Here is a 548995-nt window from a genome sequence, read left to right as displayed (position 1 = left end):
TGTATGACCAGTATCTTTTTTAGATAACAGGATATGGTAGAAGAGCTAATTGACCATTTGGAAAAATGTTAATACCAGCAGTGTAGCTGGTATGCTGAACTTTCTGTCACCATGTATGTAAAAAAATTCTCTGGCACTTTTTTATGAATCTTTTTACAAAATGTCATCACTTCGAGCATTCATGAGTCATTCATATTTTCTGCTTATGTTATTTTTGTGTGTTTTAAATTCGAATAATTGTGTAGTACATCTTATTTGCAATACTAATACAAAAGTAAAAACAAATCGTGATTTTAAGCTTACATGTTCTCTTGTACTAATACAAGCCAACACGTATGCCTTCTTTTATCAGTGACAAATAACAAGTGTCGTTGCATTTCATAAAGATTATATAGGGAATTCGTGTACTAATACAAGCCGTATGCCTTCTTTTATCAATTGCAGTTTTAATTTTAACAGGCAAAATATGCAAGACAATCGTTGGTTGTTTTTCTGTTTGTTATTGGTTAAAATTACACCGCATCTGTATGCTTCAATGCAAAATTGGAGAGTTTCAAACATCCCGTTAAAAACCGGAACCCTTAAATATACAGTTTGCTGCTAGTTGAAATGACGAATAGCAAGTGTCGTTGCATTTCATAAAGATTCTATAGGGACTTCGTGTCATCCATAAATCACATAGTATTACAATCTTTTCAGTCAGTGGGCAAACTGGTGACAAAATATTACCTCCCTGTAAACAGTGCGCTCTTCTGACTAGAGGTAATCGGTGAAAAAAACGCATGATGCTGTAATTATTTAGCTTGTTTAAAATGAGATAGCATAAACGAACTTAGACGTGTCAACATAATGTGAATATGATAACGAATCAGGTAAATTATTTCTTGTTAAGTTTATCACCTCATCGTATCATCATATGATAGGTAAATGCGTGAATTTTCGATTTTCAGTGTCGTCAGGGATCAAACATGTAATCATGCCATCCTTTCATTATTTTTTTTAAATACTATCCAATGGTCGGAACACCTTGATTTTCTCCCAATTTGTAAAGTTGATTATGTTGCATGATATATATTTTTATCGGGGAAAAAAATTGATATGCAGCAAAGATTGGCAGTTTTTAATTTGTGTTGCTATGTGAAATAATGGGAGGTAAATTCAAGTATAAGAAGGCGCGCTTTTTCAAAGAGTAAACAATTTAATTCAGATGCATAGTATTTTGTCAAATGATAAAGAATATCGTAGAAACTTACTAGAAATTCATCTAATTTATAAAATATATACAACATGACATACTGAAATCTGAAAAGGGGTAAAACCCCTATACCTTGAACAAACTCAGTTAAAAAAAAGGGGGTGGTGAAAATGCTACGAAATTTAGATTATATTTATCTGGGTTCTACAACCAAAGGATCATGGGACAAGCAACTTACTACTTTTTCAATTTGATTGTAAAGTAAAATGGCTGGTTTTTTTTTTGTTGGGATTTTTTTTAGCATCTCTGGTCAAACGTACGTTGGTCTAATATTTTCAGGTTCTCTTTGGATTGCCAAATAATATTATAATCACCTAATTGAATGTTCAAATTATTTTGCAGTGATATTCTGTATGGAAGAAAGACTGTCATAAAATCTAACAGTTCCGGATGGCCCGTTAAACTAATTGCTTAACATCAATAACGATGTAAGATTCAAGTGTCTGATCCAGCACAAGTTTAGCCAGATTTTCCACACTATGTATATACAGTGTCTGGCATTGAAAGGATATCAAACGGATGTTTTATGGAATGATTCTCACGTACATATGACAATCATATGCATATGAATGTGGAGCTAGACTCTTTCATGCAACAATTTAATTTCCAATATAAACTCCGAAAAGACAAGAGCATAGAAATGTACATCAATGAGAAACATTCTTTGTGAATAAAATCCTTCCAAAACTAAAATGTGTCATTAGTGTTGCATTATTTATCAGTAGAGATAATTAGATTCCAGTCGGATTGCCCAACTGAAGGTTTTTGTTGAAAATGTTTTGTAAATCTTGGCTGTTTTGCAAGACAAGCTTGGCTGTGCAGGTTGCTTTCAGTATGAGACAATATTTTGTTTATTACTAGTATATACTAAATCACTGATGCAAGACTGAAGCGGCCCCCCTTTTAGGCAGTTAGTGTGAATCACCTTAGGTTTAAACCATTACATGCCAAACCGGGGAGGGGGAAGGTTTTTTCATAATAATAATACATTGAGATTTAACATATACTTTCCTATATGTAGTGTTTCTTTAAAAGTATTGCCAACAAAATTCCTCAAATTTGGGATCATTATATTGTTTAAGAAAAACATCTTACCCCCTGTACTTCATAAAAGTGCAACGTTTTCTTCAATACACGTGCATGGTTAATTCGGATCACATATTTTCTATTCCGATATTATAAGAATTCGAAGGTTCATATCATTTACAATATCAATCAACATTGTTCTGGGATTTTTTTTCACTACCAACGTTTAACCTCGAGGTTACATTGTAGTAAAAAAAAATCCAATAAAAACGTTGAATGTAAATGATATGAACCTTTAAAGTCTTATGTTATAGGACTCATGTTTTGCAAATATAATGTGTTGATCAATTATGTTATGATGATTTTAATAAACTTCACATTAGGTTATTTGTCACGTATATTGATCACATTATATCGAGTTGTCCCAACGATACACTTGTCGGTGTGCTCGATCATACGAATTTACCGACATTCATATAGACAAAATGACCCAACTTTGAAAAATTCTTGTGACGAAACTACATTTCGGAACACGTTAAAATTTGGATACTCAGAAAGCTGCATTATTAAGGTTTGATATATATTTTTTTTCAAAAAAAAAGAAAAATATGCAGTCAAATCTGGCAGTTTTTTACACACCCCTATGTTGAACAATAGATTGTTCAATTAACAGCATGTTTGGCAATTAAAAATTCATATATTAACAAATTTAGCTTTAGCATATACTTTATTTATAGTGGTTGTATAAAAGTTATATAATGGTTTTGTGTTTTAAGAGATATTCATCCCTATGCATATCGGTTTTTATGCGTAAATTGTCTCTCCTTTTTTTTCCTACCTTTTCTATCTCTTTCATAAGAAGAGTGATTTTTCTATTGTTCTAGTGTCACTGGAAATCCCACTGTTCAGTTAAACTAATTTCTTCTTTCTTTAAATTTACAGATGAAGCCGATTATGTCAAATTTGTTATCAAAATAATAACAAGATATGTTGCATCGCTCATTCGCCGATCGTTGCATGACTTTCATTTAAAGTTAAAGAGCCATATTATTATATGAATTGTATTCATCCAATTACCATTGATTTATAATTTATAATTAAAGAGATAGGCAAAATTACACTGAATACTATCAAGTCTGTTCAATTTTACTTACAGCCTTTTCCATTGTAGTTTAAACAATTAGGCAAATACCAAATAACTGATGTACGGAGAGTCCTTGAGAGTAAACAAAGACACCCACATTTGATAAATCCTTTGTTTTTGAATAAGACTTTCTGATATGATTGTGGTCTGTTGTCTTTTTTCCGCACGAAGAGATATTACTCGTATCACACTAAAAGGAGTGAGGTATAAAAAAATATGTTAACTTTGTTGGTCTTTCCTGCGTATTAAAGTATTACGAAATTGCGACATTTCCTTTAGATATTCATTAATTAGGTCCATGATATCTTTCAATGTCACGTTTTCTTCTTTGCAACTGACATTTGTAATTTCTTTGATAATATCATGTCCAATTTAGTTCCATTCCAGCAGTGGCATTGATCAAGTGGTTGTAAATAAACTCATTATTGATACCAGGAATGCAATTTTGAATTTGCGTCAGATGCGCGTTTCGTCTTCAAAATAGACTCATCAGTGATGTTCTATTAAAAAAAAGTTAAAAAGGCAAAATAAAATACGAAGTTGAAGACCATTAAAATACAAATGTTTAGAATACAAATACATGTATGTATCATTGTTTGACATAGCGGTTTTTAGACAGAAAACCTTAAAACTGGCACAGTGAAACACTTAGTCTTGTGAGATTTAGTGATCACAAATAAAGTTAAAGTAACATGATTAGAAAACCAAAAGCGATTTGTGAAAGCAAACATACACGTTAAAATTTTATGCAATGTATCAACATTTCAAAAGAAATCTAAAGAAAATATGACGAAGGTTTATCCTCAAGAGTACCATCAGATCAGTAGGCTGAAATAATGTAAAGCATACTTTTGTTTAAAATTTATCGTTGATAACTGTATACATAATGAAGAGACTATGATTCTAACTCCCTCAGGCAAAAAGGATTGTAGATTAATTTGATAGGTTTGTAGGTCCGTTTTTGTTATATAGCTCCTCACGTATTTATGTATTTTGACAACCTTGGCTTCAAATGATTCAATCTTAGCGTACTAGTGGAGGCAACTCAAGAAAAAGCGTTCACAAGCACCTTTTTATAAAGTGTTATTTAGTTTTCATTGCCTGAATATATGTCCTTTGCTTTGTGTTTATATGCTAGTGTATCGTCTATGCCATGATATAGTGGTTTGTGACATAACAAGAATATGATTTGTCGTGCTGTAAATAGAAGAAAACGAACAAATCATGCAACACAAAACTTGATTTCATAATTCATGTTATGGGAGAACATAAAAATAAAGACAATCAATCAACCTATAAATATGACATTTTATGCAATGTAATTTATGCGACTTTTATGTTCGTATGCAAAAATAAATGATGTTTTTTTTTCATATAAAAATGCTAAATGATTAAAAAGAATCTTCGATTACATAAGTTATACCTCATGATGATAAATAGCGCGTTTCATGTAACGTTCTAGAACAGAAACATTAACTTCTATATTTTGTTATAAACAGTCATCGTGGGAGTTTAACGATCCTTAAGAACATAGCATTCAAACATTTACGTGCTTTAAATCTACATTGAATCCAGCATAGTTCATCATGACCATTTAACTGATGTTTGTAGATCTTAAGACTACACCCTATAAATGTTTAGATATTTATCAGACTTTGCCCTCAATACATGGTTTGATATTTACTAGAATATACCATCTATAAATATTTAGAAATTGACCAGACTATACCTTATAAATAGATAGATATTTACAAACTTCAAAAACAATAAACAAAACCACTCGAATCCTTAGGCTTAAGTAGACTTATTGAAAGTTTTCTTTCTTTAACCCCTGTCTGTTTCAATTTGACATTAGCCATAGTACCTTTGATTTGCGGGTTTAATTGATTTCTGACCAAAAATATTACCAAGCCATAAAATATTGTTCTGGTGTCATTTGACGAAAGGAACTGAATAGTTAAAAACTAAAAGATGGGAAAAAAATGGAACGTCATTGTATATATGCTACCTAAATAATAACGTGGAAAAGCATAAAATATGAAAGGTTTCATTGCAAATGATCCTTTATGTGTTTTATCATTTGATTTTGCAATTTGATTAGGAACATTACGTTTTGAATTTTCCTTGGAATTCAATATTTTTGTGATTTTAATTTTTACTCGTTAAAATATTAGAACAAATTGATGACTAGTAATGCCAGCGTCACACATTGGCATATAGACTGGCGTGCACCAAACGTAGAGGGAAAATCGACAAAGTCGATATACGTTAGTTGCTCGCCAGAGGAACGCTACGCAATCGTTCAACGCGTATTGTATAAGTTTGAAGTACGTCGGAATACAAAGGTAAACGCTTGGTGAACGCTACAACTCGAGGAAATTTTCATGCAGCTTAATACCGGCGTCACACATCTGCGTATAACTCCGACGTACGTCGGGCGTGTTGAAAAATCACGTACGCTGCCAATACGCTAGTAATTTTAGATGCATTCAACCTGTCAATCATATCGTGTAACGTATGCACAACGAGCTTTAAGCGTGTATTTGGCGTACGAGAAGGGTACACAAGCGTTTATCGGGCGTTCAAGAATCGTATGTTTGCGTATGCCTGCGTTTGTCTAACGTAGCACGAATGCACTCTACGAAGGAAAAAAGTTTCGAGGACGTATTTGAGACGCGTTCCGGTCGTATCTTGGACGTTCTATGACAGGTCGAATGCATTCAAATTTACTAGCGTATTGGCAGCGTACATGATTTTTTAACATGCCCGGCATACGTCGGAGCTATACGCTGATTTGTGACGCCGGTATAAGCAAAAAGTATAATTTGGATAATAGTTATCAAAGGTACCAGGAAAAATCTTAATAAATAAATAAGGCAGCCATTTTAAATTAACTTAAGATTTCTGTTAAGTTTAAAATATATACTTAAGAGTGGGTAGTAGCACTCTTAAAGTTACGATAATTTTTACTCTTAAGATTTACTTAAGATTTTTTGTGAAAAACCTAAAAATCTTAAGATTACTCTTAAGAGTAAAATTTATCTTAAGATTTTTTGTGAAAAGGGCTGCTGGCTTCAAGTTTGATACGCCAAACGCGCGTTTCGTCTACATAAGTTTCATCGGTGACACTCACATCAAAACAGTTAGAAAGCCAAAACAAATACAAAGTTGAAGTGCATTGAGGACAAAAAGTTCCAAATAAGTTGTTCCAAATACGGCTTAGGTGATCTATGAACGTGATAAGAAAATCCTTAGTATTTCGAATATTTCATACTTTTTGCAAACAGTAAATTTATAAAAATTACCAATTGATATTCATGTCAACACCGAAGTTATGACTACTGAGCTGGTGATACCATGGAGGGAAAACGTCCACTATCAGTGGTATCGACTCAGTGGTGTACATAATTATCAAAGGTAACAGGCTTATAATTTGATACGTCAGACGCGCGTATAGTCTACATAAGACAAATCAGTAAAGCTCAGATCAAAACAGTTAAAAAGCCAAAAACAAGAACAAAGTTGAAAAGCATTGAGGACTAAAAATTCCAAAAAGTGGTGTCAAATACGGATAAGGTAATTTATGACTAGGATAAAAAAAAATCCTTAGTATTTCATACTTTTGCAATATTAGTAATGTTGCTGACTATCACAGTTTTGCCATGTTTCAAAAAAACAAACTCTTATTTTTTATCGTGGGTCAACTCTGTTCGGCAGAAGTATTTTCCGTTGTGGAATTTATACATCTCCGAATTTAAAGTGGCATTAAAGAGTAATTTCTATATCAGCTTGTTAAATATTTTGAGCCTGCTTCAGTAAATACTAGCATTCTTTGTTACTGTATGCAAAGGTGAAGTGAAGAAGGGAAATATTATGTAGATAATAAAACTCATTTTCTATAATACTGTATAACGTTAATTCCTGTCAACGGTCTACAGTATTACGTTGTTTATTTTATTATGCTTAAACAAATGTATATAATTCGTCTACAAAACAGCCCAAAAATGTTAGATCTATAAATTTCCATAAATTTTGTTCTTTTCTGGCCTAGATTCGAACTCATGCTACAGAGTTATCGTGGCACCAAATCGCCTTGCTCTATGTCCGGCTTGCTAGACCAATCGACTTTCTAGGATCGACAAAACCAAGCTTTCGTTGGTCGGATGTCACCTTTCATCGTCAGTTTTTACACAGCACATGATATATAAGACATGAAGATGGAATATTACAGATCTGCTAAATTATCTATCATAGAGGATCTTACAAATCAATGTAGGATTCAGACACAGAAATAATTATATTATAAGTACGTCTGAACCAGTGACAACTCTACGATAGACTTTATCCATCGGATCGCCAGCGATGGCGATACAAGACTAAAACACATTCTGCTTATGTAATACGTCTACAAAACAGCACAATAATGTTAGATCTGGCCGGGATTCGAACTCATGCTACTAAGATATGGTGGCGCCCTGCACTAAACCGGCTGGCTAGACCATTCCTGTACCTATAAGTATATGATCTTTTATATCCTATTTGATAGCCAACTATTTGACTAGTTAACCAACTCACACGTTTATGTGCCTGTTTAAAGCCCTTTTGAAAAACTTGATGATGGAGAGAGATCTTTCATAGTATCTGTTGAATTCATTTTCGACATTTTAGACTTTCCGTGTTTAGAAGATAGTGTAAAGATACCAAGAGGATATTCAAACTCATGAATCGAAAACAAAATGGCAAAACCATGGCAAAATACGACGATAATACACACAACAGTACACGAAAAAAAGAAAACTAAAGACTGAGCAACATGAACCTTAAAAAAAACGGGGATTATCTCAGGTGCTATGGAAGGGTAAGTAAATGATGCTTCACATGTGGAACATATGTCTTTTGTCGGAGATATTAAGTTGATTTCTTTATGTTTTTAATGTTGGTGGGTTGCTGTCGCATTTACCGTATATCAATACCTCTCCGTTTATTCACCAATCCATATATAAAGATGTTACGTTATTACAAAAAGCTACAGTTTTTAAGACCGACAAGAAAAACATTGAGATTATTGTTATAGTACATTAAGACAACAGGTTTTAAAGCACTCAAACAACGAACCAATTATTTGTCTATTGTTCGTTTTTATTTGTAATAGATTGCTTATATATCGTTTGTTGTGTGTTAATTGAATTCCTTTTTATCTTTGACGTGTTTGTGAGCAATTATAGACGACTTTTAATGACATAGTTATAAATAATGACTGGAAAAGATGTACGTTATTTTAGAAAACGAAATTCAGTATCTACATAATATTACCCTCACCCACATGCATATTAAGTATTTTCTAAACTATATATCTCGTTGCTATTGATGTTGACGTAAACTGTTTTGATGTCTGTTACATATACCCATTTACTGATCTTTAAAATTTACAGTATTCGTCATCAGATATATAATTAACTACATTGTGTGGTATAGATTTCAATCAGAAAGACAATCAACACAGACGATTTTGACGCCGTATCTTATCATAATTGGCTTTAACAATTTCTTTCAGCACGTTTTCAAACCATTATGGTAATTTGGGTCTGACTTGTGTTGACCAATTCATAAATGTAAATCTGTAACTTTGTTCCCTTTTGTATTGATAAAAAATGTTTGTTCAAAAATGCAGACACAAAAACTGTCAACACTTATTTGGTTTTTTTTTAAAGTGAATGGTGATACCATTACCATCTTGTTGGTAAACAATTTTCTACAAAAAGTCGTCCATTTAAAGTAAACACTTGATTTTATCGAATTTACTGGTATGAAATTAAAATATTAAGTACCAGTTTCCCGAAACAAAGTGTATTCTAATCGTCGAACATCGTAATTGAAATGATTTGTTATCACAACCTTCTTCCGCTTCCGTGTTGTTCTTCAATTATTTTAACATTATGCGATGACTTTGCATTACTGTAATCATTTATTTTTTTCTTAACCGATAACAAATTAATAATAAACTAATCATTAGGTTCTGTAACGTGGAGGATCGACCAGGATAAAGGGTCATATAAGGCTACGCTGCCAGTGGAAAAGAAAATTGGTAAAAATTAGTAGAAATGTTCCTGCATCAGTCAACATAGGGACTCATTTAAGAGCTGGTGCAAGGGATTGGTTAATTCGCAAAATTTTAACACTCTCCTAAATGATTGAACATCAAAGTTCCGACCAAACGTTGATTTGTATTAAAAAGCCCATATACCCTATCACCGACCTTCTGTAGCATAGGATATACTGTCATATATAAGGTTTAACTGCCACATAGTTTTAACATGATTGTCTTAATTATGTATGAAATGACTATGTTGGGCATATATTGCATCTCTATCAATATTGTAAAAAGAGTTATAGAACTCTCAATCAAGTTTGTCTCATTTTTATTTCTGATGTTTAATATTGTTAATATTGGACAATAATTGATAATTTATTTAAGTAAAACGTATATAATTTGCTCCAATAGTATGCATTTTCTGTGATAAAGCATAAATCGTTTGTCATTAAAAGTCTTCAATTTCTATACCTCATTTTGTCGAATTTGTTTGTATGAAATAAATAAGTAAGCATCAAGTTTCAAAAACCACGTTTATTAAGATTGTCGAAAATAATTGATATATATTATTTGTTATTGCAGATGTCTTCCGCTTGCTTTTACGTGTTTTTCCACAATCATTTTACTTTACAGCTCAGTCATTATTTTTGTTTTAACCCGTTATAGCAATGTATAATTGAATGAAATCAATTTGGTTTAATGTTAAATATATTGAGTTAAGGGATTGATAATGGCCTATCATTAAAAAGGGTAAAAAATTGCAAAATATTTTGACGGAAGATTTGATTGATCGTCAAGAGACAATTTATTTTGAATATTTAGACCGAGAACAAATTATCAATAAATCCATTAGAAAGGTTATTCAACGCTTGCCGACTAGGATGAGTGTAGGAAGCTTTGACTACCATTGGAAAAATGGTTTGTTGAATAGGATAGAAATATTGCCTGGAATCAGGCAACCTACAGACCCTTCAATTAATTGGTGCATTGGTTCTTTACACCAAAAATGAAGGCGTCATACTCTCCCAGCACGGGCTACATATTTCCCCCTATTACGCCTAGATACGGCTGCGTATATTTATACATCTCACTTAGCAGAATAAACCCCTTTTAATGGTATGGGTTTAACTGCCGATTGGAAGGATTGTTCAAATCCAAGTTTTTACAGATTTTGGTCTCAAAATGTATCTTTTGATTAATATTGTAATAATGGGTGTCTCGTTTTGAGTTTGATACTCAAGATATGTTGATTTAAAACATAAACATTTGGTAAAGGTTTTCATTTTACTTTAAAATTACTTATTCTCTGTGATTGTGTAATAGGTTATTAAAAATAAGAAGTCATCAAGTTTTTTTAAATTAAATATTCTGGTTTGAAATTAGAAATATGCAATAATCAGTTTTCCATGATCACGTTTTACATCATTAATATAAATGTCTAAAGTAATAGACTTCCCGTGTCGGAGTTTTCAGTAAATTTAATCTTGTTTAGGTTAAGATTTTTTTTACCGGTTCGACTGATCACTTATAAACACGAATATAAAAAAAGGCGGACGAAAGCACGGGAACATTCAAACCCAAATCGAGAGAAACTTACAACGAAGAGAAAAACAGGTACTAGTACTAGTACACAAAATTTGGAAAATTATTTCCAATTAAGGAAAATATATCATTCAAGCAAAGCTCTGATTCCTTCCCCGGCTTTTGGTTATCCTTATTTGTTTGATCAGCTCCTTATTTATTTTTTGATAAATAAGTTGCTAGCCTCTACGTCATTTGGTTATTGGTTGAAAGTTATCTCATTGCAAATCAACCAACATCGTCTTATTTTTATATTTCAATCCGTATGAATTATCATAAAATTGAGAATGGAAATGGGGAATGTGTCAAAGAGTTCATTTACCAGTGTACACATATAAGAAGATGTTATTATGAGTGCAAATGAGACAACTCTCCATCCAAGTAAACAATTATATGTCAAAGTACGGTCTTCTATGCATGCATTTATGATTACAGTTAATAACTACAGCCTATAACAGTAAAGCGGTTGCAGCCAAAAGACTCTCACCTGATTTTGGCTACTTTTCACGTTTTCCGATTTTGAACCCTAAAAAGGTCCAACATATCAGTTTTCATGTTTTCATAATCTCACACCAGAGAAGAGTTTATGGACCGTTAATTGCATTATTGAAGTTCCTGTTGTTACAACAGATCAGCTGCGGCAGTTCTAAAATCTTATTGAGGGTCATACGGGAAATCAAAGAATGATGTCGCCAACACTACAGACGGGAGAGACGAAGGGGTTAAGGATATTGGTCCGTTTCGTAATGAATTGAAGCACTGATAGGAAGGTAATGAGACACCTATTTTTATATTTCGATAAATTTATAGAGCTATAGTTTAGCTGTGAGGATGGAAAATTCCGAACGGTTTCGCAAAAACTAGATAACGCAATCAACTCCTGTGGTAGAAAATTCGTAGAAAAATTCGAAGTTTTGTAAACAGATAATTTATAACTTTGAACAAACCAATCATAAAACACTCTCACAAATTAAACAAACGATTCTATCTATACACGTATCAAAAGACTACTCTATTCAGTAGTGAATATGTGGTATGAATAGTCTATAGAAAAGTTGATACTATGTCTATGAAATAAATACTTGCAAAATTCCCATGCACTTAATTTCATAATATTTATCTTTCAATTGACAAACTGTAACTTAGTTTCGCTAAATTTGATAACTAGAACTTTCAAGGGAAATTTATTTATACGCGAAACGTATTTCAAGTACTTCTGCGTTTGTTTTATGTTTGAAATGTGTACGCTTTATCGTTCGGTACGGAGTTGTTTGTTATTGAAAGTCTTCTTTTTTTCATCAATATTCGTTTAATCAAATTTTCTAGTATGAAATTTGAATTTTATAAAAGTTTTCCAAAACACATTTATTCTAATCGTTGAACACCATTAATTTGAATGATTTGTTGTTACAGTTTCCTTTCCACTGCTATAACGCGTTTTTCCTCTATTATTTTAACATTTATGCACTGATTTATACAATTCAGTCAATATTTTATTCTTAAAACCGTTAAATGCCTTTATAAAAGTTGCAAATTTAGGTTAGGAATTTCTTATGCCAAATATTGACAATGAAGATCTATAGATTTTCCTGAAAGACATTCGCAAGGTCAATTTAATATACAATTGCTACAACGTTTAGGGTAACCCGATACGTTTGAAATTGACAATTTCGTGTGTGTCATTATCTAAATAGAAGTACATTAAAGAGATACTGGATTTCCGAGATTTATTAAAGGATGTCTTTTTATAAATTTTTTGGGTTGCTCTCTAAACAGCCCCATACAAATAAAAAGAAAGACAATATACGATAAAATCTGCAAATCTCTGGTCTATATAAGATCAGAAGAAATAAAAGAGACTTTAAAAGTACACATCTCGTGACGACGTAAAATTACCATAATGTCGAGATGAAAGATGAAGTTTAATGTCGTCAGTTCGGACTACTGAAAAGTATTAACAAAACCAATTTTCAGAAGCAATCACTTTGATGTTGCACATGGGAAAGATAAATGACATCAAAAAGACAAAACAGGTAAATGTAAAAAACGGACAAAACGGGTAACACGCTTATTATGTATTTTTTTAATTTTGTACAAATGGACCAAACCGTTTACCTGGGTGAACGTTATGGAATATCCGTACCACAGATGATAGCGAATATGTTCCTAATGTCATAACTAAAATCATGTCCCCTTTTCTCGAATGTGACCCAGTGAATTAGACTTACTACGGGTTTCGAACTATTATGAGCAAAACGACGGTTGCCACATGTAGATGGGATATTCATACCCATCCAGATCATTGATTGCACATCCACTTTTGTATGAGGTTCGTGTCACTCATTCTTTATAATTAGTTTTCTATGTTGCATTTTGTGTACTATAGTTTGTTTGTTTGATTTTTTTCTTTTTTAGCCCTGGTGTTGTCAGTTTATTTTCGACTCATTACAATTGAGAATGGATATGTGTAATATGTCAAAGAGACAACAACCCGATCAAAGAGCAGAAGATGTGAACCGTGGTGTAGTGGTTAGCGCATCAGATTACAAACACAAAAGGTTCAATCCCCGTTGCAAGGAGAAATTGTTAGGGACTGAATTTTCGGCTCTCCCTTGACACATTTGCGGATATGGTCTTGAGAAACGTTGATAGTCCATCGGAAGGGAAACCGTATTAAGAGAGAGCATAACTCTTGCACAAAAAATACAACCTTGTAGATTTCCAAAAAAAGCAGGCAAATGCCGCTACAAGGTAGCACTCATACCGGCAAAGTTGTAAGGGATTAGTATAAGTTGTAACAAATTATTTTCGATTCCACTATAAAATAAATAAAATATGTTTAAATTAGAGAGCAGAAAACATATGAAAGGAAGGCCACCAATTGGTCTTCAACATAGCGAGAAAACATATTAATGAATTAAAATTGAAAACAATACAAGACTCCTGGCTTCGGACAAGCGCCAACTTGTGGCGAGATTAACCATGATTTGTGAGATCTCAACTCCCTGTACCTCTAGCCAATGTAGAATAAACAAACATAGCAATGCACACATCAAAACTCAGTTTTAAAGAAATCTGAGTCCGATATCAGATAGCTAACAAAATAAACTAAGCAAATTGACTTATAGCAGTTACTGACATGCCAGTTCTGGACCTCAATCAAACTGATTGAAAGGTTGTCTTCGTCATATGAAAATCAAACACAACCCCTCCCGTTAGTATCATATCATCATACAATTTATGAAAGTATTAGTTCAAATGTCCCTCTGGTATCTTTCTTCTCTCTTTTAAGAGTAAGCAAAAATAACCCAACCCATCCCCTTACAATGTGTTAAGTATTATTTTCGTAGACTGAAGTAGAAATACTAGCGTTAACGAAAATATAAACCAGGAGTTTTCTATTATATTTGCAACTGCCAAAACTTTCAACAACATGCCTGGAAAAACTGAAATAGAATTCTAGGCTTTTTTTCAATTTGCAAGGTAGGGTGGGAACCCTGACTATCAAAAATACACATGTTCGGTGTGCAATTTTGTGTGGTGTGGCATTTGTAAGGTTTACAAGAAGTAGCGAACAACTTTTTCTAAAAATTTCTTTTTTTTCATTTTGTATGGCACAGTACATGCATCTTCATGCCTTATATATCATGTACTGTAGTACGCCGCTAGATTAATACTGACGAGGAAAGGTAACACACGGCCAGCGAAAGCTCTTTTTTTGAGAGCCCAGGTGGTCGTGTGGTCTAGCGGGACGGCTGCAGTGCATGCGATTTGGTGTCACGATATCACAGTATCATGGGTTCGAATCCCGGCGAGGGAAGAACCAAAAATTTGCGAAAGCAAATTTACAGAGCTAACATTGTTGGGTTGATGTTTAGACGAGTTGTATATATATATATATATAAGTTGTATATACGTTATGTACACAGCCATGTATCACCATCATCGATGGCGATCCGATGGATACATCTGTTGTAGAGTTGTCACTGACTCAGACGTACTTCTTATGTATATAGTTCTTTATATATATATTATGGTGATCTCGTTTTCCCTGTAGCTTTTTGGAAAACACCTACCACCAAAATAATGCAGTAAACTCAAACTTAATTGGACAAATCGAAAACAGCAACAACAACAAAATACCCATGAGGAAATTCATAGACAGAATCGATTTGAAATTAAAAGAGATTAATAGATATTTTTACCTATTAGGCCACACCAATTTAATTTCTTGTTCTACTGATTTTTGGACTCCAAAATTTGGGGCGAGCGATTTGAAAATTTTAATAAAAAAATATTTAATTTGCAAATTTTTGAGGCGAAGCTTGAAAAGTAAAGGCGAGCGATTATAATTTTTTTTTGTAAACATAAAATAGTAGGTTTTGACAATATATCACTTGTACTTTGACATTTCTTTAATTTCTGAAGTATTTTTTCCCTGTTCACCAAGAAATAATTAAATCTGGTCTATGTATGTGTGACTGACAATGAGACAATTCTCCATCCAAGTCATAATCAGTTTGGGGACTGTTATAAATATCCCTTTTACATATTTTATGAGGGATCAATATAAGTTATAATAGATTTGTTTGTACAAAAGGGCTCATATTTTCTCAAAGAACTATATATCTATCTGGTATTAAATGGTCAAAAAATGTCCAAGAATTTTGTAATATTTCTGGACTTTAACCATGTTAACACATTTACTTTAACAGTTTAATATTATTCAAAATAAGTGGACCCCTCTTTTAGAAAAAGTTGTTTAAAATATGATGTAACTCTTCTCTTTTTGAGTAAAAAATTCTAAGTTTTCAAAGGTTTTGTATAGAAGAACTATACAAATTCTTGGTATTTCTATTTTCTTTTCTACATCAGTTAATTGATCCCTTGTCTGAGGGAGGGTTGTTCTCAACTTGATAATAACAAACACAAAGTACGGCCTTTTACACAGGGCTTTGATACAGACCAAACAGCAGGCTATAAAGGATCCCAAAATTATTAGCGTACACAATTCGAACAGGAAAACCAACGATCTAATTTATATATCATGTATATCCAACGGGACAATACCAATGAACAACATCAACAAACGATAACTGCTGAACGACAGGCCCCCCAATCAATCAGGACAGGTGCATACACATGCAGCGGCTATGGATAGTTTTGTTTCGCCAGCATACAATATAACTGCAGTTGAAGGGAAATCCTTCAGAAGTTCTTTGTACTTTATTCAACAACGAACATTTTTTGATAGGGAATATAAGTAAGGGGGAAAGTAACCAATATTTTGTTCTTTACAGATTTTCGCTGTTATAAATTTATTTCGGAGCACTCCCGCTTTGGATACTTAGGTTTTATGCTGAAACAAATATTCTCACAGATATTTACAAAATGTGGTGGGGTGCTTTTATGTTTAAAATCGTTATATACAGGTTAGACTGTGACTTTAAAAACAAATGTTGATATCTTTTTATAATATTTACAAAAAAAAAAACGGTGCGGGAAATGGACATGATTACATTTCCGGATGCGGGAAGCGGGAATATAAAAAAAATAAAAAAATTCTGTTTTGAAAAAAATAGGTGCGGGCGGGTCCGTCGAACAAGGAATCAAATTGGTGTGGCCTTATATCTGTTTGTTTTGTTCACACATAATTGTCAACATAAAGGTATTTGATGCTACTGTCATACAAGTGAGAGGTTTAGCTAGCTATAAAACCAGGTTTAATCCACCGTTTTCTATAGATGAGAATGCCTGTACCAAGTCAAGAATATGGCAGTTGTTATCCACCCGGTTGATGTGATTCTTTTGATTTTTCCATTTGACTATGGACTTTCCCTTTTGAATTTTCCTCGGAGTTTAGTATTTTTGTGATTTTACTTTCTACATAGTTTAGAAAAGAACTAGAAAAAAAAACACACTACATGAATAGATTTGACTAATCCACTGTGTCTAAACCACACCGGCAAAATTTGCTCGGACTCGATGGTGTCTAACATCCGGCACAATGACGGAACACCAATAGACAAAAGAAAGGTAGGTTTCTCCTTATTTTATTATTTTTTTTATGATATCGAAGAATATATATACATATACAACAATTTTCTATTGTGAGATGCAATATTTTCTACAACCGTTCTATATTAACGGAGAAATAAGTCAAAATGCATGTCAAAATCACGAATTGAGTGAACCTTGCCTCGAAATTGTTTAATTTCTCGTTAAATTGTTCACATTGTACGGAAAGAAAGGTACGGGAAGATAGATATTGACACGGAGATTGCAAATTTAGTTATTATGAGCAACTCCATAATTGTATCTCTGTGTATGGAACGAAAGAAATGGGTCATGTCAAAATGGAACTGGTCGGTTTCGTCAATGTATACAACCCGGTTTCGTCATAGATTTCAAAATGCATAACCCGGTTTGGTCAAATAAAAAAAATCATAACGCATTACATTATAATTGATTATTTAACTTCAGCGTTCAAAAGGAGTTTTGTGGATCGTTGGAAAACAAGTTCGTTCACCGGACACCGGCTTATTATTTTTATGAGTCTCAGATTCAAATAAATAATAAGCAAAACTTGAATTCCTACTCTTATAGAACACAAATATTTTAATTTACTTTGCATTCCGAAATTTTTTAACAGCATATTGAGACTAAAGCTCTCTAAATATGCGTTTTCTATATGAATTATGGGAAAATATGTTGAACATGTTTAAACTTGAAATTAAAGTTTACGGTCTTAAAAATCGAAACACACAATTGATATGTGATTTTCTCGCACAAAAGGATGGACACCTTTATATTAAGTAATCTAATCATGTATGTAATCTTTTCTATAATCGTTAAAAATAAATCTTCTTAAGGATAAACGTTGATAATAATACAACTGTATATGCATGTATAATCGACATAGAAAATGAATGTAGGATTACAACTACCATGCATTAAAATAATTTTTTTATCCCTTATTGTAACTATACTGCTATGTACAAATTAGTATAATAGTCTCAGGTCATCGACAAAATTCAATAATAATTATTTTGTTAACATTACTAAAAAAAAAAGTCTGTACTGTCGCCGTTGTGTTATGATGATCGTACACTGACGTTGGTCAATATATTTTGACAATAAATACGGACAGACGGATTCATTTTATTTCAAAGTGGACGTAATTCGAACAACTTTTACATACCGCCGAGCGTAGCGAGTCGAACAATATTTTGATTATTTTTTGCTTTACAAAATCGTTAAATACAGGAATAAATATAGTTTTGGCAACCAAAGGTGGGGTCGGGGCGTGCAACCTATACGTCATCTAGATTCGCCACTTATCTTATAAAGTGTATACTGAATTAAAATATTGTAAGAAATGAGAAAACAGGGACACCCGGGAAATCGGATTATGACTCAGTCATTTTTTATTATTTGTACTTGTGTTGTACTGTTTGTGTCAGCGACAACACTTTGACTCAGTCCATTCCCGAATCACACGTTTGTAATTCCATGGTTGTCTTTGGTTGCTTTATACCATATGCGTTTTGAACATAAAACAGGCAGGTAGTTTTCTTGTTTGAATTGTTTTACATTTATAATTTAGGGCCCTGTTATAGCTTGCTTTCATGCAGTTTGTGTGTTTTTCTCATTGTTTAAGGCATACGCTGAACTAAACTTGATTAATTCAACATAATTGTTGTGTCTAAAAGAAAGTTGTCTCATTGTCAATGTTTATGGGATAAGTGGTTACCGTCACTTCTTCTTAATAAGACCTAGAGATAAATGACGGTCATGTTTTGCAAACCAACTTTTATTCACATTGAAAATACAAAACTGTCAGATATTATATCGAAAGTTATCTTGGAGTTTCAATTGAATTTGAACTGTACAAAAAATGAATTTGAACTGTAAAACTAATGTGAAAAATATGCCTATGAAAACAAATGTGCCTACCAGAAACGGGGAGAAAGTTACAAATCTCACTGCTATGTTATGGATGCTTAAGTGTGAAAACTCGCTTTAGTGCGCAAGTAACACAGTATATATAGTACCAGAGAATCTGGCAGGACTGCATGCATGATTAATTTGTGCAGAACAGTATAGACTATAGTCGGTTTGGGACTGTTCGTCAATGATTGATTGCATAAATGTATTAATAATTGATGGTAAATATTGTAAACTAAGTGTATATAATATAGTATAGTAAATTAAAATTATGGCACAATCAAAACAAATCCTTTTATTTTTCATCTTTACATACTACTATTATAAACAAAGGAAATATAATAATGTTACAAAATAATTAGATACCAGTGTTTGCTATTCAATATTTATATTCCATTTAAAATTAGTTTGAAGTTAAGAGAAATAAGGGATACGCCTTTCATTGGGAAAATGTGTATTATCATAATTAACTATGTCCAAAAGTGCCCGTTTATAGATTTTAACACGCCAAGTTTACTTTACAATAAATACATATTTAAATTCTCGAAAGACAATGTACAGATCCGTGCCAAAGTTTCTTTTCATAAATTGTTTGTTAAAAAAAAACAAAAAAAAAACGGGTGATATATATAGACGAAACCGGGTGATTGTGTAGTAACAACATTGACGAAACCGGTTTATTTTAATTTGACATGACCCTTTTCTTTCGTTCCATACACAGAAATAAATTTATTGAGATGCTCATAATAACTAAATTTGCAATCTCCGTGTCAATATCTATCTTCCCGTACCTTTCTTTCCGTACAATGTGAACAATTTAACGAGAAATTAAGAAATTTCGAGGCAAGGTTCACTCAATTCGCTATTTTGACATGCATTTTGACTTATTTCTCCGTTAATATAGAACGGTTGTAGAAAGTATTGCGTCTCACAATAGAAAATAGTTGTATATGTATATATATTCTTCGATATCATAAAAAAAATTAAAAAATAAGGAGAAACCTACCTTTCTTTTGTCTATTGGTGTTCCGTCATTGTGCCGGATGTTAGATACCATCGAGTCCGAGCAAATTTTGCCGGTGTGGTTTAGACACAGTGTAATCAATGTAAAGGAAACTATACGTATACACTGGAGACAGATTTATGATTATGAATAATTCACCAAAATCTGACCAATTACTATAAGATTAATATTTTCTTTTTCAGTATTGATACTCTAGTTAACATAACACATACGGAAATATAGAAATAATTCTAAGGTGGTTTTTTTTCTGTTGTAGACTACCGAGTTGAATGCATCGTTTAAATTTAAGGTGGCACGGTAGTATTTGCATTCCAGAATTTAGGTTGCTCTTTTGTGTACCCTACTTAGGTAAATCTATACAATTAAACGAGAAGACCTCATTTTTGGTGTCGCTTCTCTTCTTTTCACAATAAATTAATCAACATGCCTCTGTTTCCTATAGGTACAGTGCATAGTCGCATTTGTCATCCATTTATATGATTATTCAGATTGATTTATTTTGGGAGAAAAACGAGAAAAAAGGCATCCGGATATTGTCCCGTCTTTGGACGAAATTTTAAGTCAGATTAGACTTCCGATTTGCGTTTTTCTGTATACTTTGAACACACATATACTACGAACAAAGTGTATTTTAATTCTATCTGCTATCATTTTCAAGTTTACTATCCACGGCGGTCACAGAGTTTATTAAATAGAGAGGGTCTGTATACTATATATCAATTGACCACCATGGATCGATTAGTAAACTTGGAATTGAAAGTAAATACACTTAATTTATTTATATAGCAATGAATGTTCATAATATACAATTAAGCGCTAAAATTATTCATGTGAACTTTTGATACCTTTTCTGAAATTCTCCAGTCATTAAATATTTTACAAAATTCATTTATTACAACAACAAAAAAAGATGTGGTATGATTGCCATGTTGAGACAACTCTCTACAAGAGACCAAAATGACACAGAAATTAATAACTATAGGTCACCGAACGGCCTTCAACAACGAGCAAAGCCCATACCGAATACTCAGCTTTTAAAGGCCCCGAAATGACGATGTAAAACAATTCAAACGAGAAAACTAGCGGCCATATTTATGTACAAAAAATGAACGAAAAACAAATATGTAACACATAAACAGAGACATATAATACTTTTATATGTCTCTGACATAAACAAACGACAACCACTGAATTACAGGTTCCTTACTTAAATGTTCATAACATACTAAATGTATGTTAATACTGAAATTGATAGAAAACCAAAAATTGGGAATTTTGGAAATGAAGAAGGAGGGATAAAAAAAACATTTTCCTGTCCCCAATAACCTATGACTTATGATACATTTGCTGAAATTCTCCAGTCATTCAATATTTTACAAAATTCTTCCAACAACACTTTACATACTTTAAACTACGGTCTGAATGCCCGCGATTTCGCGGGTGTGTTCTAGTGTATCTAAACAGTGTGATTGGACAAAAAATACAGTATCAACTGAACATACTTTCCCAAACTGAGGGATGAATCAGGTGTAGAAAAAAATGAGATAATTTTACATACAGATGAAAATGATTTTTTTTTAATTTTCTTTAATTTTGTATTCACTGCACCATAAAATACCTAAAAGTACTAGTGGCCTTAGGTTTTTAAAAATAGCAAAAAAAGTAAACGGTCATGATACATATTCAAATTCATTTCTGAATAGTAAAATGAAAGTACTTCAGTTAACTGTGAATGTAGAATTTTTTGCAGTGTTAGAAAGTGGTGAAAATTCTAAAAAGGCTATCATTATCCCTTATGGGCCAAATGTATAAAATGAAAAACATAATTCAATATTTAGAATGAAATTTATATGCGTAATGACAATATATATATATATACAGATAGAAATATGATAAGTAATAACATGCGATTGGAATATTACAGATTGAAAATCTAGTATTAGATTGTATACTTGTCAGATGGTAAAAATAATAATGTTTGATCGTAAAAGAAATCTTAAAATATCTACAAACGCAAAGAATGTCATCAGACATCAAATCAAGTTTCTAGGAAATGGACTATAAAAGAAGAATGAGACGTGTCTAGTACATGTACTATCGTATTTTTTCTCTCAACTTAATAAAGAAATACCTTTTTCGAAAACTTAATACATGAATATTTTTGTCATTTGGTCTTTGCTTTGGTTCTGTGAAATATTCTGTCTTTTTTTTGGTTTTGTTTGACAAATTTATTTCTCACAGATTTTCGTTTGAAAATACGTTTTTGTTTGTTTTTATGTTTGTAAAATTTTATGCGTTTCAAACTATTTGTTTATGTTTCTTTGTTTGCACAGTTTTAATCATATATTTCAATATTATGACGCTTTTTTGTCCCGTTTGTGTAGTTAATATAAATCAGTCTTCTGTTTTCGTCTAACTATTATGGATACGGTGTTAAGGGCATACGATACAGTTTTGAACCTGTATTTACAAGTTGATGAAAATTTGCATATAGGCTATTTTTCACCTGATTAAATCAAATATGTAATAAAAAATATACCTTCATGTGCTACTTTTTGAGTAAAATGAGGTCGAAATTTTCTATATTCGCTCAAAATTCAGATTTGTGGCCGTATTTTCTTTTTCGAAAGAAAGACATAACTTTTTTGTTTTAAAAGATAAACACAAATTGTTTTTTGTTAAATAATCGGTAATTTCTGTATTATATAAGAATCATTGAAAATTATGCAATTTTTATTCAGAAATAACTCATATTTATCAAATGTTCATAAATAGAGGAAAAAAACGTCATTTTTTACTGCATGTTTATCAAAATTAAAAAAATTGCGCTATTTACAGTTTTATAAAATTTGGGTCACATAATCTCCTTGCAAAATGAAACAAATTGCCGTTTTAAAAAATAGGGGTCCATGCACTTGTTTTCAAATTAAATCAGTTTGAATGATAAAAATCAGTCGAAAAATGCATCTTTTCCCGATATGTCACAGTTTGACGTCGCGAAAATAACATTTTACGTTAGCAACGTCATTACCTCCCCTGTAACTGTATCGTATGCCCTTAATCCACCAACAAGGTTTTTTTTTTCTGGCAGGAAAGTCCGAAACGATAAATATTACAGCTCATATGGTGAGTTTTTATATGTATTTGTGACAACGGTACAAAGTGTGATCTTGAAAGAAACATGCTCTTACTGTAACGGAGGCATATTTTGTTAAACTTTGGTTTTAGTCGTGAGCGCTCATATACACATTTGACTCCGCCATATTCTTTATGGGCCTGTAGTTCAGTGGTTGTCCTTGACTCACGTCTATAAAGATATTTTTCAGATGCTATTTTTTTTAAGATGCTATCAATGCTATCAACAGACAAGACAGACGTCTTGTCAATTTCTCTATTGTATTTTTTGCATTTATTGTTTTCAGCTGCTTACTGTACAGATTGGTATTGCTCAATTAGAAATGCCTTATAATATATAGATATAGAATAGAGTTGTTTTATACACTTCTTCTTTGGTGAATATTTTTGTCGGGTAAACATACCACATCCCCTTATTTTCATATTGTCAAATCACATATAATACGAAAATACAGAAACAATGAGTCTTGGAAATAAAAATAAACCTCAATTTTAACATCAAATTTTATATGATCTGTCTTTAAACTGGGGTTAAACAAACCAATACATATTTGTTGTCTAATAATACACAATTGCAGATGGGAGAAGTTCCACAGCCCTATTCTAATCAATTGAAAGATTATCTATTGAACCAATTTTCAGTGGTAAGTTAAAATGTCAGAATAAATTAATTGGACTAAATAAATTAGTTAAATCTAAAAAAAAAATGAAAAGGGACCTTAGCCGTATTTAGTACAACTTTTTTTGGAATTTTGGATCATCAATGCTCTTCATCTTTATACTTGCTTGGCTTTTTAACTTTTGATCGGAGCATCACTGGTGAGTCTTATGTGAACGAAATGCGCGTCTGGCGTATTCAAATTATAATCCTGGTACCTTTGATATATTTGTTTTATGCTTTTTAAAAATTGTTTATAATATTTTATTTGTGATATAGAGGTTCCTACTGGAGTGAAGAAGAAAATCGTTATGAGCAAATGGAACACATGTACACACAATACCACATGACAAGTTTCTTCTTAATGATGATTGTCAAAACAGTTTTATATAGTTAACATTTATAGGAATTAAAAGACATGAATATCACATGCTTGCAGAAGTTTCTTTGTTGAGTGGATTATAATCGCAAATTTCATACATGTTAAATCTAAACTAGGGGATAATGTATAATGTGTGTTTACTGTCGGATAACATCAAAAAAGTGTTTGGCAACGATGTTATTTATTTATTTAAAATTGATGTATAATTTAAATCATTTTTATTTCGTGCAATATTTAATTGAAAATAATAGCCTTGTTTCTGTTAAGTATACATTATTTTATTCGAGGTAATTACTTTGCTAACAATGATGTCGTGTACAATAATTATAAAAACACCATTTATTCAAACAGACTTTTCGTGAGATAATTTTTATGGAAAGGAATGATTATCAATTATGCATCAAAGTTGCAGTTACTTTACTTTCAGGTTTAATTTATTCTTTGCGGATTGAATAAAACACAAACGTCATTTTGTGATTAATTCCTTTTCTTTTTGGAAATTGATTTATGTAAATAGAATACGGTCAAACGTAATTTGTACATATATGATAATCGAGGACTTGATTTGATCAATTTACAGGATATTATTTTCAATGAAGTCATTCGGCTACAGACTATTTTCTGAAAACTCTGAAGTACGTGTTATATTTTACACTTCAAAAGCTTACAGGAAAATGAATATATACTTTTTCCCTATAAAATATTAAGTCGGGTTTAAATGTCTGCGCAAACCACGTTGGTTCTTTCAATGAAAAAAGTAGTCTAGGAGTCGCGCTCGAATGATTTACTATTACATATACATATGGTACACCAAACAAGTATTTTTTTCCCATTCGGCTGTTTAAAAATGCTGTCTCTGTGCAAGATGTATAGATATATAACCACATTCGAAAGTTCCGTGGACGTTTAACTCGATTACTCGTGTAGAAAGAGTGCTACGTGTCCTACATGTTGATTAAATACTGCAACACATATTAGTGTGGTCTGTCGGATACCTGTTTCAGGGCAAACTTACTGCTCCTTTCTTTTATGTTCTTAATTCCCAGTGGTAGAAAATATTCACGCCATATGTCCTGGTTCACCCACTTCACAGAACTTACATATTGACGCCCTGACTATGCATGAAATAATCGCCACTGGATGCTCATCAAACAAAAATCAATAAATCAATGCGTGCATCGCTACTGGAGAGGGTTCAATAATAATATATTGATACATTTGTATGGACAAATAAATGCATTTGTATTAATCAGTATTCAAGTTTAAGCATGACCCGATCAGGACACACCACTGATTTAATTGAGTTCAATTTTTAAGATTCTGATAATAAAATTGTGAGTGTAATAAATGATAAGTACAACCACGAATTATCATCTAAGACTGTTAGGTTATAAATTCCTAGTGTACAGCATCTTTATGTCAATTAACTTTGAAGAGAGTCGTTAAGTTAGCATCGTCCCTCGCTATCTTGGAATTCGTGATACAGAAAAGTGAAAGTAGATAAAAAATATCTTTGGATTCATTCAATTAAAAATATATGATTGTCTTTGATAATCATATCCGACATTTTTATCGGAAAATCGTTTTCAGTAATTGCCACCAAGACTTAAAGAAAAACAGTCAATGCTCCCCAAGTGCGTTTTATTGTTTTCATTTTGTTGACTGTTGTTCGTGTGTTTCTTTGTCAATTGTGTTCTCCAATTTATTTATATTGTAGTCCTGTGGTGTTGAGTTGTCATTTTAATGTTATATTTCACATGGCTATAAAAGAGAGAGGTTTGGCATACCACAAAACCAGGTTCAACACACAATTTTTTCCTTTAAAAATGTCCTGTACCAAGTCAGGAATATGGCAATTGTTATATTATAGTTCGTTTCTGTGTGTGTTACATTTTAACGTTGCGTCTTTTGTTTTCTCATTCACATTGCGATAAGACGTGTCTATCCCAAATTCATGTATTTGGTTTAGATGTTATATTTGTTATTCTCGTGGGATTTTGTCTGATGCTTGATCCGTTTCTGTGTGTGTTACATTGTAGTGTTGTGTCGTTGTCTCCTCTTATATTTAATGCGTTTCCCTCAGTTTTAGTTTGTTACCCCGATTTTGTTTTTTGTCCATGGATTGATGAGTTTGAACAGCGGTATACTACTGTTGCGTTTATTTATATTGGAACCATCTGCTAAAAAAACCAACAATGATTATTTTTTTGTAATTTGGTGTCAATACAGCATCAGATAATTTTCATAGAGAAAGTACAATGTAGGAGCAAAGTACTGTAATATGTTAATTCTTTCCGGAGTACCCTGATGCTAGAAACAAACTGAAAAAATAGAAATACACGATGATAAACTAATAGTAAGCAGCACAAAATGCTTGAAACATTTGCGAGCAAAGGTGAAAAGCCAAGACGAATGTTGATGACAATAATTTTATTCATTACCAATGTCAACAGATTTACTTTTAATTTATTCAGCACATGCTACGTGTTGAACAGTGTTTAACTAGTTAATTCAAGTATTATATCTCTGCACATTTAGCCTTAAGTGAGTATACTCGATGAGTTATGGTCGTTCACGTTAACACATCTACAACTATCTGTGTTATCTTTTAACAGATATAGATCGACATAAAGTCTATCTCCGTCATACAATGTTGTTTTTTTACCATGTTACCGAAATAAATGAACAAGAATGTGATGGAAAAATAAATGGAAGATAAAATAACCCACTGCATAAAATTTAGCGGTTAAAATCGAAAACAAATTGGTTGAGATCTCATAAACATGTTTAGCCCCGCCGCATTTTTGCGCCTGTCCTAAGTCAGGAGCCTCTGGTCTTGTATTATTTTAATTTTAGTTTCTTGTGTAAAATTTGGAAATAAGTATGGCGTTCATTATCACTGAACTAGTATATATTTGTTTAAGGGCCAGCTGAAGAACGCCTCCGGGTGCGGGAATTTCTCGCTACATTGAATACCTGTTGTTGACCTTCTGCTGTTGTTTTTTCTATTTTCGGGTTGTTGTCTCTTTGACACATTCCCCATTTCCATTCTCAATTTTATTGTTTACTCTTTATTCGGGATAATCACCGATGAAGTTAAATGCTCAATAAGAAAATAATAATGAGTCTGTAAATTTCTTAAATAGTAACTTATATGCCCGCTGAGAACTCTTACATTAAGAAAGTACATTGTAAATTAGAATTAAGTGGTAGATTAAGCAGTCATAAATTTTATTTCACGTTTTAAAAGTAGATTTAACGTTTAGTAGGATTGAGAGAAGTCTGTTGTACGCTGATAAAATTTAATAGCAAAGTGTTTTTGCATGATTTCAGGAAGAAATAGAATAGAATATTCACAATATCTTATATTTACTTTGAGTCGAAGTATTATAGCTAAATTGATCTAGTACTCGTATTGAAATAATGTTGTTTAATATTGCGTAAAACGTCTTTATTCAAAAGCTGACAATTTCAAATCAGCAATTACCTCACACACAGCAATAAATGGCTAATACGCGTAGTCAAGGTCAAAGTTTGTATACATTGACATTTTTTTGTAAAACATATATCGTATGCCTAACTTGTTTGCTCAGTCAACAGAGTACATGAGTTTGTTGCTTATTGAAACTGTTAGATAGATATTCTGTCGCAGCCTTACCTCGTTCGTTACGATGATTTCCGTCTCGATAGATACAATAGATTTTTTATTTGAATTTAACATGTTTAAATATCATGAGTGTAGAAATATTGATGCTATTCACGATATTGAATATCAATCGTTCGATATTGAATATCATTCGTTGTTTATGATGTACCTGTTACTTTAGTTATTATTTATACTTTGAATCCGCTGCTAATGCTATCTATAACCACCATATCTCTTTCAGCGAGGATTTCGATAGGATCCTCATTTTTACCAGCTAATGATATGCGTTTACCACCATTGAAAAGCATTTTGTTGTATACTTGAAATCGAACATTTCCATGTGAAAAGCCGTAATTAGATATTGGACATTATTTGTAAGATATTTAATACATGATAAGCGCATGAATTGCTGTTGTAAATAAATTCAAATGCTTTATATCTTTTTCTTGTGGATTTTATGAAGAGGGTATCAACTAAAACTCATAGACAGCATATTTAAACGCATGCTGTGGTTCAATTAAAGAACAACTGCAATTAATTAAAGAAAAGATTTTAATAATTTGAAGTGTTACGGAATGCCAAGACATAAAGTTTAATCCTAATGTTGCTAGAAATGGACATTAATCCACGTGTTTGCATGTATCAACTGATTACCACTCGGAAAGTTTATTTCTATATTGCATACGTCTTTGATATTGTGCACAGCACTCATTTCTAAATAAACATTTGTCTTTGTACAATTTCAGCAAATGTCTTTGTCTAGATTGTTTCTTACAGAATGAGAATGAAGTTACTTACTGTCACGTAAAATAGCACATATTTGTAGGCGTTCGAAAGGTTAAAGTATAAATATTAGGTGTTATTTATTTGTACTTATCTCAAAGTTGATCACACTGACTTTTGTAATTTGAGATAACAGAGATTTTGAGATATTAGGAATTACTGTTATGCAGATCTATCAGTTAAGACTGACAATCTTACTTTGGGATCAAAGAAATTTAGATAGCCTGAGTCATCTGTATATCACTTTTTATCGTTGACAAACGCTACATATATGTTGCTTCATTTTTGCTGATGGTACAGATGTATCTTTCAAATAAAGGTAGCAATATGTTTGTATTCTATGTAAGTAACTAATAAGTGAAAATTCAAGTCAATGCTCGTGCTTCAAAGAATTTTTATATAAGAACTCTATTCAAATGAAAATTCAACACGGAATTTGGGATACAAATTCATTTCTTACATCCCCAATATACATTTTTGTACTTGAACTTTCTGTTTATTTTAATTTTGGCGAATAGCAAGCTAAATGTAAAAACATATAACGTTTTTTTATTATTCAATGTATATAGTTAAACTACGTATGAGCTCTCTAAATCATTAAACATGACGAGTTATTATAGTTGTTGAATATTGTCAAAACTTAGAATTAGAAAAAAACACGTAAAATGTCCTTTGGGGAATAGGAAAAAATGTATGTTTTCCTCGATTGGCGACAATGCTGACGTGTTCAAAATTTGTTATGTATTAAAGTTACACGTGCATCCAATTACAGCGCTCCAAAGTTGACTTTCTTCACCAGCCTTGGGTACACAAAAGGCAAGTATAATGCCAGTAGAATGAAATATTACTTTTCTCTCTATCTATGGAATCACTTTAAAACGTTAATTTTCTTTTTTTTTTATCTTGTATTGTAAATTTTTATCTAGAAAAAATGCCTTTTCCATTGTTCTTATTGATTGATGTCTGCTTGCAAGCTATTTCAAATGGTTTGTGCCATTTTGATAAGAATTGTCTGAGACTAATCTACTTAATTATTAGAAACAACCGATTTACATCTTAAACGAGAATACAGTTTCTAAGATCCAACAATTCAGCGTATACAATAATTGATTTTCATGACATAATACAGATATAACTTTATTGTTTTAATACCTAGACATCATTTGCATTTCACGCCTGACTTGGAGATGACAAATCCAAATATTGGATTGTCATTCAGGCCACAAACATACGTTGACGAAATGCATGACTGTCAAAGAGGTTTGGAAAATTATTGGTTTCATCTTATCTGAAGCATTGCCTGTCGTCTTTGATAGGAAAGTGACATCATGTTTGGTCTCGGTGTAATCAGTGTTAATAACTGCAAGCTTGATATATCTAGGGAGGTTTCTAGATAATGACTTTCATTTCCTTTTTATTCCGTTGCCTGTACTATTCATACTATTTATTTCATTGGTTTTGAGTTTTATGAAAAGCTATTTTTTTTCTCTCTGGAGGAGTGGAAGTGATGTCAACTATTATTTATGAAGAAGATATAAGAAATCATTATTTCACGGAGTTGTTGAAGGTTTATTTAATATATCAAGCCATATAAAAAACTAAAGATTTGTTTTTTGAAAGATGTCTCCTTGAAAATGCTTTTTTTGTAGAGAAACTTAATCTTTAGCAAATCCTTCGGCAAAAAATAATCTTATCACCTTTTAATACTGAAAAGAACTTGGTCGGCTGAAACCTAACATTTCCTTTTGTCTGTACTATTCATACTTTTTATCATTTTAGTAGGAATTGAATCTTCCATGATTTTTAATACTTTTGTTTTGAAATGATCTTAAAGTTCATCCATTGTAAGTTTTCTAGGTTTGTAATATCGTTACGGTTTATGTTATTTAGCTTTTCTTTAATTGGTTCAATATTTGCTTTGTTGTAAAGAAGTTTTCTAGGCAATTTTTGTGTTGCTAGATTTTAAGTTTGATTCAATATAAACAATTTCATAATCAGAAATTCCAGGAATTACTTCAGTTTTATTTTCTAGGGATTTGTTATTAGTAAAAAAAAAAAAAAAGAGGTCAAGTATGGACCGATGTTTCTGTGTAATGTGTTGGTTTTGTTACGAATTGATCTAAATAGATGTCTTGGCATATTTCTATTAGTTGTTGACATTGTTTTGAGTTGTATGCTTTTGTTTTATAGAGTAATTATTCCAATCAGATTTTCCTACGTGTGTTATATAGTCCCCTCAGTTTAATTTGGATATTTATAAATAAAGGCAACAGTAGTATACCGCTGATCAAAATTCATAAATCGATTGAGAAAAAAAAACATATCCGGGTTACAAACTAAAACTGAGGGAAACGAATCAAATATAAGAGGAGAACTACGACGCAATAAGATTTATTCTTATGAAGAATAAATCCGGTTATCAGAGGAAAGTGGGCTTACGTTGTAGGAGTTGTCCCGCTTTGCACACGTGGTGGAATTAATTTATTATCATGAGTGAAGTTGATTATTTTGACCTTGATAAATGTGACGTCATTTTTTCTTTACCACGACACAGCAGAGACAAGACGTAGAAAATTGGGTTCCGTATGAATTCACAAATGTTGTTTCAAAAGATATTCAAATTAAGTTGAATATTTTATTTTATTTCTTTGATTTGGTATATTAAATGGATGTCTTTCAAAAAATTGTAATTTTATTGGAAAGAGTTGGAAAGTTTGAAAGATAGAAAAAGCACATGGTCTTGATCCAGATAATTAGTGTTAAAGATTTTATATATTTTGTTGTTTCTTCTGTTAAGAATTACTTAAATATTTCATTGTAAAATTTTGAGTTGTTGGTTTAATTCAGTGGAAATCATGAATTTCGTTTCCAGAAAATAGAAATTTAACACACTCATGATTTTAGATAAAAAATGCGCACATGGTTTTAAAGACACGTATCACATGGACGTCTGCGATTTTAAAACTATCGTTGTATGAAATGTTTTAGTACGGCGGCTTTGTGAAAATTTGTGCACATCCTGCTTTAAGCATGAAATTTGGCATAGACCTTCCTCAACTATTTCTCTTTTATTTCAGATAGGGAGGCATTTGAAAAAAATAACTCATTTCCGGTAAAATCCAAAATGGCGGACATCATACTTAAATTAGCCCAATATCGAAGGCTAGTATGTGAAAAGGTGTTATTAACATGCTTCTATCATAATATTTGGTACAAACCTTTGTTTTGTACTATTTTTGGATAATTGATATAGATTAGATGTCTTCAAAAACCCTGCTTCCGGTAAAATCCAACATGGCGGACATTGTACTAAAATAAGCTTATTTTTAGGAAGGGTAATTGAAATGTGTTTTAAAGTATTGCTACTATCATTATATTGTGCAGGAACCTTTCTTTGGTGCTTTTCATGGATACAATGTATAAAACATATGTCTTTAAAACCCTTACTTCCGGTGATATTCAATATGGCGGACATAGAAATATTGATAATTTTTCATTTTAATGTTCAACTTTTTTCTAAATATAAAGAAAATGTTTTTTTTTTTTTTTTTAGCTGGTCATTAAACTTTTGGGTTTAAGTCATCCTCAAAACTACTAATTATATTCAGCTTTGTATGTTTAAATACAAAGTTAACACTTCCGGTAAAAAAAACAATTTGCCGTAAATTACAAAGATGAGTCCTCAATCCATATCTTCGATGTGGAGTTTTTGGATAGATTGATTAAAACAAAATAAAATCACCAAAGTTCTTAAACATCTTCGTTAAGAATGACTAATGTATGGCCCCAAATACAGGTTTATTCACAATCGGAGAGCTTATTTTCCAAATTTACAAAGATCGTGGTAACTAGTGTTTCTTACATCTATAATGTACAAGCTCCTGATCAGATGAAGAGGCCTCACAAAGAGTTGTCCAAAAGGGTTCCCATGGATCATATTTTTCCCTTCGCCATTCATAAGCGTCTAGACTAGTTAGTATAGGAACCAATACCAAGCTTGTTACTCATTCGCCCCCGCCATGGTATATTGCACGTTTTACTTGCTGAAAAAGACTAGACCGAGTCGTGGGAATAGCCTCAATAAGTATTCCTCTTCTAAAAAAACACATGTTGTCTGGCTTCGTTAACCCCATCTGATAAGTTTGTTCGACCTTACAACAAAACCACGTATCGTTTTATCAATGACATTGTCAAATCCATATCTGGTGATGGTGGCTGATCAATCATTATTCTGAATGATAGAGTCACATCTTCAAACACCATCCATGTCACCAACGCAGTTCCTTTCCAAGCAAACGTGTAATTTCTCAATGCCTAGTGTATTTAAAAGGTCATGGATAGATATATATCTGAAGCTTTTTCCACTTCCAAATTCAAGCCAAAGATTGTCTTCCCCTATGTCACTGAATAGCGAAACAGCAATGACAGCAATATCAGTATCGACTGTTCGAGTCATGACTCAGTTAAGTCTGTGTTTCACTGCATCAGGCACATGCATCTTGATTCAAGTGTCAGCCTCTTCATATGAACATGGTGTTAAGCTTAAAACATAATCATGTGGTGGATAACACATAACATCCTGAGCAACTGTTATTACAACTACCTCTTCCTCAAAATCTATTGAGCAAGCTGTTGCGAATGAAAACTTAAAAGTTCTTTCTTATTGTCGTCATTTCTCAGAAAACTTTGCCAATTTTGAGGATTTTGTTTTGACTCTGGATTCGTCTGTGTATTCCCTTTTTCCTAAATGTAGATCTTGCTTCTTATAACAAATGTTCAGGATATTCTATCTTATCAACCTCGTGATGTATTTCACCATGTTCACATTAAGAGGCTGACAATAGAATCATGGTTCATGTGTCTGATGCAATGAAACACGAACTTGCACGAGTCATGATTCGAATAGTCGTTACTGATGATGCTGTTATAACTGTTTCGCTATTCCGTGACAGGGGTAGACGAACTATGGATTGTGTTTGGGAGGGCCAAAAGCTTTGGATAAATATATATCAAGGACCGTTCAATACACCTGGTAATGAGTGATTACACACACTTATTGTGATCCATGTCTTTACCGGTTGTGATATGGTTCTCTGATTGCTTGAAAAGGAAAAAAAAAAGACTGCGTGGGAAACATTGATGGCAATTGAAGATGTGACTTTAACATAAAGAATGATGATTGATCAGCCCAAATTACCGAGGTTTAACTGTAAGATCACACAAACTTATCAGATGGGGTTAACATGGTTAAAGAATCAAGAAAAAAACTATTTGCGCAAAAGGAAAGACTAATTGAGAGTATTCCCTCACCTTGGTTTCGTCTTTTCCAGCATGTAAAACGTGCAATATACTAAGGCAAGTGTTTAGGGGGACGAGCTTGGAATTGGCTCTTATGCTACCCGGTTTAGGCGCTAATGGATGGCAAAGGAACAAAGTGGATCACTTTTAAATAACTCTTTCTAAGGCCTCATCATTTTCTCAGAAGTTTGTACATTATGGATGTACTGGGGAATGCGGTTCAATGCCAAAAAATGCTACATCCTAAGCATCAGAAACAAAAGCCATAAAATCTACAGTTTTAATGGACACATACTACAACAAGTCAAGCATAACCCGTACCTAGGCCTACAAATTTCGGAAGACCCCAAATGGACCATACACATATTAAACGTGGCAAAGAAAGCAAATTCAACACTAGGCTTTCAAAGAAGAAACTTGAAATACTGCCCACAAGATTGCAAAAAACAGCTTACATCTAGCCCGTCAGATCAACGATGGAATATGGAGCCATAGTACGGGACCCCTACACGGTAACAAACATGAATAAGCTACAAAGGATACAACGTCAAGGGGCAAGATTTATCACCATAGATTATAAGTCAAAAGAGGACGGATGTGTCTCCAATATGCTTGCCCAACTGGAACTGCAAGACCTCAAGATAATTGCAAGACGAACAAGCTAGAAGTTGATATTTATGTACAAAGTGGTTTAGGGGTTGATTTCCACTATTGAACCATACGAATTTCTCAAAAAAAAGCACGTCCTAAGAAAAAAATAACTGCCTAGAAGTTCGAAGAATAGAGAGGGTCAAATCTGCTCTTACGCCTCGTCAATAAATCGGCGGCGCTCTCTCAAACCGTCATATTAAAGCTAGAATTGGTTTTCTTAAAGTATTCATACAGATACAGATACAGATGTCGCGGTCGTTTTAAATGTTGAAAATCGGGTCTCCCGTGCACTGCTTTGTATGCACGTGGTGGTGACTGTGAATAAACATGTATTTTAAGCCAAATAGTAGTAATGTTTAAGTACTTTAGTAATTTTGTTTTGTTTTAATCAATCTATATAAAACTTTTAATCAAAGATATGGATGGAGGACTCATTTCTTGAAATTTACGCCATTTTGGGTTGTTTTTTTTTACCGGAAGTGTTATTTAAAAATTTACTACAGAATAAAATTAGTGGTTTTGAGGATAACTAGAAGCCAACAGTTTAATGACAAGCAAAAAAAAACAACAACAAAAACACTTTCTTTACATTTTGAAAAAAGTTGAATATTGAAATAGAAAATTGATATTTCTATGTCCGCCATTTTGGATATAACCGGAAGTAAGGTTTTTAAAGAGATATGTCTTATACATTGTATCCATGAGAAGCACAAAAGAAAGGTTCCTGCACAATGTAATGATAGTAGCAATACAATAAAACACATTTCAACTACCCTCCCTAAAAATAAGTTTATTCTAGTACTATGTCCGCCATGTTGGATTTTACCGAAAGTAGGGTTTTTGAAGACATCTTATCTATATCATCTATCCAAAAGTAGTATATTAAAAAGGTTTGTACCAAATATTATGTTTGTAGCATGATATTAACACCTTTTCACATACTAGCCTTCGATATTGGGCTGATTTAAGTATGATGTCCGCTATTTAATATAAAATGTCTGAAAAATCGACACAAGTTATGCAGTTGGTCCGACTGCTTGTATTGCAAACAATGGTGTATAATATTCATTTTTAAGCATGCTTTATCGAAGGACGGCTAAACTCGATACTGTCAAAGTACTTTAATTCGTGGGTATCAATTTTCGTGGTTTGAATAGTCTGGATTGAAGAAAATTGCAAAGTAAACATTGACCGGTGTACATCGTAGTGACAACACTAATTAACTCAAGATTAAAGACCATCAAAGGTGTTAATTAGGCCATAAACATGTCACCTAAAGAAATCAGTAACATAAACAAATGCTATAGACGTATCTTGAATTGTCAAATAATTCTTATCAAAATCAAGCCCAGCATGAAATTATTACTTCCCATATGTACGAGAACTATGAGGATATAAAATGAACACTTTATCATACTAGCATATTTATACCGGAAATCTGGCTTTCATCGATAAAAAATATTTTTTATGAGAATTAAAAGATCAAGAGTTGTGCAGTTTAGGTTATTAAAGATTAAATGGGTATAATCCTGCATGCAGTTGTCGTTCTGTGACTGCTATTAGAGTATTCTCAGATTTGGGGTTATTCAATATATTCTGTAGATCATATCAGTAGTTGAACCTACATGGAGATCTTCCCATGTCCTGATTTGGACAATGGTTGTTTTATTTCGTTGGACACTTAAATTCGTGGATAACGTCATCCACGAAAACCACGAAAATTGGTACCCCACGAATAAAAGTACTTTCACAGTACAATCTTTCGTAAACAGTAGAAAAGATTCAAAAGCATAGATCCAGCGGCAGATTCAGAAGCATAGATCCAGCGGCAGATTCATTACCAACACCAAATATCACGAGATTTTCTGAGCCTGATATCGATGTTGAAATTAACAAACTAGTAGATTCTTCAGTATCAGTGAATACAAAAGAGACATATCGTACAGGTTTAATGGCTTTCGAAGCGTTCCGTAAATTGGACAATTATGATATCCTTTATAGCCACCACTTAAGGCACTTTCATTGCATGTCACTATTTTTATTGCTTATATGTCAATCAACAAATTAAAAGGGTTTATAGGACAGCCAATTGTTATCCGTAAAGAAGAATCACGTTGCAATTGCTAGTATTTTTATCCCATTCTCAAAAACGGTTCAATATGGTCATGATGCATGTATAGAAATAACAGAAACTAAACTAAAAGATTGTCCAATTTATTGATTAAAATTATTTAATGCGAAGACCAAAGGTAAAAGGCCCCTTATTCAGTGCCTTTGATGGAAGTCCAGTGACAAGTACCAGTTTTTATGTGTTCTAAGTAAGGTTTTGATACATGTAGGAATAACGGATTCAGTTTCATTTCGAATCGGAAATATTGTAAAAACCAACATGCAATGAATATAGCAGCCACAAGAATGAAAAACTTTGCCGCCTGGCCATGTATACAATTGGGAAGGTGTTACATAAAATAGCCTGAAATATCATATAATAATCCCGGAATGTTCACATCTTACGGCGTTACATTTATCTGATTTGGGCAATTGTTTTTCTTATTTCATTCCAGGGTAATTTTTAAATAAATACATGTATGGTCATTTAAAAGTACGGTCACGGTGGGTGTGTTGTGTCGCTACCGCATTTGTGGCGGTGGTCGAACTCAGTGTCCAATAACTCTTGGCATAGCCACTAAATTCGACCATGTGGCGAAAATAGCGACACAACATCTACAAATATATTATGCTTCTTATAATGGAATCATGTATCCGCTGAGCTTCTGTTTCCCAAGGCCAGCATCCGATATATTTTGGAAGCAATAATGTTAAAAAGAATATATGATTGATATATAAGGAAATGACATTATAAGGAATAACAATAAGGTGGAAATAAGGAATAAGAATAATGTGGATATAAGGAATAAGGAATGGACAATAATGTGGAAATAAGGAATAAGGAATGGACTATAAGGTTTAATTATATATACTAGGGACTTGCCAATTATGTTATTCGGCATTCCCATTCTTTGTCAAGCCGTGGCCGTACAATTTTGTACTTTTGCCAAATAAAATATTTCTTACTTTATATTTGTATTTCATTTTGCCCCACGTTGTCTCAGATAATAAGATCTATTCCTATGAAGAATAAATCCGGTTATCGGAGGAAAATGGGCTTACGTTGTACGAGTTGTCCCGCTTTGCACACGTGGTGGAATTGATGTATTATCATGAGTGACGTTGATTAGATTAACCTTGACAAATATGATGTCATTCTTTCTTTACCACCGTACAACTCTGTACTTTTGCCAAATAAAATATTTTTAAATTTATATTTGTATGTCATTTGGCCCCACGTTGTCTCAAATAACAGAAACACAGCATTAAAATGTAACACACACAGAAACAAACTATAATATAACAAGGGTCATTTTCCTGACTTGGTACAGGACATTTTAAGAAAAAAATGGTGGGTTGAACCTGGTTGTGTGGCATGCCAAACCTCCCGCGTTAATGGCACTGTTAAATATAACATAAAATTACAACATAACATATAAAAACTACCAATGTATTAATCAGGTGGCCATTTAATTTGAACCTTTATCCACAGTTGTTCACTATTGTCATCGGATTTTAAATCAGGTGGTTCTGAGCTGAGATATTTGTCGGATAAAAGTATGAATACCCCGCCATTAGCGTCTGTTTACGGTCTTTTCTGTGTGCAATGTGCCCTTGTGGGAAAACCTCAGTAGAACTTTAGTTATATCTTTGTGCAACCATGATTAGTTACCAATTATAATGTCGGGTTTAGTTGTCTCAATGAGATTATCAATGTCACATTTGTTATTCCTAATGGACTGACAATTTACCACTATGATACGTAGGGGTAAGTCTGACCTTTTATTTCTTGTATAATGGTATGACTGCTTAGCTGTTATTTTAATAGGGGAACATGCTGCAGATGGGCTCCATATATTGCCATCACAAAAGGATGAATTGGTAGATGAATCAAAATTACATGTGTTTGTATTCATTACTTTAGATGTATCAAATAGACATGTGGAGAAGTTTGGTAAGCCACATTGGTCACATTCCCATAGTGCATTATTTAAACCCTGATAATCAAAAAGTGCTCATACTTGTGCATCCTTTATGATACCATTTCTCAATGCTGAGCTAGAGAATCGATTCAGTTTGGCTCAGTGGGTTAACGCACTGACTGTCACGCAGACGACCGAGGTTCGAATCCCGGTGGCGACGATATGAATTTGTAGAGTAGATACATGCTCTCCGGTTACACAACAATCACTTTTCCATTGTGGCGTCAGATATTTTGTTTTATGACGTCAAAATGTTACGGGAACCTGTGTGATATCCAGTAATGGCGGACAAATAGCGATAAGGTGTATATGAAAGTTGCAGTTAAGATGGTAAAATCACAAATTAGCCGTTACTGTAAATGGACTAAAAGTATGACTTTTGAGCAAATTTAAAGGGAAATGACAGGGAAGGGGCCAAATAGTGTTCAAGGGGAGCAAATGCCCTTTAATTTGGTATGCAGGTTTCAAACATAGATGGAGAATTAGAGGGAAAGTTGAGTCATCTTTTTATACTTCAGTTAAATAATGACTTATGAAATTATGTAGACTTACCTTCTAATTCTAAAAAAAACCGAAACTACTCAGAACTATGTCTAATTCACTTTGACTACTGATATGCAAACCTAAAAACAGAAAAATATATCATAAAATAGTATTTGAAAGATTCATAACACTTTGAAAGGATAATTCAGACACGTGTTACACGAACCCTTGTTTGTTTACAAATAATAATGTCACGTGATCGCGCAGACCTCACAAGTTGCATCGCCCTTACAATCCACTAATACATAACCCATTATCATGCAAACTTGCAACGTGAATGTGATTGGTTATCAAATAATACAGAAATAATGCATGTACAGTTTATGAAGAAATTAGTTCATCAAATAGATCGATTTTCACTTTTGACACGAATAGGTCGGGTTGACATTTCTGTCATCGGAGATAATATTGAGATAAATGGGATAACACTGTCACTGACCGTCAAAAAAGTCTAGAGAAGCACATCAGTAGAACATTAACAATTAATAAGTAATATTTACCAAAATTTCTCTAATTAATAAACTATATAATTGAAATTTCACAAAGATAACGGTAAATAATTTTGATGATGGTGATGATGCTGGTTAAATTGGCGCGAAATAATATTCTTACTCCTATTGCTTTACGTAAAAAAAATCATTTTAAATGTATAGAATTGAATTTGACTAAAGTTGAACATAAAAAAACGTGAATATGCAAAAGCCTGATAAAATATTAATAATAAAGTGTGTATAAACTTCCGTAAACGAATTTACCCGTATACTTCACTAAGAATTACATTTGAGCGCAAGGAGATCTTTATTTGTGAATCGGTTTTATTAACCCCGATTGAACTCAGGGTCGAAGTTCAACATGTTTATATTAACGGATTTTTTTGCGTTGCTTTTAAATCATTGAGGCCATCTATTTTTATTACGAGTTTCAACATCTTTAAATCAGAATTATAGAAAAAATGGAATGTTGTTAGCAGAATCAAAACAGAAATGATGAACACTGCAACATGTTCAGCAAAACATAACTAGGATGGAGGATCTGTGTATTCACATTATTTGTAAAACTCTCCTTATTCCTGTGACGCGTGTGCTTTATATCGAGGCTTGTTATGCTTATCATCGACGCCACAGTACTTCAATCAATCAGAAATTTATTTGGGGCATTCGACCTATTTCAACTCAGATTTTGGAATTTTCAATCGAAATTATAGAAAAATGGAATGTTGTTAGTACATATAAAATAGAAAATGATGAATACTTTTAGCTAAAGAAAATTTGGATGGGGTTCTGTGTATTTACATTATTTGCATGACTCTCCTTACTGATGCCATATTTTGGAATTTCTGTGACCTAAATGGTTCGCGAAAATTAATATTTTTATATATAGTATAGTAATTAAATCATTGTACATTCACTTCGTTAAGTAATAACTTTAGTTTAAATGTAAATTGTTTTAATTGTCTAACTTGGATAATTAGAACAATTGTTAATTTCCTGTCAATTAAATACACTTAATTGATCACTAATTAATAAATCGGTCATGGATCTGAAATCACCCAGGAATTTCCGTACTTGACAACGGTTCCAACACATTATCTCATCAGCCAAAATAACAACATAAGAATTATATTATAATCATGACTCCGCGAATTTCCTGAAACTGAAAAGACATTTTCTCTGCATTGCCGTTTGAAAGAACTCTTTCTACACATGAAAAAGTTATGTTGTCAGGATGGTGAATACAGTGTCCTCAACATCAATGAGGACATGTTGAAAAGGACAGAAAGTCACAAATTATGTGGTTTATAATATTTTTAATACATTGAAAAAGTAAAATCACAAAAATACTGAGCTCCAAGGAAAATTCAAAACAGAAAGTCCCTTATTAAATGGCAAAATCAAATGATAAAAGACATCAAACGAATGGACAACAAATGTAGATAATGGTGGATTGAACCTGGTGTTATAGCGCTAAACCTCTCACAAAAAGATATTTCTTAAAAGCAAATAGTTATCAAAGGTACCAGGATTTTAATTTAATACGCCAGACGCGCGTTTCGTCTACACAAGACTCACCAGTGACAAACATTGAAATAGTTATAAAGCCAAATTAAGATTAAAGTTGAAGAGCACTGAGAACCCAAAATTCTAAAAAGTTGTGCCAAATACGGCAAAGGTAATCTATGCCTGGGATAAGAAAATTCTTAGTTTTCGAAAAATTCATAGTTTTGTAAACAGGAAATTTATAAAAATGACCATATAACTGATATTCATTTCAACACCGAAATGCTGAATACTGGGCTGGTGATACCCTCGGGGACGAAACGTTGAAAATTGATGTACAGTTTTAGTTTTCTTTACTTAGTATTTTTAGATAAGAATCTATCAATTGTTATCAAACATATGATGTTTTTCTTGGCAAAATGCAGCAAGCAAACTAACTAGATATGTTAACTTGTGGAATCTTCAACTTATACCTCAATTACTTGAAAGAAAATGGTTGTATTCATTTTTTACATAAGGAAATGCCTGTACCAAGCCGGGAATGTGACAGTTTTTTTCTTTAATAGTTTGAAGTGTTTGAGCTTTTGATTTTGCCATTTTATAAGCCTTTGGGACTTTCCGTTTTAAATTTTCCTTGGAGTTCGGTAATTTTTCTAATTCTGTGTGTTTTTTTTTAAATTTACTTCTCCTTTCAACACCTTTAATTTTTGGCATTTAGAAAATAAAATGTATTATCTGGTAGCTTTATCACTCGTTTGTGATATCTTTATTTTAGCTATTATGTTTTAAAAAAAAAATCATTATCTGTCTATCGTTTATGGTTTAACATGTTTAAGAAATTGCAAAAATATATCTTTTTTTTTTAAAATAAGAGATACGAAGACAAAAAAAATAAAAAAATAAAAAAGAGTAGTGATTATTGTCCTTTCTGTTAAACGGATTAAAATGCAACAGTTCGATTAGATATGGACCTGATTTAATTATCCAGTTTTACTAGTATCGATATCTGTCGGTGAACTGAAATAGTGACATCATAGGTTGAATGTATACATACAGCAACGCCTACTAATCCCTTGTTTTTGAAACTCAAACTACAACAAAAAGCCAACAAGAATGGATGCAAGTGCATGCTCAAGTATGAAGATAAAATATGTGATATAATTGCTAATGAGGTAACTATTAACCACATATCAACTTAAGGCCTTCCAATATTGAGCAAACCCCATAAGATACGGTAACCTTCAAACGACCCGACAAAGATATGAAAATATGTAAAACAAATTAAACGAGATAACCAATGGCTTGATTTATAATAAAAACAATAAACGAAAAACAAATATGGCAGACGTCACCATTAAAACATAGGAAAACAAAGTCAATAATAATTATGGCAGTCAATCTTCTCTTTGCTCGCGTGAATAACGTTTGGATCAAATTGAATCTATCCAAACTGAGCCTTTGTATAATAACTCACACATGTTTATACATACATTCAGTTTGGATATTTTTCGCTGATCTTTCATTTCATTGATTGTGATATTTGATGGTCGATTTTAAGTAATTAATGTTTTTTCTCCTCTTTTACAACTTCTAGTATAACCAATGACCCATCCATGGTTTGACTGTGGTAAAGTTGTTGGTTAAGTATAAGAAAAGTTACTGGTTTATAAAATCAACAGTAATCAATGAATCAATCATGATATCAAAAGTTATACAATGTTCAAGATTACACAAACAAATATCTATCGTTTTGCCGTCCCTTGTTCTAATTGTATGAAACTTGTTATTTCTAACAAGGAAACGTCTATTTATACTGATAAAGAATATTTGATATCCAACATAATTGTTACTCGTGATAACTTAATGTGTGTATTCATTATACTACTTTTTATATAAAGGAAGCAAGAAATTTCAACGAAAAAAGATAACACCTAGATGATGTAAAGCATGACTAAATTTTAATTTAAGATGCATATCACTTTTTTATTTTCGAAAAAAAGCCGTCTATTTCAGAATATTCAAATCATGTACACAACTCGTTCGTTTTGCCCATCCATACGTTTTTTCGTTCGTCCGTCTTTCCAGCTTCAGGTTTATTATTTTCTTCAAGATAGATTTAAATCAAGTTGAAGTCCAATCAATTTGAAACACATATACCCTATTATGTTACAAATCAAATTTAAGAATTTGAATCAAATCAGTGAACATGAATTTGACAAAGCACCTTTAACCTGCGTATCACATATTACCAAGGATGTATATGATAGTTATACGTCCTTGATATTACACACTGCCTATTCAAAGAATTTCTTCAGTATCACTTTACCTGTTTATAACTAACTATCAAGTGGGTTTTTTTGTGGGTTGATAATTTATTTTTTATATTTTGCTACTCATGTTTATTCATTTTGAAAAGTCTTATCCCCCTTAAAATAACATGGTCGGTCCCTTACCTAGGACCATTATCCCTATCCAATATACCCTCATTTTTAATGGAGCCAACAATTTCCCTTAAATCATTCTGGAGGACCCCCAATGGTAAGATATTGTTAATTAGTTCTCACCATTTACACCCAGGAAAAATTTGCCACTAGACGTTAACCAAAGACGAAGACGTCGTTTTTTCGATGATACTTTACCCTAGTATTATGTAAGGCTTGCTACTAGTTATGAAAGGTACCAGGATTATAATTTTATACGCCAGACGTGCGTTTCGACTACATAAGACTCATCAGTGACGCTCAGATCAAAATAGTTTTAAAGCCAGACAAATACGAAGTTGAAGAGCATTGAGGACCTAAAATTCCCAAAAGTTGTTCCAAATACGGCTAAAGTAATCTATTCCTGGGATAAGAAAATTCTTAGTTGTTCGAAAAAAAAACAAAGTTTAATACATTTGACCAGAACATACTAGCATTGAAAGGTCAACTTTGCATGAAGAGTAGTTTTTTATTTTTGATCAGGTAATTTTAAATAATTATATTAGTGTATTATAAATAATGTCAGTACCTACTTACTGACTTCCTGATTTGAAGTAATACTGGTATTCATGATGTGTGTATTTACCGAACTGATGATGGTCACCCTTGGATACTAACAGGCCACCAGTGTTAACAACCAGCGCCATAAAATGAAATAACACTAAATTTCATGCATCCGACGTGTTTATTTTGATTTACTTTCAACCTCGTACTTTATTTTACTTTTTTATTATTATTATTTGACCGTGACTGAGTCATACGTATTCGAAACTGACGCCTGGCGTACACATTTTTAACTTTGTATCTATTTTTTATTCAGGTTATTCAGCGTAACTTAGGGGAAAAGATACACATTTTATAGCAAATTATTTATAACATAAAATATATCTGGATTTAATAAAATATGAAAAAATAAGAAAATAAATTTCAATGACTCGCCATTCACCTCTTTACCATCCACCACAGAGGCTTCCTCTTTTTCGCCATTTAAATCGTGTCTCTGCTGAGATTAATTATCAAACTTTTTTTGGTTTTTTTTTTCAGCGACCCTTTTTAAATAATATATGTCATACAGCTCCTAAAGTTGCTACTTATTTATACCGTTTAGATTTGAGCGTTCATAATGAAGGGTATTCTAGAAAGGCACACGAAATTCATAAAGTGCTATCTTTTTATTGTTAGAACTGATATTCATAAAGTAAAGATATCTGTGGAAATAAATACTTTTGTCGTTAATTTTACCGTAAGTATTTTTTCTTCATCTTTGACCACACTAAAATGAGGTTCGGCATAATCTGTCATTTCCCAAGGACAATTTTCAGCAATAATCAAAGATAGCAAGCATGCTAAATCTACTACATTGATGTAAGTGGCAAAAATAAATAATTGTTTGTTTGCATATCCAGTCATTTATGTTTATTCAAGGTTGTTCGTGTTAATGAAAAGAGATGAAAAGGAAATCAAATAGGAGGAAAAGAGTCTTACTAATATATTGAATAGACCAAAATTGTCAATGAAAGATAGAGAAAAACCTATTATTTGTAAAATTTATTGTAGTAATAAACAAATGTAATCAATAGAAATGGCATCTCTGAAGATATATATGGTACAAATGTGTTCTTGGAAGAAAACAGTATTTAAAAGGATCAAGTTTATTACCATTATTTTGCTCCAAATAGTAAACAAGAGTCAAATGACTATTTAAACAAATAAAAGTTGTTTTATAAATTGTCAAATTAATAAGACTGAATAATCTGGTCTCTAAGAAGACAGAGAAATCACAAAAATATGTCATATTAGAATATTTAGTAGAATATTAACACTTATCAAAGAATTATACCTAAAATCCATATGAAACTTTAAATTAAAAAAAAATATGCATAAGTTTTTTGTAACTAAATAGCTAAATTTTTGTTATAAAACTTATGTACAAATACTTTTTCATGAAAAAAAATCTTTAATTTGTCCTAATTTAGAAGATTTTTTTTTCTATAATTGAGAGCTTCCAGACAACAACTGGCCGACATGTTTTCCGTTTGCAGAACCTCATCATATCCTTTCTCATAAAAATCCGTTGATAGCAATACGCAAATGTGAAGAGGAACGCAAACATCGCTCTGTCATCGAAATAAACTACTTAGTGTATCGTATTGTACATGTTGTACACGTGCTTATCTCACTATCCATGTTTTTTTGTTAATTGCTTACAATGGTGACAGTCGGTAAAAGTTGGCATCAAAACACGACTGGTTGAGTGAAATATTTTTTTGATGATTATACGATATGGATGCGTAAAAAAATATAACAGTGTACACAGAAGACTCAATTTATGATATATGCATGCATTGTTTCAACAATTGGATTAACTAATATAATCACCGGTCAATCGTTTCTTAGGACTTTAAAAAAAAAAATCGCTTTAACATCAACACCACGGTTAAAGTTGATATCCTTTTTTGCTAAGGTGTCCTGATCATTTTCATGACCCATTTAGCTGGAATAAGTATAAAAGAATACAATTGAGAATGGAAATTTTGAAGGAGTCAAAGAAACAACAACCCGACCTAGATCAATAAATATAGTCGTCAGACTAAACTCCTAATCATATAAATGATATTAAAAGCTTGTAAATATACGGAAAATTCTTCATTTTCCCATTTATAAAATGACAAAGCTTAAGAACCGTGAAAGTGAAGAAAAAAATGTGTGAATAATTCGTAACATTTGGTTGAAGCTAAGTAAAAATAGAGTGCGGAAATGGCAAATTTAGCAATTGAACAATTAATAAACGTGTACAACTCGAGAACGGTGAAAGTGACGTTAACCAAATTCAAACTTGATTTGTTTTTGGTTAGTAATAAGCATAGTGTACATACGTTTCATAACATTTGGCAGAGGCAAAGTAAAATTAAGAGTACAGAAACCGCAAATTTTACCATTTAGAACGGGACAATACCCAAGAACCTTGTAATTGACACCATCTAGATTTAAACCTTTATCTTTTTTTGGCGGAAACAAGCAATGTCTATAAGTTTCATCAAATTTGGTACAGGCATAGACAAGTAATAGTGTCGAAATGCCAAATTCTTCAATTTTTCCATTTACAAATGACATAGCTCAAAAACAGTGAAAGTTACGCCACCAAAATGCGAGTTCTGTCTGTGTTGAATGATAATAACCATTATGAATGATTTCTATAACATTTTGTTATTGCAAAATAAAGTTAGAGAATGCAAACCAATCTCGGGACGTACACACAGACGTACGTTCGTATGGACAATGGTAAACTTTAAGGGTATACGATACCATGATTATTTTTCTTATATAAGCTATTATTTTTCACCTGGTCTTCTCAAGTATGTTATAAAAAAATATTCCTCTGTGTGCTAAATTTAGAGATACATGTAAATGGTATCGAAATTTTATACATTTACATGAACCTAAAACTTTAGTTTCTTGGACATTTCAATCGTTTGTGTTGACAAGAATTATCGTTTATATGGTCATAATTATAAATTAACTGATTACAAAACTTTAAATTATTGAAATACTAAGGCTTTTCTACCTCAGGAATAGATAACCTTAGATGTGTTTGGCAAAACTTAAAGGCATTTTTGGTTTTAAATATTCTTCAACTTCATACTTTTTTTGGCCTTTTAAAATTATCCTTGCTTACATACAGCTTCGTCTTAATGACTGTCGTACTTCTATTTATCTTAGTAATAAGTGCAGTCGTCATTTTTTAGTTATTCTATTTCCTGTACATATTCGTTTGTAAGATTTTGAGAGCCTCTTTCTCGGCCTTAATCTATTTACCATGACATTTAATCGTACTTTGTATATATGTGATGACGTAATGACAGAAAGTAGTAATGCACAAAATCAAATCATATTAGCAAAATTTGAATGTTAACTTTATCGTCTCAACAAGACGACAAAGGGCAGTGAATCTAGTGCATATAACTTCTCCCGCTAAATGTAATTTAGGACGATCTGAGAATCGAATGAAAACTCTACATAACATGTGACTTCCCCAGTCGGAAATAAAACGGGGTTGTTAGTTTTACAAGGTTAAGACATATTTCACAGAAAAAAATATTAATCTTAGCTATAGCAACACACACGTATTGAAAAAACATCCTCGTGGATAGTTGGTAAGATTAATTCATAACGATCTGTGATGTGACACGGTATATAAGGGGGTCTGTTTCTTTCATATGGTACTCGAGCTTTGCTCGCCCTTGATTTAGAGGAGTGTCAAACCACCGTGAAAAAAATCGTAATGAGACGGATGAAATATTCAATTGACATCAAAACATGTTGTGCGACGAGTTCCAGAAAAAAAACCAAGACTTATAATTTTAGATTGTCTTTGAGAGCAACTGAAGGAATCGGGTAATTATCTTCCTAGAAAGTTCAATGAAGGTCCTCATTGTATAAAACATATCTTCTGATATTTCTTCCATTTTTAAGACGATTGCGTAATTTTCTATTTTTTATAGAAAATTAAAATAGAAATATAATCAGTGAGATAACTACAGAAAACATACGGGTTGTTGTCGCTTTGACACATTTCCCATTTCCTTTCTCAATTTTATTACATACTAAAAATACATTTGACCGACGATTTACCACTTTCGATTTACGTGTAAAATGGGAGTAAAATCGAAATATAAAACCTCAAACTAATTGCAACAGAAAATGTTTTAGTTGTAATCGATAGCATTAAGCCCCAAATATACACAGAAAAAAAGTCCCATAAAATCAAACTTGAGGGAAACTCAAAATCAGCATTTTTAATTTCTTATGGGAATTAACATTGGAAAAGGAGATAACTCCGCAAAAATTGGTCTTGTTTGTCAGTTTTTGGTTGATTTTCTTTAAAAATTCATGTAAAGTGTGATACCTTGATGAAATGTACAGAGCCGAAGTGTTATGGGTATTTGTACTTTTTTGAAAAATTTTCATTAAAGAAATTGCAAATAAAATTGAGAATGAAAATGGGGAATGTGTCAAAGAGACAACAACCCGACCAAATAAAAAACAACAGCAGAGGGTCACCAACAGGTCTTTAATGTAGCGAGAAATTCCCGCACCCGGAGGCGTCCCTCAGCTGGCCCCTAAACAAATATATACTAGTCCAGTGATAATGAACGCCATACTAATTTCCAAATGTATGGCTTTGTTATCATTTTGAAAAAATAATGTGAATATTCGGTATTGTTTATATCGGTAAATTATATTTGTTCAGCATCTACCTTGTTAAAGGAAACTTTACTTGTTAAAAGAAACTTTAAACCACAAAAAGAAGAATATATGCTTAATTAACTTTATTCAATTTGAGATTCTTTGCCTAGACATGATGAAAACCTAGTAAATGGTTAACTAATGAAATGATTATGAAATCGGTTGTAGCTTGACAAAAGATATGAAAACACCTTTAGAGTTGTGTGTTGTACTCTAAATACGGTTAATATATCAAGAATCAATACCTTCTGTTGAGTAGAAGCGGTAAAGTTATAATTTTGTATCAATTTTAATTGGTATTTCTGCCTTTTTTGCAGAGTTATCACCCATATCAATGCAAATCTCCATGGGCATTTTAAAATCGTGAATTTTTTATTTTTCTCTAGTTATATTTTATGGGACTTTTTCTGTGTAAATTAGGAATATACTGCTACAGATAAAAACTTAAAAATCTTCTGTTTCAATTACTTCAAGGTAAGGCTAAAATTTATGCTAGGTTGACTGGACTATAAAATAACAACGAGTCCAGTTAAATGTTAAAAGAATACAATTTTCACGATCAAAGTAACGCTGTAAAGGACCAAACAAACACAACTTTGAAAAAAAGAAAAGTAAATATTTAAGAACCATTATATATTAAAAGTGTATCCGAGTACTTTCGGAAGAGAAACGGATAATAAATAAGAATCGGAAATAGGTCAATTAATGACAAGAGCTGTACTTAATATAAGTTGACAAGGAGTGCTCAAAATATCCTTCAAGCCCATTATTTAAGCCCCGCCTCCACTCTAAAAGTTAAAAAAAAAAACATATGAAAATTACACCTTACGATGTTGTGTACATGAGCAAGTAGCTGTGTCATAATATGTTTAGTTGGCATATTTAGGACGAGAACAAATTTACATTTCATGTAATCGGTTGACTCTTCAAAGTGGATCGACCGGAATGGAAAGCGGAAAAGTTTTTAACAACTAGTGGTAAATGTCGGATAGGGGTAAAACTTTTGCCATTAACAGACCACATACAGACCCTTCAAGGAATCGTTGACATGGTCTAAAATGCAGAGAGTGCGATACTTTTCCTGCACAATAAATCAAATTAAAATTATGAAGTAGAAAAGTTGAACTCATTTTTAAAAATGTATTCGTTGAAAATATAATAAAATTTGATGCAACTGTCATACAAGGGAAAGGTTTAGCGCTACAAAACCAGGTTCAATCCACCAGTTTCTACATTTGAAATTGCCTATACCAAGTCAGGAATATTGTTATCCAATCGTTTGATGTGTGTTATCATTTGATTTTGCCATTTGATTGGGAACTTTCCGTTTTGAATTTTCCTCGGAGTTCAGTATTTTTGTGATTTTACTTTTTAGTATTAAATTTCAAAGTTTTGTAAACAGTTAAATTATAATTACATTGCATGACCATATAAATGATAATTCATGTCAACACAGAAGTGCTTACTACTGGGCTGGTGATACACTCGGAGAATAAAAATTCCACCAGCAAACGACCGAGCGTCTTGGCTCTAGACGGCTTTAAATATCCAACCCTGACCACGATCATTTACGGTAAAAAATAGTATCTTATTTAAAAACTTTTGAGCGAAAAATGAACATGTGCATTATCAAGAAAAAATGTGAACGTTTATAAAAATTTAACAAGTCTCCAAATGCATTCAATATGATTTATGATCACAAGTATTATAATTACAAATGCACGTCAAGAATTGTTGATGTTTAAATCAGGCCTTTTGTTTTGTAAACTATCACCATAGCATGGAAGTATCATATTGTCAATATAATACTTCTATGATCAAAACAACACTAGCGAAATTCTTTAGTAATCGCAATATTCTAAACTTATATGCTGTAATATTCTATTTTATTAATTAACAGCCAATATTCGATGGACGTTATATTTTACGATAATTAAAATAGAGTTATACAAACTGTCATTGTATCATCTTGAAAATGATGTACGATTTAAAATATTTCTGCAGCATAAACAAAAAAGTCATTAATTTCCTGGTATCTCCAATCTAATTGAAATGTTCATTGTCTGTTCACAGTACGCCATATCTTGAAGGGCCTGATCACATCGTCACATATCCGTTTGTCTAAGTTTCTCCTTCTACAGGAGGTGTATTGATCTCAGTCTGGTAAACGTTTTGTATATAGACCAGGTGTTACACTGTAGAGCAACATTTTGATATCTTACTATCACATGTCAGTATCGTAACTTTTTATTATTTTCATAGTTTTCATAAATTGTTTGAAGACAGTTGGAAGTAATTAAATACGTAGGAGAATGAAATGACGTCATTAATTTAATTTGGAAGACTAATAGTTATAACTATAGGAAACTTATTTTATTTCTACCTTTAATTGCTTTTCTTTATTGATAGGAGAAAGTTCTAAGAAGAAAACGGATTTTTATTATTCGCTGAACCCTGCTATAAAGTAGAAAATAAACTTAAATAACAGTTCTAACAATTGTGTAGATTATTGGAAAATGACGACGGAAAGCAGTTTGAGTCTAGATTTAACAACACGAAATACAACAAATAATGAGACATATTTTGATGTTCTCTCTCATCCCGTGTATAGGACCGTCATATACTCATTGACATTTGCCTACTCTTTGGTATTTCTATGTGCACTATTTGGAAACTTAATGGTAGTTTTGGTAGTATATAGGAATGCCTCAATGCACAATGCTACAAACTACTTCATAGTTAACCTGGCCATAGCGGACATTCTGGTGGCATTGTTTTGTGTCCCTTTAACTCTTCTGGACAACTTATATCCAGGTAAGAACTTTTTCATTATATAAACCTTAGTTTTTATTAGATACACCTTATCTGCGTTAGCCCAAAGGTAAACCAGGATAATTATATCAATGCAGAATGATAGTTTTCAATAATTTCGGATGGGGTCTTTCGTCGATTTATATATGTATTACTGGAATGCGTGCAGGATATTCAACTTTATTTATCAACATCTTGATGCGAGTATAGATATAAAGAATTGATTAATTGATTGTTGGTTGCTTAACGTCTAATTTTACATTACTAAATCAAGAAGTATAAGACGAAACCAAATAACCTCAAAAAATAAAAGCTTTATGACATATAAAAGAAAGTAAATTTTAAAACTATCATAATATTCAAAAGAACATAAAATTAAGTTAAAAAACTTGTGTGCGCGTGATACGGATTGACTTTCACCTAATATAGTTCTTTAATTTATTCTATTCTGTACCTCTCTTCAGGTGGCACGGCAGTATTTGCATTCCAGAATTTAGGTTGCTCTTTTGTGTACCCTACCTAATTCAATGTATCTGAACAGTGTGATTGGACAAAAAATACAGTATCAACTGAAATACTTGCACAAACTGACGGATGAATCAGGTGTAGAAAAATATGAAATAATTTTACATACAGATGAAAATTAATTTTTGGGAAATTTTTTAAATTTTGTATTCACTGCACGATAAAAGACCTTAAAGCACTAGTGGCCATAGCAAAAAAGTAAACGATCATGATACACATTCAAATTCATTTCTGAATAGTAAAATGAAAGCACTTCAGTTTACTGTGACTGTAGAATTTTTTGCAGTGTTAGAAATGGGCAAAAATTCTAAAAAGGCTATCATTATCCCCTATGGGCCAGGAAATACTACCGTGCCATCTCTACCTATCCACTGTATATAGATTATTCAGAAATAAATATATATCTATATGCAAAACTTAAAAAAAACAAAAAAAAAACAACAAAAGGAGACGTGATATGATTGCCACAGAAATCACAATTCACCAGGGCCCGTATGCCTAAAACCACTTATCATAAAGTTAAGATATCCAATCGTAGTACTGATTTATCGAAGGTCATGTAGAGAATTCTGTACAAATTTTTACGCAAGTAGCTTAATTTTTTATGCATACAGTCCCAGAGACTAAAGGACGAGGAATTAAACAACAATATACCTCACGGAACATGCAGTCGTGTAGCATAGTAAGCTGTTTAAAAAAAGGGGGAACAAAATGTTGAATAAAGCATATAAATCAGTTGTAAGCATAAACACATAAGAAAAGAGAAAGGACACAAAGTGCCGATCTACGAGCACTCACAGTTATTCAAGACCTTACTATAACTAATAAATACATTGTAATAAAAGTTTACATTAAAAGAGACATTTGTACATATCTATGTATCTTGCTGACCCGACTATACTTTTTCGTTCTTTTACTTCTTTCAAATGGAGATAAGATTTACAATCTTACTTAAATATAACGTTAAACTTACAATTCATACATGAAGATTGAAAGGAATGTATATTCAACGGAATACGAATTAATATGATTTTTTAAAGTTCTCTAAATTGATGTAAAGTTGTGCTGGTATGATTCCAAACTAAATACTTCATAGCCGCAAATGTAAATTTACACCATAATGAATATAAAGTTCGGGGTGAAGTGAAATAAATCTCAACAGCATTAGGTAACAGTGGCAAAATAGACACGTGTGATGACTTAGATAAAATTATCATAGATATCAGGCTTACATTTAGTACACCAGACGTGGGTTTCGTCCACAGAAAACTCATTGGTGACTCTTAGAATGAAAAAAGAGAAAAAGAAGTCAAAATAATGAACAAATCCATTATTTTCCAAGTTCTTGTGAATGAAGACATGCCAAGATTATTCGGCAACTTATATAGTAGCTAGCATTAACACTAAGGTTTGAACACAAACAAACACACAGAAGAATATAATACAAAACCTTAAGTAATACGGTATCAAAGACGATTTAATGTTTATGATAGCAATCTCAAAGAGCTGAACGTGTTGAAAGTCAAACCTGCTCATATGTACTTTACCTTAATTTTTGTGTGGCTCAAATGTTTTTAACATGATATACCATGAAGGTCCAGAACACTACGATGATCACAATTTGAGAGCTGTAACAATTAAAATTTTCACACGAAGTAAAATTTGAAATATATTTTCATGTGTATAATTACAAAGAAAAACCACTTGACCTTTGTTAAAGTCTAGTATGTATTATGTTATTCGATCTTTAGCTTTATCACGTTCGTGGTTGAGATCTTGACATATTGTTTTTCGTGTAGTTGAGTTGCTGTCTCATTGGTGTTTATATTGCATCTTCTTTTTATTTTAAACATAAATTAAAAAACTCCAGATTACACAGATTTTTTTCAGTTTTTATTTACGATGCACAAATTCAGTCTTTAGTCTACAGACAAGTATTTAGATACACCCCTTGTCACTCATAGAACTATTCGAAATCAAATAAATAATGGTGTAGACAGTTTACTGTTAACTAACGACCAATGCATAATCTATATTTGCATTTTTCAAGACTTTTTAATGGTAGATGACAATGGTAATTTTGTTTCTACGTGGGGATAAATATTTCACCACTGAAATCCCCACAAGTAGAATTCTTTCTCATTCTATTTGTGATATTCTGTGATTATTAATGTTATTCATTGTCGTTATGAAAAGATTAGTACGGGAATTTTTGTAAGTTTTCAAAATTTACGATAGAGATACATTTTGCATTATAAGCTGTCAACAGATTGACATACTGATATTATTAAAGAATTCGTGTGATAGAGTTCGAGTTTGTTGCAAGTGGTATTTTCATTTGACGAACCGTCTCATTGGCATTCATACCACATCTTCTTTTCGTCGAGCCTGCAAATGTTTTCGCAAAAGCAACACAGCGGTCCTATATTCCGTCGTCGTTGGCTCCGGCTGCGACGTCCACAAATATTCACTCTGTGGTTGAAGTTTTTGAAATTTAAATAACTTTCTTAAACTGTCCTGAATTTCTACCAAACTTGGACAGAAACTTGTTTATGTTCAAATTAGGATAGTATCCTGAAGTAACTTTTATGAAAAAATAAATCATGTTTATTCGTAAAAAAAGGTCTGTCTTCAACTATCCTAGATTTGAACCAAACTTGAATAGAAGCTTCTTTATGATTTAAAGCTAGTACAAAAGGTATATTTGTAGTCAGTTTTTTAATCTTACAATCACAAAGAGTTTAGGTTGCAGTCTGGCAATTAAAATGTAACTACTCCATAGGCGTACATGCAAAATAGGTCATCTTTGAACTTTTTTAAAATAAGATTATCATTAGAAAAAAAAATCAAAAATGAAGTAATGTGAAATTGTGATTTAATCGATAAAAGTTGGTCATGTCACGAACAATAACAAAATGGAACTCTATCTTCAATTTTTCGATTTCAGACACATTATTATATGTACAACTCTATCTACAAACACAAAGCGTACATGTTCTGTAAAACCATTAGTCATTAACCGAGTTCCTTTATTTAACAAATAAATGCTGATTCATATGATAATACATCGCAGTGAGTTATTTTGGATCTTTTGGGTTGACTGAGATTGAACTTTAATTCACATCAATACAAACTTAATCAACCATTTTCTACATAAGGAAATGCTTTATGTGACAGTTGTTTCTCGTTCGTTTGGTGTGTTTGACCTTTTCATTTGACCATTCAATAAGAGACTTTCAGTTTTGAAGTTTCCATGGAGTTCGGTATTTTTGCCACAATCCGGTTCTTTTTTCCTCCATCGTGACATAAGCGAATGAGATTTCTCCCCGACTTTTATGACTTGGGCCACTAGTGTCCCTTTCCAGAATACCTGAGTTTTGTGATGTGTTTTATGTTACTTAAAATTCTGTGTATGTAAAGTGTTGAGGTCTTTGCTTTGCTTAGCTTTGCTTTGGTTACGTATGTCATGGTTAGTACTATTAATAGTAATGTTTGTTTCTTTGATTATCGTATGTCTTGGTTATTAATAGTATTGTATGTTTGTTTCTTTGATTATCGTATGTCTTGGTTATTAATAGTATTGTATGTTTGTTTCTTTGGTTATCTTATGTCTTGGTTATTAATAGTATTGTATGTTTGTTTCGTTGGTTATCTTATGTCATGGTTAGTAATAGTATTGTATGTTTGTTTCGTTGGTTATCTTATGTCATGGTTAGTAAAAGTATTGTATGTTTGTTTCTTGGATTATCGTATGTCATGGTTATTAATAGTATTGTATGTTTGTTTCGTTGGTTATCTTATGTCTTGGTTATTAATAGTATTGTATGTTTGTTTCGTTGGTTATCTTATGTCATGGTTAGTAAAAGTATTGTATGTTTGTTTCTTGGATTATCGTATGTCATGGTTAGTAATAGTATTGTATGTTTGTTTCTTTGGTTATCTTATGTCTTGGTTAGTAATAGAATTGTATGTTTGTTTCTTTGGTTATCGTATGTCATGGTTAGTAATATTATTGTATGTTTGTTTCTTTGATTATCTTATGTCATGGTTAGTAATAGTATTGTATGTTTGTTTCTTTGGTTATCTTATGTCATGGTTAGTAATAGTATTGTATGTTTGTTTCGTTGGTTATCTTATGTCATGGTTAGTAAAAGTATTGTATGTTTGTTTCTTGGATTATCGTATGTCATGGTTATTAATAGTATTGTATGTTTGTTTCGTTGGTTATCTTATGTCTTGGTTATTAATAGTATTGTATGTTTGTTTCGTTGGTTATCTTATGTCATGGTTAGTAAAAGTATTGTATGTTTGTTTCTTGGATTATCGTATGTCATGGTTAGTAATAGTATTGTATGTTTGTTTCTTTGGTTATCTTATGTCTTGGTTAGTAATAGAATTGTATGTTTGTTTCTTTGGTTATCGTATGTCATGGTTAGTAATAGTATTGTATGTTTGTTTCTTTGGTTATCTTATGTCATGGTTAGTAATAGAATTGTATGTTTGTTTCTTTGGTTATCTTATGTCATGGTTAGTAATAGTATTGTATGTTTGTTTCTTTGGTTATCTTATGTCTTGGTTAGTAATAGAATTGTATGTTTGTTTCTTTGGTTATCGTATGTCATGGTTAGTAATAGTATTGTATGTTTGTTTCTTTGGTTATCGTATGTCATGGTTAGTAATAGAATTGTATGTTTGTTTCTTTGGTTATCGTATGTCATGGTTAGTAATAGTATTGTATGTTTGTTTCTTTGGTTATCTTATGTCATGGTTATTAATAGTATTGTATGTTTGTTTCTTTGATTATCTTATGTCATGGTTAGTAATAGTATTGTATGTTTGTTTCTTTGGTTATCTTATGTCATGGTTAGTAATAGTATTGTGTGTTTGTTTCTTTGGTTATCGTATGCCATGGTTAGTAATAGTATTGTATGTTTGTTTCTTTGGTTATCTTATGTCATGGTTACTAATAGTATTGTATGTTTGTTTCTTTGGTTATCTTATGTCTTGGTTAGTAAAAGTATTGTATGTTTGTTTCTTGGATTATCGTATGTCTTGGTTTATTAATAGTATTGTATGTTTGTTTCTTTGGTTATCTTATGTCATGGTTAGTAATAGTATTGTATGTTTGTTTCTTGGATTATCGTATGTCATGGTTAGTAATAGTATTGTATGTTTGTTTCTTTGGTTATCTTATGTCATGGTTAGTAAAAGTATTGTACGTTTGTTTCTTTGGTTATCTTATGTCATGGTTAGTAAAAGTATTGTACGTTTTTTTCTTTGGTTATCTTATGTCATGGTTAGTAAAAGTATTGTACGTTTGTTTTTTTTGTTATCTTATGTCATGGTTAGTAATAGTATTGTATGTTTGTTTCTTTGATTATCTTATGTCATGGTTAGTAATAGTATTGTATGTTTGTTTCTTTGGTTATCGTATGTCATGGTTAGTAATAGTATTGTATGTTTGTTTCTTTGATTATCTTATGTCATGGTTAGTAATAGTATTGTATGTTTGTTTCTTTGGTTATCGTATGTCATGGTTAGTAAAAGTATTGTACGATTGTTTCTTTGGTTATCTTATGTCATGGTTAGTAAACGTATTGTACGTTTGTTTCTTTGGTTATCTTATTTCATATGGTAAGTAAAAGTATTGTACGTTTGTTTTTTTGGTTATCTTATGTCATGGTTAGTAATATTATTGTATGTTTGTTTCTTTGATTATCTTATGTCATGGTTAGTAATAGTATTGTATGTTTGTTTCTTTGGTTATCTTATGTCATGGTTAGTAATAGTATTGTATGTTTGTTTCTTTGGTTATCGTATGTCATGGTTAGTAAAAGTATTGTATGTTTGTTTCTTTGGTTATCTTATGTCTTGGTTAGTAATAGTATTGTATGTTTGTTTCTTTGGTTATCTTATGTCATGGTTAGTAATAGAATTGTATGTTTGTTTCTTTGGTTATCTAATGTCATAGTTAGTAAAAGTATTGTATGTTTGTTTCTTTGATTATCGTATGTCATGGTTAGTAATAGTATTGTATGTTTGTTTCTTTGGTTATCTTATGTTATGGTTAGTAATAGAATTGTATGTTTGTTTCTTTTGTTATCTAATGTCATGGTTAGTAATAGTATTGTATGTTTGTTTCTTTGATTATCTTATGTCATGGTTAGTAATAGTATTGTATGTTTGTTTCTTTGGTTATCTTATGTCATGATTAGTAAAAGTATTGTATGTTTGTTTCTTTGGTTATCTTATGTCTTGGTTATTAATAGTATTGTATGTTTGTTTCGTTGGTTATCTTATGTCATGGTTAGTAATAGTATTGTATGTTTGTTTCGTTGGTTATCTTATGTCATGGTTAGTAAAAGTATTGTATGTTTGTTTCTTGGATTATCGTATGTCATGGTTATTAATAGTATTGTATGTTTGTTTCGTTGGTTATCTTATGTCTTGGTTATTAATAGTATTGTATGTTTGTTTCGTTGGTTATCTTATGTCATGGTTAGTAAAAGTATTGTATGTTTGTTTCTTGGATTATCGTATGTCATGGTTAGTAATAGTATTGTATGTTTGTTTCTTTGGTTATCTTATGTCTTGGTTAGTAATAGAATTGTATGTTTGTTTCTTTGGTTATCGTATGTCATGGTTAGTAATATTATTGTATGTTTGTTTCTTTGATTATCTTATGTCATGGTTAGTAATAGTATTGTATGTTTGTTTCTTTGGTTATCTTATGTCATGGTTAGTAATAGTATTGTATGTTTGTTTCGTTGGTTATCTTATGTCATGGTTAGTAAAAGTATTGTATGTTTGTTTCTTGGATTATCGTATGTCATGGTTATTAATAGTATTGTATGTTTGTTTCGTTGGTTATCTTATGTCTTGGTTATTAATAGTATTGTATGTTTGTTTCGTTGGTTATCTTATGTCATGGTTAGTAAAAGTATTGTATGTTTGTTTCTTGGATTATCGTATGTCATGGTTAGTAATAGTATTGTATGTTTGTTTCTTTGGTTATCTTATGTCTTGGTTAGTAATAGAATTGTATGTTTGTTTCTTTGGTTATCGTATGTCATGGTTAGTAATAGTATTGTATGTTTGTTTCTTTGGTTATCTTATGTCATGGTTAGTAATAGAATTGTATGTTTGTTTCTTTGGTTATCTTATGTCATGGTTAGTAATAGTATTGTATGTTTGTTTCTTTGGTTATCTTATGTCTTGGTTAGTAATAGAATTGTATGTTTGTTTCTTTGGTTATCGTATGTCATGGTTAGTAATAGTATTGTATGTTTGTTTCTTTGGTTATCGTATGTCATGGTTAGTAATAGAATTGTATGTTTGTTTCTTTGGTTATCGTATGTCATGGTTAGTAATAGTATTGTATGTTTGTTTCTTTGGTTATCTTATGTCATGGTTATTAATAGTATTGTATGTTTGTTTCTTTGATTATCTTATGTCATGGTTAGTAATAGTATTGTATGTTTGTTTCTTTGGTTATCTTATGTCATGGTTAGTAATAGTATTGTGTGTTTGTTTCTTTGGTTATCGTATGCCATGGTTAGTAATAGTATTGTATGTTTGTTTCTTTGGTTATCTTATGTCATGGTTACTAATAGTATTGTATGTTTGTTTCTTTGGTTATCTTATGTCTTGGTTAGTAAAAGTATTGTATGTTTGTTTCTTGGATTATCGTATGTCTTGGTTTATTAATAGTATTGTATGTTTGTTTCTTTGGTTATCTTATGTCATGGTTAGTAATAGTATTGTATGTTTGTTTCTTGGATTATCGTATGTCATGGTTAGTAATAGTATTGTATGTTTGTTTCTTTGGTTATCTTATGTCATGGTTAGTAAAAGTATTGTACGTTTGTTTCTTTGGTTATCTTATGTCATGGTTAGTAAAAGTATTGTACGTTTTTTTCTTTGGTTATCTTATGTCATGGTTAGTAAAAGTATTGTACGTTTGTTTTTTTTGTTATCTTATGTCATGGTTAGTAATAGTATTGTATGTTTGTTTCTTTGATTATCTTATGTCATGGTTAGTAATAGTATTGTATGTTTGTTTCTTTGGTTATCGTATGTCATGGTTAGTAATAGTATTGTATGTTTGTTTCTTTGATTATCTTATGTCATGGTTAGTAATAGTATTGTATGTTTGTTTCTTTGGTTATCGTATGTCATGGTTAGTAAAAGTATTGTACGATTGTTTCTTTGGTTATCTTATGTCATGGTTAGTAAACGTATTGTACGTTTGTTTCTTTGGTTATCTTATTTCATATGGTAAGTAAAAGTATTGTACGTTTGTTTTTTTGGTTATCTTATGTCATGGTTAGTAATATTATTGTATGTTTGTTTCTTTGATTATCTTATGTCATGGTTAGTAATAGTATTGTATGTTTGTTTCTTTGGTTATCTTATGTCATGGTTAGTAATAGTATTGTATGTTTGTTTCTTTGGTTATCGTATGTCATGGTTAGTAAAAGTATTGTATGTTTGTTTCTTTGGTTATCTTATGTCTTGGTTAGTAATAGTATTGTATGTTTGTTTCTTTGGTTATCTTATGTCATGGTTAGTAATAGAATTGTATGTTTGTTTCTTTGGTTATCTAATGTCATAGTTAGTAAAAGTATTGTATGTTTGTTTCTTTGATTATCGTATGTCATGGTTAGTAATAGTATTGTATGTTTGTTTCTTTGGTTATCTTATGTTATGGTTAGTAATAGAATTGTATGTTTGTTTCTTTTGTTATCTAATGTCATGGTTAGTAATAGTATTGTATGTTTGTTTCTTTGATTATCTTATGTCATGGTTAGTAATAGTATTGTATGTTTGTTTCTTTGGTTATCTTATGTCATGATTAGTAAAAGTATTGTATGTTTGTTTCTTTGATTATCGTATGTCATGGTTAGTAATAGTATTGTATGTTTGTTTCTTTGGTTATCTTATGTCATGGCTAGTAAAAGTATTGTATGTTTGTTTCTTTGGTTATCGTATGTCATGGTTATTAATAGTATTGTGTGTTTGTTTCTTTTGTTATCTTATGTCATGGTTAGTAATAGTATTGTATGTTTGTTTCTTTGATTATCTTATGTCATGGTTAGTAATAGTATTGTATGTTTGTTTCTTAGGTAATATAATGTCATGGTTAGTAAAAGTATTGTATGTTTGTTTCTTTGGTTATCGTATGTCATGGTTATTAATAGTATTGTATGTTTGTTTCTTTTGTTATCTTATATCATGGTTAGTAATAGTATTGTATGTTTGTTTCTTTGGTTATCTTATGTCATGGTTAGTAATAGTATTGTATGTTTGTTTCTTTGGTTATCGTATGTCATGGTTATTAATAGTATTGTATGTTTGTTTCTTTTGTTATCTTATGTCATGGTTAGTAATAGTATTGTATGTTTGTTTCTTTGATTATCTTATGTCATGGTTAGTAATAGTATTGTATGTTTGTTTCTTTGGTTATCGTATGTCATGGTTAGTAAAAGTATTGTATGTTTGTTTCTTTGGTTATTTTATGTCATGGTTAGTAATAGTATTGTATGTTTGTTTAATTCCTCCTTTTGTTTCTTCGTCCTTTTTAATATAATAATTCGATGTTTAGGTGGAAACTTGATGAACAAAGCGTTTCAAATGTAATCAGAAGTAGGTTCTGTTTAAAAGGTTTGTAGAGCTTAAAATAGATTTAATTATTTCAGTTTCATGATAATAATGACGTGTTAACAGATCGATTCCGTCTTACTTCACGTGCACATATTATCTGAAGTATTCCCTTTGGCATGTGTTACGTGTGGTATGCTAAGTGACGGGACACAAAACTTCCTTGTATGGAAATTTTTATGACATTCGAGACAAGAATATTTTGTGACCAAGACACGATACTTGCTGTTTAGGAAAATATACTACATATAGCATGACCTGTTCCAGACTCCAAATAATTGACCACATAAAACATCAATTACACAGGACAACTAACGCCAATTATCAAAAGTTGGCCAACGTATTGACACTAGCGTAGGTTGACTGACAGAGTCACAATTTATCATACAATGCTCTTAGATCCCAATAGATCTTATAGAATTCATTATTGGTTGTGATTAATGTATGCATTTATTAGCTTTGGTATATGACAGCCTTGTTATTTGTCCTAACATTTTTGTACAGTGCGCTTTGAATAACTTACAATGCCGTCACTAAAAGTCTTTGTACATGCAAATTTACCATAAATGTCTACCAAGTGCAAGCTGTTCTTCAAATACATTACTCTGATAACATATTCGGTATGGTGAATTCAAGTTCTATAGCATAAGAAATATTTAAGGTAGTTTTCTTTTTAAAAATAGTGTAAAAATCCAATTGTCTAATTATTTTATTAGTTGCCTTTTTTTGAATGCGAAACGCATATTCATAAAAGAGATATTCAGCTGGTTTGAAAAATCAGTTCACAACTGGACCATTTTCATGGGTCGGATCCCGTTTTTTTTAAATGTCCTCATTCAAATACATTGATTGCTTGAAAAAAGCATCGTTATATCGTGTTTTCGAAATAGTACCAAATGATGAATTCCTGATCGTGGTTTAAAACTATAAATTTGTAGAACTTGAAAAAATATATAAATGTAAATAATTCATAAGAAGGATATTCCAAACAAGAAGTTTCTAAATCATGTGCAGTCTTTTAATTTCTTTGTTCATGATAGCTAAACTGTGGTAAAGTTTTTTGTACCTTTACGACATATGTTCTAGAAAGGTAAAGGATGAGAGATGTGCGCACGTAAAACTGATTTGACCTCACCAAAAATGGTATGCATGTACAAAATGTACCATGTCAGGCCAATAGAACATGCATTGTTCGTATATGTGTCATGTCGTGCTGTCCAATATGTTTGGTAATTTTCTTTTCACATATAATAACATATTATGTAATATGTTGGGTTTTTTTTCTCTTTTTCTTCCTTTATCCTTATACGTAATGATAGTTTAATCCCAATTCGAAATAAGCTAAATTAGCGTAGGTTGAATATCTTGACTTTCTCATCTCGCTTTTAGGCTACCACAGGGACTGCAATTTCTTTAGATTCGATTGTTGAACAATGCTGTTTTCTTTGTTTATGATGGCATTTCCGATAACATCTCAGCCTATATCAGTATTAGTGTCATTGAGTATTAGGAAAAACAAATATTGTGGTCCCAGGTGAAGAAGTTGATTGATATGGTAAAGTTCCTTTCCATGTTTACAGGCTTCTTACGTCGTCCACCATTCAAACGTTTTACCGGTTTTTATTCAGAATTTCATATTTGCTTTTATTACATCAAAAAGCTTCTGTCTCTTTGAATTTAAGAATGTGAAACTTACCAGAGTTAATCTGGTCCTCAATGTCAGGGGTTTGTGACTTTATATTTTAAAAGTACATAATAATGTACTTTCAAAATATAAAGTCAATAAACTTCAACCTTTCCTAAAATCCGATATAGGATTAATTTATAAATGCGTACCCTCCTCTCCCAAAAAACTATCATACGAAGATACATATTCCAATCTCAAGTAATCATTCCATGACGGAGAAATATAATTCCTGAAGATAATTTTAAATAATTTTAGAAAGTTAGTGACAGAAAATTATAATAACAACATGCCCGTATTTTCATATCAGTACGACTGGGCTGGTGATACCCTCGGGGACTAACAGTTTACTGGTATCAACCCAGTGAAAGTAATAAAATAAAGGGTACTAATATATTACACAAGATGAGAATTTCGACAATAAATCTCCCTTGAGTGAAAATGGCCAAAACTATGGTGAGATGACATTTATTATATGTTAGCGGATATTTTAGCCCATATTTAAAAGTAAAAAAAGCTTTGTTAAGATACAGTTTAGTAATTTACTTCAGTCGTTTCAAATGTATTCGACATTATGAAATACATTATCCGTCCCTATTCTTTATTTTCTAGCATTAAACTTAGGTCCTTGTTGGTAGAACTTAAAAAAGAAGCAAAATATATAATCAGGCTAAAAAAAAAACCACAGAGGACATAAATGTATGAACATAACAATACCTTTGGAGGAGGATGTTTTTGTGGATTATCAAATAAAGAAACAAATATTATGCGAATTACAATACATTATTATATCTTAAAACAAGAAGTTTAAAAAAAATGAAAGAATACAAACATTTTATATTCTAAAACTATTAGCTAGATTGTGTTTGTGACGGCTTTGCCGTCACATGCGCTCCAAGGCATCAATTGTCGCCGCTGCAATTACATTTGTAAGTGCATATAAAAAGTACAAAACAACACGGTACTAACATTGATTATGATATTGAAAAGTTAAAAAGTAACTTAATATGTCTTCCTCTATTGTTATGTCATTTATTATCAGCCAATTTGGGCCGTAAGTTTTCTCGTTTGAATTGCTTTACATTTTTTCATGCCGGGGCCTGTTATAGCCGATAATACGGTATTTTTTTTTTATTGTTGAAAGCCGTACGGTGACCTATAATAGTTGCTTTTAACCACTTATTTGAACTCTGCTAGATAGTACACAATATTTCCTTACTTTTATATTTAATATATGCCGAAAGTATATCGTCTTTCATATAAATTCAATCCAGTTTTACAATAGCATCGATGCAAACAATAGAGAAAAACTTCAAATCCAGGTCACATTGGAATGAACAATTTATTTGTCAATGGATGATTTAAATGTCAGCTATTCATACTTACCCAATACTTCTTCTTTCAAGCAAAATAGTACGTTAATTAATTACAGGCAGATTTACGTCTTCACATTTTAATTTCAATCATTAAAGACAAGTGTTTGACTCAGCAGTTGAACTCAAGTCTCTATGGAGCGCACCAGAATTAACAACTGATTATAGATTTAGATTTTGACGGATACTTGTTTTCAAATGTCAACATGTCAGTATTGGTGCATGAATTTGAAGGATAAGTTGCGATACAAAGTTGAGGACGAAAAGCTAAGAGAAAAACTACGGCATTTATAGCTTAAATCGAAACCTTTTTTTTTTGTCAGATATAATTTTTCTTTATTCAAAATTCTTCTACTATAGTCTTTTTATTGGTATGGAATTAAAACAAGGTAAACAGTGATTCGAACATATACTTAAAACTTTATTTTACAAATAGAATTATTAAAAATGCGCAAATTATAACAAAACTGTATTATGTTCTTTATATTATATGACCTGCATTTATCGTTTTCTTTCGAAACAAAACTTGATTATTCAGCGTCTACGACAACAACGACTGTACCAGATAGCTTCGTTCTGTACGGCTATTACAGTAGCAATACTTACAAAGTGATACAATTATCATCGAAATACAATACACAACACCAAACCCTGTCACCTGCTCCTACAAATACAATACACCACACCAAAACCCGTCATTTGCTCCTACAAATACAATACACCACACCAAAACCCGTCATTTGCTCCCACAAATACAATACACCACACCAAACCCCGTCATTTGTTCCTACAAATACAATACACCACACAAAACTCCGTCATTTGCTCCTACAAATACAATACACCACACCAAACCCCGTCATTTGCTCCTACAAATACAATACACCACACCAAACCCCGTCATTTGCTCCTACAAATACAATACACAACACCAAACCCTGTCACCTGCTCCTACAAATACAATACACCACACCAAAACCCGTCATTTGCTCCTACAAATACAATACACCACACCGAACCCCGTCATTTGTTCCTACAAATACAAGACACCATACCAAACCCCGTCATTTGTTCCTACAAATACAATACACCACACAAAACTCCGTCATTTGCTCCTACAAATACAATACACCACACCAAACCCCGTCATTTGCTCCTACAAATACAATACACCACACCAAACCCCGTCATTTGCTCCTACAAATACAATACACCACACCAAACCCCGTCATTTGCTCCTACAAATACAATACACCACACCAAACCCCGTCATTTGCTCCTACAAATACAATACACCACACCAAACCCCGTCATTTGCTCCTACAAATACAATACACCACACCAAACCCCGTCATTTGCTCCTACAAATACAATACACCACACCAAACCCCGTCATTTGCTCCTACAAATACAATACACCACACCAAACCCCGTCATTTGCTCCTACAAAGCAAAAGCAATATGCCTTAAAACAACAATAAGCATTGTCAACAATTTTCTAGATAGCCACCTAACTTATTGAAAAATATAACAAAATAAAAATGAACTGTAAGCTTAGTCAGTTTACATTTATTAAAAGTAGTGGTATACATTTAAAAAATAGTTCCCTTCTCAAAATATTTTATTGTCCTGATGTGAACAAAATTTTGTTTATGCCCCACCTACGATGGTAAAGGGGCATTATGGTTTCTGGTCTGTGCGTCCGTTCGTCCGTCCGTTCGTCTTTCCGTTCGTCCGTCCGTCCGTTCGTTCGTACGTTCGTTCGTTCGTCCGACCGTCCGTCTGTACCGCTTCAGGTTAAAGTTTTTGGTCAAGGTAGTTTTTGATGAAGCTGAAGTCCTATCAACTTGAAACTTAATACAGATGTTCCTTATGATATGATCTTTCTAATTTTAAAACCAAATTAGACCTTTGATCCCAATTATACGGTCCACTGAACATAGAAAATGAAAGTGCGAGTTTCAGGTTAAAGTCTTTGGTCAAGTAGTTTTTGATGAAGTTGAAGTATGATAATCAACTTTAAACTTAGTACACATGTTTCCTATGGTACGATCTTTCTAATTGTAATGCCAAATTAGATTGTTTACCCAATTTCACGTTCCATTGAACATGATATTGCGAGTGGTGCATCCGTGTACCTTGGACACATTCTTGTTTTTAATCAGATAGACACTTTAATTTCTCTTTTCAGAAAAAAAATAGCTATCCACTGTCTCTACCTTAGGGTAGGGTTTTGGCAAATCAAAATATTTTGAAGTGTAGCCAGCTAGATTAACAATTATCATTTTGTATACATCAAGTAATAGGTATATCCTCCAACAGGAAAACATTTCCTCTACAGGATGACACCTTCGATAACCTAGTTAAATCCAAGAGAATATATCTGACTAGTACCAAGCAATCTTTATACAATGCGACCATCGATTGCTTTACAAATTGTTATATATTTACCCTAAAACCGAATTAAAAATTGTTCAGTAGAGATATGGAAAATTACATCTTACTGAAATTCAAATAGATCTTTCATTGAAATACCTTTTTTAAGCAAGATTCCTATTGCTGCGGCATACATATCTTCAGGAAACTCGTGATTTCTCTAGGGTATCATGACATTGAATAAAGTATCGTAAGTCATAGTATGCTCAAAATAAAATTTGCAACAAAATCTGTACACAAAAGATTGTTTGTTAACTTTAGTGAGTGAGAAAAGTCGATAACATAGGAACCTAACAACACGAGTTTGAAATGGCTAGGTGAAAAAGCGCATTACATTAGTTCTGGATCCGCCACTGGACCGTGTTAACATCTTTTTACAGGGTGTACTTTTGACAGCGTTTATTTATCAGTACATCTATCATAGCTTATTGTAAAAGATCTAAATTGCTGGTGATCATTTGATAAATTTTCATAAAATTAAAAATGGGAATGGAGAATGTGTCAAAGAGACAACAGCTCAACCAAAGAGCAGAAAACAGTATAAAGTCAACACTGCTGTCACAGTGAGTGACAGCTTATATCTATTCTTGCGATTTACAGTTTTCTGCATGCTTAAAGGACTTATCAAATCTGTTTCTTATCTATATATCAAAAAGAAGATGTGGTATGATTGCAAATGAGACAACTTTCCACAAGAGACCAACATGACACAGAAATTAACGACTATAGTTCATCGTACGGCCTTCAACAATGAGCAAAGCCCACTCCGCATATAAAGTCAGCTATAAAAGGCCCCAAAATGACAAATGTAAAACAATTCAAACGACAAAACTAACGGCCTAATTTATGTACAAAAAATTAACGAAAAACAAATATGTAACACATCAACAAACGACAACCACTGAATTATAGGCGACTCGAGACAGGCACATACATACAGAATGTGGCGGGGTTAAACATGTTAGTGGGATCCCAACCCGCCCCTAGAAGTAAAATATCTAAAAGTGTAAGCTTTAAATATGATATCAGCGGAAAAAAAAACAGAGTGGAAAATAACACTTTTTTTTTAATCAATGCCGGCAGAAAAAATATACGAACACATTGGGATCAATATCACTAAGAAAAGCATATACAATAATTAATTACAATTATATAAAAAAAACTAACACATCACACAACTCTTGCAAGACTATTTAAGCTCAGCTGTTTCTGTAAACAGGTACAAAATCATAAAATATGGTTTTATAGATCGTTAATTACAGTTAATAACAAATATTGTAACATTGCACTTATTATCATTGTATGATAGGAAATTGAAATACGTACTGCATTTATGGAAACAAATCATATAGTCACGTTTTTTTTTTATATAATTTGTAAAGTGTGTAGATAACTACCAACAAACAAAAATATTTTTTAATTGAAATGGGAGGGTATGGTTAATAAAAAAACAATTAACATGCTTCTCATGGTCATAAGACATTAATTATGCTGCGAGACACATGTATCAAATATTCATTTAGTTACTTATATAATATAATTTGTGTAGGGATAAAAGCTTTTTGCATTTATTAAATAAATACAAACTGTTTTTCTTTCTTAAAATGATGTTTTGCTATAGGATGTATTTTGCGAAGATGTTTGAAAAAGTATAACTTTTAGGGTTAGGTCTTGACTTTGCGTTTTGAATTTTCTTTGGAGTTAATTATGTTAGTTATTTTAATTTTAGAATAGCTACCAAGTTGTTGCTTGCTTGCTTATTATCCAGGTGCATTCGTGAATATATACTTGGCTAAAACTCTAAACGTGTGCGTAATTCATTTAATAAGACATTCAGGTTTTTCTAGGTTGTTCGTCCGGGAATGAGGTTAGGAAAATTGAACTGCCACTAGAAAATGGGGGTTTGTTGGAAATGGGAACAGAAGTTTATCTCTCAACAGACAAACTGTAAACCCTTTAAAATTCGTTGCTATGGTTTTTTTTATGTTCAGAGAGCGTGGCAATATCAATAACTATATTAAAACTACATGTAACGTCCCATTTCCGACCGGACGTGATTGCTTATATTTATATACCCCTTATAGCAAAACAGAAACCCGATCGTAGCGAGAATATTACTGCTGAATAGGAAAGTTATAGAGTGATTATCGTATTTATATAACCCGGTAAACCATTGTGATGACAACTTATCATGACCAGGGCCGTAACTACCTATGAGGCAGGGGAGCAATCTGTTGCCCTGAATTTTCTACACTACATTTTTTTTTGGAAGTACTAAAATGAAATTTTGACAATATGTACACCAAGAACTTGAATTTATATAATAAACAACACAAGTTTACAGTTGTAACATTGTTATATACGTCATTTTCCGGATTTTTTATCGAAAGTGAACCGTTTCAGTATTTGTATTTTGGCTTTTTTTTTCGTGTGGCCGTCCGTCTGTTATTCAGTATTCGTACGAGAACACATATGAAACTTTGCTTTCGACAATTGTGAATAAAACGTAACTATTCACATTTATTTAGGGGCTCAATTAAGCAGCAGAAGTTCCCTTTGAATTGTGAATCTTATGATATCGGGAATTCGTTTCCGGCTGAATCAGCTGTTTTAACCGCTTCTCCCGATCGTACGAGAATATTATGGTCAATGCCTTAGTAGTTAAACACCCCCATTCGTTGTAGCAGGGACTTTCTATACTAAGTATATACTTGACTGTATTTAAAGCCCCTGTTTTTAGTTATATACATATCTGTTCAGCTTTAAACAATATTGAAATTCAAGGTCCTCGATAAAAACATTATTGTGCGTTCCATGATCTTAGTTGCTTTATATGTAAGTAAGGAAATCGAAGAAAAACGAGTCATTTTAGCCATATTGAGAAAAAAAATCCATTGTCACACTGTATTTTATGTTAATAATTATAGGCCAAATTACAGCCTTTAAGACGAAACCTTGGCTCACTCACCCTAAACAGCAATATCAGCTTGTTTTTGCATAAAATTTGTTTCCAGGTTCAAGCAATACTGGTGCCTCTTAGGAAATCGAAGGAAAACGGGTCATCTTTAGCCATTTTACTGAGAGAAAAAAAATCGGCAGGGGCTGTGCCCCTAACCCCCTCTCTTTGGTGCCTCAGTCGGTCGCCCCAACCCCTGTCTCCCCTGAATTAGAACCCTAGTTAAGGCCCTGATAACTTGTTTTTTTCAATTAAAACAAAAAAAGTGGTGAAATACTTTCAAATTGTTATTGGAATTTCTTTATACGAATGTTTTCAAATAATATCAAGCGTCTAGTTCTGTAAAAATGTTTTACATAAATAAAAAGCCAGATCTCATCATTTCTGCTTCATAAATTACTAGATGTCAATTTTGTGCTAAAATTACCAGTTGTTTATGAAATAATGATTCTTTAAAACGATTTACCACCATAATCCTACAACAGAGAAGACACGATAAAAGTACATTGTTTCTTTCAGTATTGACGATTGCCTGAATCTACTCTTCAAATCTGATTATAGCGTTATGCTGCTAGTTTTACGATTTCTAGAGATGGAATAATTTAATAAAATGTAATTTCAGAACCACGATATCACTCCCTTTCCGTTTTCCGCTTGATTTACCTAATTGCAGCAGCTGATTTGCTTTTTTCGTATTTTATTGTTTCCGGCGGAAGTCGATTATTGACGTACAGTCATTCTTATTTACGTTTCCTGTCCAGTAACCGTATTGGAAAGTCATTTAGTATGGTAAAAACAATATCATTTATATCATATTTTTATAAATATCTAAAATTGACCAATTGAACTATGTGTTCATAAAAAAACTTGCGTGTATTTATGGTTCACAAATACGGCATATTTCGTTTCAATGATTGGAGATGTAAGTTGAATGCAATTTAGACAGCAACCAATTTTTAAATATGAAGATTTCCCTATAGAGTATGGCAAGCACTAAGTAGAACCGTTATGATTTTTGAATTAATCTAAGAATCAAAAATTTCTTGCAGAAACATAAGAGTATATATACAAAGAGATTCTATTACGAGGTTCCTGACTTAAACCAGAACAAAACTTTACAATCAGTGGCGGATCCAGAGGGGGGTTCCGTGGTTTGGAACCCCTGTCGTGGGCCTCGATCCTTTTTGTTGTCTGGGGGGACTATGGGATTGAAGTCACGCTTTTCGTTATCCAAATTTTATTTTACTGTCATTTAACAAACACATGTATGACAGACGACACTAATTGTTCGACGCCGACAAGCATAAAAAAAAGTATACAGTCCCGTAAAATACAAAAACAGACTAAATTATGTCCTACATTTCCGGTAACCAGAAATACCAAATAGAGGTATATAACATCCCCCGCCCAAATATAAAATTTTGGTCTGGTCACTGGAAATGCAGACAGCAATATAACATATTACAATAATAATAATAATAAAAAATACATTTCAAATTTGTATACACCCTTCTCACTCTGGCATTACTAACTCCGTACATGGACACAGTTTTGTTTGTACTTGCATATATACTATATCATATATAAGATGAATATAACTTTTCATAAAGTTGACTCAACTCTTAAGTTTGCTATTATTGGTGACAATTTGTGCTCTAATCACAGTGATGCTAGTAGAGACCCGAAACTCTTAATACAATTATTTTAAATAACACAATCTAGTATAACACTATCACACACTCTTATATAACTAGCCAAAAGTTCACGTGAAATAATTTTGATATACATGTATACATACACTCTCAGTCTCAATAAACAATGTTATATAAAATGTACAGGTTTTCACTCTAGCAGTCACTAACACTCTGTACACCGTTATAAATTCAACTGAGAAAAACTTTCGCAAGTATTTGAAAAACTTTTCAATTCTGTTGCATGTAACACATCTAGTTCATAATAATGCCTTATCTAGCTTCATGATATATATACTTTTTGAATGTAACATATGATAGAAATGAATACCTTTAAGAAAATATAACAACCATCAATCGTAATATCATACGAAAAAAACAGTAAATAAAAGTACATTTGACATTAGTACAATGCAATAACAGCGATGCTATCATCACCAAAAACGAGTATGTCCTTCTGCATAGTCCATAGCTGAAAATCAGGGTATAACTGCAACTGCTCACATCTCGCGATCTAAGGTATGTAAGTTTAGCGATGCAATCATCACCAAAAACGTCACAAATCAAGAAGATTATGTCCTTCTGCATAGTTTATATAAACTGTCTAAATCCCGCAATCAAATGTTATGTTAGTTTAGCGATGCAATCATCACCAAAACAGAAGAACAAAAGTCAAACCATGGGTATTGCTTAACGGAGTGTAAATAATTTGAGCGATGCAATCATCACTTTATAAAGCTCGAAACTAAATGTTGTAAGAAATCCAATCCATGCTATTGTTAAACGACGTGTAATTTCGGTTTAGCGATGCAATCATCACTTTATAAAGCACGCAACCTTTGCTACTTTTAAACGGAGTGTAATTTCTGTTTAGCGAATTGCAATCATCACCAAAACAAGGAAAACTATGTGAAGACAAATTAACATAAAAAAAAATGAAATGGCTTAATGTGAGAAGAATTTAAGAAACAACACTGTACATGTAGGTAGTTCTGGCGATACAATTAACATAGAATTATATTTTCTGAAGTTCCCAATAATTCATGCTTAAATGCAGTCCTTTTGTGACAATTCACAAATTCCGAGTAGCCACAGTCTGGCAAGAGCTGGACAAGGATGTATTCCGTCAATAAAAAAGTTATAAAATTTGTATGTGTATCTGGGGTTACTGCCCGAGCTTTTCCTACAATTCTGGATGTCACAATTAAATTTTGGTGAATATTTTCGTAGTAACATGTTTGTTTCACGGATAAAACTGTTGACTGCATCAATTTGTTCACTCAGCAAGTGATCGTCATTTTTGAACGGTCCAGGATTAGCATGGTTTTTATAGGCATTCCATAGAAAAATTGAATAGTACGGTAATTCCAGAAAGGCAAGTTTTACCGTCGGAAAATCTGATATAAAAGCATGAATGTTTTTGAAAATTTGTGTCAATTGATTAACATTTGAATTTATTTTATCTCTTGATTTCAAAGAAATAAATTTACCATTTTTTTTTGTCGTGAGATCACACGTTCCTAGCCAAACATAAAGTAATATTTTAGGATGTATCTGTAAATTAAGCTCCAAATTGTCTTTAAGGTACTGTAATTGGTCGTTCGCGGATGCACCACTTTTAAACCACCACTGAATTTTCCTTTCTGTCCTCGAATTAACTTCATTCTGTAAAAATCTTGCTTTACTATCACTCAAAATTAACGGAATATAGTCAAAAGAAAAACTTGTCTGTGAGGACTCCAGCTTATGGATCTGCTTGTTTAGTTGATTTTGGCTCATTGCCGTGCATTTTGTCCACTACCACGTGTTCGCAAAAAAAAATAATGTTCACCAAAAATTATATCACAAATAAAAGCAATATTTACGCTAAAAGCCTTTTTAAGTCCTCCACCATGTCGTGGGCCTCAATCCTTTTTGTTGTCTGGGGGGACTATGGGATTGAAGTCACGCTTTTCGTTATCCAAATTTTATTTTACTGCCATTTAACAAACACATGTATGGCAGACGACACTAATTGTTCGACGCCGACAAGCATAAAAAAAGTATACAGTCCCGTAAAATACAAAAACAGACTAAATTTTGTCCTACATTTCCGGTAACCAGAAATACCAAATAGAAGTATATAACACCCCCTTTTTTGGACGATCAATGCATTTGAATGGATACATATAGTTGGAACCCCAGCTTTTATCCTGGGTTAGGAAACCCCCTTTTGAAATGGCTGGATCCGCTCCTGACATTGAACAGATACATAAGATGTTTAGGGCTGATTTTGACCCAACAATACCAATTACAAAGAAGTAAAAAGGATTATGGCGAGTCCTTCTCAAGTCTGATATTTATCAATAGAAATGTTTCAGATAAAAATTTGAAATAATATAAAGAAAAATTATGTGAATTGATTGCCAATTAAAAAAATATTCTCAAGAGACACAGACCTTTATTCTTTCTCTATCCAGACGCTTAATGTACCACAATCCAGCTTATCGATGAATTTGGATTTAAAAATGTTTTGATATGAGCGTCACTGATGAGTCCTATGTAGACGAAACGCGTGTCTGACGTACTAAATTATAATCCTGGTACCTTTGATTCTATTCTTAGATAGCAAAAAAGATGTACCTGCAAAATCAGAATGTTAAGTCGGGACAATAATAATTTCTCTGATATTGTCATAATAATCGCGAAAATATTGTCCAACGAATAACTTGTATATATAATAGCTTTGTATGCTTTACTATACACCGTACCACATATACCTTTGATCTTCATTATTTCTGATTTTTAAAGGGGGGATACCCGATATGTCTCGTAGCCAAACTGAATATTGCTATGGTAAGTTGTTTTTCCACTTGGCCATTGTAAAAGTTGTAGAGATATAAAGAGTCTCTAATCTGTTACGTACATGTACCAGAACGTCGACAAGTTGGCCGAATAATACGGTGTGGTGTACCAATTATGTCGCAAATCAATATAAACTTGACTGTTACCGGCAATAACCAACAATATCTCCACTTTTTCAAATAACCAGCCAGTTGTAGAGGTAGTAACAACCTCTTCTCTGTATCACATATACGCTGGACGCCCAATAGTCTAAATGCATATAAGGTTTTGTTGAATAGGGATTGTTGGATCATACGAAAGATTCGAATCCTGGGCATAACGCAATAGGTAGAGCTAGAAATTGTCTCTATTTTCTGTCTGGCCTTCTAAAATTATAAGCCTGGTTTCTGTAATGAAATTTACATATGTACTAGATCTTCATGATTCTTGCAGCGCTTAGGTCCTAACTTGTTTATGTATTTGTCATTCCTGGGTTTCTTCACTGTTTGCATTTAAGCGTTTCGATGACTGTAAATTCAAGAAAAAATGCTTCAGAAGCACACAATTTATGTTTTTTTTTCAGCAAGGATTAAGGGTTTGGTACGGATATAATACAGCTCAATTCAACATTTACCAACTAGCTTATACTCATATTATTAATCAGGGTATTAGATCCAGGGGTAATGCCAGATATTGTCTTTACATGACATCGCACCATATATACCAATGACTTATAAGAGTCTTAACTGCATCGGTTGAGGTATCGTGTATACACCTTAACTATTCCCGGCTACCTGTACTAAGGGGTTTTCCGACTTGGTAACAGTACTAGAGGTAGAGCTACAGTATGCTTTGCACCGTATAACATATAACCTAGACTTGTACTATTTTTTCTAGCAAAGGTTGGGTTGTCTTACTAATATTTTCTCAGCTGTCTAGACTACATACATGTTACTGTTTACCCATAGTACCAAAGGTAGAGGCAAATATTAACTTTTATGCAAAGTATCACGTATAACTTTACCTTACCGATTTTGCAACATAGTGTGGAACCGTGATACCCGGTCACATCAGGGGCGGATCCAGCCATTTTAAAAAGGGGGGGGGGGGGTTGGGGGTTTCCAATTACATGTCCCCATTCAAATGCATTGATCGTCCAAAAAAAAAGGGGGTTCAAACCCCCGGAACCCCCCCCCCCCCCCCCCTCTGGATCCGCGCCTGCACATTATGTTAAATGTTAATGTTTTGAAAAATATTCTGTTAGTGTACATCAATGAACAAACAGTCCTCTATGTAACGAAATTACAGAAGCCTGTACGCTAAACATGTAGAAGTTATGTGTTTTAATCTTAATTTAACAAATTAACCCTTGGACCGATTCACAAATGCCTTTAAAAGATGAACGACGACTTAACACATATACACCTAATCTTTTACATTACGACAAATATATCATGTCATTCTAAGTATCAGAGTATACAGTTTGAGATCACTTCGAATACTTTTCAAACAAAATTTCTAAACTTTTAACCTTAAAAACGAAATGATTTTTTCACCATTTCATCCTAGCTTATTTTTTTATAAAACCAATGAAACACAATAAGATTATATAAACCAATTCTTTCAATTTAATCTTGTCGTGAACATGTGTAATGTTGTTTTCGCAGCAGGGGTACTTGTCGTATAAAGTTATTTTTCAATATTTAAGTTTTCGTTATTTCCTGTAAAACAATGCGTATTGTGAAGTATGTAGTCTTTTAATAATATTGCATGACGATAATCAATACGTCAATAGAAGAAAAAGAGTTGATTAATACAAAATGGAAGATTGAGTGCTGACCTTGTTACCCAGTAAAAATACAAAGTAAACATCGGATTCTCAGCACTGTCATTTACAGCGATAGTAGTTGACAGATACAAAAATAACTATATATACAATAATTATCATAATTATTACAAAATACCGATATCTAAAGCAGGATGTCGCGGGCTCGATCCTGACCAGGTCAAACTAAAAACCTTAAAATTAGTATATGTTGCTTCTCAGCTTAACTTCATGCGATAAAGTGTAAGAGCAAACTTTAAGACTGGTGGGGAAAATGTGGGCAGGTAGGCAGACGTTCTGAACTAGCGCGTTTAACATTCACGGTGAGCGTGGCGGTCAAGTACAAAGCAGTATTTACTTTCATACACGTATTACTTGCCACTCAACATTTAACGCCAATGCACAAATCCATTTATATTTTATAGTAATCATATAGACGTGTTTAACTTTAGTTTAATAATATATGGCAATTTATACCAGCTCTTTGAAAATGTTATTGCAATATACTGAAAAAGAGGAACGAAAGATACCAAAGGGACAGTCAACCTAACAATGGAATATCAGAAAGGATAAAATGAACAACTTAATGTCGACCCCAACACATCAAAAGAGTATCAGAGCAAAAAATGCGTTACACGCATTAATAATTGTAATCGGAACGATAATGTGTCAATTATCCTTGTAACTATGATCTATATTTTGTCATTTGTAATTCTCGGAACAAATTGATTAATGTTTTTGTAATTTGATTGCAGGTTGGCCTTTCGGACCAGTGCTGTGTAAAGTGACACCGTATTTACAGGGTGTTTCAGTGTGTGCCTCTGTGAATACTTTGGCAGCAATAGCTGTTGACAGGTACGAAAACTTGCAATAACAATAAATATATACAAAATATCAATCTCTAAAATGTAACAGCGTGAATAATGTGTAAGCTTATTTAAAAATAGTCGATATCTAACGGGAAAGATATGAAGTTTATTTCCGTGTTTGGCCAAATGACTATAGGATAAGACTTGTTATAGTGTTTTAGGGAACTATGCATGAAACGTCATATTATTGTCTCAGTTTCAACCGCTCCAAGGCTATTTATGATTATTCATATTCATTCGAAGATAAAAAGAAAAATCCCTTATCTTTCATATCATTTAATTTTTGTTGGGTTCATAATTTGTGTTGTTTTGCAAGGAGTCAAACAAGTATACCAGAAGTTTAATAATATGTATTTAAGTTAAATTTATGTATTTATACTCGAATACGAAGTGTTTACGGCTTTACAAATACCATCATTATAAAATTTTATTGCAAAAGATTTTTTTCCATACATACAGATACAGAGTGTAGATAATTTATAAGTTTCACAATATGCATGTAGTTGTGTTTGATAGTTTAGTTTTTAGTAAATCACACCAATTGTTTGTGTAAACTCTTTAATTCATTTATTTTAGATACCTTGCAATTTGTCGTTCATTTGAGTTCAAACTGACTGCCCGGAAGATAAAACACATAATAATTATCATCTGGATACTATCAATGAGTATAATGACACCGTGGGCAGTGTTCTACACAACGCTGGACTACAAGGATTCAAGTGGACAAATTATTCCAATGTGTTATCCGATGTGGCCTAGTCCGAAAGCTATGAAAGCTTATTTTATAGGAGCGACGCTTTTGTCTTGCTACATTATACCTCTTATTTTGATAATCGTTTGTTATCTGTTTATTGGAGTAAAAGTTTGGCGCCGTGACCAACCTGGGGCAAAAAACGCAAGCGCTTGTGTGATTTATAAATCAAAAGTGAAAGTCGTTAAAATGCTCGCTGTTGTTGTTATTATGTTTGCATTTTCGTGGATGCCTTTGTATGTAGTAAATTTTGTGAAAATAATTTCTCCGCAGGACAGCTCAAAAGCATCAAGTTACCCGGACTATCTAGAAAATATTATTATTCCAATAGCTCAATGGCTCGGATCATCCAACAGTGGAATGAACCCTATTATATACTGTTTCTTCAGCAAAAAATTTCGATATGGTTTCCGCGATCTTCTGACATGTTTTAAGCATAGACATGTACTCCACGACAGTTCAAAACGAACATATATGTGCGTGAAATCTCACATTGATGATATATCATCCTCTCCTATTTCAAAACGAAGTGCCTCTCCTAGACCTGGCAGTACTAGTCCTAGACCACTTGGTCATAGAATTGTGTACAACTCACGAGTCTAAGATAATAAAACACCTGCCAGCAATTGTATTATATCAAGGTTTAAACTGATATATTTATGAGATACCGTGTAGTGATAGATTTATTTTTAAGCCTATATTTATAATAGTACTGAATAATTGCAACGGACGTCGAACTAAACGTCAAACATCCTAGACAACAATATAAGTTTATCAAATGATATTAATGTTATGTTTTGTACAAACCTATAGGGTTTGTGGTACCTTTTTGTATTGTAAAATCACATATGTATAAATGATCGAGAATAGAGTCTCGTTTTCGAGCGAATTAAAGCATGAAATTCAATATAGTTGAAAAAGTGAGTCTTGTTTTGTACATACCTATCTATAAAGTTTGTGGTACCTTTTGTGTTGTAAAATCACATATGTATTAAAGATCAAGAATATAGTCTTGTTTTCAAATTATAGCATATAATTCAATAGAGTTGCAAGAGCGAGTATTATTTTACCAGCGGATTCTTAACACCTAAAAGGCCATGCGAGTTTTATTTGCAATCACTTCGCTTCTTCTCCAGTGAAACTAAATCTTCATTGGGGTATTTAGTTTGAAAAATATATCCATGTTTTTGACCCATAAACAAATATGTCAGCTGTTGTTAAATTTAGAACAAAGGAGTAAAATACTGTTTTAGCTGACATAATGTAATAGTATATCTAAAATTAAAAAAAAAAGCCGATAGAGCAGATCTGATTCTTGTAAAAATGATATGCAGGTTAATGTCAACTCCTGAGAAATTTTAAAAAGATAAGACATTTCAGGATTATTATTTTTATATATGTTTGTCAGTGTTGCTTTATTTTTTGTCGTGCAGTTTAAAACTTTCAGATCTCAGCAGATTTTTTACTTTTATATGTATTTTTAATTTCACCTTCTGAAATGTATTTAATTCTTCTATGAAAGGTAAATTCATAAACTCATCATAGATACCAGGATTAAAATGGTGTACGCAAAACGCACTTTTTTTCTTCAAAAGTGTCATCAGTGACGCTCAAAACATTAAATTGTAGTTTGTCATTTAATATACATGTAGGTTGAAATAATTTATTTTTATTCACTAGATATGGTTGTGCACAAATGTCATTAATAAACGACTAGTTTTATTTAGCATGCAATCAGTGAGTTATGAGGATCATAGTTTATTACATGAATACATTCCTTTAACATATCAGACTTCCAGCGTACATGCTTATTTGCCTTTTGATTCGAAATGACCTTCTGCCATTGATTGTGTTCAATTTTCAAAGTAGGATGAAATCTAAAACGTACATAAAAAAAAACATGGTATCAAATTATTATTTCGAATTCTGAAATTATCCTTAAACTGAAAAAGGAACACAAAGTTGACCATGCTAGCTTCTTTTGTTAAACTGTTGGTTTACAAATGTAGAAATTATAAACTCATTTTTCTATTTTAATCAAATATCCGTCAGAAAAATATTTTGAAGAACTCCGTTGGAAAATAGGTTCAACCAAACAGAAGACTTTGGGAGATAAATCTTTCAAAATATCAATCTAATGGAGAAACTCGGAATCAAATTTTAAAACCATTGAAATCAACCACCTTCAAGTTGGCTGCATTTCTGTCAAAACAATTAGGTTTTATTGAACACCATTCGTACGTTAAGAGGCATCGTTACGTCCATCCCATGTCGGGAGTTGCAAAATATTATGTTAAATTGAACGAGTAGTTGAGGCAAATTAAATTCTTATAATTGATAATCGGCACTTCTGTCATTATGGAATTGGTGATTAGGTACCTACGGAACAAACATTATTTCTATTTTATTCGGTATAATGACGATCACGAAGACGATTGATGAACTTTAATATTGCTGGAAAACAGCGATTCCCTTTATCTGGTAAAATAGCGTCATAAATGCATGCATAATTGACGAACTTTTCGAGCGAAGGACATAAATCGAAAGGGTTCTATTGTTTTAACTTTGCTTAAAGTTACAAGTCTGCACACATTCAGTGTGCATAGTAATTATTGATATGTTTGACAGTGTTTTCACCGGAGTTTGTGTATAGGTTGTGCCACCACAAGATGTTTTTTTAGTTAATTTCTTTTGTGTTTCACATAGTGATCTATGTATTCATGTGTTCCAGGTTGATGGTAATCTTGCCTTTTCACATATGAAGAAAAAACTCAAATTTAGCATTATGCAAGGTTGAACATAAGGTTTGTTTAACACAGTTTGACCTTTGACATTGGCAGTGAGCATCCTATAGTACTTGATAAGTTAAAAGGATACAATTTGATTTGCTCCTAAATTGTCTTGTGTTTTTTTTTTGCAAAATAATCATATTTTTCTTTTTTCTTTCTGAAAACAACAACATTTCACGGTTTTGAAATCAGAGTTCAGCAATTTTGACCGTAAACATCAAGATGAGTTATTTTCAGTTTATTAATGCACCAAGTAAATAATTCCAATGCGTTGCAAATAAACTCAAATAAACCGTCATCAGAGCTACAAGGATTGAAATTTTGTATTTGCACCAGACACGCATTATGATCTCATTGATTGGTAATTACTCTACCATGGTTATCGTCATTTATTTGGTCTTTTCGGGCTTGTACAATTGACAATGGATACATAGTTTTATCTAATTTATTTTTCTTGTTACGGCATCGTTTCCAGTAAATCTTTTATAATTTTAATTTCCTATGTTTAGTCATCCTCCATCTTGTCGATATCAAGTTTATTTGAGTTGTATTTTTCTATCACAGATAAAACTACATAATTCCTTCAAACAATATCAATTCATTAAAGTATCTTAATGTATTTCAGCCATTTGTCTTAGGTTTGTTTCATACATTGGAAAACCGCAAAAAACGGATATTTACATCAACATTATTTTACGATCTCTGTTTCGATTTTTGCTTTCCTGTGATTTGTGAAAGTAAAGTATTTAAAATATCATTCAACACCTCCCACTATTGGGCTTCCAACAATACAGGTAGCACTTTATGACATTTTTGTCAAGGCAATTACGTTCAGAAACGATACTCAGCTTTTCGAAATTCTCTAATTTGCAGTATGAATTTACTGTTCGATTAAACTATTTAAGAAATATGTATAATTACTCAATAGGAATCCTTTTGGACAATTTTCTGTTTCCAACTTGAACATAAAACACCATTCGCATTTTTACAAGAGCTAAAAAAAAACCAGCGACTGTCCACAGCAATGTAAATCCAGGATCAGTTCATTCCGTTGTGATATGTATGACATATTGAGTAACGTCTGGAAATCTCATTTCATTTTCATCAGTTTTCAATCTGACATTCTATTATTAAATAAACTCAAATTCATTTTAAGATGAATTAATTTTCTAGATGTCACTCATAAATAAGCATTACGTTGTATAGTTGTCTGCAGTACATTTTGACGACATTTATAATCTGATTATATAACTCGCAATGTAATGTCTCATGCGGAAATAAAGACGTCGTCAGGATGTAAGATTTTACCCATGTAATGAATTGCATAATTGGATATAAATTGTTCATCTACAAGAAAACATTATCTTCGTATTCTAATTACTTTGAATACGAGTAGTACTTGAGAATCGCAGAAAAAAACGTCCTTCGAATGAAAATTGTCTCGAGGCTTGACGGATTTATTAATTTACCGTAAATAAAAAAAATATATGGTCAACAAACTAGTTATGTTCTCAAAAATAAAATAAGCTTGCAAATTCTACATTTTCAGTGGTTTATTTTTCTTTTAATGCATCTGAAAATTGCTAAAAATATTGATTTAGGTATAAATACTAAAAGTAAAGGTATTATCACACCAAAACAAAACCCAAACAGTGTGATGAATAGGAACATGACATGAAATCGAAATTGCAAGATATGGTATTTGGTGAATTACACTGTTCAAACTGCTGTTCCGTAAAAAGTTTAATCGGCAGCTAAGAATCGAAAAACAGTAAACTGAAGGTTTTATTTATACATGCAATTGTACTGAAACATTGAACATGTTTATATTTACAATAAGCCAAAGTCTAACGAACGAACAAATAAAAAAAAACATTTAAGAATTGAATGCTTCTTTTTGTAACTTAATTGGGGTGTAAAAGCGTTAACCGAAGTACATTTTGTATGAAGCGCAGAAGCGCTTCATTCTAAAAATGTGCGCACGGTCAACGCTTTTACAACCCTATGAAGTTACAAAAGAGGCATTCAATACTTATAATTACATTTTATTTAAGCTAGGATCATGAAAACACGAATTTTATCATTTTTTTAAAATTTAATTCACATATGCACTTTATTGTGGGACCTCGTGTTATCATGAATGATAAGTTTTATTGTGTAATGCAATTGCTGAAGGAATAACACGTGATGTGCAGTTAGCCAATCAGAATAACGTATTGTAATGAAACATACATCTAATGTAACTATTTGAAAAATACAAATTCTGAGAAGGCAACACAAAAAAAAGCTAAAAAAATTACCATAGTTATAATCTAAAAATAAATCAATCAAATATGTGAAAAAAATAAAAATAAACGATTAAAGACTGGTGCACAACAAGTTTCTTTCGCAATCAATAATGGTCTTATAATGAACATTTTATTATGTTTAAACTGGGAAAACCCTTTTCAACGATCACATAATTGCAGGTACAAAGCTTCAATATGTGTGCGATATTTCTATGAGGTTTAATTACCTTAATTAAAACCCTTTAAGAGAAGTGGATAACTTTTTTAAGTATTCAAAAATGGGAATAAAATGTTATAAAAGCAGGTGCTCAACTTCAACATGTATGCAAGATTGCTGTTAAGTTTAGTGAACTGGTTTGAACTGTAGGGGGAATTGGTTTAAACAATTAGACTGTTCCCCGTCATTTCTCTCCTGTGATCACCAAACTATAAATTAGATGCAAAAGCAGTTTACCATTGTTCTCAACTCAAAAATCCATTATGAAGATATAAATCAATTTGAAAAAGACAAAAACTGCGTAAATCATACGATTTCGAATTTTGTGCAACCTGTCAAAAACATTGGCATTCGATGCTACCTTTATTTTTTCATTACAAATTTTATTTATTACACTATTATATTATTACTTTATGATATGGTACAATTTTCAACCCAAAAAAACGATTCGGTTTGGCCCCAGATGACTTTTAAAATATTTATATCATTGAAAAAGCTCCAAATTATCTCCCTTTGGTGCAAAAATGCCATTTTTTTGGCATTAAATTTGAAATATCTTTTTTAACTCATCGGTGACCTATATTTTTTATTATTGTTTTCAAAAAAGCTGTACATAAACTAAATAATTGTAAAATTTAAGCCATTTCTGTAATTAGGTTATTTTTTTATTTCGATATTACCTCTATTTCTCCTATTAGCTCAACAGAAAAAAAAGACATAAAGAAAAATGTATGCTTCTTCCGGCGGCAGATTGTTAGCTTAAATGGACGGTGACACCATTTTTTTATTTCATTTTTCTTTTAAGTATATGATAAAGTTCATTTATAAAAAAATATAGCGAAATCCTATATTAGAAAAAAAATTGATTTATACCCAGGAGCCCCCTTAAGTACAAAGTGTATGAATTACAAACAATCATGTCTATTGATTGTTTCGAGAAATTGCATGTTTTCTTTGTTGTTGTTTTTTTTAAATTGGAGAGTACCGTCATGTAACTGAAATGTAGCATGTTTCCTTAGAATATATTATTCGTGATTATATGTTCCTATTTCATTTGCCGTCATTGAATACAAGTAGGGGTATCCCCTCGAAGAAGAATCCAATTGGAGTTTTACCAAACAATACTTGAGAAATATTTATCAATGGGAACTCAATTACACGAGTAAGAAAAGAGTCCTATGAAATATTACAATAACTAATAGTTCATTACCGTCATTGAATTCAAGTAGGGAAGTCCCATCGAAGAAGAATCTAGTTGGAGTTTTACCAAGCAATACTTCAGAAATATTTATCAATTGGAACTCAATTACACGAGTAAGAAAAGAGTCCTATGACTTATTACAATAACTAATAGTTCATTACCGTCATTGAATTCAAGTAGGGAAGTCCAATCGAAGAAGAATCTATATGGAGTTTTACAAAGAAATACTTCAGAAATATTTATCAATTGGAACTCAATAACACGAGTAAGAAAAAAGTAATAGGAATTGAAACAATAACTAATAGCTCATTTACGTTATGTGCTAGTTATTTAAGTAAATATTAAGCTCATCAATAGTTTATTGAATACCTATCATATATAAATCAAACCAGACCAAACCAAAAAACCGTTATATGTTTTTATCTTAAAGAGAAACATTAACAAAAGTGTGATTTTTAGAAGTGAGTAATGCATTAAACCCATTATCAAAGATCACCACAAGGTAAGACAAATTGGTTTTTGAAAAGTGATATTATTTCTTTGGAGACTTAAGTTCGTAATATTGTTTACAAACAAACGTGCAAGAAAAGCTATTTGCTTGGCGGTACCTATTTTTGCTAAGGTACGTCACGGTGCTACATGATTCTGTTTTCCCAAATATATGTCGGTTTAACTACACAGATTGAAATTTAAAGATTACTTTCCGTATTCCGTTTTAAGTATTTCAAAATGGAAGGGTTTTTTAGGCATTTGAAACGACAATTAAGAACAATCATACGAAACACATTTCAACTATCGTAATTTATCTGTCATTACTCCTAGATATTAAGTTTCCAAGAACCTTAATTTAATGAAAAGAACGATAAAACGAAATTGTCGGTCGTCATTTATTCGAGTATCACTTTGATATTCAACACTTGGCACAACCTATTGTCTTTGCAACAATTCCATCCTCTTTTGCTTGATTTAAAGGGAAAATTCACGATTTTTTACTTATGGTTTAAATATGTTCATTATGACATAATATATATATTCACAAAGTTTTATCGCTATATGTGCAGTAATAAAGGAGAAATTCAATAATTAATGAAAAAATATCAACTACTTCCTGTAGGTCGTGACGTTTTCTCCTGATTTTTGCATGCCGGGATTTAAAATACAATCATTAAAAGTCTTGGTTTTTAATCATATTTTAACGTAATCGTAAGCGCGCCGATGACTTATGCTTTATCTAATAACCATCCGATAATAAGAAGATAAAACGCACAGACGTTCAATTGTACTCATTCGTGAGATAAATTATCTATGTTAAACGTATATATTCGAATTATTTTTGTAGACAACACAAAAAGTTATAAATTTAGTTTTAATAAATGCATTTTCGGACTGATAAGGTGTACAAATTAAAGTACAATAATCTGTCAAGACAATATGTTGGTGTACTATTATTGACTTTTTACTATCTCTGCTATGACTAGGTTTATACGATGTGTGTATTCACGGTTCTGTGGCAAAACTCGTAGATGGCTTGTTGAAAGGTAAATTGTTATTTGCACTTCGGTATTTAACCACGCCTCTAGGGCACACCTTGCCAGGTGTGACTGTCTATTCGGATCAGTGGGAGCATTTAATACACACATTAAAAATACATATTCAAGTTGGTGACAAATAAAAATTGGTCGCCGTGGAATTATTTAATTATATTTGGTGCTATTATTTATTTGAATACACAATTTTCGGTTAAAGACGGGAAACTTAATTCATATGTCAGAATGAAATGATATACAAGTCTTGTCCTTGATTTATGTCTCATAAAAAAGGGGGACTTAGAAATTAGAAATAGCTTTACTAAATCATTTTTATTTGTCTTTATTAGGCGAAAAAATGTACGAGAACACTTACATTTAGACTTTTGAAAGCCATGTATTAATTAATATATGAAACTATCTGAAGATAACTCTACCGAAGCGGAATATAATATGTACGAATAAAGAAAAAATACTTTTGTATTGGAATGGAATCGAAAAATTACGAATAGATATTCTTTTCAAGTGTGAAAAACGTCGACCAAATTTATTCATAATCGGGAACGTCCTTATTAAAATCTGAGACTACTATAATAATCGTCGTCTCCCAACGTATATATATACTTAAATAACTATTTGACCAACGATGTTTAAAATTAAAGACAACGAATTTAATGTTATCTTTCCCTATTTTTGAATGTTATTATAAGTCTGTTCAACTTGCAAGAATACCCCTAAAGCGGACAAATATCCGACAAGCAGTTTATTCTTTAACTTGCTGTCATTGAATATCAAGAAAGAAAATAAATCCCGAAATTGATACTCAATAGTTTTCCTAGAAAATATTCACATCCCTTGAGGATTATTAGTGTACGTCCAGTTGCATATATTTTACATGAATGTTGGAACAATTGTGATGATGACGAATTTCGTCCTTTATTCGAGAACAATCTAATTGATATATAAATCTGTGAGTTTACTATGTTCTTAACTTCGAATCACGATGAACCAAAGCAAGTTATAAATTGACCTGTATTTAAATCAAATTGTTTCTTTTTTTTCTTCTTCTTCTTTTGGTATACAATAGTCTATCGAATTCGTTGATTACATACTGTTGGCATACGTGGACTAGTCTATTTACAAAACTTTTACCACAATTAACACAAAATGTATGTTTCTTTCTTATGTTCAATGTATACATGTATACATATTTTAAATTGCGCTACTGACTATAGTTCCGTAACTTTCTACCCAGGCGTATGTATACACGAATCGTCGACAAGTGCGCACATTTTTTTAAATCAATAATTCTGGTATGTTCCAATCTGTCCTAAACTATTGACAACGAGTATATATTACATTTTCCCAAATTAACCCTTGGAAAAATATGTAAATAGATTTGTATTTCTTCAATTTCTTTTTTGTATTATTTTTTTTTTATAAATAATATTATTTACACCAGAAATGTTATTTATAAACAAGCGTATGAGTTCAGTAATGACTAGTATATTATATCACTTTCGGACACGCAAGACAAAAATGTATATTATACATGCACCTGATAGTTCAAAATGGAAAGTTATAAGTAACGGTCGTGTACACTGATCAATACCTACAGAAGTGAAACGATGCATGAACTTGCAAGCCCGCCGGACAGGAAATCGATTGAATACCTGGACGTGTCACCTTACACCCCTTCCAATACCTTTGGGAGTAATACCTTTAGCCATGCTGGTGATCCGATGAGGGAAGATCCGATTTTTTTTAAATAAAGTTTATTACTTGAAAGAATTATGAACGAATTAGATTTTCGAAAACAATTTCCACGGAACACTTATTTATGATTTGAACTTTGACTTTTTAACTAATTACAATATTAACAGTTTAAAAATAACAGACTATATGGTTATTTAAAAATATAAGACCATTTTCCGTATCAAGTTAGTCAGTCAGATAAAACAACCGTACGATTGACAAGATATCGACACGCAATTACGACTACATCGTTTACTGTAGTTTTGTTCCTTTGTGGTTTATAGACATATCGGGATTTTTCATCGGAGAAGGTGACAAGATGGCGGAGAGCAGAGAACTGATACTCAAAATTTAAAATCGATGGTGATCTCTTATTTAGCGGAATAAAACTTTAATATCTATAAATTTGAGCATTTTTATACAGAATGGACATAATATCAATTTTTGAATTTTTTGCGAAGTTTCCCTTTAATATCATCACTACCAAATTTGTACTTGCCATTTTTAAAATGGACATCTATGAAAAAACCATGTAGATACCCGCTCCATGCAAGGTTGTTTGATTTTGATAAAACACTGCTTGAATGTTCAAGTTGACCGCATATGAAAGTTATGCAAGTTTGAAGCCCTTACATCAATGGTAATCATGGCAACGATAGGAACTTTAGTGTTTTCTGGAGTTCATTTGTAGATTTTATAGGATTCTCAAATAGAAATAAAGACTATACTATAATGTCCGTCGCCATTTATTCAAGTATCACTTTAATATTCAATACATGGCACAACCTATTGTCTTTGCCACAATTCCATCCTCTTTTGCTTGATTTAATATCACCACTACCAAATTTGTACTTGTCTTTTTAAAATGAACATAAAGACTATACTATATTGCCTTTTTAAAATGGAAAATAAAGGCTTCTAGTATACTTTAATGTCGGTCGCCATTCTCAAATAGAAATAAAAACTATACTATAACGCCTTTTTAAAATGGAAAATAAAGACTTCTAGTATATTATAATGTCAGTCGCTTTTTATTCGAGTATCACATTGATATTCAATACTTGGCACAACCTATAGTCTTTGCCACAAAGACTATAAAAATATAATGGAAATTGCTGCGACTGTTGTACAAGTGAGAGTTTAAGAGCTATAAAACCAGGTTCAATCCACCATTTTTTACATTTGAAAATGACTGTACCAAGTTAGGAATATGACAGTTGTTGCCCATTCGTTTGATGTGTTTTGGCATTTGATTTTGCCATTTGATTTTGGACTTTCCGTTTTGAATTTTTCTCGGAGTTCAGTATTTTTGTGATTTTACTTTTTAATACTTTAGTAACACATATAGTATGTGTATGAAGTATAAATCACATAATTACATTTAACATAAGGATATAAATAGGAAATAAAATGAAGACGTATAATTCATATTTCAGCAATCTTAATTGTGTTTGTCTGTTTGTCGCTTTTATTTTGTCATGGTCTTCTATGACTCTTTGTATTAAATGTTTCACTTTCCTGTTTTTGTAAATTCGAGTGATTCCTAAAAACGAATTAAAATATTTAAAAGAAATTTTAAGTTTTCACCACTTATACAATAACTGTCCATGTATGAATAATACAGCGTGGAAATGGTTTTGAAAAGCATTCACATTGTCAGGTGTTGTTCAGATTTGAAATAAAAAGAATTTCAGTATGTATGAAAAAAATAAAATGCATTGGAAATGTGTACTTTTCCTATTTAAGTGACAGTTACAGACGCTTGTTAACCTTAAGGGGATATTGTAAGCTTCTGATTGGACATATTCTCACAAGAGTTACAACGATAAAATCACAAAACCTGCCAGATTGACAGAAACAAATTAATATATACAAACAATGTCTACGTTTGGGATGGTGATTAAACAAACGCCTAAACTTTATGATAGTGAACAAGTTAATCAATTATTCATTCACTACTGCATCTATAAATAATATTTTTAAAGAAGACATTAAGCATACTAATCACAGATATATATTGTTACTTTACTTATTCTGATTGATTAATTTGGTCAAGGATTAAAGGCTTTCGTACTTTTAAAGACAAATTTATCAAATGTATGATAATGAATAACTTCTTTAGATTAACTACAATTAAATTCTTTCATTTTTTTTATCTCTTCGTTACAGGCTACATACCACCAATAATAAATTGTAAACAAAATTCAACCAAGGTATTTATCACAGTTATTAAAAATGAATCACAATCGTCATAAAAAGTATATGTGTAATGAAAATCGTTTAAAAATGAAATGAAACAAAAAACGAAAATGTTTGGGTAAACGTCCAGAAATATAATTTAAAAAAAGACATCGTGTCGAAGAGGAAAAAAGAGTCAACATTGATAAAACCATATGACAAGCTCTAGAGAATTCCAAGTTCGAGAAATTAACAAATGCAAAAAAGTCATAAAGTACATAGGAAACTGAACCAAGCACTAACGTTCAAGATATTCATTTGTTGTTACACGTCAATTAGACCTTCTATATTAGATCAGTAGAATTAGAAACAAATCTTGAAAAGTCACACAATATTTAGTTTAATCAGTAAAATCATGGAACATTAAACACAGTTAAAATTCAAACGATACCAAGTGACGCTGCACAAACGAATATTTACAATTTGGAACCTCATAGAGAATCGTACACGGCATTCTCTTGTTTACCTTTGATTGCGTTTAAATTGTAATGTTGTTCGTTATATTTGTTCATGAAATTCGTTATCAGCGCAGTGTATTTTAAATTATATTCTGAATCAGTTTAACGTTTGTATGTTATAACTTAAAGTAATGAATCAATATGTTTAACGACGGCACAGTTAGTCCTTATCGGAATCCAACCAATTCGACGATAAATACAGAATGAAGAGAAATAATCACTTTTAAAGTACATGGTCAAGACTTGGGAATATTTTGAAATTCATAAAAAGGTGACCATGCTATCACAGTAAATATCGTCCTAAAAGGCACAAATAAATGAAATACAAATATTGTTCGTGAATCATGTATAATATAAAGATACGAAATGCTGCTGCGATTGTATTGCCATATTTACTGCCTAAAAATATATTCTTGGAATTTTAAAATTTGTACCAAAGCGCAAAGGAATTTCTGTACTTCTAATAATTTATATTATCAATATGTCTTACGTAAATACAAAATGTATATGTTGTGTTATCAATACGATGTATTCAGAATAACAAATAAGTGATTATAATCATATATAATTAGCGTTTGTAAACAGTTATCAAAGGTACCAGGACTACAATTTGTAAACGTGCAATCAAATATTCGATAAAGAATACTATTTTGACATTTATTACAGAAGAAGAACATAAACGACTGTTTGTCTTATAAAAATGAGCCGTTTGTCTAAAAATTTCCATCACTGCCGTAAACGAACATCTAGGGCTATTCGATTAATATTGTAATTTCCATATTCTCAGAATATATATGCATAATTTTTGGAATCAATCGAACATAAAGTACTAGGAACGTAACCCTATTAGCACATTTTTAAGATAAAGAAGGAAATAAAGACATAACAATGATAAAAAGATGGTTTAATAAAGAAAACACTGTGGTTTGATAACGTTTGTGTAACTTTGTTTGTACAGATTGTCTTGTAGTCTGAAATAAAATCGACGAGCTAGCTGAGTTTATGTTATCATTTTATTTCGATATTCCAATGATGCCACACATCTAATCTGCTTTTTGATAGCAATTTAAAATATGTAAGTGAGGGCAATGCTGATAGATGTTTTTAATATACATGTACTAGTATCATATAACTAACATCATTTGATTTAAGCCATAAAATAAAAGTAAAGTAAACATTCTCATTTACACCATCTTGGTATTTTTTGTTTCAAAGAACACCTAACCTGGTTAAACCAAGGACTTGAATAAATAAAGGCAACAGTAGTATACCGCTGTTCAAAACTCATAAATCCATGGACAAAAAACAAAATCGGGATAACAAACTAAAACTGAGGTAAACGCATTAAATATAAGAGGAGAACAACGACACAACATTAAAATGTAACACACACAGAAACGGACTAAGCATTAGACAAAATCCTATGAGAATAACAAATATAACATCAAAACCAAATACATGAATTTGGGATAGATAAGTACCGTGACACGTCTTATATTAATGGGAATTCACACTCAAAAATAACAGAAAACAAACGACACAACGTTAAAATGTAACACACACAGAAACGAACTATAGTATAACAATGGTCATATTCCTGACTTGGTAGAGGACATTTTTAAAGGAAAAATGGTGGGTTGAACCTTGTTTTGTGGTATGCCAAACCTCTCTCTTTTATGGCCATGTGAAATATAACATTAAAATGACAACACAACATTACAGGACTACAATATAAATAAAAAGGAGAACATAATTGACAAAGAAAGTTTAAACCTTAACGCCAAGTGACGTCATATTTCAAATTAAAAATGTCAAAAAAATTACGTCACATTTGAATTTGTAAAACAGATAATCAAAAAATGAAAAATGACGTAACATTTGAATGAATAAGATAGAATAAGGATTGGTTTAAGATTATATTTGAACTAAATACTGATATTACATTTAATAACAATGCACATTTCAAGACTTATAAATTGCAAACTAAGGTAGCAATTAACTATATTATATGTCCGGTTTGTTTTGAATCTAACTTCAAACGTAAACCATCGTACAGATTACGTTTAACAAAATGAAATCTAAATAATGAAGGCGGTGATTAATTTTCTTTACCATAACCCATGAATATAATAGAAAAGACGTGAACACATTTGACAAAATCCGATGAGAATTACAAATATAACATTTAACATTTAAACTAAAAACATGATTTTTGGATAGATAAGTACCGTAACACGTCTTATAGTAATGCGAATTCACACTCAGCAAAACAGTCACAATCGGTAATAAGTCACGTTTCTTAATTAAAAGATTAGACGACTTAATGACAAACCACAATCTATCATGTGGTAAAAATGTCCTTAGCTAGTTTGGTCAAAGACACATCGTATGGATCCACCAATTCGTGGTGGTGTCCATAAAATTTACGGAGTATCAATTTTAATCTGTCCTCCTCATAACTTTGTTGGAGCAGTTTCTGCGTAAGGAGCACACTCCTGTACATGAAGTCCGTATTGTGTGAACAAGCACGAGAATAACGTATCAATTGTGATATGTAAACACCATACGAAGGGGCAGAGGATATGTTACTGCTGAGAAATGGGAAATTGATAATTGGGAAGTTGAAATCGTCTCGTTTATCATAGATTTTTGTGTGAAGTCGTCCATCTGCGTCAATATTGAGGAAAAGATCAAGGTATGAAGCAGTCCTTCTAGTATCAGTAGTATCCTTCATTTCAAGTTCACCGGGATATATGAGATGAAAGAATTGGCTAAAATATGGGTTATTCACTGATAGAACATCTTCAATATATCGGAAAGTAAAATTAAAGAATTTCACAAGGTGCTTTTTCTTTTTGTCTTTTAGAAGGTTCTGAATGAATTCTGCTTCATACGAGTACAAAAACAAATCGGCCATAGGGGTGCACAATTAGTACCCATTGGAATACCGACTGTCTGTTAAAATATAAATCCTCCAAACTCAACAAATATATTGATCAAAAGTCCAGCATTTTGATCATTTCATCTTCAGTATATTTTCTGGAAGATTCAGTGTGATTCTTCACAATATCTGAATTATTGTAACCCAAAAGAAGAAATTTGTATCTACGATTCCCATTTTTATAAAAAAAAAAAAAAAAAGATATCTTATATAAAAATTGTTTATAAGATATCTCATATACTTTATAAGATATCTTATAAATTTTAGAAGATATTTTATAAACTTTAGAAGATATCTTATAAAGTATATTAGATATTTTATAAACTTTAGAAGATATCTTATAAAGTATTATATTAGATATCTTATAAAGTATTATATTAGATATCTTATAAATTTTAGAAGATATCTTATATAACATTAAAGATATCTTATATAAGATATATCATATAACATTAAAGATATCTTATATAATATATGATATATCCTATAAAAATGAAATTATAAAAGATATCTTATATATTAAAGGAGATATCTTATATATTATATAAGATATCTTATATATTATAGGAGATATCTTGAAATTCGAATAAATAGTAAAACGGCGTGCCATACTAAATACTTAAAACTAAATATGTAATCAGTAAAATCACTTTATGCATTGAGTGAGCTGAATTAAAAGTGTCATGGTTTCATACTAAAAAGTTTAAATTAAGGCAAATCTCGTGCATCTTTCATATAAATTTAATAAATACTGAGTACATCAACTATTTTATTACGTGTGTCTTTGTGCAAGAAACTAAATTCGAATTTACGGATGCAAAACTACAGACTCTCTAGGACGACGTGGTAAAAGAGTAAATCTTTGCTTTTTTTATAAATCGTCAAATGTTGCAACCGATGGTGATAAAAATAGGGATTGGGATCTAATATGAATCATGTTAAGGAACTACCATTTGATTTTTTTTGGGGGAGGGCTAGGATGAAATTTGAAAAAAGGCAGGATAGGAGTTTGAAATAAAAAAAAAAAACAACAGGAAGAGCAACTTTGAAAAAAAAAATAGGCGGATGACAATTTATGTAAAAACAGTGAGGATAAACTAATAAAAAAGGCAGGACCAAATAGGATGAAAAATTAAAAGAAAGACAACTATAACAACCAAAACAAAGCATGGCAATATGTTTTATCCTAGCCCCCACCCCACCGGCCATCAATATGAAATGGAACTTATACTTGCCATATTTGTTTATAAAAATTCTAAATATAGAACCATCCTAAGACCATCTTAAGACACCTAAATTGGTATCCTAAAGTTAGGACAATTCTTAGGATTTTCATAAGTTGCGTCATGTTTGATAAACCCACTTAGGACTACGATAGGTCCTAAGTTGGTCTAAGGACACGCCCTAATCCTAAGAGAGCTTCGATAAACAGGCCCCAGCACTTCAACAATCGAATCAGCGTGTCAGTCTAGTACAAAGCAGGGTTTATATTCATATCACATTATCATGTTCTCGTACTGTAATTATTTGGTACTGAAAGTAGAACAGCCATACATCTTCTCATCACAGCTGAGCGCAATCGTTCCACAATTTTGTGCTTTTTTCACGAATAAAGATATTGCTATTTGAGCTTAATGGAAAATTCTCAGAGAAAGTCTATCGCTACAGCGTTATATAATACACGTAACAAAGATGTGCACAAACAATTTCGAAGCTTGTGCTTTAAATTTCGAAGAGCCTCATAAACAAATAAAGTTTGATAGCCAAAAATCGAGATTTTTACTCTTACATTATGTATTGTCACATTCAGCATGTTCAGCGTCTTAAACTTTTAAAATTGAATCACCTGTAACTACATGTAATATATGTTAACAAAATTCTCTCATAGTAATATGTAATATCGACATAATAGGATTGCAGTTACATATGCATCATTCTTTAAACTATATCTATATCTTTTGAAAATTGCACAGGAACACAATTTCATTAGCATAAGGAAATGTCTCGTACCGTCACTGTTTAGTTTCTTTATCAAATACAAAGCAGTCTTGAAAATATCTTTTCGGTGAAATACAATTTGCATAGATGATAGGGTTTGAGTTGACAAGTGCACACCACAACACAGTTAAGAACAAAGCAGTTGAAATATTTTGCTTTACATACTTGTTAGATTAAACTTAAATTGTGTTATCCATTGATGTGAAGGATAGAACTTGTGCTTTCCCTTTATAAGTTTAAGTGTAAATTAAATTTCAGAAGCATTCGTACATTTCTTATGAAGTGAGTCCGATAATTCAGTTTATGTGTGACAAATATTCGAATGTTTGACATTTTCAAAAAATGGGAACAATTTATGACATTAAAAAGTTCGTTTGATAACCTTATAGCAGTGCATCTTTTCTCAGATCTAAAGCTTTTGAAACTCTCAGTAAGAAAAAAATAACTTCTTTGATTCGTTCGTCTGTCAATCCGTCTTCCTGCTAGAGGTTTCCTGAGTTGTTACATATCAGGTACGGTTGGTACGTTACTCAACCGTTAGTGCTGTTTGGGGGGGGGGTATCATTTAATTCATCAGATTATTTTAATCATCATGATAAAATTGAAAGAATTGAAATGCACATATGAAAAAAACTAGCTTAACATTTTGTTTGATTAGGATTACAACGTTTCCAGAGCACTTTGTTTATGATCTTTATGAGATAAATTAGTTTATGCAAGTGCATGAATTATAGAGATCTAAATGAACTGAGTTGACCGGCCTTTAAATTCTAAATATAGGTTCGCATTGCTGCTTGTTATGTGTATTGTTTTTGTTTCGTTAATTTAGATAAAAACAAAGAACTTGTTCTTATGTGTAAACAGAATTTGGAATAATTGAAATATTATCTATGAACGTGTCTTTCTTATACACTGTTACTTATGTTAGTTATATTCGTTCACGTGTTAAATGATGTAAATATTTTGTTCCTGCATGATTTTGACATTTTTCGTATTACAACAGAAGAGTTTCCCTTGTACATAACCTAGGGACATTTATTTTTGGAGTAGACTGAAGTGTTTAGTAATGCTTCGGTGATTGAAACTAACTTTGACCAAACATTCAAACAAACTTATTCAGAATTGAAATAGTTACTATACTGTTGTCAGGCCATTACAATGGTATATTTTGGTAATAATATTGATTTGCTCATGATATTATTAGGGTCTTTGCATCCGGTACGTCTAAACACTACTAAGGATTGCTTAGTGCACTAAGGACTATACAATGCCACTAAGGACTAGAAGGCGTGGTGTAATATGTATTATTTTTACATATTATGTTAGAGATTGATATTTAGTGCATAAATTTCAAATTTTATAGAAAAATAATCATAAACAAACAAGATAGTCAACATTATGTAGGCACGTGCCCGTTTTTCTTTGATATGCCGAAAATCCACGAACCGTTTGACACGTGCCAAATAACAAAACAACTGATTAAACAATCATAATCTTTTTATTTTAAGAAATAAACAATTGTATCGAAAAGAATTATGATTAATATTTATAATTAAATGTGTTGTTCTTATAAAAATGATTAAAAGGACAAATAATTTTGTTTTTGTTTTATTTATTTCCCGACAAAGTTATTGGCCATAGGTGCACGACTTCGATGTGCGCCAACTAAATGACTAATAAGTTAGAGTGTGGTCAGCTTGTTAAAATGTTTTTGTAAGAGACACGAAGACAAAAGGAATAGATATATTTAGAAGTGTTTTGTTTTTATTTAAATTTCGACAAAGATGTGTGTATAAATAATAATAAAATAATAAAAATTGTTTATTATAGTGTCACATATTGATTGAAACAAGTCATTCACACAATAATCATATACATACAATCAATATCCAGCCAAAAAATGACTTATGAGACACCAGAGACATATAATACAAGAGATTGGCAACTCTAGTAGAGTCTATATAACGGCCAATGAAATCACTTGGCCACCGGAAGTGCTTGGGATTATGATGTGACCTGGGATGAAGGAGGATCGAGATGAGAAAATTCCGCCATTGTTGTTAAAAGAGACGATACGCTTACAGATTTGTTTTCTCGTTTATGTCGATTGCTTTCACAGCTTAAGCATGTAAGTATATTCAAACGATACATTTTACTAGTTGTATTATATGTCTCTGGAGACACTAAATCCTTAAAACCAAAATATATACAAAAATATACTATTTAAACTTGTAAATAATCTCATAAAAGTTATATCAAAATGGAACAAGTAGCTTAAAATATAAATAATTCTTAGTTTAAAAAAGATATGTATTAACTATGAAACATGAAATATGAAATACTATAAAATTGGGTAAAAATTTTATAAATAAATGCATTAAAAATTGATTAATCGAAGATATTACTGTAAAAATAATTTTCTACGCAAATAAAATGTATGTAAACATTTGCAAAAATAATACTGGATATTGGTACAATTTATAATTTCAATGAATTTTTTGTTTGTATTAAAATCTTGAAAGTCTTCAATAAGTTTTGAGCATTCATTAAAAAGATTGTATCGAATATCGTCATATAATGAGCATTCCATTAGAAAGTGTTTTTCTTTTTCTATGCTGTTAGTTTCGCATAGCACACATATTCTGTCTTCAATGGGTGTAGGCGGCCTGAAGTATCTTCCCGTCTCACACGCAAGTGGAAGTGAACCGGAGCGAAACAGAGCCATTGTACGTCGCTCAGTTTTGAAAATGTTCAGACGGACATATTGTTCGGTTTTCACACTTTGTTTGTATTGCCTATAAGTTCGTAATTTGTTGCCGTTCTGTGAGTTATGTCTATCATTAAAAACTTCCTCGTGCCATTCCGTGTTATCTGATACAGTTAATTTTTCGCTTATTGTACGCACTACAGTTTTTGTAGTTACAGATAAATTATACACAAGATCCAGAGGCGGATCCAGGGGGTGGTCACCCGGTGCCGGTGACCACCCCCTGGGTTTGCAAAAATGGTGCACCATGTACCAAAAAATGGTGCACCTTGAATATTTTGAAAAATAAACTCGTCGATCAAATCAATTTGTCTATCGTAATCACCAGTCATAAAGTTGTCATTACTTACCTTAAGGCTAAATACATGTACCTTGACAGGTATGTTTATATAATGAACATGTAATCAACAATCGCTAATTACTTGGTCGATTTCTTTGATGTTAAGGTGTAAAAATGAAGAGACAGTCCTCAATCTTAGATGTTTTTAGCAGGTAATTTATACTTTTTTCACATTACGTTTATCTAAATTTTTAAAGTTTGTATAATAACTTTTCTCGACCAATAATATTTTTTTACTGTGATGCCAAAATTCAAAAATAAATTTAAAATTTTAAAGTCACATAAATATTCTATATTGAATGAATACCCCCGTTCCATCATCTGTTTGTCTTAAAGTTTCGTGCATTCCAATTTATTAGTAACTTATACGCTCTTTCCTTCAGGAAACGCCACAAATCAGCCCCCTCTGAAGTACCAACGACTTGTAATGGACCTAGCATTGATACGAATAAAAGTGATCAGATTAAAGAAACAACCCCGACTTGCATATAAGTACAAACGACATTGGTTTTGTAAAACAATCAACACGTAAATTAACAAACGAAGAGAAATTTAATTTGATAAGAAATCATTTCCAACCTGGAATAAACTATAACTTTCCTATAAAAAAAAATATGCAGGAAAGAACAGACTGTTTCAGCTGAATTGGCTAAATCGCTATGATGGGCTAGTGTACTCACCTTCACAAGAAGGAGCTTACTGCATATACTGTGCTCTGTTTGAGGTTGACAGTTTGGGAACATTATCATGCAAACCACTAACTGATATGGCACATGCAAGTACAAGACTTAACGATCATTTCGGCCGTGATGAGAAATCATGTAAAAAAAGTCATACTGAAGCTAGAGCAAAAGCTCAACTTTTTCTTGGCAACATTGAGCAAAGGACTACTGATATTCAAACATTTATTGATAAAGCAATGAATGAACGTATAAAAGCAAACAGAACTGTTTTGAAATCTATATGCAAGTGTGTTTTGCTTTGTGGCAAACAGAATCTTCCTATGAGGGGCCATAGGGATGATTCAAAACATATTTCGGACAGAAGTTTCAATTCCGGGAATTTTCAAGCACTGATTGATTGATCGGAAGTAGATAAGTGGTTGCATTTCTGGAAGCATACCACAGATACATTGCCAAAGTCAGCTGCTGAAACCATTAAAAAATGCAACAAACTTGATTATCCCAATATATATGCAATTCTCAAAATTGTTTGCACAATGAGTGTAACAAGTTGTGAATGTGTGAGCGTTCGAATAGTGAGCTCGGGTTACTGAAAACATTTTTACGTGCAACAATGGGCCAGGACCGACTAAATGGACTTGCACTGATGCACGTGCATTACAATTTAGAGTTAGAACTTGATGTTATAGTTGACATGTTTGCACGCAGGCATCCAAGAAAAATGAAATTGGAATCAATTTTATAAGCAATGTGTAACTTTTGTCTTCTATAGTTGTAACTATTTTCATGATACCAATAAAAAAAATTGAATTTTGATTTAAGATTTCAAAAGGTGACCACCCCCTAATAAATTTCTGGATCCGCCCCTGAGATCTCTCACATTTAGCAAATCAACAGTTTTGTGCACTTGGAAAGCCCAGCCCTTTCTATACCTTGAAGTCCATTTTAGCATTTTATAACAGTTTCTATGTTGATCAGAGCGTAAAAGTCTACACAAAAGCCTAGAGTAGTTAATTCGCTGTTTTGTAAAGCACTACGTCCAGCCCATATCGCCGCGTGACGCTAAATTAGACGTTCGTTTTCCGACGGACATAAAGAATTTACAGGCCCGGTTTTGAATTGTCGATATGACACTAAACGCTTTGTGCCCCAAATACCACTACCATAGAGAAGAACTGGCTCTACCATTGATGTATACAGTTTAGTATAAACCTTATATGTCATTCCACCTAACATAGACGCCTTTGTCATTAACGCTCCGAGGGCACGACTAGCCGCTTTTGATAACTCCGTTACATGTTTTTTAAATGTCAAGTACGCGTCCATCCAGACACCTAAGTATTTGTAGGATTCACAGCAATCAAGGTTATTGCCTGAACAATTGAAAATCCGATCTGACCTTGCAATTGATTGATTTCGGAAATGTGCGATTTTAGTTTTGTTAATGTTAATTGAAAGTTTCCATGTAGCGCACCAGTCCGATACGACATCTAGCATTCGTTGTAAACTATTTTCGTCGGGTGCGATTAAGGCAATATCGTCCGCATATAATAAAATAATCAAATGAAAATCATGTATATACAGTGGGCAAACTGGTGACAAAATATTACCTCCCCTGTAAACGGTGCGCTTAAACGAACTAAGACGTGTCAACATAATGTGAATATGATAACGAATCAGGTAAATTATTTCTTGTTAAGTTTATCACCTCATCGTATCATCATATGATAGGTAAATGCGTGAATTTTCGATTTTCAGTGTCGTCAGGGATCAAACTTGTAATCATGCCATCTAATCCTTTCATTTTTTTTTTAAATACTATCCATAGTCGGAACACCTTGATTTTCTCCCAATTTGTAAAGTTGATTATGTTGCATGATATATATTTTTATCGGGGGAAAAATTTGATATGCAGCAAAGATTGGCAGTTTTTAATTTGTGTTGCTATGTGAAATAATGGGAGGTAAATTAAAGTATAAGAAGGCGCGCTTTTTCAAAAAGTAAACAATTTAATTCAGATGTATAGTATTTTGTCAAATGATAAAGAATATCGTAGAAACTTACAAGAAATTCATCTAATTTATAAAATATATACAACATGACATACTGAAATCTGAAAAGGGGTAAAACCACTATACCTTGAACAAATTCAGTTTAAAAAAAGGGGGGGTGGTAAAAATGCTACGAAATTTAGATTATATTTATCTGGGGTCTACAACCAAAGGATGATGGGACATGCAACTAACTACTTTTTTAATTTGATTGTTAAGTAAAATGGCTGGGGGTTTTTTTTTTTTTTGGGGGGGGGATTTCTTTTTAGCATCTCTGTTCAAACGTACGTTGGTCTAATATTTTCAGGTTCTGTTTGGATTGCCAAATAATATTATAATCACCTAATTGAATGTTCAAATTATTTTGCAGTGCTGTTCTGTATGGAAGGAAGACTGTCATAAAATCTAACAGTTCCGGATGGCCCGTTAAACTAATTGCTTAACATCAATAACGATGTAAGATTCAAGTGTCTGATCCAGCACAAGTTTAGCCAGATTTTCCACACTAGACAGTGTCTGGCATTGAAAGGATATCAAACGGATGTTTTATGGAATGATTCTCACGTACATATGACAATCATATGCATAGGAATGTGGAGCTAGACTCTTTCATGCAACAATTTAGTTTCCAATATAAACTCCGAAAAGACAAGAGCATATAAATGTACATCAATGAGAAACATTCTTTGTGAATAAAATCCTTCCAAAACTTAAATGTGTCATTAGTGTTGCATTATTTATCAGTAGAGATAATTAGATTCCATTCAGATTGCCCAACTGAAGGTTTTTATTTGAAATGTTTTGTAAATCTTGGCTGTTTTGCAAGACAAGCTTGGCTGTGCAGGTTGCTCGGCCGCCCCTTTCAGTATGAGACAATATTTTGTTTATTACTAGTATATACTAAATCACTGACGCAAGACTGAAGCGGGTCCCCTTTTATGCAGTTAGAGCGAATCGAATCACCTTAGGTTTCAACCATTACATGCCAAATCGGGGGGAGGGGGAATGTTTTTTCATAATAATAATACATTGAGATTTAACATATACTTTCCTATATGTAGTGTTTCTTTAAAAGTATTGCTAACAAAATTTGGGATCATAATATTGTTTACGAAAACACCTTACCCCCTGTACTTCATAAAAGTGCAAATTCTTCTTCAATACACGTGCATGGTTAATTCGGATCACATATTTTCTATTCCGATATTATAAGAATTCGAAGGTTTATATCATTTACAATATCAATCAACATTTTTCTGGGATTTATTTTTATTACCAACGTTTAACCTCGAGGTTACATTGTAGTAAAAAAAAATCCAATAAAAACGTTGAATGTAAATGATATGAACCTTTAAAGTCTTATATTATAGGACTCATGTTTTTCAAATATAATGTGTTAATCAATTATGTTATGATGATTTAATAAACTTCACATTAGGTTATTTGTCACGTATATTGATTACATTATATCGAGTTGTCCCAACGATACACTTGTCGGTGTGCTCGATCATGCGAATTTACCGACATTCATATAGACAAAAGGACCCAACTTTGAAAAATTCTTGTGACGAAACTACATTTCGGAACACGTTAAAAATTGGATACTCAGAAAGCTGCATTATTAAGGTTTGATATATAATTTTTTTCAAAAAAAATGAAAAATATGCAGTCAAATCTGGCAGTTTTTTACACACCCCTATGTTGAACAATAGATTGTTCAATTAACAGCATGTTTGGCAATTAAAAATTCATATATTAACAAATTTAGCTTGAGCATATACTTTATTTATAGTGGTTGTATAAATGTTATATAATGGTTTTGTGTTTTAAGAGATATTCATCCCTATGCATATCGGTTTTTATGCGTAAATTGTCTCTCCTTTTTCTCTACCTTTTCTATCTCTTTCATAAGAAGAGTGATTTTTCTATTGTTCTAGTGTCACTGGAAATCCCACTGACTTGCAATACATACAATACAATCATCATGATATATACATTGAATAAAACAGTAATTTTATAAATTAAAATACAAGTGCCATTCTATAAAGAATTATGAGATACTATAGAAATCAATATAAATTATAACTAGATATAGGAAGATGTGGTGTGAGTGACAATGAGACAACTCTTCATCTATATTTATCATGTATATAAAACATTTCCGTTTATCGGTAAACGGACACAAAGTCATAGGACAAACAGTATCAGGACATAACGTCACAAATTTGATGGGACAAAAATTCACAAATAATTTGTTGACAATTGTTTGAATAAATAAGAAAAAGATCTTGAAATATTTTCTTTTTATTGCATATATTCATTTTTAACTTTAGGAAATTTTTCATAAGCCTAGATAAATGAACATTTATCAAATTTTAATCATGCAAAGGATGTATTTCTTGGCACCATGAAGCCATTTAAGTACCAAGCCATTTTGACACTTTGTTTTCATAACAATTGTTCGATAACTATTGATATTTATTGAATTAGTTTTAAAATTACAAAGTTGCTTTATATAAACAGTTCAAGAAATAACTAAAATTTTATTTTATATACCTGTCTATTTGCAAACGTATGTCCGTCGCCTGTCTTCACATTAAAGCACGCTTGCAAGAAATAAAAAAACAGTATAGAGATACGTGTATAAAAAACATTATAGATAATGTGTCCGACCACTTGAAAACGACAAAGAACGCTACGAAATATTATTAGATTCAATTTTCGGTTCTACCAGACTTAGCTTAATATCACAGCCAAAGACCAAGATGAGTTTAATGTAAAAGCAACAAACATCTCTGTAGTTTATCCAAACTTCAACACGTACTTTCAAAAATATATAAATGTGAATTAAAATATTTAATATATATATATATTTCAGTCATTTATTAAAATGAACATCAAATAAAAAACCAACATTAGATATATTGCTATGGTGACATTTATTAAATTACAAGCAATCATTACAAAATACACTTGAGAAAATACTTCTTCGTTCTGAAAAAAAATAATATTAATAAAATTTCAACAACAATTCATTTATTAGTATTCAACTTTACCAAACGTGTCGATTAAACGCAACAGATAGAGGATTCCCGTGTAATCAGTTATGTAATTTGACACCTGTCAAACGGTTCATTGATTTTCTGCATATCAAAGAAAAACAGGCACGTGTCAAAATAATGTTGAATATCTCGTTTATTTATGATTATTTTCCTATAAAATTGGAAATTTATGCATTTAATATCAATTTCTACCATAATATGAAAGGAATTCTCAGAGAAGAAATTACATGTAACAGCACCCCATCTAGTTCTTAGTGGCATGTTATAAGTCATTAGTGCACTAAGGACTCCTTAGCAGTGTTTAGACGTACCCTTTGCATCAGAAATAACGTGAATTTTTATCTTTACTTTTTATTTTATTTTTGCTGTTAAGACAAATTTGTAGCTATCAGTTTTCACATAAAAACTTTATCTTCCAACTCAAATAATACCAGGAAGATTATTAACCCAATATGCACTTATTTTAACTTGGGGAAAAGTTACTATTGTAGATCTAGAGAATATATTGAATAATGCTAAGTCTGAGAATACTTGAATAGCAGTCTGACACAGAACTAAAACTGCATGCAGAATTTATATACCCATTTAATCTTTAATAACCTAAACTGTACAACTTTTGATCTTTAAATTCTCATAAAAAATATTTTTGATCGATGAATTCAAAGTCTGATTTCCGGTATTGATATTCTAGTATGTTAAAGTGTTTATCTTATATCCTCATAGTTCTCGTACATATGATCACATATGGGAAATAATAATTTCATGGTGGGCTTCATTTTGATCAGAATTATTTGACAATTCAAGATTCGTTTAAATTTATTGCATTTGTTTATGTTACTTTTTTCTTTAGATGACATGTTTCTGGCCTAATTAACACCTTTGATGGTCTTTAATCTGTTGATCACTTTATCTTGGGTTAATTAGTGTTGTCACTACGATTAACTCGGGTCAATGTTTACTTTGCAATTTCCTACAATCCAGACTATTTGAAACCTTCGTTTCAAAAGGCTTTAATTTTTCAATTTTTTTTAGAAACTAAAATCCTCTAATTTAAAAACCAACGAATATGTAAATATTGCGCCAACCACAAAAATTGATACCCACGAATTAAAGTCCTTTCACAGTATTGTAGAACTGAAAGATATATTAATAATTTTGGTCTAAATCTAACGTACAGAACATACCCTGATTACACTTATTTTCAAGTACAACGGAATTAATGAATAATGACGAAAAAACATTTGTTAAAAAAGTCAAATTGTATCCCATAATTCAGAGATCTTTGACTTTAATGTCATATGCTCATGAGGTCAAACGAAACAAAAATAACAAACCTTCTCTACACTGTCGAAATGAACAAATATGAAAAAAAAATCATGTTATATACAGCAAAAAGAAGAATAAACGATTAAAACTAGAAACACTGGACACTTTTAATTTGCAAAACACTCATTTGCAAATCCGCCGCCGCCTCAAACAAAAGCTACAATATCATGTATATGACCAAAATGTGCGGAATTACATGGGATTCAATAATTTCATTGGTTTTCTACTGTTTCTTTCATATTTATTTTGCAATTTGAATTATAAAAACATGGGATTTTCAATATCCCATGGGACAGGGCAAAATCCCATGGGATTGACCATTATCCCATGGGATTTTGGTTAAATCCCATGGGATTTTTTTTGGTCCCATGGGATAATTGTAGTCCCATGGGATATTTGTTGTCCCATGGGACAAAAAAAATCCCATGGGATTTTTATTATCCCATGGGATTTTTAATATCCCATGGGACAAATTAAAATCCTATGGGATTCTAATTGTAAATATATAGATATAAACATACAGTAATGTGTATGTTACAATGTATTCTATTTGGTAGTAAATTATTATAATATGAATCTTTTTAATTGAATATCTTTTTTTCTTGGGAAATGTTAATTTAGCATATTGTTCTATAACTGTTCAAAACTAAACTTTTAAACAACAAAGCAGATAATGTAAGTATTAATATATGTTTATTCATGAATTATAGAATACTTTCTTGAAACACAATTATTTCCCATTTGAAATAAAAAAAAACTCTATTGTTAGGCTTAAAATACTACATGTACTAGTAGCTATTTAAGTAAATCTAATTTTTTTTCACAATATCCCTCAACACAAAACATTAATAGTTTCTTATCATCCAGCATTGTTTGATGGTATAGTCCACTTTTTGGTCATTCAGCGCAGAACTTTGACATTATTGTGGTTTCAATATTTTTTTGTATTTAATAGAACTTCAAATCATTGACTGAGTGATGAAAATAATAACTGATCCAACTTTTGTCTTTATATTTATTCTGGTCTTGTTTTTATGTTTTCTCCATTTATTCTAGGTGGTGAATTTCAATCCTTCTGAAAAAGAACCAATAAAATCTAAAGTAATGTATTATACTGTTAAAATCATATTATTGCTACATGTATGCAAACAATTTTGTATTATTATAATACAAAATTGTTTGCATACATGTAGCAATAATATGATTTTCAATAAAAATAGCTATGCGGTATGGATTTTACTGATTGTTAAAGGTTGTCCAGCGTCATCAGTTGCTAACAGCCTACATCCTTTGGTCTCTGATGGAGGGTTGTCAAATTAGCAATATACCACATCTTCCTATTCTAATACCATGTAACAATCAATTAATTTGTTCTTCTTTATAACATTTGGGTATTTTCCCAAGTTATATACATAATATATATACTGTAAATTCAGAATTAATGCGAGTTTTTTTTTATTGCGAAAAATGCAACGGAGTTGTAAACGCAATAATTTAAACTCGCATTATGAAATATTTTATATGGATTAAACAAGATTTTTCTCAAAATCGTAAAATTTAAAATCGCATTTAAGTCTAAAATGACAGAATCGCAATAATAAATGCATGCAATAATTTATGAATATACAGTATAAAGATCAATGTTAAAACTGACAACTATAATAACATTCCATTATTCATAATATTCACAAGAATTTGCTATATATTATACAAAATGTAGACAACAGAAACAATATTTCTTTAAGCTTTTGAAGTTCTGACAGATTACAATTTGTGTTTTATTTCAATGAAAAAATACCTTGAACTCTTTGAACATATTGGAAATTATAACATTGATACAAAAAATTTTGTATGTTTCATCCTTATTTTTTGTGTTGTTGGCTTGCTGTTTCATTTTAATATACATTTATACATACATCAATAATCTTCTTCTTTATTAAAAGTTAAAATGGGATATTTTTGATTTTGATATCCCAAAACATTATAGTTCTATCAAATAACGTATTACCAAGTTCAAAAACACCAATGTGTTTGATATTTATTTTAAGACATGTATCAATGTTCCAGACAATATCAGTATTTGGATCTTACGTTTACAGTCCAGAACTTACAGTCCCACCATATGTGTACAGTCAGACCATTTAAGTATACTTGTACTGTCTGGTACCAGCTGGACCAAACATGTGTTTTTATTTTAATTGCAATTAAACTTTTTGTATTAATCTATTAAAGTCAAAGATTTCAGTTATGTTGATCTGTACTGTACATTTGTTTCTAATAAACTTGACCAACTTCTTAAAATTGGGCAGACTGTATGCGTACAGTCCAAATACTTGTATGTTCTGGAACATAAACATGATTAACAAGCATTTGGCAGGATGTCATGCTAAAATCCCATTAATATTAGTACTAAATTTTGAGTATATATACATGTAAATCCACAAGTTACTTACTGAAATTCATGGCGAACACTCACCAAAAACTTAAAGAGGATACAATTTAGAGGAAAGACTGGACAGATGAATGCGCTAACACTATCAAAACAGAGCATAAAACTTACCGAAAAACAAGATGTTTTACATTTATCCAGGAGCAGGATAATTGAAAAGTTGGTTTTTTCTTTCTCTGCCATCCATCATATAACCTTTGAATTCATTCATGCAAAATATGAAAATCTGCAAAGGTAAGACCTTGAACCTCAGCTTATCCACATTTTGAATTTTGAACTGCATACTTGTCCTTTTCATCTTGCTGACAACCTAAACATAAAAAAATGATAAAAACATAATTCTAGATTGACTTTGTGTTTTTATTTTTGTTGGTACAAACAATTTTCTCAACTTTAAAACGAAAATATCATCACTAAAAAGTAGGTCATTCTAACCTCCAAAATATTTAAACAAACCGAAATTATTAGTTGATTGAAAATCTTGTCGTAAATTAATGGCATAGATACTCTTATTTTTGAAAACTTGATGTCTATTGCATACTTATATTCCTTTGTACGAGAGTATGCATATTTAGATGGACTCCATGGACTTTTAATGTTAAATAAGCATGATTAATTTTACAGTTTTTCAGCTCTATGTGTACATTTTGAGAGAATCTTGCAATACTGTATATTCTGATATTCAGAACTTATTGTGAGGTTTTTATTAATACAACTGAAAGCTGTATCTCATTTTCATTTCTGATACATATTTATGAGCTGAAGACCAGTGCCGAAATCTTCTCACTGCATTGAAGACCCATAGCTGACCTTCGGCCGTTGTCTGCTCTTTGATTGGGTTGTTGTCTCTTTGTCAAATTCCCAGTTTCCACTTCCCATTTTATAACATGTATGCTGATTTTTCTTAAATTACAATATTCAATCATGCAATTTTGTCCATTATTGAAAATACGGTAAGCAAAAATAAATGCACAAAAAATTTAACATTGTTATATATGTAAAAGGCTTTTTTTTAAATTCAAAACAGTTACCTACACTGTTAATTTCCTTGTTTGATTTCATATTTTTAAAGCCTTTATAGCTAGCTAGATGGTATGCCGGGGCGGATCCATCCATTTTAAAAAGGGGGGGTTCCCAACCCAAGACAAAGGGGATGGTCCTATATTCATTTGATTTGTTTTATTGTCTCATACAAGAATATATATGGTTTGAGGGTGGGGAACAGGGATCCGGAAATTTTTTCACCTAACCACTGGGGATCTCAACCATTTAAAAGTTTCTCAAACATGTAGGGGTGGGGGTGACCCCAATGGAGTCACTCTCCCTATATTTCATTTGATTTGTTTTATTGTTCTATACAAGAATATATATATATGGTTTAGGGGTGGGGATCTTGACCGTTTACAATTTTTCAAACTAGAGGGGGTGGGACTTCCCTTTTATTTTATTTCATTAATTTTATTGTCCCCGACAAGAATATATATGGTTTAGGGGTGGGGATCTGGATCGTTCACAAGATAAGAGCACATTCTCAAATTGAACAGGGTGGGGTAACCATTTTGACCCCCAAAGACCTCCTTTTAATTTCATTTCATTTGTTTTATCGACCCATTCAAGAATTTATATGATTATGGGGTGGGGATCTGTACCGTTTACAAGATAATAGCATATTCTCAAATTGAAGGGGTGGGGATTACCTCCCATGGACTCACCCTCCCTGCTTTCTCCCCCCCCCCCCCCAAAAAAAAACCTTTTAATAGGTCCCAATGCACAGATAGTTTACATTATTTTCCCTTGATTTACACTTTAGATATATACACTACACAGGTGTAATTTTTTTTTTAAAAAGATAATACAACTATAAAAGACCACAGTAGTGGATCCAGAATATTCATAAGTGGGGGCCCACCGACTGCCTACGAGGGGCCTGCTCCTACCATGCCACAGTGATTCCATATTTAATCAACCAATTTTTTTTCCAAACAGGGGGCCCTGAACTCCTGATCCCCCCTTTTTTCCCCTCATTTAAATCACCCTGATATAAATTTAGTTTTTATAATCACTTACAATAGGAATGGTTTGAATTCCCCAATAATTCTTATACATGTATACCATTAATATCAACATATTTCATTTTTGATAAATGAAAGGCAAAAGTTTTGGTAGAAATGGATAGTGGGAAGCTTTCAGATTCACACCATGCCGGTGGCTGTGTTCAAAGTGCTGGGTTTTTATGACCCTCGTTGTTTGCGGACTAGCTATTTAGGCCAGTGGTGGATAATAGTGTGCGTGCATTAATCTTCTATACCTTCTTAATCAATATATTCAAATACTGACGGCAAGTGTTGTAATGTATCAATGTCTTATTTGAAATCACCGTGCTATTTACATGTGGGATCGAAAGTGCAGGGGAAGGAAACTTGTCAATTATGATTATTTCTAAGCCAAAATAAAATGAGCCGCCGTAAAACTTCACGTGGTAAAATTAACCTTGGATAATCCTCAAATTGGTGCAAGAGGCTTTACGGGCTGACTACTTATACATGTCTTAATCTTAAAATAACTCGGCGGCGTCAAATAACAGTTGCATGTAAGGCTCGTCTCGGCGGGGGTGTCTTTTTTTCTGTCTTTTTTTTTAGTTATATTTTTAATAACTTACACTTTTTTCCATTATTCTCTTTCTTTTACTATTCTTTATTCCTTTTTTCTTTTGTCCTTTGTTCTCTATTCTGTTAATTCACATCCATACCCTCTTATGTGGACTTACGGTAGTTAATTTTTTATATACAATATATGTCTCTGGTTCTGGTATTATGCGATAAGTCAATTTCTTTTTCATGCAGTCAGTGTCATGAAATATAATGGTTTTATGCATATCAGCCAAGATTGTGCGTCACATTTTAATAAACAATTCAACACTATATACACGTTATGTGAATTTTATTAAAATCGATGAAGAACATGAATTTGGCAGCTAGTGCCCCTTTTAAATAAATTCTGATCTACTGGCATTCAACACCAAATTACTTACTTGCTGTATATTGATAAATTTGATTGTATATTGTCAATACCTCAACATCGAGAATACGTCATGTGAGGTGTTGGTCGCTATGTTTGATACGGGGTCACCGGTTGCGGCTTCGAGACAGAGAAAAAAATCTAGGTAAAAAGTGTAGAATTTTGTTTTTGAAAATTTGAGTTATAAATTTTCCTAAAAAAGTACTTAATTCCGTTCATCTAGTTGTAAATTTTCCTAAAAAAAAATACTTCATCTATTAGGGGTATAAACAAAAACTGAACAAGAAAAGTATAAGTAAACAGACAGAAAGTCGTTGAATTAATTATTTTACAATTGTTTAAATATATGAGAGAATGTTTTAGGCGAAATTTCTTTAATTACAGTAAATGTATTTTAGGTTCAGGAAATTTTTTATTCTTCGGGTACGTCTTAACAACCGCTCAGGACCTACTGAGTGCACTCAGGACCTACTGAGTGCACTCAGGACATACAAAGTGCACTCAGGACATACAAAGTGCACTCATGACCCATTACCGTCATCGTATCTGCACAAATGATGGATGTTTATATTCGTTATACGCTTCTTATTTTAGAGTTAAATTTTGGTAGAATTTGAAATCGCAGGGGCGGATCCAGCCATTTTAAAAAGGAGGGTCCTAACCCAGGACAAAATGGGGGGGGGGGGGGGGGGGGGGGGGGTGGTCAACTACATGTCCCCATTCAAATGCATTGATCGGCCAAAAAAAATGGGGGTTCCAACCCCCGGACCCCCCCCCCCCCCCCCTTCTGGATCCCCGCCTGAATCGAACTTAGATAGATATGTTAATTCTTATAAAATAATGAGGGCACGTGTCACTGATTACACAACTACTGTCTGAGCCATGATTTTTTTTAGGAATTGTATTGTTAGTTCAGTTTTACCTTTAACATGAATTTGCATATATAGAAAAAATAAAATATCTCATTCGATGTACTTTTTCAGTTTATTTTTCATAATGACGGGTAAATTAATTTGTTGTGTTTTGCAGTTCACGAATAAAGAAAATTATTTTATAGTTTTTTTCTGTAACAAGTTCGATTTTTGTTTTTCAGTGTGATTCTTTTCTCTCTCTCTCTCTAAATCAAGTTTTTAAACAAACACAATGTTGACTGAATATCAAATTTTATTGAATTTGTATATCTTTATTCTCAACAAACCATTATACAAGAGAAGACAATTATGTACAATATTCAGTTTAACCTTAACGGAAATCTGTGCACGAAGACTTAGTAGTGGTTTGAACGGATTTCGTGTCAATAGACTGTCTTTGAAAAAGTCTTTCTCGCTGTAACAAAAATCATGTTTTTAAATTAAGTTTAGAATCTTACTACAATCTAACTTACATATTGTTTAGAAATAATTATACCCAAAATATCATAATTTTCAAAAAAGGAGACGAAAACGGAGACAAGTTCATTTTCAGAATTTATGTTCACATTGAAATTCGTTTCAGGCTTGTGAAACTGGACAAAACGACTTTAATTAGAGAAAAAAACCTTAATAAATGCGGATTTCTTAAAACATTCGTATAACTCAAAAATAAAATTCCTGGACAAATTCGATAAAAATGAGAAATAACATCTAACTACATGTATATTAGTTTGATTGTTTGAAAAGTACGGCTTTTACTGTTAAGAACGGATTCCATATACAAACTTTAATTAATACAAATTCTTTAAAACTATGAACATTTATTTCCCTTTTCAAAATCGTACAAAGAATTAATTACTGGTCCAGGACAGGATAATTAAATTAAGAATAAAACTTAAAAATTTATGGAACGAAATTTTAATAAAATACGAAAATCTTAAAACATCGTGATATTCATTTTAAACGTCACAATATTACTTCCCGCATGGTCACACTGTACTAACAACACAATCTATAAACAACAATAAAGATAATCAAATCAATTTTGTTGATTTGATAGTTCATGGCTCAGTAGTTGTGTAATCAGTGACACGTGCCCTCATTATTTTATAAGAATTAACATATCTATCTAAGTTCGATTTCAAATTCTACCAAATTTAACTCTAAAATAAGAAGCGTATAACCAGAGACATATCTATATATATATATATGCATCCATCCTGTGTGCGATGACTATAAAGGGTCCTGAGTGCACTTCGTATATATGTCATTAGTGCAATCAGGAGGTCCTTCAAGCGGTGTTTAGGCGTACCGTTATTCTTCTGGCGGCTTCAAAACAAATTTTCTTATCAATAACTTATACACAAGGAGACATTTTTGTTTTTTGACAGCACGAACCCCAGTTAATGAGCAAACACAAATTAAGAAAGAAAATCGTTTACAATTAAATTTTATAAAAGAAAAAAGGGGGGGGGGGATAATAAACAAATTATATTTACGCTCACATACTTCTAAAAAGATTTGCATATGTAAGCTCTCTATAGATAATGTTAAATTATTTCAGGAGTTTTGAAAAAAAGAATATATATACAATTTAATTTCGACTAAAATAGTGATTCTTTTTATAGATTTGGTACCTTAGTTTCGACTCAACATTTCTTTTTGAATTGTTAGATGGCAAACTCTTTAGGACAATATTGTATCGGTTCTTTATGTAATTATGGTGATATTGGCGATGAGATTCATTATATTATAATAAGGCCTTGTACAAATCCTTGATAATAGAATGTTTGGCAATATAAAAAGACGAAAGTAGACAAACCCTAATTAAGCAGGGTTTCACAAGTTGATATCCAAGCGGCCCACATTTTTGTACATCGAATAAGATCTATATTTTCAACGTTTTCAAAATGAAATAACTTGAATTGAAAATTTCCCAACTGTGAAATTTTTTAATTTCTAAACGTCTTTAATTATTACTTCGGAAAGTTAAAAATATTTAGCATATTCATATATTTTCATATTTTTTTCCAAGGAAACCTTTTTTTGGCAAAGTTTACTTCTACATGATTTTAACCATCACCAGCGACATATTCTCTGCCATCACCAATTAGTCCTAATTATTAAAGATCAATTGACCAAATTCAAATGATGATTGGTATATCGTATTGAATATGACCATAGGTCATCCGTGACGTATCCCAAATAACGGCGCATGCCGATAGATAGATAGTTTATTAATTATATAGCGTCTCGCAATTTAAATTTCATCAAAAATTAATTAAACCAGTTACTATACAAATCTGGGAAAAACGATGTACATGTACTTTTTAATATTTTTAAAACAAATTACGAAAACGTTTAGTGTAAAAATCACCGAATATAAATGTTTCTTTCTGCCTAAAATATATTTGCAGGTTTTGGCATTTGTAAATAACATTAACGTTTTGGAATCCTAATGCAGAAGACAGTCGATTCAAACTGAAATAACTTCTTTAAAGATGGTTTGATTTTTTCAGAGACACATGTTTTATATGTACGTGTATTATATATGTCTCAATACATGTATTATATGTCTCTGATTTTACCAAAACAAAAATTACAAAATTATAAAATAAGTTTATATCAATCGAATGTATACCCTGAACTCTCACTATTATATATACATGTCCTAAGTTACTTAATGTCCTGTGTGCAACCAAGAGATCCTGAACGGTTTTTAGACGTACCATTATTTTATATGCATATATTTAAAGCTGTTCTTAATCATATGCATACTAGGTATCAGTGGCGGATCCAGGGGGAGGGTTTCGGGGGTTGGAACCACTCCTTTTTTTGAACGATCAATGCATTTGAATTGGAACCACCCCTCCCCCTTTTGTCCTGGGTTGGGACCCCCCTTTTTCACATGGCTGGATCCGCCACAGAGGTATATTTATATATATGTGTGTATCAGACCAAATGACTTCCCAATTAGCAGAGGCGGATTTCGTTTTTTTCCAGCCCCCCCCCCCCCTAAATCTTGGGAAACAAATGGTAGATTATATAGGGAATCACGGAAGCATGACTGGACGTGACCCCTCTAAGGCAGTCAATGAGTCCCCACTCAATCATCAAACATTGCTTAGTTCTAGTTATCTTAGGTCCTAGTGTGAAATAAAGCCAATGGGTCTTTTTAAACACATCTTAATTCATACATGTATACGTTTGCTCACGGATTTGTTCATGCAATAGTGAAATTATGTTTACTCAATGCGTAATTACTGAAGTTTATATATATTTGCTACTTTTCTTCTTAATTTCATATAAATTATTTTTTTATTTTTTCTCGTCGAAAAATTAGTGGTGTTGAAATAGGGAATGGACACAGATACCTTATCACATTTAACAAAAGAAATGTTGTATAATGTCATCAATCTGTATTACACGTAGACAGGATGTTCTCTTGAAAACTATACGTTATACACACCCGAGAATACACGCACTGTCGTAATGGAAAGTTACTGTATGTTAGTTACCTGTAATCAGCTTTGCAACACCATGTTATAACAGTTCAAAAAGATTTTCTTCAAATCAAAATGGAATATTCATTTTTTCTTTAAAATTTAAAACTTTCAAAAGTAGACTTTGACAAAATTATGAAATAGAAAGAATTGAACAATTTAAAATCGTATTTTAACAAAGATTTAGATAAAACTGCGTAGGTTCATATCGTTTGATTCAACGTTTGTTTGGTTATTTTTTAAGGATCGTTGTAAAATTATATATCAAAATACTGACACACACCACTTTGTCATCTCAGTATGCAAGGCAAGGGTGCTTGGTGAGGTGCTGGAACTTGATGTACATGTATCATTAAGTTACAGTTCTGTTAGGATTTGACTGCCTTTTTACAGAGACTTTCTATTCTTACTGTTATCAGTTAGTATAGACTGTTCCTGGCTTAGAATGATTCTCTGCTCAGCAAATGGTGCGTAATTAGCATTTGAATCAAATTTCTTGTAGAAGTAAAAAAACACAAATTAATGTATTTGACAACTTTATTCAGGAGCACAGTCTATATTATCCGGCATAAATAACTTCGAGATTTATGTGGAAGTTTACTCTTCTGCTCGATCTATGCTAATCGATGTTCCAGTATATTTCATATTTATATTTATTCGTGAGGCCCTCGTCATCATTTATATTCACTAAAAGCACAGTCGCATAAAGATTTAATATTTATAGCGAAAAAATTGCGAAAATTGGGGGAAATAATAAATTTTTAGTAGCATTATTATTTTAAAATCTGAAGAGGTTCTCCGGCCGTTACTTGCAAATTTAACTCTAAAATGAGAAGTGTATAACGATCTATAACGAATATGTCCATCCATCATGTGTGCAGATACGGCGACTATATAGGGTCTGTCATGAGTGCACTTTGTATGCCCTGCATGTGTGCACTCAGGAGGTCCTCCTGAGCGGTGTTTAGACGTACCGGGAAAATCTTATCTGATTCTAAATCAATTCATCGGTTACACTCCCCTGTCACCAGTGATTCTTTTTTGCTGACATTCTGAAAAAGTATTGTGTAGTCCCTGTGTAAGTGTTGACTCTTAATTCATTGTAGGTTTTTGCACATGTGATTTTTTAAGATCTTTTAACATTCCCCGGACTTCTGCAAAAAACAAATATTCAGTTCACTGATTAAGATGGAAGGTAAACGAACAGAAAGTCACAGGACATTCCGACAAAAAGTCACAGGACAAAAAGTCAGACACATGTCAGACTCAGACATAAAGTAACAAAGTTGATAGGACAAAAAGTCACAAACAGTTTGTTGACAATTGTTTGAATGTAAATGAAAACAGATTTTGAAATATCTTCTTTTTATCATGTTTATTACATATATTCATTTTTAATTTAAGGAAATTGTTCATATTATAAAAAAGAAGATGTGGTATGATTGCCAATGAGAAAACTGTCCACAAGAGACCAAAATACACAGACATTAACAACTATAGGTCTTTACGGCCTTCAACAATGAGCCAGTATAAAAAAGATGTGGTATGATTGCCAATGAGACAACTGTCCACAAGAGACCAAAATGACACAGACATTAACAACCATAGGTCACCATACAGCCTTCAATAATGAGCAAAGCCGAGGTAAAGCCCATACCGCATAGTCAGCTGTAAAAGGCAATCATACCATATCTTTTTTTTATATTTACATGTCAAAAAATGCGTGCAAATGTAATCAAAAGCTGCACACATTGTACATAATGATTTTTGTGTGCAAATGTAATGGTAATGTGCGCAAACCTAAAGCACTGATTTATTTGTTTTTAATAAATTTTAATTACAAAGTTGCTACATCATGTTCATGTATAAAACTTCAAGAAAAATACAAAAAGAGTGTTTTCTTGTTCAAAGAAAAATAATCTCAAAACTAAATTGTGACTTTTGTCCTGTGACAGTGTGTGACTTTTTAAATGCGACTTTCTGTCCTACATTCAGATTGAATAGGGGAGTTTGGTTGACCCCGTCTCCCTCTATCTGAGACTACTATCTCATTGAAGAGCTTATGTTTCATGTACAAATGTATTGTGCTTGTCATGTACATGATGTATGTATGTCGGATTAAAGCTCTACAGAGCTTATGTTGTATTGTTATATGTATAACCGACAATAAATAAATAGCCCCTAACAAGTAAGAATTAGGTTACTTCTTTTTGTTTTGACATCTTACAAGGGTTTTTATACCCCCGTATTAAAATTATACCCTCACTTTAAAAAAGGGGGGTATACTGTTTTACCCCTGTCTGTCCATCCATCCTTGTGTCAGTAAATGAATATTTTTCGTCCCATTTTCCGCAGGAACTACAATAGAAGGATTTCTGAAATTTGGTTTCAGGGTTTAATAAATAAGTCAGCTATACCGTGTGATGCATTTTCAGATTCATCACTCCACAACTTCCTGTTTTCCGAACACTTGTATGAATTTACACATGATAGCCAAGTTGAAAGTTGAAAACTAACAACCTAATTTATGTACAAAAAAAATAAAAAACATGAAAAACAGATATGTTTCACATAAACAAACGACAATCAAGTGCTGAATTATAGGATCCTGACTTGGAACAGGCACATCCATAACAAAATGGCAGGGTATAAGGAACTTTGAAAATGTTTAGTTTTTGTGCTTTGGTCTTTTTTCCGGATACCATGGATACTGTAAGCAATAAGGCCCCTTGTGCATGTCTGAATGGCAGATTCATATATAAACCATGACCGCATTTTATTGTTCTTTGGTCAATGATAAGTTTTCTTGGTTTTGTCATTTTATCAGTTTTTCTAAGCATAGGTCTTCTTGTTGTTGTATGGAATGAATACAAGGTATCATATAAAAAAAAGATGTCTGCCTGCCAAGGTTAATTTTACTGTGACCCCTGATTCATAGAATAATGATAATATTCATGATATTGAACAGCAAGAATGATGAGTAAGTTGATGTTATATACAAATAAGGCAAAATTTTCAGTTGCCTACTAATTATGATATAGTAGTTATTTTTGTCATTAAATGATGTTTACCCTTTTATGTGTAGGGCAAGAACATTAAAGATAAAGGGGAAACTATAAACAGAAGAAATTATCAACAAAATAAGATTTACAGATGGTCAACAAAGCCTAAATGGTAAGTCCACTGTTATAAAAGTTTTTGTCCGTGAATAATGATTAAATATTTATTAAAATAAGATGTGGTATGATGAATGAGAAAACTATCCATCAGAGTCCAATTTAGTGGATGTAACCATTGTAATTACTTATTAGAGGCCATTGATGACCTGTAACATGTGTAAATAATGAGAAAACCCATACCCTATACATGTTATAGTAATCTATAAAAGACAACACTAACCAAATTTGAAACAGAGCATCAATTCAAACGTCAAATATACATGATATACCAGACTAATTTATAAAAACAAAAAATTATGAAAAATAAAAATGACGGATATGAACCAACATCAACCACTGAACTATGTACAAGCTCCTGATATTGGACAGGTATAATATGGCTGGGTTGATATAAAAATAAGAAACACTTAGCAGTCTGATTTCCAATGAGACATTTCTCCAATAGAGATCAAATGACATTTAAGGAGGCTCTAGGGTATAACAATTTCAGAAAAATATTAAATAATTTTTTTTCATGACTCATTTTATTTATAACTTTATCATATGGTACACCAAATCATTCAAAACAATCAATTCGGTTTGGCCCCAGATGACTTTTAAAATGTATATATCATTGAAAAAGCTCTAAATTATCTCCCTTTGGTGCAAAAACACCATTTTTTGGCATTTGAAATGAACTCATCAGTGGCCTTTATTTTTATGCCGCACCTACAGTAGTAGAGGGGCATTATGTTTTCTGGTCTGTGCGTTCGTTCGTCCGTCTGTTCGTTCGTCTGTCTGTTCGTCCATCTGTCCCACTTCAGGTTAAAGTTTTTGGTCAAGGTAGTTTTTGATGAAGTTGAAGTCCAATAAACTTGAAACTTAGTACACATGTTCCTTATGATATGATCTTTCTAATTTTTAAACCAAATTAAACTTGACCCCAATTTCACGGTCCACTGAATATAGAAAATGAAAGTGCATGTTTCAGGTTAAAGTTTTTGGTCAAGGTAGTTTTTGATGAAATTGAAGTCCAATCAACTTGAAACTTAGTACACATGTTCCTTATGATATTATCTTTCTAATTTTAATGCCTTATTATATTTTTTATCCAATTTCATGGTCCATTGAACATGGAAAATGATAGTGCGAGTGGGGCATTTGTGTACTTTGGAAGAATTCTTGTTTATTATAATTTTTAATTAAGCTGTACTTTAACTAAACTTTTATAAAAGTTAAGCGATTTCTGTAATTTAGTTCTTGAATATTCAAATGAAAGTTTATCATAATAATCATAAACATGATAAAATAGCCATTTTATTGATCTCTTCACTGATAATTTTTGAGTTTGTGTATTTGTAGATCAGACATCTTGATTTTCATGGTCATCATTCACAGATCAATACTGAACAGAAAACTTAAAGCTGATATTTTTCTCCATAGTGCGACTTTTTTATTAATTTGAAATGGAACGTGTTTTTTCCTACATTTATTTGAAAGAGGAAATTTCAACATGATGACTATAAACAAAAAGGAGTCATATCATCACGATCATTGGTGCACAAGAACTTGATCATATATATACAACAATGTAATTATCAATTGAAAGATGGAACGAATGAACAAAATATTAGAATGTTGTTGTCCAAATAAACTTGCTTTGTTTTCTCATTTGAATCTCTCCATTCAATAAAGATGTACAGAGGAAGATCTTTGAAGAACAGATTGAAAAAATGTTTTGTCTAAGAATTGCATGAATATTCTAGTGAATGAAATTATTTATTGACTTCACTCTTATATAGTGGACTGAATAATTGTACATAGCAAGTTGTGAATAAAGAAAACAAAAACTTTAACAAAAAGTGTTTATATTATTTTGCAAATATAAGCATACTATTATGTACACCACAAAAGTATATTAATTCAAATTGTTTGCATATACAAGTATTGCAATGATACTATAACAAAGAAAATCTTACCTCATGAAAAGAGTAAACTATTCAGTCAGAATATAAAATATTTTTTCAGTTCTATTTTTCATAATAGAATAAACAAGACAAAGATTTCAAAACAATATTTTTTCATTTATTTAGACATTTCATCATTTTGTTTCAGTGAAAGGACTTTATTCTTTGACTGTAAATATTATTATACATTCCAAAATAAGAATAATCTTTATTGTCATATAAACAAATAAAAAACATGTATGTGACAAAATTAAAAAAAGATATATATATATGTATATATAAAAAATATATTAAAAAAAACTTGTATACATTTAAAACATTTTACTACCAAACAGCATTCATTGTAACATACACATAACTTTATATTTATATATATATATTTATAATTTTAATCCCATAGGATTTTATTTTGTCCCATGGGATATTGAAAATCCCATGGGATAATAAAAATCCCATGGGATTTTTTTTGTCCCATGGGACAACAAATATCCCATGGGACTACAATTATCCCATGGGACCAAAAAAAATCCCATGGGATTTAACCAAAATCCCATGGGATAATGGTCAATCCCATGGGATTTTGCCCCGTCCCATGGGATATTGAAAATCCCATGTTTTTATAATTCAAATTGCAAAATAAATATGAAAGAAACAGTAGAAAACCAATGAAATTATTGAATCCCATGTAATTCCGCACATTTTGGTTATATACATGATATTGTAGCTTTTGTTTGAGGCGGCGGCGGATTTGCAAATGAGTGTTTTGCAAATTAAAAGTGTCCAGTGTTTAGATACAAAATCTAGATTGTTAATGAAGTTTACGAGTTATAAAGATCACTTTACGTGATTTTACTGCCACGTATTTTTACGTTTTGTTTACGATTTTGGAAACTGAAAGATATATTAATAACTTTGGTCTAAGTCTAACGTACAGAACATACCCTGATTACACTTATTTTCAAGTACAACGGAATTAATGAATAATGACGAAAAAACATTTGTTAAAAAAGTCAAATTGTATCCCATAATTCAGAGATCTTTGACTTTAATGTCATATGCTCATGAGGTCAAACGAAACAAAAATAACAAACCTTCTCTACACTGTCGAAATGAACAAATATGAAAAAAAAAATCATGTTATATATAGCAAAAAGAAGAATAAACGATTAAAACTAGATACAAAATCTAGATTGTTAATGAAGTTTACGAGTTATAAAGATCACTTTACGTGATTTTACTGCCACGTATTTTTACGTTTTGTTTACGATTTTGGAAAGTTATAAAAGCTACAAAAAAGCGTTTTCGTATCAACACGTAAAAATGTCTACACTAACACGTTAAAGGCTCAATGAAAAGAAACGTTTCATTTCCTAATTACTCACAACTCATAAATCGCTCGTAAAAATACCCAAATCGTAAGGTATTCGTGAATTTGTGCAAATCGTTTAGACCCGTAAGAATAATTCGGGTAAATGTCCAAAATATAAGCCATAATAGAATTGCGAAAAACCAAAATATTTTATTCTGTAAATAAGCTATCTATTGCAACACTTCGGAACCTAGTTTTAGTAGCATAAACGAATGTTTCTTCTCGTCACATTTATTTTGTTTGATTCAATTGTATCAAGTCTTGAAACTTCTTTTCAATTTAAAATGAAATTATCATACAAGACACATACTATATTGATACGTACCAAAACACCGCAACCCAATTAAGAACAAAGACGCTGAAATATATAAGTATTGACTAACCTTTATATACTGTCACATTAAAATTAAATATCGAATTTTATTATCTGTTGATAGGTACGATTAATACATTTTTTTCGTCCTATTCAGTAAAGGCGTAAATTGAATTTAGAAACAACATTCTCCTACATTTCATATCAAGTGTGACGGATAATGACATTTATTTCCTCTTTGAAAGTGTAACGTTTTAAATAGGTTGTTGGTTTTCTAAAAAAAAAAAAAAAGAAGTAAAATCACAAAAATACTGAACTCCGAGGAAAATTCAAAACGATTATCCAAATGAACTCCGAGGAAAATTCAAAACGATTATCCAAATGAACTCCGAGGAAAATTCAAAACGATTATCCAAATTAAAAACACATCACGAATCTACCATCACTGATCATGATTCCTACCTCTTTTGTAAGACATATCTATACTACTCAAATAACGAAGTTTAATTTGTTAGCAAATTTGACGTAAAAACGACGAACCGAATAATTAAACTTTATATATATAACATTTATTTTATTTATTTCTTATTAATTTATACGTTTATTGAAAACTGTCAATGTACTGATTTCCTGTCAATTAAATAATATCTCTGAGTTAAACAGTAAAATAGTTACAGGGGTAAATTTTTTTAGGAAGGATATGTAGATGGTATAAAACACATATGAACTTCGCCATTATAAAGGAAATGATGCTCATACATTCAATTATTGACCCAAAAAAACCTTCTTCAAGTAGTTCCCAGTTGCAGTAAGATATTAAAAACCAAGCCGGATTAATAGACAGAAAGATTTTGAAAGCTTAGAAAACTTATTATCTGCACGACTTTATCAAATGACATTACTATAAATCCAGGCTGACAGAAAGTAATTTAATTCAGACTCGGTTGTGTTCTAAATCTTTAGCAAATTCCCAGCTAGCATAGTGTTATTATTTACGTTCTTTCATTTATTTATTCGTCCAGTCGTCAGCACCAGATATCAGGAGCTCCGCCTAACACACTGGCTGGAATTTTCTTATAATAAAAAATCGTTCAGTACCAAGTTTCTTATCCGGGGTTAGGGGTTCCAACGGAAAAATAAGGATTATTACGATCAACATGACATTGATGTGATTTGTTTTTCAATACTGTAGCTCCTTTTTATGCTGGTTAAGCAAAATTTAATGTAATATGGAAAGTAGCTTTTATCACAAAACGCCATTGTGTACCTTTTTTTCGATTTAATAAGATTTAAAATCTAAATTTTAAATCAGTTATCGATAGTGCTCATACCACTGTCCGTCGTTATACTACTTCGTCAAGTAATAGTATTTGGTTTCTAGTTGGATTATCGATCTTTACAAGGGATTGATTTACCCATAATCCTCCTTTTGACGTCGACATTTAGGAAAAGCAGACGCATTTTTAGCCATAGATTTATCTTCTAAAAAATCGACACCAATCTAACACATAAGTTGTTAAAAACCTCAATTTTTTTAAAACTGTTTCAAATAATATTTATCAAGGATTTAATTGTCGTTTATTTGACTCGATGGATACAATTGTCGAAGGGTCATGGCAAAATAATGATTCTTAGCAGACGGCATGGTCAGGTTTTGTCGTCATTCCGAGAAGAAAATAGATTACTTCTACATCGAATTATTTCTAAATTCTATTTCCGATATGCAATTTTGACAATTTGAATTTAGTTTAAATTTAGAGCAAACTTTTAAATCTTAATTTAGCATTATTTTGGTTGATTAGAGACGCACGTAAAAATGTCAAGATGGCTGGATTATTGAATACTAAGTAAAAAACAGTGTATGTTTTACGATGGATGGGGCATTGGCAAATCTTATATTCATTTTTTTCCCTCGTGCTTTGAGACACGATCGGCCACAGCAGAATCAGCAGATGTGTTGTGTTTTTGGTTTTTTTTAACGTTTTTTTTTGTTGTTTTTGTTTGTTTCGTTTGCATTGTTTTAATTCTTACATATTTACATGATTTATCATAGCATGTCTTTTTCAGTTTAAAATGCTTAGGGTATCTGGTAGGAAGAGGCGACAATGTGGTCTACATCGGCTAAGAAAACTTTTTTGCGTTCAAACATTGATGGAGATTCTGGTGTTAACAGATCTATAGAGGGTCCAGTAGCAACAACTTTACACAGTTCAGAGGCAAAACCCATCTCCGTGTAGTAAGGACAATGATGAGCTTGAAAGAAATGTCGATAAGTTAAAACATTTCAGAAGATTATGATGATCTGGCCTTACCACTAGATTATTCACAGGCCTCTTCTGGGGATAATTAGAAAGTAGTTATTTCACAGGAACTTTTGATACCCCGGAAAAGGGGGGGAAAGGTTCTTCCTATATTTTTATATGTACGATTGTGACGCAAAAACAGGGACCCTTCTTTTCATGTCTTGCTGATTAGAACAGGGTTGCTTTTTCATGCCCTGCTGTCGGGAACAGGTTTATTTTAAACAATCGATTTAAAAAGGACAGATTGGATACTGGGTACTGACACAAGTATGTTTTTGCTTACTTAATAAACTGTTTGGTGACGGGTTTTATATTTCTGAACTAGTCTAGAAAATAAAGGTCTCTATCCAGAACAAGGTATACATTTTCTGAGCGTGTCTAATACAGGGTATACATTTTCGAATTCTAAGCATGTCTAGGACAGGTAATTTTTTCAATATTTCTGTTTAGAACAGGGTATGTTTTGCAATGTTTTCTGGTTAGAACAGGGTATGATTTGGAAGGTGCTGTCGGCACAGTTATACCCGAAAAGATAGTCAGTTACTTCTCCTCCCCCGGAATATACACAAATAGGTACATTGTGTAACTAGACAGATGCGTTTTTAGTCTATATTAGTATATTTTGTACTACTGCTCACTCGATTGTTTTTCAAGATTTACTCAAGTACATGCATATAGTATACGGTTAGGCGCTAAGCGGTGCGCACTAGGATGGAAGTCATACGATGAACAATTTCGTCTCAGACTGTCACAGGATCCAGCTGGTTCTTGGGCTTTCGTTGACCCTGACTTATGGCTGCTCAATATGTATCCTCCGTCTAGTATAGGTATTGGCAATAAGCATGGGGCGCTTAAAATGTTACGCATTCAATTACCAAGGTTCATGCGTGAATCAATCATGTGTTTATACTCATTCTTGTTTTAGATGCTTTGACCAGCATTTGATTCAGTGCTCCAGACAAGACTGTTTTCCTGAAAGCAGGCAAAATGTAAGATTGACGCAAACTAGGCCTCAGTTTAGACCTCAGTTTAGACCGAGATTTAAGGCACGTGTAAGCAACTCGTTGCAGTATCCAATCAATACGAACTCGTATACTGGGCAGAATATGAAGTGAATTTTTAGCAAATGCAAAATTATTACAATTGATCTTAAAGAGATATCAAATTGAGAATTTCTGTAACATTTATCTTAATATGTTTAATTTGTATAGAATTTGGATTGTATTGATTTCGAATACAAACTGATGTATCATTTATTGGATAAAGGGTGGACTACATTAAACACAACTGAATTAAAAGAATGTAACTTGGGGGTTATACAAAAGTGTCGATTCCTAGCTCCGGCTGAGGGGTTTACTTTTGGCTTAAAGTTATCATATGAACTACCGCAAATAAATTTAATGTCTTAAGCACGGAAATTCGTATTATCATGTGAAAATCAATCAAGAGCTGGCATCGGATACTTTTAATCTTATTAAATTGTTAAATGTTAATTTGAACCTTTCAATTTAGCAACAATTTTTTTATTTATTAAGAATATATTAAAATCAAGCACTATATTTGATAGTTAACAAGAATATTAAAATCAAGCACTATATTTGATAATTAACAAGAATATTAAAATCAAAGTTAGTAAGGATGTTGATTCGTCCTCTAGTATTGTTAATAATGAGTAAATATTTTCAGACTCAAGTAATGCAGGTGCAGATTCTCTGTTTCGTTTTCGGTTGATCCGTTCCCGTCCATTGGGACCGGAAGCATTTATTATACCAGATATTCCTAATATGAACTTTCATATGGTCATTTCGAAACTGGAATAGACTTTCAAATAAACAATTCGGTAGTTGATAGTACAGAAAAGTTTACCCGGGCTTTAAATTTGTTAAACAATTTCAGGAAAGATTTCGGTCTTGCCAAAGTATGGCTTTCGTCCTTCCTGGACATTGTTGCTCCTTCTGCATATATGTTAAATTAGGATTTGCTCATTTAACCATACGTACACATTGATCAGGCTTAGCATTTACAATTTAAGCTAAATGATTATGAAGACTTTACTAAAAATTAATAGTAAGCGATGGTTTTGAGCGTTCAAGGTTGCTTCAGATGGACACTAGGCTGACTTTTTAAGAGAGATATTGCATCGTATTTTGTCAATATTATCAGGTATATGAAGTTCTGCATACAAAGCTAGGCTATTCCAGGCGGTTTTTTCCTTGGGTTGACGTGGTCTTTTTATGCATGGTTGGGGAGTTAACAGTTCAAAATATGAGCAATGCATGTTCTACTAATCATGCTTTAAAACAAGAATGATGTCAAAATTTACAAGAAATATGTAGAAATTCATTTGGTTTCATCTAATACCGATCAGTTTGGTAGAGGGTTAATATAGTACACATTCCTGCGCAATTAGACAAATGTATTTGTCCAGTGGCTTTTATTGCTTTACTATTTGCCAGATATTAAAACTTGTAGTAGGTGGACCGCTATTTTGTCTTTTGATGGTTAGCTAGTTTGACTAAATACCAATTTTCTGCAATACTCAAAATATCTATACATGCTTTAGGTATTAAATATTCTCGTTGTTTGTCGAACTCATTCAATATAGGTATGGACCTATAATGGTTCACTTCTATAAATTGTGACTTGGATGGAGATTTGTCTCATTGGCACTCATACCACATCTTCCTATATATGGAGATAGCATGTGTCGTTGATGGATTATCCAATAAAAATATTTAGGTCGCTTGAAAGCGGTGCATATTTGCGTTACATATACGAATTCCCATTTAATTGTGTGTATGTTTTCTGATTCTCCTATAAGGGTTTGGATTGTTAGATCGACAATTATTAAGAATGTGATTTTGGAAGCAAGACAACGACCGGGAGGAACGAAAATTTGATGGTAGGCTTGTTTTTACCGATGGATTAACTATCTCTAAGGTGAAGAATCGCATTAATATAATACGAAGATTTGAAGATCCTCACAGCTATATTATAGTGCACAGTGGGTAATGACATATATAAAATATCAAACTAGGTTACTTTCATTATCAGCTTGTTCAATTTATGTCAAGGTTATATATTGATTTGCCTGATACAACTTGATTTGGTCTCAAGTTTTATTGCCAAGACTGCAATGACGGTCTTCAAACAATGGGAATTGTAATGTGTGGACAAGTGAGGCGTCGGTTAAACAGCTCCATTTTTGTCCGTGTGACAAAGCATGGATGATACATTCGATATCCCTACATAAAAGCTAAACACGAGTCTCTAGCAGAAGATGGGATGTATTTAACAAAGAGAATAACATTTTTTTTCTGAACTTGATACAGGGAGCCCTAGAAACAATAATTTCTAGTAAGACGGTTAGCATTACTTTTCGAGACGACTATTCCATGCTTTGAATTTTTATAGTTGACTCGTTGTCTGACAGTAACACATGCCTATATTTGATCTTAGTGAGTAGTTAAACGAAACATTGGCGTTATTGGGCTGTTTTATAAATAATACAAATAGTTGCTTGTTAATTTACAAGTTATACCATATAATGGCATATTCATTTATCAGAAATTATTTTAATCAAATTTTGCTTGAAATGGCACAGCTATGCGCAGCTCCCCCCAATTTTATTGGCGGTTGACGGTTCTGTGAAAATTTTAACTGTAGGCTAAAATTGTCGCAGCACCGCCAATTTGGCAGATTTCGCTGCGCTTAGATAACATATTTGCAGTTTACAGACTTATTGTAATCGTATGATAGCATTAGCCTCTGATTTCCAGGGTTAATAGCTTATCCTGAACTTCCCCTTTTTCATATATGGTCTGCCACCTCAAACATATTCGGCGATCATCATATAACATTTTCAAAGACACATATGCATTTTTATCAGTTAATTTTAGTTCATAGATCTACATGTATTACAAATTGCATTTCATATAATAGTACATATATCATATCACAAATTGCATTTCATATAATAGTACATATATCATATCACAAATTGCATTTCATATAATAGTACATATATCATATCTGTTAATAAATGCTGTGGCCATTTCCTGCCAATAACAATCTTGTTATTTTTTATGGTGAGCATCCAAGATAATCGGATTTATTTATTTGGTTTTGCATTTGATAATATGGGCGTAACCATAGTTGTAAAAATGAGACTTACAACTTTCAATTTTTTCCTAGATTTTTTTCTTTTGTAGGTAGTTTGAAATCTCGATCTTTTTCTGAAATAAGTTCTATCTAAACTTTAGACTTTTCAATCATGTATATTACCAATGTTATTTCAACTGATCGAGCTTACGTTTTAGTTTGCATAAGGACAATCTATTTGAAGATATGTGTGATAAGGATGATGGCCGTTATAATTTTGTTATTGATTTCTAATCACCTATCAGTGGCACCAAACGGATATACAATTGAACTGAGTGTATGGTATTCGACGAATGACTGGACACTTCATTGATGAGTTTATCCCGAAACACCTGTATATAGATGGATTGGTCTTTATTATGCGAACCAGTTAAACCCCTCCCAGTCAAGTGAATAAATCAAGTAATACCACCATATCGCGGGTTTAATTGAAAAATTGTCTAGAAGGAATAATCCACAGTTCTTTCATTATAAATATGGTAGCATACGCCATGATTTTGTTATTTCACAATACCACACGGTATATTTTGTTAATAGTTTAACCAAAAGGTAAAACATGCTAAACAGAGGAACAAGTAAACAGTATGCCGGAGTTTCTTATTTGTTGGATTTGGAGGGTAGACTGTTTCAACAAATTGTCGGCATTCCTATGGAAATCAACTATACGCCTCTGCTTTTCGACATCTTCTTATTGTCATATGAGTTGGAGCTTCTTCATGCACTTGTCTAAAACAAGCCAGATTATTTAATTTCACATTCAGATATATTGATGGTGTTCTTTTCCATCAACAATTCAAAGTTTTCTGATTCGATTCCATTAATAAAACCATAGAATGAGAAGTTACAGAAACAACAGACACGATTTCCTCATTATTTGTTTGACATACGAACTCATCTCAGAACCAGAATATATGACAAAAGAGACGTTTTAATTTTTAGATTAATTATTTCCTCAACGTCAGTAAAAATATACCAACTTCACCTGCAAATGGGTTTTATTTCCCAACTTTTTCGGTATTCGTGAGCTTGCAGCTGTTACTTAGAGTTTGTAAAACGTCATTAGTATATGAGTAGAAAGTTGATGAATCAGGGGTATGTCTTATAATGTCTCATCCTTTTTCTTAAAAAAGTTTATCGGAAGGTACCAAGACCTTGTTGATGAATATTCTGTATAAACTTCTCAAACAATACATGATGGTCTTAAACAATAGATTCTGATTACAGATGTTAACTTGTTCTACTATTCTTTTATTTGTCTTTTTGAATAATACTTTTGCTGTTTATAATTTGTCTTTTTGAGTAATAGTTTCCCGGTTTATTTTTTTAAGTGATATCTATTTGACGTCATAGTGTTAATGTTCTATGATAAACAAATATTCTTGTCTTTCATTTATGCTAATGTTCTGTGTCTATATGCCTTGATGTGTTTCTTTTTTTACATATGCCGTGACTCTTTGCTTATACATCCCGTTATTGTGCTATAGTGAACTTTTGTATATATTCGCTTTTTTGTGTTTTTTTTGTTTGTTACATAATTGATTATTTTTATGGTGATTAAGATAAAAACACAATCTTGACTGCCTTAATCCTATGGGTTTTTTACATTTTTACCTATTTTGTCTGTTTGGTTTGTTCACATATCGTTGTCAATATAATGAAATTTTATGCGATTGTCATACAACTGAGAGGTTTAGCTAGCTATAAAACCAGGTTCATTTCACCATTTTCTACGTAAGAAAATGTCAGCACAAAGTTAGGAATATGACAGTTGTTATTCATTCGTTTGATGTGTTTCAGCTCTTGATTTTGTCTTTTGATTACGGATTTTCTCGGAGTTTGGAATTTTTGTTATTTATCATTTTTTTAAACATTTTTTTTTCTGGTGCTGATTAAAATTTAAAAAAAATCTTGGTCTTTGAAAAAATCAAAAGAATGTGTGAAGGGAGTCGTCATTTGGCCCACTAAAATTGCAAAAAATAGAAAAAATATTCTATCCGTTCAACAAAATTAATTAGATCAACAAATTTACCTAGTTAGATAGAATCTGATTTGAATAGAATAGAAATGTGCTTGTGATATTTCTAAAACGTGTCAACATTGACTTGTTAGGTCTCTATTATATGCAGCTTATTGGCAGAATTATATATACGTTGTCCTATTTTTCTAAGATACAACACGTCTTTTTCCTTGGTGTGCACTATTTAATAACCATATAATAAAAAAAACTTAAATTCCTTTATAAAGAAGATTTTCTTCTGAGTAAGAAAATGGCTGTACCAAGTAAGGAATATGACAGTTGTTGTTAAGGCTATATAATATCAATGGAAACAATACTTGCAAAACCAATCAATTTCCATTCCAAATATTACTGACTTAAACAATTATTAGGTCATCTAAAATGATCTTATCACAACTAAACATGTACACTAAGCAGAAGTTTCAAAATTGATAGACCATGACGAGATGGCAAGGCCAAATATTCTCCATGAAAATAAGATGTGCTAATATTTTAACAAACAATCACATGAAAGATAAGAATTTGTTATTTCTAGCCTTCAATGGAAATTTCCTGGCTAAATTGGGTGTCAAAGTTGAGAGCAAAATTCCCTCTAAAATTCAAACCAAAAAAATGGCTTCAGCGTTATGACGTCGCTGTAAGGCGTCGAAACAAAAAAATGTAATAGCATATCAAGACGTAAAAAATATTTGGACTAGTTATTTTGTCAGCATAAACCTGTAATAGTATAATTATGTGTTTTATCTAATTGCTTCTTGAAAATAATCTTTATAGCCAGACTAAGTCTCCCATTGAAAGTTGTATTATCGGCAATAATATAAATCTTCTTTATACTTTTATATTGAATTATTTTAAATCTTTATTAAAATTCATATTTAAAGAAAATTAAATTTTCAGATTTCTTTAATAATGCTATTTTATAAATTGATAGATACAACAAAAAATTACAAATCTGTCAAAGAGGGATGAAAGATACCAGAGTCACACTAATAAATCGAAAATAAACTGACAACGCCATGGCTAAAAAGGAAAAAGACAAACAGACAAACAATAGTACATATGACACAACACAGAAAAATAAAGAATAATCAACACGAACCCCACCAAAAACTAAGGGTGATCTCAGGTGCTCCGGAATGGTAAGCAGAATCTGCTCCACATGTGGCACCCGTCGTGTTACTTTTGTAATAACAAATCCGGTAAATAGTCTAATTTGGTATGTCACATTCATCAAACGTACAGTGTTCATGTTTCAATGGTCTAACATGACAACAAGACAGGTGTCAGTTGTGAAGCAGAATCTAATTTCCATTTCGGAGCACAAGTCTTAAGTTATTTGTGTTTTGTTTTGTAGACCATGGTATGTCTTTTGGTAGTTTTTCATTTATTGTCAGTGTTCAACTTGCGAGTTTGATATTCACTTTGCTCTCTTTCTCTCTCTCTCTCTATGTCAGTGTGTTCTTAGTTTGGACACATGTTCGAAAATAAGGGAAACCTTTTAAACCTCAAGATGCACATATGAATCTATGGTACTGCGAATTTTATTGAAGGACATTAAGAAAATGGCACAAATGTGAAAAAAAGATTGATAGGAAATAAGTTCTACTTCTTTGGTTTTTCGTATTCATTTTGTTCATAATTTCAAACAAACTTGTAAAAACGACAAAATATTGGATAATGTGTTCGTTAATATCATCTCCTGGTATAGGTATGAAATAAGTTGATCTGTAACAAAATGAAAATACCCAGATTTATAAACTTATGTAAACTGTTACTAGTATCTAATCCTAATAAAGGATTAAGGAGATGAATAAAAAAACGAATGTAGCTTGATGTATTACATAAATTATAACTAACAAATCAATTATGTTGTCTCAGATTGAACATTTATATCAGAAAACACACAATGAATTGGGTGTAAGACCTGATTAACTGTGATGGCCTTATTGCAATGCCAACAGATACGTTCCGACGACAAGATCACTACACTACATACACGTATAGGTTCTTTTGTGTATTACTAGACAAAAAAACTAAAAACGCATACAATTTGCAAGGGTTTTCTTTTGATTTTTATAGGGGATATTTAGTTAAATTCTAGAAGTTATTCATTTGCTGGCCTTATTAAGAAATATGAAGAGCATAGTATCGATTGAGCATTTCATTTGCTTTTCAAATTACGGTACACACGGTATCGATTACCGGGTTATGCGTGATATATACAATGTATATAGTACTAGTTGCTTGCAATTATCCCCAACACTAACAAAAACTGTCTTAAAGCAATTTACTATTCTCGATTGTGTACTTATTTAGTTACAGGAGATACTGCTTGTTCACGTCTTTGCCAAATTCACTAACAACAACACAACGGCATCTTTGTAATATTTATTTAAAAAGATAGGAAGATGACATATGATTGCAAATGAGGCAATTATCCACCAAAATTCAAGATTAGCAGATGTAAGCAATTATTGGCAACCGTACGGTCTTCAACAATGAGAAATCCTATATCGTTAAGTCGGCTATAATGAAAATAAAGATATGAATATTGAATAAAACTAACGGCCTAATTTATTACAAAAACGTATAATCACAAAAATAGCGAACTCTCAGGAAAATTCGAAATGAAAAGTCAAAAGCTCAAACACATCATACAAATGGATAACAACTGTCATATTCCTGACTTTGTAAAGGCATTTTTTATGTATAAAATGGGGGAATAAACCTGGTTTTACAGCTACCTTTACCCCTAACGTGTATGACAGTCGCATAAAGTTCCACTACATTGATAACGATGTTTGAACAAATCAAACAGACAGTATAGGTAACAATGTCAAAATAAAGGTAAAACAGTCAGCATTGGGTTATAATCCTGATCACTATTAAGAGAAACAAATATGAAGCGAAGAAACACAAAAGAGCATATTGACAAAGCACATATGCAAAAATGAAAGACTAAATTACGAAAGTTTACTAAAGCACAATAACATAATGACGGGATGTACAAGTATGGATATTACACAAAATACACTAAACAGTAAACGTAGTATTCAAAATGGCAAATAAAAGAACAATATAACACGTTATTACGATGATAAACATTGCAAGTACCCATAGTCTATATATATATATACTTAAATACAAGCGTGTATTATTTATGAAGTTGATACGGTATATTTATCAACAAGGTCTATCGATGATTTTGTTTAGAAAAAGGACGTTCTTTGACAACCCCTGGTTCACCAACTTCTGCTCAGACACTGGTAACGGTATACAAAGTCTGCGTAGTAGCTGCAAGCTCTTGAATACCGCATTAGTTGGAAAATGTATATCCTATACGCAGATGAAGTTGGTATATTGCTACTAAGGTGAGGGAAATTGATAATGTCAAAATAAAAATTGTCGTTTCTTTTGCTATATATTCTGGTACTGAGATGACCATGTATGTCAAATTCGAGGTATTAGTCTAAAAATGAAGCGTAGGGAGCCGTTTCTGTTGTTTCTTTGATTTCTTGATCTGGGGGGTGTATTAATGAAACCTTATCAGAAAAGTCTCGATGGTCAATTGAAAGAACATCATAGATTTATCCGAATGGGAAATTAAATGACCTTGCTACTTTGATGTTCTTTATTTTGACAAGTGTCTGAAGGAACCCCGACTCATATGAAAATTAAAAAAAAGGTCGACAAGGATGGGCGCACAGTTCGTTCCAATAGGAATGCCGGCAATTTGTGAAAAAGTATACCTCCAAATTCAACAAAATATGTTGGCAATAAGAAACTTATTGTGATTTAAGAAATTTACGTCAAGATTCAATTTATTCAAAGTAACATCCTTTGGGTAAATTTCGACAGAATATCAAGAAAATTCTTCATCAGTTAACGAATTCATATCTTTATGATAACGGTTAGCGTTGTCGAATTCATCAATTTAAATGAATTTCATATTTTTACTTTGTTTGATGGTTTACCCCGTTGTGTTGAATTTCTGTGATGTATGTTTACTGAAGAGACATGTATTGTCGAAATGCGCATCTGGTTCAGGAAAATTGGTACCGTTAATGTTTTTACTAAGTTTTAGCTGCTGGGTTCATACATTGACACCTACAGGTGCGGGAATTCTCGCTACATTGAAGACCCATTGGTGGCGGCCTTCGGCTGTTGTCTGCTCTATGGTCGGGTTGATGTCGCTTTGACACATTCTCCATTTCCTTTCTCAATTTTATTGTCACATTAACCTATTATATCTGTTTTCTGTTGCTGTCCCAAAATTTTGTAAATAGAACGGACTATAAACAACTGCCAAACATGATGGAGACTAAAAAAGCTATAATCCAAAATCAGGAAAATACATATACCAGTTCACCAGTTCAAGAATATGACAGTTGTTTTCGATTCTTTAATTTCGTTAGTATCGTCTTAATATGAATGTTAGTGTCAGTTCTGATGGACTTCCCCTTTTAGGAATTTACCGTGAGGTTTCACATTTTTGTTAATGTTTTTTTACAAATCCACCTTATGATAGATTATTAGTACATATATATAAGCTTCGTTATTACTAAGAGCATTGGCAGAGATTATATAGTAAGATTATGTTATTTCTGTTGTATTTCAAAGATCAACTCCCTTACGTTTTATACTAATATTAACTTATCTGGATTATTTATATTATAGAACAAGTGGGGATTTACTTTACCTGCAACACATTTAAATCTACTCTTAAACCTTTTATAAATAATAACTAAGTTATAACAATTATGAATTATTTGACCGAATAAGCAATATAATGGGAAGTGTAACAAAATGACGAAATGCATGGTTCGAATTATAATTATTTAAGTCCATTTCTAAAAAGAAAATCCTAAATAATAGGATCAGTAATTTCGGGTTTTCTTTGTCAAAGATCTAAAGATTAATCCTATTACATTTAGTAATTATGACACTGGTTACGAATACTTGACCTTAAATGCATAAACCAATTATGTTGTTTGTAATACGGTTTATGATATATAAGTACTTTTTATGCATGTTTAATTAACAATATCGAAATAAATATTATCTTTTCAACTAGTATTTGGATAATGCTTAACACCTGCCAGCTATCAAATGAACAGTGAAACAAATACCACATCTCTCCATATATTGCTTTAGACAACGAATATTTCATGAAAATATAGTAACAATGTTAATGTATTTATCATAGATGGTGTATATTAGTTTTACATAATATATATCTATGCACATACTCTAGTAGTTGGTTGATTTTTGTGTTTGTTAATTTGTCCGGAATTACAACAATCATGTATGCATTAGATCTACAATTTGAGAAGCTACAATAATCAGACAGATGATATTATCGAAACCATAAGGTTGTCTAATGACTAGCGAAAAAGGGTCAGAAGTTCTTTAACAGGAGTTGCTACCTAAGATGATATACCATTACAAAATCAAAATACAAAAAATCTTGTTTTAGAGGCGGATTTAGGGGGAACAGGCCCCACCCCCCTTTTCTGGGAAAAAGTTGCTTATATAGGAAATCACTGAAGCATGACCGAAGCGGGTCCCCTCTTAAGCAGTCAGTGGGCCCCAATATCTGGATCCGCCATTGCGTTTATCTAAATGATATATTTCTACGGTTTCTTTGTAGTCCAAATATAATGTAAGTGTACAACATTTTAAAATCAATGCAACAACTTAACTAACAGAGTTGTTGTAATAACTGACAAACTTGTGATTGCTTGATTCTGCAAGGAAACCAATCTCGAAAAAAGAACGTTAAAATGTACAAATAATATTCAATAAAACTTAAATAGCCTAATGAACAGTAAAGCCGTTTTCATGGCTGATCATCTCTTATTAGTCTTTTATCCTATTTCTTTAAACCGTTACGTTTGTGTTTTAGAAATGACAATAAGATCAACTCAATATATCCTTCTTCAGTTTATGTTTATAGTATCGTGAAATTGTGCAAAATCGATTCGTTTTGTTTAAATTGAAAATATCTGTCAAAAGTTCATTTGGTATTTGACATTTATCAATGATTGAAGTTTTCACTTCATGTTTTATTATAGTACGAATCGCTTCTTGATACAATACATATACATTAGGGTCTGTATTTTGGTTTGGAGAGTTTAGAAGAATGGACAACATACCCCCCCCCCCCCCCCCCCCCCCCGTCCCCAAAAAAATAATGATGAACAGATTAAGTATAAATAGACAAAACAATTAAAGATTACATTCCCCATAAATCAATATGATTATTATCCGTTAACCATACACTAAATCAATTCAAACAAATTCACTGTAGACTTTGTTTATTCAGAATATACAAAGACACTATGAAAATAAATTGCCAACCACACTTATAAACGCTTAAAAACGAATAATGATAAAACGAATATAACAACATGAACAGCAGGAATCAAATAACAAACGAAATGATGTTTTTGTTATGGAATTATGATGGAATTGATAACGTTTATATACAACAATGATGGCTTGCATTTGCGCTGTGTATGACTGGTCAGTTGACCAACTGTCTATATTTAAATCTTCAACACACACCATGCCGTAACAATTGAAACAACAGTTAGCAGCAGAGTCGTCAACGGGAAAGATGCGGTCACTGAAATAAAAGTTAAAATAAATAATTATATTGCTAGATCTATATTAAATCCGCATATTTGTCCTTTCAATATTTAACTTTTTGGAAGACTATATTTTCTAATGAACAAAGGATACATTTTCTTGTACATGTACAATATTATTTATACTGGGATGTTTTGATTAGCAACTTGTTCTATATTCTAACTTATTTTTGGTGTTATACACAATTCAACTATTGAATACCATGAAGTTTTTTTTCCGAAATGTTCTACGAGAACTATTTACTGTTGGTTTGTTGGTTTATTTTTTTGTTCTTGAAACAACACTTTGACAACTTATTTTTGTCAAAACATGGTCACAGTTGAGACTGTCAAAAACTTACTGATGCCAAAAACGTTGACACTATTTTTTTCCAGTGATTGAAAATGTTAAGTTCATCGTTGTTCACCTCTTATTCAAATTGAAGTCTCTTAACTAAAACAATTGAGTTTTTCAAATTGGGGCCTTTCAAAATGCTATTTAATTGATTACAATTAAAAACGGAATACAGTGTGTTAGAACCAGAGCTCATCGTAGAATAACCTTACTGATTGGCACTTTGACGGTGTCTCACTTCTACTGTGGCAAGAGCTTGAACACTAAAGTACAACTAATAATCACATAAATGAGGACAGTGAACAAAATGTGACATGCGTATTTCTTTTAGAACTCAAACACTCAATTGAAGAAAAAAATAAAAAAAACGTATTTGTAGAGCATACAAATTGTCGGAAGACTGTATAAGATTTAAGTGAGTGAAAATAAAATAACAAAACATTTAATTCCTCTTCTAATCAGTTCGTGGAAGTTGAAAGCTGTAGCACCATTCATTGTAAATGATATGTAACAACACTTCGATAATAGTATCATACTACACTTACTATGTGCAGAACTTGGACACGTTGCCAACACATTAGCATCACAGGTAGCATATGTTGTAGTCTCATCACTTCCATCGTCACAATCTTTTTCACAATCACAAACAAACGCTTCATCAATACACGATACACTACCTCCAGAGCAGGTAAACCAACCACTTGGACATAGCTGAATATAGGCAAAAGGGATATTACACATTGTGGTTTTTTTTATTTGTTATGTCGAGTCGATTATATCATGGATATACTATTCTTAAATAAAAAAAATCATTGCTGAGACACTTTATCTATCGTCAACGTGTGTCTTAATCAGACAATAAAATATTATTTTTGTGTCTAAATCAACTAATATTTTTATTTCATATAAACTTTATTGTAATATTAGAGAATGTATAGAAGGTAATTGATGCAATTTAATAAGTTTCATGCATATATAAACAGTTAATTTAGAATTAAATAATAAGGGTTGTTTTCACATTGTGCGCATAAAATGTATATGCTATATTTTTGACGCCGTGTTGTGCTTTTCAGTCTATTTTCTGACCCAATGTTTAATTGACACTGCTTTTTAATATTTCTGATTACCTGAACGTATTGTCCAGAAGACGCAACTGGACACGCATTAGTATTACAATCACCAAATTCACTTGAATCACCACTGCAAGCTAATCCACCATTCTGTGGCCGAGGGTCAGAGCAGGTCCTTGCTCTCGAGTATTTACCACCACCACAGGTTGTTGAGCAGCCTCCCCAGGATCCCCAAGTTGACCAAGCTCCATCAACTACGAGAAAAGATGTAGAATTTATTCAAATGTAAAAAGTGTTGCAACATCACAGTAGCGTCTACTTATAGAGTACTAGTATATATTTCCTAGTTGATATAATATTCCAGGGCTTGCGTTTCCTATGATGATTTTCTTTTTTTAGATGAACATCTGACAAGGAAGCTATTAAACAAAGTTTTAAAAATTTACAGAGGTAATGAGTACAATCTGCACGTGACAGGTATGTTCATGTCAACATCTTAGTGCACTAGTTTTCCTGTCTAGTATTTGTGGTTCTCTCCAGGCACTCCGGCATTATCCATCAATAAATTCTGGCCGTCACAAAAAGTCAATAGTGCTAAAATTTGCGGTTTAATACTGAAAAAACTCACTTGACCCTTGCCAAACAACCAATCTAACCCATGCGGGACAAGGAAGAATCTCTATATTCTTATTTCAAAAAACGTAGTTTTATACTTCAGTGTATTTGCGAATGAATGTTTTATTTGACTTTTTTGTGACAGTGCAAAAAGCAGCTTCGTTTATTATGTTGGACTTTAATTTAAAATTCTCAATTTTTATATTTAAGACTTTAATTCTCTGTGTTTTATAATTCATTTTATTTTATAATTTCGTTTCTATTTACTTTACATATCCAGGACTTAAAATCAACATGCTTTGATATGCAATTTAATTCTAAGTTTGGACATTGAGTGCCATGTTTCAATCTGTTAGCTAATTAGTGACATTTTACCTTATTCATAATGTATGTTCTTAATTGTCTTAATCAGATAATCATTTAATATTTATTCTTCAAGTTCTAAAAATAGTTTAATCTTTGTCAGTGAACAATATTACTCAAATTAATTGTTATTTGTTATGTCTATACTTGTCATTTCAATTGTGTATAAATACTTGTTTATAATTTTTATAAGCAAGATTTGGACTCAGGACTTTACACTGAACACAGTCCATCTGTAATAAAAGTATTAGTATTCCATGCTGAATTATTGGTTTATTCATCGCTAGTTCCAGAGTCTCAAAAGTTAGGTTTCACCAGAGTTTTAGAGTTCAAAGTTCTCATTGCTATTCACAGCAATCGTTCGTTGTGTGATCAGGTGCATCACACAGTTTCAGTAACAAGAGGCCATTCAGTCAGGCTCTTGTTACACGCCCTACAAGTCACCCAGTTCCCCGGTGACACTTTAACAAACTATACACATATATTTCAACAAATCATATTATACATTTGCAACTTAAACTTTCCAAGGATAAGCATAGAACTGAAATAATTACAGGATTTCATTTAAAGTTAACGTGATTTGACGTTAGCGTAAAGTGCTTTTCAATTTTCTTCTCTTACTCTGCAAGTTAGATGCGTATAAATGTAATAAGAAGAAAGTATAACTTTAAACTTTACCTTGAAAGAATAACTTACTTATGCATAATTGTGAATTACAGCCCTGTGTTTCTGACGTGACACCAACACAGTCAGCACCACCATACTGGGGAGCTGGATTTGTGCAAGACCTAGTCCTGTCTTGACTTCCACCACCACATGATACGGTACAAGTTCCCCAACCACTCCAACTGGTCCATACACCGTCAACTGAAAAATAGCCCTTGTTATTTCGCAGATAAACCCATTTTCTTCACTTTAATCAACAAATTTTCGAGTTTTACGAAAAAATAAAAAATAGAGTTCACTGCATTGGGATTCTGATGTATTGTCAAAAACTGATTTAAAATTAATCGATGTGTTGTTGTCAGATTTGATGAAAGAATAACTTTAAAGGATGTCAAAAATGAAACTGTTACTGAGGTTTGAGAATCAGAACAAGTATATTAATCTAATATCAGAAAAAGCATCAATCTCATCTCAAGAATGTTTACAAGTCATTTGTTTTAATTGATTTTCATTAAAATTTATACCTGCATGCATGCGATTTGGCCAATGACACACTCGCAAATAATAATACTAATTGATGAAAACACACAATTTAAAAACAAATATACAACAATTCAAACCATTTCGAAAAAGTTTTAACATTACTGATCATAGTTTGTGTATAAAGATACATTTGTTATTTCAATAAGATTTTCTCAATGCGTATCACAATGGATCCTAAAGAGATCCGTTGTTGCATTTTACCCTCACTAAAATTGGTTTTACACAACCACATATAAACACATATTTATACGTCTTAATATGTGACGTTTTCTATACATGCATGAATATGTAGATATATGTGATATAAAATAACCATCAATGAGGCAGCAATCAAACTGTTCACAATTTAAACATCGGAAAGGCCATCATAACATCTTAAAATTAAATGACAACAAAATGAGTTTCGAATTACTTGGACAATGATGTGTGTTGCAGGACTGTTGACTAGATGCAGCTCCTGAACATTGTAATCCACCATATTGTGGTGCAGGATTGGTACAGGATCTGGTTCGGTCCTGAGTGCCGCCACCACATGTAACAGTACAAGTGTCCCAGCTGGACCATGATGTGTATCCACCATTAACTATGCGAAAAGAAAATATCATCCTTAAACAAAATAATCATTTAAAAGTGCAAAGGCATTGATCTGAAATCTACAATAACGGGCAAAGGAATTCTCGCTTTATCATTCAAAATCATTTATGTTTATTTGATTATATATTTATTATATCATGTGATAGACGCTGCTCATGAAATTACTTTTTCTTTAAAAAATGTTTGATTTACTTCTTGATTCATTCCTACAAAAATTGTTTAAACATACTTGGGCAATTGTGAGTGTTACAGCTTTGTGAGTCTGAGGCTGATCCAGAACACGATAGACCATTATATTGTGGTGCAGGATTTGTACAACTTCTGGTTCTTCCTTGGGTTCCACCACCACACGTTACACTACACGTAGCCCATGATGTCCAGGAGGTATATCCACCATTTACTGAAATCATTTCACACAAAAATATTAAAAAGTTATTTCGACACGTTAATGATTCATGTTTTCATTAAACCTGTTTAATCAAATACATAATATGACTAAATTTGTAGACCACTCCCGAAAATTCAGTAGATTGTATGAACATTTTGCTAATATCTGATATGGGTAAAAATGCGCAATTCATTTTAGGTAGGCGGTAATGTTAGCCTTTTCCTCAAATTCTCTGCCCATATCGTAAACTTAGATGTGTATGAAGATTTGTTTTGAAGCTGAGACATTTTCACATACGTGGTTAAATATAGGGGATACAAAGTGAGATTCATTTTTCCGTCATTTTGTTTTCTCTTATTTTTTGGTGTAAATTCACATTGCGGTAAGACGTGTCACGGTACTTGTCTATCCCAAATTCACGTATTTGGTTTTGATGTTATATTTGTTATTCTCGGGGGATTTTTTCTGATGCTTGGTCCGTTTCTGTGTGTGTTACATTGTAGTGTTGTGTCGTTGTTCTCCTCTTATATTTAATACGTTTTCCTCAGTTTTAGTTTGTTACCCCGATTTTGTTTTTTGTCCATTGATTTATGAGTTTGAACAGCGGTATACTACTGTTACCTTTATTTAGCCGACCCAGAAAAGCCTTTGGGGATGCGGATCCTCGAGGTCAAAAATCTTTTTCACAAAATAACTTCTTGAAAAGTAAGTTATTAGTATACACTTGATAACTCTGTTGTTTTTATACGTTTATTCTAGGCAGTAGCTATTCTTTCGGCTAGCCGGACAAATAGTCTAAATAAAGGCAACAGTAGTATACCGCTGTTCAAAACTCATAAATCTATGGACAAAAAACAAAATCGGGGTAACAAACTAAAACTGAGGGAAACGCATTAAATATTAGAGGAGAACAACGACACAACATTAAAATGTAACACACACATCCCAGGCATAGATTACCTTAGCCGTATTTGGCACAACCTTTTGGAATTTTGGATCCTCAATGCTCTTCAACTTTGTACTTGTTTGGCTTTATAAATATTTTGATATGAGCGTCACTGATGAGTCTTATGTAGACGAAACGCGCGTCTGGCGTACTAAATTATAATCCTGGTACCTTTGATAACTATACAGCAACGGACTAAGCATTAGACAAAATCCGATAAGAATAACCAATATAACATCAAAACCAAATACATGAATTTGGGATAGAAAAGTACCGTGACACGTCTTATAGTAATGTGAATTCACAGTCAAGCCGGAGAAATAGCATTTTTACGGTTTTTCGCTATTTGTCCAGCCAAAAATATAATGATGAAGTTATAACCTCGTGTTTTGAAGGAGATAGATCAAGCATGGGTAGTTTTAACATAGTTTGTCTATCATCGTTTTATGAAAAAGAACTCATTCTAATAAAAAAAAAACTAAACTTAACATTTGATTCAGATTTTTTTTAAAGGAATTTGGGGAGGTGGTTTAGGGGGGGGACAAACATTATTCTCTCTTTTGTTGTTCTGCCTATGAATTTCTTGTAAGGTAAATAGTCGGGCAAATGATTATTGGCTTCATTGGACATCTATGATTCTAAAAGATCCTAAATATATTATTGTTGTGAAGTTTGGTTAAAGTAAGGTCCTCAAATGATTATGCACGATTCTTCATTTAAATTGTCCTGCGATTTTTAATTTATAGGAAATCAGAGAAAAGGGTAGGCACGTGTAACCTGTCCCCAAAAGTAGTATTGAGTTTTCGCTAGATTTTTCTTAGAAAAAAAATGTATATATGATACAACAGAAAGAAGGGGGAATACCCAAACCCTGGTGTCATATTCCCAGTCCAGGCATGTCAGTGCATGTTGATAGATCTTCGTTGTAGTATAACTTTAAAAATAATGCATCCAAGCAAGTTTAATATAGTATTTTTTCCGAATTCGTTTTGCTTCCATAAGGTAAATTGGGGATCATGAAATCATCAATTTCACCAGAGACATATAATACCATTGTTTTATATGTCTCTGATTTCACTTTGATTTCACGCTTATTCCTAATAGTTAACATGTATACGCTATTGTTCTTCAATCACTCCTATAGAAATTCGTTAAAAGCAATACACATTCTCTCTTGCTTTCGTAATGACATCTTTAAATATAAATCACGCTCTCCGATCCATTGCATACGCGCGCTTGTTATCCGACACCTCATCCGGAACACTTTCCGCGTCACATGACAATTTGATTGATATTAAAGATTTACGCATGCGCAGACGGATGGCCGGACGAATAGAGATTTTTAACTATTCGTCCGGCTAGCCGGACGAATAGACACTCCGTTTATTCTATGGTTCTCTTCTCTACAAATCAGCACAAATGGTAAAGTTCAACCATTTGTTAAAAATGGCACGTGCAATATTTATGATGTTTTGTCAACGCACTACTTTTGAGTTAAATTTTGGATATTGACCCATATGAGAAGTTAGAACGAATAAAAAAAAATTGAAAAAAACACAGGAGTATTTCATTTTACAATTCCAAAATATAGCATCAATCGTTATGTTAAAAAATTGAATAAAAAGGGGAATGTCACTACAGTTGTATTCAAGCTACATGTTGTATAATACAATAGTTGACGGGATTGTTAAGGGTAAAACAAATTGCTAAAGGAAACATGGAGAATAACTCAAATATTGTGGTATAGTTTAATAAAAATCTTTAGTTCAATACTTTCCTCAAATAAAATGTAAAATGAGAGTATATTTTGTGTTGCTCATAAGTAAATTGAACAGCAAATTGTATCTGACAAAATACCTAATGTTCTGAAAACCCCATCATACAGTCTATTTTTAAACAAATTAAGAAGGTTTTATGGATTAAAAAAGACGATTATACTAAGGAGTTTAATAGAGAGTTATAAGCGGATTCAATCACTACATTGATTAGAGTTAGATTTTATATTTTCAAAAGCCTTGCGTTTTGAACATGAAAATTTTAGAAGAGAAATATGGTCAAATATGAGATCCGAAATCAAACGAACCACACGTAGAATACAAAACACACAAACTTGATTCGATGTTGTGCGTCTGATGGGTAACTACAAAATTGATTAATCCATACTTGGACAGTTAAGAGTGTTGCAGCTTTGTGTGTCTGATGATGCTCCAGAACATGATAGACCATTGTATTGTGGAGCAGGATTTGTACAACTTCTGGTTCTTCCTTGAGTTCCTCCTGCACATGTTACACTACACGTACCCCATGATGTCCACGATGTATACCCACCATTAACTGATAAAATAATAACACAATTATCACATTAAAGTATAATATATCATTTAAACCTTTAAACTTTTTAACCAGTAATTGAACGATGTTTATAAGAAAAAATAACACATGTTGTGTTATAATAAACATTTTAGCTTTGACATTTTTCAATGTAAAAAGAAAATGGTTTTGTTTTTCTTATCAGAATTGATTCAACTTATGTTAACATTTCAAAATAAAATCAAAAATGAAATAAAAATAGTGGAATATGTCTTTTTTTTTTAAAGATTATTCCCTATGACTACTTTTAATGTACAATAAAGAAATCATCGTATCCCTTAATATTGTAATGAGTAAAAATTCACTTGGTTATGGATTGTACAAAGATTTTCTAGTAGATTAGTTTCAACATACTTGGACAATTATGAGTGTTGCAGCTTTGTGAGTCTGATGCTGATCCTGAACATGTTGCACCACCATGTTGAGGAGAAGGATTCGAACAACTTCTAGTTCTACCCTGAGTTCCGCCGCCGCATGTATTACTGCACGTGCCCCATGATGTCCATGAAGTATATCCTCCATTAACTGATAGCAAAATATTACCAATATATATTTTTTCGGTAAGATAACTCCAAGGACCACACGATAAGTAAAAGCTGACTGTTAACGTTAGATTTGCGCACTTTTAATTTGGGAAATAGGTACGTTTATTTTGAACGAATTGTAATAACATGAATAAGAAAAATGATTTGATAAAAGTTTTTATTTCAAATACACACATAAGCACAAAGGCATATAAACTCAAAAGCATCTAAGTAACAAAGGCATAAACAATAGTATGCATGTAAAAACAGGATTATAGATTTAATGTCGATTCCACGCTCTCGTTTGGTTCTTTTGCAATACTGCATATTTTGTATCAAGTACTTTCAGAATATATGGGAATAAGATTAAATGATAAAGCAAATATGTATATAGTAGCTCAAAGGGTTAGTTTTGAAGAGCAAAGGGTTATGTATATATATTGGGGTTGGGGTTGAAACATTTATGAATTTATTTTTATAAAATTACATTTTTTTTTTAATTGGGTTCGTACTGCTTAAAATTAGTTTTTGATGTATTGTCTTGTGAACTGTTATTTTGTCTTCATTCTTTCGTGACCTTAGATTGTCCACTTTGTATCTTAGATTTCGTCTCATGCTTCTTTTATTTTCAGCTAGGCACATTTGATTAAAATTGTCATTACAATATAATAATAGAATGCTTTTACATACTAAGATGTTATATGAGTGCCAACGGGAAAACTCTTCATCCAATTCATAATTTGTAATTTGTAAAAGAAAACTATTACAGGTCAAACTATGGTCTTCTACATGGGCCTTGGCTCACGCTGAACAACAAGCTATAAAGGGCCCCAAAATGACTAGTGCAAAACAATAAAAACAGGAAAACCAATAGTCTAGTCTATAAAAGAACGAGAAACACTTATGAACCACATCAACAAATAACAATCACCGAGCATCCGGAAATAAGATTTTTGTACTAGCTATACATGATACAATAGTTTATTTGCCAATAAAGCAAATAAAATATTTACAGATATAATACCAGTAATAGGTTAATCATTATACTTACTTGGACAAGCGCTCAGTGTGCAGGCTTGACTCGCCGTTGTACCACCGCTACAATCAGCACCACCGTGAGCTGCAGATGGGTTGTTACAGGCCCTTGACTTTGTCTGTGTTCCACTTGCACATGTCACAGAACAAGATCCCCATGATCCCCAGTTGTTCCATCCTCCATTTACTGACAACATAATATAGATTTTAAAAACAATGGTACATACTCTATGTACTAGTATTGTATAACTATCAAACCGTGGTAAAAAAAAATTCCACAATCACTGATTACTTTGATATTTTAACATAATTAAGAAACTGATTGCCATATAAAGGGACACCCACATCAGCTGTACTATAGCTTTGATATTAAAGTCATATGAAACGAGTGAATGGTGGAAAATAATGTTAATCCAATTCTTGAACCAATGCATGTATTTATCATAATATTATTCTTCTGTGCACGACTTTATCATTTTCAAGCATTGTTTTGTTTCACGCGATCCTTTTTAATGTTAAAATATGGCTGCTAATTAATTGTCGTGTTTTGAAGTCGAGGTTGACCGATTGTCACCTAAAAACCAACAAAGATGCATGGAAATTGAGGAAAGCAAGTATATAACATGTAAAATAACATATAATTTTTTCGACGACGTAGTAATGCGTATTGAGATCACTTGAATTTTACGAGAAAGGTCACGCTGAGGTCATTGCATACGGAAAACATGGCGGTGAATTATTGTCTGGGATGCCAATAATTCAAATAAACAAAATTTCTTTTGAATTCAGACAAATTAAAGAATGTTCTTAAGAAAGCAGTATATGTACATAAGTTTTATAATAAAACTAGCCGTGTATGTAACAATGTTTTAGATTTTGACGAGAGAAATGTATGTATTTCTGACAAATTATTACACCAGGGTTTTCGATATCACAGACTAGTCAAAACATTTACTAAATTTTATCATCTGTATAAGGACATCATTCGTAAATATAGCTCAACATGCAGACTTCTTGTACGTTCAGGTATTTCACATCCAATTTTTTATGGAAATATTCTTTATAAAGCACAAAAATGTCAGTATTCACCTCAGAAACTAACAAAACCTTTAAATAGACTTATTAAGAAGGGATATAGTTACGATACTGTTGTCAGGTCATTAAAGATTGCATATTTTGCCGTAAATATCGATTCACTTATAGGGTCTTTGCATCGGCACTAAACACATTTATTCAAAAACCAGTTGTTGGTATGACGTAGGTTATGTTCTTCTCATATATGTTATGATGGTATGATACTAAACCCCTCACGGGAAGGATTGTGTCTGATATTCATATGATGAAATCATAATCTTTCAATCAGTTAAATTAAAGTCTGGAGCTTGCATGTCAGTTAACTGCTAGTAGTCTGTTGTTATTTATGTATTATTGTCATTTTGTTTTTTTTGGGGTTTTTTTTTGTTACATCTTCTGACATCAGACTCGGACTTCTCTTGAACTGAATTTTAAATGTGTGTATTGTTATGCGTGTACTTTTCTACACTGGCGAGAGGTATAGGGGGGGGGGGGGGTTGAGATCTCATAAACATGTTTAACCCTGCCGCATTTTTGCGCCTGTCCCAAGCCAGGAGCCTCTGGTCTTTGTTAGTCTTGTATTATTTTAATTTTAGTTTCTTTTGTACAATTTGGAAATTAGTATGGCGTTCATTATCACTGATTAGTATATATTTGTTTAGGGGCCAGCTGAATGACGCCTCCGGGTGCGGGAATTTCTCGCTACATTGAAGACCTGTTGGTGACCTTCTGCTGTTGTTTTTTCTATGGTCGGGTTGTTGTCTCTTTGACACATACCCATTTCCATTCTCAATTGTATTTAGTCATAAAAATAACATATGCATCAATTTTTTGTTATTAGAAGTTTCACATGACTTTAATGATTGTTCGGTACTATGAAAAACTGCAGTATAGTATACAAATTGTTTAATACCAACGCATATAAAACTTGTCTTCATTGATCAACCAGTTCACGTTCAGACAGTTACAACTTAAACTCCGTTGTGTCTGATATGATTTAGTTTTTGTGAACCGATGCAGAAGTTTGTATTATTAACTAACATACTTGTATCTCAGATGAACATTAAAAAGTATTCACAGTGAAAACCAGTGATATATTTTTATGGAAACATGTATTTAGGATGACTATTAATGATAACTTACTTGGACAGTAGGTTGAGCTGGTACAAGAAGCACTCTGACTACTATCACCAGTGCATTGAGTTCCATCATATTTTGGAGTTGGATCTGAACATGTTCTTACTCTGGTTTTCGTTCCAGATGCAGACGAACCAGACGCAGTACACGAGATTGAGCAGGTGCCATATGAAGCCCAGGTTGCCCAGTTTCCATTAACTAAAATACAAGATTAGCAGCTCATAATCTAAATATTTGATATCCTCTTCAAATCTATATCAAAATCTTTGCGGAATTTATGCTAAAACAACCAATTATAGACTACCTTTGTTATAAGTTGTATGGAAACATTAAGGATTTGTGACCCTTCAAGATTTATTATCAGTATAACAAAGACTGTTTGAAAAATTCCAGGATTTATAATTTTTAATCAAACACAATCATTTCCTTTTTACTCGACTTGAACTGTAATTTGCGAATTTCTTTTCGGCAGTACTTCCTTTTATTGGACGACTATTGTAAGACATGATTATAGACATAAAAACGACAAGACATGCGGGGATACTAGAAGAGCATACATATATAAGAAGATCCGATATTATTAGCTCTACGATTAATACTTTCCAATAATATGTGTCACAAATAATTAACCTTTGTTCAAAATGAAAATATCATGATCAAGACATACTGATTTTTTATTGATTCTTGTCCGAAATTGTAACATAGTTGTTACTTTTTTTTTTAAATGTGATGCACAACTTTATATCATTGACCTCAATGTTACCCCCTTCATGTTGTCAACATAGTGAAGGGTGTTTGAATTCATTATCATTGCCCCTTTGATTTCAGTTTTAAACAAATTTGAAAAGAAGCAGTAAAATTTGAAATAAAATATACCATGATGGTATTAGTGTTTACTACTGTAAGATAAAACAAAGGACTAGCTGATAATTTTTTGTTTAATATGAATGTGGTGGAATATCTTACTTAATGATGGTGAAATATCTTACTTTGTGATGGTGAAATATCTTACTTGGTGATGGTGTTGCACAATCTTCTTCAGCTACTCCATCCCCATCATCATCTGGAAAGAAAGTTTACAATCGGTAAGTGCTGTTTTATGCATTCTATAATTGAAAGAAAGTTTACAATCGGTAAGTGCAGTCTGATGCATTATATAATTGAAAGAAATTTTACAATCGTTCAGTGCAATCTTATGCATTCGATAATTGAAAGAAATTTTACAATCTGTAAGTGCAGTCTTATGCATTTTTGATTGAAATAAATTTGACAGTCTGTAAGTGCAGTCTTATGCATTTTATAATTGAAAGGAAATCGACATCATATTCAGTTTTACAATTGAATATCTCGTCTAAATATGGACTAATGCAATATATACTTTCTATATCCGAAGTTTTTTTAACAAGAACAAAGTTACATGAACAAATGGTAAATTCGTGCATTCTACCTATGATTTCATCTTTATGCCAGAATAGTACCATATTTAGGCAGAGTAAATACAGAAAACGATCAGATTATATATTAAAAAAGCGAGGAAAAAAATCAACTTGCAAGTTAACTATTCATTTCTAGTGTTAAGGTTTCTCTACCCTTCAAGCATTAATGGATTGTTTTAACATAATAATTCAAAATAGAGGACGAATACGGAGCAATGTCTGAACATAGATAGGAACACAATAAAATAAGACAGTCTCTTTTGGAAATTGTTGCATACTGAGATTGAAATAAACGTGAGGCTACTATTCAAGATGTTTTACCTTGGAAATTTCCAACACTGATAAAGATATATTTACCTTGACCTTGATTCTCAGTTGTACACAACTCTTCATCAATCAATCCGTCACAATCGTTATCTATACCATCCCCAACAACTGTTGCACTTGGTACACAAATCTATGAAAGTATTTAATATTCATATACATCATCTGTTTTTTGGTTAGTGTTTTAATCGGGAACATAAGGTTATGTATGTAAAAAAAAACCTAGTACAAGGATATATATAGTACGTATTTCAAATACTGATCTTATAATTTAAACATGTCTCATAATGCCACTTCAGTGTACGGTTGAAACTTTCTATCTTTTTTTTTGTTTTTTTGGCTTCTTTTTTTTTGGATTGATAAAAGTCAAAAATGATAATTCTCTTAGCATAACAGATCAGTTTAGCAAACAATTTTAACATCTAGAATTGATCCGACTATTGAGTCACAATTATCATAATTTATATCTTGAAGTTGTTAAAAACATTCCGAGTCGGGCCGTTCTAGTTTTAAATGGCTGAAAGGTCCCAAATTACGCCCGAAAAGGACCGTCAGACATCAAAGTCGGACAATTCATAAATGGACAATGTTTTATTAAATACAGTGGATTATTATGGATATTCTTCAGACCACAATGGATAAAAAATTGGTCACCGTATTTTATTAATCTAGGAAGAAGGGAATTCATCATAATGTGAGGAAATTGTGGAAAAAAATCATAAACACCATCAAAACGTGCGAGCTGCAGGAAATTCAAATTGCTTCTTATACCAAAAAGAAAATAGGACATTATGCTTGGCAGTCAGTGTACACTCTTGTAAACTGAGTTAAAATTTATAAGTGTGAACTTCAAACTGTGTCAATTTCTACACAAATAGAAAATTTTAACAATACAAATCAATCAAGAATAAAGAAATGGATTTAAAAAAAAACCTTAAGATTGTTTAGATCGAAAACGGACACTTTCCATTCAGAAAAGCCGGGAATACTGTCTTCATTTCAACTATCAGTAAATAAATTCTAACGGACCAAATTGAAAGTGTAAGAACAAAATTGGAGGACGAAAGTTTTAACCATACATTTAAATTCATGGAATAACCAGAAGAACAATAATCTGTACGTGAAACAATCAAAATCAAGACGCTAGAATGATCACACAGGAAAACACTATCAAAGAAAATGAGAAAGCATTCGACAAAAAAGCATACAAAATCACTTAGGTAATTGCAAAAACAAGACAATTGGAACTTACGAATATAAGCATTGATATATCAAATAAGACAATGATAATTAAACTTGATTTTAAGGACATTTGCAAGAACTACAAAGTATGAACTCGAATAACTCAGAAATAACAATCACAAAAGTTCGGGCAATAACAAACACAACAATAACTATTCACATCGTGAATGACAATGTCATGCATTTAAATTTAAATCACGTGATTCTGGACAAATGGCGCAATTATGATCGGACAAAACGCATGCCATTTTTCATCTTTCGGACTTTAATAATTCTATCTTTTAGTTTTATATTCCCATATATTTATCGTTTGGTTTAAAATGTATGTTTTTTAATCCAATAAGAGACTTTGTATTTACGTGTCAAAGAGAGTTTTTGTCATATAAAAACGTAATAATGGTTAATGAATTAATCCAAGAGTTACATGTATTTCTTTATCATCATGTTTGTGTACTTTGGTAAAGGTATTCTAACCGTAAACACCGAACTCAATATTGTAACATAGTTTATATTCTTGTTGAGTCATCAATTTGTTAACCTGTATACAGACTCGAATCTTCATCTGATAGCCAGCAAGCAGTCTGGTTATACAATTCTAATAAGATTAGATTATATCCTTTATCGTGATAACACTTACGTCACATTGAATATGATCTTACTAAGAAAAATTATTCATTCGAGCGTGATATACAGATTAATAGTTTACTTACTTCGTTGATTGGTGCCATCCTCATACCAGTTGGAAAGCCGTAGGTTTCATACTTGGCCTGGCCATAAAGGTAGCCACCAAAAATAGAAATAGGTGAACTATGTCTTACAACATGAGAACCTTCTGGAATGGCGATGTAGCCGGCTACATAATCTGTTCCTGCTATACTGTGATATGAAGTTGAGCCGGGAAATGCAACACCATTGTGCAGTAAACCAGCTTTTTCACTCTCTTTGACGATAAACATAAATTTGCTGCTGTATGACCCGTATGAATATTTGGGTGTGCTGAAGGTGTAATCTGCTCCATACTGTTCCATTGGAGGTATCAACATCAACATTGGGTCAGATTCTTCGTTGCTCGATTGTTCACTCAAGCAGAATTGATATACAGTGATTGGTTTATTTGCAACGACCTTGGTGTATACTCCAGATGGGATTGTCCTTTGTACAAATTTTCCACTATTTGCGATGGTAAATGTAGAACTGTAACCTCCGGAAATTTTCACTTGTGTATTATCTTCACTAGCAATGAATTTGAAATAGTCTCCAGTTGTTCTTAAAGGAATTGGACAAGTGACGAATGTTTTGCCCCATGTACCTACATGTGGTAACATTTCTACAATGTGATCAGAGGACCCTCCAGAACCAATATTTGTTCTCTGATTTCCACCTAGCACTCCAACCGGTTTATTAGACTGAATTCTACTTCCAGTCAAATCGCCGCTTGATTGTAACTGAAGAACTTCATATTTCTGCAGACTTGTTGTTAGTGTATCACCGCTGTAATACGACTGACCATTGAATGTTACTTTGTCGCTAGCAATGTGGGATGAAATCTTCACGTTAACTGTGGTACTATCTTCAACACCAATGATGTCAATCTGGCACTTATATGATGATGGGTACCACGAAACCGTGTAGTAATCGTCACCAAGTACGTCAATCGGGAGTGCCAGATAAGCATCGCAAGAATAGTATTCCTTGTTTACTCCGTAAACAATAACATCATCATCCGCTGATATTTGAATACCTAGAACAAAATTATGATTAAAGCAATGATATCATCATATGACCTCCATTTCATTCAGACAGCAAGGATACACAGTGGATATACATTTTCCAACCATTTTGCTGTGTTTAATTTGATTCTAGTTTAACCATCAGTATGAAAGGATTATAGGAAAAGAATTTTATGGTAATGAAAATGATATGGATCAATCATAATTATTTTTCATTCCATTATTATTATTATTAGTTTTATTAATAATTTATTTGAAATAATACTGGATACTATAATTCATCTTCTACATGTACATGTAGGTATTACTGAAAAGATTATTGATGTTAATATACCTTTAAAACTTTTTGTTGTTCCAAACATTCTTAAATCATTGTCCAAAGCCAGCTGTTTAACGATTCCAGAAGTGACAGTAAATTGCTCATTAATGGATTGTGCGGTATAAAGCGGTGCTGTCACGTGTACATTTACCGTTGTGGTACGAGAAGTGGTCACAAAAAGTTCTGTGTCCAAATTTTTGTTACTGTTTTCTCCAAAGGCAACAATAAACAACGTTCCTCTGTTGTCAGGAGCTGAAAGCACGACACAAATTATAAATTATCTAACAATATAGTACGTTCATGACACGCATACTTTAATACACAGATTTCACCAGTAGTTGTCACATCATACATTGTATAATCTGATATCACTACTAAATATAACTATACATTTAAAATGACAGCGGTAAAGACAATTTTGAATGGCACAATCGATTTTCTAATTTTGATATTTCAACATAAGTTTCATGATCTTTCAGCATTGACGCTACCGAATTCAAACTTTCATTCTTTATCCCTTCGTATATAATGATCTTAACCTAAACATTATAACATGATTTCCGAATGAAAAAAAAAGGTTTGTTATATCAACGTTGTATTGAAGTTTTCGGGGGGAAAGCATGAATATCTGTGGATAATTTTCTGAATTCATAACGTATACCTAGTTTCAAAGATTAATAGATTGAGATGCATCATCAGTTATGTTGCCTCATTGATAGACCAAGCAAGGATTGTTTATTGATAGAGTAGTGAGGTATTAACATAGCTGATAACGTTAAAATTTAATATAAAATTGAGAATGAAAACGGTGAATGTGTCAAAGACGCAACAACCCGACCAAAGTGCAGACAACATTCGAAGGCCGCCAATGCAGCGAGAAACTCTCGTATCCAGAGGTGCATAGATTATAGGGGTTTCTACACATTGATATCGTAAAATATCAGCTAAAAGCCTCAAACTAAAACTTTTAGGATAGTGAGCATTGCAAACTTTACGAGCATAAAGTCTTCACAAGAGCTGAGAAGGGTAATAAAGAGAGTAGGACGACAGAAGGGTGAAAAAGAGCGTAGGACGACAGAAGGGGGATAAAGAGAGTGGGACGACCGATAAGGTTAGAGATTATTATCTTCAACATAGGGTTGATATGGATAATATATGAAGGCATTTATTGTGTACTTTTTTCCTATTTAGAAGAATGTTTTTGACAGTATTTTACGGAGATTATTGTTTTCAAGTAAACACATAGAGCAGCAATAACAGTACTTTTCCTTTCTTATTTGGATTTGATCAAATACTTTTACGGAATTGTGTTAATTAAAGTCATATGAAACGAGTGATTGGTGAAAAATAATGTTTATCTAATTATTGAACTAATGCATGTATATGTTGTGTACAAGTTATCATTTTGTACAAATTATAATTTGTACAAACAAATTGTGCAAATTATAATTTGTATTTTGACTTTGTACACATTATTATTTGTACAAAAAGTGCCTGTACAAATTACAAATTGTACAATATTTGACGAAAATTCACTTATAACTTGTACAACAATTTATAATATTGATTTTCGAGGGAAAAGCATTGATACACATGTTATTTAATGACCAACCAGTACATCTTATGTATATAGTTCTTTATCATTCATTTAAGCTGGTGAGTGAATGAAAGCATCAGGAATTTCATCTTTTGACTTTCACATTTATCTCTTCTTCGACACTTTGCAATGGCCAATTACCTTTGGTCAATTGCTCTAATAACTTTCCAATGCTAAATATCCGATGTATTATTATTTACATTTTTTCTAGTCATTTACTCAATTGATGTAATTGTGTAAACATGGTTGGCATTGTTGGTCAGAGGATGAAATTTGAAACTTTTATATCTTGATAAGAAAACGAGACAATAACTTATAATAAGAACTTGTTGTTTTGGGTTAATGTCATTATACATATTCCTCAGTGTTATCGTGTCCAAAAAAGTTCTCAAAATATCTAAGGCGTTATATTGTTGAATCTTGAAATTTGGGTACCACATGTACGAAAAGCAGTGTGAATTTTCACAGGTTATTTATGTCTTATAGTTAAACTGAAGCTCTTAAAGACGCATGTTAATTTACATCATCGGTTCTTGTGCTTCAACTTTTGCAAGGTAAAGAAGTTAAACAGCTTTAAAAAAAAAACAGTTTGTCCTGGGTATAAGCTATAAGTGAATTTTCATCAAATTTTGAACAAATTGTAATTTGTACAGGCACTTGTCAAAATACAAATTATAATTTGTACAATTTTTTTGTACAAATTGTAATTTGTACAAAATGATAACTTATACACAACATATATATATAATTAACTTAGTCTTCTGTGCACGATTTTATCATTTTTTATGTAAGCATATCGTATAATCTTTTTTTTTCTCTCTGTCTGTTATGATGTGAAAATATGACAGCTCAATAATTATCGTGTTTTGAAGCCGTAGTTTACCGATTGTCACCTTATAGTCTTTCTACATGATAGCCGGTAAATAAACTCATCATAAACACAATTCTTTAAAGTCATGATAGCCGGTTGATAAACTCATCATAGACACAAGGCTTTAAAGTCATGATATCCGGAAAATAAACTCATCATAGACTCAAGGCTTTAAAGTCATGATATCCGGAAAATAAACTCATCATAGACTCAAGGCTTTAAAGTCATGATAACCGGTAAATAACTCATCATAAACACAAGGCTTTAAAGTCATGATAACTGGTAAATAAACTCATCATAGACACAAGGCTTTAAAGTTTAAAGTCATGTATGTGTGTCTATCAAAGACTATTCATTGATGCTCGAATTAAAAAAATGGAAATGTCAAAAAAAGCATTGTAAAGTAGGAAGTTGAAGAGTGCTATTGACTCTTGATATATGATGTTTTCTTATAAAAATATAATTTACAAACTAAGTTTTCAAACTACTGCTATTATTAACTAACCTCCTGATTGAGAGACATCCATCATCAGTGCTATACACACAAGAAGCAGAGTCGCTGCAGACCCAACACCTGTGAAAATTAATATAATTTAACAGTACATGTATTGAAACGGAAACTACAATACATATAATGTATTAGTTGATAAATAGACATTTTTTTTTAATTCACAAGTACACATATGTGTTCTTGCATATATAATGTTAAAATGTTTTGATTATGGTCTAAATCTTATACACAAAGTTTTATCCACAAAATTAGCTTCCGTTGGATTTAAACTGAAGTTCAAGTGAATCATGACACACTAAAAAGATGAGAAAAGAAAAACTTCGGTAATGTATAGATATGTGTAGCACATATATATATATATATATATTATCATTTCCGATTCTTAGTATATTGTTTTATAAAGTTGATCATGTCTGGTGGTTTAAATATCGTTTAAATAAAAATATGCCAGAGGGTCTCTTTAAGAAAGAATATACTCTGTAAATATTAAAACCGATTTAAAATAAATAAAGCAAGTATCTCCCAAAAATGTGTTTTCCATAATTTAATTTAACTCATGATTAAAATGAAAAATGTTACACAAATTGCATAGCCGTTTGAATATTATGTCCAACTGACAGGAACTACTCAGCTGGTATAAATGTTTTTTGGAATTTATGTTATTTCGAGTGCTCCTTTTCATTTACCGGGAACTAATAATGCCTACATGACATAAAACTGATTAGTTTATTTATTTACATTAAGATATTACAAAAGTTTATTAATTTCAGTTGTGGATATCATTATAAAAAGTTTAATGCGGGGTTCACACATTGCCGATTATTGCTCCCGTTTGAGATCAGACAGCGATACGACACGAAAATTGAAAAAGTCGGATTAGTATCCTCAATTATCTGGAATGTCCTATTATTGTCTGAACGCAGTCGTTTTAGTTCGTAACAGATTCCTACTTGTCGGGAAGGGTCCGAATAGTTCGGCAAAGCACCCCGACAGTTAGGTGCGTCCCGTAACATTCGGGGAAACTCAGCCGATTTTGTCTAGTCGGATTACAATCGTGCCTATGTCGTGACGGATTCTGCTGTATCGGATCGAATTCCTAACAATGTTCTGTGTATTCGGGACGGTGTCCTATGGAACGGGAATGATCTGGAGAAGTCCCGACAATAACAGAATACAATACGACTGAGACCAGACAAAGCCGTTTGCAATGCGATAGAGCGGACCGTGATAGGATTACGTTCCGACATTACCTGATCATCCCGATTATGCCGACAGTATTCGAACGGATAACTTCCGTCAGCGTCGGTTCACTGTCTTGTCACTATCTGATCTCTGTCGGATTACATTCGGTAGAATCGGGACGCAGTCGTGACAGACTCGGTCGAATTTTACCTGGCGAAAGATACAAATCGAATTTCCATCCACGATTCACAGGATCTTGATCAGACTTTTGACAAATTTTAATCGGGAATGGTCCTGTCAAGGACGGCAGTAAAAATCGTGAATGTGTGACCCCAGCTTAAAACAACACGTTTATTAATTTCCTGCGTCCGACCACGCGCTTTTCTGAATTCACCTTCATTATAAGTGTTCGCTAGACTATCCATTGAAATAGAATTTGTTACTATAAATAAAGGCAACAGTAGTATACCGCTGCTCAAAATTCATAAATCGATAGAGAAAAAACAAATCGAGGTTACATTTAACCAATTTGCCTTTTTTTTTCTTTTTATTTCTTTACTTTTCTCAACACTAATAGAATGAATTACCTGTACCCATAATGAGCATGGTGGCGTTACAGACGATAAATTTTTCTTGTTTGGAGAAAAAAAGAAGTTTAGCACATTTTTATACAAAGATTAACTGTAATTATGTCAGATTAAAATTTGATGCCATACTTTAATTAATCGTCTTAATGCATTGTGTTAAATTAAAAGGCCTACTTTGTTTCTCATAAAATAAATTTTAATTTCTACCCTAAAGTTTTGGCACGATTAAAAACTTCAATAATAACATTCGATATGAAATACCTTCCAAACCGGGTTAGCATTGGATTAATGACTATTCATTATATGTGAACACACGTCAGTCTAGTTGCACCACACTTATTATTGGATATTCTCCAGATTTTCATCGAAGAATGCTTCAAAATATGTGTTTTGCAAATAACGTATTGCCACTAGGGTAGACATTTCCAAGTAATGGTTACTAAGGTATTTACTTGATTTTAACAGCAAATTCAAAGTTTTATTACTAGATGATTCATATTAGTGGGTTATATCGATCTCTTAGGTTTCATAAGACTGATCTAAAGACTTATTTTTTTTTTATTGTTTTCACTTTTTTATGTTTCTATAAAACACATGTTTACATCCAACCTACAACAATATGGCTTCTTCTTGGGAACAATTGATAATACACTAAAATTGTTGTAGGTCAGATATAAAAAAAAAGTGGCGTTTATAGGGATCCTCAATGCTCTTCAACTTTGTACTTGTTTGGCTAAAAATATAACTATTTAGACCTGAGCGTCACTGATGAGTCTTATGTAGACGACACGCACGTCTGGCGTATTAAATTATAATCCTGGTACCTCTGATAACTATTACAGGGCCAAAAGTACTCATGAACTTAAATATGCATTTTTCTATTGGGATAGCCGAGCCAACGGCTATACATGGCGGTAACATTATTTGTAATGGAACATAATTTTGTTTATGATATATTGTTGAATTTATTCATTGTACACATTCAAAACACCATCTATACTATAGGTTGGAACAGTCAACATGTGTTGCAATGCATACATATACAATTCTTATAAAAAAAAATTGCAGCTTTTTATAATACTGTTATTTATAAAATGTAATAAAACAAGTTTCAAATAGACAAACATGGGATAATTTTGTTTTATCTGTGGTCTGGAAAGTTGAATACAATGCGAAAGCAACAAACCAAAACGGTACACATAAAGTCAAACATGCATCCGTTGGAACACACGCACGAAATGATGATTAAAATAGTGTGACCTACATTGTATACGAACTTCTAAAACCAGTTGTCGAAAATCAGATTAATATTAATAATCCTTTTAATCTTCTTTTAATAAACTTCATATTTATATAAATATTTTTAAACGTTTAAAACACAGCATTTGTTTGCACCTGTTCTTAGTCAGGACCTGATGTTCAGTTTTTGCTTGTAGTTTGTTGCTGTAGTTCATTATTGTTTATCGTTTCTCATTTTTTTTATATATTAGACCGTTGGTTTTCCCGTTTGAATGGTTTTACACTGTCATTTTTGGGAACTTTATAGCTTGCAGTTCGATGTGATCCAAGGATGCGTGTTAAAGACCGTGTTGTGAACTATAATTTACTTTTACAAATTGTGACTTGGATGGAGAGTTGTCTCATTGGCACTCATACCACATTTTCTTATAGCTACCAGTTTTAAATGCAGTGTGGTGGTATCAATTATGTACTCTATGTCATATATATTTTTTTTTACTGACAATGAATATTGTTATTCTACTATTACATTACTTTGGTGTCGTCATTTATAATCACTGTTAATTTTTTCTGTAGAATAATTAATTAGTTACATCAATAAATAATTCAATTCAATCAATCAATCAATCAGCTCTTTGTTTTGTCCTTTTAACCGCCGTTACTCTGTCAACGTATATGTGTCCCGCCTAACAGAAGTTCCACTGGAAACTTTGTTATAAACAATGTCATAAATAAATTCATCATAGATACCAGACGCGCTTTTCGTCTATAAAAGACTCAATCAATAGTGACGCTCGAATGCAAACAAGTTAAAAAGGTCAAACAAAGAACGAAGTTAAAGAGCATTGAGGTTCATATATAATTACTAAATGTTTTGCCACATACAGTTGAGGTAATTTATTCCTGACATTACATATGTTTCTATTAGAACAAATATTGTCGTCTGCTCTATGGTCGGGTTGTTGTCTCTTTGACACATTCCCCATTTCCATTCTCAATTCTATTCTATACCATTTATTCCATTGGGGACATATCATGTAAATTTAATATTTATTCCATTGGGAACATATTATGTAAATTTAATATTTATTCCATTGGGAACATATCAAGTAAATTTGATATTTATTCCATTGGGAACATATCATGTAAATTTGATATTTATTCAATTGGGAACATTTCATGTACATTTAATATTTATTCCATTGGAAACATATCATGTAAATTTAATATTTATTCCAGTGGAAATAATATTTTTTTTTTATTTTGAACTTATATTATGAAGGAACTTCTATTTTATGACAACTCTCACGTTTCATATCGAATTGACTTGTATTACGATTCTATTACGTCTATATCCGCAAAAACATTTTTTTGGAAATTAAAGAATATGCCAAAAATATGTTTTTAGTGTGGAAAGTTCAGGAGGGAAGACAGCAACATACTGAAAAGATACACACAAAGAAATCATAAAGACATTCGGATAGATTATTTTGGTATGTCGTTGACAAAAGTTTGGAACACGTGTCCTTGCCATAAATGTCTCGAAATGTTGTTCAAAATCCAGAATTTGAACTTCTGAACCCTGTGTGTTCGAACTGCATATAACCAGTTTGTTAAATCAAAATATAAACAATCCTGATTTACCTTTTTCCTATACAAAACAAATTCATTACTCGTTTTAACTTCTGAGTTTGCGTACAGTGCTACACTTTAACTTTAAGTTTATTTTTTTACGCAAGTTTTATTTTTTGAACATCATCCTGATTATTCCTCTTTCGATAAGTAAAAGAAATCCAATGAGACTGTCATTTAGAAATTCCTTCACTTTATAAGTTCCAGTTAAAAACTACTACGAAATAATATTCCAACTGGAACAAATATTACAGTATTTATGTTCCACCAGGAACACATTTAATGGCATTATTTATAACAAAGTTTTCAGGGTGCCTCCTAGTACGCGGGACAAGTATACGCTACAGACAATTAAACAGTACATCCAGAAAAAGATTTCATGGTGCCTTCTGGTATGCAGGACAAGTATACGCTACAGACATTTATACAGTACATCAAGAAAAGTTTTCAGGGGCCTTCTGGTATGCGGGACAAGTATACGATATACAGACAATTAAAAAGTACATCCAGAAAAGTTTTCAGGGGCCTTCTGGTATCCGGGACAAGTATACGTGACAGACAATTATACAGTACATCCAGAATCGTTTTCAGGGTCCTTCTGGTATGCGGGACAAGTATACGCTACCGACAATAAATTATTATACAGTATATCCAGAAAAGTTTTCAGGGAGCCTTCTGGTATGCGGGACAAGTATACGCTACCGACAATAAATTATTATACAGTACATCCAGAAAAGTTTTCAGGGGGCCTTCTGGTATGCGGGACAAGTATACAGTACAGACAATTAAACAGTACATCCAGAAAAGATTTCAGGGGGCCTTCTGGTATGCGGGACAAGTATACGCTATGCAGACAATTAAAAAGTACATCCAGAAAAGTTTTCAGGGGCCTTCTGGTATCCGGGACAAGTATACGTGACAGACAATTATACAGTACATCCACAAACGTTTTCAGGGGCCTTCTGGTATGCGGGACAAGTATACACTACCGACAATAAATTATTATACAGAAAAGATTTCAAGGGGGCTTCTGGTATGTGGGATATGCTACAGACAATTAAACAGTACATCCAGAAAAGTTTTCATGGGGGCTTCTGGTATGCGGGATATGCTACAGACAATTAAACAGTCCATCCAGAAAAGATTTCAGGGGGACTTCTGGTATGCGGGATATGCTACAGACAATTAAACAGTACATCCAGAAAAGATTTCAAGGGGGCTTCTGGTATGCGGGATATGCTACAGACAATTAAACAGTCCATCCAGAAAAGATTTCAGGGGGGCTTCTGGTATGCGGGATATGCTACAGACAATTAAACAGTCCATCCAGAAAAGATTTCAGGGGGGCTTCTGGTATGCGGGATATTCTACAGACAATTAAACAGTACATCCAGAAAAGATTTCAGGGGGGCTTCTGGTATGCGGGATATGCTACAGACAATTAAACAGTACATCCAGAAAAGATTTCTAGGGGGCTTCTGGTATGCGGGATATGCTACAGACAATTAAACAGTCCATCCAGAAAAGATTTCAAGGGGGCTTCTGGTATACGGGATATGCTACAGACAATTAAACAGTCCTTTCAGAAAAGATTTCTAGGGGGCTTCTGGTATGCGGGATATGCTACAGACAATTAAACAGTACATCCAGAAAAGATTTCAGGGGGGCTTCTGGTATGCGGGATATGCTACAGACAATTAAACAGTCCATCCAGAAAAGATTTCAAGGGGGCTTCTGGTATACGGGATATGCTACAGACAATTAAACAGTCCTTTCAGAAAAGATTGCAAGGGGGCTTCTGGTATGCGGGATATGCTACAGACAATTAAACAGTCCTTTCAGAAAAGATTGCAAGGGGGCTTCTGGTATGCGGGATATGCTACAGACAATTAAACAGTCCTTTCAGAAAAGATTTCAAGGGGGCTTCTGGTATGCGGGATATGCTACAGACAATTAAACAGTACATCCAGAAAAGTTTTCAGGGGGGCTTCTGGTATGCGGGAAAAGTAAACGCTATGTACACGCAATTATATAGAGTACATCCATAAAGTTTTCAGGGGCCTTCTAGTATGCGGGACAAATATACGCTACAGACATTTATACAGTACATCAGAACATATTCAGGGGGCCTTCTCCTGTGTGGGACAAGTATTTGCTACAGACAATTATACAGTACATCCAGATAAGTTTTAAGGGGCCTTCTGGTATGCGGGACAAGTATACGTGACAGACAATTATACAGTACATCCAGAAAAAAAATTCATGGGACATTTGTATGCGGGCAAGTATACGCTACAGACAATTATATAGTACATCCAGAAAAGTTTTTAGAAGGCCTTCTGGTATGCGGGACAAGTCTTTTTTTGTCTTAATGCCATCATGGTAATAAAAAAAAATGGAAAATGATAGAATAATCGGTTAAAAATGTGTTTTCGGGAAACAAATCCTGTTGAAGCTAAGACAAACATTTATGTTTGTTAAATTTTAAATTTTGGGTGCAAGTAGTAAACAAACTGAGGCATTATAAGCACTACTAGTGTATTTATTTGTGCATGTGGTGTCCACTATAGTACAAGTAGGTTTGTTTTGAATTTGTATATGTTGAATTCAAGAATACCAACATAGAAGCATGTGTGTGAACAGACATTTTAACTCATTTCAAAATATAAATATGCAACAAATATATGTCATACGGAATGACATGTTTAATAGGAATCGACTTGAAAGAAATAAAAAAAAATCTAAGTTTTAGTCCTCTAGTTTATGTTAATGACTATATTCACAATATTGATTAAACATTTATTATATAATTTAAATCAATAATACTTAACATTATTATGTATTACTTATGAATTTAAATTTGTTCATTTGCTACATATCTGTAAAATATTTTGTGCATAGAAAAACATTCAAAATACTCATATTCATAAAATAGAAATGATCTTTAGTCATCTTTAAAAATTGTGCATTTGACATGGATGCACGGCATTGTGTGATATGAGGACCTTTTTTTATTTGACTATACGGCATGGATTTTGCTCATTATTAAAGGCCATACGATGACTTATATTTTATTCAATTCAATTCAACATAAGAACAAACTATAAAAATCAGTTGAAAAAGTATTAACTCATCAAATGCCGATACAAATAGAATACATCTAACAAAAGCACAGAGTGGGCATGGATAGGTACTGGTATATTCCAACAACAAAAAGACACTAAATGCAGATCTGAAAGGACTCGCAGTTACTAACAGCTAGTTCAAAGCCAATAACAACTAATGAAAAAATCGCCTAAGACTAAGATATCAATCAGTACAAATCCTATTTCCAATGGATTTTGTATAGAGACCTCATAAACCACCACAGTCAGAGCAAGTTTTAGAAGACACGAGATTGCTGTTAGCCAATCAAAATAACGTAATATAATGAAACATACATGCTAATTATTTGAATTTGACCGGTTGTCTATGTAACTACATTTTCTGTATTTACTCACTCAAAAAGTCTCGCTCGATCAATAGAGTTGTATTTTGTTTTATAAGATCTTCGTGAGTTTCATCTGGTTATTCGTGTATTTAAACTATCACTCGAGCTTTATTATGCATTCCTATCTAATTCTGCTTCTCGACGTCGTTTCTGTCATGAAACACCTTCGTTGGAGTCTTACCTGATAGGTTTGAATGTCTAAATAAATAAATAAATAATGTCTACGTTTTTCTTTTAGTTTATTCGTTCCTTCCTTTGAGTAACCGATTTTTAGCATCAATTTCTTCACGTATAGTGTTATTCGTCTATTTATAATGTGTTTGATACCTTTCGAAATAAGATTCAGAATTTCGTTTACTGATTCCAGATTCGGAGAATGTTTCTCATCAGTAGAGGATTTGCTGCTCAAAGTTTAAATGAATTCTAAACCTGGTTATACTAATCAGCGACAACTTTACAAGCTTAAAATTATGTATTATTCAAACTTCTGTTAAAAGCTGGTGCTTTATGAAGCAATCTTTAGAGTTGCAAAAACGAGGTCCACCAAAAATTTCATTATCATAACTATTTTTGAGTTCAGTGCGCATTCTTACAATTCTTGACTTGTGTAAATAACATGTTATAATTTTTGTTTTGCTTGACCCATATGGGCGTAGTTTGCAAATTCAATTATTTATAGTTATTACGGACTTATAAACTAAACAATTTAATACTTTGTATTGGCAAACTGAAACACGAGTTGTGGTCAGTAATATAAATATAATGTAAATACGCTGACTAATGTCAATTTTAAATAACTCATATAAATAGTAAATCCATTAAGCACATTATCCAATAATGATAGTGTCTTACACATAACCAGGTCATTGTTCTACATTCCTATGATACCCCCTTGAAAAATAACTAAAACTAAAACAAAAACAAAAACAAACAAAATAGTGTTTACATTTACGTTTTTTATTGAGTTAAGCCAGCCAATTGATATTTTATCGTGTGTTTTTCTATGTTGTGATGTTATGCTTTTGTTTCGGCCGTACATTGACCTATAATGGTTTACTTTTATAAATTGTTATTTGGATGGAGTGTTGTCTCATTGGCACTCACACCACATCTTCCTATATCTAAAAACAAAGAAAAAGAAAAACATAAACATAAACGTTAGTTATTTACATTATGAATGTGTTCTTGTTGTGTAATATGCTTATAATTTGATATCTGATTTTTGTATTAAATATCAAGTCAGTTGAACTTGAGAGAGCTACAGAGCTCATATTTACGTTGTTGAAACATACATGTCATGCCCGACCCTAAATTTTCTGACTTATGCAAATAGAGTTAATATAGTTTTACAAGCAAATATAGTTATACACGCAAAGCTGAGTTGATATTTTCAACCTCAACTTATGATCTGCAGGCTTGTAGCAAGGAATTTTCAAAAGGGGGGGGGGGGGGGGGGGGTTGGACTCATGAACGCGACCTTAACAGTCACAATTTGAACAGAACGTGGACTTTAACGGTGCTTTTTTGGTTTCAAAAGGGGGGGGGGTCGTCCGAACCCCCTGGCTACGGGTATGATCTGTTATTACCTCAGGTTATTACTATTGGTAAAGGTTATTCAGATAGCTCACTAAAGCTCATGACCAGGACTATTAGTTTACCAACAACTCAACTTGGAGCAAATAAGGGAATTATGTGCACTTTTGACAAAATTATCAAATTACTTTATAAACTCACGAAGCAGCAGACAGAGCATGATACACAATATCCTCTTTACTTTGAAGTGCGATAATGTTATTGTATATATACATGTATTGTTTATAATATTTTTGATTGTCATCATCATCTAACACGGATATGTGAATACTAAGGATACCTTTGTATTTTACCATCACATTTTTTTTTACATGTATCACATGTCAGCAAGAACTATGGGCTTTCCCACAACTATTTTTAGAAACAAAACAAATATGTGGTATGTACTTTTAAGGACTTTTACAGACAAACACGTATACTGTCCAGATGGGAGACTCCATGAATTTATAAATTAATTTCAATTACTCTTAATCTATCTCCTTCTATTAAAAGGAACATTTAGCATTCTTATCTATATGCAGAGCTGATTGACACAATCTTTTTAATTCTAGTCGGAATTAATCAACGAGGGGGGGCAAGGGGGTCCCAATAACAGCAAAACAGCAAATTGATCTGGCTCATAACAGATAACAAGGAATTAAAATGGACAAAAACAGATAACAGTAAATGAAATATTATAATAATATGGTCTTTGACAAATCAGTACTTCTTATTACGGATATAATCCTTTGTAATGCATTCCATTTTCTATGACTATGTTTTTAGTATTAATTTATGTATCTAGAATGTGTTTAAATTACAACTCAATATATTATAATATTTTTTATACGCTCGTTAACGGAACGTATTATGGTATACTGTTGTCCGTCTGTTCTCAACATGTCGGACATTAACTCAAAAACTCTTTAACCAATTTGCATTAAACTTTGGGAAATTGTTTATATCTATTGACGTAAGCTCCTTTTTTGCTTTTTTTTTTTTTTATAAATTTTAGATTTTAAGTTTCTGGGTAATGGGTTTTTATTCAATAAAATTGGTGTTTTTTTTTTCAGTTTTCTGATAATATTTCAAAAATGCTTTCACAAAGCAAGGAATTTTGGTGAATTGTTTATATCTATTAACATGAGGTCACTTTCAATTTTTATAAATTTTAGATTTTACTTTTCCGAGTTAACAGGTTTTATTAATTAAAAAGGGGGGATTTTCCAGTTTTCAGACATTAACACAAAAATGTTTTCAGCAGTTCTCATAAAACTTTGCTGAAATGTTTATATCTATTGTTGTAAACTCCCTTTCGATTTTTATTAATTTTAGATTTTATGTTATTGAGTTAAGGGATTTTATTCATTAGAAAAAGGTGGTATTTTCTAGTTTTCAAAAATAACTCAAAAATGCTTTCAGCAGTTCTCATGAAACGTTGCTGTATTGTTTATATATATTGACTGAAGCTCCCTTTGTTGCTAATAAAAAAAAATGACCTAAAAGAGTTTGAATATTCTGAGTTTTTCTAAATGACCATCTAATGAGGTGTGTGAATTTTTCTTAATAAGACTATGAGGCAAAGTGGTATATAGGGTAGAAAAATCAAAAGCACCAATTATAAGCATGCAATTTATCAAGTACTACGAACGAATTTTGACACTCCAAAAGCAATTTATTCCACTTTTCAAAGGCCTTATTTGAACAATTTTTTATCAGGTTTTTGATTGTACATGTACCAAGTGTACTAGTAAATATAATACATAGTTTAGTAGGGAAACAATGGCTTGAAACGAAATAAATCTTTGTTTGTAATGAGTTATGTGCAGCTTATGACGCAAGTACATGGTTGGAACTTTCATTGTACAATGCATTTGGTTCTGCTTTGAAAAGAATCACAGAGCTGAGTCTATGTACCATATTATATAAAAGGTTAAGTGGTTGTTAGGACCTAGTCCTTAATTGAGATCCTTGTCAGATATTCCTGGCCATATGTTTTCCTTTTTGTCATATTAAGAATTGTTTTAATTTAATATGTTCGTAGGGGAAACAAGGAACATTATTCTCATACAATAAATTAAGATAATTCTAAATTCATAAAGAAATGGAATTTATTACAAAGGATAATCATAAGATATACTTGAATTGTCCTGGATCTCACTTCTGTGATGGGTATATGTCGATGGAATCCGTCTCTGAATACGGGACAAACATATTAGTAGTGGTAGACCCCAATGTCCAATGATCTTCAATTTATACCGAATATTGACTATAAAAAAAAAATGCTAACATTCCAATTTTCAATAACAGTTAACAGAAAATACATTATCACAATAACAGATAACAAAAAAAAATAAAAGCCCAATAACAGCTAACAAAGAATAAGACAATAACAGCTAACAGCAAATATATTTTCAAAATAACAGATAACAAAGAATTAAATTGCCCCATAACAGCATAACAGTTAAACCCCTTGCCCCCCCTCATCAACTATGCATCTATATACACCCACATGGAATTTCACTCTAGCACCTAGTTCTTTTAGGTCACAAAATATATTCGAGGTAAAACTATTCAAGTTTGAACTTTCCAAAAAGCTGCACAGACTGCTTAGCTGTATCCGAATTTTAAGTTTTACTAGGAATGCATGTGGCAGGTTGCCGACTTAGTACAGGAAGTGTGGTACGTTATATATGTATTGATTGATACGAATAAATTATTGTTTAAAAGTGTACGTTATACACCCTTGTTTTTAAAATATTTTTCACGTTACTTGTTAAAAATAAAAATATATACAAATGTACTCGACTTCGAAGGGGTGCCTAGAATAGCATAATTATATATACAGGTAATGTATTTTCGTAAACTTTGTAGAGGATAATAAAAATTGAGAATGGAAAACTAATATTAGTCAATAGTGCTTATTACAGATTAACAAAGCAATTAGGTAGATTCATGGTTTACCACTATCTAGCTTGCATTGTACTTTTGCAGTGACCAAACAGTCTAGTTGTTACCCAAATCTCCGAATTTGTACACACATGTTCAATTTTATTGATAAGAATGTTTATTTCTGAAGAAAACTTCCGGATTTATCGCATTATAAATATAAAAAATAGGTATATATACTAAATTTAGTCCTGGTATCTATGATGAGTTTATTTAGAACCACTGGGTCGATGCCACTGCTGGTGGAGATTTATTTCCCCGAGGGTATCACAAGCCCAGTAGTCAGCACTGTTTGTGCTGACATGAATTGTCATTGATATGATTATATTTATAAATCTACTGTTTACAAATTTTTGAATTTTTTGAAATACTAAGGCTTTTCTACCTCAGGCATAGATTACCTTAGCTGTATTTGGCAAAACTTTTAGGAATTTTGGTTCTCAATGCTCTTCAACTTCGTACTTTATTTGGCCTTTTTAACTTTTTTTGATTCGAGCGTCACTGATGAGTCTTTTGTAGACGAAACGCGCGTCTGGCGTATATGCTAAATTTAGTCCTGGTATCTATGATGAGTTTATTTATTAACAAGTACCAAATATGTGCTTTAAAAAAAAAAAAAAAAAAAAAATCATTCGGATCCGGTTCTCGTTTCCCGCCAATCAACGTCACATGACTCGTCAGCATTACATTGCACTAGCCACTCTTGTAGCCAGATATGTAAAAGTATCAAAAACCCACCCACCTCCCAATTTAATAACAATTCTTGTGTCTGCTGCTGTTTTATTTATTTTTTCAGAATGATCAGAACAGGCCGGATCTATATTTTTTTGGACAAAAAAGAGGAAACAAACAAGCCGATGGATTTGCTACATTTATCTGAATCATACGTTCGAGAACTATAAATGTCAATGCTAATTTTTATGAATGGCTACCACCTTTATATAAATATTCAGACACCAGTAGTGTCAGAATGGAATTATCAATTGAATACCTGCTATTAGTTCTTCGCCTGGAATGCATTTAACTTTTGACTTTATTTGGATAAAGATCATGCAACATTTATCTTGATTACTTGATTGTAATTGTTCATTTATATTTAATGAATGGCTATTATCTATTTTGAATTTATTGAACCATAAAACTAATTTTTGACTCTTCACATTGAATAATCCGCGAAGCGGATTATGTAAAATGTGAAGAGTCAAAAATTAGTTTTATGGTTCAATAAGATCAAAATAAATTATTGCCATTCATTATAAATAAATTTCTATCAAAAATAAAGCTCAAAGAACTTTTTATATTATATATATTAACAATAACAACGTACACACATGCTGGCGTATAAATACATGCACAACGTTAGAGTGGGCGTGTCGCCTTCAAAATTGACAACATTGAAAATAAAACTAATAAGTTTAACCAATCAGAAGACAGTAAATACACCAAATTTATTTATTTTGTAATAAAATCATTCGTCACAGTCAAAAAGGATGTCGGGATCTGGCAAGATTAAGGGGTTATGATCGTTTCCCGTAATTGTGCGTCGGATCATATTAGGTTTTTACTTTCCTGCGGTACCGCAGGAAGTTCTGAGCTTGACTGTTTTACACAAAAATCAACAAATAACAAAAGAAAATACAAAAAAAAAAAAAAAAACACGCTGAAATGCATTGCCTGCTTCATTCATTGTTTACTGAATACTATGGTGAACATCCATTCAGATATTTCACTTAACACAAAACAAGAGGCTCCCAAGAACCAGAATCGCTCACCTGTAGTTTTTTATTCAAACTTCTCTTCAAACTTTTTCTTTGCTTTTAAGTATTTTAATGTATTATTAATAAGTGTGGATAGTATCCAGCATTCTGAAAGTATTGCATGGCAAATTGGAAAGATGAGATAACAAAAAAATAAATAAATGAAAAGCCAAAAATAACACAGCAACAAATGACAACCACTAAAATCATTGGATTTTGAATTGTGCACGGACGGATATATCTTTTTAATAGAATTCCTTTGCGTATCAGAGTGTTTATTAGATCTAACTATCTATGTTTTATCTGTAAGAGAAAAATAAATTCTAAACTTGAACTATAATAGCCAATTTCAAACTGCATATACTGCCATTGACAAGAATATTGAATAGTTTTACAATATGTGAAGTTTTTAGTCTTGAAACAGAGTTTGATTTAAAAATTTTATTAGCTGTTTGAATTGTGTCCACACTTGTATATATTTAAGTCTAAATTGAAAACAACGTTGAAACCTATGATTGCGCTATTTTTATACGAGTGCATGCAAAACAAATGTCTTGGTAGAGGGGTATAACTACATCACAAACAACATTTTCCAAAAGACCACTTATCCTATAACATTAAATAGAAAATACACTTCCTGATGAATACATGAATACTGTCAGTGTGAACAAAAGTATACTTCAAATCTCAAGATATTGTTCTCATTTTGAAAAAAAAAGTATTAGTATAGAGGAACTTGCAGGTGTCAAAAAGATTAAAAAGGTGCTCACACATTTCAACTCAGCACAGATATAATGCGAAAATAAAATCGTTCTATTTTGTGGTTTCTGAGAAAATTGTGAAGAAAATATTCTTCAGAAGCACAATAATTAAACCGATGAATAAAAGGGACATGTTTGAATGCCTTATAGAATCAACAGTTTTGGATTAGGGGTATCAGATACATGTAGATTTGGTTGAAATTGATTCAGTAGTTTCAGAGGAGAAGATCTTTGAAATAATTAACACAGGACGGGCAAAGTGATGGCAAATGCTCACCTTTCCTAAAAGAATTCAATGAACATGAGATCAAGATGAGGCGATCATTGTAAAATATTTTAAAACATTAAATCCGACGGTCTAAATACCGATGGCCTGAAGAGTCTGACATACATAATCATTGGCGTAATGTAATGATAAGGTGTACCGATGTTCAAAGTCATAAATAGATTGAGAGAAAACAAATCCGGGGTACAAACTAAAACACATCGACCGTGGGAAACACATCAACCATAAGAGGAAAACAAAGGAACAACAGGAAGACTGAAGTGCAACAAATACAAACGAACAACATACATTACTAGAGACTCTCAAGTTCACCTGTATCTACTGTTGTTTTGGAAATCATGTAAAAAAGATTAAATCCTAACTAATAAAGTTACATACCCTAATAATGATTGATATTTAATTTGGACCATTCGTTAAATGAAAAGCAGGTCGTCCCATTGTAGTCTAACAATAGTTACTAAACACCCAATTTTATTTAAATTTCCAAGTTGTGACCATTTGAAATTGTTTTGTTTTACAATTTTCCATAGACTTCTATAGTAATTCCTTAAGTTATATTTTTAGCCATGGCGGCCAAGTTGGTTGGATGACAGGGTCATCGGATATATTTTTCAATCAAGATACCCTATTGAAAATTGTGGCTATTTAAATATAACGCCGAAGGCCGCATCCGTGTTCACCCTCAACCTTTATATATGTCATGTATCATCATCAAATACAACTTACATTTCAATATTAAGAATGGACACAAATGCGGCCACTTTCCTTTAAGACGGAAACTGTCTAAAATTTAACAAAAATGCTAAAATTGTGAAGATTTCAGTAATTTAGCATGACTTAATGATGCTAGTACCCGTTATATGTGCATGTTATCGTCAAAAACAGCCCATATGTATGGAACAGAAGCTTAAAAAAGGCTTTCTACTTTCGAACTAATAGCTTAAAGTTTAAATTTTAACAATTTTGTAAAATTGCTATATTTTGGGGCCAAAAAGGTGTCTTACTGGACCTACTCCTTTACGAAAAAATTTCAATAACTTCTTAAAAGATCAATTTCCAATTTTTTGTCATATCAACTTATTTGTAGATCGTACTTTGCTGAACATTATTGCTGTTTACAGTTTATCTCTCATTTATAACATTATTTAAGATATTAACCCTAAACTGCAAAATTTCCTTAAAATTACAAATTAAGGGACAGTAACCCAAACAACGTGTTGTTTAATTTGTCTGAAAATTTCAGGGCAGATAGATCTCAACCTGATAAACACTTTTACTCCTGTTAAATTGCTCTGAATGCTTTAGTTTCAGAGATATAAGCCAAAAACTGCATTTGATCCCTATGTTCTATTTTTAGCCTTGTCGCCCATGTTGGTTGGCAAGTGGGGTCAGCGTACATTAAAAAAAAAAAAACCCAACTAAATACCCTAAGGATGATTATGGCCAAGTTTGTTTAAATTTGTCTCACTAGTTTCAAAGAAGATTTTTGCAAAACATTACAAAAAATAATGATAAATTGTAAAACATTTACCGTAAAGAGCAATCACTCCTTAAGGAGTCGATTGACAACTTTGGTCATGCTAACTTATTTGTAGATCTTAGTTTGCAGAACAATATTGCTGTTTTACAGTTTACTTCTATGTATAATAATATAAAAGTTAAAAACTGCAAAAATTCCTTAAAATTACCAATTCAGGGGCATCAAACCAACAACAGGTTGTCTTAATTTGTGTGAAAATTTCAGGGCAGATAGATCTCAACCTGATAAACATTTTACACCATCAGATTTCCCCGAAATGCTTTAGTTGCAGAGATATAAACCAAAAACTGCATGTTACGTTTTTATGTTCTATTTTTAGCTATGTAGTCCATCTTGTTTGGCTGGTGGGATCATCCTACTGATTTTTAAAGTGTGCAATCAACAATTTTTTTTTCTACAACGTCATATTTTGTGGGACCATGCATAAGTGACCCTTAGGGGTGGAATGGTTAATGAAGATACTTGCATAAAACTAGATATCACTGCCATCATAAATTACCTGGCCTTTAAAAAATATCTCGCTTCAAGGTAGTCTCCTGCTCCAAAAGAGCTTCAGATCAGTTTTCAATTTACACTGCCAAAAAAATAAAGGATGTTGACAGGGTGTCTCCTCAAAACATGTATATTTAATCTAATTTTTAAAATTATTTTAATAATTCCACCTGTTTTAAATGAAAGCTTATTAACTAATTTTTACAATAAAATGCAAAAAACATACTTTTCACCAATCAAGTAAATAAGAAGGGATTTCCCTCCATGGCTATTTTTCTTTTGGGAATAACCCCAATTTTTTTTTACTTATTTTATTTAGTAATTTAATAAAACTGTTTATAGCACCCTAAACTAGATACCTAGATGATGAATGTAGCCAAGTTTGGTTAAATTTGGCCCAATAGTTTCAGAGGAGAAGATTTTTGTAAAAGTTATCTATGACAACGAAGCAGGCCGATGGACGCCATGTGATGAAAAAAACAAACTTGGTCCTTTGGGCCATGTGAGCTTAAAACGAAGTATTTTATACAAAATATTCTTTTTTTTTATTTGAAAAACTGCCACCTTGACCTGTTACAAGACATTTTAAGAAAAAATGGTGGGATAAATCTGGGTTTATGGCTAGATAAACCTCCCGTTTATATGACAACACTACTGGTATGTGTCACAAGTACAGCACAAACACAAGCAAGAACACTCATCACAGAGAAATGTGCGTCTATGAAAGTGTTCCAGATAATAGCCAAAAATTTCTTTTAAAATTGACAATTCAGGAGTAATAACACAATATTGGTTTGTCTGATTTTCTGATTGTTCAAAATGCTTTAGCTTTTGAGATATAAGCCAAAAACTGCAGTTTTATTTTACAAACACCAGTCAAGTTTCTTTACAAATCATAATCTCAGACACACCTTATAAACATTCCCACAAAGTTTGGTTCAGAACTGCTCAAATTTTCAAATTAAAGGACGAGATTTTTTGAAACTTTTATACAGACAACAGACAATCAATGAAAACTGATGGCAATAGGTTTTTGTTCAGGCAAGATAAAAATAAACAAACAATAAGAGCAATGATAATTTTATTAATTGCTTCAATGTTCTATTAATACTAAAATTGAAAATAAATATACTAATAAAAAATACATTAGATCTTACCAGTAAAAAAATCTAATAAGATCATTTAACATTAAAAATCTGAAGGAAATAATAAATGACAGGAAGAACCTATATATAGTATATAAAGTATTGTCTACATTAAACAGTTCTTTTATTTCCACTAAAACAAGAAAGAAAACTCATATTAGAAATGTAAAATGAAATAATATGTTTTACAGAAAATGAGCAAGTGTTTAATAAATAATTATTATAATACAATAGTGTTACTAAACAAAGAATGTTCAATTACGGTTTTTTATTTATAAATTGCTTGCATGATTTTAAATATTAGTTCAATTTGTGTCTAACTGTCATATGAAAACAATGTGCAGATTTTGACAAGAATAGTAACATTCTTTTTGATTCATTCATTGTCTTTTGAAATCATTTGTATAAAAATTGTCATAAGTTGCACAACATGGAAAATAAACAGCTGCACCATGAGAGCATGATACGCCTGTGGAGTCTTCAAAGAATAAAGTTCAAAAACTTCTTAATGTCATATCAGAAATTTACAAAAAAACTAAAGGAAGGTTTAAAATCTTAATAGATATAAATTAGTCACCAAAGTTTTTATGAAAATTGCTAAAAGCAATTTAGGGATATTGTCTGAAACTTGAAAATCACCCTTTTTTATGAATAAAATCCCATATCTCATGGGATCTCAGGAAAGGTAAAATCTAAAATTTATAAAAATTAAATTCTTGGATTAGTGATTCTTTATATAAATTTACTTCATAATGGAAATAAAGTAAAAATGAAAGCAAATATAATCTCTTTCTATGCATTCTCAAATGAATTGATACAATGTCATTCACAACTCCTTGACAATTCATGACATTATCAATTGATGGGTTTTTATTTCACTGAGAAATCATGTTTATTCAATGCAAATATAGATTCCATAACTGCAACAAGCGTTTTATGATATTTTTCTACTCCAGACAGTGAAATTTTAATATTTAAAGCATGAGGCTTGCTGAACTTTTAAATAATTAAAATTTAACTGTCTAGAGTGAAGAAATTTCGTAATACATGCATAAGTTGTAGTGGTGGAATCTGTTTCTCTTATGATTTTTATCTTTCCTGTTCAAACATATGCAGAACACTGTGTACTTTATATGTGACGTCATCAGGAATGATTGCCTTTAGCATGACTACACAATAGGAAATTCAGAAGAAATCAAGAAAATTAAACGTAAATTTCTACCAATCTTTTGCTGAGATTAGACATTTTGCTCAGGAAATGTGAAAAAGCAAAAAAATTAGAGAATAAAGAATAAAATTAGTTAATTTAATTTCACAATTTGTTTCTTAATTTAAATAAACAAAGCCTTAGAAACTTTGAAAAAGTTGATCAGCCCGATTTTTCAAACTTGTCTGATATATTTCTGATCTGGCAAGAATTTTACATGTGAGAGCGCTTACAAGATCAGATAGATGCAGACAGATGGATGCCCAGTATTTTTGTTACCCTCAGCACTTTGCATAGTATTGACAAATTGCAATATTTTAGCCATTTTAGGTGTAATACCACCATTGATTTTCCCCTATTAGTCTTTGTTAAATTTGCACTTTTCTAAAAAAATGTGCAGAATTTATCTTTGTTTCAAATAAAAAAAGACTTGGCATGAGTAAAGTTTTATCCTGTCCAGTACTATAGAAAAAATTTCACATAACATTTCATATAAGAAATTAACCATCATTGGAAGTTAACCAATCAAATGTATCCCCTTATTTTATCTGTGTACAAAGTTTAGTCACCATGTAACCTCAAGATTACAAAATTTTCTGTAGAAATCCCAAAGAAAAAATAATGGTGTTTTGAAATACACAAGACATATGTTTATGACACAGAAATGTTTTTACTGCAATAAGATGTAGGATTAATAACCTACAACTGTTAAATTCAAGGGAATATTTTTTTCAACCTACTTTCGTATACAACCGGATGTGACGTACCATGATTTGGTGGTATTAAACCTTTATTGGACAATATACTCTGTAACCATTCAGGTGTTACTATACGCATAATTTTAGAAATACAGTACACATCTGATCTAAAAACTTATTCTTTTCTAACATCTGAATATTTTTTAATGTAAGATGTAATAAGAAATATATATACAGATTGAACTCTTCATAATAAATTTACAAGACAGTGTAAAATATGTATGTCTTGTATATGACTTTTGGATTTGGTTAAACTTTAACTTATGAAGGATGAATTTTATACCATTATGTACAAAAAGAGTATTAAAATAAATTTGAACTGCAGTATTTTTTGGGTATGCACTAAAATAAGTAAATATTGTATATACAGCGCTCATATTATCACATAAAAAAATGGATTTCTAGTTAATATAAGACTTTCAAAATAAAATACAATGATTAAAAAAATAATAAACTTGCAATATGTGCTTGCAACATATTTTTATGGCCCCGCAAAGAAGTTGTCAGTGCCATATAGTTTTACCCTTGTGCTAAATTCCGTCATTCCTCATTCTGAAATTCAGTAATTCCGAAATTCCTTAATTCCGTCATTTTGTCATTCCCCAAGAATCCATTATACAGAGTTTTTTTCAAAACGCCTTCAGATATTGGGCTGATTTTTGGTATGTGAGTTAACCATGATGAGTTACAAATCTTTAAAATTTCATTCCGCTCCACTAATTTTTGCCAAAATTACAGGCTTTGGACTTTGAGAAATTGTTGAAAATCACAGTTATACAGATCTTTTTCTAAACCCCTTCAGATATTGGGCTGATTTTTGATATGAGAGTTAACCATGATGAGTTTACAGATCAAGTTTAAGTTTCAGATCTTTTTCTAAACGCCTTCGGATATTGGGCTGATTTTTGATATGTGAGTTAACCATGATGAGTTTACAGATCAAGTTTAAGTTTTGTTCCACTCCACTAATTTCTGCCAAAATTACGGGCTTTGGACTTTGATAAATTGTTGAAAATCACAGTTATACAGACTTTTTTTAAAAATGCCTTCAGATATTGGGCTGAATTTTGATATTTGAGTTAACCATGATGAGTAACAGGTCAAGTTTAAGTTTCTTTCCGATCCGCTTATATTTGCCGAAATAACAGGCTTTGGACTTTGAGAAATTGTTGAAAATCACAGTTATACAGAATTTTTTTCTAAACACCTTAAGATATTGGGCTGATTTTTAGTATGTGAGTTAATCATGATGAGTTACAGGTCAAGTTTAAGTTTCGTTCCACTCTGCTTATTTTTACTGAAATTACGGGCTTTGCACTTTGATAAATTAATTACAGTTAAACAGATTTTTTTTCTATATGCCTCCAGATTTGAGCTGATTTTTGATATGTGAGACTACCATCATGTTTGTGTCCACATGTGTTTATATTGAAATTGCAGATTTTTCAACTTTTTGGAACGGGGCCATTCGTGTCGCTTTGACACATCTAGTTTATAAAGAGTGTAAATCCGTTTGTTCTCATTATCTACTTGCAACTTAAAAGAAATACATTTATGTCTTCTTTTTTTTTTTTATTAAACAATGCCTTTATTATATATATCATATAAAACATTTGAAGCTAATTGCAAAAAGTACAAAAATGATAGTCATCTAAAAAGGATTTCAATAAGAACAACACAAATCAGAAAGATCTTAAAATAACTGTACACATCAAAACAAGAACCTGATGACAAATAAAAACATAAATACAAAATTTTACATAAACATAAGCCAAGAAGAATGTCTATAGACAAAACAGATCTTGTTATTTAAATGCTAAAAATGGTTGCCTAAGACATTTAACAACTGTGCATGGACAGTCTTCAAGTATATACAAGCTGAAACAGGAAACACAAAGCTAAGCTTTAATAAATAATAAAATATCCAGACTTATAAAATATGAAGCAGCAAATAGGAATTGAGAAAGTCTGATATTGCAAAAATGTAAATTATCCTTTCTCTCTACACCAATTGATAGTAAAAACATAAAACCAAATTTCATAATAGTTACTATATATATCGCCTTTTGACAAGTAAAGAATTCCATTACGTCAACTGTGAGTGAGTAATAACTTTCACCAAATGACTTCCTATGATGTCCTACAATATCACCTTCAATGTAAACTCAGTCCATACCTCAATGGTAGCAGACACAGTAAATTATATAATCACTACACTACAAGTTATACATGTATTACAATCAACATTTACAAGTCAACCTTAATCAAGACATGAATGACACAATGAGAAATAATCAAATACTTGAGAAAATATTATTTAACAAATAGACCTTACATGAAATATTGATGTATTATCATAGACTTTAAAGATAAGAAAGGGTACAATTGTGGGATGAAGCCATAAAATAAAATATATCTCAAACTATCTCTGATTTTCATAATAAAAATTTTGAATCTAAGAATTTTGATAAAACACAATTCACTGGCAAAAAAAATCAAAAATTCGACAACACATGCTCTATGTTAGTTAAGCCATATTGTTCAAAATGTGGACGAATACTTTAGTTATAATTCCATAAGTACATCAACATAGTTATTTTTTTAAATAGACCCAAATCCATTTATTTATATCTAATTCAGGTTTAAAGTTTTAAACAACAATTGAACATATCAGAGGATTTTAAGAAACAGACCTAGACCTAACAACAAATTGGAATGTATAGATGTATAACAGACAAGGGTCAATCTAAATGCTTAACAATTCAACCAAGATAGAGCAGAAAATTATTCTGTATAGAGTCATATAACGTATGAAAAATAAAAGAAATAACAAACTCTTCAACAGGAAGATAGATTGTAAACATTTTCAATGTCTTTCTTCTCATGAAGAATATTGTTATACTCTTCAGATAAAGAATATACAAATGTATTATATTAGTTTATGTATAAAATTCACCTATATCAGTTACTTTTCATACATTGTAGTCTTTTTTCTAAACAGTATCGATAATCGAAAATTGATTGTTGATTATTGCAGCTATAATAATTCCAACCAATCACAATATTGCAAACTTTATCATTTGAAAATGATGGTAGTCCTATATATTAACACTAATTTCTGCAGGACTGGTCCCCGGTTCAGGAGAATTGTTTCCAGCAGACGATTCTGATTCATAAACACTGGTCAGGAACTCCTCAAAGTTCTGCTGTAAAACCATACATTTTACAGCTCCTCCTATCAGTGTAAAGCTATAATAATATGAATAGTCAAGTTGGTAAATAATTAACAGTGTATTATTGTAAAAATGGATATTTTTATTGGTTGTGTTTTTTATTTTTTTATTTTGTAAGGAAGTGTGTGAGTGACTTAAACGCATACAACTGTCTGTGCTAGGGTAAATTCAGTCTTTGAATAATGGGTGAATCCTTCAATTAACATTGATTTTATTACCAGACTATTTATTTGGTGGATTTTAATATGCATTAAATGTGATTGTGATAAACATGTGAATTAATAAATTGCATTTGAAAACTTCCTCGTGTACAGTACGTAGTTCAAAATTTTGTCAACACAATTGTCTTTAATGTATTTTCAATGCAGCTATCATCAAAATATGAAAAAAAACCATTTCCATTATTAGAAAATATAACTCTTTCCTTCAAAAATGATATAAAACATTGAATTTTTTCATTTTAAATGTGACAGAGTAGGACAAAAGACGCCTGGATGACGTCCTCCCTCAGGTCACAAGTCCCCCTCTTTCAAAGTCATTTTGTAGTATTTTAACAATTTTATGTGACAGTTACCTTCTTCTAAAAATATCCAATTTAAAGCTGATGAATTTGAAGAATTTGCTCCAAGCAGGTAGTTGTATCTTCTGTTGTCTTTCTTCTCTCTTTGCAATTCTCTGATCATAATGATCTCTTTTAGGATCATTTGCAAACTTTTTTGTCAAATTTGAACTTTTTTCTGCACAATTGTCTGAAAATAGTACACAGAGGAAATTTTATTCTTTCCTTCTTTAACAAGAGGCTCTCAAGAGCCTGAATCGCTCACCTGAATTTTTTTGGTTTAATCTCTCATCAATGATTATTTTGGCTTTTCAATTTATTTAAATGTTCTTTGAATCGTCCTATTTTCTTCAAAAGCAAAAAAAAATTCATTTTCTCCTATGTTCTATTTTAGCCATAGGAGCTATGTTTCTTGACATACAAGGAAATGAAATATAAAATTTGTACTAGATACTCTGAAACTCTAAAACTCATTTAGCCTAAGTTTGGCTGAAATTGATACAGCAATTTCAAAGGAGAAGATTTTTTAAAGTAAGTCAACATGATGAACAAATTGTGAAAAAAGTCTTTAAAGGGCAATAACTCCTTAAGAGGTCAATTGGCAATTTTGGTCAAATTGACTTATTTGTAGATCTTACTTTGCTTAACATTTTTGCTATTAACAGTTTATCTGTATCTATAATAATATTCAAGATAATGACCAAAAACTGCAAAATTTCCTTAAAATTACCAATTAAGTGGCAGCAACCCAACAATGGTTAGTTTGATTCATCTGAAAATTTCAGGGCTGATAGATCTTGACCTAATGAACATTTTTACCCCATGTCAGATTTGCTCTAAATGCTTTCGTTTTTGAGATATAAGCCAAAAACTGCATTTGACCCCTATGTTGTATTTTAAGTAACGGCGGCCATGTTTTTTGACGGATCAAAAATCGAAGCACACACTTTGTGCAGGATAATCTAAGGAACAATCATGCTAAGTTTCATCCAAATCCATTCAGCAGTTTCAGAGGAGAAGATTTTTTAAAGTTAGCAAATATGATGAACAAATTGTGAAAAATTGTCATTAAAGGACAATAACCCCTCAAGGGGTCAATTGACAATTTTGGTTATTTTAACTTATTTGTAGATCTTACTTTGCTGATCATTTTTGCTGTTTACAGTTTATCTTTATCTATAATAATATTCAAGATAATGACCAAAAACTGCAAAATTTCCTTAAAATTACCAATTAAGTGGCAGCAACCCAACAATGGTTTGTTTGATTCATCTGAAAATTTCAGGGCTGATAGATCTTGACCTAATAAACATTTTTACCCCATGTCAGATTTGCTCTTAATGCTTTCGTTTTTGAGATATAAGCCAAAAACTGCATTTGACCCCTATGTTCTATTTTAAGTAACGGCGGCCATGTTTTTTGACGGATCAAAAATCAAAGCACACACTTTGTGCAGGATACTCTAAGGAACAATCATGCTAAGTTTCATTCAAATCCATTCAGTAGTTTCAGAGGAGAAGATGTTTGAAAAATTGTTAACGACGACAGACGACGACGACGACGACGTCGACGACGACGGACGCCAAGTGATGAGAAAAGCTCACATGGCCTTTTAGGCCAGGTGAGCTAAAAAGATATAAAAATCAATATATGCTGGAGGAGAGCATAAGTAACAATGCAGGAATAGCACTGTCTGAATGGAACAAGTTACTCAAGCTATCATATAAAATAAAACATATTTTACATTTTGGGGACTTAAATACACATGTGCAAGTTAATCTGACATTAGAAATCTTAATCAGCACTTTTGATTTTAGATGTAAAATATTCTTTTAGTGGATGGCAAACTGGACAAGATGATGTTTGCATAGGACATCATGCCTAGCCCTCAGTATCACAGTTTCATTTTTAGATTACAATCACAAGTGGGTCAAAACCATTCTTAGGCATATAGTTAAATTACCATGTGACCACAAAAAATGGATAACAAAATTTAATCAAAATACCAACTTGATGCCTGAGAATGTTCTGATTTCACACAAAAACATCATTGTCAAGTGAAATGTGGAATCCTTTCTTTATTTAGATATACACCTTTTCATATATTATTTTACATCAAATTTCAGAGTCTTTTAATAGTCACTTTTGTGGGCAATAATCTAGCACTTAATAAAGGTATAAGCACTACATATAAATCTTCCCCTAAAACACAATATCATTCAGTGAGAAAAAAGATCTTCTTATAATGTCAAGTAAATCAATTATCTTTCATCAGACAACAATTTGTACCTACCTGTACAGTTCTTTGAATTATCTTTCATCAGACAATAATTTGTACCTATACCTGTCCAGTTCTTTGAATTATCTGTCATCAGATAATAATTTGTACCTACCTGTGCAGTTTTTTGAATTATCTTTCATCAGACAATAATTTGTACCTATACCTGTCCAGTTCTTTGAATTATCTGTCATCAGACAAGAATTAGTACCTACCTGTACAGTTCATTGAATTATCTTTCATCAGACAACAATTTGTACCTACCTGTGCAGTTCTTTGAATTATCTCTCATGAGACAATAATTTGTACCTATACCTGTCCAGTTCTTTGAATTATCTGTCATCAGACAATAATTTGTGCCTACCTGTACAGTTCTTTGAATTATCTTTCATCAGACAATAATTTGTACCTATACCTGTCCAGTTCTTTGAATTATCTGTCATCAGACAATAATTTGTGCCTACCTGTACAGTTCATTGAATTATCTCTCATCAGACAACAATTTGTACCTACCTGTGCAGTTCTTTGAATTATCTCTCATGAGACAATAATTTGTACCTATACCTGTCCAGTTCTTTGAATTATCTGTCATCAGACAATAATTTGTACCTATACCTGTCCAGTTCTTTGAATTATCTGTCATCAGACAATAATTTGTACCTATACCTGTCCAGTTCTTTGAATTATCTCTCATCAGACAATAATTTGTACCTATACCTGTCCAGTTCTTTGAATTATCTGTCATCAGACAATAATTTGTGCCTACCTGTACAGTTCATTGAATTATCTCTCATCAGACAACAATTTGTACCTACCTGTGAAGTTCTTTCAATTATTTTTCATCAGATAATAATTTGTAGCCTTTTCATCAAAATTTTGGTTTTTAATGTAAAATTAGAGTAATAGATGAAAAAGCCTTTGTGAGACCTTGAAATATGAAAGTATTATCCTTTTTCTTAATTTAACTATTGTTAATCAATAAAAAATCACCAAACAAATAATCGTGCTTTGGTACTGGCTGTTATCAAAGGGAGACAATTCAATTTTGATCTCAATGTGTTTAAATCCCAGGAGAGATTAATCTTGTTACACGAGGGGATAGCTCATCAACTATAATCTATATTCAAAACATCTAGATATTTATATTGCTTAACCATGTTATATAATTGATTCCTCACGTTGGGCTCACAAAGTAACCTTCAATAAAACCCCTTTATATGTATTTCCTATGTAATCTTTGTTGTTTTGTGAAAAGATAGTTTTTTTTGTGTGCGTTGAGGCCATATAGTTGAGAGTAAAAAATATGCATGGGAGTTAAAAACAAGAAGTGTGAAAAAAATGGCCATTATTAAAGCAAACAAAACTGACTTGTAATATTTGCATATAGGAAACAAATCAGGTAGTATAATATAATTTGTCGCCGAGTGATGGGCTGTTAATGGGTGCGAGTCATTGCGACAGTGATAAGGGGTGGACAATATTATAGGAACTATGTAATGAGAGGACTAGAAATGAGAATTTGATGGATGAAAGCTTGAGGCAGGGTGGTTTTAATCGTGAGAAAAGTGTTGTTAAACAGATAATTCATGTTGATGAAAAAACAGGAGTGCAGAGGAACAGAATATGGAGTGAAGTAGGAGTTTGGGGAGGGAACTTGATATCAATTCCCCCTGTCCACCAAATAACTTAAAGTCATTCAAGAAATAAGGGAGTTGGGCCCGACATGTATGTAAACGGATCAATTATGCAGGGGATGCAGACCACAGATTGGTCTAATTTGACAACTGATCAATAAGACTATGGATGCCGAATGTAATAGCACTTTCTAAATTTTAAAAAGTTAAAACAACATATAATTTATTCAATAGTACATTTTTTATTATGTAGACCAGAAGTAGAGAATTATAGCATTGACTGACTCTAATAATTAAGAATGCATCCGGCAGAGCACAGCTTCCACTGGTCGAATTGAACGTCAGTCCACATACATCTCAATCATTCAATGATGTCAACAACCATACGCAGCTTTAGCCTAGGCAGCCTGTGTAGCGCCACTGAGTGCTTTTAATCAACCATATTTTTTCAAACTACTTATATAAAACTATTAAGTCTTTCAACAAAGGTTATAAATGATAATCAACGATGCAAATATTGAACTTTACAACATAAATTATTATCTTTAAGGGGGTTCGCGGGTCTAAATCATTTATATAGGATTTCTCTATATTTTTCTATAAATGAACTTTATCTTATAGTTAATAGAAAAATAGAATAAAAAAGTGGGGTCACCGTTCATTTGCGCTCACAATCTGCCTTCGAAAGAAGCATACATTTTGGTAAAGGTGTTTTTTTTCTGTTGAAGTAATAGGAGAAATAAAAGTAATATCGAAATAAAATAAAGAAATTTATTACAGAAATCGCTAAAATTTTACAATAATTTAGATTAAGTACAGCTTATATGGAAATTATATTAAAAAAGATAGGTCACCGATGATTTGAAAAAGATATTTCAATTTTAGAGCCAAAAAATGGCATTTTTGCACCAAAGGGAGATAATTTGGAACTTTTTCAATGATGTATACATTTTAAAAGTCATCAGGGGACAACAAGAATTGATTGTTTTGAATGATTTTTGTACCATATGATAAAGTAACACCTACAAAAGGAAATAAATAAAATTTGTAATGAAAAACAAATGTTTGATTTTTTCCTGAAATTTTTATACCCTCGAGCCTCCTTAACAATGAATTCAAAACAGCAATATCTATTGAATTTAACAAATATGTACTGAAAAGTGGCATGGTAATCGTTAAATTTAGAAACACGGAATTTCCATTTTTAAACAAGGGAAATAACAATTACATGACAATCCTGTCTTCCAAATGTATTTAAAAACATTTTGCTTTTATAAACTATAACTAATTAGAAAGAAAGAAAAAAACACACACACTGAAGATAACAAGTGTTTTAGTTGCAACAACTTTATTGTTGATAAACAACTGCCAACCTGTACCAGAAACAAACACTGGTTTGGAACAAACTATACTCTACGATCGACAACTCGACCTAGAATGTTACTCACATTTGTTGATAATGTAAACAACCATTGATTTAAAAAAAAACGGTAATATGTAGCATTTAATAACAATCAGAATGATGGAGTAAAGATCATCAGGAATTTGATCTGGTTTGCCGCCTGGAGATGCCGATAAGTGATATTTTACAAAATCGTGTTTTCGTGGGAAGTGATGAATTGTCCTTGCCAAAATTACAATTGATTCAGGTATCTTACATTACAAACATATATTGATACCACAATAATACATTGATAATACTGCCTTGTTAAAAATACCTTATTGTCAAAGAATGCAGCAAAGGTTCTATCGTCGACGGACAAAGCAAAAATCGTGATGATAACGCATGCAATTCCGGAAATTGACCGTCTCCAAAAATATTAAATTCTAAAATAGGGTTATCGTACTTTTCGCGCCAGACAACTATTGAAAAGGCTATAATTTGTACCTACCTGTACAGTTCTTTGAATTATCTTTCATCAAACAATAATTAGTACCTACCTGTACAGTTCTTTGAATTATCTTTCATCAGACAACAATTTGTACCTACCTGTACAGTTCTTTAAATTATCTCTCATCAGACAATAATTAGTACCTTCCTGTACAGTTCTTTGAATTATCTCTCATCAGATAATAATGTGTACCTACCTGTACAGTTTTTTGAATTATCTCTCATCAGATAATAATTTGTACCTACCTGTGCAGTTCTTTGAATTATCTTTCATCAGACAATAATGTGTACCTATCTGTGCAGTTCTTTGAATTATCTCTCATCAGACAATAATTTGTACCTACATGTGCAGTTCTTTGAATTATCTTTCATTAAACAATAATTTGTACCTATACCTGTCCAGTTCTTTGAATTGATTGACCGATTCATCTGAAAATTTCAGGGCAGATATATCTTGACCTGATAAACATATTTACCCCATGTCAGATTTGCTCTAAATGCTTTGGTTTTTTAGTTATAAGCCAAAAACTGCATTTTACCCCTATGTTCTATTTTTAGCCGTGGCGGCCATCTTGGTTGGTTGACCGGGTCACGCCACACATTTTTTAAACTAGATACCCCAATGATGATTGTGGCCAAGTTTGGTTTGATTTGGGCCAGTAGTTTCAGAGGAGAAGATTTTTGTAAAAGTTAACGACGACGGACGACGGACGACGGACGCCGGACGCCAAGTGATGAGAAAAGCTCACTTGGCCCTTCGGGCCAGGTGAGCTAAAAAGTACAAAAATCCAATGGTGGTAAACATTAATATATTCCTTAAAAAGAAAGAAATAATTTTAAGCAGATTTCTTTTTGAATAATTCACATTTTCTAAAAAAAAAAACATATGAAAATCATTTATAACAACTGATTGCAATTGAAATTACAATATTTTCCAATATGAGAAGAAATATTTGCATTTTTGGCAACGCGTACAAAAAAATAATATCTTGTTTCTTAAAGTAAACATAATTTATGAAGAACAACCAATCCTGATGAACAAAAAGTAATGAAATCATATGGCGGTTAATAATTTATATCATAATAAAGCAATAACTGCATTCTTATTCCTTAAAAAATAATAGTTTAAGCATTTTAAGTCTCATTACATCTCAATTCTAATTAGAATACTTGTCTCATGATGGTAAAAATAACTGATTTCAAATAAAATAGTATCATTTTCAATAAAAAGAAGAATAATTTTGGTTATTTTAAACGATGCGAATAAAATTTTAGTATGATTTCTCTGACATTCTTTTAATTTTATGAAAAAAACTATTCTAAACTATAAAAAGTACAAAAATTTAATGGCGGTCAATAATTTTCAGTAAAATGAAGAAATATTTGCATTTAAGGCAACGCATACAAAAATTTAGTATCTTTTCCTTAAAGTAAGCATAATTTATGAAGAACAGCCAATCTTGATGTACAAAAAGTACTCAAATCATGTGACGGTTAATAATTTGTATCAAAATAAATCAATAGCTGCATTCTTATTCCACAAAAATAAAAGTTTAAGTATTTTAATTCTCATTATATCTCAATTCTGATTAGAATACTTGTCTCATGATGGTAAAAATAACCGATTTCAAATAAAATAGTATCATTTTTTATAAAAAGAAAAATATTTTTGGTTATTTTATACAATGCGAACAAAATTTTAGTATGATTTTTCTGATATTCTTTTAATTTTATGGAAAAAAAACCTATTCTAAACTATAAAAAGTACAAAAATTTAATAGCGGTCAATAATTTTCAGTAAAATGAAGAAATATTTGCATTTTAGGCAACGCGTACAAAAAGTTAGTATCTTTTTCCTTTAAGTAAGCATATTTTATGAAGAACAGCCAATCTTGATGTACAAAAAGTACTCAAATCATATGACAGTTAATAATTTGTATCAAAATAAATCAATAGCTGCATTCTTATTCCACAAAAATAAAAGTTTAAGTATTTTAATTCTCATTATATCTCAATTCTGATTAGACTACTTGTCTCATGATTGTAAAAATAACTGATTTCAAATAAAATAGTATCATTTTTGATAAAAAGAAGAATAATTTTGGTTATTTTATACAATGCGAACAAATTTTAGTATGATTTTTCTGATATTTTTTTAATCTTATGGAAAAAAAGACTATTCTAAACTATAAAAAGTACAAAAATTTAATAGCGGTCAATAATTTTCAGTAAAATGAAGAAATATTTGCATTTTAGGCAACGCGTACAAAAATTTAGTATCTTTTTCCTTCAAGTAAGCATATTTTATGAAGAACAGCCAATCTTGATGTACAAAAAGTACTCAAATCATATGACAGTTAATAATTTGTATCAAAATAAATCAATAACTGCATTCTAATTCCACAAAAATAAAAGTTTAAGTATTTTGATTCTCATTATATCTCAATTCTGATTAGAAGACTTGTCTCAAGATGGTAAAAATAACTGATTTCAAATAAAATAGTATCATTTTTGATAAAAAGAAGAATAATTTTGGTTATTTTATACAATGTGAACAAAATTTTAGTATGATTTTTCTGATATTCTTTAAATTTTATGGAAAAAAAACTATTCTAAACTATAAAAAGTACAAAAATTTAATAGCGGTCAATAATTTTCAGTAAAATGAAGAAATATTTGCATTTTAGGCAACGCGTACAAAAATTTAGTATCTTTTTCCTTTAAGTAAGCATATTTTATGAAGAACAGCCAATCTTGATGTACAAAAAGTAGTCAAATCATATGACGGTTAATATTTTGTATCAAAATAAATCAATAACTGCATTGAATTTCTTATTTCACAAAAAAAAAGTTAAAGTATTTTGATTCTCATTATATCTCAATTCTGATTAGAAGACTTGTCTCATGATGGTAAAAATAACTGATTTCAAATAAAATAGTATCATTTTTTATAAAAAGAAGAATAATTTTGGTTATTTTATACAATGCGAACAAAATTTTAGTATGATTTTTCTGATATTCTTTAAATTTTATGGAAAAAAAACTATTCTAAACTATAAAAAGTACAAAAATTTAATAGCGGTCAATAATTTTCAGTAAAATGAAGAAATATTTGCATTTTAGGCAACACGTACAAAAATTTAGTATCTTTTTCCTTTAAGTAAGCATATTTTATGAAGAACAGCCAATCTTAATGTACAAAAAGTACTCACATCATATGACGGTTAATAATTTGTATCAAAATAAATCAATAACTGCATTCTTATTCCACAAAAATAAAAGTTTAAGTATTTTGATTCTCATTATATCTCAATTCTGATTAGAAGACTTGTCTCAAGATGGTTAAAATAACTGATTTCAAATAAAATAGTATCATTTTTTATAAAGAAGAAAAATAATTTTGGTTATTTTAAACAATGCGAACAAAATTTTCATATGATTTTTCTGATATTCTTTTAATTTTATGAAAAAAAAACTATTCTAAACTATAAAAAGAACAAAAATTTAATGGCGGTCAATAATTTTCAGTAAAATGAAGAAATATTTGCATTTTAGGCAACGCGTACAAAAATTTAGTATATTTTTCCTTACATTAAGCATATTTTATGAAGAACAGCCAATCTTGATGTACAATAAGTACTCACATCATATGACGGTTAATAATTTGTATCAAAATAAATCAATAACTGCATTCTTATTCCACAAAAATAAAAGTTTAAACAAGTTTGGTTATTCTAAACAATGCGAAAAAAATTTTAATATTATTTCTTTGACATTCTTTTAATTTCACGAAAAAACAACCTATTCGAAACTATAAAAAGTTCAAAAATCCAATGGCGGTCAATAATAACCATTTTCGTAGGAATAAGTTTATGTTAACAGAGTCATATAATACAATTATGTATTACATGTCTCTGATGTTAACAATATTTAATACAAAACTATTAATCAACACAAACAATTTAATGCTCTAAGCATATTATTCTGTTATACTATTTTCACTTTTTATTGCAACCAATTTTAATTCAAATTAACGTGTAAATTAAGGTGTCTTCGAAGAGGTCCGCGTTCATCGTTTGTAAACACTGTCGAGTTCAGTTTACATAAGAATTTTAAATATATACGTATCCGTCTGATCCGTGCATAAATTTAATTTACTGATCGATCGGTGACAGTTGTCAGGGTAACTCTCACATAGGTTATTTGACTTATCTGACGGATCCTATGGGTCACCGATCACCGATCACTCATCGATCAGTCAAACATCCGTCGCCGATCATTCACCGATCAGTCAAGTTCACGTCAAACAGTAACGCCTAAGGTTGCAAGTACTGTACATGTCCAGTTCTTTGAATTATCTTTCATCAGACAACAATTAGTACCTACCTGTACAGTTCTTTGAATTATCTGTCATCAGACAATAATTTGTGCCTACCTGTACAGTTCATTGAATTATCTCTCATCAGACAAGAATTAGTACCTACCTGTACAGTTCTTTGGATTATCTTTCATCAGATAATAATTAGTGCCTACCTGTACAGTTCATAGAATTATCTCTCATCAGACAAGAATTAGTACCTACCTGTACAGTTCTTTGGATTATCTTTCATCAGACAATAATTTGTACCTATCTGTGCAGTTCTTTGAATTATCTCTCATCAGACAATAATTAGTACCTACCTGTACAGTTCTTTGAATTATCTTTCATCAGACAATAATTTGTACCTACCTGTACAGTTTTTTCAATTATCTCTCATCAGACAATAATTAGTACCTACCTGTACAGTTCTTTGAATTATCTTTCATCAGACAATAATTTGTACCTACCTGTACAGTTTTTTCAATTATCTCTCATCAGACAATAATTAGTACCTACCTGTACAGGTCTTTGAATTATCTGTCATCAGACAATAATTTGTACCTACCTGTACAGTTTTTTGAATTATCTGTCATCAGACAATAATTTGTACCTACCTGTACAGTTTTTTTCAATTATCTCTCATCAGACAATAATTAGTACCTACCTGTACAGTTCTTTGAATTATCTCTCATCAGACAATAATTTGTACCTACCTGTGCAGTTCTTTGAATTATCTCTCATCAGACAATAATTTGTACCTACCTGTGCAGTTCTTTGAATTATCTTTCATCAGACAACAATTTTACCTACCTGTGCAGTTCTTTGAATTATCTTTCATCAGACAATAATTAGTACCTTCCTGTACAGTTCTTTGAATTATCTTTCACCAGACAATAATTTGTACCTACCTGTGCAGTTCTTTGAATTATCTTTCATCAGACAACAATTTGTACCTACCTGCACAGTTCATTGAATTATCTCTCATCAGATAATAATTAGTGCCTACCTGTACAGTTCATTGAATTATCTCTCATCAGATAATAATTAGTGCCTACCTATACAGTTTTTTTTAATTATCTTTCATTAGAGAATAAATTGTACCTACATAGATATAGGAAGATGTGGTGTGAGTGCCAATGAGACAACTCTCCATACAAATAACAATTTAAAAAGTAAACCATTATAGGTTAAAGTACGGCCTTCAACACGGAGCCTTAGCTCACACCGAACAACAAGCTATAAAGGGCCCCAAAATTACTAGTGTAAAACCATTCCAACGGGAAAACCAACGGTCTAATCTATATAAACAAAACGAGAAACGAGAAACACGTATATATTACATAAACAAACGACAACTACTGTACATCAGATTCCTGACTTAGGACAGGTGCAAACATTTGCAGCGGGATTAAACGTTTTAATGGATCCAAACCTTCTCCCTTTTTCTGAAACAATAGCATAACATCACAACAAAGAAAAACATACGATAAAATATCAATTGGCAGACTTAACTCAATCAAAAAACGTATGATTAAACAATGAACGAATAAATTTGATCTGCGATATCTGAATACAAATGCACATGTCCAGTTCTTTGAATTATCTTTCATCAGACAACAATTAGTACCTACCTGTACAGTTCTTTGAATTATCTGTCATCAGACAATAATTTGTGCCTACCTGTACAGTTCATTGAATTATCTCTCATCAGACAAGAATTAGTACCTACCTGTACAGTTCTTTGGATTATCTTTCATCAGATAATAATTAGTGCCTACCTGTACAGTTTATTGAATTATCTCTCATCAGACAAGAATTAGTACCTACCTGTACAGTTCTTTGGATTATCTTTCATCAGACAATAATTTGTACCTATCTGTGCAGTTCTTTGAATTATCTCTCATCAGACAATAATTAGTACCTACCTGTACAGTTCTTTGAATTATCTTTCATCAGACAATAATTTGTACCTACCTGTACAGTTTTTTCAATTATCTCTCATCAGACAATAATTAGTACCTACCTGTACAGTTCTTTGAATTATCTTTCATCAGACAATAATTTGTACCTACCTGTACAGTTTTTTCAATTATCTCTCATCAGACAATAATTAGTACCTACCTGTACAGGTCTTTGAATTATCTGTCATCAGACAATAATTTGTACCTACCTGTACAGTTTTTTGAATTATCTGTCATCAGACAATAATTTGTACCTACCTGTACAGTTTTTTTTCAATTATCTCTCATCAGACAATAATTAGTACCTACCTGTACAGTTCTTTGAATTATCTCTCATCAGACAATAATTTGTACCTACCTGTGCAGTTCTTTGAATTATCTCTCATCAGACAATAATTTGTAACTACCTGTGCAGTTCTTTGAATTATCTTTCATCAGACAACAATTTTACCTACCTGTGCAGTTCTTTGAATTATCTTTCATCAGACAATAATTAGTACCTTCCTGTACAGTTCTTTGAATTATCTTTCACCAGACAATAATTTGTACCTACCTGTGCAGTTCTTTGAATTATCTTTCATCAGACAACAATGTGTACCTACCTGCACAGTTCATTGAATTATTTCTCATCAGATAATAATTAGTGCCTACCTGTACAGTTCATTGAATTATCTCTCATCAGATAATAATTAGTGCCTACCTATACAGTTTTTTTTAATTATCTTTCATTAGAGAATAAATTGTACCTACATGTCCAGTTCTTTGAATTATCTTTCATCAGACAACAATTAGTACCTACCTGTACAGTTCTTTGAATTATCTGTCATCAGACAATAATTTGTGCCTACCTGTACAGTTCATTGAATTATCTCTCATCAGACAAGAATTAGTACCTACCTGTACAGTTCTTTGGATTATCTTTCATCAGATAATAATTAGTGCCTACCTGTACAGTTCATTGAATTATCTCTCATCAGACAAGAATTAGTACCTACCTGTACAGTTCTTTGGATTATCTTTCATCAGACAATAATTTGTACCTATCTGTGCAGTTCTTTGAATTATCTCTCATCAGACAATAATTAGTACCTACCTGTACAGTTCTTTGAATTATCTTTCATCAGACAATAATTTGTACCTACCTGTACAGTTTTTTCAATTATCTCTCATCAGACAATAATTAGTACCTACCTGTACAGTTCTTTGAATTATCTTTCATCAAGATTTCAAGATTTATTGATAACGCTCAGACACATAAATGTGTAACATGAGGTCAAAGTATAATACATAAACAATTGAATGACGAAATGAGCATGCAGTACTATCTAAACACATAGAAATACAATAATAATAGTAAATATTTTAGAATAAACAAGCAATTTTCTTAATAAAATATGACAATCGTTTGTAGACCTCCATATTACATATGGACAATAATCCTTCCATTTTAATATATTGAGGATTAATAGTATAATATTTAGGTAAGTATTTGTTTCTATAATTAACAATAGAATCATGTTGACATACAAATAAAACATGAAATTCATCACCAATAAATTTATGACATAAAGTACATATTCTCTCTGGTCTAGGTATATTTTGCCAACGGCCTGTCTCAATTGGAATACGTAAGTTCGATGTCCTTAATTTAGTTATCCACCCTCTATTCTGTTCAGATAGTCTGATCAGATATTTTTCTAATCCAAAGTCCTTTTTAAATGACCCATAAAATTGTCCCCGGGATGAATTTTCTATATCGCCAAACCATGAGGTAATAAACTGATCACTCAATATACGATCGAGATAAGTTTTATCACAAAAGCCAATTTGGTTCATGAAAATATATCCTAGACCAGTGTTGTTAAATATTGATTCGACAGAGTCAATCCATTTGAAAACATAATGGCCATGATTCTTCAGTGATAACATCAGCCTGTACAAAGAACTACTGAGTTTACTGCTATTGTTTACAACTTTACACCAATACGAAATCATTCTACATTTAACTCAAATTTGCAGAGGGAATCTTCCCAATTCTCCATACACCATAAAATTTGGTGTAGTATTTCTAACTTTTAAAATTCTTTTGCAAAATTTCAAATGCATCTGTTCAATAATTTTCAAATTCTCAAAACCCCAAACTTCAGAACCATATAAAAGAATGGGTTCTATCATGGAATCAAATAATTTCAGTTGTAAATCTATAGGAATGTTTTCGTTTCTAACAATTCTATGTATAAAATGCATCGATTTATGTGCTTGATCAATTAGTTTCTTTTTGGTATCTAAAAAAGTACCGTTATATTTAAAGATAACACCTAAATAAGAAAATTTTTCGACAATCTCAAGTTCTTTGTCTTGTAATAAAAATTAAAATTTCTTCTTACTTTTTCTCTTTCTAAAAATCATCACCTTTGTTTTATTTAAATTGACTTCTAATTTCCATTTTTCACAGTATGATTGAAAAATATTTAATGATCTCTGCATACCTTCTTCTGTTTCAGATAAAATTACAGTATCATCGGCATATAATATAACAAATAATTCAAAAAATATGTGCAATTCACTTTGAAACTTCTCTTTAACAGTTTCTAGTGGAATCCCATCTAGATTCTTAAAGTAATCTTCTAAGTCATTAAGAAAAATTGAAAACAAAAACGGCGATAAATTCTCCCCCTGTCTTACACCTGCTAAACAGGGAAAAAAATCTGACTGACATTCATTATATTTTACACATGATTTGATTCCTTGGTACATATTAAAAATAACTTTAAAGCACTTCCCTTTAATATTACTCAATTGAAGTTTTTCCCATAAACCAGATCTTGATACAGTATCGAATGCTTTCCGAAAGTCTACAAAAGTACAAAAAAGTTTTTTTCCAAATGAGAAATACAGCTCTATGAGTGCATGAAGCACAAAAATATTGTCTACAGTTGAATACCCCTTTCTAAAGCCAGCCTGATTTTCATGTATAAGTGAAATTTCATTTGCAAAAAAATTCAATCGAGTATTGATAATGGAAGTAAATAATTTCCCTATACAGCTAATTAATGTTATAGCTCTATAGTTATCTGGATCCTTTGGACTACCCTTATTTTTAAAAACTGGTATAATTATTCCTGCTGTCCAAGTTTCAGGAATTATACCTGTATCCAATATCACATTAAATAGTTTAGTGTAAATACAAATAAAAAATGGTGGCGAGTTTTTCAAAAACTCATTCAGTATCTTGTCAGTACCAGATGCTTTACCATGTTTCAAGTTCTTAACGGCATCCACAACCTCTTTTTCTGTAATGACTCCATTTAAAATTTCATTATAAATGGGGTCACTACACAACGCATTGATGTCGATGCCGTCAAGATCTTCTTCCTCATTTGCATTCATGTTTTTAAAATATTCATGAAATGCTTCAATACTGATAGAGGGGTTGTCTTTTTTGTAGCCAGAATATTTTTTAAGTGTCTTCCAAAATCCCTTAGAGTCATTTTTTGAGAGTGCCCTCAGTTCATCCGAACATTTTTCTTTATACTGCTGATAGTTAATGTTAAGTGTCTTGCGGTATTCCTTGGCCTTGTTATTCATTGCCAGTTTATTACCACCTGATTTCGCTCTGCTATATAAGTTTCTAGCCTTGTGAAACTCATTACGTTTGTCTTGGCAATTTTTATCAAACCATGGTTTATTTTTGCGGTCGGGATAAACCGGTCTTTTTTTAGTCTTGCCTAGAACTCCTTCTGCCGTATCTAACAGTACATTGCCAAGGTCATCAACTAGACTGTTTATATTTTCAGGTGTAAAATTATTTGTGTCAATAGTACTCAAAACGTGATCAATGTGTTGTAAATTACCTGAGACACTGTCACTGGATAACGCTTGAAAATAATCGTCTGCTTTTCTACAGTCCCATTTAATGTGAGTGTCTGTGTTACCTGTATTTTTTTCTGTGTTTACCTTATCAGTGTTGTTACTATCAGTATTGAATGACAATGTAAAAAATATACTGTTATGGACATCTGAAAACATGGGATTAAACTCATCTACTCTAAATTCAGAGATATAATCAAACATGTGAGGAGATACAATTAAATAATCTACTACGCTGGAGTCTTTACATGTAGTATGACCTATAAATTTGTCTGAGAAAATACGACCATTACATATAAAAATTCCACATCTTTTACATAGTTCTAAAAGAAGAGTACCATATTTATTCACTCTACCTTGATCATAACTGTATCTTTGTAGAGGAATATTTTTACTTTCTAACAAGAGATAAGAAAAAATATCTTTATTTATAACATCGTCTTCTACCTGTAAAATTTCTAGTAAACTTTCATCAGGTATAACATGATCACTATCAATAGAGGTTCTAGAATTAAAATCACCAATCAGTGCTACTTCTTTTGAAGTATTTGAAAATCGAATAAGTTCATCTTCAATCTCTGAAAAAGATTCATCAGATGAATATCTGGAGAATTTTGGAGGTATATAAACACACCCAAGTAAGATATCTTTACCCGTATCAAAATTTCCATGTAAAATTTCTACCCACTGAACGCTCAGATTCTGAGTTAATAAATTTAAGAATATGTGACAGTTTCTTTTTATAAATGATAATAATACCTCCTGATTTCTTTTCATCAGACAATAATTTGTACCTACCTGTACAGTTTTTTCAATTATCTCTCATCAGACAATAATTAGTACCTACCTGTACAGTTCTTTGAATTATCTGTCATCAGACAATAATTTGTACCTACCTGTACAGTTTTTTGAATTATCTGTCATCAGACAATAATTTGTACCTACCTGTACAGTTTTTTCAATTATCTCTCATCAGACAATAATTAGTACCTACCTGTACAGTTCTTTGAATTATCTCTCATCAGACAATAATTTGTACCTACCTGTGCAGTTCTTTGTCATGTTAAAATACTCTTCATACTCTCTAAACTTTTTCTCATAGTCAATATCAGTTGTGTTGACAAACATGTACATATAACATGAAGGTACTTCTGAAATGGTGTGTACATTGTGGAACTCATCTGGTGGAAGCTGTTAACAATAAATGCAATTTTATGCCAGATTCATCGATGAAAATATGTATCAATTACTTAAAATATTTCTATATTTCAATTTACTAAAAATATCAGTTGAAAATAGTTTGTTTCCGATGGTATGATTTTTTTTGGGGAGGAAAGGAAAAGGGCATTGGGAGGAAATGAAAACATTAAACATACAAAAGTAAGTAATAATGGGAGGATATACTTGATTTTGAGTCTTTGTTTTACAGATGAATTGCAATTTTTTTTTCTAAATAACAGCATACCTTACCACTCTTTATAAAACAGACCTAACTTGGAAATATGCAAACAGTTTTCCAAACATTCAATATAAATTGATTGTGAAACGTTACCAATCTCTATTAAATAGACCTAACTTGGAAATAAGCCAACAGTTTTCGAAACATTCAATATAAATTGATTGTGAAAACATTGTTGCTGACTTGTTATCACATAATGCAAACTATATTCAAAATCAATAAACCAACACTAAAGAAGCAGGGTGAATAATCTCTGCAGAAATAAAATATGCCAATGCTTATACAACTGCACACTGTATATCATTGAGCCTATTCAAAATTTTCAAAGTCAATAGAACATTGATTGAGGGAGCAGGAACAAACAATCTCCATGGAAATGAGATGAATAAACGCTAACACTACTGCATACTAAATATCATTAACTTACCACAATAAGATACCTTTAACTGACCTAATCACTCACTAACACAATGTTGACAAAAGTATACTAGGCCGTACGGTTACCTATAGTTGTTAATTTGTTTGTCCCTTAGTCTCTTGTGAAGAGTTATCGCATAGTACATTTTCTTTTTTTCATAGGTGTTTTTAAAACAGAGAAATAAAATATAAATCTACCTGCATCGATTGGTTAACACTGAGGGTATAATTCTCTTTTCTGTCTACTAGTTCAACAAGTATTTCTCCAGCAAGGACTGTAATACTGGTATTACTTAAATCTTCCTGCACAAAATTCTCTAGATATAAGCCTATCAAAATGAAAACAGTTCATTAACATAAATTTCAAAATACATTATTTTCTATCTAATCAGGAAACAAACAAAACTTGTGCTCTATGTTGACTAAGCCAAAGTGTTTTTATGATGAAGCTTATTAAAGATAAAATCGAACAGATCTTCTTATTGATGCAACTTCAAAGACCTAACTGTCATATATTGTCATCATTCATATGTTTTATTTGATTTACACACAGTATTTTGTTGTAAATTATGCAGTTAGTTTTCTTGATTTAATTGTTTAAAAATTTTCATTTCAGGGCATTTGTGATAGCCACTATACAGAATGTGTTTTTTTTTTTCGTATTGAATGCCATTTTCGCTTGCCTATAATTGCTTACATCTACTTCATTTGTACTCTGATTGAGTGATAGTTGTCTTATTGGAAATCATACCACATCTCCTTATTTATATGCTGACTCATATTTTCCTGAAAAGCCTGCTTGTAAATGCTTTAAAAATATTTATAAAAAAATGACATCATTCAATGTTTTACATTTGGTAAATTTACAGTACCAAACATGCCAAAAAAATGGTAATTCTATTTACAAAAGATAAGACTATGAAAGAAAATAAAACAGCTACAAAGACAACTTTTCTAGGATCATCTGACTTTCATTACCTAAGGAAACAGCAACAAAGACAACATTTCTATGATAATCTGACGAATATTATTACCTGGGAAATCAGCTCCAAAGACAACTTTTCTATTATTAACTGATGAATATCATTACTTGGGAAATCAGCTACAAAGACAACTTTTCTATGATTAACTGAATAACTTCATTACCTGGGTAAATCAGCTACAAAGACAACTTTTCTATGATTAACAGAATAACTTCATTACCTGGGAAAATCAGCTACAAAGACAATTTTTCTATGATTAACTGATGAATATCATTACTTGGGAAATCAGCTACAAAGACAACTTTTTTATGGTTAACTGATGAATATCATTACCTAGGAAATCAGCTACAAAGACAATTTTTCTATGATTAACTGACTAACTTCATTACCTTGGAAATCAGCTACAAAGACAACTTTCCTATGATTGACTGAATAACTTCATTACCTGGGAAAATCAGCTACAAAGACAACTTTTCTATGATTAACTGAATAACTTTATTACCTGGGAAAATCAGCTACAAAGACAACTTTTCTATGATTAACTGAATAACTTCATTACCTGGGAAAATCAGCTACAACGACAATTTTTCTATGATTAACTGATGAATATCATGAACTGGGAAATCAGCTACAAAGACAACTTTTCTATGATTAACTGATAAATATTATTACCTGGGAAATCAGCTACAAAGACAACTTTTCTATGATTAACTGATGAATATCATTACCTGGGAAATCAGCTACAAAGACTACTTTTCTATGATTAACTGATGAATATCATTACCTGGGAAATCAGCTACAAAGACTACTTTTCTATGATTAACTGATGAATATCATTACTTGGGAAATCAGCTACAAAGACAACTTTTCTATGATTAACTGGTAAATATTATTACCTGGGAAATCAGCTACAAAGACAACTTTTCTATGATTAACTGATAAATATTATTACCTGGGAAATCAGCTACAAAGACAACTTTTCTATGATTAACTGATGAATATCATTACCTGGGAAATCAGCTACAAAGACTACTTTTCTATGATTAACTGATGAATATCATTACTTGGGAAATCAGCTACAAAGACAACTTTTCTATGATTAACTGGTAAATATTATTACCTGGGAAATCAGCTACAAAGACAACTTTTCTATGATTAACTGATAAATATTATTACCTGGGAAATCAGCTACAAAGACAACTTTTCTATGATTAACTGAATAACTTCATTACCTGGGAAATCAGCTACAAAGACAACTTTTCTATGATTAACTGAATAACTTCATTACCTGGGAAATCAACTACAAAGACAACTTTTCTATGATTAACTGATAAATATCATGACTTGGGAAATCAGCTACAAAGACTACTTTTCTATGATTAACTGAATAACTTCATTACCTGGGAAATCAGCTACAAAGACAACTTTTCCATGATTAACTGAATAACTTCATTACCTGGGAAATCACCTACAAAGACAACTTTTCTATGATTAACTGATGAATATTACCTGGGAAATCACCTACAAAGACAACTTTTCTATGATTAACTGAATAACTTCTTTACCTGGGAAATCAGCTACAAAGACAACATCTGTATGGTTATCTAACTGATCTTTAATCTGGTCTAACTTTTCTCTCCAACCTGATAGATCAACTAATAGTGGTTCAACATAGGATGTTTTTTTAAATGGATGCCATTCTGCTTCTAAAATATTCACTCTAGGATCAAACATTCTGAAAAATGAATGAAGTACTATTCACAAAATGTCTTGCCTACACTGTGGTAATTGACTACTAAATGCAAAATATAGACATTATGCAAATTGATAAATTGAAAACATAACCAAAAGGACAAATACACTGTATCATTTAAAATCATCAACTTCATTAAAAGGGGAACAAAAAATCAACAAAAAAGGCAACAATTTTGATGGGTATTTAATTGATGACTGCAAAACTTTAATATTGTTATTGCTTTCTATAAAAATGTTCTAATGCAACTGAAAGAAACCATGCATCCCTTTTTCAGATTATCAATTGTGAAATTGATGCCCTGTAATAGTTGGCATTATCCAATCAAAATTAACATACCACTTGTATTTGTAGTATTTGTATTTATCCATCTGATGAGTTATGCCTTTTTCAACTGATTTTTATAGTTCGTTCTTATGTTGTACTGTTACACCACTGTCCCAGGTTTGGGGAGGGTAAAGATGCCGCTAATATGTTTAACCCTGCCACATTCTGTATGTATATGCCTGTCCTAAGTCTGGAGCCTGTAATTTAGTGGTTGTTGTTTGTGAATGTGTTACATATTTGTTTTTCGTTTATTTTTTGTACATGAATGAGGCCGTTAGTTTTCTCTTTTGAATTGTTTTCATTGTCATTTGTATGGGCTAGGCTCATTGTTGAAGACCTTATGGTGACCTACAGTTGTTAATTTCTGTGTCATTTGGTATTTTGTGGAGAGTTGTCTCTTTGGCAATGAAACAACGTCTTCTTTTTTATAATTATCAAAGTTATTGCATCAGACAGAATTTGTAAAAGCAAATTGCTTGTTTCTGAATCCTTAATATTATTTCATTGTATAGTATGTTTAATGTTGATTTATCTGAATAAATATTGTTTAAACTAAAGTTATTGCATCAGAATAATTATTGTTAGTGCTCAATTGTCCAATAATCATTCTGTGGTGCATCTACTAGGGCAAAAATGCCATGCATGTACCTAAAAACGCAATTGTCACAGGTGTGTCACATGGGTAACACACATGTTTCTTGCCACGCATGGGAATCATGCATGGTACACATGCGTTCACATGCGAAACACACACATGTAAATCACATGTGTCAGGAAAAAAACCTGTGTCACATGTGTGGTGGAAAACGCATGCGATATTTGCATGTGTAACACATGTATAGTAAAACGCATGTGTTACACAGGCCAATTATGTTGATGTGAATTCAAGTTAAATTTTTCAAGTGAATTTTACTTTAAATTTTTTATGTGAAATTCCCAGTTGAAAAAAAAATCAAAATTAAAACTTGTTTAATAACAACTAATACCTTGTAAGACATGTATTCCATTGAAAATCTTAATTTACCCTAAAAAAATCTATTTTCATATAAAGACCCCCTTTGTTTGGATAATCAATGCATTTGAATGGGGACATATAATTGGAACCCCCCCTTTTATCCTGGGTTGGGACCCTCCTCCCTTTCAAAAATGTCTGGATCAGCCCCTGATTAGCCTAAATTGTCACCATAATAAATGGTATTTTATCCAATCAGCTGAGGAAAATAATCACAGTAAAAAAAGGCAATGTAAATAAAGTTGCAATAATTGTCAGATATGGGTCCAGGATCCTGAAAAAGAGACTTAAAGAGTGAGATTATATTATACCATATTTATTTTGTTGAAAACAATACTGTAAATTCAGAACTTATTGTGAGGTTTTTTATAATGCGAATAGTGAGACGGGTTGAGTACCATAATAATAAGAACTCTCATTCTGATATACCGTCTCACATTTATGTCCATTTTTTAAAAATTGCAGTAATAAATGAATGCAATAACTTCTAAATTTACAGCACATGATCAAGCATCCACAACATATAATTTTTCCTCAGTACTTAACCATTGTTAATAGAAAGTACCCCCAAAATTAAATTTTATCTGCAGTAAGTATTTTTTGTTTAGTTTTATGGTATGTAATGTATGTAATGTTGAGACAGAATAACAAAAATTAATATTTTTTACCTTTGTTGAAATCTTTGGTTCAGTGATTTCCAGATATCAAAGTAGAGTTCAATGTCCTCAAGATCATACTGTTTTAATCTATCAGCTAAACAGGTTCCATATTGTTTGACCATATCAGCATGAGCACTCCATCTTGAATGCCTTTCATTATTAAATGCCTAGAAATAAAACATAACAGAATTTTCCATTCAGAATTTCCTATTTTCAATCAACATTAGATACACAGATACAGGTAGTATGACATTTTTACTCCTTATTAATAATATCTCCTGCAGGCTTAACATGAGCTAGGCATTTTTAGTGTTATGGCTTTTTATTAACCTATAAAGCACAATGGTATGAACCATAATTATAATATACAAAAAACATTAAGTCTAAGAAAGAAGAGATATCTTTGATTATGTTCACTGCCTGCTTTTTTTCCATTCTTTTTATTTACATATAAAACTTTATCGCACTGCGGGTAAATTATCACGTTGTGATTTGTTTAATGCCGTCACGTGGTGACCCCCTATGAGACCGTAGGGGGTGAGTAAATTGCATAGGGGGTTCATGACGCGTTAATGGTGACGTCATCTATTAATGTTGTTGTGTTTCATTGTTTATATTTCAACAAAACGCAGCAGAAAAAGTCTAACGTGCGATAAATTGGTTATACGGTTAACTACTGACCCCCTTTAAATCCATAGAGGGTGAATAAAATCCATAGGGGACTCGGCCTCCGGCCTCACCCCTATGGATTTAACTAACTCTCTATGGATTGATAGGTCAGTAGCGAACCATATAACTTATAAGATGTGTCAAAGCGACACGAATGACCCCATCTCAAAAAGTCATTTAAGAATTGAATGCTTCTTTTTGTAACTTCATTGGGGTGTAAAAGCGTTGACCTAAGTACATTTTGTATGAAGCACGGAAGCGCTTCATTCTAAAAATGTGCGCACGGTCAACGCTTTTACAACCCTATGAAGTTACAAAAAGAAGCATTCAATACTTATAATTACATTTTTTAGCTAGGATCATGAAAACACGAATTTTATCATTTTTTTATTTAATTCACCTGTGCGCTTTATTGCGGGACCTCGTGTTATCATGAGTGAAAAGTTTTATTGAGTAATGCAATTGCTTAAGGAATAACATGTGATGTGCAGTTAGCCAATCATAATAACATATTATAATGAAACATACATCTAATGTAATTATTAACATATGTGGACACAAACATGACAGTAGTCTCATGTATCAAAAATCAGCTGAAAATCTGAAGGTGTATAGAAATAAAGTCTGTATAATTGCGATTTTCAACAATTTTCAAAGCTGTAAACCCTTAATTTTGACAAAAATTAGGGGAGCGGAACGAAATTTAAACTTGATCTGTAACTCATCATGAGTAACTCACATACCAAAAATCAGCCCAATATCTAAAAGTGTTTAGAAAAAAAGTGTGTATAACTGTGATATTCAACAATTTATCAAAATCCATAGCCCGTAATTTCGGTAAAAATTAGCTGAGAGGGACAAAACTTAAACTTAATCCGTAACTCATCTTTGTTAACTCACATGCCAAAAATCATCCCAATATCTGAAAGTGTTTAGAAAAAAAGTCCATATAACTGTGATTTTTTTAACAATTTATCAAAGTCCAAAGCCCGCAATTTCGTCAAAATTTAGCGGAGCGGAGCAGAACGAAACTTAAACTTGATCTGTAACTCATCGTGGTTAACTCACATACAAAAAATCAGCCAAATATCTAAAGGCGTTCAGAAAAAAAACCGCCGTATAACGGTTTGTTGCGGAATGAGGGAATGACAGAATTTTGAAATTTCAGAATTACCGGGGCCATAAAAAGAAGATGTGGTATGATTGCCAATGAGACAACTGTCCACAAGAGACCAAAATGACACAGACATTAACAACTTTAAGTCACCGCACAGCCTTCCAACAATGAGCAAAGCCCATACCGCATAGTCAGCTATAAAAGGCCCTGATATGACAATGTAAAACAATTTAAACGAGAAAACTCACGGTCTTATTTATATAAAAGAATGAACAAAAAACAAATATGTCACACATAAACAAACGACAACCACTGAATTACAGGCTCCTGACTTTGGACAGGCACATACATAAATAAGGTGGTGGGGTTAAACATGTTAGCGGGATCCCAACCCTCCCCCTAACCTGGGACAGTGGTATAACAGTACAACATAAGAATGAACTATAAAAATCAGTTGAAATAGGCTTAACTCATCAGATGGACAAAAATACAAGTAGACGTGGCCGGGTACTTATACATCCTGCCAACAATAAGACAGTAGGAAGAGATCTGAGAGTAATTGCAGTTATCTGACAGCTAGTTCAAAGCCACTAACAACTAATGAAAAAATCATGCATCTAAGACTAAACTATCAATCCGTACACATCCAACATCCAATTGATTTAGTGTAAAGACATCATAAACAGTCAGAGAGAAACATGACCTTGTGCAATGTTACATAGCTATTTAGTTTGGTTTATACTAAAGAAGATAATTCTTCCTTGTATTAGTACATGTATATCAAAAGTCTACTGTCTTTGCAGGGATAAAGGACAAGGTATGATAAGAGGCGTTTTTGGCCCCCTTCCCAAATAAGTTTATATATACATCATTGATAGCCTTAGTATAGAAACTATTCAAAACTATGATTTTTTTTATGTTCCAGTGAAAGGAAAGTTGCCTAGCAACGGTTTAAATAAATAGCCAAATTATCACATATGCATTGCTTTCTCATCACACATTAGCATAATTCAAAATAATATTGTTTGTTTAACACTAACTTGAGTTTGCAAATGAAAAGTCACTTCAATTTAGTAGGTTTTTGGCATTATCATTATATCTTGATGATGTAAATATTAAATCATATGCTGTTACCAAAAACAGGGTTGAGATCTCAAAAAAAAAATGTTTAACCCCACTGCATTTTTGCGCATGTCCCAAGTCAGGGGCCTCTGAGTGTTGTATGATTTTTAATTTTAGCTTCTTGTGTATAATTTGGAGTTTAGTATGACGTCAATTATTAGTGAACTAGTAAACATATTTGTTTTGGGCCAGCTAAAAGATGCCTCAGGATGCGGAAGTTTCTCGCAGCATTGAAGACCCATTGGTGGCCTTCGGTTGTTGTCTCTTTGACACATTCCCCATTTCATTCTCAATTTTAGTATTAAATAAAAGATAGCTATCAAAGAAATGGTCGGTTTATTAAAAAAAAGGATAAATACAAATCATATTGTCACATAATAATTAGCAAGTATAAACATTAACAAGTTAATATGTAAAATAAACAAGAATGTGTCTCCAGTATAGTTATCCGTGAAAATGGGGCAACATCTCTAATTTGGCATTAAAATTAGAAATATCATATCATAGGGAACATGTGTACTAAATTTCAAATTGATTCAACTTCATCAAAAACTACCTTGACCAAAAACTTTACCATGAAGCGGGACATATGGACGAACGGACGGACGGGCAGACGGATTAACGGACGAACGAACAGACGGACACACAGACCAGAAAACATAATGCTCATAACTGGGGCATAAAAAACTTATAAAAAGTTATAAAAGGAGTGGCACACTTATAATTCATAAATAATAGTTGAATATAGCATTTCACATTTACATGATGATTACCGTTACATTAAAAAACGCAAATGGATTAAATCTCAGTATCAGATTTATACAGTATGTATAGCAAATATGCATAGCCTGTACAATGTCATTGTTTGTCACTTAAAGAATCGTACACAGTGAACTTTTTAACACTAAACACAATATTTTAAAGACTGAAATGCTGAAAACAAAGTTCAAAGTTTTCGATGAGGTCAGGGTTTAAGACGTTAAAAACTCATTAGATATGTAGACGAAAGAGGCATGAACATCTTCAAGCTTCTTTAAAATTCATTATTCCTACGATATATATCCTGAAATTAGCACATTGATCGCCGGTGTATAGTATCAGTGTGCAATCATACCACATCTCCTTATCTTATCCAAAATGTTCTGCTTTTTTTTTTAAATGAAACAGTTGTTGGTAAGTATTATTTCATGAAACCCCAAAACATTCGAATTTGATTAGAAACGTAGACATACTTCATTAAAGGGTCTCGGTGGCCGAGTGGTCTAAGAAGTTACTTCTGTAATCACTAGCCAGTCAACACTGATGTTGTGAGTTCCATACCCGCTGGTGCGGGTGCACTCGTCTTCAACCTTAATTTCTCCGTTCAATGTTGATCTATTTCTCCGTTCAATGTTGATCTATTCATTATTTTCATTCTGAATGTCTTCACTTGCAGGACTTAATGTCCAGCCAAAAGGTTTCAACTTTCAAGATTTACAGCCGATTTCATTGAGTGTGAAGCCAGAGGTAAAATCTTTTGTAAGCTTGCTTGTTAGCTGAACCGTGAAGTCATTATTATGTAAGGTTTTCTATCCTCCTTTCGAAGTAGCATAGACCATCAGACAGATAGATAGTTAATCTGCTGGACTAGTATATTCTTAAAGGAGGGTAGTTAACCTGACCTAACAATGACTTTATGGTTCATCTAACAAACAAGCTAACTAAAAATATTACCTTTGACTTCACACTCAATGAAATTGGCTGTAGTAATCACCAAGTTCAACCTTTCCGGTATTGAATAAATATTTGAAGTTAATTAAAAAAATCTTATTTATTGCATTAGGGATATAAAACTGTAGTACTAGTAGTGCAAGTTGTGCCTTCAAAAGCAAGTGAGTGCTAAAACAAGTTCAACTACCGTTTTTGGTGAATATTCAACAACTACCCTAACTGTTTTTTAAGTAGCAAGAAATATTGACCAAGTCCAAAAATCTGACATTTTTAGAATATTTGAAGAATAATAGAAATCCGATGGCAATACATGCTTCAATTATGTGTACAATAAAACTAATAGGTGTTAAAGCTGTATCTCAAAAACTGTAGGAGGATAACCGACTCTTTATATTTATAGCTTGTACCAAAAATACAGGACATTTAAAGAAAATTTTAATAAAAAATCAAAACCCTGTAGACATAAACACCTCTATTATAAATAAAAAGCTTTTTAGGTCAAAAACTGAAGGAGATAGCTAGACGTATATGTCCGGACAGAAACAGACGAACGGACAGATGGATGGGCGGACAGATCGAAATAAACGAACGTGCTCGACATTCTGTCCCGTGAGGGGAGGGGGAATGTGAAATAGTATTAAGAGGTCATAGTGTACATGTACATTAAACAGCTAGGTAAGAAGTACCAGTGCACTCCAGGAACTTACATGTGATTTTACTATTCTTAATTCAGTTTGTTCAAGTAACTATTAAATTATGGACATTGCACTGGTGAAGTTTTAAAGCTTGAGGTAACAAATGTGTGCACAAAATGGATATGATACATACATTTTTTTCTCTGTAGATGGTTAAATAGAAAAAAAAAATATATACGTTTTGATGAAATGATTTTTTTCAGAACTACAAAAAGAGTTTGAATATATTGAGAATTTATTATAACATTCATTTGTAAGATTTCGTTGAATATTTAAAAATTATAATGAATAAAAATTAATTCACCATATTTCAAGGGACACAACTCTGTATTTGGCTGCACAGTGTTAGACTATTTTGATCATTATGGGTCTAATTTCACGACCAACATATTTCTTTAAGAAAGTGACATGTCTTGATGACTGGATATGACATAAAACAATCTGTACGTGATATTCTGATCAATTATGGATCCCGGAATGATTTCATACCCGTGCCGTTCACTGTGACGTATTATAATGACTTGTCAAAATATGTAAACAATCGGATAATTTTTCAAATTTTTAGCCATGAGTGCCAACATAGACCACCATGATATTTTATTATGTTAAAGATACTTAGAAGTACAGTTGATGGTTGAAAATTTCAAGATGGTCTACGTTGGCGCTGATGTCAAATTTGGTCTCAGAACATGACGAAATTGTAGATTTTTTACACTTTTCGTCGTTTAGGGCTTTTCAAGGTCTCAGTTTGAACATATCTGAGTACATAACCCTTAAAATAAGATTCTACATGGACGGTCAGATACTGCAGTTCATTACATAGGCGTGATGGGTTTCAACTTCAAAGTTTAAAAATTCTCGAAAAAGGGGGGCCAGAAATGGCCCTTATCATACCTTGTCCTTTGTATAGGATAGGTTCAACAGTAAATTTTCTACAGAGGAAATAACTAAATTTAGACATGCAGGAAATTTTCCTGATAGATCTACTAGTATATAATTATAATGAATATCTTTACTAGTATTGGTGAGATTTTTAAATAACATCAGTCAATAAGCCTCAGTTATATACATGTCATGTCTGGGATTGTACAAATTGGAGAAGACTACTATAGTTACTTATCAGAGCTAATCATGTCAAGTCTTTCTATAAACAAGTTTTACAAATGCACAGTCAATCCAAAGTAATGTAACTTACATCAGGAGCCAAATAACCAACATCTCCTGTCTTTTTATCAACATATGTGATTCTTATGTGTTGTGTGCTCCATCTATGAACCATCATATCCCAAGAATACCCATACAAGCCGTTTGTCCAATTATTGTAACCCTAAATAAATAACAAATCAAACAACTTAGAATTATTACATAGCAAAAATGTCTCTTTAATAGTCATGTAAAAACATGTTAAATTGTTCTAAAAAAGGGTTTAATGTATTAAAACCATGGATTGAAATCTCTTCATGCATTTTATTCAACCAGAAGCCAAGGAACAGTGATACATTGCATCTCAAAGTAACATCTATGCAAGTAAAAAAACGGAATGAATTTCAGTTTAACGTTTATCAATTAATTCAAAACGTGCTGACTTCAAAACAAAAATGATCGAATGATTTAAGTAGAGCTAAAAGGGATGTTTTGGTTAACTAGATCATGATTTTTTTTTGGTATGTTTTTCCTAGCAAGCATAATCAAAAACAACTGAATACCTATGTCAGTAAGGATGATTTATATTTGTCATGTGTTTTAAACTTTGTAAAGAAATTGAGAGATAGATAGGCAAAGAGAACTGACTTGCTATGATTTATTTTTAAAATTTCTAACCTTCGAAAACCATATCAGTATAATAAGATTTGCTGAATAGCTATATAACATGGCACAGTGATTGTTAGATTTTATGTCATATGTTACTCACCTTAGTAAGTCCATGTGAGAATGGCAGGACAAGCTGAGTTGCTATGTAAGTTAAAACAATGAATGTCCATATCTGATGGGTGAAACCTGGAGCTGTAGGAGGAGGTTTATTTGATGGGGGGTCTTTAGATTTTGACTCATTTGTTTTCTGTAATAAATTTCAAAAATGTATATAAAACTTGGATGCACACATAATTTTACAGTTAAGGAGGCTCGAGGGTATAAAAATTTCAGGAAAAAATCAAACATTTGTTTTTCATTACAAATTTTATTTATTTCCTTTTGTAGTTGTTACTTTATCATATGGTACAAAAATCATTCAAAACAATCAATTCGTGTTGGCCCCAGATGACTTTCAAAATGTATACATCATTGAAAAAGTTCCAAATTATCTCCCTTTGGTGGAAAAATGCCATTTTTTGGCTCTAAAATTAAAATATCTTTTTCAAATCATCGGTGACCTATCTTTTTTAATATAATTTCCATATAAGCTGTACTTAAACTAAATTATTGTATAATTTTAGCGATTTCTGTAATAAATTTCTTTATTTTATTTCGATATTACCTTTATTTCTCCTATTACTTCAACAGAAAAAAACCACCTTTACCAAAATGTATGCTTCTTTCGAAGGCAGATTGTGAGCGCAAATGAACGGTGACCCCACTTTTTTATTTTATTTTTCTATTTACTATAAGATAAAGTTCATTTATAGAAAAATATAGAGAAATCCTATATAAATGATTTAGACCCGCGAACCCCCTTAAATTATTGGTAGATCAAAGGATGTAGGCATTCAAGGAATAAATCATAACTTGTCAAATTAAATGTCTAACTTACCTTGTGAAAACTTCAAAATGAGTTTTCCCAACTGCATTATATAATTGATATTCAAAACCTGTACATGATATTGTTCTTTAATATTGACTAATGGTGTTGACATACAGAACCATGCTGACAAAATGTGAATACTGAAATAATGGCCATTTCAAGTTGTTAAAAAATCTTATCACTTATAATTTATCTATGCATCTGCCAAGTCATTTTCACAGGTTAGTTAAGCAAAAGGAATGATAATAAAAATTTTAATTGAAAATATAAAACCACTTTTTATTTTGCATTGAGGAAAACATTTGGTCAGATGACATTAATATTTTCAAGACAAAAAATGTTAATCCCAAAATTACATAAGGGAGTATTATCATTGGTCCCTATATAGCCTTGATTTTAGCTGAAATTTTCAAATTAGGACTAAAGGGCCAATATAAATATAATATGTAAGCTTTGACAATGACTAGATAAGAAATACATATATTTGTTTTTGTTCTTTTTATGACATCATTATTAGTGGGATTGGAAAACATTAGTGCATGCATCAACAACAAAGATTTTTTACATTATGTCTGCTATATAGCATGAACTATATGACTTGAATATAAACTTTATAAATTAGCAACTATAGGTCACAGTACGGTCTTCAATAATGAGTTAAACCCATACCTTCATCAAGGCCAGATTAACCTGCCAGTCATATATAGCTTACAATCATGCTGTACACCGAATATAGCTGACCTATTGCTTTCAGTTTTTAAGATACAGACTTGACCTCAAATACTTAGCCTTGATCATTGATCCAAGAAGTGAAGTCAAGGTCAAGTTAATCCTGTCTGAAGGCCATGTTGAATTTGTAAGGAAGCCATACGTATATACCAAATATATCCTATTAACGTATATAATAAGTGAGAAATATACATGACAAAAAAAGTATAAATTAAATGTATATTCATCTTGTTGAAATTTTCATATCAATAAAATTATTGAAAAACTTTTTAGATTTCATTTATCAGTTGAAAGATTTTATTTTTACCTTTTTTCTATTTTCTGGTTTGATATCTTCTTTACTATAGATACAATAACTACTTGTCTGTATTGCATCGTCTGAAGGTAAAACAATCTTTATCCACTGAGGACATTTACGGAACAGCAACCTTGGCCAATCAGCATAACAATATATCAACATGGTCGCTAACATGGTATAGGAAAACATGCCTGTAAAAGAATTATATACATTGAAACTAGAAAACTCTACCTGGGGTCTGTTGTTCAACTTGTCATTAAAATAAACAAGTCTTCATAACCATTCTCACTAGAAAAATAGAGTTTATAACTACATGTGTTTGTAATGCTGTTGTTGTTGTGAACTTCATTACATCTATCTATTTTTTGTTAAATAATATCTTTTTTTTTGAGTGATTTGATCGGGCTTTTTCGAGTGTGACCACTTTTTTCCAAGTGAATATGATCAAAAATGTAAATAAACAGACTTCTTTTCTAAAAAGAGGTGATATAGAAGCTTGAGTTTGATATAAAAGGTTATAATAAAATGCTTAGACCATTCGAAAAAATAGACCTTGCATTATGCTGCATATTGCACAATATTTATTACATCTCGTGAAAGAATGCATTTCTGGCTCCATTCATTAGGACAATTGATAATCATTTTCATTGTTCACATAATAATACACCTTAGCTTTTAAAACTTTTTGACTCCTGTGTTAAACCAGTCCTTCTCTATGGAAGTGAATTGTGGGGTCCGTACATTCTTAACCTGTACAAAAGGCCCGAGAACACAGTTATTTCGTAGTGAATTTCTTTTAGACAATAAATTCAAATTAAAAAAATCGCACCTGCTCTTTCTCAAAAAGATCTTTACAGTGTAGTGTACTACCAGTGAGACAAATAATATCAAAATTATAGAAACTTCTACCAGCTCTAACTCAAAATATTGACAATTCTGTGTTAAGGGGGTGTAAAATTCAGTTTGACAGCTTCAGACGTGATAAAATTTGACCTTTTTGAACTGGACCAAATCACTACTTAACATTAAGATTCAGCACCCAAATTTTTTTAACATGTAATTAATTTCCCTACTTAATATTTCATGCATTTAATATCAAGAAATAAATTGTGAAAGTGTATCAAATAAAACATGCAAGTTATACACTGTTTACACTAGGGACTATATTCGTAGACAACGAAAACCAAAGGACGATAACTGTGTCCTTGGACCAAAAGATTAACACAAGGTTCAAATGATGATTTAGAAAAAACTTTTTTAAATTTTGCACATTAAAAGGTTTACATTTGATATTGTAAATATGTACTTGGTGCCACTAAATATGCTTTAAATATTGCCAGTATGGCAGAACTTGGTCGTTATCCAATCTCTATATTTGTTATTTTGCAGTCTCTTAAATACTGGCTATATAAAAATTTGTATAAAGACCGTCTTTTGAATTTTTCAAAATTAGCATATAAGTCAATCGAAGATTTTGATTGTACCTTTCCATGTACCTTCAATAAACACATTTTTCAGTTTCTAAAATTCATTCGTTTTGACCATGTTTGGATTAATAAAGTAACTATGTCAGAAGGAAAACTCATATCTGCAGTGAAAAAGATATTACAAGAAAGATATGGAAATTATTTTTATTCATATTTGTCAGGTGAAAAACAAAACAAACTACGCACATATTACAAGTTAAAAAAGGAATATAAACCTGAGACTTATACAAAGTTAAATATCTCAAAACAATATATTAGACAATTATGTAATTTAAGAATTTCTAACCACAATTTACACATTGAAAAAGGCAGATATAATAATACACCTTTAGATCAAAGAATATGTAAACATTGTATTGATAACAAAATTGAAGATGAGTTTCATTTTATATATGAATGCAACCTCTATCAAGCAAGAGGGAAAAGTTTTATGATGGTAAAATGCAGTTTTTGGCTTATATCTCAAAAACCAAAGCATTTAGAGCAAATCTGACATGGGGTCAAATTGTTTAATCAGGTCAAGATCTTTCTCTTTTTGGATGATTTGGACACCCTGTTGTTAGGTTGCTGTCCCTGAAATGGTAATTTTAAGGAAATTTTGCCGTTTTTGGTTATTATCTTGAATATATAAAATGTGATATAAAACAATATATAAATAAAAAGGACTTTAATAATAATAATATGAAAAAATTCACAACATACAGATGGACTGATGTGTCACATGGTAAGATGTATGAAGCATTAAACTCTGACGAAGTGAAAAATAAGATTTTAAATTTTGAAATCACCCACTTTGTAAAAAATGAAAAAGGCATAAATGAAGCTTCAAAATCATTACATGTAACAGAAATTCTAGATAATGTAGCCTCTAAAACATGTATAATAAAAGTTCCAATAAAGCAAAAGAAAACTAAAAAATAAGGGAACCCTTGGTCAGACAATGAATTAAAAGATTTAAAAAGTAAGATCAATAATTTAGGTAAAAAACTAAAACATAAACCATTTGATAGAAATTTGAAACAGCAATTTTTTGAAACTGCAAAATATTTAAAAAAAGCAAGTAAAAAGAAAAAAATCCAATATCAACAACAAATGATTGAAAAACTATCAAATCTTCAAACTAAAGACCCTCAACAATTTTGGAAACTACTTAAATCTATAAGAAATAATATGAATACCACAGAAATTGATATGAAATCAGATAACCTAACAAACCATTTCCAAAAGCAAGGTCTTTGGAACAAACCTTGCGACAAGGCAGAAGATGAGATAAACCATTTTTTGAAAAACAAAGAGAGTGAAAATAGATTTAATGAAATAACCGATAGTCCAATAACAGTATCAGAAGTAAATAAAGTTATAAAATCCCTTAAAATGAAAAAATCCCCTGGACCAGACTCCATTGTAAATGAGGTGATTAAATATTGTAGTCCAGTAACTATTAAATGCTACACAAAATTATATAACCTTGTTCTTGATTCAGGATATTCCCCTGAAACATGGCAATATTCTCTATCAGTGCCAATATTTAAGTCGGTAGATTCCAAAGACCCAAATAACTACAGAGGAATATCTCTTATAAATGGTATTGCCAAAATATTTAGTTCAATTTTAAATAACAGAATAATTAAATATATGGAAAACAAATTTAGCCAGGAACAATTTGGATTTCTTCCTTAAGAACTACAGATAGTCTATTTGTATTTAAAACTTTTTAATAAATATCTAAATTTAAAAAAGAAACCATTATATATTTGTTTTGTTGACTTACGTAAAGCATTTGACTCCATTTGGAGAACAGCTTTATTATATAAAATTTTGTCTCAGGGTATTGGCAGTAAAATGTATCAAGTAATAAAAAACTAGAGGCTCTAAAGAGCCTGTGTCGCTCACCTTGGTCTATGTGCATATTAAACAAAGGACACAAATGGATTCATGACAAAATTGTATTTTGGTGATGGTGATGTGTTTGAAGTTCTTACTTTACTGAACATTCTTGCTTCTTACAATTATATCTATAATGAACTTTGCCCATTAGTAACAGAGAAAAATATTTGGTAAAAATTTACATAAATTTACCAAATTAATGAAAATTGTAAAAAATTGACTATAAAGGGCAATAACTCCTTAAGGGGTCAATTGACCATTTAGGTCATGTGGACTTATTTGTAGATCTTACTTTGATGAACATTATCGCTGTTTACAGTTTATCGCTATCTATAATAGTATTCAAGATAATAACCAAAAACAGCAAAATTTCTTTAAAAATTACCAATTGGAGGGCAGCAACCCAACAACCGGTTGTCCAATTCATTTGAATATTTCAGGGCAGATATATATTGACTTGATTAACAATTTAACTCCTTGTCAGATTTCCTCTAAATGATTTGGTTTCAGAGTTGTAAGCAAAAAACTACATTTTACCCCTGTTCTATTTTTAGCTGTGGTGGCCATCTTGGTTGGATGGCCAGGTCATCGGACACATTTTTCAAACAAGGTACCTCAAAGATGATTGTGGCCAAGTTTGAAATAATTTGGCCCAGTAGTTTCAGAGGAGAAGATTTTTGTAAAAGATAACTAAGATTTACGAAAAATGGTTAAAAATTGACTATAAAGGGCAATAACTCCTAAAGAGGTCAACTGACCATTTCGGTCATGTTGACTTATTTGTAAATCTTACTTTGATGAACATTATTGCTGTTTACAGTTTATCTCTATCTATAATAATATTCAAGATAATAACCAAAAACGGCAAAATTTCCTCAAAATTACCAATTCAGGGGCAGCAATCCAACAACAGGTTGACCGATTCATCTGAAAATTTCAGGGCAGATAGATCTTGACCTGATAAACATTTTTACTCCGTCAGATTTCCTCTAAATGTTTTGGTTTTTGAGTTATAAGCCAAAAACTGCATTTTACCCCTATGTTCTATTTTTAGCCGTGGCGGCCATCTTGGTTGGTTGACCGGGTCACGCCACACATTTTTTAAACTAGATACCCCAAAGATGATTGTGGCCAACTTTGGATTAATTTGGCCCATTAGTTTCAGAGGAGAAGATTTTTGTAAAAGATTACTTAGATTTATGAAAAATGGTTAAAAATTGACTATAAAGGGCAATAACTCCTTAAGGGGTCAACTGACCATTTCGGTCATGTTGACTTATTTGTAAATCTAACTTTGCTGAACATTATTGCTGTTTACAGTTTATCTCTATCTATAATAATATTCAAGATAATAACCAAAAACGGCAAAATTTCCTCAAAATTACCAATTCAGGGGCAGCAACCCAACAACAGGTTGACCGATTCATCTGAAAATTTCAGGGCAGATAGATCTTGACCTGATAAACATTTTTACCCCCATCAGATTTCCTCTAAATGCTTTGGTTTTTGAGTTATAAGCCAAAAAACTGCATTTTACCCCTATGTTCTATTTTTAGCCGTGGCGGCCATCTTGGTTGGTTGACTGGGTCACGCCACACATTTTTTAAACTAGATACCCTAAAGATGATTGTGGCCAAGTTTGGATTAATTTGGCCCAGTAGTTTCAGAGGAGAAGATTTTTGTAAAAGATTACTTAGATTTATGAAAAATGGTTAAAAATTGACTATAAAGGGCAATAACTCCTAAAGGGGTCAACTGACCATTTCGGTCATGTTGACTTATTTGTAAATCTAACTTTGCCGAACATTATTGCTGTTTACAGTTTATCTCTATCTATAATAATATTCAAGATAATAACCAAAAACAGCAAAATTTCCTCAAAATGACCAATTCAGAGGCAGCAACCCAACAACGGGTTGACCGATTCATCTGAAAATTTCAGGGCAGATAGATCTTGACCTGATAAACATATTTACTCCCGTCAGATTTCCTCTAAATGCTTTGGTTTTTGAGTTATAAGCCAAAAACTGCATTTTACCCCTATGTTCTATTTTTAGCCGTGGCGGCCATCTTGGTTGGTTGACCGGGTCACGCCACACATTTTTTAAACTAGATACCCCAATGATGATTGTGGCCAAGTTTGGTTCAATTTGGCCCAGTAGTTTCAGAGGAGAAGATTTTTGTAAAAGTTAACGACGACGGACGACGACGACGACGCCGGACGCCGGACGCAAAGTGATGGGAATAGCTCACTTGGCCCTTCGGGCCAGGTGAGCTAAAAATGTATTCAACCACAAAATCTTCAATTAAGATTAATGATAAACTCACTAACTGGTTTGAAGTAACTAGAGGGGTAAGACAAGGGGATTCTTTAAATCCCACCCTATTTAATATTTTCATAAATGATCTACCTCAAATTTTTAAACAGGATGACTGTGATCCCTTGAAAATAGAACAGACAAATATTGGAAGCCTCCTATTTGCTGATGATATTTTAATAATGTCTGAAACTAAAGAGGGTCTTCAGTCAGGTTTAAACCACTTGTCTCAATACTGTGATAAATGGCAGTTAACTGTAAATTGTCAAAAAACTAAAACTATGATTTTAAGCACAAGTAACAATAGGAAAAATCTTAACCATTCTTTAAATTATAATGGTGACAAATTAGAGCAAATGGAAAAGTTTAAATTTCTTGGTAATATCATTACCGGTAGTCAGAATGGAAATCTTTTTCATTCAGCATAAGAATTAGCTAAAAAATCTATGAAAGTAATGTATTCTATAAAAACATATTGTAATTTTGATTCATCAGACTCCTGTAAATTTGTCAAACCATTTATTTAACTCACTCGTTAGACCAATATTAACTTATAACAGTGAAATATGGTATATGGATGCATACTCATCCTTTTATAAAGCTTCAATTAAAGGAGATAAAAATAATAAAAAAGTAGATACTCTTAATTTCATTGACAAAAGTCCACCTGATAAAGTACTAAATAAATTTAATAAGTTAACTTTAGGAGTAAAAAAAATGCTCTTGTAATATAGCTGCTCGATCTGAATTAGGCAGCTACCCTATTGATTGCTTTATAAAAAGACAAACTTTTCTTTTTCATGATAGACTATTAAGGGAAGAAACTAGCCCCTTACTAAAAGAGACACTAAATTTGGAAAAAACTTTACATAATGCAGGTATTTATTTATTCTTGGTACTCCTATGTAAATCATGTCAGAAGTCAAAATGATTAAGAAATTGTCAACCAAAATAAGGATAAAAATAATAGGCTAATATACAAACAAAATTTAGAAAACTCCTATGAAAATTTATATAATGATAAAATATTAAATTTACAAGAGAATAGCAAACTCCAACTTTTTAAAAAAAAATAAAGAAAAGCTATAACTTTGAACCATACCTACTTTCTCAAAACTTTGAATATAGACAACTAATTTCTAAGTTTCGAATAAGTGACCACAACTTATTAATAGAAACTGGTAGATACAGGAAAATTCACAGAGATTTAAGACTTTGTACACATTGTGATGTACTAGATGATGAGTTTCATTTCTTTTTTAAATGTAAAACAAATGAACAATTAAGAACAGAATTTTTAAATGAAAATAAATATAATAACTTAAATGATATAGATAAATTAAAACATATCCTCAATCCTGAAACAAAACAGGACACTTGCAAATTAGGCTCCTTTTTAAAAAAGTCACTAAGACTGAGGGCAGGGAGTCCTTCATATAATTTGAATCTCTTTATATATATATATATTGATTTAAAGAAAAAGATTATAGTTCAAAGTGTCTACATTGTTTATTTTCATTGTTTTATATATGTAAACTGTATATTATGTATCATGTTTTAAGCCATTGGCCCATATGGGTGTAAAGTGCTTTTCAATAAAGAATTTAATAAATTATAGATAGAGATTAACTGTAAACAGCAATAATGTACAGCAATGTACGACCTAAAATTAGGTCAACATGACCAAAATGGTCAATTGACCCCCTAAGGAGTTATTGCTCTTTATTGTCAATTTCTAACAATTTTCATAAAATTTGTAAATTTTTACTATCTTTTTCCACTGACACTGTAACTGCTGGGCCAAGTTTATTATACATAAAGATAATTATAAGCAGCAAGAATGTTCAGTAAAGTGAGATCTACAAACACATCACCATCACCAAAACCCATTTTCGTCATGAATCCATCTGTGTCCTTTGTTTAATATTCACATAGACCAAGGTGAGCGACACAGGCTCTTTAGAGCCTCTAGTTTATCGAGTAATTATACACATTTCTTATAGCTAAAAATGTTATGTGTTGATGTAGTTACATTTAAAAACTATAAAATAAAGGCTCAAATTGAGTACTTTCAAGGCACATGGTGTATTAACACTTGCATTTTATAAACAAGTATCGTTCACTTGTATATATTCTTTTTCTCATATCTTATATATTGCATGTACAGTATATATTCGTGATCTCAACAATCTAATGTAAGTGTTCCGGACCATATGAGTATTTGGACCATACGTATATGGTACGATCGGATGCGTATGGTCGAAGTTATCAACACGTTTACTTGTAATACTAAACTCTTCATAAGGTATAACCATTTTAGTTGTCACATCATTAAAAGATGATATCAAATGTCATTTTATTATATTTTATTATATTATATTAATAATAACAATATTAACTAAATAACATATTCAAACAATGTGTCCGTGATTCATAAAGGACATATATACTATATAGTAATATATAAAGTATATTAAAGTAGTTGCTGATATAAACTATATATCGTACTTTTTTTTATCCAATCTAAAAAGCTGGGATGTAAAATAATTATCCCTTTCGGACTTAGTGTGTCAGTCGGGGTGATCTTACACCTCATGGGATAACTATTACTGAACAGCAAAATGTTGATAACTCCAAAATTGTCTTAATGAACTGTTAAAGAAGAGTTCAACTGTTTTACTAACTGACAAAAAAGTCTTTATGATAAAGATTCTATTAATTGATACTAGAGACGGACAGAAAGCAGATGCACCCAGATTAAAACAATTAATTGAAAGACAATGGTTTTCAACTTGTTACTTGTGCTGTTTTGGGTAGCCTTTAAAATCAATACATTTCATGTAACCATCACTGTTATAGATAAGTTTATTGTTTTATTGAATGGTTTCTAAAGTATACCTATATATATATATATATATATATATATATATATATGGTCTAAATACTTATATGGCTCGGTCAGTAAATAAGAATATGCTCATATGGTCCAACCATACACGTACAGTCGGACCTTACGCGTATGATTGGACCATATACTATACACTTATGGTCATGAGTATGGTCCAAAAACTCATATGGTCCGGAATATAAGCATTCTACAATTCGAATTAAGACGTACATACATATATTGTATAAGGATATATATATATATGTTTGTTTTTAAAAGAGTATACATCTGAGATATTTCTTTCACTATTTTTCTATTTATTTTATTGTTTAAGAAATGGAAACAGAAAATGACTAAATGCTACTACTATGAGGAGGAGTCTGAATATGCATATGTAATAATTGGTCATACAGCAACTAAACACCCCGAGAACGTCCTTTCAATAAAGAAAAGGGCCTAAAAATGGAAATATAAATATCAATTTAGACAATACAATGTTGTTTCTGGTGTCGTTTGAATCACTTGACCAACTAGCTTGTGATGGCATATAATATACACATTTTGTATTTTTCTATTTTTTCTAAATGATCATATTTAGGCTAATGAACTATTAATTTCATTGTTGATTATAAATGAAATTTTATCCAAATTTTGTGTTCAATGACAATAAACATGAGGTAGATTAATTGTGTGTGTCTTTTTTAGTTTATTTTTTTTATTAATGGATTTTTATTTATGGGGTGGGAGCAGGCCTCTTTTCGTAGAATATCTTTTGTTACATAGCATTTTTCTGATTCTTCACTGCTGTCTATTAAGTTTCTTACTCCTTTTTTTTAATCTCCGGAGTTCACCACAGAAATATTATTAACTGTAAAATCAAAAGTAACATGAAATGAAGTTAAAATGAATATGTTATTGTTAAGGATCAAGTAATTTCTAAATGAACACTGGAAAGTAGTTGTAAAACGCTCTCCGAACAGAAAATTTGCATTAAATTGAAAAAAGCTTCATTTTGATAAACATAGTTATATGTTTTTGTTGACTAATTTTTTGTTGACTAATTGGGAATATATGATATTGTCCTTCGCTTAATTACAGTTATAAATTAGAAAAAGTCATTTTTTAAAGTCAAGAATACCTTTTTCCTTATTCAAATGTTCTGTAAAAAAACCGTACCATTTGTTTAAAAACCCGGACGATTTCACAGTTGCTCTTGAAAAAACCCGGACAATAACAAACACTGAATTCTTTGGTTAAATACAAGGAAATTGGGCTTCTTTGTTGATCAAAACATGTGTAGTATTCAATATAAGATGAGTAGTAATGTAAAAAACTATTATAATTACGAAATTGCAGGTAATTGAACTTAAGTTATCGCATGTTTTATCACTCGAAAAAGCCAGAACTACAATCGAAAAAAATGGACAGAATCACTTGAAAAACCACGATCCTAGCCGGACACTATACCTACCATGCAGATTATGATAATATTGTTCAGATTATACATGGAAAACTTTTTTCCTGTGATAGAAAGAAAACTAAACAATAAAACTAAATATGAGAAGATAGCTAGTAAAATGTGATTTCAGGAACTAAAAAAAAAATTGGTGTGACTTGTTTTCTAGCTGCATAACAAAATAGGCAAATGTAACAAACATTCTTTTATAAAACTTAATTAAGTTATCTCCCCTTATATGCTTAAGTTGAGAAAAAAATAATTAACCAAAAATATTCTATATTTGTAAAAACAGTCCTTAAAAACAAGACTAAAACACATATTTTTCTTTATTTGGATGAAAAACATTACAAATGAGAAATAGTTTCGAACACTTCCCCTAAAAAAAACAGGTACTCCACAGCGCGCAGTTTTATACGACAGCAGAGGTTGAACCCTGAACAGTTGGGGCAAGTATGGACACAACATTCAAGCTTGATACAGCTCTGATACCCAAATGATGATTGTTGCCAAGTTTGATTAAATTTGGCCCAGTAGTTTCAGAGGAAAAGATTTTTGTAAAAGTTAACGACGACACACGATGACACACGACGGATGCCAAGTGATGAGAAAAGCTCACTTGGCCCTTTGGGCCAGGTGAGCTAATAAAAAGAGAGTTAACTTTATTGATGTCTATTAATTAGCTGTAAAATGTTGTTTTTGAAGTAAGAGGTCTATGTTAATTTGGCCTAATTTTTTCTAAATATAATTAGGTCACTTGATAGATGTCAGTCAGATTACTCCATTACAGAAAAACCAACATTTATGTTTTCTAAAAGATTTTGATCAGAATTAAAAATATATATTATTAATGATATGTTCATCTATAAAAAAGATGATGAGGTATGATTGCCAATGAGACACAACTCTCCACAAGAGACCTAATTAGACAGAAATTAACAACTGTAAGTCACTGTATGACCTTCAACAATGACAAATGTAATTTCTTTCATTTTTTGACAAAATCCTGGTCAAATGAGCACTTAAACATGCCTTCTTCTTTTACACAAATGTATACCAATCTTTCAAAAATCATCCTTTCATTCTTTGGAATAGAACTCACTTTACTACTTTAAATGCATCACGTCCCTAATAAATCATTAATTTGGTATTTCATTGATTGCCATTTAGGAAAAATATAACTATCTATACCATACCTATACTGAACATTTGAGAGTTCATGAAATGGAATGATCCAACAAAGAAAAATGCTAATGGTCTAGTCTTGTCAAAAAATAACAAAAATCCTGCAAACATGTCTAATGTTAATCCTCCTAGGTGTACAATATACAGATCTATCTGATCATCTGTCATTAATAATCTGAAATTAAAAAAAAATTTACTGAAAAGAACTTGTAAGTGAAACAACTGAAACTTAAGTTTAAGTAACATAATTCCAATAGTTTACTTTCACCTGAGTCTGTGCTAGCTTCAAATAACATAAACATCTTTATACATTAGGAGTTGCTTTGTTGTAAGTCTCCAGACCAGAAAAAAAAATAATATTAAATTCACCCATTCCCAACAAACAAACATTTTTCACCATTGTCCCAGGCTAAGGGAGGGTTGGGATCCCACTAACATGTTTAACCCCGCCACATTCTGTATGTATGTGTCTGTCCCAAGACAGGATCCTGTAATTCAGTGGTTGTCGTTTGTTGCTGTATTATTACATAATTGTTTTTTGTTAAAAAAATTTGATCATTAATTTGGTCATTAGTTTTCTCATTTGAATTGTTTCACTTTTGTGATTTTGGGACCTTTTATAGCTGACTGTGCAGTATGTTCTTTGCTCATTGTTGAAGGTCAAACAGTGACCTATAGCTATTAATTTCTGTGTCATTAGGTCTCTTGAGGAGAGTTGTCTCATTGGCAATCATACCTCAACTTCTTTTTTGTAACCTTAAACAGAATGAGAACATTCTTATTATTTAGAATAAAAATAAAGCTTGAACTAGCAGTAGTTAATTAGCCTAGTTATAAATGATTCATACTGCTGGGGCTAAAATATTTGTAATTATCCTTTTATTTTTTAAAATTTCCAATTTTATTGTACATTGTGAATCATGATTATATTTACCTGAATGGGTCAAATACCCATTTCTTGGACAAATTTGTCATGGAATACCCAAACATCCAGTCAAGATCTAACTTCTTAATTCCAGCATAAAAATATACAAGAAAAACCTACAATCAGAATAAAAAGAGTGAATGATTGCTAATGTCAGGTGGCAAGCATTACAAGTAAATTTTGGACAATAATTAAAATGTTTATAAGATATAAATTGAGCCTGCTCTACGATACATCAACATGTAGAGTTGAAGTTTTCACCTAAGAGTTTATGAGATATAGGTCCTTGTGATGACATCTTACTGCTTGGACAAATTATTGTTTGTAAAAACTATCTTATGGTGTTACCATACACTTATATGCGGCCAAGCTTAGCAAAAGGTAGTGTGACGTAATCAGTCAAACAAACTTTATAAACTCGTAAAGGAACAATCGTTTTCATTGGCCAATTCAAACCTTTGCCCTCACACCTGCGAAAATAGAACACGCGTACTATAAGTTGAATGGACTGATCAGTATTCACGTAGCCGGTCAAGGTTGTAATAACCTTCATCGTAGTATTCACGTACATTATTGCGTTCTTGATTATTCCATAGCAATTCTAACTTTTCAATGATACATGTATGTGCATGTAAAGTTCATTGAATTTATAATTTTGTGCACTAGTAAAAAATATCATAAACTTTAAAATCTTAAGGTTTCACATCTAAATATTTAATTCAACTGTCTCCTCTCAATTGTTTCTGGATTAAGAGATCTACCATTTTATTATGATGGGAGGGTGGACTTTTATGAAACAGTTAGTTCTTTTTTCTAAGTTGTATTCTCTGTCCTGTCTTTTTATTTTTAGTCTATTTGGTCCTCCCGTTTTTTCTTTTTTTTTTACATAAATCTTAATTCAGCCTTTTTGCCAAGTTGCTAATCCTGCCTTTTTATATCTTTCGCAAATTTTAGGTATTCGACTTAGAATAATGTGATTTTTTTTGTAATTCAGTTTATTTAATTTTGAGAAAAAATCCTGAAATTCTAAGTAAATTCAGAACATGTAACCAACCATATTTTGTTTAGAGAAAAATATACTTTATAAACTCCAGCGATATACTTAATGAATTTTTTTCTTAACTGTTTTGCTATTCTCGGTTGAAATTCGAACGTAGATTGTATATTTGTAAATATCTAAATAGTTACAGAGAAAAACTATCAGTTTTTAAAAGCGTGTTTATTCTTTAAATGTATTGATAAAAAGGTTGACCCCTTCTAGTACATGCATTCAGTCATACTTATTAATAATTTCTATTTATTTCGTTTCACAGTTTATCTTTCATGTATGATTGTGTATTTCATTTTAAATATGCATGCATACTTCACGTCACTTTGGCGGATAGTTCAACAATGTTATGCATATCACTTTCTTGCGGTATAAAATTAAAGGAGAGGTTTTTGGCCAATTTAAATCGAAAACAGTACATTTATATTGTTCCTTATAAACTACGAAAAGTTTTTTTTTTTAGTTCCACACATACAAAAGAAAAACTCTTCGCCGATGTAACATTTCAATCCTTTTTACACCAAAATGCCTTCACTGAATTCATTTGAATTTCGTGGTGATCTTGATAGTACATTGCATACTACTTCTTCATTCACGTGCACAAATGCTACGATTATCGGGTTTTTTCTCTATATTTCGGGGACAATTTGCTCCGTTTATGATACGTAAATTCTTAAACCAAATGCTTAGCTTTCTGTATCTTCGTTTTATAGCATGAAAACACTAAAAGAGGAATATGCAACCCATCATAACTTTTTGTAATTATTATAATGGATCAGCATTATAAGATCCTTATCAAGTTATAAGTAACTACGACATTGAAAGAAATTAAATGTGGTTACTTAATCATGCATAAAAGTGGCACATATATTTTATTTTATCCTTATATGTTTCATAATGCGGTACATTATGTACATGATAATTATGTTGCTGCAGTATAGTATTTCAACACAACAATTTGAAATACACAACATTTATTTAATTTTTGACCTAAGATTTGTAAACTATACATTGTCAAATCCTTGTTTTTACGTTCTTAGTAACATAGTACATTCCATAGTCAGTCACCTGTGTCAATTCACGTGCAAACTACAAATAATGTTGTATTTGAATCTTTCGGCCAATGAAATGAGACGTTACAAGTTGTTTGTTTGTGATACGCCAGAATGTAATCAATGAACTATCCAACGCTAAAGTTGACTGCATTTCAGTGTAACCCTGCCCTGTCTATTTAAGTTTTGATTTTTGTAAAATGCAGAGTATTGAGCACTGGTTTATTTTAATCAAAAACTATAATTCTGTAAAGGCTTACAATAACATTTTCTGCATATATTTTTTTTACTGAACATATCCCATCACCAATTTAAGGACATCAGTATAATACTGTGGAATCATTATTTTTCGTTGGATACCGATTTTAGTTGATTTTGTTTTTATAGCAGAACCACAAATTTAATTTTTCAACGAATTACAAATTTTCTATAGTCTCAGGTATGCAGACTTGAGAAAAATCATGAAATAAAATATCCACGAAAGTGTAAGATTTCCACGTATAATGATACCCAAAAAAATAAATGAATCCACAGTCTGCTTGAACACTGTATTTAGTTACAAGTAATACTCTATAAGACCAACAGACTTATCTGGTGAAAATATTTAAGAAACTTTATTTCAGTTAAACTTCAAATCGTAAAAAAGCTGAATATCACATTTAATTTTAAAATAAAATTTTGAATCTATTTGGTTTCAATTGTCATTGAATCATTAGAATAAGAAGGAATGACATTTATTTTTGAATGAGATAAATATCATCAAAATCCTTCCTAAATAATAACATCCTTCTTTTGTCACTGTAAAATCCTTCAAGAAATGACATGACATATATAATGTAGCAATTACAGCAAACCTCTGTATAATAATTACTGTGGATTCATTGTTAATCATGGGCTACATATTCAAAAAATGTAGTGCAAGGAAAGCCCACAAAATGAAGTGTCTGCTTCGTGCAAAGTCCATGATTTGCTAATGGAAACCCAAACATAATTTTGACAAACAAAAAAACAATTAGACTTGGAAACTAAAATGGCATCAAATTGTAAATTGAATCTTATTATAATGACTCATCAGGATGTTAGACATGGTTTACTTAAAATGATTGCAAAGCTAGGATGCACATGGTGATTTAACACTGAGTAATGTACAAACCAAATAAAAACTGAAATAAAAATAAACTTCTTAACTATTATGAAAAATTAAATAGAAATTTGAGAAACTAGACTTGTAAATTTCTGCTATATAAAACTCTTAAACAAAGGGGTAAAATAAAATATTTTAATTCTAATATATTTGAAAACAGATGTAATTTCATTAAGTTTAGATTAAGTGATCTTAACTTTTAAACAAGTACAAGGTTATACCTTTAATCATACAAGAGGCTGTCACAACGACAGCAAACCGGATTTATTAACATTTATTTGTGTCCTGCCAATATCACAAGAACCATAACTGATGAACGGTGAAAGTGAAAATTGTCAATATCAAATTTGACCTCAATTTTGTCATCAGTATCAACATATTAAAATTTGAAATGCTAAGGTTGAATGGTTCATGAGTAAATGCAACAACATGAATGGATTTTTCGATCTTTCAAGAACCATAACTCTTGAACGGTAAAAGTCAAAATCGACATTATAAAACTTGACCTCCATTTTGTCATCAGTAACAACATATTAAAATTTGGGAAGCTTTGGTTGAACAGTTCATGCGTAAATGCACGGACACAACTGGAAATGCCATTTTTCAATCTTCCAAGAACCATAACTCCTAAACAGTAAAAGTCAAAATCGTCATTATTGAACTTGACCTTCATTTTGTTGTCAGTAACAACATATTAAAATTTTAAAAGCTTTGGTTGAACAGTTCATGAGTAAATGCACAGACAACATTTGGTTGCCGCAAGGCTGCCCGCCGTACATCCCCAAATCAATAACCTACATTTTTGTCACAAAAATCCGGTTAAAAACAGAAAATAATTTCATGTCAAAGAGTTATCGATCATGACTCGATGAATCACAATTTAAAATTAAATACTTGAATTTATTGCCATTTTTAAAAATTTTCTTTTGATCTTACTGACTGATAATTTCTTTTCTCTGCACAGTAGAGTGATATGAAAAATTATTGCTAGAAACTAAAGGCACACGTGGATTGGCAATTTCTTCATACTTAAAATAGTGATAAGCAGATTATCATTGGTCATCTCAACTCGATAGCTTTTCTCATTTTTGCTATACCGGCTCAAGCAAGAAAAATCAATCTCGTTGAAATCACCAATGATAATCTTTAAATATCAATTGCAACTTAATAATCTGACATTGGAATTATTACAAATGACAATTAATGAAAATATTTGTTATTTAATAATGAATTCATAACAAACAATACATCTTTTTTCTATTCCCTGAAATGAATTGTAAAATGAAATAGTTTGGATCACAACACATAGGGTTTTGTCCTGGTTAAGAGTTATTCCATCGTTAAATATTCATCCATGGAGATCTGCAGTGATTTATATTTTAGATACATGATTTTTTAATCAGTTGTTAATTGGCTTTGAACTAGCTGTAAGTAACTGTGAGTACCCTTGAAGATCTGTACTCTGTGTCTTTTGTGTTGTGATGGATGTACAGCCCTTGGATGGTGTAAACTTCCCAAAAAACCGTGTATGGTGTAATGATGTATGGCATATATATATATATGGTGCAATGGTGCAAGGTGTATGGTGCTATGGTGTATGGTGTAAGGGGAATGGTGTAATGGTGTATGAGGAATGGTGTGATTGTGTAACGTGCCATCGGGAATTGTGTGAATGAACGGTGTACAACATTTCGTTGGTTGAAAACGAAGTTCATTTTATTTAAATTTTTCAGATTATAAACATATACAATAATAATTAATCTTAATATTTGAAATTTAATTGCGTTATGGGTAATTTCGGATCGTGTAGATAGAATGGGGAATGGTGTAAAGTGAAATGTGTAACGTGTATGGTACAAAGGTGTAACGTGTATGGTTTAATGGTACAAGGTGTATGGTGTAATGGTGTATAGTTTTAATGGGAAGTTTACACCATCCAAGGACTGAATACATACTTTGCCACTTCCAGACTGTTATTTTGTTAGATGTTTTTTCTGCTGTATTCATGTGATGAGTTAAGCCCTTTTCAAATAATTTTTACAGTTTAATCTTGTGTTCCTCTGGTATCTTTCACCCCTTTCTTGTACTGTCACACTACTGTCCAAGGTTAGGGAAGGGTGTGTGCCTTTAAACACATTTAACCCTATCACATTCTTTATATGCAGGCCGTCCTAGGTCAGGAGCCTGTAGTTCTGTGGTTGTCCTTGGATCATGTTAGTCATAATTGTATTTTTTTGTATAAAGTCATGAAAATTGTTTGTTATTGATTTGCCTGATAGTTTTCTCTATTGAATGGTTTCATATTTTTCTCATTATTGAAGGTCACTTTTACTTGCTTACTACTACTTCATTTGAACTTTGGCAGACATTGGAATGCAAAGAGTACATAAAGACAATTTCATAACACATATACATAGCTCAGGACTAATTTATTACCTGAAATCTAAATACTGTATAGTTCCACAGAGGAACATGACTGTTTCTACAACTCTTCCATAGCAATCCATCAACAGACCAGTAACGGTTAGCATCACAGAGGAAAAACATGACCGATATCAAACCATAAAGATAGGAATGATTGTTCCAGGATGTCTTGTCTAGTAAGAATATGTACCAGTAAGGCACCATAAATAAAAAACAGCTCAGACGATATAAAAATCCTAACATTATCCCAAAGGCACCTATGAATAAAACAAAAACATGCTTTGTATTTAAATGTAAAAAGTTAAATTTCAGTCATGATCATAGTACAGAGGTAATTATATATAGGTTATATACTATACTGCAACTTCCATGAATTGTATCTTGACCAGACTCCACCAATGGTTGTTTGTCTAACTCATACAGAATACACCAACTATTGACTGCTAGACAAAACCCCAAAAAACACAAACAAAACCAAAAACATACATTTTGTACATCTGCATCACAACTTGCAAATGTAACTTTTTTAACATTTTGAATTGATGAGTTGCTGTACCACTTACTTATACTTAGGGTTTAATACTTGTCATGTTTTGGAATTTTTGTCAGATTTTCGGAATCCTCTGGTTTTATCCATTTGAATGCCTTGAAAAATTTTGCCCATGAACCCAATTTTTCTTTTTATAAATCTTTTACATGTATAATTATAAGTCATTTGTAAAAGTTTTATAAAATCCTATTTATTTTTTAGTTGCTTTTGAGAACTTTAACTGGTCAATGATAAAGCTATGAAAATCAAGAGAGAACATTTTCCCGTCAAAATTCCAAAGGCTAATATCTCAAAAACGAGCACACTGACCCCTATATTTTTTTGGCTTTTTTTGATTCCTCAATTATTCCTCTATCAATATATACTTGTGTTATGGAAACCTATTCATTTTGAAACTGAGCAGCAAACATCCTTAAGTTTCTTTTATTCATAAACATCCAACAACAGAACAACCTGAATAATTCAGCTCCTCTCTGAATTGATTGCTCCTACTTACATTGTACCAAGGACTTAACTCTCTATACATTAAAAACAGGTCACACATCCCACAAATCCTTGATATTTGTGCCCTCTATTAAAGTTAGAAGGATAATCAGTTCTAGCATGTCCAATGTAACGAGATAGGTAAATCCGCCACTTAGTCTGATTGATATATTGACGACTTATCATTGATTAGGCATTTAGGCAAAAATGGAATTATCGTAGAGAGTGGATAATAAAACAATTTACAACACACACAAAACCAAATCCAACATCTGGAAGTCTACATAAATGTGCAACTTTCTTCATAATTGTAATAGACAAAACACCAATTCCCATAACTGACCCTGTTATTAGAAATCCCTTTTTTAGTTGTCTCACTTAACATGCTTAAGACGGACAATATTTTTTTATTTACAATGGAGAGCTAGCAGAAAGAGCAAATTTTCCTGTGCGTAATGTGAGTAATCTTTAACATGTTTAAGGTTTTCAAATCTTTTAATTACATTACTATGTTGTTAAGCTAACTACTTTTGACATCAGAAATTAATTTTCATGAAAAATTTGTTAAACCGCCAATACATGACTTTCAATTCATCATGCTTTGCATTGGCAAAGGCCAATTTTGTCGGTATGAAACCAGTCTAAGATTGACAAAGGGAAATAATTTTTTTTAAAAGTGTGAAATAACAGAATCAAATCGGTAATTGGCAATTGCAAATGGACTATTATGTTATTGATTTTTTATTTTTTATAAACAGACCTTCAGTATGTTTGTACACTTACCTAACCACATAAATCCATAAACTACAAACATCCACTGAATTGGAAGTGGTTGGAGGAAGTTAAAGAAAGGGAAGTAACACACATTTTGTTGAAATCTCACATCAGCGTGTCCTAATCCTCTCTCTTGCGGTATGTCTATTACCATCAACAACCCTAAAATAAAGTCATATAACTTGAACAGATATGTGTAAACAAACAATTGATGTGATGACAGGGTTTTAAATTATTTTTTTTAAATTTGGGACCTCAGTATTTCATGTTTTTAAGTCCTGGATTGCAGGGTCAGGACCCCTCCTACCCCCTCCCCCTCCCAAATATACCAGGGATCATCCAGGGTAATTCAAATCTTCCAAAACAAGCATTGAAATAGAGTTGAAAATTTGACAGCAAACCAGGTTTTATTTATATTGAAGGTATAAAACATTGCTGAATTTGAAGAAAGCAGCTTTAAAAATATAACACATCTGGGATGATCTGTCCTTCAATAAAATGCCATTTTAATATATCAAGGACAATATCTCCTGAACTGGCATTGTGAAAATCATCAATATCGAATTTAACCTCCATTTAGTCATAGCCATAGGTGAAAACATCAAAACTTATAAAGTATTAGTTGAATAGTTCATAGGCTATTGCACAGAAAATGTTGCAGCCACTCTTATTTTATTAGCCTGCCTCCTGTGAGTGAGTGTACATGTACTTCTACATTTTAATAACAGATTTTTCATTTAAAAGATATAGAAAGGAATTTATGTTCTGAATATACAGAAAACAGATCATCAAATGTGTTGAAAAATAAATATGATACATCAATTTTAGTATGAAAACACTTTCTACACTCTTTGGATCTTTTTTTTATGTAAGTTAAAAAAATTAGTTAATAAGTATACAAATGAAATGTAAAATAATAACTTGTGGAATGTAACAGTTTAAAACTAAAACAATTTTAATTACTTAAAACTTAATACTTAAAAATATCTGATCTTGGTACATTTAAAAGTCCAAATAGACTGAAATTAGTCATGCATGGCAAATATGTTAATTTTTGGGTCTTTTAACTCTACAGTATAGGTGGAAAAAACATAAAGAGTTTATTTTTCTTGCAATAAAAAATTGCTTTTTAAATAATTAATTGTAAAATTTTGATTGACATAAATGGATGAAAATCAAGCCCTTAATTAGAACTTTATTAACACTCGAGACGGTTAAAACTGTAACAAGAGAAAGACAAATGATACAAATACAAATAATATTTTACAAAAGATGATTAATGTTTCAATATTTCTATTTCTATTTTGTTTTTAGGTTTGGGTCATACACCATCACCCGAAATATAAAAACAAATTAAAGCAACAAATGAATGCTAGATGTACAACATGTACAAACAACAAGATAGTTTATGTATATTCCGGACAGAAAATATATCAATTCTACTTTTGAAAAAAATGATAATAAAATGTTAATCAAATGAAATTTAAAAAAAGTTTAATTTCTAAAGCCAAGCAGTCATTGTGTGTAATAATAGTATTTCCTTACTAACCCAAATACAATCCTCATCTTTGCAAAGAATGCTGGATCCATTGGACCACATAACAATATCCTTACTTACCAAATACTATCCTAATGATCCCAAGGGATGCTGGATCCATTGAACGACATAACAATTTCCTTACTTACTAAATACTATCCTCATGACTCCAAGGGATGCTGGATCCATTGGACAACATAACAATATCCTAACTTACCAAATACTATCCTCATGATTCCAAGGGATGCTGGATCCATTGGACTACATAGCAATATCCTTATTTACCAAATACTATCCTCATGATCCCAAGGGATGCTGGATCCATTGGACAACATAACAATATCCTAACTTACCAAATACTATCCTCATGATTCCAAGGGATGCTGGATCCATTGGACTACATAACAATATCCTTATTTACCAAATACTATCCTCATGATCCCAAGGGATGCTGGATCCATTGGACAACATAACAATATCCTAACTTACCAAATACTATCCTCGTGACCCCAAGGGATGCTGGATCATTACTTACCAAATACTATTCTCATGATCCCAAGGGATGCTGGATCCATTGGACAACATAACACTATCCTAACTTACCAAATACTATTCTCATGATCTGAAGGGATGCTGGACCCATTGGACAACATAACAATATTCTTACTTACCAATCACTATCCTCATAATCCCAAGGGATGCTGGAACCATTGGACCTCATAACAATATCCTAACTTACCAAATACTATTCTCATGATCTGAAGGGATGCTGGATCCATTGGACAACATAACAATATTCTTACTTACCAAATACTATTCTCATGACCCCAAGGGATGCTGGATCCTTACCTATTACCAAATACTATCCTCATGATCCCAAGGGATGCTGGATCCATTGGACAACATAACAATATCCTAACTTACAAATACTATCCTCATGATCCCAAGGGATGCTGTATCTATTGGACAACATACCGGTAACAATATTCTTACTTACCAAATACTATCCTCATGACCCCAAGGGATGCTGGATCCTTACTTACCAAATACTATCCTCATAATCCCAAGAGATTCTGGATCCATTGAAAACATTACAATATTCTTACTTACCAAATACTATCCTCATGATCCCAAGGGATGCTGGATCCATTGGACCACATAACAATATTCTAACTTACTAAAGTACTATCCTCATGACCCCAAAGGATGCTGGATCCATTGGACAACATAACAATATTCTTACTTACCAAATACTATCCTCATGACCCCAAGGGATGCTGGATCCATTGGACGACATAACAATGTCACAAGTGATCTCCATCTTTTACATTCATCAAGAGAAAAACCAAACAAACTTTCAAAAGTTGTCTTGTTTGTTGTTTTAACTATCATTTCCTTCTTTTCTTTCATTATGTATTGATGTCAGTGTATTGAGTTGATTGTTTATTCATTCAGTTATCCAGTCTATAAAATATTAATTTAAGTAACTAAAATAATATATGAAATTTTAAACTGTTACAACAAAAGGTGCATGCGGCTGATGCCAGTTTTTTTCTAACAAATCATGATAAGTCCTACCATCATTTAAGTAAAAACTAAAATATATGAAGAAGTTTTTTATTTATTGTGTTTTATAATAGAAACATTCTCTGTATAATGTGTATTGAACAGATGTTTCTGGTATATTCGTATGCAGTTTGAAATTATCTTATGATAGCAATAGTGCCCCTATAAAGTATTTTTCTACAATAAAATCACATTCATTAAATCAAAGATCTTCATTGAAAGATTATGCTTCTTTGACATGCAATAATTTATACAATTGGATTTATTAAAAAGATAAAATGATTTAATATAAATTATACTGTAAATGTTGTACATACATGTAGTATGGGTGGTACTTATACACAAACAGGTGTCACCATTCAAATTTAACCAAATGTTTGCTTCAATTGATGCAAATAGAAAAAATATTGAAATAAATGTGTTATTAATAAGAATATAACTTACACATTGATCAGTATTCTATTCCCAACATGGAGTCAAATATGGAGTTGAGAGTCATTAGCTTTATTTGGCTTCTTTAATCTGTCTGAACTTGAAGATTTACTGGTATTAACATTTGATCATTTCATCTAACCAAAACTGAAAATCAATAAAAGTATGATTACATTTCTTAATATAGTCATAATTGTCATGATAGTAAGGGTTCTATGAATTATGGTCAGATTTTTATGATTTTATCAAATAATTATAGCAATTAGGCATGAGATTCTGGACAATATTCTCTGTGGTGAATTAAATGTCACTTAAATATTATCAAAAGATGGTTTTCTGGCAACAAATACCACAAATGATAAATTAACTTCCCATTTTTCATAGATTATATACGATATGGTACAAGTGCCAATGAGGCAACTCTCTCATCCATGGAGCCTTGGCTTACGCCAAAAGCAAGCTATAAAGGGCCCTACAAATGACATGTGTAAAACCATTCAAAAATGCTAATTTCAAGTTCATGAAGTTAATATTTAGTATTATGTACATTAAAATTTATAACTTAATCCTGTTTTCCACAAGTATTCCACATTCCAAACTAAAAGACAAATTGAAAGAGTTGATATTACTTTGTTTCATAAAAAAGAATGACCAACGTAGATACAAGTATCTTGTCTTAGGGAGGGATAAATCCTACTTTGTAAAGAATCACTCTGATTCAAACAAAAAATTCTCTGAAACTGATATTATCAAGATGCTTGATTTCTTGATTGACAACATATTTGTTACGTTCGGAGGACGTGTTTTTCAACAGACTGTCGGCATTCCAATGGGAACAAACTGTGCCCCTCTACTCGCCGACTTGTTTCTTTACTATTATGAGGCTGACTTCATGCAGGAACTTCTTAGGAAGAAAGATAAGAAGTTAGCAATATCCTTTAACTCTACTTTCCGCTATATAGATGATGTTCTTTCACTAAACAATTCAAAATTTGGTGACTATGTGGAACGCATCTATCCAATCGAACTTGAGATAAAGGATACTACAGATACAGTTAAGTCGGCTTCATATCTTGACTTACATCTAGAAATTGACAATGAGGGTCGGTTGAAAACAAAACTTTACGACAAAAGAGATGATTTCAGCTTTCCAATTGTGAACTTTCCATTTCTAAGTAGCAACATTCCAGCAGCACCTGCATACGGTGTATATATCTCCCAATTGATACGATATTCCCGTGCCTGCATTTCCTATCATGATTTTCTTGATAGAGGTTTGCTGCTCACAAGGAAGCTATTAAACCAAGAGTTCCAAATGGTGAAGTTGAAATCATCCCTTCGTAAATTTTACGGACGCCATCACGAGTTGGTTGACCGTTATGGAATAACCGTTTCACAAATGATATCGGATATGTTCCTTACGTCGCAACTACAATCCGCTTCCCTTTCATGAATATGACCTACCGAATTAGACTATTTACCGGATTTGTAATCACTTAAGCAACACGACGGGTGCCACATGTGGAGCAGGATCTGCTTACCCTTCCGGAGCACCTGAGATCACCCCTAGTTTTTGGTGGGGTTCGTGTTGTTTATTCTTTAGTTTTCTATGTTGTGTTGTGTGTACTATTGTTTTCCTGTTTGTCTTTTTTATTTTTATCCATGGCGTTGTCAGTTGGTTTTAGATTTATGAGTTTGACTGTCCCTTTGGTATCTTTCGTCCCCCTTTTTTTAACACACATGAAAAAAATCAAGTAAAGAGTGATAAGAGGAAAAGGATGAGGTGAACTATGTCTGTTGTAGGAAGGACTTAAAATCAATAATTCATAGTATACCATGTACATGTATACTCAAGATGCATATTTGCATTCCATATAGCATGTATAGAGAAACATAAATTACTTTTTTATTTCAATTTAGTTCAAGTACCTTTTCCTTCCTTATTAACCAGTCAGAAGTGAATATGCATATATATATATATATATGTTAGTCCCATTAAAGAAAGCAAACATCTTTTAAACCTAATAAAATTTTGCATACATCATGATAAATGTACATAAACAAGATTGTTGTAAATATAACACCAACTTCCTTTTACAATCTAATTTATAACTTGATCCTACACTGTGTTAGCAATGGTCAGTGAAAAGAATGTCCTATTTGTTAAATATGAACCTATTGCTTAATATACATTTATATTGCTTTGTCGCATTGACAATGATATATACCAATCTTCTTATTCTATATTAAAAAAAATAATTTAGAGGACTGTCCCATGGAACACAGATGTCCCTATTGCTTTTGAAGTTTTGTGCCTAGCTTTTAGACAAAAATATGTTAGATGTCTTATCAGGTAGATGTGGTCTTTCTAAAGCATTCATTTTCAATTACTTTCATTTAATACTTTTAAAAAAGAGTTTTATGTATGGTTTAATCATACATGTCATAATAACAAACAAGCATTCTGATCTAGTATTGCATGGCAATACATAGTCCCCTACCTGGGAAAATTCATTTTACTGGAACAAAATGCTAAATTGTTCTATAACTTGTCATTGTGTATTAAACCAAAAGGAAAATATCAAGTCAATATCTTCAAGCATGACTAAAAACAGTGTGGAAAATTGATTGTTTGAGTGATTTTTTCAAGTCCCAAGACCATTACTCTAGCTGCACAACCTGATAAGTAAATTGTCATGATAAAACTACATTGTATATACCATTTATCAATCAATATCTTCCAAGCATGATGAAAAAAGGTTGGAAAAGACTCTAACTTTAGATATGATTAATAGTTCTTTAAAATTACTTTGTAGATTTGATGTAATACAATGTATATATCTATTTTCAAATTATAATAAAATATAATTAATAGTTCCAAATATTTTTTCTTTTATTTGTCACAAACTAATTTATATAGTTTTGTAACTTATCTTTAAAATGTCAACAACTTTTATCTACACAATGTAATGTTATGAAATATATACCTTAATAAAAAAAGATTATTATCTAACAAAAGGATTTCACTTCATATATTTTTTTATATTATATATAAATATAGCATTCAGAAAATTAGTTTAAAAAAAGAATATGTGTCCCTAGTACACGGATGGCCCATCCACACTAACATTTTCTATGTTCAGTGGACCGTGAAAATGGGGTAAAAACCCTTATTTGGCATTAAAATTAGAAAGATCATATCATCATGATCATAGGGAACAAGTGTATTTAGTTTCAAGTTGATTGGACTTCAACTTCATCAAAAACTACCTCGACCATAAACTTTAACCTGAAGCGGGACAGATGAACAAAGGGATGGTACAATGAACGGATGGACAGACAGACGGACGGAGTGCAAACCTAAAGTCCCCTAACACATCGTTGGTACGGTACTAATGACAGGACAAGATGGCATTCATAACATAAATAACAGTACTGGCTTCTACGGAAAACACTGTATTCCAATTGTTGACAAACTATAAAAACAAAAATCCCATTATAGCAGGTGCACAACTTCAAAATATGTGCAATCTTCCTACAATGTCATATGAAGTGATAGGGAGGGATCTGGGTTGAAAACTGTAGGACGACAAGTTGATTTCACAAAACAAAATGTACTGCACCTCTTTCATAAATTTTCCTGAAAAATTAATTATTCCGGAGCCTGTAATTCAGAAGTTGTCGATTGTAGCTGTATCATATTTTTTTCGTTTCTTATTTTGTATATAAATCAGGCTGTTGGAGTGTTGGTATTCTCTTTGAATTATTAACATATTTGTCATTTCAGGCCTTTTATAGCTTCCTTTGTGTTTTGCTTTTGCTTATTGCTGTACAGTGACCAATAGTTGTTAATTTATTATGTCATTTTGGTCTTTGGTGGTGAATTGTCTCATTGGTTGTTTATAATACTACGTCTTCTCATTGTTAAGTCCCCAAGTCTGGAAAAATGATAAAAAAAGTCCTTTAACAATTCCACAATGACAGGTGCATAACATGAAGTTTTAGGGATCTGGGTTGAAACTGTAAGAGGAGTTGATAACACAAAATTTCTACCAGTTTTTTAAATAGTCAGGAAAAATGTGAATAAATCCTCAAACAATCCCATAATTATGATCAATAATAGCAAGTGCACAACTTTAACATATATGTACAAAAAATGTACATGTGCAATAAATCTTCCCATGAAGTTTAAGGGACATAGGTTTGAAACTGTTGTGAGAGTTGTTTACACAAAATAGGTACATGTACCAAGTTTTCACCTCCCACCCAACCCAATCGAAAGATTTTACAGTTTAATGCATACCTTAACTTAGGCAAAGATATAGAATGTCAAGTGGGTTTTAATAAGTTTTTTACACAAATTTTTGAAATGAATAGAAAAGGAAGAAAATATAAACTAGAGGCTCTCAAGAGCCTGTGTTGCTCACCTTGGTGCATATTTAAAAACAATGGACACAGATAAATTCATGACAAAATTATGTTTTGGTGATCGTGATGTGTTAATAGATCTTACTTTACTGAACATTCTTGTTGCTACAATTATCTCTATCTATAATGAACTTGGTCCAGTAATTACAGTGGAAAATATTTTCTAAAAATTTACAAATATTACAAAAATTTATGAAAATTGTTAAAAAATAACTATAAAGAGCATTAACTCCTTAAGGGGTCAACTGACAATTTTTGTCATGTTGACTTATTTGTAGATCTTACTTTGCTGAACATTATTGCTGTTTACAGTTTATCTCTATCTATAATAATATTCAAGATAATAACCAAAAACTGCAAAATTTCCTTAAAATTACTAATTCTGGGGCAGCAACCCAACAATGGTTTGTCTGTTTTGTCTGAAAATCTCAGGGCAGTTAGATCTTGACCTAATATACAATTCAACCCATGTCAGATTTGCTCTAAATGCTTTGGTTTCAGAGTTGTAAGCCAAAATCTACATTTTACCCCTATGTTCTATAATTAGCCATGGCGGCCATCTTGGTTGGTTGGCAGGGTCACGCCACACATTTTTTCAACTAGATACCCCAATAATGATTGTGGTCAAGTTTGGTAAAATTTGGCCGAGTAGCTATATAGTTTCAGAAAAGAAGATTTTTTAAAAGAATATTAAAATTTTAGAAAATTGGTTAAAAATTGACTATAAAGGGCAATAACTGCTTAATGGGTCAACTGACAATTTTGATCATGCTTACTTATTTGTAGATCTTACTTTGCTGAACATTATTGATGTTTACAGTTTATCTCTATCTATATTAATATTCAAGATAATAACCAAAAACTGCAAAATTTCCTTAAAATTACTAATTTGGGGGCAGCAACCCAACAACCGGTTGTCAGATATGTATGAAAATGTCAGGGCAGATAGATCTTGACCTAATAGACAATTTTACCCCCAGTCAGATTTGCTCTAAATGCTTTGGTTTCAGAGTTATAAGCCAAAATCTACATTTTACCCCTATGTTCTATTTTTAGCCATGGCGGCCATCTTGGTTGGTTGGCAGGGTTACGCCACACAGTTTTTAAACAAGATACCCCAATGATGATTGTGGCCAGGTTTGGTTAAATTTGGCCCAGTAGTTTCAGAGGAGAAGATTTTTGTAAAAGTTTATGGACGACGGACGACGGACGCCAAGTGATGAGAAAAGCTCACTTGACCTTTCAGGTCAGGTGAGCTAAAAAGATGTTGTTGTATGATTGTCAATGAGACAATAACACTTCACAAAAGACCAAATGACATAGAAATTTACAACATAGGTCACATGTGGTACAGCCTTCAACAATGAGCACAGCCCATACGGCATAGGAAGCTATAAAAGGCCTGCAAATGAAAAATGTAAAACAATTCAAACAAGAAGACCTAATTTATGTGAAAAATAAAAACCTATATATATATGTAACACAGCAACAAAGGACAACCACTGAAATACAGGCTCCTGACTTGGGACAAGCACATAAAGAATGTGGCGGGGTTAAACATGTTAGCAGGGGCCCAACCCTCCCCAACATGGGACAGTGGTGTTTATACATTTAACTGTACAACATAAAAATATTCAAGAATCACCAGATAAAAAATCTTCTTACTTGAAAGAAATGCAATCACATTGACTTTCAAATGTAATTAATTGCATTACAATTACATTTTATATCCAAAGACATGTTAGAGCTACATGTATATATCATTAAGAATAAAATCATAAATGAAAACAATCTACATTAACAGGCTATTATTTGAAAATGGAATTATTTTTAATTATGGAATTCGTATAATTTCTTGTGTTTAAATTTTTTTATAAATTCCATGTTTATTTTGTATTATGATCTTTTGAGCGGTTAATAACACTTTCCATACAATGTATTTTGGTTAGATAGTGTTGTGCGCGGCACAGTCATTCTATTGAAAAATATATACTATTTTCTTTGTAATAGAAAGTGTTGTGCGCAGCACAGAACATTTCAGTACAGAATAATCATGGAATTTATTAAAAATTTCAATAACAACAAATCAAGCAAATTCCATAGTTAAAAATAATTCCAAGTTCAAATAATAGACTGTTATTTGTACATGTTGTATAATAGAATGCACTCATACATACATGACATACAATGTATATACTGGTACCTTCACTTTTTAGAAATGAAAACATTTGAACAACATTCATGACATTTGTTCAGAAAAAAAACATTATTGTTACATGTAATCACTATCATGACCATTGGATATCTTTTTTCTTAGAAAAGAATTTATAAATTTTGTATAATTAAGATTTTTTTCTTTAAATTTTAAGTGTCTACTAAACATGCTAAAAATGTTATTTTATATTTTAAAGGTTTTCTGATGTATTTCATCAGGGACTTTCTTAGTATAGAAAGTCCCTGACCTCATGTGATATTATAAGTAACTTTAATTTTTTATATAAATAAGGCCGTTAGTTTTCTCGTTTGAATTGTTTTACATTGTCTTATCAGGGCCTTTTATAGCTGAATATGCGGTATGGGCTTTGCTCATTGTTGAAGGCCATACGTAGCTGTGGAACCGTAGCTCTTAGGTTCTTATGTTATTTTTTGACTATTTGCGGACCATCTACGGTTCCGCAGCTAGGCCATACGGTGACCTATAGTTGTTAATGTCTGTGTCATTTTGGTCTCTTGTAGACAGTTGTCTCATTGGCAATCATACCACATCTTCTTTTTTATATTAAATTCCGTTTATTACACAAGAGTAATGGAAGTATTTTCAACACTTAAAAATTCATTGTTTTCTAACAAGTTAAAAATTGTAAAATTGTCAAATATATTGGACTGCATTCTTGTATGTTTTGACTGCATGTTGTATTCAAAATTTTGTAGAAAGAGTTAAAATAAAATGTGAATGATTTATGATAGTTCATACGCGTGTAACCAATGTAACCAATGTAACCATTATGTCAATGGGGGTTACAAAACAAGATACCTATATTTGGAAGCAGGACAAGTTGCCCCACTGGCAAGTCGCCCCACACCTAGTCGCCCCACTTTTTCACCAACTCGCCCCACTTTAAAAAAAAACGCCCCAACCTGGATCACCAACTCGCCCCACTTTTTAAAAAATCGCCCCACATGTGAAATTGGTTAAATCATGTTTAATATAACTCCTGCCAACTCGCCCCACTTAATGGAAAACGGTAATATTTAGATATAAAATTAAAATATAAAAACTCGCCCCACTTAAAAATAATTTTCGTATTATTGAAGAATAACTGTATTTTATTGTATCATAATGCAATATATCATAATACTTAACGGATTTCAATTAACAGCAATTTGTTATCATAGCAATTACCAGATTGATTACTTTTGTCTCTGAATTTAGAATAATTCAACACTAACGAGCAATCAGAGAAAGGCAAATGTTTCTTTCAAGTAAATATCAAAGAGAATGCCTATTCATTCATTTACCATAAGCGTGTGTCGTGTTTTTGTTAGTAAAAGTAGTCAAAACAGGTTTTGTTGTTGTTGACAAATTGATTGGTAAGTTTTGTCTATGGTTTGAAATCAAACAAAAATGAGACATTTATGGCTTGGTATTAAAATTATAAAAAGCAAAATAACCTTTGACATGCATTTACTATGTCTACTGTGTATCCTTGTGTTGTGTGTGACGTGCACGTGCGTCCCAGACAGGAGGCACTGCAGGTGTGATTCTTGTGACCGGTGGCAGCATCGTACTTGCAATTCTGGTAAGTCTTTATAGTTATACTTTATTTACTTTACATTGTACTGATGAGGTTACGGCTTTAGAAACTTACATAGTATTGTTTTTTTATATGAGTATCATTCATGTTAATAAATATTTGTTAAAGCATTAAATATTATTCATTAAACGCCAACTAGAAATAAATATTTAAAAAATATCTTTAAATAAACTAGATTTCTTAAAGATATTTATCACAAGGATTTTTATAGTGCCTATCTAATAAACTTAAAACATTATTAAATTATTACCTTTACAATGTAATGTAGAATCATCTGCATATAAATCTATTAATGAATTTTCTATATTAAGTGGTAAATCATTAATATATAAAATAAATAACAGAAGGCCCAGGGTAGAACCTTGTGGTACCCCCATTTTTATGCATTTAGTATTAGACATGACGTTATTGACCTTTATTTGTTGGCTTCGTTCAAACAAGTATGACTTAAACCATTCTAGTGTACAATTTGAAACATTATAGTACATGTATTAATTTTTTTCAATAAAACTATTTGACTAACAAGATCAAAATCTTTCTTTAAATCTAAAAATATAACTCCGTTTATCTCTCCATTATCTATATTTTCTTACCATTCATCTACTAATTTAGTAAGTGCAGGAGTACACGAATTTTTAGGTCTGAAACCTGACTGTAGTATTAAGAAGATCATTACGTAAGTGGGGATAGTTTGTAGCCTTTAACTCTATTCATACTTGTACTATTCATAAGTGGGGCTAGTTGACATTCACGTTACTGAAATATTAATACTCACTTCTTACTGCTATATTAAAAAAAAGGAATAATATAAGAAGTTTCTATAAGGTTTTCAATGGGATAGCAAATAAGTGGGGCGAGTTGGCAGGAGTATTAAATATTTACGGAATTTAACTTATATACAACGGGATAACATCTTTTTCCATAAGTGGGGCGAGTTGGCAGGAGTAATATTTACGGAATTTAACTTATATACATCTGGATAACATCTTTTTCCATAAGTGGGGCGAGCTGGCATTACTACATTCATCCTGGTTAATAATATAATATAAATCTAGAGATTATCGTTTTCTTTCAAGTGGGGCGAGTTGGCAGGAGTAATATTCACGGAATAACATCTTTTTCCATAAGTGGGGCGAGTTGGCATTAATACATTCATCCTGGTTAATAATGTATTATCGTTTTCTATAAGTGGGGCGAGTTGGCAGGAGTAATATTTACGGAATTTAAGTTATATACAACGGGATAACATCTTTTTCCATGAGTGGGGCGAGTTGACTTTACTACATTCATCCTGGTTATTAATATGTTAATCTAGATTTTATCGTTTTCCATTCAGTGGGGCGAGTTTTCAGGAGTAATATTAACGGGATTTAACACATTTCACAAGTGGGGCGATTTTTTAAAAAGTGGGGCGAGTTGGTGATCCAGGTTGGGGCGGTTTTTTTTAAAGTGGGGCGAGTTGGTGAAAAAGTGGGGCGACTTGTCATGGATTCAGCATTGAACAGGTGCACATTTTGTGCCTTATATGAAAATAAACGTATGAAACTTAGTTTAAAAAAAGCTTACAGTGTTTGACTGTTTGTAATTACTTGTTTTAGTTTTATTTGCAACATAGAACTAAGTCAGTCATAACATAGCTAGAGCTTAACTTTTGAAACGTTTACCATAATAAACAGTTACCTCAACTGTTAGTTGTAACTGGCTGAAGATGGAATTTCCAGGTTTTATTCGTTCCCAAAGCGTTGCATAAATAAAATACAAATATTTAAAAAAATAACAAAAAATGAAAACTCACTTTAATGTCTTTAATATATTTTAGCTTCAAAACCAAAATTAACATCACATTTTATACATGTATGAACAAATAAATTGCTCAACAAAATAGTTTATCCGGCCGGACTGATCGACTTATTTTAGAGCCTCCCTATATCTCTAGACTTTTCCATCAGTTTTCTTTTCTCTGGAGTTTACCTTGTTTGGATTTTGCTTTTGCAATCACAGCTTCTCACAAGCATGGTAAAAGAACAATTCAGAGAAACAGATGTAGCAAAGAAGATGTCAGTTCCTTCTATGAATAATTAGATTAATTAAGACCCAATCCTCCTTAAACCTGGTACAGGGTCCGTGTATATCTGCGTCCATTCGTTTTTCGTTTTGAAATATCAAAAACAAAAAACAAAAAACGAAAGTGTTTTCATTTTTCGTTTTTGATTTCATAAAAACCAAAATGAAAATCGAAAGTGTTTTCATTTTTCGTTTTTGATCTCTTAAAAACCAAAATGAAAAACAAAAGTGTTTTCGTTTTTCGTTTTTGATTTGACCAAGGATTTGTATAGTGAGACTCACTATACAAATCCTTGATTTGACAAACAAAAAACGAAAAACAAAAGTATTTTCATTTTTCAATTTTGATTTCTCAAAAACTAAAATCGAAAAATGAAAGTGTTTTCATTTTTCATTTTTTATTTCACAAAAACAAAAAACGAAAGTGTATTTATGTTATCTTTCCAACACAGTTTAATTGTCATTCCAAAAATGACAATGTTGTCATTTGTAATTCATTTAAAGGTCGTTAAAGTATACATGCACAGCGGTTGTCAGATCAATACTACTTTAATCGAAGATAATGTCGACGGATGCAAAAGTCTTTATCAATCTAAACAATAAGGGTGCGTGATCTTTACTTTTAAGTTTGGAGAGGTTAATCTAAGATGATAATATTGTAGTGTAACTAGCCTCTTTTACAAATAAAGCAAACTATATATTGTTGGCGCGGGAAGGGCTCAAGGACTCCAGAAGAACTGGAAAAAATTATACAAAATCTTTCACACCCTTTCTTAATCTAAAGCGCAAGTTTTAATTTATCTATCTATTATGTTCTTGTCTCGGAGAAAAATGTATAGATACAGTGTAAGACTTTTAGTATTTACATGTATGAACAATATCAAAAGACATATGTAGGATGATGAAAAAAATAATATAATCCACAAAGTCAAGTGTGTGGCTATTGTTAGTTTAAACATATTTATTAATAGTGGATTGGAAATTTTCTCACCGGAACGGTGATCGAACCAGGAACTTATGTTTTTGTATAGTCCGATGCACTAACCTATGTTACTCTTGTATAATGAGGAACAATGGTCTACAATGTAGTTCCTCGTTGAAGACCCTCCAGCTCCTTTCAAGATGAAGAACAGGCATAAAAGCCCTGTTCATTAAACATTTGTATTTTTTCTATATATTGTGTGCGATTTTGTCCCGTGTACATTTACTCCACATCTCTTTATTTTCTATTTCGGACCTGGACACGGCTCAATGCTAGTTTAGACCTCCAATGTTAAAGGTCATATGTTTTTTTTTTAAATTATATGATGTCGTGGGATTGGGATTTTTAGCTTTAATGTAAACCATGTCAGGTTTTTAACTTGTATTTACAGCAAAGATAGCCAGTTTTGTGTTTTGTAATATACTGTAACAGTTAGATTTTACTTGTCCGGTCGCATCGGAACTTCTCAAAACATCTTCCGAACAATATCTGGACGTCGATTTCGTGGGCATGTACAATTGCTAAACCACACTTGAACGTTCTTTAGTCCTCGTAGATCTATTCCAACTTGAAGTATTTTTGAGTCTACGACAAGCAGAATATGATATTTTATACCATTAAATATTGAAGCCATAGTCATGAAGATCGATTACTTGATTGATGTTCCGTTAACGTAGCCGCAGAACAAAAACGCGAGTGCTACTTTTGAATATTTCTACAATTTTAAGTAGTTTTCCACTCACATACACAATAATATTTTCAACATTTATTAAAATTTTTTTTTTTTACACTTTTTAACTTTTATGTTGTTTTAAAATATCAATTTGACTTGAATTTGGGATCCTACTAACATGTTTAACCCCGCCACATTCAAAATGTATGTGCCTGTCCCAAGTCAGGAGCCTGTAATTCAGTGGTTGTCGTTTGTTTATGTGTTACATTTTTGCTTTTCGTAATTTAGTTTTCTTGTTTGAATTGTTTTACATTGTCATTTCGGGGCCTTTTATATCTGACTATGCGGTATGGGCTTTGCTCATTGTTGAAGGCCGTACGATGACCTATAGTTGATAATTTCTGTGTTACATGTATGTTGGTCTCTTGTGGAGAGTTGTCTCATTGACAATCATAGATTACCACATCTTCTTTTTTTATATTTATATCAGTATATCAAATAAACATGTATATACCAAGCTAAGTCAGTTCATATCTTTTTTTTCGTCTGACTATACAAAAGGCGAGGAGAGCTACTTAATAGATCAGGTTTTTCGTAATTTAGTTTTCTTGTTTGAATTGTTTTTCATTGTCATTTCGGGGCCTTTTATATCTGACTATGCGGTATGGGCTTTGCTCATTGTTGAAGGCCGTACGATGACCTATAGTTGATAATTTCTGTGTTACATGTATGTTGGTCTCTTGTGGAGAGTTGTCTCATTGACAATCATACCAACATCTTCTTTTTTATATTTATATCAGTATATCAAATAAACATGTATATACCAAGCTAAGTCAGTTCATACCTTGTTTTTCGTCTGACTATACAAAAGGCGAGGAGAGCTACTTAATAGATCAGGTTGACTGATAAGCTGTCTATATAAAGTAATGGGACAATGCATGGCATGAAGACATCACCAAATCACCGTATGCAATACTCAAAAAGATATCCAGAGCTTACCATATAGTCATCAACTACCCACCAACAGGCCGTGAGCTTTGGTTGGCTCTTAACTCAAATCCAAGAGCACAGCAAAATGTCAAAATATTCTATTCAAACTGGGTGACCTGGGAGAAAAACATTGAAATTTTCCAAAGAAACACACACACCCCTCAACTTTTAATAAGGAGATTTGGTATTAATGCAAATGAGTCAACTATCCAACAAAGTTCAAATGTAGTGGATGTGAGCAATTATATATAGGCAACCATATAATCTTCAACAATGAGAAAAAACATACGTTATTGTCGGCTACAATAGTCCATGAATTGAAAAATATGAAACAGTTCAATTGAGAAAAATAACAGCCTATTTTAAAACAACATGAATTACGAAATACACATATAAAAGACATCAACAAACGAAAACCATTGAACTGCATGTTCCTGAGTTGGAGCAGGCACATGCAATATATTGTGGCGTTTAACATGCTTGTAAACAGCCGGGACAGTTTTGTTACATCACAGCATAAGAACAAACTATACAAATCAGTGGAAAAGGGCTTAACGTATGAGATCGATACAAAACAGAAGGGAAAAAAGGTCTAACAAAAACACATACCGAATGTGGCAGGGTATTTTTACCTCGTTTTCAAACAATCAAAGTACTGAAGTACTGAACATCGAATGACTGCAAGTTCTTTTGGATTGTCACAAGCACTTGTCTCAGAAAAAAATCACATCTCTATACTTGAAAGTGAAGTTAAATATGTACAGATATATTTTTTTTTGAAACTCAGTACACATATTCTATATCATATGATCTTTTTAATTTCAATGCCAAATATAGAGTTCTGACCCTCAATTCCACGGTCCACTAGACATGGAAAATGATTGTGCTAGTGGGGCATTTATGTGGTATGGACACATTCTTATTCAAATCCTGTATTAAAGAAGTCAGTAAATTTACTACAGATAACACTACATTTGTAAATTACACGAACTAATCTAATCAAAATGTATATCTCTAATTTCGTAATACTTATGTGTATGAGAAAATTAATATATATATTAATTTTAATAAGATTGTTGAACGAACGCGTTCAATCTTAAGATTTTATTCTTGTCATTTTTTCCGACCGAGCAGAGCGAGTCGAAAACAATTAAAAAGATGTCTTTCAAGCCAAAGTTAATATGTTTGCTATACACACATATGATTTTATTTAACTTGGTTATCAATTGTTAATCAAAAATACAGTCCTAGATAATAAAAAATCATGAAATATTTGGTCTAGTAATAAAAAAATAACGCAAAAAACAGTAGTTGTCGTTTGTTGATGTCGTTCTCGCTTCTCGTTTTTTAGCTCACCTGACCCGAAGTGTCAAGTGAGCTTTTCTTATATCTTGGCGTCCGTCGTCCGTCGTCGTAACTTTTACAAAAATCTTCTCCTCTAAAACTACTGAGCCAAATTCAACCAAACTTAGCCACCATCATCATTGGGATATCTAGTATAACAAATGTGTCCGGTGACCTTGCCAACTAACCAAGATGGTCGCCATGGATAAAAATAGAAAATAGGAGTAAAATGAAGATTTTGGCTTATATCTCAGAAATCAAAGCATTAAGAGCAAATCTGACATGGGTAAAATTGTTTAATAGGTCATTATCTATCTGCCCTGAAATTTTCAGATGCATCAGACAACCTGTTGTTATGTTGCTGCCCCTGAATTGGTAATTTTAAGAAAATTTTGCAGCTTTTGGTTATTTTCTTGAATATTATTACAGATATCGATATTTTTGATTGGGGTCTGGAGCTGGCATGTCAGTTACTGCTAGTAGTTCTTTGTTAATTTATGAATCATATTCGTTTTGTGTAGTTTCTTTTGTTTACTATTTTGTCATCGGACTCGGATTTCTTTTAAACTGAGTTTCTCTGTGCATATTGTTGTGTGTTTGATTATTCTACATGAGCTAGATATAATTGTATAGCGGGAGGGTTGAGATCTAACAAAGCATGTTTAGCCCCGCCGTATTTTTGCGCCTGTCCCAAGACAGTAGACTCTGATCTTTGTTATTTTTGTTATTTTTTTTTGTCTAAGTTAAGTGTGACGTCCATTTTTACATTACTAGTATATATTTTTATTTAGAGACCAGCTGAAGCCCGGATTTTCTCGTTGTGTTGAAGACTCGTTGGTGGCCTTCGGCTGTGCTCTTTGGTTAGGCTGACTGTTGTTTCTTTGACACATTTTTTTATTTTCATTCTCAATTTTATTGATTGATCAATTGATTGATTGATTGATTGATTCATTCATTCATTCAATCATTCATTGATCATTTTACTACAAGCAAAAGTCATGATCATTTGAGAATCCTTTATTTGTATTGTAGTGTTAATTTCACCAATGAAACTCGACATTAATGTTTGTCTTAATATTAAATTTCTTTGTAAACTCTAAAATTACCGTCTGATTATAATAAGACACGCAAGAATAAAAACAAATATTAGGCCTTCAATGTCTCAACCTTTTTTAATGTGAGTAACTTCATTGTTCGCTTAGATTTCGATTTTGGTATTGTTTTTGCAAGTTTCCATAAAAGATTTCCGGTAATTGTTCTGCATAAAACTCTATGGGAAAGCACATTAACTAAATTTTCCAAACGTTTATTGGAACCTAATGATTTGGCAAGGTGTTGCAACCTGTAATGTAAAAATGTTACAGCCGATTGCACTGAGTGTGTAGGCAAAGGTAGCCTATCCTTGGTTAGCTTGCTTGTATTATTAGGTTAGGTAAACTACCCTCCTTTAAGAGTAGACTAGTTCGACAAATAACCAATCAATCTGTCTGTAGGACTAGGCTCCTTCTACAGGAGGGTGGTATACCTTACCTAGTTACTTCATAGTTCAGCTAACAAACAAGCGATCCAAAGATATTACCTTTGTCTACACACTCAATGTAATCGGCTGTAATGAAAATGCGGAGTTTGTGAGACCAGGCTCAAGCAACCAGTCGGTAGCAGTCAGTTATCAAATATATAAAAACAAATATTGCATAAGACTCAAACGTACTTGAAATGTTTTTATTAATATATAACCACTATATCATCAGTTTTTAAAATTTCATTTCTGGTTTATTTAAGAATTGAATGCTTTTTTTTGTTACTTCATTGAGGTGTAAAGCGATGACCGAAATACATTTTGTATGAAAAGCGGAAGCGCTTCATTCAGAAAATGTACGCACGGCAACGCTTTTACAACCCTATGAAGTTACAAAAAGAAGTCAATATTTATAATTACATGTTTTAGCTAGGATCATGAAAACACGACTTTTATCAAGTTTTTATTAAATTCACCTTTGCACTTTATTGTGGGACATCGTGTCATCATGAATAATGATTTTCGTTGTGTAATGTAACATGAAATGTGCAGTTAGCCAATCAGAATAACGAATTATAATGAAACATACATCTTATGTTATTATTAGTTATATAAAGCCAAAATCAATCGCTTTCGATATATTACACAGCGTACTGTCCGCTTTACATTTTAAATAGTCAACACTTGGAGTGTTTATAGAATCGTAAATAATTATGATTTTTTTTACTGATGGCAAAATTGCACTATTGGGTGAAATAGCTTTCCTTATTATCGGCATCCTGTCAAATAGTTCATGAAAAGTAATAATGATTCTGCATTAAAAGAAAAGAAAGTTGCACTCGTGCTTTACCTTTTTTTGGCCACACAAAACTGTTTTTACAAAACATTCTACCTCTGAACTAGTGGATTTCGCTTAAATATGACTGGACAAAAGGTTTATTTTTTGTATTCAAAGTATGGTGGGCAAGTAAATTATTTATTAGCTTAAAAAAGATTGATCCGTGCTATAAATTAACTTGTAATTTTGATCAAGTAGGCCCTAGATCTCTAGCTTACGTTCTCACCTAGAGCAGATAAAAGTATTTCCGCAGAATTTTTTTATTAACTGTAAGGTAAGGGTTTTTGTAGGGTATACGACCTCAACTTTAGACCTACTTTGGAAAAAAAACTAAGCAGAACAACACCCTGGATTTTTCTACTGTAGACCCAAGCTACCCAGCTTCCCTTTGCACCTAGTGAGGACAATTTTTATTACATTTTCGGTAAGGATGGGGTTCGGTGTTCGACCCCAACTTTGGACCTATCTATGAAAAAAAATAAGCTAAACAGCAACCTTGATTTTTTTCTCCAGCAGACATCAGCTACCAAGCTCCCCTTTACACATTGTTCGGACAGAAGTATTTCCGTAGACATTTGTTTATTAACTTTTATGTAATGATGGGGTAGGGTGGGTAACTGCGGTTCACTTGAAAATTTTTAACAGGGACTCCAATGTGGTGCGGTCTATGCAGAACAATTACCGGAAATCTATGGTAGTTTGCAAAATAATAGTCTTTTTTTATAATGTGATATGTAAAATGTTGGTAAATAATGAAAGCATGCTTCTGAATTAATAAACATAGAAATAAAGAGAAACCATATGAAAACCAATAGCAATCTCCCAGAGACAAACTAACGTTCATTAAGGCAACTAGTATGATGGTCTGGATTCGGGGTCCTTAATTTCTGTATTCTGTGATATTTTATGCCATATTTCTCTATTCTTTATACTTTTTGATAATTATTCTCTTATCATTACATTTTAACACCATTATTCTAGCTATTTTATTTATTTCTTGGTCCATTGTCTCAATTATTTATAATTTCTCAAAAATTAATACCTTATAGGCTCCTAATGACAAACCAATTTTATATCCCAGTTTGAATTGTGAAATTGCGGAAATTTTGAAAATTAAATCAAGCAAAATACATTATCTTCCTCGTAGTTCGTAAAATACTGGCAGATGGATCTTGGTCGGTCATCAATTCTAATAATCTTGGATCGACCTTTCTAAACTTAAAAGTAATAAAGTTCACGCATCCATATAGTTTAGATTGCCAAAGACTTTTGCATCCGTCGACATTATCTTCGATTAAAGTAGTATTGATCTGACAACCGCTGTGCATGTATACTTTAACGACCTTTAAATGAATGACAAATGACAACATTGTCATTTTTTGAATAACAATTAAACTGTGTTGGAAAAATAACATAAATACACTTTCGTTTTTTGTTTTTGTGAAATAAAAAATGAAAAATGAAAACACTTTCATTTTTCGATTTTAGTTTTTGAGAAATCAAAATTGAAAAATGAAAATTCTTTTGTTTTTCGTTTTTTGTTTGTGAAAGCAAAAACGAAAAACGAAAACACTTTTGTTTTTCAATTTGGTTTTTAAGAAATCAAAAACGAAAAATGAAAACACTTTCGTTTTTCGTTTGGGTTTTTAAGAAATCAAAAATGAAAAATGAAAACACTTTCGTTTTTCATTTTGGTTTTTATGAAATCAAAAACGAAAAATGAAAACACTTTCGTTTTTTGTTTTTTGTTTTTGATATTTCAAAACGAAAAACGAATGGACGCAGATATACACGGACCGTACAGACTACAGTAGTGTATACTGCAAAGTCTGTAACAGCAAAATATTGAAACCATTTTTAGAACAGAAAATCATATCAAATCAGTATTCTAATGCAATTATTTTGTATCAATGGTTCTGATTGGATGACAGTTAGCGTAAAATTCTCTATCTCCTTTTCTGTAACTAAGGAAGCCGACATTTTAAATTGCTGAATGTATTGACATGTAATTTCTACAATAATAAGCCAAAAAACTCGCATGTTGCACCTAAAATCTTCTTTTTATCAAATTTTATTACATTCTGAAGCAGCTCAGAAGCCAGAAAATGCCTGGTGTTTATGTTTGACACCATAAGCATACCTATGACCTCACCTAGTGTAAGGACCAAAGAAGATAACATCTTTTCGCGGAATTTTCTTTAATGAAGATTTTACACTTAAATAATGATTGAAATTTAATTATGAACTTGTTTTGCATTAGAATAGAGATAACTGTATTGTATTTGAAGTTTTACGGACATCCATCGGTAGTTTTACTGTCGCAAATACCTGTTTACCTGTCTCCGCTCAGCATCACCAGGTAAACTAAATTTGCGACAGTAAAACTACCGATGGACGCGTCCTTAAAGCTTCAAATACAATACAGTTATCTCTTAAATCAGAGACATATGAATTTTGTATATATGTCTCTGCAGTGAGTTAACATCAGTATGATGAAACTGACGAAGTAGAAGAAGAGTTATTTTCCTTATTCATTGGGTTACATTAATGACAGGACTTTTGCCCAGAATTTGTGACACTGACAGAATTATATGACTGGACCTGATATAAATACATGAAAAAGTCGAAACATTTTTGTTATTTGTTAGATTTTTTTTTAATGTTTCAAAATCTTTGAGATACTGAACTACATGTATATTTCATGAAAATCTAACAAAAAAAACCCCAAACACCAACTTTTGACCAAAATAAAACTTGACCTGAAGGATTTCACACTCACTGATGTAAGCTTTACACATATTGAATTGATTGACAAAAAGTGTTAATTTCTCTTTTGTTTTACAATATTTTTTCATGAAACTACAAAAATTGTGAGATGATTAAATATATTATATGAAATTTAAATTTTATGATTAAAGACAAATTTTTTCAACCGAAAAAGTTGACTGGACGGATTTCACATTCGCGATATATACGTTTTGAATATATTGAACTGATCAACACGAGTGTTAAGATTTCTTTTATTTGACAATATTGGTATATGCAACTAGCATAACTAAGAAATTTACGAGATCAATAAATATATTATATGTAAATATTAACTTTGTAGTAAAAGAAAATGTATTTCAACAAAAGTAGTTGATTGGATAGATTTTACATTGGCTGATGTACATTTTACATACATTGAACTGATTGACAAAAAGTGTTAATATTTCTTTTGTTTTTATACGACCCGCAAAAAATTTTGCAGTCGTATATCATGTATACATTGGTATTACATCATCGCCGGCGTCGTCGTCAGCGTCGTCCGAAGACGGATGGTTTCCGGATAATAACTTTTGTATGAGTAAATGGAAATCAATAAAATTTTAACACAATGTTAATAACCACAAAAGGCAGCTTGGGATTGATTTTGGGGGTTATGGTCCCTAAGGTGTAGGAATTAGGGGCCCAAAGGGGCCCAAAACAAGCATTTATCTAGTGTCAGGACAACTTTAGTATAAGTAAATAGAAATCAATAAAATTTTAACACAATGTTAATAACCACAAAAGGAAGCTTGGGATTGATTTTGGGGGTTATGGTCCCTAAGGTTTAGGAATTAGGGGCCCAAAGGGGCCCAAAACAAGCATTTATCTAGTGTCAGGAAAACTTTAGTATAAGTAAATAGAAATCAATAAAATTTTAACACAATGTTTATAACCACAAAAGGTAGCTTGGGATTGATTTTGGGGGTTATGGTCCCTAAGGTTTAGGAATAAGGGGCCCAAAGGGGCCCAAAACAAGCATTTATCTAGTGTCAGCACAATAAGTTGTGTATAAGTATTTCAATTGTTCTGAAATTGAACCACAATGTTTAATACCATAAGTAGAAGGTTGGGATATATTTTAAGGGTTATGGGGCAAACAGTCTAGGAATAAAGGGCAAACAAGGGGCCAAAAACAAGCATTGTTATACGACAGCAAAAATTTTAATTTTTTCGTCGTATATTGCTATCATGTTGAAGTCTTCGTCGTCTTCGTCCGAATACTTTTAGTTTTCGCACTCTAACTTTAGTAAAAGTGAATGGAAATCTATGAAATTTTAACACAAGGTTTATGACCACAAAAGGAAGGTTGGGATTGATTTTGGGAGTTTTGGTCCTAACATTTTAGGAATTAGGGGCCAAAAAGGGCCCAAATAAGCATTTTCTTGGTTTTCGCACTATAACTTTAGTTTAAGTAAATTGAAATCTATGAAATTTTGACACAAGGTTTATGACCACAAAAGGAAGGTTGGGATTGATTTTGGGAGATTTGGTTCCAACAGTTTAGGAATTAGGGGCCAAAAAAGGGCCCAAATAAGCATTATTCTTGGTTTTCGTACAATAAATTTAGTATAAGTTCATAGAAATCAATGAAATTTTAACACAAGGTTTATGAACACAAAAGAAAGGTTTGGATTGATTTTGGGAGTTTTGGTCCCAACAGTTTAGGAATTAGGGGCCAAAAAGGGGCCCAAATAAGCATTATTTTTGGTTTTCGCACCATTACTTAAGTATTAGTAAATAGAAATCTATGAAATTTAAACACAAGGTTTATGACCATAAAAGGAAGGTTGGGTTTAATTTTTGGAGGTTTGGTCCCAACAGTTTAGGAATAAGGGGCCCAAAGGGTTGAAATTGAACTTTGTTCGATTTCATCAAAAACTAAATAATTGGTGTTCTTTAATATGTAACTATGAATCTTCATGTAACTGTGTATGTAGATTCTTAATTTTTGGTCCCGTTTTCAAATTGGTCTCCATTAAGGTCCAAAGGGTCCAAAATTAAACTTAGTTTGATTTTAACAAAAATTGAATCCTTGGGGTTCTTTGATATGCTGAATCTAAAAATGTACTTAGATTTTTTATTATTGGCCCAGTTTTCAAGTTGGTCTACATTAAAGTCCAAAGGGTCCAAAATTAAACTAAGTTTGATTTTAACAAAATTGAATTATTGGGCTTTTTTGATATGCTGAATCTAAACATATACTTAGATTTTTGATTATGGGCCCAGTTTTCAAGTTGGTTCAAATCAGGATCCAAAATTATTATATTAAGTATTGTGCAATAGCAAGAAATTTTCAATTGCACAGTATTCAGCAATAGCAAGAAAATTTTCAATTGCACAGTATTGTGCAATAGCAAGCAAATTTCAATTGCACAGTATTGCGCAATAGCAAGAAATCTTCAAATGCATAGTTTTGTGCAATAGCAAATATTTTCAATTGCACAGTATTGCGCAATAGCAAGAAATATCTAATTGCACAATATTGTACAATAGCAAGAAATTTTCAATTGGAGTTATCTTTCTTTGTCCAGAATAGTAGTTGAATCAACTTAAATCATTGTTTTATACAATATATAATGTATATTCACTTTTACTACCAACTGATAAATTAAAACAATCTTTACCATTCAGCATGTTAAGTGATAACAAGCACTTTATTTTACATTTTAATATTTTATGATGTATTTAAATGAGTAGTTATTGTTAAACTCCATTAGGAATTTGAATTGAGATCAGTTTTGGAAAAAGGGAAAGGGGGATGTGAAAAAAATGGAGGGGGGGGGGGGGGGGGGGGTTGAAATTTTTCTCATTTCAGATTTCATAAATAAAAAGAAAATTTCTTCAAACATTTTTGAGAGGATTAATATTCAACAGCATAGTGAATTTCTCAAAGGCAAAAAAATATTTTAAGTTCATTAGACCACATTCATTCTGTGTCAGAAACCTATGCTGTGTCAACTATTTAATCACAATCTAAATTAAATAGGCCAGGACTTTTTAATTTGTTGGTTTACGGATCCGCCGACCCGATTTTGCCGATTTCCAGAATAAAAATAAAATTGACTTTTCATGCTTTTTTATTCCCGCCGACCCTAAGAAATGCATTATCCCTGAAAAATAATTAAAATAATTTTTTTTATGAAATGAAATGCATTTATCACTAAAAAATTGATAACACTTGCTGTTGTGAAAAAATAAAACTTCCAGTTTACGTTTTTAAATATAGACAAATCAATTATCATAATAACTGACCTTGAAATGTCGTTTGCACAAATAATTTTGCGGAACGAAACTTGTGTTTAAAACCAATTACACAATAAGTTCGTTTCCCTTATTTGTCATCAGTCTGTAAGATGCATCATCTCATAGAAATAGACTTGTCCAAATGTGGATAGGTTGAAGGCATCAAGTTGAAGTATTGAATATTAACAAATCATTTGGAATTTTCTTGTTTCATAGATAATAAAAAAAATTATCGTCCATTTGGATAAAAAACGGGAATGCGAGACAACAGATTGACCCGATAATCTCGTTTTTCCAATGGACGAGTCTATTAGGTTTTTGACACGTGTGTTGAAACTTATTTTCGTACGACGTATTTACATTTTTTTTCTTTATCAGTTTTCGTGCTTGAAGATCATTATTCAACAAGTTTTCTGGAATTGATTAAGAGCTACGCGAATCTATTTTTCTTGTTTCTGAAATGACGATTTAATTTCATCTTTGTCCGTGCACCCCCCTTTTTTTACTGTAACTTATTAGACAATGTCATGCGATGTTTATAACAGCTGAGCAATAATATTTTATTGAACTAAAATTTAAGAAATGATGATAAAATGGCATAACAAACATATTGTTAGAAAGGTGAAATATATATTGATTTTGCATATTTTTCTGTCTTCAAAGATGATTTTTTTCTTTTTTTTCCCCGACCGACCGACCCGACTTTTTCATGGGGAAAATCCGTAAACCAACAAATTAAAAAACCGTGGCCTTAGAGCTGAATCCAGCTTAAATGTTGTGTCCATACTTGCCCCAACTGTTCAGGGTTCAACCTCTGTGGTCGTATATAGCTGCGCCCTGGTTGTAGTTTCAAGACAATAAATTGGAGTTATCTTTCTTTGTCCAGAATGGTTGTTGAATCACCTAAAACCATTACTTTATGAATTTGTTTTTGAAAATTGGAGTTATCTTTCTTTGTCCAGAATAATAGTTGAATCAACTTAAGTCAATGCTATATACAATATACAATGCAATATTCACTTCACTACCAACTGATAAATAAAAGCAATCTTTACCATTCAGTGATTACAAGTACTTTGATTACCATTCTAGAGTTATGTCCCTTTACAAGTGGAAAAATTGAAGAATTTTTTAGTTTCTGTTCTCCTAACTTAAGTTTGTCTTAACTAAATTTAATGAAATGTATATGTTCCAGACCATATGAGTATTTGGACCGTACACGTACGGTCCGGACCGTATACATATACTCATACGGTCCGACCATACGCGTACGGTCGGACCGTACAAGTATACGCGTACGGTCCAGTACGATCTGACAATACATGTTATTTGATCATATGGGTTAAATTGAAACAGTCTTTATTTTTAGTTTTACAAATTGTTATTGATAATTTGTTACAATTAGATAGATAAAATGAACAAACGAACAATTGAAATTAGGTATTTGTTTAATTGTATATATATGAATCCTATTTTGGTACTCTCGTCCAAGGTGACACAATTCAAGTAATGTAATATTTTTAGCAATTTCTTGTATGCAGTTCATGCATGTTCTTTTGCATTTTTTTTTTTTTTTTTTGGTAAAGTTGCTAAATATTTTAAAACAATTGAACTCCCACTTTATGTTTACTTCCGATATCTTCAATTTCAGCGTTCATTATTATGACATAATACAATTAATGTACTACTGATCGACATGCTTAATACAAGAGATTAGCATATTTAATTAGCGTGAGTTAAAAACAAGTTAAAATATAAAGTTTTAGTTTCAATTACAATTAAACTTTTTAATATTAATTTGATAGTTAAGTTATGTTGATCTGCTATATGCATTTGAATCTAATAAACTTGACCAACTTTTTAATAATAGTCAGACCGTACGCGTACGGTCCAACCGTATGAGTATTTTCAAAAAGTATGCATACGGTCCAGACCGTACGCGTATGGTCCAAATACTCATACGGTCTGGAACATATATATAATGCTTTTTACCTCTAAACTTAGTTTAAGTTCAATTTTTGGCAGCTTCACGTTTACAGTTCTGAAGTTATGTCCCTTTATAACGTTATATGCTAGAGGGGGCATCGTCTGTGTCCCTTTGGACACATTCCCCATTTATTTTTTTAGAAGTTACTATTAATTAATATTAATTTTAACCATGACTGTGTGACATTTTATATTTTAATATTTTAGGATGTATTTAAATGAGTAGTTATTGTTGCAAACTCCATTAGTATTTGAATTAAGATCATTTTTGGAATAAGGGAAAGGGAGAGGTGAAAAAAAAATTGGGGGGAGGTGGGGTTCAATTTTTCTTATTTCAGATTTCAGAAATTAAAAAGAAAATTTCTTCAAATATTTTTTGTTTGAGAGGATTAATATTCAACAGCATAGTGAATTGCTCAAAAGCAAAAAAAAATTGTTTAGGTTCATAAGACCATATTCATACTGTGTCAGAAACCTATGCTGTGTCAATTATTTAATCACAATCCAAATTCAGAGCTGTATCCAGCTTGAATGTTGTGTCCATACTTGCCCCAACCGTTCTGGGTTTGACCTCTGCGGTCGTTTAAAGCTGTGCCCTGCGGAGCATCTGGTTCAATATATTTTGATGACACTAAGAAACCTGTGAGATCAATGAATTATTACATGTATATGAAAATATAAACTTTATTGTAAAAAAAATGTTTTTCTATAAAAAAAAATTACCAGACAGATTTCACATTTGCCCTGTTTGCTGATGGTTCAAAAATATATTATAACATGTATAATACATGGCAAAATCCATATCACATGCTGTATCACCACTAGAGACCAATATATGTTGCTGAATTGTCTATTTAAAGATTATTAACAGACTAACAGAGGGATGGATTCCTTTTGAAATAAAAAAAAAAACAGTTCACAAATTTAGTGTGCTGAGCTTATTTTGATTTACCTTTATGATTTATCAGAAACATAGAAACAAAGAAATTGAAAGCAAATGATGCATAGGTACCATTATCGTGGGACCTAATAAGCCCTATATATATGCTAACTGTATTTAATTTACAGAAGCCATGTAACTTTTGGATTATTGAATGCAAATGAAATCCAACAGCTGTCTCATCTACATGTAGTTAGTAAGAATTTGTACAATCAAGATGGACACCATAAACCAGTACAACATGGAGTTCTGGACCACAGAATGGTAAGTCCTGTTAATGTTGACACTTGGACCACTACATGTACATGTTAAACTTGAAGGTCTGTATCATGTTATGGTGAATCTTGTTCAACAATAATAGCAATATCATGTAATTGTAAGTCTTGTTCAATAATAAGGCCAAGATTATGTAATGGCAATTCTTGTTCAGCAATAAGGTTAAGATCATATGCTATAATGGTTAGTCTTGTTCAACTTGGAAATCTAGATCATGTAATTGTAAGTCTTTTTCAACTTGGAGGTCTAGATCATGTTGTGGTATATCTTGTTCAACATAAATGTCTAGATCATGGAATGGTATGTCTTGTACCACTGCATGGAGGTCTAGATCATGGTGTGGTATGTCTTGTTCAACACTGAGGTCTAGATCATGGAATGGTAGATTGTCACACTGCATGGAGGTCCAGATCATGGTGTGGTATGTCTTGTTCAACATAAATGTCTAGATCATGGAATTGTATGTCTTGTCACACTGCATGGAGGTCTAGATCATGGTGTGGTATGTCTTGTTCAACATGGAGATCTAGATCATGGAATTGTATGTCTTGTCACACTGCATGGAGGTCTAGATCATGGTGTGGTATGTCTTGTTCAACATGGAGATCTAGATCATGGAATTGTATGTCTTGTACCACTGCATGAAGGTCTAGATCATGTTGGGTATGTCTTGTTCAACATAAATGTCTAGATCATGGAATTGTATGTCTTGTCACATTGCATGGAGGTCTAGATCATGGTGTGGTATGTCTTGTTCAACATGGAGATCTAGATCATGGAATTGTATGTCTTGTACCACTGCATGAAGGTCTAGATCATGTTGGGTATGTCTTGTTCAACATAAATGTCTAGATCATGGAATTGTATGTCTTGTCACATTGCATGGAGGTCTAGATCATGGTGTGGTATGTCTTGTTCAACATGGAGATCTAGATCATGGAATGGTATGTCTTGTATCACTGCATGGAGGTCTAGATCATGTTGTGGTATGTCTTGTTCAACATGGATGTCTAGATCATGGAATTATATGTCTTGTACCACTGCATGGAGGTCTAGATCATGTTGTGGTATGTCTTGTTCAACATGGAGGTCTAAAATTTTAAGTCTTTTACACATTTCTTTAACACAAAGATATGGCCTTTAAAAAAACACAACATTCATTTGATTAAGATCACCAAATAATCGTTCATAATTGAGGAAGATGATATATGATATTTTAGGTAAGGTAAATAGGAAAATAGGCAACTAATCTTACCTTAGTTCTGAGTGTTAAATCTATATTAATACATTGGTTGCAATGAATTACATTGATTTCCCAGTTAAAAAAATACCGATAATTTCACATGTGAAATAAACATGGTTATTTCACTCTCTGACGTCATACAACAATAGGCGTTGTCAAGACGTCGATAACCGCGGATCAAAACAAATTGTGAATACGTAGAAAAAAGATATAGTTCCTTACATGTTTTACATTAATCTCTTTAAAAAAAGCCATTTGCCAACATTGGCCAATGTAATAAAAAGAATAACTAATTAAAGAATTCAAACATCGAAAAAATATTCAACTCGTGACCGAACAACACTGATAATTAACTCATGAGCTATGCGCATTCGTGAAATAATGTGTTGTTAGGTCACTCGTTGAATATTTTTCTCTATTTGAATTCTTCAATTAGGTATTCTATAATTACTGTGGATTCATTTATTTTTGTGGGTACCAATTTTTATACGACCGCAAAATTTGAAAAAATTTTCGTCGTATATTGCTATCACGTTGGCGTCGTCGTCGTCGTCGTCCGAATACTTTTAGTTTTCGCACTCTAACTTTAGTAAAAGTGAATAGAAATCTATGAAATTTTAACACAAGGTTAATGACCACAAAAGGAAGGTTGGGATTGATTTTGGGAGTTTTGGTCCCAACATTTTAGGAATTAGGGGCCAAAAAGGGCCCAAATAAGCATTTTCTTGGTTTTCGCACTATAACTTTAGTTTAAGTTAATAGAAATCTATGAAATTTTGACACAAGGTTTATGACCACAAAAGAACGGTTGGGATTGATTTTGGGAGTTTTGGTTTTAACAGTTTAGGAATTAGGGGCCAAAAAAGGGCCCAAATAAGCATTATTCTTGGTTTTCGCACAATAACTTTAGTTAAAGTAAATAGAAATCAATGAAATTTAAACACAATGTTTATGACCACAAAAGGAAGGTTGGTATTGATTTTGGGAGTTTAGGTCCCAACAGTTTAGGAATTAGGGGCCAAAAAGGGACCCAAATAAGCATTTTTCTTGGTTTTCGCACCATAACTTTAGTATAAGTGAATAGAAATCTATAAAATTTAAACACAAGGTTTATGACCATAAAAGGAAGGTTGGTATTGATTTTGGGAGTTTTGGTCCCTACAGTTTAGGAATAAAGGGCCCAAAGGGTCCCAAAATTAAACTTTGTTTGATTTCATCAAAAATTGAATAATTGGGGTTCTTTGATATGCTGAATCTAACTGTGTATGTAGATTCTTAATTTTTGGTCCCGTTTTCAAATTGGTCTACATTAAGGTCCAAAGGGTCCAAAATTAAACTTAGTTTGATTTTGACAAAAAATGAATCAGTTATAATAGGTTCTTTGATATGCTGAATCTAAAAATGTACTTAGATTCTTGATTATTGGCCCAGTTTTCAAGTTGGTCCAAATCGGGGTCCAAAATTAAACTTTGTTTGATTTCATCAAAAATTGAATAAATGGGGTTCTTTGATATACCAAATCTAACTGTGTATGTAGATTCTTCATTTTTGGTCCTGTTTTCAAATTGGTCTACACTAAAGTTCAAAGGGTCCAAAATTAAACTTAGTCTGATTTTAACAAAAATTGAAATCTTGGGGTTCTTTTATATGCTGAAACCAAAAATGTACTTAGATTTTTTATTATGGGCCCAGTTTTCAAGTTGGTCCAAATCAGGATCTAAAATTATTATATTAAGTATTGTGCAATAGCAAGTCTTTTCAATTGCACAGTATTGCGCAATGGCAAGAAATATCTAATTGCACAATATTGTGAAATAGCAAATTTTTTTTTAATTAGAGTTATCTTTCTTTGTCCAGAATAGTAAGCAAGAAATATCTAATTGCAAAATATTGTGCAATAGCAAGATTTTTTTTTAATTGGAGTTATCTTTCTTTGTCCAGAATCAACTTAAATCTTTGTTATATACAATATACAATGTATATTCACTTTTTACTACCAACTGATAAATTAAAATAATCTTTACCATTCAGTGATAACAAGCAGTTTTTTTACATCTTAATATTTTATGATGTATTTAAATGAGTAGTTATTGTTGCAAACTCCATTAGAAATTTTAATTGAGATTAGTTTTGGAATAAGGGAAAGGGGGATGTGATTAAAAAAATTGGGTTCAATTTTTCTCATTTGAAATTTCATAAATAAAAAAGAAAATTTCTTCAAAATTTTTTGAGAGGATTAATATTCAACAGCATAGTGAATTGCTCTAAGAGAAAACAAAAATTTTAAGTTCATTAGAACACATTCATTCTGTGTCAGAAACCTATGCTGTGTCAACTATTTAATCACAATCCAAATTTAGAGATGAATCCAGCTTGAATGTTGTGTCCATACTTTAACTTCCCCCAACTGTTCAGGGTTCAACCTCTGCGGTCGTATAAAGCTACGCCCTGCGGAGCATCTGGTTATAACTTAGACATCATTTATATTTTTCATGTGAAATTCACGTGAAATTAACGTGAAAAGTTAACGTGAATTTCACTTGAAATCACTTCACGTGAAATTCATGTGAAATTCACGTGAGCAAGATTTGGCTGTGTATAACCACGAAAATTAGAATCCATTGAATATTAATGAATCCACAGTATATTATTTCCAACAGGATTCAGTTGAAGTCAAACAAAGATATACATTTTTTGAATATATTATTTCTGGTTGCATAATATAATTTTTTTTTTTTTTTTTTTAACAACATTATATATATGTTGTGTACAAGTTATCATTTTGTACAAATTATAATTTGTACAAAAATATTGTACAAATTATAATTTGTATTTTGACTTTGTACGAATCACAATTTGTACAAAAAGTGCCTGTACAATTTGTACAAAATTTGACCAAAATTCACTTATAACTTGTACAACAGTTTTAAATATGAATTTTGGTGAAAAATGCATTGATTCACACGATAGAATTGGAATGATATGACCACAAATTAAACCTTATTGACAAAATAAACCATTTTTACACAACTAAAAAAGGCTGATTGATCTTCAAAATTTTTGAAAGAAAAAAAAGTAAACAAATATGATTTTTAATACCGGTACATAAACTACTTTTCTTAAACAATATCATTCAACAGTACTGCTTGATTAGTTCTTATCGTTATTTTCATGATTTTTTTTTATTCAGAAACTTTGCAAAAACTGTAATATTTGTGTAAAATTGATATTTTGGATCGTGAAAGATCGTGTACAGCATTTTGATGATCGTGAAAAGGATCTCGAAAGATTTGTTGCCACTTATTCATTATTTCAAAAAGTCCATAAAAAACAATCAAATTTTTCTTTAAACAAGTGATGATTTATTATTGTAATTGGTACATAAAAAAAGATTGGATTTACATGACTTATTCCACTTCACTTTTGTTTGTGAAAAGATTGATGGTTCAATGCCATTGGGTCTGATGATTTTACAATACTACACCAACTAGTTTTCTTATAAAAATAAAAGTCTGTCTGTCTGTTCTGCATTAGTTTTATGTCGTCATAAAGTTTAGATTGTCTCAACTGATTTACGTTAAGTTTTATGCACAGTCATAGATATTTATAAAACAAAGATCCTTGTTGAAAAAAAACATTGATTAAAAAAACGGCAGAAAAACCACTGACACATTCCTGACTTTAGCATAGTCATATTCCTAAACAAATGGTGGGTTTAATCTCGCTTTTTTTCTGGGATATTTCTTTGTCTAAAAGTCGAACTGAAGCAGTAAAATACATATGTTTGTATTCACAGCAACGGTTCCTGGGCTTCAACGTTCGCTATGGGAAGCAGTTAAAATGCCTCTAAAACAGGTCGTCATCGATTTGAGAGTCAAAAGATGTTGTGCAATACCCGATTCCATAAATCACTAGATCGCCTGCTCAAACGAATGATAAAGAATACTTTTGAATTTTGTAACTGAGGTGTACTGTGTGGTCATTTAATATCAATTCAATTATTTGTATCAATGTTTTTTTCACCAAAATCCATATGATAAATTATTGTACAAGTTATAAGTGATTTTTTGTCCATTTTTGTACAAATTGTAATTTGTACATGCCCTTTTTGTACAAATTACAATTTGCAAAAAGTCAAAATACAAATTATAATTTGTACAATATTTTTGTACAAATTATAATTTGTACAAAATGATAACTTGTACACAACATATATATTCATCAAATATGCTTGTTACATTGTTACACCAAGAAACCAAGCTTTTCTTGATGCATCCTGTAATATTCCAGCGATTGCCCAGGTTAGCAATCAGCTACTGGTATATATGTATATATTATAATAATATGTATAAATTTCTTGAAATACAATTATACAACATTTTAATACATTATGTTTTATTCTATCAATCGTCTAAACTTCTTTTTAGTGACTTTAGTAGTTTCATTGTTCTGTTTTTGTTGTATCTTTTTATGTATTCTCGAACAAAAATTTGATAAACATTTACCTTTGTCAATTTCTGATTAGATACATAATATGATTTGTATATGGAAAAACGATTGTTAGGAAATAATTCAGACCAAAATAATTTTTTTCAAAAATTTTATATCCAAAGACTAATTGCTTTAATGATACTCTAAAATTGAAATTTAATTTTATCATTAACTCATAGATACTTTTCCGAAATTTTTCTAAAAATCGACAAGAAATAAAAAAGTGGTTATAATGTTCTTCTTCGTTACATACATTACATAGATTGTCATTCATCTGTTTCCATTTAAACAATAATTGTTTTGTTGGTAATATGAATTGTAAAAGTTTCCATCTATATATTTTTAACTTATTTTCTTCTAAATAATGAAACATGAAAACATATAGTTGGTTAATACTAAGGTTCTCATTAATTTGTAAAATACGCATCCATTTGCTAACACCAATTGATGGGTCAGTATTATCTTTACAAATTGACTTATATAATATATTTGTTGAAAAATTTGAAGCCTCAATGTAATTACCTTTCCAGATTAGTTTCTGTCTAGGAATATTTACAATACTTTTAATAGAACTTTCAGACTGTAACATCTGAAGCCAGTCTTTTGGAATGGCTTTTTTTTAAATATTTATTTCTGCAATCCAATTAATCTTGCATTCTAATTTATCCAGAATAAAATGTTGAGATATATTACCAGTGTCGTCTATAATGTCATTGACAAATATCAATTTTTTTTAGTATTTTTAAATTTTGAATGTACGCATATTGTTCATATATGCATTTGTGTGCATGTATTTTTGTAATCAATGAGAGACTTAGCTGTTAACCACATATACTTAAATCTTACAGGGTACCAGTGAGAAGGACAATAGTTGTGAAACATGTGGAAAAGGATTAGCTGATTGTGTTGGTCACTATGGTTACATTGACCTTGAACTGCCATGTTTCCATATTGGCTATTTCAGAGCTACCATTATGGCGCTTCAGACCATATGTAAGGTAATCATTCAACATGATTGATTAAAATTCCAATTATTAAGCAACTCAATGTGCATGTTGTAATATCTGTGATTATTCCGGGAATGTCACGTACAAACCTTCAGGACATTTACTTGTTACCTAACGTCGCTACGGCGATACCAATTGTATATTTTGTAGCTGTTATTAAATTACTATCTGACCATCAAGTCTTGCTCAGATCTTTCACATGTACCTTTTTTTAATGTAATGCATGAAACATCTCTTAACTTTTCACTAAAAAAAATCTAGATTGAAAGACTTAACTTTAAACAATTAAGCTCTGCTTTGAGACCGGGAAAATGTTTTATACATTACTATGTCTGTTAATATACAATTTGTTAGTTTCTATTTTTTAGTATTACATAAATATATTTCTGTTTCAGACTTGCAGTAGAGTTATACTTCCTCCTGAAGTTAAACAAGCCTTTATGGAGAAGTTAAAAAGACCCATGTCTTATCTTCAGAGAAAAGCTTTGAGAAAGAAAATTTATGAAAGGAGTAGAAAAGTGTCAATATGTCCATACTGTGCTGCATACAATGGTAAAACAATATTACCTCAAAGTGTTGCCTCAAAGTGGCATTATTTTCCAATAAGCCAAAGAAAAATAGATTTTTTGTTGTTGTTTTGTTTCAAACTTTTGTAAAAGCTGAAATATCGAAACAAGATTTTTCTAATAGTAGTCAGTTTGGTCTAATTTTTCTATATTTGGCTTGCAATTTAAAAAATCAACTTTTCCATATTGGTGCAAAAGTAGAGATTGGTTGCACATATGGCTGGCATGCTCATTCTTTAAAAATAAAAGAATATCAACATTTAAAAGTGAAAAAAAGGATCAATCTGAAAATTCCATTTCGTTGACTGATCTGACCAAAAAAAAAATTTTTTTTTACAGGTAAACAGATGAGTATACATATTTTTAATAATCTATAACATCAAACTGACTTAAACAAATTGTCATTAGATGATTGCATGTACTGTCTATTTATTATGTAACAATATTTCTACTTTGTTTTCCAGGGATGGTAAAAAAATGTGGATTGTTAAAGATCGTCCATGATAAGAATAAATCTAAAACCGAATCACCTGTCCTTATAGAACCCTATCTTAATGCTTTAGATCACAACAAAGAAATCGAGGCACTGATTCCTAAAAATTTGGTAAGTTTATATAATGAACATTGTGATTATTTTTGTATATCTATATATTTGTCACCTACAATGTCTTGCTGTATATATGTTTCAAGAGTATGTTAATATTAACTATGTCATATACCATCATAGTATTATACAATATATTGTTTGCCTCTTTTAATGATAATATTTGTGCACTACCAAAAAAATAAAATAACAAAAATCATGAAAATACTGAACTCCAAGGAAAATCAAATATGAGAGTCAGTAATGAAATGGCAAAAATCATAACTTCAAACACATCAAACAAATGGAAAACAACTGTTATATTCCTGACTTGGCACAGGCATTTCTTCAGTAAAAATGGTGGATTAACTCTGGTTTTAATGTACCAATGTACTTTTAGTAAATTGTTATGCTATAATTATCATTGTATAATTGTTATGTTTTGTGTACATTAAATCTTGAATCTTTAAAATAATATTTTTAGGTAATATCTTGATGAATATTAATGAACTATATATATGTACCAAAAGAAGTAGAATTTTCATAGGTTTATTTGGTCAAATTTTTGTTTTGAGATGTTCTTATATTTTGATGGTATAACCAAGAAGAATTATTTTTTGTTTAGAAATTTGCCATATATCAGTTGTATATCAGTGTATATGAAAACCAATTTAAATTGTAAACAAGAATGTGTCCCCAGCACAAGGATGCCCCATCCCCACTATTATTTTCTATGTTCAGTGGACCGTGAAAATGGGTGAAAATCTCTAATTTGGCATTAAAATTAGAAAGATCATTTCACAGGGAACATGTGGACTAAGTTCTAAGTTGATTGGACTTCAACTTCATCAAAAACTACCTTGACGAAAAACTTTAACCAAAACTTTAACCTGAAGCGGGACAAACGGACGGACAAACAGACGAATGAACAAACAGACAAACAAACGAACAGACAAACCAACAGGCGGACGGACGCACAGACCAGAAAACATAATGTCCATAAATGGGGCATAAAATTTACTTTTCATGTTCATATCAGGAGAATACAAAACTCATACATATATACCAATAAATGGCGACTAGATAACAAATGTAAAACAATTTAAACAAGAAAACTAACAGCCTGATTTATGTACAATAAATCTTAACAGGTATAATTTGTTCTCTATTTTCAGGAAGTTTTAAATCCTCTTGATGTTTTACAATTACTTCAAAGAATCCCTGATGAGGTAGGTTAACTTAGTTTACTGGTACATGTAGTTACTTAGGTTTACTGGTAGTTACTTGGGTTTACTGGTAGTTACTAAGGTTTCCTGGTAGTTACTTAGGTTTACTGGTAGTTACTTGGGTTTACTGGTACTTACTAAGGTTTACTGGTAGTTACTAAGGTTTACTGGTAGTTACTTAGGTTTACTGGTAGTTACTTAGGTTTTCCTGGTAGTTACTTAGGTTTACTGGTAGTTACTTAGGTTTTCCTGGTAGTTACTTAGGTTTACTGGTAGTTACTTAGGTTTTCCTGGTAGTTACTAAGGTTTACTGGTAGTTACTTAGGTTTACTGGTAGGTACTTAGGTTTACTGGTAGTTACTTAGGTTTTCCTGGTAGTTACTTAGGTTTACTGGTAGTTACTTATGTTTTCCTGGTAGTTACTTAGGTTTACTGGTAGTTACTTAGGTTTACTGGTACAAATGTAGTTTAATACTTAGGTTTTCCTGGTAGTTACTTAGGTTTACTGGTAGTTACTTAGGTTTCCTGGTAGTTACTTAGGTTTCCTGGTTGTTACTTAGGTTTACTGGTAGTTACTTAGGTTTTCCTGGTAGTTACTTAGGTTTACTGGTAGTTACTTATGTTTTCCTGGTAGTTACTTAGGTTTACTGGTAGTTACTTAGGTTTACTGGTACAAATGTAGTTTAATACTTAGGTTTTCCTGGTAGTTACTTAGGTTTACTGGTAGTTACTTAGGTTTCCTGGTTGTTACTTAGGTTTTCCTGGTAGTTACTTAGGTTTACTGGTAGTTACTTAGGTTTACTGGTAGCTACTTAGGTTTACTGGTAGTTACTTAGGTTTTCCTGGTAGTTACTTAGGTTTACTGGTAGTTACTTAGGTTTTCCTGGTAGTTACTTAGGTTTACTGGTAGTTACTTAGGTTTTCCTGGTAGTTACTAAGGTTTACTGGTAGTTACTTAGGTTTACTGGTAGGTACTTAGGTTTACTGGTAGTTACTTAGGTTTTCCTGGTAGTTACTTAGGTTTACTGGTAGTTACTTAGGTTTTCCTGGTAGTTACTTAGGTTTACTGGTAGTTACTTATGTTTTCCTGGTAGTTACTTAGGTTTACTGGTAGTTACTTAGGTTTACTGGTACAAATGTAGTTTAATACTTAGGTTTTCCTGGTAGTTACTTAGGTTTACTGGTAGTTACTTAGGTTTCCTGGTTGTTACTTAGGTTTTCCTGGTAGTTACTTAGGTTTACTGGTAGTTACTTAGGTTTACTGGTAGCTACTTAGGTTTACTGGTAGTTACTTAGGTTTTCCTGGTAGTTACTTAGGTTTACTGGTAGTTACTTAGGTTTTCCTGGTAGTTACTTAGGTTTACTGGTAGTTACTTAGGTTTTCCTGGTAGTTACTAAGGTTTACTGGTAGTTACTTAGGTTTACTGGTAGGTACTTAGGTTTACTGGTAGTTACTTAGGTTTTCCTGGTAGTTACTTAGGTTTACTGGTAGTTACTTAGGTTTTCCTGGTAGTTACTTAGGTTTACTGGTAGTTACTTAGGTTTACTGGTACAAATGTAGTTACTTAGGTTTTCCTGGTAGTTACTTAGGTTTCCTGGTAGTTACTTAGGTTTTCCTGGTAGTTACTTAGGTTTACTGGTAGTTACTTAGGTTTACTGGTAGCTACTTAGGTTTACTGGTACAAATGTAGTTACTTAGGTTTTCCTGGTAGTTACTTAGGTTTACTGGTAGTTACTTAGGTTTTCCTGGTAGTTACTTAGGTTTACTGGTAGTTACTTAGGTTTTCCTGGTAGTTACTTAGGTTTACTGGTAGTTACTTAGGTTTTCCTGGTAGTTACTTAGGTTTACTGGTAGTTACTTAGGTTTTCCTGGTAGTTACTTAGGTTTACTGGTAGTTACTTAAGTTTACTGGTAGTTACTTAGGTTTACTGGTAGGTACTTAGGTTTACTGGTAGGTACTTAGGTTTACTGGTACAAATGTAGTTACTTAGGTTTTCCTGGTAGTTACTTAGGTTTCCTGGTAGTTACTTAGGTTTTCCTGGTAGTTACTTAGGTTTACTGGTAGTTACTTAGGTTTACTGGTAGCTACTTAGGTTTACTGGTACAAATGTAGTTACTTAGGTTTTCCTGGTAGTTACTTAGGTTTACTGGTAGTTACTTAGGTTTTTCTGGTAGTTACTTAGGTTTACTGGTAGGTACTTAGGTTTACTGGTAGTTACTTGGGTTTTCCTGGTAGTTACTTAGGTTTTCCTGGTAGTTACTTAGGTTTACTAGTAGTTACTTAGGTTTACTGGTAGTTACTTAGGTTTACTGGTAGTTACTTAGGTTTCCTGGTAGTTACTTAGGTTTTCCTGGTAGTTACTTAGGTTTACTAGTAGTTACTTAGGTTTACTGGTAGTTACTTAGGTTTTCCTGGTAGTTACTTAGGTTTACTGGTAGTTACTTAGGTTTACTGGTAGGTACTTAGGTTTACTGGTAGTTACTTAGGTTTTCCTTGTAGTTACTTAGGTTTACTGGTAGTTACTTAGGTTTACTGGTACAGTGTTCCAGCTAGGCCGTTTTCAGAGGGCGCGGCGCCCACCCTTTTCTGAGTGGCGCCCTGTGCCCTTTTTACAGTTTCCAGGGCGCCCTGCCTTTTTTGAAGATCGATTGCATATTAATTTGCGTATTGATATGATACGCTAATTACTAAATTTTACCTGGGGAAAAGATTATGACTTTGTTTACCACCCCAAGCTAATCAATGGTTACAACTGGTGTCATAATCTGTTGTTATAGGTAATCAGTTTATCGGATGGGTGATTAATGATCATCAACATTAATTCGTTCAAATAGAATCGGTCAGTCGGCAATTATCTTTGAAGAAATGTGCATACAACAACTTGGGCACAATTTGGGATGTTTACCGTAGTTTCATGGAAGAAACGTAATGACAGAAAGTTGGAAAACCATTATAAACTCGTTGAAGACATTGTTTTACTTGTTTTCTGTAAAATAAACAGAAAATTCAGACGTATTTGTCATTTTACTGGTAGTTACTTAGGTTTTCCTGGTAGTTACTTAGGTTTCCTGGTAGTTACTTAGGTTTACTGGTAGTTACTTATGTTTTCCTGGTAGTTACTTAGGTTTACTGGTAGTTACTTAGGTTTACTGGTACAAATGTAGTTTAATACTTAGGTTTTCCTGGTAGTTACTTAGGTTTACTGGTAGTTACTTAGGTTTCCTGGTTGTTACTTAGGTTTTCCTGGTAGTTACTTAGGTTTACTGGTAGTTACTTAGGTTTACTGGTAGCTACTTAGGTTTACTGGTAGTTACTTAGGTTTTCCTGGTAGTTACTTAGGTTTACTGGTAGTTACTTAGGTTTTCCTGGTAGTTACTTAGGTTTACTGGTAGTTACTTAGGTTTTCCTGGTAGTTACTAAGGTTTACTGGTAGTTACTTAGGTTTACTGGTAGGTACTTAGGTTTACTGGTAGTTACTTAGGTTTTCCTGGTAGTTACTTAGGTTTACTGGTAGTTACTTAGGTTTTCCTGGTAGTTACTTAGGTTTACTGGTAGTTACTTAGGTTTACTGGTACAAATGTAGTTACTTAGGTTTTCCTGGTAGTTACTTAGGTTTCCTGGTAGTTACTTAGGTTTTCCTGGTAGTTACTTAGGTTTACTGGTAGTTACTTAGGTTTACTGGTAGCTACTTAGGTTTACTGGTACAAATGTAGTTACTTAGGTTTTCCTGGTAGTTACTTAGGTTTACTGGTAGTTACTTAGGTTTTCCTGGTAGTTACTTAGGTTTACTGGTAGTTACTTAGGTTTTCCTGGTAGTTACTTAGGTTTACTGGTAGTTACTTAGGTTTTCCTGGTAGTTACTTAGGTTTACTGGTAGTTACTTAGGTTTTCCTGGTAGTTACTTAGGTTTACTGGTAGTTACTTAAGTTTACTGGTAGTTACTTAGGTTTACTGGTAGGTACTTAGGTTTACTGGTAGGTACTTAGGTTTACTGGTACAAATGTAGTTACTTAGGTTTTCCTGGTAGTTACTTAGGTTTCCTGGTAGTTACTTAGGTTTTCCTGGTAGTTACTTAGGTTTACTGGTAGTTACTTAGGTTTACTGGTAGCTACTTAGGTTTACTGGTACAAATGTAGTTACTTAGGTTTTCCTGGTAGTTACTTAGGTTTACTGGTAGTTACTTAGGTTTTTCTGGTAGTTACTTAGGTTTACTGGTAGGTACTTAGGTTTACTGGTAGTTACTTGGGTTTTCCTGGTAGTTACTTAGGTTTTCCTGGTAGTTACTTAGGTTTACTAGTAGTTACTTAGGTTTACTGGTAGTTACTTAGGTTTACTGGTAGTTACTTAGGTTTCCTGGTAGTTACTTAGGTTTTCCTGGTAGTTACTTAGGTTTACTAGTAGTTACTTAGGTTTACTGGTAGTTACTTAGGTTTTCCTGGTAGTTACTTAGGTTTACTGGTAGTTACTTAGGTTTACTGGTAGGTACTTAGGTTTACTGGTAGTTACTTAGGTTTTCCTTGTAGTTACTTAGGTTTACTGGTAGTTACTTAGGTTTACTGGTACAGTGTTCCAGCTAGGCCGTTTTCAGAGGGCGCGGCGCCCACCCTTTTCTGAGTGGCGCCCTGTGCCCTTTTTACAGTTTCCAGGGCGCCCTGCCTTTTTTGAAGATCGATTGCATATTAATTTGCGTATTGATATGATACGCTAATTACTAAATTTTACCTGGGGAAAAGATTATGACTTTGTTTACCACCCCAAGCTAATCAATGGTTACAACTGGTGTCATAATCTGTTGTTATAGGTAATCAGTTTATCGGATGGGTGATTAATGATCATCAACATTAATTCGTTCAAATAGAATCGGTCAGTCGGCAATTATCTTTGAAGAAATGTGCATACAACAACTTGGGCACAATTTGGGATGTTTACCGTAGTTTCATGGAAGAAACGTAATGACAGAAAGTTGGAAAACCATTATAAACTCGTTGAAGACATTGTTTTACTTGTTTTCTGTAAAATAAACAGAAAATTCAGACGTATTTGTCATTTTACTGGTAGTTACTTAGGTTTTCCTGGTAGTTACTTAGGTTTACTGGTAGGTACTTAGGTTTACTGGTAGTTACTTAGGTTTTCCTGGTAGTTACTTAGGTTTCCTGGTAGTTACTTAGGTTTTCCTGGTAGTTACTTAGGTTTACTGGTAGTTACTTAGGTTTACTGGTAGTTACTTAGGTTTCAAATATTTAGTATTTGACTTATAAACATATTTTGCGATGAAAAATTAAAACATTAACAATACTGTTATAAAGTAAAGTGCCATACTTTTAATTAAAAGAAATGATATTAGCAACAAAATTTTCAACTTTCACAGATGTTGAATCTAAGTTTAATTTCCTATGAATAGTGTAGATCTAAAGTTGTTCATACATACAGATTTTATTCAAACAAGGATGAAGACATAATCTTTCAATCATTTTAATTGAGGTCTGGAGCTAGCAAGTCAGAACTGCTAGTAGTCTTTTGTTTATTTATGTATCATTGTCATTTTCCTAAGTGTCTTTTGTTACCAAGTCTGACATTTGACACGGATTCCTTTACACTGAGATTTACTGTGGATATTTCTGTGTGTTTCAATATTCAACTTTAGCTAGAGGTATAGGGAGAGGGTGTTGACATCTCATAAAACATGTTTAACCCTGCCACATTCTTTCGCCTGTCCCAAGTTGGGAGCCTCTGTCCTTTGTTAGTCTTGTATGTTTTTTTTTATTATGGTCTGTGGGTCCGTTTTTCTGTTTGTTTGTTTGTCTGTTCGTTCGTTCTGTACGTCAGTCCGTTTGTCCATCTGTCTGTCCCTCTCCAGGTTAAAGTTTTTGGTCGAGGTAGTTTTTGATGAAGTTAAAGTCCAATCAACTTGAAACTTAGTACACATGTTTTGTATTATATGATCTTTCTTATTTTAATGCCAAATTTGAGATTTTTCCCCATTTTCACGGTCCACTGAACATAGAAAGTGATTGTGTGGATTGAGCATCCATGTAATATGGACACATTCTTGTTAATTTTAGTTCGATTATATGTTTTGGAGTTTAGTATGACGTCCAGTTTCACTGAACTAGTACACATTTTTATTCAGGGGCCAGTTGAGGTCCACGTCTGGGTGCAGAATTTTCTCTCTGCATTGAAGACCCATTGGTGCACTTTGGTCAGGTTGCTTTCTCTTTGACATATTCCCCATTTCCATTCTCAATTTTAAACTTTAAAAGACATTCCATACAATTTAGAAATAAAACTTGTAGGATACTAGTAAGTGATCAATAAATTTATTTTATAAAGTACCAGAAATTCTTGAGACTGCATTTCTATTAAAACACTGGTAAGTTGATATGTATATTTTGTATAATTTTATCCTATATTACAGTTTGAAAATATAAAATGATAATTATTAGATTAAACTATTTTTGAAAATAGTTTCAATTTAAATGTTGTGACACACATTAGTTCATTATTTATTATTTTAGGAAGTTCCATTGATTTTGATGAATAATGAAGTAGGAAAACCATCAGATTTAATACAGACCAGAATTTTAGTCCCACCAATTTGTATCCGTCCCTCTGTAGTGTCAGATTTAAAATCTGGAACGTAAGTATTGCTTTTAGAAATTGTAAAAGCAAACATATTCTATATAATATAAATGTAATTTCATGGTAAGTATATTTAACCAAATTCATATAAAATTGAATTCTTTGATTCGTCATGATGGCTAACAAATTATTTTAAAAGGGTACTAGCTGTCAAATTCATGTTCACCGATTTAAATCAAATTCTCATATTTGATTTAAAACAATGTTAAATATTTATTCAAACTACTAAAAGTCTGAATTAAACAATAAACAGGGCACGGGTATGAAAATACTTAGATTTGCTTCGTTCGTATTTGAGTCTAGACTCCATGTAATTAATTATTAAGTTGACCTCTAAAGTCATCTGATGACCATATAATATATGGATTCAATGATGCCGAATTATTCACTTGCAAGTGAATAATTCAAAATTAATGTTTTTTTGCTTATTTTGACAAAATTGAACCATATTGGTTGCTGAAAGGGAATTATTATTTCACTGTTTGCATTTCATTAATAATTGAGCAAAAAAAATAATATATTAGATTTTTAGTTTAAACATATTTATTTATAGTGGATTGCGAAACAAGTTTTGCAACTTATATTAATCCCTTTCCACATTGCGGGTGCCAGTGCTGCCTTGTACCGCCATTAGCCTGCTCTTTTTTGAAATCTACAAGGGTGTCTTTTCTGTGCAAGAAATATTGCTCTCTCTTAAAAACGGGTCAGCCATTTATTGGTCCCTTCCGACAGACTATCATTGTTTTTTCAAGACCATACTCGCTAATGGTGTCAAGGGAGAGCCAAAAATTCAGTTCCTGAAATTTTCATCCCAGAATGGGAATCAAACCAGGAACTTTTGTGTTAGTAGTCTGATGCACTAACCACTACACCACTGCTCTCTTATTAGATTTTTCATTTATCTTGTAGCCCCTTTGATATTAGAGATAGACCACAATTTCAGCTCTTATTTTTTTTTAAATTGTTTCTTTATGTGAAATTTATGAATGTGAATACAAATACAAAACATTTACTAGATCGAGTATAGCTGAAAATTGCAAAACATAAGCTCTAAGTTTAACTTAATACAAACAAATATATACAACAACATAAAAAAATCACATTCATGCACAAACACACTAGCCATACCCATAAAAGTAAGCACAACATGCAGATCAGTGACATTCCAAGCCATTCCAGGACTTTATAAGACTTGAACTCAGAGAGAAAAATAATCTTAGATAAAAAAAAACTGAAAATTTAAAGGGGCACTTGCTAGCTGTCAAATTCATGGTCACCGATTTGACTCAAATTCTCCTATTTGATTTATAACAATATAAAAAATTTATCCAAACTATCAAAAGTCTAAAATAAACAGTTTACAGAGCATGGGGTAGATAATATATTAGGTTCGTTTCGTGTGTATTTTAGTCCAGACGCCATCTAATTAACTATCGATTTGACCTCAGATGACCATATAAGCGATGTAAACATATAAAGATATGAATAGATTAAACCAACACATGCAATTGCATTTTTATAGGTCTGTTTGATTTTATTTTATAGATTAAAAATAGATGTTTCTCATTGTTTTTAACTGCATAAGAATGTTTTTATGTGCATCACATTAGTAATCAAATGATTTACCGTAGTTTCACTTTCATTGTTGACATTCTTTTTCTTTAAATAACCAGTACACGCACAATGCATGCGTTGACAATCTCTAGCTAGGGGTTAAATTGAAGTTCACATGAATACGGATTTAAAGAGGTCGACTCATTCACTTGCAAGTGAATAACTAATTATCAATGTTTCTTAGCGTAATTTGACAAAATTGAACCTTTTTGGCTGCAAAAAGCGAATTGTTATTTTACTATTTCACTTTCATTATTGATTGAACAGAAAAAAATCAAACTTTAATTTTTTTTTATCTCATAGCTAGTACCCCTTTAACTAACTAATTTTTGTGTTTAGAAATGAAGATGACATCACCATGAAACTGACAGAGATTTTATTCCTAAATGATGTGATACAGAAACATAAAGCAACTGGTGCTAAAATGTCCATGATAATGGTAATATATTTATATTTATCGCTTTTTTATGCATTTTTCCTTTGATCTTTTTTTGTGATAATTTTCATATCATGCTTCTCGCTTGAGATGGAAAAATTATCGCTAGAAACTAAGGAGGCCACGTGGCGTTGCTAACGAAACTGACATGAAATTGACAACGTCGTCATAGGTAAAATAGCGATAAACAGATTATCATTGGTCATCTCAACTCGATTGCTTTTCTCACTTTCGCTGTACCAGCTCAAGCGAGAAAATCAATCTCGTTGAGATGATCAACGATAATCTATAAATATATATATTTAGGGATACAGTATATCCAGTCCTTACCTAGATACCATGGATACCATGAATGTTTGTATTGCCTTTGTATTATGAAAAGTTTATTCAAACGTTACAGAAAATAGTTTTCTTATGTGAACTGATGCAAAATGTGATGCAAAATGAAAGGCAACGACATATATTTAATACAAAGAAAAAGAATTAAATTGGCCTCAAGCATCACTGAAAAGAACATCATTTGTCAAAATGTCCATCTAGTTGAATTGGTATTAGACATTAATGTTATTATATTATTTAAGAACATAAAAACAAATAACTATTTAAATTCAGACTTTTTTCAAAAAAGAAAATTTGAAATTTATGCATGCCAAAGGAATTCTTTTATTTAAATGGTTCCAGTGGTCTTGTTTGCACATTTACTTAAAATAACTTTGGATGAAAAGTTTTCCAAAGAAACATTTGTGCTTCCATATCAAGTCTATGTATTATAAATCATTGCAAATGGAGAAAAGTTTTTCTTTAAACTACCGACACCATAAAAAATGAAAAATAAAATCAATTTACTATAACACATTTTTAACCATTATACATGTTCATCTTTCTATCGATTTTCAGGAAGACTGGGATTTCTTACAGTTACAAGTAGCTCTCTTATATAACAGTGAAACCTCAGGAATTCCACTACATATGATGGTAAATATAACATGTATAAGTCTGACAGATCCTAATATAAGTTTTTACTTTGTCACTGTTTTACATGTCATACCCTTATTTAAGGTTGTGTTGTTTCCTAACTGGGTTAACTTTAAAAATTCAGACATCTTCATGGCATCATTATTATTTACTATGGCTAGCCTTAATTTTATTATGCTATTTACATTTAATGTCAAGAATTGAATACATTTGACATTGTGTTGAAAATCTTTTGTAACAACCTAAATCAGCTTTCTTTGCAAACATTGTTGCAAGTTTTAAATTCTTTTAATATACATGTACTGTAAATTCAGAAATCATTGATTGTTTTTGGGGAAGACGGCTTCAAGCCGTCAATCCCCAATGGGGTTGACCAAAGTGACATTCCCTCACATCATTCATTTTGTTTTTATAGCGTGGAAAACCCCCCAACAAATCTTACTTAGAATGATGAGATGAGGAGACACAAATGAATAAATTGACTTTAAACACTTTTTTACACATTTCCCTTCTGTTTCTCTCGAAATTATCTTATATTGAGCTCTCCTTTACACTATTTACGTTTCTTTTACAATCCGGAAAAATCAGTATGACGAGATATTCTAAATATATCCAGCCTACGTTATATTTTATAGTGACGTCATTGTTGGAATGCCACACTACGCATAAGCAGGGATATCCTTCACCAGTTATTTAAATCATTCTCAAAGATTGTGCACTTATTAAAAAATAGTATTTGTTAAATTTAAACATAATGATATTTGCTGTAGATGATTCAAACATCAACATGCAAAACTTTAATTTGTAGGTCAACAACTTTCAAAGTAAACAGGAAGTCCGAGGGCTACATGAGATGGGGGAGAGAAACGATCTTTTCCATTTTTTTCTGTAAATCTCTGTTTTGAGAATCTTCCTCCAATTCAGGAGCACCTCAATTTATGAGCTAATTATCCACTAAAATAAATACTTAAAATGTGACATTTAGTATATGATAAGTAGTCTTCCATTAAAACTAAATTTTGTGTACCAACATAATCATTGTAATAGTTACAAAAAAAATTACAAATGTTGCATTTTGTAGTTTAAACCTCTTTATTCATGAAATTTTACAAATATTTCGAAATGTAGGATTTGGAAACAAGCTTCACACAGTTTACATCAATCATATTGTTATTTTTATTAGTACCTGTGATGAGATATGTAACTGGGAACTTTATCAATGGAAATTTAAAACTGAATAGATTTTTCAGTCCTAACTTTCTTAAGAAAAAAAATTTAAAATCTTAAGAGTACTGTCACAAAAAACGGAAAATGGTCCTAGCCTGCAGTTCAGTCGTACACTTTTAAGATTTAAAAAATAATTGTAGTTGTTGTTAAATGACAGAATTCAACTAGTTGGATTTTAGATAATTAACTATCAACTTTAATTGTATGTTTAGATTTAGAAGATGCAGATCTCTTCCATCGGTCTAAATTGAATCCTAAACTAAAGAAACGAAATTACATTAAACAACAATTGATTCCAATAGTGTCAACCTTCCACATGTTCTAGCTGTTCTTTTATTTCATTCTTTATATGAAGACTATCAAAAGATACCCCCCCCCCCCCCCCCCCCCAAAAAAAAATGAAATAGAAACAAGGGCCGTCTTTCCCCTCAGAGCTAAGCTATTCAGCTCTTTGATTAATTTTGCGAGTTTAACTATTGGGATTTGAAGAAAAGCTGTTTTCTTTTTTGCCACACCTATCTATTTGCAATTCATGCAATAATAAAAACATGACAAACATTTCTGTAACTCAAGTAAACTGGAAATCTAAAATACTTTTGTAACCATGTAGAAAACCAAATAAGTTTTTTTTTCTATTTCAGCCAAAAAAATCAACAAGAGGATTTGTTCAAAGGTTAAAGGGTAAACAGGGTCGTTTCCGAGGTAACCTGTCAGGAAAGCGTGTAGATTACTCTGGAAGAACTGTTATCTCTCCAGACCCAAACATGAGAATTGATCAGGTATCAGTAATATGTTATAATTCTGAGATATTTATACTGTCAAAGTGAAAATAGAAATGCAATCAAAACCCTAATGATAATAATATTTTCTTGGGTTTATCACACCTAAAAAATGTACAGAGGCATTTTCCATTATGGAAATGTTCATATGAATTATTAAAATATTTAATTTCATATTAATTTCCATCAAAGATTTCCAATATTCTGAGAGGTATGTTTGACTTCAATCTTAATTTAAAATAATTAATGATTTGTGATATTATTTAAAAAAAAAAAATTATTTGACTCTTTGCAAGAAGACAAACCTCTTTAGAAGTTACATTTGAAATGAGAGATTTTCATATTTAGGTGGCAGTTCCAGAACATGTTGCTAGGATACTGACATATCCAGAAAGAGTAACTAAGTCAAACATACAGTTTCTAAGAGAACTTGTTCTGAATGGCTGTGACCATCATCCTGGTGCTAACTTTGTACAACAGAAAGAAACACACTTAAAAAAGTAAGACTGCATAATATATATTTCAAATAAAGTTATAGTGCTGAAAAGGATGAATAAGAAATCTGTAATTGGCAAAAGATCAACATAATAGAATTGACATGTTTGTTCATGCAAGACAAGTATACAAATATAAGTTTTATAGTAAATTTTGTTCATATCTGTAAATCTGTTTGGCCAGATTGATTAAGGTCCCTTTCTCTTAACTCCATAATCTTTCATCAACATTTTAGTATTTCTATGTGTATAGTTTTAGCATAAAGAACAACACAATGAGTTAAATAAAAACCTTTAAACATCAGCAACTATATTATTATCATCATCATATTATTATTTAGTGTTTGTTTTCATATCTGATGCTAAACATTTATTTTTTAGATTTTTAAGATATGGCAACAGAGAGCGAATAGCTAAAGATTTAAAATATGGAGACATCGTTGAAAGACATCTTATTGATGGAGATGTTGTACTGTTTAACAGACAGCCATCTCTACATAAACTTAGTATCCAGGCATTCTTTGTAAGATATATTTAAGACTAAGTATCCAGGCATTCTTTGTAAGATATATTTAAAACTTAGTATCTAGTCATTCTATGTAAGATATATATACGGGCATATCCAACAGTTTATTTTTGACAGTGAGAATATTTTCCCTTAAAGATATTTCATTCTTCAATTGACAGAGAATCAAATTTTGCCAAAAAAATATTTGTCGTCGATTTCGTTTTTGCAAAAAATACTGCTGAAAATTGAACATTTTTGCTATTTTGAAGAAACAAACGTTTTTTATTTTAAAAAATAAATATGATTTTTTTAATCAACATATACTTATATAATGGGGCTCAAATTGAAGCAAAATAGTTCAAGATGGTTAGAAAAATCTAACTTTACCATTTAAAGAATTAATTCTTACTCAAATAAAGCCCAAAACGTTATGGTTACCCCCAAAAACGGCAAGAAATGAACATTTGAAATGCACAGTTTTGATTTGTTTTAAATATTTCTAACGGTGTCAATTTGACCAAATTAAGATATATACGTTATTCTTTGAAAAAAATGGAACGTCATAACGTTTTGAAAAATATTTGTCACCATACTTGTTTTTGAGAAATATAATATTGTTTCCTCAATCCCTTCCGTTAGCTTCACAAATTGCGTCAAAAATTAAGATGTTTCGGGACGTAAAGTTATATTTCCCCGCTAATTTTTCAAAGGCAGTGCGACGGTGTCGCAGACAAATTAATTTAATTTTACACTGTGACTTTGTTGGATAGTTTTCTCGATAGCACTCATATCGCATCTTCTTATTTATAATGAACCAGTATCTGTACGAGATAATAATTCAGTTAGCTTTACTATTATGTTCATCAAAATTGTGAAACCCAGGTGTGAAACATGCAAACAAAGGAATTACAAACTACTAAAATAGTCCCCGGCTCTGGTATATTTCATCTTTCTATTAAAACAAACGTATTACACGTTATAAATCCGTTTCTTTGTGTCGGTCTTTAGTACAAAGCAGGGTTAATTTTCATATTATATTTACACTTTTGTTCTGATTATTCATTTAATATGGCACTTGACGTCCATCATCAATAATCATTATTTATTTTACCGTTACTTTACAAAGAAGTGTTTTTCTTACACTGATTTATATTACACTGTCTATAATTTCACATATCGAAATCAATAAAGAGCATGTGAAATTTTGCAACCAAACACTTGTCTAAAATCTCACCGACTCCGTATTATATATTCATGTTGCAGTTTTGGTTTTTTTCTTTAGAAGCTTCTAGCTATAACAAAAATCTGTATGTTGACTCTTAGTGTTTTGAATTATATGTGTTGTTGGGTTGCTGTCGTATTAATGTATACCTTTAAAATCTTTTTCATAAAAAAAGGATTGATTGGGTATAGAGATATTCACATCTCTGGACTGCTCCCATCCGACAGTTACGTGTATATCTTTGCTAAAATTGGGTGCGGCCGTTTAGCTCAGTGCTCGGATGTATAAGTTTGCAGCCTCGTTTAGTCGAAATAAAAATATGGTATATCCGATTCATAGAGTAAGGAGAGTTTCGCGCTATCTATACGTTAAAATACCATCTAAATAAATGGTTGAAGGGATATACGAACTTCGAATAAAATCTCTAAACAACAACAAAGGTCACATGAATCTTCAAATAAGTTGCATGGCTGATTTAACACATCTGTTGCGCCTTTTGCAGTTGTAGATGGAAAAAAAAACCTTTGATTAACAAAAAGTAAGACATTAAATTGAGAATAAACGAAACTGCCGAAAAAAGTTTAATGTTATTATAAATTGTGGCCATTTTTTTCGTGTGTTTTTGCTTTTATTTACAATATATAATTATATGAAATTGACACAGTAAATTTTCCACCTAAACGAGCCTGACTGCCGTGGTTTTACGCTTCAATATATGAGTTATTGCATAAATACACAATGGAGATTGTTTTCTGTTTTACTGCCCTCTACATAGTTTGGCTGCATACAATGTAACCACTGATGTAGACTACTATATTATTATTGATTATTCAAACAAATGAATTTAAAGAGAAAGATGCGGAAAGAAATTCTAAAATTTTCGTTTAGAAATAAAATATAAAATAAAAATAAAATACCAAAACTGGAAAACTGTCTGAGACTATTATCAGTTGAGAACTAATGATTATGCATCACTATATTATGAAACTGATGAATTGATTGCTCCCGTGCTCCAGTGGCAAATATATCACGCATATTTACAACAAGGCGAAAGTGGATCTGAAGTAAATGATTGATACATTATCAAGATATAAAGAGTTTACTAGCGGTAAAACGTATGCCGTACTAGATAAAGTTGAATAATGATCAAAATCTTGAGTTAAGCTATTAGTATATATTACAATGTTTTCCTATTTCAATATTTTTTTATTACTGTGTCATCTTTTGTTTTACATTGTTTACTATTTAAATGTCATATTCATTTAAAGAGCTACTGTATATATTAGCACTTCAACGCAAAGCTAGATGGATGATAAATGTTTGTTTACGCCGTATTTTATTTTCCTGAAGAAACCATTTTTTCATCTTACTCAAGTAAAACCAAACTTTGAGTTTTCTATCCTGAATGACAAAATCTCGGTAAAGTTTTTGCCGATTCCCGCCGTGCTCTTTCCTTTAAGGAAAGAAACCGCCCTTTCCAGACGGCCATTATGATGTCGTTGAATCACCGTGAAATTACAGGAAACAATAGACGACAGTTACGTTTGTTATTACCTCCCCTGAAACTGTTGGATATGCCCTTACGGCATTCAGGAATATCTGTTTTGAGTGTTGAATAAAAAGAATTATTGATTAACATCATAGAAATTCAATAATAGAGATAATAATTTGTAATAAAATTCTGAATAAATAAAGTCTAAGTGAATTGCATGGATCTCTAGACAAATTAGATTAAGTATTTATATTCATTATATAGAGTAAGATCCAATTAAAAGCGGGGCGAAAGATACCAGAGGGACAGTCAAACTCATAGATCGAAATTATACTGACAACGCCATGGCTAAAAATGAAAAAGACCAACAGACAAATAATAGTACACATGACACAACATAGAAAACTTAAGACTAAGCAGCACAAACCCCATCAAAGACTGGGGGTGATCTCAGGTGCTCCAGAAGGGTAAGCAGATTCTGCTCCACATGTGGCTCTGGTTGTGTTGCTCATGTTATTACAAACTGGTAAATAGTCTTAATTCGGTAGGTTACATTCATGAAAAGTGTACACAAAATAATTAATCAAGAATAAAGGCTTGTTTTGAATTCTGTGATTCTGGTTCAAACAGTTATTGAACAAAATAAAAAATGTGAAAATTTAGACAAGAGTTGTATAGTTGAATGTAAGTTCCGAATGTTTATTGTAGGCAAAAGTGATGCCACATAGAACCTTTAGGTTTAATGAGTGTTGCTGTAATCCATTCAATGCAGATTTTGATGGAGATGAGATGAATCTTCACCTTCCACAGACAGAAGAAGCCAAGGCAGAGGCTCTTATACTCATGGGGGTTAGTTTTTGTGGAGCCTGCAACTTTTGACATAGGGATAGTGATCTGGCGGCGGCGGAGGAGTAGATAACTTCTTAAAAGCTTTATATTTTTGAAGGTGGAAGACCTGGATGCTTCATTTCTTGTATATAGATGTCTTATGTTACGAATTGTCCGTCAGTCACATGTCCAATGTCCTTGACCTCATTTTCATGGTTCAGTGCCCACTTGAAAAAAAAGTTCAGATTTTTTGTAATGTTGAATTCTCTCATATTATAAGTAATAGGATAACTATATTTGGTATGTGGTAGGTCCTCATGCTCGTCAAGACAGTTTTCACTTGACCTCAACCTCATTTCATGGATCAGTGAACAAGGTTAAGTTTTGGTGGTCAAGTCCATATCTCAGAAACTATAAGCAATATGTCAAGTATATTTGGTGTATGGAAGAACCGAAAGGTGTACATGTCCAACTGGCAGGTGTCATCTGACCTTGACCTCATTTTCATGGTTCAGTGGTTATAGTTAAGTTTTTGTGTGTTTGGTCGGTTTTTCTCATACTTTATGCAATAGGTCTACTATATTTAGTGTATGGAATGATTGTAAGGTGTACATGTCTAGCGGTCAGATATCATCTGACCTTGACCTCATTTTCATGGTTCAGTGGTCAAAATTAAATTTTTTAGTTTTGGTCTTTTTATCTAATACTATATGCCGTAGGTCAACTAAATTTGGTGTATGGAAATATTTTATGATCTATATGTCAGTCATGCAGGTTTTATTTGACCTTGACCTCATTTTCATGGTTCATTGCTCAGTGTTAAGTTTTTGTGTTTAAGTCTATTTTTCTTAAACTATATGCAACAGGTCAACTATATTTGTTGTATGGAAGCAATGTTAGCTGTACATGTATGCCTGGCATGGTTCATCTGACCTTGACCTCATTTTCATGGTTTATAGGTCTTTGTTTAATTATCTTGGTTAATGTTAAGTTTATGTGACAGTTGTAATAAAGCTTTATATTTAGGACTAACTACATAATATCAATTATTAGTAAAGAAGGCGAGACATTTCAGTGTTTGCACTCTTGTGTATCCTACATTTAGGGTTTAAGTATTTTGGAATGCTGGAACTCCAGGTATGTTTCTACATTTAAAAAAGCAAAATTTTGTTATTGTCAAAGAAATGAAATAAGAGACCCAATTTTTTTTTTAACAACAAACGATGAATGTTTCTACAGTTAAATTTTTTGTAAGAGGGAATGGGCAGTTGTACATTTTGTTATTATTAAGAATTGTGTCAAAATAATATGGAAATTTCGATTTCATATAGCAAAATTGATTAGACACAACAAATTATTTTGACCTGGTATTTGGAAAAAAGTATTAAACGTAACTATTCTTTGCCCTACTGGAATTTTTACACTTGGGGAAAGCGGCTATCTGTAACTTCCTTTACGGACCGCCCTATATGGCAGATGGCAGTATCTGTAAGATTTTATATTTCCCAAATACTTTTGACCGAAAGCATTGTCGATAGAGAGAATTAGTTATTGTCTGTGTGATATATAGAACAACACGAATGTCAAGTGTTCTGGAGATAAAATAACGATATAATGGTTTAATACAACTTTAGAAGAAAACAAGAATGTGTCCAAAGTGCACGGATGCCCCACTCACACTATGCTTTACCATGTTCCATGGACCGTAAAATTGGGTAATAATCTAATTTGGCATTAAAATTAGACAAATTATACTATAGGGAACATATGTACTAAGTTTCAAGTTGATGGACTTCAATTTTATCAAAAACTACCTTGACCAAAAACTTTAACCTGAAACTCCCACTTTCATTTTCTATGTTTAGTGGACCGTGAAATTGGGGTCAAAAGTCTAATTTGGCTTTAAAATTAAAAAGATCATATCATAAGCAACAAGTTTACTAAGTTTCAAGTTGATTGGACTTCAGCTTCATCAAAAACTACCTTGACCAAAAACTTTAACCTGAAACTCCCACTTTCATTTTCTATGTTCAGTGGACCGTGAAATTGGGGTCAAAAGTCTAATTTGGCTTTAAAATTAGAAAGATCATATAATAAGCAACAAGTGTATAAGTTTCAAGTTGATTGGACTTCAGCTTCATCAAAAACTACCTTGACCAAAAACTTTAACCTAAAACTCCCACTTTCATTTTCTATGTTCAGTGGACCGTGAAATTGGGGTCAAAAGTCTAATTTGGCTTTTTAATTAGAAAGATCATATCATAAGCAACAAGTGTACTAAGTTTCAAGTTGATTGGACTTCAGCTTCATCGAAAACTACCTTGACCAAAAACTTTAACCTGGACGGACGGACGGACGAACGGAAGCACAGACGGACGAACGGAGCCACAGACCAGAAAACATAATGCCCCTCTAATATCGTAGGTGGGGCATCAAAAAGAAGCCATACGTTACTTTGAAGGTAGCTGTTCGTAACGTGAAGTATTTATATAGAAAGACTGTTCGTAACGTTAAAAGAATAAATATAAAAAAAGAAGATGTAGTGTAATTGCCAATGTGGCAACTCTAGACCAAAATGACACTGAAATTAACAACTATAGGTCACGGTACAGCCTTCAACAATGAGCAAAGCCCATACCGCATAGTCAGCTATAAAAGGCCTGAAATGATAATGTAAAACAATTCAAACGAGAAAACTAACGACCTTATTTATGTTAAAAAAATGAACGAAAAACAAATATGTAACACATAAACAAACGACAACCCCTGAATTACAGGCTCCTGACTTGGGACAGGTACATAAATACAGAATGTGGTGGAGTTAAACATGTTAGCGGGATCCCCCCCCCCCCTGACCTGGGACAGTGGTATAACAGTACAACATAAGAAAGAACTATAAAAATCAGTTGAAAAAGGCTTATGATGAGTTAAGCCTTTTTCAAGCTTATTTGTGTTATGCTGATCATACAGAGTATGGTGTATAGATAAAAAGCTATTATCATAACTAACTGATTTTACATTATAAATCATTGCCTATTTTGCTGTATTATTAAAAAAGGAAAAAGATTCCCTACCTTTTGTTTGTTTATAGACATATGACTAAATTTCAATCAAGTATTTAGAGGTCAGTTTTACAACCTACAAATACAATCAATACAATCACATATCTTTTCTTAAATAGATCAGCCTTAAATTTTAAGTCAACTATTTAAGCTAAATGTATTTTTATGAGTAGCTTGGCCAGCATGGTTAAGAAGGTCTTTTAGTTTAGCATTGCTGTCAATGTGTGAATAGGTTAACATGTAAAAAAATATACATTTGACAGTTCATAGATGGTAAAGTGTTTATTCAGAATACTTTTTATGCCCCACCTACGATAGTAGAGGGGCATTATGTTTTCTGGTCTGTGCGTCCGTCCGTCCGTCCGTCCGTCCGTCCGTCCGTCCGTCCGTCCGTCCGTCTGTCCCGCTTCAGGTTAAAGTTTTTGGTCAAGGTAGTTTTTGATGAAGTTTAAGTCCAATCGACTTCAAACTTAGTACACATGTCCCCTATGATATGATCTTTCTAATTTTAATACCAAATTAGAGTTTTTACCCCAATTTCACGGTCCACTGAACATGGAAAATGATAGTGCGAGTGGGGCATTCGTGTACTGAGGACACATTCTTGTTTTGATGTTATTTTTTGCTGAAATTCCTTCATGACAGCTGTTCATTTATCATGCTAGAAATTAACATGTATTTTAATAAGATTATTTGGCTTTCTATATTTCTAGTCAAAGTCTAATATGATTACACCAAGAAATGGTGAACCTCTGATAGCTGCTATACAGGATTTCATCACAGGTAAGGATTAGCATTTAGCATTTTGGCTTTTTAACTGTTTTAATCTGAGCGTCATTGATGAGTCTTATGTAGACGAAACACTCGTCTGGCATATTAAATTAGAATCCTGGTACCTTTGATGACTATTAAGAAGAAGATGCTAAAGTCAATACCCTGAGTTTCTTGTAATCATAATGTTATTGAAATATTTGAAACAATACATGTCTATATACTAAACTAAGATCTCTATGCATGGTTTTTTTTTTAACATTTATAATGCATTATCAAAAAAAAAATTTCATTCCATGATTGTTATGCTGAATAACTTTCGAGTTTGTTTCCCAAGTTTAACAGATCATGTCATTGATAAAAAAGAGTATGTGGAACAGGTGAACAAAAAGTAAATTGATAGTAGTATTTCCATTTGTTGATTAAAGTTTTCCTAACAGTTGTTTAATGATTTGGTGTATTAAATTTGTTCTTTAAGAATCAGTTATTACGGTGTCAGACCACCAATTAAAAATCTCCATCTGTTCAACCAAATTTTTCAATTTTCACAGCTTTCTAAATATTTTACCTTAAGTTTAACTTCATAGAAGCCAGCCTAAAATATTTGCACCTTACATGTATTATATAATATGAGGCAGGTGCTACCGGAAGGTTCATTCTGGTAATCAGATTTACATATTTGTGGGAAACGATATGCTCCTCATATACAAATTGCAAGGGAATTCTTTACTCCTTTATAAAGTTTTGAGGAACCAAAAAACTGGGAAAGGTTTGATTGACTGGCATGTTGATAAAGGTCTTTTATATTGTTAGTGGTATGATCCAAATTGTTCTACCATTTTGCTCCCTGTTGCAAGTTAATCTATTCTTGTAAAGAAGATTCTTTGAATAACAGATGGAATCCAGGTAATTGATACCAAATATTTCTGTTTTTCATAAGACATTCATGTTTTCACAATTCAATGGCATAATCTGTTTATTTTAGGGGAGCCCCCTTATAAATCTTTTTTTTTTAAAGATAGGATTTTGCGAGTTTTTTCTATAAATAAACTTTATCCTATACTTATAGAAAAATAAAATAAAATTATGGGGTCACTGTTCATTTAAGCTCACAATCTGCTTTTGAAAGAAACATGCTTTTTTGTTAAGGTACTTTTTTCTGTTGAACTAAGGAGAAAAAAAGGTAATATCGTAATTAAAAAAAAACTAAATTAATGAAATTGCTTAAATTTGAAAAAATTGTTTATTTTAAGTACAGTTTATTTGAAAAAAATAATAAAAAATATATAGGTCACTGATGAATTAAAAAAGTTATTTCAATTTTAATGCCAAAAAATTGGGTATATCCTTAATTATATTTTATGCTTTATAAACAGAATTAAATTTTTTAGGGGCCTATTTGCTGACACAGAAAGATGTATTTTTTGATCGAGCAAAGGCATGCCAGCTGATATCATCCATGTTAACTGGTATTGATAGTACTGTCAGAATAGATCTTCCTCCTCCAGCAGTTTTTAAGGTAAAGATATATAAAACTCTGAAATTTTGACTTTTATCAAGAGGCTATCTGTATCTGTTAAACAGGGAGTTTTGTACATTCATTGGTTCTGTAGTTATATTTAAAAAATATCTGTAACACATTATTGATTTAAAAATTGTTTCATCTTTTGTCTTATTATTTTGTCAGGTGCTTGACAGGTGCATGAGCTAAATGGTTCTTAGCAATGTTAGGACAAACTGAATCAAAAGCTTTTAGCATGCTGGTCCTATACATTCTTTGATGTTCACAGGGTATTAATGAATATGTAGGTCCGAGAACACAATTATTTCGTAGTGCATTTCCTTTAGAACATAAATGAAAATAAAAAAAATCCCACCTGCGCTTTCTCAAAGAAACTTTTACAGAGTGTTGTACTACTTTTGGGACAAATTATATCAAAATTATAGAAAAATTCATCGGCTCTAACTTAAAATATGGACAATTTTATGTTAAGGGCGTCTTGAAATATTTTGACAGCTTCCGAAGTGCTAATTTTCAACCTTTTTCAGCTGGACCAAATCACTACTTTCCTTTAAAATTCTGGACCCAAATTTTTTTACAGTGTAATTTCACCCCCATACTTGCAATTTGAGGCAATAAACATGGAGAAATAAATTTGGAAGGGGTATAAAAATTAATGGCAAGTAACCCACTGTCAACACTAGGGACTATATTCGTGAACAACGAAAAACAAGGGACGACAATTGTGGTCTCGGACCTAATAGGATAGAAAAAATTGACAAATGTTAAAAAACTTGATATGACCAAAGCTTAATAAATTATAACACTGCTTACAAAGTTTCATGACAATAGGATGTGTATTATAGACAATAAGTTAAGTTCTATACTCATCTTTGCGCGTAAAATTTTGACGTTAAAATTGAAAAATTTCAACTATCAACATTTGGGGCTTTAAAAATTAAAATATTGCAAAAAAATACTTTTTAAACGCCTTAATATATAACTTATCCTGTACTAAAAGCAATAGAGTACTCATTTGATTTATCAGACTTGGCATAATTATTCAAAAGTAAAATTTATATGAGCCTGCGCCTAAAAATTGAGGTTTTTCAATGAAGGGGAGCCTTACATGAAGATGTAATATTTTCCAGCAATTTTAAATTTGTGAAGCTTTTTGGTGATAAATAATCCTTACATATGTATTGAAAGTACTTTAAATGGAAAGAAAAGTTACAAATAACATATCATATTAGTTTAAAAGGGTCTTAGGCCAAGTAAGACTGGAAAAAATTCAAGGTCAATTTAGGCGGTGCCATATATTTACATTAAAAAATGCATACTGAGGCTATAAGAAATAAAAATTTGTGTCTTTTTTATCATTTCTATACTCATGTGACATGATACAACAAATCTGAGCACAAAAAGACTCTTGCAATTAACTTTTCTTACAAACAGTATGGTCTGATACAAAGATTTTTGCCTTTTTTGGGAAAAACTTGCATGCAATTTATTCTCAACAGGCTTATATTTAAATCACTTGCTATCCTACAGAAGAAAAGAAAGATATTATGTGAAATGGAACAGGTACAATAGACTTGTTAAGTGCTTTTGATACAAATTAAGTGAGGTATTTATTATGGACTTCAAATTTTATGTACCAAGCTCCCCACTTTTTACTTCATCCAAACAGGGCGTTAGACAAGGGTCATTTATACAACACATTTTGCACATATTGTCTGAGATAATCTTCTTTTTTGTAGATTCAGAGTTCATAAATAAGTAAAAGAACTAGATAAAGGCATAGAAACACAAATATTGACACATGAAAACCTGTCAGATAGAAAGTCAGGATGCCATTTATGCATCAATATTGAAAAAGCTATAAATGCCTATTTTGACCATAAAATGCCAAAATTGGTCATTTTTGCAGAAATTCTATAAAATAAAAGTTTAAATCCTTTAGTTTCATGCTATTTGACAAATTGACACCATCAAAACATTTAGGGAAGTTGCCAAAGTACAGATTCTATATTTACAGATTTCACCTCTTAGGTCCGAGAACACAATTATTTCGTAGTGCATTTCCTTTAGAACATAAATGAAAATAAAATAAATCCCACCTGCGCTTTCTCAAAGAAACTTTTACAGTGTGTTGTACTACTTTTGGGACAAATTATATCAAAATTATAGAAAACTTCATCGGCTCTAACTCAAAATATGGACAATTTTATGTTTAGGGCGTCTTGAAATCTTTTGACATCTTTCGAAGTGCTAATTTTCAACCTTTTTCAGCTGGACCAAATCACTACTTTCCTTTAAAATTCTGGACCCAAATTTTTTTACAGTGTAATTTCACCCCCATACTTGCAATTTGAGGCAATAAACATGGAGAAATAAATTTGGAAGGGGTATAAAAATTAATGGCAAGTAACCCACTGTCAACACTAGGGACTATATTCGTGAACAACGAAAAACAAGGGATGACAATTGTGGTCTCGGACCTGTATATGCCGTAACGTGTTTAGAATTACATCCAATATCTTGTAAAGCCATATAATATTTAATGCAATAAATCAGTTGAAGCTCAGTAAATTGAACTCAAAGGTACTGGCCAAAACTGGTAGACTTATCCAAATCTCTCATGTACATGTATGCATATATCATACCAGTGATAAAAGTATTTTATATTTTAGCCATGTAAGTTGTGGACTGGGAAGCAGGTTTTCAGTGTTTTATTGAGGCCAAACATTGACTGTCCTGTACGAGTAAATCTTAGAACTAAAGGAAAGAACTATTCTAATAATGAGGACCTCTGTTTCAATGATTCATGTGAGTTTATGATTGTTTCTTTTTGTTTTGTTAAACTACTATACTAACTATGAGCTAACAGGTATTTGTATTTTGTTATAGATAGAAATGAAACACAACTATTTGATGTCAGATACAAACCTACATCTTAATGTAAGACTGAGAGGCAGAAAGACATTATGCCCTGTCAGACACATAATACTCTATATTCATGTATTTCCGTGGGTACCAATTTCTTGGATTGAGGAAAAATTGTATTTTGCTGGATTTTTTATTTCATGGTTTTGCCAAAATCAGCATACAAGCCTATAGAAAGTGTGAACTTTGTAAAATATTTAAATTAGGGTTAACCTATATCGATGAAAATTGGTACCTTGATAAATAATAAATTTACAGAATGTGAATAAAGCATTTAAACTATTTTTCAGTCAATTAAAAGCAATTATTTGTACTCTGTTCTAGACTATACTACATTATCAGCAAGTTTACACATTTTATAAAGTTCTGCTTTAAACAAACCAGATTTATGGTAAAGAGATTGTATACTATTTTTATGTTTCACAATTACGTACAAAATCATGAATTTCATATATTTTGTAGTGTTGTCAACGGTTAACAGGTCGAACGACTGAATACCGAATACCAAAATCACTAACCGGTTAACCAGACTTTTTTTTTCAATTGTGGTAGATTTGATATAAATTTGTATTGAAATCATTAAATAGTTATGTTTAATTTAAAAATTGTCGTCATGGTAATTAATTAGTCAGATCAATTGTCCAGTATATTGATTGCTATTGTTAATCCTAAAAACATAAAATTAATTAGAACTTGTCACTCAGCTCGGGGCAGGATCTTAAAGAAACATATAATTAGTATGCATGTTTTTTTAACAGTAACTTTAAATCAGTAATGCGATTAAATTACTTCATTAGTTCGTTTTTGATCTTATTTTGTGTAGACCTACATCTAAATGTGCAACCTCCGTTGTGCAAGGCTTAGTCTTACTTTAAACGAAATGCTAACTCAAAAATTGTGAAATGCAAACCATTGTGAATGTACTCAATGTTTACGTGATAGAACGAGTAACATGCTTAAAGAAACAAGTAAACAAAGCAAAGAAACATTTCGTACGGTGACCTATAGTTGTTAATTTCTGTGTCATTTTGGTCTCTTGTGAAGAATTGTCTCATTGGCAATCATACCACATCTTCTTTTTTATAATTAATCATTTCAAATTGAAACACTCCACATTATTTTCGTAGACAACAAGAAAAAAGGAAAGAATAATTGGTTTCAGACATATTCAATTCTAAGAGATCAAGAAGTTTTTTTTTTATTTTGCAATCTGAAGTTGGTACCGACGCTATAGTTAAAACGGTGGATTTGATTTATTAAAAGTCAAACTTCGCTAGGAATCCTCAAAGACAAGCCTTATAATGCCAAAGGACAATGTTCAATTCTAAAAGCGTAAATTTATGACTTGGATGAAAGGTTGTCAAATTGACACTCATACCACATCTTATATCTATTTGTAGGATACTATTGATAAGGCTTTCAAACCCCAATTTAAATTATACTGGTTAACCGGTTAATTGGTCGAACGATTATCTGAGTAACCGGTTAGGTAAAAGTGTACCATTTGACAACACTAATATTTTGTTTTGCAATTATTTGTTTTTGATTACAGTTATAGTTATTAGGAACAGCCAGCTATTGACTGGATCTATGGATAAAGCCACACTAGGATCAGGTTCTAAGACCAATGTATTTTATATAATTCTACGAGACTACGGTGAAGTTTATGCTGCAGATACATTATCGAGACTTGCAAGGCTGTGTCCTGCATTCCTATGTAAGTAGAATTTAAAGGACATGTCGTGTAGATGTCAATGAGACAAAAAATAATCAAAACACATGTAGAGGGCAATATACAAGATTGTTCAGTTGACCAGTTGTAATGTTGGAAGCCTATATATATTAAAGAAGAGACAAGCCATGTGTACTGATTAACATACTTTAATATAATGCTAGAGCTAAGTAATCAACACAAATACATAAAGCAATATGACGCGACCTTATCTGCTATGTCCATCAACACAACAAGTGCGTGAACTCTGAACTGTATAGATATTTATGAATGAATGAAAGTTACAATATTACACCAGTGTCAATACTAGTAAAGATAAACAATTCACTGGAATTGTCTGGAACACAGATAAAGCAATGTTTTCTACAACAAAGAACATATTTATACTTGTTTTGTTTTACATCGAATGACTCTAATTTTGGTAGATTATGATGAAAGAATATAAGTCTTTTATTGTTTTGTATTTGCTGAGCAAACAGTTAATATTAGAATTGACTTGATTATGAAATGAAAATTATATTACCTGATTATGTAATAAAAATTAGGGATGTTTTATTGGAAAATAGGTTTTGGTTATGAAAGTCAATATTTTTTATCTTAGTTTTTAAAAGAATCAGAACTAAATGAGAATTTTAATTAAAGTACATTTATAGATTTTGTAATTGGTTTTTTTTTTTTACAGCAAATCGTGGTTTTTCTATTGGTATTGGTGATGTGACTCCAGGCCAAGGATTGATAAATGCTAAAAACCTTCTTCTGGATGATGGGTAGGTACAGTTTATGTTTCTTCTGGATGATGGGTAGGTACAGTTTATGTTTCTTCTGGATGATGGGTAGGTACAGTTTATGTTTCTTCTGAATGATGGGTTACTAAGGTACAGTTTATGTTTCTTCTGGATGAATAGTAAGGAGGTGTTATGTTTTCTGGTCTACTTTTGTCCATCTGTTGGTCTGTCTGTTTTCTATCCATTTGTCTATATTGTATTGGGTTTTTGTTTGAAAAAGAAATGAGAGCAATAATTTGCTACCTCCAGTTTACAGAAAAAATCACTTCTAATTTAATTTGACCAGGTACTGTTTCTAAAACTTTTTGGTTTTAGGTACTTCAACATGAATATAGCGCAAATAATGGCTACTCAATGACACTTTCAGTTAATTTTTCCAAAGTCATATGTTTCCAACTGACTACAGTAGATCTTATGACTTTATCATGAACAAGGTGGAAGTTAATATATATAGCAAGGGTCAGAGTCTAGAACTACAAAGGAGTATGTTCGATAAGGTCCTAAAATGGCCCACTTTTTTAGCGTAAATTTCAAATTCGGATTTATTGACCAATATCACGATAAATTATAGCTAATACATTGACTAGATAGGATATTAGCCATTTTTTTTAAAATTTTACGTTTCTGCGTTTCATTATGACGTCACAAGTTGTACTCATATTGATTTTTCACGAAAAAGTCAATGAAAATGGGTAAATTTCCAAAGATTATTTGACAGGAAACATTGAGCGCATACATCGACAACAAAGATTTTTTAAAATAATGTTTGTGAAGACATTTAACATGTCTTATTTGAATATTAAGCTTGTCGACGCCTGCGCTCTATGTTTCCTGGTCCTTTATTTGGTTGAAATCCCGCTGATTTTGTCAAATTTCACCAAAATCCCTTATCTTGACCGTTTTGGAATGTAAAAATCGTTGTGTTAGAATTAAACTTTGACAAAAACAGCTCTGTTTAACTTTTTCATATGTCTTTAAAGCACCTTAAAACAATTATTGTCTTGTAAACATGAACTTTATAATTGGGGCCAAATATGGCACTTACCGAACTTACTCCTTTACCTTTGACCTTGATTTCATAGAACTAGGATGTCAAATCAAAAGTCTTCATGTCTCAAATATGTATAAATAAGAACTTATATCAACAAACTTATTTTGAATATTTAAGTGGATAAAACTAAATAGACACCTTAGCATTTCTATTAAGGGCTATTCCAGAAAAAAATGTGTGGGGGGGGTTGGAAGGCACTTTTTGTCAGCACCCGCCACCCAGACAATTGTAATTGAGACTTAAAGTGCATTATAGTGTGAAAAGTTGCTCTGATACCCATCACCCATGTATTATTAATATAATGTGCCTTCCAACCCCCCCATACATTTTTTTCTGGAATAGCCCTAAACCTAATGTATCAATGTGTATTTTTTTTTTTAAAGTTGTAACTTTTAAAAAATTTGGCAAAAAATTTTATGTCAATAAGTTTTATAGTTCCTGAGGAGTTGTGATAACATGCAAAGTATGAAATTTAATTCATGACCTTGACTTTTGACCTTGATTTCAATTTCCAGCTTATTGGACAGGGACTATATGTCTTAATGAGTAAAGGTTTATCAGTTACACAGACATACCATTTGCATTGTATGTTAAACATTAGAATGAAATAACTTTTAATGCAAGTAACAAGTAATCAGATGGCTTTGTTCCAGACTAAACAGATCATCCTTAGGAAGGAAGGAATATTTTGGTCAAAAATCATAAGGGAATCTCTTTTTCAGTTTCTGAGGAGAAGTGATAATAGGAAAAACAGTACATGGGGAGATAACACCCATATGGAAAAGTGTTCATGTAAAAGAGTGAGTTTCAAAAATGCAAAAACTGTTGGATATCATATACGAAATATTCTATCCACTTGTTTTAAAACAACAGCGGTTGAAAAGAAAATTATAATTAGTACAAAATCATAAGGCATTTTCAAGGAGAGGTGGAGAGATCTTATTAACATTATAAATATATTTACAGGTACAGAAAATGTGATGGTTATATCCAGGATTTACAGGAAGGAAAACTACGAACTCAACCAGGATGCACTGAAGAAGAAACTTTAGAGGTTAATCCTTGTCCTTATTTTTAACTTCATGGAAACTTGACCTAAAATGTAGTATTATTTATAGAACAGGAAAAGTCTGTGGTTGTATTATAGTTCATTGTTGTACCAACCAAATTTAATTTCTTATCTTGCTAATGAATAGTTACCCCATTATTTTGACACAGTGATAGTTTTTGTAGTAGAGTAGTACATGGCAACTTAAACCCAAAGAACTTCCACCAGGAGGAATGACAAATCGTTGAATTATCACCAGTGATAATGAGGTTTCCAGATGCACTTGAGCCATTAAAAATCAAATACCTTGTAGCTTACACTACACAGATGTATTAGCATCATATTTCACTTCATTGTTAAAAACACAATATTTTGTACTTTTAGACGATTTATAATTACACAATTTATACACAGTTTACTGTTATTCCCACATATGCCCCATATATTGGATTCCAACAGGATTAGGATACAGTTCTCTAACAAGTTCCAAAACACACTCCGGCATAATTTCCCGCTGGTGCATTACAACCCATTCCCCACCACCAAGTCTTTTCTTTTTATCCAAATACTGTGGAAGTAACCATCCATACATATTGTTTATACATTTCCAAAATCTTCTGTATATCCCTTTTCGTATCTGAGGGTTTGCATTGGAGGGTGGTTGGCCATTTCCTACCCATGGAGCAGTAATATTTGAGGTAGCAACACATGGGCTAATGAAACAATAAGGACATTGTCCTTCTCGTAATTCAATGTCCTCATGACCTGGATCTGGATCTCCATTGTCACCATTGTCATCTCTGTCACCACTTTCATCCTGAATATTTCTTTGGCTTGAAGAAGTACTTCCTCTTTCATCCTTTTTAGACCTTTTTCTCTTTATACATTTCTTTTCTAAAATAAAATTGCAGTCATAAATAATAGAATATATATATAAATATTATGATATGCATTCTTTACATTTATATTTGTCATATTATCATTATAATGTTATAACATAATTAGATTTAAAAGATAAATTAATATTCACATTTGCAGAATAATGTGTTATTGAAATATCTATAAAGTAAATGAATAAAAAAAAATATACTTACCAACAATACATGATGCATACCTGTCAACTCACCCGTTTTTTGCGGGTGACACCCGTTATTTTCACCTCTCACCCGGGAGTATTTCTTTACCCGGCGTTCCCGGGAATTTTTAACATTACCCGTTTCACCCGGATTTCTGACCGAATTGTTTCCGGTATTTAGAAGTAATACGACCTTCGGTTTTATCGGTCTTTTTCAATGTAACCAAAAGTCAAAATGTAGGACTGTTTACCTGAGCTTATGAAGAGACAACACAGCTACAAGATGAGTTCAGTGACTATCAGTTGACCCCATTAGATGAACTTCCCCTGAAACTGACATTGGTACATTTTGGGGAGAAATGTCCAAGTTGCATGACATTTTTCTTAACAAGCCAAGATTTATTGTTTTGTCAAAACTTTCTAAAACATTACTGGTTTTGCCAAACAGCAATGCAGACAGTGAGAGGGCATTTTCTTTAGTAAAGAAAATAGCTACAGAGTTTAGGGCTGATCTTAATAAGGATACACTGTGTGCTCTTCTTTCTTGTAAAATGAATACACATTTGCATTGCTATGAACTGAAACCAAGTGCAGTTCTTTTAAAGAATGCCAAGTCTGCTACTATGGAATATAACAATAGTCTGAAATAAACTTGTATACATGTTTTAACTGTTTCATATACATATTGACTATATAAATTATATATGTAAACATATTTTTGTTCTTCAATTGAGCCCGCAAAATGTCGTACGCGTTATGACCTGAGATTTTTTTTCTCAATGCAGGTCATGACCTGACTTTTCATTTTCAGAGGTTGACAGGTATGATGATGTCATATTGTGCTCTTTCAAAAATATCATCAATTTATCCCTTTCCTCTTCATTTACTTTCAAAACCATTTCACATCTTTTTTCCATCTTTGCTTTTGTACTTTCTTCTTTTACATTTGACCTGATCTAAGTCATGTGATTATATGTTTGAATTTGATTGGTCTACTGATCTTTGCGCCTAATTTTTCAATTTGAAATCAAATCTGATTGGACCAGATCATTTATCAAAGTCATGTGATTTAAAAATTTCGAATTTGATTGGTTTGCTCATTTTTGCGCTTATATTCTTTCAATTTCAAATCAAACACAGTATTTTACTCCTGTATACAACAAGTTTCAAGATGGCTAGCAATATGAATATACTAAGTAATATTACAAATGTGGAGTATTTTAATAGAAAGAGACTTTCAAATGGAGAAGTGAAATCATACAAGTATGTCAGAAAACCTCGAAAATCTATTGACTACAATTTTGACAATGACTCACAAAAGTTTGCATTTGATGAAAAATATGAAGGCCTAAAGAGGAAAATGAATGTAAAATCTAATGTGGACATTTTGAACATTTTGATGGACTTTTACAATCAGAACTGTTCAACTCCAAAGCTTGAAGAAATACTAAATCCAAATGATAATAGTGGACAGGATGACCAATAACTTTTTGTTTGCTCTAAACAGAAACTGTTTGAACTTGTATGTCTTTCACAGTGGTATGGTCCTCTTGACAAAAATTGGACATGTTGCAAGACTAGTTGTTAAACCAGTTAAAACCACATCTTTTCCGATTTTCTGGCATTCCTTATCCGCACTGAAGCAGGACTTTACAGTGAATTACAAGTTGATACATTCTTATCTCTGTGCTGGGATGTTTCCTGCTCAATACGAACGATTTAGTAGTTTTGCTAACATTGGACTTCCACAGAAACGATTTTTTAAAAATGTTTCCAACATTCAAACAGGTGGTAATATAGCTTCGGGACAAGAGCATTGATGATGCTTTAAAAGAGGAAAAAGATAAAAACTCTTTTAGTGATAATAAACTTGATATTATGACAGATGCAAGACATGCATGCAGAAAGAACAGTTATCATACTGACGTAACAGCTCTGGGGAACTTGACTCATAAAGTTGTAGGTTATAGTCACGTTACAAAAAACCAGGAAAGGAGTTCTCAGAAACATGAAACCTTTGGTACAGAAAAGCTTTACGAAGACTTCGAAAGAAAAAGGATTAAAGTAAAAGTTCATTCGCATGATAGAAATGCATCTGTCAGTAAATATCTGAGCCAAAACCAACCAGATGTAATTGATTCCTATGACACTTGGCATGGTGCAAAGGAGGTGCGCAGGAATATGGCAAAAATTACAAAGGGGACAAGGAAAAACATCGGAAAGACATGGCATCCAGAACTTAGAGACAAATCTGTCGGTGTTAAAACCCATGTTTACTGGGCAATGAAAAACTGTAATGGTAATGCTGCTCAACTAGTGCTCTTACTTGACTCCATTGTGGACCATTACAAACAAGACCATAGAAACTGTCATCAAACATCTAGATGCAAAAATAATGACTATGTTCCGTCACGAGACATTATTCAGGATTCAACAGCCGAGTTGCTGCTAAGGAATAGTATAAAAAACCTTTATATTTATAAGCATCCAGAAAAGTACACACATTGTCGTGATACTCATTATATTGAGAGTTATCATAATACAATTCTTATACATGTGGATAAAAGGTTACATTATCATAATTTAATGTATGAAATTAAGTTGGGACTATCAATACTTGATTGGAATGAACATGTTGACAGACCTGCTTCATCAGTACAACACCGTGTGCAACATGACCATCCACGTCGACAATCTGGATATCGAGTTTTGACACCAAAACAATTTAAACAATATACTTTTACAGATGAATTATGGAATAACTTTGTAAATCTGTTAAATCATGATGGCAATGACCAAATTGAGCCCGATGATGTTGAAAATGTTCAAATAGACCAAAATGATACAATTGGTAGTGAATATGAAGATTCAGATGATGATGAGTAAACTGTGATATATCTTTATGTATAATTTATTAGTAAAATTCAATTATTGTTTGTGCATTATTATCTTCTATTTTTTTTTATTGAAAACATAATACTGATCACAAAATTTTGAATTGCAAAAACTTATGAAACACAAATAAGATTATTTCCTTCACACAATACTGTAAACTCTGAAAATGTAGATAAAATTACAAATTTTGATGCATAACTACATGAACTAACTAAGACGTGATGATGCCCAAGGCCAAAATAATTATTTAATCAACATTTACAGAAACAATATGGAATACCAAATAAAAAAACGGTCTAAGTATAAAGTTATGCAGGAGAGATTCTTCTTATTTTGCTATGAAATTTGATTAAAATCAACATGAAAGAAACTTTCAAACATTTGCTGTGAATATATTAAAAATCTTAAATTTACAGAATGATTCATAGACATTAGACTTTAAAATATCAATTATTTGTCTAAAGAATGGAATTACATTCTATATAGGTATACAGAGAGTTTATTCCATATCATAACTTCAAAAGATAATTATGTGTAAAACACTCTATATAATTATCTTTATTGAAACTTTACACACAATTGTTTTGGTAACATTCCACTTCAACATTTGTAGCTGTACCTAAATGAATGCCATTAATAACCTTTAACAAGACAGATACTGCTTTGCCCCACTTTCGCTATCAGCTGGAAATGGCAAGTAACTTGTGATAAAACTTGGACACTGACAGCTATGTTCTTGGGGTTTAAGATAGAATAGTAAATAGAAACTGGTAATGTGTCAAACAGACAACAACCTGAACAAAGATCAGAAATCAGCCTAAGGCCACTAATGAGTCTTCAACATAGTGAAAATCTTGCATCGGCTGGCCCCTAAAATTACTTGTTTGATATAAATATGAAATATGAGGTCTCTCCAAGAAAGGGACTAATGACTGTTCTTTCTAATTTTGACATAAAAAATCAAATTTTGAATAGTAATTTCAGGGGCGTAGCTAGAAAAAAACGATGTGGAAGCAATTACCGCCGAGCGGAGCGAGGCTAAAAAATTTTGGGACTCTATTATGCAGAAATTTATTTTTTTTCGGTTTTCGGACATAGGACGGTTAAAAGAGGAGCTATATGTAGATAAAAATTTATGAATGTAAATTAAACTATTAATAAATCTTCTGAATATAGTAATACATAAACAACAAATATTTGTGATACAGAATTTACTCAAAATTGTCCAAAATCTGCTCTTCGGGTCTGGGCAGAAACAAACTTCTCTATTACTTTGTCAACATTCACACTGAAATCCCGATGAACATGCAGTAATCATGGTAATGCTATGTAACTTTCGTTGTTCATTGTTGATCGTACATTTGTTTTCAATTACCTACGTAGTACCGTGACTGATAGATCTCAGGGCCATCATGGCATGGTAGCACTCACGAGATGTTATTATATAAACCAGCGTACGTGTTCGGCATCGAGCGACCTCCCAATTGAATTCGTCAAAATTACATGCTAGGTCAGTTTCGTATGTTTCAGCTTGTTCGTTTGTGATATTTCCTATAACACGATGAAGCCGTGAGGTATACAGCACAAAGAAGCGATTTTCTGATAACTTGACGCGACTCCACTCTCCAGTTGTCTTATCATATGGTCTATGAACACAAAAAATAATGAGGCTTTCCAATACTGTTTTGGCGTGGTTGCAGGGTGATCGGCTCCGGTAGTCTGTCACTGAACCACATCGCCTCGGCATATTTTCAACGATATAGAAGGGATCTGATAGTTCTAATGCCGATTGGTACATCTCATTCAAAACTGATGAACTGTACACTGTAAAATGTGCTCCAAAACTACATATCTTAGAATAGACTGAGTATTACAAATTCATAAATTTTTATTTTGCCATTTCTTTTTTTGCATGCCGAATCAATGTGCACGTGACGCAACTTCGGAGCTACGATCTTTTTCTGAATGAACAGCTTCATCAACACTTGTAACTAGGTTGTCAAACTAATATCCGGGATAGACGGAAAAGACACCAACAGTCTCCGATTCCGATTGACCAACTCATCTCTCTCTCTTCTGCTTTTTTTTTTTTTTTTTTTTGTGAAAACGACGTGGATGCACGTGCTGTCGTGCCTCCGGGTAGCTACGCCCCTGAATTTTCAAAATTGATTGTTTACATAATTTGGATACAAGTTATATAGATTGTATTATGAATCAGCCAAATAGATTAAATGATTGATGTTTGCTTTAACCCATATGAAAGAAAACAAGGCTATATCGTGGCGAGCAATCAAATAGAGATGATATCCTTTGCAATATATTATTCCTATACATATAAAAACAATGGGAAAAAACTTTCTTCCTAACAAATTTTTCCTCTTCATAGAGAATATAGATGATAATTTTGTCAGAGAATAAGTAATTTAAAATACTTGTCAATTTTGCAGGCAATGATTTTGAAGGAGTTGTCAGTTATTAGAGACCACACAGGAAAAGCTTGTTTGAGAGAACTTGATAAAAGTAATAGTCCATTGAATATGGCTATCTGTGGATCAAAAGGTATGTTTACTTATTAGTTCACAATCTTTTGTCACACACAAATGATTTTACCTGTAACATACTGCATCAAAGTACTGGTGTCAACCTTGCAATATAAAATGAAAATGATATGGAGAAATTCAAACTTGTAAACAAATGTGAGGTGAATTAGTTTCTGATTTGCATCAATGACATTCTTATATTACTGAACAGTTCATTGTCCAATTTTGAGCTCTGCTTTGCATAATCCAAATTGTAATTATACATAATAAATTAATGAATATTTCAACATTAACTGTGAACCATTATGGAGAGGTGGTAGGAGGGGTCCTGATCCCGAAATCCCGGGCTTAAAAATACCAGATCCCAAAATCCTGGGCTTAAAAACATGAAATCCCAAGGTCCCGAAATTCGAAAAAAAGAATCCCCAGATCCCGAAAGGGTCAATCCCGATCCCAGAGTCCCGACAAAGGTCCTATCCCCCCTCGTTATGATGTATATTAAAAATCAAACTCACAAAAAGTTAACTTCTGTAAAGTGAAGAACTTAAGTTACAGACCAGTTGAATATGGTAGGTGTCCTGATCGAGATATGAGGGATACACACTGCCCCAGGACTAGAATAAATTTACTGTATTTCGGTCAAGATGAGCAAGATAGTTCCTGTAGGAGGTAATGGTTACATTTCCCTCTGTTGCTCAAATCTTAACTTGAATATGTAATATGGCTCATATCAAGGTCTTCAATGCTGTTCAACTTCATATTCTTTTGGCCTTTTAACTTTATGATTCAAGTGACACTGATGAGTCTTTTGTAGACAAAACATATAATAACTTAATGAATATAATGTAAATGTGTCATTGAAATCTGACATACACAATTATAAGCCTGGTATCTTTGATGAGTTGGCTTTAGTACATTTGAAGATTTTCCATAACTGTGGAAGTGCAGAACAGCAATTTAGTCTGATTTCTATTTTACAAATGAAGACAGAACCTTAATTTTGTTTAATTACATTAGATCTATGTGTCATTATTATAAGTTATTTTGATTGGCTAAAAGCAATCTCTCTTCATTCTTCATTTCAAAATAAATTGCATTAATTGAAACAAATATGATGACAGCCGTTTCCACAATAAAGTGCACAGGTAAATAAAAGAAAAACTTGAAAGTAATTATGTTTTCATGATCAAAGTGAAAAAAGGTAATTAAAAGTATTGAATGCTTCTTTTAGTAATTTCATAGGGTTGTAAAAGCATTGACCTTACAAACATTTTTAGAATGAAGTGCTTCCGCACTTCAAACAAAATGTATTTTGTTCAAAGCTTTTACACCCCAATGAATTTACAAAAAGAAGCTTTTAATACTTTTAAATACATTTTAATTTTTAAATAAGGTACGTTATTAATGTTTCAATGCCATTTTTATATGTAACATTTTTTCTTGTATTGCAGGTTCATTTATTAATATTTCACAGATGATTTCCTGTGTAGGACAACAGGCCATTAGTGGAAAGAGAGTGCCAAATGGATTTGAAGACAGAGCATTGCCTCATTTTGAAAAGCATTGTATGATTTTGGAATTATTCTTACAAATATAAAAAAAAAAATGATTTGTGCAATATGGAAATATTTTCTGCAGTAACTCCTATTTAAATTACGGAATTTTAATAAATCTTTCTCAATGCAGTATTTTAATTGTTTTGGGTTAGATACAAATAAATTTTGGGGTTGCCTGTAAAAAAAAACGTGTGCTCTGTTAAACTTTCAAAAGAGGGAATGTATTAGTATCTGTAACTCCTTTTGTTTCCCATACAGCATTTCAATGGAACTTTCATAGAACTTTTCTTTTATGCCATTGTGCTAGTCCTGTTTTTTATTAAGTCGGTTTTATTTTTCAGTCTAAAACATGTTTTACAGTGTTTGTTTGGTGTGAGCCACAGCTCCCTGTTGAAGACCGTACTTTGACCTATAATGGTTTACTTTTACAAATTGTGACTAGGGTTGAGAGTTGTCTCACTGGCACCCATGCCACATCTTATATCTATATTTGCCATATTAACAGAGGGTAAACACATCTAGCAACCATAACTTTTCCAAAAAAGCACTGACAGTTCTTTAATAAAGATATTATGTTGACTTGAATAACACCAGTATCACTCAGATTACAATTCTACCTTGACAGGTAAGTTTGTATTTAGCCTATAAAATACTTATTTAGCCTTGAGAATTGAAAGGTTAGTTTATCCCATTCATACAATAGAAGTTTACCTATAAGGGTCAGAATGGGGTTTACAGAATAGAGAATAAATGTAATAGCAACAAAAAATAGAGAATAGAGAAAATGAACAACAAAATAAAGAATAGAGAATAATGCGGTGCAAAAGTATAAAGAATAAATGTGCAAAATAAAAAGGAAACGTAGGTAACTGTAATGCAATACCGATACTATAATAATCAATGTGCATAATTGATAAATAATCTTGTAACAGAAAGACTATATAGTAAAATCATTTTCATGAGAATTTGCTTTACAGAATGAGAGTTATTTTTAAGGCTATTAAAAGAAAAATGCCCTAAAAATTTAAAGAATACAGATATTAAAAAACCCATGCAGGTCCTCATGTCATTTACATTGTCAAAATATAGGACACATCTAGTCAAACTGGTTTTAAACTTGACATCTAGTCAAACTGGTTTGGTATAACTGACTGTTTCTTGCCCTAGATGTCTATTTCACAGTGACCTTATATGTTTGTGCTAAGAGTACATTGTACTGTCAAATTCATTGATTTTCTGTTGTGACATGACCTACATTGTAAACATGCAAAATAGTGGCTTGAGATTTCAACTGATATTAGTATAATAAATTAAAATTTGGAATATTATATCCTGGTTGATGATGTTTTTTTGGGGGACCAGGATGTTTTCTTCATTCTTGTTCACATTATGATTATTTTAACCTTCAACATTGTTCCATGCACATTTAAAGATAGAAAAAATTTCAGCTCTCATTTAAAATATTTTGCAACTTAATAATAATCTGTCAGATTTGGTGTAAACAAAAAACAAGACCCTGCAAGCATAGTCTATTTCTATAACAGTCAAGCAGATAGTTTTTTTTTATCTGAAAAAAAAACTACCATGTAAAGAAATATGCAATTAAAAGGCCTAAAATAACCCCTAAATTCAACATTAACAGATTTTTAACAATTAAATCAAGATGCACAAAGTTTTAAGTATTGGTCAGAATATAGGGTTCTTTTGTACTTTAACAATATCACAATAACAATAAAGTGACCTTAATTTTGGACAAGGTAAATGGCATGAAGCCAAATTTATCAACTCTATTGTATGAATGGGAAACTGACCTTTCAATTCTCAAGGCTAAATAAGTATTTTATAGGCTAAATACAAACTTACCTGTCAAGGTAGAATTGTAATCTGAGTGATACCGGTGTTATTCAAGTCACCATAAATGATAAAATATTTAATACATCAAATTATTGTGACTTTTTATGCCCCACCTACGATAGTAGAGGGGCATTATGTTTTCTGGTCTGTGCGTCCGTTCGTCCGTCCGTCTGTCTGTTTGTCCGTCCGTCTGTTCGTTCGTCTGTCCGTCCCGCTTCAGGTTAAAGTTTTTGGTCAAGGTAGTTTTTGATGAAGCTGAAGTCCAATCAACTTGAAACTTAGTACATATGTTAATTCCTTATGATATGATCTTTCTAATTTTAAAGACAAATTAAACTTTTGACCCCTATTTCATGGTCCACTGAACATAGAAAATGAAAGTGCGAGTTTCAGGTTAAAGTTTTTGGTCAAGGTAGTTTTTGATGAAGTTGAAGTCCAATCAACTTGAAACTTAGTACAAATGTTCCCTATGATATGATCTTTTTAATTTTAATGCCTAATTATATTTCTTACCCATTTTCACGGTCCATTGAACATGGAAAATGATAGTGCGAGTGGGGCATCTGTGTACTTTGGACACATTCTTGTTAAAATTATTTATCCACATGAAATTTAGGTTTTCTATAAAAAAAATTGCAGTTTGTCATATTTATGGAGATTGGTAGGGATGTGTTTGTAATTTTTCAAGTCAAAATTAAAACCTCAGAGATAATTGATAATGTTTTGTGTGATTGGGTTTTCTGTCTCCTTAATCTATATCATTGCCTCTTCATTAATAACAAATATTAAGAGAAAGAAGGATTCAATGTTGCATAAAAATTTGAATGCAGGATTAAACATGTTTTAATCTAATAATATTATACTGTAGCCAAAGATCCAGCAGCTAGAGGTTTTGTGGAGAACAGTTTCTATTCAGGACTAACTCCAACCGAGTTTTTCTTCCACACTATGGCTGGTAGAGAAGGTTTGGTAGATACAGCAGTCAAAACAGCAGAAACTGGTTACATGCAGAGGAGATTGGTTAAAGTAATTATGTTCTTGTTAGGGATTATGTTCGGCTTAAGATTTTGTATGGAAATAAGGCTTTGCTCATTGTGGAAGGCCGTACGGTGACCTATAGTTGTTAATGTCTGTGTCATTTTGGTCTTTTGTGGACAGTTGTCAAACTTGTCTCATTGGCAATCATACCACATCTTCTTATTTATAAATTAAAATATTGTTTGTTTGCCCTTTTCCGACCCTATTTTTTGAAACAGGGTAGGTAGGTAGGTAAAATATTTTATTTTTCTTTCCCAAAAAATACCTTGGCTCAGTACATTTTTTGTCATGGGTAGGCAGGTAGGTATAAATATTTTATTTTATAAATACAAAATCTGCATGGTATCATTTTTGTCTGTATTTATACCCCCGCTTTAAAAAAGGGGGGGTATACTGTTTTACCTCTGTCTGTCCGTCCGTCCGTCCATCAGTCAGTCCGTCCCATGAAACTTTCGTCACATTTTTCTCAGGAACTACAATACATGGATTTCTGAAATTTGGTTTCAGGGTTTAACTAAGTCAGCTATACCGTGTGATGCGTTTTCAGATTGATCACTTGACAACTTCCTGTTTACCGAACACTTGTATGATTTTACACATGATAGCCAAGTTGAAAATTTAAAAAGGGGGGTATACTGTTTTACCTCTGTCTGTCCGTCCGTCCGTCCGTCAGTCAGTCAGTCAGTCCGTCCCATGAAACTTTCGTCACATTTTTCTCAGGAACTACAATACATGGATTTCTGAAATTTGGTTTCAGGGTTTAACTAAGTCAGCTATACCTTGTGATGCGTTTTCAGATTGATCACTTGACAACTTCCTGTTTACCGAACACTTGTATGATTTTACACATGATAGCCAAGTTGAAAATTTTCTTCACATTTTTCTCAGGAACTACAATACAAGGATTTCTGAAATTTGGTTTCAGGGTTTATCTAAGTCAGCTTTACCGTGTGATGCGTTTTCAGATTGATCACTTGACAACTTCCTGTTTACCGAACACTTGTACGATTTTACACATGATAGCCAAGTTGAAAATTTTCGTCACATTTTTCTCAGGAACTACAATACAAGGATTTCTGAAATTTGGTTTCAGGATTTATATAAGTCAGCTATACTGTGTGATGCGTTTTCAGATCCATCACTCGACAACTTCCTGTTTACCGAACACTTGTATGATTTTACACATGATAGCCAAGTTGAAAATTTTCGTCACATTTTTCTCAGGAATTACAATACAAGGATTTCTGAAATTTGGTTTCAGGATTTATATAAGTCAGCTATACCGTGTGATGCGTTTTCAGATTCATCACTCGACAACTTCCTGTTTACCGAACACTTGCATTTTTTTACACTATTAATATTATCCACTTGCCGTGGGGGTATCATCAGTGAGCAGTATCTCGCAGTTTCACTTGTTGCTTTTGTTTTAAGTATGATTTTACTGATCCTTACTAGATTTTACTGATCTTTACTATTATTAAAGTTTTTGGGACTATTAGTATAATAGTCCCAGGAAGTTATGAAAAACACATTCAGGACGTAGAATGTGAAGTTAATTCATATGCACTACTATTTTGTTTTCAAATATCAAAATATAAGGCTGTGCAGCATATTTTCAACATTTATATGCCTGGAACTTTTAAGAGTTTTAACTTGCACTGATATTCTGTACTATGTATATGTACCTTGTATGCTTAACTCGACCGAAAGGTATATTAATATCATATATCTCCCTAGCATGGTTTGTGAAACAGCTGTACAATGTGCAATCTATTGCATGTTTTATTCCGACATACTACCAATTTTATCAAAATTTGAACTTAAATTATCAGAGATGATATCTGTGAAATAAAAAGAATATTTGACTAAAATATAAAGCCACTGCCCGGCAGTGCATTTCCCACCATCATCGTCATTTAACCAGTTAAAAGAGCTAAAACTAAGCATTTGTATTACTTTACTTACAACCCTAGAGACTTGAGTGTTTAAATTTTCGTGTGTCCTGGTATTATCAATAAAAATCTAAGAGATTTGAAACTCAATTGTCACATATTTTACATCACATTTATAAATGGTCTGTAAGGAAAACTTGGCGATTTTACTGCCAATTATTCTCTATTTTACAGGACTTTGGTTCATGTCAGATATAAATAAAATGTCAAAGCTGGTCAAAGGCAGCGTTAACATAAGTATCCTGATCTACGGATCACCAAAGCCCATCCCTACATTAACAAAATATTGTGTACACACATTGATAATTTTGTATTGGACAAACTTTTTTTTAATGAACCCTTCGTCATATCATGATTTCAAAACTTCCAACATCGACTTCAATCAAATGCTTTGAATCTCTAAATGCAAATGTTTGTGCCAAACGCATATGTGATACCAAACAGACTTAAACTTGTACAGGGAAGATAAAACTCAAGGATTCTGGTAAAAATGTTTTGAGCGGGAAATACAAATGTATAAGATTTTCGGTAGGAACGTAAAAAAAATTAAAATAAAATATTGCTGGTAAATACAAATAAAAGATTTGCAGTCGGAACGAATTTATAGGGTCGGTCGGTAAAGGGCAAACAAACAATATTTTAATTTAAGCCTAATGATTTTAATGTATAACAAAATCCTTGCAACAAGAGAATTTGTTTTAGCAGCATGTGAACCTAAAGACTAGTATAAATATTATGGAATAGTTATTTTCCTGAAATATGATGCATGCCAATTTAACAATGTTATAGAATGTATTTATATTTTTCAGTCACTGGAAGATCTCTGTAGTCATTATGATCTAACAGTGAGGACCTCAACCAATGACATAGTCCAATTTATATATGGGGGAGATGGCCTTGACCCTGTTCACATGGAAGGAAAGGACCAACCTATGGATTTCAGAAGAGTATTAGATCATATCAGGGTACTTGCCAATTTTTTATATGACTGCAACAATTTTATATTGGTATATATTCCGGATAATAACTTTAGTATAAGTAATTAAAAGTGAATAACATTTCAACACAATGTTTATAACCACAAAAGGAAGGTTTGGATTGATTTTGGGGGTTATGGTCCCATCAGTTTGGGAATTAGGGGCCCAAAGGGGCCCAAAACATACATTTATTTAGTTTCATGACAATAAGTTGTGGATACCTATTTCAATTACTTCAAAATTGTACCACAATGTTCATACCATTAAGTAGAAGGTTGGGGATTTATTTTAAGGGTGAGGGGGCAAAAAGTCTAGAAATTAAGGGCCAAAAAGGGGCCAATAACAAGCATTTTTGAAGTTTCGGGACAATAACTTATGTTTAACTGTATGGATCTCTCTGACATTGTACCACAAGGTTCCATATAATGAAGGGAATGCTTGGTGTCAGTTTTGGGTTAATATCCCAGAAGATTTAAGAATAAGGGGCCAAAAAAGGGCCAAAAAGAAGCATTTTTCTAGTTTACAGACAATAACTTGTGTTTAAAGTGTATGGATCTCTCTGAAATTATACAACAAGGTTTCTTACTACAAAGGAAAGGCTAGAATTGAGTTTTGGGGTTCTTGCTCCAAGGGGGTTTCAATAAGTAAGGGGCCAAAAAGGGACCCAAATAAGCAATTTAGACAATTTAAAAGCAGTGAAAGGGAGGTCAACTATTCCAATTGTTTTTAAAGAATACATGTACTGTTATATATATGTTTGATTACTTGATTACCTCCCTTACACTGCTTGAAAATTATGTTAAAGGAAGTGATAATTGTCTTTAGATGTGTAGCTGTAAATTTATTTTTAGAAGTTACTGTAAATTAATATTAATTTTAACAATGACTGTAAGTTATTTTATATTTTAATACTTTGTGATGTATTTAAATGAGTGGTTATTTTGCCAACTTAATTAGAAATTTGAATTGAGATTATTTTTGGAATAAGGGATTGGGGGAGGTGAAAAAAAATGGGGAGGGTGGGGGTTAAAATTTTCTCATTTCAGATTTTCGAAATTAAAAAGAATTTTTCTTTAAATATTTTTTTTTTGAGGGGATTTATATTCAACAGCATAGTGTATTGCTCAAAAGCAAAAAAAAAAATTGAGTTCATTAGACCACATTCATTCTGAGTCAGAAACCTTTGCTGTGTCAACTCTTTAATCACAATCCAAATTCAGAGCTGTATCAAGCTTGAATGTTGTGTCCATACTTGCCCCAAATGTTCAGGGTTCAACCTCTGCGGTCGTATAAAGCTGCGCCCTGCAGAGCATCTGGTTACAATTTTTGTTAGAAAATTTTAGGTTATCAATGACAAATTCATTAATTGAAAAAAAATATACAACATTCTATTTTAATTAAGTTATTATTTTAACTGTGTATGATTTTATTCCATCAAAATCTTAATAATTTAAACTATACAATGCAGTTTTTTCATACTAGCATGAATAGTTACATGTTGCAAATGAAAGAGGGGTGGTGAGAAGAAATCTAAGTGGCAATCAAATAAACAATAACATAGCAAAAAGAACAAAAAATACACAGACTGCTTAAGATATAGTAAGGCACCCTACAATAACAGGGGGAAACTCAATTGATCCTGAAAGAGTAAGCTATTCCTGTTTCACTAGTGGCACACCTTTTGTTTGCTCATGACTAGTAAAAATATGGTGATAAGTTTGTGGCTAAGACAAGATGAACATAGTTGTGGTCATCTGTGAAATATTAATTCTAAATAATGCATACAAAGAAAAAAATATAAACAGAACAAAGAAAAAAGGTTTACTTACTGAACATTAAAATATTGTAGGTTGAAAGACTGCATTGGTGTTCAAAGTAAATGAAATTTGTTTTTCATTTTATTACTTTAAATGACATTTGATTTTCAGACATGTGATAGCACTGAAGTAAGAATGACTAATAGTGAACATCCAGCACTGTTTATTGCTTTGATATCACTGTGTGATAAATACTCATTCTAATTATTTTTTACAGATTAAAGGTTTTGAAATTGTCATTTTCAAACTAAACTTTTAAAAAGCAAAGTAGTTGCCTCCTAAAAACTTTATGGAATAATTACTGATTACAGTAGAGAAAAACTTTAAACAATTTAATTTAATTACTATGAAAATAAAGTGTTTATGTACAGTTTTATGTCTTCTTGCCTGTTTAAAATGATTTGGTGATGGATTCAGAATCTTTTAAATACTTCTTTTGGCTGGTTTGAGAAAATAACTGTATTGATTGACAAAATCATTGTATTAAAAAAATGGTTAAATAAATTACACCACTGTAGTTCCAATATTAAAAAAAAACGTTTGTCATATGTATTCAATTGAAAATTCATGCATTTATAACTGTTACAATATCTATATAACCTATTTATTTTAAATGACACCTTTAATCATATAGTACATGTAAAGATATACATAACAAAGATGATTGATTTATGTGATTGCTTGTTTATGTCTGTGAAAAATTAGTCACTAAGGACCTTTCCTTAGTACACATTTCCTTGGGTAATTTTCTTCATTTTCACATTTACAGGTTTTGTGCATGCAGCTCCTAAGCAAACTAATTCAAAGTAAAAATATTATCAACCAACCATTTACACGTGCAATTCGAACAAATAAAAAAGTTAAATACACTATAAGTTTATAAAGATCTTGAATATTTATATGCTCTACAATTTTAACATATCTTAGTATTCTGCATCTCATGCTTATAAATGTTTACTTCCCTATTGCAGGCCAATACACACAGTGAAGTTCAACAGGAGCCATCATTGAGTGGTCCACAGCTGATCCACTTTGTTGAAGAAGTTTTAAATGAAGAAAGATTTCAGGATTGTACTGAGGACTTTAAAGCAGATCTAAGGTATTGATTATTGAATCTGTTTCAGTTATCATGTGCCTATGCAAACAGATATAAATAGATCTGAGTCATGTTTGTACATAGAGATATAAAACAGTTCTGAACCACATATGTAAACAAATATAAAAATCAAATCTGAGCCACACATGTAGACTGTGCGAGGGCTGTAAAGCCAGTCAAGGTTGTTAAACCCTTCCATCATCATATGTCAACAAAGATATAAATCAGATCTAAACCAAATATGTAACCAAAGATAAAAATCAGATCTGAGCCACATATGTAAAGATATAAATGGCATCTTAGGTACCTATATAAATAATGATATGAAACATATATGAGCTACATATACTGTGGATTCATTTATTTTCGTGGGTACCAATTTTCGTGGTTTGAGGAAAACTTACATATTCGTGGATATTTAATTTCGTGGTTTTGGCAAAGTCTACACCTATTCCGTTGGAAAACTTATAATTCGTTGCACATTTGAATTCGTGGTTCTCCTGTACCCACGAAATCCACGAAAATTGGTATCCAACGAATATTAATGAATCCACAGTAAACAGAGATATAAATCAGATCTTCAGTACCTATATGTAAACAAGGTTATAAGTTGGATCTGAGCTACCAATGTAAACTATGATATAACTCTGAGAAAGATAACTTAGCTAATTATGTAATATCTCAGGTCCTTACCTAAACAAATAAATAAATCAAATATAAGGTACTTACTAAACAAAACAATATACAGGGAAAGGATAGCTCTATTCCAAAATGCATAGAACAGTTTTATTTCGCATTTATGAATGGTGAATAGAAAATTTAACCAATTTCATCAAATTTTCCTACAGCAATAGGTACCACAAATGTATGACTTTATACATGTACTCAGGTGTAATTAAAATTGTTAACTTTTTGAGAATTTATTTTTTTAGAAAATTCACAGAGACAGTTGCTGAAAAAATCACCAAATTAAGACAGAAATATAAAGGTTCTGATAAAAGAATGAAAGCTGGAAAAGGTAGGCTCATATTTTATAGTCTTATTGATTTATTACTTAAATTGTCTGAGCTATGGAAGAAATATTCCACAGAACTAGCTGAAAGTCACATTAAAAAGTGACCATAGAAAGTTCAGATTTATTTATTCACTGAATTCTATGATTTTAAATTTTCAAATGAAAAAAACCGTTACGTTTATTTACAGTACATTCCTTTTTATTTTGCTGCGATACAGAAAATTAAAAAGAAATCATTGATTATGAATTAACTAATACTATACTATGCATTGCAAAGTGAGTGTTGTTACATTTAATACTGTTAATCAGAAATGACTATGAATGTGTGCATTTCTTAAATTGAATAGTCAAAAGTTGATTGACATGCAAAGTTAATGCTACTCAGATAATAATATGTGAAAATATGCATGATGAGAAAAATGTTTGAAAAATACATCTGAAAATAAACAAAAGAATTTTTATTTCCTGCCAAATAATAAACGTAATTCTGACCTATGATAAAACACATCATTGTCACAGATGTTAGATTTGATTTATCTATGGGCATTTTTCTTCTATATATAAGTGGCAGCCCCATGATAATCGATTTTCAAAAGCATAAGTACGGTGTTACTCCAAACTTTACTTAAAGCCAGGATTTTGTTAAGTTTGAAGTGTTTCAGTGCAATATTGACACAACGTTCCATTTAAGCTTGTAACTAAAATCAAACTGATATCATAATCAACCATGTGTGTTTAGTTTTAGTTTTGAATCAACTAGAAAGAATCACCAACAGTCAGATGGACAAATTCTTATATTGCTGTAAAGACAAAAGAATGAGATCACAAATTGAACCAGGTTGGATTTTTCATATATTCAATTGTTTGTTTATTTAAAAAATGCTTTGATGCTCACAATTTTTTTACATTTTAATTCTTAAACTTAGTTTGGAAAGTATTATGCTATAACTTTAAGAAATTATAAATAGAATTACTACTGATATTCACAAATGGATTCAGAATTGCCAATAATCTATGTGTCGCAGAACTATCTGTACAATCATATACCTATTTCTCTTTCAGGAACAGCTGTAGGAGCTATAGCAGCTCAGAGTATTGGTGAACCAGGTACACAGATGACGCTCAAAACCTTCCATTTTGCAGGAGTTGCCTCTATGAGTATCCTTTTTTAGGTTAATTAGTTTTCACAGAAGTGATTTTTGTTTTAATTTTTATTCCCCATTTATGGGCATAATGTTTTCTGGTCTGTGCATCCGTTTTTTTGTTTGTTTGTTCGTTCATCCATCTGTCCGTCTGTCTGTCCTGCTTCAGGTTAAAGCTTTTGGTTGAGGTAGTTTTTGATGAAGTTGAAGTCCAATCAACTTGAAACTTAGTAAACATGTTCCCTATGATATGATCTTTCTAATTTTAATGCAAAATTAGAGATTTTATCCCATTTTCATGGTCCATTGAACATAGAAAATATTAGTGTGGATTGGGCATCCATGTACTTCGAGACACATTCTTGTTTACATATAAAAAAGAAGATGTGGTATGATTGCCTATGATAGTTTACAAAGAAAAGCAAAAGTTTTCCAACATCTCTTGTAAATTTTGAACTATCTTTGTCTTTAGTGATCAAATTAACAACGACATGAAAGATTCCTTTGAGTTCCAGCTGGAATCTCTCTTTGTTTATACTGATCCTTAACCTATATAGATATAACACAGGGTGTGCCTAGGATCAAAGAAATAATCAATGCAGCCAAGGCTATTAGTACCCCTATCATTACAGCTCAGTTAGAAGTAGATAATGATCCTGAGTATGGTAGGATGGTTAAAGGAAGAATTGAAAAGACATGCTTAGGGGAGGTAATTCTGTAAAAAATGTTTACATTAACTTACATTTAAGTTTCTTAATTAGATCCTGCAAATAAGTTTTTTTTTGGAGTTTACAAGAATCACCCTGTTCATCTGTATGTCTGTCCATATGTCTCATATGAGCAACTACTAATTAGCAGGAAGACAGATATAGAACACTACCTAATGATATGGATAAAAGAATATTATCCTTGTCCCACATGATATAGGGGAGTTATAGAATGTACTTCAAAAATGAAATATGTGTTAATAGTCTCTTGCAAGGTGTTTCACTTACAGATTTCGTTTATGATGGATGAAATGTGAACTCTCAGGACAATATATTATACAAAGTGATTAGTACTTAAGATGTACTATATTAACTTTGAAAATGTTAAATTCAATATAAGATTAATACAAGAGTTCTGTATAAATCAGGTACAGAAATGTATAAAAAGAAGCTATCAGTTAAGGAGAAACAAAAACAAAAGTAATGAAGGTAATTGCAGAATAAAATGTTCCAGTAAATGATCAAACTTATTTCCCATAATTTTTATGGTTTGTTAAGGTGAATTTATATTAAAAATGGTAATTTTTCCAGGTTACTGAATATTTTGAAGAAGTATTTTTACCTGATGATTGCTTCATTCTGATAAAGCTTGACATGGCAAGGATATCTTTACACAAGGTAAGGTTTCAGACATTCCAATATAATCTGATGTAGATATCAGTAATACAAAGCTATATTCAAACATTTAAGGAGGAAAGTATATAAAAAAAAGTACAAAGAAGAAAACAAGAGAAATTCGATATAACAAGGAAGAATTGAAAAACTGTTCACAGTGCTTAACAACATCTTTGGTTATGCTGGGATACCTATGTAGCAGTTCCTACAAATTATGCTTAATTTTGAAGTTTAGGGTCACATACAACAACATTAATTATACCCCCTCTTTGAATTATAACCCTGGTTTAAAGTGGGGGTATACTGTTTTTACCTCTGTCTGTCCATCCATTTGTCCTTCCATCCGTTCGTCCATCCTTTAAATATTTTGTGTCACATCTTTCTCAGTAACTACATCATAAGGACTTCTGAAATTTGCTTTCAGGGTTTATATTAATCAGCTATACAGTGTGATGAGTATTAAGATTCATCCCTCAACAACTTTCTGTTTACAGAACACTTGTATCATTTACACATGATAGCAAAATTGAAAATTTTCCTCCCATTTTTCTCAGGAACTGCAATACAAGAGTTTCTGAACTCTTGTTTCAGGGATAATATTTGAAGCTACACCATTAAATGTGTTTTCAGATTCATCACTTTACAACTTCCTGTTTACTGAAATATTTGAGTGGGGATGTCATCAGTGAGCAGTAGTTCACACTTTCACTTGTTTGCCAAACTTAAAATTCATAAGTCTTATATATACTCATTAATTTTAGCTGATGTTTGTATCTAATCTTTTTCACAGTTGGAGGTTAATGCTGGTAGTATTAAAGAATCAATATGTGTTTCCAAGTTAAAAGTGAAAGCACAGGTATGTAAATAACTTTCTGAATATATAAATGTCAAAAACAGTACTCTATTTATGTTGCTTGATTACTTATTTATATACATTACAATGAAAATGGATAATATAAAGTTGCTATTATTATTTTAATGAAGATTTTATTGTATTTTCTAGAAGGAAAAGGTAAGAAAAAGCTCTTTTTTGGAATTGATATTTAAAAATCACAAATTATTATACTTTGGATTCATTTATTTTTGTTGGTATCAATTTTTGGTTACTTGATCAAAACTTGCATTTTGTGGATATTAAATTTATAATAGTTGTTTAGACAATCCCTGCTTACAAGCATATAGAAACATTTTAATCCGTTGAACAACAAAACCCATGAACATTGATATGCAATGAATAATAATGAATCCACAATGGTCTACCAAATTGCATCCTTTTAAAAAGTGTTTATAAATACATTTTTTTAAACAAAACTATTTTTCAGCATGTAAAAATCCAAAGTGAGGCAGTAATCACAGTGCATCCACAAGAATCCTCTAAAAGTTCAATGTATTATATTCTACAATTCCTTAAAAAAGAATTACCCAAAGTCATGATTAAGGTGAGACTACGTTAGTGGTTTTAGTAGAAGAAAAATCCATTTAAATAATTAAACTTATATATGTTGTTGTTACCCATTTCATTCTACTACAGTAAGGCCACACTTAACTTGTTTTTCAAAACTCACAATTATTTTTAAAATTATTTTGTTCTTAATTTATTTTAGCCTGACTGGACATCACAAAAGTTCCGGTAAAATTTTGACGTCATGATAGAAAATATATGACGCCACAATTGAAAAGTGATTGTTGTATGACGTCAAAACTTGAAGCAGAACAGATTTTTACATAGCAATATAAAGGTGTATTGGTCATGTCACAGATTTTTGTAAAATTGTTTTTACAATTCTAGCTTGTTGAACTATAACTAATAATGGAGATTTAATGTTATTAAGACAAATTTAAGAATGATTTTCGTAGATTGTATGTGCTTTCCATTCAAATAGTCACCTATTTTGAAAGAATTCAGTCAGTAATATTTCAGAGTGTAAAAGAGATAAATGGATTATTTTTTCAAGTTCAACGAGCTAAAGAAGTATGCAAAATTTCACCAAAATCTGTTATATATAGCCCATTTACTGTAACTTGACCTTCAACATAGTTTTACATTTTAACATAAACTTTAAACGAAGGAAATATAACATATTCAACAGTGCAACAGTGACTGACATCGATGACATGACGTCGTACAGATTAAAAATGTGATACAAAGTAAAGGTGTGATAAAACCTTTGCAACAGTGATTGATGATACCTTACAATGGCCATTGACCGTATTACACATTTAATTTATTAGTATTTACTACTTTTTAAGTATATGATAAAAAGATTATTTAAATGTAGGGTATACCATCAGTGACCAGAGCTGTCATACATATAGATGAGAAGAATGAAGAACTGTATAAATTATTAGTGGAGGGTAATAACTTACAGGCAGTCATTGCTACTCCTGGTAAGTGTTAGTATATAATTTATTGGCAGTGTGGTCAATTTTGTATAGTAACATGTCAGAAAATTTCATATTTTGTAATTGATATAGGTTGATAAATTAAAGAAAATTTTAGATAAAAAGCCTGTAAAATCATATTGAAAATGTTGACACATTTTAAAAACCTGCTGTACATTACCTTCAAATCTGGTGAAAAGTTAACAAATTTATATTAAACTATGTCTCTTGTAAAAATTGATATTTGTAATCATCACAATACAAAAAATAATTTCAATGAAAAAAGATTAAAGTTAACAAAGATGCTACAGTGAATTATATATAGATATCATAGTACAATCTATATTTTAACATTGAAAGTATAAGGAAATTTATCATCCTTAACACTTATGTGTGCTGAATGCTGACACCACAATAAACTTCAAACATTCCATCAATTAATGTGATAAATGTGTGCATTACAGGAATTAAAGGAACACATGTGACATCAAACAATACATTTGAAGTAGAGAAATGTCTGGGTATAGAGGCAGCTAGGAGTACTATCATTGAAGAGATCAATTACACTATGGTCAACCATGGCATGAGTATTGACATACGACATGTGATGTTACTGGCAGACCTGATGACCTTTAAGGTAAAGTTTGTCATATGACATTGGTGTGTATGTTAACCATGGCATGAGTATTGACATACGACATGTGATGTTACTGACAGACCTGATGACCTTTAAGGTAAAATTTGTCATATGACATTGGTGTGTATGTTAACCATGGCATGAGTATTGACATACGACATGTGATGTTACTGACAGACCTGATGACCTTTAAGGTAAAGTTTGTCATATGACATTGGTGTGTATGTTAACCATGGCATGAGTATTGACATACGACATGTGATGTTACTGGCAGACCTGATGACCTTTAAGGTAAAGTTTGTCATATGACATTGGTGTGTATGTTAACCATGGCATGAGTATTGACATACGACATGTGATGTTACTGGCAGACCTGATGACCTTTAAGGTAAAGTTTGTCATATGACATTGGTGTGTATGTTAACCATGGCATGAGTATTGACATACGACATGTGATGTTACTGGCAGACCTGATGACCTTTAAGGTAAAGTTTGTCATATGACATTGGTGTGTATGTTAACCATGGCATGAGTATTGACATACGACATGTGATGTTACTGGCAGACCTGATGACCTTTAAGGTAAAGTTTGTCATATGACATTGGTGTGTATGGTAACCATGGCATGAGTATTGGCATACGACATGTGATGTTACTGGCAGACCTGATGACCTTTAAGGTAAAATTTGTCATATGACATTGGTGTGTATGTTAACCATGGCATGATTATTGACATACGACATGTCATGTTACTGGCAGACCTGATTACCTTTAAGGTAAAATTTGTCATATGACATTGGTGTGTATGTTAACCATGGCATGAGTATTGACATACGACATGTGATGTTACTGGCAGACCTGATGACCTTTAAGGTAAAGTTTGTCATATGACATTGGTGTGCATGTGATGCCATAGCTAATTCCCATCAAGCTGAAGTCTGAAGCTTAAATTTTGTGTTATTTTAACTTATAAGAAAAGAACTGAGGAATTATATGGACTTTTTTAAGCAAATTAGTTACTGAATTTCTTAAATTTGCTCTGTAATAAGATTTTAGCATGCCAAGAGGATTTTAAGTAAAATTATCATTACAGAAATAATATTGATTACACTAACATCTCATAACAAATATTGTTTTTCTGTTTCCATAGCTAATTCATTTGGGAAATGAACAAATTTTGAAAAGAAAAAAATGACTAATTTAAACTCATTGTGGAATTCATTTAGGGTGAAGTTTTAGGAATAACCAGGTTTGGATTGGCCAAGATGAAAGAAAGTGTACTTATGTTAGCATCAGTAAGTATCAATAGATAAAGCTTTATTTATGTGTTTTTACAACACAAGGGTAGAGCAGATGAGAGGGTGCCTTATATCTATTCATTTTGAGTAGGGCTGTTTTATCAATTTTATCATGTTGTGGATGGGATTTTTTTCTAATGCTGATGACCAGTGTACCAAGCTCACTTTAGTTTTGATTTTTAAAACAAATATGTAAATAAGTTGACAAATACATGTAATCATTACATTACATAACCTAATAAGGCATTATATATGGAAATAAGACGAAATTTGAAGAAGCTAGTGAAAATCTTTAAGATATAAACACAACGGGAAATGAATAATTGAATATAAGATGTATTATTTTTTTTCTAATTTAATTTGATATCACCAGTAGATGTAAAATTTTATTTACACCTTTCAGTTTGAGAAGACAGCTGATCATTTATTTGAAGCTGCTTATCATGGCCAGAAAGACACAATAAATGGTAAGACATAATTATATTGTCACTTGTGTTCTGATTTCCATTTTATGTAATTGGTCTTATGATAAATATAGATTCTACCACTGCATCAAATGTAATACTATATATTTGATGTAGAATCTGTTTCTCTGATGAATTTTAGACAATATGCAGACAAACTTAATTCTTCTTTTCTAATTGTATGCAAAAAGATGTGTTCTTTCTATGTAACGTCATCAGGCTTTTCCACAGTTTTTTTGATGACGTCACAATAGGAAATTCAGAAGAACACAAGAAAATTTTAAGCCATCATTGAATTTTGCCCAATGAAGAACAGGGATCAAATGTATCATACATTGATTAAAAAAATCAACAACAAAAAAATCTTAAAAAAAAACAGGTCATCAGAAGGATAAATCAGTTTAGAAAAAGGGAAAACATGATATAAAGTTTCTGAACTGTAAATGCTTGATAGAAACTGTTTAATCTGAGAATTTACAAAATTTGTCAATTAAAAAAAATAAAATAAAAATCTTCCTAGAATATAACTCTTTCCAGGATGTCTCAAGAAATTAGTTTAATTGAATACTTAATTGTTATGTTCTCTTATTTCAGGTGTAAGTGAGTGCATAATCATGGGAATACCAATGGGAATAGGAACAGGACTATTCAAGTTACTTCATAAATATCCTTTCAGTTATTCTATGATAATAAACCTCGTGTTTTGGTTAAGGTATAATTCCTTCATGTCATGCTCTATGCTCATTTTAACATGGCTAGGTATTATATTTGTTGATATATGGTCAAATATAATGCCTACCCATGTTAAAATGAGTATAGTAGAGCATGACACAAAGGAATTATTTTGATTCTAATAGGCAAATACAGTATTTTTACAGGTCAAAGTGTACGAAAATTCCCTAAATAGTTGGGGTAGTTGTTTTCGTTTCATCCCCATTTTCATATTTAATAAGTTTAAAAACTAAAAGCAGGCTTAATATATGTTGTTTGATAAACAATGTATATTAAAAGTTTATGTAAGCTGCTGAAATGTATATATTTTATTAGAATAGCGATAAAAATAACAAGAATATCAACAGTTAATTTGTGTGCACGTGTCAAACATATTTTGTGCTAATTAGAACATGGCCTTGTTTATAAAGCATAATAAGGATGTCATTTTAGAATACTGAATAAAATATATAAATTATCTCAACATATTTTGAGTACTTGTAGCTGAAATTTTAAAAGCATCCCCCTTTCATATAGGCTTGTGAATTTCATGACCAATAAATATATTTCATGGCAAAATTATAACCCTTTCATAGTTCTTATAGGGAGAGACCTTCCCTTGTGATCACACTTCTTAACTACACATGCAATATTTCAATTATACAATGAGTTTTTTTTTATTATTTGACTTTTTTTTTTATAGAAATTGATTGTTTGGATCTGGAAACAGCCAGACTTTGATGTGAAAATTTCCTAACATTGCATCTTTATTTGCTTTATTGAAAATTTTAACTATGAAAAAACTATTTGCAACTGATGTTTAGTTTGTTCTTAAGGATGTACTTAGGGATGACATCAAAAGATTGATGTAGGATAAAAAAAACTTTAATCAAATAGTTTGGGGGTGGATGGTTCAACATTGCTGCAAGTTTTGTTAATCCAAAATCGATTTTACATATATCCCTATTGGTCAATCAATTTTTCCCGAATTAAGTTAAGAGTGGGGGGGGGGGGGGGTTAGTGAAAAAACTATGTGAATTAAGTTTTTTATCCTTCATTGAACTTTTGATGTCGTCCCTTAGGTGAGATTTTGGAATAAGTGTCTTTAGATTTGAGACCCAAATAATACCAATGCAAATATAAGGTAAAAGTCTGAGTCAGCCTTTTCCCGCCATATTTTATAAATTAAATATCTCAAAAAGGAGCTCCATGACCTGTCAATATTTTTAGCTTATTTTGATCCTTAACTCAAACTCTTCCAGCTTAAAGTATCAATTTTGAATTCCTGATTTATTTAATTTTACCTTAAATCACCTAAGTACATCCTTAAGTTGTACTGTTGGCCACTGTTCTAGATAAGGATACGTTTGAGCTCTCACTAACATGTTTAGACCAACATTTTTTATGCGCATGTCCTAAATCAGAAGCCGGTAATTCAGTGGTGGTTGTTGGTTCCTGTCTTTCAATTTTTATGAGGGTAAATTGTTTTCATGTCAGTGCCTTTTATTTCTGACAATACAGTATAGGTGTTTCTTTGTTGAAGGCCATATGGTGGCCTATATTTGCGTATATACTGTTATTTGAACTTGATGATAATTATATCACGTCTGTATATCTATTCCTAAGTCGTATCAGAATTTTCTTTAACAAGTATTACAGTAGAAAAGGATGCACAGTTACAGAGAAGACTTTTAGTATTTGATGATCCATCTTTTCACATCTTCAGCTGATGACAGATACCAGAAAGATTCAGTATTCTATGGAAGATATTTAATACAATCAGCAATGAAGATTAATCATATACTAGTTTTTGGTTACTAAATGCTTGTACTGAACTGTTTTGTAATGGACAATGATCCACATTACTGATTGACTGTAAATTATCACAAAGTATAGAGGATAGCTGACAGTTATGGGTTGTTTGATATGATAAACCTTATATGAAAGACTAAATACGTACTAATAAACATTATCTGAAAAAACTTATTATTTTTATAGAATTTCCAAACTAAGCTGAAAACAAGAAGAATAATTTTCATTCTGTGTTATTTAACCTAAAGGTTGAAAAGTATGTTTCACACACACAAAAAATCAGATTAAATAATTTTCAAAGGTCATTTGTCTTTTATTTGGCATCTTGTCACAGCCACTTTGTTGTCTAGTTGTACTTGAAGAAAATTGCACAAGTTAAGTTTTCATTCCTTTAGTTGGTTGAAGTTTAAGTTAACTTATTTTAATTTGATTGAACCCATGAAACCTATAAATATTACATCATTAAAATTGAAAATTATTTATCAACTTGATATCAAATTTCAAAAAGAATCTATGGATTTGAAATAGGAGATTTTGAATGTGCTTTCTATACAAATGTTCACCTATTTTAAAAGAATTCATTTAGAAATATTAATTTGTATAGTTATATGAAAGGTGGGGCATCATCTCTGTCCCATGTACATGTACACTCCCCAATTATTTTTTTATCAGTGGATGCAATGTAAACTTGTAAAGCGGGTGAAGTTACACTGAAGTACTTCTGTTTTTCTCAGTGACTCAAAAAAGCAGATGAAACAAGGAGAAAGGAAACAAACAACCAAACAGACTGTTCTACAGCAAGTAGCTATATAGTTGCACCATTTGTTTTCCAAAGAATCTGCATCACTGAAATATTCCATAAATTCACAATGATTTTGTTTCATTTGTATGATGTAAAAAAAACATGGAAATGATTCTGATTTTTATTGAATATTTGTCTGTATTTGTCCGAAAACTTATCTTGTCGCACTTCAAGCTCCTGACAACAAGCATTGTAATCTCTTACTAAAATAGACCTTCAATTTCCTTTAGGTGTGGCAAAACACACAATGTTATATAATTTATTTGATTGAAAAATATCTTTTGTTGTTCTGTGATTACATTATTAGTGTAAAATCACTTAATAAGTTTTGTGACAATCTCCAGAATATTTTGTTCACATTGTAAAATCAAAGCTGATGTATTATTTATATATTCCAGTCCATTCAGCCTTCATTTGGAAAAATAGTGGTATTTCTCTTACATGTATAGATTTTAATTCTGGTGGCTTTATTCTTCAATTACTGTCTGCCAAGTTCAACAGAGATGAAACTTGTGTTGCAAATAGATGTCCTATATGAAGACCACTAATTAAACAATGTTAGAATATAAGACTAAACTAGTACTAAAGAATCTGTGGTGTTTTGCATTCACATTTATGATCATGTCATTATCATGAATCCATCCAATGCTAGCTCCATTTAATGCTGACAGTTTATATTCATTCAGAATTATATATTTGGGGATCTGTATGATTTTTTGCAGTTATAATTCATACACCATAATCTGCAGAAAAACAGCGTGGACTAAGTTTATAATATCCCTTATTTTCTAGAACTCCCTGCGGTTGACAAATCCATGCATCTGATGTTATATTTTGCCACTGATGTAACTGTTCCTTTAAATATTTTATTATTCCTGTGTATTTCTCATTTTTAATCTGATTAATGCGTTCTTGTGGATCTGTTGACAAATCAAAGAATTCCCACTGACTTCGGTAGTAATACTGTTTTAAATTTTTATACCAATGTGTTGATATGCCTTCTCGAGTCCTATTTAGCAAATCTTGAAAGGTGTTTGAAATGAAAAAGTCCTGGTCAATTTGAAAAGGCATCAGGTAATTCAAATTATGTAAAAGTTTGAAATGTTTTGTACGAATAGATCTCATTGGATAATACATGGTCACTTCATGCAAATTATGACTGGTAAATATGACGTCTTCTGCTTCTCTGTCTTTGTTGCATAGCAACGGCAATAATGATTTTCCTGTCAGAATAACTGGGTTATGGAGAAGCTTGTACTGTGGATACTGAATGTTGAACCAATCAAGCACTGTAGGAACAATATCAACATGACTCACTAACTTCTGTATTTCCTGGAAAAATAAAATCTAAATTGTTATTTGGTATGTTTTGATCAACATTGAATTTCAAAATCATTGCTTTTTTCACCAGATATTTTTTTTTTATTAAACATCCAAAACATTTAGTCAAATAAATACTATTTATTTAAATAATGATTAATATAATTTTCTGTAGACACCTATATTTTGGCACAGCACAAGATTAAAAGAGGATGTGTATTCAATGTAGAAAATATAGGGGTATTGCCCACACTCCCCAAAATGTTGTGCCCCTGTGACCATTTGTGTGTCACTGTGCCCCTGTGCCTTGTTCAAGAAAAGAAAGTGTTAAAAAAAAAACGATCTTCTTCCCCCATAATTTAAACCCTGAAACATATTAAGGTGGTACCCAAAACCTTCACTAAAATTAATTTGGCTTGTTTAATTTTCATAAAACTTTGACAAAATATTTACTTTGACCTTTAGACAAAAATATAAAAATTTCAAATAATTTGAACCAACCATTTTATCATAGACAAGAATGTGTCCATAGTACACGGATGCCCCACTCGCACTATCATTTTCTATGTTCAGTGGACCGTGAAATTGGGGTCAAAATTATAATTTGGAATTATAATTAGAAAGATCATATCATAGGGAACATGTGTACGTACTAAGTTTCAAGTTGATGTAACTTTAACTTCATCAAAAACTACCTTGACCAAAAACTTTAACCTGAACTTCGCACTATCATTTTCTATGTTCAGTGGACCATGAAATTGGGGTAAAAACTATAATTTGGCATTAAAATTAGAAAGATCATATCATGGGGAACATGTGTACTAAGTTTCAAGTTGATTGGACTTCAACTTCTTCAAAAACTACCTTGACCAAAAACTTTAACCTGAAGCGAACGGATGAACGGATGCACGGACGCACAGACGCACAGACGGACGGAGGCACAGACCAGAAAACATAATGCCTCTCTACTATCGTAGGTGGGGCATAAAAATACACTGGTTATATAGCAGTTTAACAAACACTAATTTTGATAATGAAAAAGTTTAATGTTCCCTCAACAACACTACGTAATAATTGCCATATTCTTGTGTTGTGCTTACTTTTATGTCTGCTTCCCTTTTTTTTATTTTGCATGATTTGAATTATGTTTCAATGTTGTTGCATTTGTGTGTATGTATTCTGTTAGAGCTATGTTTTGTAGTAGTATGTTACTGTACCGAATCTAAATAAAGCTTTCATATTGGTATAATCATCAACCATTTATAGGATGTTTTCCAAGCTAATTAAAGATATCTGATTTAATTACTTAGATTGAAATTAATTCACTTTTTACAGCTTAAAACATAATACTGTTTTAAATAAAACTTCAATCTCACAACCTTAGCCTCACTCCGACATCCTGAGGGAATACACTTGCGTAAGTCAACAAATGATATATAGAGTTATTTCCCCTTTTTGCCTCATTTTAAAAATTATACTCCTAAAATGATATTTTTTATTAAAAATAAAAGAAATAAACATTTAAATTGTATGCAACATTGTTTTAAAATGCTATTTTATTATCTAGATATTTAATGCATTTATATAAAATATTTTATGATATAGATTTCAGATAATGACCTTTTTGAAAAATCTTTAAACAAAGTAACATGATAAAAATTCCATATCATACGAAATAATTTAGTCTTAGATACATAGATTTTTCGAAATGGATTGCTATGAAGCAATTGAAGAAACTCATCAACTATAATGGAGGTTTAAAGTAAGGTACAACTCAAAATAGTGTCCTCATGTGAATCATCAACTAATTCATACAACTTTCTATTCATTTTCTTTAATAAGATCTGTAAGGGGTCATCCATAATTGTCAACCATTTTCCAAAGTGTACAAAACGTACACTTGGGGGGAGGGGGTTAAAAAATCAACATTTTTACCGTACGCTTTTTTTTTTAATTTCCAGAATTTATTTCGTTTCCGTAGGGAAGGTCGATGTATAAAATCGAGAATTGGCTTGGGTGTGTTTCTCTTCTTATTTCTTCTTTATTATTTTCACTGGATGATATTTATTTCGATATCATAATTCTCCTCAATCCGGATTGAACGATTAAAAGATCAAATCATATAAAAACTAAATCTTTCAAAAATCATGAAAATGTAAACTTGTAAAATTTTTCAAAACAAAAAGTTTGCAAGCATTTCTCAGTACCCCGATTGTCAATTTCACCTGCTTTATTATAAATCGTTATCGTTTCACTCTGTTTAATAAACAAAACTGAAGGAAACACTAAATTCTTTGAATGTATTGATTTTGACAAGACGCAAATTTGTGAAAAGATTTTAAACTGGTCCGTCAATTAATTCCCTTGTAATGTATTCCAAAACAGTAAACCAATAAAACGGAAGTAAACTTATTTTTCTTAGTATAAGCCTTTTTTAATTAGGAGCACCTCCATATGAAGTTTAACCCCTTAACCTTAAAAATTATCCAATATATGTACACGTTACATTATATATACATAAACGATACTAGTGCCATGAATGGCATATTTACAGGGACCTTTTAAATAGAAATACAGGCGGGAAATTTAAAAACTTAAAATGTTTAAAACATGCTCTGGGTGCCCTTTTTCATTGGAGTGATAGGGGAAACACTAATCTTTGAACTCTTTATTCTATCAAAACACAAGCATCACAGATAGATGTCATCAAATAAAACAGTCAGATATGTTTTAGTTTATTTTCAATGCAAATTTCTATATTAAAAAAACTAAAATATAATAAACAGATTCTTCTTTTTATTAAGAATGATTGATTCCTCTCTTAAAATCTGAAAATGGTTGATGTACACTTTTTGAGGGAGGGTGGGGGGTCTGAAAAAGTGTACGTTTTGTACACTTTGGAAAATGGTTGACAATTATGGATGACCCCTAATAATTCTCATGTTTAAATATCTCCCTTTTGTATTAGTGTTTATTTTGAAACACGGAAAACCAATATAAACCAGTAACTATTTAAGGTTTTATACATAGTATCATGTCAAAATACGAAATCCTCTTTTTGTTAAAATGCAAGTGTGGTTCCTGAATGAAACTGTTTTTATTGAAGTGGTGTTGTTCCTACTAGATTACCATTATGAACATTTGATATTGAACTTTCATAAGGAAATGGAGAACCAAAATTGACATGTTATTCTCAATAAAAAAAATTAGCCCAATCGTTTGTTTATGCACTCCACTGCCATATGATCTCTTCAGATTGGTCTTTCTGTCTATATCAAACAAATTTAAAAATAAATGGGGAATGTGTAAATTGGACAAAGATGATGTTCCCTCTTCTACATTTGAAAATGCCTGTACCAAGTCAGGAATATGACAGTTCTTGTCCATTCGTTTTTGATACATTTTGTTATTTGATTTTGCCATGCGATTATGGACTTTCCGAATTAATTTTCCTCTAAGTTCAGTATGTTTGTGATTTTACTTTTTGCATATCATATAATGTTATAAAGGGCATTGACGAAGTTAAGTAAAAATGATGCTACCAAATTTTGTGGTGAAAGGCATTGTGTATATTAAGTCTCATAACATTTGGTTGAGGTAAACTAAAGTTAGAGAAGAGAAACAAAAAATTCAGCAATTTTTATGTTTAAAAAGGGGCATAACTCAAGAATGGTATAAGTGACTCCACCCAATTTCAAACTTGATCTGTGTTTTGTGGTAAAAAGCATTGTGTATAAGTTTCGTAACATTTGGTGGAAGCAAACTAAAGTTACAGAGTGGAAACCAGCTTTTGGACGTACGGAAGTTGGAACAGACAGACAAGGGTAAAACTTAATGCCCCTGCTCATATTACTGTATGTAAGTTTGATGTGTTGTATTTGTTGTAAATTTTGAAAGTAATAAAAATAAAAAAATAGAAGTTTATGCCCCCTCCTTTACGGCGACAGATCCTCTTCCCAACAGCTTTTATGCATGGTAGAATTTATAATCTTTACCACTAACTCTATTGTCATTTAAATTTCTGCTGTTCGGAAGACTTTTAAACATTTTTTAGCATATGACCCCTTAAAGCCATAGAAATAACAAAAAGAATATTCAAATGGAATATTTTTAAAACGAGTGTGTTTAAATTTCCAAGAATTCAGCAATTATAGAGCAATAAACACTTGTACCAGAGATTGCCAATCTTAAATATGCATGAAATGTTTGGTACTGGACCAATGTGAGTGTTTCATGTTTTTTTTACAACTCATCTTACCATGCTCCATGTGCTTCTGTGTAGAGGTGATGATAGTAAGAATGGTTCTGTTATTCCAGAGTCATACAAATTGGTTCTGCCATTAGGGAAGGGTATACCATTATCAGATGTATAGATTATTAATGTATCATCTAAATATCCAGCTATTTCTAGTTCTCTCAGTACTAACCCAATACCTATAATAGAACGTAAACCACAATAGATAATAATATTATTTACTGTCATAATTTCTTAATGTTGTTTCAAATATTGAAATTTGAAGAAAAAAAAACCAATCATTTTAGGTACCGGTACTGTTAATTCAGAAATTATTGCGAGGTTTTTATTAATGCTAATAATGCGACTGGATTGATATCGCAATAATAAGTACTCGCATTCTGAATATTTAAACTCATATTTTTGTCTACCGGTATTCCTGAAAAATTGCATTAATAAATGCATGCAATAATTTCTGAATTTCCAGTACCGGTAATTCCTTAGAAATTGTGCAGGAATTCATCAATCAGTTTTAAAACAATCCATGCATGCTGACCTTGAGTTGATGAATATAAGGGTGGATTGATGAGGATATGGTCACTAAATAATTTCATGAATATAGGTTGAAACTGATTAAGGGGAGACAATATCTACTATTTTTAAACACTTCCATGCCTTTAAACTTTCCATGTGTATATGATATACTATATAGCTAAATATAGGGTTTTGTTTGAGGTTTTCGGACATGGTTCTCTCTAGGTACTTAGGCTTCCTCTAACAATGAAAAATGCTTGCATTGATGTATCAAGTGTGCTGAGATGGTGTTACATCACCAACAATTAATCAATCAATCAATCAATCAATCAATCAATGGAAGGAATATTAATTTACGATTTTTAGTTACTGGTACAATAGCAAATTATGCCATGTTTAAGACATGAATGCAACATCAAAACTAATAGTTTTGTACTACAACGGTAAATTATAATGAATTTGCAGTAATCGGTTATCAAATAAGAAAGCAGACATTATATGGGTCATTTTCAAAAAATGTCGAATATTGAAATTGAAAAATTTATTAAAAGTTACTTATTCAAACAACCCTCTACATAAGCAAATCAAAACAAACAGTACTTTAAGAACAACATATTTAAAGATGCAATCTTAATGATGTCATACAAGAATATCTTGAAACATTTTTTGATCGGTGGTACAATATTTTGTCTATCCTGTTACCATTTTCAAAAGAAATTTTGGGTTATTAAGAAAAGGTTTAGATAAAATGTTAAGCTTGTTTTACGTTACCAATTAGATGGTTTTCAAGAGAATAAACTTCTATATATATTCATTCTGTAAAAGAATAGATTATTTGCCAATTTTCTAGGTTGTACTGAAAAATGGCTCTAAAAATTGGTTTCAAAGGTTGTAAAAATTACCACCAGTAATGCAAGTCTAAGAAAGCAATTTATATTGTTCTGCCTTTTTTCACCCTTTCAAATAAACCCAACATCAAGTAAATCCCTCATAAGTTAATTTACTTTTCTCTTTATTTCGTTGGTAACAGGAACGTTTTTGATATATCACTATATAAAAGTCTATCGTGTTACCTTTTTGTCTATCCTGTTACCGATATCAGTATTGCACCTGCAAATGCTTAATTTGGGAAGATTGAGACGTTATAACCTTAAGATGAGTTCAAACAATGAAATATTTCATTCGTTTTCCACCTACATGTTAAGATAAAAAAATTAACGACGTTTTTGTCTATAATTGTCTATCCTGTTACTGTAACCATAGCAACCATAGTAACAGGATAGACAAATTTCTTCGTTTTTGATTGCTGTTGTGAAATAACTACTCCCTTTGGTGAAGTGATTATGGTTTTCTATTGTGAATTTGGTTTCCAACACGTTATTGCACTTTTTACAACCATACTGTTAGTGTAATTAATCAAAATGGTTGGTAACAGCATAGACATGAAAAAAAGTACGCTCTATTTTTTTCACTAAATGTCTTGAAATTTCTTTTCTCTACACTGTCGTTCAAGAAACGAGGCGTTTTAAATGTAAAGTTTACTTTGCATTTTTGAAATCAACACTGACTGATTCAATATTCATAGGGAGAATAATTTAACGACTGATTTAAGTAGCGGTAACAGGATAGACATGAACCTCCTGTACGCTGATTGAATTTAGTTTGTAGATAATCTGTTACATACAATGATAAAGAAGCTACGATTTTTCGTTAGAATTATAATTAACGTTCTTAAAAAGTCCCTTTTGCAGATATCAAGGCGATCAGAAAATCGGAAAAAAATCATTTGAAATGTGTTTTTCTGACAATGTACGCACACAAATACCCCCAAAATCGGACTTAAATGAAGTTTAATCTTATCAAAATAGATGTAAGGTGTGTTTATTATTAATGTTCTGAATCACAAATCCGACAAGCTTTCATTTAAACCATTACAACTGAAATTTCCATTAGAAATAAAAATTTTAGTATGGGTGTACTGAAAATTCGACATTTTTTGAAAATGACCCATATGTCACCTTGATCTAGCCTACTAATAGTTGTGTACTGAGCTGCTATATCTCTTCTTGCTGCTGGTGTGTCCTGGACAAAATATGGTACAATGACATCATCAGGGTTATAGGTCAGCGGTGTCCAATCAGGTATAAATCCCATCCCAGGACTACCATCACCAAACTTTTCACAAAATTGTCCATATTGTGGATGGGTATGGCCACATCTATGAGGATCATGAAACCCAATATACAACAAAAATGGACTGAAAAAGTTAAATATGATTTTAAAAAAGACAACAAGCAGCTTGGTCCATCATTGAAACAAGAATGCAGACTTTGTCATTGTCATCTGTTTTACTTAGCAGGATTTGTTTTGTTCACGCATCGGTGACAATATAAAGGAATGTGATACAACTGTCATACAAGTGAGAGGTTTAGCTAGCTATAAAACTAGGTTCAATCCACCATTTTCTACATTTGAAAATGCCTGTACCAAGTCAGGAATATGACAGTTCTTGTCCATTCGTTTTTGATGCGTTTTGTTATTTGATTTTGCCATGTGATTATGGACTTTCCGAATTGATTTTCCTCTGAGTTCAGTATTTTTGTGATTTTACTTTTTACTTATGTTAAAAGTCTATTACATGAAGTTCTTATAAATTATACACTTAACATTATCATTGATCCATATAAATGGGGTTAAGGTCAGAGGCACCTGTCAGACAGATATGCACACCTAACAATCAAACCTTACACTGAATGTAACTTGGCTATTGTTTATACAAATTAAGAAACAGACCTAATTACAAAAACTAAACTTTACCAATGAACCATAAAAATGATGCCAAGGTCAGATAAACCTTGCCATACAATCTGCATTCCATACACCAAATATGCATGACCTATTGCTTACAGTACCTGAAAAAACATGAAAACTTAACATTGACAAAATATCTATAAGGCGGACAAGCTTATATAAAACCTGCCATACACAAATCTGCACCTATTATAGGTTACATTTGTAAATACAGCTGTTCCTCAAACCACACCTCTTTTGGGGAGATTTAGAATATTCATAGAAAATTAATTTTGTTTACATACTGGTTCCCAGTTATTAAACTCTATGTTCCATCTCATAGAGACATAACTTGGGAAGTTACCAGTAAAATATACATGTGCAATTTGTTTATATTGAAATATGTGGTAACCTTTTATTCGAGGTAGGGGTAGTTAAGAAAATTAGTGTTTGTTTAAACTGAGAAGTTCAGGGCATATAAACGTTGAAAAAATGCTGCATAGCCCTATATTTTGACCTTTGAAATAAATTGTAGTGCATATATATGAACTTTCAATTCTAGGATAAGATTTTATTCAAAACTTCATAGTAAAAGTGGTACAGTTTTAGCCGTAAAAGGAGTTCCTATGGGAAATTGCATTGTCAATATTTACAGAAATGCAACCTTTAATGTATATGAACAGTCATTCCATACACCAAATACAGCTGCCCTAGTGTTCATTGGATCTGAGAACGTCCAAACCACATAAACTTAACATTTACAAATGAACCATGAAAATGAGATTAATTTAAATGTTAGATGAAACCTGACAGTCGGATAGATACAACTTACAATCTTTCCATACATCAAATAGTTGACGTTTGGTTATAATATCTAAACTTGACAACAAAACCTAAACCTTAATTACTGATCCACTACTGAGCCAGTGAACCTTCTTTGACTGACATGCAGGCATTGCATTGATCCTATATGGGTCATTATCAAAAAAACATGCAAAACTATGTTATTGGGTCTTTTTAAGTCACAGACAGACATGAAAATATATCAAAATAACACTTGCATATGTTAGATATGAATGTTTTGTGATACACAATATACAGTTTACAGTATGAAATGTTATAAAAACATCCTTAATGTTTTCTTAAACCCTTGGAGATAGCCAGAATTAACGGTTATTTTTTACTATAAATCCTTTCAGACTTGAAATAGGAATATTATTCATATGATTTGTTTTTTGATTTATCACTTTTTGTTGCATTTTGGTACGCACAAACATTTCTTTTAATGATTTAGGAGGTGTATGTTGGTTTTATAATAAAAAAATTTCACCAAAAGGAAATGTTACATTTTTTAAGTCAATGGTGTAATTAGTAGGATAAGAGTTATCTTTTGCAAGATTTGGGCATTTACAACAGTTTCCCCCTTAGCAATATAACCTGTAAGCATGTTTTGCAAAAAAAACCAAACAATTATGTTGAAAATTTAGTGAAAAAATCTTAAAAGTAGGTAAAAGCTATATCATAATTGAAAATTGTGTCCATGGTGTACCCTTATACAAATCTTTTTTTGAAAACATTTCCTGAACTTTGAATTATGAAATATATTGATTATAGAAACATGCACCAGGAACAACATATAGAATAGAGGAATGGGGCACTTATTTTGTAACTAAATCCAACTAGACGCTCTCAAGAGCCTGTGTCGCTCACCTTGGTCTATGTGCATATTAAACAATGGACACAGATAAATTCATAACAAAATTGTGTTTTGATGATGGTGATGTGTTTATAGATCTTACTTTACCAAACATTCTTATCAATATCATGTTTTACATATACAAAGTTTTCACAAACTGATGTATGCTGGTAACACCAATGACACTATTTAGTAACACTATTGACATTTTTAATTATTGATGTTATGTTATATAATTTGAGATAATTTAGCCTAAGAATTATTTTTTTATCTTTTGTTTTGCTCGGTTTTCTTGGCTCTGTTCAGAACTTAACAAAGGTAAAATTTGAAATGTGAGGTCAATGGTGATACATTTGTGTCATTGGAGTTACTGAAGGGTCAGTGGTGTTACTATATAAAAATGCGACATTTTTTTTATTTTCATTCATAAATATAAGTGTTTTTAGGTTATGTCATGTATGTACGAAGGACTAGGTATATTATTATCATATAATCTTACACAATTCACATATATTCATTTTAAGTGCATATTTTAGTATTTACAACAGCCATGATTAGGACAGCCAACTTTTTTACGACAATGTATTCTGAAATTATTTCTGAATAGAATGCACAGCTATATGAATAATGTCAATAAGTCGTAATTTTAACCCAAACAACACATTGGAACAGTTGTTTGATGTTAAACAATAATATTTAAAATAAATAAAAAACTGCTGAACCAACGCCTTAGTGGTGAAGTGAAGGTAGAGTCACTAAAGAGGATACCGGATGGTATGCAGGGTTGTTAATAAAAAAATAAATAAAATACCGCTGGATTAACAACAACGCTTTAGTGAGCAACAACGCTTTAGTGAGCTGCAGCTCACTAAAGCGTTGTTGTAAATCCAGCGGTATTTTACAATAATATTTAGTAGCTAAATGTATGCTTTAAATTGGTAACACCATTGACACGATTCTATCAAACTATACTATCAAAGCATGACCTAAAATTGTTAAAATTGAAGGAACTCTTCATTTTTCCCATTGCATATTTCTGAATATCGTTGCTACCATACTATAGAATAGCGGAACACATTTAAATGTTTTAAACAATGACATCATTTTTCAAAATGTTACCTCGTCGAAATTTGCACTTTTTTTTATAATGACCCATATACCAATAATATTTATCTTATTACTAATAATATACTCATGTATTCATAAGTCTCAAACGAACAAAAATAATATTTATGTACAATTTTTATCCAGCATTCACTGAACCATGAAAATGAAGTCAAGGGTAATGAACATTTGATAGATGGTAACCACTTTATAAGGTTTCTGCACTCCAGGATTAAGAACTGGCCACTACAAGTCCCCGGAGGTTTCATCACCAACCCACTCCAGTTACATTAAACCAAAAACTAATAAAAGACCAAGCTGTGAAGTTGTTTCTATTCTGATTTTCATGGACATTTAATCTTTAAAGAAAAATTGTTATTGTACATCACCTAATCACACTTACCTGGATTTATCTTGGCTTAAGAACTTTCTTACAAGAAGTTTGATGTTGGTAATGTTTCTCCCCACTTGTAAAATGCTATTATTTTCTTCTGTTTCTTCAAAGTCAAAGGGGTAGACTGTCTCAGGACCAACATGTTTCTTCCCAATAATTCCTGAAAGCAGTTATTATAATTATGCAATACAATAATGATGTCAGAAATCATATTACTGTCCTAGTCTGTTTCTTATCTTCTGATAAGCCACAAGAAGAAAAATTTAAATTAGATAAACATTTAAAAATCTTTTGGTCTAGAACAATTTGAGTGTATATGAATAAAGTTAGTCCTCAACCATGTATCATAACTGTAATTTTTTTTATGATTCTGGTCCTGCCTGGAATTAAATGTACATGAAGAAACATGATTTTGATATTTCATTTCAATGTAAAAATGTTTTCAGTTACAAATCAATATGTATTGGTTTGTGTGTATATGTTGTGTATAAGTTATCAGTTTGTACAAAAAAAATTGTACAAATTATAATTTATATTTTGACTTTGTACACATTGTAATTTGTACAAAAAAGGCTTGATGAAAATTCACTTGTACAATAATTTTTATTATTTCATATCGGTTGAGAATAAGATTCTCTTATTGGATAAAAAGGGGTCACATGGCATTCATTATTCTTCAGTAATAAATTCCATCGGTCATTAACAGAAAAAACGGACCAGAAAACCGGTCGTTAACGAACTTTTACATGATAATGACCGGTGGGGCGTGGTTTCCGTCTGATATTGACCGTTGGGGCGTGGTTTCCGTCTGATAATGACCGCTGGGGCGTGGTTTCCGTCTGATAATGACCGCTGGGGCGTGATTTCTCTGTAAATGACCACTGGGGCGTGGCTTCTCTGTTTAGAGAGATTTACCTTTTATGAAACATGTTCCTGATCTTAATATTGTATTTAAGTTGTTGAATTGTTTATTGTATGTTTTCGTTAAATATAAAATTAAAGATAACTTGATTAAGTATTTATATACTGAAAAATTGCACTAAAATGAATGGCAGTATTACTACGACTGGTCTTCACTCTTTGTCATAGAAATCGTACAACTACCCGAGTTTGCTTTAGGCATTTTGAATTTACGAGAATTTTCCAAAACATGGTTTCTCAATGAAATAAACATAATAGTTCTTGAAAAACTGGTCATTATCGTGATACATGGACTGCCCGTAGGACAGTGGTATTGACTAAGACAGCGATAATGACCTCGCCTTTGGCTCAGTCATTATCACTATCTTAGTCAATACCACTGTCCTGTGGCCAGTCCATATATCACGATAATGACCAGTTTTTCAAGAACTATTATATAAGTATGGATTTTGTTATAAAAAAGCATTGATAACACTGTAGTTATCTTAAATGACCAGACAAAAAACCTTATTTATATAATACAAAAAGCATCAGTATGGCTGTTTGCATATGACTATTTACTGTACAGAATCATCAAAACAGAGAAAGACCACAAACTACTGCAAGAAGACCTAGCAAACCTAGAAGACTGGGCATGGGATTAAACAAGCTGGAAAGAATACAGAGGCAAGCAGCATGCTTCATTACAGGCAACTACAAACAAGAGAAAAATGGCTGCATAACAAACATGTTTACCAAATTAGAACTCCAATAATTACAAAACAGATGCACAATCCAAACACTTTTATTTGAGTACAAAATGGTTGAGGGGCTGGTTCCTGCAATAGATCCAGACGACTTCTTAAAATCATGAAGACCAAGACGCTTTATCACAGCAAAAATGTTTGACAATTAACAAGCAACAAACATAATTGAAAAACAATTGAGAAACAATACTTTTAACTGCCAACAGTAAACACAGCAACTTTCAAATTCATTCTCTGTGCCTACAATATTCATCTGGAACCACCTAGAAGACACAACTGTGCACATAACAAGTGTAGAGAGCTTTCACAAATGAGGGGTGCAGAACTTCTAAATGTAAATGTAAAACTTAAAAGATGTGCAATTCCTGATGCCATATGTTACATAATGCATTATAATTCACTCACATGCTCAACCAAATAATACAGAACTATTTTGGTATTTTGTGGAATAAAGGTCCCTTGAATAAAAATTAAATAGCGTTTATCAATGCTTTTTTATAACAAACTTTATACTATAAACAACAATTGGGTGCCAACAATTGTACAAGTTAATTTTTTCGTAAAATTTTGTTCAAATTGTAATTTGTACAAGCACTTTTTGTACTAACTCCAATAAAAAATACAAATTATAATTTGTACAATTTTTTTATACAAATTATAATTTGTACAATTTTTTTTTATACAAATTCTAATTTTGAAAAATGATACTACATTGTATAATATAAATTAGTTGTTTCACCTATAAATACCTGTTCTTATGCCAGCTTTATGTATTATTTTTGGAAGACTCTGAACACCATCAAATGACATAAAATGGTGGACATCTTGATGAAGGCCATACATCCCATTCTGGTGCTGTGGTAAACCAGATAATATCACAGACCTGTAAGCAAAACTATTGGTCAAAAAAGAATATGAGATGAATGTGCCTACATTGACATATGTGACAAAAAAACACATAAATATCGGAAATAACCAAGCTACTCTAACAGCTGTTACACATTCTTTTAATGGTCTTTTCTTCTGAAAAAAAGAGAAAGACCTACCAACAGTAGTGAGTACCAAGATACCCCCTAGTTTTGATTAGTGCTCCCTTTAATTAAATGATAAATGTTTTCAAAAGATCATGGTAAGAGCTGAAAAAAATTGTATAAAAACAGTCAGGCCAGGATTGGTGATGTTTTCTGACACATTTTATCATATGGTTCCTGAAAAGGCCTTAAAGTGACTTTCTTTACTGTAGTCAAAACTACCAAAACCCATGCAAACATAGAGCATTTGTGGAGAGAAAACTTGACTAAGGAAAAACCATTGAGGCATGCTCTCATTATATATTAATAATTTCAGTCTGACAAATCTAGAACAATCAATTTATTAAGATGAAATAACACTGGCTTGTTCCTTTTATTTGTAAATGTACACCTACCTGCTGGGAGAACAGCTACTAACAGACGTGAAAGCATTAGTGAAAATAGAACTTCTTTCTGCTAGTTTGTTTAAATTTGGAGTTTTACACACTGTATTGTTGTAAACTGATGTTTCAAATCCAGCATCATCAGCTACAGAAAGAGTAAAAACGTCATATAAAACATAATCATGTATAATTAAGGAAAAAGTATAGTTTTCTTTCTCATTCATATCATGAATATTTCCAACATAAGATTGTACTTAGAAAATGAAAAAATCCCCCCTTTAATTTCCAAATAAAAAATAAAATAAACGCTCACCTGCATCTTTTACTATGGCCATATTTTCATTAAAGGGGGAAAACTCTTTAAAGACTATTTTCCCTTTTAAAAGCTTTATTTATCTTTTTTCAAGAAAACAAACAAAGATCCAAAGTTCTATATACTGTATCACTAGCCTGTCATCACTCAGGTTGTGAGTTCGATACCTTAATATGGCAGGTGAGTTCGACTAGGAATCTTAATTGACTATGATTGTTAATTTTTCTACTGAAGGTTGTTCTTAAAATTCTCTGGCTTTCTCCATCAATACAAAAAGCCAATGGTGTTTAAAATTGCTGTAAAAACCTATCATTCAATCAATAAAAGATGGCAAAATTTATCATTAACATGATTATAACGGGCAGTAGTTGTCTTTTGTTGATGAGGTTCATAAATGTTTCTTGTTACTTGTTTTTTATATAGATAAGACCATTGGTTTTCCCATTTGAATGGTTTTACACTAGTAATTTTTTGGGGCCCTTTATAGCTTGCTGTTCTGGGTGTGAGCCATTAGGATTCGTGCTGAAGACCGTACTTTGACCTATAATGGTTTACTTTTATAAATTGTGACTTGGATGGAGAGTTGTCTCATTGGCACTCAAACGTCATCTTCTTATATATATATATATATATATCTATCTAATAACTCCAATAACAGGTCAACTAATAAATTTGGCCATAATTGCTAATTTGAAGATCTTGTCTTGCTGATCATTTTTGCTATTTACAGTATCTATCATTCTGTTATAAAATAAAATGCAAAAATTAGGAAAAAAGCATCATTTACAGTGACTTGACTGTTAGTGTTGCTATCCACCAATTGCAATTCATTCAAAATTTTGACTTAATTGCAATTTGTTTTATTAAACCAAATTGTTCAACTGGTCAGAAATTTGAACCAACTGCTGTAGAAAACCACAGTCAAGTCGTGAAAGTGCAAGGTGATAAAATAAAACATACTTACAATCCTATAAGACTTTAACTCCACTTATTGATAGTATTACTAAATCAGTCTATCAATCTGTATAGTTATATTATAGCCATCACCATACTAAAGGTGAACTGTTTTATTTTTAATTGCTATACAAATGTCTAAACTAAGCTTTTATATAGTTTTTCTTTCGAAAAGTATTCTATATTCATAAGAATCACACATTATGTGAATAAAAACATTTCATATTCAGTAAAATATTTGTGAAATTGCAATATGTTTGTAGGAAGGGGAGATAATCTTTTTTGGTTTCAAAAAATCTTTATTCAAAAGTATAGTATTTTAGGTTATCTCCCCAAGGAAACTTATCAATAGCATATTGTTATTTCACACGTATTTTACTGAATATATGATGTATTATTTTAAATGATATATGATTCTTATAAATATAAAATCCTTTTCGAAAGAAAAACTATATAAAAGCTTAGTTTGGACATTTTTATAGCAATTCAAAATAAAACATTTTACCTTTAGTATGGTAATGGCTATAATATAACTATACAGATTGATAAACAAATTTAGTAATAACATCATTAAAGTGGAGTACAACTCTTATAGGATTGTAAGTATATATTATTTTATCACCTTGCACTTTCACATTTTGACTGAACAATTTGATCAATATTCTGACCAGTTGAACAATTTGATTTTATAAAACAAATTGCAATTTGGTCAAAATTTTGAATGAGTTGCAATTGGTGGATAGCAACACTAACAGTCAAGTCACTGTAACAGTCAAGGGGTACTACTTAAACAAGTGATTTCAGAATCACTTGTTCAAGTGATTTTGGCTGTGAAATATTAAAAAAAAATCTATAAATAGACACAGACTTTTTAAAATCACTGAAACAAGTAATTTATGAAGATCACTTCAATAAGTGTTTATAACTTTTTCTTGATATTTTTTTCACAAGCTTGATTTTTTTATTGGTAAAAAGACAAGAATTCCATTGAAAAAAACAACTTAACTATATACATATAGGAATTGTCTTTTGCTTGATAAGCCTAAATGCCAGTTTTTACAATTTATTTAAAACATGCGTTTTCTGGAATAATTTGTAGATCAGGATATAACCTTGAAGTATATCATTCTATTCTTAAAGAAAACCAACCAGGTTACCTAATATTGTTGACCTTTGTCTGATAGTCATGATAGTCAGAGTAGTTAATGAATATTTGATTACAGAACAATTCCCAAGGGTACTTTTAAAAGCTTTAGCGCACTAACTTACTGCCCAAGCGCACTGGTGAAGTTAATATCCATAGAAAAAGGGATAATGTGATCTATGTAAGAAAATTATAGAAAAGTTTGTGAAAATATGGAAAACTTACTGCCCAAGCGCACTGGTGAAGTTAATATCCATAGAAAAAGGGATAATGTGATCTATGTAAGAAAATTATAGAAAAGTTTGTGAAAACATGGAAAATCAATGAAATTAGCATTTGAATATCAAAAGAAACACAAAAATCACTAAAATAGGTGAATTTATCAAATCACTGAAATAGGTTATAATGAAATCACTTGTTTATTTAGTAGCACCCCTGACTGTTTAAGTAATAAGAAATCAAATAATATTTAGATCATGTTGACTTATTTGTAGATCTTGCCTTGCAGAACATTATTGGTAATCCAACATTCTATCTTTTACATTTCAAGATAATAGGCAAAACTGCATAAACTCTGAAAAATCATAGTTTTAGGGTGTAATAGTTCTACTAAAAAGTCATTTGACAGATAGTACATTTTATCTACTTGTCACCTACACATGTTTTGCCCTATTAGACTTTATATGTCATTTACTGTTTCTCAAGAAATAACAGACAACAATTGCATTTTACCACTATGTTCTAATTTTAGACATGTCAGCAGACACATTTTTTAAACTTGATACCTGATTATTGTGGCCAAGTTTAGTTTAAATTGGCTCATGCAATTATTAAGTTTCATAGATGATCTTTGTACAAGTTTAACAGCCAACAGACTGAGACGATGAAGAACAATTAACAGCCAATGAAACCCAAGTGATTATAAAAGGCTCAATATAGCTCGATGAGCAGGTGTCTGTCAGACCTTATAAAAATATAATTTGAAATAACATTACTTTTACCATTACATTAATATCTTACTATCCACATTATAGAAATCTATAATATGATAAGAAGAAAAAAAGTGACAAGAATACAAATTGAGCAATTTGCTTATATTTAGTACATATCTTTGATTTTAGCAGCTTTGAAACTTGTTCATAATTTTGTCAAAATCGTAGCTACTATCCCTTTAAGTTTATATTCTATTAATGTCATAAATTTTTAGAAAAGTCAATTAATTAAAGTAGATTTAACCAATCTTTGCTGTTTAACTAAAGTTTCAAATTTTGTTATGTACAGCAGGAACATAGATATACTGTTCCCAGTGTACAGCGAAGACATATAAATATTTACAAATGTCTTTGGTTAATAGTTTTATTTTCAATAGAGAACCCCTTATAGGAATGGTCAGTACATTGATTTTTTATATATATATGGACCTTTTTAGTAAATTAAATAAAGACGAGATTGGTTTGAACCTTTGGCTTTGAAATATCAACCATGTCAACTACATAAACATCAATTCATTAATTAATACACAAAACTGTAACCATTGTAACTGTAACCTATTTAAACATGATCCTTGAAAACAAAAACAAAATATTTCTAGAACAAAATTGAACATATGTTTATTTTCTTCTTCATCATGTTCATTAATTGCTCTTTGAATCATCATGATCATAAAATAATGAAAATTCATTTATATTAAAAAATAAAACCACACACAAATTAAGATTTTTTTCTTTATCTATTTATTTCAAATAATCATTATACATGTTATAATCTAAATATCTTGACGCTAAATTTATTGTCCAAGTCAGAAACTTTTTTCGCCTGATGCGAACAATTTTGTTTTTGTTTTACAAAGCTATACTGTACATAGCCATCTAAGGGAGCTACCATTTGATTTTTATGAGGGGGGGGGGGGGCTAGGATGAAATTTGAAAAAAATAGGCAGGACAGGAGTTTTGAGTAAAAAAAAAGGCAGGATGAGACACTTGCAAAAAAAAAGTCAGGACGACAATTTAGGTAAAAAAAAAGTCAAGATAAACTAAAAATAAAAAAGGCAGGACCGAACAGAGTGAAAAATAAAAAGGCAGGACAGAGATTACAGCAAAAAAAAAATGCAGGACAAAATTTTTCATCCTAGCCCCCCCATAAAAATCAAATGGTAGCTCCCTAGGCCTATATCTATATTTAAAATTAAAAAAAAATAATAGAACAGAACTTTACAATGATCTTACAATGATTTACCTATAATAATGAGTACGTTCTTTGATGAGATAGAATCTACTGTAAGAAATAAGATAAAAGTGGTAACAAAACCATTTCGAAACGTTTTTACTTTCATTTTCGTTAATGCTGAAATTGTGCAGTTATCTCCCTTGTAATTATCTCCCTTAATTTATAATCAACCATTGGATTTTGCAGGTGCGAGAAAAAATTGATGTCGGCGTAGAATTAAACAATTTCAGGTAAAGCAGACAATATTCATTAAGAAGTTTAGATGGCTTATTATCTCATTTGTTTGAAATAGGTGCATTTCAAATGATAACTTTTGCTAATGCAGAAGAAACAGGAAAATACGCATTATCGTCATCATATTTATTATTAATATTATATAAAAAAAAAAACTATAAAAAACACTAGTTTGTAATAATCACATATATTGATTAATCTCATATGGTTCTAAAAAATATATTGTAGGATATTAAAAATGATATGAAACATGTAAAATCCACCAATAAAGAATCCTACAGACAAATTCAATGCAATAAAGACAGCTATAAATTTTCTTTTTTCTGTCAAACCATCAAAGACTGGAACAAACTATCCTCTGAAATTACCAAAAACACTACTACAGAAAACTTCAAGGATGCACTCACACACGATGTGCTCCTTGATACTTACCCTCATCTGAAATAAACAGATACTCTTGTTTTCATCTTATACCAAAAAATAAAAATAAAAAATGTAATATTTAAAACTAAATAAAAAATTGCATAAATCAAAAACAAAGAAAAATTGTAAAAAATTGAAAATACGCAAATATATGACCAAAAACAACTTTGAACAAGAAATATTTTGTTAATCTATGTTTTGACAAAAATTATTCACATATTTATTAAAAAAAAAAACATTTACCAGGCATGCGCCGGAAAGTAAACATCAGTATGTTGATGGTTTTCTGTAACAAAAGAAGAGGAGAAAATGGAAGCATTTTAAAAGTAAGACCATGGAATCCCAAGTACAATGTATCATGTGTATCTTGCATTGACGATTCACAATGTCCAATGACATGTTTTCCTCCAAATGACCCCTGGTGAAACAGGACAGTTCACTCTTGTCTTGTATGTTTTTTAATTTTAGTTCATTTATATATATATAAATTTATCGTCCATCCCTACGCCTTTATCACCCTGCTCTGTCTCTCTGTTGGCTTCAAAACTGTAATATATTTGCTTATGTAATAATACAATCAAGTTTCTATAACTAATTTATTAACAAGTACATCTTTGATGGTCAGACTACAGAATGACAACATGTGTATAAGAACTTCAATTGATCTTTTTACACAAATGTAATTACATGTTTATTTAAGAAGTGCAGACATGTGAGAGTTGCTGATCTGTCAATTATAATTACTGTAACAGATGACATGGTAATAAAGTGCACTGTGTGGTGAACTTTATAACACTTCTCCAGCCTTAGATAAAAACAAATTAAAAACAAATTAATTCAATTACCCAGTACAGAAAATTAATGTCTTTTCACAGCTACTGATTGATAATTATAAGTCCATATCAGTTTGAAAACAAATAAAAATTTCAGATCACAAAGATTCATTTGTTAAAATTTGTCTGCACTGAAACTATGTATGTATAATGTCCTACTATGAAAATAAAAATAAGAATGTTCGCACTGGTCTTGTTGTTATTTCGTACTCTAATTGATATGTACACACATGCTCTGCGAAGTACTTAATGCACTCCAAATGGTTGTAAGGATTATTATGCCTCTTTATAAATCAACCATTTATTTGAACACAAAATTCTTTAAATGAGATGGTTCTTTTCTTATTTTCTACGGATAATGTGGTTCCATTTGTTCAGTCATGTTTGACAGTTTCTCGATTTTCGGTTGTTAGGTCTCAGGAGTACTTATTGGTATAGTTATTTCTGGCTCAAACAAATCACTGTCATTGTCCATTCCCGGCCACCATATATAGCTTCTTGTTAAACTTTTCATTCTAGTAATCCCTGGATGTCCTTGGTGTAATTCATTTAACATGGCTTCACGTCCTGGTTGTGATATAAGTACTCTTCCTCCCCATAATATGGATCCGTCCTAACCATGCTAACTACACAGTTCATTTTTTCTACTATAATACGGTCTTATGTCTTCACTGGGACATTTTGACGGCCATTCATTCAAAATGTATCTAAGCACCATAGACAGTATTGTGTCCTTGCGTATCCGCTTTTGAATTTGTTTAGCATCAACTGGATGGCGTAGTGGCTAAATGTTCCATTAATAATATAGTACATGTATCACCTGGAGTTGGTGTCTTTTCAATGTTTGTTTTCAGCGGTAGTCTACTTAGTCCATCCGCATTACCATTCAGACTCCCTTCTTTGTATACAATCGTGTACTCATATGCAGCTAACATCAGTGCTCACCTTTGAATGCTAGATGCTGCCATTGTAGGTATAGGTTTATCTTCTCGAAATAAACCTACACATGTATGAGCGGCTTGTGATCGGTTATGATTGTAACGGGGTGTCCATACAAATATTGATGAAATTTCTTGATACCAAATATTATGGCCAGACACTCTTTCTCAAGAACAGAATAATTCTTCTCTGCTGATGTAAGTGTTCGCGATGTACATTTTATAAGCTATTGGTTTTTCACTGCCGTCGTCCATTTTATGCGAAAGTACAGCCCCTAATCCATACGGAGATGCATCACATGCTAAGATTAATTTCTTTTTCGAATCAAAATGTACAAGTACTGATGGGGATTTCAACAACTGTTTTGACTCTATGAACGCTTTTTCCTGTTCTTTTTCCCAACTACATTTTGTGTCTTTCTGTAGAAGTACATGTAGCGGCTTTAACAAGTGAGACAAACTCGCCAAGAATCTATTGTAATAGTTCAGCATTCCAAGATAAACTTTCTGTTCTGTCACGTTTGTTGGACTTGGGGCTTTATCGATCGCCTCAACTTTACTCTCCACTGGATAGATTCCGTGTTTGTTTATTTTAAATCCCAAATAAACAACTTCTTTGGCCATGAACAAACACTTCTGTTTCTTTAACCGAATTCTGATTTTCTTAAATCTAGACAAAACCTCAGAAAGAGTATTTAGATGTTCCTCCCTTGTTTTACCCGTTATCAGTATATCGTCTACTCGAACCATCACATTGGCGATACCTTGAACAACATTTTCAAGTGTTCTTTGGAAAATACCTGGGCTGGACCCTACACCATACCGAAGTCTATTGTATGATTTGTATCTGAATAAACCCTTATGCGAGTTTATAGTCACATACCTCTTACTGTCCTCATCAAGTTCAATTTGTTGATATGCTTGTTTGAAACTTTGAAACGGCATTAATAATTAATAATTAATAAATATTTCGGTACGGCACTCTCATCAACATAAATCTTGGCTTTCATGCCTTTTACAGTTCCAAGTTCATCTTTGAAAACCTCCTTATTTGCTTCCAAGATCACATTCAAATCACTCGATTGATTATCACTTCCAACGACGGAGAAAATATCCTTCCAATCCAGTTGGAGTTTGTTCAACCAGTCTTGGCCAAGTAAATTCGGACCTTTACGCTTCACTATCAGAAGTGGTAATTTTGCGCTTTCCTTTTTGTAATTGACATTGACGATTGCATGCACTTACAGGAATCTGCTCTCCCATGTATGTTCGGAGTTTAGCACTTGTCGGTTCGATTCTGAAGTTCGACTTGTAATCCTTGTAAGTATCCTCGCTCATGATAGAAACTGATGTGCTGGTATCTATTTCCATGGCTATTTCACATTCATTCACATTGATTTGCACTTTATATGCCTCATTAGATTAATTTCCAAAATGAAAAACTGAGTAAACTTCATCAGTCAAACCGTCTAACTTAAATAAGGTATTAGAGATAAATAATATACATGTTGTTATTGTGGGCTAAAATATAAAAAAAACTGTGATAACATATGTATGTTACATGTTTCAAAGGGAAAATATACAACCTTCATTTTGTTAAATTTTTCTCAAATTCTATTAATATTATAATTTTCTTTATGTATACTAATCTTTGCAAAGATATAACAGCTCATAGTTTAGTAAAGAGTAGACAACTCATGAAAATGTCTGTAATAACACATGCATGTTATTTTTCTCTGATAACTTATTTAAGTTAGACCCTTGACTGTTCATTTTCACTTTCACTACTTTCATCCTGCTCCATGAAATGAGCATGTGGTTTAAAACGTGATTTAAACTCTGTGATTTTCACTTAAATTCCCATTGGCAGATTTGTTACGGCATTTTTTTGCGATATGTCCTTTCTTTTTACAACTGTGGCATTTTGCATCCATAAACCTGCATTCAGCGGCTAAGTGATTTCCTCCACACCGGTAACAATCTCTTTGTTTCGAATTTCCAGAGTTGTTTCTTGTATATGATTTTGAAACTTTGTTGATTTGTTTCTGAAATGTCGCATTTGTCCCACTCGCTTGGATGTCCTGTGCATTCTTCTCTGCAGTCTCCATAGTGGTAGCAATTTCCAATGCCTTTTCAAATGTTAAATTCAACTCTGCTAGCAGCCTCCTCTGTATGCGGTGACTCTTTATCCCGATGACTCACCTGTCACATAACATTGCGTATAACGTGTCACCATATTTACAGTGTTCTGTCAGACTTCTTAGTGCTGCAATAAATGTCCTCACTGACTCATCGCTGTGTCTTGTTCTACTGTTAAATTTAAATCTCTGAATGATTTCTGATGGTACTGGATCTCGGTGGTCTTTCACTAGTTTTGTTAAATCGGCCAGTGATTTCGTTCCTAATGGTTTGGCTGGTGCTAATAAATCCCTTATTAATTTGTAGGTATTCTTCCCACATACACTCAAGAAAATATCCCTTTTTTGGTCTTCTTCGTCGGTGGTAATTTTAACTTAATATAAAAAAGAAGATGTGGTATGATTGCCAATGAGACAACTATCCACAAAAGACCAAAATGACAATAGATATAGGAAGATGTGGTGTGAGTGCCAATGAGACAACTCTCCATACAAATAACAATTTAAAAAGTAAACCATTATAGGTTAAAGTACGGCCTTCATCACGGAGCCTTGGCTCACACCGAACAACAAGCTATAAAGGGCCCCAAAATTACTAGTGTAAAACCATTCAAGCGGGAAAACCAACGGTCTAATCTATATAAACAAAACGAGAAACGAGAAACACGGATATATTAAATAAACAGTTTGTTTGATTCTGATGATATAACAGTAAGTGATAGAGACACACCGTCTTCAGTAATGAGAACAGGACAATAAAACAAATCAAATAAGATATAGGGTAAGTCTTTTGGGGTCATCCCATCCCCTTCAATTTGAAAAACTGTGCTTTTATCTTTGTTAACGGTCGCAATCCCACCCTAAGACCACTATATATATTTGTATGGGACAATAAAACAAATCGAATGAAAATTTGGGGTAATCTCTGTTGTCACCCCACCCCCTTCTGTTTGAGAACTTGTAAACTGTCGAGATCTCCACCCCTAAACCAAACATATATTCATGTATTGGGCAATATAGCAAATAAAAAAAAATAATGGGGGAGTCTGTTGCGGTCACCCCACCCCCTCCTGTTTGAGAACTTGAAAATGGACGAGAAACCCATCCCTAAACCATACATTGTATACTCATATATGGGAATATATAAAAATCACCTGAAATATATAGGGGGAGTTCCTGGAGGCACCCCCTCCTGTTGAGAACTTGTAAATGGTCGAGATCCCCACCCCTAAACCATATATATTCATGTATAGGACAATATGACAAATCAATTGAAATATAGGGTGAGTCCCTGGGTTCACCCCATGCCCTCCTGTTTGAGAACTTGTAAATGATTGAGATACCCTATCCTAAACTATATTTATTCCTGTATGTCATTTCAAAAAGATTTGAATGACATACAGGGTCAATCTCTTAGGCGTCACATATACATGTATATCATGTATATATTATATGTCTTTATTATACCAAACCAATGTGTTCTGAACTTTGCAGAATGGCAGGTGACCATGGGAATGACAAATTATTGCATTGTTTGGGAGACTTCCTAACAGCTTATGCATCCTGTTACAATTATTTCTTGTTTATTATAAAATTTTATTGATGCAACAAATGAGTCTAGATATAGGAAGATGTCAGTGTGTCGATGTGTCAATATGACAATGTGTAGACTAGGCATTAAATGCAGATTAACTCATTAATAATCCCTTAATTAGAACTATTTCTTCCATTTTCTCCAGTTGATCCAAATTCTATTGAAAATTAATACAAATATTTCAACCAATGATTATCATTAACATCTAGCATGTCTAGTTAAACGAATAAGGTTTTTGTTGAGCCTGCGACAATTTGTCACGTCATCTAGATAAAGGGATAGTGATCCTGCGGGGGCTACAGCAGCGGCGGAGTTGGCCAACTTCGAAAAAGCTTTATATTTTAGAAGGTGGAAGACCTGGATGCTTCATACTTTGTATATATATACAGTAGATGCCTTATGTTACAAAGTTTCTGTCAGTCACCATGGTCACATGTCATATGTCCTTGACCTCAAATTCATGGTTCAGTGACTACAATGTACTTGTAAAAAAAGTTAAGATTTTTTTGTAATGTTAAATTCTCTCATATTATAAGTAATAGGATAACTATATTTCAGCGTGTGCACTCTTGTTAAATATAAAACGCTAGACTTATTAGCCATGTTTGAAATTTTCATCACACTGTTCTACAAATCAGAGCTTCCTGAAATTTAGATACATGATATATATGGCTGCAAAAAAAATCCTCTAAGATCCATGAAAAGGAATTTAACAATAATCTGAATAAAAATTCAATTATCATGATTATAGAAAGATAATAAAATTGTAATACTACTCATTAATTTAATCAATATGTATAACACCAAAGGTTTGATTGTTCAGTAGTATGATCAAACTTAATGTTTGATTTTTCAAATCAAATAGAATGTGTAAATAACTATTAAACGGTTTGGTAATGAAATTTGAATTATCTTTAGAGAACAAATACATGAGTCATTTTTCAGGGTTGTTGTTTATCATGTTTATAGTTTTCTCCCTCAACAGTCAAATGTTCATCTTATAACAACTGTTTTAAAACATGTAATGGGGATATGGATACTTTTTACACTTCCAAAAAATAATTGACTTGTTTGTGATATAATGACACATGGTTTTTTCATACCAATGGTTTATGTTAATTTTATTTTGAGGTCTCGTCAATGTTATTCAAATGATTGCAAAGGGTTAATAACTACTTATGTATGTACAAATGTACCTGTAAGCCCTTAAATTTCATAGTATTTATTGTAACATGACATACACACGATACAAGTAGTTAATACACTTCGACAACTAAATATAGGTTTTTTTAAATCGCATATTTGAACAATATTTAATTTTCTTTAATCTTGATCAGTCATTATATTCTAAATATTCATGATATTTAGACTTAAGTATGTTTATTTTTATCTACATGTGCATATAGTATTTTGCACATGTGTTTTATCCAGTTGTGACAGTTCAAAAAGGTAATGCAGAGGGAAATGTATATTGATCCCCTAACATTTAACAGCTATACTTCCAGTAGATTTTCTTTCTGCCTTTCTCATGCTTTTTTATTTCGTAAATAAGCCTATATTTTGACAATGTATGTAACTATAATTGAATAGGATACAGATGGCAAGATATATAATAAGATTATTATATTATAGTGCCACAGACAAAAGAGCATGCTGCATGTCTCTTTTAAGTCACTACTTCTACCTATCAGTTTTATTGAGGAAAATCTCCAGTAATATGTGAGCCCTAATATAATTAAGAAAGACCTTCCTAACTGGAAACTAATATTTCTTTTTAGCATGTGAATACAAAATCTATTAGGATCAGAAAAACGTAACCCCTAGATCAAATAAAATGTTAATAATAATGCTTTAAGCCAGTTTTTCAAAAGGAATGTTTCAATAAAAAAATATCAGAAGCAAAATTGAATAAGCTTTATTGTAAATAGAAACAAGTGTTCATATTTTTATAAATTTAAAGATCATCTAGATATTTGAAGAGTGTAGAACCTTTTATGAATACAGAATCAGACAGGTGTCTTGAAAGTAGATTTATTTGACAATATGTACATTTATTAATACTCAAGTACAAATAATTTAATTGAAGAATTGTTCATCATTGAAGAATTTATCATCCTTGTATAGATTAATTATGTAAATGAATTAAATATAGGAATACAAACCAGTTTTGCTTGTTGAAAATGTATAATAATACTAATCATGCTAACAGTGCATCAATACAATCAAAATACCAATATTAGGAAAAGCGGGTAAAAATTCTATAATTTGGCTTTGTTTGATGGAATTCTATCAAAACTCCAGATTATATGGTATAATTTTGATCTTCACATACTGTATTATATCTTATCTTACCTCCTATAGATTTATGGGGATAATATTGGTTAAAGGACTACACATGGTGACTATATATTTGATATAGAATGTCTTAAAAATATAGGGTTAGTTACCATATAGGGTTTTACCATATGGGATTTGTAAGGAGTAACTTCCATTTCTAAACAAATAAAGATGTTTTTGGAAAGACAACATCATTTACCCATAAATTTAGCTGAAGAAATAGATAATGAACGATCCAAATAAATTCATAAAACAAATTTAAAGCTAACAAGTTGTTATTGTTGGCATTTATTTTTGTTTAGTGTAACTATATGGGGGTTAGTAAGGAGTTACTTCCCTTTCAAACATGTTCAAAACAAAGAACAAATCTGAAACGTTTCAACAGACGAAGAAATTGATAAAGAATATTATGAAACTTATACACAATGCTTATTACCACAATATACAGATCAAGTCTGAATTTTGGGAGTGTCAATCTAACCGTTCTAGAGTTATGCCCCTTTATGAATGGAAAAATTACAAAAAAAATAGATTCTGTTCTCTTACCAAAGTTTGCCTTAACCAAATGTTATATGAAACTTATACACAATGCCTATTACCACAAAGCACATTTTGGTGGTGTCACATTAACTGTTCTGGAGCTATGCCCCTTTATAAATAGAAAAATTGCAAAATTTTTAGTTTCCTTTTTAACTTAAGTTTGCCTCAACCAAATCTTATGAAACTAATACACAATGCTTATTACCCCAATATACAGATCAAGTCAGAATTTTGGTAGTGTCACTCTAACCGTTCTAGAGTTATGCCCCTTTATAAATAGAAAAATTGCAAATATTTTAGTTTCCTTTCTCTAACTTAAGTTTGCCTCAACCAAATGTTATGAAACTTATACACAATGCTTATTACCACAAAACACAGATGAAGTGTGAATTTTTGGTGGCATCACTTTAATTATTATCAGTTATGTCCCTTTATAAATCATAAAATTGCAAAAAAATTTAGTTTCTGTTCTTTTACTTATGAAGCCTGTTCACAATACTTACATGTTGTATTACCACAAAACTCAGGTCAGGTACAAATTTGGGTAGCATCACTTTTATCTTTCTTGACTTATTTTCCTTTATAATGTTGTATGCAAGCGTGGGCATCAACTGTGTTTATGGGAACACATTTTCCATTAATTTTCCTTTATTTTTTATATAAATTTTGGAATAGTGAGGATCAGCCAATAAAGTATTAGAAATTGCAATATTAATATTGTTAATACAACGAAAATCACAAATGAAAATGTCACAAATTTTAAAACTCACAATAAAATTGGTTGTTTTAGATTAGCAATTATAATTGCAAAATAATGCAATGAAAGGTTCTTAGTTCCTTAATTTAATCTTCAAATTCATTTTTAATTTGTAATGTGTACTGGAATGATACTGCTATAACATGTATAATATGTCAAAGTTAAGTCTTTATTTTAATGTAGGGTTATATAAAACTATGACAGTATTCATGGTATATAATTTCTATATATTTAGGTGAACATTAGACCATGACAAAATATAGGGTAGATCTGTTTTTTTATTTCAGATTCTCAGAGGCAGAAATGTGATAGAATTGTTTGCCAGTGTGGAGAAATAAGATGGCAACAATGAGCCTAACTGTGATATTTACTTTATTTTCATCATTCCTTGCCTTAGCAGGTAAGCAAAAATAATCATCAGATCATAAAAGAATTTAATTATGGTCAACATAAATGAGGTTCACAATAAGTAGACTTCAATTAATATACGTTATAACAATCCTTTTAAAGGCATTTAAACATGAAATGACCTTCAACTTTATCATGTTTATTTGATATATATAGTTGTGTACCATTTAGATAATTGTTAAGAATATACTATCCTTCAGGCAAATTAGGTACATTTAAACTACTGTATATATAAAACCTGAAAGATTTAAATATAAAGTATCTTTAATAACAGAGAGATTCTTTGAATGTTTAGTTGTAAATTAAATTACCGCAGATGGTTCGTTTTCTGATCTTTATATCTTTCTTAAAAAAACTAGTAGTTTCTTCTGAAGTTCTAACACTTATTTCTCACATTGAATGACAGGGCCCAATTTTGGGACCTCTGTTATGTTGAGTTTGGATCTTTCAACAATGTTCAAGATGTAATATTAAATGTATTATATAACTAAAACTTTCTTGAATGTGATATTTGAGAATCAATTATATCACAGATCAAGAATTTACATAACTTTGGAATCATTGGTTCTTGTATATCATATACAATGTTCAAGTACTATGAAACACACAGCTAGTAGCCATTGTACTGATGAAGATGGAAACCAATAAGAATAGGATCATAAAAGAACAATGTTCATAGCTATATATATAACTTTTATTCGTATATACAGTGTCTCGTAAGTCTTTATAGGCTGGGTATTGATCCTTTTTTTATGATGTTAATGTTTTTATGTATTTTAATGTAGATCAATATGTGACACTTTAATAAACTATTATTTATCTTATCTTATCTATCTATCTATAACATCATAGACTGAAAATGGTTAAACCCTAACCATGACAAAGTTATGGTGTGTATTTGTTAATCATTTCTTTGTACTTGTCTTCATCGGATCAATTATTTATGTTTTTGCTTGAATTATTGTATTATGGTTGTTGATGACATGATATTAACATTTATTTAAATTATTGTATCATGGTTTGAAAAAAAAGGAATATAATTAGTTACTTCCTGTCTGAAAAATGTCACTTCCAGTATTATTATATAGTTTGCTTGCCAACTATTCCAAAAATATAGGGGTTCATATACTTTTTACAATAAATAAGTACAGAAAAAAAGCTAATTCCGGTTTACACAAGGTTATTTCAGGTTGCAATTTTCAAGGTCATATGGCTTGCAACCAAATACAAAAAGCCTCTTGGCTTTATCAATAATTATCATGTATAAATATGAAGTTAACATGGTTAAAGCAAAGGTCAAAATCTAGAAAGTCTAATTTAGCTATGACCTTGACCTTTAAAGAAGATGCGCACACAAGAAAAACAAAATGTTTAGGGAGACAACTCTTACAATAAAACGTGTTTATCTAAACAGGGTCAGTTTCATAATCGCAATAACTGTTCAATATCATATGCAAAAATCTAAGCAACATCTTGCAGAGCCACAAAGCACAGTCAGAAAAATGTGGCAGGAAAAGAAAACAATAATAATCAGAACAAAATCAATAGGTCTTTCCACAGAAAAGTGGAAAGTTCTGTGGAAAGACCTAAACAGTTAATGAATAGGCTGATGTAACATGACAATGATGTTATTATCTTGTATAAATGTGAACAGTATTACATTCAAATTAACCAAAAAGTTGTGTCTTGTAGTTTAAAGGAGATGGAAATCAAACTACCCCATTTTGTGAAATAATCTTTAATGATTTAATTTACTAAAAAGAAGTAAAACAACTTTATAAATTTTATGTAAAATTCATTTTTGATCATCATTAAATCTTTCTATGAGAATCGTGCCAAATGTTTTATGAATGCAAAAGAGTAGTCATTTGATATCAAAACATAAACAAATCATTCTTTTTCAATATTTGAAATTGTCAAACAGATACTGAAATGGTACTTTGTGACATAAAAAAAACTTTTGCACACAGTACCTTGTTGTAGTCCTCCTCTGATTCATATTGTAAATTGTGAATTTTATGATTTATGGTTGTCCCTTTACTGAGCAGAACTTGTTTTGCATGGTTGTCCAAATGCATATACATATGTCTGTAACAATTTATCTGCTGAAGACTTTATGCATGTTAGGGGAAATATTATTGTCCTGTCAAAGGCTTGGAAATCAATATATTTTCAAACCTTTGAAAAATTATTGTAAAGATGATAATTAATCTTTCTTTTTTTCAGTTCACTGTAGTCCCACCATTATAACCAACCAAACTGCTCCAATACTTAAATCTGTTGGTAATACAGTATGGATGTTATGTCAGATCAAAGATCTTAATAATCAAGTTGTAAGTAACTTAGCTGACAAAATCAAAAGTTGAAAATATTAATTCTCCTTCAGTTACCAGTTATAAGTACAATGTATAAGTTACAACATTTCTTTGCTCAAGATAGTTTGAAGGATGTACTTAGGTCAGGATAAGTAATTTTTGTCAGATGTTTTGGACGTCTTGGTTTTTTTCCTACGAAACAGGGTTAAATATTTTGCCCCATAACACCCATTTCTCTTTCCATATGAGATTTTTATAGCTTATAATTGGTCATTTACCAAAATTTAAGCAGATTCTAGATTTCTCTTCATTCAATTTGAGACCCAAATAATATCAATGCGCACACAAGTTTTTTGTTTCCTAATATATAGCTTACATATTTCTTACATTGTATTATGAACAGATATATCATGTTAAGGAGGGGTATTGCGAAAAATACCAGTCTTGAGAATGAATTTCCCTCGCATTAAGGCTCGTGAAATTTAACATTCTCTCGACTCATATTTTTCGCAATACCCCTCATTAACATGATATATCTGTTCATAATACAATGTAAGAAATATGTAAGCTATTTATTAGGAAACAAAAAACTTAAGAACAAATTTGGGAGAAGAACAAAAATTAACTACATATTTCAAAGTTATCGGTATCTCTGTTTTCCTTTAGTAATGAATAAAAATGATGTTAATTTTTGTCGAGCCTGCAATTTTTGTTGCAGAAAGCTCGACATAGGGAAAGTGATCCGGCGGCAGCGTTAGGTAAATTCTTAAAAGCTTTATATTTAAGAAGGTGGAAGACTTGGATGCTTCATACTTTGTATATGGATGCCAGTTTTGACCTCGACCTCATTTCATGGATCAGTGAACAAGGTTAAGTTTTGATGGTTAAGTCCATATCTCAGATACTATAAGCAATAGGTCTAGTATATTCGGTGTATGGAAGAACTGTAAGGTGTTCATCTCCAACTGGCAGGTGTCATCTGACCTTGACCTCATTTTCATGGTTCAGTGGTTTTAGTTAAGTTTTGGTGTTTTGGTCTGTTTTTCTTATATTGTATGCAATACGTCTACTATCTTTGGTGTTTGGAATTATTGAAAGGTGAACATGTCTAGCTGACAGGTGTCATCTGACCTTGACCTCATTTTCATGGTTCAGTGGTCAAAGTTAAGTTTTTGAGTTTTGGTTTTTTTTTCTAATACTAATTGCAATATATAGGTCAACTATATTTGGTGTATGGAAATATTTTATGATCTATTTGTCAGACGCGCAGGTTTTATTTGACCTTGACCTCATTTTTACAGATCATTGCTCAGTGTTAAGTTTTTATACGACCGCAAATGAAAAATTTTTCGTCGTATATTGCTATCATGTTGGCGTCGGCGGCGGCGGCGGCGGCGGCGTCCTCGTCGTCGTCGTTGTCCGAATACTTTTAGTTTTCGCACTCTAACTTTAGTAAAAGTGAATAGAAATCTATGAAATTTTAACACAAGGTTTATGACCACAAAAGGAAGGTTGGGATTGATTTTGGGAGTTTTGGTTCCAACAGTTTAGGAATTAGGGGCCAAAAAAGGGCCCAAATAAGCATTATTCTTGGTTTTCGCACAATAACTTTAGTTTAAGTAAATAGAAATCAATGAAATTTAAACACAATGTTCATGACCACAAAAGGAAGGTTGGTATTGATTTTGGGAGTTTAGGTCCCAACAGGTTAGGAATTGGGGGCCAAAAAGGGACCCAAATAAGCATTTTTCTTGGTTTTCGCACCATAACTTTAGTATAAGTAAATAGAAATCTATGAAATTTAAACACAAGGTTTATGACCATAAAAGGAAGGTTGGTATTGATTTTGGGAGTTTTGGTCCCAACAGTTTAGGAATAAAGGGCCCAAAGGGTCCAAAATTAAACAATGTTTGATTTCATCAAAAATTGAATAATTGAGGTTCTTTGATATGCCGAATCTAACTGTGTATGTAGATTCTTAATTTTTGGTCCCGTTTTCAAATTGGTCTACATTAAGGTCCAAAGGGTCCGAAATTAAACTTAGTTTGATTTTAACAAAAATTGAATCCTTGGGGTTCTTTGATATGCTGAATCTAAAAATGTACTTAGATTTTTTATTATTGGCCCAGTTTTCAAGTTGGTCCAAATCGGGGTCCAAAATTAAACTTTGTTTGATTTCATCAAAAATTGAATAATTGAGGTTCTTTGATATGCCAAATCTAACTGTGTATGTAGATTCTTAATTTTTATACCCCCGCTTTAAAAAAGGGGGGGTATGCTGTTTTACCTCTGTCTGTCAGTCCGTCCGTCCGTCCGTCCATCAGTCCGTCCGTCAGTCAGTCCGTCCCATGAAACTTTCGTCACATTTTTCTCAGGAACTACACATCCACCCTTTCTTTAATTTGGTATCAACATTTATATATGTTAGCCATACTGTGTGATGCGTTTTCAGATTCATCACTTGACAACTTCCTGTTTACCGAACACTTGTATGATTTTACACATGATAGCCAAGTTGAAAATTTTCGTCACATTTTTCTCAGCAACTACAATACAAGGATTTCTGAAATTTGGTTTCAGGATTTATATAAGTCAGCTATATTGTGTGATGCGTTTTCAGATTCATCACTCGACAACTTCCTGTTTACCGAACACTTGTATGATTTTACACATGATAGCCAAGTTGAAAGTTTTCGTCACATTTTTCTCAGCAACTACAATACAAGGATTTCTGAAATTTGGTTTCAGGATTTATATAAGTCAGCTATATTGTGTGATGCGTTTTCAGATTCATCACTTGACAACTTCCTGTTTACCGAACACTTGCATATTTTTACACTATTAATATTATCCTTTTGCGGCGGGGGTATCATCAGTGAGCAGTAGCTCGCAGTTTCACTTGTTGGTCCCGTTTAAAATTGGTCTACATTAAAGTCCAAAGGGTCCAAAATTAAACTAAGTTTGATTTTAACAAAAATTGAATTCTTGGGCCTCTTTGATATGCTGAATCTAAACATGTACTTAGATTTTTGATTATGGGCCCAGTTTTCAAGTTGGTCCAAATCAGGATCCAAAATTATTATATTAAGTATTGTGCAATAGCAAGAAATTTTCAATTGCACAGTATTCAGCAATAGCAAGAAATCTTCAATTGCACAGTATTGTGCAATAGCAAGAAATCTTCAATTGCACAGTATTGTGCAATAGCAAATATTTTCAATTGCACAGTATTGCACAATAGCAAGAAATATCTAATTGCACAATATTGTGCAATAGCAAGAAATTCCGATTGGATTTCAATTGGAGTTATCTTTCTTTGTCCAGAATAGTAGTTGAATCAACTTAAATCATTGTTTTATACAATATACAATGTATATTCATTATTCACTTTTACTACCAACTGATAGATTAAAACAATCTTTACCATTCAGTGATAACAAGCACTTTTTTTACATTTTAATATTTTATGATGTATTTAAATGAGTAGTTATTGTTGCAAACTTCATTAGAAATTTGAATTGAGATCAGTTTTGAAATAAGGGAAAGGGGGATGTGAAAAAAAAATTGGGGGGTCAATTTTTTTCATTTCAGATTTCATAAATAAAAAGAAAATTTCTTCAAACATTTTTTTGAGAGGATTAATATTCAACAGCATAGTGAATTGCTCTAAGAGAAAACAAAAATTTTAAGTTCATTAGAACACATTCATTCTGTGTCAGAAACCTATGCTGTGTCAACTATTTAATCACAATCCAAATTTAGAGCTGAATCCAGCTTGAATGTTGTGTCCATACTTGCCCCAACCGTTCAGGGTTCAACCTCTGCGGTCGTATAAAGCTGCGCCCTGCCGATCATCTGGTTGTGTTTTGATCTGTTTTTCTTAAACAATAAGCAATACAATGCAATAGGTCAACTATATTTGTTGTATGGAAGAATTGTTAGCTGTACATGCCTGCCTAGCATGGTTCATTTGACCTTGACCTTATTTTCAGGGTTCATTGGTCAATGTTTAGTTTTCTTGGTGAAGTCTATGTGACAGTTGTAATAAAGCTTTATATTTAGGACTATCAACATAACAATGTAATATCAATGATTAGTAAAGAAGGCGAGACATTTCAGCATGTGCATTCTTGTTAGTTCTGATGTAGATCTCAGAAATATTGTATATATACAAGTATGAATTGATGGTAATAAGATTGTTACAGGTGCTATGGAAATTTGTTGACCACAATAAGTTCATTGCAAGGGGAGACAAGTTACAAGTCAGCGACGTAAATCATTATAAAATAGAGGTTTTACAAGGAGAGACTCAAGGTATGTAATAAAAAGGAGAAAGATCATGATTGTGTATTGTATTGTCTGCTTAGGCCTAAATTAAAATATTGTTTGTTTGCCCTTTTCCGACCCTATGTTTTGAAACAGGGTAGGTAGGTAGGTAAAATATTTTATTTTTTTCCCCCAAAAAATAACTTGGCTCGGTATATTATTTGTCATGGGTAGGCAGGTAGGTAAAATATTTTATTTTATAGATACAAAATCTGCATAATGTCATTTTTTGTCCGTTTTGTTTTTGCAAATAAGTTTTCCGCTGGGACTATTAGTTTTGAAAAAAAAAAATATAAGAGATAACTTTGTACTGGTAAGTCCGGGCAGACATATATTACTAGTAGAAAAAGTCCCTAGAGTGTTACAAATTTCGTGTGTGCCTTTTTTTCCAATAAAAATGCTATAAGACTTAAAATTCAATTGTCACGTATTTAGCATCACATTTATAAATGATCTGTATGGAAAACTTGGCGATTTTACTGCCAGATATTCTCCACTTTACAGGGTTTTGTCACTTTTGGTTCATGTCAGATATAAATAATTTAGCGGCATCGTTAACATAATCATTCTGATATGCAGATCACAAAAGGCCATCCCTACATAGAATACAACGTCCGTTTACAAATTAGTTTGTACACACGTTAATACTTTTGTATCAAACGAACTTTTTTGTAAATGAACCCTGCTCTTTAAGTTTAAAGGTACAGAGTAACGTACTTCATATCATGATTTCAGAAAGCGTTCTTTCAACATCGATTTCAAACAAATGCTTTGAAACTTCAAATGCAAGTGTTCATGTCAAACGCTCAGGTGATACCAAACGGACTGGATCTTATACGTAAAGATAAAACCCGAGGATTCCGGTAAAAAAGTTTTGAGCGGGAAATACAAATATAAGATTTTTGGTAGGAACGAAAAAATAAAATAAAATAAAATCTTGCTGGTAAATACAAATAAAAGATTTTCAGGCGGAACGAATTGATAGGGTCGGTCGGTAAAGGGCAAACAAACAATATTTTAATTTAAGCCCTACAGGCATCTAAAAAAACCAGCTTCATATTTATTTGCCTTGACAAAAAAAGTCCTGGTGTATTGCATAATTTACATGTTAAATATAAAAAAAAATGTGGTATTATTGCCCATGAGACAACTCTCCACAAGAGACCAAATGACACAGAAATAAACAGCTTTAGGTCACTGTTCATACTTCAACAATGAGCAAAGCTCATACAGCATAGTCAGGTATAAAGCGCCTTGAAATCACAATTCAAATGAGAAAACTAACAGCCTAATTAAGGTACAATAAAGTGAAAGAAAAGTTTGTTTTTAGATCAGTTTAAGAGGAACCACAAATGGTATCTCACAGATATTAGCAATGGCATGTTTTATTTCAATCTAGATCATACATGTCATTTGGCATTTTGACCTCAGTCATGGTTTTCTGGCTGACAGCAACATACGTGTGCATGTACAGTTTGTTACTTGGTAGAACCAAGTGTTTCACCAATTCATTATCAAATTGAATTTATGATTCAAATTTTCCTTAAAACATATCAAACATATGATACATTTGACATAATGCTCAATCCTTTTAATTTCTTATTTTATGTAGACTTATTTATAATTTGAATCTAATTGCAATGATCTATTATGATGAACTTCAAAGGTTTTTATTTTTTTTCATTTTTTTCAGATGCACCAGCTTCCTATATTCTCCATATATTTAATTTACAAACAGCTGATCAAGGATTTTACGAGTGTTCTGTTGATAAAACAAACCAGACTTTAACATACCAGCTTCAGATAACAGGTAGAGTAAATTACATAATAAAAATTTTAATTGCAAATTGTTTTAATTAATGAATGATTAATGATAACATAGCAACCACATTTTATTGGTGAAGGAAGCCATAGTACTGGAGAGAACCACTGACCTTACATTGCAATCTTTGTCAAATACACCTGCCATGAGCCAGATTCAAACTCACAACCTCTGTGTTAACAGACTAGTGATCATGATAAAGGAGCTACTTAAGACCACTCATTCACTTTGGCCTCATAAATGAACAAAGATTATTTTTGACAGGATGATATTGAAACCTTATACATAGGTTTGTATATGGAGATTACTAATTAATGTGATTATTGTAATTCGAAAACAATCAAAGTATCCAAATAATCAAGAAAATTTGAGTCCCTAGAAATGTTTCATAATCTTTGGATTGCTTGGGTGAAAGGGAACGATTTAATCTGAATCTTAAAAATGTTAAGTTGTAGTGAGTAAGCAATTTTTGAATCTACTGTGTAGCCACTTCCATTTTGCAGAAAGTTTGAAATTTTTAAGACTCATCAATTGTCCAAGGAAAAATTTCGTCAAAATTTCTTGGTTTCTGTGAAAGGAAATGATTTAATATTTGAGTTTTAGCTTGTAAGTTACATCTGCTGTGTAACAACTTCCTGATACATATGATAGCCAAGTTGAAAATTTTCGTCACATTTTTCTCAGGAATTACTATACAAGGATTTCTGAAATTTGGTTTCAGGATTTATACAAGTCAGCTATACCGTGTAATGCGTTTTCAGATTTATCACTCAACAACTTCCTGTTTACCGAGCACTTGCATATTTTTACACTATTAAAATTATCCACTTGCGGCAGGGGTATCATCAGTGAGCAGTAGCTCGCAGTTTCACTTGTTAGATTTACATAACATCTGTATTTAAGAAAAAGGTTTATGTAATAAACATATTTTTTTCATTGCAGAAGCTCCAACATTGCCACCCCCACCTGCTGTACATAGTTATAACTTTACAGGTATGATAGATAATATGATGGCAATACATGTAACAAATCAAAAATAAATTGGTAGATTCAGGTGCTCAGGAATGGTAGGCAGTTCCTGCTCCACTACTGGCACATGTAGTGATGCTTACAAACATATCTGGGGAAAAGTTAAACTTAGTGATAAGTCATAATCACAGAAAGAAGGCAAAGGGGGAGGGGGATGGGAACCTTTTACTTATATTGAAGAGAGAGCAAGTTTTAGCATACAATATTGCTACAAAAAAAAATCAGAAGTAACTTGGCAATATCTGTTTTAAAGACGTCAAAACCATAGATGCACTTCTACATGATATGATTAATAATTTATATAATAATGTAGGAAATAATGCTAGGAGTTTGGGGAAGTTATTGGAATGTCACAATATAACTTTAAACATTTATTTTAGATTGTTGTGTCAAAGAGGGAGTGTCATCTGCCTGCCAGCCTGTCTGTGATCCCTTTAATCAGCAATTACCAGCCAATTTTGACCCATTGATTGCATGTGCATTGGATCTTCCTAAACTTCTGAAATGTGGATCTGGTAATTTGAATGTCTAATCAATTGGTTATCTGGTAGATTTATGAACTATGAAATGATCTTTACTACTGGGGATTCATTATTATTCGTTCAATACCAATTTTCATGGTTTTCCTGGGTTCAGTTAATACACAAAAATTGATTCCCATGAAAATAAATAATCCACAGTACCTTGAAATTTGTTCACATTTTTGTAATTTAGAATATTAGAATATGATTTTGAATAAAACATTCAATCGCAACTTGCCTGTATCAAACTTATATATCATATAGAAAAACATAAAGATTATATATGCGTTTCCTTGATATAGTTAAAATGATGACTTTGAAAAGCTGTTTTAAAATTGTTAAGGCACATTATAAAAGCAATCATTTTATCCATCCAACCAATTTGAATACAACTCTGACTCAAGTAGACTTAAAAAATTCTATGAAGGAGAATATAAAGAACAAATTCCTATTTAATTCTGGCCTTTTTTTTCATTTTTGTCGAGCCTTCGACTTTAGTCGAAAAAGCGAGACTAAGCGATCCTACATTCCGTCGTCTTGGTGTTGTCTTCGTTATTGGCGGCGTTCACAAATATTCACTCTGTGGTTAAAGTTTTTGAAATTTGAAGTTCTTTCTCAAACAATCCTGGATTTCTACCAAACTTGGACAGAAGCTTGTTTATGATCAAAAGATAGTATCCAGAAGTAAATTTTGTAAAAATAAAATTCCATTTTTTCCGTATTTTACTTATAAATGGACTTAAATTTTCTGCCGGGAAATATTACATTCACTCTGTGGTTAAAGTTTTAAAAATTTTAAAAACTTTCTTAAACTATCCTGGGTTGGTACCAAACTTGAACAGAAGATTGTTTATGATCATAAGATAGTATCCAGAAGTAAATTTTGTAAAAAAAAAATCCATTTTTCTTTATTTTACTTTTAAATGGACTTAGATTTTCTGCCAGGACACAATACATTCACTCTGTGGTTAAACTTTTAAAATTTTAATAACTTTCTTATACTATTTTGGATTTGTACCAAACTTGGACAGAAGCTTGTTTATGATCAAAAGCTAGTATCTAGAAGGAAATTTTGTAAAAAAATAAATCTATTTTACTTTTAAAGTGACTTAGATTTGCTGCGAAACAACACATTCACTCTGTGGTTTAACTTTTTAAAATTTTAATAACTTTCTTATACTATTTTGGATTTGTACCAAACTTGGAAAAAAGCTTGTTTATGATCAAAAGCATAGTATCTAGAAGGAAATTTTGTTTTCTTCTAGTTAACATTACATTCAGTGTGCAGTTAAATTTTTTAAACATTTATTACATAAACTATCCTGGATTTTTACCAAACTTGGACAGAAGCTTCTTACAATCAAAAGATAGTATCAACAGGAATATTTTATTGATTTGTTTCCTCATTTTTGTTGAGTTTGCGATACACAGAAAGAGTAGGCGAGACACTGGGTTCCACGGAACCCTTACAAATTTTATGATATACGATACAAAAGTGTGTTGCTCTTTTAATACTCAGATATTTCTTAGTAATGACTATGTTACAGGCATTTTCTAAATTTAGGTATTTTGTAAAATGACTGAATTTTTAGGCAATTTCTAAAATGTCTAAAGTTGGCGGGCATTTTACAAAATGCCTAAAAAAACCTAGTCATTTTGTAAAATGCCTGAAATTTTTAATTAAAATTTCACAAATTGCCTGGTCTGTTTCAGGCAAATTGTGTAAATATGAAATACATGAAATAGATGATAAAAATATAGTGTAAAGCTACACAAAAGGGTTAAGTAAAATAAATTAAAGATTATTACTTAAAAATGTAGCCATAATTGTCAATCAATTTCCAAAGTGTACAAAACATACACTTTGTCCGACCCCCCACCCTCCCTCAGAAAGTGTACATCAACCATTTTCAGATTTCAAGACAAGAATCAATCATTCCTAATAAAAAGAAGATCCTGTCTATTATTGTTCAGATTCATATCAAAATTTGTATTGAAAATAGATTGAAAAATATCTGGCTGTTTTACTTTTATTTTTTTAAAAAGGCGTACGGTAAAATTTTGATTGTTTAACCCCCTCCACCCAAGTGTACGTTTTGTACACTTTGGAAAATGGTTGACAATTATGGATGACCCCTAACCTTATGGCTGTTGTGACTGGAAAGGAAGAGCATCGTTATCAACTGGGAATTAAAAAAGGAATACTACGTGGACTTTACACCAGGAATCAGTCTGAACTGTCTGACAGTAACTTTATTGCTATTCAACCTGTAAATTATGATAATGAAATATCCTTTAGAAAAGCTGTCAGTAAAGTTTCTTTATGTAATGGTCAGGGTTACATAAAATGTGGCTGTAGTGCTAGTGGTAAGACTAGATGTAACACTAAACGTTGTCTTTGCAAAAAGTCGGGACAAATGTGTAACAGTCGCTGTCATCCAAACCTTACATGTAGCAACAAATAATTGTCAACTTCACTGTTTATGTAAATAATTCAATTACAATTAAAAATCTGTAACTGTTACAACTGCATTCTAGAATAAAAGTATCAATTTTATATTTCAAGTCGTTTAATTTTGAGTACATTATATTCAGTTTTAGTCTTTTAGGCATTTTGTAAAATGCCTTACAATTTTTTCAGGCATTTTATAAAATGCCTGAAAAAAATAGTCAATTTGTAAAATGCCTAAATCATGCAGGTATTTTAGAAAATGCCTAAAAATTTCAGTCATTTTACAAAATGCCTAAATTTAGAAAATGCCTGTAACAACTACATTGCTCCAACAGCTTTCAAGAAAAGGAATAAGTAATCATACCACATTTTATTTTTATAATGTTGCGCCATTCACCCATAATCTTCCTGTTCAAAAGGTTGCTTATTGTGAATGTGATTTTTTTTTTTGTTCTTTAACTTCTCTTATATATTGCTCATCCTCTTTCTTGTTAATTTTTTAATATCTGCTTTTTTTCAGATGGCAAGAACCATGCTCCGTGTTGTAAGAGGAGACTTCTTCCAGACATATGCCAAGATTTTTGTTTGGGGAAGGTTCCATCTAACCTAGAAGATCCTCATCTGGAATGTATAAACAAGACAATGGATATTATAGAATGTTACGAGGAAGGACAAAGTAATTAATATATATAAAATCTAGATTTGTGGTCAAACCTTTGACTGTAATAACATATATACAGTGCATGGAAAACTTGTAAAGCTTTTGTGTTTGGGAATTTTAGAAACAAGGTGATGCAGATTCAAAATTGTCTAAATTCTATTTGTTCATTTGGTGATAGAGATGTCTCATGTAGTTCTTTTGTTTACCCTGTTGTAAACTCGTAAAAAGTATTAACAATTCTATTTAGGTAGAAATATACAGCAAATTTCCTGACAATCAATAAAATTTGAGTCTTAAGACACTTAAAAAAACAGTCAACCCTGTGTTAAATGTGTTAAGAAGTCACTCTTTGGAAGTATCAAGAGTTACCACTGAAGAGATGTGACATGTAAAATGAGGTTCCAAAAATCCTAATTCCAATATCGCCCTGACCAAGATGTGGGCAAATTGTTTTAGTGTTTTCAATGGGTATACGATGGTATAGTTATCTTCTTTGCAAGCAGTGAAATCAATAAAAGTAAAAAATAATGATAACAATCCTCATTGTTCAAATAATTGTCAAATTACTGGATGCTATTGAAGGTTTTTTTTTTCTCCAAAATTCTAAAATGTTGTCACTGTTTAATTACAGATGTTTTGCCTTTACCACCAACATCAATATCAACTGTAGCAAATGCTAATGGATTTGTTGTGAACTGGCAGCCACCAATAAAGAATAAAGATTTGATTAAAGGCTTTTACATCCATTACAGATTGTCAGCAGATTCTACGTACAAAACTGTAAGAATTTGACCATTACCCATGATAATAATTCGTTGTCATATAAGTAAAACATGATAATTGTCACAAATACTAAAAACACTTACAACAAAAAATAAACTGAGTAAAGTGTACATATATATTTATTAAGGGAAAAAAATAATTAAAGAGTCCCTGTCCTTAGCTCTAAAGACTGCTTTATAAAGGAACACTTGGTTTATATTTGAAACGTAAGCCTACTAGGTTTGCAGTCTCAGAAATATTTGGAAATATAGTATTATATACTGCCATGTCGTCAAAAAGTTTGATACATAATTTTTTATTATCTGCTTGATGATATTGATTTGATAATTGGTATATAGTTTTATCATGACAAGTTAATTGTCAAGTTTGAATTTTGTTCCAGTTCCAGTTTCATGATTCATAGTTATGGTCCTTGGACTAAAAAAACTTTCACTCAAATAGTCAGTTTTCTCTCCTTTTTTCAAGATATTGACTTGATATATGATATATATAGTTTACACCGGGACAAGTTATAGATCAAGTGTACCATTTTATTCCAGTTTTATGAAATCATTCTTTGATTTAAGATACTGCTAAATAGTTTTGATATACATGTACAGTTGATTTAAGAACTTCCTAAGTAGCTTGTGATGTTGACATAAGTAAGTTGTGTTCCAATGCATCACATGGTACCGTAAGAAAAACATGAAACAAGTCAGTTGGGGTACACAATTACTTATACTCAAGCAATTCTTAATTTTGCCATTTAACTTGTATAACTTGAACTCATTTTTGTCATGTATCAGATAGATAAATCATTACAGCAAATTGCAATAAGTGTGAAGGCAAAGGTAATACCTTTGGTGAGCTTGTTTGCAAGCTGAACCTTGAAGTCATTATTAGATTAAGTAAACTATCCTCCTTTAAGAGTAGACTACTTTAAAAGGAGGGTAATATACCTTACCTAATAATGACTTCAAGGTTCAGCTAGCAAGCAAGCTAACCAAACATATTACCTTTGCCTACGCACTCATTGCAATCGTCTGTAATGATTTATCTATCTGATACATGACAAAAATGAGTTCAAGTTATACAAGTTAAATGGCAAATTAAAAATTGTTTGAGTTTAAGTAATTTTGATTTTTGTCGAGCCTGCAACTTTTGTTGCAGAAAGCTCGACATAGGGATAGTGATCCGGCGGCGGTGTTAGGTAACTTCTTAAAAGGTTTATATTTTAGAAGGTGAAAGACCTGGATGCTTCATACTTTGTATATAGATGCCTCATGTTAAGAAGTTTCCGTCAATCACATGTCCAATGTCCTTGACCTCATTTTCATGGTTCAGTGACCACTTGAAAAAAAAGTTCAGAATTTTTGCAATGTTGAATTCTCTCTTATTATAAGTAATAGGATAACTATATTTGGTATGTGCGTACCTTGCAAGGTTCTCATGCCCGTCAGACAGTTTTCACTTGACCTCGACCTCATTTAATGGATCAGTGAACAAGGTTAAGTTTTGGTGGTCAAGTCCATATCTCAGATACTAGCAGCAATAGGGCTAGTATATTTGGTGTATGGAAGGACTGGAAGGTGTACATGTCCAACTGGCAGGTGTCATCTGACCTTGACCTCATTTTCATGGTTCAGTGGTTATAGTTAAGTTTTTGTGTTTTGGTCTGTTTTTCTCATACTTTATGCAATAGGTGTACTATATCTGTTGTATGGAATGATTGTAAGGTGTACATGTCTAGTGGGCAGATTTCATCTGACCTTGACCTCATTGTCATGGTTCAGTGGTCAAAGTTAAGTTTTTAAGTTTTGGTCTTTTTATCTAATATTATATGCCAAAGGTCAACTATATTTGGTGTATGGAAATATATTATGATCTATATGTCAGTCCCGCAGGTTTTATTTGACCATGACCTCAATTGCACAGTTCATTGCACAGTGTTAAGTTTTTATGTTTTAGTCTATTTTTCTTTAAACTATAAGTAATAGGTCAACTATATTTGTTGTATGGAAGCTTTGTTAGCTGTACATGTCTGCCTGGCATGGTTCATCTGACCTTGACCTAATTTTCATGGTTCATTGGTCTTTGTTTAGCTATCTTGGTTAATGTTAAGTTTATGTGACAGTTGTAATAAAGCTTTATACTTAGGACTATCAACATAATATCAATGATTAGTAAAGAAGGCGAGACATTTCAGTGTGTGCACTCTTGTTACAATTGGTTTTGACTGAGAAATGTGTAGTATACAGTACATGTCTCTGATTTAGAGATAATGTTTATTGACAAACATGGCTTTGTTTTGAACTCATTGATTGTAAAGTAGCTTTTCATCAGTAATCTTGTAGAAGAGGCTTAGGAAGGGGTGGATACAAATTCCTTTATTGAAATAAAACATCATTTTCTTGATTCTGAAAAATTAATCAATTAGTGTAAATATTGAATTTTCCAAAAAGTGAAGGCTTATTCCAGACGTTCTTTAAAAGTTCCTTTATCTCCTCTTCCTTGTAAAACATTTTACATACACATTTGTTTTTAAGTATGAATTATTAAATGTTTAAATAATGCCTCTCAATTTTTTAGAGCCAGAAAATTAAAAGAGAAATGACATCATCTTCAATAGGTGGATTATTGTCTAACAAGATCTACGTTATCTATATGTCATCATTCTCAGAGTATGGATCCAGTCAACCATCAGAATTAATTACCCAGGCAACCTTAGGAGGTAAATATATACAAAACACAGTCAAACTTATTACTCAGGCAACCTTAGGAGGAAAATATATACAAAACACAGTCAAAAGTCATTACTCAAGGCAACCTTAAGAGGTAAATATGTACAAATCACAATCAGAATTTATTACCTAGGCAACCTTAGGAGGTAAATATATACAAAACTCAGTCAAAACTTATTATTACTTAGGCAACTTTAGGAGGAAAATATATACAAAACACAGTCAAAACTTATTATTACTTAGGCAACCTTAGGAGGTCAATTTATACAAATCACAGTCAAAAGTCGTTACCCAGGCAACATTAGGAGGTAAATATTAACATAACACAGTCAAAATTTATTAACTAGGCAACCATACTAAGTGAATGTTTTCAACAACAAAATTTCCTTTGCTTACAACCAATAATAGAATAATCAATGAAACAATACAAGTATGAAAACAAGGAAGTCACAGTACCTAATTATTACAGTGGTAGAAAATCATCTGTTGATTGAAAGCCATGTAAAATTAGAGACTTAATATTTGTATACACTGCTGCTTTGCCAAGTATGAGTCAAAATGTCAAACCTTAAAGTTTAAAACAGAAAGGATGATCGATACTAGAGGTAAAAAATAAAATGTTCTTAAAATTAAAATTGAAATCTTTTTTTTAGAAAATAAAATCCTTCAGTTGTCCACAACAGTCAAGTCTGATATCATTATTTTTTGTCTTGGCTGATCTTGTCATTAACATTTTAGATTTAAGCTGCAGTCTTCCTTAAAAGATTTAAATGCAATATGCAGAGATTGAATCTTGTGTGAAAAGGCCATTTTTAAGCTGAAGTAAAAAAATCAAAGTTAATATTAACATTATTTCAGAGATTGAATTTATTTATTGTTTAGGGTAATTTTTAAATTACAATACAATTTAATGTCAAAATGTTTATATACAGATAATTGTTTTATTTATATTTTAGGCCAAGCACCTATAGAACAGAACTATAATATACAAGGTAATAACATAAAATAGCCCTTTTAAGAAAGTAATTGCCAAAGCCTGATTTTGATTTTAGAATATTTTTTGGTACAAGCTATTCCCTTTTATAAGCATATCTCTTATTATGGTTACAACATATATGTATATTAAAACATTTCTATTGTACTGTAGCTGCAAATTGTCAAAACATAGTATCTTGTTATGAACATTTAGAAAAAGACTTTAGTTTATATATCACTTTGCACGAATTAATAATGCATGCAACCCTGCTACATTTTCTGGAAATAAATAAAGATAGATAGATTCCGTATTTTCATAAAATGGGCTCACAATGCAAGGAGCATGATATAATATCATTATAATATTATTCTTTTACAAATATAATAAACAATACAGTATACATAGTTACAAACACAAATAAGAAACAACAGTTTTCATATATTAGTATATATATAGGAGTATATATAAAACCATTGTCTCAGGCACACCTCTAGAAAGTAACAAAAAGGAATACTGTGAGTAGGCTTAATAAGTATATCTAGCTGAACTGCAGGAGGCACCAAGGGACGGTGCTATATGGCATGGTGGGTGCATATTAAAATGTGTATCGGATCATTAATGATATGGTAAGATATTGTAATAAGTTGCACATAACTGGTATGTCATCCTTGTGCCTGGTGCAGAGGAGTCAGTACTCCTATATATACAGTGTACTCATACTAATGCGAGTTTCACACCTAAGCTAACACAAGCTATGGGATATATAATATGGAAATTTTTTAACTCTTTAAAAATTCACATATCCATTATTTAAAGGGGACTAGTTTTTAATATTAAGACCCGCCCAGATCAGTACATTGTGGTGAATTATCAATTTTACAAATCACTTTTACTCATCTAATGTGAAAGAATCAGAATGTATACAACTACTTCAAGAATAAGCAAAATCCATATTGTATAACCTGTATAATAAATATAAAGTTGGATCTCTATCGTGCTTCTTACTAGCAGTGTCTTGGGAGTTTGAATGTAGCCATATATGAACTAATTCTGTAAAATTTCCAAATTATTAGTAATACTAGCAGCTTATCATAAGTATAGTCGCACCAAAAAAAAATGTTTATTAATGTAATTTGTCTATTAAATGTTTACAGAAACATAGGATTTATCAAAAGAAGCTCATAAAGACCTTCAATTGAATCAAATTATAAAAACAGCTGTTTCTTAATTATGTGATCAAAGACCACAATGCTAATTACCACAAAATACAGATTAAGTTTAAATTTTGACGGAGTCACTATAATCGTTCTGGAGTTAGGCCCCTTTACACATTTTTCCTAACCGTTCTCTAACTTGAGTCTGCTTAAAACAAATGCTATGAAACTTATACACAATTGCTTACTACCACAAAACATAGATCAAGTATGAATATTGGTGTTGTCACTCTTACCGTTCTAGAGTTATGCCCCATTACAGTTTCCGTTCACTAATTTAAGGATGTTTGCTTGTCTGTTTTGGAAATTTGTCCGATTTTTGGAATCCTGGTTTTATCCATTTGAATGCCTTAAAAAATTTGCTCATTGACCCCCATTTTTTGTCGAGCCTGCAACTTTTGTTGCAGAAAGCTCGACATAGGGATAGTGATCCGGCGGCGGCGGCGGTGGCTACGGCGGCGGTGTTAGCTCACTTCTTAAAAGCTTTATATTTTAGAAGGTGGAAGACCTGGATGCTTCATACTTTGTATATAGATGCTTCATGTTACGAAGTTTCCGTCAGTCACCAGGGCTCACACTACTTCAGAATTATAGGGAGAAGTGACTTCTCTTTTTGAAACTGATAGGGAGAAGTGGTGAGATTTGAAAGAGAAGTGCTCATTCGCGCGGTGCGCTACAATGTTTGGATTTTACAATAGTATAAAGGGCAATATGTAAATAATGTTCTTTTTATATTGTTCAATTCATATCTGAGAAAAAAATTACAATTAAAGTAACATTTGAAATTAAAGGTTGTTTAAGTTTTACTAAGGTTCTTGTGAGAAACTACCAACTAAATATCTAGAACTAAAAAAAAAAATATTTTAAAAAATGTAAAGAAATTATAATATATCAATTACAATTTAATTTAAAATTATCTTGTGTATGAAATTCAGTGTTTCTCATAAAAAAATATAAAAGTTATTAAGCTGGGCCATAATATCTTGATATTTGTATAATTAATAGTCTCAGAGTTAAGCAACTTTAATCAATAGTTTGAAACAATCCATAAAAAATGTAGAGAGTCTTATAACAACAACACTTTAGGGACTGCTGCAGAAAATTTATTGATCGACATGTTTCGGTGCCTAGGGCACCGTCATCAGCTAGGCACCGAAACATGTCGATCAATAAATTTTCTGCAGCAGTCCCTAAAGTGTTGTTGTTATAAGACTCTCTACATTTTATGTTTTTATCATAACGACCCTGCATACCCTCGGGTATCCACTTTATGGACTCTACCGTACTACAGACTCACCAGGCGTTGGTTCACTTTCGTTTGTAATCCATAAAAAAATATAGGGAATTATATACACCAATCAATTAGATGTAACCAAAAGTCTCTTAATGCGTGTGGAATGCGTAATTTTTCCCTTTGGGATCAATATACTTCTGTCAGCTGTTCCATCCGTGCGTCCGTAGTAATTATTGTAAAAGTACGGATTTCGGTCATAGCTGGTCCGGTTCAGCTCCGTAGTTTAGAAATCGGTCAATGGCGGACGAATGCAAGAAGATTTACAAAAATAAACGATGTTTGACAAGTTATTTGGAAAGGAACATTACGTTTTTAATGCAATAAATGGATTAAACATTTACTGGAGGCAACTTTTATCACGTTTAAATGAAGTAACAAACTTATTTTGCCGTCGAAATTTAGGTTGTTGTACGTTTTCGAGTAACAAGCACCGGAACTTGCAGAAACGCACGAAGTGATAAAAAGTTGTATTTTTATCAAATAACCTGCTACACACTGCGAAGACAATGCTTCAGCCTCTTTTCTAAAGATAATGAATCGTTTATGTCTGAATTTCTTTAATTATCAATATAAAATTGATGTTTCATCAACTTGGTAAAAATTGAAAATATCCGATGACGGAAGCGACTGAAAGCGACTATCGTCATGGACAGGGCGACTTGTTTTCGCTTTCGGGGGTAGGGGAAAGCGAAGTGACGGTCGGGAAGGCGACTTCTTCGCCCAAGTCGCCTGGTAGCGTGAGCCCTGGTCACATGTCCAATGTCCTTGACCTCATTTTCATGGTTCAGTGACCACTTGAAAACAAAATTTAAATTTTTTGGAATGTTGAATTCTCTCTTATTATAAGTAATAGGATAACTATATTTGATATGTGCGTACCTTGCAAGGTCTTCGTGTCTCCCAGACAGTTTTCACTTGACCTCGACCTCATTTCATGGATCAGTGAACAAGGTTAAGTTTTGGTGGTCAAGTCCATATCTCAGATACTATAAGCAATAGGGCTAGTATATTCAGTGTATGGAAGGACTGTAAGGTGTACATGTCCAACTTGCAGGTGTCATCTGACCTTGACCTCATTTTCATGGTTCAATGGTTATAGTTAAATTTTTGTGTTTTGGTCTGTTTTTCTCATACTATATGCAATAAGTCTACTATATTTGTTGTATGGAATGATTGTAAAGTGTACATGTCAAGCGGGCAGATGTCATGTGACCTTGACCTCATTTTCATGGTTCAGTGGTCAAAGTTAAGTTTTTGAGTTTGGTCTTTTTATCTAATACTATATGCCATAGGTCAACTATTTTTGGTGTATGGAAATATTTTATGATCTTTATGTCAGTCGTGCAGGTTTTATTTGACCGTGACCTCATTTTCACGGTTCATTGCACAGTGTTAAGTTTTTGTTTTTTGGTCTATTTTTCTTAACCTATAAGTAATGTGTCAACTATATATGTTGTATAGAAGCATTGTTAGCTGTACATGTCTGCCTGGCATGGTTCATCTGACCTTGACCTCATTTTCAAGGTTCATTGGTCTTTGTTTAGTTATCTTGGTTAATGTTAAGTTTATGTGACAGTTGTAATAAAGGTTAGCTTTATACTTAGGACTATCAACATAATATCAATGATTAGTATAGAAGGCGAGACATTTCAGCGTGTGCACTCTTGTCTTTTTATAAATCTTTTACTGTACATGTATGATTATAAGCCATCTGTTAAAGTCTTATAAAATATTTGTTCTTTTTTATTAGTTTTTTGGGGACTTAAACTTAAGCTTGTCAATGATAAATCTATGAAAAATCAAAAGAGAATATTTTCCCCAAAAAATTTCAAAGGCTAATATCTCGAAAACAAGCACATCGACATATATTTTATTTTTGCTCTTTTGGTTTCTTTATTAATCCCCTACAAGTGTTATGAAAAGCTTGTTATTTTGAAACTGAGTAGCGAACTTCTTTATTTAGCCTCAACCAAATTTTGTGATACTGATACCTTTAAATGATATGCAAGCTTCATCTGTGTCCCATAGACACATGCAATCTTCACCTGTGTCCCATAGACACATTCCCCATTTATTTCACAAAATGAAACATCACAGAGGTTTATTTTTATAATTTCTTTGTGCATTTCAGTTTGTTGTGACAAGGCAAAGATACCAACAAATTGTAAACAGAGTCTGTGTAAAAGTAATGTGTTTGAAGACCTTGACCCTGCAGTAATATTTAGTTGCTATGGATACCTGGATGAGATGATGAAATGTGTTACAGGTATGTTACCTGGAAAACCATGCTAGCTATTATCTTTTTTAGTCTTCTGAGCATTTCCCATCTATTAAAGAAATTAAAAGTATTTATATAGATTTTATCAATTTTACAATATTTTATTCAGAAAGACTCCTTTCAAATGATGACAAAGTGTATTGCATGTGCATTTGAAGCAACAACAAATATGCATTTGTTTACATTATCTAATTGATGAAATTGCATTTAGAACTCTTGTTGCCTCAAATATATGTTTTGTATATGTATCAATATTTAAAAATTATTGAAAATACACCTACATGTAGATTCACCTAGTTATTGAAAGCCAGATTCTATCTGCTGATTGAGTAATTATGCCTTAAAGGTTCAAATACATTGTAGCTTGGTTATTCTAGCATTATCTCCATGCTATATTATAAGATATAAGTTAAGTACGATATCAATATACAAATATATATCTTTATAGAGTAATATTATTATTAATTATTTCAACAATATTTCTTCTAGTGACTGTGAAAAATGATGTAATTTTCAGGGGAGAGGAACCATACAGGCTGTTGTCAAAGAAATGGTATTTCTGATGAATGTCTTGGATTTTGCTCAGGAAATATGCCTTCATTAGACAATAACCTGTCCAAGTGTATGATTAAGTTACCATTAATAGAAGCATGTGTCAGAGAAGGACTTGGTATGTATCTTGTACAATGATTTAAGAAATAACTATTAAAGTTCACTAAGTGCTATTTCAGGAAAAAAGTATGGGAGGGTTAGATACAATATCATATCTATCTCTTTTGGTAACTTGGGTGTAAGCAAATAATTATATAAGGATGGTTACAATTAAATTAAAATTATGGGTGGTGGGTATTTATAAAGTGTTGTCCTACATTTGTTGATGTGCTGGCCTAAGCTAACTATCGTCAAATATTTACACTTCAATTCCTCTTCACATCTTAAAATTGAGAATGGAAATGGTTAATGTGTCAAAGAGACAACAACCCGACCATAGAACAGACAACAGCTGAAGGTCACCAATGGGTCTTCAATGCAGCGAGAAACTCCTGCACCCGGAGGCGTCCTTCAGCTGGTCCCTACACAAAAATGTATACTAGTTCAGTGATTATGGACGCCATACTAAACTCTGAATTATACAAGAGAAACTAAAATTAAAAATCATACAAGACTAACAATGGCCAGAGGCTCCTGACTTGGGACAGGCGCAAAAATGGGACGGGGTTTTATAATTTATATGTTATGTAATGGATCAACAACAGTTGATTCAGATTTACTCAGGATTGTTAAAACAGGCTCTGCTCTCTTTGGCATGGCTTGTAGTGCTATGTTAAATGTTTACAGCAGTATGTGTAAGCATTAGTACATCTCATTTCCATGGAGATTATTTCACCCTGCACCCTAAGTCATGTTCTATTGACTTTAAAACTTTATCTTAGTTTTTATGTATTAGTTTGTGATTAAGTCATTTTCAGATGATCCACTAATGTTATGTCATTGATGTTAGTTTCATTTCCATAGATATTATATGAACCCAACCCCTCATTATGGTTCATTGACTTTGAAACTTTTACATAGTTTACAAGTTAAGTTGCAGAACTTACATGTTAAAGTATTGCTTCTTTAATTTCTACATTTATCAAAATAACAAATAGGCGAGACATATCTTTGTATAAACAGTTAATTGTTGAGCCTGCCACTTTTGTCACAAAAGCCAGACAAATTAATCCTCCATTCTGTCGGCATAGGCGGTGGTGACAGCGTCAATTTTGATGACTTTCTTAAACTTTCCTGGATTTCTACCAAACTTGGACAGAAGCTGGTTTATGCTCATATTAATTAAAAATAGTATCCAGAAGTAATATTTTTTTTTAAATCCTGTTTTTTCGTCTTCTTCTTATAAATGGACTTAATTTTTCTGCCAGTTAACAATACATTCACTCTGTGGTTAAAGTTTTTAAAACATTAACAAGGTTCATGAACCATCCTGGATTTTTACCAAACTTGGACAGAAGCTCAGTGTTCTCCCCAGAAATTTTGGATAGCATCACATTTTGCATAAAAAAATAACTGTATTTTTTTTAATGTCGTTTGTCGCGTCGCGTTGATACTCTATTTCCTTTATATGTTTGAGTTTATATTGTTCAATTCATAACTCAGAATACAATTAAACTATAACCACAAAAACAGTTGTTTCAGTTTATGTTTTCTTTATTCATTTATTGTTACAGAATTATTTTTTTCCTCTTGTGCCAAATAAAAATAAATATGTGGTTTCAGTTACCCAACAATAAGTCAAATGAATGAATGGTTCATTATAGATCAACCTGTTTATATACAAAACTAAATATCTAGTACACAAAATTAACTATTTTTATATTATATCAAGTAAAGATAAAGTAGCAAAAAAAAATCTATTTAAAAACTTTTTTTATCATGTTTATGAAATTCATTGTTTCATGGCACTCATTAAATTAGTCCCAGTTGTTTCTTATCTTTACATCAAAATGATATGTATTTTTAACAAAGTTATCTAACAAATAGTCTGTTAATGCGTAGTTTTCTCTCTTGGTATATTTTTTCTGTCTACTGTCCATCTGTTGTCATTATCATGAAAATGCGGATTTTTGTCATATCTGGTCCGGTTCTGATCCGCAGTTTACACAAGAATGTGCAATGGCGGCCGTAGAAAAATTTACGAAAATGAGTCCGAGAATAAACATTGTTTGACAAGAGATTGTGAATGAATAAGACGCTTTTAATGCAATAAATGAATTAAACATAGACTTAAGCCAATTAAGATAACTTTTTAAAGAAGTATTAAACTTAGTTTAGCTCTAAACCAAAATTCTCGATCTCGTATTACCGGAAGAGAAAGGAAGTAATTTTTGGAAAGATGCACAAATAAAGGACCTTTTTTAAAAAAAAAAAAAATCGTTTCAATCTTTGAAATTTCGTATTACAAAACGTAGATTTCGAAATGTTTTGTGATTGCATTTTTCGATGTCGAAATTGGTGATTGAAGACACGTGGTATTAGTCATGTCACAAGTGTCAGCTTGGCTTGGGAAATTCGCATCCAAACAGTTATCACCCTGAGGGCAATTAACACCTAGCTATTTAATCTCTTAATTGCCTTTAGTGTCCGACTTAAAGGGATTACAATTAAAGGTGATATAATTTTTATGATCATAATCGATAATAGATGAAAGTTCAAAATTGAGGACAAGTAAAATAGCATCTTCAAAATAATTATAGCATCGCCGGAATAATTATAGCGTCGCGGGAATTATTATAGCATCACGGTGAAAAAATATAGCGTCGCGGTACCGCGACGCTAAAACGGCCTGGGGAGAACAGTGGCTTCTTATAATCAAAAGATAGTATCTAGAAGAATTTTTTTAAAATTTTTTGCCCATTTTTGTTGAGCCAGCAATTATTAACAAAAGTAGGCGAGACACTGGGTTCCATGGAATCCTTACACATTTTTAGAAGTAGTTTACCAGCTCTTGACAGAGTCATTTGTCCATTTGGTAAGATGTGTCTTGTTGCTTTATGAATTAGTATTATAGATATCCTGTCAAGAGCATCAGTGGCATGGGTATTAATGAATATCACAAATATTATCAATAAATTGATATTACACTTTGTCTATAAAAATCTATTGTTTCTTTCGTAATATTAGAAAATATATAAAATGATTTTGATTGCCTCTCATATGCATATCCTGTTTTTTATGGTAATTTGCAAAGGATTGATGGATTTTTTTGTTTGTGTAGCAACCATTCCAGGTCCTCCTGGGAATATTAAGTTGACTGAGGTAACTACAACTACTGCAACACTAAGCTGGGATCCACCAAGTACTAGTGCCAATGTAACTCAGTACATTGTATCTTACCTTGAACATAGTCTGAGGGATAGAGTGAAAACACCAAATCAGGTATACAAACTTTACAGTAGAACATATTACTGCAATAAAATTCACTAGAAGCTGATGAGAATTGGTCTTTTGATGAAATTAGATATACTATATGCAATAGTTTATTTATATGTGATCAATGGAATGATTGTAAGGTGAACATGTTTGTCTGGCATGGTTAAAATAAAGTTTTCAGGGTTTGGTCTGTTTCTTGTACATTAAAAGCAATAAGTCCATTATATTTAGTAGATATAAGAAGTTATTTAGTGTATGGAATGATTGAAAGGTGTACATGTATTTCTGTCTCAGTTTATTCCTGGCATTGTCTTTATTTTCCTGGGCCATGTTATAGCCTTTTCAATAGTTTTCTGGCGCGAAGAGGACAATAACTCAATTTTAGAATTTAAATATTTTTGGAGACGGTCAATTTCGGGAATTGCATGCTTTATCATCACAATTTTTTCTTTGGCCGTCTCTTTCTAAACCAGTGCCACATATAAATAACTACTGTCAACATCACCATCTTCAAGGTATACTGCACTATGTTGTCTTGTGTTATCTTGTTTTAGGGAATATCATGCTACTACACATGAATATATATAGATCTTTAACATAAAGTAATAGTACCAAACATTTATATAACTACAGAATACTACAGACAATACTACAATCCAGCTAACAGGGCTGACCCCGAACACAGAATATGACCTTACAATTATATCAGCTAATGATGCAGGACAGAGTTTGATGTCACCAGACATTGCATTTCTCACTTTTGGTAAGGCATAATACAATAGATTAGATACCAGTCAGAAAGTCTTCCCAGATCAATATTGGAAAATGTATAGATTAAAAAAAATGACAAGAAAAGTCGGCAGCTTACCTTGGAGCAAATAATTGTTTAAAATGAAATATTGTTTTAGTGAACAGCATCCCACTACACATTTAGCAATGCAAATACGATTCTCAGTTCACAGTGGAACACCTCATAACAAGCAACATCATCTAATTTAATCCTGATAAGGTGAACAAAAACACATTAGCTAATGAGGACTGATGAAATAGCAACACAACAAACATAAGCAATGATACCAGAATGTAGACAACCAAACCCCCAGAATATCCAAGAAAAAAAAACAGAGGAAGGATTCATAAAGACACAGTACACAAGTACCATCATATTAAAATTATTTAAAAGTAAACAGTGATACAACACACCAACAGAGGCTGGAAACTGAACATTAATCTAGATGTGTGTCATATATGATTATGAACCATATGCACTGTGTCTTAAATAAATAATAAATTTTTATAACATCCTTACCCTATGTTTGTACATTACAGATATATCACCTTCAGAACCTTCTATAACACCTTCACCAGGACCTGTTTTGCCTTATAACCTGACTGGTATGTAAATCATGGAGTAACTGTAAAATTAAAAATAACCTTGATGTAAGGTTAATTTGTCACATTTGTTGATGTTCATCTTGAACAACTAAGATGGTATTTGGCTTTAATTTGGGATCATAAACGGTTTGACATTATATTGAATGGAGAGCTGATAGTACAGCTGAAACAGTGAATAAAGTTACAGGGGAGATAATGAAATTGGTGACTTTGTCAAAATGATTTAAATCATTAGCTTGAAAACATGTACATGGACCCCTCTGATCTAAAAATTGTATTTAGCTTGACTAAATGATGATTATTTGAACTAATGTTTGTTAACAAATCACTCATATATTCATTTTTATACGCCTGTCGTCTTTTAGACGGGACATATTATGGTATACTGTTGTTTGTCCGTCTGTCCGTCCGTCTGTCCGCACTTGGGACAATAACTCAAAAACACTGTCACCAATTTCCATGAAACTTAAGTGAATTGTTTATATCTATTGACGTAAGCTCCCTTTCGTTTTTTTTTAATTTCAGATTTTAAGTTTTGGATTTATGGGGCTTTATCCATAAAAAAGGGGGGATTTTCAACACTTCGGACAATAACTCAAAAAGGCTTTCACCAATGTCCATGAAACTTTGGTGAATTGTTTTTACTATTGATGTAAGCTCCCTTTTAATTTTTATAAATTTCAGATTTTAAGTTTTGGATTTATGGGGCTTTATTCATAAAAAAAGGGGGATTTTCAACACTTCGGACAATAACTCAAAAAGGCTTTCACCAATGTCCATGAAACTTTGGTGAATTGTTTATATCTATTGATGTAAGCTCCCTTTCAATTTTTATAAATTTCAGATTTTAAGTTTTGGATTTATGGGGCTTTATTCATAAAAAAAGGGGGATTTTCAACACTTCGGACAATAACTCAAAAAGGCTTTCACCAATGTCCATGAAACTTTGGTGAATTGTTTATATCTATTGATGTAAGCTCCCTTTCATTCCCTTCATTCCCTTCATTTAAAGCATAAAAGACAAGTTAAAAGAGCAATGGGCATATCATGCTCTAAAGCGCAGCCCTTTATTTTTTATGCCCCACCTAGCAGCTTTATGTTTTTCAGTCGGTGCATCAGGTTGTTTGTCCTTTTGTTTGTCTGTTCTGCTTCAGGTTAAAGTTTTTGGTGAAGGTAGTTTTTGATGAAGTTGAAGTCCAATCAACTTGAAACTTAGTACACATGTTCCTATGCTATGATTTTAATGCCAAATTTGAGTTTTGGCCCTGAATCCACTGAACATAGAAAATGATAGTGTGAGTGGGGTGTCACGCTTCAGGTCAAAGATTTTGGTCAAGCTAGTTTTCATATGAAGAATGTCTTATTTTCATTGTGTTTTTTTCACTTCAGATGAAATATAGTACTATGTTATAAAATTGATTGTTTTGCTTTAATACTTTACAGAATGCTGTATACAGAAAAGCCTCAGAAAAGATTGTTTGAAATTATGCAACTATGATTTTATAATAAGTGCTCCTACCACAGAATTGTATACCATAGCACTGGCATGTAGTAATGATTTTGATAAAGTGATATCATGTGGAGCAGGTATGTAGAACAAATCATCACCAAAACAGGTGGATAAAATCTGTTTAGTGAATACTTTCATTACACTACCATCAGTTTGGCAGATAATTTTCATGAACCTGTACCTCATTGATCCTTATATACAGTCAATATAAAAAAGAAGATGTGGTATGATTGCCAATGAGACAACTGTCCACAAGAGACCAAAATGACACAGACATTAACAACTATAGGTCACCGTACGATCTTCAACAATGAGCAAAGCCCATACCACATAGTCAGCTATAAAAGGCCCCGATATGACAATGTAAAACAATTCAAAAGAGAAAACAAACGGCCTTATTAATGTAAAAAAATGAACGAAAAACAAATATGTAACACATAAACAAAGGACAACCACTGAATTACAGGCTCCAGACTTGGGACAGGCACATACATAAATAATGTGACGGGGTTAAACCTGCTTAATCAACAACCTGTTTTGAAGGACAATCTGCTGTTAACAACCACTTTTCAAGCCCCCTCCAAAAGATTCCCTTTATTTTGTTTAACTGTTATAACTAGTGACCACCTGCTTAACGCAACCTGCAACTGCTTGTTTAAAACAATCACAATTTTCTAGGAAGGATCAGTAACTTGCAAACTAATTATACAGCCATTTTGATGATCAATGTTGACATTCCTGTCTTGTTCACTTGCCTAATTCCCTTGTGAGAGTTGCTGATTCACTCAAGGATTGCTGATTGTCAACAATTGGCAATCCTTGAGTGAATCTGCTAGAACAGTATCGACTCAGTTTAGACAATTGATTATCAAAAGTTCAAAAATCAGGACGTCTATGACAAAACCAAAGATCGCCTTTTCATTTTTGAAGACAGATAATCAGTGTTTATATGTATTTTAAAAAAAGTGTAATTTCAAAATCACAACTTTTCAAATTTCGGGTAAACTGCATACTAGAAACTGAAAATGTAGCCTATGACCTGTATTGAGGAAGAAAAGGTCAGGTCTTAACACAGACTTTTTCAACTGAAATTTAGTATTTAGAGGTTTTTTTCAATATTCTATAAGATACATTAGTTTAGAATTGAAAAATCTTGGGTGACCTGGTATATTCACGGTCACATCTACAAAATACAAGTTAGTTGACAGGTATGGTGATCTGTCAAGATTCTGTGGTAACTTCCATCATTTATCTGAATCTTAATGTTTTTGCTAATACTTATAATATCAATGATTGAGTACATCAAAACATCAGATATTTAGCACTTGCTCAAATTTATCCTTTTTTGTATAATATAATTTAAAGCTAGAGAAACTAAATGTTTTAGATGGTAGAGATCACACCCAGTGTTGTAGAGAGAGACAGATTCCAGATAACTGTCTGAATGTTTGTAAAGGAGATATGAAAAATGCAGATATTTTGTGTGCATTCCAGGCACCACAAATTACTCAGTGCTTTGTAGAAGGGATAGGTAAGTTATAAGAATTACGAAACTTTATTGATGAGCAAGAAAAGATGTGTGAACATAAGGATTTGTAAAAACAATTGTGAAAGGTAAAACAATGAAGCAGGATTAACACTTTAATACATATGAATACAAATACTTCAACATAACTTTTCTAGAGGCTGACAAAAATAGTGTAATGCATATTTAATTATTTTTATGCCCCCACTGTAGAGGTGTCTACCTTGTCCATCCATCTGTATGTCCACTGGTCCTGCATTTCCTGTATATCCCGTCCTTTGCATATGTCCCCAAAATTGGTTCCTATTCTCTAACTTTTGTTTGACTTATCAAAATGTTATAAACTTATACACAAGGCTTAAAAAAAGATATTTCCATAAAACACAGATCAAGTTCCAAATTGGGTGGCATCACATTTACTGTTCTTGAGTTATACTCCTTTATAAATGCAAAAATTGCTAAATCTGTCTTTTTCGTTCTCCAACTAAATGTTATAAAACTTAAATACAACGCTTATAATTACAAAATGGTCTTAACTACGTGAATCCTGCATCTGTATGCGAAGGTTGACCATGCATATTTTCATGTGGCCCATTGACACATTCTCCATTTATTTTGTTTTGTTGTCAACAGGCTTTGCTATGTTTTATTGTTATTTAAAAGATTTTATACAATTTGTATTAAAACAGTAGTATGAATATATTTGTTTAATTTTAAATTTTATAGTGAAATCAATAAAGTATCCATTATAGAGGATAACATTACCTTTTTCAGTTGATCAGCCAAGACCTCCATCTAATGTAAGGATAGATCAGATAACAGCACACATTGTCACTGTGTCATGGTCTCCCCCTACAGGTGGACCAAAGGCTGAATCTTATTATGTCTATTATAATATTCCTATGAAGACAGAGTTACCACAGGTAAGGACATCTCAGATAACAGCACACAGTCACTATGTCATGGTCTCCTCCTACAGGTGGACAAAAGGCTGAATCTTATTGTGTCTATTATAACATTCCTATGAAGACGGAGTTACCAAAGGTAGGGATAGCTCAGATAACAGCACACTGTTCCTGTGTCATGGTCTCCCCCTACAGGTGGACAAAAGGCTGAATCTTATTATGTCCATTATAACATTCCTATGAAGACAGAGTTACCACAGGTAAGGATAGCTCAGATAACAGCACACTGTCCCTGTGTCATGGTCTCCCCCTACAGCATGTACAGGTGGACAAAAGGCTGAATCTTATTATGTCTATTATAACAATCCTATGAAGAAGGAGTTATCACAGGTAAGGATAGCTCAGATAACAGCACACTGTCACTGTGTCATGGTCTCCCCCTACAGATGGACCAAAGGCTGAATCTTATTATGTCCTTTATAACAATCCTATGAAGAAGGAGTTATCACAGGTAAGGATAGCTTAGATAACAGCACACAGTTACTGTGTCATGGTCTCCTCCTTCAGGTGGACAAAAGGCTGAATCTTATTATGTCTATTATAACATTCCTATGAAGACAGAGTTACCAAAGGTAGGGATAGCTCAGATAACAGCACACAGTCACTATGTCATGGTCTCCTCCTACAGGTGGACAAAAGGCTGAATCTTATTGTGTCTATTATAACACTCCTATGAAGAAGGAGTTACCACAGGTAAGGATAGCTCAGATAACAGCACACTGTCACTGTGGCATGGTCTCCTCCTACAGGTGGACAAAAGGCTGAATCTTATTGTGTTTATTATAACATTCCTATGAAGACGGAGTTACCAAAGGTAGGGATAGCTCAGATAACAGCACACTGTTCCTGTGTCATGGTCTCCCCCTACAGGTGGACAAAAGGCTGAATCTTATTATGTCCATTATAACATTCCTATGAAGACAGAGTTACCACAGGTAAGGATAGCTCAGATAACAGCACACAGTCACTATGTCATGGTCTCCTCCTACAGGTGGACCAAAGGCTGAATCTTATTATGTCTATTATAATATTCCTATGAAGACGGAGTTACCACAGGTAAGGATAGCTCAGATAACAGCACACTGTCACTGTGTCATGGTCTCCTCCTACAGGTGGACTAAAGGCTGAATCTTATTGTGTCTATTATAATATTCCTATGAAGACGGAGTTACCACAGGTAAGGATAGCTCAGATAACAGCACACTGTCACTGTGTCATGGTCTCCTCCTACAGGTGGACAAAAGGCTGAATCTTATTATGTCTATTATAACATTCCTATGAAGACGGAGTTACTACAGGTAATCCAAAGTTAAGATTGCAGTACTTTATTATAGTATTGCCTGGACACAGTTATCATACTATAATACATGTAACAAATTGTCACAAAAGAATGAAGAAGTGATACATTTTATCTTAAAATATCTCTATGAATATTGTTTAGCTTCTGTAGAAATGTTTTTTATAAGAAAAATATTAAAAACCATATTTGTTTTTAATAATCAAAAGTGTTTTTATGTTATATGTTTGCTGTTATGTTTACATTAACATCTTGTATTATGTATTTGTTGAAACCTTTCTTGAAACTCTTAGGAAGAGATCAATATTCTTTTTTAAGTTATTTGTATATTTTATTTCTGAAAAAAAAAAGTTTGAATATCTTCAACCTGAAACATAACATGCTGTCAGTATGTCCACCCTTTAATGTAATTATACAGATATTTCTCATGTCTAATATAGTTTAATAAACAAACATTGTTTCCTATTTCAGATTAACAAAATAATGACAAACAAGACCACATATATTCTACAGAACTTAGATAGTGGCTATACCTATGATATTTATATAGTGTCTGCTAACTCTGAAGGATTCAGTATACCAAGTCCTTCTTTATCTGCCTTTATAGCACCTGATGGTAAGTTAACCTGTCTTATCAAATCTGGGTACAGCATTCTATGATACATAGAAAAGAATGTTTGTATCTAATTTAATGCTCACACTAAATAAATGTCAAAAGCATCAATACATCCGTTTGGCATAGTTTCGTCATTTACAAATTAGCACAAAATATGTTTGACACATGCGCACAAATTCACTGTTTACATTCTCATTATTTTCATTGTTATTCTTTATTTATATAGAATGAAATTCAAAACAGTGTAGCTGTGGCCATTGATTGACACATTAAAATCATCCATTGACTGGGACAATTTACGTGAACGTTTGTCTGTAACGACCACTGTTCACGACGTACCTACGATAGACATTTAAACTGTGGGGTCACCAAAGGTTTCTTAACGCCTTTAATTATAAAATAATTCGAAGAATTAATCAGGAATAACCTTTGTGTTTTGATTTATATAATTAATTATTGATATAAATCAAAATATCGTGTTATTTCTGATTAAATTTTCGAATTACTTTATTTAGGTGTTGAGAACCTTTGGTGACCCCATAGTTTAAGTGTCTTTAAAAAGTACATAGTGAGCATTGGTCGTTACATACAAACGTTCACCTAAATTGTCCCAGTCAATGGATGATTTTAATGTGTCAATCAATAGCCACAGCTACACTGTTTTGAATTTCATTCTATATAAATTTAGCAACGTACATAAACTTATATCATATATTGTTAATCAAACAACATATATTTTCCTGCTTTTAGTGTTTAAACCTATTAAATATGAAAATTTAATGTACAGACTCCATAGGGAGGAAACGAGAACTGACAAAAGAAATTTGAGGTATTTTCGTACACTTTCACCTATAAAACTACGATATTTGCCCTTTTAGAATTGAAATAATTCCTTCATGTCGTTGCTCTATGCTCATTTTAACCTAGGTATGCATTATATTTAAGAAATAATTCATGGGGGCTTGAATATATTGGATTTTACCACGGGTTGGCCCTTTACGACAAATATTTTACCATGAGCGATACGTGGGGGAAAATATCGGCATAAAGGGACAACCCGTGGTAAAATCACGATACATTCAAGCCCCCATGAATTATTTCGATTCTAATAGGACAAATACGGCAATTGTTTTGGATCGAAGTGCTCTAGGTGAAGGCATTACTTGCGGTTCCCATAAATAAACGCACTATTAAATTGACGTACAAAAACGGAACAAAACTGAATAAGTGACATCCTAAAACCATTTACAATAACATATTTAGATAGGTTTGGATGAATCTTAATAATAATTGTATTTATATGTCTTATATCTATACAAAAATGGCTTATATAACACATTTTAGCATTGTGTGTTTACGTTTCCTTGTTTTGATGATTTTCGGTTTCACAAGTGTGTATTTTCCCGTAAAATGCTTATATTCTGACGTCATGGTACTATGACGTCGAGTACTCATTCATAAAAAAGCATATGACGTGGGAGTAAGATCCGAACAGCCCAAACAATATTATGAATATATTCATATTTTACCACGGGTGTGTACTCAAAGCGTTTGAAGGACGTCATGTTAGAATTGACCATATTTTACACCTCGAGCTAGGAGCATGCCATGAAGGAATTATTTCTTAATTGATATAAAATTTACAAACCAATCTTTAGAATGTTTTCAATTTTTTATTTTCATCAAGCCATTTAGAAGTATATGTTTTTTTTTCCAGATCATTCATTCAATTGTAGTGATGACTTTACGAAGCATTCCGACAACAGCATTGACCTAAAATCAGTTTTATCAGTAAAGAAATACACTCAAACAACAGTGGCCATATGTAAGGAGAAGTGTTTATCAGCATCCGAGGGAGATCAGTGTACAGGGTTTAGCTTTAATACTTCTACATGTTTACTGGTCATAGGAAAGCATGGAAACATAAGACAAGAGGACAGGACAGATTTCTATTCCAGGAATTGTGATTTCAAGAGTATGTTTTAATAATTTGCATAAAGTACATACATATAAATACCAGTGGCGTAGCTTGCATGTTTAATCAGATGCTGAGGCATCCACATCATTTTGACAACAAACAAAAAAGAAAAAAGAAATAAAAATATAAAAATTTTGTATGTGTTCACGAAGGTATCTAAATGTTACAAGGGTGAGGATATGAGAATAGCGTCCAATCATTCCCGAAGTAGTATGCATGGCTTTCCCTTATGATCATTTAGTCTGAAATAACTAAACAGAATGGATAAATTGCAGAAAAGTGCTTTTGACTTTTTCGCAAAAGTCTACGTCGTAGCCCGTTGTCGGCAACGACAAGCGCATCTGGATGATGATACGCAGACCTGAACAAATGTTTTGTCTAAAATTGAAATAAGTGGAGTGATGACATAGCAACGTAACTAGTTCACAACTCTAAAACCATCATATCCTAATATCTTTTCCTGTGACATGAAAGACGACATAATAAAAACTCTGCTAGTATTTATAATGGAGTGTGCTAATTCCTTGGCTTATAAATTCCCTTTTCCATCTATGTACAAATATTTTATTTTCAACAAAAGAATATAGTTCCAATGTCCCTGCATTGCCCATTTTTTATTTATCCAAGATACAAGGGCAATAACTATAAAAAGCACTTTTTTCCTTTTTTAATTAATATGTAAAGAGAATTAAAAGCTTCAAAACAAATAAAATGGGATTTCCATTATCATGATTATAAGTTATATTTCCAAGGGCTATAATCGATTAAAAATACTTGATCAGGACGTATTTTTACAAGTGTCAAAGACATTGCTAATGATATAAGTTTCACAAAAATCTGGCAAGAATTGTACACATGACAGCGCTAACAAGACAGGATGGGCGGGCACCCAGTATTTCCATGTCCCCTGCATTAAGACAAGTAATCAAAAACCTCGTGGGGAGGCTAAAATTTTGGGAAAGGGGGGTTCACTTCAGTTCTATATAGTACATAAGTGCTGCTGTAATTGGTCCGTTTTTGAGATGTCAAATATAAGATAGGGTGTGAAACTTTTACATCAAATATTTCGGAATTGAATGATGGTAGTTTCGAGAAAGCAATAAACTTCTGTTAGAATTATGGTATAAATAATACTTAAACAAAATCTAGCCCAGTGTCTAATTCTAGGGGAGTACACATGCATACAGGGAAAATGTCTGAAAAAATATCAGTTTCTCCAGATGCATAAAATGGTCCCAAAATTTTTGCGCTACGCTCTGTGACAGTTTAGCATCCACTTCATTCCAACCCTGGCTACGCCACTGAATACAGTAAAAGGAGACACTGGCAATACACCAATAAGACAGCTACCCAATGACACTATTTAAAGTGCCTAGAAAATCAACCTGACAATGTTAAGTTAGATTTTATTCTTTTCTTCCCCTCTGGCTGTGGCTGGAACCTTTGCTTTACACTTCATCCTTCTATGACAACACTGCATCTATAATGTCAAAAGTAAATATATTTTAAACACCATTTAATTTAGATATATTCATAGACAGTACTTTTACTTGTGGTTTTTAATAAATTTTTGCTATGAACTTTAAGTTACGAAATTGATGTTTTTTCCTTAATATCTCAAATATTAACATAAAGCTTAAGCTAAATTACTTTTCAGAACAATTTTGGTTTGGTTTCATAAGAATTTAAGTTGACACAAAGTCAAAATTAGAAAAATATCACTACATTCATTTGAAATTATTCATTTAGAGAATTGAATCAAAAGTTTCTTTGAAGTGCTGTTTGAACAGAAATTCAAAACTTAATGCAAATTATGGAATTTTGATATGGAACTATGATGAACTCACATATTTAATAAAATACCATAAAGTTCATGATAACTTGATTTTTAATTTCAGCTCTGATTCAAATACCAAAGCCAAATATAACTACAAATCAGTCCTGGACAAATCAGCAAGGTAGTTAATTATTTAGACAAAGTTTTCTCCAAGATCTTTATATACAAGTACATTGTAAATATGCAAATTCTATCTCAATATCCTTTTGATTCTTATATTTAACCTAATTGATTGTTTAAATGAACTTAAAAAATTAAAAGCTGTTGAGCATTGATGGGAATTATAATAGCCATTGATAGAGTTATAAGTGGTATACTTTTTTTTGCCTCAATATTCCCAATTTAGTATGCATAGAATATTTAACCACTTTGATGACTCAACAAACTATTTATAACAGTAAAGGGAAAACTTAAACACTTGATATGATGTTGTTTTACTGCTTGTTACCCATTTTCGTTATCAATATTTCTATGCCTTTTACCCTGCATAAAGGATGTTTAATTATTACTCACTTAAGTTCTATTGCATATTTTAGAGTGCTGTACAAATCATAACATCAGTGACAGTTGTATGCCCTTTTGTCAGACAGGAAATGCTTTCTCTAATCCAGCTACATGTGGCAATGAGTTCTCTACTGTTGTAGCTTGTGCATCAGGTATGGGTATTACTGTTTCTTGCAGCTGCATTTTGCTCAAATTTTCATTGTACAAATCATGTTACTATTTTGTTGCATAAAATAAGAAAGCAGTCATAACAACTACACTTTAGGGTTTTGTGGATTAATAAAGAAATACACATTTTTTGGTGCATAAGGCACCTTCATCAGAATAAAAAAAAACAATAAATAAATTAGTGCTGAAGTACAAAATCTTGGAAGGTAATGTAAATTTTGTCACAATGTTACCATGAGTATAAACAAAGTGATATTTGTCATACTGTGAAAGTAATTTTATTCGTGGGGTACCAATTTTCGTGGTTTTCGTTGATGACATACTGCACGAATTTAAGTGTCCAACGAAATAAAACAACCATTGTCCAAATCAAGACATGGAAAGCTCCCCATCGGTAGGTTTGACTACTGATATGATCTAGAGAATATATTGAATAACGCCAAATCTGAGAATACTTTAATAGCAGTCACAGAACTACAACCACATGCAGGATTATACCCATTTTATCTTTAATAACCTAAACTGTACAACTTTTGATCTTTTAATTCTCAGAACAAATATTTTTGATCGATGAAAGTCAGATTTCCGGTATTGATATGCTAGTATGATAAAGTGTTCATTTTATATCCTCATAGTTCTTGTAGATATTTGAAAAAATAATTTCATGCTGGGCTTGATTTTGATAAGAATTATTTGACAATTCAAGATACATTTATAGCATTTGTTTATGTTACTCCCTTGCGAAAATAGTGCAGGATATCACAAGATTTCCCCAGGATATCTCAGGATAATCTTGAGAAAAATCACAGGGCAATCTTGAGATATCCTGATCCTGTGATAGGGTCAAACATGGGACGGTATTGGAACAAGGATATTCCAGGGATATCCAGGGACCATCCAGACCATAAATTTCCTAGTAGAAAATCCTGTGATAATCCTGTTCTCAGGATTCTCAGGTCCTGGTCTCAGGAAATTATCCTGATGTCAGGATTTACAGATTTGCTTGCATTGAGTTGGCCCTGGGATAATCCTGGTATATCCTGTGAATATCCTGAGAATGTCCTTATAGTTCAGGACCAATAAATGTCTTACATTAATTCTATAAGAAATTACAAAATTTGAGTAAAGTCCTTTTTTTAATTTTTCTATTGCAAATATTTTCTTAAATTAGTTTAAATCCATATGCCTCATTCTAAGCAAGGGCGGATCCAGCCATTTCAAAAAGGGTGGTTCCTAACCCAGGATAAATGGGGTCCAACTATATGTCCCTTTTCAAATGCAATGATTGTCCAAAAAAACAACAAGACCCCTCCCTTAAATACGCCACTGAATGACTGATAAGGTATGTTTGCCCTGGTACACAGGGGCTTGTTAGTGAGTCGCATGAGATCTTACTGTCAATGGCGGTATTTTATGGTTTTTTTTATGTAGGTTACAACCGCCATTGACTGTTTGAATTACATTACATGTAGTTAGGCAGCAACCATTTAATTTTTGCAGGGTGGGGGGCTATGGATTTTTTGGAAAATAAAGTTTGTTTCTAGTTTTTGGAGAAAAAAAATATGTTTGTTTCACCCTCAGCTGCAACTACATGTAATGCTAAAATTGAAAGAAAAATAGTTTTTTCGACCTGTTCGATACATTGTTTAAATGCAAAAAAAAAAGTTTTTTCCGAAAAGCAAACTTGTTGGCCAATTTTATTAATGGCTGTTCATATTGTTAAATTACCAATAAAAATGGTACACCAGTGGCGTATCAAAGGGGGTTCCCTTTTTTAAGAACATAAAGTATGAACCCCCCCCCCCCCCCTTTTACAAATGGCTGGATCCGCCCCTGTACCTACCCAATATTAAAAATTAAATTATGCGTCAGATATATAAAAGGATACATGTAAAGTTCTGCTTCTTTCTGTAATATGTTGCTGTCTGTTCTTCCAAGTAGTATTGCTGAATAAATAACTGAAATCTGCATGGAATCATTCAATCCCCTAAAAGTATCAAAAAATCCACAAAGAATCAATTGTTCTAAGACGTTTAAAAGCAGAACAATCAATAGAAATGTTGTTGCCTGTTTATACAGTACATCGGAAGCTGTTAACCTAAGGAATCGAATTCATTTACAGCCCCCCCCCCCCCCCCCCCCCCCCTTTTTATCCCCTGAACTTTAAAAAGATTAAAAAAAAAATAGCTCAGGGTTGACTTTGGCAATGGTAGCCCACAGATTAATTTTTTTTAGCCCACATACATAGTCCTATACAAAAAAAAGTAGAAATTTAAGTAGCCCACACTAGATTTTAGGGGCCAATGGCCCGTGGGCCACTGCTAATTTCATACCCTGCTAGCTACCTATTATTCACTAAAGAACCATTCACACAATTCAATATTTATAAAGTTTACGTATCTACCAGTTATACCCGTTATCATATGTGAAAACAATTATTCATTTTGTTTAATTTACGAGGGCCCTCATGGGGTTTTTGATTATGTGATTACTTGGCCGTTTTTTTAATGATTATTTGATTATTAAGCCAAATATTTCATGATTATTTGATTACCTAGGACTGTATTTTTAGTTTATGATTATTTGATTACTAAAGATAAGCAAATATTTAATGATTATGTGATTATATTGGCAAAAAAATGGTGATTATGTGATTACTAGGACCCCCCCATGAGGGGCCTCATTTACGTAAAAATTATTTTTCAAATATATGCTTTCAGACTTTCTGATGTTGCTTTGCTCAAATAAAAACCAAAAAGAATAATAGTTCTTCATAATTTAAATAACGTCACAACTAAAATCCCTAACAACAGAACCAAAATCGGAAACGTTACGGTATTTCCGTTTCTTTTTTTTTTAACAAATATTTAAGTTACAAAAAAATAATTCATACAGACTTCGTCCCCATTTACAGGTAATGCCTGCCTCATATTATTTTATAATAATATACACATGTCTGTCATGTTAAATTAAATTTGTAAAGCACTTATTTGAAATCTTTCTGTCTGGAAATGTCTTTTTCGGGTTTCCATCAGCGTAGTCTCCATTTTGGTGACGTATTAATCAAGAGTGCACTTACGCTCACATTGAGGTGACAATCTCGTCCCAAATTATATCGGCCAAAAGTTGATCCGTCACCGTACCGGTATTATGAAAATAAATCAAGGATGTCGCAAACAAATATTTTTTAATATGCAGTTTTTTATGAAGTATAATAAAAATAATCTTTAGTTTGAACGGAACATGGTACATGCGAATGAACAAGTGCCGAAGTGGAGTCACCATCTAGGACGGTTTATTTAGGGCCGAACTGTTCAGACCTGTTCAGTACAATTACGAAAAACCGCGAGGTCCTACAATTTGTTTACATTTTGCATACGTTGAGAAATCTATCATTGCTGTTCATCTGATATTTTTTCTAAGTTATTTATATGCCGGACGACAATTAATAGAAAGGCACATATATAAACTTGGAGAAAATCAGAATTTACATCTGTAGGGAAAGCTAGGTAGGGTCAAAAGATACCAGTTACAAAAAAATGTACCACCGCCACCGGCACTGTAAGTTCAAAGTTCTTTATTTTCCAATTAAGGGCCCCTAACGGGACATAATGACAAGTTACAATTACAACTCTGATTCTAAACACACATATAATGAAGATAAAATTAAAATTTAGCTGTATGATAAATAAAACCAAACAACTCTGCATATCCGGCAATGACAAAATTATGTGTGTTTCAACACTTCCAAAATAGCTCGGAATGCACAGAACAGAACAGAACATATTTTATATCCAATTAAGGGCCCACAAGGGGCATACAGAGCATACATGAATAAGGAAAAAGACTATTGATTTGCATAGATACATAGATACAAATGTGATTTATTATTGATGTCATTTAAATTATGCTCTTAACCTGCTTAGGCTTAGTCCAAGATTACTCTGAAGTACAGACAACAGTGACGGATCTAGAAATTTTCATAAGTGGGGGCCCACTGACTGCCTTAGAGGGGGCCCCGCTTCGGTCATGCCTCAGTGATTCCCTAAATAATCCACCAAATTTTTCCCAGAAAAGGGGGTCCCTTACCCCCTGGGCTCTCCCTTAATCCGCCTCTGGACAAGTTGGGGCGTGGCCCCGTCTTGCAAAACTGCCATTGGACATCGGAGTAATCCTCACTATGCCAGACAAGCTTTCTTGGACACCCTGCTGTTTTTATCACAAAAATCTCTGACTTTGAAATACTGTAAAACTGAAACTCGTTATGCTTCCTGAACAGGGAGATCAGCAGTAACTGTGTAAATAAGTTAACTGTCAAAATATGTTTAATATTTTTAATTAACACCATAATTTGGGTATTTAAAAAATGTCTGACAAAATACTTTTTGTTTCTTCCCCCTATTCTATCACCCTTCACAAATCCTTGCCAAAAAACTTATTTAATTTAACAAACAACAGTTAATTTCAGTCCCAAAGATATTTTTTAATTGAATTTGTGATACAGATTATATTATTTCTTAAGTCCCAATACCAGGAATCATTAAGGACTTTATTTCGGTTTATTCATTCAGGAAGAAAGTGTAAAGTTTCTGAAAGTAGGATGAATGTTGAAGGAAAAGTCCTGACATATCCTGGTCTATATTATATTTATTTTTGAAAGTCTTGAGATATCCTGAGAATTCCCCTAGTTTACAGCTGCTTGATTTGAAAGTCCTGACATTTCCTGAAATTCTCCCATCAACTTTTTCCCTAAAAAAAGGGCTAAATGATTTACAGGATATTTTCAGGATTTCCCAGGATAATCTTGAGATATCCTGGTTAAAAAAATTGTCAGGATTTATTTCTGCAAGGGCTGTTTTCTTTAGGTGACATTTTTATGGCCTAATTAACACCTTTGATCGTCTTTAATCTGTTAATCACTTTACCATGGTTTAATTAGTGTTATCACTACGATTTACACGGGTCAACTTTGCAATTTCCTTCAATCCAGACTTTTTGTAACCTTCGTTTCTAAAGGCTTTATTTTTCAATATTTTTTTTAGAAAACTTAAATCCACGAATTTAAAAACCCACAAACATGTAAATATTGCTCAAACCACAAAAATTGATACCCACAAATTAAAGTACTTTGACAGTTGGTCCATGTCCTCGTTGACTGTTATTATAAGCAATAAGAAATAATGTTTTTTTTAAGATTAATCCTAATTATCAAGATTTATTTTAGATGGAAAGAATCATTCATCATGTTGTCAACAAGCTGGTGTACCTAGAAGTTGTCTACCATATTGCTGGGGAGCTGTGATGGATAAGGACCATCCTGTTGCACAGCTATGTCTTAGTTATACCAGAATGTTTGTCACTTGTTTTACCAAAGGAGCAAGTTAGTACCAATATGCTATTTGATAGGGGGCAAATTGAAAGTTCTTGATACGTTGTGACATCAAATTAACATGGTTGTCTTAAATCAGAATATGATTCCATGGATCAGTTATTATATTATACATTTGTTCTATAACATGGTTATTTATGTGTTAACTTGGGCTTATTACTCAATAACAAAATTAAAGAACCTTAGTGAGCACGCGAGGGCTTCCAAAAAACATTTGAGCCAGCCGGACATTTTATATCTGATCCCGATTTTAATCCCTTAAGACTAAGTCACAAAAGGCAATTATGGTAATCAGATGGCCATTCCAATGATAATGACATTAGATTAAAAAACGATTTTAAACTTTACTTTGTTTTGGATGTTTGGATGTAAACTGTTAAATTGGCAGTGCATCATTCAAAGTGTGCACATCAGCGTGCTCATATCTGCCATAGACTCTTTATTTGTGCAAAATGACATGTCAAAAACTTCATTTTTCGTTTTAAAATCACGTTTTTCGAAAACCGGATGTTGACTTGACAATGGTAAAACATGGATCGTAAACGGATACGTAAAATCCGTGTACGTTTGCAAAGCATGACTGAGTGAAGAAGCTCTCTTTCCACGTTATTTCTTCAACAAAATGCTTGAAATGAACGTTTAGATACAGGTATCAATGATAATTTTAGCATTTTGAAGAAATAAAGGATGCATAATTAAATTTCCCACCTTTGCACATACGCACACGTGTTCTAGTTCATTCGACGTAGTTCTGACGATTTTTCATTTAAACCTTTCAAAAATTTTTATCAAATCATGTAGATAAACTAATTTCTTATAATTTTAATCTTTTGGACTAAATCAATGAGCTTCAAACCGCTGAAATGTAAGAAAATAATTGTGAATAGACCGATCAATTTATACGATGTCCGGTACTGAACATAGTTTACCTGTCACCTGAACAGGTAGATATCACCTGTCCAACAACTAATTTATAGCCTTGATTAAAATTAGAAAGTATTGAAGTAGGGGTTGTTTTGATAGTAATTAATCATCATGTCACTTTTATGACCGGAAATGTGTAGATGTTAAAGGCAAAAGGTTGGGTCAAAAAGATCGTAACTTATGTTAAAATGACCAAAAAAGCCTTGAAAACTAAAATGTGTATGACCGTTTCATGCTTTGCCCAGCCGGACTTTTACCGGACATTAATCAAATGTCAGGAATATATGACCATTTTGGAAGCCCTGGAGCACGCTCACATACCCCACGTCCCCACATTGTCATTGGAGAAATAAAATAAGTGTAAGAAAAAAAATTGTATTAGAAAAAATATTGAATAATAATTTCCTGTCAATATGCACATCTACATAGTTTGTCCTTATTATTTACAAAATTTCATGAAATTCTGTTGTGTGGTTTAAGAGGAGTTGAGATGACAAACTGTTGCAGAAGTACATTGAAGCAAATAAGTTCAAAGGGGCGTAACTCACTAGAAAAAAAATGAATCCTAATTTCTTTTTGATATGCACATCTACGTAGTATGTCCTTATTATCTACAAAGTTTCATGAAATTCTGTTGTGTGGTTTCAGAGGAGTTGAGATGACAAACTGTTGAAGTAGTACCTTAAAGCAAATAAGTTCAAAAAGGTATAACTCCTGAAAAAAAAATTGAATCGTAATTTCCTGTTGATATGCACATCTACATAGTATGTCCTTATTATCTTAAAAGGTTTCATGAATTTATGTTGTGTAGTTTCAGAGAAGTTGCGATGACAAACTGTTGCAGTAGTACATTAAAGTAAATAAGTTCAAAGGGGCGTATCTCCTATGAAAAAAATTGAATCATAATTTCCTGCTGATATGCACAACTACATAATATGTCCTTTTCATTTAAAAAGGTTTCGTGAAATTCTGTTGTGTGGTTTCAGAGGAGTTGAGATGACAAACTGTTGAAGAAGTACCTTAAAGCAAATAAGTTCAAAGAGGTGTAACTCCTAGAAAAAAAATTGAATGTTATTTCCTCTCGATATGCACATCTACATAGTATGTCCTTAATATCTTAAACGGTTTCATGAATTTCTGTTGTGTAGTTTCAGAGGAGTTGCAAAGACAAACTGTTGCAGTAGTACATTAAAGTAAATAAGTTCAAAGGGGCATAACTCTTAGAAAAAAAATTGAATCGTAATTTCCTGTCGATATGCACATCTACATAGTATGTCCTTATTATCTAAAAAGGTTTCATGAAATTCTGTTGTGTGGTTTCAGAGGAGTTGCGATGACAAACTGTTGCAGTAGTACATTGAAGCAAATAAGTTCAAAAGGGCGTTACTCTTAGAAAAAAAATTGAATTGTAATTTCCTGTCAATGAGCACAACTACATAATATGTCCTTTTCATCTAAAAAGGTTTGTGAAATTCTGTTGTCTGGTTAGAGAGGAGTTGCAATGACAAGAAACAGGGCTGACCGATGGACTGACGGACGGACAGACGGGTCAAAAACATTATACACTCCGCAACTTTGTTGCGTGGGGTATAATAAAGTTCAAACACTTTATAAAACTAAAAGAAAAACTGAGAACATTTGGGTATCATTCATTGCCTCAAGTCAGTACATGAACAGCAAAGAACACACAAAAGACAAAGGAACAGTGCTTGTAATAGCTGTCTCAAAGTCACGGTGAGGCCTTCAAAACAGACCATTTGAAATTTTAAACTCGAATGCAAAATTTTTAAGATGGCCCCTAGCACTGGTTTGAGTGGAATTCATAGCAAAATGCTTTGGATAAACTTTGTAAGATGTAACACCACCAGGTTAAAAAAAAACACTGAATAGGAAAGAAGTACATTTATGTACAGTTTATAAATCATTAACTCAACAATATTTAATATAAATATAAATTTGTTCATGAAGAGTGGGGGGCACATATTGGTCGGGCACACAATTTCACCCTTTTATGATTTTGAGGTGTAAAATCTTCAAAGGATATGGCTGAAATGGAAGAAATATGCAGTAAATTATATTTTTATAACAAGTATGATTATTTTTTAAACTGAGACAAAATTTCAACACTTACCGCAAAGGACGGAAAAACAGACAACAATTTTCGGCCAATTTCCTGAACATGCTGAATGAAAAACACGATTTTAAAGAAGTATTTCTTAGTATTTCTTTGACTGATTGCCCTAAATTTCAGCTCTTTAGACCTTTGAAATATCTGCTATTCATCTTTAATGAAATTGGTTTGATAAATATTGTATAAAGTTGCAGTTATTTGGTTTTAAATAGATGTGTAAAAACGGTGAATATGTGTCCCCTTTTGACAAAACATCAGGAAATTTCAAACACCCTTTAATCTAACTTTTCAGATAATTTTTTTCAAACAAACACGTTTTCCAGCTAAGAATATTTTGCATTTGAAGTTATCTTCATATAGAAATATCAGTATACGTCTTATTAGTAGATTTATTCATAAGTATGATAAGTATCCTACACAGTCTGATTTTAATTCAAGGGAGGAAAACAAATTAAATTCAATTACATGACTGCTGGGGGTGTCAGATAATTGTCTAAGATTGTAGGATGCCATTGTTACTTACTCAAGTTGTATTTATTTTGTTTCTAAGGAACTATTCCATCAATGATTAGAGGATTTAGTGCAATAGACATTCAAGCAACCTATGTAGTACTGTCATGGATGAAACCAGACCAGAACTGTAATGAGTCAGACTGTAGATATGATGTTCAATGGCTATCAAATGGGCAATCAAATACCGAGTATGTAAGTATAAACAAAAGCAGATCTGGGTTATAGGTCAATGTGATCAAACCCAAAGACAGGTAAAGCCAAAATTTGTCATTTCACTGGCCACCACTTATATATTAGCATTAGAATGAATTGCTTGTGTTTGCATCTATATAACCCCTGTTGAAGAATATTTACAGGGTACTCCTACTGACTGCATTAATACCATGGGGTATATCAGACTAATGATTGCTAATCAAATATTATACCAAAAGACAAATCTGACAGGAGATTAAACTGATCAAGTTCTCACATTAGACAACTGCATTATTTTTCAGCAAAAACAATTATTTTTTTTAATTTAAATTTAGATTAAATATTATTAGAACAAAAAAAGAGGTTTAACAAGTGGAACGCATATCATGCTCTTATTGAATTACTTATCAACTCACCCTCCCCCCTCTTATTTTATGAGGACAATGCGACAACTTTAAAATCATGAATATTAAAACTGCAGATTAATAATCTGAAAAAAGGAGTAGTAAATAATAAGGATTTTCTACTACAGGAATAGATTACAATGGAAACTCACTTATAAGTCAGTTATTTGGGAATAAAACAATGGATTTAGGAACATAGGAAGTGGTACTGACTTATAGTTCAGATCTAGCTCAAGGGTGAAAACTTATGGGATTTAAGGATCTCAATTTCTTACTTTATTCAGTCCTTTTTACATTTTATTAATTAAGGCATCTCTAATTGTAGAAGCAAAACTCTTCTGGCGTACAAATTTAAATCCTGGTTACTATGATTGAGTTAATTTATACTCAGAATCAAAATCTGAATGGTCTATATTTTTGGCATTTGCGATTTTAGGTCTTCAAATGTTTTATATTTTATGCTATTGGCCTCCTCAAATCTTCGTTCAACATTTTACAAAAAAAATATTGTAGTCAAATGCTGCAAACTGTCAAACCTGGCTCATTTATAATGCTATTTCTGATTAGTGAGGAAACAGAAAAAAAATCCTGATTTTGTAAGTCTTTACAAAATGACAAAAATGTGAGAATCTATTCACAATTTATTTTTTCTCAATGTGTTTAAATTTTAAAGAGTACTTTTGTACTCAACATGCTAAACAGAGTAAGAACTAACTTAGGAACAGATTATTGCAGGTGGAACCGTTGAATAGGAAAATAAATTGAAGTATTAAACAGCTGAAATATGGATGTGTAATAGTTGATAAAAGATTGGTTGTTCTATATGAGATCAATAAAGTAAACAATTAACTCTCCCTCACAATGAAATGGAGGAATGAAACAATTTTTGGCTTAGTGTTCATCGACAGTTAAAATTCTCATCTATTGAGATCCCTCTGACCTTTGAGACTAAAAAAAGTTGACCATCAACACCAAATTTCTAGATAACAAATAAACAAAATATATTAACTAAAGATAACCATTGACGATGTTCCTGACTTTCACAGGTCAGGCACTTGAACCTGGCAGTATTTTTTCGGTAGAACAAAATAAAAAATACTCTTTTTGTTTCATTAATTATAGTTAAACATGTAGGAAACTAATGACAGTTATTGCAATTTACTGTCATTTTGATAATAAGCTTCATGTTGCCATATTACTTAATCCTGATTTAAAAGGTCATGTCAAGGGGACAAAAAATTAAACTGATTGCTTTATGGTTCAAGAAAAAAATATGCATGATTTTCAACTGGTAGCTTTAATAAAATACTGACAGATGAAATAAAGAATGGAAATGGGGAATGTGTCAAAGAGACAACAACCCGACCAAAGAGCATAAAAAAGCTGAAGGCCACTAATGGGTCTTCAATACAGCGAGAAAATCCTGCACCTGGACATGTGGAGGAGAATGTCTAGTAATCCTATAATTCTATATATTGTTTAGGCATTGAAAACAACTACAGCAAATATAACCAATCTACAGCCAGAAAGTGACTACCACATAACTGTTTCTGCAACCAATCAGTTTGGTAGTAGTTTACCATCACCTATGTTAAATGTCAGAACCAGACCTATTTGTAAGTATAAACAGAAACTGACAACCGTATGTCAATATCTTCCACTATTAGGGTTTCAAGTATTTTCAAGTAGTTAGTAATGGTAGCCTTTTCTTCAATTCCTCTGCCCATATCAGTTCAATGGGTGTTTTTTGCAACAAACCCATACATGTTAACCTCTGACAATGGGAAATCATGTCATGACATGACATGATATGTCAAAAAGCGTGTGAAAACGCGTGACATAGATGCGGACTTATTAATATGAATGTGGTAATGTTCATAATTTCATACAAATTTGTTGATATAAAAAAACAATATATACTCTACTGTGAACTTTTATTGTATTAAACAGTGGTCTGATATGTTGCCTTTAAAGCACCACCACTAGGCACATATTCAAAACAACTGCCAGTTTCTGCAAGTTTAGTTACATTTATTTGATAACAGCACACAATACAAATGTAACATAGTCAAGTTCTGATCAGAATTCAGTGTCAATTTCTTTATAATTGAAAAGGCTCTCCCACAGTAGGAATTGATATTTGACTGAATTAGCTTCATCAAGATTTGAAAGAATGTCATAATGTTTTGGGTTTTTTTTGGCAATGTAAAATGTCATCTATTATCTCTGCCATTGCACCTATTGCTATTGCCTGGTTCAAACTGGGTAGTTCATCAGAAGAAAGCTGTACTATGAGAGCTGATCCAACAGTTCTGTGAAATTTTTATCCCCATGGCCTGTAGAAATCTGTTGCCGTGTTGGCTAGATTTGAAACTGAAATTGAAAAAGAAAAATGTTTTATTAATTTGATTTCCATTAGATAAACATGTTAAATGCTAATTCAAATAGCTACATTGTATTTCTCCTCTCACGTGTATTGGTTTTTTTTTCATCATTGCAACATAGAATGCACAAATTATGCGTTACTTGTCACTCGATCATTTAAACTCGAACTCCAAAATATAATTTATAAATCTTGAATCTTGACATCGTTTTGGTTTAACTATCGGCACTTTAGACGACGGTACAGGCCCTGAAAGTGACCTCTTTCTGAGCACATTTCCTCTATAAAGTGAATTTGAAAGAAAGTCACAAAATCGTTAAAACTAATAACAAACTACTTACCTTTTACTGTTTGTCCATATAGAAAAATAAACAATGTGGCAGCCAAACAATTACTTCGAATTTTTCGGTATTTATCGCCGAATAATGAAAAAACCCGAGATTAGCGATATCACTAACGACCCAAAAATGAAAAGAACGAAAAAGCGTGTAATTGCGTGTAAAGTGGTGAAAAGCGTGTACACGCCATGTGACAAAATGGGTTATCCTCGCGAGTAAACCGGTTGAAAATATCATGTCACTTGACATGTATGAACAAACCTTTGATTTCATTATTATCTACCACATGAAACCTTTTAGCTATTCTTGGTTACAAAATAATAATATTCAGAAACTTTACAATAACCATATAGTCTCTTCTAGTAAAGATATACTCAGCCTAGAAATGAATAAAATAATAGACATCCTGTTCATAGACATTCTTCTGTTTCATAACTTTTGTTCAGAAACTACAAATCAGAGTATTTTGTATCAAGCTCAATGTGAGAATGATATACTATGTTATAACACAGAATCATTAGTGAGCTCAGCTCAACTCGTTGATATTTAATAGATTTGTAATGTAAGTCAAAAGTAATCAATTCATATAGAAAATTAGCAGCTCAACAAAACAAATAAGAGTTATATATAACATGTGAAACATATTTTTTTAAATTTTACAGATAAATTTGAAGTGAACTTCTATATCCGACCTCATAAAGTTATAGATTCAGGAAGTGCAGTAAGACTATTATGTGAAGTGTTTGGTGCACCAGAAGCTACAGTGTCAATATCATTCAAAACTAATGTCAAAACCACTGACAGAGAGTTGGACATTGATATAGTCAGTAAAGACGATGCTGGAGAGTATACATGTACTGTCAAACAGACACCTAATGCTGTCGATACAGTGGTCAAAACATTACAACTTATGGTCAGATGTGAGTTATTCTAGACATCTTATGTTTTGTCAAAATCAAAAGGTGTATAACAATTTTAATAAATTTACAAGTATTACTGGTCATGTTAAATTATCCAAATACAATAAAAGAATGCAGGTTTTTTAATTCAATTTTTGCAAATCTCTGGCTTAGTGCCAGTCTCAGGCCCTATGACTGCTTTTCAAGTAAAGTCAAATATGGATTGAAATGTAAGATAGTTATCCAGCTGAAAAATGAAGTTTATGATGGTTGTGAGAAAATTTTCTTAATTTTTATACGACCGCAAAATTTGAAAAAATTTTCGTCGTATATTGCTATCACGTTGGCGTCGTCGTCGTCGTCGTCCGAATACTTTTAGTTTTCGCACTCTAACTTTAGTAAAAGTGAATGGAAATCTATGAAATTTTAACACAAGGTTTATGACCACAAAAGGAAGGTTGGTATTGATTTTGGGAGTTTTGGTCCCAACATTTTAGGAATTAGGGGCCAAAAAGGGCCCAAATAAGCATTTTTTTGGTTTTCGCACTATAACTTTAGTTTAAGTTAATAGAAATCTATGAAATTTTGACACAAGGTTTATGACCACAAAAGAACGGTTGGGATTGATTTTGGGAGTTTTGGTTTCAATAGTTTAGGAATTAGGGGCCAAAAAAGGGCCCAAATAAGCATTATTCTTGGTTTTCGCACAATAACTTTAGTTTAAGTAAATAGAAATCAATGAAATTTAAACACAATGTTAATGACTACAAAAGGAAGGTTGGTATTGATTTTGGGAGTTTTGGTCCCAACAGAATAAGGGGCCCAAAGGGTCCAAAATTAAACTTTGTTTGATTTCATCAAAATTGAATAATTAGGGTTCTTTGATATGCCGAATCTAACTGTCATGACTGTGTATGTAGATTCTTAACTTTTGGTCCCGTTTTCAAATTGGTCTACATTAAGGTCCAAAGGGTCCAAAATTAAACTTAGTTTGATTTTGACAAAAAATGAATCAGTTAGGTTCTTTGATATGCTGAATCTAAAAATGTACTTAGATTCTTTATTATTGGCCCAGTTTTCAAGTTGGTCCAAATCGGGGTCCAAAATTAAACTTTGTTTGATTTCATCAAAAATTGAATAAATGGGGTTCTTTGATATACCAAATCTAACTGTGTATGTAGATTCTTCATTTTTGGTCCTGTTTTCAAATTGGTCTACACTAAAGTCCAAAGGGTCCAAAATTAAACTTAGTTTGATTTTAACAAAAATTGAAATCTTGGGGTTCTTTGATATCCTGAATCCAAAAATGTACTTAGATTTTTTATTATGGGCCCAGTTTTCAAGTTGGTCCAAATCAGGATCTAAAATTATTATATTAAGTATTGTGCAATAGCAAGTCTTTTCAATTGCACAGTATTGCGCAATGGCAAGAAATATCTAATTGCACAATATTGTGAAATAGCAAAAAAAAATTTAATTAGAGTTATCTTTCTTTGTCCAGAATAGTAAGCAAGAAATATCTAATTGCAAAATATTGTGCAATAGCAAGATTTTTTTTTAATTGGAGTTATCTTTCTTTGTCCAGAATCAACTTAAATCTTTGTTATATACAATATACAATGTATATTCACTTTTTACCACCAACTGATAAATTAAAATAATCTTTACCATTCAGTGATAACAAGCAGTTTTTTTTACATCTTAATATTTTATGATGTATTTAAATGAATAGTTATTGTTGCAAACTCCATTAGAAATTTTAATTGAGATTAGTTTTGGAATAAGGGAAAGGGGGATGTGATTAAAAAAATTGGGTTCAATTTTTCTTATTTGAAATTTCATAAATAAAAAAGAAAATTTCTTCAAACATTTTTTTGAGAGGATTAATATTCAACAGCATAGTGAATTGCTCTAAGAGAAAACAAAAATTTTAAGTTCATTAGAACACATTCATTCTGTGTCAGAAACCTATGCTGTGTCAACTATTTAATCACAATCCAAATTTAGAGCTGAATCCAGCTTGAATGTTGTGTCCATACTTGCCCCAACGGTTCAGGGTTCAACCTCTGCGGTCGTATAAAGCTACGCCCTGCGTAGCATCTGGTTCTATCATATCATGACCATAGGAGACTGATAAAATAAACATGTACATTTGCCATGTTAGGTTACTGCTTTCTGTTTCTAAGAACAAGTGATTTTTACTATCATGGCTTATTACAATTGCTGCTACTTTATGCAGGATATGTATTGCAGTCATTTCAAGATTTGCTGAAAAGCAAGCAACTACATGTAGTTGTATAAAAGAATACACTTGTAAAAAATGGTCAAAAATGTTCTTCTGAAATGTTAGTTTTATAATGCTAAGGAATGTTTGGTTTAATTATCACTGTACTAATTGAGATTTTCGTTGTAATGTACATTTCAATGATATTCAGCAAAAATAGTATATAATTCAACACATTAAGCAATATAATAAGGAATAAAATATATACCACTTTTTTTCATTGGGCGTTTGTGATCAAGAAAATCCGAAAACATGAACTCTTACATATGGCATTTGATTTCATTCAAAATATTCACCTAGTGCTATAGCTCGAGATTTACTGTGGATTCATTTTTATTGTGGCTTTCGCAGGTGAACGAAAAACAAATTTTCTATAGGCTTGTATGCAGACTTTGTCAAAACCATGAAATTAAATACCCATGATCATGCAAGTTTTCCTTAATCCACGAAAATTGGTACCCACGAAAATGAATGAATCAACATAATCAAAATCAGTTTTGTCTCTTCTTGGGAGCACATTGATGCTACTATGGTGGCAGTAACCTAATTATTGTTTGTTTTTGTTATGTAGATAAACCTGAAGTTTTGCATGTATTTGGTGCACATGTAGAACCAGATGCAGCAAAGACGGCTTATCTGAAATGTATATTTAATGGTCTACCACTGCAAGTGACATGGAAAAAAGATGAGAAACCTGTCCCAGCAAGGTATCCAACTACAACACATGTTGTTTTCAATGCTGATGGAACCATGTCAGACACACTACAGATCCACAATATACGTTCAGAGATGTTTGGTACATACCAATGTAATGGTACAAACAAGTTTGGATATGATGTTGGATACTTGAAACTACAGAGTATGATATAAACTTTTATACTATTATCTATAACTTCCAGGATCTATCTCTACATTTGATAGTAAAAACAACAGAGGGCATTGAGGTTAACATTCTTTAGATTCTATCAAGACAATTTATGCAATTTATTAATGACGTGTTGTAAGCAGGTTCTCAAGTTGCAAATAAACTCATCATAGATACCAGAATTGAAATTTTATATTTGCGCCAAACATGTGTTTCGTCTGCTTAAGACTATCAGTGATGCTCTAATAAAAAATGATAAATCCCATATAGATAACAAAGTTGATGACCAAAAATTTCTATAAGTTTTGCCAAACAAAGCTAAAAGGTAGAAAAGCCTTAGCATTTCAAAAAATCTAAAGTTTTATAAACAGCAAAGTGATAAATATTTGAATAACTAAATTTGCAAAGAAAGCCATTTTATTGAAAACTACATAAGTTGTGAATGGCAAATGAATCGATCAAAAATAAATTGTGGTAAAAGAGGGACGAAAGATACCAGAGGGACAGTCAAACTCATAAATCGAAAATAAACTGACAACGCCATGGCTAAAAATGAAAAAGACAAACAGACAAACAATAGTACACATGACACAACATAGAAAACTAAAAAATAAGCAACAAGAACTCCACCAAAAACTAGGGGTAAAATGCATTACTATAGAAATTATCTTATCTTGAAATCATATTAGACAGAGACAATCTGACAGGGAAAAACAAGCTCAACATTGAGATTCATCAACCTTCTATTTACTTAATAATCTTATTGCATTGCATTAATAAATTTTTGGCAGAAATACCATTTCAGGGATACATACTCATTGGAGTAGGATCCTCTTGTTATAGAATTCCAGACATTGATAAAAAATGAGGGATTTGGAACAGCATCAGAAATTTCATTATTGTTTCATTTTGACTAGTCTTATTTCAATGCGTAACTTTGCAGACCTGTACTCAACAAACTCAAACTCCATTTTTTACAATCGATACTTTTAGCAACTCCTACTAATACCAATCTTAAAATAGTTAGTTGTCTCATTTGCAAACATACCAGATTTCCTTATTTTATATTATTTATGTTGATTTGTCATATTCACAATAGTTATTAACCTTCGTTAAACCTACCAGTAATTGATTCCATTTTTTGTCTTTCAGGTGACTATATTCCTCCTACTCCTCCAAGTCCTCCAACTCCAGTGGCTGGAAATGTAACAGGTGAGACAATAATTAATAATAAACATTATACCTATACTGTGGATTCATCATTATTCATTGATACAAATTTTTCGTGGATTTCTTTGGTATAGGTGAACAACGAAATTAAATATTTAACAATGACAAATTTTCTACATGCTTGTATAAAGAAAAAACCATGAAATTTAATGTCCATGAACATGCAAGGTTTCCTTCATCCACAAAAATTGGTGCCCACAAAAAGAAATGAATCAACATTACTGTGGATTCATTTTTATTCGTGGTATACCAATTTTCGTGGATTTCGTGGGTAACCGCGAACCACGAATTTAAGAATTCAACGAAGAATAATCCAGAGAAATGTGTATTGAGTCGGATGTTTTTTTCCGGTTATGTTATGCAGTTCTAGTATAGTGTTGACTAGCGATAAACATTGTAACATAACACATGTTTTTTATTGAAAGAATATACAAGTGTTTTGATTAAATCTATAATAAATATATCTAATATCAGTGATAATTTACTTTTTAAAATTGATTAAAACTTATCATGGAAAATAACTGCAAGTTGTTAATTACCGTGTCATAGTTTGGTTTACCAGTGATTAAACATCAATAGGATTAAGTACGGGGATTTTGCCCATAGGTAATATTGTTTATGACAGCAACATTTATTTTCACACCTTATACTTATATCACTGTTTATTATATCGTGATTAGGGAAATGAGCTTTCAATCATAAAGTTTAAAATTCCTTATAGAATTCAGACAAGAATTTATAAATTGTAAAACAAACAAATAATTAGTTGTCTCTGTCCATTATTGTAATCAAAGTTATCAATGAACACTTTAACCTAGAATGACCAAGCGAGCTTTTTCAATGAATTCCTTCTTTTTTGTTTTGTTTTATTATTGATCAAACCAAGGAGGTTGTATGATCTCCTAAATCAAAAAGAAATCCTCGAATTACGTATCTAATTTTTTGGTGTAATCAGCAACCCACGAATTTACGTATACCACGAAACGTCTTTTTTTCTCTATCCACGAAAATTGATACCCACGAAAATAAATGAATCCACAGTATACCTATAGTTTATTGTTTTATAAATATGCAAGTGTACTTTATCTGTCTGCGGTTTCATAAATACATAAATTAAGTGAGAATATTTATTCCAGATTGTTGTGTCAGAGGTGGTGTTAGAGGTGTTTGTATGGAGTTATGTGATTTTACATTAGACTTTGCTGTGATTTCTGAGGATAAATATGCTGAATGTTTACAACTTCTACCAGTTTTTGCTAGCTGTGCTGCAGGTAAATATGATGATTAATTGCGTAAAGATTTTGATACCTAAGTTTTAAAGTGAAGCATTTGTTTTGCATACATGTGAATCTCTCAGTAGGAGTACAATAATCCCCTCAGGGGTTCCTAATCCTTCACAGCTGTCCACCACATGTATAGCTTTCATCAAATCAGTGTTTTCTTACAGTAAATCCAGTTTACTTCAACACTTCCAAGAAACTTGTTGTTTTTTCAATGTACCATAATAATTTCTTCTATAGTGTTGAGGATGTGTATGAAATTGATGATAAAGAATATCGAAAAACAAAGCATTTTTCATTGTTTCATGACTTACTTTTAACACTAACATTGTTAACAGCAGAAGTGCAGTATGTTGTTGAATAAATTTGGCAGACATTTGGCTACATTATAGCAATGTTGTTGGTGTATAATAATTATTGTTTAACTTTATTGTAGATGGAAAAGACCATAGTGAGTGTTGTGATAAACGAGGTATAAAGCCCTACTGTCAGACTTTTTGTCAAGGTTCCACACCAGATTTGTCAGATATAGCATCACTATTAACCTGTGTTGATGAGGCTACAGATATTATGGAATGTATAGAACAAGGAAGAAGTAAGAACACCAATTCTATTTCCTATAGTTTTGTCCTGCTTGAAAATTGTCCTCTGTTTGGCATTTACATTGTCATGTCTTTTATAAGTTACTATGCAGTATGGCTTTGGCTTATTGTAAAAAATAGAAACACATTAATTTACACATTAATAAACACTACTTTAATTTGTGAATTGGAAGATTTTTTGGGTGTCTCATACAAAAACTTTGACTTCGCTATTTCTTATATTTTAAGATGGATGTCAACACTAAAATATAATTTACTTTAAAAGTCTTGTTTTTGTAAAAGGGTTTCTATTTGTCACCGGATATATTTATCCATTTTATTTCATTATTAAGCATTTCATATTATTTGTGTTTTCAATGTTATATGTTTTCCATTCATATCATATTCATATTTCATATTCATGTTTCTTGACGATTGACGACAATAGTTTTGCGCTGCGTATTTTGAAATAAACTATTGCTTTATACGCTATGTTTTGCTTTCCGTACTCAATATTTAAATTAGTACAATAGAAAGTTAAAGCGATTCTTTATTATTATTTAAATGATATATATTTATATTCAAATAGCATGAGTTATGCGCTCAAAGCACGGCAATACTAACCATATATGTGTTACAGTAAATAGGTGAAATTAGGAATTACACGTAATTACTAAACATTTCAGTAAATACCTGTAATTACTAGCCAATTTAGTAATTACATGTATTTACTAGCTGTTTCAGTGATTACTGGTATTCACTGATTTTTTTGGTCATTTTTACAGCTACTTACTAACTTGATATTTTTGTTTTAAAATCAAAGATATAATTCAAGATACCAAATAAGAAAGTAAAAGGGTATGTGTTTTAGGGCTCACTTAATCAAGGATTAAAGAATATAAGGCACATTAAAATTGTATACTCTGTAGTGTTTTTGAATTGAAACTGGAAAATGGTTGTTTTAAAAGTTTTGAAAGTCCCTAAAAATCATTTTCAGCATGCAAGTCAATGATATCAATTCGATATTGGGAAATACATTTGTGAGATGTTTATAGGCAACTTCTCCACCTCTTTTCGATGATAGACATTGGATAATGCCATTTTTGGTTGAATAATCTTGATAATTCTTAAAATCTTTTAATTTCTTTAAATCAAAATCTCCATCAGACATACTTTGCATATAAACTTGCTCAATGACATAAGTTAAATTCCTTTTACGAAATAGGTTTATTTACGACTTCTTTTGTCAGACTGTTGCGATGAAGTTGACATTTTTCACAAACCAATTTATACAATTTGAGGGGGTTAAGAGTCACATTTCATATTTTTGTATTTCTCTTTTTTATGAGTTTTTCAAGACCTTCAAACTTAGGCTTATAAACCTGTAACAAAATTTTATCATCGTTTTTATTTGTATGATAATCATCTTTTTGTGGATTGAATAAGTAACTAATCGGTCCATCTCTTTTGTTTTACTTTCAATGTTGTTATTCAATTTCTGTTTCTTTTAGTCGAGCCTGCGACTTTTGTATCACAAGCGAGACATAGCAAACCATTCTGTCTTCAGCAGCGTCCACAAATATTCACTATGTGGTTAAAGTTCTTTCAATTTTGATAACTTTCTTAAATTATCCTGGATTTCTACCAAACTTGAACAGAAGCTTGCTTATGATCATAAGATAATTTTAAAGAAGTAACTTTTGTAAAACAAATCCTTTTGCGTATATTCATTAAAATGGACCTATTTTTTTCCCCAGTAATGCAGTTATTAACATTACATAAACTCAGCATTCACCCCAAAAGCTAACCAATCCTTTCAACAGACTTATTCAGAAGGGATATAGTTACGATACTGTTATTAGGTCATTAAGGATGACATATTTTGGTATTGATGTTGATTCACTCTTAGGGTCTTTGCATCAGAAATAAACGTATTTATTTTAAAACCAGTTTTTGGCATGATACAGGTTATGTTTTTCACATATATTTTAAAATTGAATGATACTAAACCAGCTAGCGGGAAGGATTGTGCTTGATTTTTATATGATGAAGACATAATCTTTCAATCAGTTTAATTGAGGTCTAGAGCTGGCATGTCAGTAACTGTTGGTAGTCCTTGTTAATTAATGTATTATCGTCATTTTGCTTTGTTTCTTTAATTACCTATTCTGACATTGGAATCAGACTTTTTTTTAAATTGAGTTTTGCATATTACTGTGTGATTCTTTATTCTACATTGGCTAGAGGTATAGGGGGAGGGTTGAGATCTCACAAAACAAGTTTTAACTCCAATCCATTTATGTGCCTATCTAAAGTCAGGAGCCACTGACCTTTGTAAGTCTTGTATTTTTTTTTTAATTTTAGTTCATTTATATGTTTTGGAGTTTAGTATGAAGTCCATTTTCTCTGAACTAGAACACATTTATTTAGGGGCCAGCTGAGGCCCATCTCAGGGTGTATGATTTTCTAACTGCATTGAAGACCAATTGGTGGACTACGGCTGTTTTCTGCGCTTTAGTCTGGGTTGTTGTTTCTTTGACACATTCCCAATTTCCATTCTCTATTTTATTGATATTAGTTATATTCAAATCTATGTACAATTAGGCTTTTACAAAAAAAAATATTTACCATTAAAAATATTTAAATAAGTTCTTGAAAACCCAGTTTAACAGTTCTGTCATAATATTATTTGTGAAAAATGTCCCAAAATTGTTGGAAAATAATAATTTGACATTGCATTGTCCAAAGAGTTATCATTGACCACAAGAAAGGTGACCTTATTCTATGACATTTCATCTCTGGTTTATAGTTGTTTCATAGGCAATCATACCATGTCCTCTTATTATGTTATTCAGCATTGTATATTAGATAAAAGAAGTTATTTTATATTTCAGTACTTATTCCATATGCACCTTGGAATGTTCGAGTTGTTCAAGAAAGTGATAGGATCCATGTTTACTGGGACCCACCTAAGAATGGTACTGCAGAAGTGACTGAATATGATATCTACTACAACAGTTCCAGGGACGCCACCGTGCAACACATCACTGTTGTAAGTTTATTGCCATGGAATAGAATGGTACAGTTGGTTAGCAATCATCTGTATTAAAGCCTGTCTATTACCACAATATATGATGGTAAAATTGCTGCATTTTTTTGTTTCCAGTCTTTAACTTTAGTTTGCCTCAATCAAATGTTATTAATCTAATGCAAAATAACTATTACCACAAAACACAAATCAAGTTCAAATTTGGGTAGCATCACTTTTACCGTTTTTTAGTTATGTCCCTTCATAACTTTATATGATATGCAAGCGGGGGCATCATCTGTTCCATGGACACATTCCTTATTTATATAACCTTAAATCTTCATCATAATAACATGAAATCAAACGAACCTAGAAAAAAAAATTGCACGAGGTTGAAATGCTGATATATTTTATTGAGTCTGCATTGTTTAAGAAATAATTCATGGCAGCCGTAGATTTGTTTTCATTTAACCATGGGTTGGGCATTTATATTCGATTATTATACCCCCGCTTTAAAAAAGGGGGGGGTATACTGTTTTACCTCTGTCTGTCAGTCTGTCCGTCCATCAGTCCATCCGTCAGTCAGTCCGTCCCATGAAACTTTCGTCACATTTTTCTCAGGAACTACACATCCACCCTTTCTGTAATTTGGTATCAACATTTATATATGTCAGCCACACCGTGTGATGCGTTTTCAGATTCATCACTTGACAACTTCCTGTTTACCGAACACTTGTCTGATTTTACACATGATAGCCAAGTTGAAAATTTTCGTCACATTTTTCTCAGGAACTACAATACAAGGATTTCTGAAATTTGGTTTCAGGATTTATATAAGTCAGCTATACCGTGTGATGCGTTTTCAGATTCATCACTTGACAACTTCCTGTTTACCAAACACTTGTATGATTTTACACATGATAGCCAAGTTGAAAATTTTCGTCACATTTTTCTCAGGAACTACAATACAAGGATTTCTGAAATCTGGTTTCAGGATTTATATAAGTCAGCTATACCGTGTGATGCGTTTTCAGATTCATCACTCGACTTCTTCCTGTTTACCGAACACTTGTATGATTTTACACATGATAACCAAGTTAAAAATTTTCGTCACATTTTTCTCAGGAACTACAATACAAGGATTTCTGAAATTTGGTTTCAGGATTTTTATAAGTCAGCTATACCGTGTGATGCGTTTTCAGATTCATCACTCGACAACTTCCTGTTTACCGAACACTTGCATATTTTTACACTATTAATATTATCCACTTGCGGCGGGGGTATCATCAGTGAGCAGTAGCTCGCAGTTTCACTTGTTTAACCTGAGTGTTAGCTTGACTTACTTGACTTAATCCACTTCCTGACATGGGGTACATAGGGCGACCATAGTAGCTTTCCATCTTTTCTTGTCCTTGGCTATTTTCCTTGCTTCTCCCCATGTTTTTCCAATTTTCTGTAGATCAGATGTTAGATCTCTGCGCCAGGTGGATTTTGGTCGCCCTCTTTTACGATGGCCCTGTACATTCCAATCTAATGCCTGTCTAGTTACATTTGTGTTGTTGGTAATTGTTGGCTTCATATACCCAATAAGAATTGATATTTGTTAGTTTTATATTATATTTAGTAAAAGTTAAACTTGTTCAAAATTAAGTGAAAACATATTCATTCATATAGAATTTAGTCCTGTGTATTTATTTATAATTTTGCAAATATATACCGGTATAGGAAAATGAAAAAAAAAAATACTTTTCTGTCTTTACTTACAAAATGACACTATTGATTGATTGATTGTTGTTTGCTCATACCTGCCAAGTTTTGAAAGTCCCCATGGGGGTTTTAGTGCGCGACAACAATTTCAAGGGTTACAATTCTTTGCGACGACTATTTTGCGTGTGCTGTTTTGTGGTATAGAAAAAGTGTCATATTTGTAAGATGAGCTTACATGCCTTTTTCTTAAGTTTATTTGCATGATTCTAGTTATTATATATCAGTAGAAAAGATGAACATGTAGCTGCAAGACCAGGAATTAATTTCATGTGTAAGGATATTAAATAATTGTAGACTTTTCCAATTTAAAATAATGCACAAAGAAAGACCTTTATCAGGTTGGGAACAACACATAGGGGTATCCCCTCAATGTAAGGACATTAAAAACCACTTTTTAGCTCACCTGGCCCGAAGGGCCAAGTGAGCTTTTCTCATCACTTGGCGTCCGTCGTCCGTCGTCGTCCGTTGTCCGTCGTCCGTCGTCGTTAACTTTTACAAAAATCTTCTCCTCTGAAACTACTGGGCCAAATCAAACCAAACTTGGCCACAATCATCATTGGGGTATCTAGTTTAAAAAATGTGTGGCGTGACCCGGTCAACCAACCAAGATGGCCGCCACGGCTAAAAATAGAACATAGGGGTAAAATGCAGTTTTTGGCTTATAACTCAAAAACCAAAGCATTTAGAGCAAATCTGACAGGGGTAAAAATGTTTATCAGGTCAAGATCTATCTGCCCTGAAATTTTCAGATGAATCAGTCAATCGGTTGTTGGGTTGCTGCCCCTGAATTGGTAATTTTGAGGAAATTTTGCTGTTTTTGGTTATTATCTTGAATATTATTATAGATAGAGATAAACTGTAAACAGCAATAATGTTCAGCAAAGTAAGATCTACAAATAAGTCAACATGACCAAAATGGTCAGTTGACCCGTTTAGGAGTTATTGCCCTTTATAGTCAATTTTAACCATTTTTCATAAATTAAATTAATCTTTTACAAAAATCTTCTCCTCTGAAACTACTGGGCCAAATTAATCCAAACTTGGCCACAATCATCTTTGGGGTATCTAGTTTAAAAAATGTGTGGCGTGACCTGGTCAACCAACCAAGATGGCCGCCACCGCTAAAAATAGAACATAGGGGTAAAATGCAGTTTTTGGCTTATAACTCAAAAACCAAAGCATTTTGAGGAAATCTGACATGGGATAAAAATGTTTATCAGGTCAAGATCTATCTGCCCTGAAATTTTCAGATGAATCGGTCAATCGGTTGTTGGGTTGCTGCCCCTGAATTGGTAATTTTGAGGAAATTTTGCTGTTTTTGGTTATTATCTTGAATATTATTATAGATAGAGATAAATTGTAAACAGCAATAATGTTCAGCAAAGTAAGATCTACAAATAAGTCAACATGACCAAAATGGTCAGTTGACCCCTTTAGGAGTTATTGCCCTTTATAGTCAATCTTTAACCATTTTTCATAAATCTAAGTAATCTTTTACAAAATCTCCACTGAAACTACTAGGCCACAATCATCTTTGGGGTATCTAGTTTGAAAAATGTGTCCGATGACCTGGCCATTCAACCAAGATGGCCGCCACGGCTAAAAATAGAACATAGGGGTAAAATGCAGTTTTTGGCTTATAACTATGAATTCAAAGCATCTAGAGCAAATCTGACAAGAAGTTAAATTGTTAATCAAGTCAATATCTATCTGCCCTGAATTTTTCAGATGAATTGGACAACTGGTTGTTGGGTTGCTGCCCTCCAATTGGTAATTTTTAAAGAAATTTTGCCGTTTTTGGTTATCTTGAATACTATTATAGATAGCGATAAACTGTAAACAGCAATAATGTTCAGCAAAGTAAGATCTACAAATAAGTCAACATGACCTAAATGGTCAATTGACCCCTTAAGGAGTTATTGCCCTTTATAGTCAATTTTTAACAATTTTCATTAATTTGGTAAATATATGTAAATTTTTACCAAATATAGTTCTCTGATATAATTGTAAGAAGCAAAATCGTTCAGTAAAGTAAGAACTTCAAACACATCACCATCACCAAAATACAATTTTGTCATGAATCCATTTGTGTCCTTTGTTTAATATGCACATAGACCAAGGTGAGCGACACAGGCTCTTTAGAGCCTCTAGTTTAGTAAAAATGAGCACATATTCATATTATTTGAAGAAACTTTTCCCAAAGAATTATACATCTTATGATCTATCTGGTATAATATGGTCAACACATGTCCAATAATTTTGGTATGTTCTTGGCCTAATATATCATGTATATCTTCTTTATTTTTCAAAATAATTGGACCCTACATTTAGAAAAGTAGTTCTAAATATAATGTCAGAATTTCCCATTTTTACATGTAAGTTAAATAAAAATCTACATTTTTCATTTTTATTTTTCACAGAAGTAAAATGACCCCTTGACTAAGGCAAGTCCCTCATTTAAGGGATCCTCATGTGGGTTTTTTTGTTTTGTCCATGTGAAAAATAAAGAATAGTACATTAAATGATTTGGTATTTTAATTAAATACATAAATAACATTTGTTACATCAAGTGTAATATCAATAAATTAGTGAATAAACTACTATTTATTATCTTTATGGTAGTACTGCATCATTGAAGTTTGTCAATCAGCCATGCTTTTATTCTTATTCTGTGTAAGAACCTCCTTACAGGTGAAAAACCATTTGCCATGTTCACGATTTTAAAAAACAGAGGATTCAACACAAGTTCAAAATCTAGGATGTTAGAATTTTCTTGAGAGCAAACGTTTTTGATTGGCTGATTAATTTGATCATAAGAAACATAGAATTTGATTGGCTGAACACGAATGTCTTCCTTGGACACAGTTCAAAATCGGGAACCATCATATTTTTCGTGTAGATTTTCACAAAATCGTGTTTTAGAGGGTTTTTCACGATCACGATCGTGCAATCATGACAAAGGGTCAAAATCGTGACATACACGCCTAAATCGTGAAAGTTGGCAGGTATGCATTGATAATGAATCCACATTTTAATATGTAAATGGTATATATAGCAGCTACATGCATCATGATGTAAGATACACAAATGTAGATATATTTAAACAGAACCATGTAATTTCATTTTTTATACTTACAGGATAAAACAATAACAAATATCAACTCAATAAAGATACCACAAGAAAGCAATGGTATTTCATATTACATCTGGGTAACTGCAGGTAACTCTCATGGAAACAGTTTACCAGCTGGACCTCGTGCTCCACTTACCGTATCAGGTTAGTGAATACCATCAGATACCAATTTCATGTACCATTTATGTAATTGTTGAAGTAACTCAATTTGATATAATGAGGAGAACATTCAGGGAGAATGATTTACATATATCATATGGCTTTGTGTTAAATTTTTTGGAGTATATATAAAAAAGAAGATGTGGTATGATTGCCAAAGAGACAACTCTTCACATGAGACCGAATGATCCACAAATTAATAATTTTAGGTCACTGTTTGTCCTTCAACAATGAGCAAAGCCCATGTTTGGAAGAAATAACCATCAAATAAGAAAAAGGAAACCTTGTAAGGTGTATATGTCTGTCTGGAAGGTATCATCTGACCTTGACCTCATTTTCATAGTTCATCGGTTAATGTTAAGTTTTCCTGGTTAAGTTTGTTTCTTAGATACTATAAGCAATAGGTCAACTATATTTAGTGTTTTGATTGATTGTAATGTTTACATCAAAGGCTCATCTCTGGGTGAGTGATTTTCTAGTTGCATTGAAGACCCATTGGTGGCCTTCAGCTGTAATCTGCTCTTTGGTGGGGATGTTGTCTCTTTGACATATTCCCCTTTTCCGTTCTCAATTTTATTTTATTATCCTATTTAAATTACATACAGTCAACACATATATATGAGTGCAGACAGTATACTTTTATCTATAATCATTAATTAATATAATCAATGTTGTTTTATAATTCATTTTTTTTTATTTTAAAGATTTTCTACCATTGGCTCCAAAAGATCTGCAGGCTGGAGCTATAACTGGGAATACTATAGAACTGACATGGACTGCTCCAGAGTATATTGCTAACATAGCTGATTATGTTGTCTTTTATAAAATTGGAATAGAAAATAAAATCCCAAAAGAAGTAAGAATATAGTATATTTTGAATAAAAGTGGTGTTGCTGTATGTCAAAATACAGATTGATTCCAAGAGATTTACCATATTTAATAATGTCTCTAACAACAAATGTGGAAACAATTTGTGTCTATTCCACTTTTATTCTTTTTCTGTTGATTTTCCTTTAATTGTTGCCTTGTTCACATCTCTTTATGACTTCATATAGAAAGACAACATCATTTAGCACATAATTAGAAATAGGAGGATTAACTCCACCATCCATATAAGTGTGCAAAACCATATTTATCCACTTTGGACAGTTTAATTTTAAATATTTAAAAACCTTTGCGATCCTTGAGTTATAGATTTGAAAAGTTGAGTGTATGGAGTGAATAATTATTGTATCACACTTGATACAGTGGTAGAATGTATATTAATGTGTCTATTCTTCTTAAACAATTGCTTTGCCCATCTGTCAACTTGGATTCTCCAACAGTTTCAACATATTGGGCTTATCTGCAGATGGAGGTGTAAATAAAATATCTTACAGTTTTTATTGATATAAAAACAAACTTAACAAAATTACTTCAGGCTATGGTTAGGAGTTGTTTTTGTAGGAATGAACTGTAATGTTGAAATTAAAAGATATTGTCTCTTTAATTGTTAAACATATTCAGAAGGCTCTTCAAAATACAGTTGCATCGTGTTAAGTCTAAGACAAAGGGACATGATGAAAGTATTAGAATTATCTAAGGTTTGAATGCATAGATTAGGGAAAGAGATTTGTGTAAACTAGATATTTTGAACAGTGTGACCTTTTTTCCCCAATATGACAATTAATAATTGTGTTTTTAATTTCCATATTTATTTATAAATACAAAACATTAAATAAAAATCAATACACTAATATTTACAAAGGTCAGTCACTATAAATTATGGAATCGCTAGCTGAATGAAAAGTTCTAAGAGACATTTGTGATGGAGGTCATCTGCTTAGCATTCAATTATTGTAAATTTATCATTATTATTGTCATCCTTTTATTTTTAGTAATTAATGAATTTTAATTGTAAGAACTCCAGTTATCTCAACTTAAGTAATTAGGTCTTTCCACTTTTCTTTGGAAAACCATATTGTATTTCTTCTGATTATTTATTTTTTTCTGCCTAATTTTGTTCGTGCGATAAATATTTGTTTCACAATATGTCTCTTAGATATTTGGTATATGATAACGAACAGTTTATGCGCCTTTGAAATTTACCCAGTGTCATACCTGCCAACCCTCCCGTTTTGAGCGGGAGACTCCCACTTAACTGCCAAAATTCAGGAAATCTCCCACTTGCCGGTACCCTCCCACGCGGGAGTATAGAATCTTTAGCTTTTGTATACTTTAGCCTTGTATGATAAGTCAACATTAATTACGTTTTTGTGTCACTGCTGAGGGTTTTTCTTACCTGTAAACATGGTAAATCACAGACCATGATTAATTAAATGGCTTAAATTGTTAGCTTGGGTGTCAAACATAATACTAATTATTGATCATTAACCCCATTTGCTTGGTGTCAAAGAAATTTCGGATTACCTCTTCTGATTAATCCTGTTTTAAGTTATCCTTCTTAAAATAATGTGAATTGATCAAACAATATAAACTAAATACAAATTGAACAAAGGATAAAAAAGGATGCTAATTAAATGATTTTGTATGCCTTAAGACAAAAAAATAATTATATTTGAAAATCATTTATAGATCTATACTTCTATTCAATGTTTGGATTGAAATTTATTAGCTATGTAAAACCGACCGTGTGAGAGGTGTATAGCCAGTCAAGGTCGTTAAACACTTCCATTTGTTGTGCATCTGTCACTCTATGAAAACAGTACTAATTTGACTGAAAATGCTAATGAGTAAAAATGACAAAGGAATTATACAAACCAACATAGTTTAAATAGAATATAATCATATTTAAAAGAATAATATCTATAAACTCTGATATATGTGTTTGAAGAAAAATGAATAAACAGGTCATATATTTCAGTTGAAAAGGTCGTTCTCACAAAATCTCCCCCTCAGCTGTCCTAGCTGAGAGGGAGATCTCCCTCTTTGAAGGTTTCAGAGGTTGGCAGGTATGCCCTGCGTAACCGAATACTTTTCTTTGAAAGAGTTATCTCGCCAAAACATTGTTTTCCTTGTGTCCACAACTCCTTCCATCCGTAAAAGATTACGACTAATTTATTTTATAAAATTGCTCGTTATATCTTTCGCATGATGTGTTGCATTTTTACCGTAGTGATATGAACACTCCATATGAGAGTTATTTCCCCTTATGCATTTGATATAAGTAATATGCATTTCTATCTTGTAAACCATAAGTGATAGAGACCAAGGATCTTTTGATTTAAGGTCCTTGGTCCAAAATAATGAAAATTAGGTCAAGGTTATATTCTAAATTTTGATTTTGGCTTATTTTCATTTATATCCAAAAACTGTATAAGATATCGACAAATTAATTTTACTTAATTGTTAGTTGCGACATGTCGTAACATGTAAATTTTGTTTGCAAAGGTATGTTGAATGCAAAAGTATTCTCCCCTCTTGTATTTAAAAATATGCTTTTGGTAATATAACTCATTAACCAAATATAATTAAGACCTTTGGTTTTTTTATTTGAGGTCCTTGGCTTGTAACCTTGAAATTTATCTCAAGGTTATATATTGATTTGACGTTCTAGATTTTGTGACCTTTTCTTTTATCTCATGTGTATACATGATAAAGCCATGGGACCTTTTGCAATAGCTTTCAAACCATTTAACCTTGAAAAAAACAACTGTAAGTGACCTTGTGTAAAGCGGAAGTAGTTATTTTTTCATACCTTATTTAAATAAAAGTATATAGAATCAGATATTTTTGGAATAAGTGTCAAGTAAATATGCAAAGAGTATAGGAAGTAACAAATTATCTCCCTTATTTAAAAAAATATTGAAAAGAACCATATATTTTTTAATCAGCGTACAATAAGCTATCATTTGACTATTGAAATGACATTTTAAACCTAATTATACCCCACACAACGGGTTGCGGAGGGTATAATGTTTTTGACCCATCTGTCCGTCCGTCCGTCCGTCAGTCCTGTTTCTTGTCATCGCAACTCCTCTCAAACCGCTCAACAGAATTTCACGAAACCTTTTCAGATAATAAGGACATACTATGTAGTTGTGCATATCGACAGGAAATTGCGATTCAATTTTGTTTCTAGGAGTTACGCCCCTTTGAACTTATTTACTTTAATGTACTACTGCAACAGTTTGTCATCGCAACTCCTCTCAAACCACACAACAGAATTTCACGAAACCTTTTCAGATAATAAGGACATACTATGTAGTTGTGCATATCGACAGGAAATTGCGATTCAACTTTTTTTCTTGGAGTTACGCCCCTTTGAACTTATTTACTTTAAGGTACTACTGCAACAGTTTGTCATCGCAACTCCTCTCAAACCACACAACAGAATTTCACAAAACCTTTTCAGATAATAAGGACATGCTATGTAGTTGTGCATATCGACAGGAAATTGCGATTCAATTTTTTTTCTAGGAGTTACGCCCCTTTGAACTTATTTACTTTAATGTGCTACTGCAACAGTTTGTCATCGCAACTCCTCTCAAACCACACAACAGAATTTTACAAAACCTTTTCAGATAATAAAGACATACTATGTAGATGTGCATATCGACAGGAAATCACGATTCAATTGTTTTTCTAGAAGTTACACCTCTTTGAACTTATTTGCTTTAAGGTACTACTTCAACAGTTTGTAATCTCAACTCCTCTCAAACCACACAACAGAATTTCATGAAACTTTGTTGATAATAAGGACATACTACGTAGATGTGCATATCAACAGGAAATTACGATTCAATTTTTTTTCTAGGAGTTATGCCCCTTTGAACTTATTTGCTTCAATGTACTTCTGCAACAGTTTGTCATCTCAACTCCTCTGAAAACACACAACAGAATTTCATGAAATTTTGTAGATAATAAGGACATACTATGTAGATGTGTATATTGACAGGAAATTATTATTCAGTATTTTTTCTTATACAATTTTTTTTTCTTATACTTATTTAATTTCTCCAATGACAATGTGGGGACGTGGGGTATGTGAGCGTGCTCACTAAGGGTTCTTTAATTTTACTACTTTCATATTTGAATAAATGTTTTTTGGTGGAAAGACCTTAAAAAGAGGTTTTTAATTTAGATTTGTTTTGATTTTACAACAGGTGAATTTTTATCTCGGATTTTGCATTTGCGCCGATCTGTATTTAATTTTCATTGATTTCATCTTTCATTTGCCCAGATTGATTGTGTACAGGTAGATTACAGGTAATCTCATTCAGGCGATATCTTTTTGCGCCAAAAAGTAACTCATTTGCGCCACAACTTAATTGCGCCAATACTTCTTTTGCGCCACCTAATTTTCAAAACTATAGGTATCATTTGCGCCAATGAAACAATCATCCTAATAAAATTATCCCGCTTTCTGGCTCGTTACACAATACAAAGTCATTATCTTTGTTTAACAACACCAATATCATCCAATATTCTGTGAAATTCTGCTTGACTTTTAGGTTGAGCCGGATGCAGTTTTATTCTCTCCATATACATTGACTGACGCACATATTTTAAATCTTTCTTTTCTAAATTTTCTTCTTCAATTTTGAAGAGCTCTGAATTTTTTTATTTTTGAAGGACGCTCTGGCAGCATATCCGTTGCTTTTCTTTTGCACACAGTTCTCAAAATTTGATGTTCTTATTTCTGGACTTTTGTTTCATGACATATAATCTAATTCTCCAATCAAAATAATTGTACACGATTCATCTGTGAATAACCTAGCACAACACGACTTAACTGTACATCTCCACCTTATTTCTCCAGTTTTCCTTAACTGTTACATCTCCACCTTATTTCTCCAGTTTTCTGTACAAATGCCTGACGGAATTTTGTGTTCTTCAACTTTGATGACCGGTTTTTCCTCTATCAGACTCTATTTTCTTGAATGGTATATCAGACACTCTTGACTCGTGAAAAAATATTCTATTACTAAACAATTTATTTTTTGGGGAGTTTTCTTAAATTTGATGAGTTTCAATTTCAATTAAATCTTAAGTGGAAATTTAAATAATAGTACATGTATGATATAGGTAAATCATGTACAGTTATGATATAAGTAAAATATATTTACAGGTAAATGTGGTGCAATTTCATTTCATTTATTGGCGCAGTTAATACCATCAAAATAAAAGAGAGTGGCGCAATTAATACCTTTTCAAAACTGCAATTGGCGCAAATTGATTCTGCCCTCTCATTCATACCACATTATGAAAATTGTGTCATTTTAGTTATATATAGATAGTTAGTCAAAATATACAGTGTATGTGTGCTATTAAAAATATAATTCAGATTTTTAAATGGCCAATTTATATTTGTTGTTGATATCATAATTGTTTTTTACTTTTGAATTGTCTTCTGTTTAAATCTTTTCTGATCAAATTTGTCAAATCTTATTACTTTAACAGAATTGAACAAAAGTTTGTTATTTTATAACCCCTTCAATCAAAAAGAGACTGTAAAACACTTCTATTATTATTAGGGATGGCAACGAGTACTCGAGTACTCGGGTACTCGCTCGAAAGGCAGAGTACTCGAGTACAGTTTTAGTACTCGGATACTCGATTGTCTGTTATACGTCTTGAGATAATTCTCTTCACATTTCCACTCACTTTAGTGTCGTTGAACTATCCCATTCGTAATCACTAAATACATTTTTTAAAATCAATGAACAACATAAATATGTTTAACCTTGCGATACTATTTGTTATAGTAGTACCAGCAACGTCCTTTCCTTCCGAGGGAATGTTTTCATGTGTACTACTTGTAACAAAAAATTAACAGTCAACCCAATCTATCGTCTGAAATTATTGACCAGATCATATTTCTAAACAAGAACAAAAAAAAACCATTCAAGCATTCAAAGGTACCTGCTGTGATCCCTACGCAACTGATTAGAGACAATTTTAACGGATCAACAATTTCATTGATTAATAATTTACTCATCACATTGGTATGAGATATACATTTAATTCAGTTTAATTACTCTGTGTTTGAAACTTAACTATAATTGTTTAATTTACAATTGAAAGATAGGCGAAAGTACGAGAGCGACATTGAAACACAAAAGTCGAAATTAAAGTGACAACATCATGGCTAAAAAAAAGAAATCAGACAAACGATAGTGCAAAATAACAGAACACAGAAAAAGTAAGACTGAGCATTACGAAAAAGCAGAAGTAATTTGAAGTCGATTTGTCAATTTGCTGTTGACAATTTAATAGACGCGTAGTATTATAAAAAAAATACGAACTTCTCAGGAACATATGATACATATATTGTCTACTTTGTCGGACTTTATATGCAAACATTTTTGATTTTATTTGAATTTGGTTCCTGAACACACTTGTACACAAACAATAATTGTTATTATGATAGTTCTTTTTGTAGAAACAGCAATCGGGAGTTCATTGTTTAATTGACACAAAAAACATTGGATCAAGCTATGTTTGTAGTATGTTTATGAAAGGTAAAAAGAAACACACTGCATCCCAAATCTAAACTGTTCAATAGACGTTTAAGATTCAGCCGAGTACTCGCGAGTACGCGAGTACTTGCGAGTACTCAAGTAGTATGACCGAGTATCCGAGTATTCAATTTCAGATCTTTTGACATCCCTAATTATTATTAACAGTTAAAAAGAACAATAAAATATAAATATTGATGATATTATTTACAGTTAGTAGTGCCAGTACCATCAACTAAAACCACATTGAGGTTACTGTCTCTTAGTACTGAATATGAAATATATGTTGCTGGAAGAACAAAGATAAATGGTATAGGAGACAAGTCCAATGTTATCAGGGTTAAGACAGGTAGGTAGAAGATACTTACTTTTATATTTATGTACTTTACTCTGCTATAAATCAGTTTGCACAAGGCAAAAAGTAAAAGGGTTAATGAATAAATTTGCAACTACTACCCATATTTTACAAACATATTAATAAAAAAATAAAAGTGTGCTTTCAAAAAGATACGTTACAAGGTCAATTGTTCTCTTTAGTGATATGGAAAGTAATAGGCAAGAAGAAAAAGAAGAAAATGGGCCAGCACAGAAGTTATTTATCACTTTTCATATTGTAACGTGTCTGGGGTTCGTACCCGAGTTGATTCTCGAGATCTGAGAACTGTATATATATATTTTCCTTTGTTTATAATTCCTGTCTAACTCTCTCTTTCATTAAAGCTCCTCCAGCTCAATTACTATTCAGCCTTACTGGCTTACTGACGCTATAGGTCAATTAAATAGCATGATCTACTTGCTCACTAGCTCTGTAGCTCTTAGCTCAACAGACTCACTAGCGCTGTAGCTCCACTGGCTCACAATATTGTCGCTCTTTCCGCTATATCTTTCAATCAACAAAGCTCTCTTAGCTCTTTAGCTCTTCCGTTTCTCTCGATACAGCTCACTTACAGCTTAAGATAATTCTTCTACTAAGTTTCAGTTATTGGAAACACTTCAGCAGTGAATCCAATGTTTGGAACAATAAGCAGGTATTTATCCTATCACTTATACGTGTGCTCTGACTCTGACTGACTGCTGACAGCTGTTTATATACCCCTGAATGATTGCAATATACCACTATTGGACAATACCATTATCCTATATTTCCTAGTAGCGAGGGTGTGTCATATTGGACTGTGCCATATTGAGCATATCATAGTAACAAGGGATGTCTAGTAATTAAACGATAATATCTTATCTCAAGGAAGATATTATGGTACCCGATGACAATAAAAATACCAATTATATTGTTATTACATCTCACGCTGAAGATTCTTCATAGAGGTTCACTCATTTACCAGTTTATTAAATAGTCAGAGATATGCATAACTACTTGATTTGGAAAGTAGAATATAGTCCGAAATAATGCAAGTTATCAAATGATTAACCTCACTGTAACTTTAATGAAATGTAACTTATTAATACGATGAAGTTTAAGGTAAGTATTAAGACAGATAAAGAAATAGTAACTGTACCTTTTAATTCCAATGTTTTGATGTTTAGGGTTCAAATACGAAAGGGGACAGTAACTACTGACTTTGCCCTTGTTAATGCATAGTCGTCCCAAAGTCATTTGTCACATTACCCGCGCATCCGAGAAATGCGTCCTCGCAGTTTATTGTCAGTCGAAAAGTTTTTCCTTACAAAGACAGAATCATTCCTATAACAGGAATTACCTTCTAAACTCGTATAAATACATTTTCCAACTTTAAAAAATTTGCGACACATTCATTGCCCGATAAACTAAGGGACAATGATCAAATGATGATACAACAACACCATAATTTTAACTGCCACAGGAAGTACTTATCTAACCAAATAACCGGTATGAAATAATTTTGCCTATGTAGCTGTTCACAAGAAGCCTACTCTTATCGAACTCGATGCCAAAAGATACTGCTGCTACAAAGGGATCTTTAAGGTGCACAAAGTGTGACATTCAATGTACACCAGCCTTGGAGTTTATGTCCCCAATCCGACCAGACACATACATATTTATAAAACAAAATAGATACATGTTTTGTTATATTTATTTATTTTCCAAAAGTACTTTATCCCCTAAAGCATGCCTTGCTTCAATAAAGTGTTAATCACTACTATTTTGGTCGCTTAAAGGACCTGTTCAACTACCTCAATTATTTCAACATTTCTTCCGTTTTCCTCGTATGTTGTTTTGGTGGTAACTGTTCTTCTAACAGTTGTTAGAGCAGATGCCTGCGTTCCAATCTCTACTCCTTTATCGCTATTAACAACTTTTGTAGGGGCTCTTGGTATCACATGTCTTAAATCCTTCGGACTCAATTTATATATCTTTTTTATCATTCTACCAACTTCTACATCCTCCCTAACTATAAAAGATTTTACTTCCTTATTGTTTTCTTGTACAGCTACCCTACCAGCCTGTTTCATTCCTTCTATTATCTGACCTACTTTATCATGCTTAGTAGCTTCCTTAACTTTCTGATTTGCTTCTATCTTAGTATCATTCTTATTGGTCTCATCTTCATTGTTATTTTCATCTGAATTTGTTTCTTCTCCTGTACTAATGGGACCACTTATCTGTCCCAGATCTTTCCTGAGGCATTCATTTGTGTCTGACGACAAGTCTATGTCAGGTATTATAACTTTACTTTTTGGTTCATTTTTGGTATGTACTTTCTTATGTCTTTTAACATTACTTTTTCTGTTGCTTATATATGAACAACCCCCTTCTGTGCATGTATAACGTTTATTAGTGACCTTAATGTCACACTCTACTAAGTTCTCCTTTAAGTCATCTGTAGCAAGTGTTTTGTAAGGACACTTTTGATGTTGACTCCGATGTGTAGTCTTTATTTTTGGCATAACTCTGAAACAACCGAATATTCCTTCATATTTCAACATAACCTGAGTACCATCAATTTCAAAACTATTCTTCTCAAGATCAATCTTACCTTTGATTGTCTTCATGAAATCAAGTGCAAAGTCATTCGTCACAATATTTTCTTCCAAAGGGGCAAGAGTGCCTACTCTATAGATTTTTCTTCTATAATTCCAGTGGCATTTTCTATTTGTGTCTTAAAAATTAATAATTTACCATATCTACTTTGATTTCTTTTTGCTCCTTGGTGAGTTCCTATCATGAGGTGCCATGTTGCCTAGTAAAGGACTGGGAATAATGGTAAATCCAAACTTACATGCACATGTAGGGAGAATGTAATATCAAAAACAAAATATGAGAAAACTTCATTTCTTAAAAGATAGAAGGAAATTAACAAAAGACAAATTTATTTATAGATCAGTTTCATGAAGGGCCATGCCATTACCATTTTGCTTACTCCTGATCACATATGGCAAAGTACTGTAATTAATATATAGTCATACTTAGATATATGTAAGTTGTTGTGACTTGAAATTACAGCTCCAACCATCTGAGGCTATTGTCATGCATGTGCAAATGTTAAATGTTGCTTTCCTCATTCTACCTTTTCTTACCCTGGTATTTTTAATGTTGATAAGTTCTTTGATATTCCTATCCATTTGAATTTTTATATTAAAAGGTTTTATGTAGGACAAAGTCCAGCATAGGAACAGTACATATAGACATAGAACCGAAATTTTCACATGTTTAATTATTATAATAAAAACTTTAAACTGTATTACAATACATTTTACAGCACAAATACAATCTACAAAAACTTTTTGGTACAGTATACAGAAATTTGCAATGTGCCTTAAATGTTCTTGAAAATTTTATTCCATGTTTTTATACGACCGCAAAATTTGAATATTTTTTGGTCGTATATTGGTATCACGTTGGCGTCGTCGTCTGCTTCGTCATCGTCGTCGTCCGAATACTTTTAGTTTTCGCACTCTAACTTGTAAAAGTAAATAGAAATCTATGAAATTTTAACACAAGGTTTATAACCACAAAAGGAAGGTTGGGATTGATTTTGGGAGTTATGGTCCCAACATTTTAGAAATTAGGGGCCAAAAAGGCCCCAAATAAGCATTTTCTTGGTTTTCGCACTATAACTTTAGTTTAACTAAATAGAAATCTATGAAACTTTGACACAAGGTTTATGACCACAAAAGGAAGGTTGGGATTGATTTTGGGAGTTTTGGTCCCAACAGTTCAGGAATTAGGGACCAAAAAAGGGCCCAAATAAGGTAAATAGAAATCAATGAAATTTAAACACAAGGTTTATGACCACAAAAGGAAGGTTGAGATTGATTTTGGGAGTTGAGGTCCCAATAGTTTAGGAATTAGGGGCCAAAAAAGGGCCCAAATAAGCATTATTCTTGGTTTTCGCACCATAACTTTAGTATAAGTAAATAGAAATCTATGAAACTTAAACAGAAGGTTTATGACCATAAAAGGAAGGTTGGGTTTGATTTTGGGGGTTTTGGTCCCAACAGTTTAGGAATAAGGGGCCAAAGGGTTCAAAATTGAACTTTTGTTTGATTTCATCAAAAATTGAATAATTGGGGTTCTTTGATATTCTGAATCTAAAAATGTACTTAGATTTTTATTTATTGGCCCAGTTTTCAAGTTGGTTCAAATCGGGATCCAAAATTAAACTTTGTTTGATTTCATCAAAAAATGAATAACTGGGGTTCTTTGATATTCCAAATCTAACTGTGTATGTAGATTCTTAATTTTTGGTCCCGTTTTCAAATTGGTCTACATTAAAGTCCAAAGGGTCCAAAATTAAACTAAGTTTGATTTTAACAAAAATTGAATTCTTGGGCTTTTTTATATGCTGAATCTAAACATGTACTTAGATTTTTGATTATGGGCCCAGTTTTCAAGTTGGTTCAAATCAGGATCCAAAATTATTATATTAAGTATTGTGCAATAGCAAGAAATTTTCAATTGCACAGTATTCAGCAATAGCAAGAAATCTTCAATTGCACAGTATTGTGCAATAGCAAGAAATTTTCGATTGCAGTATTGTGCAACAGCAAGAAATCTTCAATTGCACAGTATTGTGCAATAGCAAATATTTTCAATTGCACAGTATTGCCAAATAGCAAGAAATATCTAATTGCACAATATTGTGCAATAGCAAGAAATGATCAATTGGAGTTATCTTTCTTTGTCCAGAATAGTAGTTGAATCAACTTAAATCATTGTTTTATACAATATACAATGTATATTCACTTTTACTACCAACTGATAAATTAAAACAATCTTTACCATTCAGTGATAACAAGCACTTTATTTTACATTTTAATATTTTATGATGTATTTAAATGAGTAGTTATTGTTGTAAACTCCATTAGAAATTTGAATTGAGATCAGTTTTTGGAAAAATGGAAAGGGGGATGTGAAAAAAAATGGGGGTGGGGGGTTTAACTTTTCTCATTTCAGATTTCATAAATAGAAAGTAAATTTCTTCAAACATTTTTTTGAGAGGATTAATATTCAACAGCATAGTGAATTGCTCAAAGGCAAAAAAAATATTTTAAGTTCATTAGACCACATTCATTCTGTATCAGAAACCTATGCTGTGTCAACTATTTAATCACAATCCAAATTTAGAGCTGAATCCAGCTTGAATGTTGTGTCCATACTTGCCCAAACCGTTCAGGGTTCAACCTCTGCAGTCGTATAAAGCTGTGCCCTGCAGAGCATCTGGTTATATTTTGTTATGCATGAATTAACATGTTTGAAATTCACTTTCTGTTATACTGAATATCAAACAAAATCTATTTTTTTTTCAGATAGTAAAGTTCATGTCACAGATAAAAACAAGGGTAAACAAGGTATGTTTGTGGATCCACTATTGTCAACAACCTTTAAAAATGTTTAAAAACAAAAATCAAATCAGGTTTGTCAAATCTAAAATATGTGGAACTATATATGTTCATGCATATGGCAGAGCAAAATGGGGCATTGTCCATATCTAGTTTCTTGTTGAAGGCTGTATATAATATGGTGATACTTAAGTTTTAGTTTTGTATCTCATAAATGCTAAAACATTAGAAATACATTTTTAGCTCACCTGGCCCGAAGGGCCAAGTGAGCTTTTCCCATCACCACGCGTCCGGCGTCGTCAACTTTTACAAAAATCTTCTCCTCTGAAACTGCCAAGCCAAATTAAACCAAACTTGGCCACAATCATCATTGGGGTATCTTATTTAAAAAATGTGTGCGGTGACCCGGCCTACAAACCAAGATGGCTGCTATGGCCAAAAATAGGACATAGGGGTAAAATGCAGTTTTTGGCTTATAACTCAAAAACCAAAGCATTTAGAGCAAATCTGACATGGTGCTAAAATTGTTTATCAGTTCAAAATCTATCTGCCCTGAAATTTTCAGATGAATGGGACATTCCATTGTTGGGTTGCTGCCCCTGAATTGGTAATTTTAAGGAAATTTTGCTGTTTTTGGTTATTATCTTGATTATTATTATAGATAAAGATAAACTGTAAACAGCAATAATGTTCAGCAAAGTAAGATTTACAAAAAAAGTCAACATGACGGAAATGGTCAATTGACCCCTAAGGAGTTATTGTCCTTTATAGTCAATTTTTAACAATTTTCATAAAATTTGTAAATTTTTATTAACATTTTTCACTGTAACTACTGGGTCAAGTTCATTATAGATAGAGATGATTGTAAGCAGCAAGACTGTTTAGTAAAGTAAGCTGTACAAACACATCATCATCACCAAAACACAATTTTGTCATGAATCCATCTGCTTCCTTTGTTTAATATTCATATAGACCAAGGTGAGCGACACAGGCTCTTTAGAGCCTCTAGTTATTGTGTTTTTTAGTTCCACATTATAACATGCTAAAAGATATATAAGCATATATTAGTGTAATTTTATTCAATTAAAAATATCTAATAATAAAAGTGTTTGGATAATATGCTGCCTTATAGTGTTAAACGAAAGTATATATCTGTTCCGGACCATATGAGTATTTGGACCATACGCGTATGGTCATGACCATATGGGTATAAACTCATATGGTTGGGGTAATTAACACTCTGTTACAGTTTACTTTTAATACTTCTAAACTCTTCATATGGTATGACCGTTCATTCAAAAGACGCTATCATATAGGTAATTTTATCGTTATATTATAATAAAAAGATAAGCTAAATAAAAATAAGAAGTTTCACATTGTTAATTTTACTTAATTGTCAAATTTAAAGTAAACACATTTTATACCGATGGTCATTACCGATGGTCATAACTGATTTGTTATTACGAGTAAATGGCAATATGTCGACTAAAAAATTAAATTCCAAAAATTTCTTAATGAACTGTTACATAAGAAGTCACTGGAAAGTAGCATATACTATTAGTTTATTTAAGTTGTGTTGTGAAGATGGTGTATTGCAGTCAACCATTTTACGATATTTGAGATCTAGAGCTTCTTAAAAACACTGTAGACATCAGAATTGCCAAAGACCTCGGTATCACTGTACGCAGCTGCAAAAAAGGCTTGTTTTTCACTCGCAAACAAAATGTGTAAATGAAAAAGATCGTGCACAAAACTTGCAAATGCAAAAAAGCTATGATACCGTGTGGAAGTGAATGTCATCCAAGCCTACATGCACTAATGTAACTAGCGATGAAAACTAACTATGGCATCAATATTAAATTTTTACGTAGTTTTTTTTATTATAAAATTAAAGAATTGTCATGTTTTAAACCATCACTGTTTTTTTTTAGATAAAGTTCTTTTATTATTGAAACGTTTATAATGTAATTTGGAAAAATAAATATACCTATATGGTCCAAATACTCATATGGTCCGGCCCGTTAATAACCAAATGAGTATACGTGTTGTGTACAAGTTATCATTTTGTACAAATTATAATTTGTACAAAAATATTGTACAAATTATAATTTGTATTTTGACTTTGTACAAATTATAATTTGTACAAAAAATTTGACCAAAATTCACTTATAACTTGTACAACAGTTTTAAATATGAATTTTGGTGAAAAATGCATTTCTTCACATGATACAATTGTAATTAACTGACCACACACTAAACTTAATTAACAAAATACACCGTTTTTTCACAACTACAAAAGGCAGATTGATCTTCGAAATTTTTGAGAGAAAAAAAAGGAAACAATTAGGATTTTTATACAAATTTTTAATACATAAACTACTTTTTCTTTAAAAAAAAAGAAGAGATCATTCAGTACTGCTTGATTAGTTCTTATCGTTATTTTGAGGATTTTTGTTTTATTTAGAAAGTTTGCAAAAACGATTATAGTTGTAAAATTTGATATTTTGTATCGTGAAAAAGTGTATAGCATTTTGATGATTGTGAAAAGGATCTCAAAAGATATGTTGCCACTTATTCGTTATTTCATAAAGTCCATGAAAACAATCAAATCTTTCTTTAAACAAGTTATAGGTTATATTTGTAATTGGTACATCAAGAGATTGGATTTATATGACTTATTCAGCTTCTCTTTTGTTTGTGAAAAGATTGATGGTTCAATGCCATTGGGTCTGATGATTTTATAATACTACTATAAAATAAAAATCTGTCTGTCTGTTCTGCATACGTTAAATGTTGTTTTTTAAAGCTTAGATTGTCTCAACTGATTTCCGTTAAGTTTGATATTTATAAAACAAAGATCCTTGTTGAAAAAAAAAACATTGATAAAAAAACGGCAGAAAAACAACTGACATATTCCTGACTTTAGCATAGTCATATTCCTTAACCAAATGGGGTGTTTAATCTCGCTTTCTTTCTTGTCTAAAAGTCTAACTGAAGCAGTGAAATACACATGTTTATTCACAGCAACGGTTCTTGAGCTTCAACGTTCGCTATGTGAAGCAGTTAAAATGCCAGTAAAACAGGTCTTCATCGATTTGAGAGTCAAAAGATGGTTTGTAATACCTGATTCCATAAATCACTAGATCAACTGCTCAAACGAATGATAAAGAACTAATGTTTGATTTTGTAACTTAGGTGTACTCAGTGAGTGTGTGGTCATTTAATAGCATTTCAATAATGAGTATCGATGCTTTTTTCACCAAAATCCATATGATAAATAATTGTACAAGTTATAAGTGAATTTTTGTCCATTTTTGTACAAATTGTAATTTGTACAAGCACTTTTTGTACAAATTACAATTTGTACAAAGTCAAAATACAAATTATAATTTGTACAATATTTTTGTACAAATTATAATTTGTACAAAATGATAACTTGTACACAACATACGCATATGGTCATGACCATACACGTATGGTCCAAATACTCATATGGTCCGGAACATATCCATGATAAAATTTTTAAGTATCCAATAAAATATTTATTTGTTTTCATAGATTCTGGAAGTAGTGGTGGTGTGTTAGCTGCAGTAATTATTATCATACTGGTCTTGGTAGGAGCTGCAGTTGCTGGTGTTCTATATTACAGGTAACAAGACAATACATGTACTATAAATACTATACAGCTGGTTATTGATCCATTGATGTTGGTGTAGATTTTTTTAAATTTTTTATTTATATATTAATAGGATACAATAGTTTAGTATTCCAGAGAACCTTTCAAATAAGTCCATGTTTGAATGGTATATATATTTTATATTTTGAGTATTATCATTTTAAAAGAGTGTAGGCAGTTAAGGAAATTACAGCATACTTGCCAACCTCTGACAATGGAAAATCATGTCATGACATGACATGTCAAAAAGCGTAAGAAAATGTGTGACGTAGATGCGGACTTTTTAATATGAATGTGGTAATGTTCATAATTTCACATACAAATTTGTTAATATAAAAAAACAATATATATTCTACTGTAAACTTAAATTTTTTTGTATTAAACAGTGGTCTGTTATGTTGCTTTTAAAGCACCACAACTAGGCACATATTCAAAACAACTGCCAGTTTCAAATTCAGTTACATTTATTTGATAACAGGTTAAAGAACACAATATAAATGTAACATAGTCAATTTCTTTATAATTGAAAATGCTCTCCCACAGAAGGAATTAATATTTGACTGAATTAGCTTTATCAAGATTTGAAAGAATGTCATAATGCTGAAAATGTAAAATGTCATCTATTGTCTCTGCCATTGCTCCCATTGCTATTGCCTGGTCAAAACTGGCTAGTTCATCAGAAAAAAGCTGGTACTATGAGAGCTGATCAAACAGTTCTGTGATATTTTCATCCCCATGGCCTGTAGAAATCTTTTGGCTAGATTTGAAACTGAAATTGAAAAAGAATTTTCATCCCCATGGCCTGTAGAAATCTTTTGGCTAGATTTGAAACTGAAATTGATTTTTTTTTTATAAACATGATAAATTTGATTTCCATTAAATAAACATGTTAAATGCTTATTAAATAGCTACATTGTATTTCTCCTCTCAAATATATTGTTTTTGTCGAGCCTTCGACTTTAGTCGAAAAAGCGAGACTAAGCGATCCTACATTCCGTCGTCGTCGGCGTCGTCGGCGGCGTCAACAAATATTCACTCTGTGGTTAAAGTTTTTGAAATTTTAATAACTTTCTTAAACTATACTGGATTTCTACCAAAGTTTGACAGAAGCTTGTTTATGATCATAAGATAATATCCAGAAGTAAATTTTGTAAAAATAAAATTCCATTTTTTCCATATTTTACTATAATTGGACTTAGTTTTTTCTGCGGGGAAACAAAACATTCACTCTGTGGTTAAAGTTTTTTGAATTTTAATAACTTTCTCAAACTATCCTGGGTTTGTACCAAACTTGGACAGAAGCTTGTTTATGATCATAAGATAATATCCAGAAGTAAATTTTGTAAAAATAAAATTCCATTTTTTCCGTATTTTACTTACAAATGGACTTAGTTTTTTTCTGCGGGGAACCATTACATTCACTCTGTGGTTAAAGTTTTTAGAATTTTAATAACTTTCTTAAACTATCCTGGGTTTGTACCAAACTTGGACAGAAGGTTGTTTATGATCATAAGATAGTATCCAGAAGTAAATTTTGTAAATAAATAAATCCATTTTTTCCATATTTTACTTTTAAATGGACTTAGTTTTTCTGCGGGGAATCATTACATTCACTCTGTGGTTAAAGTTTTTAAAATTTTAATAACTTTCTTAAACTATCCTGGGTTTGTACCAAACTTGGACGAAGCTTATTTATGATCATAAGATTGTATCCAGAAGTAAAGTTTGTAAATAAATAAATCCATTTTTTCCATATTTTACTTTTAAATGGACTTAGTTTTTCTGCGGGGAACCATTACATTCACTCTGTGGTTAAAGTTTTTAAAATTTTAATAACTTTCTTAATTAAACTATACTGGGTTTGTACCAAACTTGGACAGAAGCTTATTTATGATCATATTAGATTGTATCCAGAAGTAAAGTTTGTAAAAAGATTACTCCGTTTTTTCTGTAATTTACTTTTAAATGGACTTAGATTTTCTTACAATCATAAAATAGTAACAAGAGGAATATTTTTATTGATTTTTTTCCTCATTATTGTTGAGCCTGCAATTTACAGCAAAATTGGCGAGACACTGGGTTCCGCGGAACCCTTACAAATTTTTATCATTGCAACATAGAATGCACAATGCATTACTAGTCACACGAACTCCAAAATAAAATTTATAAAATCTTGAATCTTGGTACGTACACATCGTTTTGGCTAAACAATCAGCGCTTTAGACGACGGTGCAGGCCCTGAAAGTGACCTCTTTCTGTGCACATTTCCCCTATAAAGTGAATTTGAAAGAAAGTCACAAAATCGTTAAAACTAATCACAAAGTACTTACCTGTTACTGTTTGTCCATATAGAAAAATAAACAATAGTACAATATGGCAGCAAAACAATTACTTCAAATTTTTCGCTATTTATATATATATAATATATATAATAGTACGGCGGCTTTGTGAAAAATTGTGCACATCCTGCTACAAGCATGAAATTTGGCATAGACCTTCCTCAACTATTACTCTTTTATTTCAGATAGGGAGGCATTTGAAAAAAAATGTCTCACTTCCGGTAAAATCCAAAATGGTGGACGTCATACTTAAATCAGCCCAATATCGAAGGCTAGTGTGTAAAAATGTGTTGTTATCATGCTACTATCATAATATTTGGTACAAAGCTTTGTTTTTTACTTCTTTTGGATAAATGAAATAAATAAGATGTCTTCAGAAACCCTACTTCCGGTTAAAATTCAACATGGCGGACATTGTACTTAAATAAGCTTATTTTTAAGGGAGGGTAATTGAAATGTGTTTTAACGTATTGCTACTATCATAAAATTGTGCAGGAACCTTTCGTTGGTGCTTCTCATGGATACAATGTATAAGACATATGTTTTAAAAACCCTTACTTCCGGTAATATCCAAAATGGCGGACTTAGAAATATCAATTTATTTTTCAAATTTTCAACTTTTTTTAAAATGTAAAGAAAATGATTTTTTTTTATGCTGGTCATTAAACTTTTGGCTTTAAGTTATCCCCAAAACCACTTATTTTATCATGTTGTAAATGTTTAAATATAAAGTTGACACTTTCGGTAAAAATATGACGTAAATTTTAAAGATGAGTCTTTAATCCATTTCTTCGATGTAGAGTTTTGGATAGATTGGTTAAAACAAAATAAAATCACTATAGTACTAAAACATATTTAAAATTACTACAATTTTCGGCCAAAAATAACGATTTCCACGACATGCACACATCGCAGTGCATGGGAGACCCGATTTCCACAATGTACAAGTTTCTGACAAAATGATGAGGCCTCAGAAAGAGTTTTTATGAAAGGGACCCTCTTTGTCCCTTCGCAATCCATTAGTGCTTGGACTGGGTAGCATAAGCGCCAATCCCAGGCTCGTCTCACTAAACACCTGCATTAGTATATTGCACGTTTTACATGCTTGAAAAGACTACACCAATTTTAGGGAATAGCCTCACTTATAATTAGCCTTCCCTTTTGTGCAAAAAATGATTTTCTTGCTTCGTTAATCATGTTAGCTCCATCTGATAAGTTTGTTCGATCTTACAGTAAAACCCCGGTGATTTAGGCTGATCAATCATCATTCTTTATATTAAAGTCACATCTTCAAATACCACCAATGTCTCCCACGCAGTCTTTTTTTCCTTTTCAAGCAAAGAGAGAACCATATCACAACCGGTAAAGGTATGGGTCAGAAATAAGTGTGTGTGATCACTCATTGCCTAGTGCATTTGAAAGGCCATTAATAGATATTAATCCAAAGATTTTTGCCTTCCCAAACACAATCCATAGTTTGTCTACCCCTATGTCACGGAATAGCGAAACAGTAGTGACAGCATCATCAGTGACTGTTAATCATGAATCGTTTAAGTTCGTGTTTCACTGCATCAGACAAAGCACCATGATTTTAGTGTATGTTTCTTTATGTGAACATGGTGCTACACTTGAAATACATCAAGTGATGGATAAGATAGAATATCCTGAGCATTTGTTGCTACAAATACCATACTCATCAAAGACTTCATCCACTCTTGTTACAGTTTCAAGGTATTTTATTAAGGTAAGGACATAATACCCAATCATCATACTCGTTAGGAAACACCTTGAAACTGTAACACCATGGATGTAGTGTCGGATGCAAACATAGACAATACTGGTAGTTTGAAAGCTGCTAAAAGAAGCAAGAGCAACATTTAGGGGAAAGGGAATACAGACGAATCCAGGGTTAAAAACATCCTCAAAATTGGCAAAGTTTTCTGAGAGATGACGACAATAAGAAAGAACTTTTAAGTTTTCATTCACAAGAAGCTTGCTCAATACAATTTTGAGTTCAAGGTAGTTGTAGCAACAAATGCTCAGGATGTTCAATATTATCCACCACTTGATGATGTTTCAAGTTTAGCACCATGTTTACACGAAGAGACTGACACTATAATCAAGATCGATGTGTCTGATGCAGTAAAAACAGACTTAACTGAGTCATGACTCGAACAGTCGATACTGATGTCATTGCTGTTTCGCTAATCCGTGACATAGGAGCAGACAAACTTTGGTTTGCATTTGGAAGGGGAAAAAGCTTAAGATATATATCTATCCATGACCTTTCAAATGCAGTAGGCATTAAAAGATAACATGTTTGCTGGAATAAGAACTGCGTTTGTGACATTAATCATGTTAATGGCGTTTGAAGATGTGACTTTAGCATTTAGAATGATGATTGACCAGCCAACACCACCATATGGATTTGATAAATTTAATGTCATTGAAAACGATACGTGATTTTGTTGTCAGATCGAAAAAAAACTTATCAGATTGGGTTAACAAAGCAAGAAAATATGTGTTTTTGGGAATTTATGGATGTGAGGACCTATACCACAGTCTTTGTAAATTTGGGAAATCAACTCTCCGATTGTGAATTGCGGCCTAACGAGTATGATGATTGGATATTTAAATGTCCTTACCTTAATAAAATACCTTGAAACTGTAATACGAGTGAATGAAGTCTTGGATATGTGTGGTAGTTATAGCAACAAATGGTCAGGACATTCTATCTTATCCACCACGTGATGTGTTTCAAGTTTAGCACCAAGTTCACATTTAGAGGCAGACACTAGAATCATGGTGCATGTGTCTGATGCAGTGAAACATGAACTTAAACGAGTCATGATTCGAACAGTCGTTAATGATGATGCTGTCACTACTGTTTCGCTATTCCGTGACATAGGGGTAGACGATCTATGGATTGTGTTTGGGAGGGCAAAAGACTTTGGATTAATATCTATCAATGGCCTTTCAAATGCACTAGGCAATGAGTGATCTGACACACTTATTGTTATCCATGCCTTTACCTGTGGGAGACATTGATTGCATTTGAAGATGTGACATAAAGAATGGTGATTGGTCAGACTAAATCACCGGGGTTTTACTGTAAGATCGCACAAACTTAACAGATGGGTATAACATGGTTAACGAAGCAAGAAAATAACTATTTTCGCAAAAGGGAAGGCTTTTTGAGGCTATTCCTTCAACTTGTTCTAGTCTTTTCCAGCATGCAAATAATGCAATATACTTAGGTAGATGTTTAGCGAGACAAGCTATGGATTGGCTCTTATGCTACCCACTCCAGGCGGGGACAAATAGGATAACTTTTAAAAAACTCTTTTTGAGGCCTCATCATTTTGTCAGAAGCTTGAACATTGTGGATGTAAGAAGGATGCTGCGGTCATTTTTAATGTGGAAAATCAAGTCTCCCATGCACTGCAATGTGTGCATGTCGTGGTGATCGTTATTTTTGGCCGAAAATTGTAGTAATTTAAATATGTTTTAGTACTATAGTGATTTTATTTGGTTTTAACCAATCTATCCAAAACTCTACATCGAAGAAATGGATTGAGGACTCATCTTTGAAAATTACGTCATATTTTTACCGGAAGTGTCAACTTTATATTTAAACATTTACAACATGATAAAATTAGTGGTTTTGGGGATAACTTAAAGCCAAACATTTAATGACCAGCACAAAAAAATATCATTTTCTTAAAAAAAAGTTGAATATTTGAATAATTAATTGATATTTCTATGTCCGCCATTTTGGATATTACCGGAAGTAAGGGTTTTTAAGACATATGTCTTATACATTATAACCATCAAAAGCACCAAAGAAAGGTTCCTGCACAATGTAATGATAGTAGCAATACGTTAAAACACATTTCAATTACCCTCCCTAAAAAATAAGCTTATTTAAGTACAATGTCCGCCATGTTGAATTTTAACCGGAAGTAGGGTTTTTGAAGACATCTAATCTATAAAATATACCAAAAGTAGTACATAACAAAGGTTTGTACCAAATATTATGCTAGTAGCATGATAATAACACCTTTTCAAATACTAGCCTGCGATATTAGGCTGATTCAAGTATGACATCCGCCATTTTGGATTTTACCGGAAGTGAGACATTTTTTTAAAATGCCTCCCTATCTGAAATAAAAGAGTAATAGTTGAGGAAGGTCTATGCCAAATTTCATGCTTGTAGCAGGATGTGCACAATTCTTCTGAAACATGCTTGTAGCCGCCGGACTATAAGGAAAAAAACGGAGAATAGCGATATCACTAACGACCAAAAAATGAAAAGAACGAAAAAGCGTGTAATTGCGTGTAAAGTGTTGAAATCCTCGCATGTAAACCATTGAAAAAGGCGTGTATTACACGCGAATATCATGTCACTTGGCATGTATGAATTACAGTAAAAATTAACTAAAACAAATGTCAGGCTTGAGGGTTGATAAAATGTGTGGTATCAGAAAAGCAATATCATGATTACTTATTATATACCTAAATTAAATGTTTTTCATGTGACATGCCATTATGCAGATTAGGGATAAGTCTTTCCAAGCATGACTGATTTTGAAACATGTATCATCAAATATAAAAAAGTCACTTACTTTTCTCTGTTTTACTTTCAGGAGAAGGAATCGTCATAGATTTTCTGAAGCTGTTACTTTTGAGAATCCACAATACGGTTCAGCTCATGACTCACAAATAAAGGTCAATATGTTAAACATAATAATTTTATAAGGCTATTCTGTTAGATATTCAATTATAGAATTATGAGTTAAGAATAATTTTATTGGATATGAGGTATGATATTATACAACTACCTACCCTAGACCACTCCACACTCATGCCTGCTAACTGTTACTATTTGCAGAGGATAATATAACCATGAAGAAGTAAGTACATTTAAAATAACCCATAGGCATTTTGAAATGTTGGCAGGTATGGACAATGTATATAAACATATGAAGGTAACAAGTAACACAATCTCATACTGTACACTTTATTTTATCACAACAAATTATGTAGAAATATTGAATGGAAATTATCAGTCATTTCCAAGATGTTATATATTTGATCAAAATCAAAATAGTTGACATTCCTATGGTAAGGTAATATTTACCATTATGGTGACTTGAGTAACACCGGTATCACTCAGATTACAATTCTACCTTGACAAGTAAGTTTGTATTTAGCCTATAAAATACTTATTTAGGCTTGAGAATTGAAATGTCAGTTTATCCCATTCATACAATAGAAGTTGATAAATTTGGCTTCATGCCATTTACCTTGTCCAAAATTAAGGTCACTTTATTGTTATTGTGATATTGTTAAAGTACAAAAGAACCCTATATTCTGACCAATACTTAAAACTTTGTGCATCTTGATTTAATTGTTAAAAATCTGTTAATGTTGAATTTTTGGGGTTATTTCGGCCTTTTAATTGCATATTTCTTTACATGGTAGTTTGGTTTTTTCAGATATAAAAAAAAAACTATCTGCTTGACTTTATAGAAATAGACTATGCTTTTTGTTTACACCAAATCTGACAGATTACTATTTAGTTGCAAAATATTTTAAATGAGATACTTATTTTAGCCTAAAGATTCTCAAGGCTAAAATAAGTATTTTATAAGCTAAATACAAACTTACCTGTCAAGGTAGAATTGTAATCTGAGTGATACCGGTGTTTCTCAAGTCACCATAATGAATAAATTAAATTCTTATTGTACTTGGATATGCCCAATCTAACTACATATTTAGACTTTGGATATTGGACCATAATAGGTAAAAGTCCCATATCATTCTGTGTCAGAACAGTATGCTGTGTCAAATATTTAATCACATTCTAAAGGAGTATGTTCGATAAGGTCCTAAAATGGCCCCCTTTTTTAGCCTAAATTTCATATTCGGATTTATCGACCAATATCACGATAAATTATAGCTAATACATTGACTAGCTAGGATATAAACCATTTTGTTGAAAATTTTACGTTTCTGCGTTTCATTATGACGTCACAAGTTGTACTCATATTGATTTTTCACGAAAAAATCAATGAAAATGGGTAAATTTCCATAGATTATTGGACAGGAAACATAGAGCGCATACGTCGACAACAAAGATCTTTTAAAATAATGTTTGTGAAGACATTCCACATGTCTTATTTGAATCTTAAGCTTGTCGACGCCTGCGCTCTATGTTTCCTGGTCCTTTATTTGGTTGAAATCTAGCTGATTTTGTCAAATTTCACCAAAATCCCTTATCTTGACCTTTTTTGGATGTAAAAACCAACGTGTTAGAATTAAACTTTGACAAAAACAGTTCTGTTCAACATTCTAACATGTCGTAAAGGCAACTTGAAACATTTATTGTCTTGTAACTATGAACTTTATAATTGGGGCCAAATATGGCCCTTACCGAACTTACTCCTTTACCAAGCTTGAATGTTATGTCCATACTTGCCCCAATTGTTCAGGGTTTGACCTTTGTTGTCCAATCACTGCCCAGCATAGCATTTTACTTTTCTTAGAATGTCATATACATTTAGTTGTTTTAAAGTAATTTATTGAATGTGTATTTCAGATATCTGGACTACCAACAGATTCGACTGAAGACAATCCATTTGGATATTCTACTCTTCAGGAAGAAAGAGAATTCAATTCTCCTATGTTAGATGTGGATCATGTTGAGTTTAAACCAAGAAAATAGTTATTCCAGAAGATCTGTTTTCATTTGTGGTCCTATACAACATTAAATTCATTGTGTTTGTACGACACAGTAAAGTGTCACAAAATTCCCACAATGTGTTTGTACGACATGATAAAGTGTCACAAAATTCCCATCAAGTGTTTGTACAACATGATAAAGTGTCACATAATTCTCACCAGACATCATATCACACCATTTGTAAATTGTTTAACATCTCACCAACATACAATCAAATTGTTTTTTAATTATATTTTTCTAACATAACTTAAGCATGTTTCTTTTAAAAATTGGATAATAAATACGCCTCAGATATCTATATTTGATGTGAACATGCCAAAAGTATTTTGTATTATTAAAAAATAACATTCCTGAATTCTTGTTTCTAGACAAGTTAAATCTCCCACAGTTAATAATATCCCAATTTAATTCTTTTAGTTATAAAAAAAATTGGAAATTAGTGTCAAAATAGCTTTCACTTTTGAAATATTTTAATCTTGATAAGAAGATGTGGTATGAGACACCTAACCACTATTACAGTAGATATATTTATCTCATAAATTGAATAAAACATTTTCTTTTTTAAATATGATTATCACATTTTAGGCTCCTAAAATAGTTGTCTATTGGCAATCATACCACATCTTATTTTTATACTGATATTCTTATAGGGTTATGTTTATTGTTTTGTTTGAGTCATTTCAACAAGTCCTATTGGTACTGTTCTTTGTGAAGCCATGGTTATGTACATTCTACTTTTTTTTCATTTTGTGCAATTATTAGTTTGAAGTACTATTGGTGAGAAGATTTTTTTGTAACTTAATTATATTTATTTTATATTAATTTGAATCTCAAGTGCTAAGTGAATATGGTAATCATTTGCTCAAAATTTTATACAATGTGTATTAACAGCATAAACTTGAGGACAAATGGTCTACTGTATTCAAATTATACTGACATGGAGACCAATATTTCAATCTGCTCCATTTTAGACCATGACCAATGATTTGTTGTACTAAAACAAGTACTTCTGGTCAGATCAATAGGACAAATGTGCCCTCTTATTATAATTTCATTATTGTTCTATAGTGATTTCAAGTCCTTTATTTAATACTCAAATTAACCAAATATTTTACTTAATATTTAGTTTTAAATCTGTCCTTGTTACTTGTATGTTCTTTGGCACAATTTAATGGAATCATACCAGTAGAGAGGCATCGACAGCATTTAAATTAACTGTTTTCTATCCAAACATTTATACTTCTGCATGTATCAAAAGTCGTTTTTGACAAAATCATTTCAAAGTTGGAGCTTTTGTGAGAGACTATTTGATAGATTTTAATTTTAATTTGACAACTTTCATGCTTTTTTTGTAATTGTGCCATTGAAAATCAGAAAATAAGCAATTATGACGTTACTGCACACAAAATTGAGCATGTCTCATTTATATATTTTTTAATTTTAAAACTAACATTAAATCTCTTTTCGTTGTTTTTTTTTTAGAACTTTGTCCCCTTTATTTGTATTCATCAATCTAAACACCTTTCAAAATCTGCAAAAGAAATTGAAGTTCAGTTTAAATGTTATAGTTTTTCCATTAAAAAACAGGTTCGAGATTTGTGTTATATTATTTTGTTTCTTTTAGATTTTTTGAAAGTTAGAAACATTCCATCCGTTTGTTAATATTTGGGGACCATATTATGTAATTAAAGTTTGTTTTTCACTCATGTTTGGAGTGGATTTAAATTGAATAGTTTTATCAACATTAATAATGCAGAAAATAACTTGTATAATGTATGTAGTACACAGAGATCAAATAATATATGTAACAGACTTGTTGTGAACTTTATTTTGAGGAGTTGGTAGAGGAGATGTAAGTTTTTGTTAAAAACAACATCCAATATATTAATTTCTCTTTAATAATGATTTTTCAAAAGTTGAAGCTAGTGTACAAGTTATTTCATATAAACATATCCAATGATTAACTTCAGTCAGAGACATATAAATACATGTATACATATACTGCTTCAGTTCATCTTTTATGTGATATCCTTTGTTAAATTTAATCATGTATTATTCAAATTTAACCCCAATAAACTTTTACATATTACTCATTGCTGGGCCTCTGCCCTTATGTTGTTAATTTTCTTTAATAACAATCCTTCAAGAAATGTTGTTGTAAATGTGCTGACAATGCAGTTTTCCATAGAATTAACATTTGTAAGTGACATAACTCCTGTACTAGTAATTGATTGGCACTGATGTTGGATTTTTGATTTTTGAAATAATCTCCGGCATTGCTGATATAAACCTCTAAATTTCATAACAATCCCACAATAAATTAACCTTGAGAATTGTTACAAAAAAAATATGTGTTAGGCACTGACATTATTACTTGAAAATGTTAAACAAGCACACACGCTCCTTGTCTTTTTGAAGATGTTTATAACAAATAGCTTTCAAAATATCAAAAAAGTTATTTTTATTATCAAAAATTCATGCAATGCAGAAAGCTTAAACAAATATTTAATGAAATCAAAAGTTGTCCTTCAACATGTTATACTTGCTCATTATTCATCAATTTATTCTAACATTGCTTTGCTTAACCTAGTAAACTGCATTTGAATACTGTGGATTTATTTATTTATTTTTCTGAATTGTGTTAAAAAAAAAAATTTGATTTTGAGGTTTTGCATTATGCAAAAAGAAAATTTGTACTTCCTTAAACGATATATTCAGGTTCATCACATACCCATTAAACCCATGACGATTGGTATCCAACAGCATTTGATTATGTTCGAGAGCAGAAAATGCTTGCTTTGTATAAAATATATGCAATAGATATAACAGTTTTACTTTTGCAGTCTATTTTCTAAACATACCTCATTTTATAGACATAATTTTATTTATAATGTCAATTTCTAGACGGGTTGGTTAATATATTCTGGTTGTTTTATTTTTGCCATTTGATATTAAGTGACTGTAAAGTGAAAGTGATTTTTTCTCAAGCCTATATGACTTAAAATTGAGAATGGAAATGGGGAATGTGCCAAAGAGACAACAACCCGCCCATAGAAAAAAACAACAGCAGAAGGTCACCAACAGGTCTTCAATGTAACGAGAAATTCCCGCACCCAGAGGCGTCCTTCAACTGGCCCCTAAACAAATATATACTAGTTCAGTGATAATGAACGCCATACTAATTTCCAAATTGTACACTGTATTTTTTCATCTCTCATCCAAAAGGACTTAGAAAAGCTGTTTCTTGCTTAAACAATGTATAAGTTTATTATTAGGTTAGTTAAAGGGGTCCCCTAGTTGTCAATGATAATTGGTATGCAGTTTTAAAAGAATTTGCACATCACATAGATACATAGATTATTCAACCACACCCCCTCAAGCTTGGTCTTTTAACTGAAACTTTTTCAAAAGTTTGTCATAAGGTCAATTTAAGATGAACATCTAATGGTAAATGATATTAATGTTTGATATTCAGTTGTATTAGCATTTGCATATCTTATTGCCATTTAAACTATATGGTCCGGACCCTCAGTCATGATTTCTTGTAAAATTCTGAATAGTAAAAATCATGTTGTAGGTTTGTCATTTTACTTTCATTATTTGCATTATGATATCAAATAATACATTCAGGTAAGACATATCTCTGTGTCAAAAGTTTATGCTTTGTTGGGTTGCTGTGTCATTAATAGAAACTGACATTTTCTTCATCACGGAGAAATACATTATTTTTATTTTATTTTATGTAGTAGTGCATGACAAATTGTTTAAAACTTATTTCTTTCCTATTATTTCAGTATAACATGCATATGTAAATATATAATTTTCTGTCACACACTAATGCTAATGATGTAGTAATTTAAAAAAAAAAATCGATCTTTGTTGAGTTTAGGCATAACTGTATAGTATTATATCTAGCTTTTTGTCCATATGGAACTAGTTTTACATTTAACAGTTTCCTCCAATGTTTTTTGAGCTACTTTGTCATCAACAGGTTAACTATATACAGTGAAACCGTTGTGAATAGAGAAAACTGTTCTTAAGGGCATATCCAACAGTTTATTTTTGACGGTGAGAATTTTTTCCCTTTTTCCCTTAAAGATATTTCATTCTTCAGTTGACAGAGAATCAAATTTTGCCCAAATAAATATTGTAGTCGTATTCGTTTTTGCTGCTAATAATTGAACATTTTTGCAATTTTAAAGAAACAAAACGTTTTTTCTTTAAAAAAAAATTGAAAAATAATTTTAATCAACGTATACTTATATAAAGGGGCTCAAATTGAAGCAAAATAGTTCAAGATGGTTAGAAAAATCTAACTTTACCATTTAAAGAATTTTAAATTCTTACTCAAATAAAGCCAAAAACGTTATTGTTATAATGGACCAGTATCTGTACGATATAATAATTCAGTTAACTTTACTATTGTGTTCGTCAAGATTGTGAAACACGGGTGTGAAACAAGGTTGTGAAACATACAAACCATGGAATTACAAATTATTAAAATAGTTCCCTGCCGTCTGGTATATTTCATCCCTCTTTAAAAACAAACGCATTACACATTAGAAATCCGTTTCTTTGTGTCGGTCTATAGTACAAAGCAGGGTTAATTTTCATATTATATTTACATTTGATGTTTTTGTTCTGATTATTCATTTATTATGCCACTTGACATCCGTCATCCATAATCATTATTTATTTTATCGTTACTTTACAAAGAAGTGTTTTTCTTATACACTGTCTATAATTTCACTTATCGAAATCAAGAAAGAGCATGTGAAATTTTGCAACCAAACACTTGTCTAAAATCTCACCAACTCCGTATTATATATTCATATTGCAGTTTTGGGGGTTTTTTTTACAAGCTTCTAGCTATAACAAAAATCTGTATGTTGACTCTAAGGGTTTTGAATTATACGTGTATATCTTTACTAAAATTGGGTGCCACCGTTTAGCTGCTCGGATGTATAAATTTGCAGCCTCGTTTAGTCCAAATAAAATGTTGTATATCCGATGCATAGAGTATGGAGCGTTTCGCGCTATCTTTACGTTAAAATACCATCTAAATAAATAGTTGAAGGGATATACAAACTTGAATAAAATCTCTAAACAACAACAAAGGTCACATGAATCTTCAAATAAGTCGCATGGCTAATTTTAACACATCTGTTGCGCCTTTTGCAGTTGTAGATGAAAAAGAACTTTGATTGACAAAACAGATCAGTAAGACATTAACTTAAGAATAAACAAAACGGCCAAAAAAAGTTGAATGTTATTATAAATTGTGGCCATTTTTTTCGTGTGTTTTTGCTTTTATGACGGCATATTTACAATATATAAGTATATAAAACTTTTCCACCTAAACGAGCCTTACTGCCGTGGTTTTTCGCTTCAATATATGAGTTATTGCATATATACACAATGGAGATTGTTTTCTGTTCTACTGCCCTCTACATAGTTTGCCTGCATACAATGTAACCACTGATGTAGACTACTATATTATTATTGATTATTCAAAAAAATGAATTCAAAGAGAAAGATGCGGAAAGAAATTCGAAAATTTTCGTTCAGAAATAAAATATAAAATAAAAATAAAATACTAAAACTTAATTAGTTATGTTACTCTATGGTCATATTCCACAGCAAATATATTATTGTTAAAAAAAAAAGGATGTATATTAATATTCTTACAACGAAGAAAAATAATTCAGAGTGAAAAAATACCAATGACAATAAAACAAATTTAAATAATAAAAAAAAGTTACTTTCTTTGGAATGAGGAAAATGTTTGTTTACAGTAATCATGAAGAAACATTGATTTTTTTCATTGATATTTAGGTTTCGGTTTGTAAATGTGAAATCATTGAGACCGTTAGCTTTCCCGTTTGAATGGTTTTAAACTAGTAATTTTGGGGCCATTTATAGCTTTTTGTTTGGTGTGAGCCAAGGCTCCGTGTTGAAGGCCATACATTGACCTATAATGGTTTACTTTTATAAATTGATATTTGGATGGAGAGTTGTCTCATTTGTACTCCCACCACATCTTCCTCTATCTATAGTTAAGGTGTAGAAGCATAATATGATTTTTTTTTTAATATTAAAACATCCTTGTATTGTTATTTTGTACAAGAATCTCTCCATTATCACATATCTAATATAATGTTAATTCAGTATGATATAGCAGATCTGTTGTATATTCTTATTGTTTTGTATAGATTTTGTTAACATCATTTCACAATGTTTATATCTGTTTTCTGAAAGAGAATTTTGTTGACTTTCTCAGATCTGTACAATAAATATTACATGGATTTGTTGTATATGTTATTTTCTAAATGGTACTGATTTTAAGAGGACTCATGATCATATTGAATAATCTTCATGATGTATTACTTTTGCCTCATGACATTAAGTAGAGTATTGAATACAAAAAAAACCTGATATATCTCTGTATAGGTAAACGGATAAAAAGTCACAAAATCCCTAGGAAAAAAGTCTCAAATAAAAAAGTCACAGTAATAAAAGTCACAATATATGTTTGAGTAAAATTATTTATCTGAAGTATGTTGGAATGCTTGTCCTACTAAATAGCGCCTGGGAAAACAAAAGCGCCCAGAGAAAAGAAATAGCGCCTGGGGAAGAAAAGAAAGCGCCTGGGAGAAGAAAATTATAATATTTTATAACAAAAACTGTTTTCCTGAATAAAAAAAAATAAAAATCATTGCTTGTTTTGTCTAAAGTGTGAAGATAGTGTTGTTGCACTTTCAAAGTTGTATATAAGTAAGTTAGCCGTAAATATAAACAAGAGGAAATAGAAAAATCATGAATGATATTGCCCTCGATCAAAACCTACATTTTGTTATTAAAAAGAAATCAGTGCCCAAGATCTAATATTCACAACTGCATGGTGACAACTTAAAAGTTTTGTATATTATTAAATATATAAAACGTTAAAATTGTAAAATTTATTATAATTTTTTATATAAAACTAAACCGCGGCTGCTGATTGGTGATTCAATGTTATTTGTTTTATACCAAACACCTGCTTTTAACATGCATACATGTAGTATAATTGTTTTATTTGCTGATGCTGATATACATGTGCGTGTCACTTTTACTGTTCTTAAATAATGTGTACCTCTTTTAATTTTATAAAATTAATATATATTGGTATGACTTTGGCGTCGTCATCGTCGTCCGAAAACATTTGGTTTTCGCACTATAACTTTAGTATAAGTAAATAGAAATCTATGAAATTTAAACATAAGGTTTATGATCACTAAAGGAAGGTTGGGATTGATTTTGGGAGTTTTGGTCCTAACAGTTTAGGAATTAGGGGCCAATAAAAGGTTCCAAATAAGCATTTTTCTTGGTTTTTGCACAATAGTATAAGTAAATAGAAATCTATGAAATTTTAACAGAAGGTTTATGATCACAAAAGGAAGGTTGGGATTGATTTTGGGAGTTTTGGTCCCAACAGTTTAGGAATTAGGGGCCCTAAGGGTCCAAAATTAAACTTTGTTTGATTTCATCAAAAATTGAATAAATGGGGTTCTTTGATATGCTGAATCTAACCATGTATTTAGATTTTTAATATTTGGGCCGGGTTATCAAATTGGTCCACATTGAGGTCTAAAGGGTCTAAAAGAGGGACGAAAGATACCAAAGGGACAGTCAAACTCATAAATCTAAAACAAACTGACAACACCATGGCTAAAAATGAAAAAGACAAACAAACAACAGCACACACAACACAAATTAGAAAACTAAAGAATAAACAACACGAACCCCACCATAAAACTAGGGGTGATCTCAGGTGCTCCGGAAGGGTAAGCAGATTCTGCTTCACATGTAGCACCCGTCGTGTTGCTTATGTGATAACAAATACGGTAAATAATCTAATTCGGTAGGTCACATTCATGAAAGGGAAGGGGATTGTAGTTACGACGTAAGGAACATATCCGATATCATTTGTGAAATGGTTATTCCATAACGGTCAACCAACTCGTGATGGCGTCCGTAAAATTTACGAAGGGATGATTTCAACTTCATTATTTGGAACTCTTGGTTTAATAGCTTCCTTGAGAGCAACCCTCTATCAAGAAAATCATGATAGGAAATGCAAGCACAGGAATATTGTATCAATTGGGAGATATATACCCCGTATGCAGGTGCTGCTGGAATGTTGCTACTTAGAAATGGAAAGTTCACAATTGGAAAGCTGAAATCATCTCGTTTGTCGTAAAGTTTTGTTTTCAACCGACCCTCATTGTCAATTTCTAGATGTAAGTCAAGATATGAGGCCGACTTAACTGTATTTGTAGTATCCTTTATCTCTAGCTCGATTGGATAGATGCGTTCCACATAGTCACCAAATTTTGAATTATTTAGTGAAAGAACATCATCTTTATAGCGAAAAGTAGAGTTAAAGGAGTCTAACATGTACTTAGATTTTTGATTATGGGCCCAGTTTTCCTATTGGTCGAAATCGGGGTCGAAAATTAAACTTTGTTTGATTCAACAAAAATTGAATATATGGGGTTCTTCAATATGCTGAATCTAACCATGTATTTAGATTTTTAATATTTGGGCTCGGTTATCAAATTGGTCCACATTGAGGTCTAAAGGGTCTAAATTTTGAACATTATTTGATTTCATCAAAAATTGAATTCTTGGTGTTATATGATATGCTGAATCTAACCATGTATTTAGATTTTGGATATTGGACCATAATAGGTAAATGTCCAACTTAAATTTTTAAGTTTTTAAGTTTAAGTTCTTAGACCACATTCATTCTGTGTCAGAAACCTATGTTGTGTCAACTATTTAATCACAATCCAAATTTCAGAGCTGTGTCAAGCTTAGATATTGTGTCCATACTTGCCCCAACTGTTCAGGGTTTGACCTCTGCGGTCGTATAAAGGTTGCACTTTGTAAATACAGCTGTTTCTCAAACCACGCCTCTTTTGGGGAGATTTAGAATATTCATAGAAAATTAATTTTGTTTACATACTGGTTCCCAGATCAGATTTCAAAACTACACAGTAAAAGTGGTACAGTTTTAGCTGTAAAAGGAGTTCCTATGGGAAATTGCATTGTCAATATTTACAGAAATGCAACCTAAAGCCGCGCCCTGCGGAGCATCTGGCTCATTTTGATATCATTTTTGAAAAAACATGTCTTTTGATGTCTAACATTTTATAAATCTTCAGCATAAGCTGTGATCCATTATTATCTGTCTTTCAACATAGTATTCATATATTATTGTTTAAATTGAAACATTCATATTACAAATGTCTATTATCTGAATTTGCAAAATACTTGTCTAAAATTAAAAAAAATCAATGTGCATAACTTATTTCATCGACACAAAGTTGTCTCATGCTAATACAATTTCCATATATTTTCCCGGGGCGCATTTTCTTCACCTAGGCGCTCCCGGGTGCTTTTAAGTAGGACCCTGGAATGCACATGAAAAAATCGCTATGTACATGTATGCAATAAATAATTTAACTGCAGTAATTGAATACACAGAAAAAAATCATAATATTCAATTATCTAAAGTAGTAAATTTATAAAAACAGAGACATATTATATGTCTCTGATAAAAACCATAAAGGAACAATTTAATTCATTAGTATATGACTGTAAAATTATATACAAACTAATAAAAGTGTAAAAGAATATGATTTTTTTGGTAAAAACTGACAAACGGAAAGCTTACTGTTTCCTTTTATTTAAAAATGAGCTCAAGTTGTATTTCATTGGTATGGCTTCCTACCAGTACAGGAAGTGAAAGGTCTACAAAAAGGGAAATGTGCCACAAGAAGCCACTAATCAATATCAACCGTATCTATTAATAAGTGTTGTAAATACTTAACTATTATTAGTGGCAATAAGTTGTTTGTTTAACCAGAGACATATAATACAATGTATTATATGTCTCTGGTTTAACACTAAATTGAAGTATTCTTAAACTGAATTTTAAGGTGCGTATTGTTATGCGTTTACTTTTCTACATTGGTTAGAGGTATAGGGGGAGGGTTGAGATCTCACAAACATGTTTAACCCCGCCGCATTTTTGCGCCTGTCCCAAGTCAGGAGCCTCTGGCCTTTGTTAGTCTTGTATTATTTTGATTTTAGTTTCTTGTGTACAATTTGGAAATTAGTATGGCGTTCATTATCACTGGACTAGTATATATTTGTTTAGGGGCCAGCTGAAGGACGCCTCCGGGTGCGGGAATTTCTCGCTACATTGAAGACCTGTTGGTGACCCTCTGCTGTTGTTTTTTATTTGGTCGGGTTGTTGTCTCTTTGACACATTCCCCATTTTCATTCTCAATTTTATTATCTTCAAAAATCAAAATATCATTAGGAATTTCTAACTTTGACTGAAATTAAAGGAGATTCTTGCTGTTTAACTCGCATCTCCTTCATAAAGAGTTATAAAACAAAAACAAATGTCAACAAGCAACCGTATATATCAGTAGTACACATTTCATTTTAATGCTTTGTGATTTATATTTAAATTTCAAAAGCTAAAGAGTATAAAATTGAATTAAAATATGTTCATTTTAATACAAAATATATTTTGGGATTTTTTTTTCAAAACTATGTTTATATATAAATATATGTGACCTATGACCATTTTCATACAAATATATATATTGGGAATTGTTTTCTTATAAATACATATATGTGCAAACCACAATGACTATTTCATACCAAAAATATGTTGTGACTTTTTTTCTTGTGACTTTTTATCCTATGATCTTTTTTCCCCGAGACATTTTTCATGACTTTTTTTCCTACATTCATCATTTTTTTGTCGAGCCTGCAACTTTTGTTGCAGAAAGCTTGACATAGGGATAGTGATCCGGCGGCGGCGGTGGCTACGGCGGCAGAGGTGTTAGCTCACTTCTTAAAAGCTTTATATTTTAGAAGGTGGAAGACCTGAATGCTTCATAGTGGTAATAGTTGAATTTTTGGTCTGTTTTTCTCATACTATATGCAATAGGTCTACTATATTTGTTGTATGGAATGATTGTAAGCTATACATGTCTAGCGGGCAGATGTCATGTGACCTTGACCTCATTTTCATGGATCAGTGGTCAAAGTTAAGTTTTTGAGTTTTGGTCTTTTTATCTAATACTATATGCCATAGGTCAACTATATTTGGTGTATGGAAATATTTTATGATCTTTATGTCAGTCGCGCAGGTTTTATTTGACCGTGACCTCATTTTCACGGTTCATTGCACAGTGTTAAGTTTTTGTGTTTTGGTCTATTTTTCTTAAACTATAAGTAATGGATCAACTATATATGTTGTATAGAAGCATTGTTAGCTGTACATGTCTGCCTGGCATGGTTCATCTGACCTTGACCTCATTTTCAAGGTTCATTGGTCTTTGTTTAGTTATCTTGGTTAATGACAGTTGTAATAAGCTTAGCTTTATACTTAGGACTATCAACATAATATCAATAATTAGAATAGAAGGCGAGACATTTCAGCGTGTGCACTCTTGTCTCCTTAATTTTAAGAATCTTATTTGAAAGTTTGCATAGACAATATCTTGCAGAAAAAAAACATTTTTGAGGAAGTGGTGAAATATTTCCTTTGCAGAGGGCTAGTTTTGTCCTCTGAGTTTTAGAGAATAGATTGCAAATTAAAAAAAAAAATATTATTAAATGACCATTGAAGTTGGTCAGGCAACTGTACTATAACCAAATATTTAACCCATTCACAGTAGGTAAATCATTTGCAGTATCAAAAGATAGAAACTAACTATCATCTGACCTCGACCTCTTTTTCTTGATCATTAATTAAGATGAAAAAAGAGGGGCGAAATTTACCAGAGGGATAGTCAAACTCATAGATCGAAAATAAACTGACAATGCCATGGCCTAAAATGGAAAAAGACAGACAAATAATAGTACACATGACAAAACATAGAAAACTAAAGACCAAGCCACACAAACTCCACCAAAAACTGGGGGGGTGATCTAAGGTGCTCCGGAAGGGTAAGCAGATCCTGGTCCCCATGTGGCACGCGTTGTGTTGCTCATGTTATTACAAACCCGGAAAATAGTCAAATTCGGTAGGTAACATTCATGAAAAGAGAAGGGGATTGTAAGAAACATATCCGATATCATCTGTGGAATGGTTATTTCATAACGGTCAACCAACTCGTGACGGCGTCCGTAAAATTTACGAACGGATGATTTCAACTTCACCATTTGGAACTCTTGGTTTACTAGCTTCCTTGTGAGCAGAAACCTTCTATCAAGGAAATCATGATAGGAAATGTAAGCACGGTAATATCGTATCAATTGAAAGATATATACTCCGTATGCAGGCGCTACTGGGAGGGTTTCTTATCGTCGAGTTGCAAGTTGCGAGTTAAGAAAGTCGAGTTGCGAGTTAACAAAGTCGAGTTGCGAGTTACAAAAGTCGAGTTGCGAGTTAAAAAAGTCGAGTTGCGAGTTAGGAAAGTCGAGTTTCGAGTTAGGAAAGTCGAGTTGCGAGTTACAAAAGTCGAGTTGCGAGTTAGGAAAGTCGAGTTGCAAGTTAGGAAAGTCGAGTTGCGAGTTACAAAAGTCGAGTTGCGAGTTAAGAAAATCGAGTTGCGAGTTACGAAAGTCGAGTTGCGAGTTAAGAAAGTCGAGTTGCGAGTTACAAAAATATTGTTCACACCGAATTTTCAGGTTTGATTCACATTTGATAAACAAAACATGCATGTACCCGAACTTAGTTATTCCCTCGATTGTGGGATTTGAAACAGTTATATGTGATACTTATTTATAAGAGTCTAATATAAATTAAGTTCTGGAAGCATTTGAAAAAACAGGGGCGGATGCAGGAATTTTCGAAAGGGGGGGTGCTAACCCAGGGCAAACAGGGCAAAGGGGGGGTGCAAAACATATGTCCCGATACAAATGCATTGATCAGCAAAAATAAAGGGGGGTGCGCACCCCCGGACCCCCCCCCCCCCCCCTGGATCCGCCACTGAAAAAAATAATGTATCCTTAATGGACGAGATCGATCTTATTTAATCCAATGCGTTTACACTACAACATAAAAAGAACCGATCTGACCATAAGTTACCTTTCGTAAACAAATAATCCTAAAAATAGAATAGTAAAGGAAATTCTGCATCTCGCGCGAACTATAACACATTGCAAAATCATTGAGAAAATAGTTTGCTCATTGGAATTTCGTATGGACTTATTAATCATTATTTTGGATCATACATCACAAGTCATTAAACAAAGATATGTGTGAGACTATCGCTAAATAACGAACGACCAATGCGTTTGAAGATGAGGAATTGCAGCAAACAAATAGAACTTATTGATTTAGAAGATAATAAAAAAATAGCCGAATCTATGTTTACTTTTCGTATTCCATCCATCATTTTTAAACACGCCGAACATGCGCAGATTTATTTTCATATCTGAATATAACATTCCACTGAAAAAAAGCGATGGATCTAATTAAACCATTAACACTTGAAAAAAGATCGATTCAAATAAGATTGATCTTTTTAAAACTACATCGATATCTGGAAGTAGACTTTTTAAGACCGATTGAAGATCGATCTTTTCAGTTTTCATTATTCCATCCATCGTTTTGAAAAACTTGTGTTTTTGCTGCCAAACATAGGTAGTAATTCCCATGCAATCGTGAGAGATATGTACAATAAAAGTGAATTATATGTGCTAAAATAGACAATGTGCTTACTTCTAATTTTTATTCCCAAATTGGAGTAAACTAAGGGGATATTTTGAATCTAAACCTTTTCAAGATTTTTATAAATGAATTTTACCGGATGCATTTAATGAAACCCCAGATGCTGTTGATATAAATGACCACAGAATTGACTGCCTCATGTATGCAGAGGATCTTGTGTCTTTCAAAAACGGCTTGATAGTTTATCCTGAGTGTACTGTAAAATGGTATTTAGAGGTCAATCTATCTAAAACCAAAGTTAATATGTTTAACAAATCTGGAAAACTTTTTAAAGAATATTTGTATTGCAAAAAAGATATAATAGAATGTGTTTACAATTATAAGTATCTAGGTTTAAAATGTATATGGACTTTTTAAGCATGGAAAGGGAGTCTGGCGTAGCCAGGGTTGAAATTATGTGGATGCCTCCGCCGAGCGGAGCGATGCAAAATTTTTTTTGGACTATTTTATGCAAAACATTATATTTTTTTCAGACATTGTTCCTGTAAGCACATGCTCTCCCCTAGAATCCGACATTGGTTAGATGTTTGTTTAATTTCAAAATACCCACCGATTCATATTTCAAACAAAATTTTAATGTTTTTTCTCGAAATTCTCGAAATTGAATGTAATTCATTTGATGTAAAAGTTTCCAATTAATCTTATATTTGACATCTCATAAACGGCCCCATCACAGCGGCACTTCTGTATAAAGGAACTGAAGTGATCCGCTTTTCTACAATTTCTCAAAAACGGCCCCATTACAGAGGCACTTCGGAATATAGGAACTGAAGTGACCCCATTAACGCGTCACAGGGGACAAGATATAAAACTTTGTATACAGCAAGAGACCATTTTAAAGGATTTGTAAGAAATGTAGTTGAAGATGAACAACATTTCATTACAAGTTAATTGTCCATCATGTACAAAGATGATCTGTAGGGAGAAGTTTTTCAAGGAGATATTTTTCAGTTTTTTTGTTAATTTTTCATATCTCTCAAATGAAACAAAATTTGTTTTGTTATGTATATTTGAGAATGTGTCTGTACATAAATATTTAGGGAACTACATTTGTATATTGTAACAATATAAAAAAAGAAGATGTGGTATGATTGCCAATGAGACAACTATCCACAAAAGACCAAAATGACACAAACATTAACAATTATAGATCACCGTACGGCCTTCAACAATGAGCAAAGCCCATACCGCATATAGTCAGTTATAAAAGGCCCCGATAAGACAATGTAAAACAATTCAAACGAGAAAACTAACGGCCTTATTTATGTAAAAAAATGAACGAAAAACAAATATGTAACACATAAACAAACGACAACCACTGAATTACAGGAAGTCTAGATGTTAAACGAAATGTAAATGAATAAACGTTACTTAACAATGATAATTGTAATGATTTTAGAGTGCAGGTCACGTTTTGAATTATATGTATGTGACTTATTTAGAATAATATTTCGTTTCAACGTATAAAATATGGCAGTGGCTGTTTTGTCGACTGCCTTCGGGGGCTATTTTACCAGCTCCAGCAAAATAGCGATTTATATAGAGTTTTGCTATTTTGCCGGTTTTAATTAAGCTAAGAATAACTTATAATTGACAATATCAAACATGTGAACACTATATGCTCAAGTTTAAACCTAAGTGACTCAGTTTAATAAGTTACCCAATACTTAAAAAAAACAAAAAACTTATGAAATCACGATGTAGCAATAATCATTTTATACTTTCCAATTAAATGTTACCTGTAAAATGGCGCAAATGTAGTTTTTTCAATAGTATCATTGACAGCTACATTTATAAAATAAAGAATAAAAACGGGGAATGAGTCAAAGAGACAGCAACCAAATCAAAATATACAATTCAACCAAAGGTCATTAGGTCTACAACACAGCGAAAAATCACACATATATACATGTCTCTGACTAGAGGGAGCCATGAGCAGGCCCATAAACACACTATTAGATAGATCAAGAATAAAGACGCCATTCTATGCTGCTAAATATAAAGATAAACCAAAATTAAAACATATACAAAAGCAACAAAGGCTAAAGGTTCCTGACATAGGTCAGACACAAAAATGCGGCCGGTTTAAACTGGTTTTATTCACGTCAATCATTTCCCCTTCTTCTCTAGCCAATGTATAAGACATATATAATTTTAACATCCTCAATTTTGAGTGTCACTGAGAAACAATAAATTTCACGGAAGGGGTGTTTTACATATATGTACTATAGTTTAGTTTACGTTTAATACGACGGTGCTATGTATGAAATTTAAAAATAATTAAACTGCAAGCCATCTGCTGTATTTCAAAAGGCTATCTGCTTCTTCAGAAAATACTATACGTAGTTATTATCAAGTCCATTTTATTTTTACAAGAGACTCAGATAAAGTCCAAACAATAAAAATAATCAACAACACGATGTACAATAACGAATTCTATAAGCAATCATCATTCCAAAATGTTATACAGTTACACCAAAACATAAAAATATTCTAGTTTCCACATTTTTACGCTATTCGACTTTTGTAACTCGCAACTCGACTTTCTTGACTCGCAACTCGACTTTTGTAACTCACAACTCGACTTTTGTAACTCGCAACTCGACTCTTGTAACTCGCAACTCGACTTTTGTAACTCGCAACTCGACTTTCGTAACTCGCAACTCGACTTTCGTAACTCGCAACTCGACTTTCCTAACTCGCAACTCGACTTTTTTAACTCGCAACTCGACTTTTGTAACTCGCAACTCGACTTTCGTAACTCGCAACTCGACTTTCCTAACTCGCAACTCGACTTTCGTAACTCGCAACTCGACTTTTGTAACTCGCAACTCGACGTTCGTAACTCGCAACTCGACGTTCGTAACTCGCAACTCGACTTTTGTAACTTGCAACTCGACTTTCTTAACTCGCAACTCGACTTTTGTAACTCGCACCTCGATTTTCTTAACTCGCAACTCGTTACTCGACAACAAGTGAATCTCCGCTACTGGAATGTTGCTATTTAAAAATGGAAAGTTTACAATTGGGAAACTGAAATCATCTCTTTTGTCGTAAAGTTTTGTTTTCAACCAACCCTCATTGTCAATTTCTAGATGTAAGTCAAGACATGAGGCCGACTTACCTGTATCTGGTGTATCTCTAGTTCGATGGGATAGATGCGTTCAACTCAGTCACCAAATTTTGAATTATTTAGTGAGAGAACATCATCTATATAGCGGAAAATCAGTTAAAGGATATTGCTACCTCTTATCTTCCTTCCTAAGAAGTTCCTGTATGAAGTCAGTCTCATAATAATAAAGAAAAAGGTCGGCTAGAAGAGGGGCACAATTGGTTCCCATTGGAATGCCGACAGTCTGTTGAAAACACGTCCTCCAAACGTAACAAATATGTTGTCAATCAAGAAATCAAGCAACTTGATAATGTCAGTTTCAGAGAATTTTTTGTTTCAAACAGAGTGATCCTTTATGTGATTATGTTCATTTCTCAGATACTATAAACAGTAGGTCTATAATAGTTGTACGGAATAATTATGTCTGTCTGATGGATATCATTTGAAAATTGATCTCATTTTCATGATGCATTGATCAATGTTAAGTTTTGTGTTTTGGTCTTTTTGATTATATAATACTTTTGCAACTGGTCAACTACATTTGATGTATGGAAATATTGTAAGGTTAAAGTATCTGTCTGGCCGTATCAATTGTCCTTGACCTCATTTGCATGTTCATTAGTCAATGTACAAAGTGTATAGTTCATTGAACGATGGTGATGATTACATGTCTGTCTTGGCATGGTTCATTTGGCCTTTACGTCACTTTGGTTCATTGGTTAATATTGATTTTTCCTGTTTAAGTCTGTTTCTTACATATAAACAAAATGTCAACTATGTTTGGTGCATTGAATGATTGTAAGGTGTACATGTTTGTCTGGAAAATTTCTTTGTCTGTCTGCCAGGGCTCATCTGACCTTGACCTTATTACCATCCGGCATCGATCGTTGGCAACATTATGTTACTGTGATATTTGTAATGCAGCATACATGTGACAGAGTTGCCAAGTGACAAATGGAGATTTAAAAAATTTCAGCTGAAGTTTTGGTTTCATAACTGGAGATGTTTCATTGATATTTGTATTTCGATCGGTCGTTTTCGGTATTATTTTCGAAAAATGATTTTGGTGATAAAGCTACATATAGCACAGTCGATAACTTTGCACCTAAGCGAACACTCTTTTATTGCATAAATTTATCTGACATGTCATTGTTTCACATATTTCTGGGTATATATTTTTTTTAAACATAACAAATTAAAGAGAGTTCAGTATTATCAAAAAATGTTTATTATGAGACGGCAATAATAAGACATTATCAGTAATTTGAAATGTTAAAAGTTAAAACAAATATACGATAATTGACATCAGAAGAAAATCTTACAATTCTGTCCATATCTTTTCTCCAAAAGACAGTATTTCTACCGTATCCTCTATTCTTTACAAGTAGAATGAAATTCAAAACAGTGTGGCTGTGGCCATTGATTGATACATCAAATTCATCCATTGACTGGGACAATTTAGGTGAACGTTTGTATGTAACGACCACTGCTCACTATGTACTTTTTAAAGACACTTAAACTATGGGGTCACCAAAGGTTCTCAACACCTTAATAAAGTAATTCGAAAAATTAATCAGAAATATCTGATTAATTTTCGAATTATTTTATAATTAAAGGCGTTAAGAAACCTTTGGTGACCCCACAGTTTAAATGCCTATCGTAGGTACGTCGTGAACAGTGGTCGTTACAGACAAACGTTCACGTAAATTGTCAATCAATGGCCACAGCCACACTGTTTTGAATTTCATTCTATCTCTATTTAAATCATCTACAGATTTTTGGATTTTTTTTGTCATCAATGCTTTCATCCTTATTTGGCTTTCTTTGCTGTTTTGACCTGAGCGTCACTGATGAGTCTTATGTAGACGAAACACGCGTCTGGTGTCTCTTTATTAACTATTAGCTTGTCGTAATGTTCTATTGTACTATTTATTTGTGTGTTTTTCTGTCCTCCGTATGTTTTTCAATTTATTTGAAAATGAAGTAATGTTGTCATTTTAATGTTATATTTAACATTGCCATACAAGCGGGAGGTTGGCAAGCAAAACACTAGGTTCAACCCACCATTTTTTCATTATTAAAATGTCCTGTACCAAGTCAGGAAAATGGCAGATTTTATCTTAAAGTTAGTTTCTGTGTGTGTTGCATTGTCATTTTGGATTTTTGTTGCACTTCAGTGTTTCCTTATTTCGTTGTTTTCTCTTCAATATAGTTGACGTGTTTACCTCAGTTTTAGTTTGTAAACCCGGAATTGTTTTCTCTCAAACGATTTATGACTTTCGAACAGCGGTATACTACTGTTGTCTTTATTTGCCTCAAATATATGTGAATCATTTACTTCTTATATCTTATGCTTATCACACGAATATATCCAATGTTCTTGTATTTATAGTATGTCACATTTTTTTTTCAACACGTTTACAAGATATAGTTGATTTCTGCACATTAAGCGTTATGTGTCAAGCCTGGTGGTGTCCCAAACTATGATGTTGATATTTATCCTCAGTAGCCATTATTGGTTCTTTGAATGAATCGCACATTTGTTAATCAGATTTTTCTGTAGTGATATTGTCTTTATCCAACTCGCTGTTTTCATCTTTAAGAACACTAGTGGCACATGTAGCGAAATTGTATACAAATTTGCTTTTTTCTAATACTGAAGACTGGCCAACAATATCGTGTACTAATGGCATGTTTCTATAGGTCTTATGATTCTGCTCATGTTTCTGATTGCTCAGTATAAGTTGCCTTTGTCGAAAAGGTTAGTTTAAACATATTTTATTGTCCAAAACATGACAAAAGGATTAGACACAAGTCTAATATTGACAATTTGACAGCAATTCATTGATTTCATTAATCATTAAAAGCCTTTGTGATGAAAAAATGTTACATAATAATAAATAATGTTTAGCATCTTCATTGATGAAGCCACATAAACAATTGGCATCTTGTACTAAGGTTTGTTTATTGTGTGTGGTTGCTGACTAAGCAATTGTTGATTTTTGTTAATTACGGCATGATTTGCTTGTTGATGACTATTTTGTTGACTATATAAATATTAGATTCGAATTTCCTGTGGTTGGTATTAACCATTTGCATGATGATGGCCATTGTTTGATAATTTCCTGCTTTAATGTTTATCGAACATTATGAGGATGTACTATAGGAGCAAACTGTGTTGTAGTTGGATGGTGTAGTGTTGGTGTTGCCGTAGTAAATGACTGGTGAAAAATAGGTGCTGTTGTTATTGACCGATAAATAACAGGTGATGCTGTTGTTATTGACCGATGAAAAACCGGTGATGCTGTCGGTATTGACCGATGAATAACAGGTGATGATGTTGTTATTGAACAATGAATCACATGTGATGCTGTTGTTATTGATCGATGTTGTTTATGGCTGGTAATAAACTAGTGGTTCTTTTGTAAAGAAAATATTTGTGAAAAAAAATATGCGCCTCACGACAGCTACGCCCTACAATGACAGTTATAATAAACACGAGGAATAAATCAAATTGTTGGTTTTTATTGTTTGAATTGTTTCGCATTAACATGTCAGGAATATTTATTGCTGCCTATACGGTATGGGTTTTGGCTCATTTATTTTGTAAGTCTGTACTGTGACCTATATTTGCTCAAGTCAGTCCACTCCATTTAGACTCAGGTTGATAGTTGTCTCATTGGCAACCATATTACATTCCCGTATTTTGCATAACTTAAATTATGTATAATTTGTGACTTGGTCAACTCAAAAAGAACGTTGTTCTGAACATAAGTTAGTCATAATGGTTTATGCAACAATGCAATCCTGTATACTTTTAAGCAATTACTTATTTCATGACATTTACTTTAAACATTTGGAAATTTTTGGACAATTGGTTTTTCATAAAAAAAAAAAAACTCCTTTAACTTATCAAATATGTTGTCAAAGAATATATTCCTTGTGTCTATCTACAAGCATCACATAAGCAAATAATGTTACCATAATATTAAAAGGATCTTGATTGTAGTCAGCTGGAAAAGTTTGGTACCAATTTAAAAGTTTGATGTTAGACTCCTATTATGTCAGATTTTTGGAGTATATACGGTAAACTGACTGAATCACGTTTGATATCTGTTTTATTTCATACCATAAACATTAAAAATGTTCTATGGAGGTAATAATTTAAATGCTAGTCTTATCTCCAATTCAAAATATTTTCATCTGCATCATGATTTCCCTCAAAACATATTGTAGATATAAAATGACTGTTAATCCAATTTGGTCAATATCAGTCGGAAACCAGGTTGAAATAGAACAAAAGAATCGAAGCTCTCTATTAGAGAAGGCGATAAATGTTTACTGTATTGTTTACTATAGTGACTAATTTTTAAAAAGTTAATAGAAACAAACAAAACTGCAATTTTCTTCTCAATTACGAGGTGTTTTATTTCAAAAACACCATTTGCATAAGTTTTCAATTTATCTAGTACATAGTTAAGCATCAAGTCGACGACATGGGTATCTTTCAAGTTGGATGACAAAAATGCATAACCTCCGATTTTTTTGAAAAAATTACCACGGACGGAAAAGATATCAATCTATTAGTTCAGTAATTTTCGTGTCTGCCCTTCCATTATGTGACTGAAGAAAAAATTCCAAAAAATAGGTAACAATTGTATCGAAAAGAGAAAATCGAGTGCACCTTTTTATGTTAGGGCGTGTTTGAGTTGAGTATTTTGTCTTGATATCGTTCAAAGTAAGAATATTTCATACATCGTCCCGCTTCAGATTCTATCATTTTTATAAATTAAAGCTACAGGTTGACTTTATAACACAAAAAAATAACAGTACTAAAAGATGAAATATATGGGTCAAGTGAAATACCTATCTAATGAGTCACACAAACAGGGAAGGTGTGTTCGAATAGCTATTTTTTTACTGAAAGTACTTGACGACAGTCTTACAAGTTGGATGATGAAAATGCATATCTTCGAAAAATTCTAATTTTTTGTGTGTGATAACTAGGGTTTATAGTCTTCAACCACTAAAAAAATCTAGTCTGCCCTTCCACGAAATATTTAATTAGATTTTTTTTAAATGTTTATGATTTTTCGAAAATTCCACCTAACAACCGATCAGACAATAGTTTTAAGTTGAATCAATACAGACAAGATCATTAACTGATGCTCATTAGCTAGTTGATACATTTGTCTTTTAAAATATAACTGACATATAAGGATCGTATTGGTGCAATGTGGATAAATTTATCGGTTTCCAAGAGCAAAATTGGTAGCGCGTCATCGCTACAATGGCTTCCATTTTTACGATTGTGAAAATGAACTGGCATAATGGGGAGATAATTTTGACGAAGTAGGATCCTGACTGATATTGATTAACAATGGAAAAAACACACTGTAGTTCTTTATTCTGTATACTATACAATACATATCATCTCATAATACTTTTTCAATACAGAAACAATTTTGTTTTCGTGGAATATTCCACTGTTTTATGATGATTCTTGTTTTTTTTAATAAACAGTTATATAGAAAACTTGCACAATGATCGCACAATTTATAAGTAATGTAAGAAATCATTTTGAAACAACCTCACAAATATAACGGAAGGTCGTGGTACCATCTACATCCTCGTATTTAAAATCTTCAGTTGGATTTAAGCATAAGACATCTTGTGCTTCATGTGACATATCTATTTGAGAAATAGAATCCCAGTCCAAATACGTTATTTCCTTTCCATCCTTTCCAATAAATTTACCTTCTTCAGCTTCATCTGTACCGTCAATATAAAAAGGTTCTTCCACTGCAAAAAACAGAATGGAGGGAAATAAAAACAATTATTCGAATAGATGATACTTACTAACAATAATTCTTTATTCTTTATATTTTTCGATGGACACATGATGACTTTCGAAACTACTTGGTGTATTACTCGTCTGATTGAATTTACCTTTCTCAGACAGAACATCAGTTACTATCAAATTAACCTCTTAAGATGGCAAATAGTTATTAGAATAAACGCATTTTGTGAATATAGAAAAGGAATTGTTTTTAATTGAGTGGATGCAGTTTGATATTGTGTTGTCATTTTAGTTTTTTTGGGATTCAATTTAGAAAATATATAAAATTTATATTTTATTTTCGTATTATAGATGTGCACATGTTTGTCAGTCAAATACTGTGAATTAACTCAGAAGATCAGGGTATATCATGTTCTGGTTTTGTCATTTTGTCTTAACTGTTATATAATTGTGGCTTTTATCAATAAACTTGAATTTTTAAATATGTATTGGTCGACAAACCAGTCGGATTCATTTGATCCCGTCTTATAATTTCCTTTCGTATAAAAGCAACCCGTATGGCGTTCATTATCACTGGACTAGTATATATTTGTTTAGGGGCCAGCTGAAGGACGCCTCCGGGTGCGGGAATTTCTCGCTACATTGAAGACCTGTTGGTGACCCTCTGCTGTTGTTTTTTATTTGGTCGGGTTGTTGTCTCTTTGACACATTCCCCATTTCCATTCTCAATTTTATGAAGTAGACACTTAAGAGGTTGAAAAGTGTCAAAAATCTTTCATCAGATGAACCTGAACGTTGAGGCCAAAATCTGCCCTTAACATACCTACTCCTTTATGCTAGGAACAGGTGGTACATTGTATCAGGCTTGTGTATTTAATGTTTTTATGTCTTTATGAATTATTATATATATAGAAATTAACGACAGTCTGAGTGCTAAAAAAAAATAAAATATAAAAAAATTCAATTACACAGCAACCAAGAAAAAAAGCAAACACTTTATTTTATTTTAGTTACATTGACGAAGTACACTACTTATTCATGGCTCCATTGCTTTCTATATTAAATTCCTCATTTTTAAGCAGGCACAGCTCTTTTGTTTTAAGTTCAAAAATAGTGACAATCATTGCATGCAAAAGCAATACTCAATAACGTCTTGTACACTGAAATAAAACCCGACGTACCTTGCATATAAGACAGAACTTCATATCTGACAAACAGGCAAAATGTAGCCTATTTTTTGTAATTTCATGCATTTTATATTTTTTCAAAATTAAAAGTAAAAAAGTGTTCTACAATTATCACAAGATATTCAGGTTTCATATGTAATAATGTGACATTAAACAAAGTTCGCTAAAAACAAGACATTCTTATTTCTGAGGTTCACTGCATAACACCACATTCAAGTGAATGCAATATTTTGCACCAAAACTTTTTAAAAAAATGAACCTTATGATCTTAGGTTAATCAAAAATTCAGGTTAACATTGCACTTTATAATTTTGATTTCACAAAAGCTTTTTCAACATTTCATGTCTGTAATGAGCTAATTTTATAATCAATCAGTTCGAATAACATGCGATGTTAAATATGAATTTTGCATCATGTCAATACATTTATTCTTCTGAGAAAATTAATAATGCATGATCCAAAGAAATTATATAAAAAATCTCGGATATTATTGAATTGATAACAATAAGTATTCCTTTTATTTCGTCAGGTTATTGATAGGGCAAATGAGGTATAGTCAATAAGACATTGCAATTCCGTACCCGTATTGCATATAAACAGTAATTACTCGTCATTACGACTAAGCTAGCTCTTAATGAAGACTTAGTAATTCTAGTAACGACTAGGGTTCTCAATTGGTCAATTGTGGATCGTTAAAACGATTAAGCTTAATTGTTATAACGAGTAACTTAGACTTGACAATGAGTTAGCTTAGTCGGTAAAACAAACTATAAAGTCGTGATAACGAACTAAACAACACATTAACACTAAATGACTTCCGTATACTGTTGCACACGTAACACACGTTTGTTATCTTTTTTAAAATTCTTATAGAAATACATAATGATTGCTAACGTCATTGTGTATTTTGCCATATAAGCACTATATTTAACACACCATTTGCATATTCCCATGTAGTGTAGATAAAATTGTGTGATGTGGTATGATTGTTCATTGTGACGATAAGTCTTCTTTAAAGGCTAAGTATGCGAAAAGAAAGCTTATTAAATTACTTAACATTGCCGGTACTTTTGTGAAAATATACTAAACGATGCAATTTGAAGGTTAACTGAATGTAACCACCGTATACTTACAACTGATATTGGCTAGTAAGAATATAACCACCGTGAGGAATGTAACCACCGTATACTTACAACTGATATTGTCTAGTAAGAATGTAACCAACGTATACTAACAACTGATATTGTAGTAAGAATGTAACCACCGTATACTTACAACTGATATTGTCTAGTAAGAATGTAACTACCGTATACCTACAACTGATAATGTCTAATAAGAATGTAACCACCGTATACCTACAACTGATATTGTCTAGTAAGAATGTAACCACCGCAAACTTACAACTGATATTGTCTAGTAAAAATGTAACCAACGTATACTTACCACTAATATTGTCTAGTAAGAATGTAACCAGCGTATACTTACAACTAATATTGTCTAGTAAAAATGTAATCAACGTACTATACTTACAACTGATATTGTCTAGTAAGAATGTAACCAACGTATACTTACAACTAGTATTGTTTAGTAAGAATGTAACCAACGTATACTTACAACTGATATTGTCTAGTGAGAATGTAACCACCGAATACCTACAACTGATATTGTCTAGTAAGAATGTCACCACCGTATACTTACAATTGATATTGTCTAGTAAGAATGTAACTAACGTATACTTACAACTGATATTGTCTAGTAAGAATGTAACCAACGTATACTTACAACTAATATTGTCTAGTAAGAATGTAACCATTGTATACTTACAGCTGATATTGTCTAGTAAAAATGCAACAAACGAATACTGACAACTAATATTGTCTACAAAGAATGTAACCACCGCATACTTACAACTGATATTGTCTAATAAGAATGTAACCACCGTATACCTACAACTGATATTGTCTAGTAAGAATGTAACCATCGCAAACTTACAACTGATAATGTCTAGTAAAAATGTCACCAACGTATACTTACAACTAATATTGTCTAGTAAGAATGTAACCAACGTATATTTACAACTAATATTGTCTAGTAAAAATGTAATCAATGTACTATACTCACAACTGATCTTGTCTAGTAAGAATGTAACTACCGTATATTTACAACTGATATTGTCTAGTAAGAATGTAACCAACGTATACTTACAACTAATATTGTTTAGTAAGATTGTAATTAACGTATACTTACAACTGATATTGTCTAGTGAGAATGTAACCACCGTATACTTACAACTGATATTGTCTAGTAAAAATGCAACCAACGTATCCTTACAACTGATATTGTCTAGAAAGAATGTAATACCGTTTACTTACAACTGATATTGTCTAGTAAGAATGTAACAACCGTATACTTACAACTGATATTGTCTAGTAAGAATTAACCAACGTATTCTTACAACTGATATTGTTGAGTAAGAATATAACCACCGTATACTTACAACTAATATTGTCTAGTAAGAATGTTACCACTGTATATTTACAACTGATATTGTCTAGTAAGAATGTACCCACCGTATACTTTCAACTAATATTGTCTAGTAAGAATGTAACCAACGTATATAATACTTACAACTATTATTGTCTAGTAAGAATGTAACCATCGAATACTTACAAATGTTATTGTCTAGTAAGAATGTAACCACCGTATACCTACAACTGATATTGTCTAGTAAGAATGTAACCATCGTATACTTACAACTGATATTGTCTAGTAAAAATGTAACCAACGTATACTTACAACTAATATTGTCTAGTAAAAATGTAATCAACGTACTATACTAACAACTGATATTGTCTAGTAAGAATGTAACCACCGTATACCTACAACTGATATTGTCTAGTAAGAATGTAACCATCGTATACTTACAACTGATATTGTCTAGTAAAAATGTAACCAACGTATACTTACAACTAATATTGTCTAGTAAAAATGTAATCAACGTACTATACTAACAACTGATATTGTCTAGTGAGAATGTAACCACCGTATACTTACAACTGATATTGTCTAGTGAGAATGTAACCATCGTATACTTACAACTGATATTGTCTAGTAAAAATGTAACCAACGTATACTTACAACTAATATTGTCTAGTAAAAATGTAATCAACGTACTATACTAACAACTGATATTGTCTAGTAAGAATGTAACCACCGTATACCTACAACTGATATTGTCTAGTAAGAATGTAACCATCGTATACTTACAACTGATATTGTCTAGTAAAAATGTAACCAACGTATACTTACAACTGATATTGTCTAGTAAAAATGCAACCAACGAATATTGTCTAGTAAGAATTGTTACGGCCAGAAATTACTTTTAAATTGTAGCCAACAAAAGACACAAATCAATACTAAAATTTAACAATATTTATTATAAAAAAGTTTACAAGTTTTACACACATTTTACTGTCAACCTAACTGTCAAAATATGAGTCCAATCTTTTATCTTTATCTGTATCCGGATATCTTTCGGAATCCGATCTGAATATTACGGTCACAATCCAGTATGATGTTGTTTGTAGAATAAAAATGTCAATCCCAATGCTATGAATATTAATATTAACCGATGTCTAAGTCCAAGAGTGAGTTTAACTTTAGTGTTTGTATATATATAGTTGTCACGGAAAATTCTAGAACACTTTATATTAGAACGTCCTAGAAAGTTACAACGGAAGTTTCTAGTAAAATGTAGAAGTTTATATAACGCATCTTTTATAAGGATCATTCTGTAATCATTATGTAAGTCAAATGGAAAGTTCCAATCATTCTATGATTGTTGCAGTGATTTCTAAACTGCACAGTTCTAAGATTATTCTGTAAACAACTATCAGGCCACACAACACAAATCAGGCCAACATACATAAATACAATAATTACAATATCATAACAGAATGTAACCAACGTATACTTACAACTAATATTGTCTAGTAAAAATGTAATCAACGTACTATACTAACAACTGATATTGTCTAGTAAGAATGTAACCATCGTATACTTACAACTGATATTGTCTAGTAAGAATGTAACCATCGTATACTTAAAACTGATATTGTCTAGTAAGAATGTAACTAACGTATACTTACAACTGATATTGTCTAGTAAGAATGTTACCAATGTATACTTACAACTGATATTAACTAGTAATAAAATTGAGAATGGAAATGGGGAATGTGTCAAAGAGACAACAACCCGCCCAAATAAAAAACAACAGCAGAGGGTCACCAACAGGTCTTCAATGTAGCGAGAAATTCCCGCACCCGGAGGCGTCCTTCAGCTGGCCCCTAAACAAATATATACTAGTCCAGTGATAATGAACGCCATACTAATTTCCAAATTGTACACAAGAAACTAAAATTAAAATAATACAAGACTAACAAAGGCCAGAGGCTCCTGACTTGGGACAGGCGCAAAAATGCGGCGGGGTTAAACATGTTTGTGAGATCTCAACCCTCCCCCTATACCTCTAACCAAAGTAGTAAAGTAAACGCATAACAATACGCACATTAAAATTCAGTTCAAGAGAAATCCGAGTCTGATGTCAGAAGATGTAACCAAAGAAAATAAACAAAATGACAATAATACATAAATAACAACAGACTACTAGCAGTTAACTGACATGCCAGCTCCAGACTTCAACTAAACTGACTGAAAGATTATGATTTCATCATATGAACATCAGGCACAATCCTTCCCGTTAGGGGTTTAGTATCATACCATCATAACATATATGAGAAGAACATAACCCGTGTCATGCCAACAACTGTTTTTAGAATAAATGTGTTTAGTTCCGATGCAAAGACCTTATCAATGACTCAATATTAACGCCAAAATATGCAATCTTTAATGACTTGACAACAGTATCGTAATTATATCCCTTCTTAATAAGTCTATTCAAAGGTTTTGTAAGTTTCTGAGGTGAATACTGACACCTTTGTGCTTTATAAAGAATATTACCATAAAAAATTGGATGTGAAATACCTGAACGTATTAAAAGTCTGCATGTTGAGCTATATTTACGAATAATGTCTTTATACCGATGATAAAATTTAGTAAATGTTTTGACTAGTTTGTGATATCGAAAACCCTGGTGTAATAATTTTTCAGTAATACATAAATTTCTCCCGTTAAAATCTAAAACATTGTTACATACACGAGCGAATCGTACAAGTTGAGATATATAAACACCATAAGATGGTGACAAGGGAACGTCACCATCTAAAAACGGATAATTAACGATAGGAAATGAAAAATCACCCCTTTTATCATAAATTTTAGTATTCAGCTTTCCATTAGTGATATAGATATCAAGATCGAGAAAAGGGCAGTGGTCATTGTTAGTATTAGCTTTATTTAAAGTAAGTTCAACAGGATAAATTTCATTAATATACATACTGAAGTCGTCATTATTGAGAGCCAAAATATCATCCAAATATCTAAAAGTATTATTAAATTTGTTTATCAGATGTTGTTTCGATGGGTCTTTGCTTATTTTTGTCATAAATTGTAACTCATAACAATACAAAAACAGGTCCGCAATAAGTGGTGCACAGTTAGTCCCCATTGGAATTCCGATAATCTGACGATATACGGAATCCCCAAAGCGAACAAAAATGTTATCTAGTAAAAATTCAAGGGCATATATAGTATCAAAGCATGTCCAATTAACATAGTTTTTTTGTTTATTGCTACTAAAAAATGACCTAAAAGAGTATGAACATATATATTCACATTCTGATTTTTTGAATACCCATTTAATTAGGTGTGTGAATTTTTTCTTAATGAGAATGTGAGGCAATGTGGTATACAGGGTAGAAAAATCAAAACTTTGAACAGATTCAAAATCACCAATATAAGCATGCAATTTATCAAGTACTTCCAACGAGTTCTTGACACTCCAAAAGTAATTTATTCCACTATTTTCGAAGGCCTTATTTGAACAATTTATTATCAGGTTTTTAATTGTACCAAGTGTGCTGGTAAGAAAAGACAATTTAGTAGTTGAACAATGGCTTGAAGACGAAATAAATCTATATTTGTAAGGGGTTTTGTGTAGCTTCGGAAGCCAATACATAGTTGGGACTTTCATTGTATTTGGCTCTGCTTGTAAAGCGGTGCCTAAAAGTTTATGTTTGTTACAGATTTCGTTTTCTGAAAATGGAGTCAGTTGGAATGTTGGTGAATTGGTGATTTCCTTTTTCAGAACCTCAATGTAAAATTTACGTCAAACAATAATAATATTATTAGCAGCTTTATCTGCCAGGACAAAAACAAATTCCTTGGCTAGTTCTTTTAGTTTATGTTTGATACGAGAAATAGGTTTATTGTTGTAAGGGTTTATAGTAAAATGTTCTTTAAAATGTTGAATACGTATATCAACTATCTTCATTACTGAATTAAGAGTCCAAAGATTTTCTGTCAGCTTTTTCCCGTTTTATCCATTTCATACAGTAAGTATGGAGTGAGTCGTGGATGATATTACGACACTCATTCCAATTAATAATTGACGGGGGACGATATTTAGGTCCTTTACTGAGGAATGATTTTAACTCTCGGTCTTGAACGATGTTAAGATCTCCTGTTATAACATGGGAAATGGGGCCATCAATATATTCGGAATTACTGCAATTACATGAAGTAGGTGTATTTTCACTGATATTAACATCTTTACACAATTGACTATAATTAAACACAAATTTCCGGGTAGATTTCTTGTAAATATAACAAATAAGAGGTAGCTCAGTATTGTCAAAATATCCAGGAATTTGTTCTTTAACAGAATGGTCGTTAAATATACCGGCAATATTTACAAAATCAAAGCCTTTATTGACATACTTAATTTTAATAAAATGTTTTTTATGATCTTCAGGGCGATCAATTTTGGGAAATAATTTAGAATAACAATATGCCATAATAATTTTGAACAATTTCATACTTAGGACTGCTATATGAAATTGTGTTGCAATCCTCCAAAATTTTATTTAGATTATTAACCGGTAACGAACAGAGTTTTGTTAATAGATAATGTCTGCCGTTGTTTTTTGAAATAGAAATTAGGTCCGAAATATTGGTATGATTGGCCCGAAATCTTCTTTGATTGCGATTTGTTCTACGACCGTGAGAACGTTTTTTACGAACAGTTTTAGAAACTATATCAAAAATGTTAACGGAATTGGTTCTAGATATATTACCAATTCCCATGATATTATCATTTAGACCGAGAGGGTAAACTGTCTGTAATTTTTTAATCCAATTTAATTCAATTATTTTCCGTGATCGTACAAACTTTGAATGCGATTCACCAGGCTGCTTATTTACTACTTCTAAAGGTTGAACTGCTAAATATTTAAAAGGATGGTTGTGCTTCTTAAGGTGTTGGTAAATGATACTTTTGAATTTATTGGGTCTTTTAAAACGATACAGATGTTCTTGAGTGCGTTTAGATAAATATCGTCCAGTTTCTCCTACGTACTGAATACCACACCCTGGTTTGTTTCATATGAGTAAATAAATAATACTGTTTGTTTTTCAAGTTATATCAGTTTCAAAATTTAAAGAAAATGTGCGACCATTAAACGTGGACCTTACCGTATTGTTGGTTGAAAGACGGGGACATGTAAGTCATTTTTTGGCATGACACTTATCGATAGAAGGGTAACCACGTTTTTTATTGTTAAAAATGTTAGCGATGGTAGTAATTTTAGATAACCGATTTTGAAGATTGAGACGTGTGGATACCCTTTGAACAAGTTTAGTATTTAGTAATTTTCCATTTCTAAGCTTCATAATTGTTTTGTTTGTGAATTATATAATAAAGGAGCAAAGATTGGCGTCCAGAATATGAACCAGCATACAATAATTGAAGTATATAAAATGGATAAATTTGTTCGGCTAAAAATGTCAAACGCTATCAGTATTAAATAGTAGAATGGGGCTGAATATTGAAATACTACTTTTTGATAAATATTCCTAAAGTAATGAATTAGAGCAGTTCTCGCTCGGACACACACTCCATAATCTAGTATATTATTAGAGCATAAACCTGAAGCACGGGGAGGCACTCTACTGCCTCCACACGGCACTAAAGACAAACTCTGTAAAAAATAAAATTAAGAATGTTACCACCGTTTACTTACAACTGATATTGTCTAGTAAGAATGTAACCACCGTATACATACAACTGATATTGTCTAGTAAGAATGTAACCAACGTATACTTACAACTAATATTGTCTAGTAAGAATGTAACCAACGTATTGATATTGTCTAGTAAGAATGTAACCAACGTATACTTACAACTGATATTGTCTAGTATGAATGTTACCACCGTTTACCTACAACTGATAGTGTCTAGTAAGAATGTAACCACCGTATACTTACAACTGATATTGTCTAGTAAGAATGTAACCACCGCAAACTTACAACTGATATTGTTCAGTAAGAATCTTACCACCGCATACTTACAACTGATATTGTCTGGTAAGAAAATGCAACCAACGTATACTTACAACTGATATTGTCTAGTAAGAATGTAACCACCGTATACTTACAATTGATATTGTCTAGCAAGAATGTAACTACCGTATACCTACAACTGATATTGTCTAGTAAGAATGTAACCAACGTATACTTACAACTGATATAATCTAGTAAGAATGTAACCAACGTATACTTACAACTGATATTGTCCAGTAAGAATCTTACCACCGTATACTTACAACTGATATTGTCTATTAAGAAAATGCAACCAACGTATACTTACAACTGATATTGTCTAGTAAGAATATAACCACCGTATACTTACAACTGATATTGTCTAGTAAGAATGTAACCAACGTATACTTACAACTGATATTGTCTAGTAAAAATGTAACCAACGTATACTTAGACAATATACGTATAGTGTCTTGAAATATGAAATTTATTTGTATGAGGCTTAGAAACGGGGGAAATGCGAGGTTTTACGTATATTGTTTTTATTCTGAAATCGATAAAAAAAATGAAAAAATAAAAAATAAAATATGTAACAAACATAGTTAAAAAAAGTGTTTGGAATTTCCCTCTTGGGGCACCATTTTAGGGTATTTCCCTATGAGCGTAGTTCAGGAGGTAAAACATTGACATTTTAAGGAATAAGAAAGGGAAAATGAACTTAATTAATAACATTTGATAAACATGGTATATAAATAACCAATTTGAAGACATAACAATTTTAAATTCATTAAAGTTTGACCATTGTTACTACACGTTGTCATGGTTGTGACGTGACGTTGTTGATGAAATACGGTAGTTCCGGTAAGTAGGCGGGGCTAATAGGTTAGTTGAGGTCATTGACGTATAAAGCTAACGTTTATACGTATAGCTTTATCTGTATAGCAAAATAGCTGATTGCAGTATAATTACAACTAATATTGTCTAGTAAGAATGTAACCTACGTATACTTACAACTGATATGGTCTAGTAAAAATGTAATCAACGTACTATACTTACAACTGATATTGTCTAGTAAGAAAATGCAACCAACGTATACTTACAACTGATATTGTCCAGTAAGAATGTAACCAATATATACTTACAACTGATATTGTATAGTAAAAATGTAATCAACGTATATATACTTACAACTGATATTGTCTAGTAAGAATGTAACCAACGTATACTTACAACTAATATTGTCTAGTAAGAATGTAACCAATGTATACTTACAGCTGATATTGTTAAGTAAGAATATAACCACCGTATACTTACAACTGATATTGTCCAGTAAGAATGTAACCAACGTATACATACAACTAATATTGTCTAGTAAGAAAATGCAACCAACGTATACTTACAATTGATATTGTCTAGTAAGAATGAAACCATCAAATACGTGCACCTCATTTTTGTTTTGCTCGAATATATACAATATATAACTCATATTGTCTAGCTTGAATGTATACAATATTTAACTCATATTGTCTAGCTCGAATGTATACAATATATAACTCATATTGTCTAGCTCGAATGTATACAATATTTAACTCATATTGTCTAGCTCGAATGTATACAATATTTAACTCATATTGTCTAGCTCGAATGTATACAATATTTAACTCATATTGTCTAGCTCGAATGTATACAATATAGAATTCATATTGTCTAGCTCGAATGTATACAATATAGAACTCATATTGTCTAGCTCGAATGTATACAATATAGAACTCATATTGTCTAGCTCGAGTGTATACAATATATAACTCATATTGTCTAGCTCGAATGTATACAATATATAACTCATATTGTCTAGCTCGAATGTATACAATATATAACTCATATTGTCTAGCTCGAATGTATACAATATATAACTCATATTGTCTAGCTCGAATGTATACAATATATAACTCATATTGTCTAGCTCGAATGTATACAATATATAACTCTTGATTGTCACAATCATGTACAGCTCATATTGTCTAACTCTGAATAAAACCATAGTATACTTACATAACAATTTTTTTAGCTCCTTAACGATGAAAGCATGTTGATTTTGATTCCGAATTGTGACTAGTCCACCATTTGCAATAGACTCACATTCAGTTTTAGCATCATTGAAATTTAAGACATCTGCATTATTTATTTTTACACATAAATTGTTTTTTCTGTTGTAAGTATAGTCAACTGGACAATTTGCTGGAAAATAATAAGACAGCTTTTTTTTTAGAAGTATATATACTGTACTATAAGTAAAATTCTGTCATTATGAAAACCAACGTGCTGCCAAATTATGTGTTGGTCATTTTATGTATACATGAGTTTTTTTCAAAATTTTGAATGTTTCTTTTTTCATATATTTATTTTTGTTTTCCTGCATTGTTATTTTCTGTATGTATTTCTTCTTATTAAAATATACCATGGTTGATGCAATTTCATCAAACATATAAGTGCTACCCTATACAACCAAATCAATAATCCTGACTGTGTGATTTAAATTAGATACATTATGACCTTAAAATGTTGGTCTGATTATTTATAAAGGGATCAAATGTGAGAAACAGAAAGTAAGCACAGTGAGATTTGTCAGGAAAGAGAATGTTTTACGTAAAACGTGTGATACTTTCTGTGTGAGATTGAATTTGTATTACATACGGAATGAACATTGGAAAAGGTTTCTCAATAGATACATGTATCTATGCCATAGACTGATAACTGTGTCTGCAATGGATGAGAACAATACACCCATTACCTGTTTCTGATTTACTTTTGAAACTATCAAGACAACATTATATGCAATCATATTTTACGCTCGTATAGTTAAAACAGTATTTAACAAATAAATTGATTTTTTTTAGCAACTGTCAAGGCCTTTGTAAGCCATCTCGATAAAAATATAATAAACTATAAAAATTAAGATCTTTGACCGAAATTGAAGCATTTAAAACTTTTCTGATATTTATAACTTCAGCACGAACGCATATCAGTACAACAATGCAATGATTTAAAAAAACAAGTAAATACTACTAACAGAACAATTAGGACCATATTAAGGGCATACGATACAGTTTTGATACCGTATTTACAATTTGAAGAAAATTTCCATATAGGCTTTTGTTTGCCTGATTAAATCAAATATGTAATAAAAAATATACCTTCATGGGCTACTTTTTGAGTTAAATGAGGTCAAAATTTTATATATTTGCTCAAAATTCTGATTTGTGGCCGTATTTTCCCTTTCAAAAGAAAGCCATAACTTTTTTGTTTTAAAAGATAAACACAAACTGTTTCTTTGTTAAATAATTTGAAATTTCTGTATTTTATAAGTATCCTAAAAATTTATGCATTTTTTATTCAAAAATAACTCATATTTATCAAATGGTCATGAATTGAGAAAAAAACGTAATGTTTTTGCTGTATATTTATCAAAATTTAAAAAATGCACTATTTACAGTTTTATAAAATTTGGTCCACATAATCTCCCTGCAAAATGAAACAAAATGAAGTTTTAAAAAATAGGGGTCCATGCACTCGTTTTCAAATGAAATCAGTTTGAATGATAAAAATCAGTCGAAAAATGCATCTTTTTCCCGATATGTCATAGTTTGACGTCGTGAAAATAACATTTTACGTCATTACCTCCCCCCTGTAATAACATTAACGGTACCAATTTTCCTGCACCAGATGCGCATTTCGACAATACATGTCTCTTAAATGATGCTCGTGGCCAAAATATTTGAAATCCAAAGCTATATAAAAAAAATGAAGAGCAATTATCACATGTAACTGTATCGTATGCCCTTATAAGTTATGACAAATGAAGAAATAAATGAGTTTCAATCTTAAATTCTGTAATGTTGAAAATAACTATCATTTATTTCTTTATTTATTGCTTCTGAAGCTATTTGATTGATTTTTTTGAAGAAAAAAAAATATATTTCGATGGCCTAGCTGCTGACCAAAAAAGAATTAGATTGTAGCGTGACCAAATTTTTATGCTGTCACCTGCTTGGTGTATTTCTATTTCACATGATAGGTAAAAATGTTGCTTTTGTTCTCAACAATATTATATACCAAATCAATTCTTAAGCATAGATGAAAGTTTGATAGGGACACGGGCAGGTCAATAATAATTCAATATATACCCTCAAAGGCAGCGAAATTTGGTGTTAAATTATGGGTGCTTGTTAAATCAATAACGGGATACATTGTTCATCTTAATGTATATAAAGAAAAGCGTTATGACCCAACCCCTGCCAGAATGTTACAGAGAAGTTACGAAGTAAATTTACTTTTAGATTCGTGCAATTTTTTTTAATAAATACTACCACGTTGTCACAGACAGCTTTTTCACGTCAGTTGATTTAGCAAAAGAACTACTGCGGAAAGGGACATTTATGACTGGAACTTTACGTCAAAATCGTGCCATGCAACGCTAGAGATATAAAAAAAACCCGACAATTAATGAAAACGAAGTTTTTAATACAAGGACAGTTATTGCTATGTGTGTATAAGGAGGCTAGGCGTAGGAAACTTATCCGTCTGTTATCCACTGCATGTAGAGCCGAACTTAATAATAACGGGAAACAAAAAATAATTGAACATTATAACACAAAAATGGGAAGAGTAGATCTAGCTGATCAGCTTGTCAGTGCATATGTCGATGATAGAAAAACTATGAAAGTATGGAAACAAGTTGTTTTCAATCTACTACAAAGAATGGTTTACAAATGCTTATTTACTTTATAAACAAAATAGTGATACACCACGTCTCTCGAGGTTATCATTTCTGCAAAGTATATTTGAGGAGCTCGCACAAGAGCATCTTTTATCGCGTAAGCAAAGACTCCCTAATCGTGAACCAAGTAATGCGCGTATACGACTCCGTAAGATCCCCGACGGAAAATAAAAAGATTGTACATAGCGTTTGTTCAGACAGAAACGGGTGGGATGGGAGAAAGAGAACGAGAACTGTTTGTGTTAGATGTTGGAATGGACTTCATAAAAAATGCAAACATAATCATGTATATGTGGACGAATAATGAATATATCTAAAACTGTGAAATCTATTTATTTATTCGCCATGTATATGCTAATGACTAACCCGACCTCATCCCCCCTTTCCCACACCCACACAAAATTTCTAAAAGAAAATCAAAAACAAAAATAGAATCTGTCTGTACTATGTGCGAAGAAAAAAAATCCAAACACCAAAATTATTGCAAAGCTGTAACAAACATGTGAGTCGTAAATAATCGTATGTAGGTAAAAGAAACAAATGGACAGATAAAACACACATTCAAGGTCACTCAACATTGTATCTTCAAAATAAATCAGAAATTCGTGTTTTCATGATCACAGCTAAACAAATGTAGTTATCCCGCTCTTCATACAAAATGTACCTCGATCAACGGTTTTACACCCCAATGAAGTTACAAAAAGAAGCATTCAATTCTTAAATAATCAGCAAAGAATTGATCGCTTCTATCGTGAACTCTTCCGTTAAGTATTCATAAACTGCGCTTGTTAAGCATTGTTTTGTGTGATAAATCTACGACTTTCGTCCAATATGGCTTATATATGTTTCACAAATTGCTTATGTGATGTGTTTACGTGTCAGCTATTTGAGCAGCAATTTGATACTAGTCTTATAGTAGAGCTCGATTTCTTCTTTGGTCGCTGGTAATTACAGTATATGAACATACCATAAAAATTGTGAGACTGCAAATGAATAGTCATTAACTGAATTCGTTTATAACGCTTTGGTCCAAGAGACTTTGTCAGACATAAAACTTTCGTATAAGTTGTCACTATCAGCATGACATTGTTTAATGAGTAACGTACACGCTATAGGCTTGTGGTCAGAAACGTTAAATATGCTTTAGTCGGGACAAATACATTGTAAACATCTCGTGTATTTTCGTTATTTGTAACTGCTAGTATATGATATATCCCTATTTTAGGACTATCTTTATAAGATTGAAATGTACATACAGGATCTTTGGCAAAGTCCTGAACGTGTTATGATATAATGTTAAGGAGACTTTCAAGAAGTTGACAACGACGATCCTGGGTAAACAAATATCGTCATCCACATTTCTTGTAATTTAAATCGCCATGCATATATACCGTCCCGTACTTCGAATAAGATTTGTACGTGTCCATTAAGTATTTAAAACATATACTAGGTTAATTAGGAATGTTTCAGTTCGATACCACATATACTATTGCTATAAATACCAATGCTGTGACATACGGAGATTAAGTTTTAGATATCAAGATCGCAACACCTCCATGGGCGCGTAAACTGTATTTTTCTGGGCAGTGTTAATTGGCGCAATTTCCAAATGCTAGATAGTATTGGTTGTCGATTGAATTAAGGAAGTGGAATTTTGATTTTCTTAGCCAGCGTTCTGATTAATTGATGACGTCAATCTTTTTATCATTTTAAAATTCCAGTAGATATGGTACTGCGGACATTATTCCGCGACAGTTCAAGCCGTATATAATGGTTATTCGGTCTTTGTAGGTAGAAAAACTGAACATGGAAACCATTCATTTAGAAAAATGACTTCAGGCCAAAAAGACGGATCCCGTATAAAGGTTTCACATTGCGCATCGATATTAAGTTGTGTCGAAGCTGTTAGTCTTTTTTATTTATCAAAATATCATAAATGTGTTACGTAGAATCTGGTTACGAGTTGTCTTGTTGTTTTTAACAAATCCACAACAATTCTCAACGGTTGTTGGATTACACATGGAAAGGTTTATCAGAAGAAACACAAGACTTAGTTGGTAAATATCATGACATTTTCACAAAAAAAAACACAATGCTCTTGAGGCTAATATTCTAGGTACTGACGTTTTTTTTGTTATCTTATTTACGCTTTATATAGTGTGTTCTTATCATTTATCATTGTTATTATCATAAGGGTTTAGCCCATTTTTAGTTCTAAAAGTGGCTAGGTATTTATGCATCCCACCACTGTGTTTTTGTGCTATGGACATTTCGCTTATATGCCTTGTCTAAAAAATGTCTAGATGCCATTTTTTTCTTCTTTTTTGACATTGTTGTTTGTTTTCATTGTGATTAGATGTTACACAACGTTGGCTGCTGTTACACAATTTTTGACATAATTTACTTATTGTGTCTGTTTGTTTTGCTCACACATTGTTGTTAATAATATAATTTGGGACTACAGCTGTATTATACTATTTCTATAATAGTCCCAGATATAATAATTTTCTTTCGAGTTCAGTAGGTTTTGTTATTTTACATTATACTATTATATTATGTCACAGCTTGTTCGAGAAGGCAGATTATGGATGAATTGTAACAAAAAAGTGATGAGGCTAATTTTTCTGGATTTTATTCACAGGATATTAGTTGTTATCAATATATATATATGTCGTGTACAAGTTGCGATTTTGTACGGTTATAACATGTACAAAAATATTGTACATGTTATAACTTGTATAATGCAAAAATACAAGTTATAACATGTACAAAATATTGCTGGAAAATGGTTTTAACTTATACAAAATTTGAAATTAAAAATAAAGCAGAATATACATGCAAGATTGAAATTTATCAAATAAAAAGAACAATAATCAAAAGCAAAGGAAGGTGCATTATTTACACAATGCAAGCATGCATACAATAGTAAATTTTCATACATTTTAGAAACAAGTATATTTACTTGTTGCTACAAGACAGAGATATGTGAAACCTCGAGTTGCTCAAAACTTTCATTCTTCTACATTTACACCTACCAGACTAAGAGTACAGCTGCCTTTCTTACACTGACAATGCACAAAACCTTGCCCTCCCTTCAATTATAACTTACATACTAACTCATGTATCTCTCTCAAACTCGTATCACTCATTTGGACTTGAAACACATTGAAAGTTGCATTTTCCAAAACATGAACATGGTTTCTTCTGAAGTATCCCTTTATTTGTCTAACTATAGAGCCACCCATGTGCATTCTCATTCATCACCACGCCTTTTATGCTTTCATCGACAGGGCCCCTATCAATGGATGCGAGGGCATAGGAATGATAACGTTATCATCTTGAGACAGAACAGTTAATCTAGTTTTGAGTTTTATGTCACGCTATCAGCTTGTATTTGCTGTCAAAAGGCCCTCTTTCGTGCACGCTTGATGTCAATATTTGAAATTTCCGACAAACCTCTCTAGTATTCAAGATTACCTACACAAGAAGGAAGCATGGATTGACAAATGGTTACTAAAATTTCACGTGGAAAAATCTAGATACATGAAAATATGTAAGAAAACAAATAACACTGAACACTCACCAAAGTATAGTCTCTAAATCATACAATAGCAAAGGTTGAAGAGGAAAAAGATATAGAAGTCCTAATCGACTCAGAACTCACATAAGCGAAAAAGTGAATATATAATGCAATCTCCATTTTTGCAGTTCGCAGAAGAACTTTTAAATACTTGGGTACGGATACATTCATACCATTATAAAACCATGGTCAGAACTCCTTAGGACTATGCTAGTTCAGTATGATCTCCATACAAGAAAAACAACATTGATAAAATTGAAGGAGTCAAAAGAAGGGTAACAAAACAACTACCAGCTCTCAAAGACATGAGTTATCCAGAGAGACTAAAAACTTTGAAACTATCAATGGCTACTATGACAAGAAAGAAAGCTCATTTTTGAAAAATGGCAGATGAGTAACAACATAGAACCAGTAGTAGGACGAAAGGCAACAAAGTCATCAATCAAAGATTTCAATCTTATATCCGAAAACACTCATTCTATGTTTTAAGGTATTTTAAGCAATCATTAAATTGAATGATCTGGTCATTAACTGTATCAAAAAGAAATCAAACTATAAGTGAGTGATAAAACATAAATGGGCATTAACAAAAAAATGATGAAAATATTATTGAAGTAAATGTAATAATAGAAACATATTTTGTACAAGTTAAACCCATTTTAAAGCAATATTTTGTACATGTTAAACATGTATGAGGTACTTTTGTACATGTTATAACTTGTATTTTAGCATTGTACAAATTATAACATGTTATATATAACCTGTACAAAATTGCAACTTGTACACGACATATATATTTGTAGCGTTGTCGTTTTTGTATGGATTCGTGTTTGTCGATTTGTTATTTTGGTAGCGTAAATAACGTAAAATCCATATTCAAATGGCACAAAGAAAACAAACCACAACACAAAGTTTCAAATCAAATCACTATGTAATCTGTTAAATGTATATCAGTTTGACATAATCACTGGGGTAAAGCTGATGACCGTAACTGCATTCACGGTCATCCCAAGATGTCGGATGAAAAATTAGGTCAGTTTCTGTATTGTCTGTTAAAGTGTTTCTAAATCATTTTCTTTACAAATCATACATTGAAAAGATGTAAATTTATAAAAGAATCACTCGACAATCACTAATTACTTCTGAGAAATGTTCATGAAACGGGAAATTCGATTTGAAAAAATCGTTAAGATGACCGTAAATCATAATCAAAATATTTTCAAGATCACCGTAACATAAAACAAGGATGACCGTGATTGGTAAAAAGATGACCGTAACTTGTAAAGGATGACCGTAATTTGTAAAGACTGACTGTAATTTATATAGGACGACCGTAACTTTTATAGGATGACCATCAATTCTAAGAAATATCCGTATTGTATTCAAAGCTTTTTTGTTGAGTTTGTCGATCTCAATAGGGGCTCGGTTAGCGGATATAAATATGTTTCATAAATTTCTTTTTTTTAACTATAATATAATTGGCCATATTTAGGATTTATAACAATGATAGTAAATTGCATATTTCTCGTAAACAATGAAATATTTATTGATATCGACATTAAAATTTTAACACAAATTTACAGCGATACGACGAAAATTTGAAGAAACATGAATGTGTCCCTAGTACACGGATGCCTCATCTACACTATCATTTTCTATGTTTAGTGGACTATGAAAATGGGATAAAACTGTAATTTAGCATTAGAGTTAAAAAGATCATTCCATAGGGAAAATGTGTACTAAGTTTCAATTTTATTTAACTTGAAGCTGGACAAACGGACAAACAAACAGACGAACGGACGAACGTACGCACAGACCAGAAAAACATAATGCCAATAAATGGAGCATTAAAAACATTAATAATACATACGAATATTTGGTAATCGAGCCCATGTGTATGGGTCCAGAGGAAGCAGATTAAAATCTTAATTTGTCTTGATATATGCAGACGGAAACACTTTTGAAATAGAACAAAAGAATCGAAGCTCTGTGTTTATCGAGAAAGCGATAAAAGTTAACTGTAATGTTTGATATAGTAACAAAATTTTAAAAAGTTAATAGAAAAAAATAAAACGACAATTTTCTTATTTTAAAAACACCATTTGCATAAGTTTTCAATGTATCTATTACATAGTAATGCAAAACAATAAGATATCAAGTCGACGACATGGTTCTTATCGGGGCCTTTTATAGCTGACTATGCGGTAAGTGCTTTGCTCATTGTTGAAGGCCTTACGGTTACCTATAGTTGTTAATGTTTGTGTCATTTTGGTCTTTTCTGGATAGCTGTCTCATTGGCAATAATACCACATCTTCTTTTTTATATATAGTATCTATAAGTTGGATGTAGAAAATGCATAACCTCCGATTTTTTTTTTATCACGGACGGAGAACATGTCAATCTTTTAGTTCAGAAATTTTCGTGTCTGCCCTTCCATTATGTGAATCAAGAAAAAATTCCCCAAAACAAGTAACGATTGTATCGAAAAGAGAAAAATCGAGTGCACCTTTTTATGTTAGGGCATGTTTGGGGTGTATATTTTGTCTTTAAAACGTACAAAGCAAGAGTATTTTATATAGCATCTCGCTTCAGATTCTATCATTATTATATATCAAAGCTACAGGTTTACTTTATAACATAAAAAAAATGAAAGTACGAAAAGATGAAATATATGGGTCAATTGAGATACCTATCTAATGAATCACAAAAACAGAGTAGGTGTGTTCGAATAGCAATTTTGTCTAAAAGTACCTGACGACAGTCTTTTAATTTGGATGATGAAAATGTGTGTGTGATAACTAGGGTTTATAATCTTCAACCACTGAAAATGTTTAGTCTGCCCTTCCACGAAATATTTAATTAGAATTTTTTTAAATGCTTAAGAATTTTCAAAAATTCCATCTGACATCCAAACAGACAATATTTTTAAGGTTCATCATAACAAACGGACAAATATGGCTGTATTCACATGCCAAAAATTACTCTGAGTACAGACTTACCTGTAAAGTTGGAAAAATTTTAATGCCTAGCATCCACTAGATATAATAAAGTTAAATGCATTTTGTGTTTCATAAAGATAAAATCTCTTTTGGATTTTGATGGGCATTTTTTTTCCTTCATGCAAAAGGTGTGAAAATTGACTAAGTTGTTGTACAACTATGAGATGCTCCCTCAGGTAAAAAAACCGGTTTGTATTGTTTTCATTGTCCTTAATTGACATGGACACCAGGTATCTTCACAACTATAGGTGAGTTAAAGAGTTTATCTGAGTCAGTGAGTGGACAGTATCAAAGTAATTCAGGTGTTTGTTTATTTTTGCACCTTCTGTAGAAAGGAAAAAAAATGCCCATCAAAAACCAAGAAAGATTTTATCTTTCTTAAACACAAAATGCATTTAACTTTTATATGTCTAGTGGATGCTAGGCATTAAAACTTTCCAAACAGCACAGGTAAGTCTGTACACAGAGTAGTTTTTGAGGTGAAAATACGGCCATACTTGTCCATTTGTTATGATGAACCTTAAGTTGAATCAATGCAGACAAGATCATTAACTAATGCTCATTAGCTAGTAGATACATTTGTATTTTAAAATATAACTGACATATAACGATCGATCGTAATGGTGCTATGTGGATTTTATCAGTTTTCAAGAGCAAAATTGTCAGAGCGTCATCCCTACAATGGCTTCCATTTCTACGACTGTGAGCATGAACTGGCGTAATGGGAAGATAATTTTGAAGAAGTAGAATCCTGACTGTATGAATAACATTTCTGTATATATACAAATTGACAACGTTCCGCCTTGTGATACGCTTTTCGTACAATACTATTTTAAGGATCTACTTTGCTGGAGCTCACCTTCACTAGTTTATTCGAATGATATTTTCAAAATATTTCTGTTATTTTATTTGCACGACAAAATGAAAGACGATATAATATCAATGGGTGTACATGCAATTTTTTGGCATTTTTAAAAATGTGTATTTATTATATGTTATTAAAAGGAATCCCAGAAACATCTTTTGTCGAGCAGTTGAAGGCTGTGCACCGCATGTCATTTGGCAAATTCATTTGAAAAATTGAACCCTCTACCGTAAAAAAAGATACATATGGTAATCTTTGCATTTGAAGCACGTCTTATTTTCTTCTACCTATAGAATAAAACTTTCATATTAATATGTGTATACCAACACGATTAATCATTTGATACAAAAAGATAGTTATATAAATACGGATATTTCTTAGAATTGAGGGTCATCCTTTAAAAGTTACGGTCATCATTTACAAATTACGGTCATCTTAAAAGCAGTTACGTTCAGCCTTGTTATGAATCGCTGATTCTGTTACGGTCATCTCGATTGTGATTTACGGTCATCTTGGCGATTTTTTCAAATCGAATTTCCCGTTTCATGCACATTTCTCAGAAGTAATTAGTGATTTTCGAGTGATTCTTTTATAAATTTTCATCGTTTCAATGTATGATTTGTAAAGAAAATGATATAGAAACACTTTAACAGACAATACAGAAACTGACCTAATTTTTCATCCGACATCTTGGGATGACCGTGAATGCAGTTACGGTCATCAGCTTTACCCCAGTGATAATAAAACAGTTGAACAATAATCCTAATTCACTAACACAATATTACTCTCAACACTTCTATCTAACAATCTCAAATCTCTCTATTCTCTTTCTATTACACTCTGATCTCTCTCGCATCCCCTTATATACATAATTACAGGCGGTACCCCGACGGTTTCAAAGATGGGGTACCGGGCGGTTCTAAAGATACCGGGCGGTACCTCAACGGTTCTAAAGATTGGCTACCGGGCGGTACCCTGACAGTTTTAAAGATGGGGTTACCGGACGGTACACCGACGGTTCCAAAGATGGAGTACCGGGCGGTTCTTAAGATACCGGGCGGTGAATTTAAATGATATAGAAACCGTTCAAATAAATAAAAATACTGGGCATAGCCCTGTAAACATGAAATTTAACCCAAACGTATTTAAAAGAAAGACATCTTACATAATAATAGTTTATACAAACTAAAATCGCTACAATCCCCCCAACTAGCAATTGAAATTCCTATTTCAATGTCGTATTAAACAAAACTAGGCTTCTCACTGTACAGTTACATATATATCTAAAAACACAATCAATGTAGTTCAACTCAATGCAAGTCAATGTTATATGTTCACTTCAACATGCATAATGAAGTTATGATAGCAGTTCCTAACTTCACTTTCAAATCACCAACATTAGCTGTGACGAACCTTGTATTCAATGTTTTATTAAAATTATTTCCAAGAGGTTCCAATGTTTTATTTTGAAGAATTGTCTGGTGGTTCCAATATTTTTTTCTCAGAATTGTCAGGCGGTTTCAATTTTTCATTCATAAAAAAATGTTCAGCGGTCCCAATGATTTATATAAAGAATGGTCCTACAGTTCCTTGATTGGTATCTGTTTCTCCGGTATGATTTCATGCATTCCCAACAATATATGTCCAGTTTCTCATCAGGGTCAGCAAACACACAACAATTTTGCAGCAATACCCTTTTATATTCATCGGCTTCTTAAATTGAAAGATTCTGTATACCGCTTTGGTACATCTTTTCCATATATTGAGGAAACAAACTATTAGACGAATTACGATGCTCAACAATACCACAAACATCTTCATTTTCATCTTCTACCTGAACAGAATTGCCGATATTCAAAACTGGTACAAACACAGCAATATGTGTTCCTTTGAACAACATAATATCTTTACTGGTTGGGTTAAACAAACTTACATGCACCATACCTTGAAAAGAATTAAGATGGTCCATATTTTGTCATGAAATGGAATATTTCCGCCTCATATTTCTTAAAATAAGGAATCCCAGTCCCTTTCACATCGAATGGATTGGATAATACTTTCTCCAAGTAAATGATTTATTACTCCTGAAACAATAATTGGAAATTGAACACAAAATTCATCACATGATAATGTCATAACAACAGTTCTTAACACTTTTAAATCATCACCACTAGTTGTGACAAACTTGGTATCTAATGGTCCTAGCATAGGTCTACTATCAGGCAAAATATTTCGGTAGCTGTCTTTTGTTATAAAAGTATATCTTGCAACTGTATCGATCTTGCAAGTAATTGCTGGTCCTTCTATTTACTATCTACCATCATACCGACCTTTCCTTATATTTTCGTTAACACAGCTACGTACGTCATTTTGTCCAATATTATCTGACAATAATTCGTTGTCTATGTGTTCCTCTCGCAGATAACAAACGCACCATCACTCAACCGCTTAGGTGTTATGTGATACTCTGGAGTTAAATCTTGGTATAATAAGTGATCCAAGTCAATCTCCATATCGGGAACGTGACGTCCTATGTTTACCCAAGGTACACTCCTTTAAACTTCTGCTAGGCCACCAGTTACCGTCGGTCGGAGCAGGGCCTATTGCTCCGACCGGTTGTTGTTTAACTGCTGGGCGGTACCACTGCTATTCTGGGCGGTGTCTTCCTCTGGTACCGTCTGATTTGAAATGTTCTGATCGTTTGAACGTGTCTTACTCCAACAGTAATCTCTTGTGTGTCCTCTTTTTCCACAATTCGTACACTTTCTATTTCTCTTATTTTGATATCTTCGGTTGTTCATAGGACTTTCTGAATAATTGCTTTTCTTTGAATTCAGTTCATAACCATCACTTCCTTTTTCCGCTGTATTTACATTATTTCTCCTGTCAACCTTGGTCACATTCCCTTCATTCATTCGATTATATTCTTCTTGCATGGCACTTGCAAAAGCGTCCTGGAGTGTCTTATGCTTAGTTCGCCTTATAAACATGCGGAACTCCTCAGACTCACCGCAAGCGTCAAGAAACGATCTGATGCCGTTTTCTTGGACAAGTTCTGGCTGAGATGGGTAAGCACGCCTGTACAAATCTTCAATAGATTGCCCCAAATCTCTAAACGATTCACCAGGTCTCCTTCTCCTTAGTTTTGCCTCTGCAAGATAGCTTTCTTTCATGTTTGAATGTCCAAAACGTAACTCCATCTTATCTATTAAACTTTCCTTTCTCATTTGGGTATTTGAAGACAGTCCGTGCACGTATGTTTCTTCCTGTCCGCTTGAGGTAGTAAAGAACATCAACATGTATCCAAATAGTTTAAGTCCCACTGATATTCCAACCATTCTCTTCATTATGAATTTATGGCTATCCCACCGCTGCCGCCATTTGTAGCGTTGTCGTTTTTGTATGGATTCGTGTTTGTCGATGTGTTATTTTGGTAGCGTAAATTACGTAAAATCCATATTCAAATGGCACAAAGAAAACAAACCACAACACAAAGTTTCAAATCAAATCACTATGTAATCTGTTAAATGTATATCAGTTTGACATAATAAAACAGTTGAACAATAATCCTAATTCACTAACACAATATTACTCTCAACACTTCTAACTGACAATCTCAAATCTCTCTATTCTCTTTCTATTACACTCTGATCTCTCTCGCATCCCCTTATATACATAATTACAGGCGGTACCCCGACGGTTCCAAAGATGGGGTACCGGGCGGTTCTAAAGATACCGAGCGGTACCTCAACGGTTCTAAAGATTGGCTACCGGGCGGTACCCTGACAGTTTTAAAGATGGGGTTACCGGACGGTACCCCGACGGTTCCAAAGATGGGGTACCGGGCGGTTCTTAAGATACCGGGCGGTGAATTTAAATGATATAGAAACCGTTCAAATAAATAAAAACACTGGGCATTGCCCTGTAAACATGAAATTTAACCCAAACGTATTTAAAAGAAAGACATCTTACATAATAATAATTTATACAAACTAAAATCGCTACAATATGTATATATATATATAGTGTGTCTAAAAATAGCAACAATCAACATTCAATCTATCTAGGTGTGGATCAGTTTGTAAATAAACTGATGCAGTTACTAAATAAAATTATATAAGTGTCTAAGAATGTAACTTTAACATTATATATATATATATTCAAGAGTCTATCTAAAAATGAGGGTACTTTTTCTAAAAATGAGGGTACTTTCTATATGGCTTTCCAAATACCGTTTCGATTCGATCCCTAACATCACCGAAGAGACATTTATTGTCGAAATCCGGATCTGGTGTACTAAAAAAATATTGACACCGTATGTTTGTCGCATAACATCGTGGCCACAAGTTAAATTTTTTTTCTGTTGAGTATTAAATTTATATTAAGTTCCACTTTGTTACATCTTGTGATCAATTTTAGTCAGCAGGGTTAAAGAACATCAGTTGTTCGAAAGAGAGTCCAAAATAAAAAAAAGGAAAATCCAAGAATGTCCTTTTTAGAGGTCGAAATTCGCTGTTATTGTGAAAATACCTAATTTTGCAATTTCGGATGCTAATATTCTGCTTTTGGTTGGTAATTTTTTGTAAACAAATAGTGTTAGAAGAAATTTCTTCTCTGGCAAAGGGAACACATAGAAAAAACACACCATTAATATGATTATTTTATTGGATATATATATTAAATTACTATTCATATTTTACAAAACATTCAAACCACAATGAAATGAAGAACAGTAACCTATAAATTAATAAAATGGAAAGCAATATTCGTTCTCTACATTTTGTCACTAAACTGTCCTGTCTTCTTGGAAGAAATTTCTTCTAACAAATTAGAAAATGTATTTCATTCATATAAAGTATACAGTTTTAGTTTATGCACTCAACTTGATTACTTCATTTTGTATCCTCTCTCAAGTAGGAAGAAATTTCTTCCAAGTAATATCAAACCATTCAAAATTTCTCCAATCAAATATAGAAACATGTACATGTAATACATTTACATATTAATTTCAATTTGTTTAACACAGATAGTTAACTTCATTTAATGTTCCTACTTGGAAGAAATTTCTTCCAACTAATTAGAAAATGCATTTCTAATAAAGTAGGCAATTTTAGTTTATAAACTTAACTTGTTCACTTCATTTTCATTCTCTCTCAAGTTGGAAGAAATTTCTTCCAACTAGTTAGAAAATTCATTTCTAATAAAGTAGTCAATTTTAGTTAATAAACTTAACTTGTTCACTTCATTTTCATACTCTCTCAAGTTGGAAGAAATTTCTTCCATTTCTTCCAAGTAATATTAAATCATTCAAAATTTCTTTCAACAAATATTGAAACTTGTAATATATTTACAATTTTTTTTCCAATTTGTTAAACTCAGAAAGTTCACTTCATTTAATGTTCCTTCTTGGAAGAAATTTCTTCCAACAAATTAGAAAATGTAATTTCATTACTTATAAAATTTAATGCAATTATAGTTAATAAACTCAACTTGTTCACTTAATTTTTTATCGTCCTATCTTCTATCAATGCTACAGTCTACTATTGTCCCCCGGTGTATTGCCAGACCCTCCTATTATATGCTATTGCAGAGTATGAATCCTTCAGGTTATTGCGTCACCCTTCTATTTCCTTGATGCAGGCTATGAATCATCCAGTTGATCATATTTCGTATGTACACTTCATTTACAAAATTCCAAGTTCTTTCACGATGACAGTCTGTCTTGTAATTATTTAAGCAACACAACACAATATAAAAGTTATTCAGAGTGTTCAATTTATATTTTTTTTTCTTTTATCTAAATAATTTGTAATGGAATTAACAATTGACAATTTCTGCTCCTCGGATAATAATATTTTACCATTTTAACATGTCCTTTAAATTAGGATATCAAATAATTTTAAATATTTCAAGAACATCATTCTTGTCCAGCGGAATAGATGAATCTAACATTTTCTTCTTGCACAGCTGGTTGGTCAGCTTGCCAAGTTTTGCTAGAGCTAATGTCATGGTCTTATTGTTCCCAAATAAACGGTCAAGTTATTTTTATTCTAAACTGCCACTGCCACTGTCACTGCCACCTGGAAAAGAAATATACATAAAATTGAGAATGGAAATGGGGAATGAGTCAAAGAAACAACAACTCGATCATAGAGCAGACAAGTCATCCATTAAAAAAGAGTGCCCACACTGAAATATCTCAATATCATGTCGATATAGTCCTAAATATAAAGTTTCACTACAATTATCACATAAACTTAACATGATCCAAGAAACTGAGGCTAATGTAGAATAATCCAAACTGGAAATACATGTACGCCTTATAATCATACACCAAATATGCTTAAGTTGATCGACCTATTGCAAATCTAAAGACCAACCTAAAATGAATCTTGAAAATGAAGTCAGATGGACCCTGCCAGTCAGACATGTCAATACACGTTTTAGATCTAATTGACCTATTGCATATAGTATAAAAGAAAAAACTTAACCAGGAAAACTTAAGATTGGTCAATGAATCATGAAAGTGGTCATAGATTAACTTGCCAGACCGACATATAAACCTTACAATCATTACATGCACAAAATATTATAGTTGACCGTTTGCAGGTTTGCTTATAGAACTAGAAAAACAGACCAACAAAACTTAAATTCAGCAAAATCTTCAAACTGAGAAATTGACCGTAAACAGAGGACAAATAAAACATACCAGACTGACATTTACATCGTAAAATATTTCATTCATCAAAAAAAGTTGACCTATTGCATATTGTACAAGAAAAATAAGCAAAAAAAAAAAGACCATGAAATATTAACCATTTTACTGATCCATGAAATGACGTAGAGGTGTAGTGAAAACGGTCTGGAGGCATGAGGACCTTCAATGTACGCATAAACCAAATACAGTTATCCTTTAGTTATATTCATAAAATGATATTACTAACAAGAATGCGTCCATAGTACACGGATGCCCCACTCGCAATATCATTTTCTATGTTCAGTTGGCCGTGAAATTGGGTTAAAACACTTATTTAGCATTTAGAGTAGAGAGATCATATCATTATCACTAGGGAACATGTGCACTAAGTTTCAAGTTATATGACTTCATAAAAAAAACTACCTTGACCAAAAACTGAAGCGGGACAGGCGGGCCGACGAACAAACAGACACACAGACTCGAAAGAAATAACGTGCGTTAAGTGGAGCATTATAAGAGGGGTACATAAACTCTAACTTTTTTCAAGTGTGGTCAATGAAACATGAAAACGAGGTCAATGACAATAGATATCTGAGACTGACAGATGGACACTTTATAACAAAAGGCATCTATATATAAAGTATAAAGGATCCAGGGCTTCTACATTCTGAAATGTTAAGTTTTTAATAAGTTTTATAAAACCTCTACCGCCGAAGCCGCCAGATTACTTTATCCATATCAAGCTTTCTGGGACAGAAGTTACAAAATAGATAAAAATGGTGTGTTTCAAGTGAAAGTGCTCTAACTTGTCAAGACTTGCATTGAAAGAAGCAGGTAATGGTGTGATCCTTGCCTATGTAAAACTAAAAACATGAAAATTGGTATTTACTGCCTTTCCGCCAATTCGAGCAGAAGGCATTTCGTAATAAGAGCAAACATGGTGTCCAGGCATGTTATTCATATCTTCTAACTTCTGTTACCTTGTGAAAAAGCATGTCAAATATCTGGCTCATCATGCCAGTTAATTATAAAGCATGGCTTATATTTAGAGATCATTACAGCTCTTCTATAAAAGTATGTAAAACAAGACTTTGATCAACTTGCTTGCTATGTTTCCTTGGATGTAAACAATATGTAGGCGGAGTTTCAATATATACTGGGATTTGATTGGACATGAATTGAAATTAACGTTTATTGCTCAATCAAATTCCAGTATATAGTAAACACACTACCTACAGTAGTATCCGTTATTTACAAACATCCAAACAAATATAGCAAGCAAGTTGATCAATGGTTTGTTTTGCATGCTTTTATAGAAGAGCTAGCTCTAACATTTTCTCATTCTGTCATGTTCATGCAATACTTGTCAATGAAGTTTACATACTTGTCAGTCATCATAAATCTTAGAAAAGAAAAACTGTGGCGAAGAGATCTGGCTAATAGAAATTAATGTTCTTTACAAATAGATGTGTCCAAATTGACTGACTATCTTATGTAACAATATTTTGAACATGGTTGGCAAGTATTGCAAAGTCCAGAGGAAACATGTATGTACTCATAAAACCAGGGTTTTAGTGATAAATACAGAATATAATATGTAATATAAATATGAAGAGGAATCAGTGATCAGTTAGAAACTCACTGATAAATATACAATTTCTTATACAATGTTATATACATGTATGTAAATGACATAATAATCTTATTTTTGAGAGAATTTATCTAAAAAGTATAAACTGAAAAAAGTAAATATCCAGCAGCTCTTAAGACATACACAAAGACATGTGCGAGGGGGCGGAGGTACTTGAAGGTTAGGATATTTCCTCTTGTTTAAAACTCTGTTTTCGTGGTCTTATGCACTTAGCCGTTGCATTCATTCTTAATTTAATCAGGATCATTGATATAGCAGAATAAGTAAGAAAAATTCTTTTACTTAGGCACGACAGTTTTTTTTTTGTTTTGTTATTTTTCATAATTCTATTACTAAATCAAAGAATGGAAGTATTATATTGACAGGAACTCCAACGAAAAACTGGCTCATTCGCACCTCCCTGATTTCTTTAAGAAAATTAAAGGTTTCGACTAAGATTTTCGAGTACGTGCTAACTCCTTTGTGGGGTATCTGTGATGCCGCCTTCTCCTGTTCTGTTAACTGAAGCTAGTCTTATCTACATACCAATGTAAATAAACACGGAACTCCCGTGGTCATTTGTGAATCGCCACATGAATAACGACATCTGTTTCCATTTTATAAACATGTCCAAACGTATTTGATGTTTGGGAATAACTAATTAATGGATATATTCAAAAGTTCAAATTTAATTTACATACAGTCTTATTTGGGATATTAGAAAGAAAAAAAAACTCATAATATTATTAACTAAATTTTATATTTGCACAAGGAGGTAATAACAAAAATGCAATATGAACAAGTAAATATAGTAGCCTTAAAATTTTTTTTAAAAGAAAATGTGTCAATTGAATTTTTTTTTCTTCATAAAAACAAACCATTGCAAAGAGCGTACGCCTGCTGGAACCCCTGCCACAACTAATAGAATGACTATACAAGTAAATGTTTACGTAGTAAACATATCTACCTAATCAATGCTGCCTAGGTTAGCTTTTCTTTTTATACGATTATTATTATTTATTATAAGTTTGTAAAATAATTAAAAATATCAACCATATGTACTCTTCTCGATATTGCTAATATACGATATGGACTTCATATTTACTATGAGTATTTATACATATAGTTTTTGACAATAAACACAATGCACAAAAACACTGTGCAGTATCTCGTGTGATCGCTGAGTTAAAGGTTGTAAATTTTTATCGAATTTTACAAGAATATTTTATATGGTTATTTCTATTGTCTAAACATGGAAAATATTCTAAATGTATTCAGAGATTTTAAAAGGTTGATAACATTATATGCACGTGATAACCTCTTCATAGCGTGTATCTGGTTAAGATACAGATGAATTGTTACACCTGTTATAATAAAAATCTGAGACTGCTACACTCAGTAAAAAAGTTGAAAAGTTAAAACCCACTTTCAATATTTTTAAATTTATTCCGAAATTGCTCGAACTGACGTCTGATAGATTGTTTTGGGGAATGAATTGTTTTTTCAAAGTTGTTGAATTGTATGAAATATTTGCCATTGGACTTCTGTTAACAATTAAAATTTCTGAAATACATGTTCTTCCGTTTTTGTTAAGGGGCCCTTATCGTAAAAATTGACATATTGTCATTTAGTGGCATGGTCCCTTGACAATACTGTAACACATCCGGTTATTTCGGTATGTTCCGTAATTCGATCAATCACGAAGTAAAAAAAAAAATGATTGAAAGGTATCTTGATTTCTTCGCCTGCTTATTATAATTTTCCTTTTCATTCAAAGAGTACGTAGGTAAGGAATAGGTAGAGCCACACTTACATTGAAACAAGATACTAAAAGTTAAATTAATTAAAACATTATATATTAAATATTAAACAGTTTTCAGCGATCAGTGCAATGTTGTCATGGTAATCAAGAGAAATTCACGGAAAGATGAAAACATGACTTTACTATTTATATAAGTAAAACATTCTGAATGTCCAAGCTTGGACTGATACTTTTATCTATTGTAAGTTCCAGGTCTAAGATTCTAAGCTAGTGATTTTGCCTTCTCCAATAATTTAATATTTTCTTTTGAACTTTCCCTTCTCTTTTCAAAATCATTAGATTGATAAATAAGTTCTCGTATCATAATAAGACAACACACAATAGCAAGTCGTAATCATTTTTACGATTATGTGAATGTTTAATATGGAAACGGCATCATTGACCCGTCGGAGCTTGACTCCTATCGTCATTAAATAATTTACCCATCTATTTAAATCATTGATTTAACGACTATTTCGTTTGACTACATGTATACACTGTATATTCTAAAGCTACGTGTGTTAACATACCTCTACACGTCTAAGTTTCGAAGATTCCTTCAAACATCGTAAATGCTATCTTCAGAGTTTTCATTTTTTACCAAGTGCATGGGTTCCTTCAATTTTCCACAAAACCATATTGTAAATTCTCTAAATTCTTGTGAATGATCAAATAACACAACTGATTAAAGTCTTATAAATCAATTATTCATAACACCAAATCCAGTAGCCAAGCCTCAAGATATCACTCAGCTTGACGCTTAGATTTTATAATTTACGACATGTCAATATGCGACTTTGATGTACGTAATCTAACCATGGGTGTACAAAGTTTTTTATACACCTAGTATGTTCTATTTTAATCAGTACGGAGATCAGAAAAGCAAAAAAAATAAAATAGAATTGCTGGGTATCAGGTTAGATTATTTTGTTTTTTGTTTAATGCAAACTGCTGTTGATATGTAAGGTTTTTACGAATTATTAATTTGCTTTCAGTAGATATCAACAAAATTCAATGTTAGTTTAAGAATTGATTTTTAAACGGAATTCATTCCGACGAAATCTTTAAATTCTAGTAGCAGTAATTAAAACAAATCGATCATACATTGAAATTGCAAAAAAAGTGCTTGGAATCGGAAACAACAATGTGTCTTCTTTACAAAATTATTCCACTATTTTTATTATTTTGTTTTTGATAACTGAAATTATAGATATAAACATATAATGAGAGAAAGTCTAGATAAAAGCCAAAATGCATTCTTTCCAGGTCGCCGGATCTTTATGAAAAAAACAACATTGTACAAAATAATTATCAACAGAATTCGACAGATTCTTAAACGCAGCCCGCCATTAATCTCAATAAAACAGTATTGTATATGTCATACTGAATACTGCATGCTCATATTAATGATTTTTTATAGACTGTTTTTCGGACAGGACCACTAAGTAAATGATTGCGTGTCACCTTTTGTCGAGTTGTAACTTGAGGACAACTGTGGTTCCACACGAATCTAAATAATCCATGCACACTTTGTAAAGAGACTACATTTTATTGATGTTCACTATTAATGTCAAATATCATAAAGGAACTACAAGACAACACGTGCAAGATTTCAACTGTCTCGGAGGTTATAAAAATAAACAGATAGCGGAAACATAATTGCGTGCGGTCAAGCAGCTGACATGCTTTTAGTACAATGCCGAATGTCTGATAGCAAAAGTATTCTTTTAAATAAAAATAATCGCTCGCCTTTACTTTTTAAACTTCGCTTCAAATATTTGCAAAATTATTTTTTATTATATTAAAAATTTCATATCGTTCGCTCACTCGCCCCAATTTTTGGAGTCGAAAAATTCCGTAGAACAAGAAATTCAATTGTTGTGACCTATTCTATAATTTGTATAATGTGATATTATTTTTTTATGAAATAGATGATCGTAACAAACTCATAAATATGATTTACTTGTGGCCAAACCTTTAATTACTTGTGAGTAAATTAATTATTTTTGTATATATATAGACAAATTAAAGATCCAGAATTTGTTGTTTATGATACGTTCACCGTGCATGCATGACACTTATACGAGCATGTCTGACTTATATCTTCAAGTTTCTTTATATCAATTAAAGAAATTTCATATCTCTTCTATTGTCATCAAGGCATTGTATAAATATACAATTCCTTGGTAATGTGTATCAATGAAATTCGTAAGTTTGTTTATGCCGTATGAACAGTTTTACTTCGATGATAGGGATTTGATAACCGTCCGATCTGTAAAGTATGGCAAGGAGATGAGGAAGCGGTACATATGTACTTTAATAATTATTTTATTAACGACGGGAAATACATGCCCTTTTTGTTATATATTAACTGAACTAATATGTTTATTGACCCTAAACTAGTCTTATCATCAAACGCATTACACAGTGCGCAAAACACATCACACTGGGTGCACAACATGTGTCCTAACTGCATGTGTTTCATTTAATAGACGGGTGGTATGAAACAGTCCATTTGTCTGAGCCATTTGTAAACAATATTAAATTATCAACACATCATATGTTTGAACAGAAGTATTTAAAATTTGAAATTTGTCTTAAAAATCGGATGTTTTTAATTATATTGAGGAGAATAATCGAAAAAATAAAACAGCTTCCTGGGCGTGGCTATGATAGCACTTGTGGTTGTTGCACCATATACTGACTCGGTGAGTAGAAATTTCAAAAACAATTTGATACAAATAATATTGAAAGTATTGTTCATTTTGTATGTGTACGTACTAACATCTGGGAACCGTATATCTAACATATATGTTCCTGGTAACATTTATCACATTTCAACGGAATGCGATATATGGTCGTTAGTTTTAATTCTCGTCTAAGAAGCATCAGATCGATTATTCATGTCGGATTATATTTTTTAATTAAATTGTTATTAAGAATCATGTTCACGATTTTGACCGGGCTTTTTATATTTTTGGTTAATTTTCAGTTCAAAGTTGAAAATTTTACTTCATCTTTTATAAACAAGGAAGACTTCCGGTCAATTTTCCTCCGGTCAGTTTTTAACCCTTTTTACGTAATGTAAATAAATACATAGTATACATTGTATATTTCTTTTTATCATATTATTTTACATAAAATTATCTATAATAATCATTTAACAGATTTTGACCGGGTTATATGCTTTTAAATTAGTGAAATTAAGATTTAAGGTTCCAAAATGAATTGCCGAGACTAATTCCCGTCAACTTTTCGGTGAAAACGCATACCTAAATTATTTTTGATAATTTTATAATTTGATCTGATAGTCTACTGTATAAGCTTTCAAAACCCGTTTTAATTTTAACTATTAATCTATCTTTAGCGGTTTCAGAGATATAGTACCACTATCCCGCGTTTACCACTTCCGTGTTTCAGGCCCTGAGGGATCCCCTTTTTATACCTGTTACCTAGTCTTTATCTTCCTCCTCTAGCAGGAGCTTCGCTTCTAAAGCGTACTTCTTATTTGCACCCTAACCCTTACACACGGGGCACTCATAAAATCAGTTATGCAATATTGTACATGTTCGTATACGTAGTTATTATAACAGTAACAATTTACATATATACAGCATGCGGACTAACTCATCACCATGTAACGAAGTTAACTATATATTACACAATCCAATCGTCCGTACTTCAACATTTATATCTCCATATATCAATATATATCAATCTAAACATTACTGCCCTCTTATTAGCATTTATTGTTTAACCGCTATCCTTGTTGTCATAAAATCTAAAAATAAAACTTTCCACTTTATAGTCGAATATACAGTATGATTTTTTGTCGAGCCTGCAACTTTTGTTGCAGAAAGCTCGATATAGGGACAGTGATCCGTCGGCGGCGGCGGCGGCTTCAGCTAACTTCTTAAAAGCTTTATATTTTAGAAGGTGGTAGACCTGGGTGCTTCATACTTTGTATACAGATGCGTCATGATACGAAGTTTCCGTCAGTCACATGTCCAATGTCATTAAACTCATTTTCACGGTTTAGTGAATCAATATTTGAAAAAAAGTTCAGATTTTTTTTGTAATGTCAAATTCTCTCTTATTATAAGTAATTGGATAACTATATTTGGTATGTGCGTATCTTGCAAGGTCCTCGTGCCCGTCAGACAGTTTTCACTTAACCTCGACCTCATTTCATGGATCAGTGAGCAAGATTAAGTTTTGGTGGTAAAGTCCATATCTTAGATACTAAATGTATAAGCAATAGGACTAGTATATTCGATGTATGGAAGGACTGTAAGGTGTACATGTCCAACTGGCAGGTGTCATCTGAAGTTGACCTCATTTTCATGGTTCAGTGGTTATAGTTAAGTTATTGTGGTTTGGTCTGTTTTTCTTATACTTTATGCAATACATGTAGGTCTACTATATTTGGTGTATGGAATGAATGTAAGGTGTATATGTCTAGCTGGCAGGTGTCATCTGACCTTGACCTCATTTTCATGGTTCATTGGTAAAAAAAAAGTTTTTGTGTTTTGGGCTGTTTTTCTTATACTTTTGCGATAGGTCTACTATATTTGGTGTATGGAATGATTGTAAGAAGTACATGTCTAGCTGGCAGGTGTCATCTGACCTTGACCTCATTTTCATGGTTTAGTGGTCAAAGTAAGGTTTTTGAGTTTTGGTCTTTTAAATAATAATATATGCCATAGGTCAACTTAATTTGGTGTGTGGAAATATGTTATGATCTTTATCTCAATCAAGCAGGTTTTATTTGACCTTGACCTTGACCTCATTTTCATGGTCCATTGCTCTGTGTTAAATTTTTTGTGTTTTGGTCTGTTTTTTCTTAAACTATAAGCAGTTGGTCACTATATTTGTTGTATGGAAGAATTATTAGCTGTACATGTCTGTCTGACAAAGTTCAACTGACCTTGACCTCATTTTCGTGGTCCATTGGTCAATTCTAAGTTTTCCTGTTTAATGTTAAGTCTATGTGACATTTGTGATAAGGCTTTATATTTAGGACTATCAACATTATATTAATGATTAATAAAGAAGCTTAAGGCCGTGGACTCTTGTTTTTATTCATTATGAAGGTAGCTTGCATACATCTCTTTACATAGACGGATCCTAGGGGTCTGTCCCTCCTGTCGTGGGAAAAAATGGTTGATTATATAGGGAATCACTGAAGCATGACTGGAGTCCCCGCTCTTAGGGCAGTCAGTTGGCCCCCTTATGAAAAGTTCTTGGTCCGCCACTGACTTCATTTGAACTATTACGAGGAAACCATGGTTTTGTTTGAAATTTGATTTCTTCCAATTTATACTATTGTATGCAGGTAATTTTCACTTCGAAGTTTAAAAGTCAGATTTCCGTGTTTCAACTTTGTCTGCTAAATCGACGCTATAGTTAAGCCGGGAACAGTCTATGTAATATATGTAGGAACATAGTAACACGCAAGGATGAAAATGCTTTCCTTCTCAAATAAAGCCTGGTATGTTGCTTTAATAATGTCAATAGGAACATGAAAGGTTACTATATGAATCTTGATTTGTCTTAAATAAATTTGTTTCAACATAACTTGAATTTGTTATGCAGATTTTTTTTATTAAAAATAAAGAAACATGTGCGAAATTTTTAATGATTGTGGACTTTCAATTTCTGTTAAAAAAAAAACCACACGGGTAAAATATGAGCACCTTAATAACGTTGTATATTTAGGTTAATTTAAGGATTTCAGATCATGAGCAAAGCAATGCAAAAAACATTTAGGCCCATATCTCTTAACAGTTTAAGCCTTTCACTTATAAAACATTTGTGTCAAATAGAAAAGGGCATAACCCTTATTCATGCATAAGTAATTTGACATATCATATTTTCTTTTTTGTTTTATATCAAATTGATAATCTATTATATCAAAAAGATAACTTGTTATATCAAATTGTAAAAAGTAAATAAGAACGACCCTAAAATGCTTCCGTAAAAATAAATGAAATAGAATATTTTGTCTCTCTAACATGTCTAATATTAAAACAAAAATGTTTTTTTTTTCTTTTTTTGTATTAGGTGGAAATGCCAGAAGGAAAGAAAAAGAAAAAGACAAAAGCAAACTTACAAGGGAAACGGAAACCAGCCCCCTTTAATGGCCCATCATGCTCATCTGGAAGGGAAAAAACACAAAAAACCCTCCTCAAAGAATGAAACCGAACAAAACAGTACTTAAAAGTTAGCAAAGGTTGTGGAAAAAAACCAACGCATCAGCAGAGGAAAATAGTTTCTAAATCAAAAAGAAATGGAAAAAACAGAGCAGCTCAAGAAAAGATTCTGGTAGGAATATAATTATTTTTTTTTTTTAATTTATATAATGATCTGATTTTTAGCTCACCTGGCCATATGGGCCAAGTCATCACTAGGCATCCGTCGTCCGCCGTCTTTCGTCCCTCGTCCGTTAAATTTTACAAAAATCTTCTCTGATGAAACTTCTGAGCCAAAATTTAAGCAAACTTGGCCACAATCAACATTGGGGTATCTAGTTTAAAGATATGTCAAATGATCTGAACAACCAACCAAGATGACCGCCATCGCTAAAAATACAACAAATGGGGGTAAAACTTAGGTTTTGGCTTATATCTTTGAATCCAAATAATTTAAAGCAAATTTGACAAGAAACAATTGGTTTTCAGGTCTAGATCTATCTGTCTTGAAATTTTCAGACGATCAGACAAGCTGTAAATTCTTGGGTTGTTGCCCCTGAATAAATAATTTGAAGGAAACTTTAGTTATTATCTTGAATATTATTATGGATAGAGATAGAACTGTAAACAGCAATAATGTTCAGCAAAGTAAGATCTACAAATTAGTCAACATGACCAAATTGACTAATTGACCCCATAAGGAGTTATTGCTCTTTACAGTCAAATTTAAAAAAAATCGTAATCTTTTACAAAAGTCTTCTCCTGAAACAACTGAGACAAATTTAATCAAACTTGGCCAAAATCAGCATTATGGTATATGGTTAAAACAAAATGTGTCCGATGACCCTGCTAACCAACCAACATGGCAGACCTGGCTAAGAATAGAAAATAGGGGCAAATGCAGTTTTTGACTTGCATTTCTGAAATTAAAGCACAAGTTACAAAGGTTGCATTATTTCATGCATCAATTGTAAATAAAAAATAAAATAAAAAATTTAAGAATATCAATGTAAGCGAAACAGTCTCCTTGGAGCATCTTGCTCTATCTTACAATCACCTTTTACTAAGTGTTCCGAGCGACTGAACCGAAGCCATCTGGTTGAGTTTGATTCCTAAATAGATGTCCTCTACATGTATACTGTCTGTTTTAGCAGCATTGACTCAAAATGGAAATACTTCAAAGAAACTTGTCCGTAACGGAAATTCACACTTTATTTACACCTTAAATGCTGGTTTACCTAATACATGTAATACCTTTCTACAAACAAAATTCATGTAAATTGATTCCCTACGATATCAACAGTTGCTGTTATTCACAAAGTTACACTTGTTTTTATTTAGATTGATATTTTATAGTGTGTGTTTCTATGTTGTGATGTTATACTACTTTTTCTGAAAAGGGAGAAGGTTTGGTACCATCAAAACGTTTAAACCCTGAATCTAGAATATGATGTTCAGTTGTTCTCGTTTATGTATGTGGTACATAAGTGTTTCTCGTTTCTCGTTCTAATAAGACCGCAATAAAAATTTGGGATCGTATAATACTAGGATGTTGTCGTCTTCGTCGTCGTCCGAAGACACAATGGTTTGGACAATAACTTTAGTTTACGTTAAAGGATCTTTATAATTTTTTTTCAGAAGGTTTAATATTACAAAAAGGAAGCCTGTGATTAATTTTAGACATGACTGTCCCAAACGTATAGGAATAAGAGGCAAAAAGGGTCCGTAACAAGCTTTTTTCTAGTTTCAGGATAATAACTTGTGTATAAAAAAGAAGATGTGGTATGATTGCCAATGAGACAAATATACACAAAAGACCAAAATGACACAGACATTAATAACTATAGGTCACCGTACGGCCTTCAACAATGAGCACAGCCCATACCGCATAAACCGCTATAAAAGGCCCAAATAAGATAATGTAAAACAATTCAAAGGAGAAAACTAACGTATATGAATATTTCTATTGGTTTGAAATTGTACCACAATATGTAATACCACAAGTAGAAGGTTAGGATTCTGTTTAGGGGTTATGGGGCCAACAATTTAAGAATTAAGGGTCGAAAAGGGGCCAAAAACAAGACTTTTTCTTGTTTCCAAACAATAACTTGTATGTAAGCGTATGGATCTCTCTAAAATTGTACCACAATGTTTCATGTAACAAAGGAAATGATAGGATTGAGTTTGGGATTAATTGCCCCAAACATGAAGGAATTAGGGGCAAAAGAAGGGCAAAAAAGAAGCATTTTTCTAGTTTCAGACAATAACTTGTGTTAAAGTGTATGGATCTCGCTGAAGTTGTACTATAAGGTTCCAGATGAAATCTTCAATTTGCACACTGACAGTAACGAGCAATAGCTATAGATTTGCAAGATTTTTGACCACATTTTTTTTGTGTCAAAACCTATATTATGTCAAGAATTTGACCACATTCCAAATTCAGACAGTACCAAGCTTGAATATTGTGTCCATACTTGCCCAACTGTTTATGATTTGACCTTTGCGGTCGTATAAAGCTGCGCCCTGCGGAGCATCTAGTTTATATAGATAAGACAGTTGGTTTTCCGGTTTGAATGATTTTACACTAGTAGTGGGACCCTTTATAGCTTGCTGTTCGGTGTGAGCCTAAGCTCTGTATTGAAGACCGTACCTTGACCTACAATGATTTACTTTTATAACTTGTGACGTGGATGGAGCGTTGTCTCATTGTCACTTATGCCACATCTTCTTATATTTATTAAAATTTTACATTACTGTGTTATTAATGATTCGATTCATGCACAGTTTTGAACTTTTTGTCTGTTGTTTCTTACACTTTATCATCTTTGCTTGACAATAGTTACAATGTCACGCCCATTTCAACTGCACAGCGATTTCTTTTAAGATGGTACTATGACTAGAATCGTGTATAGGTTCTAATTGGACGATACAGGATTGCAATTACTTCTTATTAAAAGCTTATCCAATTTGGTGTAAAAAATCCAGAAAATCAAAATAGCATTATACAAATTATAGAAAATATGTTTAAAAATCTTCACCCCAAGGTCATTAAAATTTACTTTTTTTATTAAGTCGATGTTTTAAGCAGCATTTTAATATCACCGTACGACCTTCAACAATGAGCAAACCCCTATACCCAATAGTCGATCAGCCAAACAAGGCCACGAAATGACAAATGTAAATCAATTCTAACAAGAAAACCAACGGCCTAATTCATGATAAAAAAAAAATCAACGAAAACAAAATAAAAATATGTATTGCATCAACAAACGGCAATCTCTGAATAAAAGGCTTCTGACTTGGGAAAGGCACATACATACAGAATATAGCGGGGTTAAAAAGTCAAATAAAAAAAATATAGAACTCCAAGGAAAGTCCCTATAATCACATGGCAAAATCAAATGACAAAACACATTAAACGACTGTGATATTTCTGACCTGGTACAGGCATTTCAAGTGTAGAAAATGGTGTATTGAACCTGGTTTTATAGCGCTCAACCTCTCACTTAAACATGTTAGCGGGATCCAAAACCTCTCCTAACCTGGGAAAGTGGCATAACAGTACAACATACATTTGTAAGAACGAACTATAAATTTGGTTGAAAAAGGCTCAACTCATCATGTGGATAAATAGAAACACATAAAACAAAAACACACAGTGGACGTGGCCGGGTACTTGTATATATCCAAACAACAAAAAAGACACTATCCATTTTGGCTGCATGACCATGTATATGGTTTTGATTGTTATGCAACACTGAAATATCTAGTAAAGGAACTGCTACGTACCCTATGAGAATTGCATTATAGGAATAATTGTTCTTTTGTATCATTCTTGACCAATGGCAGCACTTGCACTCTCTGAAGTGTTGGGGTTTTAAAAATGGTTTGCCCACTAGTATAACATACATGCTTGGAAGCAGAAACCAGAAGGATTCGTTGGTATTCAAACATTTGCGTATGAAAGTAACATACAGGAACTTCAATTAGTTGATTTAGAACTTTCAAATTGTCACTCATTGTTGTCTTATAATGTTTTTGGGGTTTTAGACTTGATGCACAATCACCACATAGCAATCGTTTATTATTTTTTCTACATTCACACATGCATATGCTCATTAAAGGCCCTTAATTTTAATTGAATAGTGCAAGTTTCAACTGGGACCAATATTATAATTACCCCACTGATACAAAATTCTATCTTAAACGGCCAAGAGTGGAGAGGAGGGGACTTGATCATATTCCTTAGCCAGACTATATAACTTAAAATAAATTTATTTTGTTTTTATGAATATTGGTGTATTATTTAGTTAAGTTCATGCTATTGATACATCTTTATGTTTTAGACAGAGGTCAATATTATGTGGTACTTTACTTTTTTCAGATGAAACAAAGGCAACAAAGAAACAGAAACAAAGTACATTCTTATGTGAACCAATGATACTATTACCAGAGAACTGCAGGAAGAGACAAACTAAGAAATTTCTCAGGACTAATTTTGGTTTTTGAATTTATTATGTTTTGTTGATATTGTATTGGAATGCATTTATCTGTTGTAGAATTATTATTTGTGTTCAATTAATTGATCATATTTCATCTTGAAGGGACTTTACATAGTCTCATTACTACTGTTATTACCGGAGAAATGAAAGGCTTTGTTTAACGATGTGCCAAAACCAGCTAATAGTAGTGTACTGTTAAGCATTCTAGTTAGTGGTTGTAGTGTATAAGGTAACAATTAGTACCTATTTTGTAAAATCACATTCTCTTACTTTTGAACCCTCTATGTTAAAAAAGTCAAACAAATATGTAAGCCTCAAATCTATGGCCAGCCGAAAATCTGTGTTCTATATTGTACTGTGTCATAGACGTCATAAATCTATGTCCTGTCCTTTTTATAGAAATTTGATATGCACTGTTGGTGTCAGAATGAGCAAAAAGTCATGTAGGATAAGAATAGATATGTTCGAAAAGTGTTTTTAACCAAATATTAGTCTGGGAGAAGGGGATAGGAATCAGGGACGCATGTTCACCCCTTCTACTGTACATTGGGTCTTTCAGTTTACCGCACATTAAAAAGTGCAAATAACTAATTCTTCATATTTCCTCCTCCTTATTGTCTCCCCTTATTAATATTAAATAGTTACATGTATGTATTTGGTGTTTTGCATTATTATTTTATGTAATATGTATGTGCTAGCTTTTTAAAATTTAGTGAATTTAGTTCAGTGTTCAAGTCTAACATGAGTTCTAGCAAACCTGTTTCATGTAATACTTGTTAAAATGTACTTCATTTTTTCTAAATTTCTTAAAAGGTTTAGATTTTTTTTTTTAAATGTAGAGGAATAAAATTTACTGCGGGGAAAAAAACAACGAAATAAAAAAAATATTCCAAGAAATGATGGAGCCTTTATAGGAAACGAAATGACAATTTTTCACATGGCTATCAATGCACTTGGAAGAAATTTCTTCCAACCATTACCACTGACAACAATTTAGTACACTGAGCCAAAAAAAATGATTGTTTTTCTTAGGGGTGTAAATGAACTTGGAAGAAATTTCTTCCAAGTAGTGGTGGAGACTTTATACAGAATGGAATGATTTTTTTCTTTCTGCTGTAAAAGTTCTTGGAAGAAATTTCTTCCAAGATTGAGTCTTGAAATGGAGTGTCTTATTTGTGTTATAATATAAATAGCAAATATAAATATGTTTCTTTTTTCAATATATAAAAATTATGTTGAATAAATAATAATGTATTGGCAATTTTATTTTTGGCTTAATTCAATTGAAACTTCTGAAGTGGACAGATTTTCTTTTTTTTTTATGCTCTAAAGAAATTTCTTACTTTTGTGAAAGTAACTGGAAGAAATTTCTTCCAAGAAGGAACATTAAATAAGTGAACTATCTGTGTTGAACAAATGGACAATAATTTGTAAATATATTACAGGTTTCTATATTTGTTGGAACAAGTTTTGGATGATTTCATATTACTTGGAAGAAATTTCTTCCATCTTGAGAGGGGATACAAAATGAAGTGAAAAAGTTGAGTTTATAAACTAAAATTGTATGATACTTTATTGGAAATGAAATAAATTTTCTAATTTGTTGGAAGAAATTTCTTCCAAGGAGACGGGAAATTTATATGAACAAAATTTAGTGAACAAATTATGGCTTCCATTTTATTAATTTATAGGTTACTGTTCCTTTATTTCATTGTAATTTGAATGTTTTGTAAAATATGAATAGTAATTTAATATATATATCCAATAAAATTGTCATATAAATGATGTTTTTTCTCCATGTGTTCCCTTTGCCAGAGAAGAAATTTCTTCTGACACTATTTGTTTACAAAAAAATACCCATCAAAAGCAGAATATTAGCATATGAAATTGCAGAATTAGGTATTTTTACAATAACAGCAAATTTCGACTTCTAAAAAGGACATTCTTGGATTTTCCTTTTTTATTTTGGACTCTCTTTCGACCTGTTAGTCAAATGCGTTTTGTTTAAATATACTTTTTCACTTTTTTGGTCTTTTGGAAAATGTTGTTTGTGCTGTATTTAGACCCTTCTACAACGAAATTTGTTTTACATGCACACGTATAAAAACTACGGTTTTTATCCAACGCAATCATAGGTTTGAACGTAGTTTTCAATTTAGACTCGTATATATATATATTATCTGCATAGTATCGCCTATTTTAGACGATCCGGTACATAGTAAATTTGCTGGTTGGTCTTTTTTATAGACTTATATATATATATTATATGTTTTTGTGTACATTTTATTCATTTGAAGATTTTTTTTAAATAATAGATCACAAATATCGCTTTTTATAATATTCAGAAATGCATTAGATGATGTCACTCATTATAACTGTTTTGAGATATACAAAAAAAAAATAATAACCGTGCAGTATCACTTGTCTATCAGACGTTTGTGGTCGACCTTTTAAAATATAGTTTACCATGACTGACTTTTCCTGAACGAATCAAATTTGTCAAAATATACAAATTAATGAGATTAAATTTTCATTTTTATTTACTCTTAGAATCTAAGTTTTGAATATGATTTTTATTTCGTATTATTTCCTTCTGACCTAAATATGCTTCTGTCTTGGTGGGAAATGATCTTGTACATAGTAGATATTCTGACTTGTATCAGATACTGAAATTTCATAAGATTTAATATAGAACAAAATGTCAATTGCTCCTATTAGATATTTGAATTCCAATTTTTACTAAAATGATTTTTGTAGAGCCTGCAACTTTTGTTGCAGAAAGCTCGACATAGGGATAGTGATCCGGCGGCGGCTGCGGCGGCGGCGGCGTTAGCTAACTTCTTAAAAGCTTTATATTTTAGAAGGTAGAAGACCTGGATGCTTCATACTTTGTATATAGATGCCTCATGTTACGAAATTTCCGTCAGTCACATGTCCAATGTCCTTGATCTCATTTTCATGGTTCAGTGACTACTTGAAAAACAAGTTAAGATTTTTGTAATGTTAAATTCTCTCTTTTTATAAGTACAATGTAATTGGAAAACTATATTTGGTATGTGCGTACCTTGCAAGGTTCTTGCCCGTCAGACAGTTTTCACTTGACCTCAACCTCATTTCATGAATCAGTGAACAAGGTTAAGTTTTGGTGGTCAAGTCCATATCTCAGATACTATAAGCAATAGGTCTAGTATATTCGGTGTAAGGAAGGACTGTAAGGTGTACATGTCTAGCTGACAGGCGTTATCTGACCTTGACCTCATTTTCATGGTTCAGTGGTCAAAGTTTAGTTTTTGAGTTTTGGCCTATTTTTCTAATGCTTTATTCATTATCTCAACTATATTTGGTATATGGAAATATTTTATGATCTATTTGTCTGTTACGCAGGTTTTATTTGACCTTGACCTCACTTTCACGGTCCATTGGTAAGACTTAGTGTTAAGTGTTTGTGTTTTTGGTCTGTTTTTCTTAATTTATAAGCAATAAGTCAACTATATTTGTTGTATTGAAGAATTGTTAGCTGACCTTGACCTCATTTTCATGGTTCATTGATCAATGTTTCGTTTTCTTGGTTAATTTTGAGTTTATGTGACAGATGTAATAAAGCTTTATATTTAAGTCTATCAACATAATATCAATGTTTAGTAAAGAAGGCGAGACATTTCAGTGTGTGCACTCTTATAGACCTTACTTAAGGTGGTACCTAACACTACAGGGAGATAACTCTGTAAAATCAGCTTAACGTTTGAATTATGCACTGTTGTTAAGGGAATATTAAGCTTATCAATGATCAAAATAAGTGTTTGTCAACTGCTATATAACCAGTGTATATTTTCTGATAAATTGGTTGGTTCAAATTTTTTGAAATTTTTACATTTTTGTCAAAGGGTCAAAGTAAATACTTTGTCAAAATTTTATGAAAATTAAACTAGCCAAATAAATTTGAGTGAAGGTGTTGGGTACCATCTTAATACTACATTGCGATATACCATACATATCAGTTACAGACTTTCATCAGTTTTAAGTGTGCACCACATTTGTTTATGTTATCTCGAAAAGACAGCAAAACTATTACAGTCAATCTTTATGATTTAATTCTAAATTCAATTTTAAGCCGAAGTAAATCATGATAAAAAAAAAACGTTGATCACGTCATGGTCACATGACAAAATAATGTCTATGAGCTGATAGGCAGTGCTTCCAAAATTAAACTATAACAAGACATAATATAACTATTGTATAATACTATTATAAACCCATTGTGTTTAGAAAACTACCGCAATTTCTCACAACCACTTTGAGAGTTATCAACACATGTCAGTTTTCTTGACTTTTGCATCCATTCACGTCACAAAAAGATAGAAATCGACAGCTAAGCATTCATTTCATTGAATTTCTGTAAAACACTTGGTGAGATATTATAAAAAAATATGAATCTTTTGTTAGACTTTAATCACCCGACAACCCATCACTATTATCTTAATCACAGCAGCATCAATTCAATACATTGATCGAATCAAATAAACAAAAACTGCAGTTAAATTTACATTGATGCAACAACACAATACTTTTATCTGAAATCATATAATACAGAATCATGCGACTTTAGCTTTATCCGTAATTATTCTTCATTAAATAATATAACATGCACTGAAGACACCGGTACTTAAGAATTTGTTTTAGACTTAAATTTATACTAACATGTGAAGAACCAAACTAAATAGAATGATATAATGAGAACTGTTGAGTTCTTGATTAACCTTTTTGGTGAGTATTCAGACGGGTTAAAAAATACTTAAACTTAAATAATCTTTTTAGAAACTAATTACCTAGAATTTTCTTTCTTTAAACTGTTTTATTTCATTATTTTGGTATGTTGTTTGGTTTCAGCACATAAGAGAACTATATACTTAAGAACTTAAGTACCGTTTCTCAGTAGAATAAAGACGATTTAGTATGCTTTTCTGGATTTAATCAGATTACCTTAGCCGTATTTAGCACAACTTTTTGGAATTTTGATTCTCAATGCTGTTCAACTTTATACTTGTTTGGCTTTATATCTATTTTGATCTGAGCGTCACTGATGAGTCTTTAGTAGAAGGAACGCGCATCTGGCGTATTAAATTATAATCGCGGTACCTTTGATAACTATTAGGACAGTGGGAGATTTCAGTTCACTGCAGTTATACAAACACTTGAACTTGCAGTGAGGTTTGATCTTTCTCCGTGTTGTATGTCTTACTGTAAATTAACGATGAAAAACACAAATAGTACTGATGTCCCTTTGTTTCAGAGTGTGTATGTATTTCGTGTTCTGGTTAAATATATACTATTGCGCCATCCATTAATTAAATATCGTTTGCTTTTAACAGAATGATTGAACATAAAGTACACGTTTCATTGTTTTTACAACACTTTTAAATATATTTCCTACTCTATAGTTAGAGAAAGACACTTGTCATTAAATGGTAATTTAGGCCAAGTTGTAAATACACGATAAATATCACGAACGAGACATGATGCCGGGACAGTTATAATTTCCTGCATCTTTTGATGAAGAGACTAACGCGGGGAGAAAATAAAATGAATTTGAAAGTAGTTGTCAAAGTCAAGAGCACAGTATCTGTAGTTTTGCCCAATATTTATTGAAAATCAGGGCTTAATTTGTTCAAACTGAAATATTTACAGAGAAACACAATTTTAATTTATAAAGCACGAGTCACAGGAATTTATAAAAGTTATTGAATGTTCTTACTTACCACGATTCGATTTTAACTATAAGCAGTAAATTAACAGACCTTTAGCATTATGATGTCTGTTCTTTCTTTTTACATTCAGTATCTTAGGAAGGAGATATCGTGTTCATCATTGTTCATGTTTGAATTAATTGTTATACATTTGTCAGTTCGAGGACTGTTATACCTTTCTATGCGGTATTTAAAATTTTGCTTATCGTTAAAGGCCCTTACTATAACCAAGAGTTTCTGTTTCTAACTTCTACATCATTTGGTCTGTAGTGGATAGTTGGCTCATTGGAAATCATACCACTTTTTTTTATTTTTCTATTTATATATAGAATCAAATTCATAACAGTGTGGATGAGACCATTCGTTGAATGGATTAGATCAGGTAACCGTTTGTCTGATACGCCTAATTAGTTCATTGTTTTTACAAGGGACATAGAAAATAACGGGATCACCAAAGGTTTCCGAACGTTCGAATACAAATTACAAGTAACTCGAAAACAAAATTACTGCAGGAGTATCTCAGTGGCGTATTGATTATTGATGATATTTTGACATTCTCCACCGACAATAGACCGTCAAATGATTTATCATACCGCACGGTCTTTTAACATTAGATTAGAATTTCACTACCTTCAAAAGTAGTAATGAATGTGTAATCAATAACCTTTTCCGGACTAAAAAGCTATTTTAAAATTGTCGCTCTCTAAAATTTGTACTGGTTATTCGTATCTTTAAACTTTTATCTTGTCTAAAAGAATTAATATTTTAACGAATACACGATAACTTTAAATCCGTGGTGCAGAAAAAAAAGATATTTGCGTACTGTCTTATTCGTACTTATATAGTAAATATCTAAATATAATAATTGTTGAATAAATTTATTTACTGGAAAGCTAGAATTCAAATTAGTTGGCCCAACGTTCTACTGATATAATTTATTTACGTTTGTGTGTGTGGGGGGAGGGGGGCATTTAGTTCGTTTCTTATGAACAATTATGAACAATATTTTTCAATCTTTGTGCTTTATTTCATTTTATTCTTATTGAAAAGAATTAATTTTGTTAACCTTTTTTCTGTTATGATTGAGGACCGCTTAAAAAGTATTTATCCCTCCAAAACATAAATACATACCTAGGACGGGTACATGTATCATTCATTGCTATACTTAGGTTCCAAACTCTGTTTTTCAGTGACCTACAACTCAGTATTTGTTCCTTACATTGTATCTACGTTTAATAAAGTTTGTATGTTAAGATTAAAATGGGCAAACTGGGCAAGTGACCCACCATCCCACTGAATGATTAGCGAGTTACAATGTATGTGTTTACCATAGTTTATAACTGCATGACATACAACATAAATTTTAACACACTGAGGATACAGAATGCATCTTTATTCCTTTTCTTCATTTGTGTTTACATGGATGGCTCAAAATAAGAATCGATATGTTTTACATGTAATATACTTTTCTATAATTTAAATGATACGGTAAGATTAAAACATAATCATTACGGTTGCACACACGGTTATGAGATTATGAGACTACCTCGCAAGTTAAAGGTGAATCATTCGGTAAAATTAAAACATAATCATTACTTGTTGTCCACACTTTTATGAGGCTACCTTTACTTTGTTTTTCATGTTTTTGTTATATTAGTAAACAGTTACTGTTTGATGAATGATGGAATGAAAGCTCGTTAGTAGTATGTCTGTATTAGATACGTTAATAAATAAAAGTACAAAACCACAGGCACTTGTCTCAAAAACAAATTCCTATATACCTTAACACAAGGTACTTAACGAAAAATTTAGAAAAATGTCACCCGTTAGAGAACTTCCGTTTTATTTCGATTTCTCGCTTGCCAAACCTACTTAAACTTATTATGCCGTTAATCTAAATTGATTTATCTACTCAATGGTGTATGACACGACTACTGTTGTTGTTGGGATCATTCATAGCATGCCTCAGAAGCAGGTCGACATGAGTTGTTTTTTTTTGTATACCGACGCCAAATTGGAAACACTAAGTCCGCACTGATTGATTTATTTTAAAAACTATTTCCAAAACAACTGTCAGCTTTTCTCTGAAAGGTAATTATTATCTTTATTGTAAATTCGTAAAGGATTATGTGATACAAACCCTAATAAGTGTTATTTGAGGTCTGTCTTATGGTCTAATGTGCAAGGAGTTTCTATTTTTCCGACGTAGTCGGTATAGTTTCGGTTTGTGCCCTTTGAACTTAAGGACGCTTAACTATGCAACAGAATACGCATGCTCGAAAATTCTTTCTGTGATTGGACAAAATGCTGTCATGGTGGGTGATTTGGTTGTGTTTGATAAAACGTCTCGTTAATTTTATCGTGATGGAAAGCAAGTGAAAAACTATAAATATTTAAACTAGATCTTACAAAGATTTATATTTTTATTAAAATAATTGCTTCTCCAATAGCTCTTTTCATCCATGACAGCTGTTTATTCGGGACAATTATCTTATTTTTAATGTAAACTTTGTTGTACGAACGTACATGACTTTTAGAACGCACCTACACATGTGAGATTTCCGCGGGGTTTTGGTGAATGTAAACAGAAAGATACGAGGACCGAGAATACTGAACACAAACAGAGAAAACGTTATTTAAATGGTAAATCACTTATTTAAATATAATTGGAATATTCACAAAACAATTTGTAACGTTCTTTTGTTGGTAATTCATTGATTTTTAGATAGTTAGAGCATTGTTGTTCACAAGATGAAGGTAGTGAACGGGCGTTGCCACAAAGGACAAATTGTGGCAAACTATGCAGGTTTTCAGTGCACTGCAATCGCCTTCTTGTAGTTACATTCAGATGGAGATTTAATTAAAGAGGTCCTGCATCATTAAGTCATTGTGTTTCTGAAGGTTATCGAAATGATAGTTTTAAACATATACTCAAATTTAAATACGTCGGATATCTTTTCTAAAGATAGTTCTTGTTAAAACTCAGATTTTCCCATTCTATTGATCTCATTCAGACTCTCTCTCTTGACTTAAAGTATGAAATGAAATAAGATCAGATAAATCCAAGAAACATTTAGACCTTGAGAGTGGGAAGATACCTTTTACTGCGAGACGTTTGTTTCCAAATTGGCGTCGGTAGACCAAATAATTACGATTGACATACTTGGGTAGGATTGCTACGGATGGTTCCGACAACAACAGTAGGTTTGTTATACACCATTGTGTAGAAAAATCAATTTAGATTTACAACATATCAAGTTTTAGTGGGGTTGGCAGCTGAGAAATCGGTATAATTCGGAATTTCGCGACCGGGTGACATTTTTCAAAATTTTTAGTTAAGTACTTTGTGTTATATTAAGGTATACAGGAATTTTTTTTCTAAGATAAGTGCCTGTGTACAAACCCATCTTTGACAAATTACACAAACAACTATGATATTACCATTAAATAGAAAAAGCCGCTGTTTCCATCAATATATTGACAATACGATATGTCATATTCCCTTCACGTTTTGTAAATATCTTCATTGGAAAACAAATGTGTAAATAATCGTTCAAATGAATGAATCAAATACTTGTTTTAGTGCACACATGCAAGTGTAATAATACAAATACATAACTAGAAAATGACAATTAAAAAAATCTAAAGTTTAACAAAACTGTTTCTATTTAAACAAAGGAATCGGAAGGATAGGAGTTGGTTGCAAACGATTGTTAACTAATCACAAAAATTTAGTTAACCAGGAAGTTTCACTTTTCAATATCAATATATTTCAACAAACAAAAATGACAAATGGCTTCAAAATATGATTTGACATTTAAACATCTGAGAGGCCTAACTTAAAAGTATGTTTAGAGGAAATCATTTATATATAGTATCATTAATTTATAGATACAACTGTTTATTAGCTATGAGCGTACGTGCAATAAGATCTTATTTTGAAAACATTTCCTTTATCTCATGTTTATAATATATTCATATTCATACCTGGTCGAAAAAAGTAATACTCTGTTCCAATGACGGTCATACCTTCTTCAGTGGATTTAAGTAGGGACGGAGTTGCTAAACATGACTTGTCTGCATCGGAAAAGAAAAAGGCGCCACATCGTTCATCCTCAGTGCACGTGACCGAACATTGTAAACGACTACGAGCAGTCTTTTGCCATACAAAGCCTGCCGACAATGTTAAATTGTTGTAAGTTTCATCTTGAGTCCAAATCATTTTACGTACTTCTGCAAATAAAAAGAACCTTTTTCGTGATTTTCTAATTTTTCCAAGTTTAAACAATTGAAATTTCTACAATTCACCAAATGAAAAAAAATCTACTTCGCTCAATTCATGCATAGTTCGGTACTCATGATTGGATTTATTGCATGCAGAATTAAATGGCATACATTCTATTTTCAAAAAGAAATGATGACAACCTCAACAACAATATAAATAATGATTTTAACAATAACAGTATGGAGTTGTTGAGACAACAGCAAATCGACTCAGTTCAAGCAGTTGAATAGGGGTTAACAATTGCCTTCAAACAAGTACAAATGCTTTAACAATATGCCATGCGTGGATTCAGTCCACGAAATATACTCAGTCCACTTAACGTTTTATCACAATGCAATAAATCGGCGAACGTCATCATTTACGGACAATGACGTCTATAAGGAGTGGACTGAGACTTCAGCTGTAGAAATTATTCAATTTTGCTGTTAGAAGTTTCTCGTTAGCTGCTACAGATTTTGCTAAAATAGACGAATGTGTAAATATCTTAACTGCTGTGCTATTACACCTTTGTGTTGCACTTTGTAAATACAGCAGCAGTTTCACAAACCACTTCTTTTTCGGGGAGATATTAAATATTTAAAGATAGTTTGCTTTGCCTACGGACTGGTTCCAAGATATGATCTCTATGTACCTTCTCATAGAGACATAACTTTGGAATGTTACCAGTATACATAAACATAATTAGCGGCCGCCTTTCATTCTGAGGTAGACCAAAAGTGAAGGTAGGGGTAGAGCATAATTTTAGTATAAGTTTAAACTCATAGAAGTTAGGGCATTTAAATAATGAAAAGATGCTGCACAACTCTATATTTTTAACTGTAAAAAAATAGTGGTGCTTATGAGCATTCCATTCTAGGATATAATTGTTTTTCGATATTTCATAGTAAAAGTGGTACAATTTAAGTCCAAAAGGAGTTTCTATGGGAAATTGCATTGTCTATATTTACAGAAATGCAATATATAAGGAGAACTGTTGACTGATGAAATGGCCATGCCTTAGCAACATAATTCATCTTGCAGATTGTGTTTCAAACTATAACAGATATTTGTTTTCCTAAATTTATTTTGTGATAGAATATAGATTTTCTATATTTCTAATATTTTTTTCTAGTCAAAAGGCAAAAATGGCAAAAATATTCCTATAATTAGAAGTCGTCTGGCAGCTTTGTTTAAATAAACAGGAGGTAGAAATTACTAGTTTTTTTTACCTTTTGTGTCATTGTTTAATTAGTTATCAAAGGTGCCAGGATTATAATTTAGTACGCCAGACGCGCGTTTCGTCTACGTAAGACTCATCAGTGACGCTCATATCAAAATATTCATAAAGCCAAACAAGTACAAAGTTGAAGAGCATTGAGGATCCAAAATTCCAAAATGTTGTGCCAAATACGGCTAAGGTAATCTATGCCTGGGATAAGAAAAACCTTAGTTTTCGAAAAATTCAAAATTTGGTAAACAGGAAATTTATTGTCGTAAAACAGTTGGCTGTCCTAATTATGGTCGTTGTAAATACTAAAAAATACACTCAAACTGAATATATGTGAATTGTATAAGATTAAATGATAATAATATACCTAATCCTTTGTACACGACATAAAAACACTTTCATTTATGAATAAAGATAAAAAAAAATGTCGCATTTTTATATAGTAACACCACTGACCCTTCAGTAACTCCAATGACACAAAAGTATCACCATTGACATCTCATTTCAAATTTTACCTTTATCAAGTACTGAACACAAAGACAAGATCACCGGGCAAAAGAAAATGATGAAAAAATAATTCTACCAGCATACATCAGTTTGTGAAAACTGTGTATATGTAATACAACATATTGTTAAAACTTTGTTAAATAAGTATTGTTTTTCATAAATAATATGATGTTTCGCTTGTTAAACATGAAAGAAACACAAAACAATGCTGATTGTCATGATATATTCAGTGGTGTTACTAAACTGGTCACTGGTGTTATTTTATCAAAATGGTCTCACCATTGACAGTAACACCAATGATTTAAGATGTATTTTAAGATCCAGTTACGAAATAAGTGCTCCATTCCCCTATTCTATATTTTGTTACTGGTGCATGTTTCTATAATCAATATATATCATTAATCAAAGATAAGGAAATGTTTTTAAAAAATGATTTTTATAAAGGGTACACCATGGACACTATTTTCAATTATGATACAAGCTTTACTTACTTTTACGATTTTTTCAATAAATCTTCAACATAACTGTTTGTTTTCTTTTGCATAACATGCTTACAGGTAATATTGCTAAGGGAGAAACTGTTGTAAATGCCCAAATTTTGCGAAAGATAACTCTTATCCTACTAATTTGTCCTTTGGTTACACCGTTGACTTAAAAAATGTTACATTTCCTTTTGGTGAAAATTTTTATTATAAAACCAACATACACCTCCTAAATCACTAAAAAATGTTTGTATGTATCAAAATGCAATAAAATGTGATAAATCATAATAACAAATGATATGAATAATATTCCTATTTCAAGTCTGAAAGGATTTATAGTAAAAAATAACAGTTAATTCTGGCTATCTTCAAGGTTTTAAGAAAACATTAAGGATGTTTTTATAACATTTCATACGGTAAACCGTATATTGTGTATCATAAAACATTCATATCTAACATATGCAAGTGTTATTTTGATATATTTTTATGTCTGTGACTTAAAAAGACCCAATAACATAGTTTTGCATGTTTTTTTTATAATGACTCATACACGAGTTATAGTGGTGGAATTTGTTCCTCTAAGGGTCTTTATCCTTCCCTTTCATAGATTTGCAGAAAAAGATGTGTTCTTAATGTGACGTATTCAGCTATGGTCGCCTTGTTATATGATGTCACAAAGGAAATTCAGAAGAAGTCAAGCAAATTTGACTTTATAACCAAATGTCGACCAATCATTTGCCGAGAACAGTATGTTATTTCACTATTGTCTAATGAAGAGAATTATTTTTTTCACAATCGGATGGGAAATGTAAAAATAGTGAAACACTTAGAGAATACTATATCTCACACTGGTGAGATAAACCTTATTTAATACAGGAACACGCTTGTGTGTCTGTTCCAAGTCATGGTCTCGTCAATTCTTGTACTATTCTTATATAAATCAATGATTGCTCTTATTAGGGAAATTAACGAATACATCATCCCAACTAGATGAATTATTACAAGAGTCTATACTTTGTAGCGTTTATTCTAGATTGAAAAATAGAATAGGATATGCACAAATGACCAAATGTCAGAAATGTTCAATGAAAATTGCAATTGTTCATATAAGAATTGCAAATTCAAAATGTTTACCCTTTTTGAGCATTCGACAATGAACAAGTTGTAGAAGAAATCAACTGGATCAATAAATAAGACACATAAAATACAAGTTGAATAAGAAGAAAGTAATGAAAATGAATTAAATAAAAAAGCTGCATAATCTTATGAAAATTTACCAATTGATTCGATTATAAAAATACAGAAAGTGTCGATATTAATAGTTGTTTCACAATGAAATATTTCACAAAGTGTTTACATTGATTGATTGTTGGGTTAAATTCCGGAAATGATATTTTCCCATAGCCATATAAGAAAGAATGTGATATGGAAGTACACCACTAATTCATGGTCCCATTGCTAATCAGCTTTCTATGTTAAGTTCCTCTTTTCCAGAAGGCACACCTGTTTTGTTTTAAGTTCAAATAAAGTGGCAATCATTGCATGTCAAAGCAACACTTTATGGTGTATTGTACTGAACATATCGGCATACCTTTAATGGCATATAAGAAAGAACTGGTTCCCGGAACTTCGGATGTACCAAAACAGGTACTTCAGACCAAATGTTCCCTCTTTTTTTTAAATTTGGTGCAGTTTTTTCTAATATTCAAAATTATAAGTCCAAATGTGTTCTACAATATTACAAGTCCTTCAGCCTTCATTTGATACCAAAAATACCTAAATATTCTACATATTTTGAAAGTTGCACTCATGCGTAGGAACTATTTTGTGTTAAATATGTACTACTTTCTGGTATGTGCTTTATGGCCGGGCCCGAATTAGTGGTGTTACACCATATTATAGATAAGAAGATGTGGTATGAGTGCCAATGAGACAACTCTCCATCCAAGTTTCAATTTGTAAAAGTATTGTAAAAAAGTATTTTCAATACAAGTTTATTTTAATGAAATCATTAATTTCTTATCTTTTCTTTTAAATCTTTTTTTAAATTATTTTTCTAATTTATACTTACCAGAAGTGTAAATCAAGTTAGATTCTGAAATAATCCAAAGTAGAGTAAATAAATTACAAAATTTATTCCGTACGTTCTTTAAAGAGTATATTACCATGTTTGGGAACGTTATTCTGAACTACAATGACCATATTACATTGCAAAATATTTATGAGAGAAATACCAGATAATTTTTCGTTTTATTGAAGAATTGAAATTTTGTGCGCGATGTTTAGTGCCATCCCACTGTTCCTAGGATTTTCTTGATTGGCTTAAATAAAATAAATAAATAATGAGATCGATAACTCGATTTTTAACGGATGACATTTCTATGATTTCTTAAAAGGTTTTATTATAAGAGAATGTGGCCTGTGGACAGATCTGAAAATTTCACTTGTTTGTCTAGGAAAATAAATTGTGCAAATGATTTTTAGTTTTGACGAAAGTTCAAAATAATAAACTGCTGAAAATTATTATGATACATAGATGTGGAGTTCGTTTAAATGAAATCACAATCATAACTCCAAAATACAATGAGAGGACAACATACGGATAAGTATCTATACATTGACAGGATAGAAATTGCAACGTGTAGAAATGTTGGAAAAATATAACAGCGGCGTTCTGACCATTTTTCCAACTCCTAAAATACGATATTCCTGTCATAACTGTCTCATTTTTTAATCAATTTATGTTGCATTTTGTAAGTATTAGTTATTTTATTAAAATGTAAAGCTTTTTTCTTTTGTCTAGTTATTTGTTTTTCTGCTCAGTTCAGATCTAACGAGTCAAGATCTTTTCAATTAATTTGTAGTTTTTTAAAATTTTGTTTTGTTTAACCAATGTCAAAGGTTGGGAAGGATTGAGTGCCCACAAATTTGCTTAACTCCGTCATATTGTTTATTACTTATCAGGAGTTGGTTGTATGTAGCTTCTGTCTGTCCTGTAATCCATTGGTTGTCTTTAGCTTGTGTCTGTCCTGTAATTCATTGATTGTCTTTAGCTTTTGTCTGTCCTGCAATCTATTAGTTTTCTTTAGATTCTGTCTGTCCTGTAATCCATTGATTGTCTTTAGCTTTTGTTTGTCCTGTAATCCATTGGTTGTCTTTATCTCCTGTCTGTCCTGCAATCCATTGGTTGTCTTTAGCTTTTGTCTGTCCTGTAATCCATTAGTTTTCTTTAGATTCTGTCTGTTTTGTCATCCATTGGCTGTCTTTAGATTCTATCTGTCCTGTAATCCATTATTGGTTGTCTTTAGCTTCTGTCTGTTTTGTCATCCATTGGTTGTATTTTGCCTCTGTCTGTCCTGTAATTCATTGGTTGTCTTTCGCTTCTGTCTGTCTTTTAATCCATTGGTTGTCTTTAGCTTCTGTCTGTTCTGTAATCCATTGGTTATCTTAAGCTTGTGTCTGTCTTGTAATCCATTGGTTGTCTTTAGCTTCTGTCTGTCCTGCAATCCATTGGCTGTCTTTAGATTCTATCTGTCCTGTAATCTATTGGTTGTCTTTAGCTTCTGTCTGTCCTGTAATCCATTGGTTGTCTTTAGCTTCTGTCTGTCTTGTAATCCATTAATTGTCTTTTAAATTTAGCTTCTGTCTGTCTTGTAATCAATTGTTTGTCCTTAGCTTCTGTCTGTCCTGTAATCCATTGGTTGTCTTTAGCTTCTGTCTGTCTTGTAATCAATTGGTTATCTTAAGCTTCTGTATGTTTTGTAATCCATTGGTTGTCTTTAAAACAACAAGTCGTCTGTACTTGTTAAGATATTTATATGTTTGTGTTTTAGTCTTTAATCGATAATTCTCGGTAATCAGAACATATATCAATATTTTATATAACATCTTTGGAAAACACTTTTTTTTAATTCCAAATTATGAACTTTTCATGTATAATATGTAGCAACATTTAACCAGCCCTTGTATATTGAGTATATAACTAGGATATTATCTCCTAGTTAATACAATATTCCAGAGCTTGCATTGCCTAGCATAATTTCCTGGATATATGATTGATGTCTATAAGGAATCTTTTCAATCAAGAGTTCCAAAGGGATGACGTTGGAATCATCTCTTTTAAAATTGCAAAAATTAATAAACCAAAAACGGACAAAAAGTATACCTAAAGCCAAGAAATGAACCTAGGAACAGGACTATGAAGGTAACTTTCAGACCATTCACTACAGTTTCGGTACGACTAATACTTTCAATGCTTGCAAACACATCAACTGGTGGGCCCAAATTTAGGTTATTAATTTCATTACTTCTTTTTCAAAAATAAAGTAAAAACATATATGTATAACAAGTGACTTTTAAACCTACCATTTAACGGAACTTAATTGAGTTCATGACATTCGTACAGGTTCCTATTGATCGTTTGCTTTTTCTTTGCTTTTCAATTTCTTGTACATTTTTTGGCTTTCAAATATTAGGGTTTATGATGAATGTCAATTGCGTAAGCAAATTTACAGATCTAACATTGTTGGGTTGATGTTTAGACGAGTTGTATATACATTATGTACACAGCCATGTATCACCATCATTGATGGCGATCCGATCGATACATCTGTTGCAGAGTTGTCACTGACTCAGATGTACTTATAAATATAATTATTTTCTGTGACTGTATATTACATTAATTTGTAGGATCCTTTACTATAGATAATTTAGCTGATCTGTAACAATAACATCTTCATGCCTTATATATCATGTACTGTGATACGCTGCTAGATTAAAACTGACGAGGAAAGGTAACACACGGACAGCGAAAGCTCTTTTTTTGAGAGCCCAGGTGGTCGTGTAGTCTATCGGGACGGCTGCAGTGCAGGCGATTTGGTGTCACGATATTACAGTAGCATGGGTTCGAATCCCGGCGAGGGAAGAACCAAAACTTTGCGAAAGCAAATTTACAGAGATAACATTGTTGGGTTGATGTTTAGACGAGTTGTATATACATTATGTACACAGCCATATATATATATATACCGGAAGTTTTATAGTTTATTTCACACGCAAAATGTCAGCTGTGTTTCGTTACGAAATACACAAAACACATACAAATTTCTCTGTACACGTGCATGGCACAATACTATCATAATAATTATGATAATAACAATAATACTAGCCAACTGTTTATTGGCTAATACAGTTATACCCCAATAAGATTGAAGGCTTACATAAATCAACAAAATAAGTTTACGATAAATAATGTAAAATAGCAAAAGACACTTTGAAAAAGACAATGTGTTAGTTTTAGTTTTATATGTTATCAGCAGGTCAAAATAATCCAACTTATATAAAAAAAAAAAAAAAAATTGTTGGAAAAAGTCAGGTATATTTACCTGAAATAAAGTAATTAAGTAGATAATCATAACAGAGCCATGCGTTTCTATGTACTAGTAAACTAGTAAATTGGAACGAACATTTATCAGCGGGTCAACCCAACTAAGAATCCTATATAATATTGACGGAAAAAGACAATTTGATACGTAACCTGTCTGTTATGATAACTTTATACAATACAATGTTATTTATACAATGCAATGTTAACACTATGCATGATCGCCAATTTAAGTGAAAGCCTTATGACATTATCACTTGAACTGTCTGTCATTTAGACTGTAAATACTACCGGTTATGCTAATCAATTGTAAAGGCTTCTTTACAACGGAAAACGTCACAACCGAGAAAACTGTGTTAACTATCTGGTCTTATTATCGAAACAAGGAAATTGTTGTGTTTTCGTGTGTGTATAAAAAGTACCATGTTCTTTTCTGTCTATATCAATCAATTCGTTGTCTAATTAGGTTATTTTATTGTTCAAACAACGTGGGAATAAATACTTTAGCTTTCTAAGAAATATGTTTTTCTTTCATAAACTGATCCGATGTTATATCATTACATGCTGTGAATCCTTGTAACGAAGGAAGTCATACAAAAATAAGATAATGGTGAGATAAAGTTTAACGTTCGTCATCAATAAAAGTAAAAGGAACTTAGACAAACCAGCACCTGATTTAACGCTGATGTTTCTAGAGAACTTCCTGTGTTTCATTTTTCAATCGCTGTGATTATTTTCTTTCTGGTAATCTCTCGTTTCGTATTTGATTTTTAATCTTTTAGAGTTTTATAGATTTTGACCTTTGGATTCAGTAATCGGATATCGAACTAATTAAAACAAAGTTCACTATACTATGATAGATAATAATAACAGCCACAATATCACATACAAGATTTTGCAGGACCAACAACTAGAGGCCTAATTGAAGGTTTCTCGGCAATAACTGTTTCTTTGACTTATGTTTATTAACACAAATCATATACTAAGTATAATTATGTTTTTTCTTTTATTTGTATCCACTCCGTAATATCTATTGCAATTAGCTTGATGTACATACATGTATTAAGCTATTTGGCCGGACATTATAGAAATTGTCTAAATAATTTGTAGTTATAGAATAAAATGAATAACTGAATGAATATTTTATTTGTAAGAAACAAATACATGTTAAGGCAAACCAAAATATATACAATTAAAAACCAATTGTTCAGAGAACAATTGAAGGCCTTTCCACCAGTTTTGTCTATTTTGATATTAAAATATAAAAAATCAGTCTAAAATGTCAGTTCATATGGCTTTATGATGTATAGATATGAATTTAAAGCAAAGGTCAAAATCTAGAACGTCAAATTAACCTATGACCTTGACCTCAATTTCATGGTCACAAACTGAGGATTTCAAATCAAAAGACCCTAGTCTCTAATATGTATGGTTAATAAGTGATATCACTTTAATATGATAGGGGCTAAAACTCCCATTCATTGTTTGTACGCACCCTTTCAACTAAAATTATTTAGTTACCACATGTCGCAAATAACAATTTATACAAAATAATTTGTCGATATCTTATAATGTTAATGAAAATGAGTGAAAATAAGACAAATTCAAAAATTAGAATATGACCTTGACCTTTGACCTTAACCTAATTTTCATTTTTTTGAACCAAGGACCTCAAATCAAAAGATCAAAAGATCCTAGGTCTTTATCACTTATGTCACCAGTAATATTGGGCAACGATCTCATTATCTGGGTCTTGTTTGGAATGTGCATAACTTTAAAAAAAAAAACCCCAATATTTAAATAGATTCTTTTCATTGTTTTTTGTTTATTTTTATTTCGAAGATTCCCCTTGATCAGACAATATTTGTATGTTGACAAATGGCCGAGAAGTATACTATATAAATTAATGCTTAATAATAGCTAGAAGTTAATTTATCTAAGACTAAATACAATCCTCATGTGAAGATCAAATGACGCCATATAGATGAATTTACTAGTTTTCAAGAGCTAAATTGACAGCGCGTCATTCATTCACTGACTTCTATTTTCACAATTGTAAAAAAAAAGTAGAGTAATGGGGAGTTAAATTGGACTTAGCAGAATCCTGACTATATCAAAATTTAAATTACAATTTCGTTGTTGATTCTCCATGAAAATACGTCTACCCTCATTATGGAAACCGCATCCTAAATTTACTAAGCTTGAACAGTGATAATTATATTCTTGACAAAATATATACATTTTGTTTCTACGTGCTAGTAAATTAATGAAAAAAGGTACCAACAAAATACCGATCTCCAATGTCAAATTCAAAGTGAGAAGTACAAACAAATTGTAAAAACGCTGGACTTTTATCAACCAGCGGAACGTATAATAAAACTATTGTCCTATTCTTTACTTGGTATAGGAATTTTCGAAGACATTTTTGGGTTGAACCTGGTTTTAAAGCTAGATAAATCTCCCACTCGTATGACGGCTGTTTTAGTTTCCTAATATCGAATTGTGCGAACATCACAAGAAGACATAATTGGTTAACGCCACAATAATTGGGATCCAGAAGTCAAAATTGTATGAATAGACAACCATTAAAGATCATTTGTCTACATTTGGCTTGATGTCTAACGGATATCTCCTATAATCTAAAATATGAAAACTGTGAATTGACATTTTAGTATTATTGCTTTATTTTTTCGTTTAATAAAAACGACTTGTATTAATTGGGCACAAAAACACATATTAAATTAACTTTTAAGTGTAACTAAGTTTGACTGGTCATTTCCAGAATTAAATTAATGTTTTTTCATTGATGCTCGAGATAACCACAAGTAACAAATAAAAAGAAATAAAAGCACTTTTAACAAATATAATAGTAGGTTATCATGGTTATATAGATAAACTCATCATAGATACCAGGATTGAAATTTTGTATTTGCTCCAGCGCGCGTTTCTTCTACAAAAGACTCACGCTCGAATAAAACAAAAGGTGAAAAAAAACAAATGAAAAAACAAAGTTTAAGAGCATTGAGGATCAAAACATCATAAAAGTGTTGCCAAATATAGCTAGGGTAATCTCTTCCGGAGGTGGAAAAGACTTAGTATTTCAAAAATTGATATTGAAAACCACCGTTAGCTTTACATTTAGATATCAACAGACCCAATGATCTACTAGCGGCTTTAGCAACTGCGTTTGTCATATTATCATGGCTTACATGCTCAGTAAACAATAAACCAAAATATGTCTATTGGGAAACAATATCAATAATGTTACTATTAAACAAAAATGAAAAAAAAATGATCTAGATACAGACTGTGTTCTAAAATGTACTATTTTAGATTTTTCTAAATTAACAGTAAGGTCATAAGCACAACACCATATATCAAAATAAACTCTTTCTAAATGGTTAAAAATTCAATACTATAAGTAGATCATTAAATATTGTTTGTATTGTTTTTAATATTGGTTTTCTTATCATATAGTTTTTAATAGTTTATTTCAAACTCATATAAAAGTACGTCTGAACCAGTGACATCTCTACAACAGATTTATCCATCGGATCAACAGAAGTGATGGTGATACATGGCTGTGTACATTCTGAATATACCACTCGTCTAAACAACAACCCAACAATGTTAAATCTGTAAATTTGCTTTTGCAAATTTTTTTGTTCTTCCCTCGCCGGGATTCGAACCCATGCTACTGAGATATCGTGAAACCAAATCACCTGCACTGTAACCGGCGCGCTAGACCACACGACCACCTGGGCTTGATAAAATGAAGCTTACGGTGGCCGGGTGTTACCTTTCTACGTCAGTTTTAATCTAGCGTCGTACTACAGTTCACATATATATAAACGTTCATGGATCTACAATCTTTCGATACCTGTATCTTGGTATGGCACAAGGTCATTTTTTTTTCTCTGACTGTTTATGACGTCTAAAACACTAAATCCATTGGATGTTGGATATGAACTGATTGATAATTAAGTCGTAGATGCATGAATTTGTTTTATTAGTTGTTAGTGGCTTTGGCTGTCAGTAACTGTGAGTACTCTATGTGTCTTTTTGTTGTTGAGATACACAAGTAATCGTCCACGTCTACTCTGTGTTTTTGTTAGATGAATTTGTATCCATCTGATGGCCTTTTATAGCTTACTATGCGGTATGGGAATGAAACCCGTATCAAACACAGGGTTTGCAATTATTTCCAAAGGTCTTACACTTCAGCTTTTTCTCAGCGGTTACAAAGCGAAATCATCATTAATTTGATCCAGACGTCAACAAGTCCGACAATAAGATATAGTTACCAAATTAAAAGTGTTGGTATGTGTTAGTAGATACACCATATGAGGGACTCAATTTCATGAGAAAGCTTAGGAGGGACTTAATTTAGTCCATCCAATGGTGTATCTTCACATTCCAAATCAATTTTTTATTTGGTAAATGGCATGTGTCAAAGTTCATATGACGTCAAAATTAACTGATATGACGTAATGAAAAATGCCTGTCCGCTACATTATCATTCTGCGGGCTCCAGTCGTCTGAAAAGGAAGCAAACATGTAGGTCAGAGCTACTATATTTTTAACTGTGATTTCTGAATGGGATAACAGTATAGACGATCAAACAATATCACAAACATGCACTAATGCTGAAAATTAAATTAAATGTTGTAGATTAATTATGCATACACCATGTTTCTTCTTATTAAGATGATTTGAGGAGTATATGATACTTGTGAATTTAAGATCGTTCATTTTGTTTTACATTGAAAAATTCATCTGCTATGGTAGTAGTTTGTGCCATATATTTTTGATTTATAAGCTAATTAAACATGCATACTTTCTTTCGATTTCAAGAATAAGGGATATGGGGTCCGTATTGTTGATTATTAAGTACTGCTAGATAAAGTAATTGAAAAATCGAAATTGTCTTTAGAAAGAAAAACTAAAGTTTGAATTCGCTTGTTAGTAAGTTTCTGTTTGTCGTCCATAGTACGAACCTTTTAGAATTAATTCAATTTCAAGATTTGAATAATTCCATAACTCTGGGCAAAAAAGAAGAGAAAAAAGGTTTTTCCAAGAAATTAAAAAAAGCTTTTATAGTGTATTTATTTTTGCGCAAGCTGTTTTGTGTTGCGGTCATTTTTTAAATCTTTGTTTTATTTTCAACAGTACAGAATTTAGGATTGAAACTATCATTTATTTCTTCATTTATCATAACTTATAAGGGCATACGATAAAGTTACAGGGGAGGTAATGACGTTGCTAACCTAAAATGTTTTTTTCGCAACGTCAAACGGCGACGTATCGAGAAAAGATTCATTGCTCGACTGATTTTATTAGTTCACCTGGCCTGAAGGTCCAAGTGAACTTTTCCCATCACTTTGCGTCCGTCGTCGTCGTCGTCTGTTCCCTCTTACAAAAATCCTCTTCTCTAAAACTACTGGGCCAAATTCATCCAAACTTGGCCACAATCATCATTGGGGTATCTAGTTAAAAAAATGTGTCCGGTGACCTGGCCACCAACCAAGATGGCCGCCATGGCTAAAAATAGAACATATGGGGTAAAATGTAGATTTTGGCTTTTAACTCTGAAACCGAAGCATTTAGAGTAAATCTGAGTGGGGTAAAATTGTTTATTAGGTCAAGATCTATCTGCCCTTAAGTATTCAGACGAATCAGACAAAAGGTTGTTGGGTTGCTGCTCCTGAATTGGCAATTTTAAGGAAATTTTGCGTTTTTTGGCTATTATCTTGAATATTATTATAAATGGTCAGTTGACCCCTTAAAGAGTTATTGCCCTTTATAGTCATTTTTTACCAATTTTTCGTATAATTTGGTAATCTTTTACAAAAATCTTCTCTTCTAAAACTACTGGGCCAAATTTAACCTTACTTGGCAACAATCATCATTGAGGTATCTAGTTTAAAAAATGTGTGCGATGACCCAGCCAACCAACCAAGATGGCCACCATGGCTAAAAATAGAACATAGGTGGTAAAATGTAGATTTTGGCTTATAACTCTAAAACCAAAGCATTAAGAGAAAATCAGACATGCGGTTAAAATGTTTCGAAAGTCAACATCCATCTGCCCTGAAATTTTTAGATGAATCAGACAACCGGGTATTGGGTTGCTGCCCCTGAATTGGTAATTTTTAAGGAGATTTTGCGGTTTTTGGTTATTATCTTGGATATTATTATAGATAGAGATAAACTATAAACAGCAATAATATTCAGCAAAGTAAGATCCACAAATAAGTCTGAAGGAGTTATTGTCCTTTAAAGTCAATTTTTAATAATTTTCATAAATTTTGTAAATTTTTGTAAATTTTAACAAAATATTTTCCTCTGTAACCAGTGGGCCAAATTCATTATAAATAGTGATATTTGTAAGAAGCAAGAATGTTCAGTAACGTAAGATCTACAAACATATCACCATCACCAAAACACAATTTTGTCATGAATCCATCTGTGTCCTTTGTTTAACTGTTTAATATGCACATAGACCAAGGTAAGCGACACAGGCTCTTAAGAGCCTCTTGTTATTCAAACTGATTTAACTTGAAAAAGAGTTCATGAACCTTTTAAAATGACATTTGATTTAATTACGTATGAAGATTAATTGTACCAAATTTTATGATAAATATACAGCATTAAATGACGTTTTTTCTAAATTCATGGACATTAGATAAATATGAGTTATTTGTAAAAATTTAAATTCATAAAATATGACATTTTTATAAAACAGAAATTACGAAAAATTTAACAGTTTGTGTTTATCTTTTAAAACAAAAAGGTTATATTTTTTCTTATCCCACGAATAAATTACCTTAGCCGTATTAGGCACAACATTTTTGGAATTTTGGGTCCTCAATGCTCTTCATCTTTGTACTTGTTTGGCTTTATAACTATTTAGATCTGAGCGTCACTGATGAGTCTAATGTAGACGAAACGAGCGTCTGGCGTATTAAATTATAATACTGGTAACTTTGATAACGTATTATAATGTATTTCTGTCAGAAAGCATTTTTTATGCGTCAACCAAAAAATATCTTCATACGCAAGGCCAACTCAATGACGCACATATACAATTGTCGCGTGATAGAGGTTACGGATAGGGAAATTGAATTAATTATCTCAAATTTTAAAGAATAATAAGGATTAAACGCATTTTTAAGGGATTTATTATTGTATAAACTGGACCAAGTCACTCGCAAAAAAATGAATGAATGTCCGAATGATTTTTATGATATGTTTGTGAGTGACTTGGTCCAGTTTATACAATTGCTTGTCCGAACAATAATTATGTTTGAGAGTTACTTGGTCCAGTGTATATACCAATGTATTTCTTTGAAAAGGCTGTAATTTGGTATCAGCATGATTATCTCAGTTATAGAATTATACTAACGTTAAAATATCAGAAATTGATTTTTGATATTGTTATTTTTCAAGTTGTGTTTATTTTATCCTTTATGTTAGTCCTTAAATGGCGATTCATGATAAACAACAACAAAAAAAACGAACACATATACAGTATTCGCACATCAAAAATATTATTAAATAATTATAGTCTGTATGAATAACCACACAGAAAAACTCATTGTTTTTTAAATTGCTGAATTTAGTGACAAAAAAAACAAACAACAAAGGACTTGCGCCACAGGGGCCGGTTTCACGAAGCTATCCTAAGACATGTCATAAGACATGTCTTAGGACATGTCTTATGATCCTCTTATGACTATCATAGGACATATCTCAGACCTCGTCTCGAAGCTGTCTTAGGATCATCTTAGCTAAGACATCCTAAACCTGTCGTAAGTTCTTTAAATTTTCAAATATAAATATGATCTACGGGAAAAATCATGTAAATGTAGTATGTCTTACCATAAATTATTCTAAACGTATTGATTAATATAATGACATAATTTGCAAAATAAATATTAAAAAATAAAAGTAATTTATATATAAATTGTCTTTAAACAATACATCAATATAAATATGAAATTTTCAATGCAAAATTAAGAAAAAAGAATATAAAATTATGACATTGTTTTGGCACAAGTGAGTTGAATTCAATTTCGACTTTATTGGTTATAAAAGGTCAAGAGATAAAATCGTGCAATTTTTAAATCAATACATCGAATTTTCATTGTTGACAAATCCCGATAATCCGTCAATGTATATATGTTTTAAGCAGGCACAGGAGAATAGATAATTAGATAATAATAAGATTTTTTTTTTCAAAATTAATATAAAAAATGAGTGTTATTTATATAAATAAACGTATTACTATCCTAAGACCATCATAAGACACCTCTCGCGTTGTCCTAACTTTATGACCAACTTTAAGAGATGTCCTAATTTAGGACCGCTTTGTGAAACCCACTTAGGACTAAGATATGTCGTAAGACCATCCTAAGACATGTCTTAGTCCTAAGACAGCTTCGTGAAACTGGGCCCTGCAGATGACTTATAAATCTTTCCAATCAAGATAAAATCTTAGAACTAGTAACATGTAATTTACCTATACGTGTAATCATATTTAAACTGTAATATAAAAAGTCAACTTATGGATCACTGCCATTTTTGCTAGTTTTTATTATGACAATTATCCCTCATACGATCTGTATTTTAAAGATTGTTTGAGATTAACCTGAATTTTCATAAACAAATATAATAATCTTCAAATTAGAGTTACTGACATGCTTAACAAATTAATTGAACTGACTTGTGGATGTGTTATTATTTTCTTATGACCGCACAATGTTATATGATGTTATCAACTAGTGTACATGGTTTGTAATGCCATGAAGCTTGATTTTTCCTGTTTTGCTACCAATAAACAATTATATACAGTCAAATGCAGAAAATTATTGAGTTACACGTACAATATACAACAAGTCACCATTAGACCAAATAATTATAGGCTCTTGAATGTGACAGGTCTAATGGTAGTCATGATAAAGATTTTGGATGAAATGAAAAATGCATAATGTTTAAGATACATAATATCCAAAGCGGCTTTCGGTGAAATATACAAAAAGAATCACATATATAATTTAAGAAGATAAAAACTTAATGCCAATGTCGAGGTACACAAACAATCATGATTATCACTAAAACAAATGCAAAATTTCAACCAGTCCTTTTTTCCAGAATTTGACGTTATGTGCAATATTATAACCAGTTTTGTACTATCATGTGCAACATGAAAGGTGCCGCATGAAGAGCCCTTCCGGAGCCCCTGTGATCACCCCAATGCAATTTTTTTTGTGGAGTTCGTTTGCTTAGTGGTTATTTTTTTTCTATCGGGTTGTGTTTTGTGTACTGTTGTTTGTCTGTTGGTATTTTTTTTCTATTTTTAGCCGTGGCGTTGTCAGTTTATTTTTCAACTTATGAGTTTGAATATACATTTGATATCCTTCGCCTCTCTTTTTTTATAATTATCACTTTAAAAAAATAAATTAAACGTGAAATGTCGAGTGGTACTGTTACTTATCAGTGTTATTGTGGCTACGCTTCAGTCATTTTTTTGGTCGTCCATACATAATACGATTACAACTATTTCATGTTGTGGTGTAAGTACAACGTATGGCATTACTTAAGATCAATTTCTTTGATCTAATACTGTTACTATTTTCCTGAAAATAAAGATTTTTAGTTACCTAGTAATGCTTATGTCATAGAACTTCGTTAGTATTTCAGATTTACCCAAAATTAATGGTTCTACGAATATCGTTGCTTCCGAATGTAATTTGCTTTGTAACAAAATTCAAAGCAAGCTCGTATCGCGGAACAACATGGTTGAAATATGAATAAAACATATATAAAGATATAACATTTTATTTAATTGGTTTTCGTGCGGAAATTGACAATTTGGATTCAACCACCAAATAATTTTTTATTAGATGTCAAACATTGCTAATTAAATTACTTTTGATTACAATATATTGATCACAACACTTGATAAAAGAGGATGAAATGGACCTCGCCATCTCGTCTCGTTTCATGCTGCTTTAAATAAAACTCGATAAGAGCTATGAAAACTTTCTTGGATACATATCTGTCTAATGGTTGTAGCTATTACATGTGTTCGGATTCATACATGATGATAGTATAGGGTTAACTGAGTCTGTTGTCATTAAAAACCAAGACTACCTGTCAACAGCACGTTTTTATTGTAAATGAATTTAATAATGTAACATTCATGAGATAGATTTTCTTTTCATGAAAACATAATTTACGCATGCAATTTATGAACTATAGTTGTCATGTTTTAAAAGACACAGGCCTACCAAAAGAAAAGCATTCCAAATAATAAATGAAATGTCACAATTAAAGAATGGAAGTATAAACATATTCTTTTATGTTTTGACTGAAAATGAACTATTACATAGTAGAATACCTAGAATATAATGTGCGTCTTGTTTTTTGTGTTTTTTCTTTTGTATTTAAACAGTTTTAACAATAAAATAATTTTACCTTTAAAAAATCGATGTTGGATGACACAATGTAATTCAAGAGCCATGTTTGAATTTACTGTTTGCAAAGTATGATTTATTCGAAATACTAAGGATTTTAATATCCCTGGCATAGATTACCCTAGCCATAACTGGCACAACTTTTTGGAATTTTGGGTCGTCAATGATCTTCAACTTTATACTTGTTTGGCTTTCTTTGGTCTGAGCGTCACTGAGTCTTATGTAGACAAAACGCGCGTATGGCTTATCAAAGTATAATACCTTTGATAACAATTTACACCACTGGGTCGATTACACTGCTGTTGAATGTTTCTTTCCCGAGGATATCACTAGCTCAGTAGTCATATAAATTTACCGTTTACGAAAGTATGAATTATTCGAATTACTAAGGATTTTCTTATCCCAGATATAGATTACCTTAGTCGTATTAGACACAACTTTTTTGAATTTTGGATCCCCAATGCTCCTCAAATTTATACTTGTTTGGATGACTTACTTTCTTGTTCTGAGCGTCACTGTTGAGTCTTGTGTAGACAATAATTGCGTCTGGCGTATCAAATTATAAGCCTGGTACTATTGATAAATATTAATGACATGACAGCTACCGTTGTGTGGAAATTTATTTATTATATATTTTTTTTTATGACATGTCGACATTAACATAATTATTTTTGAGATTCGTGAAATATGCTTTTTAGCTCACCTGAAACTAAGTACTAATGTATTCTCATCATTTGGTGTCCGTCGTCCGTTAACTTACAGAAATCCTATCCTTTTAGTCCAGTCGATTTGTGCAGATTTTTGACAAAATTGCTCAGATTGTGGTAAAAACATGAAATTTGGCATAGTAGTAGTATATGTCATGGACAACATTTTAAGCTATGGACCCACTCTGAACGTCGAAATTTGTGGACGAGGCAGCCATTTTAAAATGGCGGCCGTTCGGTCTCTGTAGATTAATAAAAAAAATCATGAAAATGATATTAGAGAAGATATTGACATGAAACCTGGTTAATAGAACAGTGCTGATTTTAATTGTCTTGTTGAACAAAAGTTTGGGAAATATTACCTATATTGAATAGCGGCCATCTTGAAAAAGCTTGATTTTTTAAGCCAAAATATGTAGTTACTTTTCGATAAAAAAAAAATGCATTGTCGAAGATATAAAAATGTATTGGTTTGAGCTATATAAACAGGAAAAAAAGTTATCATACCCCTCTCCCCGAGTTATTCTTCTGTTTCGTATCGGGTATAACAGCATTGAAACGCGGACCACGAAGAGGATCATAAAATCATGAACTATTACTCTAAAAGCAATATTCGTTCCACCGCTTGTTCACCATAGAATAAAAGGAGAATTTCATTTTACAAGTACAAATAAAGCAAGAAAATATGTGTATACCTGTCGTTTATAATAATTGTCTGATTACAGGATAATTCGTTTTGTTGATTTTGTTCATTTGAAACAACTTTCAAAAACCTTAATTGCAGACATAATGAATTTCATATCATGCAAGTAATGTTAAAAGAACATCAATTACTCAAATGTTTTCAATTGACGTTAAAACTATCTAACAATAAATGATATGTACATGTTTTGCCAAACCACACTCTGTCTATCAAATCGATCACATTGTCATCCACATTTACAGATCGTAGTACTATAGGGTTATTGCATGAATATTGGGGAATATTGTCCCGAGTAGAATTTTATATTGCACAAGCTTGCGAGTGCAATATATGTTCTACGAGGGACAATATTCCCTAATATTCATGCAATAACCCTTTTATTGTATAGCAATATAATATTTGAAAGTAAAAATTGGTTTAAACTAAGATTTAAACGTTGATGACGTCATGAATTTTGAAAATTTATTGCACTAGTGCAATATTAGAATTTATTGCACGCTAACTTTTGGTTACATTCTGTGGGAAATATTATATTGCTATACAATAATACTTAATACTGCCTTTACACATTTGCATTTCCTTAGTAACCGTGTTCACTTTGACTTATAACATGTATAAATTGAGTGCTTACTGCAGGAAGTTATTATATAGTCATATGGTATATTCATCACAGATGACAAGGCCTGTCATCTGAGAACTTCATATATATTGATTATTTTGGGATAGCCATCTTGAATGATGGCCATTTTGAAAACATGATTTCCAATATATCATTATTCGCTAATCTTATTAATTCACTGTTTGCATTCATACATTTTTTACTAATCTTTATTTGATATTCACAAAGAAGTCAGATAAGGCATGCACATGTTTACAAAATAGAGATATCAGTATCAGAATTTTTGTTGTTTGCCTAAGTAACTTTTTAAAACAGAAATTACGTATATATGATATAATTTATGACCGAAAGTTTTTTTTGGAAAAGATCAAAACTGTAATGTTCGAAAACCCTGGGGCTAGATATCAGAAGAACATTATGGGCGATTAGACTGGAAGGAATGTGTGAAACGGCAAGAGAAGACATGTGAGGGTTTGCAATGCCAAGCAGATACAAATGGAACAGACATAGACATTTGAGCTGGCAATCACTCTTTTGATGCAAACATATGAAGATGTTGGGCTTTGAAATGATTTTCCTTTCGCTCAATTCGAAACAGTTGAATGAGGGCTATGGAACTGCAGTAGCACTCCAGAATCACAAGGCATAATGGCACAAATCATGTCAAACAAATGTTCAGATCTCAAAATATTTCATCAGTAAAAGGGAAAACATACTAGATAAGTTGCCAATTGAAAGAAAACAAGTAACCTGACACTGTAAAGTGATACTGGATCAACATAAGCAATGACTGCAGTGTATTTTTTCTGTGGTGATGTATCTGAAGATCTCCATGATACATCGACATTTTCAAATCGACAAAAATAGGGCATGACTGTGCACCTGTACTACAAGACATATTCCCCTAGCCAAAGTAAGAGATCAAGATGTCAACTCACTAATATCCTGCTTGATGATTGATAAAACTTGACAACAGAGCAAATCAGAGAGTAAAAGACACAGAAAGAAAGCCAGGAATCATTTATTCTTGGAGCTGTACTTTCCAAAATAATAAAATACATTGATGGCACACGGTCTGGAAGAGGTATATTACTAATCTCCAAGCTTGCAGATCACGCTTAATTGTACAGTTAACGAGTGGGACAACTTGGAGTTATCATGGAAGGAAGAACTGATACAACGCTGTTAACAAAATTGGAATGTAGCTGCCATAGCAAGCATACAAGCAATATAAATTAATTCTCTTGATTTTCAACAAAGGTATTCGTAACGCTCTAAAACAGACCTCATAATTAAAGGGTAAAAATAAAGGCATCACCATAGCCATAGTAGGCAAAATATATATGCTTGATACTAAAAATAACTTTACAGGGACACTCAGTAAACGCTGTTGACACGAATCAGTTCAACAGACATAAGTTTCCTCAGTTAGAATGATACATGATGGCTAAACATCGCGACACAGTCCAGTTATATCGTTGAGTGGCAGACAAACATACCATTTCTCAGCTATAATAGTTCAATTGTGCAACTCGTAGTCGAAAGGATACAATTGCAACTTATCAGTCCTCCGATAGAGAGTAAGATGTCTCAAAGATTGTGGAACTGATTCATTTTGAAAGTCTACATTGAATGTCCCTGTAAACCTTTTTATAGTAGCAAGCCTAACTCTTCAAACTATTCTAGTTACTTTGACTATGAAAAGGCCTTCACCATCACGACTAAAAGACATAACCCGTTTCAGAACTTCCCCAACATATTCGTTGAGAATCTGGAGAAGATGCAACCATTCATGTGTGCTTGCATATCATCTATGGCAGCTAGTTTTTAATTTTTAGAAGTGTTGTATTAATCATTCCTTTCATGACAACTCATATTACTAAGAATATTTACTGTACAATTTACAGATATCATCAATTTCAAATATTAAAACAATTCCAAACTGTGAGCCGTCACTGTTTTCTATCATTTTGGCGAGGCCCATTCCATGGATAACAGGTTCTTGACTTTCTTTCTGTGTCTCGAATTCTGTCTAATTGTCTTGTGGTGCAGTTTTAACAAACATTTAGCTTGTTATCTGCTCCTGAAATATTAATCTCCAGCACTGAGTCTGGCTAAAAGAACAATGGTTAGTACATGTAGTAGTTCAAGTGACAGTAACGTACACTATTGTCGATGCTTCATGTTGAATGATAGTCAGATACCTCATCTAAAAGAAAGAAAAACAAAACACCCTGCAGTCATTGTTCTTGTTGATTCATCACAACTGTGGCTGGTTTTTTTACTGTTTTTTTCAATCCGTGACTCATCTTAGACTTTTTTCGTTTTCCTGACAAAATATATTTCGATCTTAAGATTTGACTTGAAAGGATTAATACCTTTTGCCTTGTGATTCTCCCATTACATGGCCTTCATCAACTTGGAACAGTTGTATGCTTACAACAAATGACTGATTACCAGCTCAGATGTCTATGTCTGCTCTTTTTGTATTAGCCTTGCATTGTAAATCCACACATGTCCTCCCTTCGCGTTACAGAATTCTTTCCAATCTATTTTTT

General features: G+C 32.0%; 7 protein-coding genes and 4 long non-coding RNA genes across 16 annotated transcripts; 6 read left to right on the top strand and 5 right to left on the bottom strand.

The window, feature by feature from the left end:
* Positions 1–768: 768 nt before the first annotated feature.
* On the top strand, positions 769–1948 carry LOC139490398 (uncharacterized). The gene is made up of 2 exons (XR_011656315.1): positions 769–872; positions 1598–1948. It is a non-coding gene; the product is annotated as an uncharacterized lncRNA (long non-coding RNA).
* Positions 1949–51084: 49136 nt separating this feature from the next.
* On the top strand, positions 51085–79388 carry LOC139488879 (neuropeptide SIFamide receptor-like). The gene is made up of 3 exons (XM_071274831.1): positions 51085–51793; positions 77519–77618; positions 78209–79388. The coding sequence occupies exons 1-3, from the start codon at positions 51496–51498 to the stop codon at positions 78984–78986; spliced, it is 1176 nt and encodes a 391-aa protein (XP_071130932.1). The 5' UTR covers positions 51085–51495; the 3' UTR covers positions 78987–79388.
* Positions 79389–101212: 21824 nt separating this feature from the next.
* On the top strand, positions 101213–102350 carry LOC139490397 (uncharacterized). Its single transcript, XR_011656313.1, has 2 exons — positions 101213–101264; positions 102006–102350. It is a non-coding gene; the product is annotated as an uncharacterized lncRNA (long non-coding RNA).
* A 4200-nt stretch (positions 102351–106550) lies between these two features.
* On the bottom strand, positions 106551–110877 carry LOC139490396 (uncharacterized). Its single transcript, XR_011656312.1, has 3 exons — positions 110781–110877; positions 108584–108782; positions 106551–107098 (listed from the first exon to the last, which is right to left on the bottom strand). It is a non-coding gene; the product is annotated as an uncharacterized lncRNA (long non-coding RNA).
* A 5964-nt stretch (positions 110878–116841) lies between these two features.
* LOC139490395 (uncharacterized) lies at positions 116842–120943 on the top strand. The gene is made up of 3 exons (XR_011656311.1): positions 116842–116982; positions 118990–119078; positions 120425–120943. It is a non-coding gene; the product is annotated as an uncharacterized lncRNA (long non-coding RNA).
* A 16549-nt stretch (positions 120944–137492) lies between these two features.
* On the bottom strand, positions 137493–159358 carry LOC139488822 (uncharacterized). 2 transcript variants are annotated; one of them, XM_071274758.1, is made up of 16 exons: positions 159301–159358; positions 157526–157594; positions 154568–154804; positions 153214–154244; positions 151295–151394; positions 150514–150564; positions 149508–149699; positions 147307–147477; positions 146086–146256; positions 145525–145695; positions 142257–142427; positions 141846–142016; positions 140921–141091; positions 139304–139500; positions 138722–138887; positions 137493–137820 (listed from the first exon to the last, which is right to left on the bottom strand). In XM_071274758.1, exons 1-16 carry the CDS (start codon positions 159317–159319, stop codon positions 137741–137743), a joined length of 3168 nt encoding a protein of 1055 aa, XP_071130859.1. In that variant the 5' UTR covers positions 159320–159358; the 3' UTR covers positions 137493–137740. The 2 variants fall into 2 exon arrangements, with proteins under 2 accessions (XP_071130859.1, XP_071130861.1); XM_071274760.1 differs by lacking the exons at positions 145525–145695; positions 146086–146256 and having other exon boundaries at positions 137639–137820.
* A 16724-nt stretch (positions 159359–176082) lies between these two features.
* LOC139488820 (vitamin K-dependent gamma-carboxylase-like) lies at positions 176083–246787 on the bottom strand. 5 transcript variants are annotated; one of them, XM_071274754.1, is made up of 18 exons: positions 246683–246787; positions 236772–236906; positions 236009–236225; positions 233234–233386; positions 231430–231674; positions 225759–225865; positions 224836–224999; positions 213614–213795; positions 211750–211896; positions 211033–211164; positions 204534–204691; positions 202339–202508; positions 199989–200119; positions 198958–199105; positions 181936–182110; positions 180406–181377; positions 179336–180359; positions 176083–179012 (listed from the first exon to the last, which is right to left on the bottom strand). In XM_071274754.1, the coding sequence occupies exons 3-16, from the start codon at positions 236169–236171 to the stop codon at positions 181227–181229; spliced, it is 2226 nt and encodes a 741-aa protein (XP_071130855.1). In that variant the 5' UTR covers positions 236172–236225; positions 236772–236906; positions 246683–246787; the 3' UTR covers positions 176083–179012; positions 179336–180359; positions 180406–181226. The 5 variants fall into 5 exon arrangements, with proteins under 5 accessions (XP_071130855.1, XP_071130854.1, XP_071130858.1 ...); XM_071274753.1 differs by having other exon boundaries at positions 179336–181377; XM_071274757.1 differs by lacking the exons at positions 236009–236225; positions 236772–236906; positions 246683–246787 and adding an exon at positions 235759–235789 and having other exon boundaries at positions 179336–181377.
* A 171-nt stretch (positions 246788–246958) lies between these two features.
* Positions 246959–328593, top strand: LOC139488877 (DNA-directed RNA polymerase III subunit RPC1-like). The gene is made up of 37 exons (XM_071274829.1): positions 246959–247059; positions 262518–262653; positions 269248–269397; positions 269802–269958; positions 270437–270576; positions 271731–271784; positions 278299–278420; positions 280376–280475; positions 281370–281447; positions 283316–283453; positions 283802–283953; positions 284329–284470; positions 287878–288018; positions 291773–291842; positions 293222–293349; positions 296025–296160; positions 297830–297994; positions 298692–298776; positions 300812–300899; positions 307311–307422; positions 308855–308968; positions 311682–311839; positions 314613–314768; positions 317569–317696; positions 318626–318711; positions 319448–319546; positions 319771–319866; positions 320408–320559; positions 321149–321235; positions 322023–322088; positions 322555–322671; positions 323512–323620; positions 324079–324251; positions 325478–325546; positions 325953–326016; positions 326608–326678; positions 328383–328593. Exons 1-37 carry the CDS (start codon positions 247016–247018, stop codon positions 328452–328454), a joined length of 4155 nt encoding a protein of 1384 aa, XP_071130930.1. The 5' UTR covers positions 246959–247015; the 3' UTR covers positions 328455–328593.
* Positions 328594–329446: 853 nt separating this feature from the next.
* LOC139488878 (N-sulphoglucosamine sulphohydrolase-like) lies at positions 329447–349284 on the bottom strand. Its single transcript, XM_071274830.1, has 7 exons — positions 349138–349284; positions 344504–344636; positions 343827–343960; positions 341420–341570; positions 337445–337683; positions 334917–335092; positions 329447–330670 (listed from the first exon to the last, which is right to left on the bottom strand). Exons 1-7 carry the CDS (start codon positions 349232–349234, stop codon positions 330068–330070), a joined length of 1533 nt encoding a protein of 510 aa, XP_071130931.1. The 5' UTR covers positions 349235–349284; the 3' UTR covers positions 329447–330067.
* Positions 349271–454264, top strand: LOC139488876 (Ig-like and fibronectin type-III domain-containing protein 2). The gene is made up of 40 exons (XM_071274828.1): positions 349271–349358; positions 359210–359322; positions 361557–361663; positions 365851–365959; positions 367665–367781; positions 368736–368786; positions 369203–369337; positions 372316–372471; positions 373088–373236; positions 375808–375949; positions 376916–376951; positions 381575–381709; positions 382239–382391; positions 385494–385654; positions 386282–386411; positions 386978–387043; positions 388487–388630; positions 389941–390084; positions 390853–390936; positions 392035–392099; positions 392812–392956; positions 394674–394931; positions 396833–396892; positions 397308–397427; positions 402668–402823; positions 406438–406592; positions 408480–408612; positions 410380–410637; positions 413472–413759; positions 414918–414977; positions 416132–416266; positions 416712–416870; positions 419751–419908; positions 424790–424928; positions 425648–425799; positions 432617–432752; positions 438149–438190; positions 441740–441830; positions 448843–448924; positions 450798–454264. The coding sequence occupies exons 2-40, from the start codon at positions 359262–359264 to the stop codon at positions 450921–450923; spliced, it is 4998 nt and encodes a 1665-aa protein (XP_071130929.1). The 5' UTR covers positions 349271–349358; positions 359210–359261; the 3' UTR covers positions 450924–454264.
* Positions 454265–473187: 18923 nt separating this feature from the next.
* On the bottom strand, positions 473188–530771 carry LOC139488819 (alpha-N-acetylgalactosamine-specific lectin-like). Its single transcript, XM_071274752.1, has 4 exons — positions 530619–530771; positions 526054–526299; positions 485332–485517; positions 473188–473599 (listed from the first exon to the last, which is right to left on the bottom strand). Exons 1-4 carry the CDS (start codon positions 530713–530715, stop codon positions 473373–473375), a joined length of 756 nt encoding a protein of 251 aa, XP_071130853.1. The 5' UTR covers positions 530716–530771; the 3' UTR covers positions 473188–473372.
* Between the last annotated feature and the right edge of the window lie 18224 nt (positions 530772–548995).

The sequence above is a fragment of the Mytilus edulis genome, chromosome 9 (assembly GCF_963676685.1).
Source record: "Mytilus edulis chromosome 9, xbMytEdul2.2, whole genome shotgun sequence".
In the NCBI taxonomy this organism is placed as follows: Eukaryota; Metazoa; Mollusca; class Bivalvia; order Mytilida; family Mytilidae; genus Mytilus; species Mytilus edulis.
This window is presented reverse-complemented; position numbering and strand designations above follow the sequence as displayed.

Coding starts and splice junctions, on each gene's coding strand:
- LOC139488879 (XM_071274831.1), top strand. CDS start 51,496: ATGACGACGGAAAGCAGTTTGAGTCTAGATTTAACAACACGAAATACA. Junction 51,794..77,518: donor TCTGGACAACTTATATCCAG/GTAAGAACTTTT, acceptor ATTTGATTGCAG/GTTGGCCTTTCGGACCAGTG. Junction 77,619..78,208: donor GCAGCAATAGCTGTTGACAG/GTACGAAAACTT, acceptor CATTTATTTTAG/ATACCTTGCAATTTGTCGTT.
- LOC139488822 (XM_071274758.1), bottom strand. Junction 149,700..150,513: donor TTGTGCAACACCATCACCAA/GTAAGATATTTC, acceptor CTTGTATTTTAG/TTAATGGAAACTGGGCAACC. Junction 138,888..139,303: donor CTTCTGGACAATACGTTCAG/GTAATCAGAAAT, acceptor GCCTATATTCAG/CTATGTCCAAGTGGTTGGTT.
- LOC139488820 (XM_071274753.1), bottom strand. CDS start 236,171: ATGAAAGAAAAGAAGGAAATGATAGTTAAAACAACAAACAAGACAACT. Junction 199,106..199,988: donor GTGTTAACCAATCGATGCAG/GTAGATTTATAT, acceptor TATTGTTAACAG/CTTCCACCAGATGAGTTCCA. Junction 182,111..198,957: donor CATGACAAAGAACTGCACAG/GTAGGTACAAAT, acceptor TACTATTTTCAG/ACAATTGTGCAGAAAAAAGT.
- LOC139488877 (XM_071274829.1), top strand. CDS start 247,016: ATGGTAAAAGAACAATTCAGAGAAACAGATGTAGCAAAGAAGAT. Junction 297,995..298,691: donor GCTGTGTCCTGCATTCCTAT/GTAAGTAGAATT, acceptor TTTTTTTTACAG/CAAATCGTGGTTTTTCTATT. Junction 326,017..326,607: donor CCAGAAAGACACAATAAATG/GTAAGACATAAT, acceptor CTCTTATTTCAG/GTGTAAGTGAGTGCATAATC.
- LOC139488878 (XM_071274830.1), bottom strand. CDS start 349,234: ATGAAAGTAAAAACGTTTCGAAATGGTTTTGTTACCACTTTTATCTTA. Junction 343,961..344,503: donor AGTAGCTGTTCTCCCAGCAG/GTAGGTGTACAT, acceptor TTTTGCTTACAG/GTCTGTGATATTATCTGGTT. Junction 330,671..334,916: donor ACAGAAGCACATGGAGCATG/GTAAGATGAGTT, acceptor TTATTTTTCCAG/GAAATACAGAAGTTAGTGAG.
- LOC139488876 (XM_071274828.1), top strand. CDS start 359,262: ATGGCAACAATGAGCCTAACTGTGATATTTACTTTATTTTCATCATTC. Junction 367,782..368,735: donor ATACCAGCTTCAGATAACAG/GTAGAGTAAATT, acceptor TTTTCATTGCAG/AAGCTCCAACATTGCCACCC. Junction 387,044..388,486: donor TTTGCCTTATAACCTGACTG/GTATGTAAATCA, acceptor AATACTTTACAG/AATGCTGTATACAGAAAAGC.
- LOC139488819 (XM_071274752.1), bottom strand. CDS start 530,715: ATGGTAATATACTCTTTAAAGAACGTACGGAATAAATTTTGTAATTTA. Junction 485,518..526,053: donor GTATTACTTTTTTCGACCAG/GTATGAATATGA, acceptor ATTATTTTCCAG/CAAATTGTCCAGTTGACTAT. Junction 473,600..485,331: donor GGAGCTAAAAAAATTGTTAT/GTAAGTATACTA, acceptor TGTTTTTTGCAG/TGGAAGAACCTTTTTATATT.